We start from the raw sequence: 576,716 nt of genomic DNA, 5'->3' as shown, positions 1-576,716 counted from the left end.
AGTTGCATGGCACAGCACTTACAAGGTTTAAAGATTTCCTCTTCCACTGCAGAAAAGTTAATTGCACTGGGGCTGTACTTTGCCAGCACCAATTAACACAAAAACTGAAACTACAGCTTAACATTCAAGTCATGTTCATATACCCTGATTTGTTGACACCTCCTCAAGTACTTGCCCTCCCGCATCCCTTGTTCTTTCCTGAAGATCTGTGGAGGTTGTCACAACAGTTTGCAAACACCAGAGTTTTGTTTTACTGCTACAAATCACGGCAAGCAGAAGGAGATTTTAGAGTATCTATATATATTTACATTAAAAGCTCCACCTACTTAAATTATACTTGAGCAGCATGAGAGCCCAACCCTGATTCCCCAGCTTGCATAAATCTGGAGACAGGTATCAATTACTCGGCTTTAGAGAAAACAAAACAAGCTTTTGGCATTTGCATCTGTATAATTAAAAGCAGATTTAAAGGAAATCAGACACTTTCTTATTATTTGAATACTTGATCATCCGTTTGTAAACAAGAGGCTAAGGGAAGTGACAGGAAGGACAATGGAAGAATGTTGGGATCTCTTATACTTGGTAGTCAAAGTGGAATGGATGTGTTTTCAGCTCTGAAACAAAGAAAGCCTTGAAGTAAATGGCATGGCAAAAACCAACAGCATTGCATTCGACTTGAGCAACCATCAGAATCCACGTCCTAGTTGTATAGTTGGATTAGGAGGAGAAATGGACAACGCAATAAGGTACCTTTCATGGTTTTCTACTTTCTTACCAGAACATATCTTTTCCTTTCCTGAAGAGAGCTGAAATCAGGTGGGCACCCCTGTACTCACAGAACAAAGTCTTTTTCAGGCAGTACCTATGTCTTTGCCTTTTAAATGCACTAGAGAAAGCCTCAACAACATTTGCCCTATACGAGAGGCAGGGAACTGTTGTATAAAGAAAACTAAGGCTTGATTTACAAGAAAGCCTTAGATTTAATCACTGTAATAACTAATTTTAAGCCATTCCATCCATCTGCAGGAGCAGAAGTTCACCAAATGAATCTAGCTCACCATGTTATCAGGGTAGGACGCTAGGCAGCTACATAAGGAAACTGTACTCTCCTACACTCCATGCTGGTATGTTGGCCCTTATGCCTTCATCCTTCTGTGTTTTCACTTCTTCTGGAAAATACAAAAAAAAACATGCCTGTGTACAAAAAAAAAAATCAATATTTTCTCTTGAAAATAAATACATATATGTGCATATTCTTATTATGCTTATTATTGTTATTTAGGCAATAACTGCTACCTAACTATCAAAACAGCTATAGTCCTAGCCCCAAGAACAAACATTAGCGTTACCACACCACTTACCTTTGTGGGAATTTCACAGAATTTAACTCTTTCAATCTTTTTTTATTGTTTAACTTATATTTTCCTAAGTCAAATATTTATTAAATACCTGCCGCAGTCAGCTTCAGTTATACTTGTTTAACTCCTTAAGTGTTAAACTCCTTAACTCCTTTAACTCCTTAGGTTCCTAATGTTATATTTAGTTTTCTTTGTATTCATTTTCCAAAATCAGTACCAGCTAAACCTCATCTTACCAGTAAACTAAGGAAGTGTTACGTCTTTTGGAGGAATAAGTTAGTGATGTGCTCTGCTTCACAGACCAAATTAAAATGGCATGAAGTATTGGGAAATTTGTCTACAAAGTCTTTTCTTAGCACATGAAATCGTTCTTTAGGAAAAGGTGCATAAAGAGAATTAGCTCCAGAAAATAAGAACATGGCCCAAAATGTCTGGAGATAATAAGCAGTTAGGAAAATGCAGGACATTGGAAGGACAGGTCAGCACTCAAGTGTTGGTAAAACTCAATGGAATCAAGCTGCTAACTCTCACATATGCTTTTGTAAATATTCACCAAAACTCCTACGTAAGTAGCAGCCTGTCAGATAGCTTGGACACGCCACTGAGACAAATTCAGGATAATGCCAAGTGGACAATGCAAATTTTCAGTAGCATAAGCCTGGGATAAAATACAGAACCAGGTCTTCTGAGCTTGTGACAGGATGTAATATCAATGTTTCCACTGAGCAAGTCATAGTTTCTTCATTCACACCTAAAAAAGTGAAAGAAAAAAAATAAGACTGCAGAACTGAAGGGATTCCGTGGACAGATGAGACATATGAGCTGTTGAGGACTCCTTGATGATTAACAGTTGCTGGACAGACCCAAACCAGAAATGACCAGACAGACCAGTGTCCAGTAAGTGATAGACCATATAATTACCAAATTATAGATCATAAAAACTACTGACTGCTTCCAATTTTTTTTTTAATGTGAAAGGGCAACTTCATAGTTGTGCCGCTTAGTGGTGCTGGGGAAAGGCAAAGGAAAACGTGTTAAAGGCCTAATGAGGTGTGTGGGTGGAAGTTACTGCCATAGTTTATGGCTGTTCAGGTTGTTAGTTCCTAAAATGTGTCACTATTTGAGAGAGAGAGAGGAAAAAAAAAAAAAAAAGGAGAGAGGCAGAGATTTGAGGAGTTGTGTGGGAAGACATTTTCTCACTGGACTAACTGCAAGTAAAGATTTGCTTTCCCTTACTTCTTCCTGAACAGATCTGACAATGTATTTTAAAAGAGTCATTTAAGATTCCCAGACAGTCTCAGTAATTGATTCAGCATTTTCACAATCCAAGAGACATACTTGTTTATTTTAGCAGGCTGGGGAATTGTTCCCTTGGAGTCCTTAAAAACCACAACAGGGAAAAAAGAGATAGGGGCCTCAGTATATCAGCGGGAACAGACATCCCAGAGGGGTTGCTCTATAAAATGTCAGATGAAACCCCAACCCCAGTGACAAAATGTCAGCTGTGGCCTTTCCCATAATGGTCAAATCCTATCCATGCAGCAGTGGACTCACACAATTGACCCTTTGTGAGCTTCCACCTTCAGAGGGTATCTGTGTTCTGCAATGGGGTGGTTCCAGGACCAGAACATCTTCCACTTCACGGCAGACAGTGTTGCCTTGTCACACATAGCAGACATAGACAACTGAGATGGCAGGGAGTTAACCACAGCATCTGGCTCAGGAAGTCCTCTATTTGAAAGAGAAATCACCTCCCGAGGAGATTCTTGGGCTTTTTCAGAAGATATTTGCAGCTTGTTCTGTAGGCATTGGGCCTCTCAGCACTGTCTTTGCATGTGCCATCCAGGGTTGCAGAAGTCAGCAGCCTTTCTCTGTGCAAAGAAACTTCACACTCGGCAGAAAATTAGTAATAAATAGCTATTTGGTGTTTGTGATGACACCACAGTATCAGCTCCTTCAAACTCCATTCAGACTATTCAGCCCCACATGGTCCTTCCAGGCCTGAGGTACTGGGAAGGCTCCAAATCCTGAATTACTAAGAGGTACCCAGCATTAAAGGAAATAGAATTCTACCAGCTGGAGGAAGGCACATAGAGTTATTGTTTCTGTTTTCTTACTTTTCCAGAAAAATAAAACCCTGAAAATCTATAACTGTATGTTGGATGGGAGGAGAGTGTCTTGCTTTTATTGATGAGCAGAGGTATTACATAAATTCTGCCTCTTGGAAAAAAAAACAAACCAAAAAACCCCACATTTTTGTTTCTGGTTTAGACTCAGAATACTAAAATTTCTGTAAGATGATCCAAGAAGAGAAGGAGGTACCTTGCAAAGAATTTAGGTGACATTTAAATACAATAGCAACTCAAAAAACTCGCGCAGACAACTCAGCTTCTATATCTGACCAACTTCTTGCTCTTATGATCCCTACAGCCCACGCTGACCCTAAGGGAATTACTCAGCAGGGTTTTAAAGGGAAAACCAGGTGTTAGACCCTTCCCCTAAACCACCAAGCATCAAGATCCAGTAGCATTCTCAAATCAGTGTTAACTGACAGGGTCAGAGCCCTGGACACTGCCATTATGGTTACTTTTCTTTGAGGGAGAGGTGGGAGTACTCTTTATATGCGTTACAGACAAGGATTAAAACACTCACATCCTAGCTCCCCTACCAGATACAAATGTGCTTTTACACCAAAGTTTCTTAAACATGGTTATAGCAGGCAACCTTTAGGTCTCCTGCTCTCTGCTACTGAGAGAAAAGCACAAAATTCACCAGGTCCCACATCCCCCTGAGTCTCACCCAGGGATGCTCCAGGGGTGACTGACGACTTCAAGAATACTGATTTAATTTTATCATGTGAGTATTGAATGTGTGATGCATTAAAAGTTCCAAAACAAGAAAAGCCAATTTCCCTCACCTGTAATAAGGGTGAGGATATTTATTTTCTGAACAGTGGAGCAGCTCCAAATCCTTCTCATGAGCTGTAGGAGGAATGGTTGTGTAATGTAGAGTTCAGCAGTTGACCGAAGATGCTCAACTTATATCTGCCAAGGCCTTTTCAAGTATACTTTTATTTTCCTTGAACATAAAAACCAGCTATTTCGCTAATTACTAAACAAACTGAATATTCATTTTCTTGTTCAAAGTGTCACAGCTTAATTCCTACATTAGCAAGAGATGTTTTTTTATCTAGAAAAATGAGATTTTCAGTCAACAACAAGCATGTTAATACAAGCCTTTTCTGCTTATATTATTTCACAGTATACTGTGGTACATCAGTTTGCACACTACGGCTCTTAGTATGTCATGTTGTAACACTAGGAATGATATTAGAACTGCTATTTCCCTACGAAGAAATTGTGTCAAAACAAACAAAAAAAAATCAAACAAAAACATAAAGTAAAGTGAATTTTTGAATTTCTGTTCTGGTTTCTTTATCTAGGTTAATGTCCTCACAGAAATTTTTTTTCTGCAGAGATAGTGTGAAATGGTTTTTATTCTTTAGTGAAATATCTGGCTGACAAAACTGTTATAAAACAATTATCTGACTTCTTTTGGCATAAGAAGCCCATACGAGCAAAAAGAAGGGCTTGGTCCTGGGCTGGGATCCCTGTCAAGGAGCAGGAACCGTGCACCAAGGTCAGACAGAGCCCACTGGTATCTCTGGAAACCAGCTTGGGGTCATATAGAGAAGAGAAGGAATAGGGACTCACAGGACAGTTGCTAAGTATAATCCAGAGAAACATATGAGCTAAGGGAAATATTTTACCCATGGCGTAAATCCTTCAGCTATAGCTGAGTTTGGGTTGTTTTCAGACCCCGATAAAAAATAGTTACAGACCTTTGTTTATCTTGGCTTTGGTGGCAGAGGTTAGTGAGACGCTTCTACTTGTCATGACATACAAGGGTCTGGGAACTCTTTGTTTCTTCTTCTGAGGAGAGGGTGCTTTGGAAATAGGTTTATGGTAAACCTCAGTTTCAGTTAAAGCTCCTATGTAAGGTATTTTGCACTAGCAACTACGACACTGTAGTAACACAAACTGACTAAACTTTATGGAAACTTTGGATAGGTTTGTTTCTACTCTATTTGTATATAGTTATCCTTCTTTGGTCCTGTCAATAACTTTTGAAAACAGTCTTGACATTTGTGCAAAGCCAAAGCACACCCTCAGGCCTTCAAAATAGTGCAGATCAGTGGGCACTGAGGCTCTAGTATAGCTGAATAAAAATTATCTGGGAAATTAAATATTTTTTTCTTTTCTTTTTTTTCTTTATTTTAGTTTTTCCTTTTTCTTTTCCATTTCCTTTTCCTTTTCCTTTTCCGCTTTATTTTTCTTTTAAGTTTTCTTTCTTTTTTTAGTTTTCTTTTTTTTCTTTTTCTTTTGTTTCTTAAAGTATATTGAAAGTACAAAAAAAAAAAAAAAAACCACCAAGAAAGGACGTTGTTACTGTTCATTCCATAGCTGCAAAAATGGTGCCATGCCACATATTTGGATGGCATGTTTGATTTCCTTGTATGTAAGGACTGTTCTAATTCCTTGTATGTACTTTCTGAGGAGAAATGGGGGATTCTCAGTTGTCTGAAAGTCATGAAGAAGAACATGCACAGTTTTGCACAGTTTGTGATGCAGGAAAGAATTTTGAGGTAAAGCACTGAAAAAGCAAAATCCGTTACAGCTGTGAAGGAATGATTTTGTCATGAGACGTTAATCACACAAGGAGGCAGTATAAGTCACTCTTTCCCCCATCTTTTTTTCTTTCTTTAAATGTAATCACAGAAGAGGGCTAGTGCAGGGGATGGAGGTGGCTCTGCTGTCATGAAAACTGTTTTATTGGATAAAGGAAGAAACTTTTCATAAAGGAGTGTCTTCAAGATAAATTCTTCAGATCCTTTGAACCACACCAAACAACTATATTTTATTTTCCTCAGGGAAAGAAAGCAGCTATGTGTACAAGTTAATCTGGAGTGACTTTTTCTTCCACAAGAAATGCTCCTGTTGGATGTTTGAAAGGGCTTGTGTATGGCAATGCTCCACACTAGTACTTCACAGAGGAATACAAGTACTTTCCTCAAACCAGAAATCCAGAAGAAAGGTGGTCAGCTGATTTTTTTTCACTTTCTCTCACCAAAACCTCTCAAAAGACCACAGGGTCAAACGATTTACACCTTCAGAGTCAATGTTCTTCAATATAGTAGTCTTTGAAATTTCCACACTACTGAAACACACATCACAGCTCACTTGGCCTAATAAAATAGCATCACACTGAAGTGGAAATCATGCCATGGTTATTGATATGGAGGACAGGACGTTCCTAGACCATGAGCCAGAACAAGAACAGAGACTTGAAAGTCAAAGCAGGTCCTGAGTGTGAAACCGGCAGAAATGCTGAACTTTTTAAAGTTAAGGAAAATATTGCCTATTGAAGACTGTTTATCTTCCACTTCTAGATTAAAATTTTATGTGTGCCTTCGAGACAGACTATTATCTTATCTGCTTTAAGCCACAGACAATAAGATTTTTCTAAACAGTACATGTACAAAATCCACTCTGGTATTAATTCTTCTTAACTCAGAGATATGGCACATTTTTTCCAAAATGAAAGTCAAATTTCTTGTGAGGTATCCACACATCTCTTGCCTTCAACTCTTACGCACTAATAGTCAGATATTTTGTCTCCAGTGTGTCAGGGTCAGAGCAGTCTGGCCAGAACAGATAAAACTAACTTCACCACTTTCTCCATATTCATGTAGCTATGATCAAGCAAAAGATGCCTAAGTGTTTTTTGAGAAATATCTTTCCTACCACAGACAAAAGTGAACTTGCACCTCATTTCTGTTTGTCTTTGGCACAGAAGATTGGACATTTCTTTCTTGATCTGTATATAAGATTTGAGGTTGTTCAGCCTGCTGAAAAGAAGGCTTATGGGAGATCTTATTGTGGCCTTCCAGTATCCAAAGAGAACCCTCAAGAAAGCTGTAGAAGGACTTTCATAAACAAATAATGGGAGCATGGTAAAGCGCTGGCATAGGTTGCCCAGAGAAGCTGTGGATGCCCCATCCCTGGCAGTGTTCAAGACCAGGTTGGATGGGGCTGTGAGTGACTTGGTTTGGTGGAAGGTGTCCCTGCCCAAGGCATGGGGGTTGGAACTGGATGATCTTTAAGATCCCTTCCTATTCAAATCATTCTGATTCTATATAACACTGGGCAGTTTCAACCATAGGTTATAGACTCTAACTTATTTCCCTTTAACAAATCTGAATATCAGCTGTTCTTCAGTCCTGTGTGCACAGGAGCAATGATAAACTCTGTTCATAACACATATTTAGACAGAAGGGACTGTAATGTCACTTTTGCTTCTTATCTGCAGCTTCTCCTAATGACTGTCCGGAAGGCATGGTCTGAAATATGGGTAAATCTAGTTTTATTGCTGCATAGAGCTGAAGCAATGACTAGTTAAGTCTTAATTATTTTGGTGAGATGCAATTTTAATTTCATATGTGACATAAAAATTAGACCTGGAAAATTCTCATGGAGCTATTCAGATACCTTTTTATTACAAGTAAAAAAAAAAAAAAGAAAGGAACCAAAACAAACGACATTGAGTTTCCACAGGAAGCAAAGAACAATCCTAAGGGCAACAAGCCTGCCAGAAAAGACTCAAAAAATTCAAAACAAAACAAAGATAAAACAAAAGGTGAAAATTCATTTAAAGATATGTGCATGAATTAATTTCTAGGAAGTCTAGCACTCTCCCAGAGCATATCAACAGCCCAAATATAAGGAATTGCAAACACAAACCACTGCACTGTAGGTGGGCTTAGATAAAATGAATTTAAGTACTGCTTATGTCAAAGAATATCTAAAACAAAACAAAACCCAAGTATTTATTTTTAAGACTATGCTTAGAAGTGAAGCTACAGGGAAAAGAGAGGAGGATAATCTTAAAGATATTAGGCCAAGACATGGGAAAATTATCCTGTTTCTATCTCTGCCAAACATAACCTTTCGGCAAGTGAGTAAAGAATTAACTCTCACAGTACCTCAGTTTCCCATATTACCAGCAGATAACACAGTTTTAAACGTTTAGCTTTTAGAAATCCAGTCTCTGAGTCATTTGGAGTAATACATGTTCTTTATGCTGCAGCTGTACAGTGCCAGGGACATTGAGGAATTTTATCATTGTTATTGTGTCTACGTACTACCAAAATAAAAGCAAAATAGATGTTCAAATTTCCTATGTCCAAATCTCTACTATCAATATAGACCATTCTGTTCCCTACGGCAATGCATGACTTCTGCAGTCATCAACATATTGCATTTGAGTTGTAACTTCTAGGAGTGAAAAAATACCTCTGTGGAGTATTATACTTGCTAGTGGTTTTTTTTCAGATTTCAAATATTACCAGGAGTACTACCAACCATCCTGCAAAAGCTTCAGCAAAGCTGAAAAATAATGGTTAAAAAAATCCTCTTAAAAACTTCTCAACCTGCTAAATTTGAAATAATGTCATCCCCTGCTACAAATATACACTTGCTCTAAATAGACAGGGTTTGTTTCCCACAGCTTTTCAGCATATTAGCATTCCTCATCGTGTTTGCGTATTTGCATAGATGATGCTGCCTGCCCTTTCCTGAGAGATCCCAATAGCACTTTCTGGTCTGTTGGCAAGATGCATTCTGTAATAGATACACCTACCCTCCTTTCACTTACAGAGAGAAATCCGTCTTCTAAACACTGGACTCCTTTTGGGGGTGCAATTCCTCTATCTTTGTGCATTTTCTTTTCCACAAGTTCTCACTTCCAAGAACACAGAAAATGAGCTGGATGGGTAAGATGACAAACAGAGTAAACTTTCCTCGATGCACTCACTCATGCTTGATTTCCTCATTTCCCTCTAGCTTAATGGTTTCTAGTATTCTCCCTTTCTGTCTGATATAAGCAAGGGGTTGGTGATTGCCCTCCCTTAAGCCAGCACCATAGCCTTTTAGTTCAGTCTGCTGGGGTAAAAAGAGCTGACAGCCTGGCTCAGCCTGGCTCTGGTCAGCTCACAGATGCAAAACTGTGACCTGTTCCTCTCCTGGGGATCTGTGACATCAATATACAGCACAGTTGTTTTCACCACCTGCTCTAGAAGCCCTGTTTTAAAAAAAAAGCCCTATTCAGGTCTTTGGAAGAGACATAAGGACCTATCCTTGAAGAATGAGTCTGAGCTCTGAACCCAGAACAAAGAGAGATACTTGCCTGCAAGCCTGAGACAGGCATTTGTGACCTGGTCCTGACTCAGCATTGACATCAACTGGAGGTTGCTCCTGTTTCCCTGAGTGCAGTCGTTGTATTGAAGGACCTAAATCTGCCAAGTACCATATAGGCAACTCACAGCCATTATATAAATGCTCTGTGAGGTTAGGACGAGGTTGCATGATGCTGATTGTGTTAATTTATGGTCTGGATATTGCATCTCTCCTTCCAGTAACTCTGTGCGTATGGTAGCTACGCAGGTCTAATTCCAGGTTTTGAACTTTTCTCCAGATGACTAGGAGTTGAAATACCTTTGCATACCATCAAGTGTCTAATTCTACAAAATGGGAATTAGGCTCCTAGAGCACTGCAAAGCTCTTGAAAATGTTGGCTTTGGCTTTTGGTTTATGCATGAGATCTATTTGCAAATGCTGGCAAGGTATTTACACTTGAATTACATTCTCCTTCATGAGCTGTGCCATTTGAGTTGCTTAAGGTATGTTCAGGGTTTTTTTTTAAATATACCTTTTTTATTGAAATGAAGATAACTACCAAGATTGTGAAATAGGAAGGGAGACTCTAAAGATGCTTTAAAGTGATCTGTTGCTAATAGTATGAGGTATGTAAACTTTTACAGAAGTCCTTTCACTCAAACATGAATTATTGATACTTGCTCTGTGCAAGGCGAAAAAAACCAGATGTGATAACCCATGCAACAACTGTGACAAAGAAGCATTTAATTGTTTGTTATATTATTGTTTATTTTTTCCCCATTTATAAAGATGATGAATATAGACCAGCCGCCATCTCTGAACTTCAGTAGAAATCAAACTGAGAAAGAATGAAAATAATTTAATCCTTGCAATGTTTTCTGAAACAATCTGTAGAAAGCTGAGCTCAAACTGGTTCTTTGCAACCTGCAGATATCTCCATCCACTTCTTGTCTAAATTGCAAATATATCCTTGGGGCATGAATCAGGGGTATGGACTGATAATTGAAATGTAGAAACTTGAATTAGTGTCAAGGCTGCATTCCTGAACATTCTGTAAAAATGTAAATAGAGACAGTTCAGGTCTTTGCCTGCATATCCACTCTTAGTTCCTCTTTAACATGAGATTAAGGGGATATCCACTGAAGGTGGACTTAATCGAAAATATGTTAAAGAAAGTATATTTCCATAAAGTGCCCTGAAATCGGTACCAATAATTCCCTGGTCTATTATTAAAGCCAAGAATTTCAGAGGATTACAAAGGGTCTGGCATATATTTAGATAAAATATTCAGAGTTCTGGAAGGGTTGAAGCTTTCGTACTCCTTGGTGTGCACCAACTTTTAACTACTGAGAATCAAGAAGAAACTTTCCCTGCTCTCTGAGCAGATTTTGCTTTAATTGCAAGGTCTCTGGCCTTTCAGAGCAGGTGGCCCTGGCCCCCACTGGATGATCATACAGCTGCTGCTTCTGCTGTTGTTCAGTTTTATTGTCCTTGGAGAAGAAATTGTTTGTTTGATGAGCTTCAGCCTTTTACAATTGCCTGTATAAAAATGCTTGGGTATAATATGTTCTTCTTTACTGCAAGAATTACACAGGCAAATAATCAGCTGGAGCACTAACAAGGTATTTGCATGCATAATTAGACCACTTGTATGCACAGTTTTATAGGCAGCTTGAACCTGAGCCTGACTACTATGAAGCACCAGGTAACACCATCTTGGCCAAGTTCCTCAGGATTGATATCAGCCTCCCTGTGTTTCTGAAGATAAGATCAGTATCTGCACATCAATCTTTTTCGGAAAGATCAATAAAGACACAAAGATACATTCAAACTAACTTCCAGCTTTTTCCCCGTATCTGGTGCTTTCCTCTGATGGTGTCTGGGAGACTCCTAAATCGGGGACATTAATTAAACCTTTGAATTCTCAGATGTGCCTGTATTCTCCTCTGGCTAAGCCCAGGGGTTAAAGTGGACATTAAACTATCTGACCAAGACCTTTTAAAGTATAACCTTTAGTGTAATGCCCTGATACAGCCTGCACATATATTCTGGACACTCTTCTCCCACTAACAATCCCCAGAAAATATTTCCTCTCTGTAGGAAATCTTGCACTTTGCAAGATTGTGCAAATGTGAGGTTTTTTTCCCAGTGTGGCTTTCTGGGAACTGGCCTTTTACATTTCTAAACAGCCTTTTAACAGCTATTTTGCAAACAGCTACAGCATCTGCTCAGTTTATTTATTATAGTCATTCTTTATACTTGCTTCTCGTCACTTTTTCCTTCTGATTTCTTGAGAAATGGCACACGTTGGCTCGGGGAAGCGATGCAGCCTGGAGGATTGAAAACTCACTGGATGAAAAGGAAATCTTGATTTTTTTTCCAGGGCTTCTGTGTGTTGTGAGTCACTTCACTTCTCCATGCCTCTATTTATAGCAGTAGAATGGATGATGTTATATCATTTTTTGAAGCACTTTCGAGATACCTTGATAAAAAGTGCTCTGTAAGAATTAGGTAACATTTCTGTTTGCATCTGCAAGCACTTAATGGTATAAAATGCAAGTTAACTTTGCATTGTGTTTGGCAAAAGCCATTCTCAGCAGCTCTCTCTCCTCTTGCATTAGGAAAACAATTAAAGCAAGTGATGAATCTCCACTATGCCATTGATTTGATAATGTGCTCTGGTGCCCTCCTTTCTTGCTGAGCTGAACTGTCCTAATAATGTTTAATTTATTTTTATATGCAAGCTGTACTTAAGGTCTAAGAATTTGTGTTGAACCTTTAGAGGTCTGATACAAAATATATTGAGTAGTAAGAAGATTCCAAAGATTTCAATAGGTTTTGGATGAACTCTACCTTTTTCCTTTTTTTTTTTTTTTCTTTTCATTAATCAAATTATCTTGATGGAGGTATATTCATACTGGAACATACAAGACCACTTTGGAAATTTTTGTGGGCAATATTTGGACAGGAAAATACCCTGCTACTAGAAAACTTTTAAAGAGGATTAAGAATTTCCTCTTGTAGATTAGCAGACACTGCAGTGTAAGAAAGAGAAAAAGTATTTCTGTATATGGCATGGGGTATCTATTAATAGAATTGTATAAATTGCAGGAAATACTTCCTTTCCTTAACAAAAGTGTTTGAGTTAATTTTAAATTGGTAATTTTTGTCTCAACTTTTTCCTTAATTTTGAACTTTTCTTAAAAATAGTTAATCCACTCCACCTCACCCCAAATCCCTCCAAATAATCCTTATACTTATGATTTTTTTTTTGAGCTCAGTTAGAAGTGTAACTTGACTTAGTTGAATTCAACAGCAATTTCCATTTTCACTGGAAAATGTATATTTATTTTTTTTACTAATATTTATTAAAATTTGTTGAGTTTGATCAACTTCATTCCATTTCCTAATATCCCAAAGCCACAGTGGCTGAAATTTGCATAACCTATATGTGTGTGAGTGTAAAATTTGTGGATGTGGATGCAGAACAAACACTGTAATTTTATATATAAAACCAAGCGTCCAACAGAACTTGGTATTTATTAAAATTACATGGACATTTTCCATAGAGATTATATTAAAGGTGCATGTGCTCTTTACGTTGAAGGGTGACAGCAAGATGCCTATGAGGGAGAAGAAAGGGTCCCTGTGTCTGTGTGTTCCTTTCACATAAGTATGTTTCCAGGTTCCTATAACAGCTAACCTGGAGATAGACCCATGTATTCCAGGGGTTCATATAATGTAATCTGATCCTCTTCAAGGGCCCCTTTCCTCTTTTATTGCCATTCTCCAATGAAGAAATAGGTATAAGTAACATGAGCACAAATCAGTATTTCTAAGTCATTCTCTGAGCAGGTAGCCTTCCTTTCGCAGAGAAACATCTTATGAATTCAGCTGCTGCAATGTTCTGCATCGACTTTTCCCTTGGCACTGTCTGAACTCTCAGCTTCCCCAATGTCTCTTCTGCGTCAAACTCCTTTTCTTTCCTTGTCTTAGAAATTGGTGAAGTTGTGCTCTGTTTCTTTTATACATTTATTGTTCTCTGCTCCCTTCATGAAAGTAAATCTGGGTCCTGCGATTGAAAGGTTTTTATTCATGTGATCCTCTACCTGTTTGATTTTTACAAGACTCTTCGTCTTCCCTGTTTTTAATATAAACGATCTCATGACAGAGAAGCCTAAGTCCAAGCTTTCTCTTAAACAATATTTTAGCTCACAAGTGTTGCTGAGATGTTGCATTGTTAATTTAATGGTGTCAAATAGAGATCAGAACTTGACTCCTAAGCCTTTTAAAACATCCTTTTAACATCTCTTTAAAACATTTTTCATATTATTTTTAGACTGTGGGTAAGACTCCAAGTAGGGTTTAATATCATACCATCTTGCAAAACATGTAAACTCATAGCAATAAAACTGTGGTCCATTATCTATCATTACCATGGTTGGTAGCAAATATCAATTTTATATCTAAGATTCCATATTAATCTGTATTCTCTAACACAGTACTATTTCTGGGTAATAGAAATAATACTCCAGAACAAATATGTCATATTTTTCAGAATATGCAAAGAAATCTATGCCAATGGTGGACCATAGATCTAGTTTTACAAATGCATTTAATCTTTCAATGTCAGAAACTTATTCTTCCTTTTTTCTTTCCCAGCTTTTACCATAATATTGTTCTTTTTGATGGGAATTTAACTTACTGATGTGTTTAAGCTGTATTTCCTTAATCTTTGGTTTTAGCTTACAGTTCTCTCTATATGTCTTCACATCTATTTGATTGTTGTTTTGTCTGCTTGAATGTTCATCACATCATGTGCTTGTGTATGAATTATATTTTGTATATACTGCTTTCTGCACGTGTTCAATATCATTTTTTTTGTCTGTGAGTAAACTCTACAAGATCAAATTAACTTTGTCCCGTTATGATTTGTCAGCAAATGCTCAACCTAGAAGTCATAAGATACTCACTGGTGGTTAAGGGAGTGTTCTGGTCACTAGATGTACCTGTCTTGAAGAAGAGATATGGTGTAATATCTTCGGGGAGTGCTACTGAAGTGCTTCATGCACAGTGCTTCTGAAATCTTCATTTTTCAATTTGCATGTGTGTGTCTGTGTGTGTGCACACTCTAGTTTTTTGGTACTTTCCTACAATGGATTTGCTTTACAAATAAATGAAGCTCTGTCTAAAAACAAGGTACAGCTTTGATATGTTTGCTTCCACACTATATTTGCTATTTCACACTGCTTGAATTGTATTTGCATTTTTGAAGATTTATCTTTGAATAATTTGCATTTATTTTGCCTGCATGTATATCTATGAGTCTGTGTTTCCTTCTAAAAAAAAACTGTATTTGTTCTAGCTATGCTATGCATCTATTGAAATAGTTTGGTTTTTTTTTTAATTTAAATCAGAAACAGAAGATTAATGTTTTCTTCCTTTTGAGGATCTGATCTAAAATCTGATTTTAAATTACAGATTAGGGATTTCACAAGCCCTGAAGAGTTGCATGGTTTATTTAACTATCCTGAATATATTACAAATGTCAAAGTACTCTTCAGTTTTTACATTCTCATGAGAAACTGACACTTCCAAATTTCAGACATCTGCAAGGAATATAGTATTCTTTAAAGGCATTTAACACTCAGGTAACTTTTTGCTCTTCTTGACCTAGTTAAAGGCTACTAAATACATCCAATCTTCTAACCCACTGACAGTAAAAAATGCGTTTGGAATTTCAAGTCAGACTTTATCATTCTTGATGTCTATAATCAACTAGGTTAATCCGTTCTGGATGAAAGAGTTTATGATAAGAAGAGGAAGATTTTTTTTTTTGAAAGGTCAGGTTTCCCTGAACACTATTGCATGAACTTGAAAATTTTACTCTTGATGCGATTATCCTGCAGAAACTTGAGATTTTGTCAAGTCTGTCTATAGCATTTGCATGTCACATTTGTGGAGTAAAAAATCTACTTCTTGAACCACTGCTTTGAAATCCTGCAACCGTTTCAGACTGCTGTTTTGAGAGGTTTTGTCTTTTGTGTAAAAATCTCTTAGGTAACCAAAAGCCTTTACATAAAGCAGAAGCTGTCCTCAACTTGGAAAACAAAGATGCCCTTTCTACAACTGTTATGGTATGTACTGAGGGGCTGAAAATAGATCTACAAACAGATCTGGAGATAAAGAAACTCGGTTCTGTTAGAGCTAAAGGGTTGTTTGGAATTTCTTTCATTTATTAATAAAACTACCCGTCTACAAAAGCAAAGCTTTGATCACTTGCTCTTCTGACAGACTGTAGACTTCATTCGTTTAGATTTCATTCATTCTTGTGAATTTTGCAAACTAGAAATTGCAGTTTTATGAAAAAAAAAAAATTTGCTGCCTTGATATTTACAAATAAGCCAATGTTCAGGTAGTAATACACTTCTTGTCATGTTGGTTTCATAGATAAAACTTTAGCAACTAAATTCAGTAATTACTCTTTCTTGGGCTGATATCCCGACAAGGAGAATTCACTTCTCAATAAAAGCACTGTATACGTATGCCATTCCAGGTTCTGGTATAAAATCCTCCATTAACCTTGGATAATTCCAAATCTGTAATTTTTTTTTTCTTCTAAGTCTTTTGCAAAGCTAAAATCATAAGTGTCGGTTCACTGTCTAGGTAATGCAAGAATTAGGACAACATAATACTAATAGAGGTATTAGCCTTCTTACAAAATTTCAAAGCTTTCTAGAAAATATATTTTTATATTGGATTAAAATCAGCTCAATTTACCTCTCTCCTGTTGGAGGGCTGATGTTTCACAGTAATAAATCGATACTTGTTTATTCAAACTGTTTCTGCAGTGGAGAGGAATTCCCTGGAACAAGGGAAAGCAGGAACTTTGGTTTCCTGCACCATTACAAGCTTCAGACCAATTTGCTATTTTGCAGGGGTCTTGCTTGTACTCTATCTAGCTTTACTATCAGGGTAATTAGGACAGACAGACTTTCAGCTGAGATAACTCTGTAGAGGTCCACTGAGCACTGAAATTTGGTCCTGTGCCAGCTTACATCAACTTGAAGATAGGGCCTTCAGGTGATGAGTTGTTAGTGGCAACTTATTCCCATGGTACAAGGAGTTCTGGCCATTAGCAGAACCTTTACTGCTATTGACTGGTATTATATTTCCAAAATTATATTCCTGTTACACTGTTAGTTATTGTAAATCATTTGAAACAGCCATATAAATATGTCTGGAGTGGTATGCTCTGGAAACTTAATCAATATGGTGTTACATTAAACAGTGAGGAACAGAGGACTAAAGGGAATCTCTAATTACAAGGAAAAGACAAATAATTATGTGGAAACATGTGGAAATGTGTAGTGGATGTCACATAAATAACCTGATCGTAGGTATAAAATGGTAGTATTTTTTCTTCCCAGTTCTCAAGAGGCTGTTCTGGCCATGCATGGCGCCTAATTTTCACCCCTCTGCTTGTCTGACAGCTTGTTAGACCATGTAGGCTATTGCTATTTCTTTTCTGCAAGCCAACAAACTTCCTCCTATTTATCAGAGGCCATTCACGAGGCCTCTACCTACTGTAGCTGCCTTTCAGCAGGCATCTCACTTAAGCTGATTGATTTGTACCATCTGCAAACAAAGTGACAAGTCCTGTGATGGTCAGTTTGTCCTACATCACCATCAACTGTAGAAAGCACCCGATGCTCAGTTTGTGGTTAGTAAATTCTATCACGGAGATACAACCACTGAACTCAGGTTGTATTCAACTGCTGTGTAAATGTAGGATGGGGACTGGCCTGGGGAGTGTGGAGGAAGACTGACCAGAGTCACTACCCCTCTTCTGTCCCTTCTCTGGATCTTTACAACTCCACATTATGGAAGTATAACAAAACAGGAACCCTAAATTCTGTTAGTCATCAGTGTTACACAGGCCTCTACTTCCACTGCTACTAATTTAGCTGATTGAATGTTTCTCTCTTATACAATCTTTTCATTCTTCACACCAGCCCATTAATTTCCCAGTTGCTTTGTTTTTGTGACAGCAAGGAATCAGAGCTAGGATCAAGGTTTCCCTCCTGTCATGGGTAAGCTGGAGCTAGCAACAGCCTGTAGGGATTCAGACCCTGGGGTTTATGTAAGAAACAGTGACATATGACTTTGACATGAATGGATTATCTTGCACTCCCACTTGCTCACTTATCCAACAGCATTGAGTTTGTCGGGTCTCCACTGCCCTTCACCACAGGGAGATGGCCACTGGCTTAGCAAGGCTGGGCAGAAAGCCGTGCTAATCCATGCTGTTCCACCAGCTACATCTCAGATGACCCTGAATAGGTCCCTGGGCATCACCCAGCACTCATCCACACATCTCCCTGGTCTGCAGGACCATACACAAATTCCTCTATCTTTCCTCCCACCAAGATTTTCACCTTCTTCTTTCTGGGGCTATTTCTTCCTTTCAGGAACACTTCTTTTTTTCCTTTTTTTTTTTTTTATTTATTTTTTTTATTTTGACACCACGTCTCTTTCCAAGCTCCCAGTTCTCAGCTTTCGCAGAAGCACATCACATGATCAGCCTCCAGACTGGTGGATCTGTCTCATATCTCCTTACATACTGGAGGACTCAAGAAGTGCCACTTTATCAAAATTTACAACTACCCTGTACCAGATATAGCCAGCAAGTAACAGTCTTCTGCCTGAGAATTCAAAAGATAACTTTGGATATTGCCCACATGAACATGCATATACACACACACATATATATATATCCCCCCAATTATCTATCATCTGTAATCAAAATTTAAGCCATTTTTTCCACCTGTGACACCTGCCAATAGAAAAAGACCAGGTTTTCAAAATCAAAGAGGGAAAAAATATCCCAGGAGGAACACTGAGTTTATTCCTTGGAGGAAGACTGAATGGATACAGACAAATATAAAGTCAAGTAAAATGAACAGATATTTTAAATCACAAAGGTTCAGTTTTCCGCCCTGGATGAAATAGTAAAGACACTACAATCAACAAATGTAAGAGTTTAAATCACTGTAAAGAAAAACTGAAAAAAAAAAAGAAAAAAGAAAAATAGAGTTATGTTAAAAAAAAAAAAGAAAGAAAAAAAAAAAGAAAAATCGAGCTATGTTTTATCAGCTCATCCAGATGGCTCATGGGCTCTGGTCTAAGCCATATCATAACATTACAAACTGGACCCAGATCTGGAAAGGTGCTGTGTACCAGCAGCATCCTTGGATGCTAATACGACCATTTGCTAGTGCAGAGATAGGAATATGTGCATACTCACAGATTTGGAGCCATATGCTCAAGTTCTTTCTGTTTTGTTTTGTTTTCCCCCAAAGAGCAGAATTTTTCCCTCTCTTCTCCTCAGCCATTTTTTACAGACACAAGTGGCTTATTCTCTGCTCTGATCTCCTTCCAGTTTCAGAGCATTTCTTCTCGAGGTGGCACAGCAATGCAAAGGTTAAGTCCCCTCCCTGGGCAGAGAGGCACTGGAGATACTTGAAAGCTGTCAACAATTTCAATAGAAATCTTCCTTTCACAGTGAAGGACCCTGCGTGTCAAAGCAAGCTGTTCAGCAGCTTGGATTCAGCCTACTTGATCCAGTCTGTTTACCTCTTAGCATCACTTGCAGGGTGGGTGTTTGCTCTGCACTTAATGCTGGCCTCTGCTTAAAATGTTGCCAGGCTGGTAGTGCAGATGAGTAATTGACTTGATGGTTACGCTAAAGATAACCAAAACACCCCATGTTAAGTGTGATTCTGTCAGATGAAGATGCCTTTCTTCTCAACAGGGCTTATTTTGATTCCCACGCCAAGCCTTTGCAACCAGTTATTGCTACTCCCATCAAGTGTGAGCTCAATTATTACGGAAACCACTGCATTTTCTAGCACAGAGATGACAAACTGTCTCATTTTACTCTCACATTCCATCCAAAGGGGTTTACACCCTGATGCAGTGCAAGAATATTTCTCAAGTTAAGTATGCGAATAATTGTGTTCCACTGTGGGAACTCAGAGTGTAAATATTTTATTGGATCATAATCCCCAACAATATATACACCAAAGGTGCTGTTCTTCCATTACAACACTGTTGTGCAATCAGGTATTAGATTTTTACCACAATAAGCATCTACTTGCACAAGCAGCCTGGTAAAATAAATTATTATGTCATTTAAATTTTGCATTTGGAATTGCTACAGAACAATCTTCTTTGAATTTTAAAGATGTCATCCACCATTCTTCGTTGTAATACTAACATCTTAACTACCTTCTTCATTACAATCTTATCATCAGCCAATAAAACCATATGAGTCATTGATTTAAGCACAACTAATTTTTGCTAGAGGTAGATGCTAGTGGAAAGGTGGGAAACTTAGTTTCTAACACTCTGCATAATTTAGTGAATCAATAGAGTTCAGCACCTCATATGCCATATGCCTTTCTCTGTTGTCTTGAGTAAATCAGTTGAGTTTGCATTCATGTCCATATTATGTGTCAAATGTAAGTATCTAACATGCATGTCACATGTGAGCTAGGAGATGGGTGCCGTCACTATCAATGGAGACCTGAAGCTCAACTCATTTTCTTCATTTGTCCAGAACCGCTTTAGATATCTTAAAATACCTACCGAGGATGTTTTAATGGATTTGGTGGATATAGCACAGGTTTAAGGGAATGGACTTTTCCTATAACCTTTCATTAGCAGCAACACAAAGAATGGGATCCTCCTCCCATCTCCATGGCCAATTTATTTCATATGTGCTTTTAAGGCAAAACTTCATTTTTAATTGTGGGTACTTATGTGGTTGCTATTAGAGCAGTGTAATACATGCTTCCCTGGGTGTCTTTTTCCATCGCAGCTCTGGGAGATCTGAAAGTACTAGATGGGAAGGCTGAAGGTCAAATTTGCCTTCCATTGCCTCTTATTCTCTTCCCCCCCACACCCCTATCCCCTCAAATATCACAGCGTCTGATTTGATTTTCTGCACACTGGGATTTGTGTCATAGAGTAAGGTCCCAGTCCTCACTGTATAACAAAGAAGGAGAGTTAAGACACTTTAGAAGGAGATTCAAATCTGCTATCAAGCTGAGCAAAGAGTAGCCAAGAGCTTCCCAATGGTGTTTCTACATATTGAGCAGGTAACAAGTCTCAAATTCTCCCTCAGAATCTTTTCTCTATATTTGAAGGAGACACTTCTCATGGGGAAGCTGCAGTTCAGAGCTTTCTTCTGCAGGTAGATGCCTCTGATCTTTCTTTCAAACAATTGAACAAGATACCTCAAAGCATGTAGGGAATTGGGGAACAGAAGAGCTCGTGAGTTAGAGACTGTCAAAGTGAGAAGAGGGAGTCCTAGACTCAGTCCCTGCTTCTATCCATGTCTAGCCTGCTCTTGGAGACACATGTCTCTTGCAGCTGCTAACTGTTCTGAGCAGAGATATTTTGCAGCCATCAGAAAACAAATTCTTGGCCCAGAAGGAGCCTAAAGATTGCTATATTCTTTTTTGAGGGAAAAGAGAAATTTCTGGCTCATGTTTCAAGAGACAGTTAGTGTTTTACATGCATCAGTCATGGGATGAAGAAACAAATCTGAGATGTTTGTGCTACAAGATTTTCAGACTGTTGCAATTCATAAAGCATTTTAAAATGAAAGAGTACACTCATTAGGAAAAAAGGATAGTCCAGCTAGAAGAGCTGTAAATTATGAATTAAGAGACTTGTGTCTGTCCCTAACTCAGGATAACCTTGGTAAAAGGATATTCCGTTAGTGATGGTGATATTCCTGCTTCAATTCTGTTCTGATGGGAAACAGAAACACAAAGCCAAGCCACACTGAATAACAAATCATAAATTCACTTAGTCAGTTCAGTGCTCTGACTGAGAAATTGCTAGAATAGAGCACAAATAAGGGTCAGTCTCCTATGCAAGCAGTCTCAGTAGCATTTCAGACTGTTTTACTCCCTAGCAATGTGTTTTCTGAACAGGAACGAGAGATGACTTAAGACACATCTCTAGCCTCATACCAGAGCTACCTCAAACAGAATACTCAGAATATTTAGAATATTAATTCCCAGTGAGCATAATGAATTTGTTATTGCAATACATGGTACCCTTCCTTCTGCCTAGAAACAGAATTCCTTGGTTGTGTTATATGCTCTCTACTGATAACAGATGGTGATAATTTTTTTATGTAGCCTCAGTTGAATAGTCTCATGTTTTGGAGAAGGAGTTATGTAGTGTTATTTCTGCAAACCACAAAGTTGTGAAGTTTTTTTTTTTTTCCCAAGCTGAATGGGAGATTTATTTTCTTTCTGCCTAGGAAATTTTACACTGTTTTGATGTAGAACTCAATAAACTTTTTCTGATAGCTATTATGATTATTTTTTTTACTTAAGCCATCATTTATTAACTGAATGTATCTGGCCAGCTTAAATAACTTTCTTTTGATATTTTTCACATGTATTCTAGTCTCTTTTTTTAATATGTATCCTCGGAGATAATGGTAGTCTGTAAGATTTTCAAAAGTCAAATGATGTTATATATATCACATGGGAAACATTTATGGTAAGTGGCATGATAGAAAATGAACCTTGTTAGAGCATCATATTAGATAATTACAGTTTGAAATATGTACAGTATTATCCCCCATAGATGATTAACTCACTTTTAAGGGGTGATAGGTGTTATTAATTGACCTGTTCACTGAACTCTAGAAGGTGTTTGGGAATGTGCGTATACCACAAATTATGATTCTACATCGTTAATCATGCAAGTCTCCTTCATGACTCAATAGAAGTGGAAATCAAAAGGCAAAAGGCTAACAGACGACCCGTTCTTTTACAGGCCCATAGATATATTACAATAAATAACATTGCTCAGGGCACAGTTCAAAAATAAGTGACCTTTCTCTGTGTTTCCTGTCAGATTTAACCGTTTCTCCCTTCCCACCTGTTTTCTTCTCTGGAGCTGCAGTCTCACAGATTGCTTATGCTCCTCACCAGCTTTCTGTCTCTCCACGTCTCCATTTCAGGTCTCCTCTCCCTTTAACCCTTTCCATCCTTCTTTATGTTATGTTTTCACTTCATTCCACCCGTAGCAAGTGCCACACAAAGCTGACTGGGGTAGCTGTAGCAGGGCCATTATTCTTTCCAACCTGTTTCATTTGACAGTTCTCAATGTGCAAAGCAGCGAGGGGAAAGGGTAGAAGAGCAAATAGTGCAGATATACATACAAGTGGATGGAGGTCTTCATCAGCTCAAGAAGTTTGGTACAGGGTGCTCATATGCTCCCCTATCTACAGTTACTGTATTAGTGCATATCTTTCCATGTGCACTTTCAGAAACAAAGTGTAACCACTTAAATGTATAATAGATAAGGGAAAGACAGCAGACTGAGACTAATTGAGCTATTCCTCCAACAGAAATGCAAGAGAAGGGGTTATTAATATTCTTCCTAGAGGCTTTGGATGTGCTCCAACATGTGATGAGAGATCTGCACCTGTATCCTTTGTGAATATTTAAGTACAACTTATTGTGGTGTCAGGACACTGACTTTTGTTCTGTTTGTTCTGCTAATGGGATTTAGCTTCATCAAGTAATGTTCAGCCTGAGTTCTTCTAAAAGATGCCTGGATGGTAACTCAAATGATGAGTTAAAGACTTGACTGAACACTGAGTGTTGCTTATGAAATAATCATGACTTTAAGATGATGGATAGACTTAATTCCCTGAATTTCCAGCTGAGATTTTCAGCAGGAGCTTCATTAGACAGACATGGGTTGAGTCTGTTGTAATCCAGACACAAATTAATTTGAAAAACTGTTCTAACTTGTAACTTTCTGATCTGAATAATTTAGATTGCCTGATTGCTCCCCAAACTAACATCTTCATTCCTGTTTTGATGGCAGAGAGGAGTAGAAGTGTCATATTGTACCAAATTTAAATAACTTCAAGAAACTTTCCCATCTAATCAGGGAAAATCAAATTCATATATTTTGAAGATGAGCAAAACTGTATAATTATGCCAGTGGAAAATAGGTTAGTCTGGAGACTGATTCTTTTCTCCAAACATAGCACAGGAGACAGATTCACATAGACAGGAGGTAAGAGAGGACTGGCTACTGAACCTTCTGAATTTTTACAATATATTGAAGACATATAGAGGAGTCTAATGCCTGGCTTTAGCCCATATTCTGAAGACAGGGGAACTCAAACTCAGGGATCTCTGAGAGACCTGAATCTCAAATATCACTTAGAAAACTGATATTACTTAAGATAATCTTCAGTAGATCCTGAGTGCTTCTATGAACCTTGGCCCCAAACAGTTAAGAATTTAGAAAGCAACAGAGGGTGTACAGACCTGGAAGTTCATCTCCCTTCCACCCTCCCACTGCCTGTTGCCCAGTGCAAGGTTTATCTTGACTCACAAATTGCCTTAGTGTGTGTGGCTATGCCTCACACCACACCATCCTCAGCAACACTTTCACAGCTTGTTATAAATGCTAATATTTGTCATAGGTAATTTAAATATACTTTAAAAAAAAAAAAAAGAAACACTAGTTTAAAGCACACTGTAATTTAACTATTTGTGTATATATATGTGCATGAAAGGACTTGCTTAGTAAGCACGACATATCTTGTGCATCGGTTTGTAAGCTTATGGCAGAAGTCCTACCAAATGGCTATTTACAAACATTACACTTAGCAGGATTCCCTAAGAAGGTAAAACGGAGAGCTGATTTGATTGTCCAAATGTGTGCTGCAGCACAGCTGTACACAGTGCTAAAAGAGGTCAAGGTCCTTCCTACAAACCATTGCCCTTCTCCATCTGATGACCCAATCCTGACCAATCTTTGTTTAGGTCCTTCAAGACCATCAGCGATGAAGACTTAACAGATGCCCTAACTAATGTATGCCAGCATTTCACCATCCAGAGCTTAAAAGCTTCTACCTCATGTCTCCCCTGTGTCTTCCTTACTCAAAAACATCTGAAATTCGTTGTTCTTTGACCTGTTCTTGACTCATAACAACACAGAAAAACTTCTTTAAAACCCTAGTTAGAGTAGAAATTATTGACTATAGTAGTGGTAATATTTCTCACTCTCAGTTTCTTATTTCATCTTCTTTGTCTAATGATTCCTTAATACAAAAATAAACAAATTGCCCTCACTATCTAGGGTTTTCCTGGAAACTCTCCCTTCACCAGTGGGCTCAAGTTGGTCTCTGTCTTACTTTCTTCCTGTCTCTTTTGCAAAGAAGAAAGGGGAGAAATACCATCTGGTTTCAATTTTTCACTACATATGCCATTCTGAGGACAGGTCTGGTGATACTTTGTAGCTTTTTGCTGCCCCAGGCTGGATATTTCACTAAAGCAGAATTGATATGCTTTAGAGCTTCGGAAAATACAGCAATTCTGAACTTCTTCCCCTTAATGGGCAAAAATCATACAATTTTAAGGGGGAGATTGACCATTAAGCCTCTCAATCAGTCTTATATAATATATATCATAGAATTACATAATTCTTCATATATTGAAGAACCTAATTAATTGTATCTGGTTAAGACATCTTCCACATTTGAAGCCATTGAAAACATGGAGAGATCTCTCTTTCAACTAGAGTTTGTTGAACATAAATTGTATGAGTACAAGCGTGTATGTGTCTCTTGTATCTAATTTCAAATTCAGCTTGTTTTAACCTCCACTTTATTTCTATGTTTACGCAAGCCAGTGTCTTGAGAGGCACAACACCATGTAATGTAAGCCTTGCAAAGGTTCAGACAAAGCTTTTCTAACAAACTGTAAATCATCACATAGCTCTGACAGTCCAAACGGGGAAATCTTCCTGATGGGAAGCAGAAACACACGGAAAAGAAGCCTAAAAACAAAGACATGCTTTGACACTTTCATAGAAAGTGTTGCTGTGATTTTCTACCTTGTCTCTTCCTTTCATTGCATGTAGTTGTATAACCTGATTTGCTTTACCCATTGATCTTCACATCCAAAGGAAATGAGGTCCATAATTATGCATATTTTATGTACAGAAAGACTTCGGGAAATGGAAATGAAATGACACATTGAGAAGTTTAGTAGCAGGTAGGTAGCTACATCTGGAAGAAAAGATGCATAAATTCACAGAATATCCAGTCTGATCCTCTGTTGTTTCAGTTTATGCCTGTTTTCTCTTGTCCTGCTGATCTACACCACTAGCTCTGAGCTCTGAGCTACAGCCTTGATTTTTTGAATTTTCAGTAGTTTTAAAATCACATTTTATGGAAATTTCCACATAATATATCCGAAGGCACACTACGTTTGTAATCCTAATGTGGGATCTACCAAATGCATACAAAGGGAAACAAGGTATACCTGAAAATGCTGTTAAGTTCCTGGTCCTACAGAACATTTTCAAGGAGAATGTAGAAGATGAGAAGATTAGAGCTGTAACCAGACCCAAATCAAGTCATAGTTAAGATAATAGCTAAGAAGAGTTTGGACTCTCACTCCCTGCAATCCTGTGATGACCGCATGCTGTTATTGAGGTTTTATAGAGTAAGAATGAGTAAGGGAGCTACTATTATTGCCCAGCGTATCTAGACCCTAGGAATAAAGGTAGCAGCTTCTGTAAGAAGCTGCTAGAAGCTTCCCCTTTGTCCCATGGACTCAACTGGGCCTAGGGCGAACGCGCTGATGGCAAGGGCTGAGCCAATTGGCAGCAGAATGTTCCCTGATAACACCTCTGTGATAATGTATTTAAGAAGGGGAAAATAGAAGAAAAATAAAAAGAGAGATGATGTGAAGAAGCTGAGTGGGGGCAGAGAGAGGGAGGCACAAGCCTTGTGAGCCTTGCAGGCCTCACCTTCTGGCCTCCCACTGGGCGGCCATCTGGACCCCACTCAGCCCGGCCTGTCTGCAAGAAGTAGAGAGGACACGAGATGTGAAGAAAATCTCAGAGGTGTCTGCCTGCCTGTTATGAAGAACTTCTTGTAAGAGAATTCTTTCAGCCATCTGAACCATCGCTTATTTTGGGCTCTCACTCAGCACCCATTGCCATGGAGTCTAAGCATGAGACCCAGAAGAAAAGTCCTTCTGATGTTAACTAACTGGAAACTCCTTTCTCTTATTTTATTTTCTTTTTCTTCTTCTAGTGTCTTCATGCCTTTGTCCATCACTTTCTTCCTTGGCTGATTGACTCTACAAACTGTGTTGTGATAATATTTGGCATCAAATTGAAGTCAATAAAGAGAATGCACGATGTTATTCATGAAGAATGCCAAGTTACTATCAATCTCATGTCACATACAAAAGAGTTTTTAATATCTGAAAACTTAGATTTTGGTCAGTTCTCTAACCTGTGTATTGCATCACTCTCTTCCAGTCCAACATTTTTGTCTTATCTTTGCAATAAATTACTCCACCTTGGGTGGTCAGATTTGCTTATATGAAGTTATGCCATACTAAACTATGGACATTTTCAGGTTGAATTAAAAAAAAAAAGCAAAAATATTAATATATTTTGAATTTGTCTATTTGTTTGTTTTGGGTTTTTCTTTTTTTAATCTGGTTTGGTTGAAATTTTGTAATCTAATTTTTCTAAAATATGTTTAACTCAAATGGCATAATCAAAATGTTTTGTAAATATAAAGGGTAAATGGAAAAAAATCCTGTGCATATTGACACATAATAATTTCAAGGGATTTAAAAGCACTTTTAAATTTCAGTCTATTTACACTTTCAGTAGAAATCTGAATAATGTCAGTGTGTATAATAAGAGAAGCAAAATAGGCAGGAAGAAATAATATTTTAGTTGGAGTAATTGATATAGTCAAGAAAAAGTAAGACAGTTTGTAGGCACACAAGCCCTCTTTCACAGCTAAAATAGAGGCAGCCCATTACAGGCTCAGTGATTACTATCTTATTCATTTCTAGACTACCTGATAATTTTTTTTTTTCATTCCAAAACACAAAAATCCTAAACTGGAAGCTTTCTGGGATAGTATGGTTTCATTTTAATATGTTGTCACAGCCCAAAGTGTTTCTTATTTTAATACAAATAATAATTTTCATCTTACAATTTGTGTCTTTGGTTTCAATCTAAATTAATTCTCATCAAAATAAAGGAAAAAAGGGGAGGGATCTGGTAACAAATGGCTGAAATGATGAGGGAAAAAACTGGGAAAATAATGGGAAAAAATGGAAGTGAAGGGTTTGTTTATTCTGCTTCTCACAAAACAGTTGATTTGTCATTTGAGCTAGTGTGTTTCAAAAATACTCCTATCTATCCTAATCAAAAATAATCCTATCTAAACACTGCAGCTATTGTAGTGCATTTTGTCATTAGTAAATAGCTGCAACATACAGGTGTTGCAGGTTGTTACCACATCACTTGAAAAGAAAAGCAAAAGCTGCAGTTGCAGGAGTCTTGCATGGTGCATTCAAATGATTAGTTCCAAAACAAGCTCCCCAGAGCAATTAGGCGGAAGAATATTTAAGAGCTGTCATGGCCCTCAAATGGCAGTGAAATGCACATATTTGAATGTGTAGATCCCTTTGCTGAACCAGAACTGGAAGCAATCCAGCCAAGTCAACTCTGTGTTACACCTGGGGTTATCAGATGTGTAATTGATCTTTCAGATCACTGAAGATGTCTGTCACTTCTGCTACTACTGCTCCAAAAGGTCATGCCTTGAATTTTCTTTGTGCAAGGTGCTGCTCAAGGTCTAAAATAAAAGAAATGCTTTTGTTGCCGATAGGATTAGTAAATCAGAGGATTAAATTAATGGAAATAGGAAAGAAAAATAACAAAAACTCTTTTATGTATGATACAGTTTCATAGTAAAACATAGTTAGGATTAGTAGTACAGATATCAGGGTAGTTTTGCTTCCAGGTTTCAAAATGCCACAAAATCTTGCATTCCTGTATATTACTCTTTAAGGCTCAGCCTATAAATCTTAAGTAGAGCACTGCTCTCCTCTCACTCTCGACTTGTTCTGCCCTAGGACACTGGGCTGTGTTGAAAACATCACCTCATATTGTATTGTTCCACTGAGCATCCAGAAAAACCCAAACCAGAAGGGTCCAACAAATTGGAGGTCTATATCTACACACAACGGGTAGAGTAGTGATTCCACCACGTTCCCTGCAGTGTGAGAGTGATGGTAGCAGGTCTTATATCTGTGAAAGACAGGAAGTAAAAGCGATATCAGCTTAAGGTACCGTTGCAGGAACAAAAAGGGAGGATGGGCTCTCTTGCCATCACCATGAGATTGCTAAGGTGTAGCTTTACCACCCTAGGAGCTCTATTGACACAAACATACCTCCCAAAAAACAGACCTTGAGACCTGTCCTAAAAAGCATCAGCATACTTCCTGCTGAAAAGCTTTTCTGAGTAAATGGAACTATTTTGCAAAACTATGATGATTTTAGTGAAATTCTTAGTGAGGTGAAGGATTGGAGGATAAAATTTATTTTATTGTGTTTTGATCAGACTTCAGTGACAAAATTAAAACTAAATACTCTCATCTGACAGGAAAAAGCACAGCTGAAGTGCAAGATATGACATGAACAAAATGTTTATTTTCAGCAGTTTCATTTTTTTTTTTCCCTCAGAATTCTCAGCGCTTCCCATGAGATAATATTTTGGTTTATTTGGTGAGATTGTGCAGTGGGAAGAAAATGGGAGAATTTAAGAATCAGCAATCTCAAGACAAAATACAGTACGGCTAAGTTGGTTGATATCTAGATATGGACATTACCACACTCTGAAAGGTATTTATTGGTATTAGACATTAAGCAGGGCTAGAGATGGATTAAAGAAAATGTGTTCTTCCCTTTTTGAAGGAGTATAATTTCTTTCCTCAGTGCTGCGTGTATATCCCCACACTGAACTCGTATTTATATTGATTATAAACCATCACTGATGGTTCTGCAACAGAATTTAAAATGTTCAAAATCTGCAACAGGTTTATCACAGAAATCAATAGCACCAGCTATTTCTAGTAAAATAGACAGTACTTTGTTTTTCAGGAAAGGGATACACTCAATTTCATGTTCACATCTGTGTTCTTCATATTAAGTGCACAGGGATTTGAAGCAAAAGAAAGATTAAAAATTGAGTGTTCGGATATTCAGCCTGCAAATTATTTCTCAACTAGCCTGTTCTTCCTGCTTAACACATCCCTTTGAACAGAACGTCTTCTCGAGTGATGCATGAGGAGAAAAGGAGGAAAATGGAATAAAACAAGACTTTCTGTGCTACGATGACTGACTCCGTGGAGCATTTATTTTTCTTTGGGGATTTTGTGCATTCAGCTACAGCCAGCCCTCTTCCTGGCTCACCCTGCTATGCATTCCCACATTCCAGTCCACGTGTTTGTGGTGGACGTTATCAATTTGTCTTAAGATTTTGCTAATTTGCTACATGTTTGTGCATGTCCGGGTCTTAGGAAGTTTTGTGCTGGAGACAATTCCCCATTTAGCAATCCTGCTGCAGTGTGTTGGGAGATAACACAGAAGGTGTGCAGCTATGCACAGCCCTGACCCCAGAACTACAGAGCATTCAGCTTCCCTGCCGGTGCAGACCCTCACCTCTTGGGGCCATCCAACGTGTGAAGGCTATATTGAAGGAAGAGCAGTATCTAATGCCAAGCTCTGCCTCTACAGACTGGTGTCACGGAATTCATTGCATGCAACTGCCAGGTCTTTCAAAAAATCTGTTGTTAAAAATGAACTCCATGTGCAACAGAAAGTCTACTCTCATTGCTAATCAACCCAAGATGACAAGGGACTTCAGAAGGAACCATAGAGAGACTATAAGAATCTCATGACTGAGACCTTATCATCTCTTTATTTTGATGTCCTTGGATCTTCCTTCACACTCCCACTAATCAATCATTAAAATGGAGGTGTGTGGAGGTCCTGGTAACTGTTTGACCTGTTCTTATCAACTTTGCCCCCTCATGAAAATGCTCACTTCCCTGTGATTTGTGTGGATCAGTACAGCAGAAAGGTCACAAAAGCACTAAAGAGAGATGCCAATCAGAGACATGTCAAAAGAAAAAGAAAATTTGACAACATCAGGATCAATCAGGGGCTGCTCAGGAGAACTTGTCAGCTGTGATTAATGGCACATTGTGTGTTGCTTTCGTTTGGAAAACACTCTAGAACATTTTACATCACTGTGTGGAGAAATTGAGTTTAGACTCTTCTGTTGTTTCGAAATTTTGCAGTTACAAGGTCTAAAGTGGGCCAGGCAAATTTTTTCTTAGCAAACAAAAGCCTGATGGTGTCATGGCTGAGTAAACTCCCCTGTGTTTGGGTAGGGGATGGGATCCGCCTTACACAGATCAAGCGAGAGAGTGCTCCCCACCTCCATCATACAGTGATTAACTGGGCCACTGTTATTAATGTTAATGAAAAAATATTAATATTAAGGGATATTAATGAAGGAATGCTCTGAAATACAGGTACATCACTACGAAATTGAGAGGTGGCATTTCACAAGCAGAAGTATTGGTATTACTTTCCTTAACTGGGGCTTCCCAAAGGCCGCAGGAGACTTCAGTGCTATGACAGTGACCTCTGCAACTTCCAGCATCCTCAGAGGAACTTCTCAAGTACAACTGAAGGTCATGGGAAGAGCAAGAGTAAGCTGGACTATCCATAAATCATGCAAATGAATGTTTCAGCTGGACTGGTATATTTGCCTTTAGAGAAGTAGCATCTTTTGAGCTGGAAGGTAGCTCCTTTGAAAAAGCTGAGGAAAGATGTGTTACCAAGGTCTCTCTGGGAGCGGAGAGAGAAAGTGAAAGTAAGAGAAGAGCTGTGTCACTTCAAGTGTATTCAGCAGTCCTCTATTCTCTTAATGTTCATTTTTTTCTAGGGAAGAGAGTACCCAAATTTTGTGCATGGAGAGTCTATGCCATGGTTGCCAACAGAGACAGGCTGAAAGTATCCACTGGCACCATCCCAATGAACATGTCTTCCCACTACTTATTCAGCAGTTGTGATTCGGGTCCCTTTGCTACTGCAGGAAAAATGCCTGGTAAACTCAGATGCCCTTTTCAGTTAGGCTATGGTAAATTACATTTTTTTAATTGAAAGTATTAATAGCTGAATTTTCCATATCAATCTGGACAAATGTTTTACCTCTGACATGCTTTCTAACCTAGGCATGATGGTAGAACAATGTTACACAGACAGTGCTGGTACAGACGTTCATACTCATATCTACCAGTAATTGTCCTGATGCTGAGACACACAGAGCTCGGCAGGTAAGCACGTGTCTGAGCAAAGTACCGTCCTTCTCATCTGTCCTACAGAAGGCAGTTGCTTTCTTCCATTTCCCTGGGAAGTCACTAAGGTGAAATTCCTTAAACCTCTTTAGATGGTATCCAAAATAACTGAAAGGCTTTGGCTGCTGTGTGAGAGATTTGTGCTTCATTGTCAGATCAGTTTGTAAAGGTAACTCAGCCAACCTTGCAGGAAGTATCACACCTTCTCTTCTTTGTCCCAGTAAGAGCAGCTCCTGGTTCCTATTGGTCTCCTTGGATTTCTCATGAGTGGCAGAAGAGTATTTCTAAAAATAAAAATATCCTGTCTTACAGGACTATCTTGCTCATACATGGTGGGAAACCTTTCCCTTTGTTAGTACAGGGCCACTGAATTTCTCCCTGACTGAGACAATTCAGAGTGGATAGACAAATCCTGAACAGATGCTGTCCTGAAGTTTTCAGAGGGATCTATATTCAGCTGGTATTCCCACCATCTATAGTGTATAAAACCTGCAGTAATTTTAATCCAATTTTTAAAAGCATATTTCAAAATCTTATTTCTAAGTGATGTTTAACAAATGATAGCATAACGGTCCTTAATAAAGAGTGGGAAACCGAGGCAAAAATGCATGGTGAGCTGCCCAAGGTAACCCTACAGGATAATGGCAACATCACAAGTCTTCTGTTCTCACCCTCAGGCCACATGCTTCTCAGCAGCTAGTGGTCTGTCCTAATCTGTAGCACAACACCCCATGCACTACCTGCCTCATGTGTCCGTACACTTTTGTCAAACTAAGTTTTGGCACAGTTTAAATCAAATTAATCCAGCTACAGAAATTAGTTCTTATTTGGCTTTTAGTCATCACTGAAGTTTAGTGCTACTTTGGATAATTTCCTGACACTCAAAGTGACAGCCATATTCAAATTTCCACTGATTAAGCCATATAATTTTGCAAGTATAGTTGCATACAATGGTATCTTTTTGCTGCATTGGGCAGAGACTGTGTAGGCTACCTGTTGTCAATTCAGGTCTCCAGAAGTGGAGCTCTCAGTAGCTATACACTCTTCTGTCAAGCAATTAGGGCTCTGGAACTGGAGTGTGCGGTCTTCAATGTAGGCAGAAAGTGTTGATCCACATCAGAATCCCAGTTAATCTCAGCTGATCACCCTGAGTATAATCACTGCATCTGTGGTGTATTCAACTCCAATTACAAGCATGTAGCTGCAAGAATTTTTATAATACATTGTATAAAACGCATTTATTCCCCCTACTAGAAGTGTAACAGAACTGGGATTCTGCTGAAAATGTGGGTGGCAGTATATCAGGTACGCAAGATAAATGTCAGAGTAGCTGACAGTTGCATGCAGTTTAACACATTTAATACACTAATTTAGATTTAATGTGTGTATCAGAGGACTCTATAATATTGGCACAGGAAATTCTTTGTCAGAAGAAGATATACAGATAGGCAGTACTGTTCTAACTAGCCACTGATCAAAGAAGCGTAACAGGTTTGTTTTTAAAAGGCAAGAACTACTGATATTTTGATATTTTGTCTGCACCAGAAATTAATGTTTCCAATTCTGGCCAATTTTTTATTTTTCCCATAAGTGCAGCAGTGTTGAAAAGTAAAGCAGTGCTGCAGTGTTGTAAAGTAAAGCAGTGCTGCAAGAGCAAAAGTTCTCCACAGGTCTGCAGATCACATCCCTGCTGGTATGTTTGTCCAAGCTGTGTCACACCAGTACGCTCTGTTCAGCAAAACTGTGACTGGAATCTTCGTCTCATCCTCCCATCAGCAGTTAACACTGACAGCAAATAAAATAAGGCTGGTAGGTTCAGCAGTCTCGGTAGAATGAGTGAGGGAGAAATAAAATGCTAATTTAAGATTTAAGACAAATTATCCATTTTTACTCTTGTATGCTCAGTTTCTTTGTCATTTCAGTGACTTCTCCCATTCCCCATCCCACCAAGCTCTCCTAGATGTTGCACACAAGCTTTTCCTCCTTCTTTGATGATCTGATCAACATGATATAGTGCCACCTGTCCTTACACTATTTCATGACTCTCAATGCTGGTCTGATCCTTGGCATTGCTATGGAGAGGGAGATCAGACCTGAGAGGAAAAGGGATGTTCAGGGGCTGCCAAAATGAGACCCCTGCCATAGGGACAAAGATGTCTCTGCCTGATGCAAGTCGTATTCCCAGATGTCCTCAAGGATATTTTCTTGTGTATGTGCCCTCACCTTCCTAGAAGATCTCAGGTCCTCACAGGGAAACTATTAAAAGTCATACTTCACTCCACCATGGAACTTGACCACCATTTCTTATCAATTTCCTAATTTCAGCTTTCTGTCAAAATTAGGGACAGTTTATATTCTCTGCTGTGAGTCGTGAGAACCCAAAGCCCAGATGCTGCAGGCAGTTGTCCTGATAGGTTGTCATCATATTTTGGGATGTATCACTGAACTTTTATGTTTTCTTGTGCCCAGAATAGGAAGATGAACCTTGGGTTTGTCATAATGTTTCAGACACTGGCTGTTGCTTTGGGCATAAACATCCTTTGTTTACAGTTTACCTGTAAACATCTCATCTAAGTGACTTTGTTCTGCCTTTAAAAAAAAAAAAAAAGTATAGTTCTTTGAACAAAACTCTTCATGCAAAGTATTATTAAATGAATAATTTAAAATATTGATGTAAAGCCTCAGGGTAGATTAGCTACCCTAAGATTAGGTTTTTGACTGTACATTTCATTCTAAACCTCTGTTTTTTATCTAAAATCTCAAAGTTCTTGAGCAGGAACAGGCAGGGCTGTTTTGCTTTTTCCTTTTCATTAGACTTTTTGTTACTTTGCAAAGGAAGACAGTTATAGAAAGTGTGCATTAAAAGTGGAAGCATAGAAGTAAGGCTTGGAAAGGTGAGGGGGCCATCCCAAGATCACGCAGCAGACCAGTACAAGGGCTCACAACAAGCCTCTGGACTCAAACACACTCTCCTTTATTACACTATCCTGACTCTAAAATTTCCTTCCTTCATCAGGCTCCATAATTGGTACTTCTGACCTAGGGGTTTAGTCAAAATCAACTTCCACAGTCATTTTGATTTAATGGAGAGCTGATAAGAACATCATCAACCCTCTAACTGAATGAAACCTCCGCGTTAAATAGCATGGGGATTTAGGCTGAGTTCTCCAAGTGGCAAGAAAACACAGAAAATCTAAAATTTGTCTTTTCCAATGGATTTGTTTCTAAAGAACCATCATTAACATGTTGACAACTATTTCATGTCTTCCTCCTAGCTTTGTCAGCTCTCAGTTTTGTTCATCAGAGTTGCTTTGTTGAACCTACTTCTTTTTCCTCTAAGGGAAACTCATGTTACCTCCTTTTCTTAGAGCACAAGTGCACCTGCTGGGAGAGGAGCTTGACAATAATGCTACACTACTTTGCCCACTTTCCTAGTTAGGGTAAGGTTTCATAGGTTTCTGTTCATTGATCTAGATCCACAGCAGGTGTAAACTCCATTCATTTCAGTGAAGCTGTGATGGTTTGTCCCAACTGGAGATAGGGTTTCACTAAGTTTGGTGCTCAGATTTTTCCAAATAGGAAAAGAAATGTTGAAAGCAAAATGAGCAAAACACTGCTTGCCCTTTTTGCATTGGCTGTTCTTGGCTTTGTTTCATTTCACAAAGTCTTTCAGACCTAAATGTCATCATCTGTAGCAAAAATGTCCTCCAAAAACTAGGATGACAAATTGTTGAAACAGAGCTGAAAGCCATCCCTGTAATTGCTGTTACTCTTGGGTTTAACTCAGTTTTAACCGTGAGTGACTGGTATGTAAATCAGAATAACACAGATCCAGGAAGGAAAATGTGAGAACTGGTAAGTTAGTGCACTTTCTTGGTGATATGTATCTCTGGAAAGTTAGAGCACTTGTGCATGGAGACTGCATTGGTCAGTACAGTGATCTACGACATAATTAGGGCACTGTATTCTCAAAACAGAATTGTATGCATGTATGAGATCCTAATATCACTGCAGATTCTGAGACACAGAACAGAATAAGTGATCCTAAATAAATTTAGATTTAGAAATAAATTGTGACCCTTCTAATCCCCACACACACACGTGCCTATACTTATTTCTTTCGCTGCTCACTGTTTGCTTTGCCAACAGATCTCAGAGCAGCTCCACTGATTCCTTTCTTGATTCGCTTAATCCTTGGTCTCACTTCTCTGCAGCGTTCTTCTCTCTATTTTAAGTTGGGCAATGGAGGCGAATTGGGGGAGGGACAGGAAAATAGTACAGTCTAACTTCTATAATTTTATGTTTTTACTGCTTGGAATGTATGATTCATGCACTTCCACATTTTGTCTTTTTTTTTTTTTTTTTTTTTTTTCCCCTAGAGAGACTAGCTTTAATGATCATAAACCACTGTAGTTAAGGAGGGAGCAGTGCCTTGCCAGCTCTCAGCATTCCCAGCCAAATCTCCCTCCAGTTGTTTAGATTTCTTTTCAACTGTATAAAGTTCCTAGGTAGGGTGGAGAGGGGAAAATAGAGGCCCAAACGTACAGGTTTCTACATTGGTTTGGGTGAAGCTTTTTTTTGAAGTGAAATTGCCTTTCCCAAAAGTTTGCCCCTGTCACCATCTATCACTGGACTAGTTTTATGGCACAGGAGACTAAAACACTTTTCTTCCAAACTTCTAAGACAATTCCTGTCTGGACCAACTGAGCTTTGCTCCAAATGAACTAAATTATGTGACAGCTGATCTCCAACTTTCTGGCTATTCCCAAAAATAAGGTTTTGGGAACTGTCCTAAGATTTTCATGCATCTCTCACTTTAGGATTTAACTTTCTTTACTTATCACAAAGGAAGATGAAACCTGAATCTTCAAACATGTGAAGTTGTCCTCAGTTATCCAGACTTGGACTTAATGAAACCTAATGATGTCCACCATCATTCTAAACAGCCTGAGCTGACCTAGTACGTAAACATAAAAGGGGACACTTTTCAGAATGGACACCTGTGGTCAACCCCTCTCATTGTCCTTTGTTGAGAATTGCCCTTATGCTTGGAGCAAATAGTCAGTATGAAGCCACTGGATTCAATAAGGACAGAATGTCATCTATTTCTCTCTGAGTCTGCAGTTTTCTCAAAATTCCTTCCTTCCAAATATGCCTCAGAAATCCCCATGAGCACTCCATATTACTTGCAGTCCTGCTTTAGTGTCCTTCCTCAGAAGTCTAGAAGTCTTGCAAGGATTCTGTCAAGGAAGAGAAAAAAAAAAGAAGAGGAAGAAAAGATCTTGCCCTTTGTCTCAGGACTTCTTTTATGCTGTCACACTCACTTTCTAAAGGGATATTCCAAAGGGGCTTTTGTTTTTCTCAGGAAATGTAGGATATCTTCACTTTCTAAGTTTTATTCTTCCTAATTTCCTGAAAATGTATTTTGTATTAGCGTAATCAGAATTTTAATATGTGGACTTTTTATTTAATATTTGCTTGAATTATTTGTAACAAAAAAAAGTCACCTGGTTTCAGATTTATCTCACCTCTCCCAGACAGTCATGCCTATAAATACCTTTTTCCTTTTTTTCCTATTCTATGGGCTCCCAGTCTGAAGGCAACTGGACCTGCCGTATATCTGGGTATATGTTGTACCTAATTCCACTTGGGTCTTGCCAAGTGCTTTCCCGTGCTTACCACTCTTGCCGATCCTTTCAATTCCTCTGGCGTGCCAGATGTTCCCCGCATTGTATTCTCCCTGGGTGGATTTTAAGGCAGAGCTCTCCTTCCTCCCAGGCTCAGCTGCAGCTGTGAGCTGATAGAGCTGCCTCTCCCCACCGCTGTGAGCTTTAATCGGGTTCTAAAGTTTCATTATCAGAGTGATCCATTCTGGAAGATATTTCATGCTCCCCAAGCCCCAGGCAAGTCCTAACAACCTTTTTTAATATTCAGGGTTTTTTTTTTCCTTTCCTCTCTTTCCTCATTTTTTTCCTTTTCTCTTTGATGATGTTCTGCAGGTGCTTGAGCAAATACAAAGCTCCAAGGTCTACATCTCCCAAGACTGTTGTAGTTTTTAGCTCTCAGCCACCATTCCAGGAGCCATTCTCCTTTTCATGGCCGACAGCTGGTTTTTTTCAGGAGTCTCTGGCACATAGTCAGGGAACTCTGATCATATGCCTTATAAGATTCTTAGTGGCTGACATCATTTGCCAAACACCAGCTTTCCTTGACAACTTTTTCTGGTCTTTGCAGCTCCACAGATACTTGACTGCCAGGCATAACTCCCCAATATTAAAATACAAGTTTGGTGTGCTTAATTACAAAAGTCAGTGCATCAGGTTGTAGATGGAGAGTTTAAAAGAAAATAATTCTGATTTTTCCCTGTGATTTGTGTGCAGTTCATCCCCCTGAGATCTCCGATAGTTGGTATATGCTGCACTAATAGTTAGCATCATTAATGAATGCATGCTAGCTAGTGAAAATACAGTGATGAGAACTGTAACTGACCCTATCACTGCAATTATGGTGCATAATAATTAGTTTACAGTTACAGAAATATATTAGGAAGTGTGAGTACTACTACATTTGTCACAGAATATAGAAGAAAACCATAACTCCTGCTTTATATATTATGGCTTCTAAGAATTTACTGCCAAAGGACACCAGTAGATAGTTATCTCCTGAATGTCATTATTTCACCCTGATGATGCTGTATTAGGATGAAAGTTAAAGTCTCTGTCCTTTCAAAGTTTGAATTAGCAGCCTTTTAGTTAAAAAAAAAAAAACAAAAAAAAAACCAGGCCGTTTTAGTGTAGGCAGTGAAGGGTCATTATTTCAAAGACATCCTAAATTTAGTCCTTGCTGCTGTGATGACTCATCCAGTCATATCGCACTGCAGGAAGCAATAAAAAAAAGCGTCAGAATAACGCAAAATAACTCCCTACTCCTGTAACATCTCTCTGGCTACATGTTTTCCCCAGCTCCTTGGCTTATGGACTCCATCAGCCTGGACTTCCTTATGTTCTTATTGTTGTTTATTCGCACCAAAGTATCCAGGAATGTCCACTCCAATGCAAGTACATAGGTAACAACTATGGAAAATAGTACAGTCTAACTTCTAACAATCCCTCCCCAATGAGCCATCATGGTGTAAGCACAAAACAAGAGACAACAACTCAGTATACAAAACACAAGGAGGGTGCACAAGAGGAGTAAACGGTTCATGCTCCCTCTCTAGGGCTTAGAGTTTGATAAGCGAAAGCCAGCTTGTTATGGTGGAATGTATTCCTCAAATCAGCAAAAACTGGAGCCATAGCATCCATACCATACTACAAAGTGCCATGTGGGTCCTGAAAACTCCCAATATGTTCATGCACCACTGGGCAAACTCTTAGTTTAGTATGTGTAAAACAAAACTATGGCCAAACTTGCTGGTCAATACTGTCTTGCAGATCTCTGAATAAGGCTCTGCCTTGCTGGAGGATAAAGAGTTAGACTGTAAGTGCCCATTTAGTTTGCAGCAGCTGTCCTATTTCTTCGAGATTTTGCCAGTAGCCTAATTGCTGTTGGTCAAAAGCATGGAATTAATTCCATAAAATTACTTTTTCCTTTTAAAATTTCCTTACTGGAATCAAAATCTTGGAAGTGTTATAATTTTCCAAATGATTGTGTTAGGACAGCCAAGGAGAAGGAAACCGTCAGGACATAGTTGCCTCATCCTGTAATAAGGTCAGTCCAGAACGTGCTGGTACCATGCATGAGTCAGTTGAGTCAATGAGTGAGAAGATGAGGCCCCTACACTTACATACTTTGGCTGGGGAATGTTCTCCATCAAATATTGGTCATCTAAGTTTATTTTCTGACTCAGTAACCAAAGTTGCCTAAGTATACAGTGACTATTCCAGAAGTCCATTTAGGCAGCTCCATTCCTGTGCAGTAAAACACAACAATGTTCACCAATTTTTTTTTTAGTAGCAACCTGTGGAGGAAGAACAAAGGTTCAGAAAACGCTCTTCAGAACAATTAAAATTGTAATTATAACAAGTACAAGTTCTTGAGAATAAAAAAAATTGAGTATAATTTTCTTACTAAAAACAAAAAAAAAACCAAAACAACAAACCCCCCCCCCCCCCAAAAAAAAAACAACTACATTTGTTGCTTTAGCCAGCTTTAACCACATCTGAGGAAAGATTATTGACTGTATAGTGAATAGTATATTCCAGTGCAACTACCTAAAAATAACATCCCCTTCCTGGAAGTGGAACCTGAGCCCTGAGCATCTGTGACCAGTTCTCACCTAAATATTGCTGAAGGCTTCTTAAGACACAAATTCTGGAACAAAAGATAAATTAGAGCAGCAAATTTAGTCCTAACCATTCTGACATGCTATCTCCTGTTGTGCTGTCACCACCCAGCAATTTCATTACAATAGTTCTTGTTATACTTCAGGTTAAACTCGTAAGTTCTGACTGACGAGTGTTAAATGAAATGTACTTGGTTCAATAGTTTTATTTCCTAAGCCAGGCAGATTTGGGTTAATAAAAACTATTTTTTTCTTCCAAATTCATAAAATTGTAGGATATTTTATGTTGGAAAGAACCTCAGGAGACCTCTAGTCCACCCTCCTGTTCAAAGTAGGATCAACATTTAACTCAGTCCGATTCCTCAGGGCTTTGTCCAGTTTGGTCTTTAAAACCTCCAAGGACAAGGATTTTGCAGACTCTCTGGGGAACATTTTTCAGTGCTTCACTGTCCTTCTGCTGAGAAATGTTTCATTTTTATCAAGTCAGAACCTTCCCTATTTTAGTTTATGGTCATTGCCTGGTAGTCATGCACAATGCATCTTGATAAAAAGCCTGACTTCATCTTGATAAATTCTTCTATGATTTTGGAACAAGCACTTCAGTGTGGAAAGAGGTAAACTTCTGCATAAAGCATTCAACAGTTTCAAAACAAAACATTTTTATAATTTTGTTTTAAAATGGCATATTATCACTAAAGAAATTAAAAAAAAAAAGGAAATTGTACAGTCTGGGTACAATATGAAACATTTAATCTAGACCAAAAGAGAGTATTATGTTTAGCTGTTTTTTTATTGTCCAGTAGATGGAAAAATTGTATATTCACAAAACTCTAGGTAAACTCTATATTTATGGTGATTTAGGAACTGCTGGTGGAAAATTGGTAGAAGTTATTTTCTATTAGCTAAATAGAATAATACAACCTTCAATCTACAACAACGAAGAGCTGTAATTTGTAAAACACAACATGTGATAGAAATGGATTCTGGTACTGTTCCATTCAGATGTATGACTTCAGTGTTTCTGTAAACCTTGTCCTCTTAATGTGGATTTAATAATGTTGGGCACCACAAGGAACTAGGTTCTTTTCAAACTGAAGAATGCACAATGTTTCCATAACTGAACCTTTTAATTACTGAACAAGGAGCAAAGCCCTTTCCAGCTTTGGGTTGGAAAGTGTTTTCATTTTATGTGTGTAGTGACAGAATGTATAGACTTTGTGTCTGGGTATCGGGATGGAAAGTAAATTCTAACGTACTTTAAAGTTTATTATAGTGGCATGCAGAGGTCCCTTCTCTAGCACTGCAAAACTATGCTTCCATTTCCTTATACCTTTCCAGGATAAAGGGATATTAATTTTTCCTATAAGTGTCTGTTTGGATTATAAAATTGTCTGTAGATAATTTCTTTTTTTCAGAGCTGGAATTCTCCACTTGATAAAATCTGATAGAAACGACTTTCTGGCCAGTAATGGCACAGAAAATATAGTAGCCATTGACTGTGGAAAATCATGAAGCAAATGACATCGTCTGGATTTCTAACAGTTTCTTGGAAAGCGAATGAACCTTTGGCCCACTTTTGGTGTTTTGTTCAGGGCTAAAACAGGCAGGATCTGCACGCAACAAAGAGGAAGTGAGTTGCTGAAATTGATCGAACTCGGAACAGCAGTAGCTGCTGAACGAAATAATCTCAGTCTGGACGCACTCACATGAAGAAGAGGTGGAAGGGAAAGACCTTAGTTTCCAAAGGGATGTAATGTTGTGGGCAGGCAGATGTTTAGGTTGAGGGCAACAGATATGTATTTTTGATTCAGAACAGTGTTCCAGGAGATATCTTTTGCCTAGTTTCTATAATGACTGTTGGAGGCTGATGTTGATTTATCTGATGCAAAAATAAGACCTTGGATGCACCAAGGTAAGATCACTTTGGAGATAGTCTGAGGGTACTCTGCTTTTTACACTTTTCCTTATCATTTGCTACAACCCAGTGTTAAAGTAAGGAGACCAATAACAAGAGACCTTTGACTTGGCTCGGGTTAGCCATTATGATTGTTGTGGTTTAACCTGGCAACTAAGCCTCACGCAGCCGCTCTCTCACTCCGCCCGGTGAGACTGGGGAGAGAATCGGAAGAGTAAAAGTGAGAAAACTTGTGGGTTGAAATAAAGACAGTTTAATAGATAAAACAAAAGCCACACATGCAAGCAAAGCAAAGCAAGGAATCCATTCACTACATACCATTGACAGGCAGGTGTTCAGCCATTTCCAGGAAAGTAGAGCTCTATGATGCATAATGGTTATGTAGGAAGATAAATGCCATCGTTTTGAATATCCCTCACCTCCTTCTTCTTCCCCCAGGTTTTTGCTGAGTATAACGTCATACAGCATGGAATATCTTTTTGGTCAGTTGGAGTCAGCTGTCCCAGCTGTGTCCCTTCCCAGCTTCTTGTGCACCCCAGCCTGCTCGCTAGTGGGGTGGGGTGAGAGGCAGAAAAGGTCTTGACTCTGTGTAAGCACTGCTCAGCAATAACTAAACCATCCCTGTATTATTGACATTATTTTCAGCATAAATCCAAAATACGGCCCCACACTAGATACTACCAAGAAAATTAACTCTATCTTAGCCCAAACCAGCACAATTATTTTACTGTCTCAAAAGTGACACAAAATTATTGTATGCAGTGCAGGGTACGGTGAGAGAGTCTACTCTGTTGATCTGCATGCTGGAAGAAGGGATGTGTTTGATAATTTACATTAGTAGGGCACAATCTTGGGCTGTAAAAATAGTAGAAAAAAAAAAGTTGTTTTCCATGCAACATGCAAGCTCTGAAGTCCTAGGTGAGTGTTATTTTGATAGCTCAGAAAATACAGTGCTTTCCATCCACAGAAATTGCCTAATGCATTGCCTCCTCAGTCCCCACCCAGATGGCAAGACTGTTGTCCTGGCCAGGTTTGTGTTTCCCTTGATGGCACACCAGTACCATTTGCATAGCTGCTCTGCAGGACCAGTGCTTCCTTCTGCCTGCTACATCCAGCAGTCCGAAATTACTAAGAAACTCCAGATAAGGAAGCATGTTGGTCACTGCTGTGAAGTGCGAGGGGACATTACTACTTTTCCCCATGTTTGGGTAAAAGGGGAAAATTCAGCTCAAATGCTTCTGACTCCTACAAGATTTTTAATGACTCATCTCACCAAGGCAGATATTCTGCCACCTTCAGCCAACCCTCTAACTCCTCTCTGGACTTTGAGAGCATTCAGAAGTTGGTTTACCATAAAGTGAAGAGCTCTGTGGTATCCTTTTACTCTCCTAACATCATTTTGTATGGTATATACCTTGCGTGCCACAACAGCTACTTCCTTTCCTTGTCCTCAACCCATCATCACACCAACTTCCAACCCAACAAATACTCACTCACATCCTCCCTCTATAAAAAAAGGACTTTGGTTGGAAAACTGAACACCAATCCCTCACTTGATCTGAGTTGTTCACTTTGGGCAAATGCAGACTTTATTGAACAGCAGACAGGCTGTGGCACTGATTCCTCAGGTAGGGTACGTCTTGGTCAGGTGAAGGTAATATGTCCATTAGACACTGATACGAAGAGTAGAATAAGTAGGGGGAGGTGAAGGCAAGATGTGTGAGTGCCAGGAACACTGCTAAGGTAACTGGGCAGGCTTAGCTTTGGTTCCTAGATTTTTCCTGAGACTCCCCTTTCCCCATGGCCACCTCATGAAATGAAGCACTCGCTTCCTAGAGTTTTGGCACTTCAGTTGTGGCTGTTTAATCAGTTAGGCTGTGCCTAGATGCAGTGAAGAGGCAAGAAGATTGCAAGGATAACCTATCCAAAACCAGAAGTGATAGATGAGCTCATGGAGATCTCTTCACTCCATTGATTACAGAGGAAGCTTCAGTGGTGGCTCAGACAGGTCAATTCACTCCTGAGTGGATGAAATTGAGACCGACAGCTCTTCCTGCCCTCCATCCTTTTTTTTCCCTGTCTCTCTGAAGGTGAGAATAGCACAGAGGAGAAATGAGAGAATAAACATTAAAAATTAAGATAGGTATGTAGGTAAGGGCTTACTGGTGTGGAAAAGACTCAATGTCCCTCTCCAATGCCAGTCTATGCAGCACGATACGGCATAAGCAGTGTTATTCATATTTGCTCTTTAGGGTAAGTGTACTGCTTACTCTCTCTTGTTTATAAGTTACAGCCACAAAATGAGCTAATAAATTTCTGGCTGACAAGCCTGACAGAGCAATAAGTAAAAACAGGAAAGCATCTATTACATATTACTCTGAATTTATCAGCATTCCCTTCAAAAGGGGAAATAACTCAAGGTAAATTGTGGGAAGTTTTTTTATCTGCTAGAAAAATATGCCCTGTTCCTCAGTCAGAAAACAAGCTGCTGTGAAGTAACCACATTATTTAAAGATACAAGTCAAACAGGAAGAGGAAAACCAAACAAGCATGGCTTGAAAATTTCCCACCAGTGAGCTCCGACAGTCAGAGCTCAGTGATGGACCTGCCGACAGAGCCTGGGCTTTGGAGAAATCATAGGCTTTTCCAGGTCCAGAGGGCTGGAAAGGGGAATGAAAGGAACACTCTTTTGAATATTTATCTCTGGCTATATGTTTCTGGTGGTAGTTTTATTACTGTTTTAAAAGCCAAGTCAATATGTCAGCAACTGAGATTTCATCTCAGCCTCCAACACGAGTCACTTCTAAACATCGAGATGTGTCGGAGGTACCACCAGTTACCAATGTAAGAAACCAGGGGCAGGGTTTCTTGGCCTAGGCATGCCCATTTAAGCCACACTCCTTTGAAGAACTTCAGTCCATGCATAACTTTAAGCAAAAAAGAATTTAAATCTTTGCACCGCACAGGACTAGTATTTTGATCACTGTGCGCCTGACAGCTGGTGAAATGGGCTATGCAGAAAACCTGTTGGCTGGAGCCATCGAGCCACGTAACATGAACTCTGCCCTCTGAGAAAGCTAGTGATGGAAAAGGTGCTTGTGTCGCTAATCTGCTATGGGGATGGCACCACCTCTCACTCCACAGTCTAGTTTCAGGGTGACTACAGCACACAGATTCAAACTCACCATCCTTATTGCAATGTTTAGGATTGATTTTTTCCTTTTCAAAACCAAATTCTCAGAATAGAAACATTCATAAGCATCAAGCTGACAGGCACTAGCTCTCTCGATTTTTGTTTTCTTTCTCTTACACAAAGACACTACTTTGCAAATCCCAAAGTTTTGCAAACGATTCCTGATGAATCATCTCTATCCAAAAGAATGAGATGTTAAAAGTGTTTTGTACAGCAGCGTAGTTGCCAATTCACTTGCTACACATTTTTCCTATATTCACAAGACTTTTCAAAGGATATATTCTAGCACACCTTATTTAAAGTGAATTAAAATAATAGCTTATGCAATTTATAGGCTTTCAGGTCAGAAAGGGCTATTACAATCATCAAGATTAACCTATAGTATAAACTTATCTAACTACATACCATTACTCAGAGACTTCTGGATTAGATGAGATAAATTCTTTCCACCTGTGAAAGGGAAAAAAAAGGAAAAAAGAAATCAGTAACTTGTCAGTATGGCATATCTTGTATAAAAGAACCAGTCTTTATTTTAGAGTGTAAAATGATAGGGTATGAATTAATTCTTGGCAAATTACACTGTTTCAATAATTCAGACTAAGCTCAATTCCAAACTGAATGTCAGATTTCAGTCCAAATTCCATATTGTGTTCCCATTTTACATCCAATTTGATATCGTCGTAATTTCAGTTTACTGTGCCTTTCTTTGTCTGCTAGACTTTCATAACATTTATAGGTTAATAAAAAATGCCTTTTTGAAATTACTGCAAGGAACACAGCACCTCACAGTATATATCCCAGCTCTGCAATACAATAATTCTAATCCAAAGATGCAAGGTATTTGGCCCAAGAATCAAGGTCAATGCATTAATATCACAGCATATAATATGAGTACTGGATTATATTTTGAAAAAGACACTGGAAATCTGAGTTTATTTTAGAACTGGTTTTGCCAACAAATTATTTTATAAATGTGTTCATTTCTAGGGAGCAGAAGTAAAGCCATGCAACACAGAGCAAAAGATCATCAGCCTCTTGACATAAGTTTCTTTGCTGACAATTCTCCTCATCTGTGTTTTCACATTTGTCTGGCTGCTCTGACAAGATGTATTGTCATGTCAAACCAAATTAATACACAGGGAGGCTTTGCCGTTAAAGAAATACAAGCTGATTTATTTTATTACAACCATTAAGAGAGCTGCATTTGCAGTACAGGCAGCTACAGTGTTCTCTGAGCTAATATTCCTGTGGCAGACGGCTAACCCATAGTAACCTGGAAACTGGGGCAATGCACTTGTTTAAATCCGCAGGGAAGAAACTACTTCAAATCCAGCTGCTTAACGGTAGAACCATGTGTAAACCGAAATACATAACATACATTGATCCTGCTATTAAAGCAGCACATTAAGAGGAGAGGAATGAGGAACGAAAGTCATAAGAAATCTCAAGAATTTTCATCTTACTAACAATTCAAATATTGTGGATGATGTTACACATGACCAGAATTTTACCCTTGAATCCAAGCTGATGCTAAAACACTTTTTGGAGGAGAAGCTGAGCTCAGATCCTGCCGTTGAGAAGCCGGAATAAAACAATCAATCTAGTCCAGCACCTCTGCTCTGACCCTGGCTCGGGAAGGGATGTAAACACACACTTCGCTCTCCCTACGTGCACAAATTGCCCTTGCTGCATGCTTTCCTGCCAGCTGGTGCGGAGAAACACACAGGCAGAAAGTCAGAAACCGCAGAATAACGTGCCCAGCACAGAGCTAGCTTCCCCACAATTAGATGGTAAGAAAGTAGGTGAATTAACACTCAAATGCTGTATGAAAACAAGGTGCATCAGTTAAACCCAAAACAAAAAGTGCTGGAACTCTGATAAATCCCAGCCTTGTGAGACTTGCCAGATTTTTTCAGCAGTAGTGGAAAAACATATAAGCATTTGTACAGTTGTTCGTGCTGTTTGAATCCCAGTCACAGTGATTCGGCTGGGATCAGCTACTTTACCTAGTAGATATCTTAAATTCTGAAATTTTTGAGAAAAAAAATGTTGATACGGATTTAGTAACAGATTAGATTAAATAATGCCTCTACAGACACTGATTAAAGGTGAAGCTGTGTCCAGACCAGGCAAATCTCTAGTTTCTTTTTCACCAATTTCATTGCTTCCTTCTCCTTCTGAGGGAGGAAAAACAAGACAAAAATATTTTTTCATGGTATTTTGGCACTTCTGTTTCCTGTTGTGGCCAGAACCTAGAAGTTAAGAAACTTGTGACTGAAACAATTGAAGTAGCACTGGAAAATTCAAACAGGAAGCAAGATGTAATTTTTCAAACAGTGAGAGCAATTAATCACTGGAACAGCTTTGCCAGTAGATGTGGTGGGTTTACCATCATGCAAGTCTGTAAATCTAGTCTGTCTTTCATCCTAAGTGTGATTGCTCTCATTTAAGGTATTTGTTTTAACACAGGAAACACTGGGTAAATTATTCTGTTTTGGTTTGATTGCTACAATGATCCCTCCCAGTCTTAATGCTATGAAAATCTGCACAAGACGCATTTTAGGACACACGCTTTTGCAGACTGGGGTGACTGTGTGGGGTGTGGAGAAAAGAGGTGGTTATCCCCCAAACTTGCAATGTCTTTGTGGGCAGGGCACTCTACTGAGATGAAGACCATCAGGATTCAAGTCTTTTCTTCAGGTCAGGTGTGGGTAGGGGATTGAAAAGAGTTCAATTGCTAAAGGATCATCCTCACTCATGTTCAATTTACTGGATTTAAGGGCACGTTTTTCCAGCTACCGATGCTGGCATTCTGACTTCAGGAAAGAGTCATCTTAAGAAAAGCTGAATGAAAATAGTCTTCGCCTTCAGATCCATAGTTACATGCCTGGCTGATTACTTGTCCTTAAGGGCAGGCCTAACTCCTCTCCCAGACATTTACTGTGGCTTATTTAGGCAGCTCCTCGCTGGTGGTCATAGCAGCTTTCACAGGCACTTCTTTCTTCAGTACCTGATAGCAGGTTCCTGAGCTTCTAAATCATGGTTGGATGTCCCAAAAGGCATAGGGTCCTGCTTAAATGTTGCAGTTTTGAACTTTTATGTCAATAAACACTAGAAATAGCCTTTGGCAGGTATTTAAAAGCCAATTACTTCAGTAGCAGTTAGGTGTCTAAACACCTCTCACATTCTGTGACTTAAAAACCATTAAAAATGCATCTTCTCATCTACAAAATGCTGACTTTTTATCTTGTGATAGTCTGATCTCTTTGGGTGGGGAGCAATCTGTTCGAGCTAAATATCTGCAAATACACATAGGGTTTGCATGAATTGAGAATATATAGCTAGTTCATTGTGAAGCAAAGATATGTTTCATCAGAAAGCCCTCCCAGGTCTTGAAGACAGTTCTGGTAAAGAAATGTACACCTACATAAAAGCACCAACATACACACAGAGTAATGGAGGAAGGCAAGACTTTCAGCTTCACTAGAAACAGAAATGCCTATTTCTGTTCTCAAGAAAAAAAAAAAAAAAAGAAAAAAAAAGTTTTGTGCTACTTCATGGAAACATCTGGGTGAAAGAGAACAGGAGGTGTCAACGGAAGTCAAAATAACAACTCATATCACATGGTTTTGATGTGAATGTTTTTGACACATTCATCATACTTGCCATTCTGGAGAAGCAGGGTTAGATGAATGTCATGTAAAAAAAGAAGCAGTGAGAGACCTCTGTTTTTAGAAAGAGGCAGCCTCACTTAAAGAGTCTAAATTACATTTCTGAGCATAGCAAATTAGCTGTAAATGTAATTTTATGGCTGTTCGAGGGAGAAAATGTGGGTGGAGCAGGCTGTAAGAAGAGAGAAAATAGCCAAATTGAGAAACAAAGACACAGACTAGTTGTAACAGCAGCTGAAGAGCTCTAAAGTAAAGGTTTCCTCTCATCTTGCTAATCTTCTATAGAAGGCACAACATCTATTTTCCACTAAGACTTTCTTTCTGGCTTAACAATTTTTTTCTACCAGCTTTGAAGCCCAACATTTTTGTGAACACTCAGACCAAAAATATGAGCCAAATGCTTGCAGAAGTGCAAAATTTTCTAAAAGTATTTGTATACAAAGCTATATGGTACCTATCTCCACAATATCTAAACAGCAGCCTAAAAGCAGAAAAAACAGTATATCAGGTGACACATGGGGAAAAAGGTGTTTTCAGATTTATGTTGGTCAGTGGACTTTATTGTAATCAAGTGTTGTTCATCTGCCTGTAATACAAATTTAAAGATCTGTGGTGTTCTTCATAGCTTTATAGCTGGCTTGAGTAGGAGACATAGGGTTCACTTTTACCATGAAATAAATCTAAAAGAAAGCCTAAGAACTAAAACCACTTAACTGATAGCTGTCTTCTCGCTCGGGTTTGGACCAGGCACTGACCTCTCTCCAAGACAACTCTACAAGGCAGAGTTCTCTCAGTGGCAATATGGATGTGATCCAGTCACCTCACAGAGCCCCCAGACCACAAAGTGGTCCTTGACTTCTTTTGTTCAGCTGTTTAGACACATCAGTGACTCACTCAGGCATCAATAGCCTTCAGTATCTTTATTAACTACATTTTCTTGCATGCTTTCTGTTTTGAACTGCCTTTTCATTACCAAGAAGAAAAATGAGTTCCTGTGAGAGATCTTCAAACAAGCTGAAGGTTAGCATGATATAAAGGCTTTGTACATACATTCCCTGAAAGGAGACACAATACAAGGAGGCAGAGAAATGAGTGGAGGGGAAAAATGGCTAATGTCAGAGAGGGAAATGAGGAGAGGGGGATACATAAAATGAGACAGGAGAAAAATTCAAACCTCTGACTGCGGAAACTATTTAGCAATGGGTTTTTCTTGGGAGTGTAACAAGGCCAGTGTTTCATTGCATTGCATGTCTATATATTTTCCATCTGGGTACTATTCTACAAGGAGTGGAATTTATTATAATTTCACTTCATTAAACTTCATTTACTTCATTACTACAAAATCCAGTGAAGAACTATACTTTTCTCCTGATCAAAGAAGGAGCTTAAATATTGTTTCTTTCAAGTTCTTCTGTGAAAAAGACTTCCTTTTTACTCTGCCTTTCCTTTTTTTTTTTTCTCTCTTCTCCTAAAACTGGGGGGGAAAAAAAGGATGCATTTGAAAATTGAATGTTTTTTTCTTTTCCTTTTCTTTAATTTTTAATTTCATTTAAAGAAGTGGATTCTAAACAAAACTTATGAAAATGAGTTCTACTTTGCAAAAAAAAAAAATTATTACATTTGGGATCTGGGAGCTTTTTGTCAGATTCCTCTCTCCCACTTCACGTGTCTACAGTGTAGGTGTTCACATCCAAGTCAGTTGTCCTAGAGATGTAGTCCGTGCGGCCAATGTTGCTTGCAGCGTCTTTCACATGGTCAGAGATTTGTATGTATTTCATGAGAAAAATAGTGACTCCATTGACTACACTAACAAGCCTCCTTCCAAATATCAGTGCAACTTAGGAGGCTTAAACTCAGATGTAAGTACCTACACGCGACAGGTATCTGAAGCTAAGCCAGCTCAGTCCAGCCCCTCTTTCTCTTAATCTTTCCTCAAGCACCGAGGGGGAGTGAGAAAGATACTTGGATTTCTATAATTTGACTCATACTCTGGAGATGCTTATCTCTTTTTATTGCATGTATGAGGTCCTGCAGTGACTATTCTCTAGCCTTTGAAGGTATCCTTTAATGAAGTGAATGGTACCTCTTCTTCCAGAAGGTATTTCTGGGAGGAAATCTGCAGTTTGTTCAGAGGGCAGTTAAGAGCATATTTATTTATCTGACAACTGCAGAGCAAGGGCCTTGATCCAGTACATTTAAGTGTATTAGACATAGTCATTCTAGTTTTCAGCAGATAGGAACATGTATTTCTGAAAGGTATCTCAGGTCACAGGTGGGTTTGTGCATGGTGTAAGCATTTAGGGACCTAAGGAAAGGTGTTCGCAAGGGAAAGAAGTGCCCAGCAGTGTCTGAAATGCTCATGTGAAGCCCAGGTTCAGGTGTGCCATGTGCAGAATAGGGCTGTGTAGTATGTCATTGGAGGAAAATACCATGTCCAAAAATTGTTTTTAACAGCAGCCAGAAGAGGAAACAAAACTCTCAGACAACTCCATCTTACTTCGTAACAGATAACAGAACAGTAAGGAGGCAAGTCTCCAGTTTCTGACTTTCAGTATAATGGTGCCTCTCTGTATCTGGGATATAATCCAGAGAAAACAGAAGAAAAAAAATTGCTCTGTTACACTTAAAAAGGTGTATTGGAGACATTAATCGTTAAAAAAATAGCAGCAAGCATTGGATTTTACTAGAGAAGGGAAAGCAGTCCCACCTGTAGCTATTCAGTTCTCGAGATCAGTATTCTGTAGAAAATGTTGCAAGTATTTGGGTGCATCTGTGCTTACATATGTGGGTGTTTATAAACTATATATTTTTTTTTAAATTATAAAATAATCTACAGAAATGCATATTGCACACATAATGATACTACATAATAAAATATATTATTGTATGATGACTACAGGATATTATTATATAATATTAATACTATAGTAATATATAATATATTAAAAATGTTTTAGCAATAGCTGCCTATTTTAAAGTCCAGGTTGGATTGTCAAAAGAAAATAGACCAGCAATCCCAAACACAATTAAAACCACTGAAAAATAGAAGATTCTTTCTCCTCATGCTTGGGATCCTTATGAGCTTGGTTACAGTCAAGTGAGTAAATAGATTATGAGTCTTTCGACTTTTCTTGGCAGAAGTAGTCAAAGTTGTGTTTTCCAGTGGAGAAAAAAAAAAACATAGAATAAATTACAGATTGAATTTATAAATTATCAAGAAGTGACAGAGCTAGAGTCAAGAGACATCTATTCCATCTCACAATATGATGCAGATCTATTTTCTGTGCCCCTTCATGTGTGAGCTGAATCTTCATATTACTAGGGCCACCCTGTCTGAGCTCAGGGTGGCACCTGTGCTCTATCTCACAAAGTTCCTTAGCTCCCAACAGAACAGAGCAGAAAACAAGCATCAGGTAGACATAAAAGTTATGCTTATAGGGTATTATTTTACTTATAAAGTTGTTAATTACTGGGTCAGTCCAAGAGGGAAAGATATTCCCAAACTGGAAGTTTCTCTACGAGATCAATACTTCTGTGTTTGAACTCTTGTTTCTCTTAAGCATCAGATAATGCTAGTGATAAGTTGTACAAAGCCTTTTGGTTCCCTTCTCTTCCTACAGGAGTAAAACCTGCTAGGGAATAATCTTTGGTACTATTACAAAATGATTTATTTTACTACTGATCTCTTGTGAAACAGGTAAATTGAAGTTTTGGGGCTCTGGTAGAGAGTGTAGCAAGCTCATGGTAACTCTCCAAGGTGAGCTCTGTAGCTCAGAGCCAGATGATGCTGGTGAGGCTTACATTCCCCACATGTTCATGCCTTCCCAAGGGACCTGTTTTGGGGTGTATCTCTGTAATACCTGTGATCTTTCAGCATGTAGGAATGTACAAACTCCAGGCATAGATACGTCTACCTGGGCAAATAGTCTAGTCTTTCAAAAATGGAATTAGGCATCTGCCACTACTGTGGTCTTTGGATTTCCAAATTATAAGCCCAATACAGCCCTACCAATACTCAGTGGGAAGAGGCCCTCACAGCATTTCCGTGAAGAACTGTTCCCACAGAGCATCTGTTAATCAACATCTGTATTAACTCACTGGACTCTTTTTCAGGCGTTCCCAGGTAAGATTCTTGCTTCAAAAGGGTTAGAGTTGAGATCCATCTAACCTAGCTTTAGCCATCTAGGAGTGAGCTGTCCATGTCAAGTTAACCAAGGCTTCCAGTTGGCTTCCTGAGCTGTTCAAACCATTTTGAGCAGGATCACACATTCTTGTGCAGATAACCTTCTGGATTCCAAGTTAATAAAGAAAAAAAAGTAATGCCACGGACTGCAGGTAAACACAGGTTCCTTTTCAGGGCTGAAAAATAAGAGCCATTTCCTTGCTAAAATCCATTAGGAAACATTTGTACCTATGGATGGATGAGAATCTTGTCTAAAAAAAAACCTAAGCAAGTTAATATGCAGTTAGAGAGCAAAGCCTATTTTTTTCATAATTACTCAATGCTCCAGTGAAACTGCTTCTTTCTAAGGAGATGTTCGGAGATGTTCAGCCATGCAGGGGTTAATGTCTCTACTTGTCACCTTCATTTACAACTTAAAACTTATGAACATGTGCACATTTATGCATGCAACAAACAAAGCCACCGCTTGCATTATAATCTCCTTAGGGATGGCCAACTGGGAAAGACAAATTTAGCAGTGTACTTCTGGCTTTTTTACAGTGTAATGACATTAAACTCGACATCATGTAGACAATGAACATTACAACAAAATACTGAAGCTGTTTATTAGCTGCCTGACTTTTTTTTTGAGAGGAAGCACATGTCACATTTGTTTCAGACAACCGCATCGGGGTCCCACAGCTCTGATTAAATATGTATCCTTTGTTCAGCTGCATCGGAGTCAGTTTTGGCCTACATACGCATTTCGTTAATATTTTAAATAGGAAAAACAACAAAGAGAGGAGAAATTAACAGTTGCTGAACTTCTCCAATTACCCCTAATCACATTTACACCCTGGGGTTTGCAGAATTAGAAATCAATTGGTGGCTTCCCTTTTCTACAGCAGGCAGTAAATGTGATAATTTAGAAAAAGGACTAGAAGACAACTCAATTCAGCCTGGATACCCTTGTAAATATTCCCCAGTGAATTTATTGCTTTGGTGTTTGATTTGACATGAAGATTGTATGGCATCATTTACTAAAATAATAAAGCATTCTGTGTGATTGATACTGAAAAAAAAAGTGGTATAATTCCTTTTTTATACATAAATGTATTTTTCTTTCCATTGAAACAGAGGTATTTGGAAATTACATCCCAAGCAAAACTCTGCAGTGAAATCTTGCTGGAACATTTGAGAGTAAACTACTTTTTCCTTTCAAGGTTATGAAAAATTAGTTCTAAGAAAGAACTACTGCAAACACGATGCTCTCTGACTTGTGTTTTGAAGGGAAGAGCACTTCTCCCAGCATCTGATGGTGATTTAGCCACACCATATTGGTAAGAGAGTTACTGTCAGTGTCACTTAGTATGATCTTTAACTGAAGAGTTTCTTCTTAAGTGTTTAGATAAACTCAAATTGGCCATGTACGTATTTTGAACATCATAAATGATGAAGCAGCAGGGTCAAGCAGTCCAAAGCTGCTTACGATTCCTTAATCTGGGAAAAGCCTTAGCGGGGGGCTGTCAAAGCACATTTCGCGACGAGTGCATGTAAACGCACACGCGCTTATAAACACATGGCTGCTGAGCTAAGCTCATATCCACTGTTTTTAATTGAAGGTGGAAAGAAAGGAGATCATCTGAGCAGAAATTGGTATTCAGGGAGAGAAAATAACCTTGTTGATAGTTCCTTGAACATGTGAGCAGGAGGTAGGAGAATAAATTAATGTGTCTGGCAAAAGGCTGATATAGAGGGAAACCCTCATCTAGTTGAGATTTTTGATTTTTCAAAATAGGGCTGAAAGTCACACATTTTCTAAGAGAATATGCAGTCTGAAAGGCTTTTACAGAGTTTGTCTGTGTATGTGTTTTTACACTTTACCGAAACGAAGAAGCAGAGCGAAGTGAAAAAAAAAAGATGAGGTGAGGAGGAAGGATAAGTCGACCAAACCTTTCTAAATTTGAAATTTAGTTTGTGTTCACACTGACTTTAAGCAAAAAAAAAAAAAAAAAAATCAGAAAAATTCTTTGTTCATTTCAATCATTTCATCTATTGCTTAACAATAACACTCCATGGTAGAGCTTCTCTTATATTATTCCATCAATATATCCATTAATAAAATGCCAGAGATTTGCTCAACAAATGATCTCACAAGTATTTACCCAGTTACATAGTTTTAGTACTATTTATAAAAAAAAAAGTTTCTCAATGAGCAATAATAACATCACCAATAAAATAACATATATGACAGATATTGCTCTGCAGTTTAAGCAACACTTTTTGACAGGGAAGTTCTTGTTTTGAAGGACAAGATTTTATGTGATTGCTGGAAAAAAAAATATGCAGCTCATCTTTTGTGAATTCAGAGAATTTGAGTGTTGATGCCAGAAAAGCAAAAATTTCATCATCAAACTTATTTCCTTGAATCAAGCAATTCCTTTTTCCTCCTATGTTATGTAAAATAGTGCCCTTTTTTTGCCCTTAAGACCAAATGAGATGGTTGAAAAATTTTCTATTTAACTTTTTAATAGTAATTGAATAAACTGTCACTGAGTGTACTGAGAGATTCTCGTATTTAATCGTGTGCAAAAAATAAATCTCAGAGAAACTGCTAAACAGTTTAAAGATAATTACGTGATTGGAAGTTCAGAGGTTTACTGAAATCTAGTATGTAAGACAGTTTGTGTTTTGATCCTTATAACGTCATCTCCATATGTCTCTTTTTATATTTTTTCAATTGAGTCTGTTTCATACTGTCTATGAGTCAGGCAAGCCATCTAAAATTCGGGTGTGAACCATTCTAATGATACTAAAATTAAAACAACTAAAGGAACAGTTGTGAGTTTTTTATAGAACAAAATGGTGAGGTATTATGAGTGTTTTGCAAAGTATATCTGTATGTCAGTCCACATTAACTATATCCATGATCTTTGTTCTCAAAAGAGATGGTGTATTCTGCCTTAAAATTTAGGCCAAGTTCTGTAAATACTTTGCCTTTATTTGTTGAAGTGTTCATGAACCTTTTTGAATCTTTTAGCAAATCTGACCTCAGCACAAGATTTCTTAACATTGTTTTTATTTTCTAAGAAATGTCTTACGCTGTCAACTGAATCTTCATGTCTGATAATGGCAAAGATAAGGAGGAATATTCTATTTTTAAACTACCAGTTCAAATCCACTTCATATCTGTGCTGTATTTATTTCATCAGCCCAGATAAACTGAGGTAGTTGTTACTTGTAGCCGTTCATTATCTTGTGGCCTAGTATTAAGATGAGAAAATGTCCTCGTGGTCACCAGTGGACAGCTGGTTTACTGGCTGATTCAACAGCATGGCACAGGCTCGTGCTTGGAAAGGTGAGTGATTGTGCAGACCACACTGTTTGTCGTTTTTGCAGATTTAGAGAGAATTCTGAATCCGTGATATGGCATACATATCACTTATGCAGATCACCAAGAACCATTTTCTTGTTGTTTTGTATAGCAGCTAAACACCTAAACCCAATGTTTTGCAAAACAAATAAATAAATAAGATAAGGGGATGTGTGGGACAAAATTCTCCTTCCACTATAGTAGCTACATGAAGTATTGCTTATAGGCTGGGATTCATCTCACCCAACTTTGGATTCAGTAACTAATTGTCCAATTCAAAGTCTGACATTTAGAGTCCCTTTATCATCATGGAGGAAAATACATCTAAAGTCTCACAGGCATCTTGCTGGGATGGAATAAACTGCTGTATAAACATGTCTCTTTTAGATGGCAAAACTGGATTTTTGCCCATTTTTATTTCACCGTCAAGACTGGGTGAAATGAATAATTGTCATGTATGTATAGAGGTTTTTTTCCTTGCATTTCCAACTCTTATGGGGCATTGACTCTGGAAGCATATTCTACACCATGTTTGAGAGCAGTGAGATATTTGGCCATTCTTACCTCGGAACAGGAGTACTGAAATCAGCAGCCAATTGTCAAGACAAATCCTTTGAACTCATGGGTTCTTTCCTGGAAACTGGTAGAAATCTGAATGAGCTCACAACCCCTGTGGGAGGAACATTCTTTAACAAAGCTTGGGCTGATGCCATAAAGAACCATAGACGTGATGACTGTGTTTTGTTAATGACCCTACTATTCTCTCAGGGGCAATATTAATGAGTATTACGAGTCAGTGCTTTCTAGTAGTAGCCTTATTATTATTTATATTTGGTATTACAGGAGTGAAATGGTCAAAACTTTAAACTTCAACTAAGAAAATGGAAAAATGCAGGGAAAAGTTTTAACCCAAAATAAACTTTTACTTTAAATCTCACTTATATCAATACAAGGTGACATGTTGTTCACAACGAGTGTGTCTCTAATATTATATTTTCAGTTTATGACATTGTGTCCCTGACCAGAGCTGACACTTTGGCAGGATTCTCTTTCTCACTTTGTAGGAGGTTCCAGAATGGTCAATAAATAAAACTAACTATTCTCTAGACGTATTAAACTGGCAGATATTATAGGCAGTAACTTCACACACAATCAGAGCTAGGTCACTGCATGGAGTACCAGCAATCCTTCTTTTCTCTTCAAATCTTTTGAGCCAAGTTTCCATAATTGTGGTACACATCCCTCTCCTCCTCTTTGCAGCTTTTTCTACTACCACCTACCTTGAGAGAGTGCTTGGATGCACGGAGGGTGTATGCCCATAAAGTGATGATGTGAAATATAGATATATCCAGTGCTAACTGGAGCAAACATTTCCTTGGAGATAAAGCAACTCCATAAGCTTGTCCCAGAGCCACCTAATTCAATGATTTCAAATATAACTTAACATTTACAATTTAAGTGCGGCCAGCTTCTGTGTTTGTTCTGTCTTGCATGAGTTAGATGGCACATGAAAAGATACAATCCATATCCTAATCATCTCATAGCCCAAGCAAATAGGTCACTTGGAGGATAATTCTGTACCTTACCCTTTTGGAGGATAATTCAGTACCTTACCCTCTTCCCTTTATCTAGTCAACCTCTTTTTCTCCAGTAAACTGGGAACGAATTTCTTGATTGACTAATTAGCTTTAAACTGCCTTCTACCATTGTGTCTTCAAGCTTGCCCCTTAAATATTATGTGCATGTTATTGAGATAATGAGTACAGATTTCAGACTTTCTGTGTTTTTCATGTGGATGAACTGAGACAGAAAAACGTTAAGGTTAGAATTTTCGTCACCTAGCTTTAAAAGTCTCAGAGTTAGATCAATGAGATATAGTAATTTCAGGCCACCTTTATATTCATAAATCAGATGCAGAAGACAATTATTCGACTTACCTTATGGTGAAATGAATTGTCTTCCCTTATTTTTATTTGTTATAAAAACCTATTATTGTCAGAGTGTAAATGCACACCTGTATTTATTTTATCTGTGTGTAGATAAAAACATCATCAAATTAAGTGTGTAACTGAAATGGTAGTTTATATTCCTTGACAGTATTTCAAAGTAGGCACTTCCTCAAAAAAATCTTTGTGTTAAATTTTGCCCATCACTGTTCTTTGTGTGCAAAAGTATATTTCCGAAATACATCTTAAAGTGGGTGCAATTTAATCTGCTAGGATTAAGAGAAACCAAGTTATAAAGTAGATGGGATATTTTAAAATGTTTTTATTATTAGCCATTACAAAAGAACAGAAAAGTTGGTAGATGCCTTGTGGAAGATGGGAGAAAGCTAAGTCTTTGCATGAAGGCAACTGCAGTGGAAATCACAACACAGTAAGTATTGTGGAGTTCACCTGTACTAGAAAATTAAGCACACTCAGGACCACACTCTGGCAAGGAGGGAAGCCTACATGCTTATTGTTAAGGTCTTTTACCCTCCAAACTAAGGGGACCACCATCTCTCTTTTAAGAATTGACCCATAATACTTAAATTCCCAAATTCTTTAGAGGAAGTGCTTGGGATGGTTATTTGGCAATGGCCAATACCACATCAGAGAAAAATCTAGCAGTATGCAAGTACAGATTTCACTTGATTGAACCTGAATTAGAAGTAGCATATTAATGAGAAATCAAAGTTAAAATGCAAGCATGATTTTGGAAGGATTTGCCTTTTCTAAGAAAATTACTCTTATATCTTTTCATTATCAATTTAAATTCTTATATTACATGTCCAACATAGTATTACTATTAGTGATACAGTTCTTGGAGGTGAGGAACCGATCACAAAGACATGATACAAATGCAAAATGAAGTCTGGAATTCAAATCGTATCTCTTTCCACACAAAACATATTTAAAATCATATTAATTCCATTTCATCCGTAGGCTTCCTTTAAATTAATTAACATAATTACAAATCAGTCACTCTTGAGACACAGCATACCATACTATGTTGACTGCTGGGCTAATAATACACGAAATAAAGGGAAAAAAGGGAACAAAAATATGAGAACTGGTTACTAGAAAGTGAGTAAAGTGTGATGAACCAAAAAGCTGAAAAAAAAATAATTTCAAAAGTCAGAAAGCTGAAAAGGTAACTAATTCAATGAGAAATAAAAGATTAGGAAGTTCAGGCAAAGAAACAAATAATGATATGCTACTAGAAGTAGCTACAAATATCTTTAGGGTTAGTCACGTTGTTGGAAGAAGAGACTAGCATATAGGCAAGTAAATAGCATCACTGAGGGAAAAGAGTAAAATAGAAGGAGGAAGAAAAAAAAAAGCTGTAGAGAAGCAACTGACTGTAATCGCTGATGGTAATATTGACTGAAAATGAGAAGTCATTATTCATTTGAGGTTAAAAAGTTGACTTCAGAGATTCACAATCTTGATTTTCTAACTACAAGTGATAACTGGCAAAAATATTTTCTAAAATAACACCTTTAAAGTAAAAATAAATATGCACAAGGCACTAGTAGAAAATTTCAAGAAGTCCTGTCTTTGCGAAGGAAATGTAGGCAAAAAAAAATCACAGCATTCTGTTATCTAGGGACAGAACTACAACATATATCAGAGATGCATATTAAAGCACAAGTTCTCTGAGACTGGATGATTTTAGGAATAGGTTCTTGTGAATAAATTACAAGACCAACATTATTCAACAAATTATATTTTGGCCTTAATCCAGAATGCACTGATTTCTTTCCATTAACTACAGAGAGCTTTGGATTAGGTCCTGAATAGAATAATTTGACTCCCTTTGCAAGAAAGTCCTGAACAACTAAATGAGGTACAATTCCTGAGATCATTTGTTACAAATTATTCATCCAAATCTACTTAAAATCCAATAAGACACTCTTAAATCAACACTAGATGTTTTTATCTTGAGACCTGGATTTAGACGGTTTCCAAGTTTCTCTGATGTTCAACTTCTTTGGAAACCGGGGGTGAAAATGAGAATGAACCTGTGAAGGAAACTCTTTTTTTTCCCCTTCAGCTCTGTTCTCAGCTTATTTTGGATAAAATGTCATCTGATTGCTTTGAATAAATAAAAAGAAAAACAGGGAGCTGAGAAAAGGTTTGCTGAATGTGAAGCAGAGAGGTAAACTGTGTGTGAGGTCCACAGGGGCTGAAATAACCAGAAAGGTTACTCACCTTGACCCTTTATCAAAATAGATAGCAGTCTTCCAGTACCTCAAGGGGGCCTACAAGAAAGATGGGGAGAGGCTGTTCAGTAGGGCCTGTTGCGATAGGACAAGGAGTAGTGGTTTTAAAATAGAGAGGGGTAGATTTAGATTGGAAATTAGGAAGAAATTTTTTACAATGCGAGTTATAGAACACTGGAACAGGTTGCCCAGAGAGGTGGTGGAGGCCCCATCTCTGGAAACGTTCAAGGCCAGGCTGGATGAGGCTCTGAGCAACCTGACCTGGTTGGGGATGTCCCTGCTCCTTGCAGGGGGGTTAGACTAGATGACCTTTGAAGGTCTCTTCCAACCCTAACCATTCTATGATTCTATGATTCTATGATCTTGTAATATTACAGATGTAGGTAAAGGAGCTTTGAAGCAGGCTATAGAGGACGAAAGTATTCTTATCTAACACACTGGAGACAGGGGAAAGGAGAGACCAGATAGATTGCTAAATGTTATTATGAAAAAAAACCAACCCATAAATATGGCAGTAATCAAAATGCAATTTTAAAAAATACATTTTTTAAAAAAGTAATCTTTCTTCAAGTTAATTCATATAAAAGCTATCCTATATGTGGACTGTGGAGAGTCAAGACTTCTAAGCTAGGTCTTTGTTATCTTCACTCATTTCCATATATTTTCTATGCATGAGTGTTTTGTAAAGGGACAGAAAGGTTACTCGCTGGCTGGAGGCCTGCTTGAAATGGCTTTGAGGCAATTGTAAAAGGCAATTTCCTTAAAAATTGACATTAGAACTTCCAGCTCCTGTAGCAACTTTCTGCTTCCTTGTTCAAGGATTGTGTCAGAAAACTATCCGCACTGTCCCCTTCAGAAGCAGGTGCAACAGCCCAACAATAATCCAATAAAAATCCTATTAACTGTGTCTCCATGACACTCCTAGTATCCATGGGACTCACAATATCTTTAATGCAGACAATAAATCCAGACCATTTCCTCTTTTAATTGCTCCCAATATGGCTCCACTCCTAGCACTGCTCATCTAACCTTTTGTTGCCACATTTTCTCATGAATGCCAAACCACTCTGTAATCTTTACAACGAAACAAGTGGAGTCCCCACCAAGTGAAACGCAGCGACCAGGTTTAGTTATCTGAGCACAATTGCATCCAGGTGCATCACTGCGGATTACAACCATCAGAGACTCAGCATTGGCTGTGAAAATATCAGTTCTGAGCCTGCCAAGTTTGGGGAAGGCTTTGTGGCAATTACCATCTGATGGAAAAGTCCTAGATTAACCCCAAAGTAGCCAAAGCAGAGAGTATATCACTAGGTTAAAAGAGTGTCTATGTGTGGAGAGGAGATATAGAGTGAGTTAAAAGAAAATTATGTGAAACTGATGCCAAGAGAACAGCTTAACAAAAAAATGCAAACAGAAGCAAAGCAAGGACAAACGCATGAAGGAGGTGAGCTAACAACACCTTGTCTTCTTGGACCGCTTAGGAACTAGGGGTGCTCACAGGGGTTCACTGGCTTACTGCTTTGTTAATCACAGCAGCTGAATCCAACCCATAAGTTAACTGCTTGTGAGGGGGTGGGACAGTGCAGCATTGCAAAAATGAAAAAGACAAATGAAAGGCAGAGCCTGGAGTACTTGGAGACCATCTCAGAGGCTAGTCTTTCAGAGCAGCAAATTATTATCTTTCATCCCTGTGCATCCTGAAGACCCAGTGCCTGGCAATAGATTTGCTGGGATAGAAAGTCAAGCAGATCAGTTATCTGTAATCTCCTCTCATCCTCTCAGAAAGTTTAAAGTCAAGACTTTTGGGAGAATGGATTTAATCTCTGTATTTATGTGGATGCTTAATCTGTAGAAGAGACAAGTTTTAAAATGTAGTTAAAAGAACCCAGAAGTGATTGTGAATGACTTATCTAAAGGTTGGGATAACACATAGACGGGCTACTTAAAATTCTGTACACTTTGTTGTGATTTAAACTACCTCTTTAATTACTTTTTACAGCTGGCTGCTTAGAATTGCACATTGTTTATAGACCTATTTCCATACAGGTTTTTATCCAGTTTTGAGGGGAAATAAATAGTTTTTGTGCTCTCACTGCAGTGTAGGCTCAGCAGCAGCAGCTCAGCACAGGAACAACCACCTGTGAAGGAAGACAAGGTGGAGGAGTTCCTCCTCCTAGGGCAGAAGTATTTTCCCCTAGGAACCTTCTGGCTGTAATAGGTTATAATGCTCATTATATATGGTCAATGATGTTGTCTCTGTGACTGCAGGCATCTGAGCAGTGAATACTTACCCAGTGAGGCTGCCTTGTGGTGCTCCCTGTCCTGCTGTCACCTAAACCAGAAAGAAGAACCTACAGCAAGAAGGTCGTAAGGCTCCTTGAGAATAAGTGGAGGGCTGGCCTTGTGGGCTGCTCATATTCCCTAGTTGAACACAAACATGTTTACACAGAGTAAAGAAGATAAAAATTGCAGCTTAGTGCAGAAAACCAAGTTTTCCCAAGTTCAGAAAGGAAACATGATTATTGGCATCTGCCAAGTTCATGTGTAAAATAGAGCAGCCCTCTGTTTTAGTGAATTGATCTTTTTTTTTCTTTTTTTTAAAAAAAAAAGACCACGAGGACTTAAAATTTAAAACTTACAAGTTATTTGCACAGGAGGTCAGAATTATGGCCACGTGGAAAACTTAAGCTCTGTTTCTCTATCATTACAGTATTAACAGTAGTCTTTTAAGGTAATATTTAAAGCAAGAGTAGCTGAAGGACTAGGTGCTAGCTAAGCCTCTAAGTAGACATTCTCAGTTCCAGAGACCTCTCAAGCTGGGACAGACAATCAAAGGGACTGAAAGAGGAAGAGAGATTTCAGCAGCAGTACTGGTTTAAGTAGATGCACAGAGCCCACACTGCTAGAAGACAAGTGTTAGAAGACATCCTTTGTGGGCCAGAAGACCAGATCAGACATTCTTGGTCACAAAGGCCACAATTCTCATATTGCCAGTGATCACCTCAGGTGCTCCTGAACTCCTTTTCTTATCTGTAGTTCCTGTTGTTTCAATCCATAATTTGTATGTGGCCAGCTCATACACGTTTCCTGTGTAACTGTTGTCCTTTCAGTTCTCTTTCTTTGCTCCTTAGAGACTGCAGTCATTTCCTTGCCACCTTTGTTTTCCCTGGGCTGAGCAATCCCATGAGATTTCATCTCTGCTCATTCAATAGTTCCTCTTTCTGAGAGCTTCTCCAGTCCCTTTGCTAGTTCTGAAGCCATCCTTTGCATTGCTTTTGGACTGGAATCACCTTCCTTGGTCACAGATAACCAACACCAACTCCAGTCTAGGCTACACTGACATCTTGAATTTTCTGTAATCTGTAGCTTTTCTGGGATTCATCTCAGCTTTTAGGAAAGTGGCCTCCACCATCCTGGCCAGCATGTTGAGGGAGGGGATTCTGCCTCTCTACTCCACTCTGGTGAGAACCCCCTTCAGTACTGCATCCAGTGCTGAAGCCCCCACCATCAGAAGGACATGGACCTCTTGGAGCAAGTCCAGAGGAGGCCACAAAGATGATCAGAGGGCTGTAGCACCTCTCCTGTGAGGACAGGCTGAGAGAGCTGGGGCCGTTCAGCCTAGAGAAGAGGACACCCCGGGGACACCTTGTAGTGGTCTTCCAGTACCTCAGGGGGGCCTACAGGAAAGATGGAGAGAAACTCTTCAGCAGGGCCTGTTATGATAGGATAAGGGGTAATGGTTTTAAAATAGAAGGAAGCAGATTCAGACTAGATACTAGAAAAAAAAATTTCCAGGTAGAGTGGTGGAACACTGGCCCAGGTTGCCCAGAGAGGCGGTGGATGCCCCATCCCTGGCAACATTCAAAGCAAGGTTGGATGGGGCTCTGAGCAACCTGATCTGGTTGGAGATGTCCCTGCTCCTTGCAGGGGGGTTGGACTGGATGGTCTTTAAAGGTCCCTTCCAACCATTCTATGATTCTGTGATTTTCACATCCTCTGTCTACAGCATGTGCTGCATACATTGGGAAGGCAAGAAGAAAATGAAGGATTTTGTGTTGGAAGATAGGCTAATAGAATAAAAAAATAGTTCCACCTTTTATAATCTTTACAGATAATGACACATTATTAGTGAAACTCAGAAGAGAACTGAGGAGGCAAGAGGCAAAGCCTCTTCCTGGCAGCCAGATGAGTGGTGTCGTTGGGCATCTTCATACTGAAAGAGGAAAGGAATCAGTGTTTTATCCTTCTTCATGCACACGTGAATGTGCGTATGTGCATGTGTGCCAATGATCTCTTATTGGAGATATTGACAAAATATGTTTGTTCTGCTTTACTTTTTTTTTTTTTTTTTGTTTGCTGAGCTACGGGGACACACTCCATTCTGCCGTGTCTGCTGAGGGGATGGTAATCTTGTCAGCCAAAGGATTGAAAGTCACAGATAATAACAGCTTAAATGTTTTCCAGGTAAGGTCTCCACACGTCAGCCGGTCAGACCCTCTACATAAGCATAGTGTTTGCTCAGGGTTTGTACGATATGGGTCATTTCTGTGCCAGCTTAATAGCATACAGGGACATACATGGGTGCACGTGGCAGGATTTCCAAACACACACACAGTTACTGCATGAAGTTCTTTGAGAAACTTGAGGATGAAAAGGATTGATTAATTGTAACATATTATTACTTATCTAAAGTGCAGAATGTGCACATGTGCAAAATTTAATTCCATTCATATCTCCCCATCCTGCACAAAGATCAGCAATACCTTAGGGCTGACTTCTTTAATACAGTGTTTACCTAGGTACACATTTAAAAATAAAAATGTTATTTGTTTATAAAGGTTTGCAAAAGCTGTAAGATAATAATTAAAAAAAAAAACTGTTTCTGAAACTTTACATTCCCAGTGTCATCCATCTTGGTGATTTTTTTTTAAGTTCATAGTTATTTCCTTTTCGTAGCTGGCTTCTCTCAGTCCCATCTTTTCTCTCACAGATATACCAGAAACGAACATCCCCCGCAACATGTTTCTTCAAAGACTCTGACAAATATTCTTCAATACCACTTCTTTTTTATTATTATGTGTTTCCTTAGGCTTAATATACTCTTAAGATTGACTATTTTCTGAGCCAAAGATACATTTTTTCACTAAACCCATCTCTCTGATACTGTTCACATCTACCCAACATTTTCTGGCATTCCAGCAACAAAATTTTTGCATTCTTCTGCTCTGCTTGCACTGAAATGCTGTTTCCCACGGCTGTTCTTGTCTATATTTGAATGATAGAAAGATGAAAAGCAACTAAATTAGTAAACACAATCAAAAGATATAGAGGATCAAATTATTTTAATTGCTGCATAGAAGGAGTATGACATAACCTAATCAGAGTAGGGCAGATGTTTAATTGTTGAACTATTCTTATTAAGTCTTGACTTGTCAAGGAAGGTAAGGGTCCCTAAAATCCCTAGTTAGCACCTTTGCGTACACAACAGAATTACCAACAAAATGCTTTGGGATTGAGCACCACTGAAAGAGCATGGACACATTTGTTGAAACCATCTCCAAAGCAGCAGTGTACCTTCCAAACCAGATTAGTTATTTAAGGGCTCGCTTTAGACTGGAAAAAAAACAGCAACTTTGGTGAGTTGTGTTCTCTGACTGGGGACATTAAAACACATTGGAGTAATGAAAAAAAACTTCTGAGAGAAATATGATTTTCCCTTTTATTTGCTCGAGCTGCTCCTACTGACCCTCTTACTCAGTCAAACACATTTTGGTCACTTTTACCATTGTGTTATACTCATTCCTTTGCAATCATCTAACAATAAAATCTTACCATATACACCCTGCTACATGATTGAGGTTCTTATGGCTTGGTGCGTACATACAGTCGGGTTTGGGATATCCACACTCTTTCCCCTTCCCTTTCAGTGTGGAGGTCTAGATCTGGTGGTCAGAGCATAATAATATAATATGAAATGTAAGAATAAGAGGTCAAAACAAAGGCTTGTCTAGCTCGTTGTCTTATCTGTACTAGCATTAATAGTGGATGCTTAGGAAAATATTTATATCAGAGGAATGAGCTGATAGAATAGTACCCTCGTCTTGATATAACCCCACCTTAAGAACTTTCCAAGCAAAGACTTGTTTCTCAATGACTGTATTTAATAATTAATATCTGACCTCCATAATATGTTCTGACAATGAATTAATATCTTAACCCTGCATTTTATTACAAAGTATTTCGTCATAACATGTGCTTTAAACCTACTGCCTGACAATTTCATTCAGTGACCTCTAATAGCTGTTTTCTAACTGTGAAAACACTAATTATTCTTTACCATGTTCTTTCCCCATAAAACATTCATGATTTTATGGACATTAGTCACAACCCCCCATCCACTCTTGTTGCCTCATTTTGAAGCCATTAAGACCGCACCCTAGCATCTCCTCAAAAGATCAGTCTGCACCACTGTGCCTTTTGTACTATTCTCCTATACCCTTTCTGAGACTAATTTCAAATACAGACAATCCATGAACATATACAATAAATTGTATTTTTTCTTTATTTTTTCTAGTAATTTTTAGTATTTTATTCACATTTTCTACCACTTTTGAACATGATATGATATTGCCAATTATGTTTCACACTGACTTCTAGAGTAGTAATTCATCTTTGTGCTTTTACTGTGCATGCTTTTTTCCCTCCATATGAATATACTTGGAATTTGTCAACAAATAAAGTGGGTCAGCTTGGCACATGACGCTTTCTGATTGTGGGGAGGAGTCCTAGCCAAAATACTTCTCAGTGACCAGAAATATTTCCACAGCTGAGCACAGCATTCCTCTTTGCCCTAGCTGACATGCTGCATAATTAGACAGAATGTAAACCCTATGGAGTTTTTCAAATTTCAATACATTCAAGCTGTTGTTGATCTTGTTTGCTTTTTTCCCAAGGTCGTTATAATGTTGTGGTAGAGAGGAAATATCCAATAGGACCCACCATTCTCCTTTTCATCCCATTGTTGAAACAGCACCAAAAAACTCTCTCTCTCTCTTTGGAAAAAGACCTAAATTTATGGTGATTCTTTTGATTAAGTTTTTATGGTTGTTGTTCATTACAAACAGTTTTCAGGGTCTCATTGAGACCTGCTGTGAGTTTCAGCAGAAGTCTGAGAAGATGGACTCAGATTTTCTGTAGATCTTATCTGCACTTAGTGAAAATAAATTATGGAATCCCTTAGGGATCTACTTATTCATGTCATTAAAACAGCGGGTACCATCAGGCTTCTGAGGGAGTCTGTCTCCACCTCTCTCCTTTGCAGGCCCAACTGGAAGTCCAGGTGGAAGTGCTAAACCACTCATTGGCCCCATAGACATGCTCTGCTTCTGTACATAACCAGAACTGCTTCTGCCTTACCAGAGTAATAAGGTAATGCTTTCTAAGCATCATCCTTAGGGAAAGCCTTGAATGAGAAACCACCCGTAAAAGATGAGAAGATCACAATATGTAACTCATCTGAATAAAATGGATTTTCCTCCATTGCATCAGCTCTTCCTTACAGAGGGTGAACTTGACAGAGTAATTCAAGCCTTCATCACTGTCATATTGGGTTATGCCCTTGCATTCTCAATGAACAGGCATTTACATGCCAAAGGAACTGTTTGATGACTGTACACTCCAAGGGAAACATTGACAAATAAAAACCATTATGACATTCCTCCTTCCTGATTGAAGTTATCTGTGCCATCAATATCTATCTTTACAGGTCAGATGGGTTCCCACTACAGGTGAATGAAATCTAACACTATTATCAACAGCATTCAGGGGCAAATTCCTCTGACCACATTTACGTATAATTTCTGATGAGATTAATTACACCCTCAATTTCATACTATGCCCAGACAGTGACTAGATAATGGGAACTTAAAAACTTAACCAAGACAGACACAGGTGCACCATAGACACCTCAAGGCAGGTGAGAGAAATAGCAGCCCTGGTCTCCAAACAGTCTTGGCTCCTGAATAAACACAAGATTTTGAAGACCAGCCTGTGATGGGAGAGTGGAAAGTTCAAGCTGTCAGTTCCCGAAAGTGATGCAGGAAGGGATGAGCAGAGAAGATATTGAGGTTCATCTCCTTCTGTCACCATGACACACAGCATTTATTCAGCCCAGTAACAAGCAAATCACTTACAATCTCCACTATTGAAAATGCACCAAAGTGAAATGACCATTCACATAGGAGGTTTAATGTGTGGTTAAATACAGACAGATGTACCCTGAGGAGCCAAGAACTCCCTTTGAGGAAGCCCTGATTTCGTAAAGTTGGCTATGGAAAGGTTTATTTTAACCACCAGCCAACAGTGCTAGTAGCTTACAATATTTGGATGTACATGAGTATTTTTAGGATTTCTGCAACAAGGATAAACTATCAAATGATTTATACAACAAATGGAAGCAGCCAGATGTATATTTCCTCTGTTTATCCAATTTACTCACTGTTCCCTGAAATTTGTTAATAATAAAATCCTATTCCTTTCCCTCTTCCCATATGCCCCATTATTAACAAATAATGAGACTTTAATTCTTTAATTAATAACTTCTGGTAAGTCATTTATCATAATATTAAATAGCATAAAGGGCTAATTAAGCTGCTCAGTGAAATTCCACTCTAACAGATGCCTACCTGCTCATAAAAAAAGTCACGCAGATCCTTAAGAAATAACTAAATGTCTGAAAAATCTTCCCTTATACAGCATTCCTGTTCTGGTGGGGGTTTTGGTTTTTGCTGGTAACACTGCAGTCATAAATAAAGCTGAATGAGCTCAGGAGAAAGCAACTGCTGAGCAAATTAGCTTTTATGGAACAAAAACACAACCCAAACTTTTACTTTAAAGTGGTGTCTCAGCTTCAGCTTCAGTTTTCTTTCTCCAGGAAGTGAAATTTGGCAGTATCCTGTGATGTGCTATTTAAAATATGTTCAATTTGTGGGCAGATTTGAGAGCCAGAATCTCACCGCTTCAGCTTTATTGAGTTGCTTCTTTATCTTCTTTTGCTTTAACCTGAAATTCTTTTTCTCTGCGTTCAAAACCAACATACTCAGAACAGAATCCTGTGTACCTCTTCCTATTACCATTCCAAAGCAATCCTTTCTGCTTCATGGCTTAAATTTTTTAAGCATTTGGGAGTGAGGAGGAAATACCCCTCAGGGCTACTGCTGTCAGAACTACTGCATGCAGGTATCATTTTCTCCCTTTCTCTGAAATCCATGTTGCCTTGGACACTCTTGAAGACAAGACCCATGAGGAGCAATTGCTATGTTCTTTAGAGTTCTTTATATTTCTTCAGAAGAAGAATAAGATAATAATTCCTTCTATAATTAACTGAATTTTATGTAAATATTCCAGTCATTGGAAGCAATTGTGTTAGAAGCAGAAACTGAAAAAATTATGACAACTGTGAGAGTTATGGTACGCTGTCTCCCACCTTAGACACATTCTATTTTTTTTCTATAAGGACTTCCTATTCCTTATATGTTCCTTGGGAAGTAGTACAATTTCTAACAGGTTCACTTTTTAATATAAACCTTAAAAAGTATGCCTAAACAAGATATACAACTCAAATAGTATTTTCTTAACTGGGGGTATCAAGCATTTTTAATAAGATGTCTATCTTAATTCCAAAGTTCAAACTTGGCTATTTAAAAGACATTTATCTAAGTCAGTTCTTGAGTCAACATATAGGTGAATCTTGCCCAGATTTCAACAAGGTTCCAGATGTATAGGTATATATCTGATCACAATTAGACACTGTAAATTGAATTAATCACTTAATTTCATGCACCCACATTTACCACGGTCTTACTTTCTTGTTGGTGGAGAAGTAACCAATAGAGCTTTAGGCAGTTCATCTGGCTCTGCAGATATCGACATCAGGATGAGTTAGATCATGCCCTCTGTTCTGCAGACTATAAAGTTGGCTAGTGAAGTGATAAGGACAGTTGCCTTATGGACATCCTCATTTAATCAGATGGAAGTCCCATCAGCCCATGTATCACCCCTGCAGCCAGAGAAAGAAGAGCTTTAAAATGCACTTCATCAAATCCTAAAGAAGACATTTAAAGTAGATTGGATGGAACAGGCTTTAAAATTACCTGTTTCTCTTGGTTGACTGAAAAGGAGCTTGAAGAAACTAGTTAAATTACAACTTAGATGTCTAAAGCTGAAAGAAATGTCTTCTCTGAGGAAGCAGTGCTGGGGCAGCTTGGCAGTTCCTCGCTCTGAAGGTGAAGTGGAGCTGCCTGTCAGAGCCAGTGCTGGTCTCCTGCCCCTTGATAAGGCAATCTCAGCATCGGCACTTAATGGATCTCAGTAATACCAAGTGGCGCTAGATTGAAATTCAGGAACAAAGTGCAAATTAAGGTATTCCAAGAGACAAAGTCTTACTGATTTTTTCATTTCCTCAGTAGAGATTTGGGCTATCTGATTTGATTAGGTCTTCCTTTGAGCTGAAGACTTGAATTCCAGAAGTTCTCGAAATGTATTATCCTGTGATTCCACTCTATCATTGATTGCATAGGCTTGAAAATTTTGCTTTTTCTAAAATACATCTAGAAAAGATTACAGTCGATGACACATAATTTTTCATTGGCTTTATTAATTATGTTAAAGAGCTAAAAAATATCCCTTTTTTCCTCCTTTAGAGCATGAAAGACAGCTTGTTAAAACACAAATTATTACTCCTTAAGTTGAAAAGTGATGTTTGTTTTCTTTCCTTTTGCATCTCTCTGACTAAATGTATGACTATACATCTGAAACGTTATATACAGCAATTTATAGAGCAAGAATACTTTGTGATTGCTCATTCTTAGTACAAGTAAATTTTGCCCGTACTCATGATTGCAAACAAGATGCAGCAGTAAATTACTTACAGCAGTTGAACACCCTACTTAAATGTGGAAAACATCCACTGCCCTTGCAATAACTCCTTCAACATCCAGGGAACTACTTGTTTTGTTCACAACATCCCCCAAGACTTCAGTGATCTCAACCAGACCAGCATCATAGTCAGCATAAGAACACGTATCATTCTCCCTCTCATACAATAGTTTTAGTATTATTAGCATAAGAAAAAAAACAATCTTCATGGATAGAAATCTCTCAGTTACACACACAGTATGTGGGTGAGACTCACAGTTATGTTACCAGCTACACATCACATCACTTGCTCTTTACACAAATTTGGGGTCATCCATCCGCAGTTTTTGTAGTGTCCATTCACAACTTCTCTGCCCTGCAAGACTGGTGAATACATCCAAACAAGAGATAGGACTCGAATTTTTCCTTTGATGTCATATAGAGAAGCAAATGGGAGCCCCTTCACCAGCTCTCATCTTGCTTGTATTAGGATAAGGGTCTGGGAGTGACCTCCTGCCAATTGCATGCAATAGATCTTTTCAGCTGTAATGTTTTGTGTCTGTGTGATAAGGAGCAGGTTATTGCCCCAGTCCTGATGGTTAGATATAATGAGTGTGATTCAAAGAATCCAAGTTTTGCATCTGTAAATACTGATGCTGGGGAAAATTTGCATCAACTTTTTCATGCCTTTGCTTTCTTCCTCCATTTTTTAAACATAACAAGGAAAAAGGAGAACTTAAATTACCATTTCTGAACCTTTGAAAAGGTTGCATGATATTTTCAAACTTTATTATATAGAGGGTTGAAAAAGCTGATAGCTTAAGATGTGTTTCTCATCTTAAAATCTATTATTTTCTGATTCTGTCAGAACTGTAAATGAAAACTTGGATTCATTCTCACTTTTTCTTGACTATTCAACTAATGCAGAGTCTATGGTTTTTTTCTACATACCATACTAATCTCTTACATTTGGCTATTGTTCTTTTTTACCACATTTGGCTATTGTTCTTTGTTAACGCCACATAATTATTTAATAATACTGTTGTTGCAACTGTTAGAATTACTGTTCAGTCAAGAGATGCTACAAAGGCAGCCAGGCCTGAGAACTTTTTTTTCCTCTAGTCTTTATATTTCTTATATCTCCAATTGCATATTATGACATCAAAAAACTGAAGTCTGCAAAGTCTCTTGTCACAATCCTTAAAAAAATAACTTCACCCTAGAGCTCAGAAAAAGGGAGGAGGAAGCAAGGCCAGGGGAGCAGGAGGAATACTGACCTTGGGGAACAAAAATATCACTTTGATTGAAAACAGGCTTTAAAGTTGTCCAGGGACACTCTCCCTTTTCTTTTTTTTTTTTTTTTTCCCTTGATGTCCATGATCATGTAAGTTTAGTACAAAAGAGAAAAGTAGAAAAGAAAAAGCCCTTTTCCCTTTCCAAGGTGTGAGTTCCAGACTTTACTGCACACGTGACAGCCAGCCATCTATGCTTGATGGGGCTTGTCATCGCTGAAACTCTGAATTAGCTGGAAACACATCTCTGTTTTGGCTGGAGCCAGATTGATTCCTCCACACTTGAAAAGGCTGGAGGTGAAAAGGTTTCACTTCCTGACACCACGGGACAGATTGTAAATCATAACCACAGTAATTAGAGAGCAAGTTTCTGGATATTAAGAGTGCCAGGGAGGAGGAGTCCAATGAGAGAGGAAAAGTGCAAGGGGCAAGGAGAACAGGGGAGAGACCAAAAGGGCCTTAACCAGAAAGTGATGATGGGACTGCGAGCTGTTGCTGAGTGAATGCTAAATTTAATGTCACGGTATTATTGTAGCACGTCTGATGCATTACCGTGAAGAATGTCTTTATTTTAATTCCTTCTGAGGTCAGGGAAATGCAACAGATTTTTAAGGGAGTGACCTGCATCTGCCTCAGTGCTGTCGACAGTAGTCAAGTCTATTTAGATTCTGCCCATTACCTATATGCACAGAGGAAAAGTCACCTTTGTGATTCCTGGTCTCCACAGAAAGAGGCGAGAAAGCCTCCATGCTCTATCTGCGCATCCAGTGATAGGAAACCATGCTCCATCTCGCGGCTCTTTGTATTTCAATTATGATTATTATGGGTTCAGAACACACTGTCAGCGGCTGGCCTTTCTGCTCTAATTACCGTGCGCGCACACTGCTCCCTGCACTCCATGGAATAAAGAGCGCTTTGTTAGACACCTCCTCCAGCCTTCCCCTGCTGCCTGCCACAAGCCCACGGAAGCACCTCTGCTTCTGATTGTCATTTACCTGGACATTCCACACCCAAGGCTCGTCCAGGATCCAGAAAGACTGAAAGCACTCCCCAAAGAGTGCTGGCACTCCACTTTTCTGTGGAGGCCAGTAATGGTTAGTTAACTCGTTTGTATCCCACCTTTCCTTTTTCTTATTTAAAGAAACATAGTAGAGTAGAGAAAAAGAGTAGAGACTGGAAGCCAAAAGTCCAGTAGGAAGGGGAAAAAAGCTTATTTCAAGGAAGGATAATTGATAATTAGAAGAAGATTTTAGTTAATAGATGAGACTCTCATTTTATTTTGTTCACTCCCATGAACAAAGAACTCTTTATTTTAAAACGAAGAAGTGCTGAAAGGTTACTGAATGACTCCAAGAGTAATCAGTGTCTATTTACACTTGTGAGCTGCATGAAGCGTGACAGGCTCATGAGCTCAACTGCAGACCAGAGATAGCTATGTAAACTCCCCTCCCAGCTCTTCCCCAGTACTACCAGTGACTGAAACCCAGCCCTTTCCCCCTCACCACACCAAACACAGAAACTGCTTTCAGGAGTATTTTTAACCTTCTCTTTGAAGGTAGCATCACATCTGCAGTGGAAGACAAAAACCAGAGTCACACGGGCTTGCTTATACGTTAACAGAACGGCCTCAGAGACTCCTAAAAGATTGTTATGACCATATTTCACAGCACTTTGTATCGCCATGACCTAGAAGCTCAGATATTCACCTCTGACCCAGGCATGATAAGAGGCATAGACAGCATTCCAATGATAGTTAAGGTGGAAGAGTTATGATGGTGTACTGAGAGCAAAAGAAGGGATGGCCCCACTGTGATTTAGGATTGGTAAGCTCCTTATGATGAGAAGAATTCACAATGAAAGATGTTTTATCATCAGGAGCTAAATCTTCCTGACAATGCCAGCTTTGTGCAGCAGTGGAATGGGCTTCCTCAAGAGTAAACCCAACAGAATGTGTCCCCTTGGGATCCTAGTACTGGGGAGGAAAATCAATGGTTAGCACAAGAGCTCTTAATTTACACACCAGGCAAGGGGCAGCAGCTGAAAGAAGAAATATTATCTAAACGCTGAGTTGCCTTTGTTTGACTAAAAAATATGATGTGCCCCCAATTTAGTTAAATTAGGGCAATGTTTTTGGTTGAGATTCTTGACCCATGCTGGTGGGGTAGGGTGATGCACCGAAGCCTGATTTCAAATAATGGAAGGGATGCCCATAAAGAGAGTAAACCCAGGGTAATTAAAATGATGCATCACGCACACAGAGAAATCAGTGCTGTGCTGTTGGGATCCAGCCCTCTTATACAAGCAGATGCGTTGTACCTACTCATACCAACATGCAGAAAGTAGTCCTTATCCCTGTGAAAGACACAAACCCTTCACAGCCCTTGAGGAAACTGTATCTAACTTCTTAATATCCTTTATTGCCACCCTAGAAATGAGTGGGAAGTTCAATTATCTGGGCTCTCTGGAGGAGAGCAGCAGATGTCATGCACCTTGACTTGAGCAAAGACTTTCACACAGTCTCCCAGAACATGTTTATAACTAAATCATCAAGATATAAACTGAATAAACATTTTATGATGAGTGTGGACAATTAGCTGAATCTCCAGGCTTATAGGGTGGTGGTCAGTGGTACAAAGTCCAATCTGTGGCCAGCTGCCGATGACATGCCTCAGGGATTGCTACTGGACACAATAGCATTCAATCTCTTTAATCACAGCCTGGGCAAGCGGGTGTGGTGTTGTCCCTAGCAAGCTGGTGGATGATAACTTAGAGCTTGATATGCTGTAGGACAAAGCTCTTATTCAGAAGGACTTTAATGGCCTGGAGAGATGGGGCAGAAACTTCCCAAAATTGAGTGCAGCATCTGGGATGGGCTAGCCCTGTGCCACTGGACAGACTCGGGCTGATGACCCTCAGCAGCCCCTTCCAACCTGAATTATTCTGTGATTCCATTCACAGGTAGCCTTTCAACCAGTAATAACCTGGCCAGGACTGGACAACCTTTACCCTCATCCAGATAATTAGTTCTCATTTTACCAATTCAGCTGCCTAAACAGCTTCTGCCCTTTCAGAGCATGCAATATAAGAATAATTATCCCCCAGGTACCACGCAGCTACAAGTAATAACAATTAAAGTGGATAAAGGGGCTTGAGTCACAGGCAGGGCTTTCTCTATGAGCTTAATGTATAGTGTGTTACGAATCTCTGCATTTTGTCAGGAAACAGATTGTATCTGTACAGTGATTATTGTAACTGATGGGTGGTAATACATATTGCACTGGAGTTTAACCATACTGTACGTATAATTACATCTGTGACAATTTCCTGTCATGAGAATAAGGCTTTATTGCCTTCAAAATACAACATGTAACACTGGGTGACAAGACTGGTTGCAGCTGGTAGGCTAACACCTCAGTTTTCTGTGATTTCTGCAGTGAGCCTGTCTTGAGAAAATGCATATTAAATGTTTCTGGCTTCTGCAGCTCTCTGAACTCAATGCCTGAAGCCTCATTCCCGAATGCCAAAGTCAAGCTCCTTTGTGCAGGACCAACACACCAATGCTGAACAGGACCAGCACAAGCTACACTTCTCCAACCATGTTCACTTACCTCACACGTAGCTGTCTTGCACATCACCCAAAACGGATGAGTCCGATTCACCCAACTTCACTGCATCCTAACTAACTGGAGGGAATGGTCCAGCCAGCTTATTGGATGCTTAACTGTAACACAAAACAGATAAATACTCCTGTTTATGTAGCTTGGGAAAAGAAAAAAAAAACAACCCAACAGTTCCTCTCACATTCACAGGCATGATATGTGGTATCACACTGCTTTGGAGACAGATGATGTTCGTTAATGACAGGTGGCAGTTTTCCACAAGGCTTGAGCTCCACTTTTGTCATTTTGGTTGCTGGAGGTCATAGCCTGGTTTAAACCCTCCAGCTACATCATATACTGGGTAATAAACCCGTTCTTGCAGAAAAGCTTGGTCTCACAGTGCAAAGTCAAGCTGCAGCAGAACCAGGAGCGTGAGAGCTTCCTGCCCTCTGTCCCGGTTGCTTCTTCTGTGCCAGGCTCCTGCAGGGCCATCCTGAACATGAGCAAGCAGGTGGGGCACAAAAAAAAGGAAGAGCATTTAGAGATACAAATACTCTGCATGTAGCTCTAATATTGTAAACATCTTTTTCTTTTGTCTCTTCTGAATCACAGTAAAATTTAAAAAAAAATTGAAATGAACAAGACTTCAAAAATATTTTTGTTAGAACTGCAAAATAATTCATTTTTGATTAAGTAAAATACTGTATTTGGCTTTTACATATAGATGGTAAGAATGCAATATAGGTATATACACTACATGAGATACTATTGGCTTTACATTCCACAAAAAACACCAAACAAGTAGTCAAAAATCTATTTAGAAAAAAAAAAGTCTGAAGAAAATATTTTTATTTTCTTGAAATAAAAAAATTACCTGATGGCAACAACTTCAGTTAATGTCTTTTGCCTTTACCTGTTCAAAATGTCTACATATTCCAACCCAGAATATTTTTTCACTTATTATCAAATTGTATTTTCCAGGAAACACTATTTAGTTAGGAAAACGACTGAGAGCTGAAAAAGCAGGTGGTAGAATACATTCATGAAAGGGTGAAATAATGATAGATGAACATACATATTTTTGTTGGAATGGAGGTCTTTTCTACATAACTTAGTCCTACTCACTTACGTAGACTCCTATAGATATATATGGATTCTTCTCTTTTCAAAAAAGTCTAGCAGTCTAGAGTTTCAGGCACACAGCCCTTTCCTGGGGCTGACTCAGAAGATCAGATTAATTCCTTGTACACTTGCAAACTTGGCTTTCTGTTTGTGCAGCTGGGGACTGCTCAACTCCCCGGCTGTGCACCACGATCTCCTTTGTACTGACGTCAACAGTTCCCTCCATTGTCTTCACCAGGAGGCAACGGTCTTCTTTGGCTCATTCCGAGGCAGAGCTTCTTATGTTCAGAAGTGCAGACAAACAGCTCACAAGCTTGTGAAAATGTGTCTGTTTCTGTTTAAGGCAGACCAGTCATTTCTCAGTATGAAAAATAATTTTATTCATTGGTTATTTAATTATCAGAAAATTGTTGTTTCTTTATTAAAACATCTACTTTGACAAAGATGTCATTGCACAAATGATCATGTAATTAAAGTACTTGCACTATTTAAACCCACTGAAAAAAAAAATTAGCTAGGAACTGATAATTATTTGCTATGATGTGCCTATTAAGTTGCTGGGAAGTCTTTTTTAAAGCTAACATAATGTTATTATAAAGATGGACCTGACACATAAACCTTAGCTATCAGAGCAGATCTGAATCTCAGCATCTGTAAAGTCTGACGGTTTTCAGATTCTACTTTTTTAATTCAAGTCACAATAGATCCAAGTCCAGCGTTGTATATTGATCTGAACTACTTCTGAGGTCACAATAAACAAGAGATTTTGTATTCTAATAACTAATTCTAATACCTAGAAGAACCTAGATGATGTTTTCAGGTACAAAGTAGTCCTTGAATGACAGTATATTTTTTTAAAGTGCCAGTGAATTTAGTAAGTAACTTGATACAGAATCCTAAAAGTAAAATTTCTACTAAGTCATGGAATAAGTGCAAGGCAATAAGTTACGATTCTCCACCTAGACCTGTCCAAGTTTTAAGGCATATTCTAACCCTTGTGGAAAACAGTAGTACTTTTTTCGGGTTTGGTTAGCAGTACCAGGTTCACCACTGTAAAGGAACAGAATCTTTACTGGAAAGAAAAGAGAAAAACAAACAAAACACCTATTTCCTCACCAGACTGCCACACACTCACCAAAAACATTTGACCATTCTACAGATTCTGAACAGCCATCTGGTGTCAATAGTATTACTGCATCAGTGGTTTGGAGTAAAGTACATCTCCGTACCAATCCCAAAGTCATATTTACCCTTTCAACCTGTGAGCTCTACACAAAACTTTCATATGAAAAAGCCAGCTTTAAGCTCCCCTCAGAGCAGAGCTTTAACAATACCATACCTCGATACTCACCACTTACCTTTAGGACTTGAACAAGAAAATAGATAAATGTATGTATGTATGTATGTATTTCCTTGTGTATATATGCATACATATGTAGGTATGTATAGATATGTGTGTGTGTACAGCTGATAAAACAAAAAGAAAAGAAAGTAAAAAACTGAAAAATATGAGTAAAGTTCGCTAAAATTTGTTGAAGGTAGTGGAAGGAGCCTTTGCTAATATTACAACTTGGAAGAGTTCTTTTCATCACTATTAAAAAAAAAAAAGTGGTGTAACAGTCAATCACAAACACAGTTAATCAACTTTCAAGAAGATATGTCATGAACTGAAAAAATTAAATTAAGCTAAAATAACCCAAAATGACCTGTGTCAGTTCCCTGCCCACCTGCATTAAATTACTTGTACCCCCAAGGGCTTGCAAGATCGCAGTGTTAGAGCAAATAAAGCTGGCTGGGGTCTGGAGAAATTGTCTTGTCCTGTGTTTCTCAGCCTGTGGTTTATGGACTGGTGAGCATCTAGAAGGTGTCAGAACGGTGTCTGCAAAATAACTGCTAAAATTTTTGTAAGATCACACAAGAACACAGTCCCAGGAACGTAAGAGAAAAAAAAACCAAACAAACAAACCAAAACAAATCCAAAAAGGCCAAACAAAAAGATTATTTAAAAAAAAAAAAAAAGAGCAAGGAAAACAAGAAAAAAGAAATAACTGAGTACTCAATGTCAAACCTTCCTCCTAAAAAGTTTCTATCATCAGCAAAACCTGTTGGAAAAATGCTTCACAAGATGATCCTTGGAGATATATATATATATTTAGTTTGTTTTTAGTCCAAACAGATTAGTTGACCTGCTTTTTTAAAGTTTGGGAAATATTGATCTATCCTCTCCTGAAACTAGCTTCCTTAATTACGACTCCACTCAGAACCACTCTTTCTCCTCTCCATCCATGACCCTAGAATGCTTCTGGTCTTTTCTTCTACTAGTACTTATCAGGGGATCCTCAGAAGAAAATTTTGTCTTTCTTTTATGATCCTTGCCCCAAATTATACCACTTTGAGAAAAAAAACTACTGACTGGATTTTTTTTCCTCCATCATAATCCTTTTACCCTTTATAAAATAGAGCAAGCACAAAAATTCTGAACCTTCAGTAGGAAGCTTCAGAATAACTGTAACAACATAATTATTGTCATGTGTGAAATGGAAGCTACCAAATATAGCAACAGATTCGCAATACAGAAGAAGTGCTTCCTGCTTTTCTCCCAAATTCAGTACCCATGTAGAAGTGACATATTGTAGCTGCAAGCATGAAACCTACACAAAAAGCCTGTGACTGGTATTCTTGCTCAGTTAGTGATGGGAAACATACTCTCTTTGTGTATTTGCTGTCTTCCAAAACGCCTTTGAAAGCAGAGATGTGAATCTAAAACAATGAGAGATTTTTCCTGGCAAAAGCATGTTTAAAATAAACTATTAGATGCCGGTGAGGAAACATCACTTCACAGCTAGTAAATCAATGGCCTTCTGATTCAGGCTTCATTGAGGAAGGTCATGTTATGTTAAGCAACAGTAACCATGAGTGTCTAATAAAAGCCACTGGTGTCTCGTTGGTTGACTTGGCAGCTGTGGAAACACAGTGACCTTGCAGCAGAAGGTGAGCGCATGAGGTTGCACTCCCACAAAGACTTAGCCATAGGTAGGTTTATTCATATAAATGTTCCATTGTTGACTTAGCAGCATTACTCACAGGAGCAACACTATTCATGTGCTTAATGACTGAAGAATCACATTTTCATACTTAGCTCACACCTTTAACCAACAGCTTACTTCTTGGTGTGCAATGCTTCTAGCCTTTCTTTTGTTCTGTTTTCCAAAATGCAAAGACATACCAGCATTAACTGGAAAAGCTCCAGGTACAACAGTCGTATTTAAATGGACATATCATTAACAAACAGCAGGACGGTGAGTGTGTTAGTACGTAAGTATGTAACTAACCTTAACATGAAGTCTGAAATTATGCCATGGAAAGTCAATGAGCTCCCAAAGCATCTGCCAGGCTGGAAGCTGTGAAGCTGGGCTACATTTATGGATGTGCCTGTGCCGCTATTTCCTTCGCACCAGGAGTGCTCAGTAATTTGTTAGGTTTATTGGCTTCCTCTTTGACGGCATCAGTCTGTTTTTGGGGTGAGAAGTGCTCGAAAAGCCATCATAACCTGGTAACAAGTGCTTCCTACCACCCCCATTGCAAGGGCTGATAGTATCCACTTCAATTAGACCACAAGAAGCTCAATAAAAAAAAAAAAGGTGGTGAAATTATTGAGAAAATTCATGTTGATTTTCCTTGACTTTGGAGCAGGCTCTTAAAATGCCTTAGCGCTCAGAACAAGACTGTCAAATGATATACTTCCAGCGGGTGCCATTAAAATAGAGCAAATACTGCTTGTTACCAAGAGCTGACAGAAATCTTCCCATTGAATTTAATAGGCTTCAGATCAAAACCTTTCTGCAGTGTTTTCCATTTCAGCTACAGGAAGATACTACAAATACAGTCTTATCTTGAGAGGTATGGAGTATCTATTTCTTCCCACCAATACAGATAAGACAGTGAAACTTTACTCTCCTCCTTCCTCTCAATAGGAAAAGTATGTGCAGTAGTGGGAAAATTACATTATCAGAGGTAGCACTTTTTGCAGTATAAAGCAATGTCATTCATTTGGCTTCAATAAGCTGATCCAAGTTTACACCAAACAAGCTCTTTTATTTAAGTGCACCTAACTGAAATAGCTCCTGCACCAAAAAAAACAAAAACAAAAACAAAAACAAAACAACACCTTATAATGACTATATTAAAAACAAATCACTATGCTGATGGATATGTTTCCATAAGCCTTCCTCCATTTTCCATACAGATATGCACATTGTGTAAGTTATTATTTTCCCCATGATGTCTTGTGCACGGGAAATGCAAAGCTCAGGCATTAATAATAATCATAAAAACACCAAACCCAACAATAATAATAATTATGGAACCAATTCTATATGATGGCAGCAATAACTGGTTTTGAAACCCTGCAAGTGTAAAAGGCTTGTTTGTTTTACGAGCCTGCACACAGCGCTAGTCTTAAAAATAAGAAGTGTTCTTTCCAGCTCAGCTTTCATAAAGAAAAAAAATTACATCTTTAATTAAGATTTATGGCATTCAATAGGACTCAGCAAGGATAGAAAAACTGCTTCAAAGTGTAAAAAAAATAGCAGTTAAAAATGGGGAAATATGATTAAGTGTCTTTAATTCCTACTGCCTCCTTTATGGGGTTTCCGATGGCCTCAGGCAGAAATAGGCACTTATTGTCTTTAAAATGGCATTATTCTTGGCATAAAATGTTTATGGATCAAGATGAAACTCGTTTTGAGAAATAATAACACTGGCATGAGTTGAAAGGACCGTGCCTTTGGAGGAGAAAAAAATTAAACATATATTTAGTTTAATGGAAAAAAGTACTTAAAGGGAAACACTTTTTAAAAGAGAGAGAGAGAGTTTCATGATGAAAAATATGGTTTAGACGTAAAATACTTATGAGACCAGGGCAATTTGCATCTCAATAACATGAAGTTAAATTTAAATCTCACTTCAGCCTTAAAATGGAGATAACAATGACCCTTAAAAGGAGCCTTTGCAAAGAGCATCATTAACTATTTCTAGGCAACTGTGTTGCCTTGGGAGATGAAAAGCTAGGAAAGGTAAAATTACTTTAGAGCTCACACTGCCAAGCACTGGGCACCTGTTTCTGCAGATTTAACGGCAGGAACCAGTGGGTGCTCATAACTAGTCAAACCCTAGGCAGAGACTTTACCACCATAGTCTTGATGGCACTGCAAGCTACAGCCAAAAACAGGCTGAAAATACAGTATTAAGTACCTGATCCCCTCATTAAACATTTCCCATGTCCCGTATTCATGAGTCAACTTGAGGCCTCAGGTTGCTCTGCTACCCCGAAGGAAAATTCATGTGAACCCACATACCATCACATTTGTCTAAGTTTGGAGCTGGTAATGGTTTTATAACTTGGACTTACAGCCCAGCTTTGTCTCCTGTGAATGGGAAAGAGTGACAAGAGCTAGTATTTTTGCTGGGCCCTTGATCCCAGAGCATTTAGTATCACGAGAAAAGGTGTTCACTTGAATATGATTGCTCGCACAGCTGCACACTGAGATGTGAACCTAAAACCTGGATTAAAATACAGCTAACCTCAGCCAGAAAACATGGTTGAACATGATTGAGCCAGGAGGACTGATGAGGCGCTAACCAATTCCTTTTGATCTTGCTAAATCTTTGAACTGCAAGTGGTATTAAGGTATCCTCTAACATCCTACCTTGTTTCAGAAATGTGGTTAGATTCCTTCAGCTTGAGAACTGTTAGCCGTTCTGCAACGAGGGAAGTTGGCAACTTTTGTTGTGATTGGGTTTTGGGATTGGGTTATGGCTGTAACATAGATGGAGCCTGAGGGAAATGCAGAAAAATAAAATAGCAGCAAGCTGCATATTTTTTCCCATCTGGCAAAAGTGTGTTCCATTAAAAAGTGTTTCGTGCAAGTAGTTAACATCCAACTTCATTGAAATGACACCATAAAATCCTAAGGAATAGACTACATTCTTTTATCACCTCTTTTCCTAACCAATAAAGGTGAAATACATTAGATGCTCAATTACTTGCCCCAGGAAAGAGAGACAGCCTGAACACTATTTTCTAGTCTGAGACCTGAAAGAAGGCAGTCCATTTCCCTGTGTAGATATCAGCCCAAAGCCTTCAAAGCCTCAGCTGAGACATCAGCCAGGTTTCCACATCTCAAACCATCAAGATCCCAACATCAATTCAACACTACCTTGGTAGAATTTTTAAAGAATGTCTTCTTGAATGTATTTTATAAAGAGGACAGTCTGTACTGAGCCTCAAACAAAAGCTCAGGGGTGAGTAGGCTCTGAAACTTTGGGTCTCATTTTATTTGAAGCTCCATAGCCATGAAGAAAAAAACAAAAAAAATATGAAAAAAAAAAAAAAGATTCATAGCCACAGAGAGAATGGGATAGGGGCCATTCAGATCACTTAAATCAGATATTAATCTCAAAATAATATTAGCACTTTGCAGAGTAATATTATTTTTTCTATTTTGGATTTAAAATGAAAGTGTCAACAGCAACCAGCTCCCTAATAAATAAAATTTTTGGTACAGCAGCAAAAATGTGTGTTGTTCTTAATAAGTACAACTCATTTGAAGGATCATACACATAAGGGCCATTCCAAACCCCCAGCAGCACCCTAGAGCATGATTATTGCTTCAGTTGTTATTGCCTTCTACTGACAAGCGAGTCAACTTTTAACTTCTCTAAGTAGCTGCCCAAACTCTGACCTTGTTCTGGGTTGCAAATGTACTGCGGCTTGTACTGAAAATAATTTTCATTTAGTTCCTGAAAGTCTCTGTGGGTCCGTGGCCCTCAGTAGTTAGTCCTTACAAAGTCAAAAACCAGAAACCTCGTATTTACAAAGAGAGTTATTTCTGGCGTAGGAAGATCTGGAGAAAAAGGAAGTGGGTGGGTATGTTTTCTTTTGTTCTGTAACCTCAGCCTCATCACCAAACTCAGCTTCCCATACCAAGGGCAGAGGTGATCTTGAGTGTTGTACGATGAGCTTGAATCACAGAATCTGGAAATTCTAAGAGAACTCAGCTTTTTGCCTCTCAGTGACACACTAAGACAGATGGCTGCAGACACTGATGTGAGTGCTTTGTGGGGCTAAGCACTGCGAAGATTAGAACAGAGCTGATGTTTCATATCTCTGCCTCTGCAGCATACCCCATTCTGGTTTTCCCATTATGTTTTATTCCTGCGTTTCCCTCTGTTTGTGACTTTGAAATGTTTAGAGGTGAACCTCCTTTTTTTTTTTTTTTTTTTCCCTTCCCAGTCAATCTAGAGGGCACCCAGGAAACTTAAAGTAAAAATTTAAAAAAAAAAAAAAAGCAAAAACCAAAACTCCAAACAAACTGCAAACCCAGAAGTACACAGCACAAGATCATTGCTATAAGCTAAAAATACAGGGGACTACAAAACAGCCCAGCTCATGGGCTTCTGTGATCACACATCTGAGGCAGATCATTAGCATTTTAAGGAGTGGGTGATGCTTGCAGCCTCTCCGTTAAAGCATTGTAACAATAACTGACAGCTTGTGGGAATCAAGGCGTTTTCCTTACATATGTAAAAATGAAAGTCATGTAATAGTTACAAGTTCTGCACTCCAGGGGAAGTGGGCAACGTTAGCACAGGATAATCATATGGCTGAGACTAGGAGCCTTATTATCTTCTCCTGTAGGGCTTTTTTTTTTTTTTTTTGGCAGCAGCAGTAGGGGCAAAACCATTGCCATAAACCTCCTAGTAGCCTCTTTCATGATGGAAGGGGCTGAGCCTGGAACCAAGGTGGGCACTAATTTAACTACAGCAAAGGAGAGAGGGAGATGGAGGGGATGCTTTGGTCTGCCAGCATCATGGTCACTTTGAAGTATCTGCTGTGCCACCGTCTGTTTCTTATGGGAAGGGAGGTTCAGAGAATAAAGTGTTTTAACTAAGGTGCTAGTGATGGGCATTGGGAATGACATTGGAATATTAGGAAAGAGAGGCTGAACCAAATTCCTTCAAGTTCATGTATTTTTTACAAGTTCATGCAAGTATATGTTTTGAAACTTATGAATTTATCTGTATGATAATGTATTTTTGAAGCAGAACACTGCAATGCATGCATTTTTTATTAGGGTTTATTGGTGAATACCTTTCACTTAATGCTGCCATGTAGCTTCGTCCTTCTAATATAAATAATACAAATTTATACCACTTAGTTGTGACACAAGATCATAATTATGTGGGTGTGATATTTACCTAAATCCATGATTAATTTATGAATTCGTGTTTGTGTGAAAACAGAACTTTTAAGATATTTTGGAAGTCTGACTTTATTTTAGACTCTTTTTACTAACATATGGCTGCATCCAAACTTTGAAAATACTTAAGAATTTATGACCAATTTCCTTTAAATGTACCCTTTTGAGCAATTTACATTGTATTTAGCAAAAGCTACTTCTTACTTTTTTTTTCCTTTCACCTTCCTGTAACACGCACATATCTTTTCTCAGAGTGATCATCATTCTCAGTATCTTCTAGGGAAAATTCAGCCTGTTGGTGAGGAAAAACTGCTCAGGCTTAGTGCAAAGGTCTCAGCTGAGATTGTGACAAGGAGATGTCCTAAGAAAAGCTAGTGCTTTTTTCCCCACTCTTTCAAATAAGTTGAAGCCACAAGTGTATTTCATAAATATCACCATCATTTCATGAAGGTCTCTGCTGTCACACTCAATGTCTGAACTTGCCACTGTATGATAAATGCTCAAACCAAAGATTAGTGGGTGGAGGTTTTCATACCTTTCCCTAATTTTTAAATGATTGGTTTATGTCCAGAACATATTTTTAAAGAATATGCCTTTATTGAGTGACTTAAATATTTTAATTATTTTTAGGGGTTTTTTTTCATTAAAAAAGAAACCTAATAACTTCTCAGTCCTGTTCACACGATTGGAAAGTTGAATCTTGGCTCTAAGAATGTTGAGGGAAAAAAAAAAAAGAAAAAGAAAGTTACTGATGCCCAAGAATGCTATCTACTTTTCAGCCTTCAAATGGGAAAACAGTTTTCTAAAAACTATGGTACATGTAAAACATGAAGAAGCTTCTCTCTCAGTAATAATTTCTTAGCACTGCACTTAAAACAACAGAACTCTTACACAAGAATTTTATTTTTTCTTTTGTCTTTCTTGACCTTCCTATTTGATAGATCAAATCCAAACAACTCCGCTCCAAAAAGACCACTCCAGAAATAGCCACTGTTTCCTGTATCTCCCTTTTTCTACTTGTAAGCATTCTCACATCTTGTTGTTTTGTTATTTTTTTTCTCCTTTTCTTGTAAAAGACAACCATGCTCCATCAGCATGCAAACAAATACAAAATAAGGAATGTACAAAATTTAGAGTGATACTTACAGGTTGGTCTATTCCCAGATGATCTCGCTGAGAACTATACCTCTGCAGTTCTTAGGTACTGGATGCTGTTTACATGTGCAAATCTGTAAGGGTATAGAGAGGAAAAAAGTCCTTCACTTTAGAGTGAAATTAAATTATATAAAGAATATCCTATTAGCTAAGGAAAAATTGTATTTGTATGTCACAGGTGAAAGGATTTTTCACGTTCCACCTTCAAAACTGAAGTGCTAAAAGATCCTAACTTTGATTTTGCTGTAATAAAGTAGATACTGAAAGAGAATAGGAAAATGGAAATCTCCCTCTTCTACCAGCTGTTCTCCAACCCCAAGAAGGAAAGGGGAGTCCCTTCATTGGTGCGATTCAGCATGAAAAGTATTCTGCAGGTATTCAGAGAAACGAATTTGTGTTCAGTTTCTCCCCTGGAAAAGTGCTTTGTGTCACAGAGGACCCAAATAAGGGGACAGGCTCTTCTTTGTTTCTGCACTCACTTTTAGGAAGCTTTAGCCTGTTGAAAAGCAAAGCTGGAACATAAAGTCACAAATTGTCACTGAAGGAAAAATCACATCCATATAGGAGGTTGTTTATGGCCCACCCCCTCTGCTGGAATGAACTTGTTTATCTGGGCCTGGGTTCAAATCTTCTGAGGCACTGAATATCCCTGAGAGCAACCATCAAGCCACGTACATGGGTGCAATACTCAAAATTCACACTCTGTTGGTTAATTAGTTAAGTAACACAATCAAGAAGCAGTGAGACAACCAAGTAACTCATGTAAGTAATAGATGCAGTGTGTGTCTTGAAGTTTCAGCAATGAATGTTCTCCCCAGCTCCTGTGTGAGCTATTCATTATTTCATGGGGTTTTTTTCAATAAGTAATGCATGTGAGAATGTTGTGATTGGCTCATAAACATCTCATGAACCAAAAAGAGCCACCCAAAACCAAATAAACCATCCAGCCTAAATGTTTCACTCTGCTGTTATTTTCTATAAAAAGCTTTATGGAGCAGGGATTACACCTCTTTTGTATAAACAAATAACTTAATGCACGGCTATTTGGTTTGATTTATTTAAATAATAAAGAAAACTTGTGAGAAAATCAGATAAAAGAGGGAGATAAAGGAAAATGTGTCAGGTGATTTATAGCAACCAGAATAATATAGTTCTGCTCAACAAACATCCATACATCTAGTGCAATATGTTTCGCAAGAAGATCACTCCTAACACCCTGTTGAAGTGTCTCTGGCAGGCTGTGCTTCTCAGCCTGGATGTAGTGCTCCAGCAAATGATGACTGACATTTACATAGCACCTTTCACCTTCAAATCGCAAAGCACCTGACAGATTGTTCAAACCGATTACAGGCTCCGGGCCAGGTTCTTCTCTCTGATGCATCAAGGTAGAGGGAAGGACTCTGCCCTGGTACACTGACTCTAACCTCTATTACATTACTGCAGCTCCACTCGGCCATTTTTTATTCAAGGGTCATTTTACCAGTTGGCAAAACTCCACCAATTTTGGAGTACTACTTTTGCTTCTGCACTGCAAGTATGCAGATTTCAAGCATCCACCCACATTTGCAGACAGCTCATGGCAAAGAAGCAACCGTGATTGTACTTTTGCAAGGGTTTTGAGTAAATAGCATTGATCTGCTCAATAAATCTGGCCTAAAGACTATAAAAATCACTGAGAGTATCGATGCCTTATTTACTAGACCCTTACAACACATGGGTCCAGTTTAATCTCAAAAGATAAGGGCCTCTAATCCTGAAAACTGACAAGTGCCACAATTTGCCAATCAGTAGACTTGAAGATAGTCAGAATCCTGTTGATCCTTGTTTTTTGTGGAGATGAAGTTGTGAGCGTTGCAAAACATGAAGAAGTCCTATTGGTCTCTCTGAACTCTGAGATTTATGTTGTGTAGTCTTACACACAATCTAATTCAGTCTTTTTTTTTTTTTTCTGCAAAAGTGCAGAGCATCCTTGTTATAACGTACGAGGTTGCCCAAAATTTGACATCAACTAGAAACATGAAGGCTAAGGTTAATGTCAGGCCACCTAGTAGAAACAAGCATCCATCCAGACATAGCACGAACACATAATAGGGAGCAAGATGTAACTAGACGTGTGAATGAGGGTACAGTCATTTTGCACGAGCATTTGTAAGCATCAGTGGCCAGGTTCTCCATCCTTCAACCCACGTGCAGGAGGAAGTCACCCACATCCCAGAGATGGATCAATGAAATCTATCTTCCTATGCTGTTTTCTTGCATTTAAATGACATGTAGGTGGAAAAAGTATCTGATTGCTTGCATAGGACAAAGTAAGAAATGCGTGATGAGTAAGAGTTAAAGTCTTGCTTCTAACTGGTCCAACAGAAGGAGTACTATCAGATAGTGATCTTCCAAGCTTGTTCTTGGAAAGAGTATTTATGATTCATTGCAAATCCTCATCAGAGCTGCAGGAGTAAGTATTTCCCTGCTAATATTCAACACACACATTAACCACTGCTAATCACCATTGCGCTGCATGTGACAACAATTGCTGTCTTCGTTACTCCGAGAGTGCATCTGTAACCACACGTGCTTGCAATTACTGAGTGCCTTCGAACAGCCATGGAGCTAGGGCTGAATTGGCCAGCTGCATATTTTAATCATATTGCATGCAAATCTCTTCCTAAGATTAAAAAAAAAAAAAAAAAAAAAAAGCAATAAGACCAAGGGATCAGCTCCAAAGGGCAAAAGAACCTTAACAGGTAAGGACAGATGGCACTTAAGCCTCTTTACACAGTTGTCTATTTACCCTTGGATGCTGCCACTTAATAACACTGAACGAGGAATAGTTAACATAAGCAAGTGATTAATTAGTGGGTCAAAGGTCATTTCCACTTTGTTCCTTTTATTTACCTGAGACAAAATCAAATCAAATAAGAGCTCTTAGAAGGAGACTTCCAAGGGAAGCTGCTAATCACAATTCATGTACTTGGTATTCACACACTGCTCTCAAACTCTGTAAAAAAAATGTTTGGCTGAACAGATCGCAGCAAGCCAAGCAATCTATTGTAAAAACAGGGGCTCCTGGCTAGCTTTCCTGGGAGCTTTTATTCTTTGAATTGTAAAGACCTTATTGAGTCTAGAGTCCCACAGCTCTAGCAAGTGAAACAAAACAGATGTTGTCAGATTTGTATGTATTATATTTGACAGAGAGGAAAGTTAGCCCAATTTCACATGAACATGTACCCAGGAATAAAATAAATCGATTGATACAGTGTTTGCGAACGGACAATATCTTCTATTCTACTAACATGTTCCACCCTCTTAACGAAATATTGGATTTACAGGTCCTGCTCTCAGTTTTGTAACTGATTGTCTTATGACCTTGAAAATGTTAATAAACCTACCTGTAACATGGGAGCATTTTTTTTTCTTTTTTGGGTTGAACATATTTTAACTAAGAGCAGAAAAGGGCCCCATTCCTTTTAGCGCTCCAGTAAGACCTAGAAACTCCGTTGCATTTACAAGCATTAGTGATATATTGGAATACCAGTGTTTGTGCTAGATGCAGAAACGGACGTACCCATGAATCTAAAACCTCTCTTGAATGATCAGAAATTGTCTGTTTTCCAGATGCACGTTTCTAGAGTGACTTCATGTCTATGGCAGGCCAAATAATAGAAATCCTGGACTCAGATATGCTTGGAAATTTGAATCTCAATCCAAAACCAAGTGATGTGGTTAAAGACCACCTTTAGGTTTTACAAAATTTGGGCACTGAAGGTAGCTGCTGCCAGAGTAAACACAGGAGGCATGGGAAAGACTAGAGAATGAGCCAGCAAACCCAGCTCAGGGTCAGGTTCACCACGGAGCTCATCAGGGTCTCGTGCTGGACTGGTGTGCAGTTCCACGCAATGCCACTGTGCAAGCAGCCAAATGGTAGCTGAGGATTTATTCTGAATTGTAAAGCTTGTTCAGTCTTCAAGCTTCAACCCAAAACAGGAGGCACTGAAAAACTAGGCTCAAAGAACCATGGAGCTTTATCCCTGCTCTGGAGGAACTCAGGGCAACAATATTTCATTCATTGGAAAGAGAAGAAGTTCTTTGCATGCATTGCTCGAACCTTCAAAATCTTGGACTCGGAGCAGAAAGATAAATTACAAATGAGAAGAAAGACTCTCTGGGCCAGGTAGGCTTCAGACTTATTTCCATCTCTGTCACAGATTTGCTATCGGATATGGGTAAAACCAATAGAGATTACCCCGCTCTCTCTGCCTCTCTGTTTCATCTGGAAATAATACAGTTATCTGCACCTGTTTAAATATAAAAGCTGAGATGCTCAGGTATTGCCATCATAGAGCCTAGATAGGTCCCTCAGGCTCCAAGATCTGGATGAAAGTCTGACCACATGCTTTTCCAAACTTCAGGAGACATATGTCCCATCACAGTTATATGGAGAAAACCACTCAGATTAACTCACACTGAGAGGTCTCACATACTTCTGGTACCCAAAAGAATGCTTCAATAGCTTGGAATTTCCTTTTTATTTCATTTTTTTCCCTCCTTCCTTTGTTGTTTTTCTCTTTCACAATTCACTTCGTAAATTAAGTCTCAAAAGCTTCCGAATGTAGTGGGCTTAGAGATTAGCAAATTAAGTTGAGTTCAGGAGGCTAACTATACTGAGACAGATCCTTAGTGTAATCAAGCAATAATACCCTTGATCCTCTTCTTGAGGATGAGGTTTGACTCTGGTGTGACATGATAAAGGTGGCTTGAAACATAAGCTAGACCACCAGCCAGGAACCGTGACACTGGAGAACAGCCCACAATTTTTTTTTTTTTTCATTTGGCCTTCTTATGCCCCATGCTTTGTTCGTATACCTGTTTGGTTCCAGAGCAATACAGATTTCCCAGCTGAAGAAGACCTTAACCATTTGGCACCCAGTCTCTTGGCAAAGACAGCACCAAGTTCTTGGCATCGCTACCATTGCTTCATAGTCTTGTGCTTTTTAGTGTCTGAGGAGGACTGGAAGTAATTCTAAAGGACAGCAAGCAAAAGTTTAATCAAATAATTGTGATAATGTTATCAGCCTCTAGTTGCCTCCATAGAAGAAAATGTAATTATCCCACTTAGGCCCAAGAACCCACTAGCAGTTGATAGGCTGAGGTTTCCAAGATGCTGAAATATTAGAGACAACCTTTTCACAGGGGTGTTTTTGTTTTGCACTCAGAGATATGAGTCATTAGACGAAGGGTAATGAAATGGAAACTGGGGACAAACATTTGAGTGAAGTACAATGGCAGGACCGGCAGCCCACAAAACCATTCTGGCTGTTCCCTCATCTGAGTGTCAGCAGGAGAGGTGGTCTCACTTGTGGCCTCAGAAAATGAATTTTGTTTGTCAGGAAAAGACATGCAAGATTGATGTCAGTTCTAGAAATTTCAGTAAATTGCACTGACTTATAGTTGTACTAAACTAGTCCACATTAAACACTTGCACTTGGAGATTAGAGAAAGAAAAAGAATAAAGTGAAATCTTGTGTGTGGGAGACAGAACTTCAGCCACCTGAGAGCATATGTATCAGGAGATGCTTTCTAGGGTAGAGAATTATGGCTATGGGAAGAACAGACTATGTTTCAATCTCATATTCTCCCTTGAAAGGTCGTGTTTGACTGATAATGGCGTTTTCTGACTTTCCAAAGCACATGTAGGCTGGAAATTACATCATCTTGCCTTAGGGAGCTTTATAACACCTCCTTGGTTTTGTGGCACTCAGCAGTACATATTGGGAAAACTGAATCAGATTAAGACTTACCCATCATCAACAAAACATCAGGTCTTCCAGATACAGCAGGAGGTGCAACCTGTGGTGTTTTCCCCAGCCTTTTGCTCACCCTGCTTCTACACCAGAGGCCAGCAGAAACCACAAAAAGGGAAGACACCGTTCAGACAAAGAATGCCTTAGAATCATAGAATAGTTAGGATTGGAAGGGACCTTTAGAGGCCATCCAGTCCAACCCCCCGGCAAGGAACAGGAACATCTCCAACCAGATCAGGTTTCTCAGAGCCTCATCCAACCTGGCCTTGAACGTTTCCATGGATGGGTCTTCCACCACATCTCTGCGCAACCTGAGCCAATTCCTCACCACCCTCAGTGTAAACAATTTCTTCCTTATATCTAATCTAAATCTATCTCCCTCTATTTCAAAACCATTACCCCTGGTCCTACCACAACAGGCCCTGCTGAAAAGTCTCTCCCCATCTTTCTTGTAGGCCCCCTTTAGGTACTGGAAGGCTGCTATAAGGTCTCCCCAGAGTCTCCTCTTCTCCAGACTGAACAACCTATGCCTGCTTCCTCACATGCAAAGCATGCCAAAGACTGAACTCTCCTCTCCCAGGGCTGTACTTCTCCTGCTGTGATGGCAGGATGGTATGCATGGTACAGCTCTGCTTCTCCGTGACTTTGGGGTTCGGCAGATCTCGGAATTGTACATTTTGCCTGCAGCTGTAGCGATGCTTTGCAACTCAACAGCTCTGACTCCAAGCAATCACAGCTGGTACATCTCTTTGAGCTGAATTGGTGAACGACAGAGTAAATGACAGGTTACTTCAATGCAGCTCTTAGTGAGAACTTACAGAGATCATTATGAAGGAGCTGGAAAGGCATCACTGGAATTTGCTTGTGGAGCTGACAACTGAGCGATAGCTTTCTTTGATAACTTTTAATCACTGTGTTTTCTACTTATGTAAATTGCAATAATACCCTTGATGCTCTGGATTTCTATAGCATTCAGGCTTGTGGTAGTGACATGAAGATTCAGAGCTGGATGCTCGTCTGCCACTAACTTGATTTTGCATCGAAGATGTATCACATTTGGTGGTGACATCCATTGATTCAAGAAGTACATGTGTGATCAGAAAGAAACATCCCACAGAATTCCACTTTGGGAGACTTCATCTGCATTCCATCATGGTTTAGGGTTTGCTTGCACTGTAAATTACAGGTAAGCCCCTACTGTGTACCAAAAAATAATGCGTAGGGGCCTATACCAAGCCTTCTGTTAGTCCTTGGCTGTAAAGAACAGGCAGAGCAGGCCTATGTCTGTCTGCAGTGCTCCATATAAATATGAATCTATGTGTCTAGACAGGCATTTCAAACCCAAGCACTTTCAGGACAGGAAGCTTCATAAATCTCATTCTCACTAGGTGATACAATAGATTTTATGTGCCTAAATTACCATAGTAGTTTCCAAAAGAGGATTAGGACTCCTAAGTCACTTAGGCAGTTTTGAAAAGGCCATCAAGGGTCTTTGCACAGACACAGAGCTTGGTGGATATCATCCCCTGGTACAATATCCTCTCCTGAGTGACATGGAAATTGCCTATTTATTCCACTCTGGCTCCATCATGGGATTAGTCCTAATATTACAGTTACCGCTGGTTTGTCCAGTTCAGCCTTCCGTCAGTTTCTTTGAAAGATGATTTAATAGGCCAAGGTACCATAACGCTGTCAGTAGCTGTGGTGCTATTAGATCATACTGCCACTAATTGAGATGTAATACATCCCCCTGCCTAAAAAGAATATATTGTGGGTAATTTTATCTTGATAGTCAATCTAAACTTTCCATCTCATTACTCCTATCTTTACCTACTTCAGCCATCCTAAACGATTACTCTGCCTGGTTTTAACTATGATGGAGATGTGGACAGTTATCATATTCCACTCTCTGTGCCTCGGGCTGTAATTAGGCCAAGGTGTAAAGTGAGCTGGATCACCCAAGGTCACAGGCTTGGCCTAAAAGAGAAGGTCAAAAGGGGGAAGGGGAGTGCTCTCAAGGCAGTGCTAGTGATGAGCTGGGCTCTGAATTAAAAGTCCAGCATCTGTATTTTAATCTGCTCTGCTTTTTTTTTTTTTTAATTTATGTGCCTCTTTTTTTTTTCCTAGTTACTTGGACTGATATTAGGGTGTGTATATCCAGCACTGAGGATATATGTCTGGCCCAGGCTTTGCAAGGCTTTGAGGAACAAAAATTGAATTTTTTTTGGCATGACACAAGAGCTGTCAGTGTCAGCAGTGTAACTGGGATAAACATGTCAAATTTAAGTCAAGGTCCACACTCAAACATGAACTCCAAGATTTTCACTAAGAACTTGGGCAAGCTTCACAGGTCTGCACCCTGGTTTGGATACACTGGCATGTAGGAGATTTAGTGGACCATCTCTCAGACATGGGCACACATGCTGAAGTCAGCTCAGTGTCAAAACCGAGTGAGATTCATTAAATCAAACTTTGGCAAAGAGGCAGAGGTAGGACTGAGCAGAGAGACGAAGTCCTCCAAAATAAGGTGTGCACAATTTCACAGCTCAGTTTCGTTACCCATACACAGACTTTTGTTGGCATCTGAGATGTCCTGGAGTATCCCACCAGGCTTTTATGGGTCATTGCAGAAGGGTAGAAGTCCTATGCCGTATCTTCAGGACCCTGGAGAAACCCCAGACATTCTTTAGCATTAGAAATACCCGTGTGGATAACAGAATCACTATTGCTGTCACACCACTTTTACAAGGACAAATGTACAGTCTGAACTCTGTCTATGCAAATCCTTTCATTGTTTGGGGCTTTTTCATGTGTGATAGGTACAGGTTTTTAACTAGAATTTTCATTCCATGGGAAATTCTGAAAAGATATTTTTCTATAAGCTTAATTTTGAATCTGAACAAATTTGAAAAAAAAAAAAACATTTCTTCCTGGACAGGAAATGTGTTTTCTTACCAGCTCTTCAGAGTATAAAGCTACTGGTGGGTGTAGGAAACAAGGTACTTCACTCAAGAAAAAGAACCAATGTTCCGGAGTGAAAATGTCGGACTAGATTGAGTGCTTTTGTTGTGTTTTTATATACCATAGGTGCTCCTGTGAGAGCAAGAGTAAGCTTAAAAGATGAGAAAGAGCAAATAAAGGAATGCTAGATATTTGATACAAAGCACCTGGAGAAAAGATGAGTCAGAAACAGCATCCAGAATTCAAACCAAAGGATGCACTGCTGATGGAGAACCAGTCCCCAGGGTGATGTAAAGGCCAAGCTTTGTAAATCTTTGGAGCTTGCACTGTTCTTTTCTGCTTCTGATGAGGCTACATCCCCATCTAAGCCTGGGGTAAATACTCCCGTGACCAGCAGCAGTGTCTCTCCTGAAAGGGGGTGAGATGGTGGTGCAGCTGCACAATGGGTTGGCGGTAGTCTGGGCGAAACGCTCTTCTGTTTCATGCAGTAGACACTTTCCATCCCCATCAAAAAAATCTTTGGCAGTGTCCATGTGTTGAAAGACGATGCCCAAAGCACATCAGCCAAATCTCAAGAGGTGATGCATCATTGATTAGCCGCATCATAGATTACACAACCATAATGTAACAGGCAACCAAGGACTCCTTTAACCTCAAGAGCAACATGAAGTGGGGAAACCAGTTTTAGCAAGGTTTTCCCCAGATGTGGATTTAGCGAAAGCACATTGTTAAACATCCATGGACCAGTGTAATTGCATGTTGACTATGTGTGGATGTGCAGCAACAAACTCATGGCTGTCTCAGTTTTCATAGTTGTGCTCACAAGCAGGATCTCAGAGGTGGTGGGTATGGCTCTGCTTCCATTCCAAATGTCTTGGCCCTGGATGTTGAAAAAGGGTGTGGGGAAGGAGAGGAGATATTGGCACATGACATGGAAATCACACAATGTCATTGGACCGTGAACATCTGTTGAAAAACTCCAGCAAACAAGTTTTTGCATTTGATTCATAGTTATGGATAAATCACATAGGATGTGAGATAACCTAGAGGCTGGACTGCCCAACACTCACAAGGTCAGGAAATAATAACATTCCTTCTGCCTTTGTGACCTTAATCCTGCCCTTCAAAGGATGGCTGCCATTCCAACAGCTTTCATCAAATGAGTGCACATTTTCATTGTAAATCCTGTTATAAGATTATTTGTCAGAGTATATTCTGATAGATACAGGATTGTGAGAAACAAGGGTACAAGTAATAGATGCAGCAAATACCTAATCAGTAAATTACGGATAAAAAAATCCTGGTCTTTCATATGCTGGAATGATTCCTACCGCAGTCCAAATCCGCAATGGTGCTTTTGCAATCGTTAGAGGAATACTCACAATAAAAACGTCAGAAATGACTAACGAAGCCTAATGAAATAGTGTAAAGCCTTGAAATTGTGGTGCATTTGTCACTAACCTGGGACAGCCAGGAAGAGACTCCAGGCTAAAAAAATGTCCTTTTTCGTGAGGCATCTGCACCCATAGGAAATTCCACCCTTCCTCCCACAGGATCATGCCACGTGGTGTCATACGTTTGTCACTTCCAGGGTGAATTACTGTAAGTCTTGGCATTTGGTGATGAATGAGAAAACAATGTACTGGGTGCAGCTGATACAAACCACTTCTCCCCACTTCCTGCGGAGGTGAAGCAACCCCAAGTACATAAAGCCCACGTACCATTCTCTCCACTCTGGTTTTCAATGCCAGTTTAACATCTTGATCCTAGTTAGTTCCTGATGATATTTTACAATCTAATTTATACTTCATTAAAAAAATCCCTAAAACAAACAAAAAAAAACCCCTCCAAATTTATATCTATTGAAAGTATGTGTGAATCCGCATTTCATTCATTTAATTACTTTGATTGCTTTCGTCAGAAAAAGCTTATCTCTTCAAGTCAAAATCTCTTATTTTCATATTCTCTAATTCCCATATTTATCTAAAATTAAGAAATTATAACAAAAAGAAACACATAACGTTCAACCTATTTTTCCCCCTAATTTATCGTCTTGGTGGGAAAAAGAGCAAGAAAAAAAAATTAATGGCTGAACAACCTCAAAGAAAAACATTCATATTATTTTGAGATGTTTGGCTAGCAGACCAATAGGTTGATTGATCACAAAGCTGTAATCTCAAAGTAAAACAGAAACAGTTCATTAAAAACACTTAGATTAAAGACAAACTCCCAAGTTTTTAACTTTTTACAGAGAGACATGCTTCTTGCTACATCTGAGCTGTACAATGCCTCTTATAAAGTGTGAGAGGAAGAGCTATTACAAAATAAGGGATCTGCTTGCCCCACTGTGGCTTCAGCTGGAGCATAGATCAGAATAGAGACCCTTGGCTTTGGACCCTGCATGTGGATTAACTTCAGTTATTATGGATTTCCACTGTGAATCTGCTCAAGGGAAGAAGACAACTGGAATTTGGGTTGTAACAACCTTACATTTAGTGTAAGAAAAACACATTTGTATATCTAGGACTAGTCCATGTCTCCTCATATTTGCTGTCTCTTTAGATCTGCATCTTGTGTAGGTTGTGCTGGAGGTTGCTGAGCTGCTACTAGAACATCTCCACTCTTCCCGTGGAAGATCTCATACTCTTGTGAGAAGCATTGCCACAGATGAAGGTCACATGTGGTGGCCAGCCATCCTGATAAAAGACCCAACAGCAGATTCTGTGACCTGCTAAAGAGACTTCAGGAAAACTGACCCCTAGGAAAATGACTGAGGACCTTTGAAGCAACCCCAGCAAATACAACTTTAAGTGGAAAGAAAGCCAAGCAGCAAAAAGGGTTGAAATGCGCTGCTGGGATGCCTAGAGGCTATCCACTACTGAATCCCCACTTGCTCTTAGCTGGCCGTATTATAGAAAGAAATGACTTTTTAAAATTACGTTTGTTTTTTTGCTCCTGCCTGTGTCTGCCCAAGAGGCTTCAAAGCTGCCCTCTCAGATCTGGCACTTGCTGCATAGGCCATGTCAGCGGGTGGTGGAGGTGACGGTGGTGACCTCTCCCAGTCCCTCTGAGCCTTGTTTTTCTATGACTCCAACACACTTCACATGAGGTTCGAATGGAAACTGCTCCAGAGACAAACTGAAGCTGGGAGCAGCTGCCGGCTCATTACGTGGTTTGTCATGCCGAGAGCGTGACACCGCAACGCTGGAAGCATCCCTGGCTGCCAGCAGCCTTTGTGGAGGTGTTGCTGCAGACTTTCCCATCAATAAGAGGGCTGAAACCAGCTTTTTTTTTTTTCCCGTGGGCCCTGTTTTTCTCCTGATGAGTGTCTGATGAGCACTCCTGTGCTCACTTCATCCTGAGCACAAGCCTGTCGCCGCCTGGCTAAAAGCTCGTGGCACTGGTTAGAACAGGTCATACTCTTCGCTACAGAGTTCACTGGTGCAATTGCTCATGTTTTAGCCAGGATGGTGCCTGACATGTAAATGCCCCAGGTCTCCACAGCCAAGGCACAAAAAAAAGAAATCAAGGGAGACTGCTCCCTGGCCCTGGAGTTTGCCATTCATGCTGGACCAAGAGATCAATTTTCCTGAACTGCTACAAAAACCCCTACACCACCACCAGTTTCTGAGCTTTCTGAGAATCACAAGTTTGTTTATTGCTGGAATGTGCCTTTGAGAAGGATTTCTAGTGCTGGTTGCTGAGTTTGTTAGGTTTTTTTCTTTCCTTTTTTTTTTTTTTTCTTCCATGGGAAAGATTTCCAGTGTTGCTGGGGAGGTTGTTTCTTGGAAGGGTTGTTGTGGTAAGAAATGGCTGCAGCTGGAATTAGCGCACCTAAAAATAACCATAATAGAAATAAACAAATACTATCACTCTAGCTATGTGATAAAGTAAGTTTAGGACAGAAAATCTAAGGATTTGACCTTAGATTCCTCTCTTCAGCAGACTATAAGCACTGACGAAAGTAATCTCCATGGATTTTTCATGGACTCCCTGTTGTTTCGAGGGATCCTCACCCTCTCCCCACCAAACATTTCTAAGAACTGAATGCTGTTCCAGTCAGCCAGATGTGCCTGTGTTTGAGAGACTCTCCATCAGGAACCCATGTTTGCATATGCTCTGATGAATTAGCACTTTCCTGTTCCTTTAGTCTCAGTGGGAACTTCATTAAAACTTTTTCTGTGACGTATCCCCTGACCCCATCCACATACCTGATTAGACAAGCAGAGAGCACTTCAGGTTCTTTAAGAGACATCCACTGAATATATGAACTATCCTAAAAGCATTTTGGAGGCAGTACAGCCTCAATATTAAATTTCAATGGCCAAGTTCTCATCTTTTTGACATATCTGGCCCTTCCCTTAATATCCTTTGCCAAAAATCATCATTCATCTAAATACTTTCATCTCCATGAGGCTGTACAATCAATATTGCCAGGTGCTACAGGAGCTAATAGTGGATAATAGCTTCTGAGGCTGTGCTGAAGTCCATGGAGTCACTACTGAAATAAAGTCTTATTTGCTTATAAACAAGGGCTCTGCCTTGGATTTGCCAGATTTGTTGAGATGAAACAGGTGATCTCCGCGTGCAATTGTTTTAAGTGATCACTGGATCATATTGATCATTGATCGTTTGTCGTGTGGACTTGCTGAAGGCACAAGACACCTGCCAGAGACCAAGGAGGCAACCAAACAAAGCCCATGTGGCAGCCGCCCACTAAATTACCTCCTCCTATTCTTCATGGCAATGATGAGAAATGATGCAGAGCTCCAAGGAAGGAACTCTCCACCTTGCCTGACCCATCTGGACTCAGAAAGGGTTGTACAACAGGGTCTTCTCAATTAAAATCCAGCTTGCAACTAAAGCCTGTAAGAAATCAGATATGAAAGACTGAAGTGAAAGATTTCATCTGACAGAGCAAAAATCAAACACACGCCCCGTCCTGAAACAGGCATGTCGTGCCTCGTGCGCTCACAAGCACACATCACTATCTCTCTGTTGCACAACTAAAACATGAAAAGCTGTCACATAAAATGCTATATTTTTGTCAGCCATCCCCATACCTTGCAAGCCACTTTGCATAGGAAACCAACTTTACACTGTACAAAGCTCCACCCATCCAGATGATGTTGTCATTTCCATGGTAACTAAAGTACCTCAAAGGCAAAAGAACAGACGGAGACTGGAGAAAAAAAAAATCTAACGACCAGAAGTGAACATATGTAGTGCAAGAAAAAAATATTAAGCTGTGGGCAGCTATTAGGTTTATTATCATTTGCAAAGGGAGACCTCGATAAACTCAGTCACAGCTCTGCGGTAAGGAGTGGCACACTCAAATCAGCCATGTGATAATACCAATTTTACAGCAGCCCACATTCCCGCTCCCTTTCCCTTACAAGGATTTAAAAAAAATAATTGTCCTTGCTCTCTTAATGACTTGTTTTTGTTTAAGGACAACAGCAGCCAAAACAGGCGGAAAGAATGTAACTGGTCTTCTGCTTGACTGCCCATTGCACATCTTCAAGATCTAAGTCTCCAGGAGGGAGCAAGGAGTAGGTGATTGTCCCTCCTCGACACAAGCTCCAGTAGCCAGGGGAGCAAAACTGCACATATGCAACCTGTAGCCCACCACGTCCCGTTCACGTGTGCCCTGTCTGCCTCCCATACTTTGGATTTACGTGCGCCGATACATGAAGGACGTGCTGGCAACTTGGTGGCAATTTGGAACATCTTTAAAAGTGGGTTAATAGCTATGACACAGTCTTTGCTTGACTTCCTCTGGAATTAGGCCATCTTTGTGGATTGCTGTCAATCAGAAGGGAAACTTGCAATTTACATAGGACAATTTGTTCTGTGTCAGCTTTCTAAGACTCTGAGCAAGGCAAGTGTAATTTGGGAACAGGAGCTGTGATGAAGAAAAAAAAAAAAAAGAAAAAATCTTATATTTTTAGCTTGCTCTCACTAGAAGTTTTCTGCTCTATATTATATAATTTATTTGAGATGCAGAGTTTCGTCAAAGTGAAAAAAGTTAAAAATGTATCCTGCTGCCTCAACTCCTTCCAGCTTAAGCTGGACAGAGTTGGTGTAAACTTTGGAGTGAGGAAAACTCATCTGTGAACTAGGTGAGAAGAGTCTAGGGTGTGAGAAATGTGAATTCAAGCCCTTTGCCTAATGCTCTAATTGCCACCCAATGTAAATAAATTTCATTTTTTTATTCTTCACTTCCTTGTCCCTTGTAAAATGGGAGCACTGGAGTCCCCTCAAGTCCTGCAGATTGTGAGTGTAAATGTTTTTCTGTGAGAACATGAGCTGCTCAGGCCCTGCTATAATCAAGGGCCAAATTAGCACCTAAGGTGGCTGCATCCTGTTCTCAAACATTTTTTTATTGTCAGTGACTTTTTACCACCCATGCTGTTAGTCTGCATTTCATTCCTAATGAACAACGGGACTGCACGATGCTCTCTCAATCACACATGCTGCTGCATGAGCACAATGTCGTGCAGCTGGAGCAAGAAACGCTTTGTCAGTTAATATTTTAAAGCATAATTAAAAAAAAAAAAAAGAAAAAAAAAGGAAAAAAATCCCATAAAACCCTATTGGTGTATTAAATTCTACAGACACAAGCAATGTCTTTGGTGCTGATGATTTTTTTCTGACTTCCCTCTTCCTCTTTCTTTTCCAAAATCTAAATAGCAAGCTGCAAATCTTTATGTTTCTAATCTTCTTCACAGCCTCGGCACTGCAGGAGCTGTTGCAGAGGGACAGACGCATCCATCCTTGCTCTCGCAGCCAGGTGTGGGACCTGCCGGCAGAGGGCAATGCTTCATGGCTCTTCAACCCGAACCACCCAAAACTTAAAAAAATTGAAGAGGTTTATGGGGAAAAGGGCAAGAAAAAAAAAAAATGCTGTGGCGCAAGAGGCAAGGGAGCACTATAGCCGCACGGCAAAAACCCACCTGTGTCAGCCCCACTCAGTTTTGAGGATTTTCCAAATTTAACTCGCTCATAGAGAAACTCAGTGATAAGAAAACATTGATAAATGACTGAGGTGGGAATTAAAAAGTTGCACTGCACATTCCCCGGAGCATGGGGAATCAATCAGCTGTCGGTTTTGCAGAACAAGCGTTTCTTTCCTGGTTTTCCCTTGGGTTGGGGAGGGAGGGTCGCTCGGGCGGACGCCTGATGCTGCTCCCTGTGACTCGGGGGATCTGTGCACCACCTGATGCCAAGGCTGGCTATCACCACAGGGGTGTCAGGGAATGATAATGAACAGGGAAAAGGAAGAAAAGGCAGAATTAAGTACCCTGAGTCTCTGCAGCAGACCTGGCACTGATAAATACAATCTGCTTTCTACCAGGGGTGCTACTGCTTGCTGCGGTAGATGTTCAAGCGTCCCATGAGCGCATTGACCAGCGTGATGCCATTGACTGCCTGGCTGGGAAAAGTGCTGTCCCTTAGATGAGACCTAATACAGATGACAGAAGCTTAACACCATCAGAGATTCAAGCTGCGTATCGCACCCCAGCCTTGTGGGGTCCCATTCCCACTGCGCACGGGCTGGCAGAGGTTCGTTCCCGCACGAGATGCCAAACATCCCAAAGAATTATGTATGTTTGCAAACTGTTGCTCAGAGCTTCACACTGAAATGCAATACACCTTGTTCCTCATGTTTCCATCTTCAAAAGTTTCAGGTGTCCCACAACAACAATAAATAATTAAAACACATAATGCATCCATGTGTTAAGTTTTGCAAAGCCCTAGGAGGAAAGGAACAGCTAAGATGACTTATGTTTGAGATAAAGATGGTGCGTAGATACTGAGAACTGGATATTCTCCACACGGCTATTATCCATGAATGGATAACCATATGGATGCTATCCATTGCCATCTGAAGGATTTTACACATTACTAATAGCATGTGAGCATGCTCATTATTTTCCTGAAAATAATTTCTGAGGCCAACCTCAGCTCGCCTGTGAAACGCACCCTCTGACTGCTGACATCGTCTCACGGTCTGTGTTTCCTACTGTGTGACTGCCCCAACAGACTCATACAGAGCAAGGGGAAGGTGTTTTAATATTCTCTGAAGGTTATTGTCATGGGTTTGGTTTTGTGTTTTGTTGGGTTTTTTTTTGAGGGGAGAGTATACTTCAAATTTTAATAAAGCCAAGGCCATTCTGTGTTTTTTCATGAGAAATGGAAAATTTTACCTTCTCCATGGGATTGAGAAAAAAAGAACAAAAGAAATCCAGTACTTCTGATCCAGTTAATGTTATTTGTGCCTAACAAAGCAGCCCAGTAAAACAGAACAGCAGACCCATCCAAGGGCAGCCAACTGTGTCATACTTGAAGCATCTGTGAAGACGAGGTTCAGGCATCTGCTTTGGTTTGGACAGGGTGGAAATGTAAGTGTCGGTATCATGCCTCATCTGTGGATCTTACCATGAAGATGAGGCTCTGTCCCTTCCTATGCCAAGAAGGCCATCTTGGGCTGGAGAAATCTTCTGAGCCAAACCCACTCAAACCAAAACCTCTAGTTTTAATGATTCAAAAATTTATTAGGAAAAGTTGTGGCTTGTCCTCACCTTAGTGGTGTTTCTCCAGCCATTGGGTGGCTGATACTTTGAACTAGGAGTAGTAAGATTTTGCTTGGTACTATATGGCACCTTTCATGAGAACTGCTCTGAATATACGTTGCTGCCAGTCAAAGTTCAAGAGATATTTACGTGATTCTTCTGCAAATTTGTTTTCAAAGCTTGCCAAGCCAGAAAGGACCATCTAGGTCATCTAGTCTGTCTCCAGCCTGTCAGAATCATCAGTGCTTCAGCTTGGCTTAGGCTAAAGAAGAGTTTTCTTTTGTTCAGGTAAACTTTGTTTCCAGAAAGGAATCTGAGGCCAAATCCAGACTTGCACCAGGGCAACACAACACCTAGCCCTGAACTGGACCCCAAAGCTTTAAGTGAGGTCTTTCCATTACAATATGTGGACAGAGTTAGAAATTAGTTGGATTTACAGTGGGTAGGGGTCACTTAAACTGTTATGTAAGAAAGGCTGAAAGCAGGAATGGTCCCAGCCTTGCTCCTTTGAGAAATTAGGTACCTAACTCCGGTCCCTTGGTACCATGTAATTTCGTCTCCTACAAGGAATTGTTTTTTGCTTTGGAATAAAATCTATTTCTAATAGCTAAACATTATTCTTCATGCTTGCCCTGCAAATCATTTTCTCCAGCCCTCAATCATTTTACTTTTTTTTTTGTGGCTCTTTTCTGTACCTTCTCCAATTTTGTCACCATATGTTTTAAAATGTGGTTGTCAGAGCCATAAACAGCCTCTTGAGTTCAACCTTACTAGTGCTGTACCCACAAGTCACCTGGCTGCCGAGCCAAGGATCACACCAGTGTTTTTGGATTTGAGGGTTCAACTCGAAGCCCACACTGCATTTCTTGTCCAGGCTGCAGTCCCTCACATTACAGGATTTTTATCTGTGTTTGAAAGAAGTAAAACTAGCATCTTATTGCATTAAAATGCATTTTGTTTGCCCAAGACAGGCGGTGCTTTTTGTTGCATCAGGCTGTCCTGGACTCTTGTCCTTTCCTATTTTACTACCCATAATGTCATCTACAAATGTTGTCAGGAGTAGTTTTATATTCACTTCCAGATCACTGATGAATAGCATAAGGGAAAACTCTAGTAACACTCCTCTTCAACAATAATTCTGCATTGACAATTACTTTCAGAGATCTGTCAGTTAGGCAGTTCTTAACTCATTTCATGTCTGCTCTTGTCCTGAACCCAATTACTTTAGCTTGGCTAAAACATATCCTCTAGGAAGTTATCCAGTCTCCAACCTGAAAATGTCATGAGATGGTGATTTTTACCAATCCCCCTATTAAGTTCCTACAATGATTAATCGCTGTGAACCACGTATGTCTTCATTGCAGTGCCATCTTTTCTCTGAATTCAACTTCTAGTTATTAATTCATTTTATGACTTTCCTAGCTAGATTAAACAATTCTTTACACCTCGAATTCCCAAGCAGATCCAGTATTTCCATTCACTCCCTATCCTAAATTATGTAGTTTTAAATTACCTCCTGCCAGTCCTGTGCTTCATTGACTGATGTTATATTTCTGCTAATATGTTGTGCTTCTTATTCATGTTACTGCTCCTATATTAGTTTATAAAGCCTTAAATATATATAAGTACATATATTCAAGGCTCTATATGCATATATATGCAAAACTGTAATCAGTATGAGAACGGATTGAAATCCACACCGTCATAGATCAATGATGCACATGAGAATCTAGGACAGGTTTTGATGTTTACTAGTAATTAGTTTCTTTGAAGTTATTTATGAGGGAAAGAATTTAGTGTGCTTACGAGATCAGAGTTACTTGTTTGCTCAGGAACGACTGCGAAATATAACCACAACGGTAAGAGCAGTAACAAACCGATGGATGTTGAAAGAGCTACAGGAGGCAAACATTTAAAGGTTTTTGAAAGGACTCGCACGTCTGAGCAGCCTGAGCAAAGGGCAGGTCCAGGTCTTCTGCTGGTGTGTCAGCAAGCTCTGCATCACTGAGCCCTACAACTTTTGCATGCTGCCTGATTACAAAGAAATGTTTACTCACTGGCTCCATAGGGGGAAGGAGGCTGCGGAAAGATCTGATAGATAAGAAAGTCTGGACTTGAACCCGAGCCTCCCATGCAGTCATCTCCCACACTGCATTACGATGTTGCTAAGCTACCAAGGCTTTTTCTAATTGTCCTGGTTGAGAAATTGGAGACAAAATATTTTTTTCTTTTGTTTTTGGACAGTGGTGAGCACCGCACAGTCTTTGTCAAGACGAAGAAGATGCTGAGATAGGGATAACAATACTCGATTATAAAAAAAATGTGCAAGAGAAATAGTTTTGGAATGCTGGGAGTATAAATATACTAAACCCATGGAGGATCAACCAAAAGAGGGGGTTTATATCTTCAAAAATCGGTTTTGCACTTGGTTTGCAATCCCTGGACTTTGATCCTTGCCTACCATTGTTCACACAACAATGTTGAGACTTGAAGCCACATGTCTGAGGAATTTACAAAATAAAAAGGCAACTTTAAAAATCATTGTTATTTCTATTTTGGGGCCAATTGTTCAAACTGTTGGATTTCTGATTCTTGAGTAAAAAATGGGAGTATTGAAATACATTCACATTTCCCCCGCTTTCAACTGTCTTGGTGTATAATCGCTATGAATTGCTAACCATTGTATGTCTAAGTGTTTGTGTGTGTATACATTGATAAAGAGATAGACAGACAGATATATAGATGGATAGATCAATATATAGATAGATATCTTCTATGTAAAGCTCAGAAGTGTGCTAGACAGCTGAGAAGCTAAAATACATAAGGAAATTAATCTGATTTTAGCAACTGAAACAAATATAAATGGGGGTTTTTTGGCGGATTTGTTTTTTTTTTTTTTGTCTTTTTGAATAATATAAAGTGTTACCGGTGTTTTACTGGGGACCTTGCAAGATACATTTTTTTCTTTCACATTAACTTACAAATCACCCAATAATTCTGCATAACATTAATTCACACCTTGAACCTAGAAAGACTTGTATACATATTTAACTCAGTACGCTATTTATAGAAAAATAACAGGCTCATGGCCTTCATTATAAAACATCTGTCTGTCTCATGCAGTCAAGGTTATGTGCAGATTGTTAGACACAAATAGGAAACTCATCTCAGGTCCACTGCAGGAACCAAACCAACTTTACAAATGCCATAGTATTTTTTAAGGGAAAAGAACAAAGAGAGGGAAATTTCCTTTTTCAGATTATCTGCTTACTTTGTATGAACTCCCTGACACACAGTAGAGTGAGAGGGAGGAGATTTAAAAAAAAAAAAATAAAATGTTCTAGATCTAGAAGACAAAACCATAGGTAAAATATCTTTGATGTCAACCCTGATCCACAATGATTTATGCACGTGTCTTACAATGTGACCACTCAAAGGAATAGGTCTTTTTCTGCTTATGAAATTTCAGAGCCTTTTCAGAGTTTGAGGCCTACAGGTAACCAGGTGTAATTTTTTTTTTTCCAATTATACATAAGACAGACCTAAAATAACTTAGGGTCAATAAAGAAATTCTTTTAGCAGTTTGGAAGATTTTCTATTATTATTTTTTTAGACTTCTTTATGTTTTCAAAGTAAATAAGTATTAAATAAGTCATTATCTCTATTGCTTCCCAAACTGAATGCCTCAGTTTGAAATTAACTAAATGGGGCTGCTTAAATACATTTGTATATGTATACTTTCCAGAAGAAAAGAAATACAAGAAAAAAAAAAGAGTAAAAGCTCACAAAATGCTATTTATCTCAAACTTATTAAATATAAACAAAACCCTGTTTTCTAACAAAGGAAAATCTAAGGTAATTTTTTTTTAGTATTTTGGTCCATAATTTGGTTTTCTGTGTTAATCCAATCAAGTCAATTATTTCATGACGACGTATCAGCTTATTCCAATGACGAAGACAATGGTCAGTGGAGCTCTTCGATACAGAGTTTACCTACTAAAAGTTTTCAAAACCAAAACTCTTCACAGGAAAATGTCACTGGCAGCTCTGCCAAGAAATGTTGAAACTCTTTCTTTTTGTTTCATTTAAATACAAAATGACAAAATGCAGCTCCAGTTGATTTAGTTTAAACAAACAAGCCTCCCTTCTATGTCAAAGCGTTGATTCAAAACGACAATTCTTGTTTGATTTCAATCAGAAATGTCAACATTTTCAGTGTGACATTTCCAATTCCAAAGTTTTTGAGTGGCATATTTGCTTGGGATGGAGGTGGGGTTGATCCATTGGTCATCTTTTTTTTTGTGTGTATTTTATCTATTTGTTTATTTGTTTTCTCCTGTTGGTGGACAGAAGCAGACGGAAAGGACCACGAGAGAAAGATGGGCACAGCCTGTTACGTCTACCCAAGCTCATCGTTTTGGGATTTGTAGGTATCATGGCAGAGGTCCATCCTGTGGAGAGATCCAAAGAGAAATAATGGCTTGGTGTGTTTTTAATCTAGGAGCATGAGGAAACATGGTGGGGCTGAGGGCACGTACTCATCCATGTAGTTGAGTCTGCTGAGAGTTGAGGGCTACACTGGCATCTCATGGGCCACACAAAGCTCACCTACCCAGCTTGTGTTAGACTGGGACCTGTGTTGTAGATCTGTTGCTACACATTTAAGGAATTGTGACACGTGAATAAGCCTGAATAAGCTGGTGGGGGTCAACCCACGTTGAAACCCAGGTAGTCCTTGTATCAACTGAACCCTGAATTCAGGTCACTCGGGCCATGGCATGTGGTTACCATTTGGCCCAGAGCAAAGGGGAGACAGTCGGTGTACTTTGAGCCTCGTGCAACACTCTGGGAGAGGGGTCCCTGCAGCACCATCTCTGCAAGGGATCAAATACGCAGAGGTACCCAGGGGGTGCTCACAGATCCCTCCCAACGTCACCTTCACCTGTAAGTACACTTCCACAGCTCCATCCCACACACCTTCCCTTTTCTGGGGGTTCTTCCTTGTCACCTGTGTGATTACTCGGGCAAGACAACAATTTACTCCCATGAGTAAAGGATCGCCAAACTGGCCACCCAAATGGCAGCATCATCCAGACCACTGGCAGAAAGCAAAAGCCCAAGGACTTGGATTTTGCACAGCCCCACTGGCCTGGATCTGAATTTGTGCTGTATTTTGGGCACTGTTACTGCTTTATACTGAAGGGGGGGGGGGTGGCTTTAGTCCTGAAAATAAGTGTTGAGAGTCCTTGCTTGTCTCCCTCAGCCCCGGAGAGGGAATCTTCATCTTAGGTTTGAACAGCAGTCACCGGCCCCCAAAAATCTCCCACATGGGTCATGAGCCCGCAGGGGCTGACCTGTGAAAAGGATATGGGGGTGGGTGGTGGAAGAGGGAGAAATTGGGGTGGGATAAATACCACTAACCCGACTCTCACCTTCTCTGTCTTTTCTCCCCTGCCCCCATCACTGCTGCTGTTGTGTCAGGTAGTGGCACTGTTGAGTACATTAACCCAGGGCTGAGCATTGCAGCCGCACCGAGTGTGTGTGTCTGTGTGTGCGCCTGATCATTCCCATTTATTCCACACACCCCCCGCCCCCAGTGCTGCAGGACTCCGCGAGCGAGCGAAACAAGAGGAAAAAGAGAGAGCCGGAGCCATCAGCCCCCAGATCTGCTTAAACAAATCACCGCCCCTTGCAAGGGGTGGGGGGGGGGGACGGACCAGAAAGACAAAATAAAAGACAGAGAAAGGAAAATCCAGCGGGGAGCAAAAAGCAGCCCCCAGACGCCCCCTTTCCGAGACTTTCAGGGAGAAGGGAGGGCGTGTGTTTATCTGCGGCTGTGTGTGTATCACCACCGACCCCGTGCCCGTTAGGAAAAGGGGGTGTTCCCCACCATCCCCCCTCCTCCCCTGCCCGCCTTCCTCCGGCCCGGCGCGGGGGGGCGCGGGCGGGCGCAGCCCCGCAACCGGCCGGAGCTCCGGTACCAGCGCGGGGCCGCTCCGGGAGCCGGGATAAAGGGAAACGGCTTCCTCGCCGCCAAAGAAAAGCAGCCCTTTTTCTCCTCGCGGGGTTTTGCTCTTTCTTTCTTTTTGGGGATATTTTCTTTCTTTCTTTCTTTCTTTTTTTTTTTTTTTTTGAAAAAAAAAAAAAACCAAAACCTCTTCGCCGGGAAAAGCAAAACCGAAAACGCTTCCCCCCTCCTCCGCCGCACCCCTTCGAAAGGCCCCCAAACAACCACCACCAACAACAAACAGAAAGCAAAAAAAAAGGCCCTCTCCAGAAACAAAAAAAAAAAAGGAAAAGAAAAGGAAAAGCGAGAGACCCAGAGACAAGCTCCATCGATTTCAAATCCAGGATTTTATACAGTGCATTGATTTTTTTTTCTATTTTTTTCCCTCTCCTTTTTATTTTCCTCCTTCCCCTTCTCCTCTTTTCTTTCACCCTCCCTTCTCCTCCTTCACAGCCCCCCGTTTTTTTTCCCCTCCTTTTCATTTTATTTTGGATCCTGCTAAAATTAGCCGGGACTGCTCTGGGTGTTGCGTGTTAATTTCATTTACTCCGGGATTCCGGCTTCCAAGACGCCATTTTCCCCCCTTTCTCGCTCTCTCTCTGCTCTTATTTCTCTATCTAGCGTTTATCTCTCGAGCTGTCTGTCCTTCTGTCTGTCTGTCCGTCTCCCTCTCCTTCCCTCCTCCTCCTCCTCCTCCTCCTCCTCCTCTCCCCCCGCCCTCCTCCCTCTCCTCTCTGCGTGTGCTGCGCGGCCGTGCGCTCCCCTAATCTGACAGATGAACACCGCCATGGGTTTGCCGCAACACAAGCAAAAGCACCTTTGGGGGCTGTGGCGAGGGATTGAAACCGGGATCTAAAAAGAAGAAGAGACAAGAAGGAGAGGAGAAAGGGGGGGTGGGGGGGGGTAACCCGAGGGAGGAGGAGGAGGAAGAAGAAGAAAGAAGAAGAAGAAGAAGAAGAAGAAGAAGAGGAAGCTGCTAAGAAGACCCCCCCTCCCCCCGCCCCCGCTGCCGTTTTTGGGGATATGGGTTAGTAGAAAGAAAAAAAAAAAAAAAAAGGCGACAAAAAACCTGAGCCATCGAGGAAAGGTCTGTCTTGACGATCCAGATTGCGGGAGGGTCTTACCCCCCTCTCTTTTCCCTCTCCCCCCCCCCGCCCCGGCTTTTTCCCCTCTGCATGCAAAAGTTAATGTCGTCTCCTTATTTTCATGTTGTGACTTTGCAATGGCGCGGAAAGGGCTTTATTTATTGGGGGGGGGGGGGCGGGGGGGAGATATATTTCTCCGCTGTGCAATGCATGCGAGTCCTCTCCCCCTCCGACCCCTTCCCTCCTCACGCTTCTTGGCTGGGGCGGGGGGGGGTGGTGTATGTGTGTGGTTGGGGGGCGGGGAGGGGGCAAAACCGTGCTGCTGGGAAGGGGTTGCAATTTTTTTTAGGAGTTTGTATAATGTATTTACTCCCCCTCCTCCTGTCTGCCCCCCCCCCCCCCCCCGCGTTGATATCCTGGATGTGTTTCCCCGAGGGTGCCGGGGGTGAAAAAGGGGGGTGGGGGAAGACCCCCTCCCCCCCCAGTTCGTAAATTGCCGGTTAAGTGGAGCTAGAGAGCAACATTGTAACCTTACCGGGATTTTTGTGAGAGGAGGGGTGAGCGTGGATCGGGGTGGGTGTGCACGGGGGTCCCCGGCAGCGCTGCGGCCGGGGTCGGGGGGGGGGCTCGTGTTGACATTGAGAAGGACACGCAGCCCCGAAAAGCGGCGATTTGCGGGAGCCAAGAAGTGTTGGGGGGTGCGGGGTGGAGGAAACGGGGGGTAATTAGCAATGCGGGACCCCCCGCCCCGGTTCCCCCTACTCTATGCCGAAGTGAGGCGCATTATTAATGATCATTAATAAACCGGTAATTGCCCCCCCCCCCCTCCCCCTAGAGTTCAGCTGTGGGGCGGTGTGAATGTCGCCGATATTATCGGGATGGGGGTGTGTGTGTTTGTATTTGGGGGGGGCGGGGGGAGCGGAGAGGGAGTAAAAGGCAGCCTGCAGCCGCGGGCGGCTATTGTCAACTCCGAGCCCCGGCTCAAGGCTCCGTGCGCACACTCACACTCACTCACACGCATTTACATTACACTCACATTCACTCCCACACACTCACACCTCTTCCCCGGTGGGCAGTGGGAAATCAGGGAAATTACGGAGGCAGCCCACCCTCCTCCACCCCCCTCCCGCCCTTATTTGCCCGTGTGTAAGCGTGAGTGTGAGAGTGAGTGTGCATCACGGCGGGCACCGGCGGTCCCCTGCGCTGCCGGCGCCCGCCCGCCCCTGTTTGTGTCTCTAAAAAAGCAGTTGAGAGAAGGATTTCCGATTCGTTTCCGCTTCAAATAAACCGGCGCTGATAATCTCGGGCCTGACGCCTGATGCTAAAAGGACATTTCGCCACCGGGAGCTGGACCCGAGTTCACACCGGGCTCGGTACATCCCTCCCTGGGCGGGTTTGCTGGGGAAGATGCTGGGGGCTTCCCCGGGGAGGAGGAGGATGGGGATCGGGGGTGCATGAGGAGGTGGGGAGGGGGGGCAGTGCCTACCCATCCCGGTGCGCGCCCCCCCGCCCCCGCCATGAGCAGGGCGAAGCCCAGCTGGGCACTGGGAGGAGTCCGCCGCAAGCAAATGGGGCCGGGGTGGGGGGGAGATGAGGAGGGGGAAGCTGGGCTTCTCCCCCCGCAAACTGAGGTGTTTCATTAACCGGGGGTCCTCGGTGGCCATGCTGGGCCGGGGGACGGGGAGGGGGGTGTCACACACCCGCCGTCTTGCCGTCTATGTCCGTCTGTCAAACCGCAAGGGATGTGCGGGGCGAGCAAAGCGCTGAGCTTGCCAGTCCTCTGCTGTCAGGGCGAGTAATAGGATCCTTTTGGTATTGACAGGAGGATTTCAGGGGTGAAGGACTGCTGGCAAAGCCAATCCTGCGTTGGGTATTATGGACCCAAATGGGAACAATTATTGATCCGGCAGCCCCTGCAGCCAGGGCTAACTTGGTGGAGGCTACAGTAATGGTATAATTGGCCATCCAACGTCAGGCAGCGATAGCATGGACCTGAGGAAACAAGTGTCTAAGGCGCTTTATCATAAATGGTAGGAAAAAAAAAATGCCTATCAGGGAAAACGTGCTTCATGCACACCTTCCTGCACATCCTCAGCCTTCGCTGAGATTACTCCCTTCGGTCCAAACCTCCTTCCACTCAAAGGAGAAAATTTTTGAATCTCCCTTTGGTTTTTTAGCTGAAAGGAGAAAAAAAAAACCCTCCAGACAATGAAGTTGTACTTTAATCTCTGCTCTTAGCTTAGAACGGTTATGTAAAAGCTGGGGGGGTAGGGGGGAAAACAGAAACATTCACTGAATGGAGACTTCTCTTCCATCTCTTATTGGCTTTGGCTTTTTTTTTTTTTTTTAACTTCTCAGACTCAAAGTTTTAATTGAAACCAGAAATCTATTGAGAAGTAACTGAGCCAAGAAAACCTCTGTTTTCTCTGCAACTAGGGATGGGGAATAAATAATTTTTTGCTGAGGTTATTTCAAGTTGTTTGAGCTCTTTGGTTGCTGCCAAAAAGCCCAGCATAGATTATTAGCACATTATCATTTTAGGAGGATGCGCTCTCTGAAACATAATAAAATGGTGTGTTAGGCTTGTGCAGAGCCATAAAGTATGCTAGTTATTGGCAAACAAAAGAAACAGTGGCCATGATTTATTATTAATAATAATAATAACTGAGCTATTTAGCTTGACTTGATATTTACTGGGTTTCTCTGCTGAGGTTACTCAGTATCATTTCCAATAATGTGCTTTGATTAAGTCGGGAACTGTTGTTTTTTTTTTTAATAACTGCTGTTGACACGTGCTTCATTAACTCAAGGAGTTAAATACGTGGAAAAGTCCAAGCATCATTTTTCGGCTTCAGATGCTGCTTAATTTCCTCTGGTCTGTTTTGACCCATACTTTGAGCGCCTTTTCCCCAGCGTGCACATCTCTTAGGTGGTAAGTGCCAGCTTACCAACAGGACTCTTGTTTTCCATTACAAGATTTGGCTAATCCCAGTTTCAGTGACTTTTTTTTTTGCCCTCTCAGTAGGGCTCAATTGCTCACACATAATCTTTCCCTTCTGTTTTCTTTCCCCTTTGGACAACACCCTCCAGGACTGAAAAACTTGCCTTGTGCTCCAAGACTTGCAATTACACAGCAATTTTGACTCTTGACCCAACCAGTAGCTAGCAAGGCTATTGTCTAATGAACCACGTAAAAACAGTTCTGGGGTCCAACGTATTGCTGTGATGGAAACCAAAGCTCACCCAGTGAATTGATGACCAATTTTTTTTTAACCATATGTGTAGGTGGTTTTTCTTGCTCCCCATTAACTACCCATCTCCTTGCTCCTTGCAGGGGGGTTGTCCCTGCTCCTTGCAGGGGGGTTGGACTAGATGGCCTTTAAAGGTCTTTTCCAACCCAAACCATTCTGTGTGATTCTATGATGTCTGGAGTATCTGTGATCTGTGGGTCTGCAATGATGCTGAATGGCAGCATTGGTAACTGCCCAAATGTGCTCCGTGATGCACAGCCCACAATAGAGCCAACTCAATGGGATTTAAGTCATGTTTGGAAAATTCAGCGTGTCATTTTTGCCTACGTGCAGGCATACAGAGTTTTGAGCACGTAAGAGCTGCGATTAACCGTGCATTTGATGATGGGACAAGGGCAGCAAATCTGTGCATGAAAAAAAGTAGATGGTCAGATAGAATCCGTGACAAGATCTCTATCCCTGTTGCCGGGAAGTCTAGGAGCTCTTAGAGGAGCATCAATCCCAGGTTTAGAGCTAGTCCAAAGCCTAGCAAGAAAGGTGAGAATCTGTGGGAGAATTTTAGCGGAGAAGGTTCCCACTGTGTCGCTGCAGGGCTTGTGGTTTCTACTGGGACTGGTTTTGCTGCTATTATAGGTTCTGTTCTTGTTACTTTCTCTCTTTCCAACTTGATTAAAAAAAAAGTTTCCTTTTCCGTTATTATTGAGGAGGAAATAAAATGACTCATCCTTTTAGAAAATTGTCATCTTGATTAAGGATGGGCTTTAAAACCCCTCAACTCCAGGTTTTAGCCTGGGGGGACTGTCAGATCCGAAAACCATTTCTAAACTTGTGAGGTTGGGACTGCTTTGCCTTCTGATAGGTGCGTGAAATCAGGTTGCAAGTGCACGTTGTTAGCACAGCTGTTTCTGAGGTGCGCTCAAACCCTTAGAGATGGTTTCTTTCTCCTCTCAATGTGAAGGCTTTGCTCTATGTGTCTTCAAAAGTTTGTTGCGTATTCAGACCCACTTAGAGATCTACTGGATGCTGGGAACAAGCGCAGCTCCCCAACAGGGACCTGGATTCTGCATCTACATTTGACTGGTTGTAGAGAGAGCAAAGCGAGAAGGATAAATAGGTAGGGGGAAAAAAAAGAAGGAAGGCAAAATAATTTCTTGAACTGAGTAAAAGCAGCCAGAGAATAATGCAGTGTGTCTTTCTGAGCTGAGGAAATGTCTGAAGGAAGTAGGGGGTGACAATTTCTGTTGATCAGCTCTTGAGAGGGAGCAGAGTTAGGGGCTATTTTGCCCTTTTGGAGTTGGATTTACTTTGCAGCACAGATCGTCCAAACACAATGACGAGCTTTTACTGTAAGCTGTGGGGCATATGAAAAGCAATCTTCAGACATTATTTCTTGTAGGCTTTTGTTGTCTTTTGTGATATTGGAAATTTCAAAGAGTTCTCAGGTTAGTCACCTCTCTCTCTAAAAGGCCAAACGGAAACTCTAGACCTCAAACACCCCGAGGATTGGGTGGATTTGATCCAGGCTTGATTATGATCTTTATAGCCCTGCTTTACTTTCCAGTCCAGCTGGGGATCTTTGCAAGGTCTCAGGCCTCTGTATCTGTATGATCTTTGCCTGGCTGCCTGTCCAACCAATGCTTGTGATGATGACCTTATTGACTTCAGACGCAAAGGGGAAAGTGACGGGGCTGATGCACAGGTGACAAAGCAGGAAGGTGGCCAGAGAAGTACTCAAGGGGAATCTGCTCACTGGTGTTGCTCACAGGTCCCAGGATCAGGTTTACTCTTGCTTATGAGCGGGGATAGCAGTAGGCTCCTGTACATGCACATCCAGCATGGGGGTCTTGCAGGGAAAAAAAGGAGTTGTGCAGATGATAAAGATGAGCCTGAGTTGTCCTCCCTATGTGTGGCTGGTGATTCTGATGCACGTTTTTAAAAGCAAGATCAATGTGTGGAAAAGCCATACAGGAGAAGACCAATTTCCATGCAAACACAAGATCAGAAGGTGGTGGCAAGGCTCTGACCTACCCTGATGGGTACCAGAACCCAGCGTGGCCCAAGGCTTGGCTCTGCAGTGCGTGAAATGTTGGGATGCAGATGCCTGGCAGAGTGAGGTGCTGGGGTTGTGGCTAAATGTTGTGGTGGAGATGACTTATTTGGCTTCTCCCTGCCCCTGAAGGAGTGAATTCCTGTTCTTGTAAGAGTTGTCGTGCAGTCCTGGGCAGTGAAGGGCTGTGTGAGCATGGCAGTGATGACAGCAAAGTTTCCTTTACTGTAGTACGGTATCTCCTGTAATAGTGCTTGGGAAAGCTGTTCAGAGAAGAATGTGTGGTAGGCGAGCGAGGGGTAACCCAGGACTCACTTAAATACCTCAAAATTAGAGATGGGTTAAAGATCGGAAGCCTGAGGTTTTATGTTACTTTGAAATTTTTGTCAGCCTTAACCTTTAAAAATGAGAGATATATACGTATACAATGAATCATTCTGTTTCTGTCCTGGTATTTTAGCAGATGGGGAAGTTGGTTTTAAGATGGAAGGGAGAAAATGATGATACTCGAACCAGAGGTCAAGCTGCAGGGCGTCACAGGCATGTCTTTCCTCCATATGAATCCACATATCCTGAATATCCTACCAATGTGATTTCTAAGACTTGGACACTGGCCTAGCTTCCCTGTGTGTTTCCAGACCCAGCGTATTCTGGAGTGATGTTGTGATTCATGCCTACCTCTTGCTAAATTTTTGGCTTCGGAGAGTGCAATGGGGTTTCCACTGAAATCCTATTAGTTTGCTAGACAAGGAAATCCTTCCTGTAGTTTTTTTCTTTCTTTCTTTCTTTTTTTTTCCTCTTTATTTTCTTTTTCTCTCTAAAGCCTTCCTATGGAGCTCTATAGTGGGGATTCAATAGAATTCTGTACAGGGGAATAATTCTCTGCTGAATTCTTCAGTTCTTTTTCAGAAGGGATCAGAGATGTGAAGCTTAACTGGGGGAGTTTAGTAAGTATACAATCGAATCGGATTGTATACATGTAAAGTATTATAGCAGGCATCTGGGCAAAGTAGTATTACACAGGCCCATTATTCCTAAGGTTGCGAAATAGTTTAAAATATTAACCCATATAGTCACATCCTTGTAACTTCCATAAACCTTCACCTAATGGGCTGGAAAATGTCAGGCTTTCTCTTCGCTTGATGGCAATTTTCTTCCTAAAATTGAGTAAATTCTCTCCATCTGTCAGTTGTTCCTTTTTTTTTCCATTTATTCAGTAAAAAATTAGAGTGGAGGAAGAAGAGGAAACACTTTTCCCTTTTAGATTATTCTAACCACATGCTTTTAAAGAGGACAGCAGTCTAACCTATTTGACTTCAAGCTGATAAATGGATATAAATGTAGGGCTTGTTGAAGTCTTCTGTCTTCTTTTGGTGTCTGAGTGGGACAAAAAAAAATGGAGGTCATGGTTTCTGACGCCATGACAAATTAGAAGTGTCATTGTAGGCATCCTAAAGTCAATGGAGGTCTTTTAGTCTGTTGGCTTAAAGAGAGAGGCACTGTCCCTACAAGTCCTGCTGGGTAAGTGTCATAAATGGCATTTGCTGTAGGCACTGGTTTATGTTAGATCCCAGTTCTGTGTCACAGGAGGTAGTCGCAGAAACATAGGTCCCACTCCTCCAGCCTTTTATCAGAGATGAAGACACATCTGCTCTTAAAACACACTGCTTTGTAAGTGTGGCTTTCAGGCCAGAACATTCTCTTCAGGCTTAGCTTAGTGAACAGACCTCCCAGGGCCCTTAAGGAAAACCTCTGAAAAAAACAGTGCAAGCAACAATTAAAATAACAATGAGCTGAATCGCAGCCCTTGGTAGGAACTGAGCCAGTATTCAAACCTCCATCCACCTTCATCTGGGGAAGAGTGGTACAGATGTCTCAGTTCCAGGGTCTCTTGACCCACTGGAACCCAAAGACCAAACTTTGCTTGGTTGGACCTAAGTGAAGGACTCAGCTTAGGAGACAGAGCCATGAAAGGAGAGTGGGGACACCAGTGACTGACTTGACTTGGATTCCTCCAAATTCTGACCCCATCCCAACCTTTAACATCCTCCTGAAGTGAATGATGTTACAAAGAAATAACAACCCAAAGTTCTGGTCCTGCTCAAATAGGGATTTGAGTCGTGACTCTGGTCTCTTGATCATATTTGCTGCTTTGAAGGGAGTCCGATGTATGCGATGCCGCACAAAGGGCACTCTCCAGGGTTCAGCTGGAGAGGCCTTTCGGCTGTGCAGGTACTCAGTAGGCTTTTATCTCCTGTCTGGCTGAACTTCTCCCAGCACTTCTGTAAGCAGTTCCTCTTCAGCCTCGTTAGAGGTGAAACTACTCCTTTCTTTTGCCCATAGCAGCTGCTGGTTATCTTGCATTTATTCCTGGCCTCGGGTCTTCCCATCGACATGCTCCCAACTAGCGTTTTTACCTCTTGACGTCACTGTCCCGGCACTGTGGGCTGCTCTTTGCCCTGTGCATGTCCAGCCGTGTCCACTTGTGTCCTGACCTGCTTTTGCCTCCTGCTTTTTCTTCTGCAACCCATGAGGATTTAAGGGTGTTTCTTCTTTTGCTGACTCAGACACTCTCTCCTTCCTCAAAGCCAAAAGGCTGATGCATTCTGCAAGGCAAAGCAGCTTCAGTGCCTTCCTCTAAATACCCCAAATTATTGCTCTGCTTCTTACATGCCCTTTAAATGCCCTGTTTTCCCACAGTACCTGCTTAATGCTGGGGATGTCTATACAGAATCAAGCAAGACACCACAGCTTACTCAGCATGGAAACACACAGTGCAAGCTTACATGGACAAAATCCAACCTTTCTTATTTCTAGCCTCATCTGAAGCATGCAGAACTGGGTAACATGGGATGTGTTGTTTGTACAGCCTCTAGATTGGGCATAGGAATGATCCTGGACCAAAGCCTTTTTGGTCCTCCTTGTGCCATCACTTATGGCTCTGAGGAACGGATGCTGAGCCAAGACTTGATGCACTCCCTATCAGATGTGTTGTTTTATTTTATTTATTTCTTTGTTTTTCCTGAAGGGAGGGAAAGCTGGTGTATTTGGCACTTGTGCAAGCGAAAATGAAATAATGTAGGAGGGAAAAAAAAAAAAAAAGGAGGAAGGAGGAGTCCCGTGGCAGCAGCAGTAAATAAAAACAAACCTTTCGTTAATGATTTATGTAGAGGAATCATTTTTCCACACATTTCAGGGTGCAGAGGGAAGTGTTTGATCAGAGGGAGAAGGAGAGATTACTACCTTACCATGACGGTGTAAGAAGGACACTACTATGTCTTATGGCAGCTCTCCAAGAGCAGAGTCAATCTAGGAAAGTTTGGTAACACAGATGATGGAATTGTGCAGACTTTTGCTTTCTGTGGCTGGTCTCTGTGCCAATAACCTTTCCCTAAATACCCATAAAACTTTCAGTTTGTAGCCTGGAGCGGCTGCCACTACCTCCAGGATGGTGCGGTTGGCAAGAGCTGGCTAGAATGGAGTAAGCATTTGAAGTCCCCTTCTCATGCATGGTGACAGCTTTCCCCGAAGAGTTTTATGACCATTGTTAATGGAATAAGTTTTACCTTTGTAGTAAGGTACAGCAGAGTGCTCGATGTATTCTCTTGCATCGTCTCAGGAGTCACCTTTGATTGGTGGAGGTAGATTTAGATTAGATACTAGAAAAAAAATTTTTACACCGAGGGTGGTGGAGCACTGGCACAGGTTGCGCAGAGACGTGGTGGATGCCCCATCCCTGGAAACATTCAAGGCCAGGTTGGACGGGGCTCTGAGCAACCTGATCTGGCTGGAGATGTCCCTGCTTCTTGCAGGGAGGTTGGACCACATGGCCTTTAAAGGTCCCTTCCAACCCTAACCATTCTATGATTCTATGATTATACATCATGCTGAGAGTGAAGATGCTCAGGGAGCTCAGCAACCTGGTGTTGACCTGATGTAGGCAAATCTTCTGGCGTGGCTCTTTATGTTGTAATGAGCTGGAGCACAGCTGGCATCTCATTCTGTTTTCTAGTGTCCCAGAGGCCTAGTCTTCACAAGGGTGATAGGTAAAAATGACACGCGGACTCTTGATGTTATTGGGATCAAATGCTATTCCTTGATTCAGAGATGTAAATCCATTGAACTGAGCCCAGCTTTATAGCAATTCTGCATCAGCGTTTGTCTCAGAGGGCACATGTGGTATAAGATTGGTCCTTTGAAGACCAGAAGTCAGCATGAGGAGGTGTTTACAGGTCTGATGACCATACTCCCTTTCCTGACACCCAGATACAGCTTTAGGTTGTGAGTGAGTGGATTTATAAAACCTTGGCACAGTTCTCAGGCAGGAGCTTGTAAAAGTCCTTGGGCAACATGATGGGCATCTCTGCTCCTACCGCAGATGGGTACTTTGCTACGCTGGCTGTTGCCACAGCTGTATCTTGGGCAGTGTTGCTTTTATGGCCCTTGTGATTTATGGCTGTGTCAGTTGTTTAATCATTCAGTTGGCCCTCCCTTCAGCGCTGTGCGATAGTTAGTTACTTACATAGAAAGGTGACTATCTGATCTAATTACGGAGTCTCAAACCTAATTATGGAGTCAAATATGATTCCATAATCTACTTTTAATGTCTCTGTGTTGAGAAGACAGATACACACGTGTGTAATGTGCATGCTTACATGCATCCATAATTATGGATATGCTCGGGCTCTCATTTATTTCTGTCCCTTTATCTTGAGGGAGATGCTTGCAGCCTCATCTGGCTGTGAAAGATCTTCAGGTTATCTTGTCTTTTCACCACCAGTGGGGCTTTTCCTGGTTCTCTTTCCTGGGCTTGGGCATGCCAAGGCACAGCCATCAGTCAGCATTACCCAGTCACGCTGGTGGAGGTGCAGAGGGCTGGTAACACCTATATTCAGGGCAATCCAATGGAAATGAGTGATGACTACATTTCTGCTGTTGTTCTGGTAGCTGTTGTTAATCCTTGCTCCTTGTTTTCACATGGATAGAACACACCTGGGAGAGCTTGTATCCCTTCCTTCAGGGAAAGCCCTCATATAACCCATGCAAAATCAGAGGCAGAGGTGGAAGGACTGGAACAAAAGCAGTGTTGGAGGCAGGAGGACAACACGAAGAGGAACCAGCTTTCTTCTGTGTAATCTCCTGGGCATCTAACTCACCCTGACAACGAACAAAATTCCATAGTTTGTAAGTTATTTTGATAGACAACCTGTGGATTACAGGCATTCACATATGGTCGTTCCACTTGCAATTATTCTTATCAGTTGAGGATCTCATCAGTTGTGTACCTGTATCTATTTTACACATGCCTATATCCAGGTGTATCTTATAGATGGGAATTTTAGCAATGCGTTTAAAATTGTCATGAAGTAGAGACCGATTTGCCCAGCACTAGAGATAGAGGCCAAATAATACATGGCAGGAGCACAGAATGGCTGGGGCTGGGAGTGCCTCTGGAGATTGTCCAGTCCAGCATGCTGCTCGGCGCAGGGTCACCCAGGGCAGGATGCTCAGGGCTGTGTCTGGTCAGGATTTGGACATCACCAGGACATCGCTGATTCTTTATTAAGAGATGACGTTCAGTTGTTTTGCGTGAAGGGGAAGTCCTTCTGCCTTGTTTCTGTCCTGATTGATGCAAGGCGGGTGAGAGGGAGCGGTTGTTTCCTATGGGATCTATAGTGCGGATGGAAAATAGCTGTCACAGTCATTTTTCCAACTCCCTGTCAAAGCTGAGTTGTTCTTTCAGAGTATCATGGCCACAGGAACTAGCTAAAGCTGTGGTCCAAAGATGTGATAAATCTAGCTCCAGGGCTCTGATTAAATGTGCTACTGGTGCATGATACTGATCCAGTATAAACTCATTTTCCTGTTCAGATTTGTAAAAAAAAAAAAATCAGTGACTTAATTTTATCCCAACAGACTTTGTATTGCATCATACTATGTCACTTTATGGCTTTATGGCTCACAAGTTTTACCCATCCTCTGGAACTGCCTTTAAATTGACATGAAGAAAGGCTTAACCCTCACCTTGTGTCCTCTGGTCTGTTCGATAGAAGTGTGATCAGCTGTCTGTCTCTAATCTGCATCAAACTTGTGCTGCTGGTGATCTGGCAGTGTGTGGACCGCATTCACAACCACACTTGGAATTCCTAGGGTTTTTTTTTTGTAAAGCCATAGTAAAGAAATAATTTGGAGCTTTTATTTTTTTTTCTGGTTTTTTTTTTTTTTTTTTTTTGTATTCATAATGTGGGTTAAGTGAGTTCAGTGCAGCTTACTGCATGCCAGGCTGTTGGGTTTTTATGTCCCATGATGGATTCTGAAGTTTCACTGACATTTCTCATAAAAGCAGGTTTCTGACCAAAACTTTCCCTCGGGTGTAATGTGGGTTGTCCACTGGCCTCTGCCCCAGAGGCAGCTGCGTTTCAGCGGTGGCATATATAATTGAGGAAGCGACCCAGGAGTCTTTGGAGTGAAAGGTGATATCTCATAATTAAATATTGCTGTATAGTCTCCAGTGCTTTGTGGTGAATGGTTTTAAAAAGACGTGAGTGTAAAGAGGCTTCCAGGATTTCTGATATTTTGCAGAGATTAGGGATTTAACAGTATGTCACATGACAGAAAGTGAGATCCAAAGGCAACATGGTAGATGTGGGGTTCAAGGATATGCGGGCTCCACTTCACATTCACTCTGTTCAACAGAATTTTAAAATCTTTTTTATCTTAAGGCATTTTGGGCTCTATGGATAAAAAGAAAGCAGTCTCATTAGCTACAGTCATAGTTGGGATTCATGTACTATGGGATTTGGGCAACATCTCTTAAGATTGCTCCAAGCTCTCTGCTGGTGCTTGAGCAGACCAGAGAATCAGCACAAATGCTGGGCAGCTGAACCTGGCTTGCTTGCATTTATTTAACCAGAGTTTCCTCGTTACTAACGCGGTTGCTCCTGTGCATAGGGCAAAAGCCATGCCAAGCTTTATACCCACTTTCACTTCACTGAGAATCCTAAATGGGTGGATTTCTCCCCCTTTGCTGTGGGCTCTCACCTCGCTTTTTTTCAAATTTTGAGTTTAATCACTTTATAGCCCTGGCATCTTGCACCTGAGGCAGGAGAAGGGAGCATATTCACAACCCTTAATGGGAGGCCTCTAGTATGACCCAAAGGGAGGTCTTCTACTTCAGGCCTTTGCCTCCAGAAGTGTCTTTGAGGTGCCCAGAGAAGCTGATAAGAAACATGTGAGCAACCTTAGCAAGGCTGAGCAGGCAGGCGTTTGATTATTTCTCAGTACTTATCAGAGGAAGCGTGAATGTCTCCCTAATTAAGAGCTAATGCCAACTTGTGTGAAATTTGTTGTCATTCACCTGTGATTTATCCTCCTCAAATTTAACTTGACTGCAGGAAGCCTGGTAGTGGTAACACTTTCCTCTGGGAGCTTAATTCGAATGGTAAAATGCCTCTGTTATTGCTTATCAAATGGGACTTGATGCTGGTGAGTGTTGTAGGCCTGGAAGGGCAGTTTAGGTAAGCATTTAAACTCTAGGCAGGCCCCATCTCTTGGGTGTTTAAAACAGAGCTAGAGGTCTCCTGGAAAATCCGCTTCCTCTCTAGATTCCCAGATCTGCACGTTGCCAGCTAAGGCAGAAGAGCTACTGGAGAAGTGTTCATCGCCCTCCCTTCAGCGTTTCCAGAAGAGGTTACGCCTTCAGAAGCCTGAAGTGAGGTTTCCTAATTAGTCAAAGCGCAGGTAGCCTGCCCAAACAAGAAAGACTAGTATAATGTCCCTGCACCAAGTCATTTAACTGTTAACCCCGGAGGAGAGTAAGGAGATACCTAAAACAATGACCCAGTTAATTCCGCGTGGCATTTGAGCGCGGGGTGATTTGTTGCTACCTGCGGGTCTGGTGATATCATCATCTTCAGGCTTTCAGCAGAGCAGGAGGCTAATATTTTTCAAAGTGGGATTTTAAGGTGGATTTGGCATGGACCCACCTGCCACTGGTGTAATGCAATGACTTTATTCATCGGTTTCTTGTTTCTACTGACCTGGAGGCACAAGGCCAAGCAGGGATGAGTGTTTGGGCATCATGACCCAGCGCTTGGGTCCAAGACCCACAACCAGACTTTGGAGCAGGAGTTTGGCTTTTTATTCACCCTCCATAAAACATTTCCCCATGATTCATAACCTGAAAGACCCTTTCCAGCTCAGAGCCATGAGTTTTATTTCATCTCCTGCTCAACATAGGCTCCTAGGTGGGTTGGTTTATTACACCAGTGGCTGTGGTCCCTTCCCTGTGCCCTTGGTGGCTGCAGACTCATCCTGCTGCCCTGCTTGCTGAGCTAGATGCTGTCTGCCAGAAGCCTGCTCTATTTTTTACCAGCAGCAAGAGAGGTTAAAAGCCTGTGGGCGGAGGCCAGCACACAGTGCCCATTGTACATGCGTGCATACCAGAGCTGTAACTCCCTGGAATGCTGCACTGCCAAGCTTTTACCACCTTGTGTTTGTGTTACAGCCCAGGAGTGTGCGTACATTGCACCCCTCCCCACGGAGATTAACAATGCAAAATGTTAGTTCTTCTTTTTTTTTTTTTTGATTGGACCACTTGGAAGAGGAAGGTAAGCCTCCCATCACCTCCATAGGCACAAGGGAGAGGCAAGGTGCAAGGTTGGTCAATGAGGTGGAGCAGCTCCTTGCAACTGGGTGGCTTTAATGTACTAATTGCGTTAGTAATTAGCGACTACCACATGGTAAACACTTGGGTTCAAAACTATGTAAGGGCATTAACTAACCCACCCTACAATAGGTTTGAATGAGGTAAGCATCATGCTTGGTTCACAAGTGGTCAAAGGAAGAGACTTGCTGATCATAGGGTGAGTCAAGGCAGGCGTGCAGGAGACCTTGGGTCTGTTAGTTTTTCAGGATCACTGTAAATGAGATGGGTGGTAGCAGCTCTGGGAAATAAGATGTAAGCATAAGTGTTTTTATGGTGTATTTCTATCTACTGTGAGCTACAAAAACCACCTCTAAGGCCAGATGGCAGTTCAGGCTCCATGGTAGTTCTTCCTTTTCTCTTTGTTTGTTTGTTTTGTTGTTTGGTTTGTTTTTTTTTTTTCCTTCTGCATGAGCTATCTGCTTATGCTGTTTATGGGAACTTTATTTGAATGTGTGTCTGCTAGGACCCGAGTGGAGGTCACTCAATGATTTCAGGGAGCTCTGGGATGGTTAGGACTTTTTGTTAGTAGCCATATGTGCCAGGGTCAGATAAGTGACCCATGGCCATACTTCAGTGGAAATATGGATATATAAGTGATAAAAGGTGCTTGTTAATAATTCATTTTGAATTTTAAGTTCATGCAAGGTATTTTTAAAAAGCAGAAAGAAGCCAGTGGTACAAGGGCATGTGATTTTCCTGGGTGAGCTATGCCTTAGAGTAGTCTCCACTGACAATGCTGTTATGATTTGGTGATACGTAGCAAGATCCTTTTTGTTTCTCCTTTACGGTTTATTGCTACTAAGAATGACCTGGGAAACCCCAGGCTGTGCTCAGATCTTGCTTGCAGTTAGTTGAGGGCTGGGGTTTGGTAATGTGGCAGAGCTCATCTAGCAGGGAGCTACTGTTTAAAGAGTAGGTTTGCACCCCCAGCACCTACTCCTGGCAGACCCTTCTTGTTTCCTTCTGCATATGCCAGAACTGATACTCCTTTGACACACCAGAGAGCTGTTTCTGCTAAAGCAGAAGAAAATATCTTAGTTTTTCTCTGAGATACTTTTCTGCTAATTTTGTAGCTTAAACTGGCTTGCTGTGATGGGGGGGAAAGCTATAAGGAGAATTTTAGGGAAGATCTATGAAAGCACCTCAACACCTTTAAAATCATCCTGTGTGTATTTTTTTTTTTTAACTCAATGTTTGGAATTTGGATTAGCCTTTCTATATAATGGGTGATACATCTTTTGCCTCAGTTGAACATTCACAGCTTCTCCCATTAACTTGGCCAAGATTTTTAAGGCAATGAACATGAGTGTTTCCATCTCAAAGGGTTCAATCTGTGATATTTTAAAGAAAGCCCACATTTGAAAGGATTAGAGCACAGTCATTGCTTCAGTTGGCCCAAGCCTTTGCCACAGAGCAGTGGTACCCAAGGGCATGAGGAACTCTGGAAAACATTGAGTTTGTTTTTTCTCCATCATCCGCAATACTCAGGTCCCTGACATGCCCTGTAAGAGGCTCAGATGGATCCTCCTGCACTTCCAGCATCCCAGGGAGTGTCTTGAGCTGCAGGTAGTGTGTGCCTGGCCCAATGCACTGAATAATTCATCCAAAACAGAGTCCCCTACAGAATAGTTGGCAGCCAAGGACATCTCTCTCTTGCCTGGGAAGTGGGGAAATACAGAGTCTGAAACTCTTCAGCCTGATTCATAGGGCAACACCGTGTTTTCTGTGCTCTCATCATTGGGTTACTGTTTAATCTGAGGCAAGCGTCTTCTTCCCTCTCCCCTCTAAAAAAACCTTGTGACAGTGAGCACTTTGAAACAACGAGGAAGTTCATGGGTGTGGAGAGCTGCTTATCCCCTCATTTATTTCCCAAGGTGTTTGCATTTATACACCGTTTTTGTTGGTTTTCACATATCTATTTTCATCAACTTAGTAATACATGTGGCTATAGTTCCTCACTTTGTTATACCAGATCCAGCCCCCAGAAATGCCGACCCACCGCAGTTCCCATTTTGCTTCAAGGAAGGTCCCTGAGATGCTGCAGGGGAAGCCCAAGTGTGCCCCTTTTCAGTCATCTCTACACGTTTCATACGTATATGCATCCTAACTTCCTTTTTTTCTTCTCCTTTCTTTTGACAGTGGCAGATTTGGTCTCTTCTGAGCTCCTTGCAGCCTCTGGGCGATTGGGACGTTGAATTCGGTGGACAGTTTCCACTTATCCCGGGGGATCGTACTTGCCCTTGCTCTTCTCATCACCTCCTGTGCTCCCCTTCCTGCTAATAAAACTCCAGGGCACTGCGATACTGCTATGGAGCCCAGGGAGACCTTGAGCAGCTCCCGGCAAAGAGGGGGAGAGGCAGACTTTCTGCCAGCCACTGTCACCTCTGCGAAGCCTCCGCCCGCCTCTGGCTGCTCCGGGGAGACGATGCTGCCTGTGACGGGCTCGGGGAAAGGGATCCCGGTGAGTGGCGAGCGGTTGGAGCCTGAGGAAGAGGATGAGCTGGGTTCTGGGAGAGATGTGGATTCCACTTCCAATGCAGACAGTGAGAAATGGGTGGCAGGAGACGGCCTGGAGGAGCAGGAGTTTTCCATCAAGGAGGCTAACTTCACGGAGGGGAGTTTAAAACTAAAGATCCAGACCACCAAGAGAGCTAAGAAGCCCCCAAAGAACTTGGAGAACTATATTTGCCCTCCCGAGATCAAAATCACCATCAAGCAGTCTGGGGAGCAGAAGCTTTCCAGAGCTGGGAAAAATAGCAAAGCAGCTAAAGAGGAGGACAGATCACACTCCAAAAAGAAGGTAAGTCCTATTCTTTCCCATATTTCCTCTTTTTCCTGAAAGCAGTGGGAGAGGGTAGGATTGAACCTGCTCACACACTTTGTGTCTGAGGCATAACCTTGGCAAGGTTTGGAAAGCCATGCTTGGCCGCAGAGGAGGTGATACAGGGCGGGTATCACCCAGCACTGCCACGTACGCTGCGGGGATGATCTTGAGCTATCCTTCAGAAGAACCAATTCAGAGGGGATCGAAACTTCAGCTGTGCCTCCTGTATTTTTGTGTGTAATTGAGATTTAAGATTAATCATTACGTGAGTGAGAAATGAAGGAGCCCACTTCTAAACTGCTTTGTGTCTCAGCGCTAATGCTTGAGCCTTTTGGCAGTTAAAGCTTTCAACTACATTTTGAAAATACAGGTATGTGCATGGCGAACAATTGAATCCATTCCTGTATATCGGGCGAAGGGCTCCATTATTCTTGATTACAACATTGTGCTAGCAACACTGTAGTTATGCTTCAGAAAATACTTCCATTGTAAGTCTCATTTTCTTCCAGATGCGTATCATTTTCTTGAAATATCCTTATGGAGAGAAATTTTTTACTACTTCTAAGTTTGGGTAAAAATTGATTTTTTTTTTTTTTTTTTTTTTTTTTTTTAATTTAGTGAAGGAGAGGAAGAGGGAGAGGAAAAGAAAATATTTTCTTTGTATGAGCTGTTTTCAGGAGCACCCTTTTGTTTTGCAATTGGCTTGATTTTTCAGTAATGTGCCCTACACTTAAGTCTTTAAACCAAATTTAGTTCAAATGTTTCAAGCAGCACTGGTGAGGGGAGGAACACCTGGTGATTACTCATGTTATTTTGGGTGTAGTGATGTTTTCTGTCCAAGGTGTTAGACAAAGGAGCTTTGGCTGGGTTGAGGCTTTATCATAGTATGAATACTTCACTTTTGCCTCCTTAGCAACCTGTGGGCATTGTGATGAGTTCAGACAGGAACCTAGATTTGATGAAAGATCCATGAGTATCTCCAAAACCTGGACAAATTCATCTGGGATGTAGACATCCACCAGCTTCGTGGATAACTGGGCTTTCCTGCTTATGCACCTTGAATCCCTCACAGTGCAGAAGGTCCGCGCTTCTCCCATACCTTATGCAGGTGATAGATGCTCAAAGGGCTACTTTAAGCCTTGAGGAGGCTAATTGCCAATGACTCTCTCTAGAGACCTGCTCCTTGGCAGGCTGACTTAGACCAAAAGTCTGACCACTGTAAATCGCTTTCTGAAGCATCAACGTTTCCCACTGACTCAAGGCAGAGCCCAGGGAGATTAACATTGCTCACTCTGAGAGTATTTCTCTTAGAAGCTGAAATTGAAATTGAAATTCAGCTGAAAGCTGAAATCAAGGGTGTTTTTTTTTTTTTTTAATTAGAATCCTGCTAAATGGCATACTCCATGTGCATGATAAAAAATATCTTTTTTAGCATAGTAGAGGTTTGGCCCTATGATAGACAGATAAGAGATTTTCCCATCTATTGAGAAGGATGAGCTCTCTTCTTAGCACTCAACAATATCTTATTTCCACTCCCCCTTCCTCCCTGAATACTTGCAGAGGTCTCAGGGCAATTAACGGTTGTGTGAGACCATGCTTGGTAACAGCAAAGGTGTCACAAGCAATCCCTCCATGGCCGTGCAAGGAGAGAAAAAGACTAGCAAACCACTGCCCGCTGTGCATGGACCATGGAGAATATGACTGTTTAGAAATCGGAGCTTTCATTTCTATTTATCACTGAGTCAGATGGGTGTGAAAGGTATGTTGATTCCTCCATGTGACCGTCCAAAAAGGTTAAATAAATAAAGCTAACTATAAGGAAGCTATGTGTTAAAAAAAAAAACAAAAAAAACCCCAACCCCAACAATGACAACAAAAAGCACCTTGTAGTGTAGTTATGCTCAGGGTGAGACTTAAGGAGACTGAAGGCGGTGGATAATGGCCCAAATGTGGCTGCATCCAGCTTGCACTTGTGCTGTGAGGTCTGAGCTGACTGTTGCTGTGTTCATGCCCCGTGAGCAGGCTGAAAGCGCTTTGGGACAGCACTGGCCTAATCTGGCCATTAAACCAAACCAAACCAAACCAAATAAAACAAAAAAAAAACAACAAAAAAAACCCAGCAGGTGGATGCTCTGAGCAGATGGAGAGAGAGCCTCCGCACCAGTGCATCCATTAGCATAACACCAAACGGCTGCCGCGTGGCAGCTGCTGAGCTGGGGCTGTGGCAGAGAGGTCCCCAGCAGGGATCCAGAGGACCCCAGTGCTGAGATCTCAAGGGGTTTGATGCCTGGAGGCCTGTAGCCCCCATCACCTGGATGGAAAATACCCTGCATCCTTGAAGTCGAAGGGATTTTGCATACCACCTTTTCTTAGCTTGTGGGTTGCAGGACATTGTGGCGGTGAACATCTCGTACCAAGGGGTGATGAAAGGCACTACAGGAGAGGGAGACTGGAAATCAGTGGGAGAAGGGTTCCAGTGGTGGCAGTGCTATTACTTTCATGGCTGATGCATGTGTCTTATGACAGTTAGAGATTTTGGGGGGGGAAGATAGGAGGAAAGAGCAAGTTCAAATTTGAATGGAGATAGGGGTCCACCTGTGGGTTTCCCCAGGAGAGAGGAGTGTGCAGGTACCTTCTGCATATACTTGCAGAACTGTTGCGAGCTGTGGTAGTGGTTAAGAAAAAAAAAAGTGCTTGTCACATTTAAATGATTCTGGCAGTTTTGGTATTTCAGAGTTAGGCTGGTTGATTGCCTGTTGCTTTAATCAGCACAAACTCCAGAAAAGCAGCTACCAGCAGCAGGGAACAGGGCATTTAAACTAATGGGGCAGATCTTCAGCTGGCGTCACTCCACTGTCCTCCGTGAATTCTTGCCAAGAGTGTTTGACCCAAGGGACACATTCCCCTTACACATGAAAGCAGCATCTTTATTTGAGTTTACCACCTTGTTTATGGGTGCAGGGCATATATCCAGGCCCAACAGACCCATACGTAAGGGTGGAGAGCTGAGCATAATCTGAGCTGCAAGTGCCATGCTTGTGTCTCCAGTGGGTGTGATGGGTTCTCCTGCACCTCATGGTATACCACATGAATTTATCTTTCCTCCCGAGGAGGAGTAAACTCTATCAGGACTTGAAAAATCACTTAAGTTTGTTGCATAATAATTTCAGCCACATCTCCAGTCGTCCCCAGTGCTTTGAAATACCACTTCAGCATTCTTGCAGGAGTTTCAATACACACAGCACAGAGGGCAAGTAATGAAAACATGGAAGCAATTTAAGTAACAGCATGTGGGTACACAAAGGACTGGTAATGCCAGCAATGTTAAAAGGGACTGTGAACTGGGGATATAGCATTTATTCAGTGGCCACTTAGGGAGGAAGAAGATATGCCTGTTCCTAAGCTTTCTATTGCTCTACTAATTAGGCAGTAGGGGCTAGTGCCTGATTTCTAAAGCTGTGGTCCAGGGAGCGGCGGTGATTAGAAGGGGGCTCTGCAGAGCACTGTGCTGCTCATGTGCCAAGGCCTGGGTTGGTTTGTTTTTTGTTTTTTTTTTTTTTTTTTGCCTTTGATTCCAGCTGCTACACTATATTAAAAGATGTAAACATACATTAAATACTTTCCTCATGTTGCTTTTCTGTGTGAGCAGTCGCCTGGGGCGGGGGGGGGGGGGATGTTATGCAATCATGAATGGGAGGGGAGGGAATCCAGGAGAGGATCTGGCTGGGTGTGGTTGCTGACGCCCCGGAGCGGGGAGGGAGGCAGAGGGTGAGAGAGCATCAGCGCTGGGAAACTTTGCTCTGCCACCTTGAGTGCTTGGCCTCAACCCAACAGCTTTTTGGGGTTGCTTTTTAAGTTGTGGCCATGTCAAGTTTCACATCAGCTTCCCGTTCTTGAAAAGGGTGAAGGTCATTTCCTAAACCCTTTCCTGGGGCTACTCGGAAGGTGAATTGTAGCTTGGTCTGTCCGTGTGGCAGTTGGAAAGCGCACAAACGTTTTGTAAGCATTTGCTCTTCTTTCAACCCTTCAGCACCTGGGGATGGAGTGGGCTGAACCCTTGCCACTTCTAAACCCACAAATGGCTCCATTTCATGTAGTCTGATGGTAGAGGGAGGGAAGAAAAACCCAGGAGCCCAAATGATGTCCTGCTGTCATGTTGGTGAGCCCTGCAGCCACTGCTTTTCCACCTGCAGCAGGGTTGCTCAAGTCCAGCATCCTCAGCATCACTAAAGGTGCCTTTTCCTTAGGGTAAGAGAACATGTTGTTAGTCTGGACAGGCACTGAAAGTGTGGCACCAAACGCAATGAAGCAATCCATCAGCATTCCCTGCCGGTCATGTCGCATTTAACAAGCCCCGGTTGACCATTATTTCCTTAGTTTTGTTTTATTTCCCTTTTTTTTTTTTGTTTGTTTCCCCTCCTTGCATTTGCTGCCCTGTCTATTTTCTTATGTTTGCAAATACTTCATTTCCCCCCTTTCCTTCTTTAAGCATAGCCTGACAAAGCTTCTTTGGAGCTTCCATCATATGTATAATGTCCTTCTCTGGGAGATATAAACTCTTTTTTTATTTTTTTTTTGTAATTATTATTGCAGTAGGTTTTTTTGAAAGCTTGGGATGGGTGAATGCATTTTATTGCTGAGAGACACGTGGCAGCAAGTCTATTTGAAGTAAAGCTTCCTTGTGTGCAGTCAGAGGAAACTCTATCCTTGGATTTTTCTTGCAACTTTTTTTTTTTTCTTTGAGTTCCTGTAGGTATTTGTTGTTTCTCCACAGGAAATGGTTCTAGCACTTTTCCCCTTGAAATTCAACTTGCCGTCTTCCTTTTCTCTGCCCCACGCAGGCAACTTTCTCCTGCGGTTCAACTTTCCTGGAGGACTCTCTCATTCGCCTGCTTTTCCCTTTGCACCCCTCGTTCTTTCAGAAGATCATGAACGCTCCCCTTTCCCTTCTCCTTCCCCCTTCTCTGTATTGTTGACTGCACATCGCACTTTCCTCCAGGTTCTCATGTGCATCCGCAGCTCTTGTCGGATTACCCTTTTGCCGGACTCCTCTCCCCGGCGGTTTGTGTGCATGATTATCCAATTGCTCATAGTGCATGCTTATTCCTCTTTGCTAAGGGCATCCCCGTGTGAGATGTCCTCTGAGTCAGCTCTTCCCATTGCTCTTCCACATGGCTCAGGGAGCTGACGTAAATGCTTGCTCCATGTGCTGTGTGTGGCTTAGCAAGGAGGAGGCACTTGCACATTTGTGGTGGTACCTGCTGGAACTGGCAGGCTTTGATTTTTCTTTATTTTTTGAAGGTTGGAGCCCTCATTGCTGCTTCAGCCTGGACCTGTTTTTGTGCTGGTTTGGTCCTCACTTTTGCTTAGCAAAGCCTTGAGACTGTTGTAGATGATGCTGGTGGCAGGCAGCTGATACTCACACCAGCAATGTAAACCTCAGTCTTTGACCAAGCTATGGAATAGCAGTAGAGCCCCAGAAATGCCAGCACAGTGAGACGTCTTCTTCTAGTTGCATGTAAGGTGAAACTGGCTTTTCAGCAGCTGAGAGACCAATTCAGAGCTGCTTTAACAGGCACGAGGCTCCTGGCAGTTTTACAGCCTTTTTGCACAAACGTACGGGTGCAAAGCTACACAAATTCAGCTCTTTGATATTCATCCCAGGTTTATTTTTGGCTAGCTTTTCTTTCTACCACATTGTTGAAGGCATAGACGAAACAGCTGCAGTTTGGTGCTGTCCCACCACAACCACCTCGGACTCCCCCTAGAAGAAGAACAGGAATGAATTTCTTTGGAACAACTTCAGAGCTTAGGAGAACTATTTCACTACAAGCTGAGAACCACACAGGCTCAGGTTCATCTTGGTCTCTGAAGGCACCTGAGGTGCCCAGACTGGGAGCTGAGTCTTCTTGGGCCCCTAGTAGTCACCTGGAGGAGGCTGGTCCCTCCTGAAGGTAGTTCAGTCCTTCCTGTGAAGAGTGGGGAGGGCTGGATCCCAACTCTTACCCTTCCTTCTTCTTTTCCAAAGCCTGCTAGAGCAGTGTCTGTCTTGAATCTTGTCGTGGATGTCTTGTGACAGGAATAAGGCAGAGTTTCTTTTCCAGCTCGATGCTCTGAGCCAGCTGATCCCCATCCCTCACTGTCTGTCTGCTCCCAAAGAGTTGTGACTTTTTTTTTTTTTTTTTTTTTATGTAGTCAAGTATTTCATAAAGAAGCAAAATGTCTGGCAGTGAAGGGATGGGCTGGGGAAATCTAAGCAGGCTTTTACTGCCTAACGTGTTGTGTCAAATGAGGAAGACTTACTGTATTTGATTAGCTGCCATATGACCAGGGCTTGTGGAGGTCATCCGTGTCGAAGACAGGTTTTGTTTTGCAGCAGTCCCTCCCATGATGAAGTTTCGATGGCTCTCTGTGACATATTCTTTTTTGTTTGTGCTGCACCTCTCTTTTCAAATCGTGACAAAATGTCCACAGTGCTGATTTTGGAGTTGAAGACATGTTGCAGGGCTTTAGCGAGGAAGCAAATGGGACCAGTATAGGGAAGATGGAGGTCCAGTCCCTGCCACCGAATTGCAGGAGGGGACAGGTGCTGCTCATAAAGGCAGCCTCATAAAGGCTTGGCAAAGTCAATGCTTGCTGGTTGTGTTTCGAAAGCACCATCGCCTCCAGGCCAGCAGAGATGTGCTGGAGACACGACACACTGGCACGTGCACCCAGAGATGCAAACCTCCGTACTCTTTTGTCTTCATCTACAGAGAGATTTTGGAATGGACAAGGTTATTAGTCCTTCATGTGCATGTTTGTGTTTCTCCAGCATCAGCTTTTCATACAATACTCCCCCTCCTCTTCTTACAGGCATGCCTGACCACAGATACCTTCTGATTTACCTTCAGCTTTTTCATCTTCAATCCCTTTTCTGCACACATACACACATGCACACCTAGCTACCCCCCTCAGGTCAGGTCTAATCCTTCATGTGCTTCATTCCCAGCCAGGCTTCTCGCTGCCCACACTCCCCTGCAGTCAGTGGGACTGCATGATGGACTTGTCTTGAGTTCATTTGAATAGAAAGAGAGGCTTCACTTGGTGCCCTTAGCTTGTTATTTTTTTTTTCTTCTTTTTCTATGAGCACTGAAACTTATGAAAATTGGTTTCTGACCACTTTCCTCTTATATGGCTTCTCTAGTGTCTAATGATGAGTGAGCTTGCTGGTCAAGCCCTCTTTGGGAGCCCTTCAGAGGTCCCTTTCTTCTAGTCAGAGAACAACTTGAACAAAACGTTTTTGAATATCCTATCTCAAAGATTTTTCCATCAAATTTGATAAAAATTGGTCAAAATATTCCCAAAACTTTGAGGAGAGGGTGATGCAGGCAGGCAAGGAGTTTGTGTGTGTATTCGCATACACACAAATATGGTGTGATCACGTTAGCCTCGTTTCCTTAGGAAACCAGTCTAAAAATAATCCAGAGTAAACATGCATTGTTTTGCTTTTTAATGCTGAGACTTTTCCAACTCCTGAACCTTAAAATTATTCCATTTGATATGTGACCCTCGAAGGCAAGTCCAGTTAGTTTGTGTTTTTGTAAGAGCATTATTTTCTGTTTCTTGCCATGACCTCTACCACGAATTAGACCAATTGCACTTGGCTCCTTAATTTCAGGACACAAAGTGCTATTTCTACACCATGATTATATTTGGACTCTAAGATGCAGGTGGTTGCTATCAGGAGAGGGATTCTCAAACCATAGTGCGTGCACTAGTAGGAAGACACTGCTTCTAAGTAGGATAGTCAGCCTGCAAAAAAAATTCTCCTTCTCTGGGGTGATATCAAGGAAAATATCTTGTTATTATCTTCTTTTGTTTATTTTCTTTTTTTTTTCCTGGAGCTGTGAGCTAACAGTGAAAGGGACAGTGGAAAGGCTAAGATGTCTTAATACAGAAATGAGTTTGCATATCGGAGGTGTGGCTTGGTCTGTGGTCACTGTGGAAGATAACATTGCTGAAGATAAGGGCATGGTCATTCAAGATGGACAGTCAACTGCAGCTGTATTTGCAGAACTAAGTGTGTCTCTAGCAGGCTCGTTGTAAGACATGTCTCCTGTTCCTGTTGCATGTTGGTATCTACTGTGGCCTGTATGGAGACATCAGAAGAGCCTGTTCCCCTGCAAGAAGATCACAAGCTCTGTAGAAATAAAAGGAGGAGAAATTAAACCATCTTGTCTCTTTGTATGGTATGTGAAAGAGAGTAATGAGATTAAGTGACTCACTCAAGGAACCTGTCACAGACCAGGGTAACACTTGGGCCTTTTTCACTGTGCTGTGGTTGCTTAACCATAACACAACTGAGTCTCCCAGGTGGTGGCTTGATCTTCAAACACTGAGTGTCAAGCCCTTCTGGAAACAGGTCCTCTTCTACTTCTCAATGAAACTGATTAATTTGTTTCCAAATTGTTAATTCTCTGCATCTTCACTGGTCGCTTAAAAATAAAATTTATCTCAAAGAAGGGTTAGGGCCTGATGCAGAAATGAGGGAGTTGGAGTTTTGGGGCCAGCATGCAATTGGTGGATCTAGTTGCCTTTAGTTGTTCCCTCTGGTCTGCAAACCCTAAAATGTGGTAAGAGTCAAATGACGAATATTTACTGGAGGACTCATTATCTTCTCATCAGTTTCTCATGACTCTCTGTCTCACCTAGGTGACAAGGTTTGTAGAGAGAGATTATATCTTTTGTTGACATCGATGTTACAACAACTCTACCACTATAAACCTGGGTGGTTCATTGAGGAATTTCAGCACTTCGCAGCGTCTTAGCTTCATGTGAGCCACTCTCCATCCACACGGCTGAAAGATGAGAATCAGCCCAGAGGGGATTTGTGGGTAATTTTGCCTTGCCCAACGCTCTCAGGAGGAATGCCGTGGCACAAGCAAATAAGCCAGAGGCCACGGCCTCTTTCTCCTTGCTGATGGCTCTGTCTGAGGAGGAGAGGACTGAGTGGACGCTCAGATGTGTCACCACCGATCACACCCTTGCTTCACCATAGGGCAATGTCCCTGGCTCCCCACCTGGTCCTCCTGTGAAAAGGCACTTCTGTAACGCACTTGGCAAGCGCTTCCCAGGAGGATATGTAGGAAATAGTTTCCTTATACCTTCAAGGTAGAGCCTACACTGTAATTTCTAAATGGACTGTTTTTTCAGTAGTTTCCCCTGTGCTCCGGTATATGCTAAAATATTGTGCTGGCCTGGGTAGCTTCATCTAAATTTACCTGCTGTATTTCCAGGTGGGTAATTTGTTGAAAGCTCACCCTTCAAACTAAGAAAAATAGATCTGAGGCAGATATTTTTCCCATGGGGAGCAGCAGCACTAAGAGGAGCTTGATTGGCCCTCATTTCTCCCTCCCACCAAAGCATTTTCAGCTGTAGGGACAGTCCCTACATCAGTATCCTGCCTAATGTGTATTAGTGGGGAGCTTGAAGGCGCTTGTTTTCTTGCATCTTCCACTGGCAACTCATGGTACTGGACTGATGATGTATTTTTCCTTCTTATAACCCATGTATGTGCAGGTTAGATGGGGATAATGAATTTGTCTTGCCTGTTTTCTGACGTTGCATTCACCAGCGCTCAGCTGAGTAGTCTTCCCAAAGACAGCCTCTTGCTTTCCACAGGATACTTTTCTTCAATAATTTGTGTACTCATTAGGACGAATTCCCTCCAGCCTTCTCTCTCTCTTGTCTTAATTCCATTGCATTACTTGTAATTATATTCCTGATTTGAAGGCAAGGTGCGAGGGGAAAGCGTGTTTCCTTCTGTGACTCCAACACAGCGATCGTGAGAGGAACTGGGAAGAGAGTGATGGGGAGGGATTGATCTGTCCCGAAGTCATTGACTCTCAGCGTGGGCAGGAGCTGCTATTACTCACTCGGGGACAGCAACTGCCAACGTGCTTCATGGGAATTTGCAAAGCATGGGGCAGCTCTGCAGGAGGGCGGTGTTCCTTTGCTGTTCCTTGTGCTTTCATTGGCAGACGTGGCATGTAACCAAGTCGTGCTTCATCCTTGGAGGCACCTTGGTTGCTTGGGATGTGGAGCCCTTGGGTCTGCTTGCGGCACCCTTGAAAAGAGTGGGAATTTGTCTGTTGTTGTCATCTAGAGGGAAGAGGTTTGAAAGAAAAGGGAGGACAGCATGTGATGGACAGCCAGATCCTTAACCTGAAGAATGTGAGTGCAATAGAAGGACTGACAGTGACTTACCCTTGACTTTCTGCATTTGCAGTTCATAATACTGATGTGTACATAAGACTCTGGTAAAGTAGGAGAGTTGCTAATTACTGTCTAAATAAACTTTGTATTATTACATTGTGAATTTGGCTGCTGAACTTCACTTCCACCTGCTAAGATGTTGACATGGGGGATTGTCCTCAGGTGCTGAAAAGATGGGATGGAAATGTAGAGAAACCTTGTCATTTTTCAGTCTATCTGGCCTGACTTAAGCTAATAAAACTTAGCATGAGCCTGTGGGGTACAGCAGCTGCATGCTGGAGATATAAGTTGACTCAGTCCATCTTGGCAACATGGTTTAATAGGCCTCTGTGAAATCCCTGGGTCAGAGGCCAGCCAGCATGCCCATCTTTGTCACATCTCGCTGATGTGTATCCTGGCAGGTTTTTCTTTTTGTTCCCTCCCCGGCGTGGAAAGAACCATCTGCCGGGTTGGCTTTCAGAAGAATTTTGAAAAATACCAATTCCCCTTTGTTGTGAGAAGGTAGAGGGGGGTAGAGATAGGGACAGAAGGGGGAAGGACACCCTGACCTAAAACCAAGCCAGTATTTGCAGGGGTTTTAGAATAGCTCATATTGTGTTTCCTACTCCCCAAGGAAGGGTTGTCCTCTTTTTTCTTTTCTCTTTGATTCGATTCCCTGCCACTCTGCGAGCGAGTCAGAAGCTGCAGCTGCTGCTGTCAGCTGGGAAGGGAGTCCCCTTGTTTAAAACCCATGTGTTAATCCCTGGTTAGAAAAAGTTGAAATGCTTTATGCTCCCCTTATCATCCCCTTTGCTTCTTCTTGGCTGCAGGTTCGCTGCCTGCCCACAGCCACTTGTGTGAAAACACAGATAGAGATTGACCCCAAGGAGCACAGGTGGGATAAAGGTCCACAAATAAAGAAACCCAAAACCAGGACAAAGCGACCCAATCTAGTTTTTGAGAGTGTAGAAGAATACAGAAAGGGGGTCAAGTGTGTTGTGAGATCTGGGGAAAAATTGTTGGGGGCTCTGCAAGTAAGGGGAGATGGTTTTGTCGTGGCTACTGGACACAGATGGGTAGAAATGTTTGCTCACAGGGACTGTGCTTTGTTCCAAAGGAAAAGCTGGCAGCCCAGTGGGAGAGGAATTTAAACAGTGAGGTAAGAGAAAGGGGGATTTGGGCTCTGCCAGATGGAGACAGCCACACGGGCAGCACTGGAGAGGGTCTGATGGGTAAATCGGAAGCCTGAGGGACTTGGGAAGTTTATCATCAGGTGTGATGCCACAGCGATGAAGGGTGAATACAAAGAGTGTCCTGAGGTTGAAAGAGGGGAGAAGGAAAGATTTTTTATTTTGGCCATAGCTTTTTCTCAAAAATACCCTCCTATTTTTCCTAGTGGCACAAGAAAATAGATCACCAGAGAGATATGGAGAAAGGAGTTAGATGATGCGTGGTACGGTCAGAAAATTGAAGGTAGTACCCTATAACTGTTGTGTCTGAACACTACTGAAGAGCGTAGGTTTTCAGCACTTTCCTAAGGCCCTCCTCATTTTGCAACTAGAAAACACAGGCAGACAGAGGTGTCTCACTCAGGGCCACCAGAGAAGGCATCCTACCTTCCCCTGCCCCAACCGCAGCAAGGATCCCTGTGGCTTGGTGCATCCATCAGGCTCCCACCACCCTCCAGCTCTCCCCATCCATGGGCTGCAAGAAGCAACCCAGGTCCCTGTGGGTCCTCCCTGCCGCCCACTTCCAGACGTGGCAGTGGGAGCATCCCCATGGCATGGGATGGGCTGGCAGGTGGCCCAAAGCTCTTGTTGGCGGGCTTCTATCCAGCAGATTAGCCATGACCTCTGCTCCCCATTTTGGATGGCGGGAAGGAGCCAGCAGCCGCTGTCTGTCCCCTACCCCACTCCAGTCCCTTCCCCATTGTGGCCCCTCGTTAATAAAGAGGCGTAATTGGGAGCCCTCCCTCCATCCCGTCTGGTGTGAGGCCATTTGTGTGCCGGAGGAGGAGGGGCAGATCCGGCAGTGGGGGGGTCGGCAGCGGGGGAGAGAGGGAGGGAAAACTCTTTTGTTTGTTCAAGTAATTTAGGCCTCTGTTGTTTAAAAAAGAAACAAACTTGATCAGCGCTGGCAAAGGTGTGCTCCTAGCACATAAAAATATCTCAATAGCACAGGGAACAATGCAGAACAAAGAAGTGTGAATTTTGTTTTTGTTTCTCAGATTTATCAGGAGAGATGTGAATCATTAAAAAAAAAAAACCAATAATAATAAAAATCCCCAAAGTAAAATCCACTTATGGCCTTCACAGAGATCTCTGCATCCCAGCTCTGTCTTTAGCTGTGAAGGACTAAAAGCAGAGCATGGGCTGAAGGCTGCATCGATTCCTGGGTGTTGCTGCTGGGTGTTTGTTTTGTGTCTGCTCCGCTTAGCCGGTCCGAGGTGAAGCACAGGAGAGTTGCTGCTTTTTGCAGCTAATGAGTTTCAGTTTCTGTTTTATATTCGCTAGCACATTGCCTTTGCAGTCACGACTACCGAATTTATGCGCACTATCCCATTGCCTTTGGTGTCTAGATCGCAACTCTCTTATGTGTCCCTGTTCCCTATCATTCCCATTAGACATCTTGCTTATTTTTCAAATGAGAATGAAAAATCAAAGAGAAAAAGTAACAAACATTTTTCTGTTCCTTTAGGTTCAGTAAAACTCACCTTTAAACCTCACTGAGGGGCCTAAACTAAGTAAAAAGTGTCTGCTCTGTGACGGGCTTTGCTGTCGAAATCCTTGTGTTTCAACTGTGTGAAAGTTGTGGAAAAATGCATGTGGGATAGGCAGAATTTAATTGATTTTATTTTTTTTTTAAGGTAGAGAATAGAGTAATGGTGTGAAAGGACGAATTAGTTATGGCAAATCTTATTAGTGTCCATTGTAAGCAGAGAAGCAGAGACATATGGGAGCACTTGCAAAATTATTCCTTGTTTATTCAGCTTCGTAACCGAAGCAAATTTTTTTGCATAGTGTCATTTATTTGGCAACTGGAGGGGTGTGGAAGGTGTGTGTATCTGTAGCAAAAAGAGGGGGAAGGGGGAATGCAGTGTTGGTATTCCATTAAAACTGATGCTCGGTGCTTTGTTTGTCAGGTTTTGGCAAGGCTTTTTGCTTTGAAAGCCATTCAGAGAGGATCGGAGCAGATGGCAGGGAGATCCTGTTTGTGTTATTTTTGGACATTCCCATTGAAAGTCTCAGATTGTTGTCCTTTTTCCCCCTTCCCCCACTCATGTATGTTTTTCTTTCTTCCTTCCTTTTCCCTTTCCTTCTTGAGAACACTTTTTTTTTTTTAAAGCATATATTATTAATAATACAGCATGACCTAAAAGCTATGTGTGTTTCTAATGAACCAAGCTGTGGATATTTTATTTCTGTCTGCCTAGATCAAGAAAAAGTTGCAGGGGGCATTGTCTCCTCCTGAAGAAGTACGAGCAACCTTAGGAGGGCGAGTTGGGTAGGGACGGGAAGCCAGGCTGCCATTTTGGTGGGTTAAGCTCAGTAGCAGCCCATTTCCCTCTGTGAATCAGCAGCCATATTAAGCCCAGGCAGCAAGTTTAAATTGAGGGTCTCTGGTAAAACAACTGTAGTGACTTGCATGACACATGCTTGTGACCTCCGTCTTTTTTTAAGGCCTTGTGCTGGAAAGGGCCAGCTGTAGATAGACTGGAAAACTGAACTATGCCCTGGCTCTTCTTGGTGGTCTTCCCATGTCACTGGTGAGATTCATTGGTCTTAGGCAGCCTGGAAGGCTTTTGTTCTGCCATCATCTGCACTCAGATTGTGCTGGGAAGAGAGAACTTCATTGCCTCGCATTCCTGGTATAAGCAGTTTTCCCAAGCAGTAATTTAGCTTCACGTAACACTGCTGGAAATGTCTGCAGGGCTTTTTGTATGGAAGTCTTCACCGAAGCCCTTCACAACCTTTGTGCAGGCAATCCAGGAAAGCTGAGCCCGGTCCAATCAGTTAAAGCAGTTGGCTAGCCCAGGTCTATCAGCAAGGATGTGCACACACAAAGATGATGGGAGGTCTTGGCTGGAGTTGGTATACAAAAGTTCAGGTGATTCACCCAAAGCTCACCCAGGTGATTAAATCTCTTAAGCTAAGCTGGAAATCTCGAGGAAACAAGCTTTTTCATGCTCATTCTGCCAGTGGTTATTCCCAGCTAGAAGTAGATATTTAAATCCTCAAATCTTTATGTCAGCTGCTATTAGGGTTGTTTTTGCACAGGAAAATGGACACAAGGACATTATGCTTTAGCCCAGAAAAGTGAGCAAAAGAACTTCCCAGGCTTTAGTTTTACTACTCTAACCCGTTAAGAGAGTTCGGTGCAGGGTTTTTTTGAGTTTGAGGTGATGATTCATGCTGGTTTTTAGATTGCTTGAACCTGTGTACCCACATCCTCAATTATTCTTTTTAACCAGTTCACGGAGGGAACCCACTTCAGAAACTCTCATTTTGTTCTTAATTGAATGAAAGCTCAGAAGTCTTTTACTTGCATTGGAGCACCTGAGTTTCAATGCTATAGCTGAGAGAGAGGTCTGCTCAGATGGTAGTGGGTGACCCGGGATGTGTGAAGTGATGTCACTTGAAGTGCATTTTGCTGTCTTGAATAAGCTACAAAGGGGAAAAAACAAAACAAAACAACCCGAAACTAAACCTCACCTTCCTCTTGCTGTTACCTCTTGCTAGACAATCTTGGCAGGATTTTTGCTCTGCAGCGCTGACTTTTGCACCTGCCTTATTGAAGTTTGGCAGCTTGTTCTAGTTACCTGCGGGATGAGCCTTCTGCTTGGAGGACCTTCCCCTGCTCCTGAGGCGGCACGGCTGCTCTGCCCGGTGAGGGTTTCCCTTCGAGAGATTCCAGCAATAAGGGTTTTCCTGGTCTGGTACGTTGAGAAAGGGGCCAAGCAACAGCCTTAGCCTAGACAAAAAGCAAACTCGACCTACTATTTATGTAGTTACTTAAACATGATTTAACCTAAATAATGCCCACTGTGACTTGGCCAGGGGAGAGAGGGTCGGGGAGGAGAGGGGCTTGTTTCTAACGAGCCAGGAGACAGCACAATTAATTACATATGAAGGACAGATAACAGACAGTAAACTGTCTACAGTAGAGAGAAACAAAATACCAATGTGAACAATTAAAGCATCCACGTGATGGAAGGGTCAGCGATTTCTCATACAGCGGGCGGCTGGGCACGGCCCCAGGAGAGCCACGATGGATGCTCGGCTGAGCTACAGGCCAGGGGGGAGGCTGGGCAGGCGTGGGCTTTTGAGGTCCTCTGCCATCAAAGTCGAGCAGGCACTTCTGAGGCTGACAGGCTGCGCTCTGGGCATTATTTTCATCACATGCACTTTTGACAGCGGAACCGTTAGCTACTAATCTTGGCGACACGCGAGATGGGGAAGGAGAGTGGTCGAGGTGGGAGAAGAAGAGCAAAGGCTCTATGGGCAATTAGGTACCTGACTCAGGATGCTGCTGGCCATGTGGAGGAAAGTCAAGATGACGGAGGCCTTCCTTCCCTCTGTTTTTTTTTTTTTTAAATCTTAATCTTCCTCATCGTCTTCCACATGTGGAAGCACAAATCCCCAGCTGCTGGTACACCAAATTCTTTGAGGAGCGTGGTCAGAGATTTGCATCCTCTCTGCTTCTCCCCCAAATTGCAATATTGGAGCCTGGCATAAGTTATCCCCCTTAAGCCTTTCATCCTCCCTGCCAGCCCAACCCTTGGCTGTAAAGATTTGAAGGTAAAGGCCGATGGATTAGTCTAGGGAAGGGCCAAAGGTTAAATGAGCAGGGCTAGCAGCATGCAAAGAGCTACGATTGAAATATTTGCTGAATGCTGACAGGCAGCAGAATAGGGGCAGACAAGTGGCAAATTCCTGTTTTCTTCTTTAATTGAGAAAATATTTTGAGTAGTATTCAGGCAGGCTGCAAATCGAGACTCTGGGAAAGTCAGCCAGCCAGGGAGGGGAAAGAGGGGAAGACTTCAGTGGAAACACTATTCCCACTAAACCTGTTTCCAAAAACTTGCACTTAAATTTGTGGAAATCCCTGGAGCCTGATGCTTATGTTTTGCTTGATCATTTTCCCCGCTCTGAACTCAAAATGTCTCCCAAGCAGAATTTGACCTGTTCTTTATGTTTTTGCAGCCACAGAAGTCTTGCTTTGCAAATTTAGCTTCTTGCATGGAGGTGCTATCATGAAAAATCTGGGTGTTGTGAGAATCCAGCTATCATCTGCTGGTCAGGAGGTGAATGAGCTGTTTCAGTGCATGATGCATATGAGATCTGATGGTATGTTGATAAAATATGACAACTACTCGACCCTCGAGCATGTCCACTCGTGGCCTGGATAATACTCAACCACATTTAAAGCTTGACTGATGCGTGATGCCCGCGTGCCCAGGCAGGGTTGTTGCAGTCATTGTGAAGGTGAATGGAGAGAAATTGTGTTTTTCTGGTGTATCACAGGTTGGCTGCACCAAGTCTTGCCTCAACCCGGCCTTCTGGCATCCCTCACTTGCTCCTGGATATGGGTGGGAGGCTATGACGCTGGTTGGGAGAAGGAAAAAGACCAAAAGCAGTTAGTTGGCCTTTCACACTCAGACATCTTCCTCCAAGGGGTGATTTAATCCCGCACATCCCCTCTGCCCTAAGCCTTCTGCCTCCTCCTTCCCCAAACACTCCCACTAAAGCTGATAATGTACTGAAAAGGTTTCAATTAACGTAATTTGCTTCTTTCTTAGAAATCTGTGGTTTGTTAAGGAGCTGGAGAGAAGGGGAAGAAAGATGTAAAAAGAAGCAGTTCCTTGAGCCAAAAAGCAGCACAAGGGTCAGCAGAGTTTACATTTGCTTCTATATGCTTGTGTCATAAAACTCGGAGACCGACTTATAAAATGTTTTCTGGAGAATGCCATAGCTGCAGCCAAGGAAGGTTTTGGCAGGGTTACATTCTATTCATGGCCAGCAAGTTGTGTTACCTTTGGGCCCTCAGAGGCTTATGTGCTTCTTAAAGATATCCAAGAGGCTGTTGGGAGCTTTTTTTATAGTTGATACGGGCTCGGTTAAAGCTCCAGTGTTCATCAGCAGGTCCAAAACTTCTTTGTTGTTAAGCAAGAGGAAAGAGAGCTTGCCTTGCTTTATGGATCATCTTCAAGCGGGGCATGATGCGGTTTGCCAGGGTTCCCTTCTGCTGGCCTTGCCATACAACTGTCCCTGGAAAGCAATTGACAGGGTTGGGTGATATTCCTGCTTCCGGAGGAAGGCAAGGGACGACTCTTTTCTAGGTGTACGGCCAAAAGCGGCTGCTGCGTCACGTGGCTTGGCGCTACGGATTTGTGCCTTGATTCAGGAGTGCTTTATTAGGAGCTCTGCAATCGAAGTAGGCAGCACAGTCACCACCTTACAGTGGGGAAACTGAGGCACTACCATGCTTTCTGTGTAATGCTCTGTATCAGCAAGAGTTGAACATGAAGCCTCCACTCATTCACTCGCCAAACCATCCTCTTGCCCTTAAATCACAAGTCTGTCTTGACCTTCCCGTACCCCCCTCAGTCACTGCCTGCGTTGCACAAGTGAGAACAAAGTGACATTTGTTTGCCTGGTCCAAAGAGCTCACTCAAGCAGGTGATTGTCTTGCCTCCTTTTTCAGTCCCAAAATAAAGTGTTGAAAGTGTTGTCCTGGGATGTAAAACATCCCGTATATTTCCCCCAGGACTGGATTTTTGCTTTTCGAGTACAAGTGGCACTTAAAGGAAAAGAGGTCAAAATTACAGGATATAGGGAATAATTCCCAGGTGCTGAAATTAGGAGAATGATGTGAGCACTCATCCTCTGCGCTCCTCACAGGGCAGGGAACAAGGGAGCTTTAACGGCTCTGACTGCAATCACTAAAGAGCTGATCCTTCATTTGTAACTGTGCCAGAAAAAAAATGAGTGAGAGGATGAGAAGTCAATCAAAATCAGTTAAAAACCCCTCATTGTTTATTTGGCTTGGGGATGTCGAGAGGCCAGAGGATCTGAGACCGACGTGAAACAGTGTCTTGCAGCAAAGACCATGGTTTCCAGCCGTGAACCCCTGCTCACCTCCAAAAGGGAACTTTCTGCCTTCTGTGTTCAGAGGTTTGATTTTATTTAATGATGTATTTTTTTCAGTACATGTGCTGCATTACATTTGCATGAAGATTTGGGGCTTAAACTCCAAAGAGGTTTGGATCTCAAAACCAGTATGCAAGCCAAGGAATTGGAAACATGGATTTTGTGCTTAAAATGAAAACACAAAGCCATTAAATTTTCTCTGTTTTGATTTTCCTCTCTGGAAATAAGGGATATGACAGCACACACCATCCTCTATGATAAAGGAGGCAGTTCCTAAGGTCTACAAAGCATTTTGAACCCCGCAGTGGTTCAAGCTGAGCATCATTCATTTTATTTGGCCTGCTCTGGTTTCTAGTCAAAACTAGAGAAATACAAAAAGATCTTGAGTCAGCGATGCTTTTGGTTTTTGTTTGAATTTGAAGCCCCAGAAATGAAGGGGGAGGGGGAGTGAGACAGGAAATACAAACTGAAACTAAAAAGGAGACTTGAAGAAACCCAAGAGAAATGGAAACTGAGCTTTGCTGAAGTGTCTTCGGCTGTGACAATCTGAAGGTTGAGCTCACCTTGGAGTGGAAAATTATATTTTTTCATGTAACAAAAACAGAAGAGTTTCTCTCAGGGGACTGGTCACATCAAAAGTTCTAGTTACTAAAATAATACCCATAATATTGACCTCTTTTAGTGGACTTTTTTTTTGTGGGGAGAGCCAGACTGCTTTGGATATCAGTTTTCAGGGGAAACTGAGGCTCACAGCTGTAACCTGAGTTGTCACAGGTTATTCATACGTGACTAATCATACGTGAAGAACATATTGTTCTTCCAAAAAGCTTAAATGTCACAATTTCCAGGCTAGTGCTTTATCCTTCAGGCCATAATGTTTCTCCAGGGTTTTCTACTCAGTTGCTGAGGATTTTATGCTGAGAAGAACCAGCTTCTGACCAGAAGTTTAGAAATTTACTCTGTTCGCAACAAAAATTTATTTATTTATTTGCTTCTCCACATGTGGTTTCTGTTTCTCAGTGGCTCATTTCTCTGGAAGAGGTTAAAAGAGCCTCCTGCCAGCCCCACAAAACAGAGTTTCAGAGAAGAAGTGACCGAAAACAAGTCTGGGTAAATGTCTTGTTTGGGTGTTTGTAATCTGACTCAGCAGCCCAGACCTTGATTTTTATCGTCTCAAAAGAGTGGGTGAGAGGGATGGGTGATAACAGTTCAAAGCAACACAGTTCCTAGCATCTGAGCTGAAATGAGGGATGGTATTTTACAGTAAGGGCTATCAACATCATGATATTATTAATTCAGTTGATTTCACGGTTGCTCTAGCATTTTGCAACTGGGCTAGTGTCTCAGTTCATTCCCATTTCCTACAGGACATTTGATTATTTGGAATATTTTAGGAACTATAGATATACTTTGTCCTTCCTCTGTTGACTTTTCTTGTTACAACTGAGGCAAGTACAATGAGCAAATGTAGGTGAAAGTGGACATCAGATGTTAAAAAGATGGTGAAGTAACATGGGTGGGTGCTGAAGAAAAGGAAAATATTGGTAAAGTTTGATAAGTTTGGGTGGAAAGATCTCCCTCAGACTTTGAATGAAACAAAAGTTGTCTTTACTTTCTCCAAAAATGTAATTCTTTTGTCAAAAAAAAATGAAAACGCACAGAAATTGGAGTGTTTTTCAGGCTTCAGACTTCCACAGAAAAATCTACATTGTCTTCTGGGAATTTAAATGAAAATAAACACACTTTTTGGCCACATTTTGCTAGATATGAGAGATCATTGTTTGGGATTTTTTTGGTTTTTTTTTGGTTTTTTTTTTTTTTAAAGAGATACCGTTATGAAACTGAGTCCAAACTGAAGATTTATGAGAGTTCCTCCTGCTAGTTTGATTTAGGCCTTTGAAACTCCAAGCAGGCTGGGGAGGAGGCTAGCTCTGTCGGGCAGCAAATGCGGCAGCCACTGCGCTGCCCTGGTGTTGCTGCTCATTGTGGGCTGCCCCCGGCTTCTGCTGGGAATTAAGGGGCTTTTGGTTGTGCTTTGTCTCCTTCACCGCAAATTAGACTGACTGTCTGACTGCTGACTGTTTTCTCGCACTTGCCACTTTCTTGCCTATTATCACTCTGATTCTTGTAATTTTAGGCCCTGCTTTTGCAGTGGTATATATAAAAAAACCCAAAAAACCAAAAAAAAACCCAGGGCTTTGCTTTACTTTCTCTTCCTGTCTGCTTGTAAGCTTATGTCTAGTCTTAAATAGTGGATTTGTGGCCCACTATGACTCAAAGCCTTGGAGTTTTTTTTTTATTTCCAACCCAATGCTGAGATATTGGAAGCTGTGGAAGGCAAATGGCCTTAAAACACTCCTAAGGGTGAGAACCTAATGAGAACCACCAACTAAGATAAGTTGCACCAACACTCATCCACTTCATGGCTGGGAGATGTGGGACTCTCAAGACGCAGGGACTGGGGTCTTCAGGCTTCTCTCACATCTTTGACCCTTCATACTAGTGATGTGGTTGGGCTTTCTTGGCCAACAAGTGACAGCATCCTGCAGGGATAGACCCTAAGTAGGTTCCCCCTCTTGCTGGCATGGTTAGGCACAATATGGTACTGAGGAAGCTCCTCTTTAAGGGTAACAAAAATCCTTTGGCCTTTGTGAGGCCTAGATGGGCAAACACAATCCTCTGAGTTTCACTAATAGTGGTCTTGTAATAATTCATGATGGAGGTTGAATGATCCAGATCTTGACAGATTCAGTATGCCTGGACTACTGCAATATTTGGATGGGAGAGTTTTTGAAGACGTTAAGTTCTATGGTGTAAATAAAGGAGCCCTGCATGGCTGAATATCTTGGTTATGCTAGATTAGAGATGATCCTAACACTGGTTTGGAAAACTTCTCTCAGGCTCATTAAAGAAGTCGTATAACGAAAACAATTCTTACCTTTAAACACAGGAGGAGGGAAAGAATCTCAGAGTTAAAGGGACTTTCCAAACAAAAACTTACAGAGGGAAAGCAAGTCTAGGATTCCAGCATTTCTCAGCATCATACCAATGATGTAGTCATGAAAGGACAGCATCTTCTCTTAGGTCAACATGTAGATGCAAAGTATTATGGAACCTCAGTACAGAGAGAGAAAATGTGAAATGATGTGTTTCTGGGGTTGGTGCTTAAAAGCTCCAGTCAGAGACGTGAAAGATAATACTTGCTGTTCCTTCACCTGCCACAGAAGCCATCCTGAGAGCAGACACATTGGGGGATCTCCCACAGCATTCTCCTGGAGAAACTGTCTACTCGTGGCTTGGAGAGGTATACTCTTCTCTGGGTAAGAAACTGGCTGGATGGCCAAGCCCAAAGAGTTGTGGTGAATGGAGTTAAATTTAGTTGGCGGCCGGTCACAAGTGGTGTTCCCCAGGGTTCAGTACTGGGGCCAGTTCTGTTCAATATCTTTATCAATTATCTGGACAAGGAGATCGAGTGCACCTTCAGTAGGTTTGTAGATGACACCAAGTTGAGAGGGAGTGTTGATCTGCTTGAGAGTAGGAAGGTTCTGCAGAGGGACCTGGACAGGCTTGATCAATGGGCTCAGGCCAATAGCATGAGTTTCAACAAGGCTCAGTGCAGGGTCCTGTGCTTCGGTCACAACAACCCCATGCAACGCTACAGGCTTCGGGAAGAGTGGCTGGAAAGATCCCCAGTGGAAAAAGACCTGAGTTACCACCCCTGGAGGTAATTATAAGATGCATTAACACTGTACTTAGGGACATGGTTTAGTGGTGGTCTTGGCAGTGGTAGGTTAATTATTGGACTCAATGATCTTAAAGGTCTTTTCCAACGTAAATGATTCTATGATCTTCTGGGATTGGTGCACCTCATGGGGGTGCACCATATTCAGGTGTCAGCTTGGATGCCATTAGCTCAGTGTTGGTTGCTCCCAACTCTCACATCTCAGAAGAAAAAACCCTGAAATACACCCTCCCAACTCTTCCCAGTTTTCCATACTGCACCTCCTTCCCATTGACTTTATTGCAATTCATTGTTATCTGTAACTGGGGAATTCTGATTTAGTGGTGTGTTGGACAGACTGTGCTTGACACTGTTCCCCTTTTCTTCTGTCCTGTTTCCGTAGAATAATGCAAGATTATCTTTAGCAAGTCCTCTTTTGTTTGAAAGAAAATCTGTACAGAGGAATCAGATTGATGACTGGCTCTGTGTGCTCTTCTGTTCACTGGAACCTCTTCCCATTGTAGTAACATCAAACGTCAAGGCTCAGGAACTTGACCCAGCAGGTGCCAACTCTTGGGAATACAAACGTTCAGCTGTAGGAAATATCTCTGTTGCAGCAGTGCTGTGGAAGCAATTAGGTAGAGGATAATGGATGGGCTGCAGTAAGACAGGAGGGAATGACTCCATGGAGGTGCTTTGTGGTGAGATCATAAACCACAAAAGCGTGGCGTGGATGGGCTCATGATGTCAGCCGAAACCTATGGTGGAGTTCATCTCCTCACAGAGGACTTCTCTCTGTTGTTATTGTTGCTGCTTTTAACAGTTCCCAAAGTTGGAGGCCCTGCTGCGGAGTGACTGCAGCAGCGTTAAACTCAGAACCGCTGCTGTGTTTTGGTTTTAGGCAAATTTCTGGTTTCTGTTTCCACTGTCACAAAGTGTTTTGCATTCACAACGTGTTTCTTCCTTTCCAAAGGCTGCAAGCAGGCTGCTTGGATGAGGAAAGGGTCCTTCTCTATTAGTAATCACCACAAGCACAATGGCTGGAAAAATCTACACAGCCTTTGCTTTGGAGCACCTGTTACCAGCCCGTGCATGTTGCCTGTGTACAAGTGCAGATGCATTTCTAGAAAAATGGGGAGCCTAAGACAGACAATGCTCTTTTTGCTTAATAGTTCCAAGCAGAGAAGTGATCATGCATGGAAATATTCGACCTTCTCAATTTTGCTCTGTTGTAGAGTCAGGCTGCAATGGGAAAACACAAGCATGAGTTGGAAGGTTCAAGCAGGATCATCTCTTCTCCTCTGTGTTTGTGAAGGACTCAGGTGTAGGCACACAGCTAATGGAACTGCTTTTTCTCTAATGGTCTCGCAGCAATGCTTTTCATTCTGGGAAGCATCTGGGGCTTCTCTGTGTCCACACGCGATTCCTGCTGCCTTGGGAAGAGAAGGTCTGCTCTTCCTCCCCGACCACCTCTCCCCACAGGAGCTTCCCTGCCATGATCTCATGGAGCTCTGATGGTAATTATCATCATCTCATGGCTCAGAGGTGCCCGCCTTGAGATGAAACAACCGTATGGCTTTTGATAGCTAGCTCAGTGCGAGGCACCTGTTTTCACGCACACGCTTCTGTGCTGCCTGCAGTTCGCACTCTGCAGACAAACACAAGCTGAATTCTGCTGCTGTTTCTTGGAGGTAAATACGTGCAAAGCTAGGTAAGAGGACCAGAGCGCAACTAAATTCCTTATCATCACACGCACCAGCCTTTGCATGTATATGCAATGCCTCATCACAATTTAAAAAAAAAAGAAAGAGAAAACAGTAAAAGGTGTTGAAAAGACAGTTTTCTTACCATCTTTTCATTCTGCTGCATAAATGGCTTAGTAGCTGTCCTTTTTAGAAAGCTATTTTTCAAAAGTTTGATTTTTTTTTTAAATCTTGACATTTTCATTTCGACTTGAAAAACAAACATAACTTCATTATTCCCACAACTCTGCTCCCAGACTCTCTCTCCAGCCTGGCACAAATGTTTAGTGATGGTGATCCATGCAGTTTCTTAAGCTTCCCTCTTTTCTTTTTCCTTTAAAGAAAAAAAAAAAAAAAAAACCCAATCTGTGCACTCAGCACCTTGCAGGGCTGAAAACTTTTCTGTGTTTAGAGAAGCAGAGTGGAAATAAAGAGGTATTTTGGGATCATTTTGCTTTTTCTGTTCTGGTTTCTTTCTTGTCTTTTCTTTTTTTTTTTTTTTCTTTTCATCTGCTTTAGCAGGGTCAGGATCTTTAGAAACTATTGTGCATCAAACCCAGGGCAGACCTGCAAGTCCCCCCAATACCCCGTCACATCTCTCTTTGCTCTTCTGCCTGTGCTGCTGTATGAAAAAAAAAAAAAAGTTGATTTGAAAAGTGAAGGAAAATCTCAACCCAGCAGTACAGTTTTGAAGAGTCCGAAGGGTTTTCTCCAGCCTGATTCAGGAGGTGAGGATCTCTCTTTGCCTCTTCTGGCTGGAGGTTTCTCAGTGGGAAGCTCCTTGCTGGAGCGTGGTGCCTCCTTGGCAGGGGAGCAGCACATGAGGTGATCACTCTGAACAGGTTAAATAAACAGGACTGTGTTTGGGTTAATTGTCACTGGTTCTGCTGCTCTCCATTACTGATCTATCTGGAAGCCTGGTGAAAGAGCAGATGCAGGAGTCAGCATCATCACCTCCCTCCTCGTCCTCATTGTGTCTGGCTTTATCCTTCTTCTTCTTCTCCCCCCACCCCTTTTTCTTTTCTTTTCTTTTCTTTTTCTTTTTTTTTTTTTTTTTTTTTTTTTTTTTCCCCTTTGGCTGAGCGAGTAGGCCAGATGGCAATGACAGGAACAGACAACAAGTGAGCCATGGCATATGGGCAGCCCGTTTAATTTTGACTCCTGTTGGGAAGTAGCTTGCAGGGAGATAAGTTACAAAAGAAGAAGAGGAGGAGGAGTGTGTGTAGTGTGTTGGAGGGAAGGGGCAGGAGGAAGGATAGATCTTTTTTGGGATGAAGCAGCCCAGCCAAGGGAGTCTGAGGTGCAGGGGACTGAAGCTCTGGCTACATTCCTGACACAGAGCAGTAAATTAGCTGTTTCTGTGTCAGTTTGTGCAGGAAGTCTTGTCAGCTGCACACAGGGAGGAAAGATGGAGTTGTCTGTCCTCAAACAAGGAGGAGGAGGAGGACGTGTCTCCGACTTCCACCTCGCCCACCCTCCCCCAGGCAAGCTCCAGCCAGTCTTAGGAGCTGGGATGGAGAGATGTTTGCCCAGCTGCAGAAGAGGAATCATGTTGCCCAAGATTATTTTTATCTATGTATGTGATTCTGTATGTTTTGCTCATACTTTACAATGGATATCAACGTGAGGTCATCTACTGTAGACTTCTTTGAAGCAAAAGACACGACTTTTTAAGTTTTGTTACAAAACTAAGTAAAAAGTTGACACAAAATAAAATGAAAGGCAGCTTAGTAATAATGTAGTTTACAGCTATTCCCCTTTCCCCTTCCCTTCCCTTTTGGCCTTCATTTTTCTCTCTTCTGTTTTGCTTTTTGGATTCAATATGTTAGCTATCAACTTCTTGCTATCTCTTCACATCCAAAATCATGCATTTTGGATTTTGCTAGCTGAGATCAAAGTGAGTCTTGCCTTGAATATGTCTCAATGATTTAGAAACAAAATTAGAGTTAATTGCACTAAATTATATATATATGTGAGGCTTCCTGGCTCCTTTTTGATGAACTGGGACTTTGGGAGAGAGTGAGGAGGGGTAGGTGTACTTTTCTTAGTTTTTATAAATGTGGTGATTTTGCCTCAGAACTTCATTGAAAGTTTAAAAATACATTAAAAATACACAATTTAGGAACTTGAGGAGTTTTATTCCTGTTGATGCTCAATGAAATTTGGAGTTCTTTCATACAGGCTCTCATCTCCTTCACCCCAGAGGCATTTATAAAAATCTCTCAGTTTTGTCAACAACATCCAATTTTTTTTTTTCTATTTGCTCTTCTTTGATGGGAACAAGTATAGAATTCTAATGTAATCATCACTCATGTGGATTATTTGGAGCTCTATAAATATTATCAACATCCTGACCAGTGGAATGGGACTCTTGACTTAACGCAACCATGGATGTGATTCAGCCGCAAGCTGTGTTTGCAGGGTGGGAAAACTCTACAAACCAATTAGCTCTGGAAATCTTGAGCCCTGTTGGCAGGATGTAGATGATCCTGGATGGCGGTTGTACTCTATGCCTGTACAAAGAACTTTTTATATGACATTAATTCTGCAGAGAAGTTTTTATTCACCAGAGAGTCTGTGGAGAAATGATTATGCATCGCCAGCTTGGTGGAACAGAATTTTAACTTCCATCTCAGGCATTCCTCCACTGATTAGTTTTAACACAAAATAGAAATACAAGCCTGTGATTTAGTGGTGAAATATTTAAGATAGATTCTTAAATTATTCAAATAGCAGAGTTTAAAGCAGGCAAGCAAAAAAAAAAAAACAAAAAAAAAACCCAAAAGCAAAAAAAAAACCCCCTCATCCAAGTAAAAGCTTGGTTTTCCTGAATTTGAAAACCATACAGTTGGACTTGCTAGATATCTGAAACAAAAAGTGCTATTTCAGTGTGAAGAAAAACATATTTTAAATTTAAAGTTTTCAACCTTATTTATCCTCCCAACAAACTTAACCTTGAATCTTTCTCCATCTGATCCCTGCAGACTCTGTTTCATCTGCAATGCTAGTCGTTGTTGCAGCCTTTCATCATTTCCTGACACTCATCTACCACATCTTTGGGCACTCGCCCAGCCTGGCTGCACTTTTCCTCTTTCTATGAATGCTAATTGAGAGACTTTTTGTCTTACTGTTAATAAATCAAGTGGAGAACTCTCCAGTCTTCTTGCATGGGGTTCAAATATCACCTCATCTTCTATCTCCAGTTGATCTTCCGTCCTACCCTGTGCTAGAGAAAAACCTTGTTGAATCTGCTATACTTATCTTTACCCAGTTGCCCTCTGACATCTGGATAACATGATCACAAGGTAAAAATAGAGCTGTCTTCCCACAGGAGGAGATTGTGATCAGGCTTATAGTCTCTAAGGACTCCAGAATTGTGGCAATAGTAGTGTAGACCAGTGAAGTAAAGGGTGAGCAAAGCATACAGGTTTTTTTTTGTGGAGCCTTAATGCTAATTTCCTCAAGTTTTGAGAATAAAATAAATTGAACTTGCTGCATCCTAAGGAACATTTATTGTTGTCTTCAGTTTCTGAACTCCCAAGTTTCTCCAGATTTGAGAGAGATTACTAGCTCCCACAGCTGTCTCTGTTCTGGACATAAGATCAGTGTGACACTTTAAAAGCAAAGTTCCTTGGACTTTGACACATCTTCAGTGAAAACACATGGGAAATGTGTATCAAACTCCATAGACGGCTTTGAAAAGTGAAGTGAAGTGTTTTTCAAGTCTGACCTCCTCTAGAGAGTCGTCTGTCTTGAGCTATGCAGCTGAGGAGGAGAAAACTTGCAAGGTCTGACTCTTTCAGACATGTGGCAGCTGAAAAGAAGATAATTAGGACAGGCAAATCCAAACAGTACTTTTGCAAATGGTATTTATCTTTTTGTGTTTGTGTGTCCATATTCTACTTCTCCACCTGCCTTCAAAGGGAAGCTGATAAAAAGGATTTGCCTGGCCTTTTTGTTGCTGTAGAGGGAAGGGTGCCATTTGTGTGCGATGCTACAAGACAGATGCTGCAGGTGAAACTACCCAAGAGGGGGCAATCCTACCCAGAGGGGGCAACTCCTGAGACAGAAACACTTCTTTTTTTCTTTTTCTCCTCTTTGTGGGTTTGTTGTGCTGTGGGACTAGGTCCTTTATGGCATGTAGGAGTGAGCAAGGGTTTATGGAGCAATCAGCTCCAGCAGCAGCAACGGCAATCACATAATGCTTCAGCCTTTTGTCATAGATCTTGTGTGTGTGTGAGTTGTAAGTATGGCCAGGAGGGAAGGGGATGTGAAACGTTGGGCTTTTTTTTTTTTTTTTTTTTTCTCCAGAAAGAGCCTGTCTGAGTTTCTTTATGCTTTTCAGGCTCAAGGATGAGAGCGAGCGTGCGTATGTGCGAGGGCGTGCACGCATCTGTGTCCATACAGTTGATCAAGTGGGAAAAAACCCCGTTTGCGGTTCACACAGGAGGAATTTCTGACAGAGACAACAGTGCTAAGCAGAAAGGCACATCCTGATCTCTTGCAAGTGAGGGGCATGCTCGCGCACACACGCACACACACAAACTCTCCGGGTGCTCTGCATAATACGTGCAAAGCGCTGCCCTTTAATGAACGTAACCTATGGTGGCTGGGATGCAGCCGGCCAGACCTCGCCATTAATAAACTGGGAACATTCTTCTCCTTTTTAGTCCCTTTCAATGCCAGCCCTGCGGTTTGATCTCCCTTGAATGCTGCTCCCCCTCATTTGGGGCTCCAATTCTGAGAAGATTTGGCGCATTGTTTGAGGTCGCAGGATGTCGGATTGATTTCGAAGCTTTTGTATTGACTCCGGGCTCCTGAATGAAGCTGTCATGTGTGTCTGTGGTTGGCTAGCAGGCTGTCCGGCTGCAAGCTGTGCCTTCCTTTGTTGTTTAGGCCTCATTGAGCTGAGGGAAGAGGCTCATTTCAGGGTGATTTACCACCACCCAAACACCAGCTGTCTGTTGTACTGCCGCTTGCCTCCACCTTGGATTCAGTTCTTGTTTCCCTTCGTTTCCCCCTTCTCTCCCACTCTACCACTGCAGGCACTTGGGCATCAGTTCTTCAAGACACGTGGATTGCCCTGACAGAAGAGCGTAAAAAACATAAACGCTGAAGACGCTGTTCTTCCCAATGTCATTTATGCACCCATGGGGTTTTTTTTAGGGTTCACTGTTGCAGTGCTATACACATGTGTTCTTCTTGGTGAAAAACTGAACTATGGCCCTGGGGGGGAAAAAAAAAATAATAAAACCACCATGTTCCTCTTATCTTGTTACTAAGTAGCCCATAGTGAAGAACAGTAATGATTTTGTTTAAAAATAACTATTAAGCTGAGAGGCAGGACAGCAGACTGAATTGCACAGCCTGCCTGGTGCAGGATGTCAGGGGAGGTGGCTGCAAATGCACTCTCCAGCCCTGGAGATGTTGGAATATTTGGATGAGTGGAGAAGGAGTCAGAGAAGGACAGCATCGCCTCCCTACACGTTTGTCATTCCAACACAGTGGGCGTGATCGCTGTGTTTGTGTGGGTATCGTGGTGGAGAGCTATTTTGGTGGCCTAAGACAGGACAGGAAGAAAAAAAGGAAGAGGCTGTGAAGCACTGCTTAGCTCAGCTTCACAAAACTCTTTCAGAAAAGTACTTCTCTGTGAAGAGCTGCTTCAGCAGCTGAAACGCCGACAAACTCCTTGGAAAGGCCACGCTGGAAGCTGTGCTCTACCCCAGGTTGCCGTGGGCCAAGGCTCAGTTATCCTTTCTGCACCTCACGTTTTCATTTGTTGGTGGGGGACATTTTGAGGGTTTTGCAAGGCAGGAGAGATAGAGAGTGCGTGAACAATTGAAAGCCAAGGCCAGATTTGGCCAGTGAGAGTTTCCAGGGGCCAAGTAGAGCTAGATCGCGCCAACTTCGTGAGGGTGAGGCTACTGCCAGTATTTCCCATGGCCACTACTCAAAATCGAGGAAGGCTGATGGGAACCAAGCAGGTCAGAGCCCAGCTGGACCTGCCAGCAGCTGCAAGGTGCATGGCACGGTGCTGCTAGGCCGAGCCCACCTCTCAAGCTGATCTTTCCAGCCACAGATTTAGGAAAGTGGGAGGAAGACAGGATCCTCCAGTTAATCCCAGCCAGCTCCTCCGGAGCACGGAGCCTGGCAGCTCCACGGAGGCCCACCGGTGCCATGTGCGTCACGTCTGACTCTTTTAAACAGGGCTGGCAGCTGCGTATGGGACCGCTCTGGGCAACGTGGCAGTGCCTGGCCTTGCCGTGGCCGTCGGGGCTGACTTGATGGCAGCGATTTGTGTGTGCCCCTGCGCTTGCCCCTGGAGCCACTGGAGTGAAATGAGTTGTGACCAGCCCTCATTTGACTTCTGGGTGACGCAGTTTGGTGTTTCTCGACCACAGGCTGTTAAAACTGGCAACAGATCAGCTCCTGTCACCCGTGCAGCTGAGATAATTAAGCCTGTTACTATTACTATTATCATTTTTCTTATTTTTCTGCAAACTTTGGCCAACTGCTGAAGCCCATGGTGCAAGGAGTAGAGTGACGCCAGCGAGACTCCCTGTAAGAGGTGGGGTAATGGGACATACATGCTTTCCTCTTCCGTGCTCACCAAGGAGCCTTCTTGCTCTTTGCCTTGGGAAGGGGGATGTCTGACAACGGGTGGGAGCCAGCAGAAGGCAAAGCGAGCTCCGCCATTGGAAATCCTTGTGCCTACCTGCTTCTAAACAGGAGCATTGCATTGAGAGCAGGCAGCACAGGATCATTTAGTAGCAGTTAAGTAGCAGAGCTTTCTGTGCTCCTCCTCAGTTCTGTTATTAAAAGGCCACGAGACATGGAAACAATGCTCCATAAATTAAAACTGAACATCTGTAGTACCCAGCAAGACGAAGCTCCTCTCTTTACAGTGTTCTCTTCTCCCTCCTCTGTAAGCATCAGGTGCTGCTGGATGAAGGAGGAGGAGATATATTAGGAGGCAACCACCATAGCAGGATAGCCCCAGCGAGGTGTTTTAATTTCTTAACAAACTCCTTGGGCACACAAAACTGTAAAATAACATACAGATAAACAAACAAAAACTCACTGACCCTTAGCACCCTGGAGGGCTCCGTTTCAGATCGCTGAATAAAAGCTGAAGTTGCATATGCATGTTTAATGTAACACAAGGCGTGTGCTGGGGAAAAGCCTGCTTTCTTCTAATCTGGTTCCAGACAGAAGCATCCAAACAGAAGCCCCTTTCCCAATCCCCACTGAACTGCTTGGTGTACGCGAGGAAACCCCTGAATGACAAGGCCTCCATCTGCTCTTGAACGGAGTTGCGACTGGCTGCAAATGTTGTCCATATGCTTTTTTTTTTTTTTTTTTTTTTTTTGCCTTGCAACTTAGCTGCCTAATGTTAGACACCTATCCCCAAATTAAGCATTTGCTCGCAATAAAAAAAAGGTGGAGGTAGTAGCTAATTCAGGCATTGCGCATTGAGAGACATGCAGGTGCAGTGGGAAAAGGAGATGGGATTATGGGATTTTTCATCCAGTGTATTGCTTTCATTTGATTTTTTAGGGACTTGAAGAGCTCCTGCATCTTGTACTGTCAGGGAAAGAGAAAAAAAACTATTAAGTTTTAGGTTCATATTCTCCCTCTGCTCTTGATTTTCCAGGTGGTTATGGGCAACATCTTGCAATTTCTTTCTGTTAAATAAAGCTGACGATACTTCCAGCCGGAGAAGAGAATACGGCCATGGTTTGCCATGAGCTCATGTTGCATGCCAGTATACCCTAGAAGCCAAAGAAGGGTCTACAAAGGGAAGTTTTTCCTTGGTTTGTGGTACAAGAAAGGCTGGGGTATCTTTTTCAACATAATGATTTTTGGGACAAGTTGACTCTCAGCAAGTCATATACGGATCTAGTTTCCTAAACTTGGGTGTATGTTGCTGCTATAGGCACCCTAAGGTACCCTAGCTGTCCATCAGGTGCCTGTTAGGAAATGTGTGGGTCTCCCTTCGGTCCTTTTGTATCTTTAACTTGTCTCATATACTGTGAGGTGTCTAGCAAGTCTCCTTTGGTTAGACACACAAGTCTCTCCTTGTGCCTCAGTTTCCCATTTCTAACAGAAGAATTCAGTACAATTGTGATAATTTTTAGTTTAATCACTTCTTTCTGGGGAATGGTTTTTTAATTTAAGAGATTACAGACTAATTGTTGAAGGACTGTAGTAGTGACGCATGAACAAAATATCTTTGATAGATGGGAGTCACAGGCAGAGGATGCCAGCTGGCATCCTGAAAATCTTGAAGTTTGACATGTTGCAATGAGCAGCCTAAACACTGGGCATTTTGATTAGGTATCAGGTGTAGGTATAGCATTTTCAGTTGGTTTTTTTTTTGTTTTTTTTTTTTTTTTTTTCCCCAGTGTCCCTTTTGGAAAGAGGAGGAAAGATAATTTTTGCGCATTATCTGACCTTGCTGGGACTTGTGAGATGCTGGGGTCAGCAAGTAAGAGATCTCACCACACCTGGCAGGTTGCAGGCTCTTCTGAGGTGTCTAGAAGTTTATCTGCCTGTTTTGAAATTCCTGCCACCAAGGGTCATCTCTCTGCTGTGCTCTGACGTTGAGCAATGGCTGTGATTCCTTTTAATCGTGCCCTTTCCCTTCCTCATCATTTAGGGCAAAGCGCTTCCACTTGGCTAAACTCATTAGCTGCTTTAATGTTGAGGTCTCCTTTTCCATATAAATTCATCTAGCTGAAATCTTGTGACTGTCCAGGGCTGCACAGAAGCAGATTCTCCCTGTTGCCCAGCAGATGCTGAAGATATTTATTTTTCAAGTCTGAAAAAAGGCAATGTCTTTGCGTATGTATCTACGTGAAAGCAAGTAATTGCAATGAGTTTGCGGGAACTCAATTGAATGTGCTACTGTTTAAGCTCAAGGAGCATTTTAACTAGACCTGGAATCCCAATCCCTTTCTACCATGGTGATTTATCAGGACATCTAGGTCTGATAAGCTCCTGAAAATCCAAAATTAGGCGAAACACTGGAACAAGTTGCCCAGAGAAGAAACATTTAAGGCCAGGTTGGATGGGGCTCTGAGCAACCTGATCTGGTTGGAGATGTCCCTGCTCACTGCAGGGAGGGTTGGACCGGATGGCCTTTAAAGGTCTCTTCCATCCCAAACTATTCTATGATTCTTTGAAATCTAGCTACAATAGAAGCCGGTAAGCACAAACTTGGTAAGGGTGAACAGAAATGCTGGTGTATGAACTTTACCTCAAGTAATTCCATTTTGGTAATTGTACTCGTCTGACCATGACAGACTTGTTCCTGTTCATATATGTGAAAATATTGAGTTAAAATAATCTTTTCCTTTTCAGCTTGGGTTGCCCATGTTCCCACTGTGTTTTTCTATACACCCTGCTTTCCTTCTGCCCCTCTATGTGACATCCCTGATGTTGTGATATTGGCAGCTTGTTGTTGTCTCCTTGGCAGCTTGGGAGCTACCTCTCTGTGGAAGGTTATCTCCCAGCAATGCATGATGAGTCCATAGGCTTCCCTAATGCCCTTTCTTCCCCTGCTTCTGGTCATAAATACAAGCCTCTTGGTCTTCAGTGGTTCAGACTGTGCTGATGTTTTTCTTGCCTTGTCTCTTATAGGGAAAAGTCATTGGAGATGGAAAACTGCTCATGAGTTGTGGTTGCAGAAAAGGGAAAAATGCTCAAGCAAAGGACTCAGATCAGGTCAGTCAATATGCACCGTAACTGGTGGAAATAAAAGAATGTGTTAACATCTTGTTGATTTGAACTGTGCTGTTGCATATCAGGGCTCCTGGACACAAACAGAGTCCTTGGCATGGCTGACAATGAGACAACATTAACATTTTTGTATTTGTTAGTTGTAGAAAAACCCTCAAGCAAGATCAGGGATTCATTGCACTAGGAGCTGTTAATAACCTAGCCTGACTTATTCCCATCTGGTTTATTTATTCATGAATTCTGTTTCTTTACAAAAATCCACTCCAGGCAATACCTTTCTTAAAGAGTATTGCAGTTCCTTGCTGGCTAAATGCATGCAACCTTTGGTCTCATACTGTAGCTGCATGGATGGGCGATAGTTACAGAGAAACGTGCCATTCATTGCATGCTTTTGTTCTGAAGTGACACCATCACAAGAACACTCTTTATTGAGGTTCCTCATGATAGACATACAAAAACTTGTTCACGAACTGATGGCCAGGTTTCAATATTCATTACTTGGAATGAATGGCCCCTTATTCTAAAATTGGTCAAACTGACATCAATGGGACCACTTGTAGGATTCTGTAATTGCAAACGAGGTGGACTGCACTCTGAACAGCAGCCAGCTGGTAGTCTCTTCCTGCCTCCTACTCTTTTGCACATATTCAGACCAGCCAACTTTGTCTCTGTCAAAATTTTAAATTATTATGGTTTTCTGGATTTGTAGCTAAAAAGAAGTTTGAATCTGGAGATCATTCTTTCCAAAAATGAAAAAAAAAATTGGTTTGAGCAGAAACATTTTATAAATATTGGGTCATCCAATGTTAAATGTGGTAGAGTGAAGCAGTTGATCTCAAAAATCAAATAACTTTGCTCTCTAATGTACCTTGTGAACAACCTGTGGCCAGGTATAGACCTGAAGCAGATTCAAACAATATGCTCAAAGCTCCAGGAACTCCTGATAATTTACTGATAGGAAAAGAGAAGAATCCTCAGGAGGAAAAATGTTTTTAATTTTCAACATGCATGCTCATCAACTCTAATTAATGACAATGTCTCTGCGCTTTGTTTTGTTAGTTTCTTAGAAGATCTGAGAGCAGGTCTGTCTATCCTGCGGTGGGCTTTGTTGTGAGGAATGTTAGTCACACTTATAAATGCTTTGTAAGATTGAGTCTTTCATTGATGTTGTGGGTTTTTTTTCTTTAATTAATATTTTCAAAATAACAAATCCATTGTCATGAGCTGTACTATCAGTTCACCATCAAGACAAGGATTCATGTTACTTTTTGTTAAAAAATAGCTTCCCATTTTCTCAAATTCAGGCTTAATTTCTCATGTTGAGGTTCTAGCACAACAGAAGAAAATTAATTTGGAAACAAAACACTTTTAACAATTTTAGTCTTTTGTATTTTCATGTACTCTTGTGGATCATTCTTAATTTACAACAGGACTAGAGAAGCATCAGATCACTTGCTGTAGAGATTAAATGAGAACATCCTGATTGTGGAGAGGTTTTACAAAACATTACCTCTAAGAAGTCTTGAGTGTTGGACCTAGAACTCATTGATGGCAATACTTTAATTATAAAGTAGGCAATAGTTTTTGGAAGGAAAAAAATCCCATTCTCTTTTATGTTTTCTGGGCCAGTGATCTGTTATTCTATGCATTCTGTTACTTACTGAAGTCTAAATTTTGATGTCTAGTATGTGTTGACAATCTCATTAATACTTTTTTTTTTGGCTACATCAGCATGAACTATCGGGCAAGTGCTTGCTCCAGAGGCTGTAAAGCTCATTCGACATGTCCCTGATAGGGTCGTGTCAGTATTTCAAGGGACAGGAGGTGGATACGGAGGAAACTAGTACAGGAGGGTGGGTGGCAGCATGGAACATTTGTCTGTGAATGCAAGACCTCAGCTCAGCTTATAGATTATCCCCTGGGCCTTGTAGATAAACACAGACTTCTATGGTGACATTGGCTGGGAAAGGCAAACACTTGCCAACGATTGTAGGCTAATCCTTCAAGACACTAATTGCCAGAAAACCAAGGAAGCATTATTTTAGGAACAGCTTGTTTCATTTTGTGAAGGGGAAAAACACTGCACTGGATTTGGTTTTGTTTGCTGAGCTTTACCCCCCTCCTCCTCCTGTGCCCTGTCTCAGATTTTAAAGATTTACCTTCAGCATTGCTGTCTGGGGCTTTTTCTTTCTCTTCTTTCGGTCTTGCCTTGTGTTTTCCTGTGGTGCCCCTGTAAAGTTATGTGAAAATACAACATAGTTTTAATTTTCATGAAAGTACACATGAATAGGTATGTGAGTTTTATACCATTAATTATGTAAAGATTTTGGACTAAGAGGCTACATTTTGGCTGAATTTGAGTGAAAGGTAATGCTTTGCAAAGTTTTTTTTTTTTTCATTCGACTTGAAAAACTCAATTTGGAAACTTGCAAAAAGTCCTAGACACACTGCCCCACCAGTGAAAATCCTCAGCTGAACCAAGCCATTACCCCATTGCCAAGGATTTGATTTACTGCCATTTCTCTGGTAAGCCTCTAGAATAGAAGGCACCTTAAACTCCTTGGCCTGAGATCTGCTTCCCGGAGTCTGGCATCCAAAAGCATCTATCTGCATGACATTTTCCTTGGTGCAAGTCACCTGTGTGCAAATCCTGGCCCCATCACTGTTGAGGGCAGAAGTCTGAACAGGCTCACATGGAGCTGAGATTTCACAACAGTGACAAGGAATTCAACTTCCATGTTGGATTTGCAGCAGAGCAGGAGAGGGAGTGGTGGTCTATGTTGTGTGGCCTCCCAGTCCGAACCAGACCCTACAAGATGAGGCAGAAGGCTAAGCAATGAAACATAAATCCCACAAAAGCTTGGAAAATCTCAAAGGAAATACAAATGAGTACACTGAAGAGCTAGACCCCCATCCTCCATGGATGGTCTTGATGAAGCTTTGGGTTGGGGAAGCAGGATGACTGAGAGAAGTCCCAAAATAGGGCCACCTCTTGGCAGCAAAACCCTTGTGTCCTTGGCTGCCATTGGCACCATTGCCAGTTGTTTGTGTGCTATGGGGGAGTGAAATTCATCTGTGCTCCAATGCCCAGAACCAAGTCTCTCCACCACAAACCTCCTACTGTAATTGTTAGGTTCATACATGCTCTTCAGAGTGGTAATTAGTTTCCCAGTAATTTATGCCTTCCCCATGAATTATTATACTGTTGCTTATTATTTGAGATGTGTTGTTGCACAAGAACAGCAATCCTGGACTAGGATTTCCTTGCGCTAAGTAGTATATTAACATAAAGTGGGAAAGATCGTTCCCGGGGAGTGATTTAACTTGTATATTTTCATAGGAAAGCAAAATGTCACTTAAAACCAGGGCAAAATTATGTGGGTGGACAAATAATGTGCATATTAGAGGTATGCATAACGCTGACAACCAGAAGTAGCAGAGCACTCCGTATTCTCAGCACATACAGCTCTGCCTTCTCAGGGTTTGGTTTTATTTGTTTTCTGCTGTTTTTCCCAAAAGGCAGGTGGCTCATCAATGTTTAACTGCTCCTACCCTTTGATTTTTTTCTTTTTTCTCTTTGCTTAACTTTTCTCGTGGCTTGTGTGAGCTCAAATGTTACTGAGAAGTCAGATCCTTCTGTCCTTCCCTGTGTTTGGTTTTGGTTTTAATATGACAAATGTGTGCCTCCTCTGGAAACGGTATCCATGCTGCAGAGTAATTATTTAGTGAATGGTGGATCCAGTTCATGTTGGCAAGGATCAGATTAATCATTATTAATCATGACCTCTCCGACAGTAACCTCATCCCTTGCTTAAGCGCTGTTCTTTATTAAGAAGTAATAGCTATTAGGGGATGGCTGGGCCACTGCTCTCGTTGCACCGGCATAGGGCACAGGACTTCTGGCAGGAGGCACGGGAACTTGGTTCAAAATTAAAAATAGATGCACATGGTCCACGTTCCAGAAATGAAATAGGCAGCTTCCCCTGTGGGCTTGTTCGACCTCATCTGAGTGTCCTCCTTTCCCTGAATCCCTCCGAGAGTTTGCCTCTTTCCAAAGGTTGAATTCAGTGTTGGGGATGAAATAATCTCTCTGATCCTTTTTTATTTGTCCACTTGACGATTTTGTTTTTTAAACTTAGGTAGAACCTAGCATACCCCAATGTATGTGCAGTCTTTGCACAGATGAGATTTTAAGGTCTAATCTACTGGTTGTAGTAGATTTCAACAGCTGATGACACTGTTGATGGGCTTAGCTCTCTGAGACTCCAGTTGTCCCAAGTAGACCCCAAAACAATTGCTTTTTGGGGGTTTTCTGGATTCTTTGGAGAAACACTGCGCTGTTGAGGCGAGGGCACACAGTGCTGTTCACCTCCTGCAGAAAGTTGTGAGGTGTCCAGCTTCTCCCTCCAAGTCACTGGACTGGGGATTGCAGGCCTGTGTATATATATATATATATGTATATCTCTGTCTCAAAATGTATCTCCTTACCACTTCTGTCAACAGAGATCTGCTGAGAGCAGACCGTAGTTTAATTCGTAATTACTCTGGTTTTCCCAGCACTTCAGGTTCTTTTCAAGAAGGTGAGGCAGTGCTATCAATGGATGTCATCATTATTTCAGGAAAAGCACAATGACTGAAGTACTGGATTGAAACCAATCTCCCCAACCCTCTCACCCCCTAAAATCCACCTTAATTACTTTTTAAAATGTTTTCATTGACTATTTGGAAATCCAGGACAAAACCCTTTAGAAGAGAGCAAAGAAAAGAAAAACATCTTTTGTCTCTGTCTAGCTCTTCGTTACCTGGAAGCAGTAGAAACTTGGAGCAAACCTGCCACACTCTTTTGATCTCTGCCAAACTTCTTGTGGGAGTAGCATTGTTTAAGGGTTGAAGGAATTTATTGAAGAATAAAAGTACCAGCAAAGACAAAGGCCCCAATACAAATTATCTGGTAAACCGCTGTCAAATTTTACATGCTCAGGGCTACTGGTAATTTCTCGTCTTAAAAAACAGGAGGAGAGTTTGGAGGGCAGGGAAGGAGGGTAAAACATATATAAATAAACCCACCTCTTTAAATAGCTAACTGACCTGGTCTGAACTGTATCGGAGCTAAGTTCCTTTGGCAGCCAGCGCTGCAATATCTGTTGAGGGTGTAGAAGAGGGCTGAGACCAGGCTTCGGATAATCTGCCTTAGCTTCTCTGGCTCTCCCATGCGTTCTTCCACTTGTCAGCCAGAAATGCACTGAAGCACGAAATGGGGGAGTGCAAAGGCTCCCACACTCCATTCTGAGCAAGTCTGGATCACACCCCCATGGTTAGTGTTTCTGTCTTCTAAAATAAATAAAAGTAATAAAAACAAATGAAAGCATTGGCTAACTTGGAAATATATGGTTGGAAGAAAGCAGGAGGAGAGAATTGGTGTAGTGAAGGTATGCTGTCCACCATGTCCTCCTCCAAGTTTGTGGCAGAGTTTGAATCTCTACGTGAAAAATCATTAGAATCATAGAATCATAGAATGGTTAGGGTTGGAAGGGACCTTCAAAGGTCATCTAGTCCAACCCCCCTGCAAGGAGCAGGGACATCCCTGACTAGGTCAGGTTGCTCAGAGCCTCATCCAGCCTGGCCTTGAATGTTTCCAGGGATGGGGCCTCCACCACCTTTCTGGGCAACCTGTTCCAGTGTTCTATAACTCGCATCGTAAAAAAAAATTTCCTAATTTCTAATCTAAATCTACCCCCCTCTATTTTAAAACCATTACCTCTCGTCCTATCGCAACAGGCCCTACTAAACAGCCTTTCCCCATCTTTCTTGTAGGCCCCCTTGAGGTACTGGAGGACCGCTATCAGGTCTCCCCGGAGCCTCCTCTTCTGCAGGCTGAACAGCCCCAACTCTCTCAACCTGTCCTCATAGGAGAGGTGCTCCAGCCCTTTGATCATCTTCGTGGCCCTCCTCTGGACCTTCTCCAACTGGTCCATGTCCTTCTTGTGCTGGGGGCTCCAGAACTGGGCACAGTACTCCAGGTGGGGTCTCACCAGGGCAGAGTAGAGGGGGAGAATCACCCCCCTCGACCTGCTGGCCACGCTCCTCTTGATGCAGCCCAGGATGCGGTTGGCCTTCTGGGCCGCAAGGGCGCATTGCCTGCTCATGTTAAGCTTCTCATCCACCAGCACTCCCAAGTCCTTCTCCTCAGGGATGCTCTCAATCCATTCCCCGCCCAGCCTGTATTTGTGGCTGGGATTGCCATGACCCAGGTGCAGGACCTTGCACTTGGCCTGGTTGAACTTCATGAGGTTGGCACGGGCCCACCTCTCCAGCCTGTCAAGGTCCCTCTGGATGGATCCCTCCCTTCCAGCGTGTCGACAGCACCACACAGCTTGGCGTCATCGGCGAACTTGCTGAGGGTGCACTCTATCCCACTGTCCATGTCGCCGACAAAGATGTTGAACAGGGCCGGGCCCAGCACGGACCCCTGAGGGACGCCACTCGTGACCGGTCTCCACATGGACATTGAGCCATTGACCACCACTCTCTGAGTGCAGCCATCCAGCCAACTCCTTATCCACCAAGTGGTCCGTCCATCAAACCCATGTCTCTCTAGTTTAGAGAGAAGGATGTCGTGCAGGACAGTGTCAAATGCCTTGCACAAGTCCAGGTAGATGATGTCAGTTGCTCGTCCCTTGTCCAACGATGCCGTCACCCCGTCATAGAAGGCCACCAAATTGGTCAGGCACGATCTGCCCTTGGTGAAGCCATGTTGGCTGTCACCAACCACCTCCTTGCTCACCATGTGCCTTAGCATGGTTTCCAGGAGAATCTGCTCCATCACCTTGCCAGGCACAGAGGTGAGGCTGACCGGCCTGTAGTTACCCGGGTCTTCCTTATTCCCCTTTTTAAAAAATGGGGTTATGTTCCCTCTCTTCCAGTCATCGGGGACCTCACCAGACCGCCACGACTTCTCAAATACGATAGCTTGGCAACTTCATCCGCCAGTTCCCTCAGGACCTGAGGATGGATCTCATCAGGTCCCATGGACTTGTGCACCTTCAGGTTCCTCAGATGATCCCAAACCTGCTCTTCGAGTACAATGGGCAGTTCTTCATTCTCGCAGTCCCTGCTTGCACCTTCTACAGCTTGGGCGGTGGGACAGGAACTCTTGTCGGTGAAGACTGAGGCAAAAAAGTCATTGAGAACCTCAGCCTTCTCCATGTCCTGGGTAACCAGGACACCAGTTCCCTTCTGGAGGGGGCCTACATTTACCCTGGATTTTCTTTTGTCCCCTACGTACCTATAAAAGCTCTTCCTGTTACATTTTATATCCCTGGCCAGATTCAGTTCTGCCAGGGCTTTGGCCTTCCTTACCTTATCCCTGGCCACTAACGCAGCCTCTTTGTAGTCCTCCCAGGCTACCTGTCCCCACTTCCACCCTCTATAGGCTTCCTTTTTCACTTTCAGTTGGTCCAGGAGCTCCTTGCTCATCCACGCCGGCCTCCTGGCCTTTTTGCCCGACTTGTTTTTCATCGGGATGCACCTCTGCTGAGCTTGGAGGAGGTGCTCCTTGAATATAGACCAACTTTCCTGGGCCCCTCTTCCCTCCAGGGCTGCCTCCCATGGCACTTGGCCCATCAGGTCCCAGAAGAGGCCGAAGTCCGCCTTCCTGAAGTCTAGGGCAGAGAGCTTGCCATGTAGTTTCCTTGCTGCCCCGTGGATCTTGAACTCCACCATGTCATGGTCGCTGCAGCCAAGGCTGTCCTTTAGTTTCACATCCCCCACCAGCCCCTCCCTGCTGGTGATGGGATTCTGCATGGGTTATAAGAGGCTAAAACAAGCAGTGAAATACAAAGAGACAGGATGTTAAATGTCTACCCAGTAAAGCACCCTTAAAAATGTTTTTTTTTTCCTTGAATAAAGCAGGCTAGGTGATCATACAAGGAACATGGGACTACAGGAAACCGTCCTAGATCCTCCAGTCCTTTGAGATCTCATGGAACTGTTACATATAGGACCACTGATAAACACATTCCTTTTGGCACTGGTACCTATTAAAAGCAAACCTGGTAGCTCTGTCATTACTGTCTTCCCACTAATTAATCTTTTACTTTCCAAAGTACTCACTCATGTAATACTTCTGCATCTTGTTCCTGCTGCCAGATCAGAGCGGTTTTCTCCCCAAGATATGAGTGTTGGTCTCAGTAAGGTGGACGACCTTCGTTTGTCCATTGACCCACCACAGTTTTCTTGCTGCTGGTGGTGCTGTAAGGGGAAAACAGTTCCACTTGGGTAAACAAAGTGCTGTAGAAAATTTAATCTTGAAAACTTTTTTAAGAGCTGTAAGTTTCATCCTTTCAATGGGATCTGACTGGGGACAACAGGTATTTGAAGGAGTCTCACCTTTTCTCTGGAGCTTCATACAGCAATTGTGCTTTGGTAATTGCTGAATCTAGTGCTAAGCATCTGTATTCCTGATGGCTGGCAAAGTTTTTTGGTTTCATTCATCTGTTGTGTGTAATTGAAGTAGTTGTGAAATCGAAATTGGGTCGATAAGTCCCCTTTCTTTGGATTTGTGCAAGTTTTGGAGGAATTATGTTATGAAAGAAACTTCCTAAATGTAAGCCTCCAAACAAAAGAGATTGAACTTGTGGGTGTACTTTACAAGTTCAACTGTGATAGGTTTGTGTTGCAGTGGGTTACACCTCTCTTCATACAATGCCATTGGTAAGCTGACATTTCTAATGACCTTTTACAATCACCTATTTCCTTTTCTCACTCATTTTATGAATAGTCTGTGCTCACTTCAAGAGTTTCCCACCTTGTGGTCTCTTCTCACAGCTCATATTCATTTCAGTATGGGTTGGGCTTCCTGTAAAGTGTAGCACAGTGTAGACTGAAGTTCAATAGAGCTTTTCCTTTCTACAGGAAGGTGGGGACCAAAAAACTCATAGTGCCCTTTTTTTTTGCAGGAAAGGCTTCAGAAGTGGCAGTCAGCAAATTGACTTTTTTTTTTTTCTTTTCAGCCCATTCTGAACATATGCTCTAGCACGGTGCCCTGCCCCTGTTCGAGATGTAGAATGTAGGGTTCTGACCTTTTCTAGTGAACAATGATCCTATGGCACTTTCCCTCTGGAGCTGGAGCATGCAAGTCCTGGCAGTGATGTTTTGTGCAGGCTCTTGTTCAGGAAATGTATTCTGCCAACTTAACTTGACTCTGTGCCTTCGGTGGGACACACAATTCTTCACTTCCTGCCCTAAATTGCTGTGTACTGCCACCTTACATTGATGTGTCCTTTGTTCCACCTTGGAGGTAGGTTCATTTTGGTGGTGGATGAAGAGAAGCTGTACAGTTCTGAAAAGCAATTTGAGAGTCCTTTGAATGAAAAGTGCTTCGCACATGAAAAAATTAGTGTTATCAATTGTCATCATCAGCCTTAAGTCCTGGATTTGAAAGGGTCATTTATACTTCTCAAAGGCAAACATGCAGCAGCGTGCTAAAGGAGAACTAAGGCAGCCGAGGAAAATGCTGTCTCATGTCATTTCAGGCTCTGCAATCCCAGGGAGCATTAATAAGTAATTTTTTGTTTTCACTCATCTCTCTACATGGGTGGAGAGGGAAAGAGCGGGAAGGGAGAAGCTGCACTGCTGAGCCGCTCCAAGCAGTTTCATGCCCTCTGCGTTAGCAGCTTGCCTGCCTTGAGGAGACTCAACCAGGGCAGAGACAACACACAGATGAGCAAGGAAAAGGCATAGGTGAAGATTTGGATTTGTCCGTTTTGTTTTAATATAGTAAGGACCACCTTTCCCTATGGCTCTCTGGCATTCTGGCTGAATTTGCTGCCTTTCCCATTCTGTCTTGTTCCCGTTTCCCCTTAGCAGATGCCAACGTGCGTAGACACCATGGCAGGGTCAGTATCAGTCAGTTGCCTTTCAGATGACAGATGCCACGTGAATCTAGATCCCATCTACTCTGAGGTTCATGCAAACTGAACGGCCTGCTCAGAGCTGTGAGAGCTGTGAGGTGCAAGGCAAGTGCAAAAGCTTTGCAGAGGGTGGCAGATGGAGAGAAGGACCCGCTCGTTGGTTGGAGTGTTCTGCTTGCAACTTTGTGGAGCACTTCACACCTATCTCTGCATGGGTGCAAAACGCTACCCAAGAAGAGCGGTGACAGTTTGCACCCTCCTTTTACTTACATTGTACCAGAGTCAGTGTCAAGACAAGATGAAATTCAGGTCCTAAATCTCAGCAGGTCGTCTGTCTGGAATTGTACCCAATATGGTTGTTCTGCGTTCAGCAAATATTCAATCATGGCACTGGTTATTAATGGAAAATGTATTCAGTTGAGTTTTCCAGCAGCTCAGGTGATGACTCTGCCTAATTTTCTTGTGGGAGCCTGTTTTGCTGAGGAGTTGACTATGCTGATGGGAACATTTTTGTGTTGCTCCATCTCAACAATCTTTTGTTCCTTATATGCCCTCATTCTTTGTTATATCTCACTTGGTGAGTTTCTTATTTCTGCATACGAGTCTGGTTTGGTGAGAGACAGCAGCAGCCTAAGACACATGTGTACCTTGGGTTTAAAGTTTTCTTGTGTAGATCAAAATTTGTTTTTAAAAGATTGCCTCCTGGAAGCCACTCAGAAAGCTCTGTCAAATAAAACTCTAACCAAAGTGGTCTTTGTAGAAGAAAAAAAAATCGTTTATGTGGGGGAGAAATCATTCAAGATATAGTTTGAAAGTGTTTATAAGAAGTGGAAGAAGAAGTGGTAGAGCGTCTATGGAGTCAGCTCACCATTCAGAGGTGCTGGTTTAGTCCCTCAGTCTACCACAGAGGGCAATCTACACAACGAGAAGTGTGATTTGATTCCTGCAAGACCTCATGTCTCTTTATAAAGCAGTGAAAGTAGCATGGATATCCTTCATGTTAAAGACTGGGGAGTACTTGGATATTAGCATGGTGTAGGCCTTGCATGAGGTAGGTTAACACCAGCTTGAAATATAGCATGTCTCCTAATAGCACCCTGACAGAGGGATGTTTTATTCTTTTTTTATGTTGTATCTTAAAAAGAACCAGACAAAAATCTGATCTAAAGTAGAAAAAAAAAAAAAAAAAAAGAGAAAATGCCGTATGATTCACTGCAGGACTAAATCCCCTCTGCAACTGGTTCCAGCCTGAATAATATATTCACAGCTGGGTTATAAACCCTCAAAACCAGACAACATAAGCTTAACTAACACAACATCACTAAGCCACTGCAGTAATGGGACCATTCTGCTATGGTTCATGGGCACATTTTAAGTGTCATCAATTTAGTCTACAACTGGAGGCTGTTAAGTGCAGAACCATTTTAGCAACTGCATCTTACGTGCAGGAATGATCGAATATTAATGGCTTTTCCCTTGTTAAGAAAAAATACGGAGAGGAAAATGAAAAGCCACAGAAAACATCACTGTCCTTCCTCAGGTAGTGAAGTTCATTTTTTGCAGTCTAGCAGCTGAGTGTTGGGGTAGGTGACTGGGAAATCAGCTCACATTCTCCTGTGCCAATCTGTTCTACAAAATTGAGCCAAGTGATTTCACCTTAGTTTTCCTTGTAAGTCTTGTCTCTTCAAGGATGTGAGTTATTTGACAGAGCAGTTATTTCCTTCTGTTGTTGGAATGGGTTAGACTCTACCTGCACAACATTGAAACGGGTCAAATGGGAAAAAGCAATGAGAAAAGAGGCCCTATGTTTTGTCCTACTAAAGATGCCCATCATTACTATTTTGGTAGTTGATGCCAAGCCCTTTAAAAGGAGATCAAAATGTTTTGCAGCTGAGTGGGAAATGTTATTACCTGACCCTGAAGCTGGGGTCAGAAAAAATTAACTTTCCCAACCCTGTGTCCTCAATGCACCCAGGGCTGCCTGGTCTTCCACCTTGTCATGTTGTAGGCATGGGAAAACTTGTGATGATGAGGTGGTGCAAAAGTTTCCATTTGAATATGGATACTTGTGTTATCTATAGGTATTGTGGGCCAAGACTTGGGTAAATGTCCTGAGGCTGCCTGAGTATCTGTGGTACATAGGATGACAAGGAGATGCTAGCCACTCTCCATGAACTCTGTTCCCCGGTGCTGCAAGGTCGTAGCTCTTGTAGGTTTTTTAAGCAGGACATTCCTACGGTTTGACTTTAGGTGACTGACTGGCTGATGTGTTGTTGAGGCATCCTACCTCCCTCCACTGACTGTTGAGAACGGAGGCTCTGAGTTGAACCACAGCTATCTTTGTAAGGAAGTCAATTGCAATATCTCTCTCAACATCCTCCCTAGAGGTCAGTGGTCATGCTTAGAAAACAAAGGAATGATTCCTGATGAATAACAGCCTGCAAAAGCTTTTATATTCTCTTTTTATCATTATCAAATCATGCTGAAGAGGCTGCAAGGCGAAGAAACTCTCAAGCTTCATTTTCAAGAAGCTGCTAGGATGAAGACAGGGCATTTCAAAATCAATACTGAAGCTTGTATTCCAAAGAGCAAATGGGAGAGTCATTATAAGCTGCTTTACTTCTCATCTCTAATTCCCCATATTCATAACTTAAGTCCTGTCATTTGGATTTATCCTCTGTGGCCTGCAGTGACACTAGGAAAAGTCCTTCTTTTTAAATCTGTGGCAAAAAAAAAAAAAAAAAACACAACGCTGCAGGGTAGGATCATATCCCCACAGAAGTTTAGCGCTTAAATGTTTCATGTTGGGCACCAGATTTTGCTGTCTTCTCCCCCTCTTCTTTGTCCCCCTCCTCCCTCCTCTGATGTTATACATCAATCATCCTCTTCCCCACAGGCTAGTATACAAACGGTGTAATGGTAAAGGGAAAGAATACTGATACAGCCAATCCTGCACATGGGTATTGCTCTGTCCTCAGAGAAGCCATTGGTATATCTAACGATATGCTTTTGCTGATGGGAGTGTTTCAGCTAGATTGGAGAAAGCAATAGGGATAGTAATCTAAGAACTCAGATTTGCCATTGTTGGCTGATCTACTGTATCTCCATTCACTTCTCCTATTTAAGGTGGCTTTACAAACGTCTCTTTCCTTTGTTACCTCTTGGTTTGTCTCATCTTGGCACTTAGAACATCATAAATACAATTTGCTCACCAGCGATATTTTTAATTATGACCTGGAAATGAACCTTAGACCTGACTCAGCCAACCCAACTGAACTATTCATAACAGTTGAATTAACTAATGACTTTAAAATAAAGAAGGCTGCCTGTATAGGCTGCTTTTGGTAGAAAATACCACAAGCTTGAATACTATTCTGTTAAGTGGCCTTCAGAAGAGATTTTGGGGTTTGTTGAGTTGTTTTTGGTGGTGTTTTTTTTTTCTTTTTGGTTTGGAAGTCAGGAATGTGTTTAGAGAAGGTGGTATTACTCACCTCCAGAAAAATCCCACAACAGGAGAAGCTGATGAACAATGGTTGACTTCTGGCAAGTCCTGGCAGTGGCAGCTTGTTCCAGCAGCATCGTTTTCCTGCTCTCGTGTTTATAGAACCGGGCTTAAGATCACATGATATTCTGCTGGCAAGTTTGGGAATGAAGTTTGGTGGGAACCCAGTACTTTCTCTCATCTGCTAAGCCCTTATTAAACCCCACTATTACTTTTTCTAACTTCCCTCTGGACTTTGAATTACACTGCAGTGAGCATAGCACATGTGAGTAAGAGCTTAAGGTCTTGTTCACTTGGGTGGTCCCATTAAAAAGACCAGGTTTGCTGTCTTGGCTGCTGAGCCATTCCAAACATTGCTGCTATTTTTCTTCCCCCAGTATTTCTCACCTGCCTTTTTTTTTTTTTCTCCATGCCCAATCTATTAATATGTGTTTTAACCAGTTAACTTTGGAACCAAAGTATTAACTGCATAGGAGGCAGCTTTTCTGAAGGTTCATAAAATATGTATCGGAGCTGGGAATATAAAATGCTCCCATTTTGTAGCAGACAAAATGTATAAAAAGTGCTGAGTGAAAATTGAGAGAGACCCAACTTAAACCTTTGAAAATTGCTGCCGATTTGAATGTGCCGTATTTATTTTGACTTGGAAGGCTTAGTCTGGTCCAGATGAGGTCATTTGGTTGGGAGCACACGTGTCCACACAGAGCCAGGAGGGAGGGAAGCCTGCAGGATGCTTCAGCTCCAAGGTGTTGAGCTGCCAGGGAGCAGAGGTGGGAGCAGGGCGGGCAGACTGTCTACGTGTTGATCCTGGCTTCAGAGCGTAACGCTGGGGTGGAGATGTTGTAATGTTTAAGGTGATTTCTTTTAAGGCAGGCGGGACAGTGTAGCTTTTGTATCCTCGGCTGTTTGCTGGGTAGGGTAAGTGGAGGCAAAGCTTGATGTTCTCTAATAGTTTGGGGACGGGGAATATATTTAGGTAGGGGTGTCTGTAGTTACTAATTCATACGACTTCATGCAGCAGAGACCCTCTTATTTCTTTTGCACAGCTCTATCTTTCAGCTTGTCATCTTTAACCTCTGCCCATTCAACTCCTAATACCTGCTTAGCACCATTTTACTTTCTCCTCCCTCTGCAACTGCATCTTGCCTTATTTCCCTCATCAAGAAAATTAATAGCTTGGCCATTTGTCTCTGTGAAATTTCACTTTTCTCTCCTGGACCCCCATCTCTGCCACTCACAGCCCCATCTCAGCAGGTGGGAAAGGGCCCAGTGCCCTCCCCAAGAAGTCTCATCCTCCCCACTCCCCACTGCCTTGCCAGCAGCCTGTTTGCCAACACTTTGCACGAGGAAGCTGTCTCTATAAAAATAAACTGTGCTGAAATCTGAGAGACAGAAACCACGCCAACCTCACACTTCATTATTGGTAATGGCAACCTATTTGATTTCCATTTGCAAACAGTAGCCTGCATATGTTCCTCACCATGAAGCCCTTCTCCCTGGGCCATTTTCTGCGCAAATTCAGGTTCCCCGTGCCTTCTGCTTAGTCTGCTTTGTGGTTTGCTTGCTCTGAGCCACAGACACCCTTGCTTCACAATTAAAGTATGGAAAAAGCCTGTTAAGTCACTGACTTAATTGCCTGGTTACTCACCACCAACACAAGGTTGCCATCTGCAACGGGCTTGAGCCTCTTCTCCCACCTGTTTTACCTTTACAAGATTTTCTTCCTCGCAGCTGGCTTTTATTGATGATTTACGCCAGAGAAAGCTGGCAGAGACAGAGCTGTATTTCCTTTTCTTATCCCCAACGTGCACTGCCATATGAGCATTGCTTTGGGTCGGCAGGCACTGCGCTCCCACACCTCTGACACTGCCTGGATGTTAAGGCATAAGCCTAGGCTGAGAATTGAGGATGAAACTTGATTTTCCAGGACATGTCTCTATTAAAACTAAAAAAAAAAAAAAAAAAAAAAGAAGAGGGAAAAAGATTAAGAGGGAGAAGTAAGACAAACCAAGCTTTATATTAGCAGGGTGAATGCCGCATCACTGCCTTTGAGGCTCGCATGAGCTGTGGGTCCGTTTCTCCATCACACGCAAGGTTGGGGCTCTCTGCTGTGTCTTGCAAGAGGTGGCAGCATTGAGGGGCCCCCAGAAGGGCTGGAGGAGGGGGGACGCACCCAGGGCCCAAGGAGGAGCTGCCTGTATTGACTTTCACTCGATTTACTGGAGCAATTGAGTTTGTCAGTGAAATGCGAGAGGGGCTCAATCAGCTGTCACACCGAGACACTCCTGTCACTACTGTCAATAGCGTCGAGTTTCTGATCCTTTCTCAGATTAGCTCTGCACCAGAACATCAAATGAAAAGCTGTTTGGGGCATGGGGAGGGGAGAAACTCTGAGCAGTTACCTGGGAATCGGTTTACAGACTTCAAAGTGCGGTCAGGTTTATTCGGAGGGCCTATAGCGATGTGTGGGGAGTGGTAATGCATTTGGAGTGTAATGTAGACTCTCCTCTTCAGCCCCACATTCACTCATGGGCTGGGAGGCAGGGATGGGAGAAGAATAGAGGCATCTCTCCCGACAAATCCAAATGGCACGCAAATGGCCTGCCTCCCCTGGAAGAGCTGCTGTTTAGCTTGATGGAATAAGTTGCTTTTCTTATCTTACCTTTCATCCTGAAGGACTCTTATACATTTCTCTCAGCACTGAAATGAAGCTTTTTTTTTTCTGGTAGAGCTGGGTCATGAAAAGGCATTGCCCCCAACAATAGGACAGGAGTGAAAAGAAGGGGGACGCGCCTGGCATGCAGAAATGATGAAGGGAGAGTGGGGGGGTCCAGTCAGCCCATCTGAGCAGTTTTTGGCAGTGCTGAGCCTCAAATGTGCTTTTTTTTTTTTTTTTTTTTTCCCTACAACAAGGCAGGAGCTTTGTAGCCCATTAAGTTCTTCCAGGACTTTTTCCTTGAAGTTTAACCGGTTGGATCTGGGATAGCCTTTATCGAGAATGTTTCCATCATGAGGGATGCCAATATGAATGTCTCTATTTATGGGAAGAATAACCCATCAGGAGACTTTTTTTTTTTTTTTTTGTAAACTTAAAGGATTTCAGAAATCTCTTTTCTCTGTTCCAGCTGAAACAGCTTATGGCAAGGTGAACTAACCCATTTACACAGAAGCCAAAAGGGTAACGTTAATCCTATTAGAAAAATAATCTACAACCAAAAAATAATAATAATAGGGATGGAGAAGGAATCCTTTTGAGGCAAATTCACAGGGTAATTCCTGTGAATTTACTCTTTTCTTCTCAGGGTTGAGATGTTAAACATTTTGCTATCAATACATGAATTACAAAGATTACTATTTTCCTTCCACTTTTGTAAAGAAATTAAGCAAGGGAAAAGCCACATTCTAGTGTTATTGCTAGAGGGTTGTATCCTTTAGAGAATACGCCTGGCTTTAGATGAACACTGTCTCAGAGAATGAGGCAGTGTCCTTACAGAGGATTACCCTGCACAACACTAATCTAGATATTTTCCTTGAATACAATTTTAAGACTTCTAATTTTTTCCCTGTTACCTGATTCCATTAGGTTGCTTTTGACCTCAAAACATCAAGAAGTTCATCTCTTCCTCATTCAAGATCACCACTATCCTTCCTGAGTAGCAGCTGCAACTACATTTCACTGCTTAATATTTAAGCAACTCCCTGTCCAAAACAAATCGTACCTTCTCTTCTCCTTGAATGCTCAGAAAAACCCACCCCAACCCCGTTCAAAGGACTATATAAGTGATCTTCAATATCAGAGTCAACCCTGTTTGCTTTTCTTGGTGGCATAAATGTGAAAGGGCCATGGAGACATATGGGAAAAACAACAAAAAGGGAAAAAAAAAAACCAAACGCATTCTCCTTACAGGTTATTTCAAAGCAAATGTTAGATACATACCTTTGTTTGACCTTTTCCTTAGATTAGTGGTATAGGCAGCTGCTGTGCTTGTATTACACATTCCAGTGCTGAGACTGACTCGTGAGCAAGGTAGGTGTGTGCGTGAATGTGTACACGTGCGTGTGTTTGTTATTCAACCTGTCAGCCAAAGGTCTCCAATGCTGGTTTTCACTTTCTGTTTTTTTTCATAGTGTCCAAGGGGAGGTGTGGTTGTTTGTGGGCTTTGTTTATGTTCACTGGGTGACAGGAAACCTAAGACCTTTTAGTAAATTCAGATATACTCTGGATGGGGAGGTGTGAATCTCCAGCCATTTGTGTTTAAAAGCTTTCATTAAGTCTGAGAAAAGAGGAAGAAAATAAACATCTCACTGCTTTCTAGCTGCAGAGGGATGAAAGGTTTTCAGCTTGTGGGTCCGGCCAGAACAGTATATATGCCTACAAAGAGAGAAATTGGAGGAGAGATAAAAAAGTCTGGAGTTGCAAAAAAAAAAAAAAAAACCAAACCAGATAAGAATTTTAAAGCTACTGCTCAAGTTGGATTTGGTCTTTATTTTACTGAGCCCCCATTGAACCAGCTGGCCTTGGTAAGACCCTGATGGAGCGGAGCATGTCCATCATCCACGGGATGGGCATGAAGGCAGCTTTAAGGACTCCAGCTAATTGCATCCAACCCAGCAGACAGGGATGCAGCTAGAACATGTGCTCACCCCCTCCACTCGTGACCTCCCTTGCCTGGGAAGCCAGATGGGCAATTGCCGCCACAGGCAGTTGCTGCCAGCAGTATGGAAATGGGCACGTGGCTGCTCTCTGTCACCACAGGAGGGGTTCAGTGTCACCGAGCTGAGAGCTGTCCCATACACCCAGGTCTGCCTCGTGATGTGGAGCGAGACAGTTTATCTCCCGGTCTAACGCTTCCCCTGCCTCTGCCCATCTGTGGGCTCCTTGGGGCAGATACTTCCCTCCGATCGCGTGTTTGTGCACTGCCTAATTGCAGATGTGAGGGTAATATAAATAATAAGGTTAAAAGTCGCTCTTCTTGAGGGGAGGTGAAAAGGGAACGGAAACGGAGCTGCTACTTAGCTTCCCGGCTTTTCCTGGAGTCAAAAAGAGAGTGCAAAGGGTATTGCAGGATATGTTGGGAGTATTTAGTCTTGAATCATTTGCCATCCTGTTTTTATTCCTCTGCAGATATGTTTCAAAGAAAGTGTTTAGATGGAGCTGATGACCTCACTTATAGTTGAGGTTGCCTGTCACTTCCCATGATAAGTCCCTGATTTGGTTGTTTGGGCTGTGGCAACTCACAGTGTTTTAGCTGAAACTTCCCCTCCTGCATGCCAGATTCGCTGCAAGTTCATTTCAGAGGAGAGGGATTTTCAGTGCATCGCTAAAATAGTGTTGATTTTTATCATTTAGGAAGGTAGTTCTTCCTTGTTATTTCTTTCATACTCATTTTCACTTTTCTTCATCTACCCAAGGTTATGACCCAGGTTTCTTATGACCCAAGGTTATTGTCTCCTGCTTAAATCAAGTCTTTCCTGGACCACTGAAAATCATGTTTGAACTCTGTTCATCTCCAGCCTTGCTGGGTCACCCTGGAGCTTTTCTCTAACTAAGTTCTCTTGTCTAATAACAGGGGCAGCACAACTTCATAATCTCAGAGATTGGTGCTGGGAGAAATCAATTAGTGATGATAACAGATTGCAGTTAAATTTAGATCTTTCCCTTAAATAGTGTAGTTGCTGTTTATTTGTCTAACAAGTGTTAGAATTTTCTTCCCTCGGTATCATATTTGCTGCTATGGAAAGGATGCTCACAGCATAGCTTCAGTAAAGATCGTATCTCATACTGGAGAGTCCTGTTTGCCACTAAAGCATCGTTCTCAGCTGTTCCCTATTGTACAATGCACTTCTCTTCCTCTCTCACTTCCCTCCTTCACTCCATCTCCAGCAATAGTAGCAAATTGTCCTTCTATATCAGCTGTTTCGTTACCCAGTAACAAAAAAGGCGATAGAGCAGAGTTTCCATTTAGTCTCTGCAGACTCAGTATGCAGCAAAGAAAAGCTTTCATTCTTGCCGTGCCAAAGTTCCTAACTTTGCCGATTCATTTCAGTTTGCGCAAGTATCAACATCTGAATATTTACCTCCTGCCTATGCTATCCACTTAACACTCAGCTGGATCCAGGAGTGGAAGGATGGCTGGTTTGTACGGGCTGAGTTTTGTTTTTGGACCTGCGTAGCCAACTGTTGTGATTTTTAAGAGTGCTATGATGTGAAGCGTGCTGTGGTTTGTTTTTTTCCCTGCTTTTTTTTTTTTTTTTTGCTTTTAAACATCTGCAGCAGCATCAATGAGTGATGAGGCTTAAATCATAAAGTCCCTGAAACTCAGAAGGCACATAAATAGGATCTAATTTGTATGATTTTAAAGCTAATTCAGTATTTTTAAGGAGCCTGCCCCACAATCTTAAAATATTTTGACTTTAGCAGTATTAAGAACTCCAATTATAAAGCTTCCGATAGTGGCTGACATGTAGGTATGATCTTTAATCCTGAAGTGGGTATGATTCACCGCCACATAACTATCACATTCATGTTGGCAGCTGCAACACACTTCCCTTGTAGAAGCTGGGTCCTCTTCCTAAATCTGTGATAGGGATATTGGCCCATCTCTCTGCTTCTTTATAACACTCCTGAGATTAAATGTCTGAAAACTAAACTACATATTTTTATGCTCTGTTGTTCTGATGACCCTGAAGGCTAAAGGGAAGTTTTACACTATGTGGCTGCCTTTTCCTATTAAAAGAAGTAATTATGTTTTTCATTTTTACATTCTAAAATAGGTGTAAAAAGTGACCACTGGGCTTTATGACATTATTTACAGTAGGAGTGACCCCAGATTTTAAAATTTCTTTTCATCCAGTAGCTCCAGAAGTACCTTCCTTGTTTAAAAATTGGGCTAAAATTTGAATTGACAAAACCACAAAAGGGTCTTTCAGCTTTCCTGCTGGATTCTGAAATGCTAGAAAATACTGGAGTTGCATTTTAAAGATTTTGTCTTCAGCAGGAAGGCAGACAAATTATTACTTGATGCAGGGAATGTCATTGTAGGTGCAATAAATTGAAAATTTGCAAGGAACCTGTTACGTTTGTGAGAATTAGAAGTAATGCATATTATTTCTAAAACAAAAAAGCAGATACCAGCTCTGCCGAATGCAGTGGAGCTGCCTCAAACCAGGTGCTGACAAGATTTTCCTGATCTCCCTGTGACCCCCATTACAGGAGGTGAGCTGGCAAGAGGAATTAGCAGGCATGGGGAGGAGAATAAGGTTTGTTTGTTTCTTCTTGCTTGGAAAATGTGTGTGGCTGTCAGGGCCAATGTGTTTTTTTGTGACACTCGAGCTGCCTCTCCAGCACCACTCCTTGTGGGCTACATACTCATCTTTTATCGAGAGGATGCTGGCGTGGTGAGAGACAGCCTCTTCATAGAGAGTCAACTAAGCATTGTTGCACAAACATTCAGAGGATTCTAGTCTTTTTTCTCCCCTCTCTGAAGAACCCTTTGCCCATATTTTGTTGTTTTTTTGTTTGGTTTTTTTTTTTCTTTTCCGAAGGCTGAGAAAAGCCTCAGGAATGCACTTGCTCGCTCTCCTTTTGCAGGCCAGCTCTCCCGGTGATGTATTAATTCGCTGGAGCACTGCACAGTAACGAGCAACTGCAAGCTGATCTCGTTAAACATTAATGCTTAACTAGAAAAGCAAGAGCTGTTAAAGATACGCCACTCAATGTCATCCGTGTCCGAATGAAAAAGAAGTCAACGGCTGAGCTACTGGCACTTGTGTTTCCAGAGGGAACGGGAAGGGCTGAGTAGCTCCGATCCCTTTTCCAGAACTGGCAGGGAACACCTTATGCGCAGATGGGTTTCCATGTTCCTCTGTTTGCCTTTCACATTGATCCCAGCCCTTTCCCAACAAGCATTCCTCTCTCAAAGAGACAAATGGGCCAACACTCCTTTTTCAACGTTTTTCATGTCTTGTTTTTAGTGGTTAGGTCCAAATAACAGCACAAGTCTGCTCTTTGTCCGCTCTTTAACCACGAGCAAATGGTTATGGCCGATGTTCTCAGACATGAAAGTTTCAAGTCATGTAGTTACACCCCAATGGAGTCATCCAAATTGGTGGTTGCTTTGATTATTATTGACTTTTTGGATATTTTAGGCAACTCCATTCGAAAATATTGATCTTATCACCAGTTTACTTCAGTTTATCCTTGGAGGAACTTGTTAGGACAGCTCTTTATATCACGAGGTTTGACTGATACTAGGAAAAATATCTCGACTGCCTCATGGGAAACTTTCAGAGTGTTTATTTGTTCATTAACTAGCTCGAAAGGCTACTGATGAAAGTGGATTGAGCAAGAACCTCCTGCCTGAGAAGCCCCACTCTTGCTCTTCTTTAGCCATGACCCGTTACAGCCTGGCTTTGCCTGAGCGGTTGCTAGCAGCGCTTCTACCCTTTCATTAGCCTGGGCAAAGATGGGATTTTGTATGCACTGTCTTCGTTGCTGTCTATGTGCAAATCAGGCATGGAGTTTTGCATGAGTTTTTATGCTCCACTTCCCGGAGTTACCCAGCACAGCCAGCAAATAGGGTACATTTCAGGATCTACAGTAGACGTAGCAGCCTTCTCACTTACTTTCTGCCTCCACCTTCTCTCCAATATAATAAAGACACAGCAGCCAGTATTTTTCCTTTACGTTCCAACTGTTTGCATTGTGCAATTTGATTGCAATTGATAATTCATTAATCATTTCCTATCATGGTTAATATTTACTCAGCTTGCTACTGTGCAGCAAAGGGTGATGGGCGGAGCAGGAGCAGGGAGGTGAAAGATACAGTCAGGGAAGAACAAAATGTATGGGAACACCAGGTCTTCAGAATGAGAATTTTTTTTTCTTTTCTTTTTTTTTTTTTTTTTTTTTTTTTTTAAGACAGATGTTTCTGTGGTGCTGTCACCAGCAGTTCTGTAGGGCTTGTCTTGATTTTCCTAAGCCAAAAGCTCCTTGGTTGTCATCGTGGCAGCCTCAGCCTACGGAAAAGGTTTTTTTCTGGACCTCCAAGCATCGCTTAAGGAAGCAAAAGTGAAAGGGTTACTGTTTCCCTGTTGGAATTTTGTTGTTTGTTGTTGGGGATTTTTTTCCGTCTCCTAGTGTGATGCTTCCTCAGACCGTGCTTAAAAGCCACTGTGCTTGATTTCCCCTCTAATAGCGTTAAGACTGGAACTGTAGCTGCCTCTGCTGCCTGGTCCTCCTCCTGCCCGTGTCTTCAGACGTTATGTCACAGCTTCCAGAGCTGCTCGCTGACTCCAGCCGGCCTCCCTTGGGGACGGAAACCAGGTTCCCTTCCCTGTGGCAGCAGCAGTGCCCACATTTAAGAAGCTGCAGTGCTGAGCCATGACTGCATTAGTTCTGCTACATTAGAACAGAAGGAAAGAGCTTAATTTAATTCGCTGGCCTGTATACCGACACCTGAGGGCCACTAATTCACTGTCACGTATTCTCAGTGAAACCAAACTCTTTAGTGTGCAGATTTTTTTTTTTTTTTTTTTTGTAAGAGCAGAGCCTTGCAAAGCAAATGCTCATTTTCTAGGACTGGAGAAAATATCTCCTTTGAAAGGATCACAGTAGGTCAGGATGACTCACTTTTACCAGTGTCCACAAGGGATGGAAGATCACACCTCTCTTTCTTTTTTCTTTGAAATAGATAAATTGATCTCGGTTCTTTCATTTTATTATTAGCACCATCAATAAAAATGTTGATTCACAGTGACATATGATTGGCCATAGACGTTTATTCACCACAGGCTGAGTTTGGACATCATTCAAGGGCTTTGAGCCTATCAGATATTTCAACCCACTCTGTCTTCGCAAGTGATAGGATCAAGTCCTGTAGCAGCATTTGCTATGCCGTAACTTCCAAGAATCAAACCTTGCCTGTGTTGTTTGTGCATGAAGACCCATTAGGCTAAATTAATCCCTAGGGTAAATGTACAGACTTCAACAGAATATTATCAGGGATAAATTAGGCCTATTGATTTTTAATGAGGCACTTACCTGAATAAAGAAAATAGGCTTTTTCCTCTGTTCAGGTCTATTGTTCTTCTACCGCAAGCGTCACTGTAAGCACCATCTTTGACCCTGAATTTGTAAACCTGGAAATTTTGCATTTCTAAAAGGATTAGAAAACATACTCTTTTTTTTTTCTCCCCACAACTTTAGATGTTGCCATTACACAGTGGGATATGTTTCCCAGAATTTACACAACTCCAAATGTCCTTTTTCAAAAAACAAGTGAATAGACTGTCAGAAAAATTACAAGCTTCCCATATTTTAAGGTTGTTGTTTTTCTCCTCCAGAAAGTATTCTCATTGCAATGGGTTTTCTCCATGTTAATGAATTCTTAGAGAAATAATTTTGAGAAGTATAAACTGATTTGGTTTTTTTTTGAGCTGATCTGGCAGAGATAATACATACCTTTCTGTTTCATGCCAAGGATTTCTAGCATCATCCCATCCTCTGAGCCCTCAGGTGGGTGATTTAGAGTTAGTACACATGCCCAGAAGATATGGTCCAGCTGGTCAGTGGCATGGCTTTTGAGAAAAGGACGATGTGATGAATTCTGTGCTGTTCCCTGGGAGGGTGGGACATAGCTGATCTCAGATATGGAGAGGCACAGGCAGGTATCTGTCACCACAGGTGGCTTCTCTCCATCATCATAATGTCCCTGATGAGCATGGGAGGAGAGGGAAAGGCAAGCCTTTAGAAAGAAGTCTCTACACCTAGAGGCCTTGTCGTAGTTCAGTCCCAACTGGGAGCAGACTACACAGTCTCTCTCTCACTCCCCCCACCTTCCAAGAGAATAGGAGGAGATGATATAAGAAAAATGGCTCAAGGTTTGAGATAAGGACAGGGAGAAATCCTTAAAGTTACCGTACGGGCAAAACAGACTCAACTTGGGGAAAACTATTCATTTATTTCAAAAACTAGCAGGAGAATGAGACAGGGAACAAGATAACCTCCCCCGACCCCTCCCTCTTCCCAGGCTTAACATTATCTGTACCACCTTCCCCCCACCCCGAGTGGCACAGGGGGGAAGAGGGAGTGGGGGTTGTGGTCAGTTCTTCACATGTTGTTTCACGCTGCTGCTTCATCGTCGGGGGAAGAACTCCTCACATTCCTCCCCTGCTCCAGCGTGGGATCCCACCCCTACGCCACAGTCCTTCGTGAAACTGCTCCGGCGTGGTCATCTCTTCCACGGAGTGCAGTCTCTCCAGAACAGCTGTCCCAGCAGGCCCTCCACGGGCCACAGCCTCCTTCAGGCCTCCACCTGCTCCAGCGTGGGGTCGTCCACGGGCTGTAGGTGAATCTCTGCCCCTCCGTGGGCCTCCATGGGCTGCAGGGGGACAACCTGCTCCACCATGGTTGTCACCACAGGCTGCAGGGGAGTCTCTGCCGGGAGCAGCGTTACTGCTCCCCCTCCTGCACTGACCTTGGCATCTGCAGCCGTTCCTCACAACAGACTGGCAGACGCATCTCAGGGTCCTTTTTACATCTTATTCACCTCTCATCTCCTCTGCACTTCTTGCAGCCAGGCCGGGCCCAGTCGGGCCCAGTCGGCTGCCTGGCAGGAGGCCAGAGGGTGAGGCCTGCAAGGCCCACAAGGCTCGCGCCTCCCCGTCTGCCCCCACTCAACTCCTTCATATCTTCTCTTCCTTTTTTTTTTTTTCTGTTTTCCCCTTCTTAAATACATTATTGCAGAGGCATTATCACGGAACATTCTGCTACCAATTGGCTCAGCCTTGCTTCGCCCTAGGCCCGGCCGAGTCCACTGAACAAAGGAGAGCAACTTCTAGCAGTTTCCTACAGAAGCTGCCACCTTAGCCCCCCCGCCTCACTAAACAAAACCAGAACAGGCCTGAAAAGAAGTCAGAGACCTCAGGTTGTACCCAGGCTTCACTGAGGAGTCAGTGTGTAGCTTAGGCAATATTCTTGAAATGTTTTTACCTCTTACTCTTATTTGTTCTTGAGCCACCTGGAACTTCTCTGGTGCCTCCCATCCTGGGTGCAAATCTCTAACACATCTCAAAAAGCGATGCTTCTGAGCGCCTGATCTCCATGTCTTTGGAAAGAGCAACCATAACCTTTAGGAGGTGAATTTGGAGGCTTTTCCTGTGACCTGTGGTGCTCAGGTAGTTGTTGGTTTTAGCTTGAATTCTAGAGGGTACTACTTCCCCAGCTGCTGCCCCAGCTGAGGTCTGGGTCTGCAGAGATGGGAATATTTTTTTGGTTCATCAGTGGCATTCAAACCGAATGTGACGTGTGGTGCCACAGCAGTGTGGTGTCATGCATGGCTGCAGGGGGTACATGTAAGTGACACCTTTTGGGTGTCACTTCACTGTATGTCCTAGTGTGATGAGAGATGCTGTATTCTGAGCTGCATAGTTAGGGAAACTTTGCCATTAAACCGCTGATCTCTCTGAATGCACCAAATCTTGCTTAATATGCATCTTTTATAGTGTTCTGATTTAAATTTTTATATTTAGAACTTAAGAAGCATACACTCATTCCTTAAATCCATTAGATAGCTGTTGGTTGGGAGCAGATTTTGCTTAATAACTGGCTGGATATGATTCTCCAGCACTTTGCCATTGCAGTGCCTTCTGTGGGATTTCATAGCAAAACTGAAAGGAAACCCAAAATGTTTAAAATAGAATTTTGCTTTGGAAAAACGATCAGATAGGAACAGTCATGTGGTGCGTGGTGCAAGCCCTTGTTTGAGTAACACAAAACAGCGGATGTACGCTTCTTACAGGCTCAAGTGTGGGATTTGCAATGTGATTCTTATTTTTTCGTGTGCGTGCCTTCCTTCCCAGAAAACCCTACAAAACCCTCCACAGAACCTGTCATCGGCAGCGGAGATAAGGAATGCTCCAATGCAGAAACATACCCTAAAAAGGGAAAGGCCAATATAGATGTGCAGCAAAGCTTAAGCCCTTTAAACTCACTCCTGGACAAGAAGAGTCAACGTCTCTTTTTAAAAAAGCCCTGCTGCTGTTGTAGAGCAGACTGTTAAGCTATGCTAACAGTCGTATATTTTCTATTCAAAACTGTGCTGCTGTGTATATAAACACGAGAAGGTTTTGTAGCTGTATATGTCCAGATTTTTGACATGTGTTGGTGGAGCCGGCATAGGGAAGCCTATTCGGGAGTTAGGAGCAGCTGCCCTAATGGAATACTATTGACTTTAGTTACATCAGGGACTAAATATAGATCAGGGAGCAACGTACACAGGACAGCCAGGACAGAATGTGCCGCTCAGCGGACAGATGGATGGACATTGTTCCTTCTGTTGCCCCAGCCTTCCTCTATTGCTATCCCTTACCCCTCTTCCTCCCTCACTCCTTCCCAGTTGCACTTTCTTGTGTGGCCCCCCACAGTTGTGTTTTTGAGGGCAAAACCTGCATTTCCAGCAACATTCTTCAAAACCTCTTTCTCTGCCTTGACCCAAAAATGATAGTCCAGATGTGCCATGTCTGTGCCCTCAACGGGAGGGGTCTGTCCCTCTGCTCACCTTCATGGAGAAGGGGAGATCACCTCTGAGACTTTATCTTAATTATTTGGGGCTGGAAAAACCAGACAAGAGGCTGTTCTTTTTCTTACTGTGAATGAGGATGAAAACTTTCAAGATAATTGGATTTGAATGGTTTTTTTTTTGCTTTCCCCTTCCCATCCTTGACTGCTATTTTTAAACCGGGAGAGCACCGATGTTGAAAGGGATGCACTCATCCTGACAGGCTCTATGGAGGAGCATTGCAGGGTTACAGTGCATCTCAATGCAGAGACATTAAGGAACTCTGAAGACTTGGCAAGCTATGAGGATGCTGAAGGCAATGCCCAAGGTGCCCAGAAGTCCAGACAGCCTTTTTTATTTTTCCTTCCTGGGAAGGAAAGCCCAAGGCTCTTGTATCAGAGAAAGTGACAGTTTCGAAGTGAAGCAGACTTGATAGTCCAAATGCGCCAGATTTGTGATTCTCTGGGAGAAAAGAGTGCGCGCATCCCCTTGTCGTTGTGTGCTCCTGTGGATTTAAATCCAGCTGATGTGCTGGAGAGGACCTGTGTGGTGTCCCAAACTGTTTATGGATGCACAAACCATTACGGTCAGACTTCTCATCCTCTGTGCTTTCTCCAGTGTTTGAGTTACAGAGAATCATATAGTCGTATATACAATGATTAACACAAACCAATATTTTTTACAAAAATACATTTAAAGACTTCAAGGTCATAATGAACCCTCCAGCAACACAAGGCAGGGAATGATCCCACTTCTAGGACTCTATCTACTTTTTTCTTTGTAGTCTGTAAGAGGTCTAGAATACTGTACCTTTGCGTTCTCTCTTATCTCTAGTCCTTCCACATTCTCTGAACATAGACACGATCAAGCAAAGCCTGGCTATGTGGGAAAGTACTGCACATGTTATTCCGATTGGTAAATTCTTATTAGAGCCCCTTTACAATGCTCTGAGCCTTGCAGATTGTACGTTTTCAATACCTCCTTCTCTATGCTTACACAGAAATAGTGTGCATTCCCTCCCCATTCAATCTTTGGACAATAATTTTTTTTTTGGTTTAGAGTATGAAGAGCGAAGCAGAGTGAGTACATTGTCCTCTTAGATTTATAGTCCAGGAGACAGGTCATAACCCTTAGCCACTCTGAAAATGATCTATACTTCGGGGGCCTGGAGGAAAAACCTGGACTATATATCTTAATATGTCTCGAGCCACCCTGGGCTGTGAATGTGGTGCTGACCTGAGCCAGTCTTTGAGCAATGGCATCACACCATAGGGTAGGGAGTGCAAGAATGCAAAGGACATTGTCTCTTGGAAGATAATACTGCACCGGTAGTGGGGATTGATGGTCCCATGTCACAGTGGCACTGCTGACCCATCAGGAACATCTGCCCTCTTTATAATGAGTTTTACAAGAGTAGAGAGACATGTCTGATTCTGCTTGAGGCTCCTCCAGCAGCATTACTATCAATTTACAAGATTTCAGTGCCATGGAGTAAGACTAGGAGCCTCATCTGTGTGAGATGTTGTGCCATCCTCCACCGTGGCCTCAGGAGAACATTGCTGCCAGCTCCACCATGAAGACCCTCAGCTGAGCCTCAGAAGTGAAGCTGCTTCACTCCTTAACCCATTTTTTTTCGTATCTGTGCAGTCAGCTGCAGCGAGGAGTGCTTTGAACCACCAAAAATGGAGTTTGAGCTTTTCGGTTCAGAGGCAAAAATTCACCCTTCCTCCTCCTCCAAGTGCTGAAGTCAAACTCTGGGAAGCCCTGCTGTGACTGTAGTCAGACTCACCAGGAGTGAGAGAGCCCTGTGCCGCACTGCAGAGGTCCCTTTGAGTCCTGTGGTCCATGAGCAACTCCTTTGAGGATTAAAAGCATCCACTGGTGTATCCAGCATCCAACATCTTCAGCTCCTGCTGAAGTAATTTGGCTGTTGCAAGCACCAAGCCCCATCAGGACTGACTCTTGCATCCCCCAGCCCTTGGGGGGGATTTGTGGGAGCACCTGGATAACCTCTGGATTGGATTATTTTTTTTTCATCCTGGCAGCAAGGAAAGCAGTAGTTAGACATGGAATTAGAAAAAAACAGAGATGAAAAGTTTGCATTTGTTACTAGATACGTAGTGATTTTTTTACTTGCTCTTGCTAGGTGTCCTGAGATGTGAGAAAGCATCACAGAGTCCTTTCCTTGCAGAAGTTGTGCTTATCCTGTGATCTGTATTTCTTTTCCCATCTCTCTTCTGTTACTCTTATTATCCTGTTATCAAAGGGCTTCAAAAGAGACCAACAGAGCTCAGCTCTCATATCACCTTGAAATTCAGTGAAAAGGTTACGTTTGTGTTACTAGGAATGCCAGAAAGGGTTTAAGGCAGAAATAAACTGCTAAGGGTTTATTTTTTCTGGTCTTCTAAGGTGTTTTTTTTTTTTTCTGTATACATGGAGTGAGATTTTCAGAAGGGCTCAGTATTGTGTGTTGCTGCTCGAGGATGCGGTGATGCTCCCCTGTTCCCTGGCAGTGGGAGCAGGCTCCTGTAGGACACTCCTGAATAACCTGTTCTCATCTTTCTCCTTCAAAACCTAACCCTTAGGCAAGATTATCTAACAGAGGCATCTTAACTTGCATCAACACCCTTCACCACAACAATGACTGTATATAAACCTGATAGTTACACCCTCCACTGTGCCCAGCAACACATACACACTCTCTTTTTCTTTTCCTCTCCCATATCCATTCTTGCTGGCTCCCTCAGCCACAAGCCATGTGCCTTCTTGGAAAGAAAAATGAAGGGATGATTTGGCTACAGACCTTACTCTGGAAGAAGAGGAACAAGAAAGTGGCTTGAGGAGGGACCCATGGGTGCTGCTGCTGTCACCAGGATGCTCTTGTGGTTTAGTTCTGTCTGTTCTCCATTGCCTCATCCTCTCTTTGTCTTCCCTTCCCACTAATCCCCTCCTCAGATGACCCCACTGGTAAACTAGGCTGAATGGGACCAAGATGTCAGGGAATAACATAATATCTACAGCTGTTGCCACGTTCATAATACTTATATGCAGCATCTCAGCCCTACCTTGTGCCTGCTTTAGGCATTCGGAGCGCACACTCTGTAAGATGCTTTGGAAGTTTTTATTGCATCTTGCTCAAAAGGACACTTTATTGTCATCAAGCACTCATGTCATAAGCAAAGCATTTGTAAAAATTAAGATATGCTCTTACTGCTGTGTTGTGGGTTGCTTTGTTTTGTGTTGCAGATTATATGCTGAAAATCATTACCTGACAGTCACAAAACCAGTGCAGCTAGCAAGGGCTTTCCCAGTCTTAAGTACTGGGCATACTGCTGGAACACAGCTAAAGCTGGAATGAATTGAAGTGTGCCCATTGTATGGAAATATCTGTGGCCTATGGACTGATGCAATACTAATTTTGAGATGTTCCAGATGCCCCTTAATGGTTCGAGCCCCCTAAATGCTCTGCAGCTGCTGTGTTTTGGAATAGCTCGTTGTCGAATTTCTTCATGAACAAAAGCAAGGGTAGTTATCCGACGGACAGGGAGAAACCAGGTATTGGAAGTGAACATGAAGGAATTGTGAATCACCACCCACTTTTACTTAATGTTTGATTATTATTTTCTCTTTCCTATGAGCCTGGTTACTATCTTTCTAAAGCAATCCATGCTCACATTCCTCCAACGCTTAGAATTAAATAAATGCAGCAGACACCCCTTCCACACCGCACCCCCCCCCCCCACCACTCCACCCAAGCTCCACAATGGGATGCTCCACTTTTAAATGTGTGGGCAGCCTTTGTGTCCATTTGCCATCATTTCCACTTTCCATCACGTTTGGCTTGCTCCAGAGAAAAGCTCTGGTGCCAGGATTTCTGCTGGCTGAAACAAGGGTGAAGTTCTGGCCTGATTAAAATCAATGGCAAAGCTCCCAGTGGTGAGTAGGAGAGCAGACTGCGATTTGGAGTACTTGGAGGATATACACAAAGCCATCATACATAGCAATATAATTACGACCATTTGACGAATGCTGAAGTTAGAGATCAACAAGCCCACAGCTATAAATAGCAACGATTTCTGCTGATTCTTAGTTGTGTTATTTTAACCACTATTGAAAATCAATTCATTTCCTGCCTTTCAGGATAGCTAAAAGCACATCACCAGCTCTCCTGTAGTAGAACTTGAGCATTTTGTTATCTTAGAATAAATAATATCCTAACTGTGCTGTTGTGTTGGCATGCTTAATATTTTCCACACATACACGCAAAACCTGTTAACATGTTAATGGATTTGTTTGCTTGTCAAGGAAAATTTTGCCCCCTGCAATGACAGCTTCAAACTCGCGCTGCAAAAGGGCAGGGCAAGCAGGCGCTCAATGGACAAGCACAACATGCTTCTCCCGGCAATAAAAGGCTTCAGACTGGAAGTCGAGTGTCTTGCCATTCCGATCTGCGGCACTGGTTTAATCATGTTAATGCACTGTCTAATTATGGTAAACACCACATATTATTCAAATTAAAAATCTATATTGCCATTCATGTAGTCAGTCTGCAGACATTTTTACACATTAGTGTTTTCTAAGCTGAATGCCCTCTGCTAGGCTCCGGAAGCTGGGTATCACCCCATTAGCTCAAAAGAGAGGTGGATGATCATACATAGTAGCCGTCTGATTTGGAAAGTGTTTTACTTGGCACACTGTTGGGAAGAAAATGTTTTCTCTGGAGAGAAGTTGTCCCTACAAAATCCTGTGTGAGTTGCAAATCTAAATCCAGCCCTGCTGCCTTCCTCATTAATAGGGCAATTGTGACCGGTGTGGTCTTGGTTCTGTGAGTTTGCCTGCCTGGGGTAGCACGCAGCTTGAGAACAGAGAGATTTCCAGAGTCAACAGCTGAGCGAAGAGCTACAGGTCTGATGATTCATGCTCTGATCCTTCTCCTCGTGTTCACCAATTCTTGCTTTCCCAAAAGCTGTCTTTGCTTGAGGGCATCTCCAATGGTAGGTGCCCAACCTTTAGGTGGGTTTCATTAGAAGCAAGAGGCTGCCGCTGTAGTGGAAAGTGATCTCAGTCCTGGTTACTGTGCTGGCGGACCTGCAATTATATGTCAAGGATGCCTAATTAGACACAGAAGATTCTGACATGGGCCCAAGCTGGAGAGTATGTCCCTAAATCAAAATCTGCGATTTCTCTTTGTGTGGGATTGTTGGGATCGTATCCTGATAGGCTGGATCCAATGACAGCAACAATAAATAAACTTGATTTTGCAATCTTGACAGTCATAAGAAAGGAAATGAACATGATCTGTTATTATAATAATAGTAATACTGTCATATTGCCTCTCTGTGCTATCAGATATCCAATGTGGCTTCTCTTGTAGGAGTAGGATCATGTTCAAACTATTCCATATGACTATATACAGTAAAAAGATTTACTTGGATATTTCACTGCATGCCACATTTTTATACCACAGTTGTGGGTTACAGAGGAAGCTACTGGGCGGAGTGAAAACATGAGAGTACTTTACAGAACTTTTTAACAAGTGGACAATCCAGAAAAGGCTGGACAATGCAATGTGTATCAATAAACAGATGGATTTTACTGGCAGATGGGATTTTTTCTTTTCAGAAATGGGAGTCATGCATACACTTGGCTCCACAGTTATGTAATTGGGCCCATAAAATATATTTTTCATTGTATTAGGCATTTATAGTTTCCTTTGAGGAGGTTTCTTTATTCTTTTTTTTTTTCCCCTCTGGGATGCAAGAGTAGATGCTTAGACTTGTATACTTAGCATGATCTATTATTCTTTTGATTGCCTCCCTATGCTTCATTCACTATGGTTCAAACTGGAAAATTACAATGGAAAGGCCTTCTGTGTCTTGGGATTTTATTCTTTTAGGGAATAGAAAGAGTTCCTTGAGACAAATTATATTATGTTTCAATTGTCCCAGGTCATTTGTTTGTTTGGTTTTCCCTGTTTGATTTGTTTCAGTTTCTGGGAATGGTTCCCAGTCACCATTGCCTTGTAGAGCTGGACTAGACAGGAGGAGCCAGAGAAAGAAGGATTTTCAGATGTTCTAATGAATTCTGAATTTTAACTCAGCAATTTTCCTCTACTAGTTTTGAACTGAGTATTTTGTAGAGGTGAATGTGAGGAAACGGCTGGCTATTCTTGAATTTGTGTGTTGAGGGAACACAGCTAATAATCCTATGTAGGTGGTGATGCCTCAGCTGGCTGTAGATACACGTTTTTATATAAAGTGTTTCAAGAAAAGGCACTCTGGGTGATTTTACATGATTGTTTGTCGTAGATAATCAGAGTTAGAGCAGATAGCTTGCAAGTAACCTGTTGGCTGCTGTATTTATATCCTACCTGAATGTTAAATATACTGAATGTATTGATAAATCAATTATTTGATCAGACTTTACAAATCTATTTCAATAGATTTGACCACATGTGGTGGAGGTCAAATTTAGGATTGCTGGTGGAGAAGAAATTTAGGATTAAATGTTATCTTCAGACAACAACAAGAAAAAAGTTGCTGCCGAAGCAAATAAATTAAGCAGCTGTGATGAAATAATTTCATGCTGAATACAGCCTTTGTGCAGAGCAGAGGGAATAAAGCTGATGGAGGTGTATATCGAGCGCTTTGCAGGACTTGTGAGATACAGCATCACAATTTTCCCTTTCACAAAGGGAAAGCAAGGGCATCCGTTCATCTGCGCCAGTCCTGGGCTGTGTGGGGCTATTCTCTTTGCCATACTTCCCCGGGGAAGGCGAAAAGGGAAAGCGATCCTGCCACGTGGTTCACACACTTTGTTGCATCCCTGCTCCATACCATTGCATCCAGATCACCAGCACTTTGGAAAAAGCATGAGTGTTGAGATTTCTTTTAGCTTTCACCCTTTTGTTCCCTGTCTTGACAAGTGGCAACAAACCAGGCACCAAAAAAGAGTCTGGAGGCGATGCTAGCAGGCTGCTCTCTCCATCACCAGGGCCTTTGACAGCCTCCATTTCCCATGCTTCCTTCCTCATCCTTCCTCTTCCTCTCTGCTGGACCTGTGATCAAATAGGTGCTGTGTGGTTGAGGTGCTGTTCAAGGGACTGTGCTGGGCTTTGTTCTGCTCAGGGACCTCTGGCCATGGATCAGGGCAGACAATAACGGCTGCCCTGTGCTCCAGGGAGGAGTATCTGCCTTTTTCTCCAAAGGTCCTGGCTGTGGCAGGGGAGTACAGGCTGTAAATTTAACCCATCTCCTGTAGCAAGAGGCTGGATGCTTAGTGCCGAGGCCTTGTTCCATAATTTAATACTTTTTACAGTAGACATGGCTGAGAGGTATTAATTACTGTGTAAACAGGGCTTGAGGCAAGCCTCCTCGCTTCCCTCATCTCTACCCCGAGGTATGGGGCCAGCTGGCTTAATCCACCCCAGGGACCAGGGGACACTGATGCTGCAGGAGGCACCTGAACACCAACAAAAAGCAAAACAAATGAGAAAGTGCTGTCGCTTGCTGCATTTCCAAAGAGCCAAGGTGACTCAAGGATATTTGCTGTGTCTCCATCCTTGAGCTGAAGTCTTATGGTGATAGTCCCTCCATCTCTGAGGAGGAAGGGCTGGTGAGGTCACTCACTGGGGACATCAACTGGCTCCCAGCAGCAGAGACTGGCTGCTGGGAGAGAGCAGCAGCATCAGCTGGCTCCCAGCAGCAGAGACATGGCTGCACCCACCTGTAGACTGCCACCGCTTGAGGATTTTATAATAATACATAAAAACCGAAGTCCCAACTCACAACCAGGATTCGAAGAGACCTCTGTAGGCGGGCTCTTACCCTTGACACAGTTGGCTGAACATTTTTGGAAAGAAAAAGGAGACGTAGGACCAAGTGGGAGACAGGAAAAGGGGCTGTCATCCACAACAGCTGTGCTTTGCTTCTTCCAGGAGACTGTTTAGGATTGTGTCTTGTCTTGGAAGTAAACCGATTGAAATGGAGACACTGAGCAGTGCGCATATTATGGTGGGTATGTACATACCTGGGTCTATGGGCCTGAAATCTAGGGTGAAAAATACACCTGTAAAGATGAACCTGAAGCATGGTCTAAACAAGAGTCCCAGGGAATGCAAATGAGACCACAAGTCCTGCTTTGGCCCTGACCCAGAGTCAAATGCTACTTCCAAACTCCTCACTCTTACCGTGAGTACGGTGTTGGATTGAAACAAAAAATAGATCTGAGCTTTGCAGTGTGAAAACTGTTTGGTAGCATCCTGCAGTTCTTGAAGAAGGGGAGAAAGACCACAGCCTTGGAGATAGGAGGCAGACGGGAGTGTCCGGGAAAACTTGCTCTGATTTGGTTTCTTGAAGACCCACTGATCCACCACCTCTTTGAGATCCTTGGCAGAGAAGACTTTCTCTGTGCATAGGTTTTTATTATTTCATCTTTTGGGAGATGTAGGTAGTTTGGCTTGGTTTCTAAAGTTGATGTCCTCACTGGTGTGTGATTATTTTGTCTGTTTAACCAGGCTGATTGGTACTGCAACCTCCAAGAGTTTCTTCAACACACTTCATAAGCACATCATTTCCCTTGCTCTGGTTATTGCTGCCAGCTAGCGCAGGGGGTGGGGAAAAAGAAAGAAGAAATTCAGGGAACAAATGACTACTATGGGGAGAGAGGAAGGGAAAAAAATGGGAAATTCAGTGCAAGGCATTAAGAAATGGGGATAAAACTAATAACCAAAGAGCAGCCAGGCACATGGGGCGAGGACAAACAAGCCTGGCAAAGAGATGGTCTTGGAGGGGCGGTGAGGCAGAGCCTGGGGTGCCCTTCACATCCAAATGCATCATTGGCTTCCATCCCTGCCAGCATCTCTGTGATGCAGGCAGGAGTGAGGCCCCTTGCAGCTGCATTCACAAAGGACCCTACCAGCACCCTACAAGGGCTGGGGGGCTCTGTAGGGACCCTGGGGCAAGAGCTAGAGGGAAATGAGCACCCTATTCTCTTCTCTAACCCACTCACCCCATCTGAGGCTTTGCGCCTGCGCACGATGCCTGTGCTGAGATAAAAGCCTCTCGGTGCTGGAAAGCCCCTCCAGACGATGCCTCAGTCTCCGGGAATAATAGATGGTGTTTTTACAACCTCTTGGAGGCCTGTTCCTGGGTAGCTGGTGAAAGGTAATACCTCAGGACCACTGGGTTACAGAAGGTTGTAAAATTGCTCCTCCCCATATATATATATATTTGACCATGCTTTCACTGAGGAGTGTTTCCTTTTTTTTTTTTTTTTTTTTTTTTTAAATGTTATTGCTGTGGCAATCAGTCTGTCTTTTTTTTTTTTTCTTCTTCTTCTTCCCCCTCCTTTCCTCTCCTTTTCGCTTTGACCTATCAAACTGTAAGTCTTATTTTGAGCTGACAGAGAGGCATTAAATGAGCGGCTGGGCCACAAATTTAAGGGAATTGATGATCTTTGGGGCTTACACTCTCGTGGGTCAAATGATAATGTTGCCCTTCAGGTTAAATTCATACATTACATAGGGAAAACCAGGAGCTTTCACGAAACTCAGGGGCAGAGGCATGCAGACCAGCTTTTGTCATAAACAATCATTTAAAAGCTGCTTTTGAAGAGGACAATGCAGGGATGCATAATCTCATTCATTTGTCTCTTTTTGTCATATTTTTCCCCCTATAAATTTCTATGCCATCCTTCAGGCAGCCATTTTCTGTTTGTCTCCTGTAAACTTTTAAATAAAAATCATGGTCCTAAAGTAGATATAGATAAAGATAGATATAGATATGAAGTTAGAGATAGATATGGAAAGAGAGATAAATAGGTGTATGTATAGGTATAGATAGACACATGATTATAGATATAGATGATCTAGATTATACAGATGATATAGGTATAGATATGTATATAAATACAGATACAGCTATAGTTACTTATGTCAATTTTAGCATCTCCCGTACCATGAATGCAACCTGAAGCCGAAGACATGAAGTTCATGGGACTTCGAGTCTGATTTATTGACACGCCAGGGCAAGGCCTACAGATGATGCCACACTAGTAATTATTAATAAGATTTTCTGCCTTTTGTGTTTGTTACAGTCTCCTTTCTACCCCGCCATGTTGTCCTTATGAAACTCCTCTAAACCACCACTGTCTTTCTTCCCTTTGATTCATAGCTCTGCTGCCACATACCAATGGGCAATTACATTTTGTTCAAAACCAAGTAACTCAAGCTACTGAATAAATGGGAAGAAATTACTATCTCCTTACCTCCCTCCTTTTTTTTTTTTTCATCCTGTATTACATTCCCTGTGGAATCATAAACAAATCATTGGTGACGGGCTTTTATTCCCCCCTGCACCCATAACAAATGAGATTGACATTACTGGTCCTTGGCTATTAGAGGTTACAAAATGGTTTAAAACCTACTGGGTCCATTCAGAGCAAAGCCTGCGGTTGTGTTTAGATTTTTATAAATCCATCCTATTTTTTTTTTTTTCTTGTGGGAGTTTTCAATGATTCCAAAGGTAAAAAAGCTCCTCTTGCCATGGATGTGCAGAGCAGAGCAACAGCAATGGGATTTTGGGTGACCTTTATAGTCTTCCTAACAGGTCAGGGTTGCAGTGCACAGGGGAGATGGCATAAGTCAGAGGTAAGGGGCTGATCTCCGGTAGTATTTTGGCTGAATTTACATCTGAATCTAAGTCAAAGATGGGGACATCTCTCCCACTGCAGTGCATGAAGTCATGTCTCTCTCATCCAAGAAAAGATTGACTTGGTTGGGCTTTATTGCAGGCATAGGCTCAGTCCCTGAAACTGTGTCTGTCTGCAGGAGAACAAGAGTACTTTGACAGATACTTACATAGATAGCGTTCAACTGAAAAAAAAAGTCTGTGGAAACTATAAACCCATACTGCTTCCAAATATGTGGCTTGAAATTGTTTGTACTGGCTTCACATTCAAGAGCAACAAGAGGTCTGGAAAGAAGATACCAGATAAGCACTGCTACCACCGACAGTTCTGGGAGGTTTCCCCGCTCTCAGCCCAAAGTGTAGAATTGCCATTTAGCAGTCCCATCTTCTGGGCCCAGCAGGGATGAATTCCTCACATTGGCATCCCTAGGAGCTCAAATCCCTGCTGCTGAGCCCACTGAGGGATTGCTTGGAGATGAGCGACTGCCAGCTCTCGGCCATGTTTCCAGCATCAAAAGTTGCCTCTGCCTTCTGGGAACCCTCACCAGGGAGGTTTCTCCAGGTGATGAGGCAACAAAGGGTTGTGTCGCACTTTCCTTACCTAATGTCTTGCAGTATTTAAGCTGGAAAAGCCATATTATAAATGCAGCAGTAAGTGAGGCAAAAAAAAGTGAAATTAATTGGCAGCTGAGAAGACCACCCAGTGTTTTGACATGGGACATGAGCCTTTCTGTGTTGAGGACATTTTGGGGAGCTTGATGGTAATTTCTCCACCTCAGGCTCCTGAGTGATCTTTGGGGAGCTTAGAAATCAAGAGCTTACTGTTTTCTCTGAAAACAACAGGGTTTGCCAGTCTTTACATGATCAGGCTTCAGATACCAATGAATTATTTGTGAAGGTCATGTTGGATTTGTGGGACAACATTAGCACTTGCCTCCAAGGAAAGCAAGCCTTCTGTCAGGAAATTTCTTTGAGAAATGGATTATTATTGCTATTATTTTCGTGCAGTATGTCATTCAGTGATACCGGGTGAGTGCTGGGTTGGTAGGTTGGATGTTTGTGTTGGATATTTCACCTCTGGTAATTACCAGCTTTGCATTAGGTGACCTTCATTGTGGACACTTCTGACAAGGAAATACATTTGAGATCTCCCGATAGCACTTCATAGCTGTTTCAAATAAATAAATGAGGATTTGTCTTCCCTGGGTCCTGATGAAGTAGTCAGTAGCTTGCAGCAGATAGATTGCTGCCTACACAGAAACACCAAGCATCCTCCAGGCCTAGGAGAATGAGATCACTTACCACAAGGACACTGAGAGTTTAAAAAGCTAACAGTGAATAAATATTCAACTTAGAGTTTTCCCAGGTGGTGTTGGCATGATGATCTTTGGCTTAGATTTAAAAAAAAAAAAAAAAAAAGATAAAAAAATCAACTTGATGGTTATTATGTTTTCTTTTCATCTTATTAAGGTTTAAATGTAACTTATTTTAAACGCCAGTGACTTGTTTATTTTACTTTGAATTATCATGTCACAGAAACCTACGTTTTGTTTTCAGGCAGAGCCTCAAAACTCAATATCTTGATTAATAAAATATGAAGAGTTTATGTTATCTCTTTCTCCTTATTTGAAATAATGACTTTTCTCTTACTGAGAAGACAGGTAGCAATACAACGAAAAAAATAGTGTGGTTTTTTTTTTCTTTCCCTTTCCTAAGGCACTGGACTAGGGAATGAGATATGTGGACAGAAATCTCAGCCCTGTCAGAGAGTTTCTGGGTGGTGATGGTTGGATTAAAATAATATAACTTTACATATCCTAAAGTCATGTCATGTCTGTGACAGTTACTCGAGGTCTTTCTTAGATAACTCGCTGGAGATGCTGGTTGGTTGGCTATAGATGGAGTCTGGAATCAGTAAACACTCAGATGTCTAAATTAGATAAAATTAACCCTTCTCTTCATAATTTGGTCCTTCTCCAGACTCCCTCTGTTAAATGGGGGTAACAATCTTTCAATAATATCAATGATAATCAAGTTTTAAGTCACTACTTTAATGGGAGTTTGTTACCTGTATGTACGTGTGTCATGTGTATATAGTAGACATATACTATATACAAAGCTAAAATAACATAACCTGAAGATCAATTTTAATCAGCTTCATGCCTGAAACCCAAATTATAAAGTGAATGTGAATATCGGATCAGAATCTAGGTATTAGCATGGCACCCTGTGCATACTTTGCAAACTATAAAACCAGGATGTTTATGTATATGTACAAACACAGTGCACAACAACATGACACATAGAATTAGATATGTTTTTTGATTCTGAAGTGTAAGGAATTAGGACTTGTGTGGTCTAGCCTCTTTCCACTCTTGGAAAGACAAATATAGTTTTTATTTATTTTCTAATGGACGCCAAGATTTTCAAGTAAGTGAACGTCTCCAGAAGGTGTGAATTTAAAGACAACAAACTTCATCATGACGACATCATGAGGAGCTAGAAGTTCTGCACAAACCTACTTTTTGCATCCCAAAATGCAAAACAATAGAACAAAGCTGTCCACTCTGTTTTTCATGGCAAACAGAGAAGCAGGGGCATGCAGAGGAGTTGCTTTTAATTTGTTTGTTTGCTTTGGACCTGTCCTAATCAAGGGCTTTTCCAAGTTGCTCCCTTTCTCCCGCCTGCAAAAGTTTCCAGACTCCCTTGTGCTTCTCTCTTCTTTCCTTTTATTTATTTAATTTGTGAAAAGAACCGAGGGGGTCCCCAATGTCGCATGGCCTAGGAGAGCTGGTTTGCCTACGGGGCTGCATGCAAATGCCAGGCAGAAAGGACTCAAACAGGCAGCAGTGAGGTGAGGCGAGCGTTATCAATCATTCAGTGTGTTAAAAGAAAAGAAGGGAGCAAGAAAAAGAGGGAGAGTGAAGGCGGGGAGCGGGCTCAGGGGAAAGAGCTGGGCTGAATTGGAGGAATTTCCTCCCCCCGGTTACTGAAGGGAGGTTTTTTGGATATCTGCCCAGACACATGCCGAGTTAAAGAAGCGGGATAAATTCTGGAAGAATGAATGGAGGGAGAGGAGGGGTCGGGAGGACAGAAGGGAGCGTGGGCTATGGGGGGTGATGGCAGCTATGGGAACAAAGGAATTCTGTGGGGGGAGACCGCAACAGCAGCGTGTGTGTGGTGTTTTCTCTTCTTTTTCCTGCTGGATATTTCAAACATTCTTTCCTTGTAGGGCATTATCATATAGCAGTGAAACTTCTCTGTTCGATGGTCAGAGGCAGCTTGTTGTCTCTTAAATCTTCTTCTGTATTGCCTGGAAAAGACAGGTACACGAGGGAATGGAAGTTATAACTAGGCAGGCTGCATCAGGGCTGGTAAATACATTTTGAACAGCAAAGGCAATGCAATTGTTTGAACAAAACTTGTTGTAGGTTCTCTCCATCTTCTGGTGTCTCCAGGTGAGGTTACGTGACCTTCTGAAAGACTCATTGAGCTTGGCGATTTCTGAGTGTGATTTGGAGTGTAGATAGGCAAAACGGCATGGCCCCGGGCAAAAGGTTAGATAAATTGTTCTGTCTGCAGCAGACCTGGGATGCACAGGTTGCAGTCTGGATGGCTTGTTCCCATGCCTTCTCAGTCCCTGTGGTTTCAGGATGTGGCTCTCTTGGTTTAGCTGTTCATCCAAAAGATCTCTAGCCTTGTTGGAGTACAGACATGTGCTAGGACCCACTCAGATGATGCGGCAGCTGGTAAAACTGGGCCGGCAGCAATCCCTGTCCAGAAGAGCCAGCTTGACATGGATTGGTAGCAGTAACCCCTTCCTCATATCTTCTTCAGCCAAAAATATTTCTGTCCATCCTCTCAGGTTTCTGCTGGCCTTAAGAGCTATGAACCTGTGAATTACTCTGAATTTGCTAAGGGGGTCTGCATAGTATCTTGTGTTCCCCAGGTAGATAGCGATAATGTAGGGCTGTGAATGTCCTTCCAGACCAAATGACTCTGGTTATGAGTCCTGTTTCTTGAATCCTACCTGAAAGGCAATCGCAATCTTGTGTTCTTGAAGTATCTTCTTGTAGGATAAATCTTGCTCTAGTTGTGCCACTGTTCTCTTGTGTTACCTTGATAGCTTTATAATTTTTTTTTTTTAAACTTTAAGAGTTCCCCTATGTGACAAAATCTTACCCAGAGCTTGAATTAGTAGGACTGATTAAAATACTGTGAGGTAAAACCTGTGTCACCTCAGAGTCTGCACCCATAAAGCTGTTTTTTTCAGGTGCTGAAATTTCAGATTTTAGCAAGGTCAGTTTACAATCATAACACATAATTCTGCAACAGCAGATGAGGTCTCCCAAAGTTAAGAGCTGAGAAGTGCTGAATAGACCTGGGGAACTCACCTGATGTTTCTGTACAAAATTCTAATCATATTCTCTCTAGCATCACACTGCTTTCATACAATGCCAATGGCATTCACTCATGCCAGTATCATAAATAGATTTCTTAAATGATAAGTCTTTGTTAAAGGCAGTAACTGATTAACTCACTGAAGGTCCAGATTACCTAGAAGCTGATTTTGACCAAATCCCAAACTGAAGTTTGATCTGCTGTTACTTATTTTACCACCTCTGTATTTATCACAGTCTGCTCTCTTTTGGTCCACAAAAAATACTCCAGTCATCTGCTACTAAGGCTTGCCCACAAGTTTCATATTATCTTTTTCAGACTCGGTGACTACTACAAGGCTATTTAAGGTAGAAATTTTCTTCTGCGATTTTAGCAAGTAAAGGCTCAAGAGTTTGCTTCATCCATTTGTTATAGTTGTTGTCATTGTCATCCACTTACTATAATTAAAAATATTTCTGTTGCTACAAATTGTAGCTAAATTGGCCTGATAGAAATAGAGAGTATCCTTCTTCCCACCTCAAGAAACAAATAAACAGAGAAGTATCCCTAGAGTAGCTTAAAATACAACATTTTGATCATTCACATAGAAAAAACATGGGCTTAATTCTTTCCTGGGTAAGTTTTTCTAATGCCTAAGCTAAGCTTGGAGTAGCTAAGCTTGAAAAGGAAACATGAACAAACAGGGTTCATGTCTGGAATAATCATTATCATCATTTTGTTTTGGGTTACAGTGACTTAAGAAGAAGTAGTGGAAGTCAATACTTACGTTTTGACTGCACTTAGCCTATGCTGAAGCTTACATATGTGTATTAATTCTGTTGTTTCATTTATCTTCAGTGTAATAACTCTTGCTTGCTTGGTCCAATTAGGCATTCAAATTAGTTCATGTTTTGCACAACTGAAACACAGCTGAGCTGCAAAACTTGAAAAAAGTACCCAGCTGTGGTGTTATTGGGAATTTTGGAGATCCAGACAAGCCAGACATTGGCCGGATGTCAACATGTGATGTTTAAAAAGGCCAAAAATGCCATTTAAGCTTTTAAATATTATAAACCGGAAAAGTTGTAGGAAAAGCTTCTTCTGCTCCCAGGAGAAAAGGACACGTAAGGCTAATCTAGTCTAAGGTCTGGGCTGGAAAACTTGTGAGAACTGCAAGTCAAAGAACTGGATAAAACGTATAAGTGAAGCTTTTGTATGAAAGCTGGGACTTAAGAATGTTCCAAATTGTACTGTTCCTCCAAGACAAGTCAGTTCTCTGTTTCTCACAGCCATTGCAAGGGAGATTTTAGGAGTATTTGCTTCACTTTCATATAGGTTATGAAAACTGTTCCACCAGATTTTGCAAGTTTTATTATTTTTGTGGGGAAAATCAAGTTAGTGAGCAACAATCTGTGTTTGAACATGGAGACTTACATACTGAGTTTATTAATTGAGCATGACTCTTTGGTGTTGTGCTTGACAGTCTGCGTAAATGTAGGACACCAAGTCTGATTCCTTGGATGAGGAACTCCCAATAAGTGGGATTTTAAAATTTGGTTTTGCTTCTGTTTTGCATGGACATGAGAAAAGGCTTGCTCTCTCACTGTTCGAGCTGTTCAAGTTGAAAGCTGGGAAGCACCCTGTGGCTTGGCACACCTCTGCTGTACTGCCTGCTGCAGACCTGGGAGAAGGTTTCAGCCTCCAGGCTTTCTGGCCCTTTCACGCTTGGCTGTATATTCACTTCAATATTATAGATTAAAAATAAGTGGGAAAATAGAGGAAAGCATTCAGAAAAGGTGACTTAGCTTTAAAAAAAACCACTTATATTAGCCATCTGATGTCAAAGTTTTAATGCACCTAGGCCATACAGTGTTTTCCACAGGTAACACTTGGAGGGCTCGTCTGTATAGAGCAGTATATATTTTGTGCGAGGACAACACTCCATGTTTTATCAATGTACTATAACAACAATAAGTCATACAATATCTAGATTACATACAGTTCTGTGAATTAGGATCCCTTTAAAGATAACTTCTTCCTGTTCTCCCATGACTGCACTCTAGAAGTATTTATACCTTAGTATAATTCTATCCATGTAGTAAAAGCAGTGAAACTTATGTGTGTTGACTAATCCTTACCTGTATAAGTCTAAGGCAAAGACGACCAACTGGTGTCCCAAGGCTATGTCAGGTTGCATGATGTATTTTTTATCTGGTACCAAAGAATTCTGGGTGGTCAATGAGTACATCCACCACATATATTGTTGTGTGTGTGTAAGGGAGTATAGATCCAGATTGCATCTGCCTAAGGTTTACTAATCATTATAGCTGTATGCATGCCCATCTAGGAATAAAAGTGGCCCCGGGCATAGAAAAGTTGGTCACTCCTTCAGAGCATTGACCCAATGTACTTCCTCTGTCCAGAGAGGTAGAAGAATACTGGTCCTTGAGCAGATGTGTTTCCAAACCAAAGTGGTACTGTAATCATAAATGAACATTTACATTAATTTTTCCTCCATGTTTTCATATGGACTGGTTTTGTCTCACAAAGTCAGTATCCAACTCTATCTAAATAAGTTCATAGAATCATAGAATCATAGAATGGTTAGGGTTGGAAGGGACCTTCAAAGATAATCTAGTCCAACCCCCCTGCAAGGAGCAGGGACATCCCCAACTAGATCAGATTGCTCAGAGCCTCATCCAGCCTGGCCTTGAACGTTTCCAGGGATGGGGCCTCCACCACCTCTCTCAGCAACCTGTGCCAGTGTTCTACCACCCTCATTGTAAAAATTTTTTTCCTAATATCTAATCTAAATCTACCTCCCTCTATTTTAAAACCATTACCTCTTGTCCTGTCACAACAGGCTCTACTGAACAGTCTCTCCCCATCCTTCTTGTAGGCTCCCTTGAGGTACTGGAAGACTGCTCTAAGGTCTCCCCGGAGCCTCCTCTTCTCCAGGCTGAACAGCCCCAACTCTCTCAGCCTGTCCTCATAGGAGAGGTGCTCCAGCCCTCTGATCATCATCATACTACATTATGGCCCACTGTCAGAATAAACCAAATCATATACACATTCCTGCTGGCTCTTTTTCTGATGATGGTTGACTCAATGACTGAGTCCCAACCCCATGTTTACTAGTTACTACTGGTATTTAGCTTAGATATAGGCATTCAGAGTAAAGAACAAGCTGACTTCTTTAACCAGCTGGGACATTGACCTGCCTGCCCAGAGACTGGGGTTGACAGTGCTCTTTCTCGAGCTCCGATTACAACAGTGCTGGCAAAGCTGCCGTTGTGTTTGGCGCTTGTTGGTTTCTGATTTGCTTCGCAGTGCTGTACACTGAAATGAAAAACATCTGGTCGACCCACACGCTCTGTTTAGACTGGTTACACAAATGCATGATATTATGCAACCCAGACTTGCGATACTATTTCTCCCTCTTCTGAAGCATTTCATATTTTGCTTTTAATCTCATCAGGCAGACAGCTGGACAGCTTCTAGGTGCCGATTCTCAGATGGTGAGCCATGTTGCTTGACCTGTCGGCACAGGTCAGCCTGCCACCGCCTCATTGTTTTGCAAGAATGCCTTGTGTCTTTTTTGCTTCTCTACCTGTGAAGCCAAGCAGTGCTAGCTCATGCCAAGAGACCAGCTGTGGAAACTGGTGAAGTTCTTCCTGAAGCACAATGAACTGGTTCAGGCAGGGTGTTCAGCTTGCTTACTCCCTGGGCTTTTTCCATTTGACAGTGCAGGCTTTCCAGCAGGCAGGACAATGCTGATAATCCTCATCCCCCAGCTCCAAGCAAGTTTGCCTGCCTCTGACACTTGCAAGAGATGATCTACCTGAGGGAAGCATTATGATGCAATGCAGCAGGAGGAGTTCAGCACAGGTTTTCTGATGGCTTTGCTCCTATCGTCCTCTTTGGTGGTAATCACTGAAACGTGAGTTGTCTTTTCAGCTCCAAAGTCAGCAGTTTTTCTGAGCTGGAGTGGTTGTGAAGAGCTTAACAACAGAAAATGGCAGCACTGCCCACTGGCTTTCCACCAGGCTCACAGCAGCTGAAAATCAAGTTTAGTAGTTCAAGCTCTGTAAGTTCAGCTTTTAATTAAAATACATAATTTAATGTTAGAGACCTCATTCTCCAAGAAGGGTACCATTATAAATGCCCGCATCCGACCTGGATTGCTGGAATTGGCATATTGCCTCTATTATGTTAGAGATAGCAAACCCAAACTGACTTATCATTGTAACCATTTGCCAAGCAGACAGAGGCTCTGTCTTCATCCCAGCTATAAAAAAAAAAAAAAAAGAAATAACTCTCATTGGAGTTGACTTATTTTATATGTAAACGGATGCAACAGCATAGCGTGACCATAGAAAGAGCTGTTGAATGCAAACCTCCACCCTGTCACATGAAATCATGCAAGGTTGTCTGCAAAGAGGTGGGTGGGGACAGTGCTTGATTGGCTGTCTGAAACTCCATCTCTGGAGGCTCCCCCAGATGGCTGCCACTGTCTATGGATTAGGTGGTATCTGATTTATGTATGTATATGCTCCTTATTTATGTATGTATATGCTTCTATGTTTATGCACATAAATAGCACTTAACATATAGAAGAGAGGTTAATGAACAAAAAAAAAATTAGTGCCTTTTATCTTAGGAGCTCGTGCTGTTTTTTTCCACTGCCTCGTTCATGCCTCCTTTAGAAAGACTTCCTCTTTCTCCTGTGATAGACTTTGGCATAATCCGGGGCTTTGCCATCTGAGAAGGAGAAATGACTCCTGTAATTTGCTTGGAAGTGGTCCAATCTTTGGAGTCTGGATAGCTCTGGTTCATATCTTCATAATTTTCATGCCTTCACTTGATTTTTTAAAGTGGGAAATACCCTGGTGAGCCCCTGGATCTTTTTCTCTTGACTGGCAGCTTCCCTGCCCCAGTAAGGCAGCCAAGGAAACCTCATACTCCAAGCCATGAGGACTTCCTCTTCCATTTGGGCAAAGAGCCTGGGTTTTAGGTCAGAGGTGCACGCATGTACATGCGTGTGCATGCAGAGGCACACACTGCTTGATTCACTATTTCTCTCGTCCCCTTTTCACCTATTAGTGTCCTTTGAAGGATCAGGTTACCTTGCCAGTGGAAATATATGAGCTCGCTGTGTGATATAGCATAACTGCAACAGCAGATCATATAATTTTCCCCCGAAGGCTTGTTGCAGACTATGTCGAGTCATTTGTATTTATGACAGCTTGGGGGTGATTTACTGCAACCTCACTTTGATAAAAGCCATTTAGAGCTCATAAATATGGGTGACACACTGCCTTCTCGGCTGGGATTTTAAACGGAGAGCTACATTTGCATTCCCATTGAGGTTTTGTTGTTTGGGGAGTAAGAAAGGGAAGGAGCAAGAGAAAACAGGAAACGGAAGAAGTGTTCAAAATGTAAAAGGGCCCTTGAGAAACCAAAGGATGCTGCTGTACTTAGAGCATCTCTAGCTTGAAGCACCCGTGATGCCTTCCCCTCTCCCAGTCTCCTCCTGAGCATGGGATGAAGTGAAGCTCCGCTTACCCCATGCGGGTCAGCAGATAGGGGAAGTGGATTCTCCAGATCAGAGAGAATTTAGCACTTAGTTTCCACAATAATAATAATAATAAAAAAAAGGCTTCCATGTGCCAGCAGGTTTTCTGTTAGCTTGGGTCTTACTGTATTTTTTGTGCTGTATTTTTCACTTAATTTCAAGGAGACATTTTCAAGTGTATTTATAATCTGTAAATAGATTTATAAGGAGGTAGACAATTTATGGCCAATAATAAAAGATACTTAAGCCCATCAAAGAGTTGTCAGATTTTATGTGGCAGACTTAAATTGGTTGTTGATGGAAACAAGTAGGAAAATTGTTCTTGGAAAATTATAATTTTTTTCAGACTTTGTAATGCCCAAAGGAACCTGCGCATCACAGCCCATTGAATTTCACATGGAGATTAATATCTGTATTTTGTAAATGAGGATTCAAAAGACGAAGTGTTTTTCATCTTTATAGTCATTAGCAGAGGCTAATGAGCATAGGTTGGTGTCTTGACCATCAGGTCACTAAGCATTCCACTCCCTGCAGCCTTGACTCCTTGTGTTCTCCGATTTTCCTTTCTCTTACGCAACCAGTGCGAGTCAATAGGAATGACTGTAAACTGTTCTTGGTGAATAGGAAACTTATCTAACATGTTCATCTTTAGCGGCATAATTATTTATTGCAGGGAGGTGAGGACCAGGATAATTTGTTTTGTGTGCAAAGCTATCCTGCTCATGAGCTTGATCTTCACAGTTTGATGTTGAGGGCCGTGGGGTACCAAGTTAAACTAACTGAACAAAGACTTTTAAACAATGTCTGCCTATAGCACTCAAAGCTTTAGATAATAATTTAAAAGCTTGAACAGTGTCACTTGTGAAAGTTACCTCTGAAATGTGTACAGCAAACACATTGTACCATATGGCTATATGTTTGAAATATACCAAAAATATTTAAGCTAATAAGTTTTTAAGTCCTTTTTTAGCTTTTGGAGAGTTCTTTATAAATTAGAGTAAATTTATTGAACAATACTATTAATTTTAGAGGTCTAACAGGATAAAGCTATCACAAATGCAAGATAAATCATTCCTGTGGTGCAATACGTCGTTAGATGCCAGATACGTATGGACAGAATGCTGTACTCAATTATTTAATTTTATACCTGAACTAATCAAACAACCAGTTTGCCATTATTATTGTCCTCTGGGTTGGGTAGTGTTTATATGTTGCACTGTTAGTTAGGGTTGATGTTTGCAGGGGCAAACTCAATGCTTTCTTTAAACCATTTTATTACTAAAAATCATTCCTATCACAACCTGCTTAGGCTTTACATCGACTTTTAAAGAGTTTTCACAACAGCATTGTGCAGGGTGGTCGAGCAGCGCTACCCAGGCACGGATTCAGAGGCAGAGTTGAATACGGAGAAAAGCTCTGAAAGCTTCAGCGCGGATCTTCTGCATTAACCTCAGCTGGTTCATGCATACCGCGTGGCACTGCCACGTGGCTGTCCCCCTCTGTGCTGACATCGGGGCTCCCACCTAGTACCTAGGTGATTGAATCCAAAGGCATTAAAAGGCAGTGTGCTTTTCCTTAAACAAATGAAAAGCAAATCACAGTCCCTGCCCCGAAGATTGTACACTGTAATCAATGGCAGCATTAATGGGAAACTTCACTGCACTCAGAGGAACAGTAAAATATGCATGATGGGGCCTTGAAGACGATGCAACCAGTAAACTACTTACTCTTCTTCGGCTTCATTGCCCATTAAAGCGGGATAATGGCACTTACCTTGCCCCACCAGAGATTAGTTAGTCATCACTAGCACAAAGTTATGGAGGGAAAAATGAAAAAAAAAGAAAAAGAAGCATCCCTCCAATTCTTGCCTCTGTGAGGCTGACAGCAGATGAGGATGGCACTCAGGTCGTGCTGCGTGGCTCCAGTCATCCTGTTTCTGAAGTACAAGGATGTACTTGTGTGGGGGCTCTTGGCTTGTGGAAGAGCAGCAGTGTTGTGTGCATGCAAGCTCTGGGCTGCTCTGGCACACGCTTTCCAGCACGTGGGGAAGGAAGGAATTGATTTACTAGCCCGGCCTTTCACATTTGAGGTTCAAGTGTGGTTTAGCTCCCAAACAAGCATGTTTGGAGATCACCGATGGCTGCCCTGCAGACATTTGGCTGCTATGCCGAAAGCCCCAGACAGCTGAAACCTCACTCTGCAATCTGCACTGTGGGACTTGTCCAAGGCTGACAAAACAGAGGCGCAGAGCAGAATTGGCATCACCATGCGGGGAGGCTTGTGCAACACCTGTCCGCACCGTGCCTGGCGCAAGCTGATGCCATTTATCTTTATAACCGTTTTTATTAAAAGTAGGTCCTAGAGCAAACAGACTTTGCAGTGTGGCTTTTTTTTCATTAAATGGGCTGATTCGGTCTCTGCTGACTCAAAAAGCCAATCAACAAGGCCTCTGAATCTTTGATCCATTTTTCTACTTAGCTGTGCTCTAAAGGCTCAATTTCCTCTCCTGTCATGCTTTAGAGAGGGGGAAAATACACAGCCTAGTCCCCAAGTTATAATACAATTATTTGGTGCAAGGGAATTTTTTTTTTCCTTTTGAATAAATTAGTTGTTAATTAAAGCTTTTTGATGTAGTGCGAAAGAAGTTATATTTGATACCAACAGCTGTATGCTGTTTGATTTATAGTCCTTTGGGGTGTTATTTGGTTGCCGTGATCCATTTCTCCCCCTTCCCCCATGAAACACACACACACATTCACTTCAAAGACCATTAACTGGCACTGTTTTCAATTAGAAGGAGAATATTTCTACTGTTGTTGTTTTCACTTTTCTATACATTGCTTAAGAACAGAAGAGCCGCATTTCACCACCTTGGCCATTTCCCCCAGGGTCAATTCTTGTACTAGTGGCAGCGAGGATATTTGTGACACCGCCACGGTAAAGGCTCAGCTTTGAACTAATGAGTTGATCCTGAACATGGTTCTCTAGCTTAGCACGTTTTATCTACTCCACTCTTGTGAGACCCCCCCTTGCAGTACTGCATCCAGCTCTGGAGCCCCCAACATAAGAAGGACATGGACCAGTTGGAGCAAGTCCAGAGGAGGCCATGAAGATGATGAGAGGGCTGGAGCAGCTCTGCTGTGAGGCCAGGCTGAGAGAGTTGGGGCTGTTCAGCCTGCAGAAGAGAAGGCTCCAGGGAGACCTTATAGCGGCCTTCCAGTACCTACAGGAAGAGGGGTGGGGGGCGGCCCTACAGGAAAGACAGGGAGACTCTTCAGCAGGGCCTGTTGTGATAGGACAAGGGGTAATGGTTTTAAAATAGAAGGAGGTAGATTCAGACTAGATAGAAGGAAGACATTTTTTTACACAGGAGGTGGTGGAACACCAGCACAGTTTGCCCAGAGAGGTGGTGGATGCCCCATCCCTGGAAACATTCAAGGCCAGGTTGGACAGGGCTCTGAGCAACCTGATCTGGTTGGAGATGTCCCTGCTCCTTGCAGAGGGGTTGGACCAGATGACCTTGAAAGGCCCCTTCCAACTAAAACTATTCCTTGATTCTGTGATTCTATGACCTGCAAGTAGTAGGCATTGGGAGAGGATTTCCTCTACTTTCCACCTTAAGCAGGTTAAATTGCTGCTGTGGGAACTCAGCCAAACTTCCAGATAATGCACAAGGCATTTGGAAGCTGTGAGATGCATTTGGGTTGAACTATTGCCATACTCTTCAATCTGGGCAGAATTAGGGACCTGGGTGAGTTGGAGGGCCTTAGGTTAATGATACAATAGAAAATGTTGGCAAAGGGGCTGGATTATGTGCAATTCCTTTTCTTCCTTCTAATCTCTGAAGAGTAGATCAAATTTGATGTACATTTGATACTCTTACTTAATTGATTGATTTGCCTGTCTCTCATTTCTCAGAAATTACTCAACTCTCATCTGTTCAGCCATACCTGTTTCTCACTGGGCTAGGGACCACATGCCAGGAGTATTTCCAGGAGGCCATGGCACCCCAAAGGGCTGTCCTATGATGCCCTCTCTCCCCTTCCTCACCAGCGAGGAGGAGAGTGGCTTTGAAAGAGCACTGATGGCTTTTGGCTGCTTAATGTGTCAGTCACACGCAGGTTAAGGAGGAGCTTTTCCGTAAGTGATGCTGTTTTCAGTCGATTCCCAGCACGGTGCTCATTAACTGTAATGGAAATGGTTGTCTAGAAAGTGTGCTGCTTCACATCGGTTTGCAGTTGGGCTTGTGTGCCTGGGAAATGACAGTGGGACTTCCCAGTCTTGTGAACTAACACATAGGGCACCTTTTAGACATGATCCAAGCTCAGCTGAGCAGACTGATAGGATCAGCTTCCCATGCAGAGGAGAGAGAAAACCCTGCTTCTCCAAGAATCCCTGTCCCAGGCAAGGCTGTCCTACTGCTACCATTTTATTTGTTGTAATCCAATGGGGGGGGGGGGGGGAAGGCGGGGAACGGGTCTTAATTAATTGCCTTCTACTCCAGGCTCAAGAGGAAAACCCACTTCGGAACAAATTAATGCAATCAAAATCTGCAGGTTATGAGGCTGCTGGCAGAGTTCCCTGTTTGTGAGTAACTGAGTGCAGGTTTCCAGCTCTCAAGTACAGGAGAGGCATTTCTGAAAGATGGTAGCTGGAGGAGTGGGCTTTTTGGCCAACTAGAAGAGCTGGAAACTAAGGTGGCTTCCTCCTAATCCCTACTTCCCCCTAGGGAGCACAATTGTCACCGTGGCCTTGAATCCTTTCCATAACTGTTTAGTCTGAGTCGGAGTTTAAGGCACTGGATGATGGTGGAGACCAACCCTGTTGGAAATGGGTGGCTGGAGAGGAGTAGAGGTGCCCATGGTGTGTCACCATGTTCTTTGTTCTCATTGTGACTATGTTTCATCCTTTCCCTGCTATCCATCTATCTGTTTATTTAGATAACTAGCATTATTTTTCCCTTCCTACTACTTCTGCAGTAATGATGGGTCATCAATACCTGCCTGTTTAACCCCATTTCTGGAGTCCCACATGTATTACATTGCTGGTAATACTTTTCTGGCATGCACACGGCGCTCTGCAAGGTTGCATGTTGTGGACTTGCCAGGAGGGATTTTAGGCCACTGAGATTGACAGGAGATTTGGGGAATGCCCGTACATCTTGGCATGATAGTAAATACATTTCAGTTTTAGTATTCACATTGCGTGTTCCAACGACCTCTTCTGGGAAGGGCTTATTTATCTATGGATCAGTTTAATATTCCAGTTCTCAGGGCTGTAGAAATTATTTTTTTTTCTGCATTACTGAGGGACTTTCTATTTGTTCTATAAAGTATTATTTTAGCAGGACCTACAGAAATGCAATATTTCCAGCTTCATAAATAGATTCAATAGCAGAGCAGAAAAAGGGAAAGATTGCTCATGAGGAGTTTGATTTGTGTACCTTTTACCGTTATTTTGCAACTGTTGTCTATTTTCTACATTGCCTATTTGGATTTAGTTGAAGAGGGGGGCGAACTGGGTAACAAATGAAGAAATTAAATTTTGCATATATACGGAAAAAAAACCTGCATATTCTGAGTCGTGTGCATGTTGTCTGCTTGTTGGAAACTGCAGTGGATATATTATGGATGTCTCAGTTTGCCTTATTTCTGCATTAATATGGCAGAATTCTGCATTAATATGACTTTGAACCAAGAATATCTGGCTTTAAGTTAATAAAAAGCAGTACATGCTCAAGAACTGGAATAACACCTCTGCAAAGCATCCAGGAAGCTATACTGAGCTTCCCTTTGCATGGCACACTCTTGTGATGCTTCATACAAGTTCCCAGCAAGGTGCTATATTCTTCTGAGCTAGCTGAAGAGGTGATACTATTCTACTGTTGTTACTATGCAGCAATCCTAAAATACTGGCTTCTGAATTATTCAGGGATTTGGAGAGAAGAGAGAGAATAAAGAAAACATATATTAGCTGTGCATGTTTCCATATGTATATGTAGCCATCAGAAGTTACAGGTGAAAAAAATGAAAAAGAGAGTGAAGGAAGTGAAGGAAAAGCAAGAAGGGAGAGAACGAATGTCAGCAATGAAGACAATGACCACATTAGCACAAAGGCAAATGCAAGAGAGGACCTCGCCATCAAGAGCCACTGAAGGGGCTTGTGAAAAAGTGTTGGTGGGGTGGGGTAGGTGACATGGGAAGTCAAGGAGAGAGCCAGGGAGGAGCAAACAGGGATGGGGAGGGAGAAACCACACAGTAAGAACTGGGCCAAACCGTGCGCAGTCATGTTTGCACAAAGCTGTTGGATGGACTTATTTGAGAATAAACATCCAGAGTCTGTGTTATTTCTCCCACTTCTGAATAAATAGCAGGAGCATTTAGTAGGGTGTGTGTGACGGGGCAGAGCCATGGCTCTCATATTTGGGTTATTTAATATGCTCCACTGTAACATGATTTCAGAGAGTTTTGGAGACCACCTTGTTTTCTCATCCATGAAGACCAGCATTTTTACATTCCTAATGTTTTCCATTATCAAAAGTCCTCGTGACTCTTTTTTTTTTTTTTTTTTAAGAAGCTGTAATATCTCTACTGTTTGAAAAAGAGCCTTTGAATTTTGGCAGGGACAAAAGCTTTGTGGCCGAAGACATGCCTTTTCCTTCTTCCATGAAACTCCCCTCTGTTCTGACTGAGTTACGAGCTATGCAAGATCGCCATTCCCCATTTCTCACTTATGTTTCTCAGGAAAATGTTGGCAGTGGGTCAGAATAATAACTGAACACGAATCTTCTGCACAGCCGAGCCCACAACACTTTCAAAGCAAAAACAGCAAAGAGAGAAATCCCTGGGGGCTCATGGGACAGGTGGAGCTGGTGTCTCACCCCTTGCAGTCTCCCACTATTAGTGGTTGTAGCAAGTCTTGCCAGACAAAGCAGAGTGAGTATCTCGAGTGATCCTTGATGAAGAAAGTGATGGCTCCACTTTTGGTCCCAACATAATTTCTGTTTTCTGTGTTCAGGCTGCTGAATCAACCAGCTAAAAAATTAGGACATTCCAGGTTCATCCTTGTGGATCCAGCCATGATGTGGGCTGGGGCACATACACGTTAATCCCGTGGGGACATGTCTTTCCCATCATAGAGTGCCTTGCTCACGCTGCTGCAGAGACACCCACTGAAACAGAAAGAAGTTTGCACAAATAGCTGTAAAAGTTGGGAAATGTATATTTTTTTTTATGCTAGCAGTCTAAAGGTCTTTCTTATTGCAGTGGCCAATGTAATAAACACACTGAAAGTGTTTATATGTATACATATGTATACACATTAGATGCCATACATCTGGATGGGCATGTAAGCATCACCATATCGAATGTCTGCATGTTTAGACTTACATAAATAGAAATTAGGTTTCACAGTGGTACAATACAGAGCAGCAGCAGAATCACAGCCTGTTATCAGAGGCAAATCTGACAAAATTGTGCATTTGCTGACAAACACATGAGAAAACTCTGTGTTTACATACACGCACGCGGTGCAGAGCGCGTCGGTGACGCTCATCAAGCAAAGGCGGCCACGCGCGTCCACATTTGCTCCTATACAACCGCTTTATTTGCTTCTGAATAACGAGAAGGCTCCCCTCCCTTTCCCCAGAGCTGCGGGCTCCGTTTCTGACAATGCAGAACCGCGTTGCTCGTTGAAGTGCCTGTCATTAAGCAACGCGCTGATTATTCTGGCAGCTCCGCTACTCAAGTCCCGGTGGACAGAGTCAGACATGGAGAGAATTGAATTTTGCCAAGGACGGGGCTAAAGGTCGTTCCATGCAGTGGACAGCTGTGTCTTGTCAAATCGAAACTATTGCTCCGAGTGTTACCAACAGAATAGCTGATAGCTCTGTTGTCAGTTCATTTACACTTGCATCCTGTTACAAATTAAACTGAAATTGTGGTGCGCCGAAGGAGTGGAAAGTCGGTTTTCCGCCAAGTGACAATTCCTTCTATCACAAATTTCCAAGTGCAGCCATTATAGATCATTGCTAGGGGTTTTTGTGATTTCCAGCAATGAAGATTTAGGATCCTGATTTTCTGCCACAGGCAAAATTCCCATTAGCACCTGCTCTCATCTTCTAATCCCATAGGTTGAAAAGGAAATGCAAAGCTTTGGTAACTGGCCTCTTTTCTCAGTTCTGCTCACAAAGAATAACATAAAGTACAGAATTGTTCCTTGACTTCTCTCACTTTCCAATTTTTTTTTTTTCTTTTTCTTTTTTTTTTCTTTTTCTTTTTTTTTTCCCTGATTGGGGCATTTGAATTCAGACAGGAGGAAAACTATGAAGTATCTTGATTCTGCTACAAACTCTTGTGCATGGAGATAGGGTGTAGCAACAAGAGCAGCTTGGCAGCAGTGCTTCTATGCCAGTGTTCATCTCGGCCCAGAACAGCACCTTCCCCTTAACCCACTCCTAAGCTGTCAGCAGGCCAGAAAATGCCTTCTAGGCAGAAACACAGCCTCTCCCAGGATCCTCAATGGGTCCTAGCAACTAAGCTGAAAGCCTGGGACTTGAACACATTTGGAATAAACTCACCCAAAAACACCAATGCTAATTAGCTCGTGTTATGAATGGATTAAGTGAGACACCAGGTGCAAGGGGGCATTTTGATTTGGGTTGCGGCTCGGTAATTAGATGCACATAAGCTGGCTGGGGACCTGTCAGTCAGTAAGCAGCAGCTTCCTTTGCGGCGTTAGGAAGAAGAGCTTTTCTGTGTCCCATCATCTGTTTTGCTCTGAACCTTTGGGTGATGTATCAGTGATGCACAGCGCTGAGCATGAACCAAAGTCCTCCCCTGAGCCACATCCATGCAACTTGGTGACTTCAGGACTTCGTTCCTCCTGCAGCTGAGCAACACTATTTGATTTATACTGCAAAATGCTCCTCGTATAGTGACTGTAAATGTTAACACAGTCCTTCCCTTTAATCCATGCCAGCCTTCCTCTGTTTTCTTATTTCTTAGGCCAGGTTGGATGAGGCTCTGGGCAACCTGATCTAGTTGGGGATGTCCCTGCTCCTTGCAGGGGGGTTGGACTAGATGACCTTTGAAGGTCCCTTCCAACCCTAACCATTCTATGATTCTATGATTCTACGTACCATTGGTGCTTGGAATGGAGTTTGGGGAAAATGTGTTTGATGCTGTCATGAAATTACTTAGAACAACACTGATGATAGAAAAGTATGTAAAATTTAAATTGTCTGTGACTGTGTGCAGCTCTGGTAGTGTGGGCATCTGTGGTGTTCTCACCTACAGCTGGACTGGTTGTCCTGGGCTCCCTTTCTAGCCAGCAGAGAGAAATAGGTAACTCCAGTGAGATCCACCTATTTCAGACATCTTGTGTGTTAGGAGGAGAGGAATCATTATAGGAAGTCCCTAGTTTGGATGAAGTTGTCTGGATTTTAGACCTCTGTTTTTAATAGGTGAGTCAGGAGGTAAATTATGCTTTTCCTCCCAAATCTGGAGCTTGCATGAGAATAAAATAACCAGACAGCAACTTTCTTTAATGTGAGGAAAGGCAGAAAGTAAAGAAGGCAGCTTGACTGCTTCTGACATAGAGCCTTTTTCACCTCCATAAATAAAGGGCATATGCATGTAATGGCTGACCACATCTCAGATTGCAATACCAATGTTTTAAAAGCCTGCTGACGGGGCATCTGCTTGTTTCATTACTCCTCCAATGTCTTTTCAGGTAAGTCATGCATTATACAGTACCATCTCTAGCAATGCATGACTGGAGGGTACAATCTGTAAAAATTTTGGATGGTCCATTGCTTTCCCTTACCTTCCGGGAGAAAGAAACATAAGGAATGATGTGTTCAGTTAATAGGTAGAATTTGCAAAATAAAAACCTATTTGCAGTGAACTAGGATTTGCATTTTTTTTCAAGACAGGAGAACAACTCTATCTCGTTACTATGTGAGCTGGCTGCATGCACAGAAGAACAAAGATTGTTTTCAGTAAACTCCTGCTCAGAAAACATACTGGGGGTCTGAGTATTAGTGAAGTGAAAAAGGAAGCATCATGCTTTACTAGAAAACAGATACGGTGATGAGTTACAAGAGCTTATGGTGAATCTTAATATTGCAATAGTGGTTTGAGGAGGTACAAGGTACAGGTACAAGCTCAGCCTGGCCTTGAACAGAGACTAGCCTGTATTGTGTTATCGCCAGTAGCATGGCAGAGGAGGTTTACAGTCATCCCACAGAATTAAAGTTTCCCTTTAGGAGCAGAATTTGGTCCAGAGTTTGTAAAATACAGCTCATGGGAAAAGGAGAGTAAACAATCTCCTCGCATGGGTTTTTCAAAGGGCAGGCTCATGTTAACCTTGTTCTGTGTCCTGCTGCCATGCATTGCAAATGCTTCTTTTGGTTGTTGTTAACTAAAAATTCTGGATCTCAATGCCTTGGGTTTGAAAGCAGTGTTTGCACTCAGTAAGAGCTGATTTTCTCAGGCACAAACTCCTGCTCATCTGCATGGCATTGCCTTGGCTCAGCATCCACAATTCACCATTTCTCAAGCACCCAGACATGTAGACCCAAGGCTGTCCACTGATTTTCCTTGCAGTTCTCCTCCCTGCCTTTTGAGCCAATGTCCTGTAGCGACAAGAGCTTGCTGCGTTTCTTAGAGTACCTACTGGGCTTGTTTACAGAAGAAGGCCCAATCCAAAAACTGTTTTGTCGCTGAGGAAAAAGGCCAGAAGAGTGGATCCATAGTACTGCGTATCACTGTAGTGATTCAATATTGGGTGATAAGAGATATTGACCAATCTAGATATATATTCATATCTATTGTAGGTCTTTTATTGGTCAGAGACACTAAAAAGCTGTTAGCCATGGAGCTTCTTATGTGAAATGAGTTTCTGGGCCTCTATCCAATTGTTCACAACCTCAATTTTTGAAAAAAAAACCTGCTTCTGGAGATGAACATGATAAAGACAGCCGTGCAAGCGGCTTTCAATTCTGGAGTACATGAGGAGGTAGGCAGCAAAAGAGTTTTAGCTTCAGAGGCTTTCCTAATTAGCATCTGTAGATGAGGAAATACCGTTAAGACATTTTCCACAAGTATTCATTAGCTCTTGGGTTTTTATAAGCCTAGTTAGACTTTGCACACTTTCTCCCACCATCCCGTCATGTTTGCCCTTGACAAATATTCCAGCAAACATGTTTGCAAGCAGGAATGTTTGTGGAAGCTGCAAATACGGGAGAATATTCCTGAATAGTGCGTTTAATATTCCCACTGGAAACATGCTTCTAGGGATCGCAATGTCCCTCTGTTCAGGAGACAAACATTGCCGTGTGGTACAGACATTTAACAGCTCATGAATTGGGAAGAGATCAAGAAGAGTTTTTAGAAAAGAATTTCAAATACGTATTTTTAGGCAAACAGCAATCTGCTAATAGTTCACAAATCAACACAATGAATATGTCGAATGCCTGTCTCTTCTGTGGTGCCCTGTTTCTGAGATTTAAAGTCTCCAACAAATTTCAAAAGCAAAACTAAATATTTTATTTGCTATTATCCTTCATTTCAATCTGTGGAAGAAAAGAAGTATATATAAAAAAAAAAAAATCTAGTCTGTTTAGAATAGCTTCCATAACATTGTTTTTTATTGACTGATCTCTAAATAAGAGACTCTTGCCCTTGACTCCCGCTTAGATGAATGATTTCTAAGGCTTTTCTTTTTGTGACAGCGATGAATTAGTCGATGTTTGTATTAAGCTTTCCTAAGTGCACTATTAAATGGGCAAAACTTCAACAATAAACAGACTGACTGGCTCAGTGATAAATTGAAAAGAGGGGGAGGTGTGTATTTTTAGACTGAAGAATCATCATGGAAATTGTCCGATTGCCATGCATTCGGAGAAGAGCTACACAGAAAAATGCTTCAAATAGGTACCAGACATTAGCTGCTCTTAAATCAATGAGAGTGTGCTTTGGAAAAAAACCTTTCTTCTCATCAGTGCCTATCTTGTCCTAAGGCTTGCCTAGGATCTAAGCATTCCTGATAGTGTTGGAAGCAAAACCTTTAGGCTTTCTTTAAAAATCCCTTAAGTTCCTCTTGTCAACATGTCTTGCAAGTAGGCTTGAATATTTTACCTTTCCTCCACATGAGAAAAAGATAAGGGCAATTAAAGATGCAAAGAAAAGGAAGGGAACCCTCCCAGACCTTTGCATTGTTTTGTCCAAGATTGGTTATATTATTAAAAACCAAGTAAGGACAACTGAATTCAAATTTTCTCTCCTGTTTGCCATCTCAGAGGGTCATATTTGTGAGTGATTGTTTCAGGTGTGGGTGGATAGTATGTTCATGCTGTTTCTGTCCAACAGTAGGTGGGACTTAAGTTCTCTCCATGGGTAGAAGTTCAGCCCTCTGTGTTTTCAGCCTGCAAGACATCAGGGTGCACTGGCAGTGCCGAGAGATAATTACAAGGTTCAGAAGTTGTCAGGCACATCACTGCATCCATTGAAAGCCTTGCATTATTGAGCTGAAGGTGAGGTTCAGGGTCTAGCGTGGCTTCCCAGCTCTGCCGCTGCCTGGCTCTGACCCTCGGCAAAACTGCACCTCTTCTCCGAGCTGTGCAAATGAGATAGTAGTATCTGTCTCTCAGGGGGTGTTAAGAAGCTTAATTCATTAGTGTTTGCAAAGTGTTTCTAGATCCTCAGATGGAAGGCTCTATAAACAGACAAAGTACTACTAATTGCCAGCTTACACTGAATTGTAAAGTGAAAATAAGAATGGCTGGGAGAAAGAGGAGGTAGATTTTCTGATCAGCTGCATCAGTCTAGTGGCTTCAAGTTCAAGAGTGTAAAGTTTGATTTCCCATTATCATCATCTTGAAAGTCTCTATTTATTTCTATTGGTGTAATATTTGACCTCCAGTTTACTTTGGGGAAAATCAAGGCACATTTGGGCCTATGAATGGGGCCTCCTATATAAAGAATAAATCATAAGTTTAATTTAGGTTATCATTCCTGAGTGCATACCATGAAGTTACACTGCTTTAAATGGAATGAACCCTGATTTACAGAACGTGACTGCACCAATGCTGTTTGATTTACACCAAAATACATTAGCAAAACAATCTTGCACATCTTTACATCCAAGGAACACACTGTGGTGTTACTATTCAGAGTACTTCAAAGCATATGGGTGGGGGTTTTTTTGTTTGTATGGTTTAGTTTTGTCTTTTTTGTCCCCTTCATTCTGCCCTTGCAGGAAAAAAAAAAAAAAAAACAGACTAGTTTATTCAGTCCTTTCCACTTTCTGAATTTCCTGCAATACCACAGCAATGTCGTGCCTGGGTTCCTTGTTAACTTCTTGTTGGTGTTTGGGAAGGTATCAAGAATTGGAACAAGTTGAGTAACTTGTGTTGTTTGTATTTATAAGCTGTGTTATTTCCATGCGTTTTGTGCAAAGCCTGGTTGTTTAGGACCAAACTCTCTAATAGGTTTCTTCAGAAATTAATCATAGAAATGGAAAGAAACATACTTACTGCTCTTTCAGTCTTTAAAATATATCACTTTTTTTTTTTTTTTTCTCAAACCACACTGTTAAAAAGGTAGTGGATAGCCATTTCCCACTTGGCCTCCAAAGGGTAAACTCCTCATCTGGTATAAATTGGCGTAGCTCTATTCAAATCAGAGAGATGACATTCACTTCAGCTGAGGCTCCAGCCCTTAAAATGCCAGTGAAGAGAGTGAGTTGTGCACAGGATGGATTTTCGGGCTGAGTGGAAGGTTTTGCTGTGTAACTTATTTGTGTGTCTAGGCTCAGGGCTGTGGGAAACTGTCTATTTGACATCTGCAGTGTATGCAGCAAATGCTTTGGCAGTTCGAGTTAATGCCTTTTGAATTCGCAGGTTGTTTACTTTCAGCTTGAATGTGGATTTACTTTCAGCCTCAATGGAAAGTCTAACATAAGAAGTAATAGGACCAGCCATCTGTTTGAGAGAGTATGAGAATTCCTGTTTTTGAACCAATAATGGAAATCAGGAACAAGTTCACCCCCCTGTGTAATCTCTGGCAAATTATTGACATGCTCCTTGGATTTCCGACCCAGGACCCAATCCCTCCAGTGCAATGTGAGCAAGCGTAGACTCAGGAGATCAGACCTGTAAAATGTACATGGTCAACATCCCTTTCCAATGGTCGCTTCTACAAACAACCATCGTTCCAGCCCTTTCTTCCTCTGCTCTGATTTACAACCCATTTTGGCGTATAAACTGTGCACCTGTGAAGCAGTCTGCTCCATCATCACTGAAACCTGTGATCTCAGGGGAACGGTAAACAACATGAGCGAATGGGAACCCCCATCTCTTGCCAGCATTTCCTGCAAGTGAATATCAAACCATGTGTTAGTTATAGGCAGAAAATGGTGTAATAACTAGATAGATTGGGTCACTTTTTCAAAAAAAGCTCAGGGCCAGATTTCTCAACTGTTTAGCACTCTTGAAAGGGTCCAGATTTTTTACTTTCTTTCTTTCAAGCCAAAAGTTAAACCCATCCCTCCCTCCCATCATCTAAACTAAGAAGCTGCACAAGGGCCAGGTTTTGACAAAATGATCATTATCCTGCAGCATTTAGTGGGACACAATGAACAGATTTTGCAAAGAGCACTGCATGTAACGGGTAATGGAGCTTCTCCTCATTCAAGCATGTGGACATGAATGGGGACTTGGGCATCTGGTACCTGTCTTGGTCACCCACAAGAAGTGTCATCAACTTCAGAGAGAAAATACTTAGACTGCATGTATTGTGCTGTCTAGAAGGTCATGCCTTTGTTTTGGAAGCCTGTGTAGTATATACTGTTCACACCTTTTCTACTGACTTCATCCATCATTTCTGTTGACTTGGATTGAGTTATCCAGATTTCTATCAGCTAAAGACCTGAGTCTTGGTCTCCAAACCACTTGGATGACCTGAAGATCATTGCTTAAGTAATCAATAAATAATAGGAAAGGCGGCGAAAAAGACTACAAGAGATCGTTTAAGAAGAACATCATTTGGTCTTTAACAGCAAAACATTAATTCTTTACTACAGGCAGAGTGAATGTATTTGCTTTTAACCTTCCCAAGGTGAATATTCCAGGGACTTAGGATATCTGGGAACATACTTAAAAGTGCACTGGCCTGATTCTGATCTACCTTACACACTGAACAACATTACTTGAGGAAATCCTGATGTAAATCCAGCCAGTGGTCAAAACCAACCCTGCAACAGCCCTGTTTGTCCAGGGGACTTAAGCAGAACATCCTCCTTTCATCCCAACAGCACCATGCCTGGGCTATTTTACCTTAATTACACTCTGATTTGAGAAAACTGGAGGGCACCGAATCCTGTTCAAACTGTTTTCTTTCTTCCTCCTCTGTCAAATTAGGGCTACTGCAGATCTGATGAGTTTCAAGATTGGGTGGGGAAACAAGACTCTCTTCAAAGTCCTTGTTTTGTTTATTGATTCAATAGTATTCACTGACCAATAACCACCCAAGGCTAACATGCTAATTTGAATGGGAAATGTTGTGATCTTCCATGTTATCTATGAGAAGAATAACCAGCTTACAGATAAGTAGTCTGCTTATGGTATGAGAAATCAGGGCTTGTAGTCCTCTCTTAGGGAAAACAGCTTGGTTTTTTTTGCCAATTTTCAGGGAGTCTTCTTTTCTTTTAAAGTTTTCCATAGAATCACAGCACCATTTTTCCTTATTTACCCCATCTGTGTGCAGTCGTGAGAACCAGGATGGCTCAAAATTAAATAAGCACAGTCCAACCTTCAAGTCAAAGACTTTGCGGTTTTAGGTTTTGCTTGGAACCAGAAGCAGAAGAGCCAAAACACTGCATAAAAGAAAAAGAAGAAGAAAAAAAAGCTGTTTTCTTGGTATTTTTGGCATGGGAGACTGCTCTGAGAGATACTGGAAATCATGCAAGAAGGGTCTGTTCTTAAGACATTCCCAGCCCTGCTCAGAAGACTGAGGGCTTTAGATAAGCATCTGCATGTGGGGATCTTTATCCAAAACAAACCACCCGGCCTTTTGTAGTTCACCCATCACTAATAGTGATTTCCCCCTCTGCATCTCTCTCTGTGCCCTTGCGCATGCACACCAGTTCTTCGAGGAGTCCTGAAAGCTTTTCCTTGACCATAACGTTTTAATTGCCTCTTGAGCAAGATTTTCTCCTCGGTGAAAAAAAAAGAAGGACACGATGAAGTGTCCTCTGCTGCCCGAAGAATTTCCTCTCTTCAACCTTACCAGACATGTCGGGATTGCTTTCCTCCCCCTTCTTGACCATGTCTTCTCTGTGTTTTGCACGATTGTTTTTGCACGATTGTTTTCTCTCTTTTCCAGCCTGGAAAAAAACCAACATCCCCTCCCTAATCCCCCACTTCTTGGCAGCGTGGGTGACAGAGACGGAGAAATCATCACAGTGTTAGCAAGAGTTTACCCCCACAGCTGGGACCTGAACTTTCAGCAGCGGAGCACAGTGCTCGGTCACTGCACTAAAGCAAGCCAGATTGAAACGAAGTACTTGTTCACCCTGGGAAGGGAAGCATCAGAAGCCAGTTGATAAAAATCTTCAGGCACCATCTATTGTGAGCTTACAGTGACGAAGGCTGAATTTTTCCTGGGAAGGAAACAGGAACAGTATATTTACTGTTGTAACCCCCAACATGACACAACATTTGGATGCTCGCTTCATTTGGGGGGATATAGCATTGGGGCAGTGTGGATTTTAGAGCTGTTGAAACTGGAGATGGAGCGTGTGGACTCAACGTGCTGCATACTGTGTGACATTTCCAGCTCTGAAGAGCGGAACGGTCATATCTGCCAAGAGTTAATGTGCTTAGAAAGAGGATGCTAAAATATTCTTTCCCACTCCAGTTTGCAACTGAGAACTTGTTAGTCTGCAATATCTTTTATTTATAGCGCCTTTCGACTCAAAGAATCTGAAAGTGCCTCTATCTGGGAGTCACTTCAATGATAACCTCAGGCAGGGATCCTTCTCTGTGGGTGCCTCTCACCAGGGTTTCAGGGTCTTCTTTGCCATGGACACATGTGAGGGACACAGTCCACCTTGCCAAATGTCAGTACTCGATACTAAAGGCTGGAGGGAAGTGGCAGAAACCCATCCTAAGCCTGAGGAATCACAAAGAGAGAAAGTGGATGAGTAAACTGGCTGGGAGAGAGGATTCAAATGGACACCAATTGACTTTGGAAGTAGCTGTTGGGAGGAACCATTGCCAATGTTGGATGATATCTTTATGCAAAGGGCCTGGACAGGGAAACCACAGCTCAGAAAAGGGGATTTAGTGGCCCTACCTGGATATTTCTCCATCCAACCCGGTTATCGCCAGCTGTGCTGCTATGGTCTGTAGAATGTGGACCTTGCGCAGGGGACACATCCTAATGGCAGAGATGCTCTTACAGGCATGGGCCGAGGCTCAGTTTAAGTGTGCAAGTGCACTCATCCTTTAATGAGTGCAGTCACAGCAGGGCATCTGCTTATTTTAAGTCCAGTTCAGCGCCTGCCCATCAGCTGCTCCACAGGCAGCAGCTGGCGGTGGCCGACGGACCAGCTCCTCCATGTGGCTCCTGGCAGTCAGAGGGTGTCATCCAGACCTCCGCTTTCCTCCTCCGTGATACAAGCAGACCCAGGAAGCAAAAATCGGACCAAATGACGAGTTTACCAGTCCAGCCTGTGATTTCTGCTTCATCCACAGCCAGGCAAGATTTTGCCAAGATACATATTACACAGCTGCTCAGGACGCTACTGTTTTGTCTGTACCACCCCGAGCTTGCTGTCTGTCTATCTTTCTGTCTCCCAGTCTGTGTCTGTGACCCCACTTTCAAGCCTGTTGCTCTGCTTTCCCCTGAGGTGGTCACAGCGTGTTCGGTGAGAACCAGCCTTTTCTTGGCACTTTTGCCAGGTCTCCTGAGGGATTCGTTGCCGCAGGGAGTGGAGACACCAGGCCCCAGTCGCAGCAAGTGCCCATCTGTTTCACCATCCTCTAACTCCTATGGCTTCCAAGGAGCCCTTCCTGATGTGTCTCAGTGGTCAAGAGAGTCCAACTAGCTTCATAAAAAGCCCCACGGACATGAGTGTCTGCTTACAGGGCTGTTCCCTGCTCTGAGTCTCCAGCTTGACTTGCAGCTTAATGGTGCTCGTGGCACCGTGCTAAAATCCTCAGCACATCTTCTGTTCTCCACCAATGCCCCTCCCAAGCTATCCCCAGCATCAGCGTCAATGTTATTGTCAGTTTTTTTCTCCAAATCTCTTTCCTCCGGACACTATGCAAGGTGCATTTTACACCACTTTATCTCCATCATGCATGTGTCAGGGTTTCAAACTGGTTTAATTGGAGTCACGTCGCCAGCTGAAAGTTGGTTCTCTCGGGTCCTTTCCATGGAGAACATGCATTTTGCCTCAACCTTTCTCTACCTCCCAACCAAACCCGTCTCCTCCTTGCTTCGTAGAGGGGGCCAGGGCTTGCACACCCTGGCATGCACAAGGGTCGTGTTGCCTGCTTTTAGGGTATCTCTTACTCCTTCTTCCTCAGAGAGGACCATTCATATGTTGTGTGTACATATGGTTTCCCCCTCCCCCTTCTTGGTCCATTGAGGGTGATATAATGTTTGGTGCTCCTTCCCCACATGCTGCTTTGGATTCGTGGGTGGGAGTGGGAGGGAGCCCCGTTATGGACAAGTTAAGAGGGAAAAGGTGAAAAAAAAAACTAAAAAGGAAAAAAAAAAGATAATAAATATTTAGGAGGAGGGCATTTAAGAGGAGAGAAAAACAAATCAAAGCTGATGCCAGACTGCAACCGGCAGCTGGTTGCCAGCACAGCAGGCTGAGAAGTTGTTGGTGGAAGCTCTCAGTGCCATGTTTGGGTTGCTTAAAAAAAAAAAAAAAAAATACACCCTCCCTCCCTCTTTATTCTGCCTCTGTTTTCCTCCTGGCCCCACAAGCAGGAGGAGGAATTTGGCTGCCAAATGCAGGCTTCCAGGAAGTTTGTATTTACCACAATGCCAAGGGATTCAAAGGGAGCACGTCCTGCCCTGTGACATGTGTGCATGTGTGTGTGTGTGTGTGCACACGCGTGTGCGCCCATGAGCAGTACTGCTCGCCTGCGCTTGGCAAGCCATGAGCTGGGGTAGATCTGCCAGGCGTGTTGTGGGCGCAGCGGATCTCCGCTCCAAGGAGATGCCAGCGCATTGGCAACCATGGCCAATATGAGGGGAGAAGGTGGGAGGGCTGGGGATGGAGGAGAAAGCAGAGGGGGGTGGAAGGTTGTAACGCTTGGCTGGAAAAATTTAGAGGAGTACAAAGGAGTGAGCGATGAAAAGGGGTGGCTGGAGGCAAAGGGAGGGGGAAGAAGGCTGTGAACCGGCTGCTGTGGAGGTGAGGTGGAAAAAGATTTATGTTTGCCGAATGGGTTCAGTTGGGAGTGGTCTGGGAGGGTGCCGGGTGCCACAGGCGAGATGAGGAGGCTGATGGCCCCAGCAGCGAAGTGGCTTGGCTTTATTTTCTCCTTCTCTTTCCTCCTCCCTCCACCCAGCACTCGGAGGAGAAGGCAAGACAAAAAGCTGAACCGGTGCCAAGAAGGGAGCCGCAGCGACTCGAAAACAGCACTCTGCGCTGCGCTAATATTTCGAAGCCGGGCTGAGCTGGAGAGCAGCGAAACGTGCCGGGAATGAGAATGGCCGTGGCCGTGGGGCCGCTGGCAGTGCTCGGGGGTGTTGTCCCGCCTCTCTGCTTCCCCTTCGCTTTTTATATGTCACCCTTTTCTCCCTCATCCACTCCCCAGTGATACTTAGGGAAAGAGAAGTAACCCTTGCCAGGGACTTGGGGTAGAGAGGGGGCAGAAGTGGGGCAGCCCCACACGCTGGGGGTGCAATGTGGCAAGTGCCTGGCAGAAATGCTCTGCTTGTAGCCGGTCTCCAGCCCACGTGTGTGTGTTACGATGCTCACCAGAAAGGATTCTAAGCAGAGAAGGAGCGAGTGTGCTCATCCCCTCCAGCCATCTCTGTACTGGGGAGGGATTTTTATTTTTTTGTAATTTTTTTTTTCCTAGGGAAGAAGAGAAGCCTTGATTCTCAGGGAGTTTTCTGATTGTTTTCCTGTTGCCACTCCTTCCCCTCCTCCTTGCTATCCTCCTGCTCCTCCTTTCTCCATACCCATAAGGCTGCTCTCATGGCTCTGTATCCTGATGCAAGGTTACTTGTAGGACACATGAATCTCTGCAAGGTGCAGCATCGCCTGCGTCGGTGTTCCCCTCCACTTCTCATTTGCTGGGGGATGAGGCGACTTCCAGGCAGCTCCACAGCTCAGCTGAGCTGATTAATGCAGTCTTGGTGCTTCAGTTGCAAAAATAAACCCTTCCTGCAAAGCCTGCCTGGCTAAAACAAACAAAAAAAAAAATCACACAGAGCTGAAACTTTAACAGCAGTTAATGAGGTCGGTTAATTTGCAAAGGATGGGGTGGATCTTTGATGTGATTTTAATCTGATAAAAAAAGTTTTGCCCTGTGTTGGTCTCCTCTTCCCTTCATTCACAGGCTAGGAAAAGGTATATGGAAGCACCTTTTTTTTTTTTTTATGAGGTTTTGATTTTTTTAAGGCTTTTTTTTTTTTTTTTTTTTTTACCAGCACAGGCATTCTTGGAGTAATCTAATACTTGAAGCTGAATGCAAAGACCTTCTACCACACACACACACTCCTACTCCCCTCTGAATCGCGCTGGTGTTTGGATCTGAAGTTTTAGGTTAGCTTTACAGGAATTAGAGACTTGAGAAAGAGAAAACCCCTGCCTTTGAGTTTGAAAATGGGTCCAGATCCTGTTTTAACAGCAGTTTTAGCACTCACACAGCCAGCAGGTCAAGTTCAAGGAGACCTTTCCAAAGCACAGGCAGAGGCTCATTAACCTGCTGCATCTCAGAAGCTCATGGGTTGTTGCGTTGTTAGCTTGGCCCAGTTTGTAGTCCCAGGCATGAGATGATCCTTGTGACCTGTCTCTCGCGTCAAAACCATGCCCTAGTATATATCCAAACCACTTCAAATCTCACCTTTCCTTTCAGACATGTAGGTCTGGTTTTGGAGCACCTAATTCTGCTCAAGCAGGGCCTTTTGGAAATACTGTGATAAATAGTGGGAGACTTAAGTATGTTTTCCAGCCTGCTCTCCTTACCCTCTTCTTCTCACAGCTCCTTACAGATCAGTGGTCCTTCCTTTGCAGAGGATCGAAAGATCAGGCCCAAATGAATGCTGCTGGGAGGTGCACGCATTTCTGAGGTGATGCTAGCAGGCTTTGTATGGAGTAGGACATCTGCAGCTCTTGCTCTTCCATCTCTCAGCTGTGCCTTGGACCATGTAGTTGCTGCAGCTCCACTTGAGCTTGCAGAGAAGAGACACTGTTGTCTCTTCTTGCGCTTTTCTCTTTGTCACAAGTGAGGGGTACGTAGTGCTTGGCCCAGGAAAACTTGGACAGGGTGAAGAAACCATGACAAATGTCAACAAGAGGGTTGGCCAAGTAACTTGGAGTAATGTGTTTGCCACTGTATGTTCCACCAGATGCCACCTGTTCTTCATTAATAAAGTACATGCATAAAAATACATGGGTTTGTATGCACACATGTGCTTGCTGTGTTTTTCAGTTGCCTCTTTTTGACTTACTGAGATAAGTTGTGTATTTAAGCTACCATCCTCACCCAGGGCAGACACCATGCAGACCTTGCCTGGATTTCCCAGCAGTCCTTGCTGATAGTTTTGGCTGCAGCTGCACCTCTTTCTCTGGCCACAGCCCTCCTCTTTTTGCCCTGAGATCCCTGACCATGGGATGCCAACCTACGAAAGCAAATGCCTGGAATGGGAGTTACAGCCCACATCAAAGTGAGCAGAGGAGACCCTGGCAGCTGTCCCAACCTGCCGAGCACCTGCACAGAACCTGGCTCATGCTTTTAGATGTGGAGCGAACTTGCAGTTACTACTTATTTAAACCTCTTCATACTTCAGTTACCAAATAACAATTCCCAGCAGATTTGTAGAGGATCCCAAAGATATGGACAAATACTAATATGGACAAACAGCATCCATGTGCACAAAGTAGCAATGTGGTTTCTTATTCAGAAATGTAAACTGAGGACAGTGAAAGAAGAGGCCTTTCTAAACCTTTATATTTCAGAATGTAGACCTCTTTCATTTCTTCAGTATCTTGACAGTGCTCTGGAATTAGGGAGCTTGTCCATCTCAGGACAAAAATGTTATTCTTGTGCTTTCCAAGTGGTCCAAGTAAGCCATCTGGGCAGCTTGGTCATGCTTCCCAAGGTGCATTGCAAGGCATTGACAAGGCAGCTGAATGTCTTTGTCTTTATTTGTTCTTGTATCAGAGAAGTGTCTTTGGATGTATTTCCCTGAAACATGATGTCTCCTGAATCTCAAGTTGCTTCCTTCAAATCCCTCATCCATTTAATGTTTTATAATGAGAAATGTTGTCTGTTTGGAGTTGTTAGGAGATGACTCGTGTCTAGAAAGGTTAATCTGGAGGATTTTTCCAAGGCTATCTTCCACCCCTTCTCCTCACACCTTTCCCACTCTTAGTCTTTTATTTTTTTGGACCAGTAACCTCACATTTTTGTAATCTAAATGTGCAAATGCTTTGCAGTCATGGTCCAGTAGCTGGGTTAATCTCAGACCCCTGGAGCGGCAGATGGCTGATTTGTTTCTGATTCCAGTTAGAGAGAATCGTGCCACCTATTATCTTGCACAGGCTGCTGCTTAAAAGGATGCCTTGGGCAGAATTGGTGAAAAGCAAAGCAAAGAAAACACTCTCTGATCTTCATCACCACAGGTGAACAGGTGAAATATTTCACCTTTGTGTGAAGGGCTCGAGAGGTGGACAAATAAGGGAGAGGAGGCAGGAGAGGAAGAAGGGGAAAAGAAGATCTCGGGTTTGTGCCAGAAGTGCGGAAGCACAGGGCAGAGTGGGTTTGCTACAGTCACAATGTTGAATCACAAGCACTTACCTTGTTTTAAATGGTTTTGCAATGTGGTAATCTTTGGCTTCAGCTCCCTGCTTTAAATCTTAAACAAAGCAGGTGGATTGACATCCTGTGACATATTCCTGCTCTTCCAGAGCCTTCTTGGCACAGATTGTCATAGGAATCCACGGCATTGCTCCTGGGCATCACGGCTTGTTGCGTGCCCCGCAGCTGCTGGGGAAGGCCATGATGGCCCCGTGGTGCTGCCATGCTTACCAGGGCTACCTGGGGGGAGAAACCTATGCATCTGTGTGGGCTAAGGAGAAGCTTGGGGGACCTTCCAAAATCTGAGTGGGGCTGAGGGTGAATCCCGGCACCACATACTCAGAGGACCCCGGCTTGCAGGTAGTGGTGGGCATGCAGAACGGTGCAACAAAATGGAGAAGTGCAGAGCAAAACTTTCAGTGCTTGTGACCATTTTGTCCACGGTCATTGCCACAATCAAGGTTTTCTCTTTTCTCTTTGCTCTGGGAAACGCCACAGAGTCAGATGAAGAATTTGGGAAGAGAGTGTGTGTTCCCTGTGCAGAGTCCAGTGACGAAATCTGTGAACAAGGTAAGATCAAGGGCTTATGGCTATGAAAGTTTTTGTTTCTTCCTTTTCCCCTTCCAAACCCATTATTGTGATGTTAGACACAGAATTTAGGGTGTGCATAGCACAGAACCTGATGTTCCAAGCACTAAACAAAAGAGTCTAATAAGATCAAGCTAAATAGGACTTCTTTTTAATGCATGCCATTATGATGGTTTGGGGTTTAGAACGGTTTGTGTTGTATCCAAATGATCTATGTGTGAATAATTGTTACCAACCTCCTGACACCAGGACCTAATTAGGAAGTAAGAGCCTTAAATAGGCCATTTGCTTAGTGAGCTTCCATATGTCTCCTTGCGCAATTTATTTGCTTCACTCCGTTGAGATATAATGAGAATGAAACTCCTAGAACTGCCTTTGACTCTGAGGCTCTCCTCTTCATCTCCTCTGCAGTTATAGCCCATTATTAAGAAGGTAATATCGATTGCCCTTTGTTCAGAAAGAAAAAGCTACTGTACTGCTACTCTTATTCCAGACTGACCAAGTTTCTCTGTTTCCAAGTTTCCAAGAGAAATAGAACAAGAAATGCCAAAACAACCTGCAGTCTAAGAAAAATGTAATGCTGTCAGAGAAAGCACAAACAAGGTTAGGATAGGATGATCTTGAAGGAATTCTACCTATCATATCTACCTCAAAACCCTACTGAAAAGCAATGTTATGGTATTTCAGTCAAAGTATAGGTGAAATTTGGGGAAACTAGATGTACAGATGCAATTTGAAGAGCACTATGTTGGTTCTGTTTGGCTTTCTTCCTGCTAGAATGTGAGGACGGGGCAAAGGCCAGTGCAAGGCTGCCTGAGTTTTGTCTCAGTTTTGAATATTTAGCTCAGTCTGGACCAACATACTCTCTGGGGCTTTCTGTTCATGTTACGTTGCAATGCATGTTTTTAAAATATGTTTTGAGAAGACATCCTTTATTTCCAAACACCTTGTACATGTATGACTTCAGCCCATGCTTCAAGTGTCCTGACAACCCCAAGTCAGCAAAGCTTAAACATATGATCGAGTATCATTTTCTGTAGGGGTGAACTTTAATGAGTGCTCAAAGTTTGGGGATTTTTTTTTTTCCTCCAAATCAGGGCGTTATTTAGTTTCTCAGTGAAAGACAGTTCCACTTGCAATGATTTTGTTTATGATAATTCACTTGCCTGCTCCCTTCCAGAAATTGTCATTGCCTTCCAGAAGGGAGGTTAGTGCTGGTCCCCTCACAGTGATAATTATAATCAGACCTGTCAGCCTTCACACAGTCTGCGCTTATCACTTGCATTTAGGAGGATTTTTCCTGAAGCCTATTACTAGTGCTGCTTCTTAGGGGAAAATAGTCATGATTTTTTCTGCTAATCTTTGATGGCTCTCAGCTTTGAAAGCATGGAGAGGAGCAAAATGACTGCCAGTTGCAGTTAAACAAACTGTTGGTCCTGGTCTGCATCTGGAGAGCCAGGAAGCAGGCAGATAGTCTGGGCAATACTGAGGGGTTTAACTTGGTTGCAACAATTCAAGTGTGTGGGAGATGCCAAAAAAAAAAGTGCTTTTTTTCTAATGGTAATGCTCACCGAAACTAGCTCTGCAGACCTGCTAGACGAGGGCTTCAGGTGTCATGCCATTGTTGGCAGTAGTACTCTCTCTCCCTGCTGTTTTGGGCAGCAATCTGAAGCATTGCCCATGTTCAACCGCTTGGATGCAAGACGGCCAGAGAAGCGGCTGTGGTCTGTGCTGGAGGCGATGGACGGCATCCAAGGATGGATGCAGTGCAGGATCAATGGACCCACTGCCACCGGCACACGCACACCACAATACAGTGGTGACCAACTAGACAATGTGGTGGTGGTGGGCAGGATGTGGTTCAGAGTTTTGCTTATCCCAGGATGTTTGAAAATTGTCTACCCTAGTGTTACTCACTGGGAAACACATCACCTCTTTTACTGGATTTCCCCCCATTTTCACTCCATTATTCCTATTGTTATGCTAATAAGCCCTCTTTCTTTGCTTTTTGCTTTTTACTAACTTAAAAAAAAAAAAACAACAAAAAAACCCAACCCACAACCAATTTTTACCTTTTCCTTAGTCTAAATTACTGATATATCTTTTAGTCCCTCCTATGTTATCACCAGGCTCTTTGTAATATTCTCAGAGATTTGAGTCCCTTGATTTTGGCAGAATTCGAAGCTGGCCAGCACTTTATAGCTTTTATAGCAAGGGAAATGGTGGGAGAGTGGGAACTCTTACATTCGCTGCAGTTATATGTTTACAGTGTGCAGGGATATGATTTGCTTTTGTTTTATTTAAATTCACTGGGAACTAGAGATTTATTTATCAGGTGTCACTCCCTGAAGGAAGATAAATGCCATATAGCAAAGACTTCATCTATTATACAAACAGATTTGAAGGCTTTGCTATTGCATTCCTCTGCCTGCTGCATGGAGTAAAAATGCCTTCGGCTGAATAGAGACAGAGTGATACTTAGCAGTAACATCTTATGACCTTTTGATCAGCTGAGATCTCAAGCCATATTAGTGGACAGATTATGATGTGATGGAAAGAGGGCCAGGAATAGCCTTTTCATCATGACATCCTTCCTGTGAATATCCTTCTTCGGTGTATTCAGGTGGTTAATCACTAGGGCCAGGACAATAATTTGAAAACAAAGGAGTTGAATAGCAGTACAGTCAATCCAAATACGCTTGGGTTTGCCAACTGCAGTTGGATATTACAGCTTACAGTTTCTCCCTAATATTCTTCTACCCTCCTGTTTCTGTCAAGGCTGTGAGTGACCTTGCAATATTTCCAATCACTAATAACCCCATTTTGGCAAAAAGATCAACCCAAATTGACCCTGAGTCCTTGGACCGCAGGGGAGCTGCAGTCCCCGAATCGAAGGTACGCGCATGATGAATATGGATATCCGACTGTGGAGGGACACATTCACATGGAAATGTCTCTGCATCATTTTTGAGATAATAACAGTGATGCTTAAACCTATACCAACCCTTTTTAGAAACAAAATGCAGATTCTGAAAAATACACAGCCCTGATAGTGGTTTTCGTTTTGTGGAGCCAAATAGAAACCAGAACAAATTTTACAATGTTCTTACCTACCTGCCTGCGTAGGATTACTCCTTAAACTTTGCTGCAGGTTTGAATTAGCTTCCTTTTTATCTTAATGATCTATATGAATCTTCAGCCTCCTTGATAATTGGATATAAAGGAGCTTTTATTAATTTCTGACTCTGCAAGTCAGTAATGGTTGTGGCAAAGTTTGATCTGGCTGCTATGACCACTTTAGGAAAGAAGGACTGACGGACATGTTTTTGTGAAGTCTGATGTAAACGCATTTAGGTCTGAGCATGAGCACGTGCCCATGGTTATGCAGTACGTAACACAGTCCTGTACACGTTAGCATGGAGATATTTGAGTTGTACACATTTTGTTTCCTCTTGAAGCCAAATGAGCTGTTCATTTTCCTGATGGGAAGAGGGAGAAGGGTTAACGTTGTGTGAATCCCAAACTGCTGTCAGTGTAGTGGGGATGCTGATACACCAGGTCTGGAGAACAATAGCTGCCACAGCCCTGTGGAAACTCTTTGAAAACGAGAAGGTTAGGGAGGTGGAGGAAATGCACAGCAGGACACTATCTTCTCTTATCTCCCTCAGCCTCTTCAATAAGGTGCCTGCTGGGCTTCCCACTCCTCCTGCGCTAGATCATAGGATCATAAGATATTAGACTCTGCTGGCATAAATTCATCCGCCATCCTCCTGGCATTACAGCTCCTCGAGTCAGGGAGTCGCCATGAATCGCTTAGGCTGTGAGCCCTCATATTGCTTTTAGCTGCACCTGCCAGGGCCACAGACATGTCCAAATAGGAGCTGGGAGGAGGCACCAACTGCCTGACATGGGTGTCCACCACCTTTTCTTTGGGAAAAGCAGACACTGCAAAAGTGGATGGCAGCTGTGGTGCTGTCTGTTCACCAGGAAAGTGCTGTTGCCAAAATACAGCCAGCTCACTGTGATAAGGTGCTCCCTCCCAAGATCCATCTGCAAACCATGAGTTGGTTTCTGCAGGGGTGATGCCCACAAAGGAGTGTTGCAAGTGTCGTTAGCAAAACCATTCAAAGGGATGAGTTCCTCTGAATGGCTCCCATCTAAGAGTAAGATCTTCTGACGACAGCTTTGAAACCTTTCCACTGAGAAAGCTTTGTGGTGTGTGTGGTGAAGAGGATGCACATACAAAATGTTTCTCTTGCCTCCCTTCACCGCCTTGTAGAGCTTGGGTTCCTGTGAGATGTAGGAGAGTGCCTGGGCTTGGTTGATACCGTACGGAGATCTTCCCTCTTAGTGTGTGATTGCTGCCATGCCTTCTGCCAGAATGTCCCTGCCCTGATAGAGTCAGTTCTTCTCAAAGTAAAGAGCTTGTGTTCAGCTTCTTGTAGCTCAGAGGGACCCATGAAAACAGACTCACTTTACCTTGGGGAGCTTAGCACAGAATTTCCTATGGTCCTTCAGTGTAGCATATGATAACAACTTCAGGTGGAATGCTTTTTTGGGGTACACAATTTAAAGCTGTAAATGTTGAAGATGTAGTATCTGGCTGATGACAGTGGTGTGGGATGGGAACAAGAGGACAGTGGTTTGTTTATTAAGTTAAGCTGCCCATATATAAAATCTTTATAATTTTAAATACATAGCATCTGGTTCCTTGCAATTATTCTTAGACGGCAGACATGAGTAACCTCCACTTTCTCACTGATTAAGAGAGATATCAGGAATTTAAAAATTATTATTGTTTTAACCAAACTTGGAGCCATACTCCTCCCTTTTCCTCACTGGAAAGAGGTGATCTTGGGCAGGAAGAGGGAAAGAAGGACATACGCCACAGCAGTATCTTAGGCTGTTTCTGTCTTAAGCAAGTTAAGTAGTGTCTGGGAATATCGGTCAGCACAGGAGTGTGACTGGGTATACTCAACCTGCCAGACCAGTCCTTGGCATGGTTTTGGTCCACAACAACTAGCAAACTCCTAAATCATTCCTAAGCATGGATCAGGGTTCATCCCAATGAGCCGTTTGCACTCAGCTGCTGTATTAGAGAAGCTAAGACATGGTTGCAAGCAGAGACACAAACCATTCTGTGCCAGCTGGCCTCAATGCCTGGAAATATTTCTGGGCACATTTAATTTACTAGTGGCTGAAGAGGCTCAGGCCCAACTGAAAAAATGGACTCCATCATCCTAAACTCCATTTGTCAGCAGTGGGAGAGAGAGGGGAGCCACCATCAGAGGCTGATTCAGCCTCCCTTGGTCCTGACCTCTCCAAGTTGTAGATGGTGTCTAAGACAGCTAAGCCTACCAAGTTCATAGCATACATGTTGATAGCGCATAGTAAGTAATATTATCCCAGAAAAGGCTATGTATAGTTCAGATGCATTTCCTGCACATTTGCTGGTCACCTGCCTTGCCTCTGCAAGCTCAGATAAAAAGAGTATTAAGTCACTGAGGCGTTCTTTCCTGCAACAGTGAGTGCCACCTGCTATTTTTCTTCACAGAAGGTATTTTCTTCAGCCTGACACACGCCTCTTTCAGTAAATTCCAGCCATAGAGCTGGTGTTCTCTGTAATTTCCTTTTAATGGTTTGGTGTTTGATAGTTAAATGTGCCCATAGGAGACAATGGTAGAATTGTATATAATAAAACAGCTCATGGAAGGACATAAGATGTATTATGCCTTTCAAACATAAGTAAATCCTTTGTTTGATAAAGAAAGTTTTATTTTGAGTTCACCCTACCCAAATATATGTATACATACACACCCCTACTTTTTCCCACTGAATCAAAAACCTAGATATAAAAATAATTTTGACTCAACTACTGCAACCAAAGTGTAATGTTTTATTATCTTTTATTTCATTGATATCTGTTCATGCACAAGGTGCTGTGATATAATGTGTGTTTAAACATATCAAACAAAATGTTTTCGCTTCAAGGATGCCTCAAGTATTTGGTCACTGTGGGGTTGAAATTACTGGTATAATTTGGCACATATTTGGAAACATGACCTTAATCTGTAGGTTTCAGTGAAGAAGGTATTTTCCCCAGGTGTTCAGTAAATCAGATAAGTAAATTATATTTTTGGCATGTTGAAGATGTTCAATTTTAGACAAAGAAAGCAATATCCCAGTTGTGTTGCTGAAACCCAATGCCCTACATTGCTTGTTAACAACTGCACATTTATTGTTTCGGTGTCCCAGTTTGCTATCAAGTATCAATACACTGTGACATACCGAATAATCAATAATTCTCTCAGTTGCGTATGCCCTGGAAATACAATATTACTGTTAATATTGATCCACACAGCAGAAATCAAGGCATCAGACTTTGCAGGTATTACTTGCTAGCACCCTGGCTTTTACTTGCAGAGCAACCGGCTTGAAAATCGCTCGACGTGCTTTCCCCCAGAGACCGATGTTTTCTGCACACCCTCCTTCCGTGTATAATAATGAGCATGAACATGAACAGAAGGGTAGCAGTGCACACGCGACCTGCAGATATGGTGTGTGCAGTTTCATTTCGGCTTTCTGTGGTTTCTGGGTGCAGCAAACCTGCTGCAAAGAGCGCTGGTACGATCAGGCTGCGTCAGCCCTGGTATCTCCTGTAACGGTGAGGCGCAGCAGCTTGGCTGGCCAAACCGATCAATGTACCTGCATGCTCTTCTTCATGGGGAGAGTGAGATGGGCTGTGGGTGAACGGCTTGAGACCTCTGGCAGCCTTCTCCAAGGATTGTGAGCAATATTGTGGTTTGCTTGCGGAGGAGATTTCAGGCTGAAGTTATCAGTTGGGAGGAAAGAAGCCCCGCAACATCAAAACATGCTGGCAGTTCCAAGAGCATCTGTTCTTTGCTCTCTTGCCCCCCCAGGCTGCCAGGTTGCCCTGGGAGGAAGAAAATGTGATGCTCCCCATTCCCACATGTGTGTTCACACACACCCCTGTGAGTTGGGCAGTCTTAGCCTCATCTGTAACGGCTTCATGATGAAGCTGTGAATGAAAGTTTGGCAGATTGATTTTACAATTGTCAGTCTTCCCAGAAGCAGCCCAGAATTTCATTAACTAAGATACAAACATGATTTCCTATAAGCTCTTTTCAGATTTTACTAGATCCAGATAAATTAAATCAGTATTTTATCTATGTGCCACCAAAATTAGTTGGCACAGTACTCTTCATAAGGGAATATTATAGCTCTGGTCTCTTGTATTTCAGCAGCAGCTGCACTACAGGATGCTACTGTCACTGACAGGTACTGGGGACAAAGTCACTGGAATGTGAGCAGAGCACAGCCTCGGTGGGGATAAGGAAGGAGATGTAGGCATTTGGGAGGAGAGAATGACTCCAACATGCCACTATGGCTGGGAAAAGGTGCCACTATGGCTGGAAAAAGCCCACTGAAATCATTGGGAAGAGACCCAGCAGGTCCTTTTTCTTTAGATCACTCTTGTCATAGGAGCCTTCCTGGCCGTGTGGCACAGGCAGGAGCAGCACGCCAGCCCGTGAGGCTCCTGACACAGAGCCATCTCCACCTTGAGTGACTCACTCTGCTGACATGGTCACATGCTCAGCCATACCGCAGGGTCTGAGGAGCTTCTCACAGCGTATAGAAGAACATGACTAACAGTGGTCAAAATTCTCCCCTCAGCAGGATGCGTGTGTGCCGCAGAGTGTCTACCTCTGAATTTTTTTCCATGATGTTACCAGCTTAGTTTTGTCTTGCAAGTGGCCTTTCCCCACATCATCAAAGGTCCCCTTTCTCCTAAGACGCAAATTCATCAGCTTTATCCTTCATCTGAGAGCTTCAGTTTCTCTACTGCATGACAAGCCATTTAGCACTTGGGAGATGAAGCTCAAGACAATGTCTTAGGAAGTCTATGTGAGGAACAAGAGATGCATATCAAGTCCTACTGGGAGGAATCAAGGTCAGGTTTGATGTGCTCAGAGTAGTCTGAATTGTAGGGAGATGCAATGCAAGGCTCTACATCTGCTGGCGTTTCCTAAGACTGACTTCGTATCTGAGATTACATTTCTGCATGCTTTGCATGCAGACACTCATCCAGGAGCAGGTATGACTTCTAGCTCAGGGTTGGTACTGTGCAAGAATATGGAGTCATAGCTGAAGTTGTCATCCACTGTGGCTGTGTACTCTCAGCAAAAGGAGGTGGTGTCACAGTTTCATGTTCTTCAAAACATTTGTCCCTCCAAGAATATCATTTCTTCACTGTACAGCCTCAGCAGCTTACTTCAGCTGCTTCAACCAAAACCATAAGTTATGTCATTATTTTTTTTTAATTGGATGGTGAGTGAATGGCTGTTTCTGCTCTTATCTCCTCTTTTAGATAAAATGCCCCTAAATGCCATCATTGAAGTTCAGAGGTCATTGGTGACTTTAAAATCCTCTCCAATTGCCTTGGATAAAAACTAAATGAAATAAAAATCAATGTGAGAGTCAAAAGGCCAAGACACCAAAATGATGTGTCCAACGCAAGCAGCTTGCTGGTTTCATAGTGTTTCTGGCAGCCATCTGTTTGTTTGAATTTGAGGATGTGACGCTTTTAAAAGTCAGAGAAAAAAACACACGCTCAACCACAGTCTTCAGATATTTTACTTGATAGCAGGATTATCTTTTTTGTGCCCATTTTCTTACTGCCTCAAGAATGTCCTGTTTTGCAATCGTGCTGTCAGCAGGTGTTCATGGCGCTGAAATACCAAGATGTGTAATTCTCTAATTAAAAAAAAAATCTTTTTCAAGCCTCAGAACGTTTTCTCCTCAGCCCTCTTCATGAATGAGCACCAGAATAGTGTGTTATTAAAACTCAATACCCACTTATTTATTTAGATGGTTAATGATTGGCCCTTTTTAGCTAAAAAGATACATTTTTTTTCATGCTACTCATATTTCAGCTCTGTGTCTCAGCCTTGTCCTGTGTAACAAAGAAACCAGTCCTTTTATGAATGGTGTTAACCGAGACATCACTGGCTGAATCACATTTAAGAGCTAAATTCCCCTTTTATTCTCAAAGGTGGTCAGAATTAAAGCACTGAGGGGCCGAGTCTGGAGAGAGAAACTTGAACTCCTGAAGTATCCTTCCTGTGAACAAATAAAGACATTATAGAGTCCCTCACTGCCAGTGTGACCCCTTTAATCAGCACCATGTCCACAGTTAAGAAGATGATATTGTGGTAGTCCATAAAAATCCCTGTCGTGGTTGGAGCATCATAAAGGAAATATATTATTGTTCTTGGCCCGAAGGCTGTCTGACATTAAAAGGTGAAGACAGGAGTCAAAGGGTTGGTAAAGGCAGGCAGGCAGCAGTGGGAAAAGGCTTTCAAGGTGCCTATTGACACGCCCAGCTGTGGCCAGATGTTGGGTTGGGTACGTCGCACTGGGAGAGGTTTGCAAGAAGACAGTGGACAGGGCTGATGGAGGTGTAACAAGAGCCTTTCCTTTGCAGAAGAGACAGCTTTGCAGAAGAGATGGAGGTGTATTAGCAGAAGTTGTTTACTCTCTTTCTTGGCACTTGCTTAGGGAAAACATTCTTTCTGGATTTAAAAACAAAAAAGAAAATGAATAAGGCATTCATAAACTAATGAAAGCTACATTTTCATCAGTTATAATGGACTTCACTAAATTCTGGGCATTTACCACATCACAATGTTTATCTGCAAGGCAATATTTCCCTGTGCTTAATAAAAGGGAACAGCAGGAGTACCACAGCAAATTTAAGCCACTTCTAGCACTCAGTGTCAGGATTTTAATGGCACCCAGATTACCTTGGCTTCTTTTTATAGCTTCATCTTGCTTTATGTGACAATACTTAGTATTCCTGTCATGCTTTATGCACATAAATCTCAGCACGTCACAAAGCAGGGCAAGATGCTATGCCCATTTCAGAGAACAGAAAAAACTCTAAGTGAAATTATTTGATTGTGGCCACAGAGCAACACTGCTGGGAGCAGACCTCAGTCTTCTTAAATCCCATCCCAAGAGTTCACTGCATCTCCAATAGGAAGCTTTACCCCTTTGTAGACAGGCTCATATGGGGTGTGAATAATAAGTTTACACCAAACTAGGATAAAAAGAGTGGGCGTCTCCCCATTGGCTTCTGGGGGTGCTGAATTGCTGCTCTCTGACAGAGTCGAGTGCTCAGAAGTCATAACTGGAAGGGAAAATACTCAGCTCAATAGATAAATAGAATCATAGAATGGTTTGGATTGGAAGGGATCTTAAAGATCCCTTGGAGTTCCAATTCCCCTGCCATGAAGAGGGACATCTTCCAGCAGACCAGGTTGGTCAAAGCCCCACCCAACCTGGCCTGGAATGCTTCCCCCTGGGGGGAATGCTTCCAGGGATGGGGCATCCACAGCTTGTCTGGGCAACCTGTTCCAGTGCCTCTCCACCCTCACAGTGAAGAATCTCTTCCTTATGTCTAGTCTAAATCTACCCTCTTTCAGTTTAAAGCCATTACCCCTTGTCCTGTCACTACATGCCATTGTCAAGCTCTCTGTGTTTTTCCTCAATTTTGATCACTGGCCATAGCCTTTTGGCTCTTTCTAGTGGGATTTTCTCTAAGTCCTGTTTCGCATGGAGAAGGGAAGAGCTGACCTCCTTTGTGTTGAACTTGCCAGTTTGTTGTCTTTTGGTCTCAAATCTACTTTGAAGGCAGCTTGGATTTGGTCTTCTGAGGCTCTGTAGGGCTCACCAGGTCTTGGCAATAGCAGCAGAGGCATCTTAGGATGCACAGAGACACGAGGGCAATACTGTAATTCCCTGCAAAAGCTAATTGTGGCCCTGGGTCACCCATAATTAGCCAGTTGTTTTGGGTCAAGAGATACCTACTTGTTTAAAATGATCACATTCCCAAACCCTGTGCTTCTGGGAGTGTCCTAAAAGCCCTAGAGTAAGGGCTTAATCCTGAAGCCATCCTTTTGGTTTCTGAGTCGGGAACCTATGGTGTTCCCAAATCAGTCTGCTGTGTTGCAGATGGCCATCCTGGCAGCCTTACTGCGTTTTTCGGTCCAGCCATGCACTGCTGGCTGTTGAAGGGCCACCACGTCCCTTCAAATTCTCTGGCATGTCCTTTGCTATCACATGCCAGACCATTGCACAGTGAGGGTTGTTTTTTTTTTTTTTTCTTTTTTTTTTCAGGAAAAACAAGGGGATTGGTGTCCAGCAGCTCCAGAAATCTCTGTTAGCCGCGCTGCCAAACGCCCTCTCCCTTTGCCATTGGGAGTCTCCAGCATGGAGCTTCCTTTGATTTGCAATGACGGAGGATATGACAGATGAGCCTTTCTGGGCTCCCTCCTCCTTGGAAATGAGCTGTAAATCTAAATGGATTGTATCCAAGTGAAATCAGCAGATGAATGAATCAATCAGGCGGGTTCAGAAATCTTCCCACTGCTTCCAGGGAGAAGGCATACTGGAAAACAACTCCCTGATAATTGAGGAGCCATCCCTCCAGGCGGCTGCAGAGCTACTGCCACCACGGTGTTTCCCATCAAGGCAGCCTGTGGCATACAGGTCTGAGATTAGAGGAGCAGAGGAGGGAAGTGGGCAATAACGTCCTTCCTCCACAGCCTTGTCTGCCCTACAGACAAATCATCTGGCCAAGAAAAGAGCTTTTTTTTTTGCTCCTAGACCTGGATGTCCTCTAAAGGGCAGATCAATGGGCTAAGACTAGACCTAGGCAATGAATTGAACAGAGATGAACCTGTGTGTCAGCACCAAGCCAAGCTCCTCTTTCTGATGAAAGCCTTAAAAAGTGTCATTCCCCAATTTTGTATACCTTGAGAAGCTGGCTGCTCCCTACAGATGAATGATTTTGTGAGGCTTTTAAACACTGGGGAAAGACTCTGGCTGAAATTTCCCTGTGGATGTGGGGTACAGCTGGTTTTCTGTAAGAGGGCTCAAATCAGAGGATAAGGATGCTTTGGTCAAATCATCTAGCAAGTTGAAGTGTTTCCTGAGCGCAGACACTCAGTCATTAGTAATTTTTTACCAAATACTGTAAAAAGTATGCCAAAGGATGCTTATACAAGCATTTGTCTTTGAGAGAGAAGGCAATTTTACCTGCATGGTGACTAAAGCACCAAAACCACCCTTTGGTGACATCATCAGATCCAATTTTCATCCCTGTGTTTAACTCGCAACATTTTAGGTGCTGCAAGCACAAGGCTGTTTGGTAGTGCTAGAGCTGAACTCACAAAGAACTAGGGGAACACAGAGATTGAAATGATTCAACTTCCCAAGTCAAGCCTGCTTCTCTCCACATTTCTCCTTCATTGCTTAGTTTGTGCAAAGCTTCATCCCCCATCTCATGGCTGGTGGACAGAGCCAGGGAAGCACATCCCTAAGTTTCTTTCTGTAGATACAAGCCTGATACACTTCAGAAGGAAAAAAAAAGAGCAATCAGCTACATGAGAACCAAGCCAATTAAGTGTCTGAGTAGTGTTTCGAAAGCGAACATGGGCTGCATCAGACATTTTCCATCAGCTGTAATAACGCCAATTACTTTGCCAATTGCTGATTCTGCTGTGATTTGTTTAGTGCAGTCGTGCTTCGGCCTCTTGCCTGGGCTGATAGGCTTTGTTTATACTGACTGTTCATACTGACTCTGTTTGCAGGGCTTCTTTCTCCTTTTTTTCTCATACTTTCTCTCTTCTCTGGGCCCAGCTCGTAGCCCAGAATAGCCCTCCTCCCCCTGTGTTTGCTTCCAGCCGGAGCAGGGTATTGCCAAGAGGTGATGAGTTTATTGGGAGCAAGAGATGTTGCTGCTATTGCCAAGTACTTTGGAAAAGCAAAGATGTTCCTCGCCTTCCCCTTCCACTTCTGAGTTTAAAAAACAAAGAACCCACCTAAGAAGCCAAGAGCTTGTCAAGGAGCGGGCAGTTGTGATCTGCTGATTAACTTTGCCTGAGGGAGAGAAAAAGGGGCTTGTGCCTCTCCAGATGGCAAAGGCACACAAGGACACATGTGCACTCCAAGTGAATTTCCCTAGAAAGTTAGCAGGAGCTTTTCATTACTGTTTACATTCAAGTTCAAGGAAATTAATGGGTGTCTCCATAGCCACTTTGCAGAAGAGCTGTGATTCTTCTCCTGCTAACTGGGGAAGAGGGCTAATCATGGGCATTAAAAGAGTGCATCTGCCTGACAGACAACTTGAGTGTGAACTACTGTGTTATCTTCTAGAGATTTTTAAAAGCTGGTTGAATTCTTTCCACTTGCCACTCAGGACTGGGCTGAGGAGGGTTGGATGACGGTTCCTCCTCTGTCCTCCTACTTGAGACAACAAGAGGTGGCTTCATCTCCAAGGTGCATAACATCTTCCCCTTCAATATTAATACTCCCTTAGCAGCTATTGATGTCTTCAGCTCCTCAGTGATGGTGCATTTTGTCCATACAAGCCTTATTCCCTACTGCTTCGTGTGGCTTCATGTGGTTTTGGTGGCTTGCGCTCAGCTTTGCCTTCTGGCTTGTCTTCACAGCCAGCTCCTGGCTGAAGGTGCCTGGAGAACATCACAAGTAGGAAGTAATAGCAAAACTGTAAAAGCACCATCCTGGCCAACACAGGACTGTGAGTATTTAAGCACTGACCAACAGCAGATAGTTCATGCAGGGCTTTCTTGCGTACCTGGTTTACCCTGGCCTTTCGGTCCCTGGTGTGATAACATGAGCACATCCTCACTTGGGTGCAGTGGGACTTGTTCCTACTCATCCCTGGGGCAGGCGAAGGAGCCCCCAGAAACATGATCTGCCACATGAAGTATCAGCTAAAGGTGAGGCTATCAGCTCTCTAATCGTACCCTGCTATCGGTTTCAGCTTCGCAGCTGACAAATATACAAGTGACACACTTTGCTGCTCGCAACCCTCCTCATCACCAGGAATTGTAAAAGATCCTCTGGACATGTTTTCAGCCCTCACAGTTCATACCAGCCACAAATAGACACAAAGCAGATGAGCTGCTGGCTCACATCAGAGAAATGTGGCAAAGGAAATTTGTGAGGGAACCGTCTAGTGACCGTAAACTGGGAAAATTAAAGCAGAGGTAGGCTCCATGCTAGGGTGTGGTTCTTTTTTCCAAAGGTGTAACTGCAATGGACCTTATTCCCCTTGGCCTGGGAGTTTATGTACTCCTCTAAAATGCTACAAAATGTGAGTGGGTCTGAAATCTTCCCCTACACTAGTAATATATTTTTCATCTGCTTTGTATTCACTGCAGCACAGCTGCTATGGACACCAGCTGCAAGCCTTGTTTTCTTTGTAGGAAACCGAGACACAATGAAAAACAATTTTTCCAAGTCACAAACCTACTCTGCAGTCAAGTTAAAAATAAATGAGAACATCTCCTACCTCCTGTCTTACCTGCAAGACAGTCCCACATTCAAAGACGTTTTATGCATGAGCATCTGTGGAACAGCTAGTAATTCAGCAGTCACTAAGTCCATACCGTACTCAGTTAACCCTCAACTAAAACAAACATATTTATATTATAAACATCTAATATTTTGAGGATACCAAAAAATTTTCCTTTTCAGAAAGCAGGTAAATCAAGTTCATTTAAGATTGGAATCAGTGTCACTAGCCTTTTTCTTTATTCCTCCCCATCCTCTGTATTCTTACTGAGCACTATTGAGGGTTCATGACACACTAATTGTGTATCTGTTGCAATACAATAACTCATCTGGAGATTTAAAATGGCAAAGGGATTATAAAACTAGAGGCGGCTCTGTTGGTATGTCCAGCTTGGTGTTTATTTTAGGGAAGGACCTGTTATCTCAATGCATTGGAGTGTTGCCCTCAGAGCCCCGGCACTTCATGCCCCACATCTAAGGTCAAAGGCAGGGACGTCTCTCTTCTGATGCCTCATCAATTTTTTGTAGCATCATCTGCTGGGTCATAGCAGTATTCAGCAGAAGAAACAAAGCCAAATTTGTCACAGGCCTTGTTAGGGATAGTTAACTGTTTGGTTACTAAGTCAAATCCAGTAGTTTCCCATCTGGACACATTTTCTATCATAGCACAGGGGAAGCCAAGCAATGGTATTTAATGTAGGTCTCGTGCTGAGTACTGCAGACTTTGGTTAAGTGCTGGGAGGCTTTGGAGACATTTCTTCTTTGGTCCAAGAGACCAGAATATCGTTTTGCGTAAAAAGAATGGGAGAATAGCAGCTGATACGATGAGAGGCCACAAGAAGATGGGTTGTCTAACTCCAGCTACTGTCTTGTAGATAATTCTGCGTGTGCATACCCCCATCCATAAAATGGGAACATTAGTAATTCTCTATCTTGCAGAGAGCTGAGAAGCTAAATTAATTACTATTTGTGAAGCTAATTGAGATTCCCAGATGAGTACTGTTTGGAACATTATTATTATTATTATTATTATTATTATTATTATTATTATTATTATTATTATTATTATTATTTCCATTGAGATTTGGCTCCATGTAATTAGTTTGCTGTATCTGCAAACAGGTATGTTCTCTCAAGCTCTTTGAAGGCATTCCTCATGGGACTAGCCCATGCAGAACTGTGTGGCATGAGGAAGCACTGACAATCAGGGCTGAGCCATCTTCCAGCTCTTCTATGTCCCCCCAAACCTGTGTCCCTCTCCTTGTATGGCTGTGCTCTTCAGAAAGTCATGTATCTGCAAGTGAACAGAAACAGTTTAAGGAAACTGGCCCTATTACAAATTTATGCACCATTATAAATCTTTATGGTAAATTATACTTGTGTGTGTGCAGTGGAATAAAGCCCAGAGGTGGATTATGTACAATCTAGGGAGGGAAAAGGTTTTCCAACAACATTTAAGTGTCTCTAGATTTGGCCATCAGCTTCTATTGGGTTTAACGTTAAATAAATTCTCATTCAATGTATATCAGTCACATATTGTTTTAGTTCATGCTCACAAGTGCTGTTGAGCTCAGTGATTCTGAGCTAGCTCAATATTTTTTAAAAAGTCAATAAAAGCTGCAGTTGTCATTACTGGAGATTCACTTGTCAAACACCTCTCCCACTTAAAGGTAGCACAACAGTAGTAGAACAAAAAGACCTACTAAAATGGTGCTGGTTTTAAAACAAAAAAAAAAAACCCTTTAAGATTATGTAAGAGCTGTAGGAAGTATATTGTTTTATTTATGAATGTGGAATTCTGTCTATTCATTATTTCCTGAATCTGGATCTGCTTTTCCTTTCCTTTCATAAGTAAACAGTAATTGACATTGAGACCTTCAAAGGAGTGAGTTTTAAGGATCTTGAAACACCAGCAGTTTTGCCGGAGGTTTTATCTGAGAGAAGTTAAGTCAGTATGAGATGGAAAGCTTGGGGAAGTAGACAAAAATAATCAAGTCAATGTGCCAAAAAAGGTTGTGCAGCTTAGACTGGAGTTGGGCTTGTTTACCTTTCTTGTGCATAAAATCTCAGAGGAGATGGGCTTGGTGCTGTGAAAACAGTTGTAAGCAAGCTGAGGTACTTTGTGCTGGTCATATCTCTGTTATAATGGGAGTATAGAGGTGTAGGCATTTCTATTCACTTACCAAGTCAGTGAAACACTCAGTCTGATACCTGTGTCCAATATAATCAGTTTTAATGTTGTGATTTTTGTGTTCCTGTAATCCTAGACCAGTCCTTCAAAATCCATATTTGCCAAGGTAAATATATTTGTCCTAAAGGTAACTGAGAGATTCATTTTATACATTCCTGAATCAATAGGAGGCTATACTCCATTTTTAAGGACACATTCATGGATTCTGAGACACCTGAATGTCTTCAAAGATCTGCTGCTATGTCTCTGAAAGATTGAAATGAACATTGTCATTGGTGTCTCCTTCGGTAGAAAGTGTGTGATTAGAGGAAAGGAGTTAATGTAATAAATAGTTATTTAATCTTCTCTATGTCCAGCTTGAACTCGCAAATAATAGAAGCACAGCCAGGGTGCTTTTTCTTGCTAAGTATTTCACTGGCTTTCCCCATATTAGCTAATATACCACTAGAAATAACTGAAATTTTAGACCTGCATTTGCAGGATTCCCCAGCGTTGCTATCAGCAACCTCCTAAACCGATCCGTTCAGCTGGTCCTTTGATGTGCAATTAAACCCAGGAAAAAAATAGCTTTGTGTGGTGTATAAATAGAAAGGAGGAGAGATAAAGGCGGTGTTGAAGTCACTTGCTGACAGCTTGGCATCCAAACGTTAAAAGGTGCATGCCACTACCTCTGCTTCAGAATGAGACCTCAAAAACATGTGCTCCTTCCCAAATTCCAGCCTCTTGAAAATTAGCAATTTGTTTACCTTGCAGCTAGTTTTCCTCAGTTGAAAAGCGGGGAAAAGAAAAAATCTATGAGGCCGACTTGATTTGTCTTACCAGCAAAAATGAATTTTTTGTTAGAAGAAAATGACGGCTGCTCTCCCAGACAGTGCTTTTATTAAATTGTTTTTCTCTTTATCTCTATAAAAATACCATTCTTGCAGGAAGCCATTAGGTTTACCCATTCTTACTGATGAATAGCTGGCATGTGAAATATAGACCTCTTGCATGTTGCAAAAGGTCAGAGTACGTGGCGTGTTCTTTGAGCATCAGGGATAAGGCAGCCAGGCACATTTTGATTAACCTGATAAAAGGGTGAGATAATGCAAGTGGAAGCTACAGTATTAGAATGAACTTCAGCTGTTAATGTCTGCAGTATCTGAAGACCTAACTGATCTCCTGCCAGTTTTACATTCATGTAGCTCCATGGCTGAAGTCGAGCTATTGTCCTTTACATCAATGGGAAATTCAATTTCACCTTCTGGAAGAACCAGAAATGGCTAGTGCCAAAGGATTATGAAAGCCAGACAAATTCACGACTATAAGAGAACATATGGAGTAGAAAGCAGGATGACAAAGGGTGCAGTTATCATCCCCTGCTTACACATCTTAAGAAGGTGGGGCATCTAGTCCCAGCTGGACTTCCAGGCTCTCTGTACAGCTGAAACAGAGCTCTGGGCATCAGAGAGAGCTATGCATGCTAGGCATCCTAACCATCATTATCGTTATCACTTCTGTACTATCTGAATAGTGTTTGTGAAAGGTTGAGTCAGGTCTATGTAAAGCTGGAGGAGAGACCTCACTGCTCTCTACAACTGCCTGAAAGGAGGTTGTAGGGAGGCAGATGTTGGTCTCTTCTTCCAAATCACTTGTGATAGGATGAAAGAAAATGGCCTCAGGTTGCAGCAGGGGAGGTTTAGGTTGGATATTAGGAAACACTTCTTTACTGAAAGAGTGGTCAGGCACTGGAACAGGCTGCCCAGGGAAGAGGGCACCATCCCTGGAGGTGTTCAAGGAATGTGTGGATGTGGCACTCCAGGACATGGTTTAGTAGGCATGGTGGTGGTAGGTTGACAGTTGGACTTGATGATCTTGGAAGTCTCTTCCAACCTTAAGATTCTATGATTCTTGGTTTGTTACATCCAGCTCACAGTGAGTGCATCCCCTGTGTGCTGTAATCCTGTGACCACAAATCTATTAAGTTCCATCTTAACCTTCATTTGGCTTGTTTCCTCCACTGTTTCTTCCAATCTATACTGTAAATTTATTCATACCCTCTTATCTCATGCTTACAATGTACAAATGAGTTTAAGCAGCTTGCCTACCTCCCTGTTATTAAATATCTGTTATACTAGTCAACAGCAAATGCATAATCTCTGTCTTATTGGACTCACACAAGCTAAGAGAGGATTTCCTCTCTTTTGAGGAGTCCAGTGGCCAGCTGCTATGTGACTTCCAGCTGGTTGCTTCTCATCCTGCTGAACTGCAAAAGGATTTTTGGAAACTCAAAGCATCCTCCTTGATACTGTGAAAACAAAATCATAGAAAAGTGCATTCTGAAAGGCCAGCTTTCTTTTTTTTTTTTTGCAATTTTGCAATGATTTTGTAAGAAGATTTTGCCACCTATGGTTTTGTGGCTGCCACAGGAAAACGTGTGACAAAATCTGCTTGCTTAGTTTTGTGGCTTCTCAGATGTAGATAAATTAGGTGTCATAGTTGCAACAATAATCTGAGAACAGGAGATCGGTATCTCTGGTGACAGAGAACAGGGAGAGCCAGGGCTTGGGGCTGAACTCATTTCTAGATACATATGCAAAGCAGTAATAAATGAGCTACAGTTTATTATGGGGAGAGCATCAGATCTTCCAGCTGCTCTATTAGGACCTCAGGCCAGGATATTTAATTATGGCCTGGCCTCCTCCTTTAAGCAGATTATCACAGTGACACACTGACTGCTGTGCCCTGCCAGCCCCCTCAGGCTCCTTCTCCTTTGCTCGTAGCAGCCCTGATTTCTGAGGAGGGATTGCTGTGGGCAAGGGGGTCCCTGAGTTTTGTCTTAGATTAAAAAATAAATAAATAAACTATGGCAACACAAAGAAGGGCAATTTTGATGGTGAACTCCTTTCTTATTAACTTACCCATCTGTGCCCTGCAGAGAGCAGGGATGTGGCAGGGGTCATCCCTCCCCTGTGCTCCCATGTGCGGTACTGGCTCTGAATACACCTGTGTCAGGGAGACAAACCTGTTCCCCTTCCCACATCTGCTTTCCAAATGCCCTCCAGAGGCAAAAAAAAAATCCATGAGCTGAAGGCTCTGGTTCATCTTGGCAGGATTATGGCTGCTGCAATGCTGCCTTCCCAGGTCATCTTTGCTGGGTGCAGCTCTTTGAGCAAAAAACTCCTCTTGCTACAGAAAAGTCCTTGGTCTGTGCTGCTGGTGGTGAGCCATCTCCCCAGGGCTCCTTTTCCAGAGTGTTTATTTTGTCCCATCACAAGATCACCAGTTCCTCTGTGCAGTGAATTTCACTTTCTTCTACTTTTTGAGAGGGAATAATGGTCCTTAAGGGACTATGAAGTGCCATGTAAGTGTTGGAGTCGCAGCTGATAATACAACTACTATAAGGACAAAGGCAGCAAGTGCGGAAGAAAGGCATGGGTATGTGGTTTCCTAGTGAAGACTGGTGATTATTATTTAGGTTTTTGTATTTTTACAAGAAAATTTGGGGGAAAAAATGTATAGCATTGCCCAAATAAATGGTTTACACATTGGGACTAAATTCGCCCAACAATTTTGGCTCAAAACATGGAGATAGGAACTCTGGAAAAAACATGAAGTGCTGCCATTTTCCAAGCAAATGTCTTAAATTTTATTTTGAAAGACATACTTCTTATTGAGAAAGATGGAGAGAGGAGGAAGGATGAAAGAGAGGAAACATAAATGAGATGGTAAAAAGAATCAGACACATAATATGAGAAAATACACTTCCTGAGAAGTAGTATGTAGGTCTTTTTTTTCCCCAAAAAATATATTGTTCTTTTAGTTCTTGTGTCACTAGCTCCAGTCCTGAATTGATGTGTGACCTGCAGCAAGTGACAATTTCCATGTGACTTGGTTCACCTGTCTGCAAACCTGGGGGTTTTAATGGGCTTAGTTCATTAAGCTTGCCCAGCTACTTTCCAAGCTTGAGGTGAGGGCAGCACTACGTACATGCAAAGCCTGGATAGAAACTGTCAGGCCTGTCTTCTCTAATGAGACTTTTCTCCTAGAGAGGACATCAGCATGTATCCTGTCTGCTACTGTCATATATATGCAGCATGCCATATATGCTGCAAAATATTCCAAGAGATGCGTTCCTTCAGTCAGTTTTATGTCAGCTCTCTTCTGATGATAGCAAAATTGTATTCCCTTAATGCAAGTTTATGGTAAAGCAGGTGAAGATTTTTGAAAAATACAAGGCAATTGCTTTGTATCAGTGATAGACCTCTAATTTATCCTGCTGCTCATTATACGGCACTTCAGCTGGGCAAGCAAAAAAGTCATTGCTCCTGTAGAAGGAGCAACACAAGATGGGCTATTCAGGTATGAAATGCATACTGGAGTCTATCATGGCAGTGGAAAGCAGCAGTCATACATCACAGTATGACATAATTTTTCACCATCCTCTGCCAGCTGAGCTGTGATTAAGGTGTTAGCAAGTTTGTCAATTGTCAGATCATAAAACTGATCATCAGAGTTGCACTAAAATGTGCAAACCTTTGAAGGCAGGCCAGGCTTTCAGCCTGATCCAGCACTGAAATATTGGCCTTCAGCTTTCGGTTCCCTCAACTGGAGGGAGATGACGTGCAAGCAACACCCTCATGCCCCACATGTCCTTATTTCATGCACTGTGTCCACATTAACATCAATGTGTCCTGTGTGCTCCTCTTTATCCAGCCGTATTTCAGCCAAGCCCTGAGATGTCATCTTATCTCAGCAAGACAGAGATACACTTAGGGTTGTTCAAGTTTCCTAGCTGTTTCTTAGTGTTGTTACTTTAGCACAAAACGTAATGACAATGGTTATGTGTAACAGGATTAGATAGCTAACCGCTAACAAAACAATGGTTACTTGAACTAACAAGCATGAGAAAGAGAAAGCAAGCTGAGGAGCATGACCTAGAATGGGAGAGGAGTGAACAGCAGATGCCTTTGCAGAGGCATTTCTCTGCTGCTTGTAATGAAAGAACACTTAGGCATTTGAAGAGTAAGCCAAGACCTGCTCTGGCCAAGGGAGCCCCAAGGTGTTTGATTTACAACCAGCTAAAAATGCTGCAAAACTTTGAAAGTTTGCTTTTGCTTGCTGGCACATATGGAATTACGAGGGAAGGGTTTGGGTTATTACTGTGGTTTTACTCATTTGCAGTTGTTTCATGCACCCTTTTTTTTTGACATTTTATGGATCCCTGAAGATCCACAGGCCACCCTTTGAGAAACAACGACGGGGAAAGACAAGGTGGAAAATTTGTTCTTCATGTATCATCGAAGTTTCTTGATACTACAGGAAAACCAGGAGGAGGAAAACCGTGGTTTGGTTTCATTGCAAAAAGAGCTTCCTTATTGCAACAATAAAGGTTTTTCCTCGAACAAAACTAGACAAGTCTGAAGTTGCTGTGCAGTGAGCACCCTGTGCTCACCAGGGAGAGCATTGCATGCTGCAAATGCACCCAGCTCCTTTCAAGGCAAAGACTGTACAGCCAACAGGTTCAGACCAACCTTTCCAAGCCGAGCGGCTGTACAGACTTGTCCATCATTCCTCAATCTCCCTGCAGAATGGGAGGCAGTAGGGTGTGGGGATGCAGCATTAGCAAGATAGCCCTTTCCCTGCCTTTTTCTTTACTCCAGAAGAACGGATTCATTGAATGTTATAAATGTGTTGGTGAAACTGTCCTGCTTGGTGCTGTGCACCCGTTCCTCCTGGCAAAGCTTGGTTCTCTGAAGACCTTGTGCCTCCTGTGTTGTGCTATCCCTGCACCTCCCATGGAGAAGTCAGTCCTTGAATCACTTAAGCAAGGCGTTTTCAGTGAGGCTGGGTTACGCGCTGGCCACACAGCTGAGGAATGCAGGTATTTGGGACTCCTCTGGAAAGACCCTGCTGAAAGATCTCCAGGGTGTACTGTACTAAGCATAAGCCTACCACCCCCAGGGTTTGGAAGAGAGCAAATTCCTTTCAGGATTATAGGATTAAGAAGCTGAAAAGTGATTCAAATTCTTCATTAAACAGGAAAAAAAAAGAGAGAGACATGAGGGGAAGCTCTTCAATGCATGCATCACTCGACGTGTTTTCCTTGTAATTAAAGGAAGTTATTGAAAAATATTTGAGGGGATTAAATGCTCAGGGTATATGTGCTGATCAAATAACACAAGAGTCTACATTATTCTGAGTAATCAATGGAGTGACTTGAATGGGGAGGTTCAAAAGAGCACAGTTATTGTTAAAGTGCCATTGTAGTAGTACTCGCCATACTGTATGGCAGATGGACAGGCCCAAGGGTTTCCCAGCAGGGAAAGTTTGAGGTAGCTGAAAAAACAAGGATCTGGAGTTCATATGTGGGTATTTCCACACCTATTGTTAAAATTTTAGGCGGGCTTTTCTTCCCTTTCTGTCCCCCAACCTGAATGCAGAGAGCGATGCTCCTAGTTTCCTGAGGAAGGCTTCTTTTGGACTGAAATTGCACTTCTCCTTTTATACAAGCAAAAGAGTAAAGGAAAAGGTTATGGTCAAGAAAGGTGTTTAAGAGCAGAGCCCAGGACATATGAAACGGGATGGACTCCTACTGTAAACAGGGAATTGTACTTACCATTATTCTTTCCTCTGTTTTCTGACAGATTAATTGTAAATGGTCATTATTTAGCCATTAATTAAGAGGTCATTATGTCCTAGACACCTGATGTCTAGAATAGCTAATGTGTCTTGCCGTTTGTAACCATCTCAGTGCTCTGTGAGTGTTTGGCCATGTATGTGGCAGAAATGTTACTCTATCCAGAGGTCTTTGCTTTATTTTAGCTTTTCCTTTGGGTGTTCCAGTGCTGACAGTGGGCATAAGCAGCATGGTCTAGTGGATAAAGGGAACCATATGGCATTTGAAGACCATTAGGCTAGGGGTTTTTTTTGACATTTTACATCAAATTGCTGAGAATCAAATTTCCTGCATCACCAATTATCCTGTTTGCAATGGTTCTGAAGAAGGAAAGCTCCTGACTTTAGATAAAACTTAGTGTCCTGGTTCTGGCTAGGACAGAGTTAATTTTCACCTAAGCTGGGAGAGGAACTGGAGCTGGTGGCTCCTGTGACTGGGGAACACAGCTGGGATAGTTTACCCAAATGAGCCAAAGGGCTGTTCCACATCATGAGAGATCATGGCCAGAATGTAAAGTGGAAACTGTGCTGAGGGGCAGTTGCTTGCTACCTGGGAGGGAACCAGGCATTATGATCCACTGTGAGCTACTGTATTGTGTATTGCACGCTTAAGTATTTTCTGACCTTTTTTTTTTTTTTGTCATTTGTTTTTCGTCTCTGTTTTCTTTTCCTCTGTTGTTCTTTTAAACTGTTTTTTTCTCAACCCAGGAGTTTTGCCTTCTTTTCTTTCCTGGTTCTCCTTCCCATCCCATTGTAGGCGGGAGGGTGCTGAGCAGGGAGTGAATGAGCGACTGTGTGGTATTTTAGCTGCTAATTGGGGCTGAACCATGATACTTGGCCCCCAAGGTTGCATGTCCATTTTTGCTCCTACTCTGTCATGCAGCCTACAGGCAAGACGCCTCACCTTATTAGCTCCCTTTGCATTTTACAAATGAGTAGATTAATGATGTTCCTCTCAATTACTTGGTTTAATTAAGGGTTAAAAAATGCTTTGAGATCTTCATATGAAAGATGCCATATAATTGCACAGACAAAGATGGTATTTATTTGTCTTCTATTGGCTTTTCATAAAGAAATTCTCACAAAGTTGAAGGAAAAGATTACTTCTCCCTTCCTCCCATCTCCTCTCTTGGTGTGGCTAAGCCTATAGTCTTCTAAACTAGGTGCAACAAATCACATCCTCACTAAGAATATAGTGCCACAATCGTACTAAAAGTATGGCCAGGGAGGGAAGCATCAGTCTGGTAATGGCGCTTGTTAGCTTTAGAGGATACTATGAGCTATCTATGACAGATACCTTAACAGACCAACAAGCTCCTTTAAGGCAGGATCAACTCTACCTCAAACTATTCAACATACATTCGTCTAATTTGCTTTTATGCACTTTCAGGGATGGTGAGTTCTTCAGGCGACCTACACTGACATACAGCCACCCTTACCATTTACTTCATTCTTTTCATGTCTCATATATATTTCTTTCACCCCAGTTTAATTACATTATTTCTTACACTCCCCACAGCAAACAGCACCACATTAGTTCCTTTCTCTATGTTTGGCTGGTTGTATTAAATCAGTCTGGAATTTGATCTAGCCAGGAAATGAATCAATTTCAGACATCCCATTATCCTCGTGCTTTTGCCTTGCCAGAAATGTCCAAATCAGGATGACTGTTTCCTAGCCAGTTACTTCAATCCTTTTTAGGTACTTAAAAGTAAACTTTCTTACAGAGAGCCTCAGCACTCTGAGTACCCAAATTGAAGTTAATGGATGCTCTGAGAGTAAGTCCTGTTTATTTTGGCATCCTTCTGTACAAGTAAAAGTCTGATTATACGTATCTGCATAAGAAAGTGAAGGCGGAAGAACTGCACTTTTTTCTTTTTTAAATATTTTTCTTTTCTTTTAAACTACTTTGGCGAATCAACCATACATCTTCTCACTTCCTCCTTCTAAAAGCTAACTAGACAGCATATGCCAGGCTCAAAATTTCCCACTGATCGTTTGTTTATAATTCAGTCACCTCAAGCATGTAGTGGAAAGCTTGAACTGACCCTGGGATATAGTATTTGTTAATAACTGAATGCAAGATTTGACCAAGTTGCCATTAAAAAAAAAAAAAAAAAAAAAAAAGAAAAGAAAAAATCACAGTCCCGCCTACTTTGCATGGTGCCATGCAGTATCAGTAGGTGCTGTAAGTTAGCAGAAGTACAAAAATGTGCTTTGGAGTCCATTGTCTGATGCCTTGGAGGTTAATGGAGTAAGTATTTTTCTAACCTTGCAATTGTGGTTGATAAAATAATAGATGAGGAATGGGTAAGAAAAGTTGTTTTAAAATTTCTTATTTATTTTCTTTTGGCTCCACAGACGTGCTTAAGCAAACACAGTCTCCTGATCCTGCAAACAGCAGTTCCCTTGGCAAAATGGTCTGGAATGGTTTTGGAAAACTTTAGTTAAAAAATACGCTTGCAAAAAAATAAGCTGTCAGAAAGTAAATATTTAACTTTTCCATTTGTTTTCTTCTTTGCATGGAGTGTACATGACCAACCTAATTCAAAGCTGCTAATGTGGTAGTTAATGTCAACAGAGCTATAGTTGGAAAGGAAATTACCTGGACTGTCATGTTTTCACATCATTTCTGGAATTTCTTCTTCTGGTCAGATTGCTTTTTCATGATGACAGACACTGAAACAGACTCACTTGCCAGGCAGCTCAGAGTGTTGTACAATGAAATGCAAGTCATGGAGCTCTGTATGCAAAGGAATTACCCATGGAAAGTACCCACCACAATGAGAAAAACAGAACAAAACCCATGACCAGAAGTTAAAACCAGACAAGTGCAAGTTACAATAAAGGGATAAATGTTTAACAGATTAAACCAAGTTAGTTCCTGGAGATTTGCTGCTTTGGAATATGACAGGAGGTTTTTGTAGAATATGTGATTTAGTTAAACTTTACTGGACTTGATGCAAGGAGTAACTAGGGTAATGGTGTGATCTGTAATGTACAGGTGGTAAGGCTAGATGAAATCTATCTCACTTCTGATCTGTGGTCAACAGAGAGACTTGCTTCAGTAACCTCTCAACCTCAGTTTGGTCACTACAAACTGGGCTCCTCATGGACATTGCCCTACGTCTTGAAAATGTTGGCTCTCCAGAAAAGACACACCGTGCAAAGAAAATTTCAGGTTTTTTGCCGTTCTTCTGCATTGGAAAGAGACAGTGGCGAATTATGCCAGGCTGTAAAGTGGATGTGAAATCCATTAGGAGAACATGGCTTTAACCAATGAGACTTATCATGATAAGTGTTAGGCTTGGTAGCCTGTAGTAACAAGGTCAGTGCCTTAGAGGGCAGCTCATTGCGGAGTGCCAAGAAAAGGGAAAGTGATTAACTTGAGTTTCTGAGGGAACATGAGCAGTCCACAAGTTCATACTAGATAGTCTGTAGTCATGCTAAAAGTCTTTGTCTCTCTTTCCTTCAGCAGTGGGAGCAAACTCCCTGCTTGGAGACGTGTCTTCCTCATTGCTAAATCCATTTGCATTGGCAATTGCTGGAACGTAGAGGAAACCCAGTGATGTGAGCAGGAGAGAGACCCAGGATGTCCTGAGTTCTTGTGCTAAGGCTTGGCAAAAAAATTGGCTCCTGTAATTTCCTCTTCTCCCTGCAAAGAGGTTAACGCGGTAATTATTCTAAGTAACAAGATCCCTGCGTGCTTGGCAAAAGGCCAGAGATTCATCCAAATTTGTGGGCTTCCTTCCCTGATGTTCAGGCCAATTGGTGCACTCAGGCTGCACACAATGAGTTGCAGATGTAGTGATCTCATGCGCTACATCGGTAAAAAGCACAGAAAGGTTTACCCTGAAGTCGAATGCACATGCAAAAAGACGGGTTGCCCGAGACTGCAATCTGAACATCCAAAAACGGAATCACACCAACTGCCCAATTTAATCCTTTACTTTGTTGCCTCATCCTTCCCATCTGTGAAATGGAAACAATTCCACTTAGCTTTGTCTTGCTTTGCCCTGAGGAACTGGAATGAGCTAGACCTTTCAAAAAGGACTTTGAAGATAGATTATTGTTTTTCATTACTGTGTGCACACTTCCCACCACGAAGCGATATTCGAGAATAAACGTACAATTCTGCTTTGCCAGAAGAGTAATGCTAACCTTCCACCAAAAGCATCTCGCTGCTTTAATTGTTAGATGGAAATCAGCTGTGTTTGACAGAGACATTTGTAACCTTTGCTGGGCTATGTGGTTCTGCACCACCAGCCTGGACCTGGTGTATTTTATTTTTTTCCCCTACTTTCTGTGGGGGATTATGTGTTGTGACTTTGACCTGGGACATTTCCTTTCTTCAGGAGGATCAAGCTGCAGTTGCTTTTTCTGCTAGTGGTAAGTATCATTTGCAGCCCAAGAAATATAATTTCCTTCTTTTTAAAATGGGTCAGACCCTTTTGGGTTTTTAACCACAAACAATGGAGTTCAGAGAAAAATCCAGAGGAATACAGACTTGGGAGTCTTTGTGGCTTCTGATGTGAAACAGGCCTGTCTAATGCATTCAGTTCCTTGTCAGTTGTGAAAGAAATGTCTAAAGTTTCATAATATCATATCTGTTGCGCAAAAAAAATTGTGCTTTTAAAGTAGGTGCTTAAAATCTGCACTGGGTTTTAGTAAAGCTCAGTCTATCTTTAGGTGTGAACAAGCTTTATTTTCTAGGGGTAGTAGAAAGAAGGTAAAGAATTAACTTAAGTTTTTGGGTTTTGGTTTTTTTTTTGTTTTTTTTTATGTAGGAGACAAGTAACTCCATTTCAGATATCTGTGTTTCACTCAGGGCCATTAAGGATTTCACATCATTTGATATTCTCTTTGAGAAGCCTAGGAATAGCTTATGAGTTTCTACTCTTGTTAGATTTAAACTGTTTCATTTTAACCACAGGGAATTAGTCTGGATTGAAGTCCATGCATGCATGAATTAAATCACAGCATCATTTCTGTGTCTTTTTTTTTAAAGTAGAGATCTCAAAGCTCTTAATCATGTGCTCATTTCTGAGACTTGCTCTGTGAGATGGATATGGTAGTTTTATCATTTCCAGAACTGCAAGATCTGTATGCAATAAACCATACCTCTTCCTTCATCCTTGTCTTCTCCTCTGCTTCTTGAGAAGACAAGGAGCAGAGGCTGCTACCTGGGCATCGATCTATGCAAGCTCCAGTTTGATGTGCTTTGTTTAGAACTCACACAAAGGGATGTGACTGAGGCCACGTCTGATAAAGGACGTTTTTAGCTGGTTGAGCAGTGGTGATTCCTGTCTTAATGCTTACAATCCCATCGATTTCATCTGGCACAGTTTCAGCAGGCTAGACGGGTGAATGTCTGCTGCTCAGAGTCATCGGTGGCCTTAGGGCCTTTCTCCAGTGAGGTGTGATATGTGGATTTGAGAGACAAAGAGCTTCAACTCTGGCTCATCTGTATGATCCAGCCAGCAGGCCTTGTGTAAGAGGTGAAGGGGTGTTAGCACTTTGGTTGTGTTTGCAAAAGGGACAACCTTGCTCAGTTCATCATTAGAAGACTGAGATCTTACCAGCTGAAGCTCTCAGGCTGTAGATCTCAACTGGGTCAATCCTGAGCGATTCAGCCCTTCTTCAGGTATTTTTTGGTAGTGGCTTTGGATGCCATAGGCACTAGACAAAGCACAAAAAGCCTAGGAGAGGATGAATGCCACTGTGGAGCTCAAATGTAAAATGAAAGTACATCACTCCCTCATCTTTAGGAGGTACCTTACTGGGCCAGCTTGAGTCCCTCAGTAAAAGCTCCAGGTCATCACATGGCAGAGCTCACTGTTACGATCTTGACAGATGAACAGCATAATGGCTGTGGCAGGTCATTTCCCATAGAAAGAATAACAAAATTTTTGCGTATCTTCGGCAGATGGAGGGATGAATAACAAAAGCGAGCTGGGAAGCAGGTACTTTTCTAATTACCCAGAGAAGGCTGCTCACCTTCACAGACCAGCAGAGCTGGCTTAATGCAGCAACAGCAGCTATTGCACCAGTTGAAGGAACAGCAAAGCTGCCATGGCAACGTCTTCTCCTCAGGGGATCCCAGGCAGGATTCTGGCCAAGCCAGCCCAAATTTCTCCTGCGCTTTCCGCTGCCACACTGCCCCTCCAGCTGGAGACAGAAGACAAAACCCAGCCCATAAACTGAAATAGAGTAAATATTAGTTAAACATTTACGGCTCTTAAGATCTTACAAGCAGTAGAAGCAGCTGTCAAGCAGGGAGATACCTCCTCCGGTGCATGACGTAGTCCAGCCACAGTGTGTCAAGGATATTAATGGTGAGACTGGCTGCAACCACAGCCTCAGGGAGTAGATTAAGTGATCAAGTCCAAAGTAATCTCCCACCCAGGTGACTCAGAGATGGGAAGAACCACAGAGCATCATAGATGGACAATTTCAATACAGATCTCTATCTGGTGAAGTTCTTTCCTCCCATGCAGTCCATGAAACAACACAGGAAAACGGCTCAGCAACCAGCCTGATGGAAGTTCAAAGAATGCAGAAAAAGTGTTCGGGCTTCCCCGTCCTCCCAAGATGATGCTCAGCCTTTTTCTTTTTAATGAAGCCATCATACAGTGCTCAGTTTCATGGGCTCCCTGTTTCTCTAAACAAGCTATGTCTAATTTGCATTAATCATTAACTACGTGGGCCTTCTATGTAGACACTCAGAGCAGAACATAGCAGAAAAGGAAGCAGTCTTTTCTCCTGTTTAATACTAGCTCCGAAGCAACTGAAGGTATTGATTGATGCTTCTCATGTTTCCAGATATTCCCTGTGATGGGAAAAAACCCATATCCTTTTAAAGTGGCAGTTGTATTAGATATCAGCAGATACATCTCTTTAGTCAATTCAAAGCATCATTCTTGGGGTTTTTTTTTTAATTGCCTCTTTCTATGTTGTCATATAAAAATAGATAGATGATATGTATTAGATATTTTTTTCCTCCTAATGTGATTGAATTATTGCAATCAAAATTTTCCTTTCCCCCTCTGAATTCATGCAATAAAATCTATTACAACCGCAGTTGCACAAGGACATGTTGGATGACTGTACCTTTAGTGATTACTTTGCATCCGCCCATAAGTGTGAATAAGTATGGTAGTCATGAATGTTGATGACAGTCTTGTTTCAATAGCTTAGGCATGATTAAGTGTTGTATAAACATGATTGATAAAATGAATGTATATATCTGGATATCCCTTGAAGTTTTAAATCCTGTTCATAGTAAAATAGCAATTACTTAGTTTGTGGTTAATTTTATTAAAAAAAAAAAAAAAGAAAAGAAAAGAAAGATGTGAGTATGTAATATAGGTCTGAATCTTGATTTTTTCAAAGATCGGACTGGATTTTTCAAAACTTGAGAATAAGTTACTAATGACTTTGCTAATTAAGATGCAGTGTGAAGCACCACTCATTCCTTGAGTAAAATAAAATATATGTTCTAAAGATTCACTTGTGTAGACTTTACAAGTCAGTGAACAAAATTTGCAGAAATACTAACCGTATTTTCCAAGAAAAAACAGCTTTGAACCAAGGCAAAATTTGGAAATAATTATTTGTAAATTATTTTTTAAAAATGATTGGATTAAGAAGCTAGAGTGGCAACCAGAAAAAAAGAGCTGCCAATAGTCTTGGAAATTTTGGGAGCCTGTATGACTTAAAAAATTAAGCTTGTGCTGTGTCAGCATTGATTTCTTTATTTACCTTCAGAGATCACAAAATTTGTTAAATTATGTAGACAAATTACCCCATATCTTAGAAGTCTCATCTGGGTAATAGGTGTAATGATACATTTGTCCTTTGTGATATACTTTGAGATTCTTTGGAAAATGTGCTACATGAAGACCAGATATTCTTATTACATGTATTTTTGTGTGTGTGTAGGAATAGGGAATGGATGCCCACATTGCTGCAGAACTTAAAGGGGAGGAATAATTTACCAGGAAAAAAAAAAAAATTGGAAAAATAGGTCAAGAATTCTGGGCAAAAAAGTAGCTGGAAGTGATGGATGAAGGTTTAGTTACTTTTTGTAGGGACAGATAAGTAATGAAGTTGAACTGCTGCGATATTGTCTAGAAATAGAATAGATTACATTCTTAATAAGCTCAAATTGATTCTTAATAGTTCAGACCATCTGCTGAAACTATGTAATAATAAAACTAGTACTTTTATTATGACCTTCATCTAAAGCACACTGAACACTCTAGGAAGGTATGTGGACATTTCTAAATCTATGTTTTTGCTGGATAGTTTGGGAAAAAGTAATTTCCACAGGAATGATGGGCAGGCTCTGGCATCGTTGGTGTAAAAGCAAACTCAGTGATGGTCTAGCTCTGTCTTGCGGGTGCTTTACAATTTCACTATCCATTTAAGCCAGCCGCTCAAAAGCTAAATGTGCTAAGAATACATATGGAAAAAGTAATAATACTACTAATTATTTTTAAATTATTAGTAGTATTATCATTAGTAGTAGTAGCAGTAGTAGTATGGGGAAGAGTGTGTGTGCATGTGCACACACGTACAATGTCTACTTACACTGACACTGATGACAGAGTTCTTAGGTCACCGTATCATCCAAACTGTGGGTGGGGATCATTTATAACAGCATGTTCTGCTCTAGACATGCGTAGTCATAAGATGCATTAAAGTTGCTGAGTTCTTCCATCAGGAGGAGTATTCGGTTTGATGTAGGAGAAACAAAGCACATAGTTGCAATAAATATGAGGTGAGGAGAGTACTGTAAGATAAAGATAACAGAACCTATGGCCAGGAGAGATGTTTATACTGAAGGATGTCTCCTGTTCATGTCCATTATGAAATAGCTTGAAAGGCATAAAATTGGAAGTAATCTTATTCTTACTAGGTGTATCTGGAAGCTGATCATAGAAACATGTTATCTGCATGATATGATTAACTCCATCTAGCATCCAGATATAGCTGCTGGGGTTTTTTATTTAGAGATGTTTTCAAGGATATTCTTTCACTTTGGCTGTAGTAGGTGGAGGCCTATGAAAAGAGAAACCTGGATTATAATTTCTGTTATTTGATTGTGCAGCACAAGGTGCAATAGGCTCCTCAACTATGATGATGTAAACAAGGGTGATCAAATAAAGATAATAGAAACTGTTGTGTCAAAGAGATATTTCTAACAGTATTATTTATACAGTATTAACACAGCCCTTGCATTTCTGCTAGTGATTTGTGTAACTGCCTTCCTCCCTGACCAGTTTCTGTCTGCAAATGCCCATTTCATCAAATGCAGAGATTTGTTTGAGATTTGTTGTGGTTACTGATATAAACGTAAAAATAAATGAAGCCAATCAAAATTTATCTCAGATTATGATTGTAACTTGTTGAATATTGCAATGCCAAGGAGCCCAAGTCAGAGACTGAAAACCTTTTCTTTTGGAGCTGGTGTAAAAAGAGCAAAAAGTTCCTCCTTGGTTATCTAAATGAAGCACTGAAGATAAAATTTGTCCTATCCAACCCATGTCCCAACGCAGCAGAAAACAAACAAGGTGTGACTAAAGGTGGCAGAATGCTAATTGAAATCCAATGCTTAAAAGACATTGTTATAAATCAGAAAAGAGATCTGCTCCCATATCTGCTCTAGAGCTGAGTCAGTTACTTGTCCTCTCTGCCCTTTACTTTCTCTGTTCTCAATGAGTGCATAGCAATACTTATTTAAAGATATGCTGAGACATATTTTATTGATATTTCCAGCATTCTTTCATATCCCTGGGAAGCTGGGGTATGGAAATATACCAGTCTTATTTAAGAATGTCATAGTTCAATACAAAAATGAAGAGGGACTTCTGCTAGATGTGTAGAGGTTTGTACAAAGATCTTTATTTTTGAAAGGGAAAAAAGGCTGGTCCACTTGGCCTTCAGACCTACTGATCTGAAACTGTTTCAGCACAGCAATCTCTTCAAAACTGTGAGGGAAATGCAATATTAACCAAGGCCAAATTGGAACCAGCAGTGTTTTTCACAGTGATAGTGGTTAATCATTAAAACAAGGGGCCGGGGAAGTGATGAATTCTTCATCTTTTGATGTCTTCAAGATTGAAGACCTCTATGGAGGAAACATTTTAGACAAAAGTTGTTGGTCTCAACAAAAGAGTAACTGGGTAAAAGTTAAAGCTCTATGATGTATAAAAGATAGATGATCTACTAGTCCCTCTATGGGTGTGATTAATTTCACACAGCTTTAGATGTCTAAAGTTAGATGCCTAAGGCTGAACAGGTCACTCTGGGCTCCCTTTTTAGTCAACAGTAAGAAATAGATATCTCCAGGGAGCAATCCATTTGACGTGCCTTAGATGCTTGTTTTAGTGCAATGCGAATTGTCCTCTGAGGTACCTGTTCCTCTCCATTGACTATCAAGGAAGCCTACAGTGGCTCATTCACATTTAGGCATCTCATTTTTAGATGCCTGAGGAAAATGTGTTCCTCTGTGGGACACGTGGGAAATGTGGAACAGCAGCCCTTAATTTGTAGGGCAGAGACCTGTTTCATGGCAGTTCTTACTTTGCATCATTTAGTCATATTCCCAAGCTGGTGAAGCATGTTGTGTTTTGAAAGGAGGACCTGAGAACATCACTCTCATTTCTTTAGAGGCACAGGTGTGGGTAAAGTTGGGCCAAACCCTGTTATGAGTAACTCTAGTGTACAGTCCCAGCAATCTCACAGGTCTTGGTGGAATTACCATGTCTTGCACCTTAAAAATAAAAGCAAACTTAAGAATAAAAGCAAGAATGAACCATTTTGAAAGGATTAATCCAACTGCTGTAGTAATTTGATTCTTTCTGTGCAATCAACGCTCAGATGAAGGGCAGGTCTGGAAAAAAATGCTATACATGACAGAGCATTTATAAAGCGAAGACTCTTGAGAATATCCTTGTTGAGCATGTGGAGACAGTGTTAAAAACACTTTCATCTTTCATTTCTTCCTGTCCTGTAGTCTTCCTGGCACTACTCCAGATTCACTTCAACACTTGATGTTACTTGGTTTAAACCTGTGCCTCTTGCATATCCCGTTAATAATGGATTCCTGTGTAGTGTATCCAAATTCCTTGAGTCTAGCCCTGTCAATCAAGATGATGAACCTGTCATCATGCTAGAGGTATGCTCCGAGCCTCTTGGAGCAGTGCTCAGCCCACATCTGAGATGAGCCACTGCAGTGTTTAACACAGGGGCTTAATCACCTTATATGCCCTCCCTCGTCAAGGGCAGGGGTGGATGGCTCTGGCAGGTTCCTCAGCAGAAGAAAGTCTGTTTTGTCTTTCTGTGGACCTCAGGGAGGGAGGTGTGTCCTAGATGCCCCAGTCATGTTCACACTCCAAGATGGCTTGGATTGGCAGTGTTGGTGGGCCTTGGACCACATACCAGCTAGGAAGCTTTGTAGTGCATCAGTGAGTAGATAGAGGATTCTCAAGGCAGAGTGAGTTTATCATTTTTTATATAATTGCAGAGAAGTTGAGTATGGCCATACGGCAAGTCTCAGTCCCTGTCGGTTGCCTGTTATCAGGCTACCTTCTTCTGGTCTGTTGTCTTGCTGGATAGTTACTCTTGAGTGTTCAACAGCTGCTCCCCTCCACCTAAGCAATGGCAGAGCAATCTTGGCATATCTCACTGGTTTGGATAAATATGAATTTTGGAAGCTCTGTGAAGTAGAGGGGCTGTGTAAACATGTGTCGTTGCAGACACCATGCCCAGATTGGGTCTCTGCACCACTGATCCTGAAGATAGCAATATGTTGCATATATCACTATGCATGCGCAACCTGATGTGTGGAGCAGTAATGGTGGAACCAGATGGCATGGGAAGGAACGGGATTGTCATTACTACATGGCTCTTTTTTATTCTTCGCCGATGCAATTTGCAGGCTCCCGTGATACTGTACCACAGGCTGTTTAGCCATTCTTCCGTTCCCACTCGCTACTGCAGAGAAATTTGATCTGCTCCAATTATGGGGGATATGATCTTGCCACATCCAGCTGTTGCTGACATGATGGTATGCACATTGCCTCAGCCAGTGGTGAATTTTCAGTCTGTAGCAGCTTGTCCCAGGGTGCCCGTGGTAATACGGTGGTTGAAGTGAGCATTAGCCTGGTGCTTCCCTTGGAGGCACAAATCTTGCTGTGACAGTTTTCTGTGCAAAGGTTGCCCTGGGGGAAAATCACTGTACAATGACCTGAACTGTGGATACAGAGGAAAGTTTGCACTTTTGGAGCTTACATATGCTTTCCCCTTGTATAAATTCACTGTCCCATTAAGCAGAAGTCTTTTAGTACAGTTTTCTCTCCTGTGTGACACACTCCTACTGATGTCAACAGGAGCTTCACTTGCAGCACAGGTACAGAAAATGCCTAAGGGATCTCTCTGGCAGGAAATAAACAGCTGTAGCTTTTAGAGTAGCCTATGAAACCTTGGCTCTGAACTGTCACTTGTTTTTCCCACTTTGCCAGAGCTCACTATAGTCTGATAGATTGTGAGAAGTCCAGAAATCACTGTATATTCATTACCCTAAAATATTTTTGTTTGTTTTTCTCCTGAAAAGTCTTTTAATTTTGGTGATTTGAAACTGGGATAATTCACCTTTTTAGTCGCTGAGAGTGTACCTTTCTTCCAACAAAAGGGAAAACTGGAAAAAGTTAGTGAGATTCATTAGCTTGAGGATATGAACATGTGTAAGGAAGCATCACTGCCCCTCTTCAAGGAGTAGTTCAAGAAGTTAATATCTTAGAATCATAGAATCATTTAAATTGGAAAAGACCCTTAAGATCATTGAGTCCAACTGTAAACCTCACACTGCTGAGTCCACCACTATACCGTGTCTTGAAGATACCAACATCACACCACCATTCAGACTCCTGTATGACTTGAGATGCTTTCTCATTGATAACTGCTTGTCTGACTCAGGTGCATCATTGCTACTATACTGTGGGAAACATTTACTAAAAGATAATAGATAGCTGTTATCCCATGATGGTGCATATGTCCTGTGAGGTACTAACCCCATCTTAGGAGATGCAAAACATCTGCCAAAGTCCAGGAGGTGCTTAACCCTGTGCCATGCCTCTCAGCTGAATGCCTTATAACCAGAACCTCCGCTGCACCTGAAGGACGGAGCTAGGAGCAGTGTCAGGGAAACAAGAAATATTTCATTTCATCAGTAAATGAATGGGTTCATATTCAGAAAATTGACATTTATAATGAGGGTATAAGGATCTAAACCTTTTTCTCTTATTGCTAATGAAAGCTTAAATTCAACAAACACCAGCCTTCATTCACTCAGGAAAGCTTCCTAGATACTAATATTGAGCCAATGAGTTGTTGGTTTTTAACTCTGGGGATTTATTAAACATTGGAACATAGGAATTGTTACACCAGTCAAACTCTTATTCTTGTCTTGTTATGAGCTTCCAATTACTGACTGTAGCCAACACCAGATGCTTTAAAGGACAGTACAAGAAACCAATAGACAATAATAGTAGTTATAATTTGCTCATAAGACAAATAGCTTCTTATCCACTGCCCCTATTCACTGTTTGGCTTATATCCTGAGATGTGACAGTTTATATCTGATTATGCATAAATATTTTAAAGCGATAGGAACTTTCAAATGAAGGGTCTGGATTTTGGGGAATCTGAATGAGATTGCGGGATTACCCACTGATGGGACAGGTGACATAGACCAAATGACATCTTCTTTCTGCGCCTCCTTTTCCCCACCCAAAATGCCATCAAACTTCTTGACATTTGTGAGGTTCCTGAGATCTATCAACTAAAACTGTGACAGAAAAGCAAGGGAAGGTTAAGTGAAAAAATAGACTTGTATCTTAAATCTGAGCAATTATTACAAGGAGTGCCTAAGATAGCGAGAAGTTAAACCAGTTCACGAGAACACAATGTGCTGTTCTCTCTTTTGGACTGTGTACTCCAAGCACTTGGCAGTGCGTGTGTGCAAACCGGTGGGTGTGCAATCAATCTGGCTGTTTCCCCATGCAGTCTCTTCGGTGCAAACCCTCCACTGATTTGCATGGATCCTGCACTCAGCAGGGAGAAAAGTGCACTGAAAACTGAAAGCAAAAATCCCCCAGGCAGTCACTTCTGATCATACTGTTCACTGTTATTATTTATAAAAAAAAAAAAAAGGAACACAGAAGCACAAACAGAAACACCTTGTTCTGTTTGTCTTCCTGCAGACAACTCAAGAAACTCTCTTTCGTCCTTCCTTTGTAAAGAGCGAGCTAGGAAATGGATGGCATCCAAAGAGAAGTGGGTTGCTCACCCCAGATTTTGTCTGAAAGTCACCTTGCAGTTCTCTGTGGTTCAGAGACATTTTCATTATCCTCCTTTTAACTTTTGTTTTTTCCTTCTTCTTCCCCCTTTAAGCTAAATGACAAGTTATGAAACTTTGTGGTTTTGTTGTTCTTAATGTGAGTACTGAAAAATGATAATATGCCGAATTCATGTGACAGAGCGTTCCCTCCTCTCGCTCGCAGCTCTCTCCCCGTCAGCTGCTGCAGCTCTTCATCGTGTTTAACCACTCCCAGCTCTCAGAATATATTGGTTTCCGTTCTCAGACCTTCTGTATCTCTTCTTGCAGCTGCTTGTTTCGCGGCGTGGTCAGTGTTTGCGGAGGAGATCAAACCCACCTCTAAACGCACTTTTCCACTCTTCCCCCTCCTTGCCTTTGCAAAGGTCACAGAGCTGCTGAGGTTTCTGTGCTCACGCTGGGAGGTATCAGGAGGGAGAAAGGTAAACCATTAATAAAGGACAAGTAAAGAAAACTGCAGAGTAGCACGCTCTGGTCCTACGGCCTGTCAGAGGGCAGGAGAGTCAAACCGAGCCTTGAAGATCTTTTCACGTGTATTTTGAAAGGTGGTGGATAAATGCTGCGACACGTTCAGGATCATCCACTTGCCATTTGAAATGGGAAGGGACAGAGTAACGCTTCAGAACACTGTATTTGGTTTGGGGGTTCTTTTGCCCTGATTTTAATGAGCTGATGTCCAATGTGGGGGAGTAATAGTCTTTCCGTAATGCCTGTAATATCTTACCTCTGTTGTGAAAGGCAATGAGGTCTCGGGTGCCACTTGAGAGGGAATATCCACAGCCTTCTGCAGTGGTACATCAAAAAGGTAATGTTTATATGTATACCCATTCTGGGCAAAGAATTGCAAACTCAAAGTACAAATAAACTTTCATAAAATAAGATTTTGCATGATAGCAGTCAGAGTTGGACCAGAACAAATTTAAGAGCCTAGGCTAAGCACGAAACGTAGGCATGCCTTAATTTAGAGTTTCCCAGATTAGATTTCATCCCACTCCTGCGTAGTCGCTGCGCCTAGAGAAAGGACACAGCACTTCCAGCAGCTGCCAGGGTAGTATCAAATAGAAGGTGCTTCTGCACTGCCATGACCTGAGCATAGTTTCATTTGGAATATTCCACTATAAATTCACCAACCTTTACAAAATAAACTGGTAAGAGAGTTAAATATCTATTTCCTGCACGCATTAGTTTCTGCGTGAAATACAAGTGACTTATGAACATTTTTTTTTCCCTTTTGAGAGGAAACTCCTGGGTGGGAGAAGGCCTTGAGTACTGCGTTTCTGGTGAGAAATGTGCTTGCAGTCCTCATTAAAAGCTGCAGGTACAAAATATCCCACAGAATTATTCATGTATTTTGGGGCAGTTTGGTAATCTGAAGTAATTTTGCTAGAGTATTTTTCCCTCTTTAGAGTGGTTTCTAAATGCTGTCTAGCAGTTGACAGTCCCAGCCAGGAAAAGTATATATGGGACAATGCAGTAAGTGCTTCTTGTAGTTTATAAGGTGCTACAAAATCTAATAAAAATAGAATAGAAATGTTAAGGATTCACTACAGTCTTACAACCTTCCTGAGAGATGGCAAAAGGCACCAATACATTTCAATGCTGGTTCATCCATGACAATATTTTAATATTATAAATAAAATGAGCACACCTATACTCTATTCAGGTCCTTGTAGGATGAAAAAAAGAAAAAGCAAGAAACCAAATGCAATTTAAGAGGGGGAATATCACTATATGTATTTATAAAATGCTACCTGCCTTGGCCTTGGCCTGTGCTTGCAGGCGGAACGGCTCCCTTCTGAGTGCTACATATTCTATGCAATATGATAAAGTGGTGTGCCATCAAAAACCATGGCAGTACACGTGCCAGGAGGCCAGGTACTCTCTTTAGAAAAGTTATGACAGCAAAAGACATGAAATATGGTCATCTGATGGACTGGTTAATCCCCTTGAATATTCCCAAAGAAGGAAACAAAGGGAAAACAAAACCCCAAAGAAACAGAACTGAAGTCTCTATCAGTAGTCCCAGGAGATAAAGTCATATCCTAAAAACAGTGACCACTCTAACACAGTCCATGAATCATAGCACTTAAGCCTGAAGAGTCACATTCCATGTTGACACAGACCTTCAGTAGTCCCATTAAATGTAATGGGGTTGCACAAGATGTAAATCACTGTAAAATATGAACCCTGATTTAATTTATTTCTCTGAGATTAATTACTTCAAAGCCATTTTTTTTTCTTGCTTCCTCCCCCTCTAAAATACTAGTAAAACTGATTTTTTGGAAGGAAATTATTCTAAGTATCAGTACTCTTCAAAGAAAATCTGCCCTTAGCTTTCTATGCATTTTCAAATCAGACTTTAAAACACAGGAGGTTTCTTGTTTGAGACTTTAGGTCGGCATTGGGGTTTATTGGACAATGTACTCATGATGGGACATATTTTAGCAGTGAACTAAATAGGCAAGTACAATATATATGTGTATATATTGGAGTACACTGGAAAGTAATATATGTGTTGTGGTGAAGAACCAGTGGTCTGTTGCATTATTTCCATGGTAATTAGAAGGCAAATGACCCTTCTGATTGCAAAACTGAATTATGCTTGTGAATATTCAGTAGGGATCATTGTACCTACTGCAAGAGGGTGGCTTGAATGGCCTGAAAGGTCCTTCCAAATATAATATTTATGACTTAGTGAGTGGTGGATTTCAAGCCACTAATAGGAAAGGATAGTATCCATGGTTGCAGTGACCTGTATACATGTTTCTGTACAACAAATAGGAACGACATACAGTAAATCTACTTGTCTTTGCCTTTTTATTACTTCATCTGCTGTTCCTTTTACTTAACCAGCACCAAACATAATTTAAAAAAAAACAATGCCCTCCAAATCTTGACCGTCTTGTTTATACACACATAGAGGTAAAATTGCAACAAGCAACATTCTGCCTTGTACAAATGAGATTTTAAAAAATATATTAAACTGTCACAGAACTTATATTTTTTAAATGGATCGCAAAGTTAGGAGCTTTGTAACATCATATAAGGGATTATCTGCATTTCATAGTTCAATAAGACTTATGTCTAAAGATACTATGGTGGGTTTTTTTCTCATGCAGAAGATTGCCCTGGGCCACCATTGAAGGCATTAAATATCGGATCATCATATTTTTCCTTACTGAGCCCTTCAGAAATGGCCACATGGCAACTGAGGCACACGGTATTATGAGGATGGTGGGTCAGATATCCCTGTGCTACTGAAAAAGCACTAAACATCCTCAGAGCTGTTTAAAACAATCCAAAAATAGTTCATCCATAACACAGGTGGATAATCAGAATATGAGTGCTGGGTAGTAGTTTACAGGTTTCGTCAGTATGTACTTGGGATGACTTGCATAACTGATTCATGGCCTCATCACCCATGATTAATGTGCTATAAAGTTACAGGAATGAAAACCTCTCACAGGCACTCAGTGAAGCAGGGGGCCTGCAGAAAATAGCAGTATGTGACCATGTAATTAAAGTCTGTACCGTTAACCTATTTGGAGAAATGGACTGAGTTGTGGTCATACTCTCAAACTCATCGCATCATGAGAATTTTCAGTTTCTTGTCTTTGCCAGTGTACTGTTTTTATGACAAGTTTTTTATGTCATTTCTTATATATACTTATTATACAGCTTATATAAACCAATATGATTACCTAAAAGTTCATGTGCGTAAAAATTTTAGGAAATATTTACAGGCAGTACACAGTCCCTCATGCATGCTAGTTTTCTTTTCTTGTATGAGTGATACTATTTCAACTACTTTTATGATGCTATTGCCCTTTCCTTTAGTCCTTGGGGGCAAGGGGTGAGAGCAGTTAATTCGGTTAAATGTGTGTCTCTCCACTGTATTCAGTGTATTCTGAGAGGACCTGAGCCAAACCAGACCTCTGTTGTGGTAGGCACTGTGAGAAATGGGTCCTGCTCCGTGGAGTTTGTAGGCTAAAGCCGAAACAAAGCAGGGGTATGCAGCAAGAGAAAGGAAGGATTATTGTTTCTCTTGGGTTTTGACAGAAAGCCATAGCATTTGGGACAACATTTTGCAAAGTCACAACATCTTCTGAGAACTCTGTTTTTATCTTTAGACTCCAGCTGTAGGTCATGGACCTCTAGAGCACAAGTTTAGCTTTTCATTGGCCTAATCACCCTATGGGAGTGCCTCATTTTCATTCTTACTGACCACGGAAATGCCTCTGGGTGACCGTTTATGTTCCTAAATCAGGCATCTTGACTAGGGAGTGAGCCCAGCTCCTATTAAATCCCCTCTTAAACACCTAAATAGGAGCTGACCTCTTCTGCTGTTTTGACTGGTAATGATTAAGTTCCCTACTCAAAGTCAAAGAGGTTATGAGAGAATAATAGGAAATAAGAGGTCTTCTAAACACCTATCCGGTGTCTTAATCACAAAACCTTATTCCTCTGAATAAGCTTTTTCTGTTCCTTTGGGCTTGATTTTCCAGCAGGTTAAATACTCTCCTTTATCAATACTTTAACAGCACTTCCCAGTAGTAGATCCACTCTGACTGGGAGCAACAGTTCACTGGCTCTTAATGGAGATTCCTTCATTTTCCCTTGACGAGGACAGTGATAGCTAACATACGACATTAAACTTTTAAGCATTTAAAGTATTGCAAGCACATGAGAGAAGGTGAGGAAGGGATAGCGGTAGGGAGAAAGAAGCCGTATGCTGGCTCACAGTCAAGAGCCCCCTCTCTGATTCCAGATAGGTCCAAAGGACTGCCCCACCATACTTGGAAGAAAGGCTAATCCCTGGGATCATTATATTCACAATCCTGCCTTGTGATCTTTATAAATCTCTCTCTGAAGACAGAGGATGAGCATCCTAGTGGGACCGTCAAAATGCCTTTTTGTATGAACATTTGGTTCAAAAGGAAACAGAGTGCTGTGAAGTGTCCATGAAGAAGCAGACGTCTGAAGGTTTACCTTATGAAAGATTAACTTGCATCCTACAGTTTTTTTTGTTCCTCACAAAGACTGTTTTTAATGGCTCATGTTTTAAATGCACACTGTTAATTATTTATGCATCCTGAGCCATATTTTCTGTGCTTGGAACTTTTGCCGTGGCACTAATCTTTTTATTTCACACCACTGAAAGCCCACACTGCACTGTGTGCAAAACAGCATCTAAAGGTCCCCTGGAGAACACACAAAGCAAGTGTGTAAGGCCTGTTTAAACACGTGTCTGAGATGGGTTATTTCCCTGATTGCTTTGACGGGTAAGTCAGGGAGTGTGGCACAGCATCCTGGCAAAATGGTTTCAGATCCAGTCTGGAAATCAGAAGATGTGGCTTCTGTGTTCGGTGGTATTTTGGCCTCTCTCCTCTGCTTCTGCATCTTCCCTTTTCTCTGTTCTGTCTTATGGCTTTGGAACAGATTTTTTTTCTCAGTTTTCTTGTACAATGGTTACAACAATGTACGTCAGCTCTGGTTTTGAATTTCCAGCTAATCACAGTGCAAATAATGGGCAACCTGCTCTAGGTGGTCCTGCCTGAGCAAGGAGGTTGGACAAGATGACCTCTGGATATTCCTTCCAACATCAACCAATCTGTGAATTTGTGTTTCTGTGAATAAATGTAATTTCAATTAAACTTTTAAATTATTTTTTAAAAAGTGTAGAATTTAAGGCCTAGATTCCAAATTCCTGTGTGGTAAAAAAGCCTGGATTAACTGTTCTTTGTCAAATCATTTAAGGTCTTATGGCTTTCCTGGTGTAGAAATCAAAACAAACATAGATTGTCCTTAGTGCAGAAGGTTGGAATGGATTCTGTGGGACTTTTATATCTCCCTATAAATTTTATAAGTCTCTATTGTCTTAGAAGTGTAAAAATTAAATTTTACTATGCGTTAGGTTTTAATTATACCTTCAAAAGAAGTGTCTTCAGCTGAATTTGTTAATGCATATCTCTCAAAATTAATGTATGGATAGGAGTCGTTTTAAAAACACTTGAAGCCAAGTAAACAAAGGAAAGAAGAATCACAGGAGTCTGGAGAGTTGGTAACAAGTGTCATGCTATCTAGGATTGATTCTTCCAACAGGCTTTGACAACACAATCATAGACCCTGCTCTGGGTTAACATTTCTAATGCAAGGGAAGTCAGGAGTAGGTTCCTTACAAGGAGTTTACCTCTGTTGGAGATTTGTAAATGTGGGTTCATTGCACATCTAACTGCTGGTCCAACAGCTCAATGTAGTTACTGAAATCCACCCTTGCTCAACTTTACACATCCTTGGTTTTCCCCCTTATGACCATCAGAGATTGGTCAGACTTGTATCAGAGTAGCCTTATTTTGATTATGTGCAATAAATTTCTGCAAACAGCAGAAACTCCAGGATTACTACTGAAACATGGAAAGGGAGAACGGGAAAGACATCAATGAATCGCCTTGACATCTGTCTTCCTATCATTGCACAATTGTTCCCTGTAGCATTTTCTCCGTTGCCTCTTATTTTTTTTTCTAGTCCTACGTGTTCAGAAAGTAAGTTTCTGTTCCATTTGTAGGCTACTTTATAACTTAATATATCTCACTGTCAGCAGGTTCTAATATTAAGCCTGAATTTCCTTTCATTTCATCCCTTTCCTCCTATTTATGTTGTGAAAAGCCAGCTGTCTCGTCAGCTGTTGATAGCACAGCGCCGAGACTGAGAAGGGGAGTTTTTCTCGGCCTTCTGGCATTCAGTGAGCTCTGCTTTACAATGGAGACGACACCAACATTATTGATTACACCTGCATTTGAACATACAGATTAGTTTAAAGAGATGCCTTCCAGTGTTCAATGTTGGCCCCCTGTGGAGGGGAAGTTTTTAGATCGAGTCAAATTTTACTTTATCTGAGAGCATATTGCAATCAGACACTGTCCCTTTTCCAGCTGCAGAGTAATCTGCAGAATCTGGGCAAGTTTTCTCCAAGGGAGATGTCTTGGCCTGTTGCGAAATAACTCTTCATTTTCCAAAACACTTGTGTAGCTCTCTCTTTCCCATACATGGAGTCCCCTCTCCACGGCACACAGCAGTAATGACAGCCACTCTGTATATAGTGTCTGTGGGGTTTTTAATTTTTTTTAAATTTATTTTACGAGAAAATGGGATCAGGCATTTTGAAAGCACTGATGTTTATTCCGGGAGAAATCCTTCCAAGACAAGTGAACCATCAACACCTACTTCTCAATAAACAACTGTCAGAGTTTTGAGTAAATGAGTGCTGCGTGTGTGGGTGTGTGTGTCTGTTGGCTATTTAATTACTCCATGAGTCTCCTCGTATCCCTAGTAACCTTCATGTTTTCGTTTGAGTTACACCATAGCTTTGCACTTATTTTCCCCAAACCACCTCTGGTTCTGAGACGAGGTTGTTAGACAGCAGCCTGGGTATTTTTGCTGGCTGTGTTACTTTAGCGTGGGCAGAAAATTTGAACAGGCACCTATGACCCCTCCTGTGTGCTTTGGAACAGGTTTTGTGCTGCTCTGATGCCTCTTAGGCTCCCTCACTAACTCCTGCATTAAGCCTTGTGCTTCTGAAAGGGCCAAACTTTACTCGGTTCTTGTCAGGTTATATTGGTTGGAAGGGGGGAAATTTTAGCTTTTTTCTTCAGTTCACTAACAAAAAGCACTTTTGCATTACCTCTTGCTGCTTGCTCAACAAACAAGTAGACATAACACACAGTTCAGCTACATTTTGCAGCTGTCTACTGGTCAGGGGTGCTGGTGCCAGACAAACCCACCTGCCAGTGAAAGAAAGATCTCTCATCTGGGTCCTAGCGTTGCTGCCCTGGTGGGAGTGGAAATCAGATCACTGGAGCTTAAACTAGGTGAGCCGCTCCCCTTATTTTATTGGAAAGGGGTTGTCTTTAAGTCTGGTGATGGGACAGGGTCTTCAGAGATGATGAGCTGAGGTAGTCAAATAATGCAGACACCCTCACTTCAGAAGGACCTCCTCTAGAACTGCAATAAAACTCCAAAATATCATCTTTACTAAAATCATGATTTATAGAATACTAGTAGTTAAAGGCCTCTGCCAAATTTGTGGGTCAGTTTTGTCCAATAATCACACTACAGAAGATTTTCCCTGGATGTGTCAAAGACCAGGGAGTGCTGAAGTGAGTGGTAGATACAAGAACACAATAATCTCCAAACTCCTAGATCAGTTAGACCATGCTTACTTCCACAGTCCTGCATCTGTGTGTGCTGGGTAAAATAGCTAGAGGTAACAGGAATGAGAAATTGGTAATTGAAAGAAACAGAAAAGGGACATGAGTCCTTCAAAGGATGCCCAAGGCCAGGTCAAGGGTTGGTGCAGCATCAATGTGGTCAAAATCCAATGACCATCAGGTTAGATGTCTAATATCAGATAGTGCTCTCTACCTAGCACTTTTCTTAATTGTATGTTTTTTGTTTTGTTTTGGTTTGGGTTTTTTTTTGCTTCTGCTGAACCTGTAAGTCTGGGGAACAGTGACTAAAAGTGAAAAACCTAGCTAAAGCAGGGTATGACAACCTCAAACCCCATTTAATCATGGCACATGAGAGTCTTTCTGGTCTCATAGCCATTGTCCACGCTTGGCTGAGAGGGCTGAGTGATGTACAGTTTGTTAAAGGTATGGTGATGGGATGAAGCCTCTCTGGAAGCACCACAAATGGACCAGAGGTGCTCTTGTTGGAAACAACCTATAGAAGAAGCAGGAGGAAAGGATGGTCAGAGGCAGGTGAGGTGATGGTGCTGCTCCGTGGGCAGTGGGTGGCTGGCTCAGTTGTTTTCTTCCTGTGGTCAGCTGCTGTACCCTGTGGTTAACAGAATATCCATAACCTGAGATTTTACTGAGCAAGCCTCAAAAGACCAGAAAAAAGTTTGAACAAGAAGCTAGAAGTATGGGCCATTTGAACAGAACGACTAGCTTAAATCCTGGTAACAGATTTTCTGTTTTCAGATGCCCATTTGTATAGTGTGGCATTTTCAAGGAGAGTGAAAGGAAATGTTAATCTCTGTTGATTTACAAAAAAAAAAAAAAAGGTTGGGTTTAAGTTTGAATTGCATGCATAAGTTTGTGGTGGAGAAGAATGGTGGAGAAAAGGCATAGAGTCTGTGGTGTATCCGAGATTGTCTCTTTGCTCTTCCATGGTTTACCTCAAGAAGGAAAGAGAAGTCTTTCATTCAAGAACAATTCAAAATAAGACTTTGTGATGTTATAGCTTGATGGTGAGGAAAGAAAAATTGTCTGCTTCAGGCAGGAGGGATGACATTAGGCAACCCCCAAATAAATCACAATTTACTGTATTCAAAATGCATTTTCAAAGAACTTCAAGGATTTCCATAAAAAAAAAAAAAAAAAAAAAAAAAGAACAGAAAAAAGAGATGGAAGTCTTGAAAGCTTTGCCAGGAACAGATTGGGTCTCTGTACATTTGTTTAGTCAGGAAATGTTTCTGAAGTCCTTATGTAAAGACACAGTTCAGCCCTTTCGAGTCTGACACAGAGGAGCAGGAAAGGGGTTAAATATGTATTACAGGATACCAATGTAAATTGGGCTATATTCACCGTCTCTCCCTTTAGATGTCTAATTTAGGTGCTTGAATTAGTTGCTCAGGTGCCCCATGTAGTCAGTAGAGTGATTTAGCATGCTCCGAGGTTCTCTCTGGAGACCTCATGAACTCTGTAGGGAACCCAGGCTCCTAAACCAGGTGTTGGTCACAGTTTGGTGGCCAGCATCACACTCTGCGAATACCCTACTCCAACGGATGAGCCATACCAAGCTTTTCTGCAGATGGGGCTGGAGGGACAATTCCTGCAATATTTTAATAGGTGTCATTCCAAACCTCATCTCATACCTGACCAGGTTGCTCCAAGCTACAGCATTGGTAACAAGCAGCTCAGTCATGTGGAGGAAACTTGGATTTGAATCCTGACCTGAATTTCTTATTTTACCTCTGACTCTAGAATTTACTTTCTGTGGTTCCTAACTAAAAGCTCTGCTTCTGGAGGACAGTCAGGGCCTTTTTCCCGTCTCGCTCAAAGCAAAACCCTAGTGAGCAGCAGACAGCTCTGCTGAGCCCTGAGGTATCCCCTCCTTTTCAGATAGCAGAAATAAGACACTCTGCAAGGGAAAGTAATCTAAACATATTGTATATGTTCTAGTTTAAGTTGCTGCGTGTTACTGGGAGTTTGAGCAGCAGAAACACAAGATCACTTTTTGCCTGTGACCGTGTCCTTTGCTTCATGAGAAGTGAATAGACTTGATAGCTTTTCCTGGTGTCATTACCTCAATGACTGGGGATCTTCCCCACAGTCTGGGATTTCTTTCTATGAGAAAAAAAAAAAAAGCCATTCTTTAAAATTAAATGCCCATCAACATACTCATACACAGACGCATGCACACAGAGGGACAGGTAGAGAATTGCAGGTGTGCTGCGATCGCAGATGCATGGCTAATCCGTTTTATTATCTCCACAAAGCTACAGGTCTTAAAAAAACCACTCACTCGTGGGTTTGCAGTGTAGAAATCATAGTACAATTTCCCCAAATCCCAGCTGGCTGTCTGTGAAAGGGTGCCTGCTGCACTGAAACACAGACCCATGTTTGTCCTCCTTTGGCAAACGGGGATTCCAATTGAGTCTGTGACACCCATGGTCACTTTTGATGGCACATGCAGACTCGTATAGCAGAGGATCAGTTTATGCTTCAGCCAGACATTCATTTATTTGAAGCCACGTTCATCTAGATTGTAAAATGCCTTGCAAACATGGACTTGGGACCTTGGTCATGGGAACCTTCATGGGCACTGCCAAAAGAAAGAGTGAGGAAACTGGCCAGTGCCAGTAGAAGACTAGAAAGGCTTCTACCAGAGCATGGAAAGAACTTGGGCAAATCAGTGAGCCTTAGTAATGCCATATGTAGTGTGCAGAATGATAACTCCTTTTTCTTTCGTGAAGTGCTTTGAGATTTATTGAAGATAAACTTTAGATACCAGCAAGGTCTTTTTTTACTTTGTGTGAATGATGTGGTGAACGTCATCCTGAAGACCATGACAGAAACACATGTAATAAGCTTTTGTTACCTGCTTATTAATGGGTTTATACCCTCCTACCACATGTAAACACATGAACACACTGTTTTAACTCACTGAAGTAGTACTTTTACCAAATGTATATCCATAGTTCCTGGTGGAGAAGGACATGCCAGCTGATAGAAATGATTGCCTGTTCTGGATATATTTAGAGGGAAATGCCACCAGATGGGCACACCTATCTTGATGAGACTAAGAACTTAATTTTTAGTACCTACTGCTACAGTCCATCCACCTGAGTCCTTGTCATCTGGCAAATCTAAATGTGTCCCTGGATGAGGCAGGAAGAATTGAGGTCAATTTTTTAATCTTATCTCTTGTACCAAAGCCTAGCCTGTGTGTTCAGCACTGGCTTCTCTTTAAATATTCCCTTCATCAGTGAGAGTAAACATAAAATATGTTATATGTGGGGAAAGGACTGCCAGGAACTTTATTCCTCTTTTCTTTTCATCTCTGGAGATAGTATACATGCAGGTATCTAGTACCCTCAATTATGGCTTTCCTACCTCATCAGGAAAAAAAAAAAAAGGCAAACAAAAAATTTACTGTCATAAATCTCATAACCTCTAGTCAGAGAGAACCTGGATTCTCAGGTATCTGTTGCAAGCTGAGCATTTGCAGCAGCAGAAATTACAAGTGCTGCACACTGAACTGAAGTCTCTGGCACTTTAAAGTGCACGTCTTCCAGCTTTGCCCTTTCCACAGTATTCCATGGGGGCCACCCATCATAACTGCTGATAAGGTTGCGTGCAGGGTGGGTGATGAATCTGCACTGATTTCAGAAGATTTTTCTGTCTGGTTGTGGAAAATAGATGTGCATGTATCCTTGAGAGAAATCCTTAAAGGGGGACTATGCAGAAGGGTGTGCATTGCCTAGTGGAAAAGAGAACAAAGGGGAAAAAAAAAAGAAATAATAACTGTAAGTAATAAGTAAATACTTTACCTGGAGTGCAATTGATTTTTTTTTTCTTATTTGAAGTATATTTAAAGCAGTTGCTGAATTGTCTCTGCACCAGTGACTAACATATGCAACCTTTTTGTACAGTGGTTTGAGATTTAGCTTTTGCTCTTTTTTCTCCCTCTGGCCCCCCAAAAACCCCAAACATCCTTCTGAACACCAAGTGTGACATTTGGATTCAGGTAGAGATCTCCAACAGTTCAAGGGTTTGCATCTGGGTTCTTGTTTTGAGACTATGATGCAGCATACAAAACAGCACAGAAATTTAAACCAGAAAAGTCCAAATCAATACATTCTTCCACATTTAAAATAATAAAAATAAATAAATAAATAAAAGCTACCAATGCCTAAAACTGACTCCAGGTTTCCTCATGTCTTCAGATCCAGGATGTTTTGATTTCATGCTGTTTTACAGATGTCTGTGAGACTTAGATCCAGATTGATAATTGGACTCAGTGCCTCCTCTTAAAGTTTAGGGCCAAATCTCAGCTATTTGGTGAGGACAGGGTCAGTCTGGAGGGATACTTCACATATATTTGCCTCTTAAATGTCCACGTTCAGCCAGCACGGGGGAATGGCAACAGGAATGGCAGCAGCTTCTCCTGTGCCACATCAGTAGCCTGAGTGCATTGAGATGATGGCACTTGGCTTCGCTCGTGCTTGCAGAACCATGTGTGGTACAACACTTCCCATCCTTGCTCCGGTGGGAACGACATCTCACCGGGCTTGTCAAGATAGAACAGCCCTTCCTAGTAAATCAACTCTGTTGTACCACTGGGACATGTCACTTTACAGCAGCAGGGAATACGGCAAGTGAAACAAATTGTTAAAAAATGTGAAATATTCTTTCTGGTGCCAAGGATGAGGAGGAATTGTTGGGATGAATCCAGAACTGAGGTATGTCTAGGGATGGAAATGATTCCAGGGAAAGGGAGAAGAGACTCTGAACAGTGAGATTTATTACGCTGGGATATAGCCTCCCAGAGAATGGGGTTGAAGACACATTGCTGGAATTGCTTGACACCAGATTGGACGAAACACTGGAGGATACAGGGAGGAAATGTAGTCACAGATTTTTAAGGCTAGAAAGAGCCATTGTGATCACTTATTCAAACCTCCTGGATGACTCATTCCAGGGGATTTGCCTAAATGTATTCCTGTTACAAGTCCAATAGCTGTCATGCACTAATGCATATCAGTTAGAAAAACACCCAGCCTTGATTTAAGAGAAATTTCCAGTAATAAAGAATCCATTGCTATGATAAGCTATTCTCATGATTATTTTTACCCCCTGTTAAAATCGTTGGCCATGTTTCTCATCTCAGTTTTTCTAGCTTCATCTCCAAACCTCGTATGTCTGCTAAACTGAAGTACGTTCTGTAGCACTCTTGTCCCCAGGTATTTTTGGGCCCTTTGATGTGTATCTCAGGTGCTTAAAATGCATGCTTTAGCCAATCTCCTGCTCTCTCCTCAAGTAGCTCTTGGAACCACTTATCTTCTGCCAACTCTTCTAATGCCAACCCTTCTGAATAAGTTACATTTTGAAAAGAACTTTGCTCCTTTAGCAAGGGACAAATGCACTTTCATGTCTGAAACATGTGCTGCCTGCTTCTGATTTACCCTGTGTGCTAGGCTGCTTGGATAGGGGACTGTATCTTCAGTGTCAGTGTCTTTACAGAGTTACTTAGCTCAAGCACACAGTCAGCACTTAAGAGGAAGCAATAACAGGGCTGGGAATGGTTTTGCTTCGTCAACATGTGTAGAGCAAAGAAATGCACTTAGGTGTGTTACTAGAACAAGGGCAATTAAAAGGGCAATGCTCTGAAGTGCTGGCAGCACCGCACCATTGCTCTGTCTGGTCTCGACGTCTCCGCTCTTAAAGGGAGCATGTGCATAGAAATGACTGAATTTCTGCACAGGTTCAAGAATTAAAGAGTTTCTCCAGGCCAGATCTGCAGCACAGGATAAACCAAAGTCTGACTCAGGAGAGCTACAAGCTTTGCTGTTCTGGATGCTCATCTCAGGCCTGAATTTATATTAAAAGGCTTTCCACCTGCCTATTCAACCTCATAGGTGAAAGACTGGGGGCTCATTAAGCTGACTTTTACCCCTGATTTCTCACATGAGAAGCTAGAGAAGTTTGAGAGGTCCTTTAAGCACAAAGCTGTGCTTGGAGTGCTTTGCAATCCTCTTTTCTAGACCTCTATTCCTTGCCCTCTCTTTTTTTTGTGGTCAGTACTGCTGTTTATTTATGTGTGTAGAAGCCAAATCTAAACCTGGTCAGGACCTTTAAGTAATGCTGCTGTACCTTAATAAAACTGTGGTTAGCCTGGTGCTTCTGTTGTGAAAACAGCTGAGAAAGTCTTGAAAGTATAAAATCAAGGGACAATTAAATCTTGGGTTCAGCTCCCAAATGGATTTCCGCTGGAGATTCACACTTAATAAAATACAGAAAATTGCATTTTATTTTGGTACATAAATACTGGTACTGGGGGACCGCGGCATTTAGAAGAGAGAATCGCTCCACCAGAAAACTCACTTCAGCAAAATGATGCAGTCCAGTTGAGCCCCTTTTATGATCTGAGAAATTACTGTTTTTATAGCACACTAAATAAAACCTGCTATTTGAGCTAGAGGTTTATTAGTAAAGGTGATTTTGCCATAGCTGGGGAGGGAGGGTAGGAAGGAGAGATGAGGGATGAACATCAAAGTAGAGACACGTGTCATTTAGAAAAAGCACAGCAATGCCCTCAAAATGTGGTGTCGCTCATCATCACCTCACCTAGCATCACCACAGAAATATTTTGTGTCTCTTTTTTTTGTTGTTGTTGTTGCTGCTCTGAAACATTATTGCTAGCCTGGTTGAATTTTCCCCATTGGGAAAGCCTTTGATAGGGATGCAGCAGGGAGCCTGTGAAAGCATCTGGGTGGAAGAGACTTCTGTGGGGACACAAATCCAGGGCATGGTAAAATTGGTCCTTACAGGAGAGCACTGAAGTTTAACCAGGGCAGGTTATGATGTTGCCGCTGCCCAAAACCACCATCCTTACAATCTTGAAAGAGGACAGGCAGGTGAAGATAAGCATCCTCGTTGCACATGTTCATGGATTTGGGCATCCCAGTGCAGTGCTGGGTGTCTTCAAACATGCTTTCCTTAGGGGTGTAAACTCAATCAGGACTTAAATCCTCAATGACTGTGTCAGAGGGGCATCCCCTCCAGTCCAGAAACAGAGATGTCTGCCATGCTTTTGACGTCTTCAACATGGGCAGCAAATTTCTCCAGTTATCACCTCCTGGGCTTGCTGCCAGTTCTAGGGAAAGGGGAAGAGGGAACAGTTTTTATCTGCCTAACAGTGCTGAAAAACAGGCAGGGGTTATAGGCGAACTGGGAGGATAAAGCTGCTGAAACTCCACTCATCCTGTAGTCTTTTGCAAATTGGGCAGGTTTGACTGCGTGCCAGCTTGGACAGTCAAAAGGACTGCACGCAGTACAAGGAAAGAAGAGTGTGCTCCTATTCCCTTCCATCAGAAGATGATTATTTTAGAGGTGAAAACAAAGGAGAATCCCACATGGGAGTCTGATCTCAGACCAGCTTTTTGAGAGAGTCCAGAACATGCCCCATCTCAGGATGGTCTACCCCATACCATTTGCTGGCTTTGCATAGAGTGCAGTGACTTTTCAGTATGTACCCAGTGGAGGCAGAAATTCATCGCGGATGACCTCTTTAGGCAGATTTTCCAAAGGGAATAAACCTCCCGCATTTTGCTGCAGATCACTGAAGTTCATCTTTTCAGGGTGAATTTGCTGAGGGCACATGCGGTGCTGTCTCTGAATTCATGGTACAGGACTCAGATCTTAATGCAGGAAGGTGGGAAGACACTGGATATTTGACTTCTCCTGCAAATTTTACTGAGCTTTAACCTAGCTGTGCCAGATATATATTCTGGCAGATTTTTTGACTTTTTGCTAATGCTGTTGTGCATGCAATACTTCATGCTAGACGTTAGCTGCAATCAGGATGCTTTGAAAGAATTAGTCTGTTGGTCAGTAACTGCTAAATGAAGTGCATGCTAAAAGAATGATGAGCTAACTGACTGGAGCTCACAGCTTTTATGAGCTTCTCTAAATACCTGTTTTTAGGTGAATTCAGCATCTCCTTGACATTTAAGAATTCAATTTATAATCAAATTATTTAACTCTAGTGGATAGAATCACTGGCCTCAATAGAAAAGCTATTTATATTTCCCCAACCCCTTGGAAAAAAAAAAAAAAAGTATTCAGTGTAACACTGCAATTCCTATACTAAACGAAGGATAAAAGAAATCTTTCAATGCAAATTAAGCACTACAGGCTTTTAAAAATTATAGCAGAAACTTACAGTGCACAGCTGCTCACATCCTTATTTTCAATTTAGTAACCTGAGACATACTGGAGCGTTAACATCCTGGACAACACCACAGACGTTTGAGAGATGAATACCCCTTACTGTTCACATTTCTGCAGGTTCAAGTCTGTCTCGAGATCATTCTGCTTTTTGATTCTGGCCAAGCTCCTGTACAGATATACATTGCCCTCTACAACATGAAATTACAGAGCGAAGTGGAGGAGCAGGATGAGATAGAAACCTAGACATGCAACGTCATAGTTACACACTGGAAAGAGCAGGTTGAGCTCTGGAACTATATCACTTCCCAGGGGATGAAAGTATGTTTTATATACGAATAATAAAACCTTAATATCAGTGCTGCTGTTAAGTTCATTAGCAAGGCTTTTGGATAAAAGAAAGCATGCAGCTTAGAAAAGCCATCTTGCTCTGCGAGCCCTGGCTTCGCAGACATAATGTCTGAAACGCTCACTTAAAAATCTTTGCACTGGCTTGAGGCCAAACAAGGACCGAATCAGGGCTATTTCACCAGATGAATGGGCAGAATTGTATGAGGTCCCATTGTAGTCCACCTTAGCTGGTGCCCAATTGTTCTCTCCCAGCTGCCTAAACTGAGGCGGCAAACTGTGTTATGCTTAAACACGATATTTAAACTGCATTGTTATGTCGGTGGTGATGGGCTCTTTGTTGGAGATGACAGAAAAATCCCTTTGTTTAGAGTTTTCCCAGACTCGGTGCTTAATACAAAGCCCTGAAAAGAACAGGGTTGTTTAAACATTTGATAAAGAAAATATGTGCAGAGATGGGTCTATCTCGCTAGTAAGGAGTAGGTCATCCCACAGCACCAAATCTTACCTTTATAAGTTCAACATGTTGTTGCAATTTGCTCAGCTAAAACCCTTATTGCCTGTATGTGGAAAATGAAAGTGTCTGAAATCCAGCAGAAGACTGAAATAGTGTGCAAATCATCCAGTTTAAAGCTGGTAGCAAAATTAATTTGGAACAACTTTGGAATTTCTGAGTTATTTAGCAAATCATGACGCTTTACCAGGAATGCATGAAAAATTACGATTTGCAACTGCATGAGCATCTTAGGACCCTTCAATAATCTCTGTGCATTGCTTTTTTCTTTTCCTTATGGATAAGTGCTTTAGATAGGGACCCTCAAAACAATTATAGTGCAAAAGCCTGATCTTCAGTTTCTCTGTATTGACACGATTAAACACATATCTCAGGGAAGGCAGAGGGAGTGCAAATCTGGAAGGACCTCCAGCAGCTTTAGTGAAGATCCTCCTGATTTGCGCAAGACCTGCACCGCTCTCTGTGGTGTTTGTGTTCAGCAAATGGACGCAAACAGGTGGTGCGTTGCTTTTAATTAACCCATTCCCACCCCATGCTGTGTCTTGCTCTCAAGTAGTCTTCCTGCAGCTTCATGTTAATTCCTTTGGCATCTAAGGAATGATCCTCACTCCTGTGAGTGTGGTGGAGTTTGGGCTTTTTGCTGTTGAAGACTCAGGGAGTTGGGGAAGGAGTAAACTCTGGGAGGGATAAATCTGACAAAATGCTCTGGAAAATCAACCTTGTTTTGTGTTAGCGCCAGCTGACATGTTTTCCATTAGAATTTTATAGGAACTAAGCTCCTACGTCAGTTCTGAACCAGATTCTGTGGGGTTTCTCAGAAGACACTACTGCTGTTTACACTTCCAGCAAGCGTCATGAGCCAGTTTGTGATCCCTCCTCCCTCCTTAGAATCACCGAGGACCTAAAGGACTTCCTGAAACTGTTTCAGACACTTGTTATTATGAACTATCCTGACATGATCACAGGCCTCTCCTATAATTTGATCACATTTCATGTCTATGACTGCTCAACCTGTAAGTCAGCAGGCCAGAGTTAAGTTCTCCTGAACTTGGTATCTCCTCTGCTTGCCATCTTTTATTTACAGAGCAGTGCTACCCCAGGATGGCTCAGTGTACACACCAAAATACATTAAATACCTCCAACCTGTAGTTCTGATTAGAGTCTTCAAGTGAGCAGTTTGCAGCTGTCTCACTGGGACACAAGAGGAAATGCTCAGTTTTGAGCAAAAATGTGAGCTGAGCAAAGATTATTTATTCATGTGTCGGAGATGGAAAACTTAGGTTTTTTTCTTCCTCTCAAAGGGTTTTCTTCTCTGGTAACATGTTTTCATGCATGTCTAGGAAGCAGAAACTGAAGAGAAAGCTTTTTCAACAGGAACAAATCACCTGAAGCTTCTCCAGTTTTTAGGAGCTCCTTGCAAAGGGAAGTCTGACTTTTAAACTTAAGTTAAAGCCTGTATGAATTCAAGATTGCCGTTCCTCTGAGCTGGCTCAGGAAGGTTCAGTTTCCGAGCAATATCACTGTCATAGCTGAGTGCTGTGCCTGAGCCAACATCCTTCTCTGCACGGCTTCGAGACAAAAACTGGTGACCCAGCATCCAGCCAACCCAGATGGCAAGCAGGGCAAACACCCGTATGCATCCAGAGAGTCACAGCCTCACCCCGTTGATTTCCAGTGAGACGCCAGCTCCTAAAATTGCTAAGCAAAAATGGCATACAAGTTCCTAGATCACACAGAGGTATTACACAGGGTTTTGTTGAGATTGCTGGAGAGGCAGAGGCGGCCTTGAGATAAAAGCAAGCACTTCCTAGGAGTCTGATTCTAAGTGACATTATTCATTTAGGAAAGCTTTTTCGCTTTTTCTTTTCTTTTTTTTTTTTTTTTATTTTATTTCCAGACTATGAAGAAGATAACAAAGGATGGTATGTCCCCAGAGCACACTCTGATATGTCACTGTGGATGCTAGTCCCCACAGACACTCCCGATGTTATTAATTTTTAAAACAAACTTGCTGATTGAGGTTCTGACTGCCTTTAAATTGTCTCTACAAGGAGACTGTGTACTAATTAACCCACAGAAACAATCAATGATGTACCTTTTTCAAGTTTCAGGGTGATTAGAATATGAAAATGAAGAGCACAATGGTGCAGATGTTTTAAAATCACAGCAGACAGCAATTAGTGACATGGGAACCAGCTGCTTATCTCTCCAGATAAAGCCTCTTAATAGGGAATTACACTTGAGGAGCCATTACACAGATGGATCTGCGAATGATTTAAAGAGGGGGCGTTGTAGTATTAACTTTGATTTGCAAGCCAGATTCTTGACAAGCTGTATGTGTGTTACCTCCTCAGAAAGGTGCATTTGAACCATCCCCTGCAAGCAATCAGATTCTTTTCAGGTGATGGGCTTTCCTAATTGCATATTTTATAATTATTATTATTTTTAGTTATATGCATTTTTTTTTTGTTATTATTTTACTAAGCTCTTGATTTGGTTGCTGGCATCTCCTCCCACTATTTGCTTTGGGACTCAAAGCAGCATGCAGATTTAGAGAGAAGCTCAGGTGAGGGAATGAGGAGGCAGAGCAAGAAATTCAGTAGTTAAATGAAAAGTGTACCTGAGGGATGGATTTTGCTGCTGGGTACTGCTTGCAGAGTAGGGTGCCGCTCATTGTGGGACTGATACGGTCTCAGCCTCTCAGTTGCATGGGCTATATGCCAGAATAAAACTGTAACGAGGAGTAAGCACATCTGCAAGGGCAGGGTTGCACAGGTCTGGCAAGGCAGGTGTAAACACGCAGTCCCATCTCTTCTCTTCTCTGGCCTTCAGTGCTCTTCAGTTGCCAGTATATGGGATATTTTCTGTTCATAGTTCTACACACCATTGCCAAAGCTGAGGACTGAAACCCATGAGTTTGGCATTAAAATTGTATGCTACTAATAAAAGAATTCAAACTTTATTTTTTTAGTCTAAGGTTTAGCAAGTGCTAGGTCACATTCCTCAAACTTCTTTGCAGTTACAAAAACTATTAGCTTCTTTATGTGTATTTTATTTTCTTTAAAGGAAAGATGTGATTATTACCCACTAAGCACATCCAGTAAACTACATGTCAGGAGAAATATTGACCAAGTCTGGTGAGATGTGATAAATTTGCACGGGTTAAGTTATGCTTCTCCTTTCACAAAAGAAGAAGGAGCAGACTCCCAGTACAGAATAGCTAGCTGCTGAAGAAAATCCCATTTAATGAAGGGGCAAACTACAAATAGAGGTAGGCACTGAAATTTGAAGTATTTTTAGGGTCTCATAAACCAAAAAGTAAATAAAGGTCAGTCTTTCAGTTTTCATGAAAAAAGCCCACTTTTCTTGGTGCCAGTCTCAGCCGTGCTGCCATAGGAACTCTATCCAAGTCCACAGCCCCTTGCCAAGACCTATAGAGCTGCAGTATATTGCATGCTTACTGATGAATAAAGTAATGCGTTTGTGTAAAAGGCATCAAGATACAGGTTTCTGAAGACCCCTGTTTGCCCTCACCCTGCTGACAGCTCTGGCATCCTCCGCTAGCTCAGCAGAGGCTTAGGCTAGCTGAGCTGGGGCTCATTGACTTCTTAGGGTGATGCTCACCCAGCAGGGAAAACTGGAACCTAAACTTTACCACCAGTGGGGTCAGACAGCAACCCAGATGGGTACACAGGGATTAAAATACACTTGGCTGCATTACTTTCAACTGATTTAGTAGTGCTTTTAGGTAAACAGTCCCCACGTATCCATTGCAGCCAGTGAAACCCAACCTGCTGCAGCCAAATGATCTCTGATTGCTGCGCTGCAGAATTATTTTGGGATATGAGTCTGGCAAGCGAGAGCGAATAGCAAATGTTACACTGGAAGAAGTTGCACGAAGAAACCCAATGGACTGTTATGTGCTTGGGCAGATATATGGTTTTGACATCCCACTTAGGAAATGGAGTCCCCTGATCCTGCAGACTGGTCATTTTTTGAAAGCCTGTTGAAATCAGAGTGCTTATCTGCGTGATTAAATGCCTCCAGAGTTGGCACCTTTGATGACATAGGCATATCTTTCCTATGAATTGTAAGATAGATGTTGTGGTGGCCTGCGGTGCTGGAGTAATGACAAGGCTATCATTAGGGACATGTTGGAAGTTGCATCATCATTTTATAATGTGCAGGCCGAGGAAATAAGGTTGGAGGAGCCAAGCGATATATCAGCATTCATCGCTGATATATAGTTGGCTTCTCAGTTCTGAGCGCTTATTAACTGCCTTAAAATATAGATCAGAGGTTATTATTCCTTTTAAACTGGAGGTCTCTGTGTGTAGTGGACTTGGAGGGACTAGGGTGTTGCTAGTGTGTGGTGTTTTCACTCATTGCTGTAACTTTCTTTCCCTTTTTTTTTTTCTTTTTTCTTCCAAATGAAATGTCATTTAGTTTCACAGCTCAGCATTTTGAAAGTAACATGGGTGTAAACAGTTCTTTTGATTGCAGCCCGAAGGCCAGGATCTGTGCAGAAACGGCCTGGCCCTGCCTCACTGCAGGTCCTAGGGGCCAAGAGAGGCCTCAGCCCATCATTTCTAGGACTTTTCCAAGTCACAAATCATGGTACCTCAGGAAGATGATGTTTCATGTGAGGCTTGAATGCAGGGCACCCACCTCTGGCCCACTGGGACCTCACCAGGGCATGGCCATCTCCCACACCTGACAGCAGACCCAGCCTTGGTGCCCTGGGGGCAAGAGAAGCCCCAAACAGCTGAAGTAAAACAAAGCTCAAGAGCTTTTTGATCAGTTTAAAAAAAAATTAAAATAAAAACAAGCTAACAAACTGCAGTGCCAGTGCTGCTGATTTCCTTTCAACTCCTCCCTGGCCTCATCCCAGGGACGCGGACCCAGGTGGAGTCCATTTGCCGAAGGAGGGTATCAGTGGCGTGAGTCGTGGCCACTGCGCGCTGTGCAGCTCATGCATGAAAGGCTGCTGGGAGGAGGAAGAAGAGGAACTGATTCATTCCCTGAGGGCTGTTTATGCCTTCGGCTCTTTTCTCAGGCTGAAGAAACCGGGTGTTGCTCGCCCGCGACATCTGCAGCTCCACCACAGCTGCGTGCTTTCATTTTCTCACTCCACAATTCCTGGAAATCTTTGCTTTCCCTAAGCATGGCTAGTCCATGTGCAAGACAGCTGAGCTGTCCACAGGATTTAAGATTCCCTGATTACTCCTCAGACGATGGACCAGAACAGCTTCATCGTTACTGCCTATTGCAGAAAAGCCACATGCCCATTTTTATATGCACGTGAAGGATATCTCAACATCAATTTGCCAATAACATGCATGTTTACTGGTCAATAAATCATGCACAGTGGGTTTGCAGGTGTTTAGCAGTTTTCAAATCTCTCTGAAGTTGCTCGGAACTGGGGACACCTGATTTCCCAGCTCAAACCCCTCTTATGCTGACAGCCTCCTTGCCTCAAAACTTCTGTTGAAAACACCCAAACTGGGATCTAGCGTAAAGTTATTGATAGAATCGTAATTGTAACAGGGTGTTTGCAGAAACAAGAGACACTTAGCAGTTGTTTTCTATTGTTCTTTCCTTGGTTATGCATTTATTTTAAGTCTCTCATCATTTATTTGGCATTCAGAACCGTGTCCTTACAGTTTGCTAAGAGCAGTTGTTTCAGTACTAGGTGTACAAAATTTGTTGCATGCTTTGATCCAGAGCTTTCCAAAAAAAAAAAAAAAGCTCCTAAATGTAACAGGAGAAAACAAATGGCTAGAAGACTTCAGTTGATTAAAGTGTATATATATATATATATAATTTCTTTTTTAAAATTTAAGAGACTTTTCAAAAGGTTACAGCTGTAGTGAACATAATTTATTTAGCTGAAGGAGGCCCACAGATAAAAAAAAAAGTAGACTTTCTTCTGCTCTGTAACAGTTTTCAGCATAATTCTGCCCTTATGGTAACCTCTGCGGCTTGAAGAATTGCTGTCGGATTAGAAATCACACTGAAAATATCTCTTACCAACATTGCAAATAGTGGATTATTAAAATGGAAAGGAAGTAATGCAACCTGAACCTGCCAAGTGTTCTGCACGTACTTGATGCCACGTATATGATTTTAAGCACTAAGTTTGTGGGAATGACTTCTGTGTGCAAATGTAAGCAAGTAAACCTTTGCAGATTCTGACTTCACAGGGAAGTGGACCCATGAGTTTTCCTCCTGTTTGTTACAACTTTTGAGATAATATTGCATTTTTCTTGTTTACAAGAATGAGCTTATTTGCTGTTGTTGAGCATCAAGTTCTGTGAGGGATTATTTTTTAGGAAAAAGAGATTCTCACCAGGAGGCTGAGTCACACCATTCATCCATTGAAAGCGAATATTTTACTTGTGTTTTAAATTAACAATCAATAGAATATATTTCTTTAGCAATTTAGCATTTATAGAAATATTTCCATTGTTTTTAGAGTGGGAAAACAAAACAAAACGTGTTTACACTGCATGCATCTAAATGCAAATTTGGCTTAAGTACAAGAAGTCTTTATAAAGGCTCCTAACCCTTACAACGCAATTGGTTAAGAAGAGTTGTCATTCACTGTACAAATAAAGAGCTGCCACTAGGGGTTACGAATGGACTGATAAACTAATTTTTTTTTTTTTTGTTATTTTTTGTTTTCTGCTCTCCTTCAGGTTTATGATAGGCCACAAAAACATTCTACTCTGCACTATGATCCAGGCCTCCAACAAGACTTCACCGGTGACACCTTAAAATCAAAGCACCAGCAGAAAAGTAGCAACCAGCACCACCTTGACTGGTCAACGAGCTCCGATACTGGATCCACTTCTCAAAGTTGCTTCATCACCACAGAACCCAGTCGAGAAGCAGTTAGTGCCACCAAGGTCTCCACTCCAGAGCCAGGAGTTTCCTTCAGCAAATCTCAAGCAAAGAAGTCCTGCTCCAGCAGCACATGGGGGCAGCTGTCAGCCAGTAGTAAAGAGCTTGCCATTTGCAGTGCAGTCCCATCACCCAACAACATCAGTGTGGCCATCCAGCCAAGCAGTGCCTCCGAATGCAATGGGCTTTTGCCTCATGGGGATCCAGAGGGGGGTGTGCAGCTGGAGGCCCTTGATCAGCCTGCTGGGAGTACAAAGAAGAAGTCCAGCAAAAAGGACTTGATAAGTCAAACCCTCCAAACTGCAGACATGGAATGGATGAAGAGTGCTCAGAAAGCATTTGACAGCAAATCCCATGACATCATGGAAGGGAAAAAGGAGTCTTACTCAATGGACAGTGTGTTGGATATATCACCCTCAAAGCAGAATCCCACTTCTACTAGCAGTTGTGAAAGTGACATCAGTCATGTACGAATTACTATCCCAATAAAATCTCCAACAACGGATACATCTGGCCACAAAAGGAAAAAAAGGCAATCCACAAAATCTTCCTTAGAGAAGGCAATCCAGGAGAAAAGCCTGCCTTCTGGACTTGCTATGAGCAGTGAAGTAGCAAACCGAACTAGCTCTCAACCAGAGGGGAGTAAAAAAGATCTTCGAGCCACAAAGCCAGGGAAAGTGATTGAAAATGAGTCCCCCTTAGTAACTATCGACAGTGGTGTGCTCACTGACAAAGCTTCCCTCAACAGTGCCACCAGACTCAGAAAACCTGTAGCTGTGACATCCACTCTCTTACCCACCGATCTTTCTGCAGCTGGCAAATTATCTGAGGTCCAGCACCCCAAACTTGCAGCTAAGCGGCGATGGACCTGCAGCAAACCTAAATCTGTCCTCCAAGAGACCTCCATGACAACATCTGAGAAGCTTATGGTGGAGCCTCCTTCAGCCTATCCTATCACACCATCCAGCCCTCTGTATACCAATACAGACAGTCTTACTGTGATCACACCTGTCAAGAAAAAAAGAGGACGACCAAAGAAACAGCCTTTGCTCACTGTTGAAACCATTCACGAGGGAACCTCTACTAGCCCAGTGAGTCCAATCAATCGTGAATTCCCAGGAACAAAGAAAAGGAAGAGGAGACGGAATCTGGCCAAGTTGGCCCAGATGGTCCCAGGAGAGGACAATTCCATCAGTGAACTCAAGTTTCACAAGAAGGTTGGGAAGCTTGGAGTGTTGGATAAGAAGACCATCAAGACCATTAATAAAATGAAGACCCTCAAGAGGAAGAATATTCTGAATCAGATCTTGTCCTCCTGCTCCAGCAGCATAGCTCTGAAAGCAAAAGTCCAGCCACCATCTAGTGCTGGGCCAACCACCATTGATACTAGACTAGGGAAGCAGATCAATGTCAGCAAGAGAGGGACTATCTACATTGGTAAAAAACGGGGCAGAAAGCCAAGAGCAGAGCTGCAGCCTCAGCCAGAAGAACCTAAGACAGCCATCAAGCACTCAAGGCCTGTTTCCAGCCAGCCAGAAAACCCAGCAGTGCCTTCCAACCTGCAGTCACTTGTGGCATCGTCACCAGCAGCTATTCATCCACTTTCAACGCAGTTAGTGGGGACTAACGGCAACCTTAGCCCTGCAAGCACTGAAACAAATTTTTCAGAGTTAAAAACTATGCCAAATCTTCAACCTATCAGTGCTCTTCCTACAAAAACCCAGAAAGGAATGCACAGTGGAACTTGGAAGCTGTCTCCACCCAGGTTAATGGCTAATTCACCTTCCCACCTCTGTGAAATAGGTTCTCTGAAAGAAGTCACGCTGTCACCAGTGAGCGAGTCTCACAGCGAGGAAACCATACCGAGCGACAGTGGGATAGGTACAGACAACAACAGCACTTCTGACCAAGCTGAGAAAAGCTCAGAATCTCGCCGGAGATACTCCTTTGATTTCTGCAGCCTGGACAATCCAGAGGCTATCCCATCAGACACCAGCACAAAGAACAGGCATGGTCACCGGCAGAAGCATCTCATTGTGGATAACTTTCTCTCTCATGAGAGTATGAAAAAGCCAAAGCACAAGAGGAAAAGGAAAAGCCTGCAGAACAGAGATGACCTCCAGTTTCTGGCAGACCTTGAGGAACTCATCAACAAGTTTCAAGTGTTCAGGATTTCCCATAGAAGTTACACATTTTATCATGAAAATCCATATCCCAGCATCTTCAGGATTAATTTTGATCACTACTACCCTGTGCCATATATCCAGTACGACCCATTGCTCTATCTTCGCAGGACCTCTGACATGAAGTCTAAGAAGAAGCGTGGTAGACCTGCCAAAACCAATGACACCATGACAAAGGTGCCTTTTTTACAAGGGTTCGGTTACCCTATTCCCAGTGGGAGTTACTATGCACCCTATGGAATGCCTTACACATCAATGCCTATGATGAATCTTGGTTACTATGGTCAGTATCCAGCTCCTTTGTACCTGTCTCACACGCTCGGAGCGGCTTCCCCATTTATGAGACCTACCGTGCCCCCACCCCAATTCCATGCAAGCTCTCATATGAAGATGTCCACCACTGCCAAACATAAAGCAAAACACGGAGTGCACCTACAAACACCTGTGGGAATGGGCCTTGGAGACATGCAGTCCTCTTTGGCTCCTCCAAAGGTTGGAGGAACAAGCCTTTCAAGTGGCCGACTTCACAAAAGGAAACACAAACATAAGCACAAGCATAAGGATGAGCGGATACTGGGGACACATGAAGATCTGAGTGGTCTCTTTGCTAGTAAGTCCACTGGCTTCTCCAGCCATGCGATCAACGAAAGGCTAAGCAGCTCAGATAAAGATCTGTCCTTGCTCAATGAGAAAAGCAAGCATAAGGAGAAGCAGAAGCATCAGCATTGTGAAACTGGACACAAAGGCTCAAAGAGTAACTTTGAAGTGGATACGCTGTCTACGTTGTCACTTTCTGATGCCCAGCAGTGGACACAGAGTAAAGATAAAAGTGACTCAAGCAATGATCCCATTGACTCTTGCGCAAAGAGATACTCTGGTAATACTGAGAGTAATGGAAGGTCAGAGTCCCTGGACATGTTTGGTGAAATGAATTCCTCAAGTGAGAAGAGGGACAACGATGCAAGTGGGAATAAAAGAAGAAGCTTTGAAGGGTTTGGAACTTACAGGGAAAAGGACATTCAGCCCTTCAGGACAAATAGGAAGGACAGAAGTACTTATGATTCTTCAGCTTCTTCAGGTAAGCACTGCCTTATTCTTTTTTACTTTACTGCGTTTAAATTTTAATGCTGAACAAAGAGGGACTTGCCATTTACAGCAAATAAGTTTATGAATCAATAACTTCTCTGGCTTTTTATATTGAGCTCCCATTCTGTATCCAGACTTTGGGGAGATCAACAAGAAAGGTGGCCACGCATTAAGCCAAAACTTTTAAAAATCTTTGAGATGTTACACAACATTTTTACAAATATTTTTCCTACCTTTGCTTTTCTTTCATAGCTTGTTGCACTTCCTCCAAAAATCTCACTGTTGCAGTTTGCAACAGCAGCAATTATAATACCTGTTGGCAAGGCAGACATCCCTCTTTTTAGTGTCTAATGTCACGAGGTGGTAGTCATTGCTCAGCCTTTGGGAGAACAACCACGGTACTGAGCAGAGAGCCTCTGCTCTGGCCCACAAAGCTATTTGTTGATGGGATGGACCAGACACATGGGAAATTGTGGAGCTGGATCAGTGTTCCTTCACTGGTGTGGTGTACTGCTGATCCAGGGACCCATCATGATGATAGCTGGGCTGGATGTATGGAGACTCTGCGTACAATCCTAGTGTAAATCCGTCACTTCCAGTCAGCAGGTGTTGTGTAAAGTAATTATCCTGAGCATTGAGTGGCTATGGGAATGGACTCGTATCACAGAAATGATGAACCCTAGGCAATTGACTCTGAAGAGTTTTAGGGTTCATCATTTGGAAATATAAGTTGGGTAGATGAGGAGGGAGGAAGCTCCTTTTGTCTGCTAGGGCCATCTGTTCCTCTCCTGCAGAGAGAGGGAAAAAAAAGGAATGTACATCTTTTCTGGGAGACTAAATTGTACTATACAATAGGGAGGAATTTTTGTGATGATCCAGAGGCAGGTGTTTTGCTGCAATATAAATGAATTTAGCTTGGGAGCAAGCCCAAATCTCCTGCACCCTCAGATACTTATCACAAAGCAGATTTCACACTTGGTTCTGGAAAAGGGTGAGCTTTGCTGAACCAACAGGTGGTGGATGAGATTCTGATGTGCTAAAAAAGAGTTTCAGAGAAACGTAATTCATAGTCTCCAAAATGAAAAGAGAATCAGTTGAACACACAGAGGGAGCAGAGATTCTGTATAACCTGGCAATGTAAGGCTCTTAAGTTTTTTATTGACTTGTAACCGATTGAGATCCAAAGACTACTCGTGCTTAAGCCACCTAGACATTTCCATTTCCTTCACTGAACCCCGGGATCTGGACTATAGTAATGAAAACCGGTCAAAGGTGAGAGCTTATCCCATGAAAGCATTCCCATTCATGATATAGTATTGTATCAGACCAATTGTGACACCCAGAAATATTGAAAAAGAGACTGAATTTGGTCACTGGTTACATCAGGGTTGCTATATGCCCGTCAAGGAACAAAATTATTCTCCACCGAGTGCTCTGGTGGCTATTGCTTCATGAAAGTTGTGTCCTGGCAGATAAAGGCTAAAAGTCTTCAGAATTTTTAACAAGTCTATTTCTCGGGTTTTTTAATGGAAATTACTGATTTCACAGTTTGATAGCAATTGGATTTGTGGCCTTTTTGCTTTATAAACAGAAGATGTTTCCTAAACCTATACTGTCCAACTTAATATATTTCTCTTAGGTGTAGCAAATTGTCAAGAGAAAATTCTCAGGACTGCTGAACCCAAATGAGTTTCTAAAGTAGAGGCATGATCTCCAGCAGGCTAACTTGGAAATAGAATTGGTAAAAAAAAAAAAAAGCCCATTTCATGTTGTTTTCCTTCAATTTATTGTCCATGATGATAAAAACATAAGATGGAGTGGTAGAACTTGCAGTAGGAGCTCCATCAGATTTTCAATTTAAACTTTTAAAACTGGTTCTCATTTAAACTAGAATTACTATTTTTATTTATTTTTACTTTTCATGATTACAACTGCACATCGTTACCCATGACCTAATCCATCAAGTCACAGATTATGAACTGGTTTCTTCATTGTCAAGCTATTATTTAGATGGAAAAATCATCGGTAGTTAGCTAAGCAGAGCCGGCTAACCAGAGCCATACCTTGCACTACAAGGAAAAATACTAAAACTAAACAGCTCAGCCAAGAAAGGCCTGGAGCCAAGACTGCTCATTAAAGCCTAGAAACATCTGTCTGCTTATGACTGTCTAAGATCTCAGTGCAGATTTTTTTTTTCCTCTCTGCCTTTGACCTTCACTGGGATTCCCAACAGAGGTCTGTACTTGAGTCTAGCCATAGCTATTAACCGGTTCCCACTGAGGAGGGATTAAACTTTTCCACGATAACCTTGACCTTCTTTCTCCTAATTCACCTTGCATTTCCCTGTGGTGGCTAAACAGTGATTGCCTAATCATAAAAATAAAAGGTAAAAGGAAAAAAAAAGCCCTGTGAGAAGATACAGCTCTGTCCCTGGAGGCAATTTCCATAGCCTGATTGCTCTTGCCATTCGGTATTTATCATCTTTCACAATGTAAAAATAATGTATAACAGAGATAAGAGGAGACACCCTGAATATTCAGATGAAAGCTGAAAATAGATTTATATCACTATTTCAGTGTTATCTTTACTGCATGGGCATTTTGGCATGCTCAGAAATGCCATTTGCAACTTCATTGTATGCTGCTGGAGATGAAATATGGAGCAAAAACCACCTACACTCGGCAGAGATACCTGCGATAAGAGTGATGAGAGAACTGTTTAGTGTTCTTTGGCATTCAGGCATTGCAGTTTGTTTCAGTGCAGTGTGTGAGTGCAGGTGCATTGCATTATTGTTATTTTTATTATTATTATCTGTTATACGAGCACTTAGTCATATCTGAAAACTTCCATGTTTTCTGATGCAATGTAGGGGTCATGCATGTGGTAGACAACGGTCCTGCCATATAACCTTAAAGCCTATGTATGATTTTACAATTTAGAAAGATCAGGATGTCAAGGGAAGAGTTGTCCCTTTGCTTTCTGGAGGAGCTGGTTGCAGTCCTGCCATAAGAAAGCTGTGCCAGAGTGGAGGGTCCCATGTAGGGAATGCCACCAGCCACCTCAGTTGGCCACAGCAGATGTCCATTCACTGTACTGCACCGGTCTGGCCTAACACTGTCCATTCATTAGTGGGGACCTTTGTGAGCTTTGACTCATTTTATGTCCCTTGGGACCTCTTGGGGTTAGATGCGTGGTATTAATGCACATGGCAGTTCTCTCAGTGCACTGCCTGTTTCTCCGCCATTGTTGTGGAGACCCTTTCCATAAACACTAATCAGTAATGCTTTCCACCTTCCTTCCCATCCACTCCCCATGACCTGTTGCTTTCTACTGTATTTTTCTGAAATTGCTGTTTCTGTAAGATTCCTTGTGCGCACCTTTCACTGATGAGTGAAAACTAAACAAACCCTACCTGACTGTTTGCCTAATGCAGAAACTGGTCTGGTGGCATCAGTCTGGCCTGTAGGCAAGGATACAGCAGAAGGTGTTTCAGATCCTTGCCACAGTTGTGCTGTCACTGGGACACATCTTAAACAGATCTTTCCAGCTGTGTGCACCAAACATTGACTCTGTTGACTCCCTCCTTCCACTCCCCAAAGCCAGAGGCACATCTCATGTATTTGCAAAATGTTGTTGGGGCCCTTTTGGCACTCTGTGACCCGAGGCACTGGGCACAGCTGGATGACTGATCCTTTCATCTGCTCTCCAGTGGTTACTAAAGCCTCAGGTGAGGGACCCAAGGAGAAGCCACAGATTGGTGCCACAGCTGGGCTGGGGAGACTGAGAGCAGAGCTGTGTTTTAAAGAGGTCCTCATAGCAAACTCCACTTCTCCTTGTCAGGAGGCTGCCTGCTTTGCTTTCATACGTGATGCTGAAGAAGAGACTTGTGTTGCTGATGAGCAGTCTCAGTGCCATAACTTGTGCCTTGGAAAAATAGCAGGAATTATTACCTCTTTCCTTAGGTGGGAAAATGAGGAGAAGCACAATTAACATTTTAAGGTGCGTAGATAAGATAGCCATTTGTGTATGCAACCTGTCTGATTATGTCCTAGTTACAATCGTTGCAGGCTAGGATTTAGCTGGGGGTGAAGCAGAGGTTAAAAGTCACTATACGCAGAACTTCTAATTGTAGTGAAACTAATCAAGGTCTATGCTACTTTATACTCACAGTCTCCTGTTTTTTTTTTTCAAACCCATGATTATACAAGGAAAGATTGCCTCACTTGCATATTGGGCACCATGGCTGAAAGATCAGCTAATAAGTGCATGTGTTTCATCAGATGTAGCACAGACACCATGCACAGTAAATTTACAGGAACACAAAGTTAATCATATGCAGCTATTAGGAAGGTAGTAATCATCAGTCTCCGAATGCTGTATAGTTAGCATGACAAACAAAATGCTTACAAATTAATGCTTGACTTACCTACAAGTGCCCCCACGCTTTCCCACCTCAACGTCCAGCAGTGCTACAAGCTGAGTTTCTTCTGATTTTACCTTTCCATCTCAGCTAATCTCTACGGTGCTGGTGTAACTCTGAAGGGGTCAGTATCAGCTTTAGATGGAGGATGGGCATCACACAGTAAGTCGTGTTTGGCCCTATGACTTGAGGGGGAGAAGAGAGGCTGTGTCGTGAGTGCGTACATATATAAACCATGCTTATTAAACGCATGACTGTATGTTGTATCTATTTAAAATTATTTCCTGATGTCCTTATCTTTAAAGTGCCCTTGTTTCTGTTAAAAAACCTTACATTGGATGATTAAAGCTTCCGAAGGGAGAGTAGGAAGAATGCTGGAGGAAGGGAGGAGAAGTGACAATCAAACAGATGAGCAGCATTCATCTGATGTCAGTACAAACACACGTATAAGTAACCACGCTCTGCTGAGGAGTGTCGTTTATCCAGATGAGATTTCTTCCCTGACAAAACTCCCCTCTGCAGCTCAGTTTCCTGCTGGAATGGGCCGTTGCCACACAGCAGAGAATAAATCTTATGGTTCGTCCTCTCTCAGCAGTCAAATGCATTAGTGTGATTTAAAACAGGACTTGTTATGAGCAAAAACAAACATGGTGAAATATTGGCAAAGCCACCATGAGTTTTGTTTTCGTTTGAGGGGGGTGTTGTTTGGGTTTTTTTTTTTTTAAAAAAAAGCAGCATATGCAGTTCTGGACTATTATCATGAAGCTGTAATCAGCCACAGTTTTACACCAGGAAAAAATCTGTATTTCAGTAATGAGTAAGCGTATTTGTTCTTCTGAATGTATACGAAAGAAGAAGCAGGCAAATAGGATTAACCAGTTGCCTTATGAATCAAACTTTACTGATTTTTGTAAAATAATATTTTCCATAAATAATTTTTTTTTAATAGCTCCAGAATCACAGGGTTGGTTCATTATTCTACAGTGAACACATTATTTCAGGGAAACAGTCATCCAACACTATATTTGATGAACATTTTCTCATTGGACCAGCTTAAAAACATAAAATGAATGTCTATACTGACCAGGTCTGGCATAAATACTCATGGATGCATCTTTATGTACTGGAACAACGGAGGAGAAGTGGCCATCAGGTGATGAACAAAGCTCATCAGATGCCAATTCACACACATACAGAAGTAACCTTGTTTTCTTCAGTAGTGGCATTTGACCCAACATACCTTGGTGTCATATGGCAGTGTGTGCACAGATGCAGAAGCAGGTCTAGGGTTTGGAGACCCGACTTCCATGTCATAATTTTCTCATGTGACTGCAGAAAAATGTCCAAATTGCAGTAAACCTTAGTGTTTGTGTGGAAAGTGGGGATAAAAGCAGTTTCCTGCTGTACAGAGCCGTGGTGAATACTGATATGCAGTGACCTCCAGTGAGTGCGGTGTGGCAGCGGTGGCAGTGCTTGAAGTGGATGGGAGAAAAGCCAGATGTGAACTTCACTCGCTGAGGACGTATGCAGTATTAGTCACCCTCCCCTTCCCCAGCTCTGCCTCTGCTGTGGTTTCCTCAGACACCCCAGGCTCCTCAAGCAGCTGCAGAAGTTTTCCAGCCCCGGCATCAAGGGGTGGGTTGTCCTTTCCTCCTGTGTCCTGTGGTGAGGGACAGGCACTATACAGTTATGGAGTGAGTGTTTATACCATCTGGCCCACAAAACTTAGCATTGGAGCTTTACAAAATACCATTATTTGTAAATACAACTATATTCATCAAAACAGCTGTTTGGGCCCCTGGATGCAAAGAAGTACAACCAAAACTACTGAAATGACCTCCAAAAATATTATCCAGTCCCCTTGGGATAGACATCCTTCTTGTTTTCCACTAAGTCTTCTGCCAGTCCTGGGGAGAGGAGGCCAAATTAGCATGACTGTTGCTTCATTCTGCCCACGGCATTTCCTAGAGGAATGGGCTGCTGAGGGAAAAGAAAAATGATGAGGAAAGCAAGTCAAAGCTTTCACTGAAAGTGTTTTGACCAAGGCATTTGAAATACAGTGAGTTTTGTTGTTATTGTTTTAGTGCTACTGCTTGCTTACTGTGTTGCTTCCAACATTTGCACTGACCAAGGAGAGAAGAAACAAGAGGGAAGCTGGAGTAGGAAAGGGAGCTGGAGTATTTACCACCCAATCAATCTTTTATTTCATCTCTTAATGATTGTATGTTTATTGCGCTGCCTGAGGCTCACTACAAAGTCTTTTGGACTAGCATTGAATTAATCAAATTAAATGCTGTGACCCCTTTGCTTTCTGGGAGTGTTACAAGCCTCCCAGCACCCTGCCTAATTTCTGCCTCTTACTTTGCTCTCTGTCCAACAGTCAAGCGGTTCTTCCTTCGCAACTTGGCGGCTCCCAGCTATTTATCTTCGCTCTTTCTGGCCAATGCCAGAATGTCTTGTTTGATGTTTTTATTTAGACCACTGCTGGTTTATGGAGCTGTGCAGAGTCCACGTTGGGTGTGCGGCAGCTGCACGTCGTACACAATTGGCTTCTGCTGGTCTTTTGACTTTGAAAGGCAATAAAGAATCATGGCCATATTCTCGTCTCAGCCTGGTGTAAATCAAGGATCTCCCCATTGAGATTGGTGAGGTTGATTTCTGGAGTGAAGTTTCTGTCAAGACAAAACGTATGTGGCTGCAAAGTCACATTCGTGACTTCAGCAGGGACACATTGGAGTCCTTACGGCTATGCTCTACCTATTGGGTGCCGAGAACAGCCTGATCTGGCATTTGTAAAGATTCTCTTAGCTTGGAGGAATAGCATGGGCTAAGATTTTGACAGTGCACAGTCTGGATACTTGTTTAAGTGGCAGTTTAAGAAGAGTTAGAAGGAAGTGTGTGCTATAGTTCTGGACTCTACGCAATATAATTTCTTGCTTGAAAGCACTGATAATCTAGGTACAAGGCAAGAGATGTGCTCCAATGCACAGAAGAAGTAAAAAAAAAGCAATGGCTGTATCTTCACTATTAAGCTGCCGGTCACTGTGACTCAAAGCTGGGCACAGGAAAAGCTGAGCTCAAGATATCTGCCAGTGAGTGGGAACTTAAGGTACCCAGGGCAATCTGCATCCCATTCAACCCAACTGCAAAAGCAAGAGTTGGGGTCTGTGACATCCAGAGCATGATCTGAGGCAGCTTCTCCCTTCCCACTGCCTACCGAGACTTTTATGTTCATGTATCACAGCAAAAGAAAGATGAAAGAGCGTTATCCCAGCTGCCTTATTCTGCCTGATTGCAATAATGATGCTAAACCTGATGTAGTCAGGGATGTCCCTGCTCCTTGCAGGGGTGTTGGACTAGATGACCTTTGAAGGTCCCTTCCAACCCTAACCATTCTATGATTCTATGATTCTAAACAACCAAAGGAGTAAGAACACGCTGTTTTAAGATTTCACCAAGAAGGAAGTCAGAATAATTCTCCTGTAGATCAAGGGCTGAGGCGGCGGAGGGGGGCGGGGGGTGGAATGGTGAGTGGGAAAGGAAAGTTTTGACTGTCCGTGGAGGAGTTTTTACACAACCTCAAAGACTTTAAAAGACCCAAAGACTCATAATAGAAGTCATTAGTGATTTGTCATTGAAAACATGCAGCTGGGCACAGATCCCCACAGGCTTTTGCAGCAGCAGCACTGAGTCTGACCAGGCTTTGACATGAGGCAGTGCTGATTTTAGGAGGCTTTGGGAGTGTGTGCAATGCAGAGTTAACTGTCAAGCACAGGCAGGACTAGATGGCTCTGAGGGATTTGCTAATGAGCTATCAAGCCTTGGGTCACTGGCTGAAATTTAATCTGTGAGAACAGTGACAGAAAATCAAATCAAAGTGCTGACGTCAAAGTGATGCTGGAGCAGCAGCTAAAGCATTGCTGATTCCTTATGCAGCACATACAGGCAGCTTAAATAAACTGTGAACAAACCGTGAGGAGCTTTTCTGGGTCATTCCAATTGCAAGATACAGTTTGGCCAATTTGTATTATACCTGTCAGTAACTCCCTTGTCTTAGTGTGTTTTTTTTGTGAATGACATCAGCATATCTCATCACAGAATCTGACCCAAACCTGTTGTTACATAGCAGTAGAAGCAAGGTTTTTGAGACATCTACGAGGGTTCACTCAACAGTGTCATGTAATGTGAATCAGCAATGTAGCACAAAGCACAGCAGTTTGCAGTTCTGGTGATTGAGTTTTTTTTTCCATTAAGTTCCATATCGAGACCAGTAGTGATGGATTTCGCATTCCTGGGCTCCTGAGATGACTTGATGGTTTCACCATAGCTTTCTGAGAGCTGGGGACAGCCTCAGGTTACTAAGGCTATAAAGCCAGTTCTTACAGTTTTCACGGTTAGCAGAGGGAGGATTGGTGACAAAAGGGACAAGGGTGCCCGGTGCCCTCAGCAACGGTAGCAGTACTGCGTAGACGGGTCAGCGTGCTGGGGCAGGCAGGCTTGTGCTGATGCTCCTCACCCCACTGACATGTTCATTGTCCTTTTCACTGATTTTTAGGAGCAACTCAGCAGTCTTTCCTCTGCTCCCAAGCAGCCGGGCTGAGGATACAGAGTCTCTCCATATGGCACAGAGCTGCTGTTTCAGCTCTGCGTCTTTGGCCTTCCTTGCCTCCAGTGTAGGCAGGGAAGGGAGCAATAGTCAGCATTGTTTTCTGTGCCAGCTATGATTACTTGGCATGAAGAGCACTTAAGTAAGTTGACACAGCCTTTGAGTTGCTTGGTTTGCTTAAAAAAGAAAAGAAAATAATCCCTGGGGTACTCCAGGTTCTCTTTGCTGGCTGAAATTTAGTCTGCACTGGTAAAATCTTTGGTTTATTCCAGAACTGGGAGGTAGTCAGCTGCAGAATGTTTGTCATTCTGATATTTATTTATTTTGTATTTTACAAAAAACAAAACAAAACAAAACAAAAACAAACAACTCTGGGAGAGCAGCAAGTTAAAAAAAATAGTTAAACTCCAGATTCAGGCAGATTTCCTGTTTTGCTTCTTAACAAAACCTCAAAACCACTTCGAACAAGTTTCCCACCTCAGCTGAGGGTGGAGTTGCGTACGCCCCACACGTGGCCTCCAGAAGTGCACCCAAGGACAATAGCACATCTCCTTTGGCACAGTGGGGCCAAATTTACTACTAGCAGGGCAGTCAATACGTGCGCCTGTGCATGACTGCCCAAAAGAGCTTCTGACTCAGCCAAGTACATTGGAAAACTTTAACTTTTCTATTTCCAACAGAACAGACTGAACGGTAGAGATGTGGCAGGCAGAAACTGGAGGCATTTGATAAAGGGATGCCTCTGCGAGATGTTAGGCAGACATCGGCTGTTGTCGGTATGCTGGGCAATCTGTCGTAATTTCATCGATTTGATCTGGTGAGACAACATCTCAGTGAATAAGAAGAGCACAGAAATCTATTGCACTGAAATTAATGGTTGCTGCCCGATCTCCTAAAATGAATACATTGCAATCTGAAGCAATGCATGCATTTTGCAAACCCAGCATTCTTTGGCTCCTACGGCGCATCATGACGTTACTTTAGGCGGTAAGGAAGATCTTATTTGTGATATAGTGTGCTGTGGTAGATAGTAAAGCAGCTAGATGCCTGGGAACTCTGGATGGAGCTATGGCATTTGGGTGTGTAACTCTCAGTAACAATAAGCAGTGCTTAACATTTCCTCCCACACTCCAAGCATACCCATTAAAAGTTTAGCCAAGTCAGCTGTGCAAGTTCTTGCGTAAAAGGACAAACTGCTAAAATGCTAATAGGAGCCACTTTCATGTTAAAGAGGGGGTAGAGCTGGATGCGTTAACCCACTTTCTCCTTCTCTGCTGCTAATCGGCAGAGAGTCTTGCTGAGTTCAAAGAAACCCCTAGCAGGTAAAAATAGTAAGAAATCAGGCTCAAACCCAGGTTCAGGACTCCTGAGTCTTTTCTTGGCTTTCTTTCTGAGATACTGCATAGTTTGAAGAAGTCAGTGAATGTGATTTAGGCCATCCATGAGTCAACTTAAGTCCCCGTGAGAACGAACTGGATGTGTCTAAGTCCCAGGGAATGGCTCAGGCCATTTCATCAGAAGAACCTACATCCTGGAGAAAATAAGCACGTATATAAATCTGGACAGTGTGTTTTGGACTTAAGACTAACTGAGGAACATAAGCATATAGTTTTGCATGTGTTCAGTGACTGACAGCTGTTGGCAGTCCATCGTGACTCATAAGTGAGTGAGGAACTGCTAATATCTCCCCAGGTGTTGAAAAGGGTTCACTACAGTAAAGTGAGGGCTCACTAAGCCTGAGCAAACCCACCAGTTTTAGATTACATTGAGCTAGCATGGAACACCTCAGCAAGAGAAATCTGGGGCATATTTATAGCGTTTTTGTGGCAAAATCAGAAGGAGCGCCTATGCCTCTGGACTGCTTGTTACGGGCTGGCTCGTGTTCTCACAGCTGAGAGCTGGGACAGATTGATCCACACTGTATGGCTCTTGATCCTGATCTCCACTGGACAACATCTCCCTGTAGCCCTGGAGTATAATTATAGTTATTTCTGGGTTTTTTTTTTTTTTCCCTAATACAGATTCCAAAATAGGGACTTTTCTGTAGCCACCTGCTTCACATGTGCTCTGGGAAGTGACAGGAGTGATGCTGGGATTTGGGGACTTCAGATTAGTGTTGCAATATTGCACCAGGTAAAGAGCCAAAGTTGTGTGCTGCATGTCCACACTGGAGCAGAGCCTGGAGCACACTGTCACCATGGCCATGCCCAGCTTTCCTCTTGGATGGAATAAATGACTCCCTCATGGCTAGCTAACAAGGGCAGTGTGTGGAGGACCTGGATACTGGGATACAGGAGAGGGACAAGTCAGTCTGGCAGTGTAGAAACACCCGGGCGTTCCTAAGAGCCAGCTAAGTCTGGGGCATGAGGGAACATCTGTTCCCTGGCCTAACTTAATTCATGTTATTTAACTGATAGAGCTACAAAATAGAATATTCACAAGCAGAAGGCTTCCCCTTCCACTGGGCTGACACTCTCTAGCTTCTACATCTTACACGTCTGGTTGTTGAATGGTTGTTCTTCAGCAGGAGGAGGCAATGCCTGCACTCCAGCCTTACCTGTAGCCTGGTATAGTCCGGACAAGTGGAAATACTGAGGCCAGACCTCCTCAGGCTGGGCAGCCTACATCTCTAGTTTTCTATTTTCTGGATAAGTGTTCAAACCATTAATATCTTGTGCTTCCTCCTCCCACTTATCCCACAACACAGGTGCTTGCCCTTCAGAGGGGAATTTGCATTTTGATTCCCATGTAAGCAGGATTGCACACTGCTGAGCCTTGAATTAAGCACTTACCCAGCCGCACTCCTGAGAATAATATTTCCTAGTGCCTATGCCTGAGTGGCTGCGTGCGAGCACACTAAATCATCCCATGAATGCCCCAGAGCTCACCGTTCAGTTGATGGAGAAATGTGTGAACATGGCTTGGGTGCTACTTCAGAGGCATCTGTCTCTGCATGGCTTGTATAGTTTGCGTAGGCACCTGCCTTAAGTGATGTGAATCATTCCGCTGGAGCCAAGAACCCGTTTGGTTTTTTTTTTTCAGATGTTGCCACAAATAAATTGAGTGCCTGAAGCAAGCAGTCTCAATCTAGCCTTCAGGGTCTCCATGTTTACCGACTGAAATAATGATATAATAGTCCTTGCCCAACTCAAAGAGCTGTTGCAAGATTTTAATTAATTAACGCTGGCAAGGCTTTGAAATATTGGAAATGAAATGAGGTCTGTAAATGAAGTGTATTATTATGACTTGATGGCACTTTCTACTTCACTTTCACGCCATACCTGAGTACAGAGCAGGGCAGCTGCATTCTCTGATTCATCATGAATCACAAAGAAGCCTACTTAAAATTTGAATAGTATTGATATATTTACACCAGTTAAAATGTTCCAGGGAAGAGACATTACTTCTTACTCCAAGAATACTGGCCAAAGTGCTGGCAGCTCCTCTCCTTTTTCTTCCTCTCAGTATTACCCCATCTATACTGGAGTCTTCAGCTACCTAGTGCTCAGTGTTTAAGCAAGATATGCCAGAAGGTAGCTGTAGATGTAAGTCCTACTAGGATTCACAGAAGACCTGATTACTCCCCAGTGACAGTGCTGGCTAGCACACGTTCTCATCCTTAGCACTATCATCCCCCAGGTAGCTTTTGGTCTTCCGTTTCTCAAGTATGATTGATGTTAATTATAGCCATGCAGTTACAATGGTGGGCAAGACACCCTAGAGAAGTTGATAGCCCCGCAGTCCTTCTTGTGCCTAGCATCAGATTAGCACACAAAACTCCTTGGACTAAGTCCCTTGGTAGGTCACACCATTTCATCAAATTACAAAATAGCTCATTAGATTCCTAGTCAGGTTTAATTTTTTTCTGTATGTAAATTATTAGTGAAGAATGCTATAAACTTACTTGCTGAGCACTTTGCCTCCACTGCTATGTGAAAAACCAGAAGGTGCTACAGGATAAACACAGGAGGGAGGGTATCATCTGCCACTACGTATAACTCCAGATGATAGCACTAAACACCCAAGGGTTGGTGCCATTCAGCTAGCCACTAGGAAGAGATGACCTCAGGAGGAGGCGGCTGGACAGCCATGCAGATGGCTTGTACAGTTCTATCAGTAGGTCTGCTGTGCCACAAACAACTCTTTTCATGTGCATAACATGGTACTGGCAGCTTCTGTTGTTCCCGTCTGTGCAAGATGGGTCTTGGCATTGCCGCCTGGCCCTCATGCATTGTCCTAGTAGTGTTCACTCCACTAAATTGGACCAAATGAACGACCCATTTGTACTGACCCTTGCCAAAGAATAATAGTTATTTTTCCAACCCATTGCTGGAACTAGAAAGCATCTTCCCTTCTGTTATTATCATCCTTATGTCTTATACCCTCATCAAAGACAGAATTTACATTGTCCCCTAGGGGTAATTCCTAATTCAGAGGATAAGAGATGCCTTGAAGATCAAGTAAAATTTTATCAATATAAACTGTCCAGCAGTCAATGGAGACTCATGCAGACTGCCTACTTTGAGTCAAGTTCACACAGAACTGAACGTCACAAGAGTGCATCCTTTGATGAGAGTTGAGAAGCCAGTGGTGTTTGTGCTCTTTTTACATATACTATTTAGATGTTCAGTATTTTCTCTAATTTGTACATGGTGCTTTTTAGCATTAAATCTCAGATTGGTTTTACAAGAGATGTCAGTATTTTTACCCTCATTTCACGGGTGGATAAACCAAGGTGCAGGGAGGTCTAATGCCAGAAGGTCGATGTCAAACTGAGAAACAGCTAATTGCAACAGACTTAAATGCATCATTGTGCATGAGTGTCAGTAATTCTTATTGCAACATCAACCGCAAAGATATGCAGAGATACCAAAGACAGAGCCCAGCAGTACTGGGCTGTTCTCTATGGATAGGGATGTGCTCTCCACAGATTTATTTTTTTTTCCCCAGACCTGATAAATGACTTAAAGGAGAGCAGGTGCCATTTCTCCACCTGAATGACTATGCCTAGAGGCAATAGAAGACATTTTTAGGATATGGTTTCCCTCCTATTTACATCAAGCTAGTAGCAGTGCTTATTTTAACACGATTGCCAAGTGACTTTATTTTTAGGTCTTGTCAGCATAGTATAATTTTGTAATTCTTGCCTTCTTTAAAACAAGTAAAGATATTTCAATGGGAACATGAAATTCACTGGAAGAATTATTGCTGCCCCTCACATATGTATTGATAGCCTAAGAAAGCAGTGATCTTCTCTTTCCCATAATGAGAAATGCTCCAAATCTATAAAGCATCCCTAATATTTTACTTCAAGAGACCAAATCACAAGTTGAGTTACCTTTCAGTAAGAACTTTATAGATTTTCCAGCTCGTAAGGAGTTCCTTAGGGAGTCTTATTTCATCCAAATGACATTGTTGTCTTGATAGCTATCACATTCCTATAGGAGAATTTGACAGTGGAGCATAATCTTGGTTTAAAAGGTCCCAGAAAATAATGCAAAATTGAATAGGTAAGGGAAAAAAAAAAAAGGAGAAAAAAAAAAGAGAGGAAGATGCAGTTTGTTAAATTCACACAAATAAGAAAAATCCAGTTGCCGTGAAGACAGCTCAGCCACATGTGTTTCTATGAGCGTGTGTCAACTTGATGTACTACACTTCTGTGCTTGATTCAATTACCACATTTCAGAAGAACGTAGTAATTGCCATATTGCGTCTACCTCATCTGGTATCCCATCCAAAGAATGTGGAAGAGAAGGCATGTAGAAGATGGAAATGGCAAAATGTGTCTCTGGAAGGCATCTCTTCCTGCTTCTCCTGATTAACAGATTGGCTTTTGTCCTTGTGAATCACTTTTTATATCCCTTCTTTTTCTCTCCCAGTGTAATAGTAAATACTCTTACAATCTACACTTCAGAAACTCATGGGGTTTTTTTTTGTCTTCATAATACTTTCGATAAATCCTACCACAGGAAGCGAAAGTTGAAATGTGACCAGTCTATTAGGAGCAAAAACATTAAAGATGAGAGCCCACCTGGAAACCAGCTCCAGAGGAATAGCAATGGTTCATAAACCATGAGGCTCAGCGGAGAGAAGCTGTGCGCAGGGCCAAGATTTCAATAAGGACACATCCTGATTTATGCTAGGTAGGACCTGGAGAAAGATACCTTTACACTGCCTGAATGTCTTTTGCCTTGGGTGCTGTCGAAGGAGATGCAGTTTAAAAAGAAAATTCATTTATACCTCTAAGGAGGAGAGTGACAGTTGTGTAGTGGTGTGCTGAAATTCCACACACTTTTGAGACACTGAAAGACTGTGAGTAGCCTTACAACAGGTCCTTGGAATTGCCCTACATGTGGTTTATGGTTACCCTAATTTATTTTGTTCTAACTAAGATTATATAAGATACTATAAAGGCAAGTTTAAAGAAATTTATTTTCTGGACTGACTGCCAAGAAATTCAGAAGAATTGTCTACCAATGTGCAACATATGAGTGCATTTTTTCACCAGTAATTTGTATTTTTCAGACTGCAGAATGACATTGTTTCATCACTTGGGTTTTCATGCACTTTTTTTTTTTCTTTTGGCAGAGCTCTTTTATTGCACAATGGTGATATGTTTATCTTGACTTTTAATTTGTAGTCTCAGAACAGGTCTTTAGTGGATAGAAGAAATCACGACAATGAAAAACATTCCTCTCTGAGAAACAGTATTCCATTTTTAACCATACTATCTGGCCTAATTTTGAATAATTTCTGGAGGCATTATCATGAACATATTTGTGAATCACCTGCTAAAGGCATCCATTAAGGGGTTTTTGATAGCTTAGAAGGCCTGAAGAAATCATGTTGGACAATTATATGATGTACATATTGTCACAATATTTATTAGAGGATCAGATCTTTACCTTCTTAAATTTAATCACTAAATATTCATGTAGATCAAGACCCCATTCCGTTAGCTATACTACAAATGATTCTTCCAGGTTTGAACGAATGGATTAGCAGCTCTCCATCTACCCCACTTGATTTCCACTTGTCAGTTGATTTTGTCAGTGGGGCTACACTACTTTCAGTGTGCATTTATTCACCAAAACACTACTTAGTTTCCTCTGAACCAGTGAATGTGTTGAGTGTAAAAGAGGAAGAAACCAGAGGATGTCTACATGTAACAGCACCATTTTTTATGAGGATTTTTTGATGTCACAAAAACAATGTGTATCCACAGAGCTTTACACAACCTCATAAATGACCAGTTCACATTGTGCCTCTAATTGTCCTCAACTGGAAGCAAAAATGCTGTCTGTGAGCCAAAGCTGATTAACGCTATTGGTTGATGAATTTTCTTTAAAAAAAAAAGAAAAAAAAAGAGCCAAGGAGGAGCCACAACAACTCTGAACTTTCACAAGAACTGCCTCTCCTTCAGGGGAATTTTGATTTTTCCTGCTGTTTTGTTTGTTTTAAAAAAAATGGTGATGTCTAATCTTCAGGAACGTACCTCATCATCCAAACCACAAACTGCTGGCAAAATAATAAACCTACACAGAATGTACTGTTAGATTATTTTTTTTTTTTACTTCTTCCTTTCAGAGGTATAAATCACAGCTTTTTGCTTTTGCAAATTAAAGTATAGGCTTTGCACTGGATAGTTGGCACCGTTTCTTTTGGCCAAATGTTCCATGCTGCTTCCAAAGAAACCGTGGACACTGAGTTGGCTATAGTTTGTCTTTGAACTCGCTTGCAAAACCTCAGTCTTTATGGGTCTCCAAGAAAAAAAAATATACATAGTTTATTTATTAAGGTGCAGTTTAACTCTTTCGTGTGCAGAATTGCTGATGGTAATTCTACTCTGGTTTTTCAGTTTATTTATTTATCTGGTAGAGTTCTTGCTGTTTACTTCTTCTAGTTTACATGAATGCCATCATCCTGACATATAGGTCCAAAAAATCAGTATATTTCTGATTATTATACATGATCTGAAAAGTATGGTTTCAAGTAAACCATACTCAATTATTATCCTATGAGGCCAGGCTGAGAGAGTTGGGGCTGTTCAGCCTGGAGAAGCAGAGGTTCCAGGGAGACCTTAGAGCAGCCTTCCAGTACCTCAAGGGGGCCTACAGAAAACGGGGAGAAACTCTTCAGCAGGGCCTGTTGTGACAGCACAAAGGGTAATGGTTTTAAAGTAGAAGGAAACAAATTCAGACTGGACATAAGGAGAAAATTTTTAAGCTGAGGGTGGTGGAACACTGGCACAGGTTGCCCAGAGAGGTGGTGGATGCCCCATCCCTGGAAACATTCAAGGCCAGGTTGGCTGGGGCTCTGAGCAACCTGATCTGGTTGGAGATGTCCCTGCTTCTGGCAGGGGGCTGGACTAGATGACCTTTGAAGGTCCCTTCCCACCCAAAACATTCTACAATTCTATGATTATTGAGTAAATATATTTCCCATTACATTTCCAGAAACCTTCTCAGCTACATTCTGGCCTTTATGTCTTTGTAACATAGTAGACAAACAGTGCTATCATTGCAGCTTTTGCTGCTCGGTTGTCTATAATGCCCTTCTAAAGAGTATGGAGATAGGAATGCACCATGGTCTCTCTCCTTGAAGCACTTGCTGATTTTGTCTGTCAAATATGGTTTAAAGTTTTGATCAACCCTATGTTCAGCAAGGAATAAATTAAAATTATCAGTGTGTAAAACGTTTCAGGTCTTGTGTTAATCTTGGATTTTTCCCTCTAGCATCCTTGTACTGCTTTCTTCTGCAATGCTTCCTTTCTATTGATGTGATGCCATCTTTGGTACTCTAACAAAGGACTATATAAATGTTTGGAACCCAGAACAGATGTTTTTGGGCAGCTTTCATTCAGTTTGCCAAATTCAGGCATAAAACAAGATCCTGACCACTTGTGGTTACTGTAGATGGGATGATTTTTTCAAAGGAAGAGTGAGCATGCTGGGTCCAATGACTTCCTGTCTTCTGGCATCCTACCACGTCTTCTTTACTATACCATAATGTTTCTCAAGTTTGCTTTTGTTTCACTCTCATAATTGGCTTTGTGTATCCACTGACTGATCTGATTTTCCTATCAAGGCAAGGCTGTTCGCTCCAGATTTTCACTAGTGTAACTGAGAGGAAAATTTGGTCCGTATGCTCTGTAATAAGATATATCATCACTGTCAATATTTTTCTTCTTCCCATCACTCCCCTACCATATGGCAACTTCACAGGAAACAACTGAACTGCATATGTTCTAAGTAGGACTTCTTCATTCCCTGCAAAATCGAGGTTGGTTTTAATGTCATTCAGATTTAAAAATTGAGGAAGTCCTTAATCCTTTAGCATGGGATTTTCATCTAACTTTAACCACCCGAAAGTTAGGCAGCCAGTGGCAGCTAGTCATCTGAGCTCCTCCTGTAGTCACTAGAGGGAGGAAGCAACTCTGGAGAGGGTGATCCATCACATCTTAAGGTAAGAGCTGGGGGTAAATCTTATTGCTGCGAACATGAAAACAAATCTCCTCAACATCCACTGGTCTTAATGTTGAACTGATGCATTGAGCTGCAGACCCAAAGGCAATATCTGTGCTGGTGGATTGAACAGGGACAGGAGATGATTGTCCTGAGCTGTTAGCCTGTTCCCTGGAACATTTTAACCTCTCTGCAGATAACTCCTATGGGCATCGTGAGCCAGGGACAGTTTACAGTCAACGAGACACAGATAAGACTGCCTTGTTTAGGCTAGGAAATTTAGCCCTAGCAATACAAGCCTTGTCGCCCACTTGCTTTCAGGGTCGGAAAATAAATGCTGGCCTGTTGTATTTACTGTAGATAAATTTGACTGTAGATACAGTCAAAGAGGTGTGAGCAGGGGAGAAAGCAGTACAAGAGAATGAAAGATTAAGTTGAGTTTTTTATTTGCATTGTCTGAAACTGGGACTTGGGTGAAAATATTAAACAAAGAGACAAGAGCTACTGTTAGTGAGACTTTTCTTATTAGGCAAATTTTGAAGACACGCTTTCCCTGTGCTGGTGCTGGAGAGTGACTGACAGTGCCTATGGAAAACAATATTTGTAAAGAAAGACTTTCAGAACCTGCTATGCCTAAATGATTTTCTAAAACCAATCACCCCACAGATCCCCTTGAAGCTGTCATTAGGCAACTGATCTCCAGAGGGTTTGTACCCAGGAAAATGCTCAGTGTCACAGACACAAGTGTTTCTGCAGTTTCTGAGCTCTGCCTGCTGGGTTTTAAGACTTGGGACAACTCTGCCTTAAAAACACCTACTGTTCACCACAGAGTACCCAGGTCCAGCAACAAGCAGTGCAAAGTGTTTCAGCTACTTTCCACCACTGTTATGAGACCTAGGGAGCAGGGGATAAATTCAGATGAATAACCCTATTTTTAAGTTGTTTCCAGGGAGTGTGTGGGTGTTACAGACATTTAACTGCCAGGTTGCCATTTTTTGCACTAATAGTTTCCATACTAGCTGACTGACCAGTCTCCCTGATGTGTCGCATCAATTTTCTTATTAAACATGAAAATAATGAATGTTAGGAATGAGCCTAGAAAGCTCCTCATCTCCCAGATTGGGCCTTGGTGCCAAGTGTCTGCCTGGCATCGTGTCCAATATTCTGCAAACAACATCTGCATAAGCGTGTCAGTTGTGTAACTCATAAATTTAATGTAAATGACTGCCGTGATTTGCTGAGTAGCACTGATTAGAGCTGGCTTGCCAGAGGGAGACTTTGCGGTATGTGGGAGAGACAGCTGTGCCGTGCATTTCCCAGGAAAGGGAAGAGGTACCGTGAGCAGGAGTACTTGTAGGAATGACTCTAGGGAGATTTCCCTCTCCCCTCTAAGGATTTCTCTAGTGCCGGATGTGCTTAATGATGCATCCCTACTGAAATGATGACTGCTGTGGTAAGCTCAGAAAATGAGTGCTTTGGAGGCACCAGCCCACTGAAGTAGCTACCTCAGAAGTTGACCTGGAGAGGGACAGTGTGCCAGAGAGACAGGGGAATTCAGGAGGCCCAAATCCCTGATTGACAGCACATCTTGCTGCTGCTCTGCACAGATTCTGACAAGTTCAGTAACATCTCTGCTCCTGAAAGAAAGGTCCAAGGTGCTTCTCCTCCACCCCATGAAACTTAACCCCATGTGTTGCTGAACAGGAAGGCAGTGGACACAACAGGCTGGAGCCCTGTGACTCAAGTGCTGTTTGCTCACTGAGAACATCACAGAATCATAGAATCACAGAATGTTTAGGGTTGGAAGGGACCTTTCAAGGCCGTCCAGTCCAACCCCCTGCCAGGAGCAGGGACATCTCGAACCAGATCAGGTTGCTCAGAGCCCCATCCAATCTGGCCTGGAATGTTTCCAGGGATGGGGCATCCACCACCTCTCTGGGCACCCTGTGCCAGTGCCTTACCACCCTCAGCTTAAAAAATTTATTTCTTACATCTAGTCTACATCTACCCTCTTTTAGTTTAAAACCATTATCCCTCATCCCATTGCTACAGACCCTGCTAAAAAGTTTATCCCCATCTTTCTTATGGGCCCCCTTTAATTATGCAACTTCCTAGGAGGAAAAACTTGGATGTTAGAGCTGAAAAGAAAGTTACATTTTACTTCCTTCCCTCCTAGGACAAGTATATTTCTTATATGTTACCAGCCATTTTAGCAGCTGTTAGATCCACTTTTCCTGTCCTTGTTCAAGTTTAGTGCAGTTGATTTTTACTGATTATTTTAAAGCAGCATATGATAATTCATTTTTGTAAAAAGGCTGAATTTTGGCATTTCTTATGCCAACACTCTCTTAAATTAATTATTTCAAAAACATATAAAATTATTGTCAGAAACAGGGCATGTCAGTAAACTGCTTCTAGACAGGTACTAGGAACATCATTGTTTGTTGTTTATGTTAACCTTGGGCTAAAGATTGGCTCCTGTTCAGTATCTGAAACTTTCCAAAGAAAACAGACGGCAATGTGTAAATAACTGAACCATACACATTAAAATGACACTGAAATATAATGTGACGGGTCAAATTTTAGTTGGGTTAAGTCAGGCATTTAGAGTAATCCTTCTTAGGTAAGTTGTGACAGCTCATTCACTGCCAGGAAAAGCTTGAATTATCCTCCAGGATGAATTCAGGACCTCAGGAAGCTACCAAGTTAAATGAAAAACAGACAACAGGCAATGGCTTAGTGGCTTAAGCCATATGCCTCAGATCAGTCTAGCCATAATTTCAAATGCCAGCAGGATCATTACCAAGCTAATGCAGATCTATTGAGTACTCGGCCATTTACTACAGGCAGAACAAGCCCTTTGAGTTAAATCCTAAGAAATTAGATCCTTTGGGCTTTTAATGGCTATTAAAGGTCACAAGATATTTTCATAAAGGGAGGAGTTCATTAATCCTATACCCTTAACCAAATTAGCCCTTTCCTCCTACAAAGTTGTTTATTACAAAAGGAAGATGGGAGATGAAAATTAAACTCTCCTGTGACATGCTGTATTGTGCAAGAGCTCTACTACTGGTATCACCGCAACTCAACGTCACTGTGGGGTTTTTTTTTGCAATGAAAGCCCCAGGATATTGTTCCTGAATTTTCTGCACTAGTGGCTGGGCAGCAACCCTGGGTGCCCACTCTGCATTTCTGATTAAGCACTGGTCACCTCCTGCAGATTCGATTCACCAGGTGTCCCATGCACCTAGCATCCCACTCCAGCAAATGATGTCTGCCGTGGGAAGGCTGTGCTGTCCTGGCCTCCAGCTCTTACGGCTGCTTTGCAAGAAAGGGAAGACTTGTGAGCGCAAACACTTGTGCATGTGCACTGTGGGGTTTGTTATCATCATTAGCCTGCAATAACAAGAGCTGGTCAGGGATCAAAACCGTCTGTAATGTAATTATAATATGGAAGGTAGAGGGTAAAGGTGGATGCAAAAGTAATAAGACTGTATTGGTCAGTCAGACTGATGTGACTGAAAGGGTTTGTAGGTATTACAGGAGAGTTGGAAGGCAAACAGTGAGATAATTCTATGGGTGTAAAAAATGCCATGGGAGATAGTGCAGAAATGCTTAATTTGAGAAGTATCTGGAAGACCAATGGAAAATGATGAGACAGATTAGTCACAGACAGCAGCCACAATTTACACAGAGAATGAGGGATGTTGTCCTGCTGATGGAATGCAGAGGGATCTCCAATATGAAGAGAAGGTTTAGCTCCAGATTCAGACACCTGAATATGAGAGAAGGGATTAAAGAGCAATTTGGAAGGAAAGCAAAGTGAAGCCAAGTTGACAATGAAGGGATGACAGTGATTACCTCAGTGTAGATGGTTTATTTCTTAAAGATTACAGATCAAGACTGTGCCTGCTAGTGTGTATTCACACACACACAATTCACTTGGCTTGAGAAAAAGATATTCAATGAAATGCAATCGCTACCCTTAAAATCTGAGCATCTCTGTATTATGATTTATTGGTGTTCTGTATTTCCATCTGTCATGGGTAGACCTTCAGCGTTTCCAACTTCAGTGACTCAGTGCTGCTGATGCTGGGAAGAGGGCACAGGTCCAGCCTGGAGTTCTTCAACATCCTTCTGTGAAACACTGGCAAGATTCAGAGACACTAAGTGGGTTTCCCAAACCTGGATTGTATCTAGCAATAAGAGCCAGGTCTCCTAGTTCATTGTTCTTTAGCAATTAGCTGATAACATTTTCATGGCTTTGTTTTAACAATCAGTTATTTTGAAACTGGGTATTGTTGGAAAATTGTCAGAATACTTGAAAACAGCCAATGAAGTTATATTCAGTAAATAATATAAGTTTTAATTTGTTTTCTATTTTAGCTTTTTATTGAGAGAGTCCACCCTAGTAAGGAAAAAGTGCAAGTTGTCTTTTCCCTTTCAGCTTACACTTGTGGTGAGAAACACAATGTTTGAATCCTTAGTTTAAAATCACTCTGCCTGAACAAATAATAAAACAGAAGAACAGGATTATCTGTAAGATAAAGACCTTGGAGCATTTTGTGAAGAATGTTTGAAAGATCAAAACATTACAGGTTTCTCACCATCACTGGGAACTGAAAAATAAACAGAATTACCTACAGATCTGGCTGAAAGAACACAATTTCTAAGAAATAAAAATCCTTCTAAGTATATTGTTCTCTTTCCAGTGTTATATTAAGCCAAAAATTATGCTGGTGATGAACAAGTAATTTATACTAGTGCAAATCCAAAGAGTTTCAACAAAGATGAAGGAGGGCTTTTATGTTTAAAGCACCATTACCAGCAAAAGGCTTCAGAGCATTTTCCATTTTTAATTACTTCAACAGCATGCAGAGCAACAAAGGATAAGTTTGAACTATCTTGCGTGGGTTATGAGATGTCAAAGCCTGATAACAGATATAATGCATGGTGCTTACATGGCTCAAAAGCCTAAGGAAGCAATCCTTTATTCCAGAGATTTCAGATCAAATCCCATCCAGCTTGATACTCAGTGAAAACTGCAAGGTAATAGATTTTTCAGCCTGAAATGGGCGAGTTTGCAGTAAAGATCCTCTTGGAGATATGACCAAAGATTTGAATCAACATGACTGTTGCCTGTCCTCATGGAGGCAGACTAGATGACTGGTTAAGATTAGATATATAACTTTTAGGTGGCTGGAGTATGAGATAAATCCCACCCTCCCTTACCTCTTTCCTCGTCTTCTGCACTGAGTGCCATCTGTCTTTGCTACAGCACCATTGGAGGTGCCCAGCAGAAATACTTTATAAGCTCACCTGGCAGAGAAGTGCAGGGGGAGTTTCCACTGTTACTAAGATGTTATTCTCTGGGCAAAAAAAAATGTTGAATCATCTTTCAGAGTTTGATCTTCTTCTCATTCATCCACCATCCTAGCAGTTTATTCCCACTGACTTTCATGTCAACTTTCAGTTGCCTAGGGAAACTCATGCTGGCTTTGGGCTTCCAATGAGATGACTCCCAAGGGTATGCTTGCCTAAAGGCAGGAAGAGTTTTCAGGACTAGATTTAATCATTATAATGTGGGATGAGAGCTTAGGATTGTGATTTTTCACTTGGACATTCACATTAACAGCACCTGCTTTGAAACACATCTTCAGCAAGCTAGTACTTTTTAGACAGATAGGAAGGCAAAGACTGTGTCTTCAGGGAAATGGCAGACTGGCTAGGTGGCATATGAATGAGGAAAAGGCATCATGTTGTGGCAGAAACCAGATAGTTAAAGAGCAAAGTATTGTGTTAGTCTCATGCTTTGGCACACCTTCGCCACCAAATTAGCTGGTATTTTGTGTTTCTGTTACTCTGCAGCTTAGACTTTTGTTGTTTCTGGCAATATGAGTGGGAAATGAAGCTTTAAATAATGAGGGGCCATGAATGGAGACCCTCTAGCATGCCAGTGTGACCTGTCATGATGTTCCTCCATGGAAGAGATCAAGAAATATTTTATTGCTGGAGTGGGAGGAGAAAACTCTTCTGTTGGAGGATCAGACCAGTCTGCCCTTGATCCATCATGCTTATGCAACTGGACTTGCATGATCTCTGCAGCCTCCCAAGTGAATTTCAGCCTTGTACTCACTTTAGAGCCATCCATTACTCCCCGCTGTGTATGTACCTACCTAAAAATCCATAACCGGTCTCGCATCGAATCAATGCTCACAGTCGACTAGTATCTAAACAAATTGAATAAAGCTAAGAGCTCTGAAGATCCTCTTATTTATCCCATGACAAGCAAAGAGACTCCCAGTTCTTCTGCTCCTGACACCTTTGTCAATAAAATCTGCAGATTGCACAATATAAAGTTGTTTTATAATTCATCTCCTTGACAATAACAGAACCTTTGAACAGGAATGCTTTATGTGGTTATCACAGGAATGGTGCTGAAGCGGAGGCTGCATCAGTAAAGTGCAAAAATAAAATTTTATTCTTCTTTAAGTGTCACATTTCAAGGAATTTTTTTTATGTAGTGAAAAAAATATCAGATTTGATTTTAAAGAAGAATTTATATTTGGCCAGCAATTAGATCATAAGTAAGAATCATAGGACTTATTAGGTCATATATTCCATTCTCCTTCCACTACAGGATCATTTTTCAGGTCTGAGGTCTAATTTCATTATTTCAAAAGGACAAAACATCCCACTTAGGGAAAGTAGTGTAACTGCTGCAGTATTCACCCTTCGAATAATGTTTTTAGGCAGTACCCCCAAAACAATCTGCTGGCAAAATAAACTGCAAGTGGAAATTATGGCAACTGGATTTTTGTTTAATTGAATTATAGGTGATATCAGCTCACCCACCTGCTGTAATTTATATTCATGGCTGTTTATGAGCACATAGTAGGAAACGTTTTAAAAGTTGTGCCCAAAATTTTAATACATACGTCATTTATTCTGAATTTACAGTTACAATGTGGGCTGTTTCAGTCTGTTATGTAAATACTGTGCTAGGTTTTAAAATAAAAGGTAGAATTTTCAAAGCCAAGCAGAGGACTTAGGCATGAAGTTTCATTAATTTCAGTTGAAACTTATATGTCAAAATCCTGGTCCTGGGATTTTGGTGGGTGGATTACAAGTTTAAACAGTGGTTTCAGATAACTCAATCTAAACGAAGGAAACAGAAGTTGAATTTTAAACCCATTCTTAGTATTTTATTCATTTGTCTCTGAGAAAAATTCAATTGATTTTTTGTTTTGAATTGGAACGTTAATTTTTGCCTTTAATATAATTGAAACAAAACTATGAAAGAACTGTTTTCAAGACAATTCTAGAACAAGGTAATTGGACAGAGACCTCCATCTCCAGTTTATTACTTGGCTAAAGGTCCAGGAAAATTACAAAATGCCTGGGAATGAGTGGAACTGACAGTGATGTAGTGGTGTAATAATTTGCACCTCAGTAATATTCAGCTGAGAACACTGAGGTTTTACCAACAATAAACTAACAAGAGAAGTAATGTTTCTTCATTTTACAGATATGTGAGGAAGGCTTAGAAGTGTGAAGTGACTTGTCTATTTCCTATGAGTAGCTGGAGAAGATGGAAAAAATTCTCTGTTAGCTTCCAATTTCTCTGTTTTTTTAATAGCATCGTTTGTGGACGCGCTGAGGTTCATAGATTATTTGGACCCTGCCAAATATTATATTGTGCAGCAAAGCCATGTGCACCTGGTATAAAATATGCAACAGAGCCACTGCGTGCTAGTGGATTTTGTATTTCGGTAGGCCCAGTCTGTGCTTCAAATGTATCATTATCCTTCATAAGGAAGTTTAGTTCTACTCTCGAATCAGCTCACATTGTTAATGTGCTCATCAGCCGACTCAGAAGGATATACAGACAGCTGCAAGGAATCTAATTAACATTTGACTACAAAAGAAGAAATTACAATCTACTGTACTATTTAATCTGTCAGCGAAGGTCTGGTTAGAAATGGGTTCTGTATTTCTCTGTAGCTTTTCCTGTTTTAATATAATAGAATCATAGTCATTAGAGGGGGAGAAAACCTATTAATTTATCTTGTCCATTGAACATTGCTGCTACTTTTACCCTTTGGGTGACCCTAAGAAAAAGTCTTCCTCTATGTTTGTCTCCATCAAACACCTGCAGATTGTTTTCATCTGTACCTTTAGTCATCATTTACTTGGGCTTAAGTAATTCATGTAATGTTTCACTGCAAATCAACACTTCCATCATTCTAAGTTCTGCTCACCTTAAACACCTTACAGTCCTCCAGCATTACCTCCAGCACGATAGAGTCCTCTTACCATCCAGAAGAAGTACCTGTATTCTATATTAAAATCCACCTGCTATTTAGTTTGAAGTCACTGTCAGTGAAGGAATCATTCAAAGTCACCCCGTGCTTTTTTTTTTTCTAAAAGTGAAGAAAGAATAATTGCATTTTTGTGATAATTGCTCTCTAATGCATAGAAGATACGCAAAAGTATTATAAAGTGCAGAGCAGTTTGAAAAGGAGTAGCTTTTTGAGATTAATCTGAATGTTCAGAGGGTTTTTTTTCTGAACAAACAGCAAATTGTTTGGATCAGAAGAGTGATTGTGTTGACAGCAGACATATGAATGATACTGTTTTTACAGATGGACTGGTGAGAATCAAACTGAAGCTATTGATCTGTATTTTTGTAGGATCCGGCTAAACAGAAAGCTTTGAGGGCTTCGCTATTAGCAGTGTGGGTCATTTTACCAACTCGGAAAGGCAACACGCTCTGTTTCTGTCATACACGCTCCATTGCTAGTGCAACAGAAGATGCCTAGTCTTCAAAAAATGTCAAGAGCCCTTCTGTAGATATGGGGATAATCCTTTTCAGATATAATTAAAAGCCTTTTGTCTTCCCTCAACAGGCACACGCACAAAAGATAACTCTTTTGAAGCAATACATCAGCAGGCTGGAAAAAAAGCTGAGTTAACTTTTTAGCTTCGTTAGTTTTGCATCTTCTGTTTAGTGGAGACTGAAAATAGACTGGAAAGAGTAGGTGGTGACAATAAGTCCTCAGGTCTCAAACTGATTAGTACCTTTGAAGAGTGTAGAGAGAAGCACAGATCTTGCTTAAGGAGGGCAATTTTGGGTCTTCCCTTTCTAGAGCCCATATTGCAAGTTCTCATTAGAGATGAGTCTCCTTTGGACTTCAAACTGGTGGAAGCAAGCAAAGATCTTATTGGACATCATGGTTGCTGATGGGACTAGGGCCACCACGAACTGGATCCTCTGGGAGCACGTAATTGCAGCCAGTGGGCAGCAAGTGTGAAAAAGAAATACTTAGACTAACTCTCTTCTTTCTCTTTTTAAGCATATGATTCATGAAATTCATTTGTTGTTACAGGAAGGATAGTTTTATCAGCTGAAACACATTTCTTTCTTGTTTGTTTTGATATTATCAGACTTATGTAGAGGGATCATGTTTCAATATGACATCTATGGACTGATGCTAGATAAGGGCAAAGTATTTGTACCTTCGTAATCAGTTTCCCCCATATGTAGAGTAACATTTCCCTTATCGGGGAATGGAAAAGTAATCGAGGCATCTCATTTCAAAACTTGCAAATGTATCCCATTTGCCTTCGAGTCAGTAGGAGGAGGAAGGGTAGAATGTGTTAACCCAAACCAAACTTTCTATCAAATTATTTAATCGCTGTGCTTCTGTCCTCTAATGCTCTTACGTAGGAACACTGTAAGGTGAACTGAAGCACTATTTTCTTCATGCATGGATTATTCTTGTTCATTTTTACTGTTTCTCCAGGTTAAGTGGAAATGATAAGGAAAAAGTCTACAGTTATGACATCTCCTCATGTATTAAAAAAAATCTTTAAGAACTCTATCCACTTAAACAAAATACAGTGAACCCCCAATTTTTTGTTGTTGAGTTATTAGGAAAAAATATCATAAATCTTCAGTCTAGAAAAAAAAAAGAACTTCAGGAAAACAGCAACACTCTACTGTAGTTACATTCATAGTTCTCTGCTGTTGTCAACAGAGTTGCATTGCCAGAAAGGTCAGAAAAATACAGAGGAGCACTTATCCATTCCCCTTCTGTTTTTTCTACATTTCTGAAACTAGGAGACGATGTTCTCTTTCCATCTGAGCTCAGCCATGGAAAAGACAGCTTTAACCACTGATGTTTGTTGAGAATGACAGTTGTAGCAGAGTTGCCAATATAAGAATTTGCCGAAGCTCAGTGCAGGTTTAACTGTCACTGAAAACAATGATGAATCTATATTAAAGAGGGGATATGGAAAGATTTTCATTATTACTGTGTTGACATATATTATTTAGACTCTGTGGGTTAAAACTGCCAGCTTCTTGCTGATTAGACTATCACAGATGAGACGGTGTAACGGTGCTAAATAAAGTCTTTATAGTAGAATGACTTGAACATACAGACCTTAATGCAATAAGTGTCTTTGCCCCAGAGTGACATATAATATGAAATGGCCTTAAATTAGGAATGGAATAGATTTCAAACCTTTTTAAACTGTATAAGAGATATAATGAGAACATAATGTGAGTCAGAGTTGGTCCAATAACAAAGAGATAGCCAAAACACTCTTTGTGGTGGTATCAGATACCAGGAGAGAGCTCTCAACAGCCACAAACAATTTTGTATTCAGGACTGGATGAAGCTTGCATAAGACCATGTTTCCACACATTATACTGCAAATTGTTTTTAAAAAGTAAACAGCCCTTAACTCCAGCATGCTGCAGAACTCAATTGGAATGCCTTTTTAGCAAGGTTATGAATTTTCAGTAATTGCTGTGGTAATCCATATTTAGCATCTGCAGGATTACTTTTAATCAGCTTTGAGGATATGATTTGACACCCTTCGTTTTATGCTTCAGCATTTAACCAGTTAGGCTGCAAAAAATGCCATCATTTTTCTGACTCAATTTAAAGTCAGTAGCAGTAAAAATGAGGGTGAGAGGGAGGAGGAAGGTTTGGTTATCAGCAAAAGATGAGGAAAATGGCCATGTGCTGCTTTGAAAGAAGCACTCATGGATCAATAATTGTGGTAATAAAATGAGACTTTGTTCTGCTGTAGTGCTTTTCCTCCATAGATCTCAAGGCCCTTGTGCATTATGAGTCAAGAGTAGCACACATTCTTCATATTTCTACCTTTTTTTTTTCTGTGGTTCTTAAATACATCACCTCTGTGTGTTCTATAGATTATTTTGTTGCTGCAGCCTTCCTCCTAGATAGCTTCTAATCATGTAGTAGGATCAAGTCGGTGCATTCCTTTTGCTCACAGAATGTCTGATGCTTTTATCAGAGATACTTTCTCCAAGGGATATATATTGGGGTTTTGCCTGGATGATGGATATACGGAGGGTTTTTTTTTGCAAGCAGATGGCTTGCAACCAAATGGTTCTTGCCTTTCCACTGTGGGTTTTACTGTTTTTCCTGGGAGGTGGAAAGGTGTTAATGTATTTCTGCACAGAATTGGTAATTACTATTGATCAAGAACTTGGTGTTTGTGTCAGTGTTTGGTTTCTGTTTTGGTGTTCACACACATGACTTCAGTTAACCCTGATGTTATTTATGAGAAGGCACCAAGCTGAGCACTTGCTGCTGGGACTGCCTTCAGAGAATCTGAGTCTGAGGTTCACAGACTGAAATGGTTGTTAGGATCATCTGTGGCCACCTCCTGCAAAGCACAAATCAAACTCATCACCCAAATGCTCCAGCACAGGAAAGAGTGACTTTTGGTTACTATTTCAATGAACTCGCTTAACTTGGTATTGAATGGAAGGAGATAGTCCAGTAAGATGTAAAAGTGCCAGGCTGTGGAAGATTTACCCTTCTGGTAAATCTCCACTGTTAGAAATTTGCTTCTTATTACAGGTCCTTCTTTTCTGCCTCTATCTTTTGCCAAGATTGGCTGGCCTCGCTCAGAGCTGATAATGTGGGAAACAAGGTCATCTGTGCCAGGCAGGTGTGGAGTCTTGAATTCGGAGCTTCCCTTTATTTACCAGGAAAATAAACTGTGCTGAGCCAGTCACACACTTTCACGGTGGTGAAGTGAGTCCTCAAGCCTTGCTACGCACAATGTCAACAAATCCTGATTGAAAAAAAAGGCAGAAACTAAGTACTTTAATGATGCCTGGTTTTAAAATCATTGTGTTTGATAAAATATAAGTAGTGGTTTAGTATATTTACAAGTCTATTTAGAAGTCTATCCAAGATAAATTCCTAAGCGCGAATTCAAGCGGCCCCCTCCAAGGCTCTCCTGTGTGTTTAGTGAAAAGGTAATTGAGCCTAATGATGAGAAGAAAAGCGCTGGATGCGGTATCTTCAAAAAAATAAATATTTTTTTTCTCTTCAGGAGTGGCAGTAAACCCATAACAGAGCAAGCATCCGCACTGCTCTATAGACAGCCTGCCTCAACCCTTACTTCAACATCTGAGAAAAGAGTTCAAAGAATTAGTGCCTGTTTCGCTCTATTCTTGTAACAGGATCATCTCCACTAGCGACACGAATGGCAATATTCTCATTTTCCAGAGGCTGCTTTGTAGCCATTGGATGGCAACAACTTTATGATACTGCAGCAGCCTGGGAGGGGGAATATGAAGTTCATTTTTAGCTTAAGGCATCGAGTCCAGCAAGCTATCTGCATGCAGCACTCTGTTAATTGAAAATTCCTAAGTTTGAGGCAGACTCTGATTTTAGTTCACAGCCTCTGATTTTTATTAATGTTGTCAGTGTGTCATTGGAGAGGTACGAATGATTTGAAAGATATGTATTCAAGGAGTTCATGAATGTGACCTTATCTAAATTTCTTACAATGCTCAGGAAATGTCCTCCAAATTTGAATGTCTCCTTTAATCCACATTGTTCCTGAGGCTTTTTTTTTCTCTCCCAGACAATAAATGAGCAACGTAGAGTGGGTTTTTTTCTGCTCTACTCCTGAAAGCTGGCCAATTGAGTGAACCAAAGATAACAAGTGTAGGACCCCAGTGCCTCTCAGATACTCCTGTGGTAAGTGGTAGTATCAGGTCCTGGATAAATATATAGACCAAGTTCTTGCTCCAGGTGAAATGAATAATACAACAACCATTAATTTAACTCACAGCCATATTATGCTTTAAACCAGACAATAAAAAACTTCTAACTTGGAAAGATCCATTGAGAAAAAGCCAGTTGTTCAGTATCCCAGCCAAGATGACAATCAAGTGGGAATTAAAAATGTGCTAGATCTCTCCTGCAGGGCTGGCAAGGCACAGAGCCCTGCTGCCGCCTCCCATTGTGCCTCTGCCATGATCTCCTGAAGGAGACAAGGTGTCTCCATGTCGAGGCACAGCCAGCATGCAAGGTTCTGCTGGACACCATGCTAGAAGGGACATTGCTGGGGACACCCCACTTCATCTGGGGCTCAGGCGTGCCCAATGCTGTTTTCTCTTCCCCAGCATTGTCTCGGTGGGCTGGACTTAACCCTAGCTGACAAGTCTGTCTTCAACACATTTGCACATCTCCTGCAGTGAACTTCTTGCAAAACCTTGAGGCTTTGGTGGGGATGTGGACGTCTATGTGCAACATTGGAGCTGAAAGCTGGCAAATTTTTATGGTAGGGCAAAGCTTGACTGGGAGTCCTCAGCATGATGGTGAAGCTAAGGAAGGTTTCTAAGTGCACTTGAAAGGCATAGAGCAGGAGCTGTTGTACCTGGAGTCACTTAGAGATGAGTGAGGTTAGATAATATGAATATGATAGGAGAGAAGTGAGCCAGAGAAGACATGTAGAAGACAGCCCAAGCCTGAAAGCCAGGAAATAGCAATGCAGTGTAGTTCTGCAGTATGTTAGAACTGTTCATCTGAGGGAAACGTTGTTGAAATGGGAGATGGTGGCCCAGAGAAAGGTACAACAGGCAATACACTGCCATCTTGCTAAGTGCCACCATGGCTGTGGCATGAGGTAGCTCAGGAGGAAGAGGGATGGAGGGAAGGAGCCATGTGTAGATACATAGCATGAGATCAGTTACAGTGAGGATGAAAGACTGTCAACACCATTCCAGATAAAAACGAAACCTTTTAAAGACCTTCAGGCTTCAGCAAGCAACTTAAGCATAAACTCAACTTCAGGCATGTAAGTGGCATTAGTAAAGGCTACGGGCTGAGTTCCTGTTTCCAGCAAGCTCTGTTTTGATAGGTTTGGCAGGCTTTTTTTTTTTTTCTTTTGGCTTCTTTTCCCTAAGAAGGGAAAATGCCTCTTTTATAATTTAAAAGAGGACTTTACATAAGTGAGAACGAAGCCGAAGTGGACTCAGTCTATGCTGCTGGATTGGCGCCTTAAGAGCAGGCTGGTCACAGAGATATCTGTTGCTCAGATTTCAGTGCTCATTTTTTTTTCTCCAGGAAAGCTGTGTGTTTTTCATGCACAAGCCTGCATCTTCATTCAGCAATACTGCAAGGCTGTGCTGAGTTATCTGCATTGATCTGGTAAATGAAAGGCCCCTTGCTGGCAGCGAAGCACAGACTCTCTGAGCCCTGAAGCGAATTGGAACAAGGCAACTCATACAAGCACAGGCAGTGTTCTATAATATACACATGTATTTTTTTAACATAGATGTGTATACAAGTATTTGGTCAGAAAACATCCAATATCTACAGTCTCCCTGACTTTAAGATATATTTGCGTTGATTTTTTTTTAAATTTCAAGTTACTTTGAAAAAGAAAATTGATATGGAGGTACTATAGACCAAATATATGTATACTTATATACATATAAAAGTGTAACCTTTAGAAACCCTGAGAAGTGAAAGACATCCTTAAACATAGACTAGTGGTCAAGAATAATGTTTGTATATGGGGCTGAGAAGTGTGCAGAATATAGTTTGTCATCAAATAATGGAAATTAGACATAGAAAGGACCTATTAGATCACCCTGGCCATTCCCTTGGCACCAAGGTACAGGAGAGCAGGAAAAGAAGCAAGCAAACAAAAAGCATTAAAGCTGTAAAATGTCTATTTTTGCAGAAATCACAGTGCAAACCGAAGTCCTGCAACAGTCTCTGCACATTATGTTGTTTGAAATTCGTCAAAACTGATATACAGGAAGGAAAAAGGGATTTGGAGCTTTCTTTAAATGCCTTGGGCTTTTCCTTTCTCACATAAGAAGTCTTCCACAAACCTTGACATGGAGAATTTTTATCTTGTTGGCAATGTTGAGTGATGAAAAATAAAAAAGGAAACAATTACCATGCCACTGACGCAGCATTTTATGTATTAGTAGAATTCAGTAATTCTTTTAGAGACCTTGTGAAATGAGTATGAGAATCTGCTGTATTGACAAGTGCTTTATCAGTGCCAGTGGGTTTATCAGAGAGACTATTGCTTTGCTTTGTCTGTGAGGAAGACACAACAGAGGTGAAGCGACTACAAAGGCCAGACAGCGAGTCAGTAGCCAAGCCAGGATAAAATTCAGGAATTTTATCTGAGTGTTCTGGTGTTTCAGGGTTGGACACTTTCCCATGCAGCTCTGAACGGCGTAACTGAAGATGCTGGAGCAGAGCAATTCTGTAGGCTGGGTGCACCTGTACAAACTGCTGAAATTGTTACAGTCTTCCCTAATTGAGATTGGCATAGTGCTAGCTGCTAGTAATATATCCTTGTAATGGATATAGCGTTAAACATTTTGAAGTGGCAGCTGAAAAAGTTTTAGCAGTGCCCACTTTGGATCAAGGGCCCACATTTTCTTGGAGGTCTTTTATTTCTTGGCAGGTTTTGGTTGTTTCTTTTAAAAAAAAAAATTGTTGACAGTGTAAGCATTGACTTTCAGAGAGAAGGATGAGGATTTTTTTTTTTTTTTTTGGTAACCATAATGATTTCATCCCATTTGCCTTAGTTTAAATTGGAAATGGAAACCATATCTTTAATGCTAATTAGGGAGTGCATTAGTTAGTCTTCCTGTCCTTGTGTAAATAACAATTAGCAATAATTTAGCAGTTGTACACTCTGGCATCTTCTAAGTCATACCATTGTATACTATTCCAAATTCCTTTACATTAATTAGGATCATAAGCCAATCAGCACTAATTAAGAAGAAAATAAGTATAATAACAAATGAAACAAAGCTAGTGATTTGTATCTGTTCAGTAGTTCTTTTTCCCTCTGCAGTTTATCAAATAGTTGTAATGCGTAGTAACTTCTTCTAATTGAAACTAATTATGAGGTTTCCCCTGCTACTTCAAGCCGCATGCTCAAATCCCATGAAGCTCATTAAATAAGTAACAAAGCTGGAATCTTTAGCACATATTGTAACTCGGTTCATGTTAATTAGCGCCACGTTTTGGAGGCAGGAAGAGGCTGTTCAGCAGCAAATGCTACCTAACGGGACATTAGGTAGAGATTTTTGCAGATCTAAGAGGCTACACAGAGATCTGAGCCAGGTATTATCAGATATGGCTGAAATGTCACATATCTGCTGAGAGATTGTATGCTAAACATGGTACTTTTGCAATTCAGCCCATTTTGACCCTGTCTTAATGTCTGCTGTTATTTGGAGCAAGCATCTGGGGAAATGTAGGTACTTAAATATACAGTCATTACATCTGAAGGTCATTCCTGTTTATCGGTGACTGTGTCATAAAATAGCATACATTTTCCACTGCTGTTTTGAGTATCATGAGCACCGTTTCGCTTTCAGAAGTGGGCAGCAATCTAGATGCCAGTATCTTTGCAGATCCCAGGCCTATTTAGCAGACTGAAATTGCTACATGATGTTTAATGACGCTAAAAATATATATGACAGTGCGTGCTGTCTCCATTTAGTTGTATGTAGTAATTTTAAGGTAGGTAGTCAGTAAGTATTGAATAGAGTTCAAGATGGGTGAAAGAAATCCATAGACCTGTAGTTTTGTGTCTTCTCATCACAAATTCACCTCATCTTAAGCAGTTTTCAGTACAATCTGATGAGACAGAGCCACACACTGATCTTACAACAGGCTGCTGCCTTGCTGCTGTACTGCCACTCTCAATCTTCATGGACAAAGACACGCATGACCTGATCTTATTGGAAAATCTCACATACCCTGAAACCAGACTCAATCAGAACAAATCACAGTCTAGTTTGTGCTTACACACTATCACTTTCCAGCTGACATTTTTCGAGATCGCTAATTAATTGACTAATTAATTAAAATACCCTAAAAGTGGCACAGCAACTCTGACATCCTGGATATATTGTAGTTGTTGGAGCTTCTTTGACTTTCCAGCTTTGTGTGTGCAAATTGTCAGAGATCTCTGACCCCACCACCAGCCCCCAACTGCTTTTCTTGGGACTGCGAGTCTGACCCAAAAGCCATGCTCACTCTCCTGAGGTATTACTTGTGCTTTCTTCCTGCCTATGAAGACCGTATCTGGGCAGCTTGCAGACACGATGGCTAAGGTTCAGGGTTCAGTAGTAACTGGATGTGAGAGAGGGATCCCATCTTAGGCAAAGCAAGAAATGTCCTCATGTAAATCAGAAGGAAAGAAGTGCCAGTATCCTTTTTCCCCTCTGTGTTTCCAGAGAAATTGTTTTCCTTTAATGACTGTTATCATTTGAAGTACTATTTAAATGAGGATTGAGAAAAAGACCACAAAGGATCATTGCCATCTTCTCAGATAAAAAAAAAAAAAAAAAAAAAAAGAGGCCTCATGTAAATTATGAATCTCTGAAAATGTATACAATCCAAAATTATTGGAAACATATAAAATACCTCTTCTTGAAATCTCATGGTCACCAAATGGACATGCTTCTAAGTTTATAGTAAATGTACTCATGAAAGCAATCCACAAATCTGTTGAGTTTTTTTGCCTTGCTATGGACAAGGTGACCACACACGACATACGCTGCCTGCAGATTTTTAGGATGGGTACATAAGAGACTATGGAGATCCACTCTATTAGAAAAGTTGTCCTCTACAAATGATGAAAGATGTAGTTGCTCACCTAGACAACTTAGTCTATAAATGATCATATCTAGACCACTGAATTTTTCAAGTACTTCTTCGTACAGTTGAATCCAGTGGTGTCAATGTCCCATTGCCCTGTTATGCATGACAGCCAACCAGGATGTGGATGTTGATGTTTTTCTCTGAACGGATCAGTGAACTGAAGGACTTCCTTTTCTGAGGAGTTAAAGTCTATCTTTAGTAAAAACCTTTGGTGGTTTCCTGGATGTTGGAGAAACAACATGGTAGGAGGTGTCTCCTAGGACTACTTCAATAACCTATTTTCTCCTAACGCCACCCTCCAAGAAGAAGAGGGAGTACAGTTGATGTTACCCTTTTAGTCATATTAGATGTTTTTGAGGAAGAAACAAAATAAACCATCTTCAACTGCCCATGTTTCCTTTTCACTTGCAAGCACCTGGGGAAGTTATATAGAAGGAAATGGCTACAACAGGCTCCCCCTGTCCCCCTTGTACAAACTGAAAGTTTCAGTATACATCAAAATTAACATATAGTACTCTGTTTTCTGTGATATGCCTCCAAAAAAAAAAAGAAAACAGGGAATATTTTTCATAGGAATATGTAAAAACAATTTAATAACTGGAGCAGCTGGTCCTGCAGGAAGCCTCCTAGAGCCTCCCATCAGTCATGTCTTGATGGGAGTTTGAAGACCCAGTGAGTCAAAGAACCAAAGTATTATTCAGTCCTCGGAGATAACTTAACCAATGGTGCACATAAAGGAAGGGGAAGGGAAAATGAGGGGAATTTGAACTGTACAGTCCTTGTATCGTGGAAAAAAAAAAGTAAAACAGGCATCACTAGGGTGGGTGTTTTTTTTCTTCTAATGGGATTTTTTTTCCATACACCTTTCAATTGTTTCTAATTATAATCTGTAAAGAACTAGTTATAACAACTGCAGATGGGGATTGCCAGTACTTTCCTCTCTTTCAGAGGTTCTTTGAGGTTTGATTCACCAAAATCTGTAAAATACTTTGAGATCTTTGTCTGAAAAACATAAAATAACAAAAATGTAGTGAATTGCTACCCCTTTCTTATATAATTGACCTAGGCAGAGAGGTTTGTTATTGCTGAAATAGTTGGGGGAAATTCTGACACATCTTTAAGGCAGTTCTGCTTTTTGCCTTGATCTGAGCTGGAAAGGGTTAATATTACAGGGAGTCTTACCTCCAGAGATGGAGAAGGAGAGGGAGAGAATGAGAAAGAGAAGGAAAGAAACAAATGCAGAAAAAAAAAAGCCAACCTCTTTTTTATGGAAAGTGTTGGCTTCTGATTTCAATTATTTCTGAGCTGTAAACATTTTCAGGGACAAGGAATTCCTTTGCATACACATATTGCTATTTGCAAAAACCAGGACCAGTCCAGTGGAATTTTGTTTTTGTCTCAACAGAGTCATTTTATTCATCTGGGAGATTTTATTTAATACTCTGGTATTAATGACAACAAGAAATTAAACAGTTGTTTCACTCATTTTTCTTCTTTTCAGTGTGTGTGTCTTTCTTCCCACCACCCCCCCACCCCACTCCCGTATCTTTATAATTATGTTTTAAGACCGTAAATGTTTCCAAAGGTAGTGCCAGATTTAAAATACTGGTTGTTATTACAATGTGTGGGTGGCTTTACCCTCTCTGTTCACAGCCTCCAGCTTTTATCTGCCCTGCTTCAATCCTCCTACCATAAGAGAGGAATCCAAGAAAATGAACTCATTTAGAGAAGAAGCAGCTTGACTTCTTTTATGATGATTATGATTATTTTAGTCTGTAGCGACTACCCTTTAGCAGGTAAAACCAAAAATGAAGGGAGAAGAAAAGAGCTTTGAAAGCTTAAATTTTGATGCAATAAATCAATCAAGCGGGCAGCCCCTGTCTCCCAGGCTCGTTTTCATCTCATCACCCTGGTTGCAAGGAAGTTACTCCCATTTCATGTCACCACGGTGGAGATGAGAATCAGACCCTCATTCTCCACCAAGTGTGTTTAAAGCAGAAAGACATTTTTTTTTAGGCTGCCACAGCATAACCTGAGCCCTGCTGTCCTTTTTGCTGCATACAGGGAGCGTGAGGCAAACACTGCACATTGCAATACGTGCAGGGAAGAAGAAAGGGGATGACAGAGACACTGTTGTCCTCCCCTGAGTGCCATAAATTTGCAGCTGGCACAGATGCGAGGAAGTAGGGTGATGTGTGCACCATTTAATAGGGCTGCAGGTGGAAGAATGTGGGATTCTGGCTAATTCGTTTGCATTGGGTATTTCTGCTGATGCCACAAGTCAGTGATGGACAGTTGCAGCACCTAAAATCCAGCGCTTGTAGATGCTGTGCTCTGTAAGTGGACTCGAACCCAGAACCACTGACCCAACCAGCCCAGCACGGCGTGAAAAAGGTGGATGAGGAAGGGGTCAGTGCAGCTTGGTCAATGCAGTTAGTGGATTTGGTCATTTGTCCAAAAATTTTAGATTGGGCTGAGTTACCCTTTAAACTCCATTTTCCATACTGACTAGTTCCTGCTGATGAAAAAAGGACTTACTCAGAGGTCTGTGTTTTGACCTTAGGCAGCCACATTCATTGTGATGAGCCCCACCCTGCTTTCTGGGATGGAGGCAACAGGAAGTGATTTCAAGGCAGGTTTATTCTACCTGGAAGCTAAATGAGTCGTATTGTCAGGATGTGCTGAGAGCTGTTCACCACGGTGCTACAGCTTTTAGGGCTGAGCTGGTCCCCCTTCGACTGCCTCCAAGTACTGGCAGAGCACAAACAAAACTCATTGCATGCTCTGTGCACTGTCCTGGGAGGTGGCAGGTGTGGGTCCCCCTGAGGCTGAGGATGGGTGAAACTTGCATTTTGCATTTTTCTGGGTAAAAACTGTAGTACCGTTGGTCTGTTTCCCCTGTGTTCATGGGGGAATGGATCCTGCTAGCATGGGTGTGCCAAAGAGGCTTTGAAATGGGTGAAGGTGCTGGGGGGTGAGGTGGAGTCCAGATGGACTTTTTTTTTTCTCCTAATTTTCTCCTGACTGACTGGGATAGGAGGTTCACACTTACGAGATGCTTGTCTCTGCACCCAACCAGGTAACACAGATAGAGTGACCAACCGATCTGGGAGCACCAACAGCATCTCTGGTTGACGGGATCAGCATCACCGTATCAACACAACTTTCCTGACCCTTCCTCAGGGTTTCTCCTGGAGGAAGGTCTTACAGAAGGAGCCAAGCATCACTAGAGCATTTTCCTTGGAGCACCTCACTGCAGGAGGGAAACCGAGGCATGGGGATAGAGCGATTTACTCAAGGAGCAGGGGAACTCCAGAGCTGCAGCAAAACCCCTGGAGCAACCAGAGACTTCCCATTCTTTTCTTTAGCCATTAATGTGATTCTTTGTAATCATTACAGTTTCCCTTAAATGTGAATGAAGAGGGCCATAAAAGTTTAGCGTTATTCCTCTACCTGCTCTCTTGATTATCTGTGCTTGTATATGACTGCTATTGACTCGTTATCAGCAGAGCGCTGATCTGAACTTTGAGTTTACCACTCTGTGGGAACACAGTAGCTACCCAGCAATGTGGTTATTTCAGCAGGCACCCTTTTTTTTTCTATAAGATAAGACGACAGTTGTGTCTGTTTAGTGCTATCATAAAGTTGTGTTAGTCTCTCAATAAAAAGGACTCTCCACTTGCTGTTAAGCAGAGAGAGAGCAGCTTAGCTTTGAAACCAGGGTTTGGATGAACCCAACTTCTGTTTAATGAACTGGTGGCTTGTACTTTTGATGTATCTGTTGATCCTTTAATCAGCAGACCTTTACTGATATGAAGAGGTTTCCTGATATGTTAAAAATTCTGGCAACAAGTCAACTGCAAGGCTGTAATCTCAGGTCATATTCTTCGCCCTCCCCTTCTCTGTAGGGCAACAAAACGTTTGTGTTGCTTCACTCTGTACGGCTTCAAAGCTCTCTGAAACACGGCAATGTGGTTTGAACTCACAGCTATGCAGTCAAATTCTGTCTCTGGCATTTTAACTTCAGCTGTTTATGTTCCAGCTAATTAGCTATAACGTGCTGGACTGGGGATAATATATTAGATATGTTATGACTCTTGCCTTGTGCTGTAGTAGGTGGCAATTCTCCATCAGTGACTTGAAAGTGCAAGAGCTGTTTTTGCCCAGATTTTCTGGGGAAGCAAATATTTAAGCTAAAGACACTTGATTTTTGCTACTATGGGTTATGGTCGAATTTGATTACATTTTCTGTCTCAGAAGCTATTAGTATATTCTAAACACATGTAAGTAAATACTCAAGTGAGAGCAAAAGTGTTTGGGAAAATCTGTGTGCCACTCAGACCAGAGGATGTAAGCTAGAAAGAAATTATGTGAAGGAGAAGGAAAAAAAAAAAAAAAAGTCCATATTGTACCATTTAAGTCCTTTATACACAAAATAATCTGGAATCCTGCTGAGATCCCTGACTGGAGTTTGGGCTCCGAACCCCCTACTAATCCATTAAAAAGGATATTTGCAAAGACTGGACAAAAGCATGCAGCTGTGCTAACGTTTAGAGTTTCTCATAACTCAGGTTCTGGTTTAGCAGCATCTGTAAAATTAACAGCTTCAAGTTCGGTTCATCCACAGGAATGGGGAGTCTGCTGAACACATGGGGTCTCAGCATAATATTAACACTTATTTGTGGAGAGATCACACAGAGAGCTGCATATGGTTGGGTTTAAGCTGTTCCTGGGGTGCTGAGGGCATTTCTGAGGAGCACGGTTGGTATTAAGACTGGCATGGTTCGGGATATGGAGATGCTGTGAACTTTTTGGAGTGCCGCAGCCTGTTTGTTGGACTGGTTTTGAGTCTACATGCGATGCTGAGGGACCTGGCCATCTGCAGCAGCCTCAGGCTTTCTTCTGCTGCTGGCCTGCTTCTTTGTAGGTCTCCAGTCAGCAGAAAATCGTATGGCTAAGAAAAAAGGTTTCAGCATTTTATAGTTTCCAGAGAATAACATTGCCAACTGCTTAAATGCTCGTCATTGCAGATTTCCCCTGCATTGGTGGTGGAAATGAGAAACATGATGACTTCCTCAGAATGAACTTTGGGAGGAGAGAAGAGCTCAAAGAAAGGGAAAAGCTACCCTTGAGGATTTTCCTTTCTAGTTTGGTATTAGAGGACATTATTTACTGCTGTCTCCCTGCCCATTGATCCACCTGTCTGTTCTCACATCTACGTCCATCACATTGTCTGTTCACAGTGGTCGTGGCAGTCCATTTTGGACATATATAAATCGCAATAATATCACAGCCACACGTTGTTGTCATCTTGATGGAGTTATATCTGCATTTACTAGAAGACAGGAGGAAATGGCAGTGCTCTGCAACTCCAGGAGCTCAAAACCTGCTCGTTTGGAGGGAGACACCATTTGCCCTCTCTCTTTGGCGTCCCTTTGGAGGGAGGTGAATGTTTTTTCTCACTCCACCTTCAGTGAATCTCTAATGGATAAAAAGAGGATACAAAAGCACCAAATTTGTTCCTTAAAACCTATTTTTTTTCCCTGTGGCACAAGGGCCAAGGACAATGTTTCCCTCCTGCCTGTCCCATGTAGTACACACAGATTTATGTGACATTTCTCAAAGCCATCAAACTTTTGAAGACAAAAGGAGGAAAAAAAAAAACTGACAAGAAAACTTCACCAATGTGTTCAGGGATGTCTTTGTGCTTTTATTTTTTCACCAATGAATTTCCCAGAGAAGAGCCCCTCACTTTGTCAAAGAGAAGGAGCAGCAGCCATCCTTACCCACACGACTTAGGGCTTCTATTGAACAGGTGCCATCAGCACGGTGCCAGTGAGGCCACCTCCAATGTGCATGCATCTCCTTTGGCAAGTGTTTCTTGACCAGGTCAGCTGGCAGATCCATTTGCCACGCTGCGCTGGATAAATGATGGGCTCTGGCCCTCAGTCCCATGAAATATGTCAGGATGCTGTGCATGTGTTGTCTCTCTAATCCCCCTTCCCTCTCAGCCTACATGTAGCCCTGATGTCTTTATTTAAAACCCTAGTGGCATATTATTTGTATTCGAACCCTTTCATCTATTCCTGTCTCTATCGGTGGAAGATGACATTTGTTTGGGGGCAGTAGCTTTTTTTAATTTTTAATTATTACTACATGCCAAGCATAAATTAGCCACTTCGTAGGCAAGTATCAAGAGGTAAATTTCTGGAGAGAGGGTTGCACATCAGATCAAGGTCAGATAAAAAACACAGCTAAGCTACTGCCAGTTCCTTTGTCGAGGCCAGAAAGGGGAATTGGGGCCAGTTTTCTTAAAGCCAGCGGAGTTTGCGTTGACAAAGAGAGCCATGGAGACTGAAAAGAGGTCAGTGAGTAATGCGTGTTGGAGCCAGGACAAGGGAATAACACCACCGAGTGCCTGCAGAGGAAGACAAACAGCAGTGGTAATGTGGGCTACGCGGCAATATTGCTTAACTGTTTTCAGCACAAACCTTCCTAAAAGATGGTTGCTTTGAACAGGGTAATGCCAGCACCAGCTCATTCCTCCCATTTCCTCCAGCATCTTCCCAGTCGCAGAAGCACATCTGCTGTAGTGACAGTGGGATCTGCACAGCTTAAGGAGAGATTTTTGTGCCAATATAATTAAAGCCATTATTCTCATACACAGCCAATAATTAGGTAACCTAGGTCATCACATATGTACAACCTGGAAGGGTGCTCATCATAGATGTGGCGAGCTCTTTCCGCAGCTAAGTCTTACTGTATGATGTTAAAAAGCATGAAAGAGGCTATGTAACATGTTTATTTATAGACAAGTGTCATATTCAGTCTTACCTAGGGGACTTGTTTGTCTCCATCTGTAAGCAGTAACAAGCCTGTGGCAGAAGAACTGGGGAGACAACCCCTCAGAAACATTTCAGACAAGCCTTTCAGCGTTAAGTTCTACCCTGACACCAGCTTTTAATAACCCTTGATTTTTATATACATACACATGTGTGTATATATACACGTGCATGTCCATTTTTATATATCCAAAAACAACCTTTCAAAAGTTCCTAGTGCCTTACTCGCCCAGTTGAGGGTCATTTAAAAGCCTTTTTCTGCAGATGCTCGGCAGCTTAAGAAAATATCTTCTTTCAAATTAAGCACCCGCAGCACTGTCCTTCCCACATCAGAAGACAGTTTTTAGGCCCTCCCCTTCAGTCACCAAAACTAAATTAATCTAACATCAGGAGAGGCTTGTACAAGGAAAACCTATCAGACTTTGAAATAGTGTCCCCCAGGGAAGCTGGGGAAGCCCAGTCATTTCAGGCTGAATGGATTGACCTATTCTGGGACAGCTGGAAGGATGGACTAGCTGAGCCAATATGGCTTTTCCATTTCTAATATATCTGACCTAAACTTGGACTGTCGAGACCCACCAACGCAGGCAGATACGCTTTCAAGGAACACACCAGAAAATGAGGAACAGCATTTTTAGTAGGCAGACAAGTCATAACCACAGGATCCCTGGACATTCAGTTGTGGCTTTTTGTCTTCCTCCCTCTCCAACTTCTGTGCTAAGACACTTTGCTCTCCAAAAGTAGCGAGGGCTCAGGCCTCCTATTTCTGAACTGATGTCATCTTGTTTGGGAACTTGGGAAACAGTTAAAGAATGAAAAGAAGAGACTATGGAAGGAACACTGAAGAAAAAAAAGTGCTGGAAGATCAATGTATGCCTTGTTATGGTGCAGGTTTTAAGTAAATGACAAATGTCACTCCACACAGGAAAAACAAACTTTGAGTTGGAAACATGGATATTAATGTTCAGACATAGCTTGTTTTTTCCTCCTTCTTCCCATGGTTTGTAGAGTCTAAGTAAATAAAGTATTACTCAGTTTTTGTGGTGATTGTTGATAAAACAAACGATTCTAAGCCTAAGTGTGTGTACATATATATATTTGTTTTCTTTTGCATTTTAATTTCTGTAACCCAAATTCTTTGGGGAATCTCTGTTGCAATAGTTTCATCATTCTTCCCCTCTGAAAGCTGGGCTTTGAGAATAAACAAACTATACAAATTGTGTCAGGTTAACTTCAGGAATGAGATGGGATCCTTCCAGAAAAAAAAAAAAAAAAAAAGCTGTAGGGTTACTACAGCAACCAATTACACTGATATCCCCCATCAAAAACTGCACCTTAAGCAGAGATCCAGTGTCAGAGATTTGGCACAACATCCCTTCAACACAAGTCAGTTAACGATTGCGGGAGTGATATGGAGTAAGAAAGCTGCTCTTAGGGGAAAGCAACTTTTCTGTAGACTGGAAGCTGTTTCATCCTTAGCAATGTGTAACTCCAGTCACAGCCTCCCTTCTCTACCTCAGGGCAAAAGAGCAAGGGGATGGGAAATGAACTGAAAGCCTCAGTAATTGCTCCCCTTGGAGATGAAGACAGACCAGGTCAGTCCTGGAGTGTGATTTTTTACTATAAGTAACAAAATCCATGCTGGAGGGTAGGGATACCCATTGGAAAGTCTCTGGGGGGAAAGTAATAAGGTGTTCACCTGGGAGTTTTTTAACTATGTTTTAGTTCGAGGACTTGGTGTCTGTCACATTGGAGAGGACTATCCTGTGTATCACCCAAATCTGTGAAAGCCTATTTTTGGAGCTGCTGAGCTCAAAAAATGAGTCCATATGTACCTTTTCTGTAAGCCTACATAGCTTAAACAGCCCACCCTCCATTTTATCTACCTAAGGTCCCTCATGTTGACAGTTTTTCCAGCCTTTTGAGCTTCATAAGCTGTTTTTTTGTGTGGTCAGAATAGGATGCTCAGCTTGCCACCCAGACTTCCCTTGTAATCTTTGTCCTGCTGATGTTAGTACAATAACATTTACTCAGACAAACAAGAAAATTCTTTTGTGGCTCTTTCTATGTACCCACAACTCCTCTGCTTTAGACTCTGTTATTTGTCATTCTTGTGAGTTTGTTGAGTGCCTCTTCCACGCGAAAGTAAAGGCTGCCATTTTCTAACAAAAACCTTCATTGTATCTATTGGGAGATATTTAACAGTTAGGAAGTTCCGGTCCCTAAGCAGTAATTAATATTTCCTAGCCCATTATGTGCTCTCCTTCAGTGCTCACCTATTAACTCTTCTACTCAAACCAAGGTTTGGTTTTTTTTTCATGTGTTTAATTTATCACATGCTTAGTAAAGCGAAGCCCCATAATTACCTGTAAAAAACACCAAAAGGGAGTGAGGGTTGTGACTTGAATTGTTATAGATTCCTCGATGGCCTTTGATTCACTGAAATTTGCCCTGGAAAACACTGCAGTGGTGGCTGATCTACTTCATCGCTCCTCCTGGTGCTGTATATTCCCCATATCATATTCCTCATTATTCTTTCTGGCAGACGTGCGAAGAGGGCGGTAATGAAAGCTCATTTGTACAGCTATGAGTTCATTGCCTGTACTCCGAAACAGCGCAAAACTAACATTCAATAATTCTACTTTGCAAGACGTCGTTATTTTGATAACACTTCAAGCAGAAACACCGAGCAGCCTCCAGGCAGATAGAATTAGCAAGGACAGTGACTCGCCTGCAACCTGAAGCCTCTTGAAAACAAGAGTGTGTTTGAAGCTGGAGGCCTTGGGAATCAATAGATGATTGTTTGCATGTGGGGGCCACAAAGTGCCAACGCAGTTGAGGGTCAGTTGGTCTTACAGTTACCAACTGCATTTTTCAGAGGCCTGTAACATGCCAGTTTCTATTTGCAGGCAGCAAACAACGTGCCACACAAGTGGTCTGCGAGCTTTTGTTTTTTCTTAAAGGAAAATATATGTGATGAGAGAGGAGGGAATTAGCAGAGAGCTGGCACTGCTTTTTGAGACCCGTGCTTTTATTTTTAAACTGTGTTCACTAAAGTCCTGCTTAACCTTAATAAATATGTTTCTCTAGCCAAATCTTTGATGTCATGCCTGGAGATTTAGTTTCACAGCTCTCCCTCCATTTAGTAGAAACTTTTCAACTAAATATACAGGCACCAAGCTGACAAAGTAGATGTTTATTTTATTTTATTCATTTAAGGCCCAATCCAAAGCACACTGCAGTCCATAGAAATTCAGTCAAGCCTTTAGTGGATGCTGGACCATGCCATCACATTCTGGAAGTCAGATGGGCCGATATTTAGACAACGTTTCCTTACCTACCCTGAATTCCTCCCTGTCAACACAAGCAAGGACTTATGCCCTGTGTTTTGGGTTGGGATTTTTTTGTTAATATTATTTTTACAAAGCAAAACTGATGAGGTAGATGTTCTGATGTTGAAAACCATGCAACAACCAGGACACTTTTAGCAGTCTGCTAGGTAATCAGCAACATGCAGGTAGAGATATACATATACAGGCAATTAAAAGGGACAAGCTCTAGGTACTCAGTACAGGAAGGGTAAATATCTTCCCTTTTCCTCCTTTACACTATATATTATTCAGTGTACTTGAGGATCAGATCATTAAAATAATTATTAATGGCTGCTCCTTGCACTAGGTAGAATGAGCGTCAGGGATGCTGAAGGTCTGCAGTGTTATCCTCCTCTGCAGATCAAATTCCTCATTTATTTCCTGGTCCCTGTGCTACCATCTCATGTCCACATCCCCCTGCTATGATGGGGATGCTCCCCTAGGACCAATTTAATGGACCTTCAATTACTCTTTGTGTCTTCAGGTTCACTAATTAGAAAAGGAAAGCTAATGTGGGGAATTAAACACTTTTTTTCTTAAATGCTCATACAGCTACTACCGCTATAGTAGAGAACGTCTGCCTTTAAATATGTCGCTACCTGTGCCCGGGGCCATGGGACCCATCAGCAGAAGAAACCACCCAGGTGGGCTTAGAGAAACTGTGCTGAGCTGCTCTCAGCTGCGAGCCGCTCTTGCATCTCTTTAGTGCAATGTGGTTTCTTCATGGTCCCTGCAAGCTTTCCCACCACAGCTATCATACGTCAAACAGGCAATGAGAGACCTGTAAAAGCTCCGTCAGCCCTCAAGTGTCATGAGAAGGACACATACTGAGACTCTGCTGCTGCACCATGCCTGCATTGCTCTACTTGCTGCTCGGCCTCCCCTACCTATTTAGTCTATATTAATTTGTATTAATTCCTCTGTCAAAGCCATACAGTTTCATTTCCTTGGACTATTCCCTTCCTTTGTGCTAAAGCTGCTTCCCCTGCAACTAACAGACTTCAGCAAGTCTCTGAAAAGGGCAGTTGGATTTAATGGCATGCAAATAAATCATATATAGAAGGACTGAGGAAAGCTAGAGCTGTACAAGAGTAATAAATAAGGCTATTATTGTCTCCCTGTCCGATCCAAAAAAGAGCAAACAGCCTCAGCATGTTTCCATGTAATAAGCATTGTTTCTAGTTTACGAAAGGTAATTTTCTTTTCATGTTCTTGTTACTTACTATTTTTGCCATAGCTGAGGTAAGAAGTGTTCTGCTCTGATTACAGATAGGGGAAACTGAGGCAGGAGAGTGTAGACTAGGACTTGCCTTTATAATATTAGTCATCAAAACCCCACGTTTTGTCTACTGGGTTGCCAAGGTCCCTGCTATCAGCTGCTCCCAAGGATTTCACCAGACCCCATGGGCAACTGGCCTCTCCAAAAGTCAAGGCTCCTTATTTTGCTGCCTAATATCAGGAATAGGTGACGTATGATTTCACTCTGTTTGATTTCTCAAGATGTTTTAGCAGCAGCAGTGTCTCTGTGTCCTGGGTCCTAGCACTGTGTTCAGCCTCTCTGAGCATGATCCAAAGCTGGAAGGAAGCAATAACATCGTTAATTTGCGTTCATTAGTGCAACCGATAATTGAATAGGAAAATGTGGTTAAGTGAAAACAAGGACTGGAAGCTTAAAACCTGTTATCCCTTCCACCCCTTCAGCCTTCGTGCTCACAGAACCTGCTCTTAGTCCCAGCAACAGGCTCTCAGAGTCCATTGTAGCCCTGCAAACCTGCACTTTCTCTCCCACCCTGCCCTCAGTGCAGCCACATCGAGCTGCTGGGGACTGACCATGATCCCCGCTTTCACCTCCCAGGCTGCCTGCATCCCCCCAGCCAAGCTGTGGGACTTCTTTCTGCACAGCATCACCTCAGGAAGAGTTACACGTTACCTGAGGGAGAAGGTGGTCCAGGATGCAGAAAAAGTCATGAAGGACTATTCAATCACCTCCTAGTTTTGCAAACCTATCTACCCTCCTTTCCCCGCAAAAAAAAATCTGCCCTCAAAAAATCAGTGATTAGGTTTGCTAATTTTAAGCTGATTACTGTTTGCAAAATGAGTCGTGAGAAAATTGGTTATCAACATAACGTTTCTGATAGTTTCCCCGTGGGAGCAGCAGCTGGCCTGCTCTGCCAGCACTTTAATCTTGCAGAATTGAACCCTGTGGGGTGCTGTGTGTTCTCTAAAATGTGCTGAAGTAAAACAATACCGAGGGTGCTAAGGACCTGTCTGGAGGCATTCAGCACCTGGCAAGATCAAGCTGCAAGTCATGCCTCTCCTTTCTTAATAAAAATTGCTTTGGGGGAGGAAAAAAAAAAGAAAAATCCCTCCCCAAAATATGTCATCTTTGAAAAACCAATCTGCCTTTGCAAGACAGGCTATAATTGAATCCCAGCTGAATGCAGCTGCAGTTGGGGTGAGGTGCCAGCGTCATGAACAGCATCTGGAAAACCACAGAGAGCCGCAGAGCGGAGTTTCATAAGCGAAGAGGCTCTTTAAAATATCCGCGCGCCTGTGTGTGTGTGCGCACGGGTATAAATAAAATAGGGAAAGCTAAACAGACGATCTGAGGCCAGAATAGCAGTGGTGGAGAAAATGGCGGCTGAGCCCTCCGCCTCACAAACCCTCCGACTCGATAAGCATCCTGCAGGACCCTGCAAAGATGACCCTCCTGCATCCTTTCTCCTTTGCCATATCCAGCTTCTTAATGCAAGCGCGAGACTGTTTACTTCATCTCCCCATCTCTCCGAGGGATATGATTCACACGTTTCCAGATTTATTTGAGCAAAATGCAATAAATATGCTGCTTCAATTTTAACTGCTGGAATGTAGCCAGGGTTTTTAATGAATCTGGCCTGTGCGATTGAAGTGGTCCAGGATCTCAAAAGCTCTGGGCACTGTTAGATTATACACACAGACCTACACACACACACACGTATCTCCCCCCACCTCCCATTCCCTTGGGGCTCAGTCACACGCGACTGCAGGTTTTTCAGATTCAGCTCTGGTTAAAATTAGCAAAAGCCTTTATTATTCAAGAAGAGGAAGGATTCCTATCACAGCTGCCGAGAACTGCCATATTTTTCTTGGATTTGCTGCACCGACCTATTATAATTTGGCTTTATCTGTTATTCGTTTCTTCCCTAAAAAATAGTAGCAAGGCTTGGTCCTGTCACCTCTGAATTTTAATTAACAGTTCATGAAGATGACTGCATTAATCTGTAGCTGGACCATCATGGATTTTTTTTTGTTGTTTTTTTTTTTCCTGTGCAACTGGCATCCTTAAGGTTTCAATCTTTTGTAGTAATGGTTTGTAACAAGGTGCTGTCGGATCTCTGCTGAGCGAGGTGCTAGTTTTGCAAGCTTGAACAAAAGATGTATTTGCAGCAGCTGTAAACACCTTGGTTTAGTTATCAGAGCAGGTGGGAAGGGGCTTTTACACCAAAATCTGGAGGCATATAACTCAAGTGTGGTTATATGAAGTCAACCACCAGATTAATTCAATTCACAAGCTGCGTGTGTTTAAAAGGAAAGCAAAACCAGGAAAGTTAGTTACAATATAGTAAATACATCCCATGTTAACACAGTAAGAAGGTTTTGGCCAGGTCCCAGGGGACAGCAGACTAAAATCACTATGACCTTTTGGAACAAGCTTGCTCTGGTAGAAATGCAGTGCCACTGCTGGAATTCCACAGTTTCTAATAGGTGCAAACCGAAGTGGAGGCGTATTGCCAGGGCCACATGGAAAATCCAGAGGATGTCTATTCTCCTGTGCCTCCATCTGCAGATAATTGGTTGAGCACTAAAATTCACAAGGAAAATTTTGTTTTAGAAAGATGATAAAGAGAACAAACAAAAGACAGGAAATTAAAATTTATGTAAACATAGTGGTTCCCAGAGCAACTATAAATGAGCCACATTGCATACATAGATGAAGGCATAAAAGTTAATACCATGTGCAGCAATACCATACACTATGTAGGTACCCTTGGGACCACGTTACATTTGCTATGGGACCCATCATTTTGAATGGTTTGACTTTGACGCTTTTAAAGCCTCAAACATAACATTGCACTAATGGCAGGTGGGAATAGGGTGTTCACTGTTTGTTTGTTTGTTTGCTTAAGAGGAGAAAGGACCATTTGAACAGAATGAGGCAGAAGTTGTAATTTTTCTCCCATTGCATACCAGAGACAGAAGTTGCGGGCTTTGATCTCAAAGATTTCAGAGGAGTTTTGCTGGGGAGGTATTTCTTCCCTCTGATTTAGTACTCACAAAGTGAGACAGCAGGAATGGAGACCAGCTCTCCTGTTGAGATAGGGCAGCGTCTGCTCAAACAATGAATGATAGCACAACATAAGGTACAAGGCTTTTCCCTAAGTAAATGTGGGAGTGCAGAAAGGATTGACTTGGCCGTGCACGCTTCAGCTCTGAAATACCTAAACTCCTTGGAAACATGCCTTCAGCTTACTCTTCTATTTTTTGCAAGTGGTTATCCTGAGTTTGCTTCTCTGCTCCCTCATGCAGTTGTTGACATCAGTAGCACGGGTGTAAAATGTCACCAGATCAGAAGGCAGCCAGCATTCACCTTGCATTTGTATTCATGACTACACAAGGAAAAGGGTAGCAGCAGGTCAGGCCCACTGAGATCCACTGAGATTACTTTGTCGATGCGGGATGTTTATGTTCTGATGGGGTGTTTTATAATCGACTCTTAAAACTGTGCCGCAGCCTATTTGTTCTGGTTTCATGGCAGAGCAGATTGGAACGGGGGAACTGTTATTGCTTTCCAGGGTCATTTTTTTTGTTTTTCCTTTTTCTTTTCTTTCAGGAAAGGCGTTGCATCTGCTCCCTTCATCTTTTTGCTCAAAAGTTTCCAAAATTTCCAAAAAGTAAAGTGTTTGGTTTAGAATCAGATCTAGCAAGCTTTCCCAAGCCACAAAGCAGGGACTGTGCCCAGGAGCAAGTGCCCCTCCTTGCTGTCCCACGGCACTCCCAGCTTCTTGTGACGACTTCTCCTTTGTAAGACCTTGGCATCCGTGACAAGACCTCCTAAGGCTACCCTCTCCCTGTCCCCTGTTGTGGTGGGTTGACCTTGGCCAGCTGCCAGACACCCACCCACCCAGCTGCTCTCTCACTCCCAGAGGAGAAAATAAGGTGAAAAAACCTGCAAGTTAAGGTAAAGACAGCAACGGAGAAACATAACAGGCAAAATTTTCCCTAGGCATTGCCAGTCTGTGCAGATGATGTGATGTATCTCCAGGGGAAATATGAGCTGCAGGAGGGAACATGTACTGCACATGGTCAAGGTGCACCGATGCAGTGAAACCAGGGCCTGCACCCCTTGGTCATCAGCACCACCTACTGACACCTTCATCGGCTGAGGGCCTCTTGTCCAGTTTTTCCTGGCAATAAAAGGCCAGGATATGTGGTGTCATCTGGGGAGCTCAACCACCTGTGTCTCCAGCCTCTGTGCTCCAGAGATGGACTGCTTACACCCATCCTAGCAATAACGCCAAGAGGGCAGCTGTGATAGGGAATTGGATTGGGGCCCAGGAGACCCATGCTGACTTGCTGTGAGATGATTTGCCTGCGATTCATTGGGTCATACTTTGATTTCTGAAAGTTTGGTGTCTGGATCTGAGCTAGCCAATGTGGGTAACTCTTGGAGCAGTCAATCGTACCCAAACATAGGCATCTAGCTCAGGTGGAGTGAGTTGACCTCTGGAGATGTCTGCTTCTCTCTGAGGATCATCTAAAATCCTAAAATAACGTAGCTTAGACTTAATTTTAGTGACTTGGAAACATTTTGATGTTTCTGTTTCCCATTCAATTTCTTGTTCTTACCACTTTAGTTTCCTTTTCCTCTTTAGCAATGTCGTGGGCTTCTCACTTTTTATATCTATTTTGGCTTGTACAGTGGGACCCCAGACTTCACTGAAGCCAAACTCTTCATCTAATTAATAATAATAAAAAGGGAGAGTGATACACTCTTTGTGCAATTTTTTTTTCTAATTCCTGTTCAGTTGAAGCAGTTCATTTCTCTTGAAACACAATTGAAATGTCATTAGTATTTTCATTAGCATGATGACTGATGCTATAAAAGGCAGGCAAGTAGATTTGGGGCCGAGGTTGATAAATTTTCATGATGTTTTTGTAAGACTGTGCTAAACACTTCAGAAGTCACATGCCAAATGTTTCCAGATCATTTAAAAGTACAGAAGACTCTTTTATTTTTTTTCAGTTTGACTTCTGGAATGAGAAACAGCCGCACAGCTATACAGAAATAGCACAGCAAGCCCTGAAAATGCCCAGCAGTTGCTAAACATTCTTTTTCTTCATTGAAACAGTTAATCTTCATCAATGAAGATATTTTACTGATGCATCTTTGGTGTTTTGTGGGGTTTTTTTTCCCATCTTTGAGGATTCACATCTCTAGATTAAATGGCTCTTTTGTTTGTGGGGAGGAGAGACATTCCTGTGGATAAACCCAGCTTAAGACCCGACCATAACTTAGGCTGCCTTCAGAGGCTCTTTTTTGAGAGGTTGAGTTGGATTTAAGTGATATATGTGTGTAAACCATTATGACGGTTTTGCTGCCAGAGCCTTTTCCCATCACTAAATGGACAGTGAAAAACGGATGAACAAGAGGGGAGAGGAAATGTTAAGCTTAGTTAGTTGTCTAATAATTCTGAAACATTCTGCCCTCTTTGCTTTGAGTTAGCTTCAAACACAGATGAAGCAGATTATGCACTTGGGGTGGTTTCTTCTTGTATTTATTTCATTGATTCCTTCTGTACAGACCAGCAATTACAGAGCTGTGTCCTGTAAGTGCCTGTGTTTTTCTCTCACCTGCAATTTTGAATTGCTGGCTTGTTGACTTTTTAAATTTTTATACTCTGTTTACTGTCAGGAAAAAAAAAAAGAAAAAAAAGTACTAAATTTTTATAATGTCAAGTAAAAGACCCTTGTCATGGGAGAGAAAAAAAAAAAGTATTTTTAGTTTTTTTCCTGGATAATAAATGCATCCTAAGGGATCACAGGAAGTTTCCACAGTTTCCATTTTACCGCATGTATACTTTGATGCCCAGCATTGCAGCCGTTTTGCTTCCCCTTCAGGGAAGAGTTGACAGGGCATGTTTGTGTTACTGCTTCAATGGTGACAAGGGGATATTTACAATCATGAGATATTTCGCTACCCACAAGAGACTTTGGGACAAGTGAAAATGAAGGCTCAAGGCTCGATTCATTTGCCCACATGTAATTGTCAACTGTCATTTGAGATACCTAGGATATCCTGCCTGGCCTCCAGCTGCTCTTGCAGAAGGGCAGAGGTCTCGCCTGAATCCCTTTATCATCTCTGCCAGCCTCCCTCAAATGTTTTGAATACCTCAGGGCATTTCAAATACAACCAGGTGCCTGTATACAGTTTACGCTCCTGGCCCAGGGGTGCACCATCCACATTTGAGCCTCTCCATTTGAGTAGGAAGAACTTAAACCTGAGAGGTGATTTGGCTGCAGACTTTCGGGGGGGGAATGGATCCTTTTGCCTAAATCTGGGGGTCTACAGCATAAGAACACTGTGTGAGTTATGTTTCTCAGCTTTCATTATAGTCAGAGGAAGTTTAGCCAGTGGAGCCTGGAAAGTAATTAATCGTGGACTTAAGTAGACCCCACTTTTTCAGATGAATTGCCCACTCAACTTTAATTTTATCTCTGTTGACTCTCATGGCAGCTTAGACACAGCTCTCATGTGGACACCCAGGTTGCAGCCACGTGAAGTGAGATGAGGTTCCCTTGGTTATTAAAACACCATCAGAAAGGTGTAAGTCCAAATCTACAGATTTATTTTTGAAGACAAAATTCTAAATACTGAATCTGATTGAGCTATTTTACTGGGAAGTTGTCCCAGTAGGAGAAAACAAGGCCTGAGTGACTTTTCAGCACTCAAACTGCTAAATAAAATCCCTTTAGATTTCTTCTTCCCAGAATTCTAATTTTTCTGCAAAACCTCCAAGGCCAGATTTTGCAAACAATTGTCTGAAACTGGGACCTATCCTTAGGTAAATCTGTACTGGGACATGGAGTGCTGAGAATAAAGTATCAACTTAATTTCAAACACAAAGGTTGGAAAGCCTGTGCTTGGCAGTTTACTCAAGTTCATTGTTTTTCCATAGTTTGATGGCCTGACCCAAATCTCATTCAGTGTCAGAATTTCAGCAGATTCAGCTGCTATTGAATCTTTCTTTTTGGATAATAAAATTCTGCCACGTTAGGAAAGCAATCATAGTTAAACAAAAGCTCTGCTTGTATCATCTTTGCTTCATCCTTAGGCTCTCTTAGAGTGGAAGCTTAAAGAGAACATAGGGAAGTGATTGTGCCCCTGTACTGAGGCCACACCTTCAAGGCTGTGTGCAGTTTTGGACCCCGCAGTACAAGAAGGACGTTGACATGCTGGAGTGTGTCCAGAGAAGGGCAACAAAGCTGGTGAGGGATCTGGAGAACAAGTCTTACGAGGAGCAGCTGAGGGAACTTGGGTTTTCTAGTCTGGAGAAGAGGAGGCTGAGGGAAGACCTCATTGCTCTCTACAACTGCCTGAAAGGAGGTTGCAGGGAGGCAGATGTTGGTCTCTTCTTCCAAATAACTTGTGATAGGACGAGAGAAAATGACCTCAAGTTGCAGCAGGGGAGGTTTAGACTGGATATTAGGAAACACTTCTTTACTGAAAGAGTGGTCAGACACTGGACCAGGCTGCCCAGGGAAGTGGTGGAGTCAGCGTCCCTGGACTTATTAGAAGAATGTGTGGATGTGGCACTGCAGGACATGGTTTATTGCACACGGTGGTGTTAGGTTGATGGTTGGACTTTATAATCTCGGAGGTCATTCTTCCCACCTTAAGATTCTATGATTCTATGATATTCTGACCTTAATACACCTTTCTGTATTTTGTCTGCCTGGTGCTATAGGAAGTGAAGTTCATTAGCTGAAGAACCTAAAATATCCTGGTTTGGCTCCAGTAAATGTGAAAACTGAGGACAGGCTTGGACAGAAGTTGAGGAGAAAAGCACTCTGGAAATTTAGAGTGGCTCAGACGTAGATGTGCAGCATTCAAGTTGATAGCATAACTCCGAATGTCAGCGGTTAAGAGCATTTAGTATGCTCTTTATTCTGGTTCTTGTCAATCTGCTTTTCACACATGTCTGTAATAAGCGAATTCCCTCCTCCAGTTTCTTCCCAATTTATTCTTTGTCTCCCATTTCCATCTATTTCCCTGTTTCATTCCACTTTGCACTCTTCACCTCTTTAACCTCTTCTTCATCACTCAGATCCCTCTTGTGTCTATACTCGACGGAAGCAGTCTCTGACCTTATTACATGTGGTCTCTCTGCCATCCTTCTTACACTGTTGTGAGAAGCAGTCTCCAGCAAGAATTTTAATGAAAACCACTCTCAGTAAAGTATTTCCTTCAGAATTTTCCTTTGAAAAAAATATAAAATTTGAAGATTTTATGCTAACATTCATATCAGAGCAACGGTGTATCACTGAGGTTTTTAACAGGATACAAGGAAAAGGATGAACATCAGGAAAAATCCTGATTTCTACATCAGTCTTTTTTTTTCTCCATTCACAGTAACACTGAGCTTTAAAATAAAGCCAAATGTTGTACTGCATTTGATAATTTTCAAATATTTTAGTAGGTTTCAGAATACCATGAAAGTCCTATATACCATCGTGCTAGCTAACTATTAAATTTTTTCGTTGCTGAGGTTAATTGACAGTAACACTTACGATCTTACCTATACATCTGTTTAAATAGATTTCAGTTTTCGTATTGCAGTGAATTACTGTGGTTTCGAGAATGAAAGGTAAAAAAAAAATACCCCATATCTATTGATCTGAAGTACAGATAAGGCGAGAGAAGAAGAAAGATGTATGCACTCCCAGTGTGTATTATTTTTCATCTCTGCTGCTAATAAAGCAAGCACTCATTTTAGTGATAAATCAGTGTTAAGGTGGGATAAATGGACTCAGATATTAAAACAAAGCCAGCACGAAATCTTCTAAAAATAAAAACTCCTCTATTACAGTATCCTAGATTGCAGGGTGTATGGGGACTTCTATTAAGTGCTGGGATTTTACTTCAAATGCATGTCGTTCTCAGAGTATTTCTCATTGTACAAACTGGGGCATAGCTTATTACAGATAAAGAAGAAAAATGAAATGACTAGGCTGCCCAGAAGGGAGAAAGCTAACTTAGAAGTCAGCAGTCTTGGATGCTCTTATCAGCTCCGTGACTTTCAGCCCATCCTCATCCCACCTGTCTCCAAGTGCCTACCATCATAACTTAGCCACTTTCGCTTGCATCTGGAGTGAGTAGAAAGGTGTGGACCCCTCTGGGGAGTGGTTCAGATATTACTGGACTAAGCTAGATGGTGGAGGTGGCCACTTGGTTCTTTTATTTTCATTTTGTTTAAGAGTATGGGTAGCTAGGTTCGAGCAACATCCCTGGTACCATTTCCTTTTCCAACACAGACTTCACCACAGGACTACTTCAACTGATGCAATGTAAATATAACATTTCAGGTACAAAGAAAAAAAAAATCATCTGAATTTGTGCATCATACAGATACTGTCTTTTGCTGAATGCATACACAGGGAGAATGAAGCCTTATCATTCCTGGAGGAACATCGTGCTGTTGTTTCTCAGCAGACGTCTCTTAGTCAAACTTGTTCAGCAAGATTTTTGCTAATTATTTTGCTAACTTCTCTTACATTTCATCGCTTGTTATACACTGGATGTGCCTGATAAATGACTCCATCATTACACCAATCCAGCCCTTAAGCCTCATTCGTCCTTTCCCCACTAGCAACTTGACTCTTTGGCTCAGTCTTCATGCCAGCACTCTCCTATCAAAGCTGTCAGTGTCTCATTTAACTGGTGATAAATACAAACTGCTCCCAACTCCATTTGCCTAGGGAATATCAGCTCTATCTGCTATGTTTAAAAATGATCATGCCTGTTGTTAAGAAAAACAACATCTCAAAACACCACCCTTGACTTTTCTTGTAACTTTCGGACTGAAATTTCCCCATCTGTCTTTCCTCGGCTGTGTTCTTGAGAAAGAAATCGTATCTTCTGTTTCCTTCCTCCCCAGTGAGCATTTCCTCATCCACTATGACAGCTCATCTCAGTATGACTACTCATCTCTAGGTAGTTCCTTGCTCCTAGCTGCAGGTCTTTTCACTTCTGCCCCTCAGAGTACCTAATGGCTTTTTATACCTTAAAAAGAGCCCTTTAGCTCACTTTTCCACCTAACCGTCCTCCCTCAAACACTTCTTTTTCACTTCACTTCACTTCTTTCGACGATTTTATTTTTTATCCTTCCCCCTCTGTGAGAGAATTTAGTTCTTCATCACTGTGCATTAAATGATTCGTTCGCTGAGATGTTTCATGGCAAATTTCATTTCTCCAACACCATCCGTCTCTGTCTCTCTTGATTCTATCAGTCTACAACAACTGTAAACTATAACTTTCTGCTCAACTGAAAGTTTCAGGGTCTGGGCAGGAAAAGCTTTTGAATCCATTACCAAACTTCTTTAGCTTAAATCTGTGTTCTTGAGGCTCCGGATCCTGTAGCCTTTGACTCTGAATTAGTCTTTTGAACCCTCGAGTTTTTCTCTCATTGAATTTATTGATTGCTGTCATCTGCAGATAATGAACATGTTCTACTTTTGTCCAACTTTTACTGGAAATCCTCATTCACGTGTTCATCACTTCCTGGCATGACAAAACTTAGTTTCTTCCATGACATTTTCAGATCCCAGTCCCACTCTGTTTGAAGAGCTGGGGGCCCTGGGAAGGGTATGAGCACATTTACAGCCCAAGCAGGTTACTGTCCCATACTGCCCTGGAATATGACCTGCTTCCACCAGCTTTATTAAATTTTCATCTTTGAGTACATGAAGGACTGAGTACTTGTCACTTGATAGTCCGTGACTGAGGCTTCATGTCCTTAATTCCTCAGTCTCCTGACTCAGGCACCCTTCATTTTCGTGCTGGCTACATCCAGAGGAGGAGGGAAGGGAGTGAGATGGAGGATACATGGTTCTTCCTGTCCCAATACAGGAGAATGCAACCACAAAGCAAAACCAAAAGGCAAAGCTCAAGACTCCATCTCCTAGGAAATCTAATTCACTTCAAATATAGGCTTAAAACAGGCCTGAGATTGGCCTTTTGAATATTTCAAATTACAACTGATCATCCTTTTAGCCAGGGACTCATCCTGATGATGAGAAAAATAATGCTTCCTTATCCTTTCCTCCTTGTGTTTAGCTCTTTCACCAATAACGCTAACGTCTCTGTTGTTTTCAAACATCACATGTGATTGTAGGCTGCAGATTCCTGCAGCCTGCAGCTCCTTGCACTCCTGCGGGCCACCTCCCAAGAGTGGAAGATGATCTGAAGGCTCTACAGGCAACCCCACAGCTGTATTTAGCAACGGCAGCTGCTCCGCTTGCTTAAGTAACGCCTTGTGAGTCTTCAGGTATGCAGCAGTTGCCACTGTGCTCCCTGTCAGGGAACACAATTATCTTCAGAGAGAAGTGAAGAGGAAGACTTGCACCGCATTTCTTGAACTCAGGCACAGAGATTCACCCAAGTAGAAAGGAATGGCAAGACGCATTTAACCTCATTAGTTTCAGTAGGGCTGGCTTTGTGCAATCCGTCAGTGTACAGATACATCAGGGGAACTAAACTATTTCCACATGTCATTTACATAATGGATGGGATGTGAATTGAGTCCTATGGAAGAGAAGCGCCCTGGAGGCAGTAAAGTTTATCACAATATGTAAGAGTTCTTTTAGATCGTTGCATTAAATTTCCACTAACAAGATAACAAATTAATTGTCTGCATTACTGTACTAACCCAAAGCGGATAAAGTGTATGATTTCAGCAGAGGAAGGCAGCTGTTTAAGACAGCTTGGTTGTTATAGGAGGAGGCAGAAGAGATTAGCGTGTCTCCCAGCATTTGCGTGTCACGATGCCAACCCTCCTCCTGCCCCTTTAAGAAATCTGGCTCTTCTCTAATCTGATGTTGGACTTGAGGTTTATTAGTGAAGTGAGGGAGAATGAGTAAATCAACGGTATCAGACAAGCCTCAGGACATCTGGAAATTGATCATTCTGCAGAAATAAGCACTCTGTGTTTATTAGCTGGGAGTTCATCACTATCGCTTCTCTTTATCCAATTCCTAAGAGATTTCGAAGCTATCATCATAGCATTAGCTCTTCTGACTGTGCTACTGCAGATAAAGATCAGAAGATCTATCTAATGATGGCTTTCTCGGTCTCCCTCTTTCTTTCTCTAAAGCTATCCTGACTTAAAAGAAAAAAAAAAAATAGAAGTAGGAAAATAATCGGAATAAAATAAAGCAGCCTCCATGTCTTAAATTTTTGCCCGTTGGCAATGAGAGTAATTTTTTTATTATTGTTATTATTCTACAGGAACTTGGTTTTATTCAGGGGAACACGTCTTACAGAACAGAAAATCCCTCATAGAAGAGGTGGAATTTGAAGTTTCTAATGTGATGGTGGAAAAGTGAGGAAGATAAAAGGACCTAAAGCCATAAAGCAATGCTGTACATTGAAAGTACAGTTATTTTTAAATGATAATACACATCAAATAGAAGCCAGGGAAATGAATTCCATAAGTTAGAAAGGTAATAATATTACTTTAAGAAGAATAATTACTTTCCTTAACTACATTTATCACATAGTAATTCAGTTCTCCCTTCTGGAATATGGTGCAATGCCAGACTTCTGACTGATTTATTTAAAATCAGCCTTAAGAAAAGATTCACCCAGATATGAGGTTTCTTCTGGTTCTTTATTCAAAACAGAGGAGTTATCAAAATGCAAATACTATGTCTAACTTCGTGTTTAGATGTGCATTCCTGTACAGCCACATTGCGTAGCTACATTGTGCAAAGGCACTGGGAGAAAAATTGTTTGTAAGAGTTTTCCAGTAACAATGGTCAGATGTATAAACAATTTAAGTACAGCTGTGGATTTCCAGAAATCTGTGGGGAGTACGAAATCCAATGTAACAAACTCTCTAAAGAAAAATCTTCCTCAGCAGAAGCTTCACCAAGATCAATTTTTATCAGCTGATTTTTGTCCATTTTCCAATGGCAACGTAACATTTATTATCTCTTTTGAACTGGCACTTCGAGTTCCAGCCTGGGTGCTCATTGTGCTAGATTCTGTACACAAATTAAGGATGGAAGGGTGGATGTTGTCCAAGAACCTTTCCATATAAGTACAAGAGGAGAGAAAACAGATGAACACAATAAGCAGAGTGAGCATGATTTAACAGTAAAGCAAGGATAGTTAATAATCCGTTTGTACAGAGCTGAGTACAATGGAGCTAGACCACATTACTTGCAATGTGAATACTTAATAACAACAACAGTAATGACTAGGCCTTTAAAATTAATATATTCATTATCAGTCAGAGCTCATAAGTTGCTTAGCCAGTGAATGAAGAATGCCAGTTTTTTTTTTATCCAAAGTATCAGGGGACCCATAAATGTGTAAGAAGACGACCAGTTTCACATCAGTGTTGTGTTCCCTCACATGCAGGCTTTCTGCCAGTCTGCCCTGAATTAGAATAGTGCTTCTCTTGATTCACCCTTTTACTTCTGATTATTACGACTATTTGTTTATAATCATGCTATCGTTGGTTTAGGTTCTTGATAATCTCCTTCATGCCTGCCCTTGCTTTCGAAGCTGTCCTTTCCCATTGCCCTTTCTCATTAAACAAGTAATGATTGATTTCCTTCCTACTTTGTGACCCATTGCTCACTTGCATGTGCACATAGTGTTGTCTGTGCTATCAACAGCACCCAGAAAAGTTAAGGTGTGTGTCTTTCATGGGATGAAGTGGGCTCTAATTTGGAGGAAATGTACAAAGAATGAGAGACGGGTGATGAATAAGGTTTCAATCAAGCCACCCGTGTACATCATCTTGTTCTCTCTCTGGAGCAGCGGCTAAGGATAACGTACACTGGAATCATGGATGCGCGTGTGTGAATTTTAAACTCTGAGCCTCCTGTAATGGTGTGGCGGATGATTTATTTTCACCTGATTCAAAGATGAGTAGAACTGGAAGGTTCTCTTATGTAAGGCCTTCTGAACAGAGCACACCGTGTGAGAAAAAAAGACCAGCAAAAGGTGATGATGCCACACCAGGAGGTCTATCCACTCAAGTGACAGACCTCCCACTACTGTAGCATGAATCACAGCCATGTGAGCAAATCGCTGCACCTCCATGGGTTTCCAACGGTGCCTCCACATCTCTGTTTGCATTTTGGTATCTGTGAAAGAAACCTGATGGTTCTTCCCTATTGGCTGCTCCACATCCATAAATTACTCCTGTTCCTCAATTTAGATGACAATTTCAGTGAGGTGAGTGATATAGACTGAAATAACCAAGTGCCTTAAACAAAAGACAGATGGCTGAATCCATGATTCACCAGCGATGAGCTGCAATTGGGCCATGTAGACTTTGAAGTGATTCATTACATTTGTATCTCTTCTGTAAGGGGGAGGATTTTCCTCAATGATTTGTATGACCTTGCTAAACCCAGATAGGTGGTAATTGAGCAGCAACTACTTCTTTAGAAGAAACAGAATAAAAATATTGAAAATATTGACTCACCCCAAAGGCAGTAAGCAGCACTTTGGTCTTTGACCTTTAAGCATCCTAGGGTAGTCAATAACCTGGCTGTTAGACGCTGTGCCTGCCACTGATTTTGATTTGGGAGTAGTTTAACCTTGAGCCAAGATCCAAGTAACCACGGCAACAGGAAGTCAGCTTCTCCATCCAAGGAGTGGGAATCCATAAATCAAGGTCCCTAATGCAAACACTGTGTGTAGGCAGAGATTTGAGAGAATAAGTGGTTTGTGAGGGATTACCTTTGAAAAAAAATGGATGACTGTCCCTTGACATGTTGAAGCACAGCTTCACAGAGACTTTTTTTTTATCAATAGAGGTCAACAGGTTACAGCTGCATGTTTTCATATGGCTCTTTATGTAGGCCCTTCAGTTTAATTAGAACCAGATGTTAAATTTATGAGGTTGTTAGCATGATTATGTACCATGTGCACATGCATATATGTGTATGCATATTCATACATGCACCCACATGTGCACATTTCTTGCATACTAACTACATTCGTGAATAAATAACATTAAGGCTCCAACTCAAGCACTATGGAGTGGTGAAACCTCACTTTTGCATATGCACAGTTCCATAGAGCTGTCATCCCATAGGCGTAATTACCTGGTCAGATATCCTAGTTATTCTATGGGATGCTGCTTTATTCAATGTATGGCGCTTACCTAACGAACATCGGTTTGGCAGTCAGATTTTCCTCTTACTATTCAGTGTGTGACATCATGTCTCATTTTTTCCACATTTCTAAGCCTTGGTATGAATAGATGAATGTTTCATGAGTGTTGATAATTTTATTTTTGCAGCACTGCTCTTCAGATGAGGGGTGTATTATTGTTCTCATTTGTAATAGGGAAGATGAGCAGAGAGAGATTGAATTTGAATGGATACAATTCAAGATGCTTAGTACTTGATTTGAGGCTCTGGAAGGATGTGTGGTCTAATAGGCAGAAACTTCTCTGCATATCTCCACCAAGCCATGGCCTGTGATTCTGTCTCACTCCTGACTGTTTCTGTGCTCAGACCCTTTCTCCTCTGTTGAACCCCAGGCTCATATCAGGTCATAGGTCCGTCAGGACTCCTGTCACCCACTGGCCCACTCTGTAGCCCCATCCTTCAGACTCCTCTCGATAGTGCGGTTCTTCTGTGCCTGAGTCTGCTAGAGATCTTTTCCACAGTTTCCGAGTCACCTCATACAGGTGTCCTGATATTTCACATTTCATGTGCAAAGGACAAATGCAGGTACTGTTCATAGCAGCTCCAAGCTGCAAATACAAGGAAATGTTGGTTGGTACCTGGAGAGGCTGAGCGCAGCCAACAGATGTAGATGTTTGTGCAGCATTTTCTGGCTCTGCTTCAAGGTCTTCTTGATCTTCTGGGAAAGGTATCAGGGTACTTGTGGGAACTCTTTCAGGAACTCCCAGGTGCTATCCAGGTGCATCCAGGGATAGCAGCAGGGGCTCACTGCTGCAGGGGACAAACATCTCCGTCTTCTGACCAGACCTGCTGTCCAGGGAGATTTGCTGCTACCTTGGGGCTTGGATCAGGAAAGTCATGGAGACACACGAAACCAAATTCAAGTGGCAAATCAAACCAAGCAAAGATGGCAGGAGACTTGCATGAATGACCAAGGAGCTCCTGAGTAATGTCAGATATAAAAACCTCTATAAGCTCCTTATAGTCAAACTGATGAAATATAGACTAGATAAGTGTACGCTGAGATGGATTCAAAACTGATAGAACTGCCAGGCTCAAAGTGTTGTCATCAGTGGCGCAAAATCCAGCTAGAGGCCAGTCACTAATGGTGCACCCAAGGTGTCGATACTGGGGCCAAAACTATTTAACATGTTAATTAATGACCCGCATGAAGGGATAGAGAACATCTTCAGCTAGCTCATAGAAGATACAAAACTTGTAGGAGTGGTTGATGTAGAGGGTCATGCTGTCATCCAGAGGAACCTCAACAGACTGGAGAAATGGGCTCACAGGTACCTCATGAAGTTCAGCAAGGACAAGGGCAAAGTCCTGGGGAGGACTCCCACCTGGAGAGGAATAAGCCCGGGCACCAGTATCTGTTAGGGACTGACCAGCTGGAAAACAGCTTGACAGAAAAGGCCCTGGGGATCCTGGTGGGCACGAAGTTGACCATGATCCAGCAATATGCCCTTGCAGCAAGGTTGTTAGCTGCATAATACAGCTTTCTGGGCTGTATTAGGGGAAGAATTACCATCAGATCAAGAGAGGTGATCTTTCCCATTTATTCAGCACTGGTAAGGCCACACTTGGAGTAGTATGTCCAGTTCTGGGCTCCTCAATATGATAGAGACATGAAGATATGGGAGAGAGCCCAACAAAAGACCATGAAGATTATTGAGGGTATGGGACATCTCTTCTATGAAGAAAGGCTGATACAACTAGGACTGTTCAGCCTGGAGAAGACAATGCTTAGGGGGATCTTATCCATGTGCACAAATGTCTGACGAGGAAGAGTAAAGAAGATGGAACTAGAATCCTCCCAGTGTTGCCCAGTGTCAGGACAAGAGGCAATGGGCACAAAATGAAACATAGAATATTATGTCTGAACATCAGAAACCACATTTTTACTGTGAGGATGACTGTGCACTTCAACAGGTGTCCTGGATTCAGCAGGGATGGAGTTAATTTTCCTCTCAGTAGCCAGGGTGTTTTGAATTTCATGTGTGAAGAATGTTGATAAAACACCCTGACGATACGAGTTGCTGTTAATGAGACCAAGGACACTGTCTGGCTTTCCAAGTCTCGCTAATGTGCAGATGGAGGAAGCTGGGAGAAAGACAGACAGAATAGTTGATCCAAACTTGCCAAAGAGAGTGTTCCATGCCATAAACATCATGCTCAGTATCTAAGTGGGGGTTGGCCAGGGCGGGTGTCTCTCTCTTTTGTTTGCTGGCATCATTCCCTCTACCTTGCTGGCTCCCTCTCACTCCTTCACTTGCTGCTCGGTTTCGTTTCCGTGATCATTGCTCAGGACGGGCTGTATCGGTCATTGGGACATCAGGTGGTGAGAAAATATACATCATTCATTTTGTATATCTGAATATCCTTATATTCTGTTTTTGGTTTTTTTTTGTAGTTTTGCTTTGCTATTTTAGTAAACTGTCTTCATCTCAACCTACGAGTTTTCTTTTCTTCCCAATACTCTCCCCCATTCCCGCTGGGGAGAGGGAGGGTGAACAAGAAACTGTGGGGTATCTTGGGCTAAACCATCACAACAGGTCACCCAGAGAGGTTGTAGAATCTCCTCTACAATCTTGGAGATACGCAAATCCTGACCACGTATAGTCCAGTGCAACCTGCCCTAGCTCACCCTGCTTAAGCAGAGTGGGGTGGTCTAAGTGATCTCAATAGAAGCCTTCCAATCTCAGCTGCTCTGTGATTTTCGAACCTTTGTGTTATTTAATTGCCAAAATCTGATACTTTTTATCTGAGGCCCATGTGCAGGTTGAAATTTGAAAAGCGAAGGAATTTATGAAGGGTTACCTGTGAAAAATGAATGACCATCCTGGATATGTTGAAGCCTAGCATCACAGAGACTGAGAGAGGTATTCATAAGCTGGCAAAGACATAACACAATGTCCTGACCCTAGCAGACTTTTGTTCTGGCCTAATGAGAGTGGGGGGCTACTGGAATGCGACTCCTAGCAGCAACTGCTAGGAGTTATCTAAAATGGGAAAAAAAATCTCCCAGTCTCCTTATAAAATGTGACTGAGGCATTTTAGCTGCCTTTCTGCTTGATAAATTCACATACCTGTATATGCAATATGAACTCACACAATATTACGTATAAATGGGTGGATACTCATTCAGGTCTATGAGGTGAGTAACTAATATGTAAAATTCAGTCCCAGCAGTTTAAATTTGACACATTTACAAACAAACAAACAAACAAAAAAAAAAGGGTTCAAATCACAAGAGAGTTTGAGAAACATTATTGAGGGAGAAATCTAGCAGCCCTGAGTGCACAAGTTTTATTTTTCTGGAATATTTGTCCTCTTTGGTATATTTCTGCCACTCATTTCTTCTGCATTGTAATCCCTAGGTAGAAAAATGTATGACAAATTTCTCTTGTTTTTAAACTCCTACCTCTTTATTGAGTTGTAAGGTAAACTTACATTAGGCAGGGGATTCCTAAAAAATAAGTGTAATGTACTTTAGACAGGGAATTACATACTGCGGCTGTTCCTCATGCCTCCTACTTACTCAGATAGAACACCTACTGAGTCAAGTCATTATAGTAGAGAAGTGTGTGAGTGTGGAGTACACTACCCAGAAAATGACAAATAGAAAATGCCAGTAAATACAGACATCAAGCACATCTGTCTTTGTATATATATCAAAGTGTGTTTTTGCTTGGAGAATAAAAAGTAGCAATGTGGATTATTGTGTTGGTTTACCATTGTTTATAGAGATCAGTGATGGTACATCTTGAAACAAAATTATCAAAGCCAAAAAGTAACAGTCATGGTCCTTGCTAGTATCAAGACCATATTACAGGCTGAGGAAAATATGGAACTATATCAGGGTAGCAAGGACAGCAATCGACTACTCTTTTCCAGATATCACCCAAACAGGTTGCTTTATCAATATTCATCCAAATTTTGTTTCCTTCCCCAGGAATTGCAGGTCCCCACTTAAAAGCAGACCAGACTTCACTTCATAGTAAAATGGAAAGTTCTGCCTGTAACATGATGACCAGAAGGAAACCAGCAGCTGTTGACAGTGTTACAATGCCAACTCCAGTATTATCTCTCCTACCTTCATCATCAGCAACATCTGAAGCAGGTAATGTTGTTTCCCTCCATCCCCTCTATTTGTTCCCTGTCTTCCTTCTGGCACTGCGCCGAACAATATGTGCTTGTACCGCTCTTCCTGATTGGAGAAGAAGCTGCAAATGTGCATATCTAATGTGATAATCAGGCTGTAATTTTTCTAACACTTTCTTATCATGATCACATCTTGGCATATCAAATCTACTTTATTCACATACCACCACTTGTGCAATAATGAGAACAGAGGTAGCACCAGCCCGTATGGTCTAGCAGGGGACTCTGAAGCAAGACTCTTGGGTTCCTTTCTCAGCCCCGTTGTTCATTTATTTGAATGTTCCCATCCATGTAGCGCAAACATGCCAAGTACACAGTGAATAGCTAAAGAGCAGCTGAGATTTCTTTCTGCATACTTCAGTGATTTTAGCATAATATTCTGTCTTGCAAATGCGAAATTGTCTGGGGCAATGAACGGTGATTTAAAATATATCAGAATATATAAGTCAGAATAACATGTTTTTCAATCAAATTCTATTTTGTGCTTCTATTTTGAATCAGATCAGAAAGGTGATAGCTTTATACAGTCAGAAACTGAGCCAAGTCATTCAGGCATCATCATGCCTTTTCTTGGGCATGGATAGAGAGGTTAATCATTCATTGTATCTTAATTTCCAGTGAATGGGGAACCCACAGTATATTACCCTACATGCAACCATTCGGCATTTTGTAGTCTTGTCAAACTTTTGATTCTACATTCACAAAAAAACGTATTTGTGTCACTGAGTTAAGAATGATTATGTATTTAATTATGCAATTGAAGATGCTGTTTCAGTTCACTCGTTTTGATTTTTCTTTCATTTCCTGAATAAACAGTGAAAACAAGGGATTCGTGCTGTAAAGTAGCCTCTATAAAGCTAAATTTTTATATTAAAAAATCAGGATTCTCTGTTTAGCCTTTACTACTTTCCTATATATAAACTGAGGACAGATTTTTAATGCAACAGAGAATGAAAGCACACAAATATTTTATGATCAGTTTCAAGATGAAAGTCTGTGCATGACTGCAGAGTTCATTCTTTCCATTTTCAGAAGTCTAATTAAATTGTTGGTTTATCTGTAGCCCAGATGTTGAAATAATTTAGTGAAAACGGAAAGAACCTGTGTTAATGGGAAAACAGGACAGTGCTACAGGTTTTCTGTAATTAATAAGGAGCTCTTTGAAAATTCCTCCATTCATACCAAGTTGACAAACTGAGCCCAGCTGTTGAGCAAAATCTTCTCTGTGCCATGTTCTTCCAAGTAGCCTCAGACAACTCCGAAGGGATAGAGAGTGACAGGCAGTAAGGATCTTTAGTGGTGCAAACACAACAACCATCCGGAATAAAGTTAGGGGAGCGATGGAGAACTTCCAAGGGGTCTGACTTACCTGGGCTCACCTCCTCCTTCAAGACTACTGTACTGGAATGGGTCCTCCAGCCTGCTTTAAGCTGCCCTTAGAAATATGTATTTTTGGTAGAGATTACCTCAGAAGCTATTTCTAATGTCATATCAATCCTCTGTGACTTCCCAGCATGGCCTGTGGCTATTTCAGTTTGTCTCTGTCTATGAGACAGAGCCTCACTGCATCTGTGTATCTGGGAAAGGGAGAAGCACTGGGCCTCCATGCGCCATATTTTAAACATGTAACACTGATTTTTAAGACTAATACTGGTTCATGTTTGTTGCGGGCAGCTAGGTGAGGTTGTCAGGAGAGCAGGCAAAGGACAGAGGAAAAGTACAAAGCTTGTGCTGCATCAAGTATTTCAGATTTCTCTTCACTGTGGGCTGGATTGTGACAAATAGCTTCAGGTCCTCTTTCGCACCTTCTCTTCAACTCCTTTTAGATGAATTCCACTGGGTAGAGTAACATAAGTCTTTGTTCCAAAGCAAGATTTCCATGTGCAAACAGCAAAGTATATGCAGGAAGAGAACAACAAAGTCTGAAAACAATGCAGATCAGCTTGGGTCCAGAGTTGGGTAGGGTCTGTCTGGGTAAAACGGAAAAGGTTAATATTTCACTTTGGTTTTCAGCAGAGCAGTATATCACATGGCAATATAGTGAAATATTTTATATCAAAGATTGTTCACCAAGAGCTTCCAGATGAATTGATAACACCTAATGGCTCTCACTTCAATACTGGTTTATTTTGGCAGATCTCCCTGATATTTTGTCATAGGCACACCTCATCAAATCTTCCCCCTGCAGACCCATCAGACTCTTTTCCACATAGTCTCCATACTCCAAATGTAGAATCAGATGTCCCTGAGTCTCAATAGTCAAAATAATATTGGGTTTCCTAATATCTCCTTTAAAAAGCTTGACTTGAAAGCATATTACTTATTCAGTACATGCATTCTGACTGTTGGCAGGCTGTGTAACACAACTCAAATATTTTCCAGAGTTTGCAAGTTCAAAGGCTTGTTAGGAAGAAAAGCAAAAAAAAAAGCGTTATTAGTAGCTTCTAACAGGCTTCCTGAGAAAGTCATAAACAGCCCAAAGCATTTACAAAAGAAAAATTAGTGCAGTAAGCCAACACAGAACAGCATAATTTTTTTTTTTCCTAAATGAAAAAATTAGCTTCTGCCCAAAAAGGAAATGGACGGTCAGCTTGCAAAGTTTTATGAGGGCAAAATAAGTATCTAAACAACTTAGGAAGAGCTGTGGTGTTCAGCTTATAGATTTACATGTAAGGGTAGATATCTACCCATAACTATCTGGATATCAGTTAATTTTTTGAGAATGAGGCAGTTTGGCAGAAAGCAGATGCCTCCACTCAGGCACTGTATACTCAACACCAGGCTTCACTTAGGACACCATGTTTGGATGAGCTGGACCTCTTGGGTGCCTAAGACACCCATTGGATTTGGCAGGATGGACAGAAGACCTGCACCTTCCTTATCCAGTATCAGAGTGTCAGCAGGATGTCTATGTTCATCTTAAATGACATTGAGTTCCCATTTTAGAAACAGATGTCATCCTCTACTGACTATACAGACCAGATCTCCATTGACTGTGATGGGATGGTAATACTGATCTGCAGAAACAAACAACTACAGATAAAACTCAGTAAAGTTATAAAATCTTTGCAGATACTTGGCTAATGTTTTGTTCCAAATTTGTTTCCGGTTGTTTGGCTTACTTTCTTTCCAATGAAAGTTGAGAGCAATGCCAAATCTCCTGATTTCACCATGAACTTTGCAATTTTTCCTAGATTTTTGCTAAAATTCCCATCTTCGAGATTTCCATCATCAACTCAAAAATTTCAGCTTCACTTTCTGGAAAAAAAAATTCTGCCTCTTGAATATGGGAATTTTTTTAAAAAGTCTTGAAAATACGCCCTTGCAATAGCAATAAAAATCAAGATGTGGACAGTGAAAATGAAGAGTATGTAAAATGTTTGATTTCTTAAATCTTCTGACCTGAAGCTACTCTCAGGATCTGAGAGGGTCTCAAAGGAGTTGAACGCTTAGTGTTGGAAATATTGAGGCTGTATATGTCAATCACCAGTGAGGCTAGATGAGAGTAATAATTTTGTGTGACAGGATCTAACCTTTTTTTGATCAGATGACTGAGAACTAGCTCACTGCCACTTGCCCATAGGGCTCTTGCATGCACACTTTTTAGAGGTGACCTACTTGAGAGGAATTTTGTGCAATTAATTATCTTCTCTTGAGCAATTTGGATATTTCATTTCCTTTCTCTTTTTCTTTGGTACCAAAATGACCGCATTCCTCTTTTCTTTTGTCCTCTGTGAATCACAAACTGCAAGTGGGTTTTATTTTTCTTCTTGGTGTGGGGAGTGGGTTACATATGGAAAATGTATTTTGTTTTGTAATTAATGAAAACCAGACTTTGGGAAGTTTGCCATCCAGGTCTTTATTTATAAGAGAGCATATGTCTGTGTTTTGTTTATGACTCACTCCTACTTCTTGCATTGTAACTTGGGTTTGTTTACGCAAGCTTTTTGCTGAATCCAAGCAACATGGTGGTATAAGAGCCAATAATTTATGTTCTCCGAGAGGGCAGGACAGTGAGTGAGGTTTGTATGCTGAATCTGTCATAGCCCATAGCGAGCAAGAGGATATTCTACCACTTGACAGCTCCTGGTTATCTACAGAAAATGCTAGAATAGCAACTTTATTTAAACTACTGCTAGAAGATTAGCCTGTTAGCCATGAAGGGAGTGATAACCTCCAAATGAACCTTTCTCAAAATCTTGGCTGCTCTGGAAAATTCAAGGATTTCAAACCCAAATGACTGCTTGACAGTCAGGTGTAAATTAAGTTTGCAAGTAGATGTGGGCTGAGGTTAATTTAGTGGAATGTTTTATTCTTTACTGAAAAGAAATTCTGAACTCCATCATTTCTTTTCCAGCAGCACAAAATGGATATGTTAGGAGTGAAAAGGAGCACCAATTCTTGCAATAGCAGAATTAATACATTCTGTTGTTTGGGTTTTTTTTCACAAAGAAGTAGTTACTTATAATCCATGTGCAAATCCTGAACTCTGAACAGATGCCACGTTCAGTAAAGGACAATGAGACAATTTAAGAAAAACAAGCAAAGTCTCGTGTCCTAAGCGAAGGACCAGGAGCCAAGAAATGCTGGGTACTCTTTCCAGTTCTGACAATGACTCACAACATGACCTTGGCAAGAGACTTAACTACTTTGGACTTCATTCAGATCTAAAGTAAGTGATCTGAACCAGGAGTAAGCTTACTTCGGGGGCCATTAAAGTCAATTACATGACTGAGTAGTTTCAGCTAGTATCTGTGGCGATGATAGTAAAGAAACCCAGGCAGGGTTAATGAATTTGCCACGGGTGGAGTGACCCGCACAGCTTGTCTGTGCCCGCTAGTTTCAGTAGCAAACGCTTTTCATGCTACCTGGCATCCATTGCAGGAATTAAAGGCCAGGGTGAAGACATCAGTATATGTTTGGGGTATAGAAAGTTTAATAGTTATGGTGGATCAATATGACAGCTATTCTGTGCAGCCCTTCCTTCCCTCCCATTAAAGCTTTAGAAATGAGAATGAAGCAAATCCATGGTAAAACATTGCTACAGAAAAGCTTTGTTGCTTTGGAGGAGAGGAAAGCTGTAGAGAAATCTCTGAGGACTGCTTAACAGTCAAAGTTGTGTTTTAAACTAGGACAGTAAAAAAGGAGGTAACAGCAATTCTTCTGAAACTCCAGTAAACAATCTTTTAACTTTCTTTTAGTTACTTTTCTATGCAGAGTCCTTTCTCATGGTCATTGCTTTTTCAGTAGTCACATTCACCTTCTGAGCTTTAAAGGATCCAGATTTTGTGACGCTGAGATCAGGCAAGGGAGGGTTTACATTCGCTGTTGCTTGACCCACTCCTATTTCTGTCCATGTCTCCCAACAGCCAGCCCACCACTGAAAAAAAGGTTCAAGCGTCGTGAAATCGAAGCAATCCAGTGCGAGGTGCGCAAGATGTGCAACTACACCAAGATCTTGTCCACAAAGAAGAACCTGGATCATGTGAACAAGATCCTGAAAGCCAAGCGGCTGCAGAGACAATCAAAGACAGGCAATAACTTCGTCAAGAAGCGGAGGGGGCGTCCTCGGAAGCAACCCCTCTCCTTTGACGAAGACTCCAGAGACCAAATGCCCGTTCTGGAAAAATGCATTGACCTTCCTAGCAAAAGAGGTCAAAGACCGACACTCAACCCTTTGCTATTGGAGCAGGCAACCACTCAAGATACAATCATGGCCACCATCGAGGCTGTCATACACATGGCTCGAGAGACGCCACCTCCACCACCTCCTCTCCCTCCTCCCCCTCCTCCACCCCCTCTCCCTCTGCCCCGGACACCCCGAGTTGGGAAAAGGAAAAGCAAATCCCCACAGGAGGAAGATGAGGATGTGAAAGTGAAGCGGCACCGAAAAGGCAGAGGGAGCGAAAGCGAAGGCCTTCCCTAAGGCCAGCGCACCCCGTCAGATGTTGGGTGCCGGCAGCAGGGCACGCTGGGACTGAGGGACTGGAGGCACATGGTCCGCTTCGCCCCTGTGGCAGCACCGGATTCACGCGTCCCTTTGGCAGCCAGAACCCATTGTGGAGAGCTGTGCCAGACGGGGTTCTCATCTTCCTCTTCATTTTTTTGTCCCCAGCCTCCCCAGGAAAGAGGGGGAAAGGGAGTGGGAAAGGTGATGGGTAAGGGGGGGCTGAGGGGGAGTATGTCAAAGTTGGAGAGAGCATCTACTTTGCAGAGTTTCCAAAACTAATCAGCATCTCAGCATTGCTGTTCTCATACCGTACCCGGAGGCTGGAGGTCTTCCTTGCAGAGAGCTGAACGTTGTCACTAGAGCTGCATGATCGACTCTGATTCTGTTTGGCGGGCCAGGTGAAACTAAGAGTAACCATACAATAGTAGAAATCACTGTAAAAAAAGAAAAAAAAAAGAAACAAAAAAAAAAAAATCCCAACAAAAAATAGTGTAATGTTCTCAACTGTGATCTTGGTTATAATATGTTTGAATTTTTTTTTTTTTACAGTTTTATATACCTACAAGGCTTTGGGGCAGCATAACCCAAAATGCCTGGCTCCTGCTAGAACTATATATTTATTTCTCATTTACTTGCCTAGTTACAACTAGCTGCAATATAGGCAATAGAAAAGTAGAGCCTTACACGCGCGCACACTCATTCTGAGTGCTATCCCAAGGAACGATGGAATATCACAGCATTTAAACTAAGGTGTACATGGATATTCAGTTATGATAGCACATTTCTGTGAAGCAACTTGGCATTTTCAATGGCATGTGAAAAAAGGGTCATCCATCAACCAAGTTGTTTTGATGCTCGGTACATACGAGTAGAGCACAGCAAGACACTTCTGGGGAATACAGTTATAATAAACATGGACAAAATAACCAAAAAATAATAGAAAAAGGATAAAAGAAAAAAAAAATAGGACAGAAAATATAAAGTAAAAAGACAGGGCCCAAACCTACCAGTTCTTACCACCTGCAATTCCCAGTGAAATTGATGGGAAACCCAGGATCTGAATTATTTGCATTGGGTAGCAATGCATTGATGTGTTCTTTTGAAGAAAATAGATAAAGTAGAATGTTATAAAAAATAGAGAACAAAACCCTATGGAAAATAGGTTCTTTCTTGGCAATTATTTCTTAAAAAAAAAGAAAAGGAATAAGTGTTCTTATCTGAAAATAAAAATACAAATGTTCAAAGGGTATCACCACTGAAATTGTATTAATGCCACTTTGGACATGTTCTCCAAGTTGTGGTTGCCTTAATAAACTAAAAAACAATTTTTTTTTTTTTTTGTACATAATGTAATTATAAAGCTCTCAGTCTGCATGGATGCAAACTGTGTGTGACAAATCGTCTCTTTAAATGGTCAGTTCAAATTGTACATTTCTCATTCGAGTTGTACGTTAGCCATTGATTTGACTTGGGTAAAATACTCAAGTTCCATTTCCACAGCCCAATTAAAATGTTTAACTAAAACAAAGACTGAACATGAAGCTGTTCCATTGCAGTAACAATGCTTTTAAAAAAAAATAAGTCAGTTGCTGAAATTTGAAATAGGTACTTTCAGCTTTATTTTGCTTATTTTTTAAGTCCTTCAATAGACTCAATACCTGGCATGGCAAGATGGATATTAAAATGGAAGGGGGGAGGGAAAATTCCAGCAAGGGAGCGGGGATTGGAATTATTTAATGATTCACAAGCCAACTGCTATTCCTTTTTTTCAGAAATCTTTGTACTGGCTTATTGCCAAGGAAACTTCAAACAGCACGACACTAAGAAGAAAAAAAATAAACTCAACAAAAAAAAAGTCCCCACAAAAAATATTGTATTTCTATTCTGTTATTTATTTACAAAAAAAAAACCATATCAAGACTATGGTGTTAATGGGACACTGTAAACATACAGCTCATTATTTTTAGAGACTGATTTTTCTTCTGTGATAGCACCTTAGCTTATTAAAATTAAATGCATTTGGGGTTTGGATTGGGGTTGGGGGGCTGGAAGAGGGGATTTTTTTTTAAAAGGCTGGAACAAATTTCAAGATCCTATCTCATTAAAACTGGTAAGACGGATCGCAGAATTTTGTTTCCAGTTTGGTTTGCATCATTCATCTTACTCATTTGTGCTTTTTGTTTTCCAATTAATGCAGCTTAGAAATAAACCGGCTGGTTGCTCATTCTGTTACAACCAGTTTTGCTTTTCAGTTCTCTTGAATTAGCACAGTGTTATTGACTGAAGTTGTAGGCCTGCAGAAAAAAAAATGCTTAAGCCTTCTCAAGCTCTTCCCTTTTTCCTTAAAAAGCATTGGACTGAGGTTTAGTTGATTCAGAAATCTTTTTTTTTTTCCATCTCTCCTTTGGGCCTGAGAGTGGGTGACAGTGTTGCTTAAAATCTAAGAAAAACTATAAGTTTGATATTCCAGGTAGCCTATAAGCTGAAACTAAACCAGACAACAACCTATCCTTAGTTTTATCTTCAGTCATCTTTATTAGCATTTAAGGACGTTTTGATGTGTAGTGAGTGGAGTAAAGACCTGAAAGGACCAAAGTCTGTCATTAAATGCCCATCATGGCTTCAAGATGTGTCAGACCTTTGAGACGGTGTATAAGGTCTAAGTTTGGGCTGGACTTTTCTGGATGCACTAGGGTACAACCCCCCTCAGGGAAGGATCACTGAACGACTGCTGCCTCCCATGGTCCCAAGCTTTGGGAAAAAAAATGCTCTTATCCTTCCAAAAAGTACTATCGAAAGTGCTGCTAGAGGCACAGTGCTTAAGAAGAGCGTCCACTCAGAGGGTACAACCCCACAGACCCTTCACTGAGAAAAAAAAAAAGGAATAGGTCATTTTGGTCCTAGAGAAACTAAGGGTAGTGTTCAAGACAGTAGCTGCGAGCTGTCAGCCTAGGATGGACTCTATCCAGACCTCCAAGGTTTGTTTCTCAGGTCAAGAAGGTGCTGGTAGAGCAGGGTGCCACGGTATGGCCTTGGCTGTTTGTCCAAACAACAGCCCGGTGCAGCCAGTCCAGGCTGGCAGGAATATTAGCTCGTTAATTTGTATGAAAGAAGGCTGGAAATACTGTTAGATGGCACTCAGAATTTGTGTTCTGCATGTCGCATAGACTATAAATATGATAAGCAAGTTGCTGACAGAATAATATTATAAGGCGATGTACTACATGCAGATCATAAAGGATTTAGTTTTAGGGCTTAAGGCTAAAATCCCACTCCTGCAGTTTATTACCCAACAATATTTCAGTAATGAGCTTTTTTATTTTTTCCCCCCCTACCACTAGGAAGATTTACTGAGGAACTCTCTAAATTCTCTCCACACGTTTCCAAGAACTGTATAAAACTGGGGTGAAAGCCCTTTTGCTTATTAAGGCCAAAAAGACCTTTCAAACACCTCCGCTGTGTCACAGATTAACACACATCTTAACACGCCTCAGTAAAAATGCGAAACAAAATCACATGGCTGTGAGCCATATGAAATGAGGCCATGGGTTTTCATTCTCTCCGTGGGTCTCGTATTCCTCAACCCAGCATAAAACCAGGAATGGGGACAAGCGTGCAGGGAGAGAGGAAAAAAAAAATAGAACAACCACTTGTGTCTCCAAGAGCTTCATACTGCCAGTTTCTTGAGCCCTTCAATATTAAATTTTCTGTGAAGCACCTTGCATGTTTTTGGGTAACTGTCAAAAAAAAAAAAAAAAAAAAATAGAAAAAAAAAATAGTCATAAGCTACTAGGGTATCCTACAGCATGGCCCATGACTCTCCGCTTGACAATAATGCTTTGGACCATTAGTGTAGAATATTCAGGTTGTGTTGTTACATTTTTTGGGTACAATGAGGTGCTGGTTCGTCACTGGGGCTTCTGACCGCTACAGCAATACAACAAATAAACAGGAATCGCTGTTACGTACAGGAGGATTTCCCCAACTCTTATTTTCACAGGCCCTGATTCAGGACTGCACTTAAGCACATTTAAGTAGTATCCTGAAGAGTAAAAAGAACAACAAAAAAAAACAGGAAAAAGAAAAAAAAAAAAACACAAAACCAGGATGGTTTTATGAATTGAGAAAACAAACATCATGCCCTTGCAATGCCTCTTCCTTCCATATCATCCAAAAACTGGGGTGCAGCAGTTCTGAGATAATTAGAAGCACATTTCAACAAAGGACACATATTTGAGATCTCCTTAAGATGCCTGCCTAGGTTGTATAAAACACTACGTAGAAAAAAAAAAGAAAAAGAAAAAAAAAATTTAAAAACATTAAAAGAGCTGCCAATTGGACAACATGGGGAAGCAGTTCAATCCCATGTTGGTTTGTTTTACTTTTCTTTTTCTTTATTTTTTTAAGCTATTTCTTAAATAATAAATGCACATGAAGTGTTAAATATGTATATACTGTATTTCAAAAAAAAATTAAAAAAATCAAACGAATGGGGCACAAGATTGTTCTATAAGTCGTGCTGGCTAATTTTTAGTTTGTATTCATAAGTGGTTTTTAAAAGCCTTTTTTAAAGTGTAATTTGCATGTTCTACTTTGATTGTATGTAAACATATTTTAGAGCAAAAAAAATGTATTTGTATTTTATTGAATATAGAGGCAAGAAAAAAAACTTGTACATTGTTTGAAATGTTCTTTTTGTAACAGTTTTTATTCATGAAGCATTTTTGTACATTTAAAAATGGATATGGACTTGATGTTCTTTGAGGCTTAGATACATCTGGCATGCTTTAATGTCATGCTCCTTCATGATCTTAGATGTTGGTTTTTAAACATTTTTTTCTAAAACAAAGCTCAGTCTTTTCGCTACCAAATCAGGTTAGCACAGTATAGAGCACTTAACTAAAAAAAAAAAAAGAAAAAAAAAAGTTAATCCTATTCATATGTTATTCATTGTGTGAAATTAAAGGAATTCAATTCAATCTAACATGAGTTGTGAATTCTTTTGTCTTATTTTCCATCTGTTTCCCATCACTAAGGAGTTTAATAGCTTTTGGGATACTAATACCACGCATTCACAAGCCCTCTTTATGGTAATGGAGAAAAATATGCTTTCGTTCTGTTCTTTTTTTCTCTTCTTTATTTTTCCCAGAATATCCTTAAAAGTTAAAAATGGACTGTGCCATGGGCCCCATGGACAAAAGGACGCTTTGAGGCTGTGCCTATCACCAAATGAACAGAAACGTCTCTGGTCCAAATTGGGTCCTCAGGCACCGGTACAGTAGAACTTGCCACCTAGGTGGGATTTCTATTCCCAAAGCAGATGGAGCACCCCTCTCCAGATCCCTGCAGAGAAGGGAGTCTCAGGAGCTGGGTTATGGACAAGGGGGTGACAGGAGCCAACTCGCTCCTCATTGAACATCAGAGATGACGGGCTGTAGGCTAAGGGGTATTTTCCATTCTGTGAAATCTCGTATTGTGACTTGGGACTGGGAGTTGGTTGTAGCATGGTTTTAAGTTTCTTTTTGAAGGAGCTGCTCAGAATGCTCAGCTGACATTATACAGTCAGCTTCAACATCCACAAGTTCCTCTGCAGTAACATCAAATTTCATCTTTTTCCTCCTCCTCGTTGTCCTCAGAGAGGCTTCACGACCTTCCCCAATGGCTCAACAACCTGCACAGGGAAAGTAAATCCTATTTTCTGTAGCAGCCGACAATACTCAGGCAGGATGGGTTGGCTCATCCAACCACACGGACAACTCCGTTGACTCTCCTGTTTTCACAGCTATTGCTTTATATTGATGGAGCAGAGCTGCTCCAAAGGTCTCAAATGTGATGGGGCTTTTTTCTTTCTCCTCTTTCTCTCTTTAACATATGCATAGCCCAGCATTTGACAGCAGTTTGCAAAAGCATTGACATCTTTGCTCACTGTTTTTATCAGGCTCTGTGATGTATAAGCCACTGGTCTCCAGTTCTAATTGCATTTTTGTAAAAGGCCTGCAGTAAGACTCCCTTGGAAGCATCTGTGAACTGTCAAGTTTCATGCTTGCTGCTGTAGTTTCTCAGAACTGATCTCCCCTCCTGCCAGTTCTTTTCTGAGATTTACCTCCCACCGCCACTGAGCTCTGCTGTGCTTTTGTGGTGTCACCTTGCAGGCATGATGGAGCAAGGCTGGAAGAGCAGCTGTTGGAAGAGCGAAGGTTGGGGATGTTGGCTTTCTGTCATCTGGGGGCTGGGTGGGTGAGGGATTCCATCTGTGACTTTTTCATGCTTTCTTTTGCTTCTGATTTCTTTTGCATCAGACCGTTGACACCATGTACAGTATCAGAGCACCATATTTCTCAGCAGTCTCCTTCTGGACAAGGAGGAGTCTTTGATCAACATCTCCATCTTCTTTCTCAGGGTAAAGTCAGCCTCTTGCTAGGACCTCTCTGTGACTATTTCATCCCTGGCAACTGCTCCAGCACTGTCTGCTTCTATGGGTTAAACCACCTCTGTGAAAAACCTTTGAAAGTCTCAGAAACAAAGTTTAGGAAATGCACAAGCTCCAGTAGGGTGTAACATTTTTTAGATACTGTTTGTTTAATGAGATATTGTCCTCTGGTCTCATTTTGCTAGAGTTCAGTGTTTTCTATATTTACTTAGAATAGTTTAATTATTTTCAAACTGGACATGAGGAAGAAATGTTTTACAATAAGGATGGTGGAGCACCCTCCCAGGTTGCCCAGAAAGGAGGTGGATGCCCCATCCCTGGAAACATTCCAGGCCAGGTTGGATGAGGCTCTGAGCAACCTGATCTGGTTGGAGATGTCTCTGCTTCTTGCAGGGGGGTTGGACTAGATGACTTTTAAAGGTCCCTTCCAATCCAAACTATTCTGTGATTCTATGATTTTTATTAACCTCTGCCCTAAAATAATTGAAAATACTGAAAACACCAAATGTGTCAGAAACAACTGTCATCAGAAATAATGTTCTTTTCTTATTATCCTCCATTTTTTTCTGAGTATCTTTTGCAGTAGAAGTAGTGCAGCTCTGTTCAAACCTTCTTTGGTCATCCTCCATATTATTGGAGTTTGAACTTAGGAGGGAATTTTGCGCTCCACCCTCAAGATATGGATAAGGAGACGAGTACCATCTCTGGGTTGAAGTATGATTTTAATTCACTTCTGATAGTGGAGGTTGTTCATGTCCCCTGGGATAAGGAGGCTGACCATGGTGACCTTAACTCATCCTCAGCTGGCAGACCCAAGCCTCAACCTCAGCCTCACTGTCCCCCATGGTACCATTTGCAAGTGAGCTCATGACAGCATTATTGCTATTCTGCAACACAAAGCATGCACACAATTTTAGAACAATTCTACTGTTACTAAGTAGAAAAAATTTCCAATTACTTCAAGGGGATCAGCGACAGGACCCTACTCAAAGCCCTGAGTACCTACCATCTGGCAAGTTGTAGAAAGCAAAGCGAAGCATAGATGTCAACCTACAAATATATATGTTTGGCCTTCTACGGACAATTAATGAACCATATCACTAGTGCACTAACACAGAGGTTTCAGAGCTAGCGGAAAGTACAGAAATCACATCAAAGTGTGCCGTATCAAACAATCTATGCATTTTTTTACTGCCAGCTGCAGGAGTAACTGGTGTGAAAACACCTCAGGAGTTGTAAGAGGAGTTTAACAGAACGTTAGTGCAATCGCAATTCATTCCATTATGACAATTAACTTTATAACACAGAGCAAGACCCACTGGTTCACATTCTCAGCTTATGCAGATCAGCACTATCTGTTTCAAATGTGTTAAAGCGGTTTCCAGGAGCAAAAGATCTATTTTCATTTTTCTTATGGAAACTATTCATCCCAAAGTGGTTTTGGAGTGCCACTAGTAATATGATGTAATACAAACTACCGCTGTTTGTGCCTGGAAGAAATGTTCTACTGATAAAACAGACCTTTATTAAAAAATCAGATGTTTGGAAAACTGGTTCAGCAACACTAATAGTGAGATCAACATGATTTTATAAGAGCTGTGGTGGAAAGCAGAGGGGAAAAGAAGCAGAGAGACCTTGGGGAAAAAGATGAGACATAGTTTTCTGTGGATCAGGAAGATATTTAAGTACTAATAACTACTTCTCAAGATTCTGTTGTGCTTCAAAAAAATTCTGAAAAAAATTCTCCAAGTCCCAGGTAATATGCAGAACATCAGCCTTGCATAATTGAACCATATAGGAAGTGTTTTTTCCTGCAGTGCTTGAAACAAGTGGGGCTTGTATGGCTTCTGTTTACCTGGTGGGATTTATCCCCTTTGGATCTCTAGAAGTCATCCATGCAAAGCGCAGAGCAGGGACCCTGTCATCTCTCTGTCCTTTTCCAGGTGACCTGCTCCAGAAGAGGGGAAAAAATCTCTGGTATCATTGTTTGATTGGCCTTGAGCGTCTTTGAAAAGGCATGAAAAATTTCTTGTCTGTCTCCATTCTACTCCCAAATGCTCATATCTGGCCATTCTTAAACTGCCCCACAAATATTATTGGTAAATAACGCTCCAATTGAATCAATAGAAGTTTTGTCATTGACTCAAAGGGAACCAAATTCCCTGCTGCTTCTCCCGGATTTAGCATGCCACAATACTGTTTGTGGACTCAAATAACTCTCAGTATCCTCTACTTGCCTTGCCCAATACTCTGTTTATATACCCAGAGAGCAAGTATATCAAGCAGAAAATTAGTTAAAAAGGACAAACTGTGAAAGCCTCTGCAAGGTAAAGGCAAGGAAGAGAACACACGAAGAGCATCTGTGGGTGAGCATTTTCAGAGGATGGTAAGAACACAATTAGAAAAGAGATGAAAAGTGGTCTCTAAAAGAAGCAAAGGATAATATCACAGAGCTGTAATGAAGATAATGATAAAGGAGGGCACTGCTTAGTTTTCTAGAAAACAGCAAAAAAAAAAAAAAGTAAAGCAGCACACTTGAAGGGGAAACAATGAGTTCAGAAACATAAAAGGACATTCATTGAAGGGAGGGAGAGGCTGGAGGATGTGAAGATCTGGGTCACGGAGAGAGTATAAAAATGGATTTTGCGACAGAAGATGGAAGAGGCAGGCTGCTTGCTTACTGGTACTTTATTGCTGCTTTCTAAGCTGACACAGCACTCATCATTTATCCTCATTAAGCTGCTGCCATCAGGACATAGTTAGTGACCATTAGTCTTCAATTCTTTCTTTTTAAACTGCAGATAAATAGATAGTTAATGCAAAAAAAAAGTAAAATTTATTTTGCATGCATTACTGATACAGGCTTCCCAAAATCCTGGTCGAGGATCAGCAAATGACAACAAAAATCTGACAATAGAGACAACAGTTGTACAGAAGTCTACTTACAAAGATGGGACTTCAAGGAGATGCCCTCTCTGATACAGATGAACTTAGCTTCATATACATCAAAGACCTTACAATAATGTTTAGGTGCTGCTGATCCCATAGCTTTCCATGGACAATTTATGCTGATTCAAGAGGTACCTCAAATATCCAAAGGTCAAATACTTCCACCTGCCACAAGTCTCAGCAACTTACTTTCTCATGGGGATGCAAGGTGCTCTGTGCCCCAAACCAAGCCATTGTGCAATTCCATTTGTTAGATGGGGTAACTGAAAATGAGGGCCGTATTGTCCAAGTTGTCCAGTGCTGTTGGATACTTCCATTTTAAAGTGCCATACATAGTTCTGTGTTGTCTGAATATTTTTAAAAGAAGCCATGGAGGCAGTTGAGAGGCCTGTTGGACACAATTTTTCCAGGATGTGGATATTGATGAGTTTTGTGAAACTGTAAATAAAATAAAAACTAAGAATCTGGCCTGAAGCCAGCTGTTAGGGGTTTGCTCAGGATACTGTGATAAGGTTTTTTTGTTTTATTTCGTTTTCAAATGGTGGTTCACCAGAATGTTATCTCCAGAATGGCCAGAGTGACCCTGAGGGACCAGATCCTATCAGTCAAGAATGACTTTTCTTTTTCCTTCTGAAAAAAAAAAGGGGGAGCAATGTTACACAGCCTCTCTGTGGTCTGAATTGCTGTCATCTCGATTCAGAAAATCACATTAGCACACACTTATGGAAATTCATGACATAATATAAACAAGAACTTGCATTTAACCTTTGGTTTAGTCCCACTGACATCAATAAGGTTTAAACACTTTAAAATTAAGTAGATGATTAATTGCTGTTAGAAGAACAAGCTGACTTCCAATTCAAAAACCTAGTCCCAGTCAGCCAAACTGATGTTCAATTTTTTAATTGAGTAGGAATAGGAACTGATCAACTCCTATTTTAAACAATATTACAAGATGTTCCTAACCCCAGACCTCAGCTTACTATAAGTAGTGCTTGCATTCATTGAAGGACTATTTGTTAACTTTACCAAAAGGCTGTGGAAAGGTACAATTTGTACTAGAGAACATCCTTATCAAGGCTTTCATCACAGGACATTCTCTCCAAGTCAGCTTCTTTATTTATTTCTTTTAATCATGAAAAATGAGGCCATGTCATTTACACAGCAAAGCGAAAATGAATCTTTAAACCAGGGCAAGGGTTTCTTTGTCCTTCTTTACTGCAGCCATATGTTCATGTTCATCCCTCATTACCTCAAAAAATAACTTGAAATCCTTTCTTTTCTCAGTTTTCTACAAATAATTCTCAAGCATGTCTGTTCACATTGGGTGAGTTTCTGAAGATACTAGCTATGAAGTTTTGGATCAGTCATTTATTTATATCTTCACTGATAAGGGTGTCCCAAAAACTATAGTTGTCTGGTCTGACTACTTTGATATTCAGGTCATAGACTGGGCAAGGATGTTGTGGGTGAATCATTGGAGGTGAAGCATAAATGTTTTGCTTCATCTGCCTTGGATTCAATCACAAAAGGGAAAAAGAATATGAAATCCCTGACATGGCAAAAGAATCCTGAATTCCTTCTTGCTAGATTTCTAGTTGTGCAGGTGTGGGATCTTTGGAGAGTTATTGCATGTACGTAAATCCAACGGCCTTTTCCAGGCTTAGCCAACCTATGTTTCTGCCTCTGTTCCAGGAAGTGGTAGCTTTGAAAGACCATATCAAACTAGTACATTGTGTTTCCTGCACATCCTGCTTTATTGGAGGTTAATTCCTTCTGACGCATGCAGTGTGCTGCTGCCAATTAAGTCAAATGTATTTTATGCTTTACTTTTCTGTTGCCTTACAGGCTTTTGTTGGAAAATATTTAATAAATAAAACTTGCCAAACATTGTTAAATGATATGGTCTGATGATTTGGAATAAGCACCCAGACTTTAATACATCAGAAGGGTTGAGAGAGGGGAGGAGGAAATTCTGGAACGACACCCAGCTGGATGCCAACCACACAGTATTCAGCCGCCAACCACAGTGTTAGTCTCTTGCTAGAGGACTGTTGCAAAAGCAGAAAATGGGACGTCCAGATGAAGCAAGGCATGTAGAGTTGTTTCTCATGAAGTGACACTGCAATGTGTTATTCTTTGGTAGAGGAGGATAAAATCCATCTGCACTGGAAGAGCAGTACAGTCATCGGACAAAATGGACTCTTCCATTACCATCTCATCTCTGACAGCTCACATTTTCTGTCTATTTTGTCATGGTTCCTAGCTTTATTCTTACTTTCTGTTTCTGCATGGAGTCTCCAAGTAGTCTGTCTTTCAAGCTTTACTGAAATAGCTGGGCCTGGTCAGGCTTAAGATCTGATCAAGGTCAGGAGAAGGTACATTAAGTCAGGGTCAGTTAAGAGGCCAGGATATGCAAAATATGTGAAAACATATTTTTCAGCAGATTATCTGAATTAATTAGATTATCTGAATTAATTAGATTTATTATATTATTTTTCTGTGATCCCACCCAACACCAAGGTACCGCTATGATAGGAGACAAGCAGTTAAGTTCCTGGGTGAGATCGTATTCTGACTGGAGAAGATAGGCAGCAGATCAGAAGCAGCAGAAATATAACAGAAAAGAAGCATCCCAGCATAGTTGACAATGTGTATCAGTGACACAGCTGAATACACAATTTCAGGTTCCCAAATGGCTCCATGGTCCTTATTGCCATTACATTACTGGCAAATTTTAAAGCTGCTTTCAGATACAAAATCAAGACCGAGGGAAAAGACATTTCTGCTCCCTTTCTTAGGCAACAAAAGAAAAGCCTAGCACCTGGCAGCTTCCTATACAGCAACTGCAGTGTACTTTACCCAAAAATGACACTTTTAGATCTTCCAAGGGATGTATCATGACTGCCAGAGGCACTAAATACCGTGCCCAAAGCAGTTTGGCTCTATGAGAAAATAATAGTTAACTGCATTCTGCTTGCAAACCCACACAAAAGTCCTTCCAAAGGATGTGCATAGCAGGAGGCTTCTTGAGAAAAGACCTATCACTAAAGAGACAGCAATATGTAATTATGGGAAAATTCTTGACGCAAGAAAAGCAATATTCTCATTTTGTAGCCAAAGACAGGGTTGCTGCTCTATTTAGAACACAGCTTGGAGAAATTCAATGCAAATGCCTTGTATTTCATACTTGAATGATGTAGTGGCAGTATCAAAATATAGTTCATCAGCATCAGCTTAGGAGCTCAACAACATAGCCAGATTTTATTTTTAAATGTAAAGAAATTCTCTGTCAGGGAAGTACCTTCAACAGTGGTCAGTACAGACTGGCAACTGACAATGAAAGAAAGAGTCAATGAACACTCCTTTTATCAAAAAAAAAAAAAAAAGGTTATTTTTAAATATTTGCAAAAGTATATTAGATGAGGCTGAGATACTGACTCAGAAAACACATCTGTCCACTGCTTCCACATAAAAAAAAACCCATAAGATTATAACATCCAATATATTGAGTATTGATACTCAATAGATTGCACGCTTGTGATTACAACAGGAAAGGGAAGATTTTTTTAGTTAAAATATTCTGATTTTCTATTAGTTCTAAATAATTCCAGTGCTGTGGACAGCATATACCTACCACATGATCCAGTTATCCGCATGGAGAGCCTGGTGAAATGACCCCAGGCTGTGCATCAAGAGAGCTGGCTCTGAAATCAGAAATGGTGTAATTATGCATTTAATTATCTCACCTAAGGGACAGAGTCATGCAGTCTGCTTGTATTGCTGCTATCTAAACTAATAACTCTATACCAAGGTATGCTTGGGTTGACACTAGCTTGCAGATTTTTGATCTTTGTTGTTCAACAAACATACATTTATAACTTACAAGCAGACTTTAGAGTTAACATCTCCTCTCATAGTTTGTGAGACTAAATTTGACCTAGGAGTAGACCGTCATGATATAAATATATATTTATAGAGTGCCATTGTTCTTTAAGACCCTTATTTGCACTCCTTACCTCTTGTCTACGTATATTTCACATATCCACTCTTATCAATATTTCTTTCCTCCTCCTTTTCATCCCTTTCACCAGCTCTAGTTCTTTGTTTAAATTAGTTCTCTGTAGTATTGGTGAAATATGCTGCAAAGTAAGAGCAATTTATTGTTTCCTCATTCTGTCCCAAAAGTTACATTCAAGTTGCTTAAAGAAAGACATTTATTTGCTATAATTTATCCCAATTTTACCTCATTAGGGTCTTATCTTCCATTTCTATAAGCAGGTTAGATGTTTTGTCACATTTTTACAGGAAAAGAAAAAATATAATGTTGATTTGGGGTAATCATTTATGATCTTTGAGAATACTTTCGTGATTTTTGAAGGAAAAATGAGGGATGATCATAGTTCGGGAGGGAAGCAGAAAGTAAAATTTGTTGCTATTTCTGAGACAGTACCTAGCGAGTGAGATTGAATTATTGTTAGGATATCAAAAAGTTTTTTACAAATATTTCTTTAATGTTTAAAGTAGCTAATACTAGCATGATGCCCTTTTTAAAGTGGAGAATGGCCTCATATTATAGATCAAAGAGAGGAGACTAGGTCTCTGAAATATTTTGTAATTAATCTCTGTTAATTACTCTGACTATCACATTCAACGCTACATTCTTTTCTGTCCTGTGCAGCAGTACTGTGAGTTTTTATACATCAGATACCCTCATCACCTGCCAAAATTTAGGCCATGAATCGGCACAACAGAAGTACAACAGTTTGGAGGAAGGAGGGAGCCTTTGAACAATTGCGCTGATAAATCATGAAATGCCTCTGTGTGGGGACAGCTACCATGCCATATCTGCCACATCAAGATCAACGGACATGAATGACACCCCAGTCAGGTAGATATACCTTGAGACAATGCACTAGCTGAATCCCTGTAGAACCCGTTCTCTTCTTCTGTGCAAGATGAACAGAAGCTGCAAGGAAGAACAAGGGGCAAGCAACGACCCTGAATGTGTAAGGGGCCTGCATACAGAAGGGAACATTTTCCTACAGATGTAAGGCACAGAGAGATTCAGAAATGTGTCATACAGGTCAAGGGAAGAAAGAGGGCTAAACGTTTTTTTGGTTAAATGAAATTAAGGACTACTTGGCACAAGTGAATCAGGAGTCTGTTCATCAGCCTCATGTGTACCACTTAAGGAGATCTGACAACACTCATTAAATCCTGAAATTAAATAATGGTGCTGAATCTGCAGTTGTATTGAAATCAGTAAATTCAATTAAATGGAAGGAGCATGCTTTGTTTGAATGGCTCACTTGGTGGCTGTTTTTTTGGTATGTGTAAGTAAGAAGATAAAGAGAAAACACCTCTTAAATAGCTCTTTGTTTGGATTATGCTGTGTCAAGTGAAGAGCACACTCAGAACCTTGCACAGGATCACACAGTACAACAGAGCTCATAAAGAAGGAGTAAACACTCGGAGAAGATGTGGGGTTTTGCTCCAGATTCAGTTTTTCTTCATTTCTCTGTTATCTTCTGCATAATTTGTCTTAGTCCTTCCCAAAACACTTAACTTACAGTCTCGTTATACTGGACAGTGTATAAATACATAGTCCTCCAAAAAGCAGTGGTCAACTTAGAAATACAAAGTAGTTGCATTTTAAAAGAGAAAGAATTAAAAAATGGGATGCTAGAAAGCTAGGTTACCTTCTCCAGTCTTCAACAGGACAAATGATATAAACCTAGAGAAAATCTAAGGTAGTCTTGAGACTTAAGTCCTTGCCACCCTAACTATCTAATGGTTTCCTTTGGTTTTAGAAGCTCCCCAGGTTTTCAACACTGGATTTCAACACATTCCCACCTGATTGGGCAGTCTTCATCTACATTCACAAGTGAGATTTTTCTCTCCCATATTTGTTTTAGTGGGTTTTGAGGGTGACGGTTTTGTTATGTATCTGTTAGATGAGATGTCTGACAGAGGGAGTTTTGTCTACTGCTCTCTTTAAAGCATGGATGTTCTCCGGCATGTGAAGAAACTGAGTGTGAGTCTGTCACTCCTCTTTCCTGGCGGAAGAGTTTGGCCAGCGAGCTGGTGTACAAACACATGGCATCAGCTGCAGCTGCTGTTACCACTTCCCTCCATTGTAAGGGAAAACCGTTTCCTTGGCTTCTTTCCACGCGACGCTCTGGGCTTTGATCAGAGAGTGGTGTGCGGCATGTCCTTGAAGCTCTGTCTAAGATAACCGAGATGCAAAGACTGTGGTGTTTTTTCAGGCGTGCACCAGCCCTCAGCGGGTTTGAAAGCTGCCTGTACAGCAGGCCAATGCTAATCATCTCCCTGCTCTGCTTTTCGCAGCCAGGCCTATCTTGAGTTGCCCGGGTCTTCTCGTGTCTCTGCTGGGAGTTTAGGTGCTCACTTTGAGATTGCAGAGTTGGCTTCAGGAGGTAAATACTTTAAAAAGCTTTTACATTCTTAGCATCTGCTTAGCCGTTTGCAGCTACCATTTTACTGCAGACCTTGAGGGTAGATCGGAAGGAAAAGAAAAATGACTTTCAGGATGGATTAGTTTTGGGAAGAGTGTTCTGTGCCAAGGGCAGTGCAGAAAGAAGTAAACATTCGAGCAGACAAGGATGACATCATTTATTCAGTGGAACTGACAGAGGCAATGTGAGAAGCTGTAACAGCAGATAAGAGGACTGAGGTTTGAGGGCAAAGCATTAAAGCTGGAGAAGGGAGAACTAAGCAAGCAAGGTTTGTCTTTTTGAGCAGTCCGTTGTCAACTCGGTGCCTATCCAAGCTACACGTCCCCCACTCAGAAGTGTGTATGTATGAGTTCATGCTGGAGTATCATCTGAACTGTCTTGTTCACAGGGTCATTGCTGGTTCATCTTCATACTCTGAGCTTTCAGGAGAGTAGAGCAGAAAGAAGAAATGTTCAACTGTAGTTTTAGGGAAAAAAAATGCATTGTAGGGGTGTGGAGCATTGAGGCACTGCTTTATTAGTTAAAATCAGATGTGGAAATAAGTTTGACAAAATGTGTTGAATAAATACTTGATTTTGAATTTGAAGGGAAAAGTGGCATTTTGAGAATATTGCATGTCTGGGGTAAAAGAAGGATAACAAAGGATTGTTCACAGAACTAAACTGTGATGTTCTGGGGAATAAGGATAGTTATTTTGTTTGTGGTTGTAATAAGTTCCAAGTGCCAGTAAGATCAATAGGAGAAGCTGGAATGAGACCAGCTGGAAGATGAGGCCCAAATATGCAAAACAGCAAATAAGGCTAATTCTGTAAGTCATGGATAATAGCTGTCATGAGTAAAACTAATCTCTGTGCAAGACTTGATGTTTCTCATGGAAACCAGCTCACTTCAGTCCCTATTGCTCCAACTAACGAATTATACGGCCTCTTCTGTAGGTCCTAGTTGTGCTACAATATAAGTGGTCTCCAAAACTCTTTTTGTTTTCTTCTTTGGCCTTGATCTTCTTTCAGTAATGAGGCCTCAGTAATTTTCAGACTTCTGGGTGCTCAATTCATCCTTCATCTTGTTTTAGATATGCATGTTTATTTTCAGCGCATGTTCTAAGTAAAATATTATTGATATTAATATCCTATGGAAAATACATTCAAGAGCTAATGATTTCTCTAGTCTTTAAGTGGGAAAAAAAAAATTGTCTTTATTTAATATTAGAAAGGTCTCATGTTAAACTACCAGTAGTAGTACCAATAGTAGTAGTCTTCATTTCTCCTTAACTCTGGGTACTGAGGTATTCAATTAAAGAGCAAAGTTGACCTGGGAACTCCATGGACTGGAAGGAAGCTCCTTTGGATGCTGATTTAGAATCCAAGTGGTCTGGATTGCTTATCATTCTCAACGATTATAGGAGTCATCTGATCATCTACAGTCTCAGTCCAACATCTGTCCCAAGAGAAGGACAGTGGAGTTTGGAATTCACAGTCCTTGACTCTTCTTCCAGTTCAAATAGCTCTCACACAGTGCTGCCTTCTACCCTCTATACACGCACATCCAGTGCTACAATTATTCATTAATTTCTAGGGGAAACTAGTCACTTTTACAACATGTACCTAATCCACTACCCACTTTCTGCCTATCAGTAAGTTTCTGGTTGCGTTGTGAAAGATGGAAAGAGAGTGAAAGAAGGGACTCGCTGGACTCCTTGTGTGCTTGAAGCACATTTAACAGAGATAATCCCTGGGCAAAGCTCTTCTTTCCTTCCAGGACCCTGAGAAGAAGGAGCAGCAGTAAATTAGTACTTCCACATGGAGATTTCACCTGTCTTTGCAATAGAAAAGAGATACTTTGTATGTTTGGCCAAATTCAAAACAGGTTATAAACACAGCTCACTATATATGCCTTCCATTATAGCTGTTGGCTGGGCAGTTTGGGGCTTTTCGGGGGTTTTGGTTTTGTTTGGTTGTGTTTGGGTTTTTTTTTGTTTTGAGGTGGAAGTTTTTTGGTTTTTTTTAAGCTAATATGAGAAAGAAGGAAGGATGAGGATTGATGGGAATCATACACCAGGTTTTCATAAAAGGACCTCTAGTGAAAAGGACACACCCATATGACACATGCAGCCACATGTATCTAGTACACAAGACAGAAAACATACGTTGTATAAAAAATGGAAATTAGCTTCCCAAAACCTCACTGGAACATCACACCTGAAGCCCTACTTTAGGGTCAACTGACTTAAGACAGTACATTATGATAGTTACATTCTGGCAATGTATGACTGTCCTTATTATCTACTGAGTCCTGACAATGCATAGACACTTGTAGAGGATGATTTCAAAGTCTTTTGTGATCTAGATACGAAAATAAATAGCTCAGATGCAGGATAGGCCAGGTATTAGGCAGCCCTGCTCTGAAGGCTTCACAGACTTCTTGTGAATGGACAGAGGTGACTGCAAACTTCTCAGTGAGAATGAATAGTTATGTCATTGTTAAAATACTTTCACATGACAGAATTACACTTTTAACCATGCTTTCTGTTTCTTTTCCAATTTTAAGATATCCATCAATATCAGTGAGCAAAGATTCTCCATGTTGAGGGATAAGACATTTTCTTGTAGAGTGTGTTAATATGTGAGTGTATAGAGAAATACGGTGTGTGCAGTCAAACAGAGTAAATTAGTCCAGATTTTCCTCAATAGGCACTGTTCTGGTTTTGTTTAGTGAGGGAGGGCCTAAGGTGGTAGCTTCTGTAGGAAACTGCTGGAAGTTGTTTCCCCTTTGTCCAGTGGACTCAGACGGGCCTAGGGCGGGCCCGCTGCTGGCCAAGGCCGAGCCGATTGGTAGCAGAATGTCCCGTGATAACGCCTCTGCAATAACGTATTTAAGAAGGGGAAAACAGAAAAAAAAAAGAGAGAAGATGTGAAGCAGCTGAGCAGGGGCAGAGAGGGGGAGGCGCGACCCTTGTGGGCCTTGCAGGCCTCAACCTCTGGCCTTCCGCCGGGCAGCCGACTGGGCCTGACTCGGCCTGGCCTCGCTAGAAGAAATGGAGAGGAGACAAGAAGTGAATAAGGTGTAAAAAGGATCCTGAGAGGCGTCTGCCAGCCTGTTGTGAGGAACGGTTGCAGACGCCAAGGTCAGTGAAGAAGGAGGGGGAGAAGTAATGCGGCTCCTGGCCAAGATTCCCCTGCAGCCTGTGGTGACAACCATGGTGGTGCAGGTTGTCCCCCTGCAGCCCATGGAGGTCCACGGAGGGGCAGAGATCCACTTGCAGCCCGTGGAGGACCCCACGCCGGGGCAGGTGGAGGCCTGAAGGAGGCTGTGGCCTGTGGAGGGCCTGTGCTGGGGCAGCTGTTCTGGAGGGACTGCACCCTGTGGAAGAGATGACCCACGCTGGAGCAGTTTCATGAAGGACTGTGGCCCGTGGGAGGGACACTACGAAGGAGCAGGGGAGGAATGTGAGGAGTTCTTCCCCCAGCGATGAAGCAGCGGCATGAAACAACACATGATGAACTGACCACAACCCCCATTCCCTCTTCCCCTCTGTGCCACTCGGGGCAGAGATAATGTTAAGCTTGGGAAGAGGGAGGGGTGGGGGGAGGTTGTCTTGTTCCCGGTTTCATTGTCCTGCTAGTTTTAGAAATAAATGACTATTTTTCCCCAAGTTGAGTCTGTTTTGCCCGTAACGGTAACTTTAAGGATTTCTCCCCATCCTTATCTCAAACCTTGAGCCGTTTTTCCTTATATCATCTCCCCCTGTTCTCTCGGAGGGTGGGGAGAGTGAAAGAGAGACTGCGTAGTCTGGTCCCGATCGGGGCTGAACTATGACAGGCACAAGTGATGATCATCCACTGATTGTTTCCTATGCAGTAAGACTGGAAAGAGAAAGATTTCTTTTTCCAAAAGTTTGTATCTTATAGTTTAAGTTATTTCATTTTTCATGTTAATGTAAGATCCACATAAACCAGAAATGAGGTGGTTTAGGATGTTAGCATACCTCTTGCTGAGTAGAATTTGCTATTATACTTGCTAAATTACCTTCACTATCTGTTGTGGCTGGTCCAGTATATCCTTTACCACTGCAGTAAATAGTCTTATTTAAAGAAAAGGCAGTGTTTGTTTAGATTTTATAGCCCATTTATTGTTTCTCATTCTCCTAGCTGAGGATAACCATTCTTAATTAATCATACATAAACAAAACATCATCTCTAAAAATGACTATTAAAAAAACATTTATAATGGCAAATATACGTATGTTGAATTGCAAATCTCATACTCTGATTATTTAGTTATATTGACCATTTTATTTTAGCCTGTTATTTGTAAGATACATTGAGGAAAGGAGAGAAAAGGTGTGTGAGGTATCAATTCAACATTGTTTTGTTCTTGTAGAAAAGGCCAGGGAAAAGAATCTGGCAACTTGCCTTGACACCAACCATCTGTAAATTCATCATTTTTTTTGGCTCCCTAGGTAATTTAGTTTCAGTCAAAATGAGCATTCTCAATGTTGACAAATGGTCTTGCTACATTTCCCCAACAAAAGTAGTTTTGTACGAGGTTTGACCTTATGGAACTCTTGTTTCCCTTAAAAAAAAAAAATAAAAGTATAAGAAAAAAATCTTTATGATTAATTGCCACTATTGCAATTTTTTCAGCTATTGGTTCCATAAAGAACATGGCAATGAGTAGTTTCACAGCACTGCTATAGACCAGTTACTCATTCACAAACTCTTGAGAGTTTGAATATGCGCTTTTATAGGAAATTTTTCCTCGGTGAGGACAGAACAAGAGTTTTTGACGTATTTCTTGGCTTTCCTATTAATGTATACATTACTTTTGTTCCATAACCACATCACATCCCCAAAATATAGTAGGGTAACAAGCTATATGCATAGAGTCCTGGATGATATTCAGCTTCTACATGGTAGAGTCTCCATCTTTGATCTAAGGAGTCACAGAAATTGTTAACTACCTCTGAATGATTTCTGTCTTATAGAGTGCCTGATTTCCCATTTCACCACTATTATTACAGAGTTAAGGACAGAAAAAGCATCACAGAAAGACTGTGTAGTCCATTCCCACGCCTTAAACAGAAGTAAATCCATTATATGATTCAAACAGATGTTTGCCTAACTTCTTATTGAAAACTTGCACAATGTCCCTAGGTAATATAATACACTAATAAATATCATAATGCTGTTAGACTTTCAGAAATCCGGCTGCAATTTCAGCCCATTATTACTTGCCCTACACCTAGGAAACAGGGACAACAGCTCTTACTTTTCTTCTTCCTCTTAATACACTATTTTTGATGTGTTCGAAAATGGTTATGATGTCTACTCTTGTCTCATTATAAATTAAATAACTTCAGTTGTTTTAGTTTTTCTCAGCTCTTCATCTCTAAACCTCAGATCATTTCTGTTACACCCTCTTGAATTTCTTCCAGCCTCCTCTTGATTCCCAACTTTCTTCATTTGTCATGCTCAAAACAGAAGAAAATTGTCCAGCTGAAGTTTCAACAATGCTTATTACATATGCTCATTTTTTCTATTTATGCAACCCAATAAAGTAGTTTCTTTCTTATCACCAATAATGGTGTTAATTTTTTTTCAACTTGGTATTTTCTGTGACAGACTTTTTGTGCAGGACTAAATCAGTCATTGTCCATCCTGAAATTTTATAGCTGACTTTTTTTACACAATAGTTCTCTATTCTTTTAACTGGAGTGTATCCTTTCTCTTCAGGTTGTTACATCAATTTTTATAAAATCAGCTTGAATTCTAAACCTCAGGGAGGCTTGCATCCTCCATTTCTCTTCAGTTTCACATCATTTGCAAGTTCAATAGGCATACCTTCTCTTCTACAATTCAGGTCATTAATTAAAATATTACAATGCTAGGCATATCCCTGCAGAACCTCACTGACAATAAATCATTGATAACTTTTCAGTTCTGCACTCACATCACAGAAATTTTCTTTGGACTGTACATCCTTATTTGCCTTTAAAAAATGTCATGTTAGTGTGTAAGGTACAATCAGACCTCATACCTGTCATATTCCGGTGTGTCACAGCAAGTAAGTGTAGACTCTGTCTAAGTTTCATATTTAGAGTCAGACTTTGGAAGATAAGAAATTTCAATTTGTTTCACTCTAGGATTAGCAGCTTTGACACAGTTACAGACTGAGGTGGCTGTTTCAAAGACATCTTGAATGATTTTTATTGGAATATTTTCCTACTCTCACAGTGAAATGTATAGCAAAGTTGGCATTAAGCTTATGGTTTAACACATTATCTAAATGAGTTCTGAGAAAGCCTTGTCTTTTCAGAAATTTTTTATGTGCTTGGCCATGTCTTCTTCCTGATCAGTTCTGTTGTATATGTTCTGCAGAAGATTTGGTTTATGTTCCTGTGCTTTATTCTCCAAGATGGATCTCTTGGGTTATTCATGCATCTTACTTGTGTACCTTCCTTAACCTCTCTACTTAGTCTGGTCTTATATTCAATGCCCTCTGCTTAATATTCGAAGATATATATTGCTTACAGGATTTGATGTAATTTTGAATCATTTTAATGTGGTTCATGCTTTGCCATCAACAGTCCAAAGACATTAATTCATAGATGTGTAAAGGAAGTTGATCTCAAGCAAATCATCCTAAATATTTATTCTTTTTCCTTGGTCCATTGGCAACTATTAAACAAATTGCTCTCAATACTATGCTTGGCTCAAAAAGTACCTTAGGAAGTTCAATGGAGGTTTTTTACACTTTTTCCTTAGGCATCTGCTAGTAGGCACTGTTGGAGGATAATTGGTGGTTCAGGCAATCCCAGATACAGCGTATGGATTTGTAAACCACTTTTCTCAGACTGTGCATTTCTTAATATGGCACCTGTGTAGTTTCCAACAATAAACTGATTTTTCCAGCAACATGAAATTTCAGTAAAGAATAAGTAAGAAGGAATTTCAAAAGGGCTCTGATTTACGAATTCATTTTCAATCTAAATGTGTTCTACTAACCAACCCCTGTGATTAGGTACTTGCTCATTTGGACTGGGGAAACAGAAGTGGCCATGTCTGAATGCCATCACGTCCTTCACTTTTGAGATGCAGATTAGCATACCTATCAGACCTCATCCGAGCTAGTCATCTAGGCAGAGATGTGGATTCATTTCTATGCACAATAAAACCAGCTATCTGATAGCAGAAAAATGAAACAGCATTTACTTCAGCAAGAATAGTACATGGTAACTCAGTAATTTCCAAATCTTTCACTTTCCTGCTTCTAAGGGGACTGCTGGTTATTTCAGATACTTTTCTTGGGTGGAATTTTCTTTTTGTTCTGTGCTTTTATCACAATATTCTTTGCCTACTCATACAGTAATTTCCCTCTCAGCTGTTTTAAAATACTGCCCTTGGCCCTTCTCTCCCTGATGATGATGATGATGATGTCTGCCTCACTCCTCGGGTGGGTGGTGTGAAACAGCAGTCATGGCCCGCAGATGATGGTGTAAGATTTTTTTCTGTTACTTGATGCCCTGCTCAGCCATACCTTTGTGCTCACCTCTGCCACTAAAAATCCAGTTTAATGGTAAATGAAGCATATTTCTAAAACACTGCACATTAGCTGCATAGTTAATGTTGCAAATCCGTTTTCGTCGTACACCTGGAAGAAATCAATGCTATTAACTTCTTGTTTTCCCCAAGCATTAGATTTACGCAAGACTTAATTAACATGAAATTCCTCTTCAAAAGACTCTGTAATAAATGAATGGGACAGTGCAGTTAAAAATTTGCCCATAACAACATTTTCACTTTTTACAAAGGTCAGTCTTCACCCAGAGCATGTATATGTAATTAACCACTGGAATACTTTGCTCAGGATGAAGGAGATTTTCATCTGCTTTTTGGTTATTTTATCAAAGTTTTGACAGCAGAATTTAGAGCTTGATGTAAGAATTACTGGGTAACTCTACACAGCTGGTTGTAAGCAAAAAGCAGATGAACCCCATCATTCTTCTTGGCCTTGAAATTTTTAATTATAGACTAATTAAAAAAAAAATTGTCTAGTACAATTTTTCCGTTAAGTTCAAAGGAATTTCTTATCCAGGATAAGGATCTTGAAATGTAGAGAGCAGACAACAAACAAGCACATAAATTTCTATAGAGGTACTTCCCCTCTGCATTATGAACCTGCTCACCGTCTTTTTCTTTCTCAGTCACCAAGATGTCTCTGCGCCAACAGCTAAAAGCTTCCAGCAGAAAGTACCATTAAAAAGGTATAATAAGTGTTTCAGTTTTCCTTAAAACAACCTTAGAAGCTGGAAACAAGCAGCATACTATTCGGCATTCGATGAGCCACTGTTGTGTAGACTAGATGTGAATGCTTCTCAGACATTAGATTTCCATGGACTGGAGTCTATAAAGTTCAAAAATGTCAGACATCATAAAATCATACCTGTCTTCACCAGTAATTTCAGGGCTGCAATTTACTTGGGCCAAGTATAATAACATCCAATTTTAACAGTCAACTGCATTCAACTCTATTAGCCATGGATTTAACCCATTATCCCTGATTTTTCAGCCTTCTCCTTAAGCCAGTTAAAGGAAGGGCTTAGCTATACAGAAATGTTAAAACCTACTGCCTCATCTCCAAAGGAAACAGTGCAATGCTTAGTTAAGGCTGACCGCTGCTCTAAAATAGGTCAACCGCAATATCCTAATGGGAAAGCAAGGTGGCTCCATGAAGAATAAGAAACACAGAATCATGGAATCACAGATGATCTGGGTTGGAAGGGACCGTTACAGGCCACCCAGTCCAACCCCCCTGCAAGAAGCAGGGACATCTCCAACCAGATCAGGTTGCTCAGAGACCCGTTCAACCTGGCCTGGAGTGTTTCCAGGGATGGGGCATCCACCACCTCTCTGGGCAACCTGGGACAGTACACCACCACCGTCCTTGTAAAAAATGTTTTCCTAATATCTAATCTGAATCTGCCTCCCTCTATTTTGAAACCATTGTCCCTTGTCCTGTCACAACAGGCCCTACTGAAGAGATTTTCCCCATCTTTCCAGTAGGGCCTGTTGTGAAAGGAAAGAAAAAACTAATTCATCTCCATCAGAAAAAAATAATATGCATCACCAAACCAAGATGTGTTGTCTAATGGGGACATAATCTCATTTTAAGGAAATGAGCTTGGATAAGAAATAAAGCTTTATCTAAATTACTTTCTAGTGTCGTTAACACAACACTATGATCCTGTGACACCATTTCTGGGCTCCTTTCTGGGTTCATGCAGCTCCTCACTGGTTCCGGTGAAAATTCAAAGTAAATGCAAGCTTCCAGTTAGCAAAAAGACAAACCGAGAGACGTCTGAGGCATAGAAATGCAGTATCAATGTAACCAGCTGGAGGTGTGAACACAGTGGAGTTTACACTAGCAAGTGTATTACGAGCACAGCTCAGGAAGTCTATTTAGAAACAACCATTAATAAAAATAACTCAGGAAAATAAAACACTGCAATTTGATGTGAACCATGTGCCAGCTCTGGCCTGCACTGCTGCTCCGCCAGCTCAGAGTCCAAGGCTCCGGCTGCCGAACTGCATGTGGCTCTTCACCACTCCGCATGGGGCCCTCACTCAGGTCTGAGCAGTCAGCGCTTCGCAGCCGCTGCCTGGAGGAAAAGCAGCCAGTCTGGAGGAAAGATTCAAAGAGACAGCCCGAGACATGCGGAGGGGTGCAGGAGGGTGCCAGTGAGCAATGCTGAGGGAGCTGGATGGAGCGAAGCCAGTAGCAGAATGATAATGCCGCATATCCAGGACAATGGGACCGGCCATCCAACCTGGCTCTTGCAACCGCTGGACTTAGTAACCCAATGGCAAGCCAAGTCAGAAAGAGAAACGCATCAGGCTCATGTTTCACCCCCAAATTCAGCCAGTTTTCATGCCAGTGGAATTAACAGTGGTGTGAAATGTGCTGTCCCAGCACAGTGAAAGCATGTGGGTCTGGAGCGGTCCATGTAAACATCCCTGCAGGACTTGTTTCAGCCAGCGCCGCTCAGCCGCTCATCCAGACCAAGGGCATAAAACGTGACCGGCTGGTTATTCCTGACTTGGCAAAGCAGCTAACCATGCACTTAAATTAGTTTGTGCTTTAGCTCGTGCTTAACCACTCATCTGCACTGCAGCCTTGGCAATGTCAGGAGCTGCAGGATTTCCTGCAGAAGCCCTGTGCCATGTATTCAGAACACAATTTGTGGGGTTTCTGTGGGCTCCTTACTTGTAAGGGGCTCTCCTCCCTGTCGCTCCTGAGCAAGTCGCACGACTGGAGCTGAAACACATTTGCAGGCTTGCGTGGAAGAAAGTTTGCTTGGTTTCATCCCTCTGTCCTAGGGACAAAGGCCATTACTCCCCAGAGCTGCCACTCAGGCACTTCACAGCATTAAATTCACACTTCAAAAAGAGAGTGATAAGACAGAAGTCAGGATTTTAGCGTGTAGTAAGGGTTTGGTTTTTGTTTTTAAAGTATTTTAAAGTATTACCTTAATCTCTTACTCCACTCCTCTCCCCTAGTCTTTCTACCTCCACAGGTGTTCCCCTCTCCATCTCTGGGCTGTATCTTTGAGTGATGTCCCCTGTGAGGGTCTCCAGCCCTCTGCAGTTACAGGAGCCACAGCCAGATGGTTCCACTGGTGAAAGAAATGAGATGCCACCCACGGCATGAACAATGCAGGCAATATCCAGCAGTGCTGATCAGCCCTGTGTTCCCAAAGGTGATTTCCTGTAATATTTCTGCTTTTCTGCTGTGCTCAAAGCATGTTGAAAGCATGCAATCAGTGACATGGTATTTACCTGTTGAAATTGAAGTGGGATTTATAGTGTGGGCATTTTGAGGAGAAGATTGGGATGGAGAAAGAACTCCTGGGTCATCACTGAAGGACTCAATCTGGTGCCAGGGACCAAGGGGTTGGAGTCTTAGGAAGAGTTTGAGAGGTTTGATTTACACCATCCCAATAGACGACGACCTGGAACGCCAATACAGGCAGTCACCCCAGTTACCTTTCCAGTGAGACCCTTTGTCACATGATAAGATGTTTTCTGTTACCAGCATGATATGTCAGTTACCATGTTGGCATTCCTGCCTTCCCACTTTTGCCTTTGGGATTTGGATTTCTCAGAGGGTTGTTGAAGGAAAGAGCTGATTTTCTTTCCTTTCCCGTATTGCTCATTTGAGAAGCTTAATCATTAACATGAGGTGTCTCTGAAGTATACGGAAGCTGGTCCACAACCGAAAATAAGATGAACACATCTGAAGGTTTAAGCAATGTCTATTTTTTCAGTGCTGCATCCAATTAAAATAGGAATCCAAATTACTTTCCTCCTTTCCCATTGAGAGCCTGCAACTATAGAGAGGCACATTGAGCAAATTGTGTGATTATTGCTTTTCCCAGAGAAATTGTTCTCTGTTAAGATGAGATGTTAAAGTCAGGGCCTGCTGTGCAGAAAACAGGCTGAAGCCAGCCAAGCTTTTGGATGTTCCAAGGTGGTTTGTGCGGTTTCCCAGCAATATTGTCATTCTAGCTGTGATTGCTAGCTGACAGGAAAGAAACATTACCTACAAATATTTTGAGGGGAAAAGTTAGGAGTTTTATTAGGTACAAAAAGAAAAAGCAGTATTTCACTAAGAAATAAAACCTTTTGATCACAAGTTCATTGAATATTTAAGTTTTGTGGTGATTTTATTGTTCATGAAAAACTGCCACTGCACCCATTTATTTCACCCTAGGCTCTCTGAAATATATTTGTACTCAATGTATGTGCTGATGGGATGAGACTCACTCTGCAAGGCAGGAGCCTGGGAGAACTGCTACCCTCGGACAGGGGACCGGGACAAGCCACACAAAGCTGCACGCCGACCGTCACAGCAGTGCGTTCTTGCCCCTTGATGTGGCTGGGTGAGGGACACAGAGAGAGGAGCATGAAATGGTGGTCAAATGAGTGAGCCTCATGCATAATTAATGACACGAAACAAACCTTTGTACCATACAAGACCACCCATTGAATTTCTCTTCAATGGACCATTGCTCTTACACCACGCAAGATCCATCTCACTCCATACTGTCTGAATGGGAGCAGCACCAGCCTTTCTTACATTATTCTGAAACAATACGCTGATCTTTCTTTTAGTGGCAAGTAGGCAGTTTGGTCTACAGAGCCCAATCAATCCCTACTTCTTCTTCTAAGGATGCCAGCAGAGAAGCTAATTACTACCTTCTCTTCAAGGGTAGGTTCATTGTCAGCTAGGGACCAGGATGAGACCTCTATTCACTCCCCAATGCATTATGTTCAAGGACTAACCGGACTGATATTAGTCAGTACGAACTTACAGAAACTCTTTAACAGGCTTGGAATCAAAGCAACACTAATGCAGGAGGGGATGGGGGAGAGAATGTCCCATCACTCTTTAGAGAGGCCTGGTATGGTTCATTTCCCCAGCTCCTTCTCCAAAGAGAAAGTAGGAACAGATTGAAAAGAGAAGAAGGAGAAAAAAAGCAGTGTAAAATGTGGACTGGAAAGAAATGTCATGACTTTATTCTAATAACTAAGTGAAAAGTTCGGTTCTGATTGCTACAATAAACCACTCCCCAAACTCTTGAAGAAGTTAAACCAGGGTTGCAATGAAAATAAATTTACTTTCTTTGTCTTTTTCCCTGATCCTTCTTCTCTAAAAAAAAAAAAAATATATACAAAAGTTTCAGAGATCTTATTTTTTCTTCAGACCTTTGTGCTTGGGGGTCACCATTGCCAACTGAAATCCAAGTCCAAATGATCTCATTAGGGACATCCAACGTGGAGCACAGAGTGGGGACATGAAATCCCACATACACAAAAAGAGCAGCACCAAGCTGATGCACCAGAAGGAGGCACCTTAGATGAGAAGAAAAGAAAACAACAACAACATCTTCAACCTGCCCTCCTGCTATGAAGCCGCACTGAGGAACAACGGGTTTCCCTGACATGAGCTGATCTTGCCATAATGCAATCAGGTGGGGGCAACTGTCCCAGAGAAACAGCTGAGCTGTTCGTTAGCTGGATTTACTTTATTTTCTTTTCCCCAGGCAAAGAAAATAAACATTTTCTCACATTAGATTGTGAACTCCACACATTTATCATCTGCTCTCTGCTTGCAACAAAATGCCATTTTTCTTTCCCATTGTGCTCTGTTTGGGGTGAGAAAGGATTTGAAATCTGCAGGCCTATGTCCACTTTCATGTTGCTGTTGTCTTATTTTATTTTCATTAATGTGTGTTCCTTAAAAGCTCTCGAGGTGAAAGGACCAAATCTCCTGTTGAGGCATGTTCACAGAGGTCGATGTAAACGCAATACAATGTAAAATTTTGCCTCTGGTTTACACCAGGAGGGAATTTGGCCTGCTCTACCTGAGCAGTGTATTAAGCATATTCCTGGTTTTCAGGATCAAGCAGGAAGCTGCTGTAAAATTTTCAGCAGGCTTCACAGGTTTGTTGGGAAATGGCAGGCGAGGGAAGTGAGGGGATTTCTTTCTGTGCTGATGAAAGATGTTCCACTGGCAGCTCTAGACCTTGAAGTCCTGAGTTTAGCCAAAGAACACGCAGGGACTGATCAGAGGCAAAAGTACGCTCACTCCCACCATCCTGCCTGGCTTGGCTGGACCCCAACCAAAGAGCCCTCCACTCTGACCTGAACCCTCACACAGGGTAGGACAGCTGGGTCTCCACCTTCATTTTCCTCTGGCCTCTTGTGTGAAGGCAGGCAGGCAACAGGTCACCTCTTGGTGGTGTGTTTTTTTTTTTTTTTGTGATGTGAAACTGCCCAATGAGAGATGATCTGAGAAAAACAAACATCTCCTGAGTATTTTTCACTTCACTTCAGAGTCGTCTCACAGTTATCAGGTGGTGGCAACTTATCCCTGGTAACAACCTGGGACAGTCGGATGCAGCAGGCTGGAAGTCAGAGATTGGGCAAACCTCTTCTGATCCTGGGCTGTACCAGCACTGGTACAACACTAGCATCACCATCAATGTTCTCACAAACAGCCAAATGTCCCAGCTTCTCCCAAGAGCCTTCAGGGAGACCTCGGGGATGCCTATTGAAAGGACTATTACTTTACTTTGTTTAGAAAAGTCACTGACCACTGAAAGTAAAATCCAAATTTAATTGCAAGCTATCTGACTACAAAATCTCCTTCTGTCAGAAAGTGGCAAGTATTGCATTCTCTGACCTGTTTACGCTATTCCACTACTTAGTGAGACCAGTGGTGACAGTCTAAAAATCAAACTTTCTGTTTCTACCAATCTCTTTTTCACCTTAAAAGTGAAGGACTATTCACGGTGTTTTTAAGCACAGATGGAACCTGAATTTACAGTCTCAGAAACAAAAGAAAGAGAAGAAATAATCATAAATAAGATCCATTGAAGGAAGCCCAGTTTTGAAGCAGAGGGGATTTTCCTTTGTTGATCACCCCAAGTAGTTGTCTGTGAGGTTCCTTGAATGAATAGGTCTGTAAAAAGTCTTCAAAGTTATATGAGGCAATGTAATTTCTTATCCTCAGAAAATGTGCATGTTTGATTCCATTAACCAAGCTCACCCTCTGAACGAACACACTTATTACACAAAGATTAAGGGGATATTCAGATGCTGTTAGTAACGCCATCTACTCACCAGTGCAATATGTCTTCTTGAAGGTGACAATTAATTTGTATCACCTATATTTGGGACCGTGTATGTGTGCCTCAAGACTAAAGATATTCAGGGCCAGTTCACGTCTTCAGCCTTGCGATACAGAGCTGCAGCAGCCAACATACTATATGGTGGTATATAGGTACTGCACGTAGCCACTGCCTTGCAAAGATGTGCACAGAAGCTTGCAAGACAGCTGGCTCTATCTAGTCACATTTTATTCATTTCATAACAACTGAAAAGACTTATGTGGAAATATTTGTAAGAAAACTCCCTGGTCTGTTAAAGCTAGTTAAACATAGCAGCTGAACACTGAAGGAATAGCTCATTCAGCAACTCAGAAAACCTCCTTATTCTTTGAAAACAAGCATATTTCATGGTTCATGATATATCAGGTTGTGTCTTCTCATGAGTACTTCCTTCAGCTGAGGGCACAGGCTGAACATTGCCATCTTCTATCTTTTGGAGGCAGAATCATATGGCACAGTCGGTGCTGGTATCTTCCTTCCAAGCAGCAAGCCCACACACACAACTGTCTCCAGTGTTGAGGGAAAGCCTCTATACTTGGGTTTCTTCATATGTTAAACGAAACCATCGCTGCCGTGACTCCTTTGCTTTCTGGCTATGACTACGTCATTCATGGATGCCTTACGCTAGCCACAGATTGGAAAGCATCATATCTCCTTTGTGATTTGGAGACCCTGAAGTGCAACACTGCTGCTCCACTGAAACGGTGGGGGAACTGCCAAATCGCATTACATGAGTCTGCATCTCTGTAGGTCCCTCTTCAGAGGAGCGTGCCAAGGCAGCAGCCCCAGGGGTTTCTCTTTGCACCCTTCGTGGAGGCAGATCTCTGTGGAAATGGCAAGTGTTTAATGCTATTGCAGCTCAAAGAACAGGATCCTTCTGTCATGGAAGTGGCCAGAGGAAAAAATCTCACTCTTCAGCAAGTAAATAACTAAAAGAAAAAAAAAAAAACCACATTACAGCCTCCTGTCAGGATGTTCTTGTTGCCATTGTTTACAAACTGCAGGCATCTTTTCTGCTAGTTTTCTCCTTGGAGATGACACCCGGGGACCTAAAAGTGTCAGACTAGATGTCTGGAAAATTTGCAGGCTGCTTCAGGACACTGATTTATATTCAATCCAATCCTTTCCAAGACTTTTCCGTTCTTCTGAAAAGAATAAAGCTAAAGCTATCTCAACAACAACAAAAAATGTCATTGTCACTAAACCAAAAGGAATGTGACTGAAGCTCCATGTCAGTGTGGGAACTTTTGATGTATCGCAAGCTTCTGTGGAAAGCTAACTGTTCACTATTTCCCTCAGGCCACACAAAAATAGGTTACCACAAAAGAAAAAAAAAAAAAAAAAGCAGCAGATAATATCATCATGGTATCTTCTGGTTAGGAGTCAGGCAGGCTTAGATTTTATTTGACTAATATCTTTTGCATATAGTACAAGGAAAAGCTTGAATTACTCCCAAATAGAGCAAGACTTTCTTCTGCTCCCTGAGCTCCGAAGCCAGTATTTGAAAGAAGTTTCTGAGGGAGAGGAGAGTGCCAGGGTGTGCCCATTGGCCTGATTTGCCTTTTTGTACCCACTGGGAGTGACGTGTGGAGAAGGCAGCTCTAAAAACTTTTCCATTTCTATACTATGACTATATGAAGTTGTTCCTATACTATGCAACTCTGTGCTGTATTCTGTAGAAATATTTCTTTTTAGAAGCCGGATCAGTTTCAAAGCTTTTATAGGTGATTCACACTTTTCTGTATTTTTTTGGACATGTGGAAGAAAGGGAGAAGCCATTTATGGCTCTCAGACCTGGGCCATTAGTGTTACTTAGAGGTGCACTGGAGCCATTTTAACTTACTAAATTGTTTATAATTTTCCCTAAGAAACCTTTCACTAGTAGAAGATAAAGACAAGTGTACCACTCCCAGCAAGATCACTTCTTCCCCTTTAGCTGAAGGTAAGACTAGAACATCAATCTTCTCTTCTTCTGAATATACACATATATATACATTTAAGCTGAAAAACACTTTCAGAGAAACGAAATGTCTTTGTTGCTGTCTGAACCAGTGACATAAAAACTCTCTCAATAATACATATATAGCAGTCTTCAGTTTTAGTATTTCTAGCATCTTGAGTTTGCGGTCTAGCTGTAGGAAAATACATAATGACAGTGCTTAATTTATCTACTCCACCACAGCTTTTGGGAAATTCCTGTCCCTTGGTTTTGGGGAAAACTACGAGCATCAGGAGTGCTGCTCCCCTGGGCAGTGGCTCAGTAATTTACCAGCACAGCTGTGCTAAAGCCAAGGATGTGCCAGTTAGAGACCTCAGAAAACCCCCCTTCAAGGGCACGTTCCCCTCCTGCATCTTTCACGTCCTTCACCTCTTCCCCTTTCTGTACACCAGGCTTTGTTGGGACAGCATAAATTTGTGCAGTCTGGAAGCAGACAGCATCTCTGAATCATCCTCACAGGACCAGTCCATGGTCCTCTGCCATGTCTTTTGCTAGGTGAGGCTGGACCAGTCCAAACAGTGGCTGGAGGGCCAAGCTTTGTCTGACTTCCCTTGATGCAGGAAAAAAAAAGCCTCGTAAGCATTCAATAGCAGCTTCAGTTCCTAATGTGGTGATCACCAGTCTGACTCTCCACGTTTCTGCTAGGGATGCAGCTCACTTTCAGGTGCTGCCTGCTCCTTCCCTAAGATCTTTAGCTCCACCATGAATATTGCTTCCGTTGAGTGCACCTCTTCTACCAGTACTGCCTTTTAAGTAATAACTGTAAATATTCTGGTCATTTTATTTCCACTAAGGGTCCTATGTTTGTATGCCTATATAGAGGTTTGGGTTTTTTTTTTTATATAAAGAAATGTCTTTTATTGTTTCCTTTTGCTTTTCTTTTACAAAGCCTCTAATGTGTTGTGCTAAAGGTGGGTGGCTTTAAAAGAGGCTGGTTTCGTTAGGTTTTTATTGTGTTTAAAATGTGGTTCCATTTATTGTGCTAAACACTTGGCAGCCTTTGTCACGCTATGTCTCATGAAGGCACTTGGAAATGAGCACACACATAGAAAGCTGCATCAATTTCCCCCCCGAGCAAGATAGGCAGGAGATCATGAAAGCTTTGTTTCTTTAGCTGGCAGTTAATCCTTCCAAACTTGGCCCCCTCTCTGAAATTAACTCATCGAATAATGGACATGCTCCATTAAAGTGATGAAGATAAAAACTCTGCCAGTGCCTGACTTAGTAAGAAAACCATCTCACTCTCAGGCCAAAAGAACACACTTGAACTGTGACAAAGGATCTGTGTAATTGAGAGCCAAGACTCCCCTCCCACTTATTTCCATGAGTTGGTATTCTTTGACTGTCCGCACTTCTTTTTGTACTTAGGAAATGGGTCGTGCATTTCTGGTGAAAGATTTAAAATTAAAAAAAAAAAAGTATTGTAGAAACTTCCAGATAGATTTTGCTTCACCCATCTTCAGACGTGTATGTTTTTCACATATATTGGTGTTATTAAGATTTTAATTTAACAACAGTTGGTGCTTTGATTACAGATCCAGACAGGGAGACAAGTTCACGTATGTTTGGTTCCCAATTCTGTGACTGACTTAATGTGTATTATAAGGCAAGACACTTATTCCTTGATTCCCATCCAAAAACCCAAGAATAGCACTTGTTCATGTCTCCTGAGAACTGCAAAGAAAAATTCACTAATACCTGTCAGGAAGCATTATTAGCAGTACGCTATTGTGGTTAGGTGCAAGTATACAACAAAATGTCACATACAGTTCACACTTTATGATTAAACAAGTTGGTTTTTTTTTTTTTTTTTTTTTCCCTCAGTGGAAACAGAAATAACCTGAGAAGTAGTATGGCAATGCTCCTCAACCTTTTTCCTGGGACACTGACCCTTCAGACTTCTCTGAACCATGACAGAGATGAAAATGCCTTCTTTCTTCTTAATCCAAGAAAGGAAAGATAAGCCTGATGTGACCTGTCCTCCTGAGAAGCCATGTGTTAGAACAATAGCCTCTGACCTGTGAGTTGCAGACTGTATTCTGCCAGGAGATGTTCTGACTTTCCTCATGGCTATAGAAAATTAAAACCCCTTAAAGCTAAGGAGGCTGTGACTGTGGTCCAGGTTGGCAGGGAGAGCGAAGAAAGATGCTGCACACATTACTCACTCATTACTTTTGCCTATGAGACCATAAAGACTGGAAGCTGCAAGGACAGAAAATGTAATAATGGAAGAAAAATAAGAGCCTGTGAATTAAAATGACACCAAATACCAAAAGTCAGATACAGCAGATATCTACAGACATCTACAGGCACAAGAGTGTCCTCTGGATTAATTTTATCTGTTTTTATACAGTTTAAGGCCATAAAGGAGGATTATCTCATTGAGTCTGACCTCTGGCGTAAGGCAGGCAATAAAAAATTTATTCAGTTACTGCTGCATGGAGTCCAATAATTCGTGTTTGACTAACATAGCTCTTTCAGTAGAGCAGCCCTTCTTGCCCTTCAACATTCAGCACTGGGAGAGTCCACTTCTCTTCTGAACAGACAACAAACTGGCAGCTTGGCCAACACATGGAATGGAAGAAGTGCTCGGTTACAGCTGCTTCCCCATGCACAACTCATACGATAGAGGTGGAAGCCTGTGCCCATTGTTGGTGGATCTCTATCTGTAGGTGATAACAATCTTCAGCCATGGTTTCACGTTCAACTTTAAGCCAGCATGAGCTGATGCAGCAATAAAGGAGTGAGCCTCATCCTCCTCTGTCCCTACAGCACCTCATTCCATATGCCAACACAAGCATTGTGCAACCACACGCCAAACAGGTTAAGGGAGCTAATTAAAACTAATCAATTCAACGCTTGGGTTTTTGTTGGCTGGATTCTACAGTCTGGGTAGGAATAAATGATGGCAGGTGCGACTACCTCTTTCAACAGCAGTGTTGGTTTATGCCAGTTTAGACTGGTATATGTGAATCTGCTGTTTTGCATCATTTGGTTGTTTCTGATGGTTTCAGATCTTTTTGCAGCTCCTGAGTGATGCAAAGAGGCTGAATCTCAAGAGACAATGCCACCCAATGTTCATGAAGTGCTATATTCAAGGAAAGTGCTATCAAATATTAGGTATTGTTTATGATATTTGGCGTACCAATTAATCCATATATAAAATGTCCTGTATATTTGTATTAAATGAAACAGCATTGGTTTTTTTTCCTAAATGATAGAAATATAAACCAAAATTATAATCTGCACACATGCTTAAAATTCACTCTGTTTCTTCACATAATTTAGTGTGATCCTAGTGTGATCCTCCCTCTCCGCAGTCCCCATTTGTGGGTCTTATGCAGTTAACACATTCTCAAATATGTAATAGCCACATTTCCATGACGTTCATAATTCATGCCATGGAAATGGCCTGGAGAAATAAAAACTTCCTGCCTCATCCTGAATAAAAAAAAAAAAAGTTCTTAGGCTACCTATTGCTGAAAGTACAGTTATTGCCTCCATTTTCTCTTGCAGATGCAGCCTAAGGCAAAACAGTACAAGTGTCAAACTCTGTGTTCTTGCAGCATTAAAAAAGGCAAGGAAAGAAAGATGAAGATGAGGTAAACTCTGCTACTTTGGCATCCAGGAAAGGGAGAAAATCAACATGATAACCCCTGGCAGCAAAGTAAAACAATAAATTATGTCCCACCTTTTATTTCTCTTTCTATAATATTTTAATTAGGTACAAATACTTTTTTCTGCGTGTCAATAGAGTTCTGCATGACATGTCACTGCCCCGCATCACAAGTTAATTGATCAGAAGTATGACTTGTCTCAGAGCTGTATTTAGTCATACAAAAGTCAAAGATGTAATCATCTTTGAACTAATCATCTCAGTTCCTTCCTCCATCAATGGGGAGAGATACCAGTGAAGAATTATTCTTTCCCCCAGCTTACTTTACCTGACTCAGGTAACTGCAACCTTTTCTCTCCCTCCCTTCCCACCCTGGGGGATTTGTCTAAAGCTATTGGTTATAGAAGAGAATCATTTAACTATCTCAGTTTAGGCACCTAAGATATTAGATGGCTGAAGTTAGGTGAAACTAATCCCATTTTATGAGAGAAATGATAAGCTTAACCATGTACAAAAGCCTCATCCAGAATTCATCAATACTATTGGAAACTATTTGACAGGTTTGGTATCAGGCTATCCCAGCAGAGTTTTCTGGGTGTTTTTAGAGAATAGAGATGGTTAAAATTTCATTCATTATGAGTTTTCAATTACACGTTTCATCAGGTTTTCATGATAGAAGAAAATTGGAATTTTTAGCAAATAAATAACCATGGGGTTTGATCAGCTGTGCAGGACAAAAGTTCTCAGTAATATAAAACTTGCTGAAGTCTTTTGTTTGTAGCTTTATACATTTAGTATCTGTTTTGTCAAAATATAAGGGTTGATGATGATGATGATGGTGATTATTATTATTATTAATATTATTGTTATTGATTTTTTTTACCTCTGTGTATGGATTTGCAGAACAGAAATTAAGCATCAGGGATAGTGCCCTACCAGAATGCAGAATGAGGTTTTTCAGCCCTAAGAAAAGAATCCTAATCATAGGATAAATTTTAAAATCCTATAGCACTTTTTCTATAGGAAAAGGTGTTAACCTGGTGATTCTGCCAATCCTTAAGCACTTAATCTATTTTGTTCAAGAAATATTGCCTTCATGATTAAACTTGTTACTAATTCTTCATGTCCTTTTCTTCTGCTCCAAAAGGTTGATTTTAAAGGATTTCTGTTTGGTGTTGAACTGGTAGTTTTGGTTTATAACCTATAAAGATCCTTGGGAATGTGGGGGATAAAAGTAATGTTATCTTAGCTTTTCTTTGTTATTATTGAAGGATGTCTATTGAAGCATCATTCTATGCTATATCAGCCATCCAAGTATAACTTTTCTTGAAAGAGGAATATATTGCCCATTTGGTAATTAAAGGTAAATACTGATGTTGAGGGCATTAAATGGAATCCAAATCCTGCCTGTGTCATGCCACGGTCACCCACCCACATTCTCCACTAATGCAAGCTGGCAGAAATCAACTTCAAACACGGTGCTTCTCCTGACACTTGGATGTCAGTGGGATTTCCAGCACTCACTCGGTTGCTCCCTCCAGAGCCTCGGTGCACCCTTTCTGCTGGGTTATGAGCACTCAGCGTTCCTTTCACGGTGGTGGACGTGATGGGTTGTGACACCTATCCTCTCGGTAAAGAGCCATCTCAAACAATATCAGAAGACGTCACTTAGAGCCTGCCAGCTGGAAGATAAACTGGATGGCACTGATGCAAAGGCCTGTTTGCGTCAGCCCAGCATAACCTGAGTTCTCTGAAGTGCAAGCTACGTTATGGAGCATGATGTGGGCTAAAAAACCTAAATATTTTCATAGTCAGGAGTCTTCTCCCTTTCTTTCTAGTACAACCATATGATTGTTCTGTTGTATGCCATGGACCCAGCCCCATCCCTGGTCATCCTCAGTCTGTGGTAAAGAGGTTAAGCTGTTTAACACTTAATTTGATGACCTGACATATACCACCGAATGTATTTGCCCTGACTTTGTCTGCTTCCTTTTCCCTTGCATGCTTCAGCTGTTCTTCATAGCACATTAGAGGGCTGCTGTCTTTATTAGTCACCAATAACACATTAATACATTCCTTCTCCTATTAACTTGGACACTAATTTGGTGGAATTGGATACTGACAGTACATTGATGTTGTTAAGGTTAATGACCCAGAGATTTACAAGAGAAGTCGCATTAGAAGTCAAATTGATTGTAATAATTGTTCCACTGAACAGTGTCAACATTAAGTAGAGTATGTTGTGCTACGCCATCCAGGGAGGCCCTGTGGCTGTTACAATAACTACAATGCTGTCTACATACACTCCTTTACACTGAAATACGTTTAGGTAAACGCAACTCTAATAATGGATGCCTAAGATGTTCTAAGATAGGAGACGCTATCTTTCCAGACTCTGCACATTATTTTGCTTCCAAGCGTATTTTGTACTTGCATCCAATTCTAAGGAAATCATTGCTTGTCTCAGCCAGGGATCAGCAGAAAACAAAATTTGGTGGCTGTTGCCTCCTTTTGGCCTGAGTTGTGAGGCAATGCAGAATTCCTCTGCCATTCAGTCCCAAATTTTGCTCAGACAAGTGGCTACTTTGCAGCTCAGATGCAGCTAGGCAACTCTAAATATTTAAGCTGCAATGCACTGTATGAAATAATTTCACTGTTAACATTGCATTCATATGGACAGTGGAATGCAGAAATTGCAGCTGAGATGCCGTGGGCATCTTCCAGAAGCATCACCCTTAACCAAAAAGATGCTTGATTGGCTCCGTGCAACTGTTAAAAAAAAAACTAGTGTGCTTTTCTCATTGTAGATCCCTTTCTCTGTTCTTCCATGCATTTCTGGTCTTTCTCTGCCTTGCATTCCTCCTTTCTCCACCTCTTCTCATTCAATGTATTGATCTTGCAAGTGAAGAAGTCACTGCTGAGCGAATGGTGAAATAAAAGGTGCTTGTCGTGCAGGCGTTCTGTATAGTCATCTACACGCCCACAGGACTTGACTCACCCATTCCTGCTATTGTAGGACTGCAGGGTGCTCACGGCATTGCTGACGACAGTGAGTTACGAATGGAGCTGGAAATTAACCTCTCATACTTTTCACTGACGTTCTCTTCACACGTCCTGTGTTGTTCCTCAGTCTTATTTGCAATAGCTCAAGACTTCAACCAAACAATACATTTTCCAAGAAAAAGCCAATTTTAGCAATGGCAACAAACATTCTGTGGAAAGAGAAAAGCTTTCAGTAAAAACTACCTGTTTGTTTTGGCTCTGGTATTATACACTGATATATCCACTCTCCCTTCTTCCTTTCTCCCATTCCCAGCTTGTCTTCCTCCTCAACTAGTTTACATGCTTTACTCTTACTTGGAGAGCTAAAATTTTAAGATAGAACATAAGAAACAGAGAGAGATTTGTACACTGGTGGGGTTCATGTGACTAAGTGAAGACCCTTCCAGTGTTGACATCTAAAAGACTCACCTTTGGCTCCTTTTACAAGCAGTGGGAAAAAATGCAGCCTTTTGGCACAATTAGTCTCAGCCTAGAGTGGATGAACGGCAGCCTAAAAGGAAGGAATGGGTTCACAGCCTGGCTTTCTAAGCACCTGAAGTATGGAACCTACAGCTTATAGTGATCATAAAGACAATTTAGATGAAAAAAATAAAATCTATTTTGGTGCATAGACTCCTACTATAATGAGGTTGCGTTATGCCTTCTCTCTGTGTTAAACCTACAGAAAACGTGGTTGCCCTCTACTCCTACCTAGAAAGGCTGCACTGTTTAGCTCTTGCTGTGGCAGGTTGTTAATGGTGAAGGTCCACTTAATCTTTCACCAAGCAGCTACATTGCAGTCACCTAGATTTGAAGAACTGGCCTATAGATTTGCTTCATCTCTAAATGTCACCACACCTAAGAAACAAAACCAAAACTCATCGTGTTTTGGATTGCACCGTTGTTTATGTAACACATCAATAACACGTCAAACACTGTCTTTTGCTCTATACGGCATGTTGTACAGCTTGCTCGCTACACCATCGGCTTGTTTTGTGGTGGATGTGTAAGCTGGGAGATTACTTTTAAAATGTATTTTAGTGGCATCTTGTATTCTACAACAGGCCTGTCAAAATACAGTGTCAAGCTCTCATATGTCACATAAAAACTGTTTGATGTTCTCCTCACTTGAACTCCTGCTTTGCATGGTAATTAAGAGAGATCTTGACTGGGTGAACTTGTTAGCTTTTCACATGCGCAAGCCTAAGGAGACTTTAATTAGAGTCAGAGAGCAACTTGAAAACATAGGCAGAAAGAAATAATAATAAGACTAAAAATAACCTGTTCAAAACTGCTGTAGAGAAGCCAAAAGGACAGGACATGTCACAGATAGGGAACATTATGAACTGAGGGAAACTAACCGTTCCTTCCCCAACAGTAGCAGATAATAATTATAAATATAGATCGTGCTTCACTTCTTGCCATACAACAGAACTGGCGAAACAGAATGACAACATTACTGACCAGTAAAGCTGTTTGAGAAATAGCAAAGACCAAGATCCTCAGTTTTAATTCTTTTAGAGGGGAGGAGAGTTCCCCAAACCAGTGTGGACCCCTGCCCGCCCCTCCGCCCCCACGCCCCTGCAACTGTCATCTTTCTATTTGTAAAAAGAATAATCCATAAATTACCTGTAGAGGGAGGAAGAAACATCAGGACTGTCCTGAAAGAATATTGTAATTTTAAATTTTCCTTATTTTAGTTTTCTAATGGAAAATCAAAGTTTTATAGTAAATCTGAAAATTTCCCATAGAAAATATGACTTTTATTCCCTTTAAAAAATGCTTTGATAGGTAGACAGTAGTAGATAATGATTTCTTGTCTTTTTTTTGTTGTTTTTTTTTCCAAACCATTGCAAGCATTTTCCCTTTTCTTGATTTTTAAGTTGTCTTAATTATTTAGTTCTTGCCTAGTTATTTCTGTCTCCTTGACTGCCCAAATCTCAGTTTCTTTCTAAATAAATAAATTAGACAGTATCAATGCAAAATTTATTTTCCGGAGCCACAGATATATACACCTCACACATTCTCTTTGTTCTGCTTTATCTCTTGTACTATGCTCTATGACTCACACACCAGTTGATACGAAAAGCATCCTCTGGCAAGGCCTAAATCCCTGTATATTCCTGCTTGTACAAGCCTGGTTTGCATGAGAAGCCCAGAGTTCAAATTAATCTCAGTATAACTGGTTATTTACAACAAGATTCTTAAGGCCAGTTTGGACGGGGCTTTGGGCTACCCAGTCTAGCAGAAGCTGTCCCTGCCAATGGCAAAGGGATTGGACTAGATTATCTTTAAGACCCCTTCCAACTCAAACTACTCTAGGATTCTAAGATTCTACGATCACAGATTTGAGACACCTACATTTAGGCGTATACAGATGAGATAAGTATCTGTGATCTCTGTACAATCCAAAGTCCAATTCAGTCGACTAAATGCACATAGCAGATGGTGTCTGAGACTTTTCTAAAACACAACATAGTCTCTAATTGTTGAGGAGCGTGTATCTCCCTGAAGTCCTAGGTCATATCTAACAAACAGCCCCAAGCAATGTGTCAAATAATATAGGGCATCCCAAATGGCACAGAAGGCCAGTGTTTTGGTAACTGAAACAAGCCTCTCATCAGTGCAGTAGGATGAATAGAGACTGTTCAGCAACCAATGCAGTCACATGATGAGCTGAATCTTACACTGGCCTTTATTGACAGTATTGACTCCCTCTCCATTGACCTTAGTTTAGGGTGCTGATTGCTTAGGCACCCAACTCTCATGTATACACCTTCATATGAACATCTAAATTAGATAATCTTAATCTGGAAGCTGTTTTCTCTCCCTTGAGTATCCCTGAGCTGGTTGCTCCTTCACTTCTTTCTATCATCTCATCTTTTTGACTGTTGGTGATTTTACGTTACTCCTAAGTGCAAGCTCTTCAAATTTTTCACTTTTCTGAGACAGTGCAGCAAATCTATAAGCTTGTCCTCATTCAGGAGCAGTACTGACCTCATCATTCCCTGACTTCTCAACTCTTTCAGACTACAGTACTGAATTTGACAGCTGTTTCCTCTCTGTGCTTGCCCATCTCTTCAGTTTCTCAGAGCAAATGTCCTCCTTTTACAGCTCAGTCTTGTGCACCATGAGTTAGACTTGCTTATTTGCAGATTTAAAAGGACACAGATTGAGGTCCTTGTTTTTGTTTTCTGTGCTCCGGTTTGGGACCGGTCTTGGCTTTCCAGGTTTAGGATCGATTTCCATTTTCTTTTCCTAAAACTCTCCTTGGGGCTGTGTTTTAGCTTTTTACCTTCTTTTGTCTGGAGGAAATAATAGGATATCATCTCACCAACAGTGCCAGCGGGTCCAAGAAGAAAACGTATGCTTACACTAGTGATGTGATAAAGTGCAGCAAAGCTGTACCTGGTATTGCAGATGCATCCCTCTCAGAATCTTCGGCAATGTCATGGCATTGATACTTCCCATAGAAATATCACCATACCTAAGCTAAGCTCCTACAACAGGTTGATTCCTGCTTCTTTTCATGACTGCGCAGGAAAACAGGCATTAGAAATCCTGGCTGGGAGTTGTTCTGAATCACTCATCACTGCCTCTAGTTTAGCACTTATGTATGTATGTAAATCCACCTACATCCATGCGTAGCCCACTGAGGAAGCGCAACAGAAGCTGTGGCAGGTCACAATCACAACCCCATCTGTTTGCGAGAAAGAGTCACTGAATATATTTGAAATTGAAAATAAAAAAAAATTAAGACAAGGTTACAACTTGTTGAGGTATGATAAATTGAAAAATTCATCTATTCTAGTGCCTTCCAATACTTACTCAAATACAGAATTGTCACAGCAAATAGCTGCTCAGAAATATATTAAAATGATTATTACCATTAGGATTTATAAAGTAACTATCTACTAAGCTTCTTAAATGTCTTTGAATCCTTGATATGTCAACTGGATAAAGGGACTTCGCAAAATGATTGCTTGATTCAGCTATCTTGTGTCTCAAAAAAACTGCTGGCCAGCTATCAGTGCAGAGAAGATGACAAGGAGAAAAAGGCTACACAGAGTGGTCTGAATGAAGCATAAGGCATCATTGCCTTCAAGGGACACTTGGTACCATTTGAGTGGATATCACTGTGCCCGACAAAAAGAAGGTGTGCTCATTCCAGGAAAGGGAAACAGTTTGAAATGAAAATGGTGAAAACCCATTTTCAGCATGACTTCAGTGCATGCTACTGAGCCTGCAGTATCACATGTAGTGAAATGAGCTGTATAAAGTTGGCTTCTCATCCAGAAAACACTGCACTTTGAAAATATGAAAATAAGCTAGTATATGAGATTCTCAACTGGAGGAAACTAAAGAAAACATGAAAAGATATGGAAATCCTCAGCCAAGCTGGCTTATGTGTAAAAGATTTTATGATTATCTACCAAGAAATGTATCCAGTTGTTGATGTACTATTCTGTTAGAATTGATAGTCACACAGAAGAAGGCCAAGTCAACTCTCAGAAATGTTGGAAGCATCATGATGTGTGAATAAAAGATACATAGCACAACTGAAGATGTATTCAGTTGAATTATAACACTCTGATCACTGAAAGCAGAGGCTTTTTGGATTCTCAGGAATCCAAAACAGAAGTCTACAAAACCAGTATCCTGGCTACATACAATCAAGGACATGAGAGACCTGATTAGCATGGATGCCACATGGGCAAAAGCAGGGCAAGCAAAGAAATAAATACCTAAAATGCAAAGCCTCCCCAGAAGATCAGCAGAAGTAGGACAAGGAAGGGACCATTTAATTCCAAATTATTCAATATATACTAATAGTCAGACGTCTGGGAAATAGATTAACTAGTAGACATTACTACTGGGATACTGTAAGGCAAACGATGTAGTACTTCAGAAACCAAAATGTCCCAAACTATTTAATTTCAAACTGCAATCCCAGTTTACTGGCAGAGAGCTATGTTATTTATATGAAAGTGGGAATTCGGTCACATCTCATCATCTCCATACTTAAGCCATCAGCTTGAGAGATCAGATATCTAAGCTGCTCATAAAGAAACTCACAGAAGTCTTTAACAGAAGCCTGGTCCAAAACACAATATTGGATTGTACAGACTTTTCCATGCCTATAGCTGGAGATTTTGTTAGGTTTCACTTAATTCCCTAGGACAAACCACATATTATGAAGCAAGATAAACAACTTGAACACCTAAACACTCAACCTTCTAACATGGTAATGGGCAGTAAGATTATTTCATCCAAGCTTTCAATTATTTCATTCCCACCAAACCCAAAACAAAACCATGGGGAGTATAAAGTTATGAAATCTACTTTTCCATGAGACATGATGTCCAAGTGGAGACCAGTGACAAGTAGCATTCCTCAGGAGTCCGTGTTGGGCCCAGCCCTGTTCAACATCTTTGTCGGCGACATGGACAGTGGGATAGAGTGCCCCTCAGCAAGTTCACTGATGACATCAAGCTGTGTGGTGCCATCAACACGCTGGAGAGGTGGGATGCCATCCAGAGGGACTTGGACAGACTGGAGAGGTGGTCACATGCAAACCTTATGAAGTTCAGCCAGGCCAAGTGCAAGGTCCTGCACCTGGGTCATGGCAATCTCAGAGCTGGGCAGAGAATGGATCAAGACCAGCCCTGAGGAGAAGGCCTTGGGAGTGATGATGGATGAGAAGCTCAACATGAGCCGACAGTGCACCCTTGCAGCCCAGGGGGCCAACCGCATCCTGGGTTCATCAAGAGGAACATGGCCAGCAGGTCAAGGGAGGTGATTCTGCCCCTCTACTCTGCCCTGGTGAGACCCCACCTGGCTTACTGTGTCCAGTTCTGCAGCCCCCAACATGAGGACATGGACCAATTGGAGAGGGTCCAGAGGAGTGTCACAAAGATTATAAGAGGGCTGGAGCACCTCTCCTATGAGGACAGGCGGAGAGAGATAGGGCTGTTCAACTTGGAGAAAAGGAGGCTTCGGGGAGATCTTGTAGCGGTCTTGCAGTACCTCCAGGGGGCCTACAGGAAAGACAGGGAGAAACTCTTCAGTAAGGCCTGTTGTGACAGGACAAGGGATAATGGTTTTAAAATAGAGGGAAGTAGATTTAGATTGGATATTAGGAAAAAAAATTTTATGAGTAGGGTGGTGGAACACTGTCCCAGGTTGCCCAGAGAGGCGGTGGATGCCCCACCCCTGGAAACATTCCAGGCCAGGTTGGACGGGGCTCTGAGCAACCTGATCTGCAGAAGATGTCCCTGCTCCTTACAGGGGGTTGAATCAGATGGCCTTTAAATGACCCTTCCAATCCAAACCATTCTATGATTCTATGATGAATAGGACACTGAAAGAGTAGTTTTCTGGTGCCTTTCAGTTACCTGAAAAGACCACAATACCACCCCATCCATGAAGCATCTTGCTGTAACAGGAAAAATTCTTACTTAACCCCACTGCAAGGTACACTGGACAAGTCTTTGATACCAAGGAAGGAAAAACAACCTTCTTAACCTTGGAGAATTGTGTCTTAGATCTGAAGTTAAAATTTACTAATTTTTTTTGTACCTTATTATAACTTTATTATTTACACATACACAATCACACACCCAAACTGGTAGCAATTTAATATGTATTTTAAATGTAATTTTGGTGATGTTATAATGTTTTCCCAATTTTGTCATTGTAATATGACAGTCTGTCAGGGAAAAAAAACTGTGAAATTATGACTTTGACACACTATCTTTTATCAACCTCAGTCTAGTGGAGAACTGCGTGAATCTAACTGTACAGCTTGGGAAGTTACTAGCTCTGCAATGGGATTAAAATGCTTAAGTCAGCATGAAGATTGTATCAGAAGAATAGTTTATGGGACACTTTTTGTATGCACTTATTGTGCCAGGACAAGGACTGGCCACTGGGTTATTTAAAAATTGCTCATTTTCTAGATACTTTCTGGTATTTGAAAGTATGAGGATCTACAGTTGTCTGCTTATAACCATAATTTGAAATAAACATAAAATAAAGTTCTAGCATTGCTATGAGGATAATATTTTAGATCCGTGCTGCAAAAGTTATTGTGTTCAATATGAAAAAGAATACAGGGTATTTTATCCAGTTCAGAGGCAATGTACAATCCAGACATTCATAATGTTAATAAAAAGGTTTAAAGTTCCAAATAAATCTTCCGTAGAGTTATCTGTTATGTTCAGGATCTAAAAACTATTGCTAAGGCCTTGTTTTATTTTTTAAGTCTTCTTCAAAAGCTATAGAACAGAAAACTGGAACTTTTCTTTCCGCAGCAGCCTTAGGCTCCTTTTAGCACTGACTTCGATCCATCCTTTCATACTCTTGGTGACATGAAATTTGCTCCAGACTCCCATTGCAAAGGCTTTTTGCATGAGACAAATCATCATCAACCACAAATTTCCAAAGGGACTCAGGAGAGAAATAAATGAATAAATAAACAGAAGACACTGGTAGATAAAAAGTGATGAGGAAGATATTGGGCAGCGTAGGACAGAGCATTTTTTGTGGTTTGTTCTCCCTAAAGGTGTGTCTAAGAGAGGAGAAGGAAGACAATCTGATGTGGCTGTATGTGGCTATCTGACGTAGCACTGAAAATGAAGGCTGCTTTGTAAAGAGACAGAAGGACTGGGAAATCAGTTCCTCACAAATGTCTGCAATTCCTGAGTTCTTTAGCATGATACAGCTTATGTCCTTCACTAATACTGATGGATGTCAGGTCTTTGTTTTCCTGGTTGTGCACTTGTGAGAAACAGATGGATGTAAGAGATTAATAGTGATCAATAACCTTGGGCCCCTGAAGCACTGAAATTTGGATCCTTTTGAAAAGGGAAACTCCGGACTTAGAAGTAAACCCATTGCATCTGTATCATTAATTTTCATTGATATTCCCTTCTCTGGAGTTCCTGAATCTAATTTTTATGTCATTATTCACAACTTCAATACAAAAAAAAAAAAGAAAGACCTTACCAATAATATCATCGTATATCTAGTGTGTTCTCATGTCTGTGTAAGGGGAGGGAAGGGGAGTTGTTGCAATGTCTGAAGGCCAGCATGTCTGTGTCTGGAAAACATGAACACTGACCCAGAAAGATTGCTGAAAACTCTTGTCACTTCACTAGTGCGATATCAGTTTTGATTTTATTTTGCATCTGGGTCAGTAGCCATCAGGATATTCTTCCCCTACTTTGAGACGTGATGACAATACCAGAGTTACGAGCTGTCCCTTGGGGATACCCGGTAAAAGAAAGAAGAGAAGTCTCATGCTCTGCTCACGAGACTGAGGGGTCAAAAATCAAACCAATTTGCCATGGCTTATGGAGTTACCCTAGAGTAACCACCCTTGGGTAATCACCCTTGTGTATTCTTTTAGTCTACTACTAGTGTGGGATCCTTCATCTTGACGTAGACTGCAATGAAAAGCATTAAGATCACGTGTTGTTTTCTGTTGGATGTGGGTTAAAATTGTGCACACAGAAAATAACCACAGCTCAGCTGACCCACAGAAACTTTTTAAACTGTGGCAGCTTCCTTAAATATCTGAGTCATTGAATTTAACCAAGATATACATTTCTTGGTTTTACCACAAGTTTGCCATGTGACTCAAGAAGTTTGACTTCAGTTTCCAAGTTTTTAAAATGACTATATAATTCTCTAGCTAGAGTACTTTTTCTTTTTAATGCCTAAAGATGTTTATATCCAGAATACAGAGTATTCTGTCCCAATAAATTGTCAAAATATGATAACAACACCAAATAGATTAAGATCATAGTATATTACTTTCTTTCCAAGTTCAAATATACTACGGTCATCAAATACAGCACTTAACTGGCAGAGCAACAGTCTCGCTGTATCAGTAGGGGTTTGAAAGAGGTTAGGGTGGAATCTGAATGTGTCCCTCTCAATTTTGTTCTTTTATCAAAAGAGAAATTTTGTTACAGTTATCCATCTGTTTCTCAGTCTGATTGAGCTCTCTTGCAGGGATGTAATTTAGAGTGACTTGTACAGTGGCAGAACTTGTGACGGTTTCTTGTATCTAGCACAGCAAGGCAGAGATCATCTTGCCCATTTCTCTTGGAAGTTTATGAGAAAAAAAAAAGTTACAGTTTTTAGATAGAAGTTGCATAAAAATGTTTCATAAGTGAGCTTATTGGGTTCCCACACATACATAGAGAGCAAGAAAGAGAAAGATTAATTATTTTGTCAGGAAATCTGTAATTCTATAGCTGCACCTAAAGTGAGAGCAAGTTCAGCAAGTCAAAGGCTTTTATCAAAGTCAATAAAGCTTGAGAAATGAGATCTCAGTATCAGGGCCCAGCAACAACAGAAATGGAACTAGAGTGCGATTATCCATCCCCTTCCTCCCCTTTCTTCCAAGGAAATTAAATCTTCAAGGCAAAAGGATTAAAGTGAAAACTACTGGTACAGAAATGGAAATTTCTTCCTGAGGATGATTTGCATATTTTCCACATACAATTTATCATGTCTGGAGCTTTTGGCACCTGTGTTCAATGCTTTGATGTGGGTCAGCACATGACAGGGGCTAAAAGAGAACAGCACTGAAGACACTTTGACTCCTTGCAAGTGCATCAGACCAATGTAAATGACCATAATTATATTAGAGCATGGTCACATTGAAACGGTCACAGTTAAGTAAGTGCAGGGAAGTAACTGAGCCTAAAATGTCATCAACTACTTTTATAGTTAAGATTTCTACCTTTCAGCTTCATTCTCCTATGGGAAAGGGCCTAATTTTCATGACTGTGTACTTGACATAATGTATTTTAGGTTTATCTAAATGATGACTTTCGAAGTTTGAGGCTAAATATGTAAAAAAAATCTTTGTGTGATCTACTCCCCTTTAATGATGGTTACAGGTACCCAATGGCACCTTTTTTATCTCTTTCTCAAATATGTTTTAAAAATAATGAAATGGACAAAGAAGGCAGGCCTAAACTTTCAGCAAGATCACAAAACTAGAAAACACCACAAATGAAACAATTCTTCTCCTTCTTTAAGTCGTCACTTACTTGAGTTGTCTTTAAGAGCACACACCATGTTGAAGATCCTGGAGGACAGTGCATTTGTTATCTATCAGACTTGAGGGAGAAAGAAGTGAAGGAGGGGAAAAATGCTATTAAAGAGAAAGACTTCCATTAAGAAAAAACACTTTTATTTTGTATAAAGCCTAAATACTTCAGGTGAATTCAATTGCAGTAATGTGTCATGCACAGAGGTGGTAAGAAACTGCATTAATGCTATTTTCTTCACTATTTTCATTCCAGTGAGGGATCAAAACTCAAAGCTTCAAATATATTTGTGAACTGATATTAAAAATGCATCAACCTAATTCAAATGAAGAATTTTGTTTTAACAGCTCTAAAACTTGACCTTTTCTTATCCTGTTTTACAAGCACAAATGTATTAAAACTTCAAAGCAAAAATATAGGTTAATAAAATTCCAAATATTTTCCTTTTCAAGTGTCCAAAAGGGCATTTTGTCCATGTTCGAATATTTGATCAAAAAACCCCACCTAAAATACAAATCAACTCCTCGTCTTTTCAAGCTCTGAGGATAGGAAGTTCTGTCAGCTGGGAAGATCTTAAATTCTCCCCGGTTCATAGAGCAGAATAGAATCTCATATTAGAAAATTTTGATGTCTCTTTTCTGTAGCACTAGCCTTTTTCAATACACCCCATAGAAATGATCTGAAATGGATCGGACTCTGCAAATGAATTCCTAGACACCTTTAGGCACCCAGCATTGTCACACAGCCATGACACAGGTTCACCTCTTCAGAGAAAACTGAGAGAGATTTTGCTTATCTACAAAGCAGAGATGAATGGGAAGCAACAGTAGTTTAGGACAAAAAAGCCAAATACAAATATGAGTGTTATACTTTTCTTGTGCTAGATAATACCACAGTGATAACATTTAATTTCTTTTGGTTTAGAAAAAAAAATTGCACTTGGTCATATTAAGCCATATGTAAAAGGTTGCTGGCAATTATTTTTCAGCAATGCCAAATATTACTCTTTTCCTCTGATTTTAATCTGCTCCTCAGAGTTATTCTTTCTTAATCTAGTTTAAATGTAAGCATCTCATTGAGAAACAGTGAGAGATTTGTTTTTGCATTTTCCACCAGGTCTCTAGGGTAAGATGGTTCAATCATCACAACATAAGATACAATGAAGGAAAAAGAAGCTCCTTATCAGTGAACCTCTGCTGAGCTTCAAAGCTTGCAACTGTAAGTGGATATGGTATTGGTAGATATGCAGGTGTGAGGGAACACAGCTTGTCCCAAATCTTTCCATTGAACCTGTCTGCTCCCAAATGAGAAAAAAAATATGCGAAAAATCTAACCTGACTTGGAGTTCCACACTGTATTTCTTTATCGTGTGCTAAAAAAAATGAAGCACAAAGCCCATCCAGCCCTCAGAGTTAAACAGAAGACTCTTGGCCATACCACTGGTAGCTTTCCCCCTGCCTTTTATTTTTTTTTTTTAATCCTTTCTGTGTGCTGCACTGTTGTCTGTGCTAAACTATGCTAATAACTTACCTGACTTTCTTTTTACTTAGAGTAGTGCAGATATGTATTAAAGCACAACAGTGTCCTTTCCAAGGGTGTATACAGCTGTTGTGTGTTATCTTAAGTGTGGGAATGACATGGCACTGTCATCTATCATTCTCCCATAAAATGTTTTGCAAGCAGCACTGAATTCTCAGGGAAGAGATCATTGTAATCTCTAAATAAATTCATCTCAGAAACACGTATGCAGAAATAAATACAGCCCAGATGATTATATTCTTCTAATATATAATATAGGAAAATATTATTTTTATCAGCTACAAAAAAAAATAAAACCAACCATCCAAACAAAAAAAAAACCCTTAATGCTTACTTAAAATGAAAATTTAGACAACTACTTTTCTTTTTTTCTGTTGTTCTTTTCAATTGGTCATCTTTCTTTTCTTATGTTGTAATTTGAGGGAAATGGTTGGCAGTCAGTGCAGGAAGTTAATTTTTTTTTGCATGGCATATTTTTTACTGTAAAATGTATTGCACAGGAGACAGAATTCAATACATTACCTGGAAAAGCCTTGACAGAAAAGTTCCCAGACTCGCAAAACACTTACACGTCTGCTATGCATTTACAGATCAACCTCAGCAAAACATTGCAAATTTAAGCACCTGCACAATCAAGGCCTAAGTAGTAGATATAAATGTTTAGCTAAAGGATTTACAAATCTCAAATTTCAGGACATAAGACGAGCTTGTTAGGAGGGAGATATGAATCACATCTATGTAACAGCACTTTCAGAGGCTGTAATTGGTGTTCCTAGCAGAAAAAAAAAATGCCTCTTCATTAGAGACAGATGTTGAAAATTTTGAGTTATATGAAAATGTCACAAGTCAAGTGTCTCAAAGAAAATAATAGGTTACTTGTTGGACTCTATCTTTTTAGAAGTAAAGAAATATAGAAATGATAAAATTACACTTAAAGTGTGTATTTCTTTTCCGTATTCAGCACTTTTGGTTGCTTTGAGCTAGGCTGAAGTCAAGAGGAAGCCAGGAAACATTAGCCTTGTAAGCAACTGAACAACTTAAACAGACACACAAAAAAAGGAATTTCTCCCTATTTTTTAAAAATAAGAAACTTTCCCACATGGTCTTTGCAGACCTGAGCACTTTGGTTTGACTGCGAAGTGCTGCTGCCCTGTAGCAGTGCCTTTGGAAGAGACTACTCCGATCTCTCTCCCCTGTCTTTTTTCAGTAAATATCTTTAACCCCACTGTTTTTCCTCACTTTTCCCCAAGGCAATAACCTCTTAGTCTTTAGAGTGCTTTAAATCTATTTAACAGAATATCAGAGAACCACTTTTAGGGTCTTGTTGAGGTCGTTTGTAACACTATCAAGCCACACTCTGATGTCATTTTCTTTGTAGCATGACATCCTTATGTGTCAATAGCTGTTATGGTATGGCCTAATGCAAACATCATGGTTTATCCCACAGAGCACTGTTGGAAATCGTTTCACAGAGTTGAGATGTACACGTACTGCAGTGCTTCCCACTGAAGGGTCATGTCTTCCCTTCCACCTGCACCAACAGAATAAACATCTCTTCTTCCTCCACCTCCCCATTAGTAGATGTATGGCCATCCCCGAATTTAACATTAATGATTGGCCTGGGAGATTTCACTCTATTCCCTTTCAAATTTTAAAAAGAGTCCATTCCAAAGTTATGTATTTTACATCTTGCCATTACAAAACCTTGTTTGTTTGGTTTTTTTTTACTCTGAAACAGTGTGAATGCATAGAAAAATGGAGCTGCAGTTAGCTGTTTAGCTGCAACTGAATTTCACCTCATAAATGGTAATTTGAGCACCCTGAAACATACAAATATACACAGAAAGTTTATAACTGATCCTACAATCTGTGAATGACAGTCACCAGTGACCAGGATTGACTCCCAGTGGGACTAGACATCGAAATGCACTTGGATTACCCTCTGCAGAGCAGTGGTGCCTTCATTTGAGTTCAGTATTATATTATTCAGAGAGCATTTCTGAAAAGCAGAGGTATGCTTACTGTTCCAAGGCTTCCTTCTTGCTCAGGAGTGAAATACAATATTTGGAAGACATAACATAGGCCATAATGTTTCTTCCCATAGGAGTTTTACTTTGACGTCACATTGTGTACCAGTTGGTGACCAGTTACTGTTGACCATGAATTGCCCATCCTACTTACCAAGGGTGTCCATCCAAGCCACAGTGAGGAAGACAACTTGCTTGCCTAGTCTGGCCTGTAGTCCTCTAATGCAAGTAGAGAAATGTCCTCTTTGTGAAGAGGAAAAACCCAGCAAACAGGGAGACAGAGGGGTCTCTGGGGCTGCTGAGAAGATCAGGAAGCAGACACATAATAAACTTCAGGGTGGCTGAAAGAAACTTTCCAGTGGGTTTGTTTCCAATCCAGCTTGTTGCAGTCCAAGAAGCTGCAACTGCTTAGAAACACCATAGGAAAGTAGCTGCTTTTCACAGAGATGTAGAGATGGAAGAGCTGCTTTCCAAGCCAGTAAATTTGAGTTGTGTCTGTTTGAAACCCTTGCTCTTTTCCATGGTCCAGTCAAACATAGCATGAGAGACTCAAAACCTCTGGGTGAATGATTTCAGCTTGTTAAAGGAAAGACAAAGGCAATTCTATCTCCAGGTTCTAGTGGTTTTGTGATTCAAGTTCATGCTCACTTTTGTTGGAGTTGCTAGAGGGCTTGGTTACCCCGTTATTTTGACTCCCTGAGGAAATAGTTGTTATTGCCAGAAGTTGATAGCTATCCAAGTTATCTGTGAGTTATCCTCCTGTTATCCAAAATGATCTAGCTGTGTTCAAGGAATCTGGAGAGAAATATGCCCTAGATGGTTGCTCTAGGGAGATAGGCCTTTGGAAGGACCACTGGGAACATGTGAGGTAGGGACAAAATATAGTTTCAGTGTTGAAAGGAAAAAAAAAAAAAAAAAAAAATTAACTTAAATATCACATTTAGTGTTCCTTATGGAATGCTGGAGATGCACCCTGGCCAATTAGTGATAACTACTGAACAAATTTTAGCCAGGAAATGAGGCTTGAATGATCATTCTGTCTGTCAGTCTCACCTAATAACTGCTGGATCCATTCATCAGCTGCAAATGTGACAGAGGACTGATCCTGTCAGAGCTACCCACTCCTCAACAGCACTTTTGAAAAGAAGTGGCTGAGTGGTGGAAGGTACCCGATTAATGGTCCTCCAAAAAGAAAGAATTTGGCACATTTAACATTCGACTTAAAAGTATTATTAAAAAAATTTTAAAAAAATGTGGAGGAATCAGAAATACTCTAAACCCAGAACTGTAAAGAGACCCTTTCCCAATCAAGGGGATTGTGCAGATTCTCTGACATCTATAAGGAATATATTCAGTATTCAGTATTATTTAAATGTATGTGCAGGAGACAAAAACTTTGGTATTTGAAATTCATGAGTTCTGATACTTAAATTGTTCCTCACTCTTCTTAGACGATGTGATATTTTAATGAGTATGTTATATCACAAATTACCTGTGACTGACGTAGAAGCAGAGTGTTGTGTATCTCAGCCACATTTCCATCAATTCCGTCATGCTTTCATAATTTAATAGAAACCATGAAAGGAAGAAAGTCAGTTCTGACAGTTTATTTATTTTACTTATATTTCCCTGTCAAAAAAAAAAAAAAAAGAAGGATCCTTCAGCAACCCCTGGGTAATACATAGGGAACAAATGCTTTGATTTAATGACAGGATCTAGCACCTTCTATTGTCAGCAGTGCTCTAACTCGAGTCCTGGTATTGTCTTGCTTGTTGAATGTTACACACACTAAACTGAGTTATTAAGGAGCATGGGCTAGTGGGTAAAACCAACGCCATGGAAAGTTGGTTAGTTGATTAATGTCTTTTGCGCCTGATTTTTGAGGTCTCCATTAATTAAAATACATTTCATCTCCTGCAGGAGCATGTGTTACATATTCCTTCCCCCCCAGAGCAGATATAATAAGCTTTCTTCACATGGGAGTGTGAAGCATCTCTTGTTTCACTTCTTGGAGAGCTGCATGCAGACAAATTCCTTGACGGCATTTCCCAAATACTTTTGAAAGATTCCAGACCAAGGAGAAAAAACATTAGTTTTTCAGTGAATTCATCTTCTGCAACTTGCTCTGAGCTGGAATAGCACTGCCCTGAGGGACTTCAGAGGCTCCTTTGTCAGGAAGAACTCCTCTTCTCTCTTAGGAATAAAGATTCATATATTTATTTTTATGATCTCTCACTATGTACACACACATGTGTTGGTTTGCTTCAGCGATGTACAGTGTCTCCAAACTATATGCAAAGAAGTGCAGTATGCGACAATTTCTGTATCTGTAGAAACTGTTTCTATCAACAACTTACAAGTGTCTTATTTATGTAAAATTGCATACAAACAGTGTCTGTGAATTGGTCAGAACACCACAGGGGCTACTTAAGCTGGGAAGTCTCCAGAACAATCTAAAATCCCCACTTGAAGAGCTTCTGCACCAATTAGCCAAATAACTTCATTGTGAAGGTGGCTAAAGAGTTCAGTCAAACACTTTGTCCCAAGTCAGTCCATCATCTCAAACCAGTCCTTTGTCTCACCTGCTCTAAGACAAGCAGGGAATTCACGACAAAGTGCATTCAGCATGCTGTCAGGCACACCCCTGATATTCACTCTCATCATAGTTGTAAGTATAGAGCAAGGCAAGACCTCTTCCTCCTTTTTTTTTTTTCTCCCTAAGTTAGCATTCAGCAGGCAAAGGATGGCAAAATCAGGATTAACTTTTGCAGTCTATTTACCTCCCATTCAGGCTACGTTTCTGAGGAGAGCATTCTCTTTTAGCAATACATGGGGAAATCTTCTCAGCAATCTTCTTCTTTAACATCTAATAAATTAAACCAGACTCATGAATTCCAGACAGATGGTGGGAAACCTTTGCTTAGGTGCAGAGCTGGCTCTCTCATACATGTGCCAGCACAATATATCCTTTGCCACTTCTATGTCTAGATTCTTGTGCTACAGGAGGAAGTACTTGTGGTAAGTCGTTATTTCAAAGTCCTGTAAAGTCATGCTAACAAAGTTGACAATATCATCTAGTAAAATGTCTCCTTATACCTGAAATTTTATATTCACATAAAGAAGTGCCCTGATGCCCTGAGGGTATTGTCTCCAGGGAAATTATGTCTAAGCATGGAGCAACATGTTATTTAAAGCAAGGTGACAGAAGACTTCCCAAGACGATGTATTCCATCTCTACCCATAGACTTACCAAGGAGTTGCTAAAACCACTCGTACTTGTGAAAGTTTCTTTTTGGCTCTATATTTTTATTAGTTTATTTTGCAACAAGTAAGTTAAACAAAAGACCACATAACAGTGTTTCTGCTATGCCCTGGTGGTCTCCAGAGGAACAGATTAGAGCTGAAAGTACCTGGAGAGGTGTGTTTGACTGAATATTTGTGTGAGCTTAAAGTCAAAAAAAAACTTGATGGAAGCAATACATTGAAGGCTGTACTTGAACTGCCCCATGTTATACTGCTGACTTTGGAGTCATTTATCTATTATCTGCTCTTCCTAAGAGATGGAGGTCATATGGTTCCTTTTTAATAAAAAAATCATAGACTTCTTCAGGAAGAGGGAGGTGGTGGTACAGGTCGTCCTGCTCCCAAGAAGCAGAGATGGACTGTGTTAAGGGATACCTGAATCTCAAGTGGCTTCTCAAAGGCTTGTGCAAGAAAAGGGTACTCCCTGCTGTTCTCTGAGAACTGTAAGAGCAACACAACAGGATTCGCTTTGAGTGCAGAAGCTGTTCTAAGGGGAGTAAACAAGTATCTTCTGCAGCATAAGCATTATAAACAGCAGCTCCAGAGGAAACATCGCCTCCAATTCAGTGCTCTCTCAGCTGTTTATTTCCTTTGCCTACGGAACTGAATGATCTCGCTTGAAGTGAGAAGACAGTTGCATTCTCATTTTTCTCAGGAGCCTCTGTAGTTGGTGGATGCAGAAACAGCATGGCAAATAGAAATAAATGTGTTTGTTCTAACTTTCTGTGAGGTGCTTGTAGGGATTTCATGACTGCCATCTCTTGCTCTAATTGATAGCTCTTCTCCAGCTGAATGATGACAGCTGCATCTCTCCTGTTTCATAGACAGAAGATGTAAGCAGAGAGAAGCTAGCCCTCATAGCAGCATCCACATAACAGGTACCTGTGATACAGCAAGGCACCAAACGCAGGTCCCCAAGTGCCCTCTGCTATAAAGTATCTGTCCTTCCTTAGAGTCAAAAATAATACGGGAGTATCCAAAGTCAAAACAGTTAAAATAGCCAATGAGAACTTTGCTGGAGGTTGAGAAGAAAATAAAACCCTGCTGATGGCAGACACCCAGCCATGCAGCTGCGATAGGTACCAGCCAGATTCAGCAAACTGTGGACTGAGAGTTTTAAATCTCGAGAATTCTTTGGTTAAAAACAGTTAGCGAGCTGTTTAATTCAGGGCAAGTGAAGTCAGATTTTGTTCCTCTGAATCATCTATCCCTGCATGCACGTTATGTTGGTACTACAGGAGGCTAAATGAGAAGTAAAGGAAAAAGATATTTATCTGAACAACAAAATAAAATAGAGCTCTTCCAGAAAATTGAAGACAGCTGATGGAATATAGCTCATCACCTTGTTTTAGCAAGCCTGTTTTAATCACTATATACTTTTGATTTGTACCAATATCTCATATGGAGATGATATTTGTATTGATGCTTTACATGGAAAAGAAAGTTATTAAATTAAAACAAGTTTTGAATAAAACAATTGTTTCTTTGAATAAGATTTTTAAAAATTTGGAAATTATTTGTGAGAGACATTGTTGCAGCCTGAATTATATTGATTCCATTTTCAGCTGAAAAAAAACACTGAGAAATGAAACATTGAAATGCTCACTCACAGGTGGCTCCCAGAAAAACACAGAGTTTTTCTGCTACAACCTGAGGCTCTGTGTCTTTAGGGCTCATATTTTTGGTGACGGAAGCAGAATTGCAAGGTGAGGAGAGCTACTGTGAAGCTGGTTAAAGTCGAGATCCAATGACTTTTTGCCCTTGCATTTAGGCTGCTTCTTAGCTGTGAGGCTTATGTTAAGCTCTGTGAATTTAGACACAGGGGCAGCCAGAAAATGTACATGAACACTAGTAAGACAGGTAGACAAAACTCTGTCACAGTAAGAGAAGAGTAAATTGTTCAAAGCAGGCTCCTTTTCTTCAAATAGCAACATTTCCATGGACAAAAAGATGTGCACTGGCAGATGCAGGAAATATTTTCCTTGCAGGGGCAGTCATTTTGAGATGATCTTTTGTTGTAGGACTGGTGTTGCTCGGAAGCAGGAGGAGGTATTTAATGTCTCCTTGCCCTGCCAACTGATCCCAGAGTGAACATTGTTTTGCTTTTTTTGTATGTAGAATAAAAGAATCCATCTCACAGGAGACATGAGTGTCAGCGTGGTACATTTCTTGCAGTTTTGGTTTGCCTGCTGGCAGTGTGTAAAATTGGAAAACCCGTGATTTCCTCTCCTTCCTGCAACCTTGTCCCCAACGTGCCTCACTGTGCTTGCATTCAGCCAAGAAAAATGGGCATGAAAGAAACATATCGATGTGTTTTGCTTCTTTTCCCTGGCATCAGCTGATTCCAATGTATGAGGTACCACGACCAGATTTCTAACCTGAGTGCAACTCCTCTCACCTGACTTCCCCTACTCTATCCAGCATAACTCTTATGGCTCCAGCTGTAGACCTGACCCTGTGGTGGATCTGGACAACATTAAGGTCACGACAGCCCAGTAGTTCAGAGAATTCAGACCATGTGTGCAAAAGTCCTGAAGGTTTGCAAATCTGTACTGAAGACTGTCCTCACGCCCTTCGGCTCTCTGGAGTACATTTGGAACCTTGTCATAGATTGGCACCCTTGACATTTTTTTAGACTGGACCTGAGAGGAGCCATGTGAGCTCTACAGACTGGTCCCCCTGCAGAAATTGAGGATTGGACTCTCTCTGGTGACAATGTGGATGCATGGAGTTACTGTGATGGGCTAGAAAGGGTCAAGGAGCTCAGGAAGTATTTGAGCCTTCTTTTCACATAGACCGAAGCTAAAATCACGGATGTTTGGGAATCCCACCCAAGCCTGGGCTTAAACAGAAACGATTCCCTCTGTTTCTGCTCCAGTAGACTATTTCTCCCCATCCTTTTTTTTTCATAACATGTAGATGCAGTCCCTCGCCTGGCAGCCCTTTGGTTTCAACCTCTATAACAGCAGCATGCAACATTTTTCAAAAATGGCACAAGCATCTTGCCTTGCATCAGGTAGAAGGGATGATAGAAAGATCTTGACCATATCTTCTTCCATAGCCTAGACAGGAATAGATCCAGGAATGAGTCTGGTCTTCTGCGTCACATGTTGGAAGAGGGAGCATCATAGCCCATGGGGTCAGTAACATTTGATAAGATGTTTTCCGGGAAAGGTGGACCTCAGAGACACAGAGCTCTGCTGCAGTCTATACATCTTTCTATGTTCTTCCATCCCAATGTTAATGACCTATCACCTTTAATGATTTCAAATACATGATTAATATCTATTATGCACAGAAAGCGAACAGACAGGATGACAATTTTAAATCATAGAATCATAGAATCATAGAATGGTTTGGGTTGGAAGGCACCTTCAAAGGTCATCCAGTCCAACTCCCCTGCAAGGAGCAGGGACATCCCCAACTAGATCAGGTTGCTCAGAGCCTCATCCAACCTGGCCTTGAAAGTTTCCAGGGATGGGGCATCCACCACCTTTCTGGGCAACCTGTTCCAGTGTTCTACAACTCATAGTGTAAAAAATTTTTTCCTAATTTCTAATCTAAATCTACGCCCCTCTGTATTAAAACCATTACTCCTCGTCCTATTGCAACAGGCCCTACTGAACAGCCTTTCCCCATCTTTCTTGTAGGCCCCCTTGAGGTACTGGAAGACCGCTATCCGGTCTCCCCGGAGCCTCCTCTTCTCCAGGCTGAACAGCCCCAACTCTCTCAGCCTGTCCTCATAAGAGAGGTGCTCCAGCCCTTTTATCATCTTTGTGGCCCTCCTCTGGACCTTGTCCAACTGGTCCATGTCCTTCTTGTGTTGGGGGCTCCAGAACTGAACACAGTACTCCAGGTGGGGTCTCACCAGGGCAGAGTAGAGGGGGAGAATCACCTCCCTCGACCTGCTGGCCACGCTTCTTTTGATGCAGCCCAGGATGCGGTTGGCCTTCTGGGCTGCGAGGGAGCATTGCCTGCTCATGTTAAGCTTCTCATCCACCAGCACTCCCAAGTCCTTCTCCTCAGGGCTGCTCTCAATCCATTCCCCGCCCAGCCTGTATTTGTGGCTGGGATTGCCATGACCCAGGTGCAGGACCTTGCACTTGGCCTGGTTGAACTTCATGAGGCTGGCACGGGCCCACCTCTCCAGCCTGTCCAGGTCCCTCTGGATGGCATCCCTCCCTTCCAGCGTGTTGACGGCACCACACAACTTGGTGTCGTCGGCGAACTTGCTGAGGGTGCACTCTATCCCACTGTCCATGTCGCCGACAAAGATGTTGAAGAGAGCCGGGCCCAGCACGGACCCCTGAGGGACACCACTTGTGACCGGTCTCCACATGGACATTGAGCCGTTGACCACCACTCTCTGAGTGTGGCCATCCAGCCAACTCCTTATCCACCGAGTGGTCCATCCATCAAACCCATGTCTCTCTAGTTTAGAGAGAAGGATGTCATGCGGGACAGTGTCAAAAGCTTTGCACAAGTCCAGGTAGATGATGTCAGTTGCTCGTCCCTTGTCCACCGATGCCGTCACCCTGTCATAGAAGGCCAGTTCACTGTTAATAGAAGAAGCAGAAGAAGTTTTCATCTTGAATTCAAGTTTTCTTTGTGTTTGTCTTGTGAAGTCTTATCTGACAAAAGTCAAATTTGTGCACAGAATCTTGAAGTGAAGTAGGGAATAAAGTCAGGTTGATTTTCAGAGGTGACAGGTCCCCTTTAGCTGGCAATATGTTTCAAGGTAGATGAGGTCAAAAGTTCTGCCATAGCCAGAAATGCACCACTTGAAAATAAAATTAGCAATATTCTGGGTTCTCCCAGCACGCTAATTGTGACTTCAGGTCTGTGGCCAGCTTCAAAGGATGTTGGCCTTAGCTTTTTTCTGGTCTTCCAAACGAACTGCTCTGTGACTTCACTTCCTCTCCCTGTCCTTCTTTTTAATTGCTCATCTCTAAGAATACCAGATCATTGTGTGAATGCTTGATACCCTAAAATGGACAGATCTGTAGAGGTTTCCAAGTCGGATCCTGCTGGAAACATTCTCTGTTGGAGAAGCCCTTTCTTTTAACAGTGTCTGTGTGTGTTTGTGTAATTAGAGGATCAGATATGCATGACAACCACATAATTTTTCTTTCAAATAGTTTATCACTGCAGATACTGTATAGTTCACCATGTCTGCATCCCTAATAGAAATGTCACTCACTGTACCTTCCCCGCAGAAAAGACAAACTGCTGGCCATATCTCTCCTAAGTCAGTAGATACTCAAAGCTGACAGCAAATCATAAGGCAAATTCTAGATTTTTTTCCTGATTCCTTCTTTGCATGGTACATAATCAAAACTTGGACATTATCAAGCTGGCTTGTATATTAATACCTCACAATACCTTGACTTGATATTGTAGTTGCTTAAATTACAGCCATGGGTGTTTAAGGGTTGTGCTTCATTACCAATTTCCCCATGTGGTAATGAGCAAATTACCATTGTTACAGAATAGAAAGACATACTTTTTAAAACCAAATTTTGGGGGAAAAGTTATGGACAGTAAATGAACAATATGTCTGTTGCTCAGTGTTTCTTTCCCTAAACAATAATTCCTTATATTAAAGAAACTCAGTTTGGAGTTATGCGTGGTCAAGTAATCTCACCACAACTCCATTGTATCTGCTTGCTTGCTGTCCTGTCCGCTTTTCATGCCATTAGTATAAGCTTTTCCATATGATAATCCTTTTACCACATTCTGATATTGCTTTGTCCATTCACATCTCTGCAAAATTAAATCATAGCCAATCATCTAGAACAAGACAAAATTAGTGTGATGCAAGTTCCTGGGAGGCTCAATCCTGGACAATAGCTCACTGTATCAGGAATCTTAGAAAGAGCAAATGAATCCATCGAACGACGCTGTCTTATTTGGTCTCACATACTCCACTTAACTATTGATCAGTTTTATACTGACAGGCTCTAGGGTCTCCTATTTTGTGAGGTTTTGTAAAGCATTATAGAAGATTCTTGTTTCCAACAACTGTGTTTTCCCCACATTGAGGGATTTCTGCACTTTCCCTCTCATTCAGAACTGCTATCTCTATTACACAGTCAGAGTCCTGGAGTGGTTTAAGGATCATACTATTTGGTTGTATTTACTCAGCGACAAACAGCCATTGCCTCCAAAGAGCATCTCCTTCACCTGCAACATCTCCCTCCTTTGTCTTTCTTCTTCATTCTCCTTCCTCATGGCCTAAGCCTCACCTCATCTCTCCTGGAGAGTTGTCCTATCTCATGACTGACAAAGGTAAATTTCTAATTTGGTTACATATCTTGGCACTGCTCACGGCCAAAGAGGTTCACATTTGTCCCAAATCATTCCCTCTGGTGTTTGGTTTCTTGCCTTTATGCAATTTCCCTAACTACTTTGGTAAACTTGTAGCTTAATGCTTGCTCTGTATGAGCTTTGTGTTGTTAAAAAGCAATACAGATAAGATCCTGTAAAAGCTAATTGCATTGCAATTCTATTTGCATTTATGTCAAACTTTTGGTTCTCTGACTTTTGAAACTTTTGAAGCAGGTGTATAAGTTTTCTAAAGGAGGACCAAAAGAGGAAGGAAAAACTATGTCACATTCAGGTCATGAGAACATAAGCTAGGAAAATCTAGCAGGACTTTTATTTCAGCTCCTCTGTGTTTTACAGAACTTTGAAGTCTGACTGTGTTTATCTCCAGAGGCAGATATTAGAGCGTTAAGCACTCACATCAATCTAGTGATGCTGTAGCCTTAACAAACAGTTTAAGAAATTCAAACAGGAATTCAGAGAAGGTCTTGGTGTAACAATACTTCTGCGTTCTCAGAAATAACAAAAATATAGCCAGAATGGTTTAAAAGCTTACCAAGAGTTGTTTAGAGGTAATGTTTTTCATTAGATGAGTTAGAAAACAGCAGACCATGCTCACATCTCTCATATCCTGTTGTAAAAAGAAGTTTTTGCTATGAAGTCACAAGATGTCCCTCAAATATAAAGTAGCTCCTTCTTTCAACAGGCATGAAAAGCCTCTTTAACTGCAGCTGATTTATTTTGCCCCAGATCTGGAGTTCTCCATCTTCTTTTTACCCTTTGACTGTAATTTGTGCTAATCTCAAAACATCTGAAGCAGTATGCTGAACTTTTTCCTAGTTGAGATTTTTTTTTTTTTTAACAGTGGTGGTAGGAGGTTGTGACCTATTTTTCATGCTAGGAAGACAAGGTACATGAGCTCTTATCTCCTATCAGACGTATAACCCCTCATAAATTATTCCTGAGTACACAAACTTTGTAAAATTTTAACCTCTCTGAAATGAGTTTCCTCCTTTCTGACAATAAAGAAGGGATTTAGGATTACCCAGGTAGAATATCAACTTATACCTGAGATCAGGTGGATCAAGATATAGAAAACAAGGGCTAAATTCCCAGCTGGTGTAAAATAATCCAGATGTATGCACTGCAGAGGGGCTGTGCTCTTCTACTCCCACTGAAAAGCTGACCTAGCTGTAATGAAGTACCGTAGCATCATGAAAAATCAGTTCATTTCATGGGCATAGAAGATTTTCCCAAAGCAAGAACAATCTTTGGCCTATTAACATCCAGTCCGTTATCTGATTGTTCAAGTAGAACAAGATGTTAACACGAATATTGTGCAATTTGATAGGAAAGTATTTGAGACTCACTTTTTATGTGATGGGTTTTGTACTGGATTGCAAAACTTCATTTATTTTCTATCTGTAACCAAAAAAAAAAAAAAAATCATATCTGACATCTTCTTTCAATAGATTGACCAGGAAACAGCCATCTCATGCAGACGCTTGGCTGTATCTTCATACATATATATACGCAAATGAGACTTCATGACTCTGTCAAAGTGTTGCGAGCTGACTGTGAGGTAAGCTGCATCCATCTAATAATTCCATCTCTGTTTTGTAGGTATTTGAAAATAAACATTTTTTCTTACCTTTTCTGCAGTAAAGATGGGAATAACTTTGATTTTAAGATAGAGTCTTTGTTTATAATAATTAAAACCAATTTCCAAATGCACATACAGCTTTCTTCACGTCCAATAACAATCTTGACAGAAACTGTTTTAAAACTAGGAACTTGAATTTTTACTTTATTAGATTTATTTTTTTTTGTTATCTTTATGTACTTACTGCTTCAACACCACTTCAGATTGCCACACAGTTTTGTTGTGGAAAAACTTGTTTCTTAACCTGAATAGATTACTTTCCTTTTTTTCTTTTTTTTTTTCTTCTCTATAAGGTTTATGGTTAAAAAAAAATTAGAAAATTTCTGAGAAAAAAAAAAATTCACTTATGCATACAGATTACACAGTTCTGAATGCAAGATTTTGAGGGGAGATTTTTTTGGCTTTGTTTTTTCCCATCAAAGAGAATGAGTGTGTCAGACAGTCTAACACATAAATTTTTAACTTAGTGCTCCCGTATGCCAACGGTGTGGTTGTTTAGTGCATGCTTTGAGAGTTGATTTTAAAGGTCTCAGAAAGGCTGTTTTAATAATTCAAATTGATTCAGTAGGGGATGAAGATGCTTGACATGTTAAATGATTGGCATTTACATTATGAACATGTTAATTACTGTATTTTTAATGTTAGCTTTTATAAATCAAGATAAGAGTATTTTTAAAGGGACACCAGTAAATTTGCAACATGCTGGAAATCAGTGTTATGCAAACCAGCCCTAGAAATATTTCCCCATCTTTCTTTTTGCTTTTCTCTGTCCCTTTTTACATTTCAGTAAGGAAGTTTCACTCGTTTGGCTCTTGCACACCAACATCGAGCGCAAATTAAAAAAAAAAACAAAAAACAAACTCAGGAAATGAAAGAGGCTAGAAAGAAAGTATTTGGTCATTCAGTTTGCATTGATCTGTGATAATCCAGTGATGAATGGTGCTATAGCTTTCCCTGCCTCCCCTCTCCCACACAGGAGAGCAGCTGTTATGGTCGCAGTTATGATGCTTTGGTTTTCAGGTTAAGTTAAAAGCCTTTATCTGCTGCACTGTCTGATTCACAGTGATAACTATCAAACAAGCAGAGTTAAACAATTTACAGATGTTTTTCCCTCCCTTTCCTTCAGAAAAATTGCTTAACTTTAAGCAATCAAAAGTTGCTGTGCAGTAAAGCAAAAGAGAATTTACTTTTGAGTAATGCGGCTTGATATAACATTGTGTCACGGACAGGAGGACTAATCTTTTCCTGTATCTCTGGGCCATTTCAGCCACACCTGGATACTGTGTTGTCACATACTGTCTTGAGAAATCTTTGTGGAACCAGGGGAGGATGAAAACTTGCAGAGTGTATTGAGTTAACCAGGCTGTGTCAGAGATAAGGTAATCAGTAAACAGGAGGAGTCTATCAATACTGGTCAGGGTCAGAAATTATATAGCAAGATCTCTATGTCAGTACAGGAGATGGAGATAAGGGAAAATATCAGATTCAGGTCTAGAAGACCTCTTGGATCAGGCTGGGCTGCATCGCCCGCATCCTTATGAAGTCTAGATCTTACAGCTGTATCAGAGCTGTCCTCCAATGTAGGGAAGTCTGGAGGGTAGGATTATAGAATCATAGAATCATAGAATGGTTTGGATTGGAAGGGACTTTATAGAGTTTCAACTTCCCATGCCATAGGCAGGGGTACCTTCCATTAAACCAGGTCACTCAAAGCCCTATTCAACCTGGCCTTGAACACTTCCAAGGATGGGGTATCCACAGCTTCTCTGGGCAACGTGTTTCAGTGCCTCACCACTCTCACAGTGAGGAATTTCTTCCTCATGTCTAATCTAAATCTACCCTCTTTCAGTTTAAAGCTGTAACTCCTTGTCCTATCACTACATGTCCCCTGTTAGGGCTTTAGCTTTCCCAACCTGATCCCTGGCTGTTTGGACAATTTATCAATATTCCTCCCAGGTTACCTGTCTTTGCTTCCACCCTCTGTAGGCTTCCTTTTTGATTTTCAGTTGGTACAGGAGCTCCTTCCTCATCTACACAGGCCTTCTGGCATTTTTGCCTAAATTCCTCTTCCTTGGCATGCATCACTCCTGAGCTTGGAGGAGGTGATTTCTGAGTATTAACCAGTGTTCTTGGGTGCCTCTTCCCTCCAGGGCTTTATCTCATAATACTCTGCCAAGTAGATCCCTGAAGAGGGCAAAGTCTGCCCTCCCAAAGTCCAGGGCAGAGAGCTTGCTGTACCCCTTGCTCACTACCCTAAGGATCTTGAACTCCACCTTCTCATGGTCACTGCAGCCAAGGGTACCCTTGAGCTTCACATTCCACACAAGCCTCTCCTTGTTGGTGAGAACAAAGTCTAGCGTAGCACCCCTCGTCATTGGCTCCTCTATGACTTGGAGAAGGAAGCTATCATAAACACATTCCAGGAACCTCCTGGATTGCTCATGCCCTGCTGTGTTGTCCCTCCAACAGGTACCATGATGGTTGAAGTCCCCCATGAGCACCATGGGTTGTGAACGTGAGGCTACTCCTATCTGTCTATAGAAGCCTTCATCTACTTGCTCTTCCTGGTCAGGTGGCCTGTAGCAGACTCCCACTATAAAGCCACTTGTCCCTCCCTCCCTTTAATCTCAACCCATAAGCTCTCAGGTGGCTCCTCATGCACTCCAGCTGGCCATTGACATAGAGGGCAATATCTCCCCTTCATCTCCTCTTCCAGTCCTTCCTAAAGAACCTATACCACTCCATCCCAACACTCCAGTCATAGGAGCCATCCCACCACATCTCCATGGTGCAAATAAGATCATAATCCTGCAGGCATGTGGACATCTCTAACTCCTCTTTTTTATTTCCAATGCCACTTGAATTTGTGTAGAGGCATTTAAGCTGAGCCCTCGATGAAGGTGACTTACTGGCTGGAGTGGCTGGAATTCCTTAGTGCTGCTCTTCAGGTGCTCTGCTGCTGACTTGTGGTCCTTCTCCAGGCTGTGAGCATCTATTGGATCAGGACAGGATAGGACAGGATAGGATAGGATAGGATAGGATAGGATAGGATAGGATAGGATAGGATAGGATAGGATAGGATAGGATAGGATAGGATAGGATAGGATATTTCAGCTGGAAGGAACCTCCAACGATCACCTAGTCCAACTGCCTGACCAACTCAGAGCTGACCAAAAGTTAAAACAAATTATTAAAAGCATAGCAAATTATTAAGGGCATCACAATTAATGGGCAACACTTATATCTGGATGTACAATTTTGGCCATTGGTAAATCACTGGGACTACTGAATGGTCCTCACAAACAAAGCACTGCAGGACCTGTATTCAAAGGTCAGATAGGAAAGGCTATACTCTGAAGACAGAAAGGAATCCACACTTAGTCCTCTTCAACCTATTTTGGCTGCTGAACAGCACTAGTGCAAGTACAGATTTAACTCAAGAAGCCCGCAATGACATCTCTGTATGTCCACATAATTTTTAAAGAAGAGTAATCAGCATTCTTGTGGAGGGCTCCTTCAAAGTGCTCCTGCGTGCTGCCTGAACAGAGTCTTGTATTGCAATGGAGGATCATAATTATATCATTAATTAAAACCAGAGGAGACAGGCAGCAAAGGAGGAGGCAGAGAGGAGCAGCTTGCGAGTTTCAAATTTAAGGGCTACACCTTCTAAGAGCACGGCTGTGTGCATGTCTGGAGCTTTCATCCCTGTCCTTTGGAGTTTGAAAGCGTGAGGGTCTAAGAGGTGCTTCTGCATATTCTTTCTTCTGGCCAGTCTTGCTACATCACACTGTTTTTAATCTGTAGGAAGGTGGAAAGGAGGAGGTGCTGAAAAGCTCCAGGAAAGTAGAACTTTTCTAATTTCTTCAATCCAACCAACTGATGGAAAATCCACCCAAAAAAAATCTGCAGTGTGATTTCTCAAGCATTCAGAAAACTACTGACTAAGCCAATGATTTCTAAAATCTTGAAAAGAAGTTGAGATCATGAGATTTTTTTTTTTTTGGCAAAGAACAGCTTTCAGTCTGCCTTGCCCTCTGCTAGCATAGTGGAAAAGGCTTCTATTTATTTTTTTTGTCTTGCAATCATTATAATTAATACTGCAAGTATTATCGTTTGGGTTTTCTTTGGGTTTTTTGCTCATGATAAAACCAGATACTGTCTTATCACCTGAACCCAGGTCTGTTTGACAAGCAACAGGTACTCTGAAAGCTGCCAACATAGAAAATATTTTTCATGTGGAATAGATGTCATGTCTGTTGGACTGAGGGAACTCTAGTAACCAAAAATACTGAATTTTAAGAAAGTGTTATTGCCTAGTTCAATAATAAAATGTTAATAACCAAGTTTCCCCTCCTGTTGGCTACACCCTAGAATGTGCATCCTCAAGTTGGACTTACTGAGGACTTACTGTGCTGGACTTACGGAGTTCCAGCTCTGTAAGTCTTTGTACAGCCCAAGATGTCCTTTGGTTGTGAACCTTACATAACGATGTTACAGGCTGCTCAGTGCAATTTTACATGAGCAGTTTAACAGCTTTCCTGGTGAGTTTTTATTTCTCTGACCAGGCTTTTAGCCCAACACTTTTATTCTTGTCGTCTTACGCGTGTTCTAAAGGACATTTCTTACACATCTCAAGAATCCTATGAGTCAGTATTTTTAAACTTGAAATTAGGTTCCTAAAACTATATCCAGGAATATAAATACCATCACAGTTTTGGAAAGTGTTAAATATCCTGTAAATGTCACCAAACCAGAATTTTAAAATTAAAGTAGCCTATAATATACAGCTACATTCCAGAAGACATTTATCTGAAAATATAGAGGAAGGAATGAAACAGCCAGGAATAAGTAATCAAAAATAAAATTTTCAGTTGCCCAAGTCTTCTACATCATCATTACTGATTTTGTTTTCAATGACTTTGTATTGTTTTCTTTTCATCAAAATTAAAACCCACATGGAGACTCTGATAAGCAGTAAAAACTAGTCCCAGTCATGAAGTTCAAAAAAGGAGCTTTGGCCACACAGGTGTTTATGTGCTTTTCAGTAATGAGGTATTACTTTAAATTTTGGTTTTGGTTTTCAAACTTCTAGTTTTGGAAACTTTTGATTTCTTCTACAGTCCAGTTCAGGAAATGTTGGTACCTGAACAACAATTCATAAACCCGTGCTTATTCCAGACATGGTTTTAAATCACCTCTAAATGAACAGAAGCACAGTGGTGAAGCCTGTATCAAACATTGCTCCTCGGGAAGGTTCTGACAAGGAATGGATTTAAATACACACTAAAGTCATATATTGACCTGGTCTCAGACAATGCATTGTATGTGAAATTGTAATTCCCTTTTCACAAAGCTCTTGGACACATAGGATGCTGTAGAAAAATTTTTTAATTTGCATATAAACTAATGTGAAATGAATAAACCTGACACACCACAGCCTTAAAAAGAGATGAGCAACTATCACTAATCAGTCTAATCTTTCATTTAGGTTCAAGCAACACGTTTGGGAGCTTTTCCTGGTTTGGATTTCTTATCCCTGTCACCGACCACCATCTGAACCTCCACATCATTTCTTTACTGAAGTGAGATGCTCCACCTAGCCTGTGAGTAAGAGACAAACATAAAATGTACAGATTAGATAAACATGGCAGAGTCCCAGTAACCAGCAGGAGCTGCAGTAGATAATTTGTGTTCTTGCGGAGCCAAGATGATGGATTTGGGTCTAAGGGTGTGTCGGGTTGAATGTGTGTTTTGATGTGTTTATTCGTTCCATAAAACATTAAGTAACATTTATCCCACAAAAAAAACAAGAGGGCAACTCTTTCCTAGCAATGGTTCTGCTCTCATTTACAGCCTCTGTTCCTCTTGTTTTGTTTAGTTCAGTCAAAAAGGAACAAAACAGGGGAGCAGAAAATGTTCAGGATAACTGCACACACCCAGGGAATACTCGATGCCAGGGTGCACCAAATTTCTGGATCGTGCAGTTACACTTGAGATCAAAGATCTATTCAGGGTAAATATTTTGGGTAACACCTGCAACAGTTGTGATAAATTCCCTGGATTATGGATGGTAACTGAGAAGAGCCGGACTCAGCGTACAGCACAGGGGCTGTTGTATGTCGTTCTGCAACCTGATAACATTTTTACACATACTTCTAAAAAAGGTCTGTTTTGTTGAAGTCTTGACTGGTGCTGCATGCACCAACGGGCATGGATGCAGGCCACCTCCAGAGAAAATAAGGCCTCTCACATCTTAATTCTCACTTTTAAAAATCCTATATATTAGGTAGGCATCTAGCTTCAGACTCACCAAACATTGCATTTTTTTGCCAAACTCTGATCCCTTCTAGCAGAGCATTTTTTTTTTTTTTTCAGGGCAGCTGTTGATAGAGCTCCTTCACTCCGCAGGTTTTTTGTTTTCTCTTTTATCTCTTTCAAGACAAGGATAAATCTGTAAAGTCCTGTAAGGTACCGGGAGCTCATAGATGCTCTTACTCACAATGAAGTGGTATCAGTTACAGAAAAAGCAAATAAGATTTAACAGATTAAATTATGATCCTGTCCTCTGAATGCAATGTAACCCCTGTCTAGTACACTGGTCTTCTTTCTACAAGAAGAGGTACCAAAAAGGTAGGTATAATTTTCCAATCAGTGCATTGTTCCAGTCGACCTAGATAAAGTACAGAGATACCAAGTGATTTCTACAAAACTATTTGGCTTTTTTTTTAAACCTCACAAAACTTTTCAAGAAGATAAAACATCAAATGCAAATGTTTTCAGATACTTGCCTTGCTTGCTTATAATTTTGTCAAGATCATTTATTTGGTTTATCATTTAGTGGTAGCAAGTACTTCTTGACTTTTTTTTTTCTTTTGTAGCTCTAACTTTGTTTTAGAATTAAATTTTGAATGACTTTTTTTTCCCCCAGATCACTACCTTTGTAGCTAACCCTTTGTTAGTTAGAAATGTTGCACACATTTACTTGTACAAGTAGGGTCTGGGTTCATGGTGGGGTCATCAGACCTTATCTGTGCTCATAAATGTGGATTTTTGCCTACGAATAGTATTATGGGAAGAGAAATCTAGGTATAGACCTGCGCATCGCAACTGTAACAGCCTGTGTTGTGAGTAACTGCAAAGGTGGGATTTGGTGGTGCTTCTCTTTGTGCATGCTTGGTGACTCAGACATTACGGATCATACTTGCAAAGTCTTTCCACCCTCCCCTCCCCCCCCACCCCGGAAAGCTATATCTGTCCTTGTCTTTATCTTCTTCATCAATCTCTCCCTATAGCGAGACAGTGAAGTTAAGACACAGGATGGCTTTGTCTGCAGGAGCATACTCAGACTAGTCCTCCAGACTAATTTTCTGCTTGGGTTACTTTCCTAATTATAACTTGTGTTCTCATCATGTCGTGGAAGAGTACATTTTAAATGAGCTTGCAATACACAGTGTAGAATACCAGCTTTGTAGCACTGTCCATAACCTGGAATACCGGTTTTTAATTTGTCATAATGCAAATGCCATAATGACTACAAGTTTTCAACTCCACGATCTATTTTTTTTTTTCCCAGCTATTTGCAAACTGAAGTCTCAAGTTTCATTTTCCCAATCTGTATGTAAGACCATTGATGCAGGATGTTGATCTACCTCCAGACAATCAGAGCTGTGTATGTTATGCATCGTGTTCCTAAACACTGTTAAATATATGGAAAGGGGAAAAAAAAATCACATGAATTATGCTTTCTTTAGCCTTCCTGTGCTTGCTAACAGGTTTTAAACAGACCATTTGGGGTTTTACTGATAACCACAAAAAAGTGATTCATTCTCTAAATTAATACTAGAAATACTTCCTAGGAAGGGAGAACTCATTTTTATTGAGTGACAGAAATATGATACCTGATTCTGGAGAGACCAGAAGAAGCTAAGGTTTCACCTCTGAATTAACCACCTTCTCCTGGGAAACTCATGCAAAATTTTCAGGGGCATCTCATTCCATGGGGTCTATTGAGTCTGGAGAGACACTTTGAAAGAATAAGACCATACACAAAAGTGCGTGTATGAAAATTAATATTTTATATGGGTTGTTGTACACATTTATTTAAATACCTGTATTCGTACACCTTGCCTAGCCTAATTAACCTTATGTTAGGTTATACCTACAGGTACATCACTGAGCCAGGGTTTTATAGTAAACTGGCCAATATTGCCTATGTGGTGATGCTGACACGAGGGCTGGATTGTTTCCTACTCCAAGGGTTTTTATCCTGATGTTGGCCTACACTAGGATAAATGGTAACACCCTCTCAACTGCATTGAGCATGCTAGTTGTGATGTTAGAGAGAGAAGGAGCCTAACTTCCATGATTCCCTGATCCCGCTTTGCATCTCTTGGTCTAAGCTTGTGTGCTTGGATCTGGTTAGTCCCCAAATGGTGATATATACTCCTCACCCTACTAGGCAAAATCTCAATGCAACCCTTGTGAATAATAGTTACAGTTCATTAGTTCTAAGTCTATTTCGCTGTGAATGTGTAAGACAGAATGAGCTCGTGCTGTTCCAGTGCAGCTATACTCATTTGAGGACTTTTGCGTGACAAGCATGAGTGGTTTAGAACTGGATATGGATGTTGTGATTTGTGTTATGGAAGATCTGGCTATTTTGTCCCTGTGTGTGCCCTGAGGGCTGTTTTCTCCCCCACGGATATGAAAGGGGTGGTCTCCCCTCTGCAGAGGGCTCAGGAGAGGGGTGGTGGGACACCTTCCCAGCATGCCCACTCTGGACAACAACCCAAAGGAAGGACAACCAGTGCTCCTTTGTCTCTCAGTAACTATAAGCTCCTTCCTCTCATCCAGGCTGCCGAAACCCACCCAGCTGGTGCTAGAAATGACCTTATCTGAGGGAGAGCATGTGAGATCTCCCATCTCCAGGCACGGCAGGAAAGGGGTATGCACAGGTCCCCGGGAAAGTGTAGCTCAGCGCTTCAATCATCTCCCCAGCCTTGAGCAGCTGAGCTGTGGAAATCACTTTGACGTAAATCTCTCAGCAGCTTTTTTGTCTGAAATAAATGGTGCATAAAGGAAATGCAAAATTGTTTAGTGGACAGGATTATCTATGTGTTTACTGCTCTCAGCAGTTTCTTTTGTCTTTTGACTGTGTGGTTCCTATTGGCGTGAATAGCTGTGCATGAAGTTAAAGCTTCTGAACATGAGCAGGCTGTAAGAAAGCTCTCCCATTAAACCTGTGACAGCTATGCACTTGTGGTTGCAAGAAATGTCAAGTTAGAAGAATTACTACTAGAAGAAAGTAATTATTTTTCATTTCCAAGGTTCCCTGCTCAGTGTTAACCCAAATGTAAACTTTCTGTAATTCTGCATCGTTATCATCCCCCTGGATGTATTACTTCCATTTCCATTTGCTATTTTTCACATGCACCCTCACACACATATGCACATGGCTGTGGCACCTCATAATGTTTTTTTCATACTATTCCATTCCTTCAGGTCTATCTTGGTACGTACTATTTCATTGCCGTAACATGCTGATGATATACAGTATTTGTATGAAGATTCAAATCAATGTTTATCACATCAGAGCACTATCATTCAAAAGGAAAGCACAAATCAATAATTCATTAAGCAAGATGGAAATGAATTATTTGAAAATGTTATTCTTCCCTTTAATACTTTCAAAGGAAATTGCATTGTTTAAAGGAAGTTTGATCACTTTGTAGACTAAATGAGTCTGATTTAATGCATCTGATGGTAGTCAGCATAGCATTCGTCATGGGATAAATAGCAGAAATGCAAAAAGTAGCATGGATATTTTTCAGTTTTCTAAAACTTCTGATTCATTAAAAATACTCCATCATGTAAGAAATACTGAGGAGGGGGGAGTATTTTGTTTTCCAAGTTGCATAAAATAGCTTTTTTTAGTCATAAATAAAATTATTCACTTCAGGTTGTAACAATTCATTTTCAAAAAGCTTGTCTCATAAAAAATGAATAGACCTACTCTGAAAAAGAGAATTTTGCTCTTTAAAAAAGAGATACATTTGATCTAGGAAATGTTAGGAAGTATAACACTTCCAGAAAAAAATGCAGCAGTTTTGTTTTGGGTTTTGTTTTTTGACTGAAACAACCAGAGGAACAGAGGTAAATGTGTGACAGCTGATCAGCTTGGTCCTTTGTTATTCACTGATAACCTTAATTTGCAGTCAGAAGAGCAGAAAATGTCATTCTCTGCTATCACGCGTAAGTGGAAACACAAGGAAAAGTCTACTTTTCTTTTTCTGCCCCCATCCAAGCCTATGAGAAAACCAGGTGGTCTCCTGCATTGGAAGATGGGCTAAACAAATGAGTCTGTGGAATTCAAAAGCACCTTTAGCCCTGCTCATTTCCTAATTCACCAGCAATAAACTGGTCATTGCTGATGACACAGGGAATTCCTTGTGGTTTTAAAATACAATGACAGAGTATCCAGCAGGAACCACAGAGCATTAGCTGTTGCTTTCACTGGGGATGAGTGTCCTCTATTGATTGGTTTTCATTGCTTGAGCTCAATAAGGCTTTTATTTATGATGACATAGTTTATGATTGCTTATTTATCTGCTGAGCGTAAAATGAGTTTAGAATCAAATTGCCATATTTACCAAAAGGATGTCTGGATCATTGAAGAAGCTATTTCACTCCAAGGCGTATACCAAAATTGGATAGAGTAGAAAAAAAATGTAAATTAAAAAAAAAAAAAACTACACTGGCCTTGAAATTACCCAGTATCTTTTTTTAGATATCCTCACCCCCGTTGCTGAGGCAATGGCTTCCTCGCTGCTCAACTTCTGATCCATTCTGGTGGCCCCGTGAGAAATTTTATCCTCAAACATGAAGTTACAACAGAGGCTGAAATCAGCTCAGCACCCTCCAAGTTATTGGCTTGAAAGTGCACACGTAATCTACACTGGCTTCAAGAAGTGACTAAGCAAGTGCAGGGGAGAAAAACCCAGGAAAGGCTGTTAAAGACAAGCATGTGCAGCACTGGGTCAACAGGTCCCTGAACCACGTCACTGAGATCGTACTGGGGAAGGATGACTTTATGCTTCCCGTGTTATCATAGTCTTCCCCGGGGCTTTGCTCTAGGGCGCTGTCAGATATGGGATACTGAGCTGGATGGACCTTTAGTACAACTCTTTTCTTGTTCCTAATAAAAAAAAAAAAAAAAAAAGTCAAGTTCTTGCCTAAGTATTCACACAAACAGAATAGAAGTGGACTTATATTGCAGCAACATTTCCTGAATGATTGTGCATTTTGGATGATCATGTGTAGTCCGTATTGATGGAAGTGACACAAGATGGTATTGCTGTTTGTACTGGTAGCCTCTTTTCAGGGCTCTAGATAGGAACAAAGCACCTGTTCTACGAATTAAGCAACTGGTAATAACTAAAACTGGAAAAAAAAAACCCTTTTAATTTTCTGATTCGTATCTTTAATCAATTGCAACAGGGTGCAATTGCATTTTAGCTGCAGCTTTCCAATTGTTTGCTCAATAGAGATTGCTCCATTGCTTCTGATTGACAAGAGGTTATTGCATTTTTATTGACTTTTGCGGTAGTTTTTACAACATTCAAGGTGCACATGTTAAACAGAAAAGTAACACAGTAACAATTCAAGATGGAAGGAGGCCATAAAGATGCAGAGCAGATATAATTTACAATAACAGGAAATTACAAATTAAGGATAACTCCCTTGCCCCCATGCCTAGTTAGTCCCTCTGTACATGTTTTTGGAATATGTCAGTAAAACATGAAGTGTTTGCATATCATAAAAAGTTAATGAATGATAGAGTTGGCAAATACTTTAGGATTATTATTAAGATTATTTTAGATATGATTAGGCTGAAATTCAGCTGCAAACAAGTACCTTTACAGGATTTTTGAGTTGTAAAACTGTTAATTATTTGAAGAACTGGGTTTGGTCTAAGTCAAAAAAAAAAAAAATATGTGGAGTCTTAAGCACATGTAATGAACACAAACATAAATACAATCTTGAAAACAGTCAAACATGCTCCCTGAAAGCTCTCTGTATGTGAGCTGTTTCAGACAAGCCGTTTGGGTTCAATAGAGTCTGTACGTGGCCTCTCTTTATGAAAGCATAGCTATGTGGAAAACTTCAAAGCACATACTTGCCAAGATTTTTTTTTTTCCGTTAGCTGTCTATGTAGTTATACACACTCTCTGACTGCTACTTGTAACTATACCTTTTTGTTCAATGAATTCTATTAAACTGTGTATTTTGGAAGTCTCTCATCTTGCTTTTGGAGAGCACTTTATTATATTTTTTTATATCTATGGACTTCTAACTGATGAACCCCCATAGAAGAACTTTTTCATTATTATTACCAATTATTTCACAGTGCTCACAATGTCATCTTTTGATATCTATGTTTCTCCATAAATAAAACAGGAGAACTACATTACAGGATCTCTCTGAGTTCAGCTGGCCAGTATTTCTAAGACTATTTTAGAGTTACAGTAAGTTAATAAACTTTTGCTCAATTGTTCTTTTTCTGAACCAAAAAGAGTTACTTTCTTATCAAATAAGGAGCTTTGGTGAGAGTGTCTCATTTCAGACCGAGACACAAAAAAGATTTTGCAATCAGAAATCTAACATATTTTCTTTTTTTCAAATAGGACTCCTAGTTTTGCTAACAGCAGCAATCACATTAATTAAATCATAGGATGATAGAATGGTTTGGGTTGGAATGGATCTTTAAAGCCCATCCAGTCCAACTCCCCTGCAAGGAGCAGGGATATCTCCAGCCAGCTCAGGCTGCTCAGAGCCTCATCCAACCTGGTCTTGAATCGTTGATACCTACATTGATCAAGTCTGCCTAGCATTTTGGAGAAAAAGAGGCAAAGTCATAATGCAGAACAATCCTTCATTATCACCTGAATAGATATAGTTGGCTTCTTGAAGTAGTCCCTCTGTTTTCATTTTATTGTGAAAAAATAACGCACTAACATAATCCAAATTTAATATTGTGATATCGTTGAAAGGAATTTGCACAGAATACCCTTTTTCTCTTCACTAACCACAAAGAGGACCTAGAGTGACCTGATCACAACAGACCTCTCTGTAACACAAAGCCTTTAGGTTTTTCTCAAGGAATTTCTCCTGGAAATGTCCCCAGGTGATGAAGTGTGTGTTAGTGTCAGTAAGCTATGGTAAAGGAGGCTGTCTAAAGTCCTCATAAGACCTAAGCCTCACAGTTTCCAAACTAAGCTTGCAGAGTGAGAGGACAAAGCACATGATGTGCTTATGCGAAACCTTCCACAGGAAATACCATCCCTATGGCCAAAGGCAGCACATAACAAAGATCTGCATCCTTGTTCAATGTGCTGCATATCATAACCAGTAGCAAATAAGATTACTTGGGAGGATGCTTTAGTTATATAAAAAGCTTTACCATAGATATAGTGTTTCCATTGCAATCAGAGGAACCAGTTAGAAAGTAGAAATAATAATGAAAGGAAGATTACAGTTGTCTGTAAATTCTGTATTGTGTAAATTCTGAATTGTGTAAATTCTGCAGAGCTTTCCCGTAAAATGAGAGCAAAGGCTTCCCTTCACAAGAAGGCATTTTGCCAATTAAGCATTATTATGTTGTCTTTACACATGGTACTCGCTGCTGTTGTTGTGACCACTGAACTTTCTCTCAGGCATCAGCTCACATCTTATTATGATCAAAAATCCTCGTCTTTAATCCCATTACATTGTTCTTGGTCACGCAATAAATTTGTCAATGGATGATCTCACCCTATTTAATCTTGTTAGTTTAGAATATTTATTTTCTAGATATCCTTATCATAATCTTATCATCACAACCCTTGGGAAGTTTGATTGTCATGAGTGGGGTTTTTTAATATTTCACAGTTTCATAAGAAAGTTACCATTTAACCCTCAGCTGTCTCTGATAAGACAAAGAAAAGCTCTGGAAACAACAAAAGAGATGACTGCATGTTATGGATTTCATCCCCTTGGTAAAATTGGTTTTTAAAGATCTACTTCCATGTACCACCATTTTTCATAAGCATCTAGATAAAGACATAATTTGCACTCTGCTGAATGCTTGATGGTATCACTTTGTTTTGATAGAACCTGCTCGATTATACCAAGTTGTGCCTTTCCTCAGAACAGAGTAAAAATTTCAGCTCTGAGAAAGTTATCTGAACTTCCAGCTGGTATTGGATAAGCCTGAACTCCATCAACGATTCTTTTTAGGAAAAAAAAAAAGTAAATCTTGCCTGGATCTCATTTTCTCTTTCTGCAGGTGTTCTAAAGTACAGTCATGATTTCTCATGCCTGAGTCTTTTCTTTCCGTAGCTAGTCTTTAAAAGCTGGGTAAAGGAGGAAAACCTGCTGATGTTGCGCATACCTTATAAATGAAGCTGGCAGTCCTACTTGTTGGAGCCTGTGGGTCCATGCAAAGCCTAGAGTTGAGTTCACTTTTAGCTGAACAGATTCAAAATAGACCTCATGACTCCTACAGGGAGCTCAACAGACACCAGATTATGCTACAGTAGATTTAACACTTTTCTTGTAGAAACTGTGAAGCTGATGAGAAAATAATTCAAGATGTTTTTGAGTCTGAAAGAGACATGAACTGACTGTAGAGGTCTCAAATCTAACATGGTTGGATGCTTGCCTTGGAAAGGAGATAGATCTGTGTGTTCACCTCTGTTTCAAAGGCTGCTTATGCATTTTTTCTAATGATTCTTTCATGTAAATTCTGTTCTCCCTATGGGTTAGATTAGAGACCTTGGAAAAACAAAATGAGGTTAGGCGTAAATTAATATGTGGATTTATTTCTCTGCTCCTCTGAGGTCTTGTAAGGTTATTCATAAGTATATGAATGACCATAGTCTGCTTCTGAATCTGTTTTCAGGTCCCTTGTATTCCCCAAATGAAACTTTTCTGAATATTTATGTCATTCATGATTCAAGATTGGCCGTTATACTTTAGTGATTCAGTCACTGGTTGCATTTTAACTGACCAGTCCATGGACAGGAGCAATATCATATGAGTGAAGTAAAACATGACACATAATGTATGTTTCATGGTGAGCAGGTGCCACTCATAGTCCAGAAACTGTTTGTCAAAGCTTATTAGTGAGTATTAATGAGCCAATTTTCAGAAATCAATACTACCTTGCAAATAATTTCTGAGAATAAAAGTAGCTACAGAAAGTATCAATAACAACAGTTCAGATAGCTATGCGGAGAAGACTCTTCTTGAAGTTAAAAACTCATTTAAACAAACATACAAATCATTCATGAGTTCAGTTACCCTCAGCAATTCAAATTCCAATGCACTAATCACAGGCAACTTGTGCAGCTGCATGAGATAAATTCAATGTGTTTTACTCTTCAGTGTGGTTGCACGCACCATTTGCCATACACTTCCAGGACTCTTGTGGCTTTGTGTAGTCCAAGGAACCACAGAATTGTTGCATTAGTAAGTCTGGTCTCCTAATCCTCATGGTTTAGCCAGTTTTTGCCTTCACTGCTGTTAAGCCAGTCAATTCAACTACCAACTTTTGTGACATATCCTTTCATGTCTTATATTTCTTCTTTTATTTCCTCCAACATACTTTCTCTTTTTTGTTTTCTTCTTTTTCATAGCCATAGTCCAAAGTCCTTCAGCTGCAGTCCACAGCTTCTTACGCAGTAACATCAGTAATGTTCTCCTCAACTCTATCTTCCTTCTCTTTATCATATGCCACCTCTCAGTAAGAAACTCTTACTACTTCTTCACATCTCCTTTAAACTTTTATAGAAAACTCCTTTTCTCTTCTTCTCCTATAAAATTTAGCACATTCCAGAAAATTGATGCAGTAACCATGCACCATTTAAAATCTAATCCTATTTAATGTGGGAACTGATGTGATCCATATGCCTTTTTGGTGACCAATCACTAACTCTCCAGTGTTGCACAATAACTTTATTACAGGCAGATGTTGGTCAAAACACGGTGAAGTGGTAGCACTCCAGAAAGCTGTCAAATCCTCATCCAGCTATAGTTGCATCCAACAACCTTGTCCAAGAATTAAGAACTAACCACATGCATGAAGTCTCACATGCATGTATGAATACAGGTCAGCTATCAGTGTATATGAAATAGAGATTTTGGGAAAACACAAGTTATGTACAAATGATTGAACCTTTCTCTGGCAAGAAAAACCTTATTTCCTTCCAATGGGTGAACGAATTTCCAACAATTATGTTGTGGGCAAGGAAACACCTTTAATTTGACATACTCAAGAGTCATTTTAATTTCTGAAGTCCTGAGAAATCCTTCTGAATGGGAAGAGTTTTGAATTTGAATCCCAAGGACAGATTAGGTTTTTAAAGGGGTGTATCAGGATCCTCTTCTATAAGGGAAATTTTATATATTTTGCTTGAGAATGGAGGCTAAGATGGTGGGAGCAAAGATGTGGACAATTGTCACCTGGGGCATGTGTTTCTGAATCAAATATCAAAAATTTATGGTAGCAAATATCCGTTTTTCCTTTAATGTTTCTCTTCTGTTAAGGATGATTTGGGGATATCTGGTGAATAAAAGAGTTCTGTTCTTACAGGAGAGATCTATAATTTCAACAAGGGGTCATTCTCACCTCAAGACATGTTTCAAGGGTATCCAGAAAACAGTAGGGTTGTTCTTGCACAGTGTTTCCAGGAGTTGGGAACACGGCATGACATTGTGAAACAAGCATCTCCAGTGTCTTCCTGTCATACTGTAGGACAGTAGAGAAAATACCTTGTTTTTGAGGACCTCCTGTCAGTTTGTAAGAGAAGTCAAAGTGCCATCTTGACCCCTGGATATGACCTGAAAGTGAAACAACAAAGAAAAATGCTGTAGTACTGTGAGCCATCCACCAGACAACATAAACGACAACATCAATGCATTTTTTAGATTTAACATAATCCCTGTATTAACATATATTTAACATTCTTTAACACATGCTCATATTAACATATAGGGATTTAACATCCCTACAAACAGCTGACCCTTCTGCTTGGAAGAGGAGCCACATGAAAAAAAAAAGTGAAGATTGTGTAAATGCTCTTACTGTGAAAAAAAAAAAAAAAAAACCACCAAAAAAAAAAACAACCCCCACCAATCACAATTTCTGGGTGGTCATTTGTTAATTAGCTATTAATTACACTTCCACTAAGCAAAAGCAGATCAGTCAGGATTTAGGCTGAAATAGAGCGGTGTTCAATAAACGCACTCTCTGACCCCTGCAGGAGCCCGATGCACTCCTGGAAGCTGTTTATCCTGTAAAAGGCAAGAGTGTAACTTGCTCTCAGGAACAAGCCCAGCAAAGATTAAAGGTGTAATTAAAGACCAAAACTTCATGTTATATACTATAAAAACCTCTTAAAAACGTTGGCTATAGTGAAAGTTTATATTGTAAATAGACTGAAATGCTAGGTTGGCTTTCTGAGCACTCTATTTTCAGATATATTGCTGAACTGAGAGTTTTCATTGGATAATTAGTTGTGGTAGAACAAATTTCAGCACCTTAGGTTAATTTAGTCCTTGGAGTCTCCATCTGAGCTTCTGAAAACAGCAAGTATGTGTATAATTGCTCAGCAATCTGACTGGAGAGTTGTAAGGAACTACAAGTTAATACCCGTTAAGTGCGTTTGACAAACCTTGTGTGTGGGTAAACTAAACACAGAGATCAGTATTCGGGAGAAAATGGCATATTTGTACTTCTGCTCACTAGTGCAGGACAGACCACCGCACAAACAACGTGACCCTGGAAGGTGGAGAGTTGCATTTTCCCTGTTGTTCTGCTGCTAGCTGGTGATTTTGGGGCAAGAAATGTATCTGTGCGGTGCCAGGACTCCTCACTGTAAAAAGAAAGTTCATCTCCTCCTGTTCCTGTGGGATATTGGGATGGGAAACATGAAGTGACACCTCTCACCCTGACACGTGCACTTGCCTTCCAGTCTCCAGTTCAAGGACACATGAGCTGGCTATGATGTCTGCCACCTGGGCACCCTGCTGGCTTATATTCAGCCAACTATTAACCAATGTCCCCGGGTTCTTTTCCAGCAGGCAACTTTCCAGCCACTCTTGCCCAAGCCTGTAATGTTGCTTAGGGTTGTTGTGACCCAAGTGCAGGACCCGGCATTGAGCCTTGTTGAACTTCATACAATTGGCCTTGGCCCATCAATCCACCCTGTCTAGATCCCTCTGTCAAGCCTTCCTGCCCTCAAGAAAACCAACACTCCCTATCAACTTGGTGTCGTCTACAAACTTACTGAAGGTGCACTCGATCCCCTGTCCTGGTAATTTCTAAAGATACTAAACAGAATTGGCCCCAATACTGAGCCCTAAGGAACACCACTTGTGACCAGCTGCCAACTGGATTTAACTCCATTCGCTACCACTCTTTGGGTCTGGCCATCCAGCCAGTTTTTTACCCAGCAAAGAGTAAACCCATCCAAGCCATGAGCAGCCAGTTTCTCCTGAAGAACGCTGTGGGAAATGGTATCAACGGCTTTATTAAAGTCTAGGTAGACAACATCCAATCCACTAAATACTAAGCGGAAGAAAATCAGGTTAGTCAAGTAGATCCTGCTTTTCACAAACCTATGCTAACTGGATCTGATCTTGTGGTTGTCCTTTTTATGTTCTATGATGGCACTCAAGATGATCTGCTCCATAGTCTTTCCTGGCGTCAAGGTCAGACTAACAGGCCTGTCAGATCCTCAGATCCTCCTTCTGGACCTTCTTGTATATGGATATCAAAGTCCTAACCTCCAGTTAGCTGGGACCTCTCCAGTTAGCCAGGACTGCTGATAAATGAGGGAAAGTGGTTTGGTGAGCACTTCCAGCAGCTCCCTCAGTACCTTTGGGTGAATCCCATCTGATCCCATAGATGTGTGTGTCTAAGCCCTGTAGCAGGTGGCTAACAATTCCCCCTTGGATTACAGGGGCTTCATTCTTCTTTCCATCCCTGTCTTCCAGCTCATGGGCTGAGTACTTAGAGAACGACTGGTCTTACTATTAAAGACTGAGGTAAAGAAGGTGTCAAGTACCTCAGCCCTTTCCTCATCCTTTGTCACAATGTTTTTCTAATGAAGGACAGAGATTTTCCTTACCCTTCCTTTTGTTGCTAATTTATTTATAGAAATTATACTAATGATGTCAAAGTAGAAGTTTTCTACCTAACAGCCTGTCCGGAGTGTGAAATACTTAATTTAAGTATTAATTCAGGTATTTCTCTTTGTTTATACATCTTTGCGAAGCATTTTTTTAACATGAAATCTGGCAGAATTAATTCATCTTCCCTGATTTAATTCCATGATTTCAGGGCTCAAAATGAAAATTTCAAAGTTTGGTTTTTTTTGCTTTTTTTGTTTTTTTTTTTATGCAGGACCTCAGGCTAGAGAAGAATTGTGATCCCTTTTGGCCTTAAAATGTAGGAAAAAGCATATTTTATAATACAGGTAGTATCTTCTATGACACAAAATAATGTCTTCTGACACAAAACAGATGCAGACCCTATCTCCATCACATATAACAGTATAACAAAGAAAAACAGTGATTGTTAATTTGGGGGTAAAAACTATTTTCTAAATAGTTATCAGTAAGGAAAAAAAAGCAGTGCTGTTGGACTATGTACAGTAAAGCCATTGTTAATAAAGGGAATGTTCTTGTTGCCGAGAAGAATGCTCTTCAGGAACTTCACTGACTGGTGACCACCTTGTTCCCATAAATATCGATAAATTATGTAAAAGGCCATTGCTAAATCCCAGTTAGATGAAAAGCATACTCGCAGCACAGAAGCAGTGATAACTAGTGCTCTGGGATCATCAAATTCTCGTTGCTGTTGTTACAGGGGAGGTTTTGCGCCTTTCCAGCTGACTCATTTTCATATATTTATGTAATTTTGTTTCAGAAGGGTAAAAAATAGTTGGAAAGTCATCCTCGAACATGAGGAACACGTCTGAAACGGCCAAGGTGAGAGGAAGAAGCAGGGCCAATTTAAAAGTTCACCCAGGAGTTCATGTACTCATTTTCATATCGGCTAACAGGGAGTGTTGTGGGAGGCATGCGAATGTGGGAGGGCTAGATAGCCTCCAGCAAGCACCCCAGCGTGCCTCTTGTTCTCTCAGATTCGGTGTAGAAAACTTGCCTGTACAACTATTTCTTTTGGCTTGAGGCTCTGCAGCTCTGAACCTTCTTAAGAAGAGGGAAAAAAAAAACAAAAAAAAAAAGTGTCCCTAAGGCCTAGTTCCATGATTTGAAAGCCAATTTTTAACAGCACACATAACTTTAAAGATTAGATGCCCTGAAGCAAAGTAGAGTTCAGAAAGTTTGGGTTTTTTGCTCCACAGGAAAGGTTTGGAAGTTTCATGAAATTGCTTGTGGCAAGTCCTGGTGAGGGGCGAGTGAGGCAAGCCCCAAAATACTGAAATGTGAAGGGGGAATGCTTAAAAAAAAAATGCAGTGTGCAGCTGCCTCAGAGGAGAAACGCATTTCAGGTCTGAAAGGCTTAAGGGTTTGTCCCATCATTTTAATGATGGAAAGGCTTCACAGGAGAGACCCCTTGCAGTGATATTGTGCCTCATTCAGACCTGTTTTACAGCAGTTTGGGCCAACTGAGTCAATTCATTTAATGAAGCTTCTCCTGATTTGCATCATGGTAAGTACAGTTGGAAAGAACCAGGCAGAGTAATTCTGGCAAAAGCATTTTCAGATCATACTCCATTAACCTACATTCACACAAATATGCTCTCCCTTTCTTTTCTCCCTTTAATTTCTATTATGTTCAGTTCTGAATTATGAGGCTGGAAGTTGGTTTGTTCCTGTCTTCACACTTAAGATAAATAACATAACAGATGTGTCACTGGGAAGCCCTGCATGGATAGCTATTTTTCTCCCACTGAATTGCGACTCAGAAACAATGTTAGACGACAGTTGTGGACATTGAAAATTGCTTGAAATGCGAGAGGAATATTAAATTCTGAAGTCAGCCCAGTCTTTAATAATGTACCAGCCTTTGTCATCAGTTACTTAACAATAGATATGCATTCTACTAAAGAAAAATATTCCATGGTATTATCTCAGTATACAGTATTGTAAATTGTCATATGGCCCTACAGAATGGGTGCAACATGGCCCCTTGTGATCTTTCGGGTTTTGTCTACTGGAGCTTTCTGTGTCTAATAAAACACAATTTGGTGTCCAGTGGGGAAGAGGAGTTGCAAGGTACCCTCCACTTTACAGATGATTGTTGTTATTACTCGTGCAGTCCTATTGTGTTTGGGGTTTGTGTGGTTTTTTGGGGGTTTTGGTTTTGTTTTTTTTGTTTGTTTGTTTAATGGGGTTGTTTTGTTTTTGGTTTTGTTTTTCTTTTTTCAACCTGGACATCATGGTTCCTTTGTGCTGGGTGCTGCAAAATTCTTCCACAGCCATTGCTGTTCTCAATGGGGTTTCTCCTTGCATGTAAATATATGGCCAATGGATCATTAAAGATAGGAGGAACAGAAAGAAACTGTGAGAAGTACCAGTATCACTGAATTAAAGCTGTTTTGTGGTAAGCATTGCAAATGGAAATAGGACTTCTCTGTATATATATGAAAGGGACAAAAGAAAGAGGTGATATAAAGATTCGACAGGGTTGGACATTCTTAAAAGCACCTAGAGAAGAAGTAATGCATCTACTAAAACCAGTTATTTCAATATTTCATTATGCATTTAACAACATGCAGAAAGTCTCTGTTGACAAGTACAGGTTTCTTAAGTCCTCAGGTCTTTGGCAAACTGGGTTAAACTGGTTTTCTATGACACACCAACCCCTCACTGAGGATAATTTATTTAGGTAAAAAAAAAAAAAAAGAATTGCAAACATTTTATTTTGTAGAAACCATTTTGGAAGATTTCAGAAGCCATTCTGCACCAGGAGGCTTATTGTTAACTTCAGTGAGAGCAAAGCTAGGCATTTGCTGAAAGCAAAACAAAACTGTCTAAATGTTTTACAGCCAGCACATTACCTTATTCACACTGCAGGTTTCTTAAGATACTGAAACAATGACTTTCTAGAGTCGAACTTATATTTTATAATTCATGCTGCTTGATTACTTCTGGCATCTCATTCAGTCAGAACAATGAGGAGTCCAGTCAATTCTATGTTTGTTTATGTTGATGGCTATTATTTATTCATTAGCTCGTTTATTTGTGTCATGCTGGCAATATGCATGATGCTATACAGACAGATAAGAAAGCACTGACAATCAATATGCAAATGCAGAAAGGAAGTTGCAATTCAACATGCATGACCTGACTAAGGACAGTCTTGCTAGCTACAGTATTTTCAAGAATTCTGGGATTTGAAATATTTTTTTCCATCCTTTTTCTGACTGACGTCAGCAAGACTCAGCTGGAGTTTCTGCACTGATGCCAATATGACTCGTTGAAAATCTACAGGAAACCAGGGAGATGTATTGTTTAATAGGGGTATTATGGAAAAAGGCTTGATGTGCTGGAAAGAGAAAGCAAATACAGAAACTTCTCAGTCCCTTGAGGACTGGTAAAGAAAACAAGCAGTACAATGAATGTAAAATGTTATAGAACTAAAATAAATATTTAATATTTAGACACTGAGAGTACCTTAAAGTCCTGTTTGTGAGTCATTGCTGTCATAGCTAGATATTTGAGAATATTTTTTTTTGTTTACTTCAGCCAAAGCACAAAATGTGATTCAGTAAAATGCCATTACATTGGTTTTACTCTGGAAATCTTTGTTTTCTTTCCTTTTTTTTTTTTTTTTTAGTCACTTTTAACATATCATAGAATCACAGAATTTTTTGGATTGGAAGGGACCTTAAAGATCATCTAGTTCCAGTCTCCTATGTCATGGGCAGGGACACCTTCCGCTAGCCCAGGTGACTCAAAGCCCCATCCAACCTGGCCTTGAACAATTCCAGGGATGAGGTATCCACAACTTCTCTGAGCAACATGTGCCACTGACTTATCACCCTAATGGAGAACATTTGCAAGGGAGCACTAAAATCACCAGAGGACTGGGTTTACAAACCTGGCCTTGTGCAACCTTTCTAGATTACATAGTCCATTGTTTAAGACATAATCTTCTAAATATATTGGAGGCTTCAATTCAAGTTTATACTTTCAAACAAAGAGGAAATTTAAACTCCAATCTCCTTCTTCCCAGGTGATTACCCTGCTAATTTGGGCTGAGATGGAAAAGTACAAATGTATTTGATACTTCTTTCTCAAGTATTGTTGTGGCATTTAAATTCCTTTGTGGGTCTATCTCCCTAAATTTAAAATACTGTATTTAGTAATGTGTATTTTGTTCATTTCCAGTTGTCCTTCATCACTACTTCCCAACTAACTCACTAAGTATAACACAAATATGTGAAAACTTTAAGCTGAAATGGTGCCCTCAGGAAATAACTGCTTTCCTGAAAAGAAACTATTCACTAGGCTGTACTCTAGTCTCAATACTGCAATGATTTATGTCTGCACAAAATTTTGCACCAGGGGTAGCTGTGCTGAAGTCAGTGGGACTGCTCAGAGTTCAGAAAGTTAAGCACATACATAAGATTTTGTGGGACTGAGCCGATGAAGAAGGATTCTGCCATTAACAGGCAATACAAAGAGATGAACAGTTTGAGAGGGAGCCTGTTGATGCATAGTGTCCCTTAGTCTAGCGATTAAACTGTGGCTATTTCTTGCACTTCTTACGAGAGCCATAGCAGAAGCAGTCCTTAAAGGATCTGAAGTCCTTGAGATCCTTGTGGTTTCCAATTCACTAGATTTTTCCTTCTGTTGCCTTCAGTCATGACCATGCACAAACTCTTCCTCTGTGCATTAGAAGCAGCTCTGAAAGAATCTTAATAATATTTGATATTTACTTTTTCCATTCCTGAACTTCCAAATCAAAGCTATATGACTATATCTTACTTAGGAAAAAAAGAAAATACTTCCCTCTATTGTGATTGTGGTCCTTGGAGAAAAGGATTATCCAACAGTCAGGAAAAGGATCCTCCTGAGTTTAGGAAATGGTTACAGATCTAATGTGGCTGCAGTCCAGCTGCTTCCCTGCCACACATTTCCTCTATGACTGCAAAAATCACCTGGACCCAACTCCTCAACCTTCTAAGATTTCCCTTGAAATTCAGGGAAATTAACTATCAAAAATGGTCTTAAGGATCTGAGGTTCAATATCTCTGAGGTTTTTTTTTCTAAAGATAAACACAGGAAGAATAATTCTTCAATACTCTTTAGAGGTGGTGTCAATTTAGAAAAGTGTACATGATAATAAAAAGATGAAACTTGAATATGGGCATTTGAATGTAGCTGGGTGTCGTAGTTTAGCCCTGACTGGAACCAGACTACGCAGTCTCTCTTTCATTCCCCACACCCTCCGAGAGAATAGGGAGAGATAATATAAGGAAAAAGGCTCAAGTTTAAAGATAAGGACATGGAGAAAATCCTTAAAGTTACCGTTACGGGCAAAACAGGCTCGACTTGGGGAAAACTATTCATTTATTACTACAAACAGCAGGAGAATGAGACAGAGAACAAGATAACCTCCCTCCACCCCTCCCTCTTCCCAAGCTTAACATTTTCTCTGCCTCCTTCCCCCCCCGACCGGCACAGCGGGGAAGAGGGAATGGGGGTTATGGTCAGTTCATCACACGTTGTTTTACGCCGCTGCTTCATGGTTGGGGGAAGAACTCCTCACATTCCTCCCCTGCTCCAGTGTGGGGTCCCACCCCTACGCCACAGTTCTGCGTGAAACTGCTCCAGCGTGGGTCATCTCTTCCACAGGGTGCAGTCCCTCCAGAACAGCTGCCCCAGCGGGCCCTCCACGGGCCACAGCCTCCTTCAGGCATCCACCTGCCCCGGTGTGGGGTCCTCCCCGGGCTGCAGGGGGATCTCTGCTCCTCTGTGGGCCTCCACGGGCTGCAGGGGCACAGCCAGCCTCACCATGGGCTGCACCACGGGCTGCAGGGGAATCTCTGCCGGGAGCAGCATTACTCCTCCCCCTCCTTCTGCACTGACCTTGGCGTCTGCAGCCGTTCCTCTCACCAGAAATTCTTCACAACCGGCTGGCAGACGCCTCTCAGGATCTCTTCACATCTCCTCTCCTCTCCACTTCTTGCAGCCAGGCCGGGCCGAGTCGGGCCCACTTGGCTGCCTGGCGGGAGGCCAGAGGGTGAGACCTGCAAGGCCCACAAGGCTCACGCCTCCCCCTCTCTGCCCCCGCTCAGCATCTTCACATCTTCTCCTTCTCTTTTCTTTTTTCTGTTTTCCCTTTCTTAGATACATTATCGCAGAGGCATTATCACAGAACATTCTGCTACCAATTGGCTCAGCCCTGGCCAGCAGCGGGTCCGCCCTAGGCCTGGCCGAGTCCACTGGACAAAGGGGAAACTTCCAGCAGCTTCTTACAGAAGCGGCCACCATAGTCCCCCCTCACTAAATAAAACCAGAACAGTGGGATAAACTGGTTGCATTTCATTACATAAAAGTCTTCTTTAAAACTAGCTGACAAAATATTATTTGGCTGCTTGCTTATTAAATATATGCTTAACAGTATGGTTAAATTACTACCTAGTGTTTGTTTCCTCATGTATTGTATCAAGTGAAGGGCAAAGATGGAAATCCATAATATGAAATCAATTCTGTTCCAAGCCAGCAAGCCCAAACAGCATTAGGAGATTTGAATTATTTCTCCCTGCCCCCCATCATCTTATTTTTATTAAATAGAAATAAAACTGAGGCTTTATAAAATCTTTTGGGAATAAAAATGATCTGATGATTTTTCTTAACAAACAGTAACACCTAGAAATTTTATTTCAGGCTGAATCTTGTGTTTGGCAGGGATGTTGTTTGTCAGGAAGCACTGCTTGCAGACTGATCCATTATAATCTTTGATTTCACAGGTAAGAAATTAAATCAATATGTTTCCCACAAAACCAACTTTCTGTGCTTTGGGGATGAACTAGCTGATGGGAGTGCGTTGTCAGGGAAGGAAAGAAACCATTGCGAACAGATGTGTGTTTGTAGAGAGCAACTTTGATTTCTATCTGGTGGTTGAGTGATTTATCTCAAAGCACTTACATAGAGTTTGCATAAGCACAGTATCATTAGAGATACTAAACTCCACTCCCCAAGAAACAAAAAGCACATTATAGAGGTGAGGTAAGACTTGATTTCCTAAAACAGATCTACGGTAAATCCAGATAAACTGTTGTACCTACAGTAATGTTACCCTAGCAACGAACATATAACCCAAGAGAAGGGTTGTAGACATGGCACTTCAGGACATGGTTTAGTAGCCATGGTGGTGTTAGGTTGGTGGTTGAACTTGATGATCTTGGAGGTCTTCTCCAACCTTAAAGATTCTATGATTAAGCGTTTACTGACTGTGGACTGATGGAGAATTATCCTCAAAGCAGTCAGCTTTGAACACAGAGAACAGGTAACACAACCTTTCCTCCAAAGAAGTTATCCTCTTGCAGTTCTAAACCATGTAATTTTTCTTGACTTGCCAATTTCAATTATTGCATGTATTGCTATTCACTTCTAATTAGTAGCCACAATGCACCTAATGTATGGTCACATTTCATGAGTAAAGCACTCTCTCTACTGGTTCTCTTTTTTGCGTAGATGCCTATAAATATATAGATACTTTTAAAGAAAAGTTTAAGTTTTGCCTTAAGTTTAAGTTGTTGCAAGGGAATATAAAGCCTGGGAACAGAAAACCCATGATAAAGCACAAGAGAAGCCTTCAGGCATCTCTGAAAGTCAGTCTCATCTTCCCAAAAGAATCAGTAGGTGTGGTGATACAATGTGCTATTTATGGGCAAGGAGAGACCAGTATGAGATTTTCGTAAATGATTAGTGATTTTTATTGCTGAAAAAATCTCTGGAACTTTTGAGTATGCTTGTGATACTGAAATCTCACAAGCCCTAAAGTCCATGATGAAACTTTTGGCCAAAATCCTTTTAAATATCCCCGTTTCAGTTCCCATTTAGAGACTTCAGTTGCCATTTGGAGACTTCTGATAAACAATGACATGCAAACATAGCCCTTATGAATTCCTGTTATTAATCTTTCCTCTCCATCCCATGGTCTTTAAAACCCTTGGGCTATTTGTCAGTAGGGAACCATCACTCAGAAGCACTACATGAAGGGAGATGTGCTGCAGCAGTTCTCTTCTAGAGAAGCTGTGTAGCCGTCTAGCTGTGCGTACATCATGTGCTGCTGTCTCCCTGTCCTGCCATAACCAGTCTTAGCAAGAAGACTCCTTTACACCTATGTCCACACGGCAATAAAACCACACGTGCTAATTGCATGCTTGTTTGTGGCTGTATTACGTGAAATGTAAGGGTTTTTGAAGCAAAGCTTTAATCAGCTTGTTCTCCTTAAGCTTCTCATAAGAAATGTGTGTTTGGTATCACAGCACCAATTGTTCGATATTGTGCTCACTAACAGCATGAGGAACTTGGTTAAGTGACCAGCCCAGAAACACATTTAGACCAGAACAAAAGATCCACTATATGAGAGACTTCTAATCGGTATGCTCAGGGGAAAAATAGTTACCTAAATCTTCTGTAATCAGTGGAGAAAGAAATGGGTACCCATTAAGTGCTGATTGTCCTTTTATCTTCTTATTGAAGAAGTAACAAACCATAGCTTGCATCCCAGAGATGAGGCAGGATGAATCCTGGGTTTATTGTCAAAGGATGAGAACTACAGAAGCCATCAAACAGGGCATGAGGTAGCTCAGGAAAGGTGAAGATAAGTCATGAAGGTGAATGGCCAATGCAGATATGGATTACCTCGGTGGGAAAGGAAATGTAGGTCTTCTCTCTTCCCATTAGCTCATGATTCGTGTGTTTATACAGCAAAACTGGAATCCTGTATCCAGATCAGACACCTATGATTTAAAGTGAAAAACTGCACTTTGAAAAGCCGTAGTTGCAGAAGAAAGTCACATAGTTATTTAAGAGGTGACGAAAATGCCTCCTAGTCAGACACTTTGGGAATACCATGCGCTTAATTTATCAAAAAAGAGTATTGAGAGTTAATTGATTTTCTTGAGAGGAAGAAAATACCAAAACTCTTAAAAAACAATGATAAAGGTTTAACAAGACCAGAACCTGATGCTAGACAAATTCAAATGAGAGATTAGGCACAGAGTTCATGGGATTTTTTTTTTAAACTCTCATTTGTTTGTTTATTTTTTTGGTTTTTCAGCCAGGAAAGTCAAACTAACAAATGAAGCCCTGACTCCCCTGGCTCTTAGCCTGCAGATCAGACCTGGATGCATTTCTAGAAGTCAAATTAGACATTAGGCCAAACACCAGTTAAACAGTTCAGCTCCGTTATCTCACTGAAGTGCGTGGTGAGCTGGTGGAGGTCAGCAGCAGTGATATTCTGCCGGCTTTTGCAGACAACTGGCTTGTCCAGCAGCCTTTTTCCATCCGTGGTAGACCTGGCACAGTCCTCATCCAGACGAATGGGAGCAAGTTTTTTTAGAGGTAGCTATGCTGGTTATATACTCCCTGAGGGAATCTCCTGAGACTTGGGAAATCTTTGGCCAGCCATCCAGGGATCAAAGAATTAGACCAAGATCTTGGGGGGAAAATAAGTCTAAAAGAAAGGAAAGAAAAATCTACAGATCACAAAAAAAAATGCTTCTTAAAGTGGAAGCATTGGAGGAGAAGTGACATTAAATGCAGGAGAGATACTTCAGGGGTGAAGCTGGGGAGTCAGGGTGGAAAGAAGACCTGGAGGGAAGTTAAATCCAAGAAAACCATTTTACAAAGCATGCTGAAGTCACTGGCTCCTCAGCAGGGTAATTCAAGGCAAGGCATACATTATGGCTGGGGAAAGTAAATAATGGCAATAAAGCCATAATTCCTGCAGTAATTGGAAGTGGTGCACAGAAGCTTATTTTCAATTTGGTGACTATGTGAGACTTTCGATAGCTATTAGGAGGATAATTAGGGGTGAAATGAACATTAAATCAATGTTTGCAAGCTCAAACTCTGTGTGTGTGAATTAGTATGTCTATTTTCACTTTCACTCAAAAACAGGACAAAACTTTCCACTCAAAGTCATGTTTTTTTCCCTGCAAAAGTGCATTTTGTCTCATTTTCTGCACTAAAACCACATTATTTCCCTATCAAAGTATTTTTCCTATTTCCCTTAAGTCCTTATGGCTACATTTGTCTAGGAAGGGAGCTCTGCTACATGACGAAAGGAGGCTAGGTCACACTGGCAAGCTGAAATCAGTCAAGGGGTCAGTCACTTACTGATGGAAATCAGAAGCCCTCCAGATCCAGACTGGAGCAAAGAAGGGCTTGGAGGCAAGGAATCACATGGGTACATGAGTCTGCTCAAAATCAGCTGTAGTTGTACGGCACTTGTGGATAGACTTGTCTTTTAGTGGGCCCAGTGACCCCAGGCTCAGAGCGTTCAAAACCCCCTTTCAGAGAGAACCATCATCTGCTGCATTTCCATACCACCTCCTCACAGCGTGCATTTGAAAGAAAGCACCTTATTATAACAGGCAGAGAAACTGGGTAACACAGAGGTGCTTGGCTAAATGGAGCAGCTGCTTTTGGCCTGAATAGCTGTTCAGTGTAAATAAGCCATGGCATTTGTTCAATTGGATTCAGAGCTGATGCAATAAGGCAAGAAAAGAACAAAACTAACCGGGTAATTAAAGAAAAAAAAAATAAATATAAAAAAAAATCAGAAAGGGGAGTGAGAGTTGTGATCTGCAAAATATCGTGAAATAAAACAAAAAGTCCCTCCTGGGTGTTCATTTGAGCAGGGTGGAGTGCATTTCCCCCCAAAAAACCGATGGTCTAAAGAAGATGTCTGTGCTGTCAGGGCCTGATGAAGTGCTTCCAAGCCACAGGGCAGAGCTTCACGCTGCCTTCACACAGGGAAAGTTTTCTGCGCTTGTCTGTGCAGCAACACACATTTTCTCAGATTAATTCCAGCTGTGCAGTGCCTTGCTGGCAGAGTTGTTATGTATTAGTAATGCTATCCGATTTGAGCAAATGGTCTCCCCTTGCACAGCGCGCTCACTCACCAACGCTTTCCCTCGCACATACATAGATACGCAAGCCTTGATTATCTTCCCCTTTTTAAAAAAAAAAATAAAAAGGCCAGTTTTTTCCCTGTTTTCTTCAAGGAAAGAGTTTAAAATTCAGCTACTCTATTTATGAACACAAAATCCTCACTAGCTTCACCTGGAACTAAAGCTGGGTGAAGCTTTGCTGACAGCTTTGTCATTTACTGGTGTGAGACTGCAAGTACCATCCTGATGGTGTAAATCAGGAGTAATTCCACCTGCAGAGTCTCTTCTGGATGGAAATCCAGATGAGATGAGAATTGTGTTGAGAGCACATAGCTGCAAAGCTACAGGATGCTCAGCCCTGATCCTTGATTTGCCAACCTACTCAGACCAAACACCAATTTACACAGAGCATCCTCAAACACCTACCCTTTACATTTCTCAGTCATGTCATTTTTACTGCTTGCTTCTTATCTAGGGGTACTGTAGCAAACACTTCTCTCTTCAGGATCAGAGACTTATATTCTGCAGTGGTGGCACTTGGTGGGTCACATCATGGTCACATCATTTCCGCAACAGACATTACACAGGTCTGAAACTGCCTTCCTCTGAGAACATTTAAAATACTTGTGGTTTCAGCCATACACACACATATATATGTGTACTCATATGTATGTATGAGGAAATTCCTGCAATAGCATCCTTAGCATGATTGTTACCTCACCACCCTCCTCTCCCATGCATTCTCAGATGGATTGCAGTGACTCAATTTCTTCCCAGATATTGAGCTAAAGTCTTCTGAGTTCCAGACTCAGATTTACTACATCCAGTATGTATTATGACACTCACGCCGCTTTACATGTATATAGAATCATAGAATCTTTAAGGTTGGAGAAGACCTCCAAGATCATCAAGTCCAACCGTTAACCTGACACCACCATGCCTACTAAACCATGTCCTGAAGATACATGCATGTTCCATACATAAGTGCTCTTCATCTACTATGCAAATGGGAGCAATAATATACGCTAAACCTTATACCCATGTCCCAAAGCACTTTACAACACATTGTAGGAACCTACAGAATCACAGAATCACAGAATTATCAAGATTGGAAAAGACTTAAAAGATCATCCAGTCCAACCATCACCAATACTTCTCAGCTAAATCATATCCCTCAATTTAACCTACGTGTTAAACTAAGATACACGTTTGGAGAGCCGTGCCACAAGGTATTCCTCAAGGTATTTTTCCAGAGAGGTTTTCAGCTTCCTTCTTTTCTGAACATTGTATCAGCCTGCAAGACAGTACTTTGAGAAGGCATTTGTTTAAATCAAGGAAAATATTGTAAAATTCATCAGCAATCTAGTAAAATTCTAAGGCACTGATTTTGCATGTTCCAGAACGGGCTTTCAGCAAAGATGAACAGGGGCATAAGGTTTAAAGAAAGTGTCAAACAGTCAGTGCTCACCATTTTGTTTATTTTGTTCTAATTCTTTGGCTCTTCCAGCATTCTCAATTCCTTCCCTCAGCTAAAACTGCCAAAAAAAAAGCTGTTCAAAAGTGTATTTGAAATCAAGTGAGAAATAAGATCACAAAACAGCAAAATGAAGTATAACGCCCTACTTCCATGTCCTGGCACTATTTTTTTTTTCCCAAAGCTTGGGAGGCCCACTTTGGTACAACAAATTTTAGGAGTGATCATGGGCAAATCAGTTCAATGTGGATCCCCAAAGACATTCAGAAGTCCTCTTACAGTTGACCTTCTAGTTGTTGGTTTCTTTGTGCCTCAGTTTCCCATGGAAAATGGAGGTTGCTGTATTGTCCTTCTTGCAATCATACTTTCCAGAACTCTTGTTGGGGAATAGTCTGCTGCGTAATACAGTTGTAGGACAGACCTTCACTAGGATCTCCACAGGACACGGTTTTGGAGAATTTATGAATAGCATTAGTCTGTGCAGATTTATGGATATTTGCTGTCCTCGTGGTACCTAAGCTCTCTCACAGACTAGAATCAAAAGTTTTAAGGCTGGAGGGCAAAACACCACCCAGCTCTATGTGTTGGGTCTTCATTGTATCTGACCTCAGTAGATGCTATGTTGGAACAAAGGCAGGCAGAAACACCGTGCTTGTACTGCTGAGAGTTGTGTTGCTCCTTGGGGAGCTACTTGTGGCTCACAAATGCCTTAAGTATGTTCTAACTTCTGGAATACAGATATCAGACTTAAAATCTGCCTCTGAATTTGTGTAGTAGCAATAAACTGCACAGGAAAGCAGAAACATCGGATCATAACCATTGTGTAACATACCCGTATCCCACCTCCTGCAAGCTCCTTCTGAAGACTCAGTCTGGAGTCAACATAGCTTCAGGCTGTGCAGAGAAACCTTATTGTACTGCAGGGAATACAATAGAGGTGGTGGTGCTTTTTCAGGGGTTCCTGTGGCTCACATAGCTGTGACTTGCCAGCCATGTGGTTCTGGTTAATATTGAGGAGAGCTCTCCAAAGTGGAAAAATGCTATGAAAACACAGAATATTACTGAAGGGCTGCCCAGCTATTCTATCTTGTCTGTGTGACTACTCTGGGTGACTGATGTCTCATTGTCTTGGTGTACGCATCCCCCTCGGGGAAGCCAGCTTGCACATTTTATATCTGACGCTGGATGGGAAACTGCAGCACATCTACTTGTTGCAGCAGTTTCTCAGGTGCTGTGATTTGAGTCAACTGTTTGCCCACCCAGACTGTGAAGTCAAGTATGTGTGTCTTAGCCTCTTGTCTTTGTTCGTAACCTTCATACCTCTGTGTATTTTAATATTCATCTGACATCTGATAGGTCTGGTCTGCATTAGTAGGTTGGCAGTGTCTATTGCGGAAAGATCTGACGGGATTTTAACTTTGCCACTGGGGCCATGCATGGATATTACTCATGTCCAGTAACATGTAAAATTACAGATGTAAAGCAATGTGTAAAATGGGATCAATTGCAATTGATGTTGATTTATTTAGCAGAACGGATGTTTGCAAGTTTGTTATTTTCCTTGATCAGAGAGAATTAATCTTCTTCTCCTGCCATAACTAATGATATAAATTATGTTCATGACTGATTTTGGGCAGAGTGATTAGGAAGAAGTATTTGATCCTTACTCCATCAATAGTACTTTGCCTTCTTTGGAGAACATTATAATGCTGCTCTATTATTTAATTCTACAAACATCCCTGACACTCATTTCTTATGTAGATAAAAGAGTCCCCTATGAAAGGTGTGCTTTGGTTTCATTTCTATGACACAGCTTTTGAGGAAATCAGAGCCAGACAACTCTGTACCTCTGGTAAGAGCCAATGTAGCTTAGTCCAGAAGTGCATTTGAGCCAAAGCAGTGGCATATGGAAAAATTAAAATGAATAAAATAAATCAGCAGCTCTGCAGTGGGTGAGAGAAAAGGAAAAATAGGTTTATGGAAAATAAAATAAGGTTATTTGGTGCCAAGAGAGTGAAGTTGCACTGCCTAAAGATGGTAGGAGTAAAAATGTTGATAAAAACAGTAGTAAAATAAAGTGTTCCAACTGAGTGGCGTTGTGTTTCTCCAGAAATAACTTAGAAGACCATATGAGAAGAAAGCACAAAGAAAACTAAAGGTGAAAAGTAAAGGTACGAATCATTCAGAAATTGAAAGATTTTTTTTCCCCTTCTTCTTCTAAGGAATAATGCATACAGTAATTTAACAAGTACTTCTTCAAGGGCACTGAAGGAGTGCTGCGCTTCAGATATTGAAAACAGAAAAGAAAAAAAAAGAATGTGGCCAAAGTGCTTGAAGATGGAGGGTAATAATATTTTATTTCTCTAGTAATTGCCATGTATTGAAGCTTGAATTGTCTCTGAAGATGTATTCTTGGAAACAGGAACAAAAGAATAAATAGAAGTAATCTACAGAAATGGGCTGGAGAGGAGTTTGCTCATAACTATAGGAAAAGGAGAATGAAAAAAGGAGGAATGCAGGGATGTATCTCTCACCTTCATTCTCTCTAACCAGGCTCTGGGCATTTTCATCTCTTTTAAAGACATGGCACCACTGTAAAAAGCAATATGGAGATTGTTGAAGGTGATCATGAACTGCTAGTCAAAATGTATTTTATAGAGTAGGTTTATTATTTCTGTGTTCGTAAGAAGTGTAGATCCTGGACAGATCTTTTCAAGAGGGCAGAAGATACAATTGACACTTAGTTGATCTTGAATAAAAACGATTTCAAACTCTGCAAAAGGGTTAGATTCAAAGTCATTTTTGCAGAACATTGAGGGAGAATCAGTGCTCTTGTACCCTACTCGGATTGAGAGTCAAGCTTCCAAGATTTAGTCCATCCATTCCATGGGCATCTGTATTGACTTGTCCAGGATTCTCTTCCCTTTTAGTGTTTTGGCTTCTGTTATATCAAACAAGTTGTCCATCTCACCCTACAGATCTTTGGCATCTCAGGGCTAACCTCTTCATCATGTTACAAATAACCAACACTCTGTAAACTCACTGTGGTTCATAGTATCAAGGAGTGTGCTTTTTTGACAGGCTGGAGAGGTGGGCCTGTGCCAACCTCATGAAGTTCAGGCCAAGTGCAAGGTCCTGCACCTGGGTTGTGGCAATCCCAGTCACAAATACAGGCTAGGAACCATTCTATGATTCTATGATTAGAGTCACAGAATCATAAAAACATTAGGGTTGGAAATGACCTTTAAAGGTCATCTAGTCCAACCTCCCTGCAAGGTGCAGGGACATCTCCAACCAGATCAGGTTTCTCAGAGCCCCATCCAACCTGGCCTGGAATGTTTCCAGGGACGGGGCATCCACCACCTCTCTGGGCAACCTGTGTCAGTGTTCCACCACTCTCATTGTAAAATTTTTTTCCACATTTCTAATCTTAATCTACCTCCCTCTATTTTAAAATTAATCAGACAATGTAATGTATCCATCATCTCAAGTTGGACCTGTATTCTTCTGCTTTTTAATTTGTAAACTCCATAGATAAATTTCAGGGAAGTGCAATGTGCTAGGCAGGAAACAGGAGGGATGTTTTTTTCAAAGGCACAATCATCCATGACTCCTTATAAGCAAGTGGGAGAAAAACATTTCAAGTCTGGGCTGTATGAGATCTGCAATGGCTTCACGGATGATGTTTCAGGATGAGAGACAGAAAGTAAGAGACTTGTATCACTCTGTCTGCTTTTCCATTACCTGGTGTACCCTGACCCACCAAAGCTCACAGAGACTTGGGTTACTCCAGTTTGTTTCTTTGAAAGGCTCGTTTCCTTTCCAGAATTAATTGTATAGAAACAGTACACATATTTTTTTTCTTAATTAACGACACAAACTTGAACATATTGGTTTGATTACAAAATACTGACATGTGGCCAAATCCTCCCTTTCCTCAAGAACTTCAACAATAATGTGCAAGTTGGCCCCTGACAACAATTTCCTCTTGACTATGTGAGCTCTGACCATGATGGCATCAGGTTTTGTGTTTACTCACTCCACCAAAAATGTAATTTTCTTTTTTTTTTGTTCCTTAGTACAGTAGCCATGCTAACGGTAATGGCGAAATACAAATTCTTGGAGTGCTCTTCAAGAGAGAATTAGAAAAATTTATTGAGATGTGTTGGTGAAATGGTTGAAAAAAATTGGACGTGTAAGTTCAGTACCCTGCACTGTTACAGATAGACTTCATGGTTTAGAGTTTTTTGAATAATAATAATGAGATCCTGAAACACTGTTCAAATTGGGGACAGTTGCCTGAAAAATGTGTGTTTTCTTTGAGTAAAGAAGTATATGTCCATTTCCAATCTAATTATTCAAGTTTGATGAAGATGCAATAGAGTTTAGCAGCCAGAGCTGCAAACCAGGAGGCAAAGAAACCTGTTGTCTACCTTGCTGGTGAATAGATGAATGTCATCTATTTTGAGAAATATATTTGTCATAATCAAGCGACTTCTAAAATGAAGTTGGAAATGTATGCCAAAAAGAGATGTGAAAGTGATAGGACATCTGAAAATAAAAAATCATCAACATAGAGTGATGTATGAAAATGCAATTATGAAATGTATTAGGGACAAAAAACGCTCAGTCTTTGCCAGTCATTACTAAATGTGAATACAGTCATGCCTGAAAGTGTTTTCTAGGATATGTTAAATGTACTTTAAGTACAAAAATAGCTATTAAAACATGTAGTTCTCTCCTGTGGGTGATGTGAAGCAGAAAAGGTATCATCTGAGATAAAGCAGTGAACAGAATAAAGGGATGGCCATCTGTTTTAGAGGAAAACGTGAATCATCGTTAAATAATCAGACACGTATATCTGATGTCCGGAGATCTAAAAGGAACTAGCTGATTGTCCTCCAAACCAGATTTTAATAAGTTTTCAGAAAGCTGAGGAAATTTCCTGAGGATTGGATGACTGCCAGTAAAATCCCAGTACTTGAACAGAGCAGAAGAGATGACTCAGTAAGCTGGTTAGTCAGATGTCAGACTGGCCAAACTACTGGAACAGTTAATTCAGGACTCTGTCAACAAAGAACTAGAGACTAAAATTATAATTAATTCTAGTAAACATGCTTATATGGAGAGTAGGTCTTGTCGAACAAACGTGTTACATTTTTTTGGACAACATTACAGGTCTGTTTGATAAAGACAATATTGTTGACATAATATACTTGGATTTCTCCAATGAATTTTATTTAGTACTGCATGACACTTAGATTTAAAAAACCCTACATTATATGGAATTCACAGGACACACATTAGATGGATTAAAACTCCCTTTCTTACAGGTCTTGAAAGAGAGTTTTTAATGGGAAGAAATCAATGAGCTGAGTTGCTGCTAATGCAATCTCCACTGGCCTTAATCCAGCTCTCTTCAGCATTTGTATCAATGAGATAAATCTTTGCCAGTTAAATCTGAAGATGCCACTGTGGTGTTTAGATCACCAGCAGTAACAAATATTCAGAATTCCCTGAACAAAGGTTCAAAATCTAACAGAATAAATTCATAATCAAAAAAAATGTGCAACACACATCAACAGAAGCTATAGATCAAATTCATAAAATAGAAGACACTGCAGTGAAAAATAAAAATAAGTGAGAATTAATCTCAAAAGTAGGAAATACAAGGCGAAGACTATCACAGTATTGGATCATGGTGTGATATTTAAACAAATATGGTCTCAGAAAATGCCAAAAGGGAAATATTGGGGAAAACATGTAATGTTGTCACTGCATTATAATTATAGAAATAACAAATGTTTTTTAAATTTCCAGACAAAATGAAAACTTGGAAACAAAAATGGCAATCTTTTCTTCAGAAAATGTCAACACAAAATATTAGATATTTCCAAATGGTTTTTCACTCTTTTGGCCATAAAGTTTTATATTGATTTTGACCACACTTCATGAATAACTCACATCCCTTATCCCTCTGGAACTGCGTTTTATTGTTGGGTTTTTTTTCCCTAACGAAAGTACTCATTCAAAAAAAAAAACAGCTATTCATCTCTGTTTCTCTGTTCATTCCTCAGCATTGATAGAAAGGCTACCAGAAATAAAATGGAATTAAAAAAAAAAAAAAAGAAAAGAAAGAAAGAAAGAAATAAAGTGTTTCTGTAGATGGAAGGCAAGTATTATCAATTTGTATTTGGGAAAAAAAAAAACAAAACAGCTTCCCTGTAATTAGAACACTGTGTATGGCTACTAACATGGAAAGCTTGTATAGCAGGAGACGGGGCAGAAATGAGTATTTTAATTTTCCAGACACAAGTACAAGAATATCCAAGGTCTAAAACTAAGAGCAATTCAAAGACCCAATTTTCTACAGTGGCTGTTGCATTATATTGTATCTGCTCATTAGCCAACATGGTGGATTCCCTGTTATTGGGAATGTTTAAGGCAAGACTAGGTACCTTTCTAAAAATGTGTGGTTTAATCCACCTTCAGGAAAAACAAAATCAGACAAGAGACTCCATGTACAATAGGTCATCATTGCCTGCCTTTTCATCCACAGAAGCTAGAAAATCAAATAAAATCTAAACAAATCAATCTCTTTTTTTTTTTTTAAAAAGAAAGATAAAACCTCTTGGAATAGGTAGACCTTTTATAAAAAGGTTTGAATTTCATCTTTCGTAATTATACTCTTAAGTCATGATCAGGTAATTCAGAATGCTTCAGATTTCTTCTTAAAGATGAAACTCCTGACTGGACCTCTGAAACTCCTTCTAGAGCATCAGTGATATTAAATTGCTATTTCTTTCTGGAGGCTGGAGTAACCCCCTCTTTCTGCCTGTCAGACCCCTGCAAATGCTGCTCTGCCACCATATGATCCTCTCCAGTCTGAGAGCACTGCTCCATATTTATTTTATCTCTCATTTCTGGGCACTGTCTATGCTTAATTCCAAGTCATTTTTCTAAATGTATCCATGAGCACTCACACTATGCATCCAATTTGGTCATCTTATTATGTATGCCCAATGCATTTGTATACATTCCTTTTAACTTGGAACACAGCATGCAGCTCATTACTCCACTCTTCCTGAGCCTGACACTTTAACTTATTTTCTCGCTCCATAAGTCAGCATGTTATGCTGATAGAAAGTGATCTACTGAAACTTATCATATTATTTTTTTTCTTTTGTTTTTTTAATACAAGATGTTGCAATGTAGAAGATTTGGACATGTTGCAATACCCTGTTCCCACATTCTTTCAAACTTAAGTGTTGCTGCTACTATCTGAAAGTATGTTGTGAATACTTGGCAGGCATTTTTTTTCTCCTTTTCCCTATTGTATACATGGTGAATTTTGGACTAGAAGGATGACATTCTTGACAGATAAAACTCCCATCAGAGTCCATGCCTTGTACTAATACATACTATTGATGTTTTGATGTAACTCTTAGGCAAAAGAGTCTATGTGAAAGAATTTTTAACTATAAACTACAGACAAATTTAGACTTACAATTACCCAAACAAATCTTAATTTGGTATAGATTTAAATACTTATGTACTCCGATGATGGCTTAGTAAATCAGAGAAGTAAGGTACTTTTCTGTCCTATTCCTGTTTTCATACCGTCCTATATAATAGTGCATTCTGGTAAAAATTAAGACTTTTTTCAAGAATTACTTATATTAGCCATTTCCAATTCTTACCTTCTGATGGTATTTTGTAATATTCTTTGTCTGTTAGCAGCTTGGTTGCTACAAGGTTTATTCCCTTGCATCTGCAAAACAAAATGTCAAACAGCAAGACAGAGGCAAGTTATTGCCTGTGAAAAGTTCCTGAAATGTCTATGGAAAAGATCAAATCTTCTGAAAGTTCTTGAGGAAGTTTGAATTTTAAGAGGAGGAAGACTTGGTTGTTTTTTTTTTTTTTCTTCTTTTTCTTCCCAAACCTGGCAGAGACAATTTTACGACATATGAGAATATTTCACATCTGCTGTGCAAAGGCTGGCATCTTCCAGTGACGCTCCCATCTTGGACAGGACTACGCTCTGAGGCATGATTTTACTGCTACCACAGCTGTCTGTGGCAGTGGTAGTTTTGGTGGTTTCCACGGCAGGTTACATTTTTTCTTGAAATCTGAACTCACAGCACAGTTCCTGAGAAGAAGTCCATGGTGCCTGACTGAATCTGTCTTTCCAGGTGAACAAACCATCCACTTATAGATGGGTATAGCCCTTGCTAAGCATCTGAGACAAACCCTGACCCTTCTTTCACAGTCGTAGAGCTTCCAATACATTTTGACTGTAGGCTCTCTTTTAATGGGAAGGTGGAAATGTCCCTTGCTGGAGGCAGTAATAATGGAAACTTCCGCTGATAACTAATAATTTCCTTGATGCTTTCCATTCCCAGCGCAGTGTGTGATCTGGGCTTGGCCGAAGTTGCTGTTACTCTACTTTAGCCACTTTAAAAAGTCTTGTTCAGTTTAACTAATAATGTCCTGTGCAACATGCTCATTTTTCCTTTTATTTTGTGACCATCAAGTGGAACTTCTCCAGCTTTAAATCAGCCTTTTCATCTCAAAAACTCACTTTGCTTTGTGTCCTGAGCTGGACCGGTGCAGTGCATAGGAATGTAAGACAAGGATGAGCAACAGCTTAAAGAAAGGCTTCACTTTGAGTAGTGAAGTTAGCTGGAATTCCTCCTTCCAAGGCAAGATCTGATTCAAAGAAAAAGAAAAATAAATTTTCCCTTTAATTACCCTGGAGACCAGAGTCTGTATCAGTTAGGCAAGAACATTTCCCACTGAAATCAATAAGTGTTTTTGAGAGGTGAGGAAAACATAGCCTGTAGCCAGTCTAACCTGTGTATGATTGCTAGGATATGTGCGTACCTTTGTGTTAATACTCTCCTGTGGTTTTTCGTTTTCTTTTTGCTCTTTCTCCAGCAAGGACAAGGATCATCACATGGTATCATGTGTGCTATGTTACATAATGATGATTCACCCCCAAGAGGCAGCATAGGATTGGAAATGATGAAAAGGGTACACAAAGTTAACAAACACTGTGCATGCATTGTAACATGGCTGTGAGTTTCCAAATAAATACCTGGGAGAAAAAAAAGTATCATAGATGCACGTTGATTTATTGAACAGGTTGTCCAGCCTATGGGTAAAATCTTTGTGACAGCAGAGTACATCATGGCATCCTGCAGCTATCCCTCGACTTACTCATCACCTACTGGGAAATGCACTGTCCTTGTTCATTACCGCCTCCTCTTTCCAGAGATATGCATTTGCAAGTTGTCTTCCTTTTGTGAAAAAAAAAATGAGGCATAAAATCCTTTGTCAGGTTTATTCCCTTGAATATAACCGAATATATTCTTCCTTTGCACGTGCTCTGAGCTGTTTTCTCTCCTCTCTGCATCGGAGCAGCTGTGTGCAAGCATTCAAAACTTGAAGTCAAGAATGTATCTTTTTCTAATAATGGGTTTCTTTGCTGAATGAATGAGGATGCTATGGGCTGTAAACACAATACAGCCCAAAAATGGCACCTGCTGCTTAAAGGGCCTTCTCGCAGCAAAACCACTGTCCCTGGCCGAAGTCATCTGATTTGCTGCACCTAACAAAGAGAAAGCTAATGGTAATTAAGGAGCCAAGCCTTAGCATCAAAGGGGTATCTCCAGATCTACTGAGAGCTTTGCTAAACGTGATTTCATTCAAAACAAGACTAGAAAAAAGGATGACAGCGGCTTTTAGCCAGATGGAAATGTATTTTGGAAATGTCTGTTTCATGACAATATTTTCCCAGTTTTCATTGGCTTTCGTCATCTGTTTTGTTTATTTGTTGTCTGAAAACCTTTGAAAGAAAATGTTTTCACAAATGTGAAAACTTTCCATCTCTAGTTTTCCTTGTCTTTCAAAAGTAAAAAAAATTTTAAAAACAAAAAAAGATTTTTTTTCTTGCTGTCTAGATGTTTTCCTGGTCCTTAAATAACTTCTGTTGAACTCAGCTCTCTATGGCCTCAGGAAACAAGTTCATTCCTGTTCCAAGGAACTGAAGAGGAGGGGATTATTGGAGAAAAAGACAAAAAAAAAAAAAAAAGAGAAAAAAGACTGTAACACTTCATAAAGCAAACAGAAAATCAATCTGTTTGCCCACCGCTACCTCCCACATCCTCAGCCAGTCCCTTCCCAGGCCTTGGGGGCTCCTGTAAGATGCAAGTGGCCTTACTAGCATATGCGTGCACAAGTCTAACAACTCATCAAAACTGTTCATCTCCTCCAGCTCCAGGCAGATGCATGGGTGCAGCTGGAGGCAGCTTAACAAGTGTAATATTGCAAATAGGAGCCGAAGTCATAGCACAGCTGCAGTTTGTCTGGATGGTAGCGCAGGGCTTCTCAAAAAGATTTCCTGAGGAAGAGCAGGATATTTTCTATATACCACAGATCACACCAGAGCAATGTTCTCAACATGATCTAGAGGTGGTTGCAAAGAAACTCATGAAAACTGTTGTGTTATAGATGTTGTCATAGTTTAGCCCCGATCAGGACCAGACTACGCAGTCTCTCTCTCACTACTCCCACCCTCTGAGAGAATAGGGAGAGATAATATAAGGAAAAACAGCTTGAGGTTTGAGATAAGGACAGGGAGAAATCCTTAAAGTTACCGTTACAGGCAAAACAGACTCGACTTGGGGAAAACTATTCATTTATTACTACAAACAGCAGTAGAATGAGACAGAGAACAAGATAACCTCCTCCACCTCTCCCTCTTCCCAGTCTTAACATTATCTCTACTACCTTCCCCCACCAAGCAGCACAGGGGGAAGAGGCAATGGGGTTTGCAGTGAGTTCATCACGCATTGTTTTATGCCGCTGCTTCACAGTTGGGGGAAGAACTCCTCATATTCCTCCCCTGCTACATTGTGGGATCCCTCCCATGGGCCACAGTCCTTTGTGAAACTGCTCCGGCGTGGGTCATCTCTTCCACGGGGTGCAGTCTCTCCAGAACGGCTGTCCCAGCAGGGCCTCCACGGGCCACAGCCGCCTTCAGGCATCCACCTCCCCCGGTACAGGGTCCTTCATGGGCTCCAAGTGGATCTCTGCTCCTCCGTGGACCTCCATGGGCTGCAGGGGGACAACCTGCTCCACCATGGTCGGCACCACAGGCTGCAGGGGAATCTTGGCCAGGAGCCAAATTACTGCTCCCCCTCCTTCTGAACTGACCTTGGCGTCTGCAGCTGTTCCTCTCACAAGAAAAGTTTTTCACAACAGGCTAGCAGACACCTCTCAGAATCTCTTCACATCATCCAGCTCATCTCCTCTCCACTTCTTGCAGCTGGACCAGGCCAAGTCGGGCCCAGTCGGCCACCTGGTGAGAGGCCAGAGGGTGAGGCCTACAAGGCCCATGAGGCCTGCGCCTCCCCCTCTCCGCCTCTGCTGCCGCTCAGCTTCTTCACATCTTCTCTCTTTTTTTTTTTCTGTTTTCCCCTTCTTAAATATGTTATCGCACAGGCGTTATCACGGAACATTCTGCTACCAATCGGCTCAGCCTTGGCCAGCAGCGGGTCCGCCCTAGGCCCGGCCGAGTCCAGTGAACAAAGGGGGGCGACTTCTAGCAGTTTCCTACAGAAGTTGCCACCTTAGGCCCCTCCTCACTAAACAAAACCACAACAGATGTGGACCAATTGCCCATGAAAGGAGCAGGAACTCAACACCCAGATCACAGCAGACAGCTCAATTCACCGCTTCACCACTGTTGAAGTGATGGCTGATGATTTCACAGAGAATTTCTCTTTCTTCCAGGTGAGGGAGAATCATCAGGTCAACCCTATCAGTTCAAAGCAAAGATGCTTGTTGAATAGGCTCAGTCTTTGCTTCCCTTCTCAGTTGAAACAGAAGGATTTATGACAACATGGATGCAGCAACGACCATACAGAGTTTCAATTCATCTTGCATTTTCTAGAATGCAAAACTTACATTCCTACCAGAAAGTATTTTACATTTTCAAATTATTGATAGCGTAACTGGTTATCTAGTGGGGATTTTGTATCTAGTCGTTGTGTGCAGAACTGCATTAAATCTACGTAGTCCATAGTGTCTGTGCTGAGAGGCAGATAGAAAACATGTGAGGTTCATCATCCTTCTACTTCTGTAAGTATTTATACTCTCTTCTGTATATGGCTCCAGCCAGAAGAAAAACAGTATTTTGCTTTCACAAGGAATGCTGTGAAATCTGTGAAGACTTATCTGTCTAAACTTCCATTATATCACAGGGTCTTAAGTAAATTGCCCATTCTTAAGCATTTGAGATGTCCTTCCCATCTGGCCTGCAGCTACGACTTTAAGAGAGAATGGTTTTCTTCTTGATCCCACATTATATCTGCCAGCTCTGCAAGGATCTCTTTGCTGTCTTGGGACAGTTCACATGGCGCTAGACACTAGAGGAGGCTGGAAGTCTGGCTGATGCAGTCATTAGAGCCTACAGAGTTGGGAGGCTGAGGGGGGACCTCATCGCTCTCTACAGCTGCCTGAAAGGATGTTGTAGTGAGATGGGTATTGGTCTCTTCTCCCAAGTAACAAGAGATAAGACAAGAGAAACTAGCCTCAAGTTGCACCAGGGAAGGTTTAGATTGGATATTAGGAAAAATTTCTTCAGCAAAGTGGTTGTCAAGCACTGGAGCAGGCTGCCCAGGGAAGAGGTGGAATCACCATCCCTGGAGATATTTTAAAGACATGTGGATGTGGTGTGTGGGGACATGGTTTAGTGGTGGACTTGGCAGTGTTAGATTAACAGTCAGACTCTACGATGTAAAGGTCTTTGCCAACCTAAATGATTCTATGATTTGTTGTCTTGTTGCCTGAAATATCTGTCACGTCAAAATATGAAGTCTTTCACTTTGATTAAAAAAAAAAAAAAGGTCTTTCTAACAAATTCGAAATTCTTTCAGCTGCTGAGCCTTCAATCCAGAGCTCTCTTTCACTCTGCTGTCCCTGTTCCTGCATTCATGACCAAGGCTGAACTGAATGATGAAAGCTAGACTACATTTGTAATGGGATTAATGGCATTTTTAATGGTTAATTTATGGATTATCAAATGCATTCGGATGGGATGCTGAACCAAAATGTTCTAAAAGACTTATTTTAAGGAAAATAATAATGACAAAATCTTTCATTTCCATTTATAATCTACCTTTGCTTGACCTTAATTCAGTTAGTTTATGTAATATTCATAGCAGAAAAAAATCTTTCCTATATCTTTTTTAAATAGTTCCACTGTAAGCCTGAGTGGATAGTAAAAGGAAATAGTAATAATGAATAGAGTCTTTTGAAATATTCATAGGGAAATTCAAAGGGCTCAGAATCTGATCTTTTTCCATTGCTTCAATTTTACAAAATTGTTCTGGTTTGGCAGAACTTCCTGTTATATATAATTTTTTTTTTCATTCAAAAAATAAACCAACGTTGATTCCCGTCTCTGTTTTCTGAGCTTCAGTTGATCAGGATCAGTTTTCACATCACAACATAATAAGCATGACTTTAAGCACAAAATGCTTTATTTCATGGTAAAGTCATAAAAACAAGTATTCTAGGGATGAAAAATTTGCCAGTCTGAAATTGCAGTTTAGGAAAATGATTATTTCTATTAAAAAAAAAAAAAAAATAAGAGTGCTACGTAAGAGCTACTCTTTGCAGAGTCCTTACAAACAGGTTGTAAACACTTTGGGTTATATAGAATCTAACTAAACTTGTCTCTGTTATTCTTGAATCTGCCACAATATTTTATTAATACCTTAAACTTTATTTAAATGATTGCAGCCTAGATGAGGTCTGTGAAAATGAGACAGTTTGCATCAACAGAAAATCTGTCCTCGAGCCTTTGATAAACATCATATATTGTTCAGTTAACCTAATCTTTGCTATACTGGTATTTGCAGTGTAGTTATGACCACAATGCTGAGCACGGCCAACTCAATGAGGAGCAATTAGCTTGCAAGGCAGATACTTTCCCCAGTGCTCTTTTTTTTTTGCCAAGAAAGAGGGTAAGTTCAAAATGGTGTCAGTTGTTTTAAGGTTGTTGTTGTTAGGTAAGTCATCGTAGGATGTAGATACAGAGCTAAGAATCTTATTTGCTCATAATTTTACTATGTTATAAGCTTATCATATCGGAGAACTCTCTGCACTGTCCATCTGTCAGTCTCCTGATAACCTTGTCTAGCTTTAGACAAAAGAGAAAAAACACACGTGCTTTGGGGAAAATTCAATATCTAAAAAAACTGGTGAAAATCAAGACCTGGAGAAATAATAAAAAAAAAAAATATCAGAATTACTACTCTTTTCAGCATAGAAGAAAGCAGACCCCAATGCCTACGCAATTGGCACTCCCGCGCCCACATTGACACTTGATCATGTCATGCCTCTTGAACTGGGCACCCCAGGACCTGGCTCTTGCAGGGAAAAGGGGGCCTCTGGAAAAGTGTGAGAAGTTGAATTATGGATGGGGAGGAGAAATTTAGGGGATAATCTACCTGACTCAGTAGGAAACTGAGCTCACGCTGCTCATGAAACAAGTTGTTGGCTGAAAGATTCTGCAGGAGGAAGGAGTAACCCTGCCCGTCCTGCTCTCCAAGGGGAGGCCAAGGAGGTTCCCACCCAGCTTGCTACATCCCAGCCATCAGAGCCCTGGGAAAAAGAGACTTTGTTTTGATTTTTGCAGATTTTAATTAAAGTGTTTATCATTCCACAGGAGATAAGAAGATGTACATAGAGTGAGGGGATTTTTTTTCCCCTTATTCTTATTTATTTTTCTTGAGTGCTTCCTCCCTTGTGAATAACACCACTTGAAGTGAAATAAAATTCCCCCGTTGGTCAAACACACTGGAATTTAGTTGGAAACAAAGCATCTGAAGTTGTTTCCATCTTATTTCTTTCTCTCTAAATGGTTTGCCCACACACTTTAGGAAGGCAATCCCTTTCATGTTGCATAGCACATCCTCACTGGCAGCTACAGTGTGTGCACTTTATTAGAGCATTTTTCCCCCCTAGATATAATGGCACCAATTAAATTACCTTGCAGCCTGACCTTAATCTGGCAGGAATGATTATTCCATGAAACAGTTAGGGCTCTAATTGACATGAAGTGCCTGCAAAATATGTCTTTTGCAGCAGACCCTGTCAAAGTCACATTGATATGCTAATACCTATAGCTGGCAGAATCACTTCATAAAGAGAGACACTGGAAATTGAATTATTTCAATTTCGGTACCTAGAAATCTAGTGATCTGTCTGTATATGTAACTAAGTAGGTGCAGTACTTTATATGGGTAAACAGCTGTACTAGGGCGTTGCCATGGAAACTGCTTGACTCATGACAATTGTGTTAGTGATGAAGTCATTAGTGGTGTGAAATGTACTTTGAGGTTGTCAAGTGTACACTCCAGGAATATTTCAACAGTATTAGTGGAGCCTTTTCATTTGCATAATTTAGGCTTTCACATACGATCTCGTTAAGGTGCGGGGAATGGCATGCCACAGCCATGGCGCGGCTGTGCTCAGCGCGGGAGGATTTCTCTTGTGCAGTTCTGCAGTGAAACACAATTGGTTCCTGCATGCAGAATAAAGCTCTCTTTATAACGGAACCTTCCCTTCCTTGGTTTTTTGTTTTGTTTTGTTTTGTTTTTTTTAAATAAAAAATGTTTTGAAGCATAGCACTGTTCAAAGGATGAACTGTTTAAACTTTTATGGTGCCAAGTTGACTTCGAAGGTCTGGACCTCTGTTGTTTCTTTTTTCCACAATAGCTCAGGGTTTACCCCAGAGAAACCACAAGTAGGTCCAGGATCATAGGGGGCTACATTTCCCTCATCTTAGCTTTTCGCTGTTTATCACAGTTAGTGTGATTTCCTATGCTATAAAGCTGAATGATGAATCCCAGGACTTTTCTTGGAGTCATACATCCTCCCTTCTACTTCTAAGTATTTCAGACTACAGAAAGCTTTTTTTTTTCTGCTGGCAGGGGGATACAAAGAAGACCTTAGAAGGTCTTTGACAAGCTGTCTGAAGGGACTCCTCTAGTTTTTATGTTCCCTCTGACAGTAGGGTGCCAGCTAACGCTGTGATGTTTATTCCTTCTATGTTCTGCCCTTCTTGTGGGCTGTCCCTGAGCCGGCAGGGGGGGAGGGAGCACGGCTCGCAGGTCTGCTTACTGGAGGCACATCGTCTCTGCCGTGGCAGTGATCTATCAGGCACATTTCCAGAGAAATACTAATGGTTCCCTGGGTGATGTAGCTTAAAATTAAATTTCCCAAAAATTAAAAGGGAAAGAGTACCTACTTAGTCTGCACGTACACGTATAAGCATACGCACACGCAGACGTGAAAGATGTCACCAGTAGCAGGGGATCAATGCAAGAGCTCAAGATTGTCACCAAGATAAGTTAGCAGCCTGCTAATACCAGGCCTTGTGAGTTGATCTTATTTCTTTGCAGTGTCTGATCTACTGAAATGCAATCTAATGCTGTATGTTCACTCTATATGTTCAGCCTAATACTGTATAATCACCAGCCTCTTATGTATTAATTACAGCTTAGCTTTACAACTGGGATGAGCAGAAAAGTAAGCATGAAATCAAAGCTGGATTTGATTAGCATACTTTGACAGGATCTTTACTAGTGGAGGGTAACTTTAATATTGCATTTAAAGTGTGCGCGTCTGTGTGTGAGGTGGAGGAAGAGGCATTTTAGCAGACTCTGGTAGCATAATAACAAAGATTGCAAATCATTACCAGTTTGAAGAGATTCAAGCTATTCGTAGAGTTCAATGGCTTTCTAAATCAATTTGTTTTCCTGTCCAGTGTCCTCCATTCCACCTGGAAAAAAACCTCTGCTTTTCCCCTTAGAAACAGATATTTTTTTCAAATGATGACAGAAAATTCATCTTTCTTCTTATTTCTGAAAATTTAAGATGATCTATTGGTGTGAGTAGGCTAATGGAAAAATGAATAGGACAAGCAGATGAGACTCTTGTAGTTTGACACAAGCACTCCATATCAAGGAAAAAGATTATACATCAAACTTCATGTTCAAATCCTGCATTTCTTTCAAACCTAATTCATTAAGCCAGATTTCATACATTGTTTTGGGTTTGTTTTTTTTCCTAATTTACTGACTCCTTAGAAGTTTAGTATTTTGGACTGGCCAAGATAGATTTTGCATGGCTGATACCTAAATTTGTTTCCTTCCATTGCAACATGGAAAAGCTGAAAGCATCCCCAGAGCACTGGCTGGAAAAATTAAAAAGATCTTCACAACAAACGGTGAACAAAAAAAAAAAAAAAGGTGCAATTTTGGCATTATTCCCTCCATGATTCCTCCGTATGCTTTCTGTGGCAAATTGTTTACCTTGGTTTTTTAGCAGCAACAATGACACAGGAAGAAATTTTTTAGTTAATCTTCAGTGTCCCATACCAACACAGGAAGTTAGCTGAATTTAAGACCATGACCTAGCTCTTTTGGTACAGGAAAGCCACATCTCAGCCCTAAAGGCAGTTTAACCTTGAGAACTTCTGTGTGGGGACATACAGTTTACAGAGAGCTGCTATGGGTGGCCAGGCTCCAAATCCACTGTCACGGGAGGAAGATCCTAGCAGTCTATGGTGCCTACACACTCATAAGAACAGGCAAGGCCTCCGAGTTATTGAGACCCCATCATTAGGATAAGATGGTCAGGAGATTGAACAGGCACTTGCCTGGCCCAAAAGAGGCTCTGAACCATGTTTATCTTCTGTGTGTTGAAAATTGCACTGGATATGCTTTTGGCTGTGGACAACAGTTTATGTCCGAGTTGTGGCTGGTCCTAATAAAGCTTTCATTATGGAAGACTGCACTTGTAATATGAAAGTCCTGCTTAGGTCTCAGTTTCTTGGAGAAAAGGACAGCCCCATATGCTGAAATTCCTTGTCATCGTTACCGGGTAAAAGTGATTTTTTTTATTATTTTTTGGGTTACACCCTGATTCCAAGAACTGGAAGAAAAAAAAAAAAAAGTAGATTTGAACATATTATTCTGTCCATCTGGCCTTTCAGATGGATTAAGCAGGGTGTCAGGGGCTTTTTTCCATCACAGAATCCTGTGAGGTGCAAACCAGGGAGCAACTCAGTGCTAATTTTGTGTAGCTAACACAACTGATGTGGGCTGAACCTACTCAGCAACGGCTTCCCCTTACACAGATCATGCAGTGGGATCTGCCACAGCTTCTTGCTGGCACAGGTTCACTCAGGCAACATCATCCTTCAAGTCACATTTTTGCGTTAGAGACACGACTGTAAACTTACGCAGCCAGCCAAAGCTTTTCTCGCTTTCTGGATTGGAGCTCAGAGGCAGGGGGGATTTAGAGACTCTTCTATCTGTAATTGGCATTTCTTGCAAAAGCTTTACAACATTTTAATTCATTTTTGCCCAGATATACTGATGGTTTTTTTCAGGCCATTTTGCATTTAGCTTTGATTTGGCACAGCGACAAACCAGGGTGCAGCAAAGAGGAGAGATGATGTGTCAAAGGGAGGGAGACTATGTTGTGATGGGCAAATATGGGAGGCACTCCAAACTAAAGACTTCAGGCAGGTATGAAATGACACTTCTGGCAGGTTTTTTAGGCTTCTCCGTCAATGAAAGCCTGATGGGTGAGTGGAAGTGAGCAGAGAGAAGCTTGATCATCTTTGTTCAATCCTCCAGAGAACAGCTCCCTGCAGCACTGATGTGGTTTTTTTTCTCCCTGGAAGAAGCAGCAGCAGAATGTTAACAAGCTTCATTTTCCGTTCCCAACAACTCGGAAGTGACCTTTGACCGCTTCCCTGGCTGTTTGTGTTCTTGATGCTGATAGAGCCAGCTTTTCACAAGACAGACCTGGGTAATTTTCATGGCAGCCACACTGTTGCAAACCAATTAGCAAGCCAGCTTGATAGGGTAAGGTTGCAGAGATGCCCATGGCTACTTTAATAAAGTTTCTTGTGTATCAGTATGATACTATTGATTTTTCTCCCTTTGGACCAAAAGACTAAAGTTCAAGCTCTGTAACAGATAAAGTGAAAACCATGGAGATTCCATAACATGTATACTAATTTAACGTTTTGGGGGGAGAAAAAAAAAAAAAAAAGATATTCCATGCAGGCTTCCTTTTTCTTTTGTACACACTATTTAGCATTAATGCAAATAAAATAATGGCTGCACTGATGATCCTGCTGGCCTGAAGGTCCTCATGTATTACAGGCTGAGTCCCCAGCAGAGAGCCAGGCACTTTGCAAGGGCACACAGGAAAACATGATTCCCAGACACAGAGGTAGACAGGGCAGACATCAGAGGCAAAGGGTTGTTGGAAGTACAAAAGCAATGAAATTGAGGGCCCTTGTGCACGTTATTGCTGCTTAATGAGTTCCTGCCCATCAGTTAAGCCAGAATAGATGTGTGGGCTCTTAGCCCGCTGAGAGGTGGGTTTAAGCCACTTTGTCACCTTGTTGGCTTAAATCTCTTCCTTGGAGATATTCAGCACTTGGCTGCAAGAATGGTATTACAAGGAAAGTGATCCCAGCTGGATGGGGTGGAGGGACTGCATCACATCATTGTCATTTAAAGTAATTGACTATCTGATTTTGCTGGTAAACAACTGGAGGTTGGCACTGGCTGAGCCAGGGAGGGAGAACGTAAGACGCAAGAAGCCGTTCCCTCTTGTGAGCCAGCAGCATCCTGAAGCACCGACGAGGCTAGCCCATGTTCCTGCTTCTGGTTTTGTGTCAGGTCTCTGTGGACTCAGTTTCTGCCTCTCCACAGGCGATTCAGTCCCGCCGACCCCAAACATTCAAAAATTTTGAGCCAGACTCCACATGTTTTGAGAAAAATTGAGAGAACTATATATTTCCTTTGCCTTCTGTGGGATTGGAGGCTTTAAGATAGCCCTTTGATTTTATCTTTAACTTCCCTTCATGAACACAAAATCTATAATACAGCTTAAAGAGAGAAAGAAACAAGAGACAGGAGCTTTGCTGTGATGTAGTGTTTTCATGACAGTTTGTGGGACCCCTCCCAGAACAGCCTGAACCTCAAACCACATTTTTCTTCACTTTTCGGTTGCAAGAATCCAAAGTAACCCAAAAACATGCTTGCTTTGGACAAACAGGAACATTCAGTTTAATGTGATCCATTTATTTTTCATCCCGCTGTCTGAAAACTCACTTGCCTGAGCTCTTTTCCAAGGAAGTGAATTAATTCTGTGTTCTAATGAGTGTTCCAGTAGGTAACTGGTTGGCAAAGTGCCAGTTTTACAATCTGCAGTGTACAGTATGCAATGCTTAATGCCATTAGTAGTAATCATAAACTCTGTGGATTTGGGTAATTCCTATAAGATATTGGTTCCATAAACAAAAGTCAAATTGACAGCTGCTGAATAATCCTGCTCTATATACTTCGTTCTACTTTTTGGGTGTTTGCTGTGGTTTACTTTCTCAGACCTTAAGTATGAAATGCCCCTCAGTATGAAAAAAAATCGTAAATTTGTATCGAACATAATTTGCATCGAACATAATTTGCCTGGCTGTTTTAAGTTCAGGATCTTCAAAAGGAGTAAATTGGCTTCATTAACTTCATTTTACCTATGTTGAGAAGTAGAAAGTGAGAAGCATCTTCTGGCCTGTCCCCAGTCTCTGTATTTGATGGGAGGCTGCCATTTACAAAAGGCAGTGGAGTATATGACATAGCATATTAGGCACACCACAGTCTAGATTTATTCTTTTGGTTTACAGTCGCATCTCAGCTCCCCAGATAGCTAGGAAACTCAGCACAGGGTGAGTTTTACTCTCGGAGTAAAACAGGGCATTGCCCAGCTCTACTTTGTTCTTTGCCTTGTATTTAGTTTCTTCAAAGAAAAACCACCTGCATCCTCACCAGGAACACAGAGGAAGGAAGTTTCCTGCCTACCACTTTGGATCTGATGCTATGCACAGGAATCAGTTTTGTTTTCAGAAATATTCCTTCAGGCTGGGATACATTCTGATGTGGGGTGGCTAGTCTGCTAAACATCTTCAAAGAAATCTCAGGAGGCTCTGATGAAATATAGAGTATACTGAAATGGTATTGAGAAGTCTTTATTTTTCAGGCTTCTCCTTTCCTCGGTTTCCAAGCATGGCATAAACCTTTTACAGATGTTCTTGGACTGTTAAAACACATATAAAGCTGTATTTGGACCACCTACAAATGGGAAAAGAAAATGCTTGGAGCTGAAAGAAAAGAGAATGGCTATGGCTTTTCATAAACATAATATAAATGTGTGGTGGCACTTGCTGACTGTTGATATTGTCATAGTAAATGAATTTAGGGTGTGCACAAGGACAACACAAAGCCACGAAGGTAGGACTTGCTTCACAACATCCCAACCAGCAACCATAACATGAAAAACCATTTACCCAGAGCACCACCTTTTGGTGCAGGTGCTGTTTGCAATTAATATGACCGTAGCATACCCATGTGAGGAGATGAAACAGGAGGCAGAGGCACAAGTCTTCCTTCTTTCTCCAGTGTCACAGTATTCAGTTATGGCGAACAGTTATTTGGGTGTAACGAACACGAATGCACCAACATTTGACAGGAATGTGGGCTCACTGCTGGTTAGTCCTTACTGGCTAGTGGTGCTTAGACACCAGGAGAGACATTAAGAGTGGTCTCATCATCCTGTGCTGGTTTCAGGTTGTTGATGGACATGCTGGGAGAGTGCTCACCAAGAGCCATATGCCCTTCCAGAGTCCTGGGAAGTCAGCACAAAGACAGTGAAGGGCCTAGGAATGGTGCAGAAGGCTACTTGAGATTGACGAAACTGTATTTTTGATCTATTATCCATCTTCTGCAAACAGTTACCATGAGATGGGATTGGGATTTTGCTGGCTGGGTTACTTTGATTAGCAGGAAATTCAAATGAAGCATCCAAATCACTAACAGCTTAAGGGAAAGCCAGAGGTTTGCCTTTAGCGATGCATACGTAACTTAGCTGTGTCATAAGGCCAATACTGCCCGGGCTAGCTCACTTCTCCTTGATCAAACACTGGCAGATATTTTAGAAAATAGAAGAGAATGTATTTTTATATTCCTGGATTCTCCTCTTCCATCACCACCAAATGACAGGGCAAGCTAGACAGGTGTAGAAAAAAAAAAATATCTGCCAATAATAGGGAGAACAGGGAGTTCCTTATGAAATCAACTAAAGGTGGTGAACTTCAACATACTGGTTCCATTTTTATTGTTGCCTTTTATTTTGCACCTTTCTCAAAGGCAGAGAATCAAGACAGAAAGCAATTTAAGCTTGGAAGTGATAAAAAGAGCAGAGATATATAGATAGCTTAGTCATTTTGCCAAGGCGTGAAGCCTTCTATCAGTCTGGATTGAAGAGAATAGTCATCGCTCAACGTATGGACTCGTGCCAGAGCTGCAGTTATGTGTGGCGCAGAAAGACAGACGACGCATGAGGCTTACAGAGATGGTGCTGGTGAGGTGTTTCAGTCTGGTGCTCTGCTCTGCAGGCTTTAGTACAGGATGCATGTTGTCCTCAGGGTTTTGGATATCACAGCAGAGGAGATCATGATGAATGGGATTAAGCAAAAAGGCAATGGGAAAAAGAAAATAAGAGCACCCCTTCCCTTCTCTCTCCCAAAATTTGTCAAATGTCTGAGTATTTCTGGGATGGAATCATTCTGCAGATCTCGGATGTAAATTTCTCTGCATGTCCTGGACAATTTTTTTTTTATTCTCATTGTATTTCCAGGCCAAGTTTGCAGGTTGCCTTTGAATTCTCCTGACTGTTGCTATGACTGAGTACACTGGAAGGGTGAAGCAAGAAAATAATGACAAAGGAATCACACTATGTGGAGTGAGGCAGGGCTGGTAACCCGTAAAACTTGGTACCTTTGTTTGAAATGACGTAAGCTGGGCAAACCAGCTTCCTCTATGTCTCTTTAAAATTTCCCTTATTTGCCCAGAAAATAAACGTACAAGAGTATCTTGAAAGTTTTTAGTCTTGTAAAGCATTGCTATTGCTCACAAGAAACTCTTTGTGAATTCCCTCCTTCTCCCTTATGCATCTTACCAGATGAGTTTCTTTGCCTATACCAAGGGCTGATTTTACCTGTGCCCATTAATGCTGCTCAAACCACCAGCCAGAGGGGAGCCCGGAAAACACCTGACAAGGCAAGCCCTTGTATCAGATTTTATATTCACGAGACACCTATCTGCTTCCCTTTTGATACAAGAATAATAATAGCGTATTGATCTATTTTAGCACTGGCATTGTGCTTTGTAATTGTACGTGCTGTAGAGAAGGGAGCAATCCCTAGGCAGGCTTTTCATCCTGACGAGTAGAGGAAGCACAGGCTGTTCTATATTGAGAGCTGGAGCATGTATAAATCATGGAAAACCATATGAAATTAAATGGCTGACCTCTGTACAGTTCAGAGACACAGTTCCCAGGCCTTGCCAATCCACCAAGATGGATTTCTGAGCTGTCATTCGAGTCCTTTGAAAACAACCTCTTTGACAGTTAAAACGAATTGGCAGAAGAGACATATGGGGACTGTAGCTTCCAGATTGATGAGGTATTTGAGAGAGAGCAAGTTACATGTGTAGGTTACTTATAATGTCTTGCAGCTCCATGGCTGACTCACATTTCTTGCCTTCAGCTTCACAGGGTGCATAAGATTTGCAGGTTTGCTTTTTCACTTTGGAAAACCTCAAACTGAAGCAGTAATTATACAGAGATCATGATGAAGGGATGTAAGTTCGAGGCCCATAAGAACATAGTGAGAAAGAAAGCAAGTTTCCCTTTTTCCCAGGGAGAACTCTGCCTTATTTTCTGTCGATGTAAATTCTGTTGGCTGCCTCTTTGGAGCCATTGATTTAATAAGACAAATTTGTTGGGTTTGTATTGTTAGGATTTTTTAAATTTTAAAATAAACAAAAGCATGAGTCCCTTCATACCTCAAGCAGAAGAAAACTGAGCTCTCAAAACTGGACATTGGATAAAACCATCTAGAACCTATAAGAATGTTTATAATTGTGCTAGCCCTGCCTTCACACATGAGCTGATGTGAGATTATAGCTTATCCTTCCAGAGCTCCAAGGCAGTTTTCATCCTGACCTTAACACTTGTAAGACTTGGAGCAGTAAGAAACCATACCCCACAGGAGAGGCAGGATCCAGTCCAACAGTATGAGTTTCTATTAACACTTTGGACTTCATGAATTCTGTCTTGTTGCACGCAGGAAATAAAAAACTATTTTATACAGAAATATAAATACAAAGCACTTTCGGGGTCAGAACAGAGCAAATGGTCTCGATGGCAACATGTCCCTGAAGTGTTTGTTGTCCTGGGGCTCTTTTCTCTTCAGGACTGTTTCAAGGTAGCTCTGGTCATTTCCGAAGCCCTGCATGGGATCAGCTCAAGCTGCTTGAGTGGCGACCTCAGCTTGAGTGATCATATCCGTGAAAAATGCAGCTGTCAACTTGAAGTGTACAGCTGCATGGAAAACAATTTTCCTCTCCCATTAAAATGTGTATATAAAAGCATTTTTTTTCCTGCGAAAATGAAGATAAAAAGTCAATCTAGGGAAAGTTTCATGGACTGAAAAATTCAAAATTATATTTCAGCACAGGTCAGCTTGAACATTACCTTGTATTGATTTAGTTGTACCTTCTTCATTTTTGTTAATGCGGTCATTTCTAAAAATTTAATTATACTAATGCTCTTTCCACTTGAGAGAGAGAGGAAAAAAAAAAAGCCTGAAAAAAATACTGCTATCTCTAGTTGAAAGTCAGACTTGTGTGGGGCAGGGAGAAAGCTTTCCTGGCAAATGCCTAAGCCTGAACTCGCTTCCAGAAGGGAGCAGGTCAACCACAGCATTTGGAAACTAAAGAGAAAATATCTCCTCTTATTTATCTTTGCTGGTAGAAGTTGTGAAGTCTTTAGGGGAAGAGTTTCTCCCTGTTTGTGTACAGGACCTGATATAATGGAGATGGGCTACATGGCTATATGACAGAAGTGACACAAACAACAGACACAGCCTCTGATTTTCCCTTTCTAAAAATCTTGTTCTTATCAAGGAAAGAGAAACTTTCAGAGGAACAATGAAACTTAAAGGAACAATGACAAAAATAAAAGAGAAGAACTCAAGTTCAAAGGAAATTCTGCCATGAATTTAAGTTAGATTAGGATTTCACCTTGTACTTCTGTATGTATCTCTAAACTCTGAAGGCTTCAAGGTAGCGTTCATTACTCCCACATTACATGCGGAAAATTAGGCACATGAGGCATGTATTTAATCCCTACCATGTATGACTTGGACCATGGTATAAGGCATTCCTAGTGCAAGGATTTTTAATCTGTGACTGGCTTGCCAAACCTGCTCAAATATTTTTGGCAAAGAGCAGCAAGGTCAGCTCTTGTTTAATTCATTGGTATCCTCCTCCTCCAAGAAATAAATTTCTTCTCTCATTCAGGTTATTACATTTTTCAGTTGTTCATTCTTCTTTTTTCTTTTTTCTTCTCTCTAGGGACTCAGTAGTATATCCACTCTCTCTTGATCTTGGGTAGAGTTGGATTTCTGTAAGATAACTAATTACCTGAAAATTAGTTCAATAAAACATATGTTTTTGGTAGGAGACAATGAAGGATTTTTTTAATTAAAAAAAAATATGTATTTCCAAAGCTGCAAAATGAGAGATTTATCTTAAAAAAAAAACTAGAAGGTTTTTATTAAAATCAGTAATTTCAAAAGCAATTTGCTTTCTCTTTTTTTTTTTTTTTAAAAAAAAAGAAGAAAAATTAAGGTGATGACACAATTAGTGAAAGGGAAAATAGTCTGAAAAAAATTTAAAATTTTATCTCTAAAACCAGAAAAACTACCTTGAATCTGAATAAATATTTTTCTTCCCCAAAACTTTTTGTTTCCCTGGGGAGTTTATTGGGTTTTGTTTGGGTTTGTTTTTTGGATTTTTTTTTTCATTCTGCTAAATAAGCCAAAGTGCTTTGCTTTGGCTTGACTCAAGCTATCTTCTTTTTTCTTCCTTGTTTTTCCCCAAATCCATAATTTGTCTGGTTGTTATTATGGGTTTGTAGGAGGAAAGAATGACATCGGGTACTCTTTTCTGCCTGGTTGAAAAGTAGTGGCCAACAGCCTATTCTGAATTACAGTAGGGGATTTTTTGGGGAGAGGGAGATTGTTGTGTCCATAGTGGTTGGGGTTTTTTTCAGAAAATTAATTGCAATATGAGGGCATATAGATGACTCTTTCCCCTCACCCTCACCCCTGAATGTCCCTTTTGCTTTATTATTTTTTCAAAGCTCTAAAGCATAAAACTGCATTTTTATGATTCAAAATGACCTTCAAAATTCAAGACAAGGCTGACTTCTGCTTGACTGTAATATTTTGGATCATTAGTTTCACTGGAGATATTCTGATTAATAATTTTATTAAGTTTCAGAGCATAACCACTCTTAATACTGTGTTTCTAAATGTGATGGGTCTTATGCTCAACCAGCACAAGTTAGCACAGCTCTAATAACTCTGCTACAGTACTCCACACCAGCTAAGGCTCTGGGTGTATGCACTTTCTCTGTATTTGGTTTCAGCCACTGTTTAATATCCTCAAATAATTCTTGCTGTGATGCATATTAAACATCTCTAATAAGTTGATTAAGATATTTTTGCTTGGAAGACCAGATGGTCTAGTGGATGGCGTGTTATTATTATCCTTCTTGTCAGAATCAATTTGCAGAGCACTGGCAACACATAACCACTTTACAAAAAGATGGTGGGATCCTATGACATAATGTGTTTGTTCCACACAGGACTGGTCTGCATGGCTGTGCAATGACTGCCTGTCCAACCCTGGGGGGATCACCTTTCAGTGGGATGTAACGAGCTACACCATGCACTCATTTTGCTTTCTGTGTTATTCCAACACAATTTAAACATTTCTAAAGCCTACAGCATTGTAGGCTCTGGCCACCACATCGTTTTCCCAGAAGAGGTGGAAAACTGAGGGACAGAGAATGTGACAGGCTTCTGAAAAGAGAGGGGGAAAAGTTCAAAGCAAGAATTTGGATGAACAACGCCTACGTTTGCAGTGAATGTCCTAATCAGAGATTGCGGGGCATGAGGAGGGCTGGCCTTTCATCGTCTCATCTTCTGAAGCCTTTGTGCTATATTTCAATAGATGAACTGAGCCAGGGAGAGGCTGAATGACTCCGTGCCCTGGCAATTCAAAGCTGTCTGTGAGCCGGAGAGCTCCTGTGCCAGTCCCAGCACCCACAATTAACTATTTATACAACATAAAATAGCTCCCGCAGCAGAAAGCTGGAGAGTGTGGAGAAGAGACCAAGTGTCTCACCACCAGGCAACCCACAGAGCATCATAATTAATTCACTGACCTGGGAGACGCAAGTTCAAATCGTCAACAGCAGAAAAGGAAATTGAATTGGACTTTTCACAGCATAGGTAAATATCCCAACCCTTGGCCAGGAGGTGATGGAAGACCACTCCTGTTACCTACAGTTACACTTGGTGAAGCTAACCTCCTCCCTACACTGTTCAGCAAACTTGAATAAAACCAGTAGATTTGGGCAAAAATTGCTAATTCAGAAAGGAAAAAAAGCATTGCTTTGTTCTAAATTTCTCAAGCCCTGGTCCAAAATTTATTCTAGTCAGGATTTCTACACAACGCTTCTGTCTTTGCTAAAGCTGGTATTTCTTAGCATTAATAAAGTATTTCTTCGGCTGATTTAAATGACACCCCTGGATCTAATGTCTGCAAAGAAGCCTACAGAAATTAACATTATTAATATTGCTGCGTGACCAACACATTTCTTATTAAGACTATTCTTACAGTCTATTCTAGTAGGCTGTTCTTATAGAGTAGCACTTTCCAGATTAGGCTATCCTTAAAATAGTCTAATGGGATATAATTTATAGGTTCCTGAAGCTAATGGCCTTCTTACAGAGGACCGTTTCTTTGAAGAAAGCTGAGTGGTCATAGAAACTTTTCTAATGAGGTTGAACTTGTCATTTTGGCCTGATGAACTAACATCTCACTTTCTGGGCTGATGGGTTCAAATGACACATGAAAATTTCTCTCCTTTTCTCTGTTTATGTTATCAGGCTTTGGCATGTTCACAAACTGTGGTGCCTCCTGACCAGTGAAATGTCTTCATTACTTCTCAAGGTGCAGGCGTTCTTCTGCAGAAAACTGCAGAGGAAGTATTTTAAATGTGCAATGCAATTCAAACAAGCTATGAAGGGCTTCACTGGTTTTGTGTATTTACTGGATTTGAGAAAAGGATTTCCTTTCATCCAGAGATCTCAAAGCCCTTTCCAGAGAACTATTTTGGGAGCTGGTTACCAATGTGTTACAAATAGTTAAAAAAATTTCCTTCTGAACCCCATAGGTAGGGACGTTTGTGTGTTGGTCTTAAAAAGATTCCACAGTTGTTAAGATTTCATGCTGGCCGTAGTCTGTAATGATGAAGAGTTTACAATTAAAGCTGATTATCTGGAAAATAAGGAGTGAATTCAAAAATACTTTGTCTGAAAAGAGTCCAGAATAATGAAAATATTTAGTACCCAGTGTCTCATTCCTCTTATCTCAACTGATCTGGGGTTAATCTGTAATTCTGCAAAGAGATCAATGTGAAACAATTTTTAAAAAAAAAAAAAAAAAAGCAGTGTGTATGTCTATAACCAGGCTGATTAGAAGAGCAATTGTCTAATCGCTATAGGCAGCCAGATTGTGAAATAAACTGAAATTCCAAGGTGGAAGAATTCACAGCAGTGAAGAAAGAAGATATTCTGATATTTCAAAATGTAAGTGAAATTTCCAGCTTACACTAACATTTGCTAGACTAATAGCAATGTGGAAATATTTACTGCAAGAGAATTCAATTTAGATTAGAGCAGAATTGGGACAGATAGAATGTGATTCTGCAACTCATAAATGATAAAAAGTGTCCATGCCACTAGTTCTGTAGACCTGATGAGACTGCTCCCAAGAAGGTAAGATTTTGCCTGATACAAACATTTGAGAGTCATTGGCTTTTACCGCATTTTATTTGGGTGTTTGCATAGCCCCTAAGTCTGTGGTATCTTTAGTTAATACACTCTTTGACTCCTAAATTTAAGGCAACACTTGTGGAGAGGATCTAACTGAATGAGCAGATCCTTCAAACTCCCCAGAAGTGAACCATCTCCAGTCCAGAAGCCATCAGGTTGTATTAGCAACTGATGGTGCAGAGATAAGTCGCGCTGAAGAGGATGGCACAGCACTGCCCAAAGCTGATTTATCAACTGGAGCTGAGCCATACCCAGCTGTGCATAGTGTGGGTGAAGTCACATATTTTTTTGCCCATCTGACCAGGTGAATGCTTTAACAGAGTGTAGTGTTCTAGACTGTTGAAGTAAAGGGGACTGAGGGTGAGCAATTGGGGAAAAAAAGGAGGGTATCTAAGCTGAAAAATTACATTTGTACAAGACATAATAGTCATAAAGAGCTATGAGTAACTCAAAAGTTGAGATTGTTATGTGCCTACAGATCTCCTGGACCGTTGAGTTTAGCCTTGGCTACTGCAAGTATCCCATATAATCCACTGCATAAACTTACCAGACTTCCTTTTACTTTGTAAAGAGAAACATCTTAAAAACATTTGGGTTTAGCCTTACAGTTGCAAGAATTCTTTTGTCTTATTATACCACATTTGCACATTTGCTTCATCTCTCTTGAACTTACCTTCAGAGGACTTCTCACCAGTAACACTTGATCTTCTCAACTATAAATAACTCCCCCTTTTGCAAACTATTTGATCATATTTGTTATTCCACAACTTCAGTCTGTGATCAGCTAGTGCCTCTAGGCCACCTCCTCCTCATGCGTTTCAAAGGATAAGCTCTCAAATTATCAAAATATAACAAAAAAAATTGAGATACTTGTCCTCAGGATTCATGATTTTGCACTGCGCTATTGAATGATACGGTATTCCTCTCAATCAAGTTCCCAAGCTCATGCTGTATCTGTACCACATTCCTCTGTTTTAACAGTGAATGATGATGCTCTCTGCTAGCATGAGCAGAAAAAAAACAGAGTGAGATCCAGGAATGTTGTCTTCCTCCAGAATAATAATTCAGGTTCCAGTGTTACCCCTTGCTGTCTAGTCTTTAGGCACTTCCTCTCCCACTCAATGATTTCCTCCACAATTCTCCACCTAGGTAGCTAGACTGTGTCTCAGGTAGCGCTTTATCAAATGTGGTAAGAGCATCCTAACAAATGAGGCTTTTCACATCTCCCTTTTTCCTTAGAAAACCAGGAAGTGATTGGAGTAGTCTGGCACAATCTGCTCTTTTGTGAACACATCTTTATCGCATAGGTTTCCAAACCATCTGAACACTGAACTTTTCCTACAACCTTCACATTGGCACTTAAGATGTTGTTTGATTCAATGGCAAAAGGACTTGCTCTTTACAGAACATCATGAAGGATGTTATATTTCTGATATAGACAATGAAGTCATCAGCAATTCCAGTAACTTCTGTTGTTGTTCTGTTTATTTCTGGTATTATAGAAAGTGTAAATATCCTTTGTGACCACAAAAATTGTCTGAATGTTTGTGTTAACAAATAAGAAACGCAGTCCTCCTTTTCCTCTGGTGTTTCTCTAGTTACATCTGGTCAGACACTTAATTAGTGCAGCATGTTGAGTCTATTCTAAGTTGCTTTCTGCAGTGGCTAGCCATTTACATCTGTACACAGTGAATGTTAAACGGCATAGCTCTGATGTGCCATATTTTTACTGTGAACTTTCACAGACGCGAGTGATTATATAAGGTACCAGAAAATGGTGAATGGGCCCGTCTTTGGACAGTAGGCAGGTAAGCAGCTGATATGTGTTTGAGAGGCCTCCTAAAGGAAAGTGTCAGTACAGCATGAAACAGGATGGGATGTGTCATAGTTTAGCCCCGATCAGGACCAGACTATGCAGTCTCTTGCTCAGTCCCCCCACTCTCCAAAGGAACAGGGAGAGATAATGTAACAAAAAAAGGCTCAAGATTTGAGATAAGGACAGAGAGAGATCCTTAAAGTTATCATTACAGGTAAAACAGACTGACCTGGGGAAAACTATTTGTTTATTATTAAAACCAAAGCAGGAGAATGAGAAAGAGAACAAGATAACTTCCCCCCCTACCCCTCCCTCTTCCCGGGCTTAACATTATCTCAACCTCCTTCCCCACCAAGCAGCACAGGGGGGAAGAGGGAATGGGGGTTACAGTCGTCACACGTCACTTTACACTGCTCCTTCCTCCTCGGGGGAGGAACTCCTCGCATTCCTCCCCTGCTCCGTTGTGGGATCCCTCCCATGGGCTGCAGTCCTTCGTGAAACTGCTCCGGCGTCGGGCATCTCTTCCATGGGGTGCAGTCTCTCCAGAACGGCTGCCCCAGCCCCGGCCTTCCATGGACCACAGCCTCCTTCAGGCATCCGCCTGCCCTGACATGGGGTCCTCCCCGGGCTGCAGGGGGATTTCTGCTCCTCTGTGGGCCTCCATGGGCTGCAGGGGCACAGCCGGCCTCACCATGGGCTGCACCGTAGGCTGCACCATGGGCTGCACCACCATTCTAATCTCTGCCAGGAGCAGCATTACTGCTCCCACTCCTTCTTCACTGACCTTGGCGTCTGCAGCTGTTCTTCTCACCAGAAATTCTTCACAACCGGCTCAGGCAGACGCCTCTCGGGGTCTCTTCACATCTCCTCTCCTCTCCACTTCTTGCAGCCGGGCTGGGCCGAGTCAGGCCCAGTCAGCTACCCGGCGGAAGGCCAGAGGGTGAGACTTGCAAGGCCCACAAGGCTCACGCCTCCCCCTCGTCACATCATCTTCTTCTTTTTTTTTAATTTTTATTTTTCCCCTTCTTAAATACATTATCACAGAGGCATTATCAGGGAACATTCTGCTACCAATTGACTGGGCCCTGGCCAGCAGCAGGTCCACACTGGACCCAAGTCCACTGGACAATGGGGAAACAACTTCTTGAAGCTTCCTGCAGAAGCTGCCACCTTAGCTCCCTCCCCACTAAAGAAAACCAACACAGGATGCTACAAGATTGTTTTGGCATGTCTGACTTCCAGTTGTGTTCTGCTTTTTTAAAGATCTGTTTTTCAAATACACAGGCTTCTGGATCTATACACATAGCCACAAAACTGCCAAGTGGATGGTCACAATCTGCAAGCAACCAGGTTAGCACAGCACAAGCAGTTGGATTAGGTGATCATTGTAGGTCCCTTCCAGTGGAAATATTCTGTTCTATTCTATTCTATTCACAGCTACTGACCACACACCAAATGGCTTTGCTCTCATCTTGCATCAGAAGATGGATATGCTAAGCAATACATCCACATATCATAGTAACTTAGCAGATACTAACCTGTTCTGGTGACAGTCCAGGAGGTTCATTATCAGTCTCACACTGTGGTCCCAGTGCTTATCTCTACTGACTACCGTGCACCCCACTACAGCTTGGCAAGCTTAGAAGGAGGAGGCATTAATACCAAGACCAGGAACTGTGCTTAACCATTAACAAACCACTTTGTATAAGCAAAGCAATCCTGCTTAAATAATTCCAGGGGGATAATCTTATATTTCCCAGTTACGCTAAGCTATTCCTAGCTTCTTCAATGCCTAAACACAGACTTTGATGCTGTAGTTGAGGATACAGATATCTAGTTTCCTCTGTTTAGAAGTTCCATGAAAATGTTTATGTGCTCTTACTCAGCGCAACTAGGCTGATTGAAAATATTGTTTCTAGAAAAGGTGCTAACAGAGTGGTGAACTAGGAATGTTCTGTAATGTCATCTGCTTCCATCTGTAATTCAAAGTAACTAGTAAAATGCACTAAGATTCACAAGATAATTCTCTTCTGCTTCCTAAGCAGCAGGTCCATTTCAATAACAGCTTCAAATTAATTTTGAGGCAGAGGGGTCTCTTTCTGTTCTGGGCTTGGGCTTTTCTATCTCAATGCCTTTCTTGTTATCGTTCTTAATTGTCTGTTCTTATTTGTTCTACTTTCAGAACAGACGCACTGCTGTTGATGCAACAAGCTTGTTTTGTAAAGCCACACTTCCCAGAATGTCCCACCAGTTGGTTTTTTTTTTTTTTAATCCATTGCTTATGGGCCTCATCTGGAAATAGATCAATCATATCTCTCTCTTGAATCTCTCACTGTATTAAGTCTTATTTTGTCATTCAGGGCACAGCTGTCAGTTGTTGCCCAAAATGGTTGACACACCTTTAATTTCTAAAGTAGCTTATAACAAGTGATGGCTGGAATCTGCATTCAAGTTTTGCTCCTTGTTCCTTCAGGTAATAAGGGAAAGCATTGCTGACTCTCTAGAATTCTCATATAGTTTTTGTCCTGATATAAAATAGTATTGAATTAGTGTAACACTTCCAAATGAGTTTAGATACACCAACTCTTGCTTGATTTAATTTTATCTGAATGAACCAACTGCTTTAAAAAACAGCCAAGGTAGTCTTGGAACCAGATATATCATATGGCTTACTTAGCATGTTGGGAGACTTTTTCATCGGCTTTTTTTTGCTTTTTTTTAGCTTTGCCCAAAGTACCACTCATGTTTTCAGTCCAGCAGACAGATATCTTTCTGGGTTAAACCCTTGCTTTTTATGACAATAGCGAGTATGTCTGCCCTTACTATTTGAGCTCTGAATCTCGCTTCATTCACACAATTTATCCTGGTTTTTTAGTGGTTCTTGCTTCCAGAAGGCGTGTTCTGTGTGAGTTAGAGCTTATTTTACCAAATAGCTACTGTCAGCTATCACCAGCACTATGAAAACTGTGGTTTCATTTGTGTCCCACCGCGGGAGACAGAATCTTTGAAGTCCTGAAATGGTATATATTATTTACTTTTTGATTTGATGAATAAATATCTTGATTGAAACACCAGTTGTAAAGGTTTTTGAGATCTTGGCAGGCCTCCAGGACAAGGATGAGTCTGGGTTTTGTGGCCACATTGCGGTTCCAGTAACAGATAAATAAAAACAGACTTATAGCAAGGAGTCTGGAGTGTGTTTTTTTGGGGAGCAGGATAAAGCTTGTGTGAAAGCAAGAATTCTTTGGGAACTTTCTAGGCTGAGACATTAACAGGATCTCACTATAAATTGTCTTCCCTCTCATGGCAAAGCTCTATGTGTGCCCATATGGGGGCATTTTAAAGACAGGGCATTTGAAAGAATGAAAAAGTGTAGAAAATATATTCACTATTTATCAGTTTATTGTGCTTTCTGCTGTCTTTAGACCTCTTATTGGACTACTGTCTTTGGTTTCTTCTGTACCTCTGCTGCAAGGACAGATGCTGCTATGCTGTTTTCAAGCACTGATCACAAGCCAGGCACTCTCCACCTGGACTAGCCTAGATCCCTCTTCATCCTCTTGCTGCTTTGAAGCTGATCTTATTTATGCCTATGGGTTTTGTTGCGGAGGCCAGATAAGAGGTATAAGGGCACTGCAAGGAAGCACTTGACTCCTGCTCCCCTGAAGTTCCAGGGGAACTCATAGCCATAAGATGTTAGCTGAAAGAAATTGGACAAAATTCAGGGAGATGGTCTCTCTACTGCTTATTATTGGCTGGACTATCAGTAGAAAAAAATTGCAGTATCCACGGTCTGTCCTTACACTGTCTCTTAAGTGCTCCTTACTGGCTCCTTTTAGCAAGGGGAAAATGGATTTTAGATCTATTCCCCCTTTAGCAGGGATTCAACGCAAAGCAGAGAAGCAGTGGAGTTTCCCTGTCAGCAACGCTGCAGCACTAAGTCGACCGGATGACAGTGACTCTTTGTGACTGAGCCAAAATGTTCTTTCTCCCTCTTTGCTGGCTTCAGATCTCACAAGAAATTGCAATTGAGCAAGTTTAATAAATCCCTATTCACTGGTATACGGCATGCCAAACATTTTCTCTGCACTTGGAACAGTAAAGTAAGGTGGCAAGAGCTGTTTGGTGAGTGACACTTTGATGAAAGCCACCATAATTATAGGTATCAAAAACTGTCAGCATGTTTAGTTTCATAAGGTCATTCCACCATACCGATTTTACTAGTGCTCAGTGTCCTTTCCCAGTCAAATGTGTGAAGAAACCTCTATTCACTGCAGCTGAGGTAGAGTTGTAGTGAAGTTGGTCTGAGCTGGTCAGAGATGCTCTTGACTCTGTGTGTGCACGGGATATCAGAGAGGCAACATCCTTGAGTAACTTGTGGGTGTTAAATTGCCTCCATAGGAAGTGAGAGAACTAGAGGAAGAAATTTTTTGTTTACCCAAACACATGGGACCTAGACATGGACATGTCAGGTACATACAAAGACCAAACTAAAACTTTTGTGTGTCCACTCAGGTTTTGAGCATCTCCAGGCATGTAGAGCCTGGGGTTGTTCCTCCCCAGAGATGGAACTTGGCACTTCCCTTTGCTCAGCTTCATTGGGTTCCTGTGGAAGCCAGGTTTTCCACATCCCTCTGAGTGGCAGTACATCCGTACGGTGTATCAGCCTCCCAGTTTCGTACCTTCTCCATAATTGCTGAGTCCCATTATCCAGTTCATCAGTGAAGATATTAAATATATCTTGTATTATATACTGGCCCCAGTAGACGTACCTCTGTTCCCCTGGCTACACCACCAGAAACTGGCCTCCAGCTGGACTTTGTGCTGCTGTTGCAACAACAAGCAAAGTCCTGCAGAAGGTAATTCAGAGCTGGCATCTTGGAGGACCATTTTCTGGAGCAGCACAGCTTTCCTTGCAACGGGGTGGCAACCTCAGCAAGGCTACCACTTGCTGAGATTGCCATAACATTTTACCTACTTTAAGCACCATTTCATCACATCAAAAAGAGAGCCCAAATAAGGAAGGTACCCACATGCTCATTTACAAAGCCTTCGTAGCTCTTCTCCCCAGCGACTCATCCTGCAAGCTGCAGGGACCATGAGGCTGAGGGTAGATGGTGTCTCCTGAGGTAAGACCTGGTATCTCTTCACTTTCCATTGAGAGCAAGACCTAATTAAAGATCTTGCTCTCTTCCAACTTTTGCAAAATATGTAGTCACACAATATCACCAAGAAACCCACCCCCAAAAACCAGCAGGTGAAATGGTTTTGCTACTTGAAAATAAATTTATAATTAAAGTAACCTTTCACACTAAGCTGGACATGTTGGGGGAGGTGGGGGGAAGCACTTTTTTTTTCTTCAGAAACATTTAATGTCTACTATTTTCTAATCAAAGACAGTTCTTGTAGTTTTGGGACATTTTTTATTGCTTTCTAGGTGTTAAAAAATGTAAAATAAAACCTTGGAAGGAACCCTTCAGAACTTCTGCAAGAAGGCATAATTGCTAAGGAAAAAAAATATAATTAGTGAGTTTTTGAAGAAGCCATTTGTCACGCTGCCTGTTGGGCGGTGGTGTTGACCCATCATCAGCAGAGCCCCAGCGGGGCCAACTCCACAGCCACGTCTCGGTGTCCTCCCTGCAGCTGCCAGAAAGGTGCACACTGGGACCCCCTCACTTTTCCTTCTCTGCACTCATCCAAATAAATATGCATATTTCGTTTTTGCCTCATCTTCATTCCCCCCAGGATGTAAATATCCCTTCCTTTATTCTCCCATGACTCATCCACAAACCTTCCCACCTCTAAACTATTTTATTTTGTCTTGTCTCATGCTTGTTTATCTTGGGTGAAATCCTAACCTTGCTGAAGTCAGTGGCAAAATTCCCATTGACTCAAACAGAGCCAGGATTTCTTCTTTTGTCTTGATTAGATTGTGGGTGTGTTTGCCTTGAATATACTTAATCTTGTCCTGGTTTGATTGTAGCTTTTGGATAAGGGCCATGCTGGATCTCTGTGCGTTAAGCAGTGTGTAAGCATTTAGCTGTTCCGTGAGTCTTACAGGATAACAATTAGTATGAAGGATTTACTGCAGAAGTTCAGGAAGGTGTGGACGGAGGCAAATAAGGGAAATCAAACATAAGTTTCCATGTTTCAAGCCTTCTGCAGTGAAGGCAGAGAGCACAGAGAGGGAAACATCGCTCCCATTATTTGAGGCTCAGGGCTGATGAAGCACATCCATGGGGTTACGGTGCACTACAACAGCTATCGCAGGGAAATGCTGATGCCACAGAAAGCAAAAGGGACTGGGTGACTGCAGTGCAATAACAACTCAGACAGGCTTAATGCAAAGGAAAAGCAGCTCCCGGGCCAACAAGCCAGCACTTCTGCTGTTCCAGCAGAGGAAAAAGTGCCGGTTGGCAACCACAAAACAAAACAAAACAGCCCACTAAAAAGCGCAGAGACTGAGGCGTGGGGCAGGAGGTCTGCGTTCAGATCTGCCTCCTTACAGCACATCCGCCTGGAGCAGAGCAGCCCAGCAGAAACAGCCCCGGCAGGCGCTGTGGCGTCGGGGGGCAAACATGTTCGGTCAAGTGCCACGTGGGGTCGATAGCCTCATCTTCCCTCCTGGCATCCTCTGTCCTCGAAGTGGGAAAAGCAGTTTTTTCTCCCCATACTTCATTTTTTTTTTTTTTAATCAAGACTGCCTTTTGAAAAGCTCCTTTCTTTCAGCACAGGGAGTGGCTTCCCAAAAGATAAGCACCTCTTCAGTTGCCAAGACCATCCTCCAGGGAAATGGTAGAAATCTGTTTACTTGGGGCCTCTGAAACTTAACTGAAGAGTATGTGGAGAGGAGCTGTGTGTTGGGTGGAATAGTTAAAAATGTCTATTCTTTCTGTGTGTAAAGATCTGTAAACTTCACAAACTGACAAACTACACAGAGTGCTGCTGCCAACAGCTGATAAGGTCTTCTGGAGTAAGCAATATCTCTAAAAGGTTTACCCTTTGCATGCTGTAAGGTTGCTAGGAGTGAGCAGAGCCTATCTTAGGACTTTTTGCTCAACACTATCTCATGAAGAAAATCTGAGTCATTTATCTCCTGGGATAAGGCAGTAGCTCTGTAACATGTTAAGCACGTCCTCGTGACACTGTGGAATAGATTGGGTGTGTTTACTGGAGTTAACACCTAGGAGCTTTGTTCAGGTTTGTGGCCAGCCTGACAGATATTTTTTTGGAAGGTTTGTGTTTGGATTTATAATGGAATAAATAGGTGATACAGACATCTGGAAGGATATGAAAGCGAAGCTCTTCACTCATCACAGACAGCATTAATGCTACCAGAAGATGCAGAACTGACTTCATCAGGAAAAGATGTGGTGTAATTCTCCTGGCCCAAGTCATCCATTGTCTTTTTAACCAAATCACCCAAAAATATTCGGAACTGATGACTGTTTCCTACCAGAGGTCAGAACTCCTTTTTTTTTTTTAAAATCCACTTTCGTTCCGTACTTCACTTTTACATGAACAGAGATGCTCACCAGCCTAGGCTGTGCTTTCCAGGTGGTGCCAACTATACCGAGATGTATCAGATAAAAGGCAAATCTCCTGCATATCTCACAAAGATCACCGGCCAGGTCAAAGCCCTGAACTGTATTTCAGCAGACAGCAAGTCCTACAGCTGTGAAAAATAAGTAATCACTATTTTTTGATACTTTTACATTTTTACATGTTGCTTTGACTATCATTGGGAAAATAACATTACTTAACTGACTTAACATAATTTTATTTTTTTTTTCATCAAGAAACTCTTGAGCTTCTATAGTCTTCAAAAATACATTATCCATTTTAAATATTTCAATTTCACAGGGCTATTTATATATAAATATATACACACACACACATGCTGCTTGGTGGTATTTCTGTTCCTTATTAGATGTCTTCAGCAAATAACTACCATATAGGGAGAATTTCAAACTCCTTACTTAAGTGTAAAGTTTGCAAATGAAAGTTTGATCTTAAAATTCAACAAAGCTGATTTCCAGGAGTATTTATGGAAAGTGAGTGCAAAGAGGAAAGAAATTCCACCAAGTGGAAGCCATGAAATATTTTCTATTGACTATGCATGGAAAATCTTTTTTAGATGCATAATCCAGCCTTCAAACCTGCACTATCAAACTTCACATCAACTTGTATTTACTTGGTAGGGGAAAAAAAAAAAACAATGAAAAGAAAAGCAGTTAAAAATTTTAAGTATTCTGTTACAAAACTAAACACTAAGTGAAAATTTTTGTGAAACGTTTAAAATTTATCAAGAAAAGGTATCCTTTTTAAAGAGGAAATTTCAAATATTGAACACAGAGGGAGAAGATAAGCAAAAATAAAATATGATCTTTTGATTGAGATACCCAGGGTCGCAATACATTGGAGTACGTTTCAACACAGTAACTTGATATATATTTACTAAATTGTTTGGCACATTCAGCATGTCCCCAGGGAACAGTTGGAGGGAACTAGCAGTACATTTTTCACTCCTTCCCCAGGCATTAGCAGACATAAGGTCACACTAGTATAGCAAAGATGGGTGCAGCCTCAGGCTCATTAGCTCTCAGCAAGCTAGCCAGATGAGGCAGCATGGTGTTTTCCTTTCATCATTCAAGCTTGAAAGGGAACTGTCGGCAGCCACTTGCTCTTAAAACAATGAAAATTCAGGTGACAGCAATCTCATTAGCTGAAAGGTAGCATTCAGTGGAGATAAAGATTTCTAGGTAAAGATTACCCTCTTCTGCAACACATATGCACAAACTCATTAGCAAACCATACCCTTTGAATTCAAAAATCCGTGTACAAGAAGAGCAAATAGTGCTTGTTAAATTACAGCAACCGTGCATTAGTGAATTATATTTCTTGCAGGAAAATCAATGTCTGGATGACTGGCTTCCTTTCAGAATAATGCATACATGTTAGATGTATATATATATTTACAGAGCAGCAATTTAATCTGTAACCTTTGCCACAGAATTTATACTTTCTCTACAGATGATTTCTTTGTCTTGCACAGAACCAAAATGCAAAAAATGCAAAGGTATATAAATGCTGTTTTTCTTGGAGTTTTCCAGGCTTCAGCCATGATATATGCTATGCTTGAAGTTTAAATACCTTTTGCATTCCAATTACTGTATGTGAAAGTCTATTGATGATGTTTTATTGGTAATATTTCATTGCTGTAAGCTTTTAAGCTGAGTGGAGCTGTGTGCTTATGTGGATTTCCTAAAGTCCAGGAGATCTGGTGTTTAAGACATATTTACACTCAATTTTTTATTTTTTTCTGTGCTTCGGTTCAAAACTGACCTAATACAAAGAAGTTTTCCTGCTTATGTTATCTAGGAAGTGCAAAACTGATTATCTTAACGATAGTTTCTGATTTCCATGGTGGAGACAAGAGGTTGGTTTGTGTTTTTCTTAGTGATGGTGGTGTTCCAAGGTGTTAACAAACACTGGAAGAAGAGTACTTGCTCCGAGTCCAGCTGTCAAATATGAAGAGGTTTATTACCAGAAGCGTAAAAAGCTACTAGATGTCAAGCTTCCTGTAAAAATTTGTGGCACTTCTCTCTCTAGGACTGTTTTGAAAATCGTAGATATAAAGGACTAGATTTGCCCTTCAAGTTTACATTTCAGCTTCTAAAGTATTTTCTTAGACTACCTCCCACTCACAGTATTAACTTCCCTTAAAGACTCCCCGTCTCGGCTCTTGCCTTCCCATCTTTCATGATCTTCTCGATTCCTATCTCTCCCCAGCTCCGTGGGGCACGTTCTCTCTCCAGGAAGCAGGGATTCAGTCATCTCTATTATTGCTATCTCAGTAGCACTGGTGAGCCCAAACTGCCTGTCAGTGCAACCAGGAGAGGGTCTCCAGAAAATATCCCCATGGCCCAGCTGCCAGTAATTTACTGGCCGTGACCCAGTAGGGAAGTGCCAGATGGTGGTCTCCAAACCCCTTGTAGATGACCTTACTTCATCTCTTGGCCACCTCTCAACCCTTCAATTTGTGACTTGCCACAAGGCACCAAGAATTTGATTTTGTCCTCTGAGCCATCTTTTCTTCAGCCCACAGTGAATTCTCTCCTGATTGCTTTCTCATACCCTATCTTATAAAATGCTGAGGATCAAACCTGCTGGAGTCACTCTCTTAATCCTCTTCTTTGGACTGGGACTTGTGTCACAGTTTGACAAAGAGCTGCATCCTATGGTGCACTCTGTTTTTTTGCCTAAAATTACTTTTTCCTATTTTCTTTTCTGAGTTTTTTTTCTTAACTTATTTATGAAATTCATCGGAGATAACATACCAGTGTATAAAATAGCCTTCACAGTTCTTTTGTATAAACAATAACCAGCTTGGATGGAGTTTGCAACTAGGGAAAGTAGGTCAAAACAAAGTGACTAAATCATTCCAAAACAATCATTGGAAAGAATCAAATTCACACCCATGAGGCTTATGCGAACAGATCCAAACCTGCCAGGGCTTTGGCATCTATCTGGTCTCTGGTACTTAAGGGAAGGATTCACCAAGGCTTTATGAGTCAGGGAAACAAAACAAAAAGTCTAAAGCTTGGAAACCAGTTTTCATCTGCTCTTTTAAAAAGGTTTATTTGATCTTCAGAGCAATTTATATTGAGTTCTGCTTACCAAGTTGAACTCAGTAGCCACATCAGCTTTTTAGTGTGGACAGGCTTCAGCTCTGCTGGAGAGTCTCCAGAAAAGTAGAAGAGAAATGGGAAAATGCCTTTGTAGTTGGTACTTTCCATTTTTTGCAAACTAAGCAGAAGCTCAATGTAATTATCTGTTGAACAGTTTATAAGGTACTCTGGGGAAGGATTAACCCTGGGGCTGTCAGGCCACGGTCCAGTGGCCAATGGTGGCCACGTGGGTCCCAGGGGAACCAACAACACTGAGTCTGACAGCTGGTCCTCCACATGGCAAGATTCTGTCTTCATTTTCCCTTGATTAAGCTTCAAGAGCAAAGGGATGTGATGTTCCTAAAACCAAACAAGTGTCTGTGGAGCAGCTAGTTACTGATTTTGCAAAGGCTGGTGTTTAACTTCCCATCTGCTCTTCCTGCCGCTGTGCCCACAGACCTCTCTGCTCTACCAACAGCCTGAACACGTTAGCCAGTGCACAACATGATTTTAGCCATTCTGCTTTTGACCTGCTTTCTAGTTTGAGGCCTCAAGAAGTGCAAAGCTTTCCATCTCTTGGTTATAACATCTTTACATTTACAGTAGACGTGGATCTGAACCCAAACCAAAACAAAATTAGGCCAAAAACTCCCCAAAAAGGAAAATAATAATAAAAAAAAAAGCCTTAGTTCTCAATTCCTTCCACCAAATTTGAGCCATTTGTATAAAGATTTGGAACCAAACTTTGTGGTTGGCACCATTTTCTGCAACGAGACAAAATAAAATCTTGGATACAAATACTCCTACACATAGGAAAAGTCTGAATCTGGAACTGCATGACTTGTCCTAAATTTACACTGCACCTTTCCTCAGGAGATCTCTGCTGTTTTGCTGACAGCAACTCCACAGCACCACAGTGTGGCAGCAGCCTGCAGGCAGGGAAACTGAGGCAAGTTATCTAAAAGCAGAGAAAGGAAGAAAAAAAGACTTCTGTGGTCCAAATCCTCCCTCAGTGGAGAAGACAGAGAGAATCCAAGATCTGCTTCATTTCTTCATCGAGCCGACTGGGTTCACAGAGTTCACGCTAGCAATTGACTCGTGCCAATCATCATCACTTTCACCTTTAAAAGAGCTGATGAAGATGTCCCTTCATAAAAAGCACTTCCCTAGAGCCTTCACTTTCCCCAGTTGAAATATTTTCCAACTTGAAGTAACAAAAAGAAGAAGAAAAAAATAAAGAAATGTATTATTTTCTTTTATAAAAAAAAAAAAGAGGGAAAAAAATGCTACAGACCTTCTGTGAATCCCACCCTGTATTTCATATTTCTCCAGTGAGGCTTGCATTCCTTTATTCAGATTCCAAAAATAGAGATAATTTGTTCCAAATGTTTTCAAAGGCAATCAGCAGCATCAACTTACATTCTTTCCAGGGTTGGGAGAAAACTGTGAAATCTTCTAAACACAAATGGAGGAGTGAGTGAGTGAGATGGAGGGGTGGGGGAGAAGGGGAGATCGAAGAAAGTGAGAGGAGGGAAAATGAGGATGAAAAAGAAGGAGAGGAAAGAAAAAGATTTTAAAAAAATGCGGAAAGGAATATGCTGCTGATCTATTTGCTTATATTGTTACAGTTATGACTCCTTGAGCAGATCTGGAGAGACTTACCCCTTGCCAGCAAGACATTTCCATTGGCAAGGTAGCTAGCAGTTCTTAGCATGATATTATGTAGCAGAATATGATTGAGAAATAGGCCATAAAATTATATATTTATTTCAAGGTTGTCAGTGAGACTTTTGCAGGGAAGATAAACGTATAACACCCTGTGTGTTGCATGTCTATTTTGTCTGCTAGAGATCTTTCCTGAACTACTCATCAGTCATTGTGCAGCCTTAGAAGTCTGGACAGATGTTACCAGTGCAAATAAAGACAAAAATGCTGCAATTTTTCTTCCATTTAAACATATACACAAGCCACGGGGTTGTTGAACGGCTCCCTTCAAGGCACAGTGTGGTCTGCGAGCTGCCTCTGAGAGCAGAGAGGGCTCACGGCGCACCGCCTGCCTTGCCACTGGCTCTCTGTGTGGCCTTTGACAAGTCATTTAATCCCTAGCTTCCCAAAGCCATAAAGTAGGAACCATAATTCTTGTGGTGTTTCCTGCGCAGGGATGACTGTAGGGATTCATCCCGTGCAGCTGTGATCCTGGCCAGGTACACGTCACCATCGTGCCGTTGAGTTACGGAGCTGAAGAGCTGGCCAGCAGAATGCTGACTGGCACTGGTCTGCTGATGGCTGCTCAGAGCCAATGCCTCTCTCCACCTTCCTGAAAGCTTAAAGCCCAAGGCAAATACAACAGAGAGACAAGCTTACCCTCCTGGTACTTCTGAGCTGGAGACATTTCTCCAAGCCTTCGAAAGGTTAAACATCTGCTCCTGCTTCCCCTGGCCTCTGCCTGCCCTCTCAAGCCAGGCATGGTGCCACGCACATGATCCTTCCTCCTAAGAGGGCCCCCACTAATGCATCCCCACATCCTACCTCAGCATGCCTGTGACCACTGAGGGCCGCTTGTGCGGCTCCTTATTGCCAGCAAATGGACAGTAAATGATCATTGGTTAGTGTTTAATGGGCACGTATTAACTCTTAAGCTTTCAAAAGCTCTAATTAAGCCTGGCTTTTATTTGAAATCCACCTGAAGTGGGAGAGTAGGCCATTTGTTTTTACACAGCTGAGGAATGTGCTTTTAACTATCTCAGGAAGGAAAAATAAATGAAAACCACTTGGAAAGCTGGTAAACCCAACCACCTGTACTTCTTCAACCTACTGGAAAGTTTCTCTCTCCACTGTAGGCCAGGGCTTTTGAAGGGCTCAAGAGATGGCTGGCATAAATCTTAAATTTAGTATGATGCCCGCTGCAAAAATCAGCAGGATTTGGAGAGTTTTAACCAGGATTTTGTCACTGTCCGCCCAATGCTGGCAAATTTATCCACTCTGTACTTGTATACCATAATGCATCTTTGCCTCTGCATTCCTGCTTCCTAGAGATTCAGATCCTAAATAAGACAAGACATCTCGACAAAGCCGTGCAAACTCAGCTCCCTCTGACTAACTGTTTGGACAGGTTTGCTTTAATCATAAACAGTATAGTAAATTAACGCTAGCCATGTTGAATTGTTTTAACGCCTGCATGCTTTCTGCTCCATGCCCAAAACAGTGCTGTTTTGTCTTCTGCCAATTACACCAGCTTCTAAGACGTTCTCCTACAGCTTGGAGAAAGGTTTGTCTTGAGAGATACTAAAGGGATCTCAGTTTTAGGAGTCTGCAGAAGACTGGATGCTGCATTTAGAGTGGGTGAGCCTGGGGAACTGGTGCATGGGAAAGAGGCATGGGTTTCTGAGATTTTCCTAGCACCCACATCCAAACTGTGCAGGTACTCAGAAAAGATTTAAAGACAAAATATGAAATAAAGCCTGCCAAAGATATGAAAATTAAGAGCTTTACATAAAAAAGTTGGATTGAAAACCAGAATAAATTACTTGTTTTTCAGTGGCAACTGAAAAGGTGATGTTTGGTTAAAACAAAAAGGGAGGAAAATAATTTAAAAAAAAAAAATGTTTATGGCTGATTTGTGAAAAAAAAAAAAATTAAACAGCTGAATTAAATAAGAACAAATACATTCAATAAAAAGAAGTCATTTAGTCATGTTACAGAAGGAAGTCTTCAGATTTGAAGCTCCAAACTGGAAAACGTCCTTCCCGGGAAGATATTGGGAACTGGGAAGAAGAACAAAATGGATACTCAAATTAAACTCTCTTCTTCACTCTGAGGTACTTCCACCTTGGCAAGAATTTTATAAGTAATTAAACACTAGATGTGCAACTTGGAAAGAAAAAAAATCCTTAACCAAGATTCAGTGATAAATTTTTCCTCCACCGTTGCAGATGGGAGCCCCTATACCTGTTCCAGAGGCAAACTGCGCAAGCAGATTTTGCCTGAACAGATTAATTCCAGACCCTTTCCACCTAGGCAGATACAAAGTATGTTGAATGTAAATGAATATACACTGCTGCATTTTTGTCTGCTGCTTGCATACCCTGCGTAGAGATATATCACAGCACTCATGAGTTGTCACTGTCATCTGAATCTGAGGTTGTCCAGTACATTCCATCACAAGACCCACCAGTGAGAAGACTACAAGGTGTCCTACAGATAAATCAGAAATTATTAGGATGGGATAGAAGGGTCTTTAGGGCTTTCACCTTCCTGCCAGTGACTTCTCAGTAATCCAGGAAGCTCTCCCAGACTTTAGTTTTCACACACGGTCTCTAGCATGTTGCCCTTTGAGTGTCTCATTTTTTCTGGACCTTCAGACCAGGGTGAGAACTTCCACATATATGGAGTAGCAACATGCAGGGCATACTGTGGTTCTGGATGGTCAATTTTTTCAAATTATTTTCTAGCCACTCCATTTTGATACCAAGATATGTTTCTGGAAGTCCTTTCCTAGAGTCCTTTTGTGTAACCTCACTGTACTATCTCAAACTAGTCAGAAAAGTGGTAAGAAGGAAAAAGAAGAAAACACCCAACTTTTCCCAAGCAAGCGCCTTCTCCGAAGCAACCAGTTCCTCCCACTCCTGCCTGAGACAATGTTTGCAATTAGCTTCCCAATAACACTGTCTGGAAGAGCATCAGCCTTGCTATGTTTTCACATTGAGACCTCAATATGATCATTAAATCAAAACAAGGCAATTTCTTCCAGCCACCAGGCAAGTTTGCCCAGGATTTCTAAATTAAAAGAGCCAGCACAAGAAACTTTGGCCTGATGCAACCACAGTTATGCTGTCTTGCAGCCCATGGTGAAAATGTCATACAAATTTAAGCACAACTAGAACTTCCTTTTGGGTAAAGTTTTTCCCCAAGATATTTTCTTTGTAGACTTTTTTTCATATGACACCACCATGCCAGGTCTGTTGGATGCTGACTTCAATCCCTAAACATCACTGTCTGTAAGCATTACGGAAAGTTTTAAAGCAAAGGGAGGGTAAGGCAGAAACTGTCACTAGGGTTCAACTCTGAGCTAAAAGACACTCAATCTCCAAAGAATTTCCTCTTCTCACCCGGTTACTGCAGCTATGTTGTGGTCCTGATAACCCAGGAGACCTTGTGACAGGGCACTTGGGAAGTTGCAGTGTGCCTCACTCTAATCTCATTGAAAATTACCTCAAGCCTCATCCTGCTGTGACAGTACTCCTTGCCCTGTTTTAGGTTCCAGTTGCACATCCCTACACATATTTTCACACAGACATTGGGCCAACTATAGCATCCTAGTCAACATCTATTCTGAAAACAGAGCAATTTCTAGTATTCCATCCGCTGGCTTCCAAAGAAAATCTGTTTCTGCTATGAATTTTAGCCAAAAATATGGTGAGATTCTGGGATTGGTTGAAGGCTATTTCAAACTATGCTGATATTTTTCCCCAGTGACTTGTTCAGTCTTCCCATTTTCATACTGTGATGTGATGGAGTAGCTGTGCAGTGTGTGCTGCTGTGCCAGTCTCCAGCTTGATCAGCGTCATCCGTATTTTCACAGAGTCCAAGTTTACAGCTCTGGAATGGAATTCAGAATTGTTTTAGGACATACTGTTGTTTTATTATTTTTTAATTATTATTCCTAAATACTTAGAAATCATATTTAACTCATCTAGCCTCTTTAAATGACTTTTCTAAAGACTGAATTTGTTGGACACTTCTGATGTTTATGACACAGTTACTACTGAAAATGAAATCAAGCTAAGTATTTACTCATGTGGACAGGCTTCTGAATGAATTCCAGCATCCAAGTTTTCACCTGTCTTTTCCTGCCCTCCTGTCACTGTCTCCATCTGTGTTGCATTTGGGCTCTATTTTATCTAGAATCATGTGAAAATCAACTCTTGCATCTTGGCCAGTTATTCCTATGTCCTTCATAGATTTTTGTATTTATTGGTAAAATTCTATGACTGGTTTTTGACTGCCCACATTTGAACACAGTGCCTTCTACTCCTAAAGTATACCTCCAGCTAGTGATCTGCAAGTTCACACGAGCAGCTGGGTGGTGCTCACTGGGCAGTGGTGAGGTTTTGTCCTGTCCAGCCTTAGATTTATCAAAGTCCCTTTTGTTGTGTCAGTATTTATTTAAATAGCTCCTGCAAATTTTCTTTTTCCAGTTGCCCCTTTCCCTCAGTTATAGACTAAAGTTTGTCCTGTCAGTCTACCACAGTCTTCGTGAGCCACGTTAAATCCCCTTACTCAACACACCTGAGTCACATCTCCACATGTTGCCATGCATTATGGTGACCCATTTCCACAGTGAGTAGCCTCTTCTTCTTCTTTGGTTAGACTGCACCAAGGAACTATCTAGGATCTTTGCTAAATTCAAGTCTCCACTGCGGTCCTGGGCCTTATTTTGCTGATTTTAAATTTCCACCTCCAGTAGAGCTGTGTCTTTTTCCAACTGTCAGCTGCTCGGGGGATCTGGTGTTTGGGCTTGCCGGGAGGACGAGTTTCCACAGGCTCTTCACAGGTTCAGATGGGGTCTCCTTGGGTGTGCTCTGGCAAGTTGAGAGTCCTTGCCATCACATGCCAAACAAAGGGCTTCTACCAGATTTGGATAATACAGCTTCTTTCCTGGGGGTATTGTGCTGCGGTACCACTGAAGATGAGCTAAGTGGTTGCCTGAAAATACCCCTGTCTTTTCCCTCTCTCCCTCACACGCTTTTTATCTAATCTCCAAGTTTTTCACTTGGACTACAAAATTGAACAGAAGCAAGAACTCCCAGGGAGATTTTTTCCTCAAAAATAATCAGCTTTTGCGTTACTCAGGCTGGGATAATCCAGCCTTTCTGTTTCAGGTCTCTGATGGTTACAGACAATGTGGAAGATATATGTGCCCAGTCTTACCAAATCTTCCAACTGGCCCGGTTCCTCATCCACTGACTCATCCAGACATACGGGTCTGCATGCCTTTTGTTTCCTTCAGAAGCTGATGCTTTCAGCTCCCTGAATCCATGCGCATCTCAACTAGCAAATCCCAGATCGGGCCACAACTTTCTTCATGTCCTCTGCTAGACTTGGGGACAGCTTGCACCTCCCTGATCCACCTTGCCAGGCTAGGACGAGAGCTTTACCAGAGAGGTCCTGGCTCTGTTCAGACTTCTTGGAGATTTTTGTCTTAGCAAATATTTTTTTCTCTCCAAATACAGCTCAATGCTAAGCTCTTACAGGGATGTTTCCAGATACTCTTTTAAAGCCTCCATCATCAGCCCTTGTTTTAGTTCTTGTTTCAGATTATCTGATCTGTGTGATCGTTTCCGTTATTTGTTCCAGTTTGGATCAAGAGGAATTACCAGTCTGCAATTTCTCTCCCTGGGGACCAGATCCCACCGCTGATACTAACATAACTTCTTATGTCATGAGCAATTAATCAGTGTTCGGGGCCTCCAGGGTTGTTCTGTCAGAAGGTAGTACTGCTACTATAGTCAAGTAATGCAGGAGTGCCATCCTTTTTAGTCACAAAGAACACATAAAAATATGCCATGTTTTCCCAAGATGAGCAGGAGGCACCCAGAATGGTTTCTATGTTTCCAGGCAACTCTGTAGTGGGCACTTGGTCTGTGTGGCATTACATAGGTTTTTCTCATACCAACCTCTTTTTCTTACTCCAGTCCAAAATAACTGCTGCCTAGTCCCTCCCCAAAACTACTACTGTATTTAGCTGCATTTAGAAATTGAGGTCAAAATCAAAACCTTTGATCTAAATAGCCTAGTCTTCTAACAAATTTTTGTGTTGTTGGTGTTATGGACATTTTGTTACTGCTGTATTAGTATTGTTATTAGCCTTAACTGTAATTTATCAATGTAAAAAAAAAATGCCTGTATTTTTTTCTGTTCTTTATTAACTGACACATCCCTGAAAAACTTTCCAAGTACCTGGCTTAAATACTAAATCATCTGATTTAGTTAAGTTTCCAACTGCCTCAGGTATGCTGAGTGATGGAGTCTTTTTCATTGCAAAGCAGTTTTACTGCAATTCCATTGTAATTACCATTCAAATATATTTTAAACGTGTATAATTACCCCTAAGTTTCTGACTGGCATTCTTAACTCTCTCTTCTCAATGGAACAGAATTTAGCCTGCAGTGGTACTGAAATTATTCTGACAATTTTTGTAGCAGTTGTGTATATATTAACACAAAATAAAACTTTTAAATAATTACAGTGTAAGGTAACTTGTGCACTGAGATTCTAAGAATAAAATTCTGTATTAAAAAAAAATCAATGTGTAAATGACATAATTACCCTTAATATGTTTTTTTTATACTAAATATATTTGTCAAAAACTTTAACATCAAAGTAGTGACAGAGTAGTGGAATAAATCTGAAAGCTGTGCTAATATGGATGACCTTCCTTTTAATATGAATTTGTAGCAATTATAGACATAAAAATGTGGAACCATTTCTTAATTATGTAGGACATACAATGAGATCATAGTCAAGTAACTATACTGAAGATTTTGTCTTGCATTTAGATCTTCCTTTGGCCACTGGTTTTGTAATGAAAAGAGACCTGGGTTCAAGAGTGAAGAGGCAATTAAATATACTGTAGCCTAAAGTAAATCAAGAATGACTTAAAAATTATAGAAGCCTGAGACAACACTCCATTATTTTTGCCCTAGCGTAATGTCTCTGATGTTGATGGAGCTAAATGGGTGTAAAATTGCTCTGACAGACTGGATATCAAGCATTTTCAGAAAACAGGCTCATGAGGCTTCGGGTATTTCCTACCTTTGGTCAATACAGCTAGGACCAGCCTTTTCTCATGACTACGAGCTGTTCTCTGGCAGCCTTGATCTAGCTATCACAGCCATTAAATCCCCAGTCAAAATCAGAACTGAAAAAATGGGGGAAAACGCAAAAAAAAAATAATGAGGACAGAAACATTATTAACTTGTCTCATTTGAACTGGAACAAAGTTATGTTCAGGCTTGGTCTGAGATAAGGGCAAGCGGCTGAGGACAATTTCTCTTGTAAAAGCTCTGTTTGAATAGCTGAAATTCAGTCATTCCTATTTATTCTTCTTTTCAAGCTCTAAAATATAACAGCCTATAAAATAAGCAGCAGGTGACCAAAAAGAGAGAGACAATGATTAGCTGGACATGCAGGAGAACTCCAAATGGAGTAGAAATGCACATCTTTAAGAGAGATTTATGGATTTTTTTTGTTTGTTTCAAAATGTTTTTGTTTGAAAGCTGTTTCATTGCAGCGAAAATGAGGAAGTTAGAAGACCCATGTCAGATAAAGGGATGTGTGTGGGATCTACTGTGTGAGAATGTCCTAGATAATGAGTGACAGCTGCGAGGTTTTGGTCTCACTTTCATTTTAATGGCATCCTCCAGTGATATGCACTGGATTTCAAGCCTTTGTCACACTGTCAGCTCCTGTGATGATCCACAGAATACGGGCATTTGACAGGTCTTTAATAAACAGTTTGCTGCTGGGATGAATCGAAGTTCAGCTGGATTTAGCTTGAGTTCAACAGAACAGACAGTGTTGTTAACTCACCTTTGTGCTACAAAAGAAAAAAAGAGAAGGAAGGAAAAAGAAAAAAAAAAATCCAGCCATGGACACCTGCTGTCTTTCCAGACGCTAATTATGAGAGACCTCATTTTTGCAGAGGATGAAAATGAAGTAGCAACCCACAGTAATGTATTGTTGCCCCAAGAAAACTGCAGCTACGAGCACTAGAAAACACTTCTTAATTTTTTTTTCTTGGATTTTAACCTACATGTAGTCGATTAAAAGCCCTCCAGGGGAGCATGGTTTGATGGCTTTTTGGCAGAGATGGGATCTCAAGGCTCTGCTTTGTTTCTGTTGCACTGAGGGTCTTCTGGCGCTGGCTGGCAGAAACAATAATTTATTGCTGTCTGTGTCAGGGCAAGGGCAAGGCAGGCAAACTCCGTGGAGATGAGACTTTTAAGGAAGAGGGAAAAAGAGCAAACCAGCTGTCACTCAACTGCCTGTTTTAGACTTTGCTGCTTCCTTCGTGGAGGAAGAGGAGAGGTTGGAGCTGGGCAATGTGGGGCAGCAACTGCCCTTCCTTAACGCTCCCTTCCTTATCTCAGCAGAAATGGGTATCTCTGTCCTTTAGGACTTCTCCACCCTACTCAAATCTCCGTTTTCCTTTCCTCTTCCTGTTACTGGAGCGAACTGGTTCCTCACTTTTTTCCTCCCCCCTCCACAATTTATTTTACTTATTTGCTTTGTTATTCTTATGTAGGTCAGCTCTGATTCAAGTGATGCTGTAATCTCAATGAGAAACCCTTATCCTGTGATTTAGCAAAATAAGAGCTTTTCTGGTGACACTTTTGTAGAGTCAGCACAGCAAAACATGGCTGACAGGGAGCTTGTGCCATTTACTGCAAGCTTTATGATATAGAAAAGCCTTTATTTCCCAGATTTGTTTCTCCCAGACATGAATATTCTTGAGAATCGAACAAAAACCTTGTGTTTCAGGTTGATTTCTACTGTGTGCGGATCATTTTATGTCGCATCCTGTGTGAATATAGACTTGAAACCATACAGAGAAAACCTAAAGAATGTTGCTGGCGTGGATAGACATGGTAAGGAACAGAGCCAAATTAGAAAGGGTGAGGTGATGTTCTTGGACAAGACAGAACCTGATGTAGTATCTGGGATATCACTCAAGAAAGATCAAGCTTTGATATGTTATTTTCTGTGTTGTCTATTAACTGCAACTGCTCACTCAATTATCATATAAAAAAAAAAAAAACCCTGAAGTTAATGGAGATGGTAGCAGTGGATAAAATTGGGACTAAAATGGAGGAAGTGTGGGGGTCTTAGGTTTTCTGTTGAAAGAGCAATATATACCAAAAATATGACCGGTATAGAACACAGAGCCTTCCCCAATGACCTTTCTGAAATGAAAGATTTGGGAAGGAAAATAAAATTTGTGAACTCAGATGTTCATTTATGTCTACAATTTGAGGTCTCAGTCTTCTTCTTGCACAGAAGGATATACTAAAACAAAATCAGGCATGCCAGAGGCATGTACTCGAGTGACTAAACTTTTTAAGGTGTATGTGTTCCTAATGGCCCCATTTATGCATAGTTGGAAAGATGTTTGTTCTAACACGTCCTTTCCCCAAAATATCTAGACTAGATATGCATACAGTGAGTACAATTGAGAGTGACATGTTTGAAAAAGTTAATTAAGGATGACCTATGCTTAAATAGGAAAGGAGACGAGTGTTAAAGTAGCCCAACGGAATGAAATTGGACAGTGTATGCTATCATAAGTGACAGCCGACATGTTTTGTTCCCTATTCTATTCAGGGCTGTTAGCTGATTAGAGTTATCTCGCCAGGCTCTGTTCCCTCTGCTGCCTCACAGCAGGTCGCAATCCCCATTGCATGGCTCTGCCATGAGGAAGCTTGTGGTGACCTTGGTGGCTCTCTGCCTGGCCCTGTCAGACTGTAAAGAATGACTGAAGGAGTCTCATACTGGCTTAAGGAGAGAGGTGAAACCCTCTTGTTGCACTGAGGACACTGAACCACTCCACACTTCTTACTAGAGGTCCAAGTTTCCATTTTCTCTGTGTTGTTACATGAGTCTGGGAAGGAGTTAATGGAGCTGGCTTGGAACTCCATACAGGTCATTGCTTTGATTTGGGGGTAGGACGAGTGTAATGAGTTGGCCTCAACCTGCAGAGCAGCTACATCCAGGCAGAGCCAGAGAGCAGAGTCAGAAAAGCCGCACTGAGATACAATCCCATGAAGAACAAAATATATAGGTAAATTTTCAATAGAAAAATAGAAGTTAGTTAGTTTTCCTCAAAACTAAAATAGTGGCTGTTTTAATTTCTAATAATAAAGAATTCCTCACCTTACTGAATTCCTGTAAATATTTACCACATCCATCAGGCTATTAAGATAATGATAGAAGCAATAATTTCTCTTTAATAGTTTATTCTGTGGTAGCTAATCATTATGCTGCGAAATGTCCTGACTCTGCTCTTATTCAAGATTTTTCTTTAGGTAGTTAATATGCTTTTTTCTTATGATGCCCAAGGCTTTTGAACTGCTTTACTTACCCTTGTATATGAAGATCACATAATGTCAGAAGACCAGCTCTGAGGCTGGCGGACATAACTTAGGGAGAAGGGGAGAGGCATAGAGCATATCCTGAGGGAACAGGGGAAATCCAGGAAAATTCTGCCTTGCCTTTTTGTCTCTCTTCCCCATTTTATTGTTTCTCTCAAAATGTCATGAAGATAAAGGTGTGGTGGAGGGGAACTGCAGGGAGAGAGGGGAGGCTCCAGGTCTTCTGAGATCAAAAAGAAGACTTTAGTCTCCAACATTGTGCAACGCACAATGAGACCGGAAAGGTCTTCCCTTTAAGAGTTCAGGAAGTCAGCTAGGAAAGGGAGAGGTACAAAAGCATGTCAGGTACTGAAAGTGGGGTCCAACTTTTGGAGAATGCGGCTTAGGTTAAATTGAGTCAGAACTGATTTTACTCCGTATTTGGCTGCAATTTTTCTTTGGAGGGGACATTTGGTGAAGAAGTGGGGGATGGAAAGACAGAAAGTGCAAACTGTGGGGTGGGAAGTTTGTGTCCTACATGAATAATGCAAGGCAGCATTAGAGGGGATGGATGTAGAACATTGTGCATGAGCAGCACTGGGAGAGCTGTTGTGAACCTGAATACCATGGAGAGGAATGAAACGGGAGCACAAAGACATGAGCTGTGGCTGAAAGGAAGTGAGCAACCTAAAAAGCTGGAGAGATGCTGGAAAGCTGGGGAATACCAAAAGTAGAGTTTATTTAGAAAGCATAGATACTCTTCCCAGTGTGTGACTACTGCTGTGAGACTTTTTAGCTTGGTCTCAAAGCAAGTAGAGCTGGTGGATAACCAGGGCCTGCAGATTCCAATGCTCAGAACCAGCAGCACTTCCCAGGTGCAGGTTCAGGTATGCCCACCCCCCCCCCCCCCCCAACTTTATCTCCTCTCCAAAATCTCATTATTATTTAAGTGAAAATAAAGCACAGCAATGAAAAGCAATATGCGCTAGAGATTCAGTATCTCCAAAGGCTGTTGTCTGCTGGCACTTTATATTTATGTGGGTTAATTTGAATAAAGGTGGTGAATACCAATGGCTCAGCATTCCTTACGGCTCAGCTGACAACTCCCAAGAACAGACATAGACTAAGGATAAGACATTATTAACATAATTGTCTTGTTCTCAACCACAATCTTTGCCTCTTGTGCTCCAGCACAGCTTTGCACCACTATTTGTTTGTGTTTACTTCAAATTCAGCCAATTAAGGACTTTGTTCAGTAAACATCAAGACATATGTGGAGTAATTGAAGATAGTTCAGAGAAGATCAGGATTAGAGGTCTTGAAAGTGTGGTCTGCAAAGGAGACTTGAAAAAAGAAAAAAAACAACTGAGATTGCTTGGTTTGGAGAAAAAAAGGCTGAAGGTATAACAATCCTGAGATACAAAAAAAGACTCCTGCAAAGAAAAAAAAAAAATTATTATTTGTTCTTCGTGCCCTTCACACACAAAGAAAGTAATAATTGGCTAAAAATGCAGCAAGGGAAATTTCAGCTAGACACTAGGTGTGTCAGCCAACTCCTTTAGTTGTTTGTGCCAGCCTGATTATATCAGTAAGAAGATTAATGATTGACTGAGCTGCAAAGGTCTAGACAGTCTTTTGTCCCACCAATGCTTCCTCAAAAATGGAGAGGGGTCAGCAGGATACCATGGGGAAAGGCTCCAGTGACTTTGCTGAATAATTTTTGGCCTTGAAATACACATAAGAGTCCATCATCAGCTATTAGTGTAAGCTGAGAACTGCATACAAAATATAAGCAAATGTTATTGCTTAGGAAAGTGAGACAGATAAGTACTATAAAGCCTTGAAGAAATGCAAGAGCAAAAGAAAAGCAAGGAAAGCAGGCATTTACTTCTCCTAGACTCTAGCAGAGACCATTTTGTTTGCCCATTGTTTTGAAGATGTTGCTTCCTTTCACGTATTTTTTCCAAAGGTTCTTCCCATTCCATTGCTTCAACACCATCTTCTAAGACCTTTTATGTTCTACCTCCACCATCCACAATACTTCCTTATATATAATCAATCTGGTCATTCCCTACTCCATTCTACTTGCAGTGCCAGAGTTATGACATTTTTTACCAAAATTCACAAGCAGATAATTTTTTTTTCCTCCCATTCCTACAGTACATGGAAGGCATTCCTTGAAAACATTCTCAGAAACTGCTCTGTTCACTTTCACCATTCTTTCCTTGAAATTCTCTCTGCTGTGACATCTGCAAAAAAAAATTACTGTGCTTACTAATAGGTGATTTTTACTGTGTCTGTGGCTAATCATACAGCTCAGAACTGTCTCACTCTAAGTATGCATAAACTCTTGTCTACTTCTGATTGTAGTCCTTTTTGAATGATTTCTTAAGGACCATTGACTGTCTTTTGGACAGGTTTATTCTCATAAAAATTATAGTTGTCTTCAGTGTTTCTTTGTCTGAAGTAGTTGTCTAGATTTCCTTTATAATCAATGGAGGAAAATGGGCACTTAAATGATAAAGCCCTTCTAGCCTGAGTTAGCTACCTAAGCTAGGTCAGTTGAATCGCCATTTGGTGGTGATTTCCTCTCCATTGTATCCAAAGGGACTTCTTGATGACTATCTCAGATCAGTCCATAGCCAATATCTAAAGATTTCTGAAGTGAATTATCTCACCTATGTCTGTTATGCTCAGGTCCCAAAAGGAGCCCCTAGGAAGAGCTACAGAGCAAACTATAGTGATAGTCTCTAGAAAACTGTAACATCATAATAGAATAACCAAAACAGCATTGCAAAAAAAAAAACCCAGACACCCAAAAAAAACAAACTCTCTGTCAATAATTCCGTGTCCACAAGCTGTAAGAAAATTCTTTTGGCAAATGACATCTGTAATGTTCTTTGACTTGCTGCCATCTGTTATTGCTGCCTTATAATCAAGTTTGTTTTCAGACAGACTGTGCCTGATTCTTTCACGATAAGGAGGGTGTGTATTTTAACAGAAATTACTAGTAGATAGATCCATAGCATGGGAAGGACAAGAAAATAATTGAACAGTGTTATATATATTTATGTAACTCTCATAGCTGGTTTCCAGGAAGAGGGACTGCAAGTCTTTAGAGGTGGTGGCAATAGTCTCTCTAATTATCTCCTGGAAAGGGAAAGAGCTCGAGAGTTGGAACAGCCTTTAGGGTGGAGAAGAGAGGATACTATTGAAAGGCACAGATGTCAGTGTCTCCCTACAAGTCTGCTAATGGACAGCCAAATTAGTTTAAAATAATTATCAAAATACAAAATTATACTTGAAAATACTAGGTCTATATGAATGTTTGTGTTGAAAGTATCATAAATATCCGTAGAGTGGCAAACGACAGCATTTTGAGACTTTGATATAGACAAGATATAGAAACAAACACACGTACAAATCAGAGATAGAAACAGAGATATAACTTTTTTTTCATCCTTAGTCCCTCTGGTATACATTGAGGTTCCTGTATAAGCATTGATTTCAGAAAATTATCTGAAGTTTTGTATACTTATATTGCATTTTTTATTAGAACTAGAGATAAAAATTAAAGTCTTAAAAGTGACCATTTCAATTATTTTATTTCTCCTTTCTTTAAAGTAATTTTAAATTGCATGGGAAAAAAAAAAAAAAACAAAACAGTTCCCCAGCATGTCTTAGTATTACCAATTATTTGTGGAGGTCAAGAATGTTTGACCTTTCAGAGAGTGGAGAATAAAACTATTCCCCAAAAGCAACGCAGTCAGCTCTTTAGTATGCCATAACAGGTCAAGCGGGTTATGAACTGGTCATGCTATTAGTGCAGAGATGGTGTGTGCCAGTTCACATCCAGCACAGTGCAGTGGTACATAGTTGGGATGTAGAAAGACAAAGCACTGTCCTTTTGGCTTCAGAGTGGTGATATGTGAAGGCAGGACAGGTGAGGCAGCACCAAACTTCCACTGTTAGGCCACAACACTGTAAAAACATGGCTACCCCCTTCCAAACTGAAACAAATAGACTTCCCTTCCCTTCCCTTCCCTTCCCTTCCCTTCCCTTCCCTTCCCTTCCCTTCCCTTCCCTTCCCTTCCCTTCCCTTCCCTTCCCTTCCCTTCCCTTCCCTTCCCTTCCCTTCCCTTCCCTTCCCTTCCCTTCCCTTCCCTTCCCTTCCCTTCCCTTCCCTACCCTTCCCTTCCCTTCCCACACCTTCCCACACCTTCCCACACCTTCCCACACCTTCCCACACCTTCCCACACCTTCCCTTCCCACACCTTCCCACACCTTCCCACACCTCCCTGCACCTCCCTGCACCTCCCTGCACCTTCCCTCCCCTCCGCTTTAGCAGTAGCTAAATGCAGTACAGCAATGGTTTTGTGGGATCAACAACTACAAGTAGAAATTAATTTGTGCAAACCCCAACGCCTTTCACTCTTTAAAGAGTGGTTCCTTCTCAGTCTGTGCAGGCAGGGCTGTCTGTCCTTCCTGAAGGGTGTCTGAGAAGGAAGGGCGGGAGGAAGCTCCACGTTTCCAATGTAGGAGAAGGAAAGTTCATTGTCTGCATGGCAGACATATGGATTAGGCAACATTTGTGCTGTGGGCAGGATCTTTATAGTATCTGTTATGGGCATGTTTATATCTTTTCCTTGGAAGATCTAGCATCAACAGCTTCACTGGATGGACCATCAAATCTGGTGTGGCTGTTTCTGTTTTCCTGCAGTCCTTCCAATAAAACTTCTTCTGGTCCATTAACAGAAGCTATAGAATCAGATGTGGGTCTGCTTTACAATGACAGGTCTGAGAAAGTGTGTCATTTAAAAGGTAAATAGTTTCCCCACAAACAGAGCCCAGCAGCAACGGAATTTAATTGATGGTATATATCCTAACCCCAAAGACTTGTCAGATGCCGGGCTGCTCTTTCAAAGAAAGAGATTAAAACCACACACCTCAGCCCGAATTGTAGTCTGATACGTCAGGCGGCATGCTCCTGTATTCACAGGGGCTGAGCTGGGAGGTTTGATAGGTGATCTCATTCTGATGACTGAAACCGTGACGTCTCTGAAATCAGTGGAAGTTTGGGTTTGCACTGTAATTTAAATGCCAGCATCCTGTGAGTCTGGAGATACCACAAGATAAAGTTTACCAAACTGTTTTGAGGAATGCTCACGCTCAACTGGATTTAAATTTTGAGTCTTCCTGCTTGCAAAACAATTTTGCATACCTTAGCAGGGCTTAAACGACTGCTGCTTGCCATGCTTAGCGGGAGAGTTCTGCAAAGTTCAAATCCTATTTCAGGCCAAAAAACCTCAGACTTTTCTAATTTAAAATATGAAGAGGATTTTGGGTCACCATGCTGTACATGGGAGAGCAGGCTATCTCCTTTTTTTCTCTACTGCAGCAGCTTACAGAAATAATAAAAATAATAATTAAAAAAAAAAAACACAGTAAGAGCTATTCAGAAGAGATCCCCGAACAACATGTCCTTTTCCTTACAGTAAGCCTTGGAAATAAAAGGTTACCAGACCCTTGGTACCTGCTGCTGGGTGTTTTCACACTTTAAATAAAGCTGACAAAAGAGATGAGCGATTTTGTTTTGGCCACATTCTAAACGTTGGTATCGCTATTTGCTACCTCTGGAGGTAATCAATTGCTACGGAGGTCCAGCAGCTCTCACTGGCCCTATTGATTGGGAACCAGAACCGTGGTTCACCGTTTCTGTGTTTAAGTCACCTTATATCCCTTTCTACACTGACCTCTGCCTGTACGCTTGTAGCGCCAGGGCTTTTGAAACATGTGTCTGGTGAACACACATTCGATGTCTTTTCCATTCAATTAAAATCCTTCACTATCATTCCCTTTTATCTAGCCTTTGTAATTGGATTCCCACTTTCTCAATTTTCATGGCAGCAAGGGGGAAAGCGATAACAAGTCCCTGATAAAAGAAAAAAATAAAATGTTATGATTTAATTCTGTATAAAGTGTTTGTTCTTTCCCTAGCTGAGTTTCTGAAGGGTAAAAAAAGTCTTCTGCAATCACACTATCGTTTGTCCATCTGTGTTCTCCGCTTAATAACTCTGGGATCTCTTGGCCTTTTTCAGTCAGATTTGAAGGCAAGTTCATAACTGTCTTGTAGTATCCTGGTGATACTACGTTCCTAAGAGGTACATGAGAATGACAACTGGCTAGAGGAGCAGATCCAGTATTCACACAACGAAAAAGACTGTGCTGTGTGAGTAAGCGTCTCTCCAGCTTGGGTACCTAGCTGTCAGTGGGGGCATTCCCCCATCTCCGGCAGCACACAGGCTGCCCTTTCCCAGGGGAGAGCTCTGGGATGTAAGCAGTGACGGAAGGCATCACAGCTTTTCGTCATACAGGACACAGGGTGAGGGTAAGGAGAGGAAGCTAGAAGGGTAAGCTGCCCAAATGGATAAGGAAAAAGGCTTTGTTAATGCCACTGCTTATGAAATACCTTGGTTTTCTGAGAGTATTGCAGCCTGGTGAGTTGTTTCCAGAGCTGCTTGTGTCCAAAGTATTTTCTGTTTTCATGTTACCAGTAGATCACGAAAGTATACTCTAGCAGCATGTTATACATCAAGATCAATATCAAAGACAGGCGAGATATATAACTTTCTAGAGATGCTTGTGGAGGGACCAAGTTGGCCTGCGTGCTTACCTTTTACATGGTTTCCTTTAAGTAAAACAAGTTGAGTCTTAGTTGACCAGGGTTTTGTTATTGCTAAAAACATGTATCTCAACAGAACAGAACATTTGTATTGACCCGAAACTTAATGATTTAGTTCACATTGACTTTACCAAACTATTATTCCCTCTCTTCTGTAAAATTTTCTCTTTAGGAGAATTTCAGAATTGTTTTAAAGCCAGTGATCCACAAGCTGTGCCACAACTATTCAGAGTTACAGAAGTCATCCTGTAATTCTGGTCTTACAGTTAACCTCAGATATATTCTTCCTTGATTAATATTCCAAAATCTTGGTCAAGAATTCTTAGATTACATCACCAGTGTGGAACAATAAGATAGCTACTTTGTTTTTTCTCTTGTGTAATGGAAGAAGAAAGATAATAAATCCTTGAAGTCAATAATACTCAGCAGCAGCATGCTAGTACATCAATTATGAAGTTATTAAAAGGCCAAATCTTTTTTATAACCGTCCACAGAACACTACGAACTAGGAGTTTGAAATGTGATGGAATACTTGTGACTATGATTGCAAGGAGGAGAAAAATATTTTGCAAATCTCACCCATTATGCTTACAATAGTGTGAGTCATTCCAAATCTTTCTTTCCTATTAGGTAAGGTACTGCACAGCCTTTGGATAACAGGAAAGTCAAATTAATGGAACAGAAGGTTAAAACAACTAAATAACTGTTACTTGGCAAATAGGGATGGGGAACAAGATAATTGTCTGTAGGTATCTGAAGGGAGGGATAAGAATAGTTTCAAGTTGCTCAGGGGAGTATAATTAGACATAATGGGATGAAATTAAGCAATGGAAAATATTAGGGAGGAAAATCCTAATGAAAATCTCATTCAAAACTTGGAATAGACTCCAAAGGAAGTCTATTAGAGAAAGCTTTGCTAAAGCTCTTCTGGTAAAAGTGAGTGGAAAGAATAATTTTGAAAACTCTCTAGCTGATTTTGCACTGCAAAGGTGATAGGGTTATCTTAAAAGGATTTTCTGTTTTTAGTTTAATCTAATTCCATATCTATTGCCTTAGTATACTGGTAAAATGACAGAGATTTATTTGAAGACCATTCCTAGTGCCCTTCTAAGGGTCAGAACCACCATTATCACATCTAGTCTCTCTGAGCACCACTTTTATGTAGGTCAGTTAAAAATCCATAATCAAAAGCAGAGTAAGTGATTTCTGCAGAATAACATCTGTATTTCACTGAAATCTGGCATCTACACTGTCCTATCAACATTTTTTTGTCCCTGAGAGGTGGCAAGGACTCTCTTCCCATTAGCACTTTTTGGGGAGAGCAGGGAGGATTCACTTTCCACCCCTTTGGTTCTTTGGAAAAAAAAAGGGAAAGGGCCAATTTTTGCTATTTGTATTCATAGGCTTGACCCACCATTGTGGACATCAGTTTTTGTAAGATGGTTCACGTTTCTTACATCCACGTAATTCTACTAAACTTTATGCATTGTATGTCTGGACTGTACTGCAGAACTGGGTGTGGGGAGTTGTCTCCTATGTGGTTTTCATATCTTGTTATTTACTTTAAACATAAGCTTCTGGATTAACTGGCCAAGCACTGACAATGGTGTCCCTCCATTACGATTTTCTCCCTCCTCATAACTTTCTGAAGACCACGTCATGCCCTTGGCTGGATTGCAGGTTGGTCAATGTTGAACTGTTTCTGGAAGCCAAAACTCTGTTGTACATTTTCTGCTTCTGTGCAGCCACAGACCATGCTATGGGGCTGCATGAGTGCGGTTCATGCACAACCTCACTATCACACATCCTGGCTCTGCCTCTAGTTCCTATTGTGCAGAAGCTATGTATAATGTTTTCCTTAAATAGACACCCATGATGAGCAATTAGTGAATATATGATCCACTTTCTCAAACCTGTTCTTCGTACAAAGTCATGGTCATGTTATCGTGACCCGATGACTCACTTGCAGAGTTACGGATCATGTTTACGATGTCAAGAGCAGGAGTTATTCGCATCTGACTGCTTTTTGGAATACAAGACAGATAAAATAATCTCAAAAGTATTAGAGATCGACAGAGAGCATTAGCCAGCTCTGTGCTGTGAACAGTCAACAAACCCAGGTTTGAAAGGCACCATCCATTTAAGATGAATGTTTGCAATCACAATAACTGGATTGCATTATTACTTAACATATTCCAGGTACATTTTGCTTGGTAAAGGAGATTTTCTTAAGAAGGTTGCATTGCTAAATGTTCTGATTGAATAGAAATAAGAGGACACAGAGCTATTTAAAATCCAAGATAACAACATTACACAGCTGAGACATATTTATTCCTCACCCTTTTCTGACGCAGTAAAACATTTTCTTCATTCTTTTAAAGAGCAGTGTTTGTGTGTGGGTAGGGGTTATTCATTCATGAGTTATTGCAACATACAGGTTTGCAGATGGAAAAACGTATTTTATTTAGATTTGTTTTCATAATGCTAGTGAGGTCTCTACTATCTCCTAGTTCTAATTTTTTCCTTACCTAACTGTAGGCACTGTGACCTAAGATTCTTTCTGGATGTGACTGCACATTTCCACTGAACATGAGGAAACTGTAGTAGTTTAGCCCCAAATGCTTCAAAGCAGAGAGGCTAATCAGGACCTTACGCTTCCCAAGATAATGAAGACTTCTCCCTGGTCCCAGCTTCTCTGTACATCCATAATGTAAACATCAGCAAAACTCAGCCCTTTCTGCATCCAGACAATGCAGTAGTTATGATAGCCCCCACCAACCACATCTGATTCATGAAGGCTTCTTCAAGTCCTTCCAGTCTGAAGACCGTTTCTTGGAGGTCACGGATATACTTAGCCCAAACATTTCCTAGATATTTTTGAAGCCCACCAGTTTCCTTCTTATTCATCTTATGACCACAGGCTCTTGGCAACTTGGTGTCTGAAAGCAAGGCAGCTGCTTCCAAAGGCTGTGGTTCCCTGACTGCAGCAGAGTTACTTCCAGATGAGTGCAATGTAATTCTCCAATCAAAGTAATTGAACGTGAATACACTTAGAAAAAACATATCAAATCAGACAACCCAGTGTTAAAGTCAGATTAGTCGTTAGGACCTGTGGATGAAGGATTATATTATTGAGTTACTCCTTTATTTTGATGCCCCGTTTAGTTACCAATTTGTTCTACAGTATTTCAGTCAGGTCTACAGAGAGCTCCCTGAAGGGTTTATTCTAATAAGTAATGCAATTTGAAAAGGTAGGAAATTGCAGAAAACTCGTTTGCTTTCACTCATTGCTACTAGTTTACCATTCTACATTGATTTTTCTCCTTCCTATTATACATGGACTATGTTCTCTAATGGGTTTACAAGTCTACTGATTAATGTGAGTAAAAATAATACTTGTTTTATTGCAGGGGTAAATAATGTCTTAACTACTTTGAACCCTACAGCCCTTTCAGAGCACTAATCTGGCATGGCACTATCACAATGACTTCACCTGCCTCTTTTCCAAACCCCCTTACAGCCTTTTTCATTCATTTGATTCTCATTTCCTCTGAATATTTGCTCAACATGTTTTAAATGGATTTGCTTTCACAGTGAGTACACCTTTTGTGTGCAAACATTTCAATATCCACCTTATCCTGTTGGGAATATTTACAGAAAGGGAATTTTTAAGTCGCTATACAAATATTTAAAGAGTGAATTTAAATTCAAGGCACAGATGTTTGGACCAGAATTGCTACTGAGCTTATCTGTTCAAGGCACAGGAAAAAGTTGCTGGTGATTTTTTCCATCGGTTACTAATAAACCTTTCTGCTCCCACCACCCATTTCCTTTTGTTGGTCAGTGCTGACTTTTTCTTATTTCTCAGTATCTTCTTGAACACGCCAATGACAGCTTTTCTGCATGTTTCTGTTTCCTTCAAATGATCTGGTTTATGTCACACACCAATATTTTAAGTTCCACCATTTTTTTTTAATCAAGACCCTTGCATATGGACAATCCAGTTGGTTCCTAATAACTACAACTTCATCCTTTGTGTCTTCGTCCTCCTTTTCCTAGCAGCAGACACTTCCTGAACATGAATATATATCTTTATTCTGAAAGAACAAGTAATGAAAGGTAAAAGTTAACTACAAAATGAGAAATGTTTTTTGGGTAGAACGGCACAACAGTTTAGAGGTAACTAAACTAGTTAAAAAAGATTTATCTTGGGTAGTGCAAGCAGCTTAGTTGTGGCAGTGACGAACTCCAGGGATGGTAATTTATTTTGCTTTTCAGACTTTATAGAGCTTGGAGTCCCTACTATCCAAGCTAGGATGTTTACAGTAAGAGAAAGCATCTCTGCATCATGACTATGCCGGAGGTGGCTTTGCTTGCTTTAGCAACTGGGAGCTGGCCTCTAAAACAGAAACCAAATGCCACAAACTCCATTCCCCAGTACTGCTACCCCATCTCCTGAGAATGATACCACGTAAGTTTTCTGGAAACCTTTTCTTCCTCCTAGACCATCCGCTCAGTCTTGGACCCAGAAGTTCATGCCAAAATTCTTGCAAACCCACCAATACTGTTCATTGTTAGTCTAGGCACCCACACCTTCTCTCCAACTGTTAAATCTATGGGGCAAACCAGGCTTTTTCCTCTTCTTTTTTCCTTCTCAAGTGTCATAAGGAAAGATGGTATTTATACTGTTCTGAACTGACAAAAGATTGGTATAGCTGAATCCAATATGAAGTAGCTGGAAAAATTTTCACACTTTTTTTTCCCTGTTTTCACAACGTTTTAAGAATGTGTTGACAAATTTGACAAAAATGACTCAGAAGTCTGAAATGTTTTATTAAATGTTTTCTTATTTCAGTTTAAAGTATTTCTTTCATTTCAACATTTCCATAACATTTTTTAATTCAAAAAAATAACAATTCAAAATCTTATACCATGCTAACATCTTTTTTTTTTTTTTTCCCCTGAGCAAATCATTGTAGACTTTTGGGGAAACTGAGCTTATTTTTTTGTTGTTTTTAACAATTTTAAGTTCATAAAAACTTCTATTTCATCTCCAAATAGAGGAGAAAATGAACAAAATGAAACTGATAGGCGGCGGCTGACAAATCACCTCCTTCCCAACACATCAGTCAATTAAAAAACAATGTTGATAAAGAAGTCAAGAACTCAGAGATGCTCTCCTAGAGTTTTCTAAGAAAACATGCACTTGGTTAGATGGCTAAAGCCCAAACTATTCTTTGAGAGAAAAATATCATTGTGAGCATATGTGTACTATTAGACATCACAGAATTCAAATTTAAGAAACAGGGATTTTGTAAGTGGTGCTTCTTGCTGAGCTGCAAAAATTTTGATAGTGACAAATAGTTGAATTCTTCTTTTTTTTGTTTATTTTCTCATCCTTCCACCACTATAAGCAATACAGTGGGATATCAAGAGCGGAATTCTCCTTTCTGATTCACCCTGTTGATAACATAGGCGAGAAGGCTAAAATACATGGATAGATTTAGTAATATAATCAATGTGATGATGTAGTCACCACTCTGAAATCAGTGCGGCGTGTTGGTGTGACTAAAGCGTGGGACACCCTCTCCCGTAGCCCGGGCTCGCGTGCCCCGCTGAGGACAAATCATCACAATTGCAGTCAGTGGATATCTGCCTGCACCAGCTGAGGATTTAGCTCCTGAAACACCCTTGGTGAAAGAAAACCACTTTCCTAAAGTGCCTTGGGATTAACATGTAGATCTGAGTGAAGGAAAAAAAAAAGGGTGGCAAAACCTAATGTTACCATCTTTCTTGACATATTTAAAAATTCCATTAAGACTGAGATGCCGGGCAGGGCTGGGGTTGCAGAGGCAGCTGCAGTGTGTGCGACACGAAGAGAAAACTGGCATGACATGAAACAGCAGACAAAGCTGACCAGTCTCATTTCCTTCACCGAGCAGGGCGAAGGATAAACACAGAGCGTAGCTGCTGCGACGACACTTGGGTTTCAAAATCCGTGCCTTCTTTCAGCAACTTGGAGATTGCAGGCAGATAGGAAAGGACATACTTTCTTGAAATGCTTTAAAGGCTGAGTATGATCTTTATCTTGGCAATGTCCTTCTAAAGTTTGAGATGGAGTGTTCTGGATGTGCAAAGGAATGTGTTTCAGACTTCTGCATTTCAGATTAACTCTGAACAGAAAAAAAGAAATCTTCCTGCTTGAATATGCATTCTGTTTATGGTGCCTCAGACACAGAGTATTAGCAACAGCGCCAGTGATTCTGTTATCCCCTTTGGTGATGGGGCATTTTTTTTTCCTCTTTTTACTCTCCCCACAACTATTTCCCAAAAAGGAAGAGGAGGAGAGGGTGTATTTCCAAAACCCATCTTGCAGCTTCTTTATTTCACACGGTCTCGCCTCCCCACCCAAAATACCTTGAATAGCCCTTTATGTAACTTCAATTAAAAAAAAAAATAATAATACAGCTGCTCCTCTGAAGCCATCCAAATCTAATTAACTACAGAAGCCCAAGTTATATTAAGCTTCTCACTTTCTTCGTCTTAGCATCTCCATTCATACCTTCATTCAATGTGCTTACAAAAAAAAAAAAAAAAAAGGAATTTCTAATAATTGTATCTATAGTCATGGAAAAAGAAAGCCCTTAATCAGGAGGCCTGTGAAAGAGGAGAGATCGGAGCCTCGCTTGAACTTGCCAGCCTGGCCCCGAAAAACTTGTAGACAAAGGGGCGAAGGGAACTGAGGAGCTTAGCCCTACGCCTAAGGAAGCCGGTGAGAATTTGTTCAGCCTCTGAATAGAGATCTCCGTTTCAGTCCTAAATTGTGCCCGCACGGATTCATTGAAATGCCTTCTCCGAAGGAAGAGGGGGCGGGAGGCAAGAGAGGGAGAGAAGGCAAGGAAAGTTTGTGGAATATAAATGAGGTTATGTGTGGCTGGAGAGCGAGATAGAAGCTCTGCAGAGATTTATTCCTGACTGACATACAGCAACACAAAGGCAATAAAACGTGTCCTTGGCAAGTGGCATTAACAAGCAGTAAACCTTAATCTTCTGAGAGCCGAGATGATGCAACCCACCTCAGTGGAAAATACTTTCTCATTTGCGGAGTGCGTTGTTTAAAACATGTTTAGCCAGTTTTAAAGAAGATGTAACTAGCTACCTTACCGTGCCATGACCTCATGATTCAGCCAGTCTGCAGAGCCACAAGACCAAATACAGCAAGGGCTCTCGACATTTTCTCACTGGGCATCTCACCTATCTTCCTCTACTTTGTGTCCCATCCAGGAAAAACCTCAGAATCTGGCTCTCCCCACTGCAGGACTTGGTGGAAATGAATGAGATTGCACCTCAGCTGAGTTTTGCTCAAAAGCCTTTTATATTTTTTAACCAGTAAAAGATGTATTTTCAGTCCAGTGGTCCCAGGGACATGTTCTGGTCTGGATACTCATATTAATATCTTCACTTATATTCACATTTTCTGCTGCCAGGAGCCCTCCGGAAGCTGTGACATTAATCAATTAAAGTAAAGGAACTGAAGCCTGATCAGTAGTTAAAACAATTGTCATTGCACAGCAGAGAGAGGAAGCATTTGGTATATTAAAACAAATACAATTAATACACAAAAAATGTGGATGGTACATAGTCAAAGGACTTTATGGGAAAGGCCACCAGGGAGACACCATGAGTCCTGACCCAGAGAAAAGTAGATTTATCCAATATTACAAAGAAGTAGGATTTTGCAGCCCTGACTGGATTTGTTGCTAATTTTCTATTTGCCCACTGCACATTAATGATTAGGAAACAGGACAATCTGTTCCCAGCTGCTTGGTCTCTTCTTCTGAGGCTCTGTAAAAAGGCTGAGAGTTGATTTCCAAGGGTGGGACAGGAAAAGGTAATTAAGACATGCTGGTTTCTAAGCAGGAGTAAAGTCACTTCTTCACTCCCCACCACTCTTCTTCGGTTGGGTACACGTTATCCTGGCAAAAATGAGGAGCGGTCTTGCATTAGGTCTTTACAAGGAGCGTTCGCTGGCCGTTGATCCAAGGCACAGTGCTGAGGATCTCCTTTCTCTGCCTCTGAGCTCAGAAACATCACATTGCTGGAGGCTGAGAGCAGCTTCCCAGTTGGCCTCATACTGTACCGTCACTCACATGATGAATGGAAAGTTATTTTTACTCTGCAGCTCAAACAGAAAGCAAACATTTTGTGAGGTTTATATACTGTCTGCTATCTCTTTCCCCATAAATTAAAAAGAAATTGCAACTTTCCATCACTACTCATTTTGGAGCTGTTTTTAGATCATCTATATCTGGATTTTCTGCTGCAGAGCTAAGGACATTTACAACAGATAAAAATTTCATTATTGGACTGTAATTGTGTTTGTTTTGCCCTGCTTTGATGTTAACTATAAAGAACCCTCAGGCTACTTCATCTGACATAGGATTATTAGCGACAACTCCTGCTAAAGGAAGGCAGAGCGCTGTGTTTACCCTAATCTGGAGTGATGATGTTTATCAGACAGCTGAACGAGATCCTGAGCAAACAAAGGCACCGTTCGTGGGGTTATATCCTGAATCCCATCCCACAGATGCACAGGTCAGGCCGCAGGGTCTCTAAGCTCTTCAAACAACTTTGCATAGGGGAAAATGAGTCCATTTCATTTCTGGAAAAGTAAATTAAATGGAGTTGCTATTTCTTTTTATTTTAATGAGGGCCTTGCTCATGGAGACAGCAAGAAAATTTTGATCTGTTCCCTCTGCCCTCACCTTTCGCTAGGACAATTCTGAATTTCTTGGTTATGGACACTAAATGCTTCGACTCCATGTAAACATACAAATAAGGGAAATCTTTAACCTTGCTCTATTAAAATATACATAAAGAAGTTTTTTTCCCCTTCAAACCTACAAATAACTAGGGGAGTCTCTTATATGGGAAACAAAAAGTCTTGAACACTCCTTTCGGAGGAGATACGAATATGTGTCTCAAATATCAAAGTACCAAGGAGGGAGAAAATATTTTTAAAAGGTGTTGAAAGTAGAACAAAAGGAGCATGAACATCAACAATGTCCTGCACAGACTGCAGAGGGGATGCAGCCTCCATTTTCTTTTTCCCAGGGAGCTGGACTGGAATCAAACCTGCAGTAGTGTGGAGTAAATAAAATTGTGCTGATCTTTTCCTGTTTACAGTTTGCATGATACATCAAATTTTACGATCACTGTCCATGTAATCACAAGGACTTCCTAATCTGCAAGCACTTGAAGTGTCTGGGCCAGGCTTATTAAATCAAATTACATCTCATGATAAAATAGTGGTGAAAACATTGCTCTGTATGTGTGGTGTGTCTTGTCTGCAGGGCGGTGGAGGAAAATTGCATTATTGGGTAACATCATTAGTTCAGAGGTCTTGTAGCTTCATGTTAAAACACCCTTTTTGTCACCATGCCGCAGCGGCGTCCAGCAGTGAAGCAGTTGAAGTGGGTACCCTCACTGTGCTCCCATCCTCTTCTCCAGCATAACCACCAGACTCTCTTCTTCTGGGTTTAACTAAAGCAGCTGCTTTATTGTGCCCCTAGATTCCACCACATGTTATAGTGCATATACCAATAAGTATTTCATGCATCAAACCCATTTTTTGTTAGTATTACCTGCCAGTACAATGTTTACTACCAAGCTAGTAAATATTTTGTCTCTGACCGGACTAAACTCGAGCCTAACTTTTGGCTTTACCACTTCAGGAGTGTGGTCTCTCCTCAGGGGGAGAAGCAGGGATGCCTCCTGGATAGTGAAGGCATCATTGCAGGCAGAAATGTCACCTGGTTTCATGGCTAGGTCAGGTTTGCTCTCTTTTTGCCTACGTTCATGCACAAGAAGCACCGACAGAAAAAGTCAGTTGAAGACAACAATGGGCAATTGAGAGGGGCCCATCTCCATCCTCCTGACTCCTGATCCATACGCCATCAGTAGGCCATCACACCATTCAATGTGAGGCATGCATGCTGGGTGATTTGCCTAATCCAGGATTCATGGTTGCTGTTTTCCTTGGATTGTCTGACAGTGGCGGACAGTGCATCGTCTGACTCGCTCTTTGCTGTCTGTGAGTGAGGCATGGGGACTGCTCTGCCACCTGCACACAGACCCAGGCAACCATGCAAGGCCGTGTAGGAGGTCTGTGGTGGCACAGGACCCACCGGCAGTCCTCAGCGTCTGTCCTGCAGTGGTATTTCTTCTCCCTCTTCACAATTGCTGTCCATAAGAGATTGCGACTTGGCTCGGCAGCTCATTTCCGTTATCTTTCGCATGCTGATAAGTTGAATAAAATATAATTTCCTCAGCCAGCTGACAAGTCTTTGTCACTCTGATTTCTGAGAGAAAGCGTGAGGCTTCCCATCAGCCCAGACCAATCACCACCGGGGATCAGTTTGACTTCTGTGACTGATGGTACATAAGGTCATTTCAATCACAGCCTCTGCCCAAGTGGTCAACTCAATTTCTGCCTTGAATGCAAGTCTGCTCTGATTCTCAGTGGTGCTTAATTAGGGTGTATGGTTATGGCTAGAGCATGTGGTTTTGTGCTGGAATACTCAGAGCATCAGGAAAAAGTTGTGCAAACATTTTTCCAGTCCTAACCTTTAGGATGCTTTCCTGCTGTCCTCATAAGACAGCACTATGCCTAGCCCCCCCAGTTACCATTTGATTTTGTATCCCTCCATATGCAAAAACTTTTCCTTAGGCCTCAATACCCGAAATTGGGTTACCTGAGATTCCCAGAAGTAATTTTTAAAAGCTTATAGTGAGCAGAACTTTGAGACTCCTGCAGATGCAACCAACAAAAGGTAAACAGGAACGAGAAAAATTGCCAGTTTTTTAAGTCAATCTCCTGACATATTCTCCTTGGGGAGGGAGAAATTGCACCACAACCCCTAGAAACGGGCACTCAGCACTGTCAATTTGCCTATCTGAGATGATGAGAAATGTGCAGCTGAGCACAGGCAGATTTGTCAGCGCTATTTCCCTTTCTAGACACAACCTGAAAAGCTGGAACACCCTGGTAGCTAAAGTCAGTGGGCACTGCAGAATTGCCTCAGTGTCCCCAGGACAGCCAGGAAGACACCAAAATTGAAGGGCAGTCAAAGATTTATCCCAGGAGCTGCTCGGCACCTCCTTGCCTTTCCCAGCAATGCCAACCAAACACTTCAGGAACTAACACCTTGTAAGGGAATACAGACATTATTCACCAGGTCATTTGTAAAACACAAAGGCTTGTTCACTACTTTGCTTGGTGCTTCCTAGGTGACCTTGCTGAGTCTCAAAGAGCAGTATTCGTCTCAGCTGATCACAGCAATACAGGATTACGAATGTAATCCTATAAGACATCAACAAGCTACGTTTATAAGCAGTAGGGAGGAACAGGTATATCCAAAAGGTAACACACCTGGCCTGTCCTAGATAAATTCTGGGCCTCAGCTCCCCATTCCTCACCTGTGAAATGGGGATGGCAGCACTGTCCCACCTTCCTGGATGTGCTATAGGGGAGGGTTGAAATACTTGGATAATACAGTTCTGATGTTACAGAAACATCTTCAGTAGTCTGCAGTCACCGGGGAAAGAGGATATTCCACTGTTTAGTGCATCCAGAGAGATAAATTTTTGTCCTAGTTAGGTACAGCATTACTAAATTTCTGAGCACAGCATCGGGAATTTTTAAATATTTCTCCCTGAAAATCAGTGGCTGGGGTTTTTTGGGGCAGTTGTTTTGTTTTTCCCCGGTGTAGCTAGAGTAATGAAAACTCTAGATAAATTAGACACTTTGAAAGATTTGAGGCAAGTTGGGTCTGATAGAAATAAAGTAAATCAAGTCACCAGTATCATCTGCTCAGCGGGAAAGGAGGCTGGGGACATCTTCCGCTCTTTTCAGTTAACAGATGTGAGAGACGGTGAGAAGGTCAGAGATAAATGTAGTGCTCGCTTTGTACCACGTACTCACCCGGGTTAGACTAAAGGGAGGCCAGAAAAACACGTGTGTACTTTCAACCTTTCACTGCAGGCAGTAAAGAGCGTCACAGAGATGGAAATGATAGACTATTTTTGTGCAAAGCCTGGAGATAGTCACTGTGGCAGAGTGGGACCCAAATAATAGAACTCCAACCAAAAAATAATTTCCCTCTCTGCTTTCATCCTCCCTGCCTCTCCCACACCCCTTCCCCTCTCATGCCTTGCAGAAGCTATAAATCTAGGCCATCAGAGAGAAGCTGGAGCAGCAGCGTATTATCTCGAGAAATCACTCCCAGAAGGGAGCAGAAAGTTCACAAGTAGAGTGCCAAAAAAGGAGAAATCACAGCGCTGTCATTGGATCCGGCTGCGGCTGGAAGGCGTCCAAGCTCCTCGCACTGCTGACATCCCTGCGCATAATCAGAAATTCCTTTCAATTATGTGGGAAAAGGAGCTTCACATTGTCAGCCCAAATGCCCCCGTGAAGAAAGAGGCTGCCACAGCACCACCGTAGAAGGTCATGGTGGAGCAGCATCCGTGCGCGGTAGCTCGCCGGGGAGAGGAAGGGGAAGCGCCTGGGCACGGTCACACTGGGTGCTTTTATAACGCTTTGCTCTTCCATTAGCACATTTAATCTGAGGGCCTCTGAGTGCTTTGCAAGCGTCAGTTGACTGGAGCTGATAGGAAATAAGTAGATACTATTAGACCAGTGTTATGGATGGCCTAGAAGAAAACTCAGTTGCGATGCGCAAGCTGCCCTTTGAGCATTTGGAGGTGGGTTCCTGCAGCTCGAACCCCGGTGGCTTCTGCTAACCACTGTGGGCATGAGGTATTGCCTTCCTCACAGGCATGTGACCTGAAAGGGTGAGGACTCAAACACACAGCTTGGGAAGTCTTCTGCACGGGCATTTACACTGCAGCCAGACAGAAGGTACAGATTAGGTTCATGCCTAACCAGCCCAGCAGTGTAGTGGCTGGGGCTTTACAGTGTCCTGCGTTAAATGTGAATCACAGAGGTGTCTGAGAGAAGATGTCAAATTTATTGAGAAGCTGCGTGTTTTTCATTATTGTTCTTGAGTGTGTTTGGCTGAGATGTGGAAAGATGTTCGTTTTCCTGTAAATGGTTATTCTCTCCTTTCCTCCAATTTTTTGGCCAATTTATAATAAATTTAGTGGGCAACCTGACAAAGTTAGGCAGCTGCGTTCTGCTTTTCCTGCTAGCTACAAAGATGTTACAAGAGGTTATTTTAGCCTAATGAACTTGTTATCCCCAGACTCCCCCCGCTCTGTTGTCAGTAAAGAGAAATGTTTTCCATCAGGAGGAGGGAGAGCTCGACTTGGACGCTCTGAAGCACTTTGTGCGCAGAAGTCTTTCTCCTCCTGTTGGCAACAGAGGGAGCTTAAGGAAAGTAGTGCATTAGGCAAAAGGTGGTTGTTCTCCCTCACTCTGCTCCGTGTACTGACCCGGGATATTAATACCATATGACTTTTTGCCATCTAACTTAGGTACTCTGAGTCACTCCCTGGAAGCATCTATTTCTTGGCCTATACAGAAAATTCAGGCTATGACTCACACCTAAAATGGATACACCAAATAGTCTATAATAGGTGGTGTGAATGGCTGCTATTGTCTGCAGCATCTCAGTGGTGAGATCCCCAGGCCAGGGACCATTGTTTCAGTGTTTGCACAGCATTCAGCACAATGGAACATTTTAATTGCCTGCCCCGCTACACGGGCTCATCTCTAGGAGCACATTTTTAATAACGTTAATGATCTATCTTGAGGCTTCCTTCTTACAAAAGAATGGGAGGGGAAGGACTGAGAAAAGAAGAGTGAGCCGTGTGCTCGAGGTGCTGGGCCAAGTGGTTGCACCACTTAGAGACCTCAGATCTACCCTGATGGTCATCTGGAGCTGTGAATTACATGGCTGGGGTGCTCCTGAAAACTAGTCCTAGGGTTATGAATTATTCAGAGGTTGAGGGGTTTTATGTATTTTCCTTCAAGAAATAGGGCTATCTGATGAGTGTAGTTGTGCCAGGGAACAAAAAGCCTAAGAAAATAATGAAAAACCGTAAGAACGATGAAAGACCACCGATAGCGAGAGCAAAAATTGCACCATTGTTGCACATCTCATAAAAAAAAAACTAGTTAGGCCTTGCGAATGCTCTGCCTTGTACTTTAACTCCGCAAGGTGCAGACAGCCTTCAGATTAGGACCAAGGAGGGTGCAGGAGGTGTGGGGAGGAGACAGTGCGCATTGGCTCTGATCTTCCTATTTCATGGCTTAGTGAAGGACCTCTTCACTCTGTGGGGTTGTCACTCTGGCATCTTTCACCAGCCCTGTCATTATTTTGAATGAATAAATACACAGGAGAGTAGCTGCACGCTGGAATGCCTGGAATGCCAATGCAGTTCTCAGCTAATAATGGTTCTATAGTGTAAATCAGCAGCATAGCAGGTCCTGGTTTCACTTGGCTGTGCTCCATGAATAGCAGAAGAGACATTGAGTAACAGTGAATCAAAAATCAGTTTAAAAAGAGGAAGAGGATAAACCCTGAAAATGTCTCTGTTACGGTGTGAACTATTTTTATAAGCTGGGAATTAAATCTTTAAATGATTAACCCAGCAAAAGTGTCTTGTTCTGAGAAGCAATCACATAATTCTGGCAAGGAGTATCTCTGGAGTGAGTTGGTCCTAAGAAAAGAAGTTAGAGAAAGCACTTTCTCTTCACTCTTATGTGACCTCAGATTGACCCAAAATAATCATATTCATCGGAGAGTACACTGGGTGCTGCTAAAATTAATTTACTTCATGACCTCTGATTAGAGCTCCTACTAGCACAAAGAGACAGCTGTTGACTTGCAATAAGTGGCTGGCAGATTGGTTCATTTATTTATTTTTAACTTTGCTACAAATCTGCAGCCAACAAGAACTTAGCAGAGGACTGGGGAACATCTTTTTTAATGTCCATTCTGCATGCCTCTCTGATTGCATTTATGATGGGCTACTTGCCGTGAAGTCTATGCTATGTGATGTTGCTGGTGTACTTCTTTGGCTAAGAAAATGAAAAAAAAAAATCAGATGTACCCAGCCAATGTATCTTTGCCAACAAAATCCTACTGTAGACACAGCTATGCTCTTCGATGAGGTTTTCACAACTACGTTGGCAGGACTCTGGCTTCTGAGGACTTTCACATTGTCTCTGCTAGGAGATGGTTCTGTAGTATAACAGCAATGGAACAAAGCCACCCTAGTAGGATCCTTCCCAAAGCTGGTGTCCTTTCACCCAATTTCAACTACTAAGCATAGGCCTCAGAGTCAGGAGCATGTCAGTCTTTGTTAGACTTATCTTAGCAGACAATCAGGATGGGGGAATATGGCTCCTCTGGGGTGTGGATGAGGTCTAAGATGGACTGAGTCACCTTTGAGAAGTGTCCTGTTCTCTCCTGAGACTGCAGAGGGTAAGTCAGTGGCTAAAAGCAATAAACACATGTCCTTAGATCAAATTTGATGTGAAAGAAGACATACATGATCACAAGATTTGAGAGCATCTCAAAATTTACGTGAACACATCAGAGATATCTCCCTAAGGTGTTCTCCCCTTTTGCCTCCAGCTGGTTATATACAGGTTTTGCCCAGCCTGAGAAAACAAGAATTTTAAGAAAACTTTTTAGTTATGATTTCACAGAATCACAGAATCACAGAATTATCAAGATTGGAAAAGACCTAAAAGATCATCCAGTCCAACCATCACCAATACTTCTCAGCTAAATCATATCCCTCAACACAACATCCAAACGTTTCTTGAACACCCCCATGGTCGGTGACTCCACCACCTTCCTGGGCAGTGCATTCCAGTGTCTGACTACCCTTTCCGAGAAGTAATATTTCCTAATGTCCAGCCTGAATCTCCCCTGGCGCAGCTTGAAACCATTGCCTCTAGTTCTATCACTGTCTACACGAGAGAAAAGGCCGACCCCTAGCTCACTACAACCTCCCTTCAGGAAGTTATAGAGAGCTATAAGGTCTCCCCTGAGCCTCCTCTTCTCCAGACTGAACAATCCCAGTTCCCTCAGCCGCTTCTCATAAGGCCTGTGCTCCAGACCCGTCACCAGCTTCGTAGCCCTCCTCTGAACGCGTTCCAGGGCCTCAATGTCTTTCTTGCAGTGAGGGGCCCAAAACTGAACACAGTACTCGAGGTGCGGCCTCACCAGTGCCGCGTACACGGGGACAATTACCTCCCTGTTCCTGCTAGTAACACTGTTTTTGATGCAAGCCGGGATGCCGTTGGCCTTCTTGGCCACCCGGGCACACTGTCGGCTCATGCTCAGCCAAGCATCAATCAGTACCCCCAGGTCCGTTTCCTCCACACAGTCCTCCAGCCACTCCACCCCAAGCCTACAGCGCTGGCTGGGGTTGTTGTGGCCGAAGTGCAGGACTCGGCATTTGGTCTTGTTGAACCTCATCCCGTTGGCTTCAGCCCAGCTCCCCAGCCTGTCCAGATCCTTCTGTAGGGCCTCGCTACCCCCAGGCAGATCCACACTCCCAGCCAATTTGGTGTCATCTGCGAACTTACTGAGGGTGCACTCAATGCCCTCATCCAGATCATCAATAAAGATATTGAAGAGGACAGGCCCCAGCACCGACCCCTGGGGAACACCACTTGTGACCGGTAGCCAGCTGGATTTAACTCCATTCACCACCACTTTCTGAGCCCGGCCCTCCAGCCAGCTCCTTACCCAGCCAAGAGTGTACCCATCCAAGGGAATTTGGATTCCCTTCCCTTCCATTTAAGGAAGAGGATAAATAAATAAATATACTGAAAGAAATTTGAAGGTTGTAGTAGAAATGTTGTAACAATGTCCTGAGGAAAACTGGGTCCCAAATCTAATATGTATCTATCTATAGGCATGAAGGGTTATAAAACGTTATGTGCATGTTATTGTAAATCTACTCTCTTAATGGGCAAGTAAGTACTGTTTTGTGTGGAGATGTTCCTCCCATGCCACCGGCAATGGAGTGGCTAGTGCTGGAGCTGTGAGGCTGCCAGGTTCGATGGCAGGTGCTTGGGGTGGAGAGCGTGAAGCAGAGACCCAGGCACTGCTCACAAGAAGAGCTCACTACCTACTGAAAAAAATAAATGAAGTGCAAGCTGGATCCATCATTTCCATCTCAAAGAGGATGGGATGGGAGAGAGGAGTCTGTCTCTTGAAGTAGCTGCAAGCAAGAGAGTGGAAAAAGAGAGATCACAGCAAAACCTATGGCTCTTGCACTGCTCTGTCCCTCAGAAATTCAGTCAGCCAGGAAAATACCTCCAATGAGGATGACTGGAGAGCATCAGCTAATCCTAGAAAGCACCCTGGCAGGTCTTGTCTGACCATCAGGGATCCCCACGTTAGGACGTCTTCCTGGGACAGCAGGGAGCTAGACTGTCCTAAATTCTGGGCCAGCGCTCTGCAGTAGACAAAGTAAGCTGCTGTTTATAGGGATTACCAATTCATCCCTAAGTAAGAAATACGGTCAAATTTAGCAGCCTGAAGAAGTGTAAGATTTTACTACTGCTTGTAAAACCACATGGGAGGCACATCTCAGACTGGCACGAATGGATTGCTACCTGGATATTCGTTGTGGGTGGGTCACAGACTCACAGAAAACTTTCACCAGGTCTTAGCAGTGACATTGGTCGGCCAAAGAAAGACTGCAGGGCATGAAGCTGTGCATGTCCCTGGCAGTAAGAGCTCCTCACTTACAGATGTCACTCTTTTTCTTTTCGTTTATTGGTCATCATTGTATGTGAACTGTGAGATGCTATGATAGTGGATTTGCCACCCAGGACCAGAGAGCTCCAACGCTGGAGTGCAAAGATGCAATAAATCTGGTTCCAAATTTAAGTATTCTAAAGATTTTGGGTCAAAGGCCTTTTTTTAATTGTGGTGCTAAATGGGTTATTAGCGCCCATTTGCTCAGAAGTTTGCCAAAGCTTTCACATGACCTGAATTCTGAGTGTTTAACATAAATCTGTGACCAGGGACCACGGGAGCCATCACATTTCTTCCAGTGTGCCCTTTCTCACATCAGGTCTTCCCTAAAACTGTTGCGCTGGCTCTATCCGCAACAGCAGCAGACGCGTAACAAGGGTGCCCAGCCGCCAAGCGACTGTATTTCAACTTCTCTGTCCCCTAAGCTCTCTCTGACCAGGTGCTTTCAAGATGCAGCAGTTAAAATGTCATTTTCCACAAGAAAAAATGCGAAGCAGGGCAGCCCAGTAGCTACCACGCTGGCCCGAGCCCCTCCAAACTGGGTCCGGTTCCCAGCTCCCTCCGAGAGCAGCTGTCCCAGCAGCTGCGCAAGTCACTCTACATTAATTTTCTCTCCCACCCTGTATCTGTCTCTTCTGTTTAGACTATAAGCCCTTTAGGCAGGGACTGTCTGTAAGTACGTGTTTACACCATCGCGAGTACAATGAAGCCTTGATCTCAGCTGGGGACCCTAGACTTTATTTGGGCATCAGTAATAAATGAAGTTTTCTCTATCTGGGACTCAATCAGTGCGACGGGAAATTCTGGCCAGGGACAGGATGGCGTAGACATAGCTAAAGAGCTCCCTGTCTCTAGAGGTCAGGGAGTAAAACGTATTCAATGATTTTGTAAGCATCCGTGGCTCCTAGCCCTCTGGAAGGTGCCAGACCATCCTCAGCACACACAAATTGCCGTTGCACCCCGGGATCCACTGCCCCTTTGTTAGTGGATGTGGGAACACAATGCTGGAGTTGCGTTTTCTGTGTTACATGTGTTTAATTAGCTGACAATCTCAGTGATAGTGGAAATAGACATAGATACACATGTTACAAGGGGCCACGTTTTAAATTAGCACCATGTAATTTTCAATGGTTTAGAGGCGTGATGGACTTTCCATATGAGAAGCTGCAAAGACTTGGATTATTTAACTTGGAAAGAAGGATAATTACATGGGCTTAATTGGCCTATTTAAGATGATGAATGGTATAAGAAAAGCTGATCATTCCTGCTCTTTACACTCCGCAGTCATATGAGAACTGGGGCTCATATGTTAAAATAAATGGTAGGTAAATTTAAAACAAATAAAGGAAATGCCCTACAGTGCAGTCTGCCTCTGGAATTCATTGCTGTGAAGCATTGGACTTGAAGATAGATCTGAAATTAAGTGAGAAAATTTAACATTTTCAGGACAAGATCGAAATCCTGCACTTACAGGTGCACGTATGATGTCTTCAGTAGCCCTGTCCAAGTCAGGGCTGATAGTGCTGTGTCAGATGCTTTCATAGAATCATAGAATCATAGAATGGTTAGGGTTGGAAGGGACCTTCAAAGGTCATCTAGTCCAACCCCCCTGCAAGGAGTAGGGACATCCCCGACTAGATCAGGTTGCTCAGAGCCTCATCCAGCCTGGCCTTGAACCAGGGATGGGGGATGGGGCATCCACCACCTTTCTGGGCAACCTGTGCTGGTGTTCTACAACTCATAGTGTAAAAAATTTTTTCCTAATTTCCAATCTAAATCTACCCCCCTCTATTTTAAAACCATTACCCCATGTCCTATCACAACAGGCCCTGCTGAAGAGTTTCTCCCCATCTTTCTTGTAGCCCCCTTGAGACACTGGAAGGCCCCTCTAAGGTCTCCCCAGAGCCTCCTCTTCTCCAGGCTGAACAGCCCCAACTCTCTCAGCCTGGCCTCACAGCAGAGTTGCTCCAGCCCTCTTATCATCTTCGTGGCCTCCTCTGGACTCGCTCCAACTGGTCCATGTCCTTCTGATGTTGGGGGCTCCAGAACTGGACACAGTCCTGCAGGTAGGGTCTCACCAGAGTGGAGTACAAGGGGAGAATCACCTCCCTTGACCTGCTGGCCACGCTCCTCTTGATGCAGCCCAAGATGTGGTTGGCTTTTCGGGCTGCAAGGGCACATTGCTGGCTCATGTTGTGCTTCTCATCCACCAGCACTCCCAAGTCCTTCTCCTCAAGGCTGCTCTCTATCCATTCTCCACCCAGCCTGGATTTGTGCCTGGGATTGCCACGACCCAGGTGCAGGACCTTGCACTTGGCCTCGTTGAACTTCATGAAATTCTGACAGGCCCACCTCTCCAGCCTGTCAAAGTCCCTCTGGATGGCATCCCTCCCCTCGAGCTTGTCGATGGCACCACACAGCTTGGTGTCATCGGCGAACTTGCTGAGGGTGCACTCTATCCCACTGTCCATGTCACCGACAAAGATGTTGAACACGGCTGGGCCCAACACCGACCCCTGAGGGACACCACTTGTGACCGGTCTCCACTTGGACATTGAGCCGTTGACCACCACTCTCTGAGTGCGGCCATCCAGCCAACTCCTTACCCACCGAGTGGTCCGTCCATCAAACCCATGTCTCTCCAGTTTAGAGAGAAGGATGTCATGTGGGACAGTGTCAAAAGCTCTGCACAAGTCCAGGTAGATGATATCCGTTGCTCGTCCCTTGTCCACCGATGCTGTCACCCCATCATAGAAGGCCACCATATTGTTCAGGCAGGATCTGCCCTTGGTGAAGCCATGCTGGCTGTTACCAACCACCTCCTTGCTCTCCATGTGCCTTAGCATGGTTTCCAGGAGAATCTGCTCCATGACCTTGCCAGGCACAGAGGTGAGGTTGACCGGCCTGTAGTTTTTCAGACAGTTATGTAGCACTGCCTGGCTCTCCCTGGGGAAGAGATTTCATTGCCACCAAAATCTTGGTGAAAAGTCAGATCCCTGTATTTCATCTAGGTCTTTTCCAGCCCGCATTATCAACAAATCAAGGAGGCAAAGCACAGCAGAAGTAACTGGATGGCAGGAACATAAGCATATTGTAATTGTTTGTCTTTGAGATTAAAAGAGAAGCTGCAAAATATCTGCCCTGTGAAATTTCTTCAGACATGTTAAATAGTCATGATAAACTTGCAGCATGTGGGGATGCTTGGCATAATTTATTCTTCTAATCATAAAGATCCATCCTGAAATGAGACTTTACAGTATCTTTAAACTTCATTTGCATTCAAATAGTTCACCATAAAAGCTTGATTAGTGCCAGCAAAGTTCAAGTCAAGCAGAAAAAGGATCGCAGTGTCAGGCAAGAACAGATTTTCACAGGTGAATAGATAGAGCTTTTTTAACTGAGAGAAATGAAGTTATATCTGCTTTGTTTGGTTAGTTTTGTGGACCTTATATCCAAACAGGATTATTTGATAACTTAGTCTTCCCTTCTATGTATCTCAAACCATTAAACATATCCTCAGCATTTCTGAGCTGATCCTGTTAACTTGGGCTAGACAAAAGGCATTTCAGATATCAAAAGACAAAATTGCTTTGTGTGAGGAGCAGAGATCTCCATACTAAAGCACCATTAACATCCACAACTGCAAAAGTGAATAACTGATTTTGTAGAACATGTTCAAGTGACTCTTAAAGGTGATCCAATAAAGGAAAGTGAGAAAATGTTATTTCTAGATATATAAACTTTGAAAACTCAAGAAAACACAGAAGCAGATACCTCTTTGATGCTGGTGACTTGGCTAGGAAGTGCTGCAAAGTAACGTGCAGCTGTGTCTGGCGATGCAGAAGTGTGCAGGACACGCAAGGCGGTGCTGGAGGAGGAAGTTCAGTCCTTGGGTGTTCAATGCAGATATAAAAGCTGTGACTGCGGTTCTCCTTTGCCTTTTGCTGCACTTCCTGGTAAGATTGTTTTTAAACACGCATTCTTAAGTGCTACTTTTATATTTATTTGACTTGCTTGTCTTTTGCCGCAAACATTTGGTACTAGATTGTAGCAATGGCCAAATGTCTGATAGTAAGGGTTTTTGTGACACTTTAAGGCTAGTTAAGCCACGTGTCTACTTTGGTCAAGAAAGCAAAATCCATAAATTAAGGGTTTGCAAGCTTAGTGACAGACTTATTAGACTGAGTAGAATTTACTACAGATACATTTTTACTATGATATAAGTTCGTCGGATTTAGTGGGGTTATAGGAAACATAAAATTTGAGGAAGACAGTCAGGAAAAGTTCAGTGTGTTTCATAGCAGAAGCAGGTCAACAAACGGCCCAGTATACCTTCCACTGATTAGACACTGGGTTTTGTTTAGAGATCATTTCTTTGCCCCAAGCATGCTGAATTCCATCTCTCTTCTTTCAGAGACTTTTTGTTTCTCAATGGCTTTCCATTTTCTGATTCACTACATTTGTGACCTCAGAGACACAATACCATTTCTAATTCCGTTGCCTTCTGACCCAGACACCACTATCCCTCCGTAGTGATGGAGTTCATGCATAATCCTTTGTCCTCAGGTGATCATAGCTGACTACCTGAAACCAGTCACTTACTATGAGAACATCACAAAATACTGAATTTGGAAAAGTCACTGTGCTGTTTCGTTTCTATGGCACAGCTGGCTGATTACACGCAAGGTCCGAAAAAAAAGTAGCGGCTGTACCATCACCTAGATATCCCTCATTGCATGCTATATTAGGCACTGATCACGTGCACAGTTAGATGCTGTCTGTCCTGAACAATGACCAATCTGAACAGGGAACCTGGAAGAAAGAGGTGGAAGTGACAAGCTCAACTCACACAGTGGACAAGCATCAAGTGGGCAAACCCACTCCTATTCACTTAAGTCTCATGACCAGTGCTGCAGCAATGGGAAAACCCAGGGTTTAGTTTTCCTGCTTTGGTCCCCTCCTTCCTCTACTCCACTTTTTTCGGTCACGAAAAATAGAACTCTTTTCTCATCTTGGGTGATACTTTAGGATGATGGGAGAGGCAGATCCTCTACGTCCCCTTTTGTGAGCAAGCTAATGGTCTATGGGTTGGGCTGGGTTTGTCAGCATAGTGATTGAAGAACATGAGTCTATGGGATGGTGTGACTGAACATACCTGGCTCTGTAGTCACCTTCCAACAATCAGCACTGTAAAATATGGCACCACTTCATTTGCCATTCATAAAACATTTAAAGATCATTTTAGAAATGAGCTTAATGTGGGGAAAGATGTGAAAAAAAAATTCACAATTATAATCTTCTTTTCACCAATAGTTATGCTGATTTTACAGGGATTTCTCTCAGTTGGGGTAAAAAATGACTCCGTTATACACATTAAAAAATATTGGTTCACTTCCATCACCATATTCTCTTTTAAGCATCCTCACTTACAGTAAGTGTGACTTTTTCCTGTATCTGAAAGTCTTGATTTCCTACTTGTCATTCATTAGACTTCTGAAAGATGATGTCTTATTCGACCTTAAATCCTTGGAAAACTCTCTACGTGCTTCTTTCTTGGCTCGTTTTGCTTCCCTCTTGAAGCAAATCCATTAGACTCAAAGAATTACTCATTTTGATCACTTCCATAAAGTGAGTTTCTGGCAGCAATTAGTTCTCGCACACAGAGTTACTTTTTCACACTGACAAATGAAAAAAAAAAATTGGCAAAATTTGATGTGTTTTATGCACTGAGCTTCATGTTTCTCATATAGATTGAACTTGAAAAACACAAGCATTTGTAGTAGGAGATCCAAGGTCTTTGACTTAGAGACTAGCACTTTCTTTCTCTAGGGATAAAGATAGAATAATTAATTCAATATTTACTCTGAAAAGTTGCTATCTTTACTTTCAAATAGTAATTCCACAATAGGGACTGACTGATCTGACACAAATGCTCTGGTTTAGAGTTAGACTCTCATTTCTGATTGAAAAGAGAGGTCATACAAACCACTTTGGGGTTGGTGTGTTGGTATACACATACATCGCACAACTGTGGAATAGTTTCACAGAAGCTGGACTGAATTTAGACTGAGACAACCGATAAATTATGTATGATACCTAAAATCAGGCAGTAAAACCCAGAAAGACCAAAGATTGGATTAAACTTGACATCTGGACAAGACTTATGGTCCAGGATCAAGCCAAAGTCCAGGAAACAAGAAAGTCAAGAGGGATCCAAACCCATGTAGTAGAGCCAGTCAGGCATCAGAAGATAGACAAAGTTCATCTTACAGGGAAAGATCACTTTCAAGGGGTAATAGGGTCTATTTGCAGAAGACAGAGCTCCAAATTTGCTTACCAAGATGGACAGCAAAGCCTGGTTAGCTCCTGCTCCCGTGGTAAATGTTAGAGCAACAGAATCCTCTCAAAGTCAGTGTACCCAGAATAGTAAAATAGGATGCAGAAGCGTGAATTCGGGACAAAACAGATAAGATTTCATTTGGAAACAGGCACTATAAGAAGCAACATTGCTGTTGATATTATTGGTTGAGTGAATTTCAGTCAAACCTCCATAAGTAGACAAATATCCAGTCTCAGGAGTGGATTGAGAACTCTACCTGGTTATAGCCTGGAAGTTCAGGTTTTATGTTTGATAAACACCTAAATGTAGTGATATTTTCCCAAACAAGCAATTTCTTCCAGTTTGAAAATTTAGGCAAGTCATCTGGGTTTGTATTTCCAACTTCTGATAAGGTTCCAAGTCACACACAATTTGCTGTCCTCGAGGCATCAGAGACCTTTTTTTTCCTTCCTGTTGCACCTGAAGAGGAAAAAAAGAAGTGTAAAAGTAAAAATTATAGAATGCTGGAGGAGGAAAAAAAAAAACCAAAAGCCATTTTACCATTCCAAAAGCCAGCATTTAATTTGCATTTTACTAACAGTCTCTGGCAATGACTGCAAGAAGGTATATCATCCATAAAAATACACACCCCTTTAATTACAATAATACGTACTGTAAAAATGCTAAACTATTACAGCGGCCAACGAGAAAAAAATGAGGCATGTGGGAGGGTTGTCAATAATATGGGGTCAAAATAAAAATAATTTTATATCTTTCCTCATCTGATCTACACTTCTAATCTGTCTTGGGGTTTTCTTATGAATTAAAATGATGTTAAGAAACAGTGGGCTACTTTAAGACGTGAAAACAAACATGATCTGAAAACCATAGCTTTCCTAGCAATTGGTTTTCATTATAGTTCCCTTCTTTAAGTTTCCAAGCAAGGAGTGAAAAAATATATATCTAGGCAAAAAGTCAAAATTCCTTTAAAATATGAGGTGGGATTTTTTTTTTATTTTGTTTTAATTTATTGCTACCTAACTTTAGGAGGTAATTACAGCCAGTTTTTTTGTATTATTTTTGACAGTGAGCCTAAAGTGTAAACTTTAGTTTAAAGTTCCGTGAAAGATTTGACATCTGTAAAGCACAGTCAAGATGATGGTCTTTTCCTGCAGTAGGCTGTGACATTGGAAGCCCTGTGAGAACTAGATTTTCTGTGAGAGTTTATTGTTCAACTGGGCTGAGAAGGAGCCAGGACTCAGACCACAGGTCAACAGTGTTGTCCTGGAATTAGGGCAGATGGCTTGAGGGAAACATTGGTGGATTAAACGTTTCTCTGTGGTCATGAACTAATTTAAGAAACAACAACAACATTGAGTCTGATCTTGAGTGTCTGTGTGTTCAGATGTGCAGGTTGACACAGCCCAGATTAGACGTTCAATAGCACAGGTCCCTCTGACCAAAAAAAAAAAACCCAAACATTCCCCAGATCTGTTCTGTGGAAGCTGTAAAAAAGTTCTTTTCATTAAGCAGTAAAATGGGTATATTTATGATCAAACAATGGTGACAGGTAAACAAATCTTGAAAACGAAAGTATTATAAGAACTGCATTATTAATAATGATAGCTTTTCCAGATTCGGAAACTCTCTTTACTCTTAGGAACACCACTAAGTTACAAGAACCTTACCCAGAGGATCATCTTTCCTCTCAAAAAAAATCCCATTTATAACTTACTTTTTAAAGTTCCATTAATATCAATATTACATTTGAGATTGTGATTACACAGGAGAAAAGTGTGGTGAAGAGTTGAGAAAAGCTACAGTTCATTGCAAGCCCTTCTCATTGCCTGCTGGAACACGAGTTTTGCAGGGAAGCAGTGATGTTTCCCTTAACAGGGCCCTTGGGTAGTTTGGTCCACTGCAATCAGCAGGAAAGCCAAGTAGTCAGCTCCTCTCTGGCAACTCAGCAGGAAAAAAAGAGGCAAAAAAATCGGTGGTTGTTCAGATATATGTAGTATGAAATATAGGTTGCCATTCTCAACCCATCTGCCTGCTGACAACCTCACCATCGCCTCTTGCAAGGATGTTTTTAAGATGTGGGCTGAGCTGTAGCAGCTCACGAGCACAGGACGGTGATTCATATGCCTTATGTCAAGTGGTGAAATGTGCCCTCCTTCCTTTGAAATACTATTTTTTCTTCATTGACTATAGGTAGAAACATGCTCAAAGTGTCTGCAAGGTAGAGGAACGAGTTCCACCCTTAGTGTTTGTACACTTCCTTCTCTCTGCCCTACACGTTGCCACAAGCTTCAACTTGCCATGTGGACTAGATTATCTGTCATTATTTTGAAGACTCAACTTGATTGCAATTTATCTCCACCATTAGAGAATTTTTCTCTAATGATGCGAAGCATGACCGTATCCATACCTCATCTGCTCATTGATCACATCCATGTATTTATTCCTAATCTGACAGACCTCTGCCTGTGCGAGGGACTTTAGCTGGGATAAAGTGAGAAGATACAATAAAAAATGGTCTTCACCTCACATTGGTGAGGGAAAGCCAAGCTGGCAGCCAGGTTCATGCTTCTGCTTCTCCATACTCAGCTGTTGAACGTTTTCATCCCAGTGTCTCAGCCTCTCTCTCTCTGACCTGTATCCTCACGCAGATTTGGGGTCTGAGCTGCGGCCACAGAGAAGGCAAAAAGCTGTAAAGTGCTGCTGCAATGGAAAATGCCATCTCATAACCTCAAAGCACTCTTCCTATATTCTTCTCCTATGCCCTCAAAATTATGCATCATACAGCCTTATGCAGAGAGGGACGGATCAACGGCTGGGAAATCTCGGCAGCCGGTATGGCCCTTTTAAATACGAGCAGTTTGTAGCATTTTCAGCTTCTCATATAGCACACAGGAAATTGTCTGGAAATGTGTCATCAGAACAAAACACCATGCTCAATGAGGCTTGATCTTCAATCACAGGTCATCCAGGTGAGGCTTTTAAATTACAGTTAGCTATTAAAAATAAATAATTCAGAGAAATCAGGAGCTCTCTTTATGCCGTAGCGCTGAATGTATTAGATTTCTACAGTCTTGGGAGGTAAAGGGGAGCGGAAAAAAATCTATATTCAGTTCCCTGAGAAAAAATGTTCCTCTTCATAACCATCTATAAAAGATTATTGTCTTCATTTTATTTAATTATTCCATATGAAGTAATTAAAAGAGAATAATCAGCTAGTTCAGCCATGATAAATGTTTCAAGTGAGAACACAAAGGAGACTAATAAAGGCACCATCAGTCCACACAATCATTATTAGGGTCCCCACATCTTTAATTTTTCTTCTATTTTTATTGTTTGCTGAAAATTAATTGTTCATTTCTCTTCTCAATAATCTTTACTGCAACTCTGTCACTTCTTGAGGCTTTGCAGCATGTGCCAGGCTACTGGTCCAATGCCCTGGACCCAGCCAATTACTGCACATTAAAGAGGGCTGTGGAGAAGCTGATTTAGGACACTAATCCATTAGGAACACCCATACCGAGGTCACGAGCACTGCTACACACCATTCCACATGTTCATGGTAACTCTGAGAACTTACTTGCAAGCAGATAGATTTGGCCCTCAGAGTGGGATTTGAATGGATAAGGTGGTCAGGGCTCACTGTCTTCTACCATCAGCGCACGTGTTGCCAATGCCAATGCCTTGCATCAGACTCTTCTTAATAACACTGACTAACTATGTCCATTGCCGCATTAAAGCATTCAAATGCAGGAAATGAAACAAAGCTGAAAGCATCAGCTTTGCCATCCTGTCCTTACATCTTGCAGTGGGGCTGTCAGGGAAGGCAGGAAATGCAAGATTTACTGGTATTTGAACACATCCTTCTATTTCTTATTCACGATGTACACAATCTACAAGGCTGGCTGAAATCTTTTAAGCGTCTCCAAGGAGGTCTGCAGAATAGTTCAGGTCTGGGTGGGTTCCTAAGGGAAAGATGCCTCTTGCACTTGGGTAGTGCACTGTAGATGCAAAAGTCCTGGTCTGGGATCCAGGGGAAGCCAAGTCCTAGCAGAGTTTGACATCCAGCACGTGGAATGATTTTTGGTGAGCAGCTCTCCACATTTCCTCATTTGCAAATACTAATGAATAATAACATTGAATATTAATGTCTAACAATTGATGTCATTATGTAGGAGATTAGGTCTTGTTATTTCAGAATACACTGAAGGACTTTGAATCAATTTAATTAGTTTTTTTGTTACAGCATCCAATAAAGGAAGACAATATTATTGTTATCCAGCAAATAGACTATTAAAACTGGATATAATTTAAACCAAAAAAAAAACCATAATTTTGGATGCCAAAGGGGAGTCATTCAGAAAAGCTGATGTTTTCCAAAAGAACCCTATATGAGAACCCAGATGCTCAAAATCCAGTTCTTTCACAATAATTCTTGGTCTATACTGCCCCATGCAGGTCCTGCTGCACGAAGTGAGCATACAATTCATTTTAAATCAATGCGTCCCTTGTATTTCCAGGCAGTTGCACAGGATTCATATGTGTTCCTTCCCGACTGCACTTTCTGAAAATTTGTCTTCCACCTCAAAGCCCCATTTCATTGCGTTTCCCTGTCATTCCACCTCGTGTTTGCTTAGTAATTACAGGACACAATTTTCCAGTGATCAAATCAAACTGCATTAATACGTGCCTGTGTGCAGCTCAGTGTGAAAGAGCCTTCTTTCCACCCTTTGGGAGCTCATTATTATATACACAATCTTTGTATTTTTATTAGTCAGCCTTATGATTTGTGTGCTAAGGGGGACTGGCAATATTGTTCCATGCACATCAAAGGCTGAAATGCAGTTTAACAAGAGCCAGCAGGTTACATACAAGCCCCAAAACACTTGTTATAGGTGTGACTCTCCCAAACAAAACTGGGCAGTGAGTGTTGGCAGAAATTATTCCAACTCTCCACAGCAGTCAGATCAGCAGCTGTAAAAGGTATTCTTTTTTTTTTAAAAGAAAAAAAAAAAGTAAATTTCTAAAATATCGTTTAATTCAAGATCTGAATCTAGCATAGTTCTTTTTTTTTTGGCTCTGCCTTTTTGAGAGAAATGAGGCATGCTTGATGACTTATATAGTCCCCCCACAAATATCAATCATTTTAAGTCTCCTTTTAAGATTAGTCTGCCCGTAAGATATCTTCCAATTTTCAGATTTTTCTTCCTAATTATTTTCAGAATAAAGGAGGAAAAAGGAAAGCGGAAATGCTCTGTATGCATTAACAAGAAAGGGAAGGAAAAGGAAGAGCTTTTTTTCCTGAGAAGCCAGTCTTCTAAGCCTTGTTAAGCACAGTAGTTATAAACATTTTTATTGGGCTTTCTTTCTGTGTATTTTCTTATTTGCTTACTAGACATCTCAGAAAAAAATCTCCCTTTCTTTATTCAAAGGGTAACTCACATGGAGTCTTCCTCAAAGTCTATCCCAAGGGAACTCAATTTTAAGAAAATGTGTTGTAAATTTCTCATAATTACCAGTGAGGTCATTTTTTTTCCTCTGCTTTGGGTAATTTATGAGGAGCAGAGACATTTGATCTGATGATTTTGCCATCTAGTGAATCAGTATTGGACTGAACTGAAGCAAAGCTCCCACTGACTTCACTTCCAGCAGTTTCTGCAGACTGCACGTCCCCAGACTGTGTCTACAGGGCACAATCTAGCCCCACGTCCATCGGTGGTAGTCTTTCCATTGATCAAAATGGGTTTGAAGCAACACTTTTAATGCACAGGCACATTTCCAATTGGTCATAATGGAAGTGGTAATGGAATTTTTTTAAGGAAAGATAACGTTGTTCAGCTGAAGCCCATAGTCTGCAACGTTTCTGAGAAAGCAGGCACAGGACCATTGACCCTACCCAAAACTCGGTGGGAAATAAGATTGCTGTTCTGCAGCATTTTTCAAAATAATTTTTTTAACAAGTTTACATTCACAATTTCTCTAAAAAAATACAGCCATTTCAGAGACATTCAGGTGAATTTTCATAAATCTCTATCAACAGATCCACCCCTTGGGGTATGACATCCTACGTAGTATCTGAGCCCCTGTTTCATCTGAATCAAAATCGTTTGACTGTCATTTTAACTGGAAAAAAAAAAATTGGCCTTGATAAAACTTTCCTAACAGAAGTTTAACCAGAGCAAGCACATTCGAGCTGAGAAAATGTTGGTTTGTTCCCAATTTTCCACAGAATGCCTACTCTGTCACACTCCCAAACACCTCTACTTCTAAAAACCAGACAGAGGAGCCAATATCCCAGGTATCTAACTCCACCTCTATGGCTGCTTTGAGAAAAAAACAAAACAAAACAACAAAAAAAAACTTATCTGAATCTCTTAATTAACCCATTTGTACTTTCAGTGTTCTTGATGGAGGAGCAGGATGCAGATGTAGCAGATGCAGCTGCCACATGGTGAAGGATGGGAAAGCCTGGACCAGCACTGGGCACTGGGAAGGACATTACTTCCTCCCTGCCATCTCACCACTGTAATTTTGCACTTAAGAGGATGGAAGGCAATCAATAATGTTTATTTATTGCAATATTTTCTGAGCTTCTCCAAAAGGCAAAAAGGTGGATATTCACATATATTCATTTTATGATTCTCAAAGAATGGCCAAAAGGACCACATTCTTGCATAGAAATCCTCCAAAGAAAAACAGTATCCCGATGGGAAGAGACAATAAATTATAAATGCATCAAAAGAACTATTTTACTCTCTTATCTCCCCTCTGAAACCCTTATTTTTCTTTCTCGCTGTTTTTTCATAAGATAAGATCTTTCTGGGGATCTTTTTGCCCTAAATGATGATGGTGGGTAGGAAGGAGAAAAAAGGTTTTACAAAGCTTCTGACAGTCTTCCTCAGAGCTGCTGCTCCGAGCAGCTGTGACTGGCAGTACCAACTCCTGACGAGTGCCAAAAGAACCAAAGCAGTAGGCCACTGGTCTTGCCAGTCACACTTTATGCTATTGCCCTTGCCAGCCCACATTCCTGGAACGTGGATCAAAATTTTGAGGACTAGATTGCTATCCTGTTGCAACAGTGCTAACAGCACGTGCCTGAGATTGATGGTCCCTGACCTTAATAAATAAGAACCATCCTAAAAACATGCACAGCAATGTTCTCATTTGGCTTTTTTTGAAGACATTGAGAAGTTAATTTTGTCCTTTTTGTAGCCTATTGGACCTTAATGACTCTAATCGACCAATGCTCCCGTCTGCCACAAAAATCATCTTTACTAAACAGTGAATCTTGCTGCTGTGCAGCTCCTCCAGAGATGCTGAAAAGCACGCTGCATAGTGTGATGGCTTTAGCTCAACCACAGATGATTGGGCTTGATGCAAGAATTGCTGGGTGACATTTTATGACTCGTGTTATGCAGGAGGTCAGACTAGATTATCATAATGGCTTTAAAATTCATTAATCTGTGTGCAGAAATATCTGTGAAAGGATTAAATAGAAGTCTCAACATTTATTCTACATGACAAGTAAATTGGATTCAAACAAAGGTCTTCAAAGCTGAAATGTAAACATGGAGGTGCCAACTCCAAAGTTTGAAAGGTCATACTAGCAAAACTTACCACCGAATGAGACTGACTTTAGCTAAGTTGTTGTTCTCCTCCTCAAAATTTCAAGGGACTTTTCTTTAAAATTTAAACAATGAAAATCTTTCAATTTGACAGAAATTTACCTTTACATTATAATAATAGATTAAGATGGCCAAATATTTCATATTTATCTAAGAGAATGATTTTGACTGAACCAGAGGGGGATATATTTTTTTCACTTTGAAGATTCTTTTTTAAGATTCCAAGATTTTATCTCTGTTCTGGATATTTTTTTTTCAGTAGCATAAAAATATTCATGGAATAAGGAAATCACTTCCTTTTGAGCACTACCAACTATCCAAACTTGGCCTTGTGATTTGAAATTTCAAAGCATCCATGCTGCTTGATGTACACTGAGCTCCAAACCCAGAGAAATCAATCCATATAGCTCTGCCTACCTTGGTAGCTGCAGTCAATGTACTGTAAAGTCTTTGTTAAATATTTAATAATTAGCTGTGGTTTAATAATATGTGTCTGAAGAAATGCTGAAGGCTGTGAGCGGATAATGAAAGAATGCTGTGTCCTGAAACGAATGCCATGAGATATTACATATTGTACTGTAGTGGTTTCCTCACTCAGCAAATTGAGTGACTTTGCCACTTGGGGGGAAATAGGCAATTGTGTCTAGCAGACATCTGCTTTTGTAACCTCCTATTTCCCAGGGAGAATCCGTTTAGAGATCTGAGCAAAACCCTGTATGGTAATCCCAGGCCCAAAAATACTTCTGTGGAAAGAGTTTCCTTTAGACTCCTCATGTTTCCAGTGAATAAAAGCATCTTTTATTCTATCCAGCCACAGAATGAAGGAAGAGTTTTGTACAGGCATGTGACAGGCAGACAGTCCCATTAACACACAAAAATGTGTCTTGTAGACTATGGATATCCAAGTAGACCCTATAGACTCTTTACCCCAATATGTGGGTTTTTTGTAGTTCTAGAAGCAGTTTGGATGCCCAACCTGTTTAACAGCGTCGTTTGTGATGGTGAAGACCTCTTTGCACAACAGCACATGTTAACTTTTCTTCAGTGGGAGTGTTTTAAAGCCAGAGCTTGGGTCCTGCTCCTGATTAAAGGTACAAGCTCAAAATCAGAGAAGTCAGGATGTGTGGCAGTCCAGCACCACAACTGTTGTAGCTTTATGGAAAACCTTTCTCTGTGCCTGATGCTCCTACACATAAAGCAAACCTATCAGCTCCCCAGTGCCCAAAGGCTGAAGCTGACTTCTTTGATCTTTATAAAATGCTGTGTGTGTCTGGCACAAAAGACCTTAAGGGGATGCAAGAGATGATAAACAAATAAATGAATAAAATAATCAGAAACAAAAACAGTGTGGGGAGTTTCCTCTGCAGATCAGCCCTGTGCTAGCTGTGGTTTGTACAAAGCCTTGTCATATGTGAGTTTATCAGAAAGGAAAAGAAGGAAAAGGCATTTTCAAGTGTTCTGGGTTTTTTTTCCAGTTTTGTTACAGGACTGAAATGCCTCCAGTGAGCAGAGAGCATCCTTTTGCTCAGTTGCATCCCATGTTCAAAAGAACTCTGTCCCTTCCCCAAAGAGCTTTCTGTATTCACAGGGTTGACTCTTCTTCACAAAACTCTGTTACCCTTGTAATTTCTAAAGGGACTACAGAGTGAAAGGTGTTTTTAATTACTACTTTGCACTGCAACGTCCTGTTGCAGGAGTACTCTGAAAGGTGAAGGTGCCTTTGCTTCAGCGGAAACCGTCTTTACTGGTCACAGAGGAAAGCATTTATCCATAGGAGAGGACACACTGGTTTTCCTCAAAAGTTTGTCTGTGCAGGGATAGAGTGAACAACTTTCACTGCTTGCCAGATTCTGCATTGCTCTTCCCCAGCTGATTTATGAGATAGACAGTGAAGTCTTTGCTTCAGTATGGAAGGACACAATTCTTTGGCTTCTCTTTCAGAGTATTGCCCATTGTGGTGTTATTGCTTGATTAATTTATTTACAAGGGATAACAAGTTGGTCTTTCAAGTGAGCATTTTGAGACTAGACATAGCCAATTTCGACCTGGGAAGAATAATTTTTGCACATGATGAAGGCATTTGTTTTGTATAAGTAGATTTGTTCTAAGTTCCTACTGACCGGCAAATGTCTTTGGAATACACCTGCTTTTTTTACTACCTAGTATAATGAGAATAATCTCCCTTATTTCTGCGGGACAAAGACCCTGCTCCAACCTGCAGTTGCAATAAGGGAATGGTGCCCCTTAACTCCACAGTGTGACCCTATGGGTGCAGCAAGGAGGCCTGCAACTTTGCAAACCCCATAGCCTGCCCACAAAAAATGTTACAGACGCAACAACAGAACAGAGTCCTCCAACTTAGGTCTATAGAGGAATATTTGGAAGATTAACAAAGCTGAGGGCACTTTTAACCTTCCCTTGAAAGTAAAGTCCAGTGGAACTGCTCACTGACTGAGGGCAGCATAATACGAGTTTGTATATCTAAAGACCATGCGGCTCCAAAAAGATATCTGCAGATGAATCAGTAAAAAAGAGGTGAAACTGTACATACATTCATATCCATATAGGAAATAAAGAAAAACTGTATCAATAGATATAAAAGGGTAAAATTATAGAACATCTTTACAATAAACATCAAGAGACGTCTATGCATATACATATAGAAACACAGGTATACATCATAGTTATTTATAGATCATATAGGAGTCCAGGGGAGGCTACAAAGATGATCAGAGGGCTGAAGTACCTCTCCTGTGAGGACAGGCTGAGAGAGTTGGGGCTGTTCAGCCTAGAAAAGAAACAGCTCTAGGGAGAGCTTACAGCAGCCTTCCAGTACCTAAACAGGCTGATAAGAAAGCTGGAGAGGAACTTTTGACAAGGGCTTATGGTGATAGGACAAGGAGTAATGGCTTTAAAATAGAAGGAGGTGGGTTCAGACTAGATATAAGGAATATTTTTTTTTTATGCTGAGGGTGGTGGAACACTGGCCCAGGTTGCCCAGAGAGGTGGTGGATGCCCCAGCCCTGGAAACATTCAAGGCCAGGTTGGACGGGGCTCTGAGCAACCTGATCTGGTTGGAGATGTCCCTGCTCCTCACAGGGGGTTGGACTAGATGACCTTTAAAGGTCCCTTCCAACCCAAACCATTCCATGATTTTATATAGAATTGTTATGTAGAGCAATATGTCTAAATCAAACGTAGAAAACATGTATCTAATATACTGTAATTTTTTTTTTAATAGCTAGACAAAAACCTTTACACAGGCACAAATATGGAAAAGTCATTTCACATCTCAATTTACACCTACACAGCTGGGTTCTAAATCCAACTCAGGGTACGTAAGTCCTCCTGTCCCTCGACCTCTCTCTAACCCCCTCCTACACTTGCTGGTGTCTGACTCCCATTAACATTAACGGCAGCCACAGACACGTGCACAGAGCAGAGCACATCTCTAAAAAAGAATCAGCATATGGGTGAGCACATCGCTCCTATTTTACAATATTTACATCCATTCCCTGTAAAAATATCTATTGATTTCAAGGTTTTACTGCTTATTTGTAAGACATTCAGTGGTTATGGCTCAGTACATCTGACACATCTTTTGTCGCCATGTGTTCCTGAGGGTCAGAATCAGCAGGGTTATTCAGTCTGCCCAGGAAAGACTCTTAAGTCCTTTTGGAGCTAAGGCTTTTCTAGCAATGATATGATGTTATTGGAAGAGTCATGTCAGAGCTGCTTCTGAACTACTCTTTCTTTTGCAGCGGGTTTTATTCTTGTTATACTCAAGTATCCTGTGAATTCAGACTGAAATACAATTGAAAGAGGCATCATTGAGATAGTATCACAATTGTAGATGCTAAAAACTCATACCATTATTCAAGGCAAATAATCTACAGGTTGGTCAAATATTATTCCTTACACTGCATTTCCTAGTGCTTTAACTAACCTATTTTGAAGATGGACCAAGAAATTATACTCAACTGTAAGGAAAAACTGCATCCTGGGATGAACTTCTTACCCCCAATAAATTTCCCTTAATACCCATTATATATTTTCAACTGCTCATTTCCATCCATTAAGGAATACATTCAAACTTTTCAGACTTGCATTCAGTAGAATAGTAATAACCAACCCTGAGTGAATAATTTATTGGAAATAAATTTAACCTTTCTGTTTAGAGACACACATTCACTGAGAACTGAAGTTAGGTGAGATTAATCCAGGGTAGGATGTCCAGAAGCGGACAGTGACTCGTTCAAAATGAAAATGCAACACAATATTTATTATTTTATTTTCTTAATGCTCTTGAACCGGTAAGTGGTTCTGAGTATTTAGAAATCAAGCTGAGCTGTTTTGCTTTAATGGCCCTGGAAGTTGCAAGCTCCTGTTTTGTTTCCACAGCTATCTGAGTACAACTCATCAGGACTGGGATTTATGTAACCAATACGGAATCTGAATATTTCAGAGGCAATGATAATTTAGGAAACACAGCAGATAGAGTGGATTATAGAATTAAAAAAAAAAATCTAAAACTTTTTCATCTGGACTGCTCATCTTTGCCCAAGGCATCATTCATTTGAAAAAAAAAAAATAAATTAAGCTTCTTTAAGATTTATTAGCTGGGTGCAGTTTAATTTTATTTTGTCAGATTCAGGCTGAACAAGTGCCCTTGCTATGAAGGTGGCAGTCAGATTCCTGTCTGTCTTGTTTGACTGTGACTTTGACAGGGCTTTGGTTGAGGGTTTTCCTGGTGATCCCATTCCCCCGCTGTGCTAAGCAATGTGATCCCATCCAGCCTCCAGCACAAAGACTGGAGCTAGCACAAGCTTAACCCTCATCTTGTGAGAGAACTTGTTTGGGAAGTAGGTGGCAAAAATGCACAGACGTCCCAGAAGTAAATGCAAGTTTCCAGGGGAGTGAAGGAGCATGGAGCACTTCTTGTGTGATGAGGTGAATCATTTGGGGAGCACATACCTGCTGTTTCATGAGGTACCCTCTACAAAGTTCTCTTATTTTGCTTCGGTCTTATTTATGGACTTAAATCTTCCTTTGTTTTCCTGGAGAAAGAGAAACACATTCACCTCATCGATCAGTCAACAGATTTTCAGTTTTACTTTGCTTGTTTGTTTTCCATTTCATTATTTTCCCTGTTGTGCCTGGAGACATTTTCACTTAGATAATAATTACTAACTCACAAACTAGACCTGGTTATTATATGGATGGGTAGCATCAAAATGCTGAAAAAAGGATACTCATATGATTCAATATTTGGATTTTTTTTCACTGCGATGCTCCTGTTCAACAGGATACTGGTAATGAATGTTGTTTTGACAGCAGTGGCACCATTCAGAAGGCTTTACTGTTTACGATCATTGACAAGTCCACAGCGTGTTGTATAATCCCTCTTTTCTGCACCATTCACATCACAATTCAGTAAACGGCGGGATAAAAAATATTTCCCCATATTTTCCGTTGCCTTTTTTTTGTGTGTATGTGCAATAGCCTAATCCAATCCAGGGAAGGGTGCAGTTCAGTCGCAGTCAAGGCAATCCCTCAGGCTATGGACAGATGAGCTGAGCGGCAAAGCTGGATGCGCAGTCCCGGAGCGCGTTGCGCGGTGGCAGCTGTGCACAAACCTGTGTCCGCGTGTCTGGAAGCGTGAGAAAAGAGCAGCCAGGGCGTTAAAAGTCAAGTGGCAAAGCATGGGAAAATTGCCCCTGACTCATCCGGGGGGTAAATTTGCCATTCCTGGGGCCCAGCCAAGGCTCTTTCAGAGATTGTAACATCTGTTTGCAGCTTTCTAAAGTCGGGACAGCTTGGTTTGGGAGAGGTTAATCCATCCATGTGCCTGTAGCTGGTGTTGAGTTTGCAGAACATGTAGTTGAAGGCTTTTCAGATTAGAGGAAATACATCCAAACATAAAGAAGTAAAAAAAAAATTGGTCCTACTGGAAGGAATTACGTTCCCTTTGACTTCGGTGCCACTAGGATATCAACCAAGATACAGCTATCCTGCTTAATTGAAAGGATTACACAGAGATGTCTGACCATTGCAAATGCTGGTTCTTGCCCAAAATGGAGCTTACTCTCAGTTTTATTTCTAACACCAGTTTCTCATTTGTGTCACGGTCCCAGTGACTGGTAGATTTACATCCTCCTCTACATACATCAGTGGCTCATAAAAAAAGACTAGAGAAGCTGCCATTTGATTATATTTTTTAAGGTGCTTTAAGAAAATGCCATGAAAACCTACTTGCCTTCAATCTTTTTTTAGTTCCCCCAGCATTTCAAAGCAGGAGGGTAACACTGAGTTTTTCCTTAGCTTGCTTTATTCTAGAATTATTGAGAATAATTGTAAAGTGAGATAGTAAAATTTATTGTCTTATTTAAAAAAAAAAAAAAAAGGTTAAACCTATAAATCATTGATATTTTCAAATCACCAAACAGGAACTTGGAGAACTCCAGTGGCATGTGCTGTTGGTTCAGACATCCTGTATTTTATTGTTTTAAGATGCTTCTCTTATTCATCTGGTAGTTTTTTAACATGCCTGATGTTAAATTTAACATGCTTCTTTCCTTCATCTGTAGCTTTTTCTGAGCTAGCCTTTGATGATGAAATATGGACCGATGTAGTCAATAGTCTTCAGCTAGAAAGTGAAAGAAAGATGTTTCTTGCCAACATCTTCCCTCAGTGGCCTCCTGCGGGCTTTTTTTTAAGCTCACCTTTCATTTCTGTAGATCCAGGAGACAGAGGTTCAGCAAGCACCGGCACCCTCGGTCATTGGGGTTTAAAGTATGAGACCTCTGCTCTGAGTGTGGAGAGCGAAGCTTGACCAGAGCAGCTCCACTCCCAGCCCCTGTGACATGAAATGGGATCACTGGCTTGGAAAAAGCCTCCTTTCAGCTGCCTGGCAGTTTCACAGCACAGCCACTTTGAAAACAAATTCCCTCTGGTCAAACAACAGGGCTCTTTCTCCCTTTTGCCATGCAGAAATAAGGGATGTGAGAAACCACAGAGCTTTCTTCTTGCTTCCCCTTGCTTCAAGGGTCCCCACGGCCACATACCAAGCATTTGTTTTTCCCTTGAGAGGCAGGAAAAGGCAGAATAACAAAATAGCTACTATTTGTTTCAGCAGAAGCCCTTTAGAAGATGCAGCAGCCCAAGTCCTCTGGGTTCTGTGCAGGAAGCACTGATTCACACTATGCCTTTTCAGCTTCTCAGGAGAGAAAAAAAAAAGAAAGAGCTTGAAAGAGCTTGACCACTGTGCTCCAGCTCTGTGTTGTGCACAAAACCTATCTGGAAGTGAGCAATTCCTCACCTGATCACTGTGTCATTAGGCTGTGAGGACAGACCAACATCATCTTCATCTTCCAAGGGGTTGCTATGGTGCGCTATGCGTTGAAGCTGTTGTCTCTTGATGTGTCTGTCATGTAGCTGTTTACTTCGGCCTTAGTCACTCTAGGCTCCCTATAGAGCTCTTTCAGGATGTGATTCATTTCATCCTCAAGTAGATCTAAAATCAGTCAGATGAATTGTGCCCCAAAAGTGTACTTTCCACCCACTCATCCTTCCCCACTGTTGACTGCAATGGGAGCCCAGGATGACCGGCTTGGATTTTTCCCTTTACGTGCTGGATGTATGAAGCTGGCTTGCACTCCTGGTGACGTGTTTTATTACACTATGTGAGACCACACACACTGAGATTTTGCAGTCCTTTCTTTAAAAGTTGTTGGTAGTGGCAAAGTCACAGGTTTTCTCAGTGTAAGCTGACAGTCCCTCTGGGAACACCCTGTTTCACTAAAAAAAAAAAAGTTGTACCACAGCAGGTTGGCATTTTAAAGGGTAGTGCTGCAAAAAAGAGATTTTTTGGAAGGAATCCTTGAGAAAGCAGTTACCTGGAGGAAGGAATATGGGAGGCACAGATGTCACTGAGGCTTCAATGCTGGGTGAGAAAATAAAGTACTTTCATAAGAGGTCAATTTTACCTAGCTTTAGGGGTCCACATTTAAAAGTACTGCACATGAACTAGCCATCTAGACTTCTACTGTCAACAAAAATCTAGCCAAAGCAGTAAATGGAAATTATGATGAGATTCACCTAACCAAAACTTAAGAGTCAACTCAAGGATGAAATTAATTTTGCCCTGATGTCTGTTAACTGCCTTGCCTAAGTCTCCCTGAGCATAGTGGGATACTAGATATCTAGCTCACATGCAGACTTCTGCACTGTAGACAACCATGACAAGCTTAGATGACTCCTCTTTAGATCTTTCAATATCTAAATTTGAGGAAGTTATCCCAGCATCTCTGTGTGCCAACATCCGGAAACACGCTTCTCCAGGCAGTGATCAAGGCTGTGTTGAGCATCCCTCTGAGGTTGGGCTGAATCATTTTTCCAGAAGTGTCTATGTAGGACACTCCATTTCTCACCAGTAATGTTGTGCCTATATTTCCTCCTTTTGTAATTTACACTATACATTTGAGTTTATCTGTATATCTAGATATTTACTTCTATGACAAAAAGTCACAGAACAGCAGTTCTAGATGAAAATAGCTGCAGTCATCCTTAGGACATAAAAGATAATGTTATATCATGTCAATCTTACATGCTAGAAAACTTTGGGGAAATCTTTTGCATATTTAGAAGTTTATTTTGTCTTCATTGAAGCAGCTCCTTGCAAAAGGCCTGGTCATTGGAGCGGGAAGGTGATCCTGATTAGTATGCCCTCTTGTTCTGCACCTGGGAACTTCTTGGCTTGGTTACGTCCAGGACCCTTGACTCATTAATATTTACGCGTCTGAAAGTAATAACAAATATCTGCATCCTCCAGAGCAGCGTCTCAAATGCTTTGGAGGCATTTGGCACTCATCACACCCCATTGCGCGTGTATGTGGTTTGCAGAAATGTAGGTGTAGACACAAGACAAGGTGGTTGCTGTTGCTGCTTGATGCCCATGTATTTCATGTGTATGCAGCCTTATATGGGTCAGAGTGGCACCAGCAAGGGAGAATTTCTACCAGGGCTCTCTCCAGTGTTGGTAGGGATGGTCCAGAGCTCCTACTTACTCTCTGCAAGTGGTTTTACTTTAAAATCTCAATTTTTCCAGACATTATTTATTTCTAAAGGGGGGGTGATAAGTTATTCCTGAGAATGGAAATAAGACATCCCTGCTTTACAGATGGAGAGACTGAGGTACATAATTTAAGCAATTTGGCCAAACAGAAGGCTTTGATGCCTTAATTTGTAAAAAGACCTGGTCTACTCCTTCTTCATCCACTGTCTTTATCATCTCCTGATCAACCTTTTTTACCTATCAGAAATGAGTAGTCTTTTCACTTTCCTCTTCATTTTTATCCTGTATTTGAATCAGACAGAACTGGAGAGAAAGATAGATTCTTCTTATCCTGGTAACTTTTCATGGAAAGGAAGGCATTTTTGTTGTGACCTGACTGACAGGTGATTTGAGGTTTTATCTCATAATTTCTGAAAAAAAAAAAAAAAGCAAAATAAAAAAAAAAGAGGATGTTCGGTATTTTTTTTAACTTACAGTCAGCTGTTTGCACGAGTAACAAAAACCAATCAATATACCTGAGAACAGATTTTCAAGAGAGCTCTTTTTTTTACTTTCTCAGTATTAATGATGACCTGCACTTCCTGCTATAATGATTATCTTAAAAGTCTTTTTGGCTTTGAAGAGGTTGTTTCAGCTCTTGAAGCACTCTTCTTGTGAAGGAATATAATCTGAAGAAGTCTATTACCTTAGAATTCATTATTCCTCTTCTTTTTTTTTTTTTTTTTTTGAGACAGTCAATGCTGTAAATTAAACTGCTTGAGTTGGCTTTGTGGTTTTTTTGCATACACAGTAAGGATAACTACACATCAGATTTATGGGCATCATGCGCAGGTTGCTATGACAACACCTCCAGCCGCTGTACACCAAATAACCTTGTCATGTGGACGTTTATCACAAGCACATCAAGTACAAGATTGCTTGGTACGGTCTTTGGCTAAACAGCAGGATTTTTTTCTGAATAATAATTGGTCATGGCCTTCTATGCTATGAGTCAAAGTTAATCAACTCCTAGATTTGAAATTAACCATCGATGCGACATAATCCAAGTGCCATTCTTCATGACTGTGGTGCTCAGTGAGAGGAAACTTTACAAGGAGCATGGCTCCCTTTTCAGGAAAGCTGCGGGCTGGTTTTTTTGTTGCCATTGTAACCTCACAAAATCCATAAGCAAAATGACAGGCTGTGTCTGTGTGTGCATATAACATATTATTGCACTGTAAATAAAATGTGAACTTTAAGTATTGAATCATTTGTGGGAAATAAAGCTTTCTTTTCTTCTATTTTTTTTTCTTTTTAAAGGAACTTCTAAAGCCAGAGCCACATTCTAATTCTTCACACCCACTTTTAGCTATATTTTTGGGGAAAATTTGCAGGCTGCACACCTGGTCCTTCAATAGACCAGTTGAAAGGCTTTCTTATGCATTTAAACTCCTCCCTGTGCACCTACATTTTAAAGAAAATACAGGAATTTAACTATGTTTCTAATTTATAGTTTCAGAGGGAAAGATTAGTATGTGTGAGGGATTAGTTACCTGTGTAAATTACTCCAGTAATTTTTATACAGTAGTTACATCACAGGTAAACTCCACCTTATGCATATGGGTAGGAATATTATTATTTTTTTCCAGAAGAAATAATATCTTGGGTTGTAGGTGTAGGAATTCTCAGAAAGCTTCCATCTCTAATGTAGCCCTTGTATTTAGTGATTGACTTAAATGCTCAAATCAGAAAAGAGCTTTGTAAATGAGTTTACAAAATAAGCAACAATAGAGTAAGTAAATGTCAGCAATGTTCTCTCTTTCTTTCTCTAATAGGTAGGATTAGTTGAACTAATATGTGGTCTTGCCTCTATCCTTTTTTTTCAATCATGATACATTGCAATATAGGTTCTCATAACCACCACACCCAAATGAAAGTTTGCTGGACTTGTTAGAAATGGGCACTGTTGGGAAACAGGCATCATTTCTTTAACCTGTTTTAAATGTTTACTGCAGAGTGAGATGCACTTTTCCCCATAAATACCTATTTTTAGCCATTATTTTCAAGGGATAACAGGGTGGCTAGTTGAGATGTAGGCATATGCATTGCAGATGACAATATTCACTCAGATACATTTTTGCTGGATGACTTCAAATCAGGTTCAAGTGCTTTCCTGGAAATGCTTTGGTCAAGCACAAGTTATTTGTCTTAATCTGAGCATAATGGGGTAGTAATTTCCACTTTTCATTATGCAAAATTTCAGATTAGATTATTTAATCTCGCAGATTTGTCACATAGACCTCTCTATATTTTACATTTCTTGAGATGTAGGACATTAATTTGTGGACATTAAATGCTAACTTTGTGATTTCTTTAAGAAGAGTGCCTACCTTTTCACAGCTACTCACAAACCACTGAAAGAACAAATTAGATTTCATACACTAATGCATGTCTCTTTTGGAGTAATTTTATTTTTCTTCTACAGTCTCTGTGAATCCTTGCTAAATTCTCTGTTTATGATTTGCACAGATCTTAGGGGTATTAGATACACAAACACAACTCACTCACTTTTGGGACTTTCATCCTTCATACATTCCTTCCTTTGCTATACTAAAAATTGTCTTTATTAGTAACCAGATTTGGAGGAAGAACAAATATAAGCTAGTATTACCAACGACAGGTTCTATTTATTAAGCAAAACAATATGTGTACAGAAAAAAAAAATGACATTTTTTTTTCCAGCCCTTAATACTCCTTTGTGCCTGAAAAAAAAAAACCCAGCAGTTTAAGCAGAAGCTTTCCTAACTGAAAAGGTTCACACTTTCTTCATCTAATTATTTGATTTCATAAGGATGCTGATTTCTGAGTTCCCACTCTTATTGTGCGTGCAGTGACTATAATTAATGTGCAAAATGCTCATGGTTGAAGATGAATTCACCTGGGGTCGCCTTTGGTTTGTTGTACTGTTCTAGCTTCTGGTAGAAGAGATGAGTCATCTGCAGCAGCTTCTCATTTTCCTTTGCCTTTTCATTACCCATTGGTTCTAACAGCAGGCAGAGGAGCTGTTCAAACACGGAATCACTTGTAGGAGGCACACTGGAGTGAAGTTCTTTATCTGTTGAACACATTCCCCAGAGCTGAGGAAGGAGTGTTTCTAGTGCAGTAGTCATTGCTCATCCATGTCGTTTCTTCAGAAACCGTGCCTATGAGGACTGTAAGGTATTCATGGCTTAACCAGGAGACTCAGCTGGAAAAGAGGGTTTCTTCTGTGTGGAAAATTGAAGTGAAAACCACAGTTTAGATGATTCAGCTACAAAATGTTCATATGAAATTTCAGGCTATGTTATATAGGAATGACAGCAGAATGCAGTTCTTCTCTGCCTGTCTAGCTGTGTCTATAGTAGCTCTTGCAATTCCACAACCAGTAAGTCATGCAATAATGTATTTTCCTTAAAGATGCATTTTTTTTTTCCTTTAAACATTAGGAAATAACCTTAATAATTTTATTTGGCAGTAGAATTCCTACCTGTCACTTCTGGTCAAGTATATGGCAGAAAAGAACAAGGAAAGTGTACTTAAATGTGCGCAAATGGCAAGGCAAATCACTAGCAGCAATTTTGTCCCTGTTACCTTTTTGATGAGAATAGCAATTAGCCTAATTCTGATGGTATTTTTCTGATAGTGATGAGCAGCATCTGGACATGAAAGAGATCCACTTTCCAGTCCCAGTACAAATGCAAGAAATTATATAACATCAGGCAGCTTCACAGCTTTCATCTACTATGAGATAAAAACTCTCAAAATGCACATGTGAAATTCCAATAACACCAAATCCAGCATGGAAAGTCAGCTCTTTCTGAAGTAAATGGGTTGAAGTATTTTTTTAGACTCAAATTACTCAATACTTTGCTGATATTACTGAGCTGATTTTCAGATACTGATAAGACTCTTGAGTTAACTACAGAATTATATCAATTTTATGACTGGTGGATGGGTGTTAAGTACAGATTGTTCTATGGTGCTTTCACAAAGTACTTCTTTGAAATTTCTTGGGCATTACGTGGCAAGGTTGGAGTCTCTAGATCACACAGTGGAAATGTACTCTTTGGGGCTTCTATATGATCTACCTGTCATGACCTATCATCAGCTCGCAGGGTTACCGAGAAGTCAGCAGTCTTCAGATAGTTGTGCAGAACTTTAGAGTTTAAAAACTCCCAAAATTTTCAAGGTTTTCTGCCATTGTAAAAGATAATTCTCTGTCAGTTTCTGGTAGTTTCCCTTAAGAAAGTCATCTTAAGATGCTGTAACTTGAAGAAAAGCTAAAAATGCATAGTTAAAATTGTACAGAAGACTCAAAATCAAGAAATGCTAATAAGGAGAATTATCACTTAGAATGCATCGTAAGAGCTCCATCATATTGAAATGATTAGACAGTGACCGAATTTTAAGGAAATGTTTTATACTGGAAAGTATGTTGAGATTTAAGAGCAAAAATAATTTATTTGAAGTTATTTCTCTGCACTGAACTAATTGATCCTGTGCCTTATTTTCTCAAATTTTGATTATAGTAAGATTTATCAATAACTATGAATTTCTAGTTAAATTGACAAATGGAATGAAAAAAAAAACCTTAAAAAAAATTAGTTTACAATCTGAGCTAATAGTGGGACGTATACACTTTCTCAAATGATCCCAAATCCTTGGAAGACACAGACATTTTCCAGTTTATTACTAAACTTGCAAGATCCTTTCCTCATCTACCCTTGTGAAGCTGTAGCTCAGTTAGGAACTATTTTCAGACAAGAAAGATGCCACATGGAGTAGAAGTGAGATAATGAAGAAGAAAGCACAGCTCTGACATAAGCTTATGCTGAGCTTGGGAAAGAGCATTATGGTTGCCTTGTGATACCAGTTACACTGCTATGAATCTGATAGAATCCCGCTAATATTCAGAGAATTTCACCAGCAGAAATGAGAGAAGAATCTGACCTTTTCATGCCTAGATGACAGTACTGGAGAAACAAAGAGAATCAGCTAGACAAGCATGTAGAAGAGACCTTCAGGAAAAAAAAAAACCAAACAGGACTGGGAGAGATGGATAGAGAGCAAAGAATTATATTGACCCTGAGGTGGTAACTTTATCTGCAGAGTTCAGTTGCTTGATGGAAAACTGATTTTGCAGGACGTCGCGCTGTGCATATTCTCCATTTAAGTGTGCAAAAGAATCATTAGTTATTCTGCCAAAGTTAGCAAAGAACCTATATAAAGTATTGGAAATTTCTTTCTGTTAGACACGAGACATGGTTTTCAGTAAAAAGGACAAGGCTGTAAGCAAAAGCCTTCAGAAAAGTAGGCACCAGAGTTTGAGTTGACAAAATATCCATCTGGCAAGTCATCAGCAAGGTCAAAGCACAGCTGATGGGCAGATAACTGATATATTGCTGCTCTTCTGATGAGCAGTAGCAGATGTGAGACCCTTGCAGGTCAGCTTCCTAGCTGTGGAGAAATCAGTACTGCAAATGCTTGCTAGATGGATGCGCCATGTTGGGCGAGCCTGGTTTTTTTTTCTATTCAACAGCCTAGTATACAAGTGGATACGCAGAACACGGGCAATCCTCTGTCTAAAAGGCCTCAATCCAATCAACAAGATTTAGTTCTCAATTGTGTCTCAAAACCAGCTATAATTACAGTCATTAATCGTAGAATCATAGAATCATAGAATCGTTAGGGTTGGAAGGGACCTTCAAAGGTCATCTAGTCCAACCCCCCTGCAAGGAGCAGGGACATCTCCAACCACATCAGGTTGCTCAGAGCCTCATCCAACATGGCCTCAAACATTTCCAGGGACGGGGCATCAACCACCTCTCTGTGCAACCTGTTCTAGTGTTCTACCATATATTGAGGTAGAAAACAAACTCTTTTGCTGCTTTCCTCATAAATCACAGTACCATGATACTGAAAACAAAGCAGTTCTTGAGCCCTAATTGTGCTTCCGCAAAGAAAGAAGTTGTATGACTAGCTAAGACAGTAAGTGGTTAGGTGACTTTATATTCTAGCATTCACAATACCCCATGGCCATAAGGTCCACAATTTGTTGGTGCACTCTGTAGAAACTCCTTCCTTATGTTTCACTTCAATATCTGACAGCACCACCTGCTATTTCCCGCAATGTGCAACGCATATATGCATGGGCACATACAGGCTATCACCAGAACAATCTCTTTCCTCACCTTAATTGCTTCAGTTTTCTCTCTTTTATTCCTACCTTTTCCAATGAATCAGCTTCTGTTTCCCTTCATAGAAGAGGAAAGAATAATCCTGTCCACAAGGATCTCAAAGACCAGGGAAGATTTCAAATGTACGAATAAAAATTAGTGTCTGGCTTCCATTGTATTTCAGTGGAAATCTGTCACGTTGCCATCCTTTGCACCTTTGAGAAAGTCTGTAATAATTTCTGGGTCCCACTTGTTTATCTTGACCATCGTTAGCTATGTTATTAGAACAGTCTGCCTCATCCTGTACCTAAGTGCGTACCTTGCATAATGTAAGAATGAGCAGATTTTATGGTGGTCCTTATGGAAGATAACAGGCTGATGGATGTGTGCACTCTGTGACTCACTTTCTCACTAATTTTCTTGCATCCCTTACAGAGGTCCCTTGGTTGAAGGTGGCCACTGAGTTTTTATTGCTGACAACTACAGATGAGTTGCAAAATGTTCAGACTAGGGGCTTTGTCTTCCAAGACCTCAGCCCCAAAGCAGGGCAGAGGAAGGAAGAAAAAGTGAAAAACACTGATGAAAAGACCTCAGATCTCCTTCCGTGTCCAAACTCTCATAGCACCATGAGAAAGTTCTCACTGCCTTTCCCAGCTCAGGCAGGTGTTTCCTTAGGGGAGGTTTTGATGTCAGCAGGCAGAAGAATGATCAAAAGGCAAGAACAGGCGTCCAGTGATACCTCAGTGGAAGAGGAAATGCTTTAACAGAAAGTGAGTTTTCATCACATTGTGGCCTTTGCCAGTTCTTGTTAGAACCGGTTGGGAACTTGTCAAGTAACCTATTTATTTCCCATTGGAAACACTGATTTATCAAGACCAAATCATGTGGACTGAAAGACTGGTTTCCCCAAGGGTTTGGTGGGAGGGAGGGAGATTAGTACAATATCTTTTTTTTATTATTATTACCTTTGAAATGAAAGACTTTCTCAAAGGAGCTGTACCAGAAGATTGCAAAAAGCCTGAAATTAAGGAGGACAAATAACAGTGTTACCATAGATTTTAAACTGTAGGCTTGTTTCACTCCTGGATAAGGAGATCTGTTCTCATCTAAGGATAGTTGAGATTTATGTACCTTTCTCCTACTGACCCTACAAAGGGCGATGAGTTGGATTCATCATGTCTCAGAGCCAGAGGATACCTCCAGAGTCCATAGGTCACCCATGGCTCTGTTCAGCTCTAGTTTTGTGACTAAGAGTTACTTGATTTATGGTAATTACCTGTCTCAAGAAAACCAAGTGTGGTTTATTTTCTTTCAGTGGCCCAGGGACCAAGAACATGCCACAGCTTTCTGTAAGACCTCATGGGAATTTGTTTGCATGTACTCAGGGGAAAAAAGTTGTCTTCACCCCACATACAGTGATAAGCAGACCCTTGGGTACTGAGTCATTCAGGCACACAAGCCCCGAATGGTTTTGCAGGTTGGTTTTGTGGCGCATTGACTCTGTCTGTTCCAGGGAGAAGTTCAACCCATTGCAAGAGATTAAAACCACAACAAATACAAACAGCTTAGAGACAAAGATTTGCAAAATTGCCTAGGGAAAAAAAAAAAAAAAAAAAAAAAAGTATGTCCTGAGACCGATCTACCTAAAGCAAATATTCTAATCCAAGAGAAATTATATACTCCATAAATCTGATGGTACTAGACTGTTTCCTCTGAAATGTAGGGGAAAGGTTCTCCTAAAGCCTTCTCTTTATGGAAAACAAACTTTCTAAGTGTGTTTCACCTTCTAAAGCAAAAAAAACCCACACTAAACATATCAGCCTTCCTTTCATCATTGTTTGCTTCATTTGTTTGCTTTTGATTCCACATTTTAACTGGTCAGAGTTGGAGCACGCGGGTTGATTTCAATATTGCTGATCCAAATATTTTCTTCAAATAGTAATTCCATTTTGGTACAG

The 576,716-nt window shown here is 41.4% G+C and overlaps 1 protein-coding gene across 3 annotated transcripts; it reads left to right on the top strand.

Annotated features, from left to right (window-relative positions):
- The first annotated feature begins 110,909 nt into the window (after positions 1-110,909).
- Positions 110,910-372,724, top strand: SETBP1 (SET binding protein 1). 3 transcript variants are annotated; one of them, XM_086769922.1, is made up of 7 exons: positions 110,910-111,419; positions 127,622-128,282; positions 161,798-161,881; positions 233,066-233,137; positions 294,822-298,287; positions 365,417-365,584; positions 370,995-372,724. In XM_086769922.1, the coding sequence occupies exons 2-7, from the start codon at positions 127,791-127,793 to the stop codon at positions 371,549-371,551; spliced, it is 4,839 nt and encodes a 1,612-aa protein (XP_086626048.1). In that variant the 5' UTR covers positions 110,910-111,419; positions 127,622-127,790; the 3' UTR covers positions 371,552-372,724. The 3 variants fall into 3 exon arrangements, with proteins under 3 accessions (XP_086626048.1, XP_086626049.1, XP_086626050.1); XM_086769923.1 differs by having other exon boundaries at positions 110,910-111,479; XM_086769924.1 differs by lacking the exons at positions 365,417-365,584; positions 370,995-372,724 and adding an exon at positions 337,855-338,227.
- Positions 372,725-576,716: the final 203,992 nt, after the last annotated feature.

The sequence above is a fragment of the Chlamydotis macqueenii genome, chromosome Z (assembly GCF_036417535.1).
Source record: "Chlamydotis macqueenii isolate bChlMac1 chromosome Z, bChlMac1.mat, whole genome shotgun sequence".
NCBI lineage: Eukaryota > Metazoa > Chordata > Aves > Otidiformes > Otididae > Chlamydotis > Chlamydotis macqueenii.
Note: the sequence above shows the minus strand (reverse complement) of the source record. Positions and strands in the feature narration are given on the sequence as shown.

What these genes read in the sequence shown, in the direction of transcription:
- SETBP1 (XM_086769922.1), top strand. Translation starts at nt 127,791, where the DNA reads ATGGAGCCCAGGGAGACCTTGAGCAGCTCCCGGCAAAGAGGGGGAGAG. An exon ending in AAGCAAAGGACTCAGATCAG is followed by an intron (nt 161,882 to 233,065) that starts GTCAGTCAATAT and finishes GAAACGCCACAG; the next exon opens with AGTCAGATGAAGAATTTGGG. An exon ending in TGACGAAATCTGTGAACAAG is followed by an intron (nt 233,138 to 294,821) that starts GTAAGATCAAGG and finishes GCTCTCCTTCAG; the next exon opens with GTTTATGATAGGCCACAAAA.